Source organism: Aquila chrysaetos, chromosome 3, assembly GCF_900496995.4.
Source record: "Aquila chrysaetos chrysaetos chromosome 3, bAquChr1.4, whole genome shotgun sequence".
In the NCBI taxonomy this organism is placed as follows: Eukaryota; Metazoa; Chordata; class Aves; order Accipitriformes; family Accipitridae; genus Aquila; species Aquila chrysaetos.
In genome coordinates, this window is record NC_044006.1 from 52,935,658 (window position 1) to 53,512,373 (window position 576,716).

The following is a 576,716-nucleotide window of genomic DNA, read 5'->3' on the forward strand; positions in this document are numbered from 1 at the left end:
AAGGTGGAAAGTTACCTATGGTGCAAACTGTACTACCTAGACTACCATTGATACCTATTCACAGGACATGATTTCACTGTATCACTTCATACTTGAAATTCATGCTGTTCTTTTAATCAGGGTACAAACATGAAAAGGTGCGTGTGTTACTGTTTCTTTTAAAGGTGCATCATTTTTTTTTATTCTGTGTGCATGGTTACTATTCAGTGTTCCTTTACATTCTTTGCATTCAGCATTAAAATCACCTATGTGTGAAACACAGAATCACCTACAGAGGTACAGGAATATGTAACAGTGATTTCTTGAATTGTTACTCAAATATACTGGTTTACCTTTTAGTCATCAATGACATCAAGGGGCTACAACATGCAAACTGTGGTATATAAAAGTATTGCACCATTGCTGTACATGAAATCTTGCAGCCTCTCTCCTCTTCTTGCACAGCTGCCGATTACCATATACGCATTGGAAAAAAATATGTTTCTGCTGTACAGAATGGCTGGGAAATAATGCAGACACTTGGGAAACTCTAGAGCTCCCTTTGCAAGCTTTCAAAAAAAGCCCTTTGATCTAACTGCATGCCTGCTCTGTGTCCCAAATTTCACCCTATGGGGCTTTCTGCTTTAAGAACACCCTCAGCTGGGGCTACTTTACGTTGACTGCATTGAAGTTCATCGGAGCATGGCACCTTACCATATAACATATTCTTCAGCTTTTACAAGTTTGTAAAGATGGTTGACTGCAAAAATAACTATGTGTCAATACAACAAAATTAAATTAAGGCACACAGAAGGTTATCAATATTGTATTATATCAGAATTACAGTCCTTTGGAACTGAACGTTTTGCTGCTGGCAGTGCAAGAAAAGCAAAGTCGTGTATTTATTGTTGGGTGTTGAGGGTTTAGTATGAAATTCAATATAATAAAAATTTTCACAGTGTCAAGTTCTTTTTAGTTGTTCCCAAACTATTGGAAGGTTAAAAGGCAAAAAAAATTAGTTTTGTATTTAAAACTGCTTTCTTGAGGTTTACTTCACCTTTCTAGCTGTATGTTTCTTTTATCTAAAAATGTAAAATGAATACAAATGCAGTAAGTATTGTATATTAAATACAGAAAATTAGCAACGTTGTTTTCTAGTTTTTATGTTTGCAAGTGTTCTTCTCAACACCCTGAGTATTCTAGAAAATCAACAAACATACACACAACCAGACACAGAAACGTAACCACATGCACACCCTCTCCAGCACCTTACCATATACCTTTAATTTTATAAAAATCTAACCTCATTTGTCCCGATTTCTCACTTCTGAACTACTTTATTGCTCACCTAGGATGAATTCCATTTAAAAAAATAAAAATTTGAGCCATCACTTTTTGTTTCAAAGGCATAACATTGTTGCAATTGCTAAGAATGCTACATGGTTCAGCACTAGTTTGTCTTTACTGAAATCTTCTTTGGTTTAGGCAAATTGTGCCTTAATTCAGCTACAATGGCTCTCAGTCATTCATGAAGCACAGTATTTTTCCCAAATGTTACTTGATCCAACTTTTACGCTAACATGCGTGGTATTTGTGTATTCCTAAAGATTCTGCTGCTTTCATCTTCCATCTTTTAAAAAGCTGAGCACACCTTATTGATTAACTGTTTTTTCCTGATGGGCTATAAATATGACTAGTAACATTTCTGGGTATATAGAAATGCTAAAAGTGCATGTTTTCAGTCAAACACAAAATGACACAACATCAGTCTCTAAAACCAGACGCATATTTTCTGTTTTCACTCCTAAACAAGCAAAAAATCCTCATTAAAACTCAAATAAAGTTTCAGCTTATTGTAAAGATCATTAAGTGCTCTTTAGAGCAGGATAGAAGTAGTTTCTACTAACGAGGCCTCCAATGAGCCACCAGACACAGGAATCTAAAAACTATTAGCTCAAACAGATTTCAGCTTCTGGATGAAAGCTCTAGACAGAAATGACTGCAAAGCTAACCAGATCCCACAGCCACAAAGGATTTTGTAACTCAGAACCAAAACTTCGAGCTGCCGCTAGAAACTATAAGGAACCATGAAAGTCCTTTACAAAACATAGTTATATACACTGCAGGTGCAACGCAGCATTAAATAAAAACAACCCCTACCTTTACATTATGTGACATTCCAAATTAGTCTTTAAGCACATTATAAGATTATGAGCAGCAGTCCAGCCAGGGACAGACACAAAATCAACTGCAGTGAGGCCTGTGGCTGGGCAGAACAGTCAGCATCGTAGATACCCATACTAGCCATAGCTAATCCATTGTGAAAAGGTGGAAAAATCATGGAAAAATTTAACAGATTAAACAAGAGCTACCATGCACGTCTGGATACTATCTGGTGTTTTCTCTCTGATAGTGCTCAGGGCAAGATACCACAGAAGAAAATCCAACAGTCTGTGGGCAGTTATAGAACAAATTCTTCATACCGGACTTTTCTTCCTAGCCCTCATCTGTGAGAAGGTGACTTACCCCCTGCATGAAGTTCATAAAACCCAATTATGGAAGAGAAAATTATCTTTAAAAAAAAAAAAGAAATCCACTAAGCAAAATACTAAGGACCTTGAAGAAATAAGCACAAATGTTACTCTTCTCATTATTCACAAAAATGTTCTCACCTTCTCTGACTCAAAATTATCTAATGACACTAGATGTCACATGCTTATTAGCACCACAGAAACAAATGTTCATTTTAAAAGATTTAAATGCGTTGTCTTTGCCTATCATTTGCTTGCCATTTACTGATACATGGAAAGCAAGATTTACAGTATCTGTATCATTCCTCATTTTAAACCCATCAGTTGTGTAGCTTTTTTTTTTCCCTCTTCAATAAACAAGGTCATCTTTCAGTCTCCTGTCACACAGAAGTCATTTCTCGACGTATTTTCATCCATTTTTAGAAATCTGATTTAGCTGGCTGAATTATCTGGCTGGACTCCCAAGCATCCTTCACAGCCAGGGAAGAAAAGCTAATGGGAGTCTAATTAAAACACTCTGACATGCCTAGCGGAGGACTCCCTCCTCCCCACTGCCTGCACAGGGAGGGAGGGAGGGAGGGACCCCGCACCCCTGGCCTCCTGCAGTGGCAAATCTTCATATTTGCAGGCACCAGGTGCCAGCTCAAAGCCTCATGGCACAAAGCATTGGATGAATAAACTCTCCTAGTTCAAATTTAGTCAAAACATTTCTGTAGAGCAATTCTGTCCTGGCAGACTTGACGGAGCTTCGGTATTACCTATGCTGCTGCAGCTGAGCTGAAGCCCACGGAGACCTGCAGTCCCACCACTGTGTCAGCGCAGAGACGGACAGACAGCCGTGCTCCCACCCACCGGCCACCCTGTACCGCCCAGGGCTGCAGCAGCGCTGGGGACTGCCTGCTCGGGTGCAGTGCAGTGGTGTTAGTCACCTAAAACTGGGTTGCGTGTGTGTACTCCAAAATGGCCCAAACTTGAAAACGTGTTCAGGGTGAGGACATCACCATGCTGCACAAAAGGGGTATCACAATATATTTAATCATACTCCTGATCTTATTTTGTATATATTTTGATGCAGTTTGTTTCTTCTGTCTTCAATCTACTCCTCCAGCATCACAGGCAGCCCAGTGAGAACTTCAGCCCGATGTGTTTCCAAAGTAGCCATCCTTGTTTCAGAAAATACCAACAATTTGCTAAGGAATTAGTTACCCCTTCCCATATGCACTATCTTGCAATTTTCAACAGTAAATTTTATTTGCAATTCAGCAAATTTTACTTGCAATTCTGGTGTAGTAACCTTGTTAGTTTTCTTCAAGCTCCTCACAGCCTGCTCTTGGTTTTACTAAATAACTTGGTGTGGTGGGTTGACCCTGGCTGGACGCCAGGTGCTCACCAAAGCCACTCTATCACTCCCCCTCCTCAACCGGACAGGGGAGAGAAAATATAACAAAGGGCTCATGGGTCAAGATAAGGACAGGGAGAGATCACTCACCAATCACCATCATGGGCAAAACAGACTCAACTTGGGGGAAAAATTAATTTATCACCAATCAAACCACAGTAGGATAATGAGAAATAAAACCAAATCTTAAAAACACCTTCTCCCCAACCCTCCCTTCTTCCCACGCACAGCTTCACTCCTGAATTCTCTACTCCTCCCCCCCCAGCAGCACAGGGGGACAGGGAATGGGGTTTACGGTCAGTTCATCACACATTGTCTCTGCCGCTTCGTCCTCCTCAGGGGCAGGACTCCTCACACTCTTCCCCTGCTCCAGCGTGAGGTCCCTCCCACAGGAGACAGTCCTCCACGAACTTCTCCAACATGAGTCCTTCCCACGGGCTGCAGTTCTTCACAAACTGCTCCAGCATGGGTCCCTTCCACAGGGTGCAGTCCTTCAGGAACAGACTGCTCCAGCGTGGGTCCCCCATGGGGTCTCAAGTCCTGCCAGAAAACCTGCTCCAGCATGGGCTCCTCTCTCTATGGGTCCACAGGTCCTGCCAGGATCCTGCTCCAGCGTGGGCTTCCCACAGGGTCACAGCCTCCTTCGGGCATCCACCTGCTCCGGCGTGGGGTCCTCCATGGGCTGCAGGTGGATATCTGCTCCACCATGGACCTCCATGGACTGCAGGGGACAACCTGCCTCACCATGGTCTTCCCCACCACGGGCTGCAGGGGAATCTCTGCTCCGGCGCCTGGAGCACCTCCTCCCCCTCCTTCTTCACTAACCTGGGTGTCTGCAGGGCTGTTTCTCTTATGTGTTCTCACTCCTCTCTCCAGATGCTGTTGCGCAACAGTTCTTTCCCCTTCTTAAATCTGTTATCCCAGAGGTGCTACCACCGTCACTGACAGGCTCGGCCTTGGCCAGCAGCTGGTCCATCTTGGAGCCAGCTGGCACTGGCTCTGTCGGACACAAGGGAAGCTTCTAGCAGCTTCTCACAGAAGCCACCCCTGTAGCCTCCCGACTACCAAAACCTTGCCACGCAAACCCAGTAGACTTGGTATCACAAATTCCCGTGGGCTTACCAATTTTTCCTGCTATTCCCAAATACGCTGAACACAGCAATGCTATTTCAGAAACAAAACTCATTTGTGCTTTCATATGATTAACGTATTAACATGTGATAACTTTTCTTCATTTTAACAAAGCTATAACTAATACGCAGTAATTTTTAATAGTATACACTTTAAGAGAAGGACATTTGAAATGCTGAGTTAGTAGGTCCTGGTAACTCCCCGGCTTCTCTTAGCATTTCCATTAACCTAATGCAATATTAACCTTGTCAATACTACAATGTTCTTTATTTTGCAGTGCAGATAGCTAATGAGTGATGAATATGCACTTTACTTTTTCTTTTTCTCAAATAGAGCCCCAATTCATTGAACTCTATGCCAGGACAGGCCGCTATTTCATAAAACCTTAGTCTGCACATCTACTGAAGGAAAAAGGAAAAGGAAGCACTGCAGTTTCCCAGATAGATCAAGAGCAGGGGAAAAAAAAAACAAACCGCAAAGGCATTCTGCCCTCTCCTGGGATGTCTATTCCAGACGGGCGCCCCGGGCCCCGCGCCCCAGGATACAACTGCCCCTTTACGTTTTATTTCCCCCCTCAGAGTTACCCTCCGCTGCCCCAGCTCGCCCTCCCGAAGGTCGGCCCGGCGCCACCTTCCCGCCGGCAGGCCGGGGCGCTGCCGCTGAGGGCCGCCTGCCTGCCGGCCGCGCCGCCGGCCCCGCGCCGCCGCCGCCGTCACGACGACGCCCGCCCGGCTCCCCGCCAGCGCCCCCGCCCCAAGCGACGCCCTGCATTAGAGCTCCCCCGCTTCCACCGTCCCTTCCCGCCCTTCCTCTTCCGACCGCTCGGCCCACGGCCTCCGGCGGCTGCGAGGCCTCGCCCCGCCGCCGGAGCGGGAGCCCAGCCGAGCCGAGGCGGGGCGGGGCACTAACGGCCGCCACCCGCCGGCGGCCAGGGGCCGCTCCGGCCGCGGTGGCGCCGCGGCGCCGGCAGGCGGCGCTGCGCGGCCGCCGCCATCGCCGCTCCCCGCAGCTAGGCGGCTGCTCGGGGCCGAGCAGGGCCGGGGCGCCTGCGGCGCGGCTTCCCGGGCGCGGGGGAAGGGGCCCGCGGCCGGGCCGAGGCGACGGCGGGCGGCGGCGCGGGGTCTCGGCGGCGCCATGGGGAAGCGGGACAACCGGGTGGTGAGTAACGCGGGAGGTGCAGGCAGCAGCGGGGAGGGCCGGGCCGGCGCGGCGGCCGCGGCCGCCGCTGGGATCCGCCGCAGCCGGGGCGGCACCTTCGGGCGGGCCCCGGCGGGGAAGCTGCGGGGAGGTGGACGCTGCCTCAGCCCGGGCAGCCGCAGCGCTGCGGCGGCCTAGGCGGCCCCGTCCGGCCCGCTCCCCTGCTCCGGCCGCCGGGGGCGGGGCAGAAGGGGGCCGCCGCCCCACGGTGAGGGGAAGGGGGCCGCCGGGCCTCCGCCGCGGCGGGCGGGCGGCAGGCGGGCACTCGAGGGCTGGCAGGTTAGGCGGCGTCGGGACCGGGGGGCCGGTGGGGCCCCGTGCCGCCGGGCGACAAAGGCGGGCCGTGCCCTGCGGACCCGCCCGGTCGGCCGGGCTGGGCGGGGGCCCCGGGGGAGCGGGGCCTGGGCTGCCGCAGGTCCCGCGTGGGGCGTCCCTCCGCGTGGGCAGGCGCGCGCCCGCGGCTCCCTGTCGGAACCTCTGATTGCCTTGTCAGCGCCGGCAGCTGTCGTGACTGATGCCTGCTTCGTGATCTGCGACGTGAAGATGATTAAGATGCTGGCCGGGTCCTTGCAGAAATAAAACGTTCCCCGTGGGAGTTGCAGCATTTGCTGAAGTAGCTCCGATCCTTACTAAGCCGTATTTCCTTAAAGTTGGCGTTCGGCTCCACCTGAGCGATTTGAAAGCCTGCCTTACGCGGCGCTCTGCTAACCTCGGGAGCCAGCGGTCAGAAGGCCAAAAATCTGCTTCTGCACGCTTGACTGGAGAGCCTAATTTTATACTGTTACCACCTTCATCCCTCCTCGTGTTTTTCTTTAAACTTTTTCATTCTGGTTAGCTGTTCACCTTACGCTCGTGTTTCATTTAGGCATTGTAAATTTACAATTAATGAGTTTTATGACTAAAAACAGGTCATAAGACTTTTTTTTTCCCCCTCCTTTCTTTGTCCCTTTCTAGTATATGCTGTGAGTTTGTACTCGGATCCATTCAGGCAAAAGTCTTTGCTTACCTTGGAATAGTATGTAATAGACATGATGGATGTATACAAACGGATAGCTAAGTATCTTTGATTGCTTTTTGAGGTATCAAAATAATGGAGTCTCCTGGGAAAGAGTTGAAGTGTTGACTGCAAGACCCGGCCTATGCTTAAAATTTATTGCCCTCTTACAATGTTTTTGGGTGTATTTGTGTGTCTATTTATTTATTCTTAATTTTCTTTCAATAGGACAGTTGGAATGCAACTACCAATGCAAGCAAAACTTTATATTCCTATATAAGTTTCATTATGCCATTATGGCTGCTAATACAGACAAGTTATAATATAGGACCCTTTGCTTCTCTTCTGTGATGGTAGAGCTTTCTCCCGGTTACAGTTTTCCCGTGTCCATTCTTAAATACACCATCATTTTGACTATTTGGAGGTGGAAAATAAATTTGTTTTTTTCACATCTGAAGGATACTTGCAAGGCAGCAACAGTTTGTATCGCTTGCCCAGAGAACCCTAGCTGACTGAAGGTGCCAGTGCTTTTCATAGGGACGAAAGCTATACAACAAATACCTTTTAATAACTGCTTGAGCAAACTGCCAAAAGAAGAAAATGAATGTGCAGACAAGCACTTCCTTTATTGAGAGTGCGTTTCTGTGCTCTCTAGCTAGTGACATGCAGTTTGGCAAAGTAGTGTAAATACTTCTAAGAAATGTTTATTGGCAAAGTAATTCTTCATAAATAAACCTGTTTGAAATTCTAAGAACGTGTTTTAAGACATAAATTTCCTAACTGTGAAATACAGAGTGGTATTCGGTCTTGCTGCCAGAAAGTTAAAGAAAGCCACTGAACGGAGGAAGCTTCCTAATCTAGTTATCTGGGGTCAGTTTTGAGGAAGTAGAAAAACAGTATTTGACAGTTGTAGCCTCTTCTGCAGGTAGAGGGAGTTTTGTTGGGGAGCGGTGGGGTGTTTGTTTCAGGTTAGCTCAGGTAAGAAAGCACCTAATTTTTATTTAAGAGCAGAAAGAAACCTTGTTTTTAGGAGTAATAATTATGTAAGAAGCTAGAGGTTTCAGATATACATTCTTGAATGGTAACCAAAGAGTTGACTCACTTTGCTCACTGGAGTAAGCCGAGTCATGGATTACATTCTGTTGTCTTCTCTAGTGGATCTACTACATTGAAATTACCTTTGTTTGATGAAAGCAGTGTTCAAATACTGCTTTCCTGCATTGCTAAAGGAGCTCCTTTTCCACTCGAAGCTGAATTCAAATGCAAAACTTTTACTTGTTTGTAGATTTGTAATGTAATAAAATGCTAGAGTTAATAATGTGAATACGTATCTTTAAGTGCTATAACTACTTGAGTGCACGCATCCACCTGGCTACAAAAGAAGGTGCCAAACTGAGATTAAACTAGTTTAAATTGGCATAACTCAGCATTTACTTGCCCATGTTAGCTAGCCTTTTTGTGTGAATTAAAGCAAAAAAACAAAGCCCCAAGAAGTGGCAGCATATGTCACCCTTAGAGTTGCAGAGTCAAATTGAGTCAAAAAATGGTCCACTTGAGAGAGTCCTCAGATTGCTGCTGTGTGGTCCAGCTGATGGACTGTTAGCCAAACTCAGTGTGGGGAGTGCTTCCCTCCAGCCCAGTGCCGCATTCCAGTCAGAGCCTGGAGTCCCTCTTCCAGGACTAAACGTAGGCCCAAGAGCTGAAGGCTGCCAGCCTTCTCACAGTCCAGTCCAGAAACTCAGCGTTGCTGTGGGGAACGGGAAAGAAGGCAGAAGCTGCTGCTTTTGACAGCTTTCACAAATGGTCACTTACTGTGCATGGTGGTTTCTGAATGCTTACTTTATGGCCTGATAAAAAGCAGTGTTGGACATGTGAGAGCTATACACATGGTCAAATCTTTACTTTGAATCTACAAAATGTTGTACTCTGTACTGTACAGATTGGGCAACCAAAACTGGTCATTGTTTTGACTGGTTGATTTTTTTTCCTCATCTCCAAACTGAACAGTAAGAACAGTAGGTGTTTTGTTTTGCAGAAGTAAATTGTGAAGTGTTGGGATGACATAGTGATAAAAGCCCATGAGATAAGGGGGTGTAGGTACCTCCCTTTCACATGAGCAAAATATTATTGGCATTAAAAAAGAAATGAAGAATTGTTTGCTAGATTAGAGTTCTTCCATTAATTGCTGAGGTGGATTGTAGATTCTAAGTTTTCAGTTAATCTTGTATAACCTATTAAATTTTTAGAGTGAATATGAAGAGGATGCATGGGTTTGAAAGATGGAATACCTTGTAACATTGTTTTGGAATTTTTTTTAATTTTTTTTTTTTTCCTTAAAATAGCCCTAAGTCACAGAATTTTCATACATGCATAATTGTAGCAGAGCACCACCGCTTGCTTGTTTTGGTGTTGCAGCAAGAAACTTTACGCAGAATTTGTTGAATCTACTATCATCAATTTTGAGCAGAACTTTAAAGGCATAAGATCAGTTGTCCCAGAGAGTAAGAGCTGAAATTTAATTACATTTTCCATATCCCAAGGAAGAATATTTCAGCAATTGTCATGCTGTACTCAGTTTGCAAAATCATTGCTCAGAGAGGGGAATTATTGTAAGGAATATGGTCTCTCTGTGGATGAGTTCTTTCTGCCACAGTATAACTCAAGTTGCAAGCACTTACTGAGTCTTTCTGCCAGACTGAATCAACTTGTTTTAGTTAAATATTTTAAGTTTTTATAAACAAATATATTTTATTTTTCAGTGAGTGAGAAAAAGGTTCTGTGAAGAACAAAATGAACAGATTTTGGTATCATAGCGCAGCTGATGGGTTTTATATTTCTCTTTGTTGTTTCATATTCAAGGCTTATATGAATCCCATAGCTATGGCCAGAGCGCGAGGTCCTGCCCAAAATTCGGGACCAACAATACAAGACTACTTGAACAGGCCAAGACCAACATGGTAAGTGGCAATACTCGTTTGCCCTTCTGACCTTTTGAGTAAAAGATTTGTTCCCTCTTACTAAGATGACACCGGTACCTACCTCCTCCCCAGAATACCCAGTAATACATTTTGAAAGATTCCTTGTCTCTGGCCAAGGTGTTTGTTTCTAAATATGTATTCAGTCTCCTCTTTTAAAAACAACAGTATTTCATTTTGAAAGGCATATTTCTCCTTTGTCTTTAAATATTTTGGCAGTGGTTTCTCAGAAGAGCAAAACGTTGGTCATTTTACCTCTTTCACAAATCCTAATACCTAAAGCCTGCAGATGTATTTAATTTTTAAACAAAGTAATCTCTAGAAAAACATTTTGCTGGTATATTCTTAGAACACAGTTTACCCTACCTAACAAAATCATCACTTTGAGATATTATCAACAATTCACTTTATGTTCAGTCCATTTTGCCTCCTCTTATAAGACATTAGAGAGCAATTTACCTAATTGCAAAGTTAGCTTTAGATCTTTCAGAGGGATTTAGCTACTGTACTTAAGTTATTAGGGTTAGGTTACCATATGCATAACATCTAAGATGCTTTCATTCTTCTTTCTGTTGGAAGTTCAGCCAAAGCTAAACTTCAAAAAACCCTACAAAAAGTTAGACACTGAATAAGGTATTTTTAATCGTGAAAATTGTGATCTATCATCCTTTTTATGTAGGGAAGAAGTGAAAGAGCAACTAGAAAAGAAAAAGAAAGGATCCAGGGCTTTGGCTGAGTTTGAAGAAAAGATGAACGAGGTTGGTAATGTTAACAGTGTGTTAATACTTGATTCTTCTTATCTTACATGCTACTTTTCCTCCATTATCATTAGCAGCACCAAGTACCTGTAATATTTCACTTCACTCCAGCTTTTAATGAGTAAATGTTTTGTTTCATTTGTATCAGAAGGTAAAGTTACCACTTAACCAATGAAGAGCTACTCTCAGTTCAGAGAAATGCTATATAAAAAGTTTTGAAAATTGCTGCTGAATAAAGCTTGAACTTTTCATAAATGTAAATATAGTTATACAAATCCATATGTTTATATTAATAAATGAAACTCATGCATTTTCTGGTATGATAAATCAAAGTCTGTTGTGCTAATCTTCACTTGTTTAAGGTCACACAATCCAAATGTATTAGAAAGAGGTGTATTACTGGAAACAGACGTCTTTGGCAAGGAATGTACACATAATATTAATAAGGGAGAAGGCACAAAGGATGGCCTTCAGTATATAGATAGGACTATAAAACACTTCTTTCTCTCTCATCCTAAGCTGATTATGTTCCATGCTGGTTCCTTACTATAAATACAGCTGTTCTGATGCTTGTGTTTAGTACCTACTGGAGATCAGCAGGGTACAAGAAAGTTTCATTTGTAACTGCTGTTGTGTACTGTGTTGGGCTTGGGTGGCAAGATTTTGGTAGCGGGGGGGCGACAGGGGTGGCTTCTGTGAGAAGCTGCTGGAAGCTTCCCTTGTGTCTGATGGAGCCAATGCCAGCTGGCTCCAAGACGGACCAGCTGCTGGCCAAGGCCGAGCCCGCTGGCAACAGTGGTAGTGCCTCCTCTGGGATAACAGATTTAAGAAGGGAAAAAAAGTTGCGGCAGCACAGAAACTGCAGCCAGAGAGGGGAGTGAGAACATGTAAGAGAAACAACCCTGCAGACCCCAAGGTCAGTGAAGAAGGAGGGGGAGGAGATGCTCCAGGCGCCGGAGCAGAGATTCCCCTGCAGCCCGTGGTGAAGACCATGGTGAGGCAGGCTGTCCCCCTGTGGCTCACGGAGGTCCACGGTGGAGCAGATATCCACCGGCAGCCCATGGAGGACCCCACGCCAGAGCAGGTGGATGCCCGAAGGAGGCTGTGACCCTGTGGTAAGCCCACGCTGGAGCAGGCTCCTGGCAGGACCTGCGGATCTGTGGAGAGAGGAGCCCACGCTGGAGCAGGTTTTCTGGCAGGACTTGAGACCCCATGGGGGACCCACGCTGGAGCAGTCTGTGCCTGAAGGACTACACCCTGTGGAAGGTACCCATGCTGGAGCAGTTTGTGAAGAACTGCAGCCCGTGGGAAAGACTTATGTTGGAGAAGTTCGTGGAGGACTGTCTCCCGTGGGAGGGACCCCACACTGGAGCAGGGGAAGAGTGAGGAGTCCTGCCCCTGAGGAGGAAGGAGCAGCAGAGACAATGTGTGATGAACTGACCGCAACCCCCACTTCCCATCCCCCTGTGCCGTTGGCGGGGAGGAGGTAGAGAATTCAGGAGTGAAGCTGTGCGTGGGAAGAAGGGAGGGGTGGGGAGAAGGTGTTTTAAGATTTGAATTTGTTTCTCATTACCCTACTTTGGTTTGATTGGCAATAAATTAAGTTAATTTTCCCCAAGTGAAGTCTGTTTTGCCCATGACGGTAATTGGTTGAGTGATGTCTCCCTGTCCTTATCTCAACCCACAAGTCTTTTGTTATATTTTCTCTCCCCTGACTAGCTGAGGGGGGGAGTGACAGAGCAGCTGCGTGGTGCTTAGTTGCTGGCCGGGGTTAAACAACGACATACACACAGGAAGAAATTAGGATACAATGAATTTAACTGTTACAGTTCCTTCTTGGGTTCTGGTATCTTGAGATAAGCTTCAAGTAGTCTTCATCATTGTGTGTGAGTTTCTGGTTGAAGTAAGTTCCTCCTCTGTTACTGGAAGGGCATAGGGCCCATAGTATTCTTGCTATACCTTTTTGCCTAAGAAGTTATACCAGTATTTGGAGGGTCATGAGGTGTTATTCTAAGAGGATCAGTTGTTCTGCGCTCAGAGTTTTAGTTTGGTTTAGTATTTTATCATATTCCTTTCCTCCTTTTATCTTTGCTTTATTGTGAAATAAGTGAAACTGGCATGGATAGAAGATAATAGCCTTTCAGTATGGCAGAAGGGTAGGAAGAGATGCAGGGAATTGTGAAATGGCCGTGAGTTCTCCCTAAAGCTCCTAAGAACAAATCTCTGAACAGTTGAAAAGATTACAAGTGTCTGAATGAGGTGCTCTCTCTCCTATTTTACTGACAGATGTTGTACTTTTTTGTTTAAAACATAACACTAGCACAGTCTTAAAATAATTTAAAGAGAACACCTGCCTAATAAAGCACAGGCTTTTGTTAGAGACCCCTCAGGTAGTTCTGGGTAGCCAGTATATCAGAGTATACAACCCACTGCAATATTGCGTAGATGCTACGTTGGACCGTGGAAACACATTACACACAGCAGTATATCCTGGCTAATCTGTCATGTCTCTCAGCAGCACTGTTCAGCTAATTCACAGTATTGCTGACTTGAGGATCTATGTATCATATTGCATTGCACAGGTATAATCTTATGTAATTCCCGATACTTCTGTCCCTTCAGTACACTATGTGGATTATCGTTGCTTTGCCAATACAATACCAATACAGCTTCATTGTGAGGAAAGGGAGGATCAAAATAATAATAAGAATAATAATAAAAAAGAAGGGAGCACATGATGTGTCTGACACAGGAAGCAGAAATAGCACAGACTGAAGATAGCAGCCTTTCAGTCTGATGGGGGTGGTCTGGGTGTTCCAGAGCTCTTGAAGGGGGCATTTTAGGTAGACCTAGAGAACTTGCGAGGGATTGAAAAGGAGGAACGAGAGGAGACTTTTATCTGTGCAGTGTGCTTGGCCTAACAAAAATAAGAGCATTTCTATGAAGGTGTGTATAATAATTTAATCTAATCATTGTTGACACCAGCAAGCCCCGGAACAGACACTAGAGACACCCATACAGTGAAGAAGGGCCCAGGAGAATTTGTCTTGAAATTTTGTTTCAAGTGATTTTAAAACTAAGACAAAATAGCAATTTTTCTGGTAGGGTGCCCTGGCTTTCTAAAGTGCTCTAGGAAGAAACACCATGATACAAAAGCAAAAATTCCATAATTGATGACCTCCAAGATAAGTGACAATCTCTTAAATCCAAGTAACTTGGAACATTAAGGTGTGAACTAACATGATATTTTGATGAATATTAATCTTCTGAAAAATCAAATGCATTCTAGCCTTTGTTAACATTATATGTTGTTTATTTTCTGTGGGTTTTGTGAAAACTATAATGTCAGGTAGAGGACAGGATTTTGATAAAGGTCTCTTAAAAAAAACTCTTTGGAAATTACTCTCATGCCACTGTTTCTGTTTGGGTTTGTTTTCAGAATTGGAGGAAAGAACTGGAAAAACACAGGGAGAAATTAATGGGTGGAAATGAGAGTTCCTCCAAAAAGAAAGAGGCAAGTTATTTTCAATTTCATACAGTCTGTGTTTGGAACTGGATTTATCATCGATACTGCCATGTACAGAATGTCATAAATACATTTTAAAAGCCAGCATCAAAGTACATAAACCTAAATGCACAACAACAGAACATGATGCCAAACTAACACTTGTTTTATTCTATTTTTAAGAAAAAGAAAAAGGAAAAGAAGAAATCTAATAGGGTGAGCAAAATTTTCAGTTTTCTGAGCTTTTTTGCTTTGGGGTTGTTCCTATTTGTCATTTAAGTTCTCTTGGAAAGAGAGTATAGCTGTAATTTCAAATTTATCTGTTAAATGAACTGGTTTTTATCTGAGAGGGGTGGCGTACATTCGGTAGAAGGAGAATTTTACTTCTGCTTAAAGGGAGGAGAAGATCATCAAATAGATATTATTAAATGAAAAATGTTAGAAGTTACTTTTTACAGTTTTATTTAAGAAAATCTGTGTAAGACCAGCTTCTTGGAAGTAAAATTCCATTGATAATACTTCGCAAATGAAGAAATTTTAAAGGGAGTGTTTGGATGGACTTTTGACTATTTGCCAGACAAAATGCTGCATCTCACAAGCTTCACTTTTTGTTGTGTTTGGTCAAGTTGTCTTCATCTTCCTCTTCTTCATCAAGCTCTGATTCTTCCAGCAGTTCATCTGATTCAGAAGATGAGGTAAGAACTAACTTATTAGAATCTAACGTGTTTTGTTTGTGAGGCTTATTTAACACAGATTTTGGTAATATGTTTTAGAATATTGTTTGAGGCCTTGGTTTGCATAAAACTATTTAATTTTTATGCATTTGATACATATAATAAAGTTGTGAATTTTGGATATATATCTGTTCAAGAATTTCTTTATGAACACTATAAATTTTGGGTGGATGGCTTGTAAACTGGATCCATTTCTGTTTTAACATTGAACTGTATGCTTTTTCAATCGAATCCCCCATCTAATCATAAAAATGCAAACATATCATTTTTACTTTTTAGCAAAAATCTTTGTTACAGATAATCAGATTCTACAGCACACATCTAAATAATAAACAGAATCTAGAGAACCTGGATTTTTCACCAGTTTACATTTTTTCAATGCAGAAGAGTTATGAAGGTGTTCCGATAAAAGAATCAATTGTAGTGTACTTTATTCCTCAAGAGAACATAACATGCAGGAATTTGGTGTTCCCTGTTCTTTACATTTAATGTAAGTCTTTAATTCTAGTAAGAATAAATTCAGGGTTGTGTTTTTCTTTTTTCCTACAATATTTGTGGATAGGATAAAAAGCAAGGGAAGAAAAGAAGGAAAAAAAAGTATCGCTCCTCACGAAAGTCTTCAGCGAGCTCAACTTCTGAATCTGAGTCAGACAGCAAGGTAAATATGCAGAGGTGTTACCCTTGGCAAGTTTTCTTGATCTGTGTTACAAAGACATAAATGTTTCTGACTTTCGCGTATCAGTATTTTTTTCATCTTCCAAATATAAAGCTATGCATTCTTATTGTAGCTAAGCTGTGCTTGTAACTTCCAGATGCAATCGGGAATCTACCTCCACTGGCCGCAATGCCTGGCAGAAGTAATTTGATCTTTAGAAAATGAACACGCTTTATTCCAGCAATTTTTAGCTATTTTTCTGAATTCAGACATAGGCAGCTTTCGTGCTGCTCAAATGTTTAGTTCTAATACCACATTAACACTTAAAAAAATAAAATGTCCTGTGAAATTCTTGTGAATATGCTATTTAACTGAACACCATTTGTGAATATACAGGTATTGCAGGATATCAGTGGCCAGAATATTGCCTCTCTAAGTAACTGTGGACTGAGGAGTTTCCTGTTGGAGAACTAAGCCCTTCCCAAATGCCTATTAAATTGAGGGTGTCTTTTTCCTTTTCTGAAAGTAGAGCAATGTAGATATACAGGCTTACTGAATGAACAAAAAAGTGGAGAAGATATATGAAGCAATTTGTTCTGTTATGTTAGCATTTTTCTGTGTTACAGTGGATAGTGACTGTACTTCTTGCTGAAATATTAATAATACAGTGAGTTGTTAAGATTTTGTGTATAGACTTTATCACAGGCTTTCACTGGAATACCTAGTTCAGTGTGGTATAAATTGTGATTAATCACTGTTTGCATACACATATGAATTTGTGCAATGGGAGTCTGAAAACTTTTGCTCCATAAAGGGACACAGAGATACCATTTCTACTGAAATTGGAAGGCAGAAGACTCCATGGAAATATCTGCTTAACCCTTGCCTGATCAGCGGAGATGGGCATGGATAGAGAATAAAGACTCCAGACTGTTACGTGTTAGACATATGTTATATGTGGTTACAGTAGCGATAGCTGGTAGCCTTTCCAGAGGCTTTCTACATGTACTGCACTTAATCTTGTTACCTGATTCCAGACAGATCTTTTCACACTGCTTGTCCAGGGAATTAGCAGCTGCATCAAAACTATGGCTTTTTCATATTTTTCCTGTTAACTGCAAGGTAGGAGGTACAACTTTGAAGAACAACCTTCAATAGACAGAGAAAAAGACAATGGGTCAGACTGCTTTTGGGATTTCTGCCTTTTTCCTGAAATAATTTTGTCATGGTTTATGTTTTCCTTTCTATTTAGGACAGCACAAAAAAGAAAAGGTCAAAGGAAGATTATGAAAAAGAGAAGGTATTTTTACTCTTGAAATACTTATATCAGAATTGCATTTTACATACATAATGGCACTCTTTTCTTTTTCTTTTTTTTCTTTTTTTTTTTTAAATATTGATTGCCTCAATTTACACCTATGGGAACTTTCTGTCCACAACCACACAGTCAGAAGGTACTCAGTACCCCAAGTTTGAGGTAGACTTTTAGTTGAGTTCAGCTCCTGTTTTAGTAGTTGTTGTTAGTGGAAACTGCTGGATCTGTTCTTGTTATGAAGGTAAATGAAAAAAGTATCTAATCTGCTGTAGTAGATCAGCTGCATTCTAGTATTTTCGGTTTTATCTTGAGCAGTCACATTGAGCTAAAAATATGTGTGATGATATTTCAGTAGCATGCCTGGTAGGATACTGGCTTGTTGCTGTAAATTAAGGAACATCAAGCAGAGAATATATTTAACGAAATGTAGTCATAATTATAGATACTGTACTTATGACAGCTGTGATAAATTGCAGAGAAAAATGTATTAGCTTAAGAAAAATTACCTTAGACTGTCTTTTCTCTGAGCATGAAAACCCTCTTTCCTTCCTACCACCTCAGCATTTTGTACACACATCTGAGGACTTTCTTCCTTCCATTATGTTTAATGCAAATAATCTTGTTGACTTAAATTTCAGTTATTTCTACCCTATGTGTAAACTTAACAATGCTTTCGGAGTCCACCCTAGTCCTTCTCTCTAGTTGCCTTTCTTATCGCATCGGCCTCTACTACTCCAGTCAACAGTATTGACTTTGATACATAAATTCTCCATTGCATGGAGGCAAACATGTTGATTTTTTTTTCCCTTGCTCCTGCTTCCATTTCACAGAGTTTCCATTTCCCATCAACTCCTTTTAACTTTGAAGCTTCTCTTTGAAAACCAAGTGTCTACCATAGCCCCTTGTTGTAATGCTACTTTCACACATCTTCTGAAAGCAAAGGGCGTTTGGGAACTAGAGGTCTTCCCCTACCTGAAGCTTCCCCCGTCTCTCAAATGGGCTGCATCATGTGTACTTTTCATGAGTACTTTTGGGAAAGGATTAAGGTGCCTGTAATAGACAGAATAGCACAGCTGAGATATGTGATCCCACCTTGCAAAAAGATGATTAGCAACAATTTTTTCAGTTTCTGGCCTTAGAAATTGAATGGAAGAAAGTAGCTTCAGTCTTAGGAACACCTTGCCTGGTCCAGAGCAAAGCGGGGGGACGCAGGAGGAAGTAGCTCATCAGAGCAATCTCATGCAGCATCAAAATTTTTAAAATAATTTTTTAAAACAGACTGTCTTTTAAATATGCTGAGGTTATACATGAAGTGTTGAAGTGCAGCTGGCAGGGACAGCTGGTCCTGTTTGGACACAAATATAGAGGGAGCTGTTCTTTTAATTTCATCAACAAAGCAAGAGTCTGAAGCTGCAGCATTTGTATGCACATACTGAGACATCTTAATTTACTCAGTAGTATTTAAAAGTGGTGAAACATTTTATTTTCAAATGCTTACTCCTTCATGTGTTATTTAATGTAAGAGACTATACTGTAGTATTATTCCTCTCACTTTTAGAAGGCTGCTATGTCTTAGTAGCAAGAGAAAGGAATATACAGAAAAAGATTATTTCCACTAAAAGCATTTTAACAGTTGGTAGGGTAGTTTGTTGATGATGAGTGATTAGTTTAATGTCAGCAATATTTAAAAATATTTCACAACTTAGAAATAATATTTCAATCTGAGTTTTAAGCAGAAGTTTTATAAAATTTTAAAGGCCTGACTTTACTCACAAATATATTACTTTGTGTAGGAAGGTAAAAATCACCACAGGAAAAGGAAGAAAGCCGATCGTGGTGATGGACCTTTATCATCAGAATCCTTATCAGAATCGGATCAGACAGAGGAGGTCAGTGTGAAACCTCAATTTCAGATGTTATAATGCTTTTCACTTACTGATTCACATGAGTGAATGAACGAACTAGCTTAAACAAGTGTACTCTTCACTGGGTAAAAAACTGGCTGGATGGATGAGCCCAGAGGGTTGTGGTGAATGGAGTTAAATCCAGTTGGTGGCAGGTGTGCCCCAGGGCTCAGTATTGGGCCCAGTTCTGTTTAATATCTTCATCAATGATCTGGATGAGAGGATCGAGTGCACCCTCAGTGAGTTTGCAGATGACACCAAGTTGGGAGGGAGGGTCGATCTCCTTGAGGGTAGGGAGGCTCTACAGAGGGATCTGGTCAGGCTGGATCGATGGGCTGAAGCCAATTGTATGAGGTTCAACAATGCCAAGTGCCGGGTCCTGCACTTGGGTCACAGCAACCCCATGCAGCGCTACAGGCTGGGGGAAGAGTGGCTGGAAAGCTGCCCAGTGGAAAAGGACCTGGGGGTGTTGGTCGACAGCCGGCTGAATATGAGCCAGCAGTGTGCCCAGGTGGCCAAGAAGGCCAACGGCATCCTGGCCTGTATCAGAAATAGTGTGGCCAGCAGGAGCAGGGAGGTGAGTGTCCCCTGTACTCGGCACTGGTGAGGCCGCACCTCGAGTACTGTGTCCAGTTTTGGGCCCCTCACTACAAGAAAGACATTGAGGTGCTGGAGCGTGTCCAGAGAAGGGCAACCAAGTTGGTGAGGGGCCTGGAGCACAAGTCTTATGAGGAGCAGCTGAGGGAACTCGGGTGGTTTAGCCTGGAGAAAAGGAGGCTGAGGGGAGACCTTATCTCCCTCTACAACTACCTGAAAGGAGGTTGTAGCGAGGTGGGGGTCGGTCTCTTCTCCCAAGTAACAAGTGATAGGACAAGAGGAAATGGCCTCAAGTTGCACCAGGGGAGGTTTAGATTGGATATTAGGAAAAATTTCTTCACCGAAAGTGTTTTCAAGCATTCAGACGGGCTGCACAGGGAAGTGGTTGAGTCACCATCCCTGGAGGTATTCAAAAAGCGCGTAGACAAGGCACTTCAGGACATGGTTTAGTGGGCATGGATGATGGTTGGACTCAATGATCTTGAAGGTCTTTTCCAACCTAAATGATTCTATGATTCTATGATTTAATACATTGTTGAAACTGTTGTGCTCTGTACAGTTGAATTTAAGAGTGCAGCACATTCAAAGTTGGTCATATTTTTCTCTTTAATAAAAACTTTTAGTAAGAATTGTTTAGTACAGCTCCTATCACCTACAATCATTTTGAATTAATCTTTTTGAAAATTTTCAACTTTTTATGGATATTTTAAAGCTCAATGAAATGAGGCTAAGTGATTGGTGTTGTGTCCTTCACAAGATTTGTCTCTGGTGTTTGTGAATAGATTGGCAGATTTCAAGATGGCTAAAATTTTTTTGCTTCCTTTTCCAGTGAATTAAAAAATTTTGGACAGAATAATCTTAACTCTCACCCTTGTGTATATCTACTTTGAGGATCTGTATTCTTGTATATCTACTTTGAGGATTAGTATTCTTGTGGGATTACAACATTTGGGAAGGTTCCAGTGTGTTGCATTTTTTCATTAAGAATTTTTGCCACATTGTTAGCTTAGTAATATTACCATTATATCTCTGCTGCTTCTTGTTCTGCTGTGTATTAAAAGCAGAGTGTGTTTCCAAATAGGATGTTTATAGGATAATGCATATTCTAGAATATAACACAGACAACCAGTGTTTCTTCATGGGTTATTGTTCAGTATGTTCTGCCACTGTTGTGCCATCATTCATTTGTATGCAACAAAAGCTCAATCTTTTATTTAAAACAGCATTTCCAAAGCTGCTTTCCCATTACATTTGATTTAATTTTATTTTTTTTTAGGTGCAAGCGAAAAAGAAGAAAAACAATGAGGAAAAAGAGAAAACAGCAAGTATCCTTCTTACTCATACTGTAGTTTTAGGATATAAATACTCTGTACTTGGTTAACTTCCAATTTCACATTTGTCAGTAATACAAATGTTTTATAACAAAAGACTACTGTCACATGAATTTAAATTAACAATTTCTCTATTTACCTGCTGTAGTCACAATAAGGAAGAATTTGTCACTATTTTACCTATATAGATATATATGATTTGAGATTTATGCAAGTTTAACACTTACTGTAGCATGTATTTTACTCTGTATCAACCTACTAGAACTACTAATATCTGTGTAGGATCAAGTAGGGTAGAAGTTTGCCACACAGGTATCGGTGCTGTTCCTTTGTTAGTGTTGTGTTTAATTCTTCCTTGGTAAGCCCCCTATACCAGACAATGAAAGGGCCTTAGGACATAATAGCTGCAACATCTACACTCATATAATTCTTCCCCCAACCAAATAAAAAGCTGTCAGCAACCTGTTACTTTCCTCAATTTTGTTGACTTGTTTCTGTTGCTAAAAGTAAGAGGAAGGTTCAGCAGTGATTTATATAGACCCAGATTCATCACACGTACCTGAGGCTCCTTGTTAGGAGTATAGTGATTTTGAGAACTGAATGCCCACTTGAGATGTCTGTATATCTTTCTATCTCCCCTGTGAGCAGCAGTGTTCCTAATTAGGCATCTTAGTTATCTAGATGAGTTAGGGTGAAGGGAAGGTTTACATCAGTCACCTAAAAATACAAGCATAGGAGTATCAGTGATACTGAATACACATTTTCCATGGAACTTGTTTGTTTTTTCATAATCATAGAAGTGGTTTGCCATAAAATTTCTAGTGACTGATAGTGATTTTTTTCTTAGAAGAATTGTGCATGTAAGTAATATGTATAAAACAAAGCTTTTATACCAAGAGTGTTTTGTTTACATAATGTCACACCTATTCAAGAATTCCAGTTGAAATCCTGCTTGCAAAAAGACAAGATTGTATCTCTCAGCTTCTGTATTACAGTGATCAGGATAATAACTTCAGGACTGAATTCAGTAGGGTTAATTGAGTGTATTGATATTTACAACTGAGATCATAATTGTTTTATTTTAAATGAGGTGCAAGTGCTAGACATTCTAGCCAAGTGTAGTTGAACTATTTAATTTTGCACAGTAAATATAAGCACTTACTTCAAAATCTGTAAACATCCTAGTTATTCCCACATATATAAGATGTCACTGCTTGTCAAAGCACTTCCTTATTACTTTCTCAGAAATATATAAAGCACTGAAAATCATTTAAAAGATTAGGAAATGTAATAGTGACAGTGATGAGAGGTGTGAAATAGCCAGACCATGATGGAGGTAAATTGAAGACTGCTCATACTAGTGCAAATTACTGGGTAAAATACGAATTTTCTTTTTGTGATTTCTCACCAGGCTTTTGTAGAAATCTCTTTTTAAATGTCTTTACAAAGATACCCTTTCTGTGCTCTCATTTTGCTTTAGCAGAATTTAATAGATGCCAATTTTATTATACAATAACTTCCATTTAATTTTTGTTATTCTTCAGGATAAAACAAAAAAGAGAAAGAAGCACAAGAAACATGGTAAAAAGAAGAAAAAGAAGATTGCTGGTTCAAATTCGGATTTGGAATAATATTTAAAAAAAACAAGACTATCAACAGAAGTGCAATGACTAAAGGAAACTTAAACTGTGAAATGACAGCAAACTTTACCAAACTGCATGAGTTTTCCTGTGTTTTAGAAATATTCCTAATCTTTCAGTAGCCAGCCAGATGCAGCTGTGCTGGGAAAGACCATTGTTATTGCCTGCTGCTTAATACACGAGGTACAACTTTTATAAAATTCCAGTAAGCAGTGTCAGATGTTTGAAACAATATGAGATGGTAGTCCAGCTGAGGTGTAAAATATTGGAAAATGAGAGTTAAACTTTTTAGATAGTAAAAGTAGTCTTTTAAAGCATTAGTAATAGTCTTTATTTGTAAATCAGGACAAATAAAATCCCAAGTTCATCCTGCAGGTTAATATTATACATAAACTATTACAAGCTGGTGTCTGCTAATGGCATTTACAAAATGGGAAATTAATGATAACATTTAAAATGCTGCCTTTGTAGAAATGTTTATCATCTGCCCCATTGCCGTCTTCATGCTTACGAGAAGGGGAATGCTACCATTTTGGCTAACTGAATAGGGTGCCTTTGCCTTTGATTCTTGCAAATCTTTGCTATTTTTAATCCATGCAGCATCTCAGATTCTAGGGAAGCCAGAACTATTGTCAGCAGGCTTTTTCTGAATAAGCAGTTCTGGGCTTCTAAGCATGTGCTTCTGCATTAAGCAAGAGCAATGACATTTTGCAGTATAACTGACATTCAAAACCTGAAGATTTTACCTCTGCTTCTTTGAAATAGCGATAGATCTTTGCTAGTAAATATGCATATTTCATTTAATGTACTTTTGGTTTAGTTGAACACTTTTTGCAAACACTGGTAGCTTTCTTTGCATTATCTTTAGAATTGTTTTGCATGATTTGTACCATCTTTAAATTAACAAAATGCAAGTAATCGTTTGTTGTAACCAGTTCTATGAATTACGTTCCACATGCAGAGTTTCATGTATGTATTTAGTTATTCTTACAGTCAAGTTCATTGCTGTGTTTAAGTGCACACTTGCTGAAGATACTTAGCATGTAAAAAGCAGGGTTTTGATACCTTAACAGCTTCATATTGAAGCTGATTTTACTCTTAAGCAAGTTCAGTGGCAGACCTGTTACGTGATGTGTCTTGTTAGATAAAAAAAACTACTGCCAGAATCTCATTAAAGATGCTGTTTAAACAGTTTGTATTTATATTTTTGTACTTGAGGGCTACAGAATGTTGACCTAAATCATAAAGCTGTTTTACATTAAATTAGTTGCTTTAGAAATTGAAAAAAGCTTTTATAAATTAAATGTGCATGCAAGGAAACACAAGCAACCATTCAATTTTAGTTTTTACATGAAATTCTCATTGCATCTTCCATTGATGTAGCCATTGCTGGGCCTCCTGTTAGCCTTTAAAAACTGCCCATCCACCCCGAGTGGTCGACTATAGATTGTACTCTTGATCGACCCCCTTTTTCATTGCACAGGTGCTAACTTAGAGCTTTCCTCTATTGCATACAGATGTTTCAAATATTGTATTGCCAAGAATTTTAAGACCTTTAAGACCTTGATTATTAGTCTGCAAACCATAACTAAAAACTGGGGGAGAAAGATGATTTTGTATTGCCATTCTACAGAGAAATTGACTTTTCAAGTTAAGTTCTTGGGAAAATACAACCGTTGAGTTGCTGTAATGTCCCTCTAAACCATAGTAAGAATATTTTGATTAAATATTTTATACTGTTGGGCTTGATGTTACAGATTCTCGACACTGTTTTGTCAGTGAGGTTAAAATAAAGGCAAGATGCAGTGAACAGTAGGGGTTTGGTTTGGGGTTTGCATTTGGTTTTGTTGGGGTTGTTTTCTTTATAAATTGTGGTGTTGCAGTTTTGGTGAAAGAAGTTGTAATGAACCATAGCATAAATGGTCTGTCCTGTGTGATACCTTATTTGATTCTTACACAACTACCTGCAACAGAAAGAAATAAAAATGGAAATGAGCCCCAGTATTCCAAGTACATAAGCCGGTATGTCATTTTAATTGTCTGAATATAACTATTTGTTCTGGGCAGCTGTGGGCTTCAGATGCTGCTGTCATGCTTTGGAAGTGGTGTAGCTGCGTAAGGGGCTTATGGGTGCTGTCCGTTCACAGCAAAGCTGCTTTAATACTGACAGTGAAATATTTCCATTTTCAATCCCCTAACCAACACATCGCGACTCCTCTTGCATCCTCTTCTTCCTGAGGAAAGAGTAAAGTCTGGTCACAACCCTTCAGCGTTCTGGCTTTGTACGCGCCGAGCGCGTCAGAAGGGTTTCGGGTGGCACCGGGCAACCTACAGGCGTGTTCCAAGTTTCAGCAGTGGGACAAAGCAGAAAACGAGCCATGCGGGAGCAAAAGTATTTTAGATTTTTGCCTCCTGACAGCAGATGAACAAACACTATTGTATGTAGTGTTTAATTTTTAGCTCTTCTTTCCAGAAACGCTTTTGGCGGTTTGAAATTCAGTTATTTTCGTTGCTACGGCTGCTTTTTTTTTTAAATGCATGATAAAAATTGCTCTTTGTTTTGCCGGTGTCACCAAGCGGCACGGCCTGGCCGCCCCGCCCGCCCGCGTTGCCAGGGGAGCGGCGATGCCGCCGCCATGAGCAGGAAGAGGCAGCGGCAGCAGCTGGCGGACTCGCTGGGCCGATCCGCCAAGCACTGTGAGTCTCTCCCCCGGCCCGGCACACGGACCCCGCGCCCGGCCCGGCCGCCGGCGGGGGGCTGCGGGGAGCCGTGCGGCCGCCGCCTTCGCCTGAGGGGCGTTCGCTGCTGCCGGCCGCCGCCCGTTATCCGTGTGCTCGCTGTGTAGCCCCGTTCACCAGCCACCCCCCCGAGGCGGGCACTTCCCGCCGCCCCCTTAGCGCCAGCGGGTACGGGGCGGAGGGGTGTGGGGCGCGGGTTTAATGGGGAACGCCCGAGGGGTCCGGGCCCTGTAGCTTCCCTGTGCCTGCCCTGTATTTTTACCAGCCTAAGTTACATGTTCCCTTGTGTTTCGACTGGGCAGTTAATAAACGCGAAGTGGAATGTCTGATCAAGCTCTTCGACACGCTGGTGGCCGAGTCCAGCAGCCGCTTTGCTGCAGCTGGCTTTGACCGTAACATGTTCAGAGACACCCTGCACAGCGCGTTTGGCATGACGGATGACATGATCATGGACAGAGGTGAGACTGATAGGTCTAAAAAGATTTAAGGTTTTAGTTTTACGTTGTTGACCTGATGAGCATGCCTAGGCAAAATAGGGCCATCGCATCCTGGTAAGGACAGCAAAGGGAGGGTTACGCTAAGGAGCCGCTGAGTACGGGGTATGGGGTTTTTTTTCCTTTATGCGGAATCGTTTTCCCACTAGTTCATGACAGCTCATGCTCTTGTACGAGGGAGACCCGCCAGAGAGGCAGTTGTACTGCTGTCCTGTGGCTGTGTCCGTCCCAGTCACTGTAGTGTCGTGACAGAAGAGGGCAGCATGGTGTCACTTCTCTCTTTTCTCCGGTGGTTCCACCGGGAGCTGCAGTCCCTGCTGCTGGTGGACAGCTCTGTCTCTGGCTTGAAGGTCCCAGAAAGGCATTCTGTTTGAATGGGTAACTTCTGGAACAGAGGCGGTGTGAACAGCACCGAAGGGACTAGGCAGACAATACAGAGAGATGAGAGTAATGGGCCAAATAACCCCTTGAAAATACAGTGGTTTCATGGATTCATAACATGAGGGCCACATTTGCAGTTGCTGTGACAGTCACATGAATGATCTCTGATGTACAGGTGTCAAGGAGGATGTGGAGGAGGCATGAGTCTACCGTTCAGTCTCAGGCTGCTGCCAAGAGCCACCCCTTGGTTCAACTTTCTCCTGTTCTCTAGCAGGAGGGGTATTTCAATGCCATAAAATAAAAACTTGTTGCCATTTTATGCAACAGGTCAAGTGTGTCTTGGAAGATACCTTACACGGACACAATCTTAAAAATTATTTAATGCTTACATACAAGGGGGCTGATTTCACTTTGCAAAAGCAAACCTATTGTTTTCCAGTTCCAAAATGCGTGGCTCTGCATGTAGAGGTGTTCCTGTAGCCAACTTACTAATTAACATTCTAAAATATGAATTATTAAAGATGTTATTTAATGCTTTGAAGTGTATCTTGGATTTGAAGTACTGTATTACAGGCTGTGTGAATAGTGGAGCTGCAAGATTGAAAGTTTATTTCGGGGAAGGGAGAAGAAAAAAGATTTTGGTACCTGAAAGACAGGAGAAGGTTTTTTTCTTTGTATATTTGAAATATTTATGTACTGTTTCTAGGATTACTTTCTCCAAGATTTTCTGAGACAAATCCTAGTAATTAAAATCTTCTTCTGTATGCAAATATGCTTTAGTGTAAGGGATATTGGTTTATTTGGTTTACATCTGCATGGAAGCATACTTCCTGTAGTTGCTTAAATCAGGAAAGCAACAGATTGAACAAAACGTCTTATCCCAGCAGGATTCTGGAGTGGAAGATCAGTAAACTTAGGGCTGAAATCCCCTTCATTGTTACATCTTAGAAAGATTCAAGAAGGGTAATCATACCTTCGTGAAAGCAGAGAAACATCTTCAGAAAAAATATGGGTTTACATTTTCATTGAATTTAAGAAAATATTCCTTTGTTTGTTTTTCCCTCTTAAATAAATTTAAAATGTATCTAATACACTTCCCAGTGTTCCGCACTTTTGATAAAGACAACGATAGCTGCATCAATGTGGTGGAATGGGTGGAAGGCTTATCAGTATTTCTTCGGGGGACATTGGAAGAAAGGATTAAATGTAAGATTTATCTGTATGCTAGTATTTAGTAGTAATCATTTAATTCATGACTATTAAATTACATGTTGCTTTTGTTATAATTTAGTAGTTACTTTTATAAAGTATTTGGTAATTGTTTTCTTCTGTATAGTTCAATGCAATGAAACTGACCTCTGAAATGGCTTCTCTGAGACAGAGGTTTTTCTGTGTAAACTGCCGTTATCATAGCTGCCACCTTATTTTATTGCTTACAAGAACTAGCATTTGAACTGAAGCTTGTTCTGCAGTATACAGTTTTGACGGAATGTATGTTTTTGTATTCACACACAAAATTAGAAAGAAGCAGATGTAGCTGAAGGCTGATTTTGGCTAAATAACACAGTCTCAAGCCAACCAAGACCTGTGCCAACATTCATTTACTGGCACAATGCGGGGCACAGCAGCCGTTGCATCAATTCCAGCAGTTCTTCAGCTTGGAAGCATAGATTGAAAAACTGAGTCTGTTTGTAAGATGGTCATGACAACCTTCACAGTAACGATGGAGAAAGATAGGGGAGAAAAAATAGCAAAAACTCTAGAATTTTAAGAAGCAGAAGAAAAATAAAATAGGGCATGTGGAGAAAAAAAGTGTAATAGAAACAGGAGAATGACAGCATGTTGTTTCCATAGTTTCTAGGTTGCAGCATCAGCCATCCCTAATGCACTATATAAATCCATCTGGAAAGCGGCCTGGGGTGTCACAGCACTAGGATGTGTGCCCAGGATGTAATTCAGTATGTCAGTACAACTACAAGCAGTAAAATACGCAGCCCTGCTGTAAGCACTATAGAATATACTAGTGCGTAGCGATAGACAGTGTTGTCTGTCCTAAGTGTATGCCAGTACAGTTTTTCACTGTAGACACAGTCTTTGTCAAGAAAAAAACCCACCTCTTGTGTTCCAAAACTGAAGAGTTTTGTTCGTTTGTTTAAATAGGTTTTGTGAAGGATAGTAAAGTTTATTATGGTCATAGATTTCTGATTCCAGGAAGGTAGAAACAATTGTAAGAGGAATTAGGCAGATACTTATACTTGTAATGTACTCTGTTAGAGGGATATTCTCTTTGCATTAAGGGATACTTCAGTTATGTTTTCCACGCTAGTACAGCTCATTCTTCCTTCTCCTTTACTTTTTGAACCCAGCTTCCAAAATAACGAGGATGTGTTTTGTAGGTGCAAAGTCATTCTGATATAGACAGCTGGTCCCCACCACGGGAAATTGGGCTTCTAAACCAGAACCTTGTTTATATTCTAAATGGACAATTCTAGAGAAGTTAGGTTTCTGTGAACGGAAGATTATTTATTTGAGCAGAAATAGATTTTAACTATGAAGGGTAAATAGGCAATAATTGACTAGTATGTGTATCAAAATATGATACATATATTTCATGTATAAATATACATGATAAATGTGGCTCAATTGATATGCTGTACAACATACAATTCACATTTTCTGTCTATAGGTAACAGACAGCTTTAATGGTGTGTGATATAGTTTGTGTGACCTTTAAATTGATTTATCTTTCAAAAAGACTGTTTTGAGGTTTACGACCTGAATGGTGATGGATACATTTCGAGAGAGGAAATGTTCCAAATGCTGAAAAACAGCCTTCTCAAACAACCATCAGAAGAAGATCCTGATGAGGGAATTAAGGACTTGGTAGACATAGCACTGAAGAAAATGGCAAGTACTTACTCATTGTGATACTTCAGTGTCTTTCAAACATTCATTAACTGAACCTTAGAACATTCCTATGAGGCAACAAAGTACTGTGTCTGATTTACAGTGGGATTCTGAGCCATGGACTTAATTACATACATGAGATAAACAAGTCTCCTAATAAAGCCAGAAATATAATCCAGATCTAATGAGTCCCAGTCCAGTATCCTCACATGAAACTGTTAGTTTATTATGAGTTATAAACTTTATGTATAAACTAGCATGTGTATGTGTGCATACACACATGTGCATGCCCAGTCAAAACAAAAGCCCAGTCAGAAGTGGAAAATTCAAAAGCGTAAGCTGCATTTATTCCAGTGTTGGGCATCTGCAGTAGCTTTATTAAGTACATTTGTGTTTTATCACTTGATCATGAAATGTCTTTATCCAATTTATATATTCTATTAGAATAGTAACCTCAAGGTTATTAAGGTAAAACTTGTCTTACTGTGATTAATCTAGGGTATCCAGATCAGCCAGGGACTATGTTTCAACATTTTCGTCAAATCAAGAAATACAACCTCCCCTCCTCTGGTGGTGGTCAAAAAAAATCTCACTTAAAACCAGGTCTTGAATCTCAACTCCTTTTATTTAACTCCGACTTTTCTATTTTTCAAACCCACCTCTTTTGCACACCTTCAGCTGAAAAGCCCATCTTACCCTTAGTTCTTGACAATGCTGAATCTAGCCTCACACAGAAAGCAAGCTATGACTTAGTAATTTGTTCATCTTCAGAGCACCTACCTGCACAGCTTTCCTGCAGGTTGCATCCAAAATGAACACCTTCATGTTCTGGGCAGTTGATAAGTGGGCTATGCTAGTCCAAGCACAAGCACTATGCTCTAGACATAATGAATCTTCATATATATAAGAACATATTATAAAGTAATCATGTACATAATCCTGTTTCAGCTTTTCCACGAGAACTTAGTAAAGCTCTGGTACGTGTTTGAAGAATGTCCAGATCTCATTTGGCTGCTGAGCAGTTGTCTGAGTAGGATATTGCTGCCCATCTCAAATAACTAAACAACTGTTAGATATCCAAAAATGCATTTGTGGAGTCCAACACTCAAAGAAGAAAAAATTACTCTTTGAGCAATTGCCTGTAGGTACCATGGCATTGTGACCAAGCATACGTCCAGTCCCATATCGTTTTCATACTTAAAAGTATTCATAATGAACATGCTCGTGCCCTGCTCTCCGTTGTGCTGAGGAATGTAAAAGGCAGAGGCTACCCAGCTACTTCTGTTTCTCTTAAGCATCCAGTGGCAGGTTTTCTTGTTCAGGAACCTCTGCCTACATAGCTCCTTTCCTCTGCTTTTCTGGCCATTAGAACCTGTGTTCCCTGCATGTCCACCAGCTACAATGGTTCCATGGTTTGTTCTTCAAAAATTTTGCTTTGGCCCTGTGCCTTGAACACTAGTCACATCCACCCAGCAATCTTCACTTAAAGCCTTTATTTTATATGGTTTAAAGAAGTACTTCGTATGCTCACCGTAGCATTTGTTGGCGTTGTAAGCTGCCATGTCAGTAGAAGCAGGAGGTTTTCAAATTGCAGAAATACTAAAAACACAAGGATGCTTTTTCCACCCCCAGAGGAATATTCTGCTATGCTGAGATTCTGCAGTATGAGAGAAGTGGGCTAGCATCAGCATGTTCCACCATATGCTTCCGAGTGCTGTATGTGAAAAAGACAGGGCAGAAGTATGCCTACTATAGAAACCAGTAGGGTGAAGTATTTCCAGCCTCATGAATAGGATGTAGGTACTCTCATGATGTAAATACATATACAGAATATATTCTAACATTTTCTCCTACTTTGAAGTCTCCTGCTTTTAATTTATCGCAGTGCAATGGTGCTTGAGATTTGTCCATGCAATTCTCAGCTCAGCCTCTTCCCATGTTAGTTTTGCCTTTTCTGGAATTCTGTTAGCAAAGCTGTATGAGATAGATAGTTGAGCTTGCTCCACCTTTTATGCCTTAGGTAGAGGCAAATCATACAGATCTTGTCTGAGCAGGGACTGATGGCCCAAATAAAAGGATTTTTGCATACAATCAAACTAAAAATAGGATCCATGTCAATAAAACACCTGTTAAACAAAAATACAATTACTACAAGTCATCATCCTTTGCTGAAGAGTTCCCTTCCTTTTATAGGACTATGATCATGATGGCAAGCTTTCTTTTATGGACTTTGAAAAAGCAGTCAGAGATGAAAATCTTCTGTTAGAAGCCTTTGGACCGTGTTTGCCAGACATAAAGGTATATCAACCTTGCGTTTAAAAAAAAATGTGCAGTACTTGCTATAGTATTGGTGAGGAGATGAACATATTATGGTATTGACTGTCATTACCTGGGGCCTGCTGAAGTCAACTGATAAATGCTTCAGTTGTGAGATATGCATATGCCAAGTTCCTATCTACCTTTCACAGCACCGATGTTTCCTTATACAGTTAAATGCTGGTACCAGAAAACCAGACCACACCGTTACTCAATGTTTGTCTGTCCTGGGTCAGCAATATAATGAATCATCCTCAATGAGCACCCTCTCAGACTAAGAAAATGAGACCGTTTTGTTGAATTGTTTATCCGAAAGCTCTCCAGGAATACAACTTCTATTTTTCTTTCTTCAGTGCCACTGGCAACACTGCCATCACCTCACTTACAGCCCCTTTTGGGAGAGGCTGCTAGTTTTCTGAAAAAAATACCTTGAGAGTGTTCTTCATTTCAGAGTGTGGCACTGGTGTTTTTTAATTACATCTAACTGGGCTTTATTTATTAGCAATACATCTGATTCAATTCAGAATTTTTTTTTTTTTTTTTTGGAAGATGGCAATTTAGAACATGCTCATTTCCTCAGTGTTAAGTTCAACTGTGGAGAGCATTTCTGCTCTATAATAAAGAATAATTTTTTTTTTCCTCATCTAGTAATCACTATTCTATTTGAACTGCGTGTCATTTTTAAATACTGAAAGTTGTGCCTTCATAGAGATCGAAAAACAAAATTCTGAAATACATGCAGCGATTCCTAGAAACAGAAAAGTTGTGTAAGACTGCTGAGAACACAGCAAGTTTTCATTTGCTGGAAACCTACACTTCCTGCCAGCCCGCCTACCTGGTAGGCTGGAGGACAAGAAAGGGTCTTGTAGCCATGATTGCAGGCTGTATTACATCACATCAGCTGGAAAGCAGCTGTTTCCAAAATGCCAGACTTGCCCTGACAGGCTCTCAAAAGACTTTCAAGGGTTTGGGAAAACCCAGGTAAGTACTCTGCTTTTTCCACCAGTGGAAAGGTTTTAAAAAGTTTCTGAACAGAATTATGTTCACTCATCAGCATAGAAAAATTACTTGCTTTCTGTCAGTGTTGGTGATAAACCAGATACACAATTCAGGCTAATCATGGCAAGAGGTTGGAAACTCAGCTTGTTTCTTGCTTACAGTATTTGTGCGCTCTGTTCTGTACCCTGCCCAACTGTTGCCTTTTTACTAGGTCTCTAGTTTCACTGTTAAAAGAGAACTCTATTTACATGTACTTTCAAGTCCTAAAAGCCATAAATAAATTTCGGCTATGAGCTTAACATGAAGAAAACCTATAAATTACTAGATTGCCCAGTGGGGTTATGTTCGGGAACTTTAATTGTACCCCTTGACACAAATTAAACACTCATTTGTACTTCAGTGTATTTTTTTAAAATGTAATGAACTTATTGGATAGAATCCTACCACCGTATGCGGTTCTCCAAGGAGTCTGCAAAGATGCACCACAAGCCGATTCCTTGTATATGCTTGCACCAGCACCAATCCTGTGAGCGTCAGCGTGGGGCACCTTAGCCCAGTGTTGGGTTCATCCCCCCAGCTCCAGTTCTGCTGCCCAGAGGTGGCCCCTGAGCACTCGATCCAGGACTGTTACAAAACTGTGCTGCAGATATTTCTCCATCACCAAGGGAAATTTCACTCCTTTACATCAAGTCATCTAAGTCTCTGCCATTCCTGGTTCCAGACGGTCTAACTCATTTTGCAGCTGGGCCTTCTCACCCTCCATGCCAGATCATTCCTTGGTCACACATTACCACTGCTGAGCAGTTACAATTTGAATTTCCCCTTCACTTACAATTTCTGAGTGTTCTCACTGGTCTCTCAGTGATGACATCATTAACACTATGGAATTTACCTTTTCTAAGCTAAAAAGCAAGAGGTAGCCTAAGTGTAAGGACTGTCACTGCCTACACATTTCAGTTTAGCACCTTTTCCAATTAAATTTAACTCCTTATTAATTGAAAATGAACTTTTTTTTTTTTTTTTTTTTTTTTTTTTTTTTTTTTTTTTGAAACAGAGCAGTATGGCATTTGAACAGAAGACTTTCCAGGAAGCTCGTAAACTGTAACTCCAAGTGGAATACTGTTGTAAGAGGTTTTTTCCTTCACCGTTCTTCATGGTATAGTAAAAGTATAGGAGCAACTTGAAACTATTACTAAGCTTCAGTATTCCTTTACTGTAAAAGGTACTGAATAAATAGAATTTACTTCTGTTACTCTACCTAAATACAGTTCTTCAATGAGTTATTAAATATGTTGTAGTACGAGGTACACAGAACAAGATTGCAACAATATTATTATACTGGTTTGTTCATTCCAGGAAACAAATCGATACAATTTTTATCAGGGAATTGCTTGGAAATACAGTATAAAATAGTTTTATTTTTAACATAAAAAAATAAGTATTTTAAACTCTATCCTTTTAAAAAATTACTGTTGGAAGATGCTGCCAGCAGTATCTATATTCTTCTTCTCTGCTTTACAAGTGGTTTGGCTGAGCTACTCTCTGGCTTTTGCACAGATGTTCTTGAAACAGAATCTGCTACCTAAATTGAGGGGGGGGGGAAAAAAAAAATCTTAGTAAACTGTAACCACTCCTTTTTTATGCTAGTTTTAGAGTAAGGCCATGTCTCCAACATTTGAGTATTGGGAGGGATGTATTACTATAATCACACTTGTATTGAATTTTCCTGCAGAAGAAGGGAAAAAAAACATAACCCCAAATGCAGCATTAAACACAAGAGCAGTGAAACTTAGAAAATAAAAGTGTTAGCAGTATCATTTTTGTATTTTAACCACACAAACTGATTTCAGATACTCAGTGATAGAGTGTTACATATCTTAGCACCCCTCTCCCTACCAGAGGTGTTTTCAAAGTAAGGTTTAGTATGCTTTTTAAACTCAGGTATTCCAGGAAGAAGAGAGAAGGGAAAGGAAAAACATGTGCTTTGACACATATTTTACAAATATATTTAATATAAGAGGTGCTTATTTATCAGTTTGACTGGAGATAAGCTCTTCCAAATCAGTCTAATTAGTCATAGTCAAGGGAGCTTTTTCATATCTTAATTTAAATGGAAAGTTGTATTGGGAGTGTTTGACCTGCTGATTAATATCTTCCATAAAAGGTTATAAAGCTTAAGGCATGCTTCTCGGCATAGAATGTGTGGTTCTGTACATCTTTTAATGCCATAACAAGTGTTGGAGCAAAATTACATTGAACTCTGACTTTATTATTTTTTACTCCCTTTCAATCAGAAACCAGATACAAGTACAACACTGGAGTCAGCAGGACTACCTGCAAAGTTACAGTGCCGCCCCATGTGGAAAACAAGTGTAGTTTGCTAAAAATCATTTAGGACCATGCACTGACATTTATACTTTCTAAAGTGTAGTGTAAGAGGTATGGAGTAGAATGGCCTGCAATATTCTGTGTTAATAAAAATATTTAATAAAAAATAGTAAGAATGCTAGCTTTAAGTGGCAAATAAACTGATAATACTGAATAAATGATGAATTAAGTTATCTTAGGGTCTCTATTTTTATGGATAACAAGCACATATGTTTTAAAATGAAAATATCAGAACTTTCAGAATCCATACCTCTTTCAGTTTATTTCGAATTAATGTAGCTGAAGTATTCAATGAATCATCATCCATATCCACTTTAGGTAGTTCTGGTAGCTGTGGACCAATAATAACTTCAGTACTGTCCACACCTGTTCCAATGAGGGAAAACTTGTTACCTTCTTCCCTCTTCCTCTTACGTTCTTGCAGGTGAGTTGTACGAGGCATAAACCGATCAACTCCATTATCAATCCGAACTGTTCTTTGCATTAAGGAAGTTGGTGGAGTATGTCCTCCCGGACATACACTTAGAGTTAGGGATGCGTTTTGACCAAAGTACCCAGAAGTTTCAGCACAACTGTTCTCATACTGGGGAAATGTCAACAGGCTCTGATTATGATTCCCAGATGCATAGCCTGTGTTGTGGGATACCCCGTGAGAACTTGTAAAGCAGGATGGATCCCAGTTACTGGCTGCACATGATCCTGATGTACTCCATGGACAGTCATGCTCAGAGTTCTTTGAGACTGTCTTCTTAGGTCCCTCTACTTTCTTTAACAGAAAGAAATCTTTAAAACAACAAAAAAGTAGCTTCACTATTATGTCGTTATTAGTTCTAACACATAAGAAAAAACATTTAATACAATTACAGAAGTAATACCAGTGATATTTCATTCCCAGCCACTTTTCTGTGATTCTTTTTTCCTAAGTGGCACCTCTCAACTGAAGCTTTTCAGCCTAGTCCCTCTGCAGATTTGTGAGGAATGCCCGAGCAGAAGTATTTCAGCATTTTTGAGAACACAAGGAAAATATTTCTGATGTTGCAAATCAATAATTTTTACTTCCAGTTATGATTTCAAGGATAAGCTGTCTTGCAACGTTGAAAAAACAGGTGTTTTTTCATGTTAAAAATCAGTGGGTTTACTCCTTTAAAATACCTTCATACAATGAATAATGATATCAAAGTACATAAGCACAAGAAAGGAGAAGCCTGTGCTCAGCAATTTGCTTATTTCTCAGCTTGCCCAGCCTTCAGTTGTTGAAGGTTCTGGTATAGTCACCTTCCTGACAAAACTGTCCCTCTGGGCATGCCTGAATAAGCAGGAAAAAGGGTGAAAAGGTGATCCAAAATTTCCTGCCAGTGCTTGAAATTTCTGATAACATTTTGAAAAGAAGAAGAGAAGGAAGTACCTCATTGTTAAAGCTTATGCATTTTTTTATTTTAGTGCTTACCAAAACTGAAAAGTTGCTTTGAAAAAGATACAGCCCTCTAAATATTGAAAGATGTCTCCGTTCTGCTGCAAACATACTTAAAATGCATCTTTAAAACAGCCAGATAAAGCATTTTCTTTAATGGGCTCTTTAACCAAAAACCCACCCACCACCGAAGTGAGATATTAAGATTCTGTAGGAAATTTAATTACAAACCTCTTTGATTTGTTGCTTTTGCTATATACTTTCTTCTATCCTGCAACTTCTCCCGAGTTTCTTGGACCGTTTCAAATTCTGGAGCGTAGCACACATGCAGCAAACTACCAAAGAAACTTCGTTCATCCATTTTTTTCTTGGCCACCCTGAAGGGAATTAAATTGTATTGGCAAAACTGAGAATGTTACTTAACAGATTGTAAATAAAGAAGGTTTAAAAGATTAAGACTGCAAGAGGCAGATATTGCCCTAATACCTTGCACATTGCAGTTTTTGGAATTTTATCAGATAAACTTCAGTAAATTGCTCTGCTGGATATTCATCTAGAGCATGATATTCTTCAATGGCACCATATAACGCAAATTGTTCAACTAATTCCTTCATAACGCCTAACGCAGGAACTCCTTGTATTAGTAAATAACGAGATTCCAAGTTGATAGTATAAACCTGGGGGGGGGAAAAAAAAAAAGAGTATGCTAAAATGTTCATATTCTTGCTTTACTGCAAAAGTAAGGAATTTTGTCTGTTTGCTGTTGTTCCTCAAATCTTCTCAGGATGCTGAAAATCCATCTGTACTCTATTTTGACTTTGGACTCTTGCAGGAGCAGTAAGTACACAATTATCTGGGACATCTTCATCATCGAGCAGGAACTGAACTCAAGCTTCTTACTCAAAGTAGAACACAAATTAGAGTTGGCTCTTCTGCACCAGGTCAGAGTACTGCCATTTGCTGAGTAAAATCTCTTAAGTCTCTGGCCAATTTCCTCACAAGACTGACTAGTAACCAGTTAATATAAGGCACTGTCAAACTAAAGACAAAACCACCGAAAAACCTGTCTTGTTCACGGGCAGAGAGGTCACACAGGTGAAACACGGAGGAAAAAAAAGGTACCACAATTCCTTGGGGCAGATGATGTGTGTGCAAAGCTGTCTCCTCACTACAGTGATCAAAGAGTGTATGTTTTTAAGACAGAGAGATACAAGTAAGATGCTGAGAGAAACAAGGTCTTCCCCCAGCAGGTTATAAAACAAACAAACCACTCTTTTTGTGTAACGACTGTCACATAACACAGACTCTAAGGAAAGTTCTGTGACAGCTCACTACATGCAATAGGTAGCTAAAGCGTAAGATCAAAGGAAATTCATTCTGACTTTGTTAAAAAAAAAACCAAGACAACAAAACACCAAACACATTTAGATTGCATGGATTACACATATTTCTCAAAAAACAACAAATGCAGGACAAAGAGGGAACCCCTCAGGAAACCAGCTTTCAAGCTGCTATCGTAACAAACAGCCTCTGCAAACAGGTCACATAAATTGTTCCTGTGATAGCAGCTTACCCCTGCCTGCTCTCTTTCTCAAGTCAGCCCTAGTAGGTGCCATTACAGCATGCTGTACGTTAACTGCCCCCACAAAAAGCAAATCCAGCATTTCTGCTGCTGTAATGAGAGGTTCCTGCTGTGCAGCAGGCAAGGCCCTCCACGCGCGGCCTTCCCTTCAACCTCCCCAGGAGCTGCTGGACACCACAGCAGAAGTACAAGAGCGGCCCACTGCACGCGAGTCCTGCCGAGTTCAGCGGTGTCGCGCGTCCAACCGCATGGTTTTATATTTTGCGCAGAACTAGCCTACTTGTGCCACGTGCGTTTCTAAGCCATTAATTGACACAACGCAACGTGGGAGTTACTAGATTTACCAGACCCAGCTCGCGCTGTGCCTCCCGGCGCCGACTGCCTGCCTCAGCCCGCGCCCCGCCGCACCTCGGCGGCACGGAGAGGAGAAGAGGAACGGACAAACACCCAGAACTGGGACAAACGCTAACACGGACGGCAGTCCAGGCGGCGACACAGCTGCAGCCGGAGGAACGGAGGCAGCTCGCCAGCCGAGCTCCCTGCCCCCGAGGAGCCGCAGCCAACAAGCCCGCGGCCGCTCCAGTGCCGCCCGCCAGCGCGGAGGATGCGGCGCTCCGGGACCGGGGCCGGCCCGCTCGGGTCCCGCTCCAGGACGGCAGACCCGCGCCGCGGCCCCGCCAGCAGCGCCCGGCCGCCCTCCCGGCAGAGGCGGCCCGAAGGCGGCCCCGGCCCGCCGAAGGCCCAGGCCGGCCCCACCTTCACGGCGCGCGGCCTCCGCCCCTCCCGGTACTTGGCGCGCGACTCGCAGACCCCCAGCTGCGCGTGGTGCTTGCAGGCATCGCCCAGCCCGCTGCTGCTGCTGCTGCTGCTGCTGCTGCTGCTGGCCGCCATCTTCCCATCACCCACCGCGCCCCGCGTAGGCAGCCCTAGCTGCTCGCCGAGAGAACAGCCAATCAGACAACGGGCGGAACTCTCATTGGCTCCCACTGAGGCGGAAATGGACGGCGTCGATAAGCCAGACAGAAGGAGCCGAGGCCTTCGATAGGGAAGCCAATCGGAGGCAGGGAATGAGTATATGCCGCGCCCGCATTGGCCGGCAGTGGGTTATACCATCGTCTCGGGGGCGGCAGGGGGGATTTGGGGAAGGCCTGGCCCGCTCGCCCGCCTCTAAGTGGGCAGCTCCCTGCTAGGGCGGAGCGGGCGCGCAGCGGCGGCGGCGGGCTGCGGGGGCCCGGCCGGCCGTCGGCCGGCATGTGGGGCAGCGGCAATCCCGGCGGAGGCGGAGCTGGAGCTGCCGCGGTGACGGTCGTCCTGAGCGGGACCCGGGACTGCTTCCTGCACTTGCCTCCCGAGCTGGCCTCTCACCTCCGCCTGCAGCAGGTACCGGGTGGGCTCCGTTCGGGGCCTGGGCGGAGGGACGCCTCGGTCAGAGAGGATTATGGGAGAGCACCGTCTGCCCCCCCCCCCCCCCCCCGGCAGCCCGTTGCTGTGGTGACACGGCGACGTCGTGCGCCCCCGCTGCGCTCTGGCGGCCGGGCCCCGGAGGAGGGGCCCTGCTTTGTCATCCGTTCTTCGTCCTCGGGTGCCGGAGAGGTTGGGATTGATCTCCCAGCGCGGTCCGGCAGTGCTGGATTCTGCCTGTCTCTGAGCACCCTGTATTTTATACCTGTTTTCACCAGCATTCACCGAATAATGGGTAAATTAGCCTTCCGCGTAGGAGGTGAGGTGGTAAACCCAAGCAGAATCGTCATTCTTGGTGTACATAAGTCTTTCACTATATATTCCCGTCATACAGAAAGGGACTCCTGTCGTGCAAAGTCCTGTTAAGTACGTGGATCAGTAGCTGGAAGCACACCTTAGATTTTTAAACATTTCACACATGATAACAAGGGCAAAGCCCACGTGCGTCCCTTATGGGATGAACGCAAGAATTAATGATCTGCAAGCAGAACGACAGGATGAAAAACGGCAAGAATGAGCAGGTGAAGAGGAGATGGGAACGAAGCTCAGGAGCGGAGGTGGTGGCCACAGTCCTGGCAAAGCCCCTCTCGGCCAGGGTGGCCTCGCCCAGCGCATGTAACCTGCTGATTTCCCAAGACCATAAAGGACATTTCACAAAAGCAAAATCATCTAGGCTTGTAAAAACCTGCTCTTTTTTCCTTTGGGGTAGTAGAAGGAGGCTGGTGGGGTTGCAAGAAATCCGGTATAAATGTTCGCTTCTTTTCTGCAATGGTTTCTGGATGTTTTACAAATCTGCTGGCAAGAGAAAGGAAAAAGGAGTGCAATTGCTTTGAAGTCTTGTAGCGTCATTCTGTACATAGTTGGTTATGGTGGGCTCCTGCTTTTACTTAACGTGATCCACAAAATGAAACTATATGATCTCCGAAATCTTGATAGAAATAGCATATTAAATGCAATCTCTTCACTAAAAATGGTAAAAAGGGGATAAATAATTATGTTACTAGATTACACTGACTAAATCATTAAAAAACTCGAATCAAAAGCTAAATTTAATTGCAGAAGGTATTAGATAAGTGCGTGACAAAACAGTCTACAAAACTCAGTGTTGTGTGAAGATTAAGGCACTCAGGGAGAAGCTTTATCTGTGCGAATATGGGGAAGGGCTGCAAATTAAATGTTACAGTTGGTAAAAGGATCTTGGAACCGTTGTAGATATTCTCTGGAAATGTTTTCAGTTTACCAAAAAGTCAAATAATACTTGAACTCATCAGGATAGAGTTGAGAACAGAACAGAAAACATCACTATGTTAACAAGTAAGTCTGTGGTATACCCACACTGTCTTGGTCACCATTGTCTTGGTCACTTGATTTTCATAAAAATAGTAATTTTTGAAAAAAATACAGAAAATGACAGTTGAGTGATACAATGTAGGATATAGTCTCTTTATGTGGAAACTGAACATATTAAGATTCTTCAGTCTGGAATCAAAATAGCTAGGCAATTCTGAAACAGATTGATAAAATCATTTTGGTCTGAGTTTATGTGATTTGGGACTTATTTTAAATATTCCCCAGCTCATGAAAGCTTGGAGTCCATGCAAATGTTGCAATGCATGTGAAGTTTAAGCATATACTTATGGTTTTTCCTCATTTGGGAAATAGAAATGTGTAGTTATACATTTCTGTAAGATATTTGTTTGATAGACTGTATTACAGAAGAAGGGAAGAGGAATTATTTTCCTTACTTAAAAATAATCCATAAAAATTAAAAGCTGTTTAACAATTGAAACCAACACACACTTCCATGTTGAGAGTTGTGCAAATAAGTAACGTGGAGAAGAATTCCAAAGAAAGTCTTGGTTAATAAGAAGTTGGCTAGTCTGCCAGAATTTAAAAAAAATTCTGTCATTGCTAATAGAAACACCTGTTGCTAATATGTTGTAAATGCTGCAAGTTATTGTTAGGGAATATTAATTAAAATGGGGCATGTAAAATCCAGAAAATATTTTTAATTCCTTTGATCTTTCTAATCAAATACAGTTTAGGTTGACTAATAGTCATCTTATTTAGCTTGTTTGATGTTAATTTATTTTATTTCTTTGAAACTCATAGGGCCAAGCTGTGAAAGTATCCTGTGGTCATCAGCCTGTATTTTTGAGCTGGATGGAAATCAGGCATCGAGGTCACCAGGGTGAAAATATTGCAGAGATTAACAGACAGTTGGCAGAAAAACTTGGCATTACAGATGGAGAACAGGTTTGAAATGCAGTCTTTTTTTCTTATTTAAATAAAGAGTATATTGCAAGATACCTAAAAAGGTGATAATTTACAAGTTAGCTATGACGTTCTTGTTTCACGTATTCAGACAGTTACTTCATTTGTATCTGCTCATAAGAACAGTTAACCCTCATGAAATGTCTCAAACATGGAAAGATTTGCTCATTAAATCATTAACAATTCCCTAAATAATGTTAGGATAGGCTTGTGGGTAGGTCTTTGCAGAGTTGGAGCCGCTAACTGCAGTGCCATTAATTTTAGGAAAATACACTTCTAAGCAATTAAACAATTTGGGAATTATCTCATGAGAATATTTTGCCTGGAGTTCCTGGTTTTTTAAAGTAATTATTGACTTACTGCATATTTCTTCTTGTTTGAGTTATTTGGGGTTTAACTTTTCATCCCTTTTCTTCCTCCTTCACCATATGTCCCAGTGTGTCCTCTCTCTTTGAACGTGTATTTAAATTGGCCTCTTACTCTTGGACACTGTGTTAAACTTCTTGTAAACGATTCTTTCATTGGACAGAAGTTGAAGAGATGCCCAAGAGGCAGGCAGAGCTTTTCGACACGGGTCTATTAAAATCTCAGCATTCAAGGGGTTTTTTCATATTAATAGGTAGAGATTTAAATGAACAAGAATAGAAAAGTATTACTCTACACAATGTTATTATGTAGTATATTCATATAGGCCTATTCTCTCATATGGAACATTTTATTCAGCATAATAGAAGACATCAAAGAATGTGGCTCAAAGCAGTGTATTATCTTACCTTGTTTACTTTTTTAGTGTATTCTCTCTAGAAATGATGTATCTGTTTGCAGAACTTTACAATTTACTGGTTCAGTGGCAAGGTAACTACCCTTTTTAGTTCTAGCAATTAATAGCCTTCAACAGAAAAACAATTGACAGAGGAAAGCTAAGAGAATCTCACCCAACTGTTGCCTGGAAATAATAATCTGTACAATCACATGAATATATGAATAATTAGGTAGTTTTGCCATTGTTTTGGATTCAAGAATTGCACATTTGCTGTGTTTCGTAATAATATGCTCTTCTGTTTACCATGTTGGGGAAAAGATATTCCTCTCAACTTTTGCTTCAAACTGAAGACCTAGAGGAATTTAAAATCGATTGGTACTTTTATAAAAGCTGACCTGAAATAAATCTCTCTGAGAGGACAGGTAACTAGTTTTATCTCAAGAAAAATTTAATGAACTTTATTTAAAAATGTATGACATGATATTGTTTGAAAATTGTTACTTTCTGTCAAATGGAACCTTTGGTAAAAATTGACTTTTGAAATATATGTTTAATGCTTTCTGAAAAGCCTAAGCCACAATAGCTTATATCATTCCTCCTGATACACAGGACCTTAAAACTGTTCTGTGGAAGTGGGGCTGCTTCCCGTGAAACCATTCATGTAAAGGAGCTGGTTTTGCTTTTGTATTGTACTTTTTCCTCATTTTTTCAGCTGTTTCTGCGTTATCTAAATTTGTGCACAGCTCAATTTTTCAGCATTCTAAAGTCCAGAACATTTAAAAATAAGAATTTTAAAATGCAAAGATGACTGTGTGATCAATATGCATTAAAAATTGATTGTTACCAGCTGATAAAGCTCTTGATGCTTTTCACATTCACTTTTATTCATGATTTGTTGAAGTCCCCAAGCATGCCCAATGCAATCCATTTCCAATCCGTTGACCATCCATCTTCTGCTTATGAATTACCTAGTGTTATTAAGAAGATATATGTTCAAAGTAGTGACAACGTATCATGAAGGAGATGTCAGTTTTCTAGTTGAATTAAAGATGGAGCTTTTATGTGTTTAAAAATAAGTTAAGTATTTCAAAATGGTGTTACTTAAGTATTTTGAAATGGTGCTACTTTTGCCAGGTATTTCTTGAACCCTGCTCCCACGTCTCCTCCTGTCAGCAAGTAGAAGTGGAACCACTCTCAGCAGATGATTGGGAAATTCTGGTAATAAAACCCTTTCCACTGTTCACATCCTTTTCTTACAGATGACAGATTCTGACACAAGCAGTTTTTGCACAATACCCCATTCTTTCCAGCCCTTAAGGAAATTCTAAATGTGGTGGGGTTTAATTGTGTTTTATATTTCAAATGGTGTATTAGAAGGAGACAAACAAATGTTAAAAATTTATGCAGTATTTAATTTATGATATCACATTTCCCCAGGAACTGCATGCTTCCTCTCTTGAAAAACGTCTTCTTGACCAGATTCGAATAGTATTTCCAAAAGCCATCTTTCCTGTATGGGTTGAACAGCACACTCACGTTTACATCAAAATCGGTAAGCAATGGTGAAGGCTCTTGTGGCACCTTGAGTAAGCTGATTTGCAAGAGTGGATGCATTCATTGACCTGCTCTGTTCATACTCAGGTACACTTATGCCAGCAGCCTCCTATGGGAGATTAGAACCGTGCACGGAGCTTCTGATACGTCCCAAAACACGTGAACTTGAGGAAGATATCACCAGCACACCTTCCACAAAAAGTGACATCTTGCTTAAAAGTTTTGTGAAAAATAACATGGAGCAAGAAGAAACAGTAAAGGATCCTTTTGCCAAACAACCTTACTTAAAGCCAGGAGTCCTTGAACAGAGTAAGGCTGATGCAAACATGACGTTTGGCTCAAATGTTCTCCCAAATATGTGGAATTTCATAGGGAGCATTTTCTCTCATACATCTGAGCAGAAACAAAAGACTTTGTGTGATAAAGATGAAATGAGCACCTTCAAAGACAAGCTGATGAACTTAATTCACATGGATTCCATTTTTAGAGTATGTCAGTCCCAGCCTCCCAGCGTACAGAATGCATCTGCCACTTATGCATTTCTGAAATGCAATGCTATTCATGTTTTTCCATGGAATTTAGAATTTATTGATTTGGATCCAAATCCTGTAGTAACTTTCGGGAAAATTAATGAGCTGCTTTCCCCAAGACAGCGTCATCAAGAAGCAAAGCAAAATCTGCCATTTGAAAAGCAAAAGCATTTGACTAGTACGCAAGATAAAAATAATTCTAATTCTGATAGCAGTCAAGCATCCAGTGAGGGATCTGTTGTTCAAATCGTTTGGAATGGATTTGAAGACCTAAAGAGTGTCATAGAGTATGGCCACAGTGGGGAACCCCTACATGTTGGAAGAGTTTGGGTCAGTTTGAGCACACTATCTTTTGGGCTTTTTATTGGATATTTTCTATTGGATAATTGTGGAACTGGCTAGTTAACATGCAGTTTTGGGATATAGACTTTGTGTTAAGCTCTCAAGTATACTAGAATCAAATAATATTTACTAGATCTGTGCTTTGCTAAGCTGTCTTGTTCTGGACTACATTACTTACCATCATCCTCCAAGATGTACAGTGTACTCTGGGTTTCTGCACCCTTAGCATTTTTTCACCAAAGGGAGAAAATTCTTCAGTGTTTCTGGAGGGAATGCATGCTTTCTTCAAAATCTGTTGGTAGCCATTGTATTCATGAGAACGTGAAAGTATTAGATACTTTCATACATTCAGTACTGCATAATGAGATTCTTTTCATTAGTTAGCACTTTGAAATGTGCTTTGGACTCTAGGTGTCATCAAACTGTAAAGTAATGGGATCACGTATCCTAGCACTACATGATGTTTGTGAGTCCTTTTATATACTCTTTAAAATACATCTTAAAAAAAAATAACTAGCTTTTATATAATTTAAACTATTTAAGTTTTTATATACTATTTTGCAAGGTGGCACAAGTCCTGGTGTGCAGATGCTGACATTTCAGTTTGTTCTGATAGAACTACAGCCTGCTTATGTTCTTTCTTTCCTGGAAGCACATGTGGGATCAACAAAACTAGATAAAATGCACTCCAAATCACCACTTGACTATTTGGCATAATATACTTCTCACCATTCAGTTATTTTTTTGTTGAGAGTGAGAGGAAGAGCCTGCAATGGTCTTGACCACTAAATCGTTTGAGAGATTTAACAATTTTCCAAATGTCAGCAACCATAAAGTCTTTCAGACTTAATAAACATTTTTGAGATGTTTTCAGTTTGGATATATGTTTAAAATGACACAGAATAGTTGAAAAGTAGTTTCCTTTTTAAAAGGGCAAACCAACTGCTACAATTTAGGGAGACTGGATTTTCTCTCTCTGTGCTGCAGATGTGCTTAGTTCTGATCTGTATAATGGCCTGTTTACCTGGCCATGTAAAATTAATTTTAATGAGCAAATGAAAGTAGAGTTGCTGTTTTTCTCCTATACTAAAAGCATTTTTACAACGTTCTGAGAATTCCTCCTAATTCTTCTTTTTCAAAGTTTTGGTTTTTATTTAAAGAAATTAGTAGATGGTCAGCTGTAGTGAGCACTTTCACAAATAGGATAAAAGGCAATTAGAAGTGTGCATGGGAGAGCAAGATTTGGATACCACCATCAATTTTACGGTTTCCTTCTTAATTCTCTTGCAGATTACAGCCAATAAACAGATCAGTGATCAAATGTTGAGGTTCTATTAGTAATGAAGAAACTGATATTGTATTTTATATGCAATGTTATAACTGTTTACTTTCTGATATTTCTTTTTTCTTTGCTTTTATTTTAAATATTTCAGATTCCAGATGGTCTGAGAAAAAAACTGCGTATCGAAATACACTCGACAGTCCGAATTAAGTCAGTTGAATCTATTCCTAAAATTCCTGTATCTCTTATACTCCAACCCAAACAGAACTTAGTGAGTTGATATTCTTGGTTGCATATTTGTTTCTATATTGGAAAACTGATAATGTTGCTCTGGTCAAGTCAGGGAGCGGGGGGGGGGGGCGTTATGTTTATTTGTTTTCATTTGTTAGATGAGAGTTTGGAAGTTGTCCATCCTGCATGACATAATTCCAAAGGAATTTCTTTTTTGAATAATTCCTTGCTTTTTCTTTTTACTATGTAAGTTTAAATTAAGAAGATGCTATGACCTACCTAAACAAGGCTTATCTAGTAATACTATTTTGTATTTTGATCAATGATACTGTAAACATCAAGCCATTAAATTTTGTTTTGCACTTGGTAAATATTTCAAATAGTTTAGCATGCTATCTGTAGCAATTTTCTATTTAAAGGAACTGGTAGAGGTCACAGAGTGTGGAGGAAATAGAACTTCTGAATTTTGACTCCTAGCTTCCTGAAGCTATTAGAGGAATGCTGTATAGTACCTTTTAAATCATAAGGTCTTCTGTTATTCTCAAATTGTGAAAATTTCTGATGCCTTTCTTATTAGAAAGGATGTTAACATGAAGGAGAAATGGCATTGGTAGGGAAAAGATACATTTTCTGTTTAATTAGGTTTCAAACATAAACAGTTGCTGACCAAATGGCAACAATAATCAATAATAATTTTGCGTCAGACCCTCCTCTGCATTACATTAATACTAGTTCAAACCTGGCAAATTTAAGTGTATACATTTAAGCCTATAAAAACAAACACAAAAAAGAAGAATCATAGAGTTAAAGAGGAAATACCCATTTTAAGTCTTCTAGGAGAAGACATGCTTATACTCTTCAAACATTGCAGTGCCCATTAGACTTCCTAAGAAAGACAATTGCAGTAAAATTATTATAATTTTTTTATGTGCTGTTTAGTTTACTTCCTTTTAATGCTTCCTTTTTAATTTTTCTTTTCCTCATGCTAAAGATGTAATTTTCTAGAGTTATATCATTGAATCCCTCTCTTTTCCTCTAAGTGAGACACATCCAGTCTTCTGAGTGACAGTAATAACATACTTAGTACCAGTTCTCACAGTCTGTCAGATGTAGCTCTGGAGTGATGTATTTCTTCATAATATACTGTATGCTTGTTTCTGTGTGATTTTCTGGCCTGTTTATTTCCCATGTTACCTGCCCTTCAAAGCTTTAAATACAGCACTTCCCATCCTAGCAGGGCTTATGCAGGTTTATTCTTTATCCCCAATATTCTAATTTGGTTTCTTACCTACAGAGGAATGGTTGAATTGCATTATTTTTTCATATTGGAGTTAAAAGAAGTATTCTGGCAGTAATCTGCTAAAATCGTAACAAGTAGTTATGTGTGCTTTTGTATGTTTTAAATATGGATTTCTGCCTTTCCTTTCTAATTCAGTTGAATTTTTTGTAGTTCTTGGAAAAAAAAAATGGACAAATGCAGAAAGAAATATGACAGTAACTTTCATTTTCCTTTCTGAACACTGCTTCCATGATCTCGGTTGATTCCCCCCTTTTTTAGACAGGAATTACACTTCTCTGATTAGGAACTCAGCCAAGAGATAGGCGATCTAGACTCGATTTCTTTTCCTATTCCATTTAACTAGGTGATCTGGGGTAAGTCGTTTGGTCTCTTTGCCTGCCTGTTGAAGTTTGTTGTTGATGCCCCTGACCTGGATGAGCCCAGGGTTCTCTGTATAGGAAGCAGGGTATACAGGGAAGAGAGGGGTGTAGTGAGCACCCAAAATAAGTCACAGGTCAATATTGGTGCATACCCTGGGGGCTCTTTCAAACCCAGGAGCTGAGTAGTGCTCTTGGATCTGGCAATACAGATAAGTAAAACAAGAATAAAAGCTTTTCCTTGCTCTCACATCGGTGTTCCAAAGATAAAATCTTTAGAGGTGGTCGAAGATTCAGCTGTTGCCCTAGCAAGGGCTAGGCAGGTGCTTTCCATAGAGCAGTTGATAGAAATGGTGTTTGCTGGCAAAATGCTATTTTCTAAATAAATAAAACTTTTATATCTTCTTCATCTCTGCTACTGTAAGAGAAACAAATGCCTCGTGCATAGGAGGAAAACAGTCTTACAACTTGTTTTGTTTTATTTCCCTCTTTCCTATTTAGCATAAAGATACACATGAAGATGATGTTAAATCTGCTTTCAGTTCTTGGTTGCAGAATTCCACTACTGATGATCACCCATGGATAATGACAAGCAGAGACTGTATACATCTGTCTGTTAAAGAAGGTAAGGATAATACTGTCCTGCGCTGTAGCTGTCTTAACTGTCCATTATGGAATTTACTTAGGCAATATGCCATTTAATCTCTTTATACACAATTTAACATAATAGATATCTCTTTACAATGAAACTGTAAGCATGAATTATGCTTTAATTATTAACCTTTTTTATTCTTTCATTTTGGATTATATTATATTAATTCAAAATACAGTGATCTGTTTCATCTTGTGAGGAATAAAAACTGAATGTATTTGGAATTTTAATAGTTGTTCCTTGGGTTTTTACAGGAATGGAGGAGTTTGTCCTTAGTGTAGTGCATCCTGCACACATTGAAGAAAATAAGTCTGAGAATATTTTTATACTGAGTCCCAGTTTGCTGCAAAAGACTAACATACAAGTAAATATCACATAGTATCAGGTATCAAGTAATTTAAATTGTTATATTTGGTTAAAAATGTATTGCATTTTATATATAACATATTTTGGTTTCCCTTTTTAAATAAATAATGCCAGTCTGTTCATTAAATTATATCTGCATTCTTTATATGTTATTTTATAGCCTGAGGCATTGGTGAGATTCCAGGCTTGCCACACTTGTCACTGAATTTCATAGTCTATGTCAAACTCTCAGAAAAATCAATTAGAGCAGAGGAAAGTCAGTATTGTCCAAGTTTAACATACTATTCTTATACTTAGCTGTTCTTTCCCTTAATACCTAAACCACTGTAAAAACACTTCACAGTGTATCTTGCAGGAACAGTAGCTTGTTCTGACAAAGTTGAGACATATTCCCCACTCAAATCTACCAAGCTCACGCTGCCTTCTCTTTTATGTAGTTCCTGTGCCTTCTGTTTCTTCAGTCTTTTCTTTCTCAGCAGAATAATTATTTCTATTTAATATTAGGATTACTGTTCCCATTAATAATTCTAGTTGAACCAGTGCCCATGACTCCAGGGTTATGGTTATAGGAGGGGGATAACATTTTTTCATTTTTTAAACTGGTACAGTTAAATTTTAGCAGAGAATTAAGGTGTCCTCTTTTGGCTGTTTAGAATAGAATTTTTCTGCAAAATTTAGGATTCCTGTTAAAAAAAAAAAAAAAGTAAAACAAGAGCTTTATTTCTACTGGTAGTAGAGAAGTACAACAAGGCTTCTACAAATTGTGCTAATGACTGGTACTAAGATGAAGGGGTGAAGTGCATTTCTTAATAGCAGCGTCATCTTCTCCTACCAGCCTGTTCTTATCTGTGAACCTCTCTGTTTAGCCCTGTTTGCTTGCCCAGCTTTCCATACTAGCCCCCCCGTGAACTAGGCTGAAAAATTAATGCAGGTGAAAAAAGCCAGGTGTTTTGTCAGGTTACTTTTCACCCAGGTCAGACTCCTGATCTGATTCACTATCCTGCCTCACAAGTGCTCACGCCAGCACAACAGCGGAGGGCACAGGAGAAGGAACAAGTAATTACAGGTAGGGAAAGAGATGATGGGCTGCGTAGTCTGGTATAAACAGCCCTTGGCCTAACATATAATCATAGGTTGTTACATCACTGTAAACACCGGATTGTATTTTGGGAATAGTTGTATCTATGCCATTTTACCAGTGCATCTTTCTTTCAAGCACAATAAGCTTCAGCAAAGCACACACGCAACATTTTCTCTACACAATTCAAAAAATGGCTAGTCACCTCTATACCCTTCTTCTGTAGTTATATTTAATGTAAAATACTAACTCTTTCCTTTGTTGTAGGTTCTTTTACATCCTCTAACTAGAAAAACTGATGGTGACAGCCAGCCACCTATGTGTGATACAGACAGGAACCTTCCTTACCACAAACTAAATGATTTAGGGTGAGACATTTTCATAGTAGAAAACATGGGAGGGAATGGGAATGGGAATTAAAAAAAAAAAAAAAAGGAGTATTGGTGGAAATGCAGATTTTTTGAAAACTAGGCCAGATCAAAAAAACCCTCTGCATCTTTTGGCTTGTGTCAGGTTCAGACTGTATCCTAGTATATGTAGGTGGTTAATTTTGTCCTCTGAATAGTCTTACTGCAGTGAATAGAAAACTTCATGTGACTGAAGGTACTCATGTACTGAAAAGTTCACCATGTCTGACGGTAGGATGGGAGGTCTCAGAACTGCATAAGTTTCAGAAGAAATACTGATAGGCAGTGGCTCCTGGTGTGCTTCTAAGTAATATGAAACAGACCTGTATGTAGCAGTAAGGGACACTGGGGTTGTTTTAGCTGGAGTTTCCAAAGGAAGCAAAACTTATGGTATGTTGCAGTCTCTCTGTCAATCCTCACAGTAACTTAAACCTGTTTACTTGTTTAACTACATTTAATAGTGTGGGTCTCAAAGAAACTTAGTTCCTACAAGTTTTATCAGAATTGTCAGCTGAGGAGAGAAATGCAGAGTGGTGTGTCCACTGGTAAAATGTGCAATATAAGCTCAACAGCTACTTGGTTAACCTGCTGGGTTATTCTGGCTACTCTGCCACTGGCAGAGGTGTAGTCTGGAACTAGCCATAGGACATGCTGGCTCTTTCCCAGCAAATAAATTAGTAATATGTGAAGCTGTGGTCGTTAGTAGAAGGGAAGACAGTGGTATTGTGTAGCAAACTTGAAGTAGGGATGGGGCAGAGGGGACATGAGAGACTTGGAGCATTGTGATAATATGCTATCAGCATTGTGAAAGGCAACTGAGGATATTATTATTGAAGAGGGAATGGGAACTGATATGGGGGTAGTGTGGTAGGGATGTTAGAAACCAGGATTTGTTTCTTTACTCTATTTCTCATGGAACAACATTTTTGTTTAAAGTTGAAATACAAAACTGATAGCCTTGCTGTTTGTGGGCCTGAAAGGAGCACTATTGTGTCAAAAGTCACAAAGATTTAGGACCAGTGAAGGATAAGGATGTCTTTAAAGGCACTATATGTTGCTTTATTTCTGAAAAGGCCGAGAAGTTTTCTGACCCAGACATGCTCCATGTTTTACCAATTTGTTACCTTCCTTAGTAGGTTGTTACTCAGACACTCAAATAGATGAAGCCCCAAAAGATGGTTAGCTCTTATCTTCTGAAAGCTACCTCATGCTAGGATGGTGTACAATGACTAGATAACCCTTACATTGGGGGGGGTGTTCTGCAATGTCTGTCTGCATCCTTTGCGTCACCACTGCAGAATAAAGGTGCTGTCTCTTCAGACTGAATTGTCTTTAGCTTTTTCTTGAAAAGGTGAAGTATGTCACAATGTGTCGGCACTGAAACTTCACCATACTGCGAGCGATTACTACTTACATCGCGTGTACTGATGCTACCCTAGGCCATTTAATGTTTTATTTGCTCTGCAGAGGAGTGGACAAAGTAGGAACATCTTCCTTTGAACACATAAGCCACAGTCTTCTGGGGCGTCCTTTATCTCAAAAGCTTGCTGCTATTTCTGTGGGACTGCGAAGTGGAGGGGTGCTTCTCACAGGAGGAAAGGTACACACTTCACTACTCTACTTGCAAACCCTCCCAGATTGTTTTCCATAGTTACAAAGCTGTTTTCCTTAGTTTTCTTTGATACCATGTGAATTCCAAAGAATTAAAGAACAAGCTGAAAAAAGAGCAGTTAACTGATTAGAGTTAATTCAGTAAAACATTATATTATATATATGTGTATGCATTATATGCACACTTCATCAAAATATATTCATATTTCATGTATATATATATAATACATATATAATTTAAGTGTTAAAGATTGTTACCAATGCAATTTCAATTCGTTGCCTTAGGGAATTAATCTACTTTGTGTTTATAGTATAATAAATACTTCTTGTCTCTGAAATATTTGAATGAAGATAAGAATATAGTATTTTCTCCTGTGTTCTAACATAAAGTGAGAGTGAAGTTGATACTCTCATTTTCCTGTTGCCTCTTACAGTGATCCATTTAGTACCATATTCCACTAAAACTAACAGATGTCTTAACGCTGAACTCAGTGGAATCAGAACACTATCTGTAGTGGATGTATCCACTCTGAATTTGTTTCTACTTGTTTCACTCTAGGGCTTTGGTCTCTACCAAATGATATAAAGACAGAATACATATATACTTTTGGTGAGGAATAAAACTAGTGTGCATACAGCTTTCCCAGCTTGTTAACCTGTGTATACTGTGAAAAAAACTCCACAGAAACAGAAGGAACTAGTTCTGTCAATTTACATTAGCTCACATTTATTTTTGTAGGGAAGTGGAAAGTCAACATTAGCAAAGGCCATCTGCAAAGAAGCATTTGATAGACTGGATGCTCATGTAGAAGTAATTGATTGTAAAGCTTTAAGAGGTATGATAATTTTTTTTCTAATCTCAAATGTTTGCTGTATGATGAAGCAGCACAATTATGAAGTTCTTATATTTAGTCTGAATAATTTTTCTAGTATTATTACTGCTTTTGCAAGGATATTTGATGCCCCGCAATGAGCATCTTTAACAGTCTGATGAAAATACGTCTGCCGTAAGCTTATTTCACGCTTTTGTCAGTTTCTGTCCCACTTACCACCACCAAATTCAAACCATGCTTGCCGTGCTTATTTCTAATTGTTACAAAATAGGAAGAAGTTGCAAGTTGAACTGTGTGTTTTTTCAGCTGTGCTAGCTGGAACAAATGTTATATTAACAAATCCTAAGTGTTAAAGGATACCTGTATTACTGAGTGAAAGGATCACACAGGCACCAAAGAAGAATCGACCAACCAGCTGAAACCTGATTTATGATGGCATATTTACTAACCTAGTGTATGTTGGCAAGAGTCATCTAACACTCATGACTATAGATGATGAGATGAATCCTTAGGTTTTGTGAGTTCGAAATAAGTATTTTGCACCAAAGACGGAAGTGGACAAAAAAGGCTTTTTTTTCACTCTTTCATTTACTGGCTTTCCTAAATAGTCTTGTTGTTACAGGGGCACAGAATACTTGGCTGTTTTGTTACAGAGCCCTTGTATTGCATGGCTATACTCTTTTGGCTTAAGTCCCTACAAAGCTCCTTACTCCAGAGAAAAAGGGAAAGATTGATAAAGAGCTAGGTCCTTCAATTTCAGAAATTCTACCAACTGCAGGACTCTTTAGTAGCTAATTTAGAACGTTGCTGATACTGCTCTGTCTTTAACTGTCCAGAAATTAGACCTGTAGGCTTCTATAGTAGTTAGTGAAAGATTTTAGGATGGGTGGATCCTTCTAGTACTTTTTTGATAGAAGATGTGGACTCTTTTCTTACTGACTGTTGACTCTGGTTTGATCTTGGTAGCTGGATTTATGGGAGTAAAATTAAGCTACACGAATCAAAACATTGTTATATTACATGAGCAAGATGTAGTCAGTCTGATGATTTTTTTCCTTATATGTTTTGTCATTAAAATTGTATTTCTGTTTTAGGAAAAAGATTAGTAAACGTAAGGAAAATTGTGGAAGAAGCTTTTTTAGAGGCAGCATGGAGACAACCATCCATTCTTTTGATGGATGATCTTGATCACATTGTTGGAGTACCTTCTACACCAGAACATGAGAACAGTCCTGAAACCGTTCAAAGCAATAGACTTGCTTATGGTAATGCTGTGCTACCTGTGTCTGGATAAAAATACAATGCAACTTAGAATTTCTTGCACCTGAATTGTACTGTCCTACCTGGACAATTCTGTCTGTATCATTATTGCCTCTGGACCATGTGGTATTGCATGGCAGGGAATCACAAAATATGGTATGTAGACCATTTGTAGACCACTAGCTGAATCAAAATCATCCACTCTGGAGCTTGGCATAGTCATTGCCAATGACGTACACCACTGCTGCTGGTGGTAGTGCCTGTTGTCAGTACCACTGCCAGTGGTAGAGGCTTCTCAGTTCCTTTTCGTATTGTTCATGCACTCAAATATGTTGCAATTGCTTACAAATTACCGATGAATCTTTAACTGATAATTATTGATAAGATCAGTATTATAATTGATATACAATTAAGATTGATCCTGTTTTCCATAATTATTATTTATAATTACAGAGATACTTAAATTTGATACTTACTGATGTTTAGAACCAGCTTCTTTTAGCTGAGTACTAACTTCTTTATCACCCTACTCGGTATGCTTTGTAGAACTTCTGTTTTATTTTACAATGTAATAACCCACAGATTTTAAAAATAAGATTATCAATTGTAGTTTGATATCCTATATATGGTTTCTTTTTATTCCCTAGAATCTAGACAGTGATAAGTTGTAAAATTAAATTAAATTTAAATGATCAAGATTAATATCTTTATTTTTTTAGCTGTATTCAACTCTGTTCATGTAAAATTAAAGCCATAGCAAAGAATATCTTCCATTTCTTAGCTGAGTTTGAGGGAGTTAGAATAATTTTTTATTAAATTGCTTTTGAAGTTCAGAAAATCTTACTATCATTACTTTTTTAAAAATATGCACTTACGTTACTTGCAGAATTGTTTGTGTTTTTTATTACTTTATTTACAGGTATAATGCATACAACAGAGGTTTAGAGTTTTAAAGGTTATTCCTTGAAGATCTACCTTGCATCCATAATTTCTTTGACTTTCACATATTATTTTTTCCTAGATCACTTATTGTCTAGGCTTAGCATCTATTTTAATTCTTATAGCTTTCCCTTTTTTGTTTGCATGGAGGAAATTATATTTCTACAACAGTGATCATAGTGGACAAAAAAAAAATCTACATTTAATATCCTGTGGTAGATATCATCAGTGATGTTACAAATTTAGCTTTTAAAGAGCACTTCTGGTGGCATTTTATTAATGGAATGTACTGTCCTAGAAAAAATAATTATACATCTTTTATTTTTTTAAATTTAAAAAAAAGCCTGTAAACATGGGAATAAACCAAGTATATATTAAGATGTTACATTTTGTGTGCCCTATTGCTGCTCTCCAGTACAGTAGAAATGTCTGTTATGAAATGCAGAATATTTTGTTATTTTACAATTCATGGAGCAATGTCTTCTGTGTTTAGTTTTGAAAGATCTGATAAAAGAAATTATTTCCATGGGGAGTTTGATTGCATTAATTGCCACAAGTCAGTCTGAACATTCCCTACATCCTTCCCTGGTTTCAGCTCAAGGAACTCACATATTTCAGTGCTTCAAATGTATCCGATCTCCAGATCAGGTAAATTCAGGTAAAATGGTGAAAATGTTGTTTGCCTTCCCTGCAGCCTCAAATACAGTACTGGAACAGCTGCAAAAATATTGGGTTACACCCAAAGATGAGAAAAAATCTAGAAATCTTAGAAGTTCTTTCATGATACTTAAATACCTCAGAACTTTTATTCTTTTAAAATTTTATAATGACAGATATAAGTAATCCAGTGAAAACTCCCAGTTGGCCCCACTCTCATCTTCAGTGGCGAGAGAAGGGTGTATTCAGAGGACATTTCAGTTCAACGTAAAACAAGTCAGGTTGTGTAACATAGGTGAGATATGCATGTCTCCTTGTTACCTGTAAGGGGATTCTAGAGGAGCAGCTTTGAAAAAACATGTAAGTCACTACAGTTAGATAAATGAGATTAAACCTAAGTGTGTTTTTTCACTGCTCAGAGGAATAACTATGTCCCTAGAACATGTATTTTAAAAATGTTATTAAAACTGAATGGTAATTCTATGGGAAGGTTTTGAGCTGGTTTTCTATACTAATTATATCCCTCTACTTTTGAATATAGTCCATTTTGAAAAGTAAGAAGGATAGAGTGAAGAATAAACAGTATAACTTCATTGTAGGAGAAAGCAGACACTTTGTACCTGTGCATGCATTAATGACATGACACAGACATGACAACTCATTTGTATTTAACACGAGTTGTTCCTGCCTGCTTGTCTTCTGTCACAGGCTAGCAGTTGAAGGCCACTGAGGCGGGGATTCTGCATTAGATAGAGTATAGCTTTCTCCCACTTCCTGCAAGTCTGCTTTTATCATTTTTAATACTAATACATGAATAAGGATGAGACATCACTGGAAAAGTCAGAATCTCAAAAGATACCAAATTATGTGATCTATTTTTATCTAATGCAATATATTTCATCTCAAATATATTCTACTCATATCAGCAAAATGAAAGATGTTCCTTTTCCTGTGAAACAGAAAAAATGGGTGTATAACAGTAGAATCTGGGGGTGGAGGGTTGTTTCATTATTACTGTTGGATTTAAGATAGCTGTGGCGAGGTAAACATTTAAAGTTATAAAACTGTTGAATTTATTGAAATTCACCCAAAAAACTAACTTTTGTTTATGTTCATGCCTTCTCAGATTTTGTTATTTGAAGGTTTGGTGACATGTAAATATTTAAGGAAATTTTAGTAACTCTCATGTATTTACTTTCTGAATTTCTAAAATCCATATAAATAGTAAACTCAGTATACACTTGCTGCACGATTCTATTTTTCAGAAGCAAAGGTGTGAAATGCTGTATTCCATAATAAAAAAGAAACTGAATTCTGATATAAAGAAGTTCTCTGATCTTGACCTCCAGTGTATTGCAAAGGAAACAGAAGGTTTTGTTGCTAGAGATTTTACTATGCTGGTTGATCGTGCCATTCATGCCTGTGTTTCCAACCAGAATGCATTTCAAAATGGTGGTATGTTGACAACAAAATCTCTTATTTTATATTCTTACTTCTGTTATCCAGAACCTGTGGAGTAATACAGAACTAAAAAGCCAGGTTTTATGTTTTATGTTTAAAATGTATTTAATTGTTATATATTGTGAGGAATCTGTTACTGGTAGGCTGTGTGTTCTTTTTTTTTTCAGGACTTTTTTTTTCTTTTTTTTTTTTAAGCAGAATTGAATCTGTCAACTATGGATTTTCAGAAAGCTCTAAAAGATTTTACTCCATTAGCTCTGAGAAATGTCAACCTTCATAAACCTAAAGACATTGGCTGGGACAGGATTGGTGGCTTAAAAGATGTGAAGCAAATACTCATGGATACCATCATGTTACCTGCAAAGGTACCCTGTTCTTTTAAATTAGTTACTTGAATTTTGTACATAATTTTAGTAGGGGAAGAATTATTTTTAAGGTGTGACACGGTATTTGACAGAAAGATGACAGGTATGATTTTAAGCTACTTTTATACGTTCCCAGTCTTCAGCTACTGGAAAACTCTTTCTCCTTCTCCTTCTCTTTTCCAAATATAAAGGCAATAGCTTGTGCTTTTGTACAGATCAAGTGTTGCTCTAGAATATCGCAGTATTGCTAACATCATCTTTGCTACAGTCTCTGTTGCAGGGTTTGTGATTAGGCTCTGTAAAAATAACATTTCCAGCTGTTTCCTGCAGTGCTTCTGCTAGAAGAGTATTCTCTTTTGGATAAATGCCAGTCCATCAATTCCCCTTTATTTTACTTTGGCCTTTCTGCCTTGGTTAAAACTTCCAGCACTGAGATAAGCCATCTATTTCAGTCTTCAGGGAATGACTGAACAGTTTTCTGTATAATGGACAGAATCTTTTATGGTATACTTATGTAATTTGATCTTATCAATCGGTGATTAAAATAGGACTTTAGAAGTACCAATATGGACATTATAAAGCTCTAGTGCATCCCTATTCTGTCCTGTTCCCTCTTGGCAGAAGATACCACTTGTTTGTATTTTAAGTACCTATGAAGCCTAGGAAACCACTTCAGCCTCAAGTAAACTAACAACAATCCAGATAAGCGCTTGTGATAATAATGTGGATAAAAGAAATTAGACACATTCTGTTTAGACAAAAATCAACACTAGTCAGTGATATTACAGTACACTGCAGAATAATTATATATTTTAGAATATGTCTTGTTGAAATTCTTTTCCAGTATCCAGAATTATTTGCAAACCTGCCTGTACGACAGAGATCAGGAGTCTTGCTGTATGGAGCACCTGGAACAGGAAAAACACTGTTAGCAGGAGTAGTTGCTCGAGAGAGTGGAATGAATTTCATTAGCATCAAGGTAGCAAGATTTTGGAGATTAATTGATTCATTTTATTAAGTGAATGAAATAGCTTAACATAATACCTGTGAGTATGTGCTTGTGAGGGCAAAATACCACAGAAAGAAACTCACATTTAAAATTTGGTATGTCTCTGGATATCCCACCATCTGACTTCTGAAACTTCACAGTTTTATTACCGAGGGGGATTTTTTTGTATAATTATTCATTAGGCAGAATTATAAAATTTAATTAGATGTTCTTAGTTTCCCATTTTTTATAAAAAGATCCTGAATTTTCATTCCACTGGACAATGAAGTTGTGCAATGCATTTTAAACATATTTTTGAAACACAGTGTAAGCCATTGCCTTGTGATACTGTAACACATGTTCTGTTGTAGTAAAATGGAAATTATTACTTTAAAGTAAGTTGGAATGCTTAAAAGCTTCTTTTGGCTTATCTAGACCCCTCGGCTCTTCTGTTCAGAAATGCCACTCTCTTGGTTACAAGAAAATGCTCTAGTATATAAAATCTATGCTGATGTTGAATTACACATTAAAACTAAGAAATATATCATGAATGTTCTTTTCTGATTTTTTTTTTTTAGGGACCAGAGCTGCTCAGCAAATACATTGGAGCAAGTGAGCAAGCAGTTCGAGATATCTTTAACAGGTTGGCTTTGTAAAGATTTGTGATCTTATCAATGAATTTTATTGGTTGAAGCTCCAAGAAATAATTTTGTTGTCCTAGGAGAGACATGGCATCAGATCACAAAAGCATCCAAAATGATTAGATGTGCCGAACCAGATGTTCAGATCTTGGCAAGTTCAACTTGACTGTCATTCTTTAAAAAATGAGCATTTTGGCTCAGATCAGGAGAGCGCTTTTGAAGCTGAACTCCCAGTTCTCTCCATTTACAGTGCGTTGGTTCACATCACAGAACTGTCTTGGAAAACACATGCTGAATTCCTTTCAGATGTGTCCAGGAGACAGTCAAGTGTGCTCCAACTAGTAATGAATGCTCAGTACAGAGGATCATACTAGACTTGGTATTGAGGTCCTTGGTGCCGGTTGTTTTGTTTTTACAAATCTGCCCTTACTGACCCTCAATGCTAACTAATATAAACATATCCTACATAGCCTTTGCTTCTCCTGTAGTTTACAGCATAGGCAGTCTTTGTGTTAGACGTACATAAGCCAAGACCTCATCTGCTGTGACTGGATTTTAGAGTTTTCATGTATATTAACACAGTTGAGTAGTTCAGAAATTATAAAGTGAGTGCAAGGTATGTCATAAAAATGACCAGTGATTCCATTGTAATCCAATTCTTCAGAACCTCTTCATTTCTACAGAAAACAGATTTTCTGTTCTCTCATTAAAGATAACTGTTCTCTGAAGCAAAAAGCAGTTACCTTTAATATTTCTAAGCAGTTTTACCTGTGACCCAAACTTAAACAGAATTTAAATATTGCCTCTTTTTTTTCCTTTTAGAGCTCAGGCAGCTAAGCCTTGTATCGTTTTCTTCGATGAGTTTGATTCTATTGCTCCTCGCCGAGGTCACGACAACACAGGAGTTACCGACCGAGTGGTTAACCAACTGTTGACTCAGTTAGATGGTGTGGAAGGCTTACAAGGTAGTAATTCATCTGTGTGCTTCTTTTCATGCAAAAGTTTAGCGGATGTTAATGATATTTTTCTGCATTTTCCTAAGGGGTTTATGTGCTGGCTGCTACTAGTCGCCCAGACTTGATTGATCCTGCTTTGTTAAGGCCAGGTCGACTGGATAAGTGCCTGTACTGTCCACCTCCTGATCAGGTGAGGAAACAAAGCATTTTACATGAGAGGCAAGGGTAAAAAAAAACTAATGGGCTTTATTCTCATTTTCTTTATATTCAGTGGCATTTCAAACCTGGACAAAGTGGACTTGATTGCCCAGCTGCAGTTATACAACAGTATAAATTCACTGATTTTAGTGTCAATGTGTTTGCATGAAACTGGGGAAAGAGAAGGCTGTTTACCACAGTCTTCAGGATCAAAATTCCTGTGGATATAGCTGATTTAAAAAAAGAAAAATTAAAAACGGAAATTAGTCTGGAGAAAGAAATTGGATGCAGGGGTAGTGTTTATCATGTTCTGCATCTTTCTCTGAATTATGAGTCCAGTGGATCTGCTATTTGCTTGAAGTGATGAACCATAGCCATTCCCAACCCAACTCTTGAATTATCTGAAGTTTTCAGAGCAGTTTTATTCTGAATTCAGTTGATCCCACTCTTCTTTACCCACATTTAATTTGGAATATTCAAGCTCTTTTTAAGTCAGATGTGTCACTGGTTAGGAAAGGGACGCTTCCCATTGATTTTAGTGGGGTTTGGATCAGGCCTTTGAGGCTGTACAATGTGTGTCTTTGATTCCCTATTTTATGAGAAAAAATTAGTGCTGTTCACTTTCAGATTAGTTGGCACATACAACAAATACCACGTCATTTAATTCTGAAACACACATGAAGAAGATGGTCCTGTGCCTTAAGAACACAAATATACTCCTTTTCCCTGCACCCCCAATTTTTTTTTTTTTTTTTTTTTTTTTTTTTTTTTTTTTTTAATTTCTTGTTTAGAAGATGATTGTTCAGGTAAACAGAAGTTTTTCACTTCTGTCACACTTTTCTTTGCAAAAGGACATATGAGTAGCAGAGTTCACCTTCATATTTTTATATATTTCATATATAAAAATCCCAGATATTAACTGGATATTTAGAGAAATATATTTCTCTGTATACTGCATTTGGTGCAGTTTCTTTTAGGCTCTTCAAGAAAGTGTAACAAAATGTATGCCTATATTTTAAAGATTGATTACTGTACAGTATGTCCTATATGTTACTAGGGTAGTATCTTCTTTAAAAAAGATTCTTCCTCCCTCAGATAGGAAGTTGCTTGTGACAGGGCCAAAGCACTATCTAGCAATCAGGACAAGGAAAATACCAAGTTGCTTTACTGACTTCTTTTTTTTTTTTCTCTCCCTTTTTACAGAATTCACGCTATGAAATCTTAAATGCTCTCAGTCATTCCCTGTCCTTGGCAAACGATGTGGACTTTCAGGATTTGGCAGCAAAAACAGAACGGTTCACAGGGGCTGACCTAAAAGCTTTATTGTACAATGCCCAATTAGAGGCAATCCATACTAATTTAGGTTCAGGTTTAACACAGGTAAATAAAACTGATACAAAAGAAGTCTCTCCTCTTTTTATTTTGACCTTGATATGTTTGAAAGTACTAATTTTATCCATGGTTTTTTTAGCAAAATTATGTTTAATAAGATTTAGTTTTCCTATATTTATATACAGAGGATTAAAATCTTAATATGTTTGCAGAAAACTGCAAGAATAATGTAACAAATAGTTTAAATACTTCTTAAACACAAGTTTTTTCATTTTATGATAGGTGTTTAATGTTAAATAGATTTATGTAAGCCAAATCTGTTTATCATTGTTATGAGGAATGACTGACAGATCAATAGGGGGATCCCACTCAGAGTTTCTTAGGAGCAGCTAGCAAATTCAATTTTGAGGTGGCACATTTTGGATTATGGAGGAAGCAAGGAATTGGTGGGTTCTGTGGAGTTGTTCCAACAGATTCAGTGTGATCTGAGGTCAGGAGAGAAGTGGAAAGAGAATGGTGATATCTGAAGTGGCCTGGTCTGGCTCATCTTCCAGGCACCAGCTAATACTTGCACTTCCAAGGTACAGGATCCCACCCTTGGTTTATACCCATGTGACTGACAGATCCTTTCCTCTTTTAGCTTCTTTTCAGCCACCTTTCCTCACATTTTTCATGCCTGTCTTCTGGTGCTAGCTGGAAAGGGGTGGGCATGGCTTCCACCACTCGGAGGTCAAAGGGAAGAGTTGGGTCAGGGGTGCAAAAGCAAGGAGACCTCTTGGGTTCTTTTTGCCCCCGTTGTTACCAAGGGATGCAACTCAGTATTGGGAGGGATCTCCAGCATATCTTCCTTAACAATCCTTTCACTTGCAGCATCAGTAAGTAAGTAGTTGTAAGGATACCTGATGGTTATCTGTCATTAGAGGAGGCCATTGTCTAAGGTAGTTGTCTCCAGAGTGGTGTGCACCCACCCTACATGGTGCACAAGACAATCCATTGAGGTACAGGAAGAAAAGATTAGAACTCAAATAGTACATGGATATAAACTACAAATAAATAAATATGCATATATTTGGTGGAGTGTGCTCAGAAATTTTTTACTGGTAGGGGTGTACAACCAAAAAACGTTTGCAGGCACCAGTCTAAAGCAACAACTGTGATTTCCCCATCAGCACTGAAAATGTGTCGGCTATGACTAAAGATGAGTACAGCAATCAGGCACTGTAAAAGTAGACTCACCACAACCTCCTAGAGCACTTTACACAAGATACTAAATTGCTTGGAGGGCATGGTTGAGACAGAAGTGATACAGTGCTACAACAGAAAATGTACGTGACATTTCCCAACACTTGCTGTTAATGAGTGAGTGAGACAGTTCAAACCAAACAAATAAAACCTTAAAATTATCTCCTCAAATTATTTTTCTAGCATGAAGACAGAGGTTCTGCTTAAAGGCATTGGATTTTTCTTAGCAAAATATTTGGAAATGTACTCCCAGAGAAAGACAGATTACTAGAATCAAATGTAAATTGATACTTTCATTTACACTGCATATGAAATTTTTAAATGTATTTCAGATTGCAATTAGTTATGAGGTAACACTGCTAATGTTCTGTTCTTTGTCACAGGATTTTGGTTCTAGTTCTGATAGTGACTTCAGTCTCTCTTCCATGGTTTTTCTAAACCACAGCAGTGGCTCAGATGATTCAGCAACAGATGGAGAAGCAGGGCTAGAGCAATCTCTTATTTCTTTAGAGATGTCTGACTTGCTTCCTGAAGATCCAAGATCCAACATGTATCGTCTTTATTTTGGAAGCTCTTATGAATCAGAGCTGGGAAATGGAACTCCTTCAGAACTGGTAAATTACTCAATATTTTGAATTTTCAGTTGTGAAGCAGAAAAACTGAACTAGGCAAATGGTATGGTTTTATAAATACACTTATGTCTGCTTTGTCCTTCAAACTGTCTTCATCCTGTACCTTGTGGTCCACAGTGGCAAAGAAGATGGAAGGATGTTATCTGACAAAATACAATATGGAGTTCTCTGCAACTTTGCAGGACTTTAAAATCAAAATCCCAAAATACTGCTTAATACTTTACAATCAGGCAAACTGCATTCATACTAGATCTTACTGTCTGCTCTAGGCTTGTTGCCTTCCAAAGTTTATTACTAAAACAGTTTTTGACTTTTTGGTGGGTTTTTTTAATTTAACTTAGTTTTATTACTAAACAATGACCATCCAGCTTTCAAGAATTAAGTCATAATCTTAAGAATCAAGAAACATTTTTCAGTTGCCAGTAGAGTGTTCATTAATGGAATAATCTGACCAAGTAATTGTGTAAATAACCGAAGTAAACCTTAGCTTCCATTGTTGCTCTTAGTAAGCAGAATTCCTGTTGTGGTAGTATCACATTGCACAGAAAGCAGCATGTTCTCTGGCTAGCTTGCAGATAGGGATGGGCTGGTTGGCTACCCAGCACCTGCATAGTGATCAGCTGGCCAGATCCTCTCCCTTGGCTGCCAGGTAAGCAAAACAGAATATGCTGCCTCCAAGCTCCTTATGGTGAACAGATGACTTTAGAGTTTGCGTGTGATCCATGGGACATTCATTTTCAAGATCTGTTGTAGAACTGTTATCAAAGTAGTTATCAAAGTTGTTAGACTCTTGTTTTCAAAACTGGCTTGCATTGATTCTTAAAGCCAAAAATAACTTATTTTGACATTGGAGAAGTAATTACTGACTACTAAGGTGCTTTTGTATGTTTCATCTGGCATTATAGACGATAGTGTTCAAGTAATGCATCTCTAGAGACTTTGGTTTTCCTCTGACTGAAAGTTCTTCAGCAAGGCTATGAGGACTTTGATATCTTAAAGTTGTTGAACTTGCAAGTTGCATATGTTATCAAGTGCACAGAGAATTTGGAGGTGATGAATATTTAAATGATGAGTCATTCCAAAGCTAACTACATAAACTTGCCCAGATTTCCAAACCACTGATTTTCATATGTAAATAAAACAATGGACTTAGTAGACCTTTGTTCTTTTTGAGATAGGCCATTGCAAAAATATTTAGGTTTTTTCCAAACATAAACCACTTAATTTTCAAATCTGTACTTTTCCCCAAACACCTTGGCACATTAACCTAAATCTTTTGTTCAAAAAGTTATGTATGTGATATATTTTTAAGAGAAAGTACTCTTTTTGCCAGTGGGGGCAAGTTTGTACTGAATTATAGGCTAAATCTTAATGGTGGCGTTGCTCTTTTGGATCCATAATGAGTTAATGTATTTCTCCTTGTGGTCAATTTAGAGCTCTTTGTGTTTGTCTGGACCAAACTCCGTAACTCACGATTTTACCAGTGTGACTCAGAGAGACACAGCATCATCACAACCTTCAATGCTTAGAACAGCTTCTCAAGAAGACTCCCTGGAAAATAACCAGGAGCAGCAAATAGAGCACCTGAGGACAGAAATCAATGCTGTTAAAGCTAATTACAGAAGCAAGAATGGAGTATGGCAGTTTTTTTGATTATTTAGTCTTAACACTTTTCTATTGTTTCCTACACTTCTGGGTATTTGGATATATAATTTCTGCAATAATATTAAATATAATGTAACAAAAATAGCAAAGATAAACAATACCTAGTTTGAGGAAAAATAAGCCAGATGTTAACATTCATATAACTAAATAGTTAGTTCTGTGTTATTAATATGGAGGCAGGGGGGGAAGTTGTGACTGTATTTATAATATATTTGTCTGTACATATAATGAGGAGATTCCAGAGTTACTGATATTCATGGAACTATGTTTCTGTGGTAATTTTTTGTTGTCTGTTTATGGCTCTGTTTTCAAGGAGGACAGCACCCTTAATCAGTCAGTGCTTGCCAAGAACGCTTTCATTATTACCCAGTCCCATCTGATGACTGCACTTGAGGGTATAAGACCATCCATTAGCCAAGATGACTGGAAGAATTTTACTGAACTGTAAGTATTAAATTTTTTAGTAATTGTGAATTCAGTGAAGATTTGGTCTTTTCACATTCCTTATTCATCAGAAACACAATAGTTATTTAATGTGGGGAATAGCAGCGGAGTTGAATAGCTTCTGACAGCAATGTTTTTCAAAAATATTAAATTACATACTGGGAAAGGGAAAATTTTTTACACTGCATTGTCTTTTGTTGTTTTCATTAAAGTAGGACCTAGAAATTCTAATCACAGACCAGAAAACCCTTGTATTATGTTAAAAGCTATACTAGTACAAAGAGGCACCGATTCTTTAAGACTTAGAGCTAGGTCCTTCCTGCTCCCTCTGAGTAGCAGCCCCTCGTATTTTCAGATTGCTGGGTTTTGACTCTCTGTAGTGGTCTTTGTAGCTGCCATGTTTGGGAAATGGCAATAATCTGCAGAAGTATAAACATACTGAAAAGCAGAATGTGTCTCCTTAGACTTGGGAGATGACTGGAGTGAAAAAGCTGGAAACTGGCATCAGGATGTTCTGTGATCTCATCAGGGGGTTCTTCTGACATGAAGATTGTTAAGGAGTTGTCTTCCTCAGCTGATACATAGATAAGCAGGTCTTACAGCAGAGGAAAGAGAGGAGGAAGGGACAGGAAAGGAGGAGAATGAGAGATGCTTCCCAGGAGTCCATACCACCCTGTTCACTTCTGTTCCTTGTCCCACCTTTTCCCCACTGCCCCCCAAAAATTTAAAAAAAAAGGGAAGCAGAGCAGAGAGCTCTCTGAGTTAGGTTTGTGGATGAAAATTCCTACAGGTCCCCAGGTCTCAGGAGACATGCACTCTTCATTTCTGTAAAAACATACTTAAACATCTGTAGTTTTGTGTTACGTTAATGTGCATTTGAAGAGGCATATGCAAACAAAGGCATTTCATAAGAATTTGCTAATATCTTTTTCTGTTTCCAGGTATGATAATTTTCAGAATCCCAAGAAGAGAAGAGGACAAGTTGGCTCAACATTCAGACCAGGACAAAAAATCACTTTAGCATAGTGACTTGTTTTTGCTTGTAATTGCTAAACTGTAACTGGAAATGACAAATGTGATTAAATCAGATTATTTATATTCATATGGATTTATTAATGCGGCAGTTGAAGATAAGTTTCTTTTAAACTTACATACTGTAAAATTATGTCACATTTTATTTTGAAGAAAATCATCTTCCTTCAGATTGATATTAAATTTTTGAGAGAACATTGGTTACGTTCTGTCCAGTTGTTTATCACATAAAATTTTAAATTTTGCTTTTTTTAGCAATATAGTTGCCAAAGCCTAACAGTGATTTCCTGTCCCTGTTTATCTCCTCACAACAAATAGATTCTGTTTGAATAAACTGTAATATCTAATGGTGGAAATATTTTTAAAAAATTCTATAAAGCCATTCTCTAATGGCCTTTGGAGGGCTTAGGGAAGGGTGGTACTTCATATGTTTATTGGTAGGCAACTAGACCAATACTTCCAGAATAACTATAGCAAAAAAAAAATTAAGACAAACCAAGATAATTGTATCTTGTTTTCTGCCACTGTTTATTATTCAGAAGAATATCAAGTTGCATTTCACAACAACTGTATCTTCTTATCACCATCTTTTCTTCTTGGAGACTGTTCAAAAACGTCTCTGATGTTTGGAAGCTTTCTAATGTACATCCTGAAGCTATTCACAACTACTGTCTTACATGAAGATTATTAAAGAGTTGTCTTCCTTGGCTGATACATAGATAAGCAGGTCTTAACAGAAGGGGAAGGAAGGAAGGAAGGGGCAGGAAGGGAAGAAAACTAGAGATGTTTCCCACAAGTCTATACCACCCTTTCACAACATTTTACCAATACTGGGAGGTTCTGCTTGGTTGGTTTTTCACCGATCTTCCTTCCCTACTATTTACCTTCCTGAGCTAATTAGAAAACATTGTGCCTTTTTTTTTTTTTTTTTTTTTTTTTTGGTGGTGGTGGTCTTTCATAGCTGTTACATGCCTTTTCACACCTGTATTGCTTTGAGCCATTGAGCATTATTACCCTTTCTGTGATCAGATAGTATGTCCAGGCTTCCTCTGATCACTTCTTCAGGTACATTAGTAGTAGCAGCCTTCCTCAAGCTTCTCCTAAATGTTTGATTATATGGTCCCACTACCTGTTCCAATTTGTTATTTCATTCATTGAAATGTATCATGCTATGTCAGTAATTAGAAGAACACGTCATATTGACCATATATGATAATTCTGTTCACTGCTGTCTATTTGTAGTTCCTATTCCCAGTGCCAGCAAATAACCCAAAGAATGTATTATTTGTATGTTTGTTCTTGCAGCCTGGTACAGGTGAAGCCTGTATACACTACAAGCCTTGATACACTACAGGTCTTAGCTTGTAGCAGTTAAGATCCCTGATTTTCTCATTTATGCTGAGCTATTGCTTTTTACTTATGCTTAAGTCTTGCTTCAGTAGGTTTTGAAACTGAAAATCCTTATTGCATTACTGCAAAGCTCTACTATTGTCAATATCACTATGTCATTAACATCATGCTTATTTTTTACAAGTGGATATATGTTTATTTAGCATTAGAGCCATATCCTAGATTACCTCTAACCTTGAGTTCATCTTTCTTATATAATAGTGTCATTTCTTTCCTTGTTCACCTTGTTTTAAATGGCTGTAGAGGTGAATATGAATAGGGGTTGAACAGATAAGCAATTTGCTGCAAAGGAGCAAGTTATTCCCTGTCAGATGCTCCATGGTAACTCACATTTACACTGTGGTATATGTAAGGTTCTTTGAGTAATTTATCTTTTAACAGAAGAGGGCCAAAAACCATAGATATTAATGAAATGCAGCAGCTGGCAAGCTGTAACTAGTTACTCTGCTTTGTTTATGTGTCAAAACTCAAAAACTTCATGGGTTTGGGGTTGTTTTTATTTCCTTTTCCAGGTCCAGTAGTTCATTTTGGGCATTTCTAGCCTTCAGGATGTAGTTTTTTTGTTTATCAGTTTCTTGTCATCTTTTTTCCTACGATTATTCATCCAGTGACATTTTGAGCTCATTCAAAATATTTTTTTTCTCTTCCTTGAGCTTCAAATTCCAAACAGTTTTCATCTCTAATCTAAGGAAATGTTATATTATCTTCTATTCAAATACTTGCATTTGAAACTTCAGCCCAGTTAATTTCATTGATTAGTTCCTGTAGTTTCTCAGATAGCTCTGGGAGCTTTTCACTTATTCTTCTACCTACTGACTTTAATGATTTTTCAGTCAAAGGTTCTTTTCTACAACTAGTGCTTCTATGAGAAGGTGGTCTTCTAGCTCTTTCCTTGCCAAAATTGTTTAAAGTACATTGCAGTTTATTACATCTTTTATGTTTGGTAAAGAAATCAACTATTACAAAAGCATCCAGATTAGCCCAAATTAGTAGTAGTGTCTGTTCTTTAACTTATGTCTAGATAATGGATGTACCAGATTCATTAAAAATTGAAATGATTTAACCTTCCAAGTAATGATAATCTCATAATGCACTGATACTTAAATCTGAAAGGACCAGTCAGAGGCCAATCATGATTGTAACAAAGACAGTACAATAATCTATGGAATTATCTTCACACTTGGAATCATTTAATTAGAATACTATACTTCAGTGCCAAGTATTATATTGTAAAGTTAAAAAGGAAAGTATGCTTGCTGTATGTTGAGCTCCTATCAGTCCCCAACCAAAATTAGATACTATACTGTCACGGAAAACATTGTTAAAACCCAGGAAGCCTAGGTTCCAAATCTGCACTCTTCCTTTCTACGTGCAAGGAATTTCACCAGTGAACTAGCCCAGGTGTGTTAGTTCATACATCCCCCTACATACACAACTTGGACTGATGCTGTGGGTAACATCATTTGATCCAAGAAAGTAGGTCACTATTAATAACTAGTTGCTGTTAGGTGATCTTTGGTTATATTCTGAATTATATTAACATCTCATCTTAAAAGACAGTAGACTATCTAAATGAAGCCTAGCTAAGATCTGTTATACAGGCACCAAGTCCAACATACAGGGAGCATAAAGCCTATAGCTAAATGGAGGATAATCCCTTCTATTCAAGCGTTGTGCAAGAAACGTCAGCTGGCCTGTGGAGGCTCTTTCACAAGACCCGGTATTAAGGAGCACACAAAGAGTGAAAAGGAACCAATAACAAAGTTTGTTTCACGTTCTGTAGGGCAGCCGGGATTTAGCCGCAACGGCTCATGAAGATACCACAGGCAGCCAATGTCATGTTTGAGCCTTTTGACCTGTCTTTTCCAGTCTCCTCCATTAAGTCAAGAACCAAGTAAACTCTGTGTGAAGCAACAACCTAAAGACGGACAAATTCTGTGCCTCCCAACTAGCTCATCTGTCATTCCTACCTCCCGTAAGTGCTACTGATGTCAGTTTTTCAGGGTATATATTACAGCCCGTATAAAAGGTTGATAACCCGGGGTAGCTTTTTCCTTTCACTCCTGTTGTCACCAACATTGTCAGCTGTCACTGACCTTTTCTCAATTGCCAACCAGCCTTTCCCCGTAGTCGAGGGACTTCTGAAGAAACAAGTGTTAAATATAGATGTAAACACTTACCCTGTTTCTAACATGCAAGGGATTATTTCACTTTGTTAACAGGAATTCAGTTTCCACTACTATCCCATAATTTTTCTTAAAAAGTGTTCAGGCAGCTTTTACTCTAAAAATTATTTACATTGAAGCTGTCTTCTTGCAGCTGTGTAGCCAATAAATTTTTCAAATACTGCCTTGGGAAAAATGTACCTGTTTTGAAGTAATCCACAATTCTGGATTAAGTCTGTTGATGACTGGAAAAAGTTTCTGGGAAAAAAAAGAGATAGTGGGTCAATTCTGCTAAATGCTGATTTAATCAGTGCAATTAAATTTACTGAAAGGCTCATGTGTCTGAATGTTGAGGGAATTTGGTAATTCCTGATAATCAAAATCTGCCAGATTTGCTTTTCCAAGAATTGGGGACATTGAATACCACCCAATGTGTTAGGCCCTTTTACTGTTAATGCTATTCTGCCATAAATCATATTTATTGTTTGTCTGAGAAACAGAATTTCTGTTGTACAGTAAAAAGTTCACAAGGTATTTATTGTATAACTTCTACTTCTTAAGGAATCAAACTTTGTTCCATTTCCAAAGAGAAAAAATGGAAAAGGTTTCCTAGCCCATTTGAAATTAAAGATAAGCGACGTCTGCCGAGGCTTAGATTACATTAGCCTTATGTTTCATAATAGATGTCACCAGCTAGGACTCTGCTTGACAATATTTTAAGCACAACAGTTAGCAGCCTGGTTAAAACACACAAATTTCATTATTTACACTAGGTTTGAAAAGTAGTTTGGCTTTTAGTTCACCCAAACAAGTCTAAATTTTGTGTGGACCAATCTGTATTAAATGTCATACAGGGAGTTTCTCCCTCCTTCTCTTCTGGTGTTAAGGAAGCAAAGTAAATTTCTCCAGCCCAAAAGCAAACAAATGTTTTATAATTTCAAAACAAAAGCATTGTATGAATTTAATTTTTTCACAGGATATTTTCCTCAAATTAACTGGGGAGTGGGGGGGTGTATACATCTATATATAAATATGAAACGATATATAGTTGGCTTGTTTAATATTATGAATCTAATTTATCATTTTACTTGTTGCCTAATTTATTTTGTAACTCCTAGTTATTATGAAAATGGTAAAATACATACATGCTGTATTATTGCACGAGGATCTGACTGGTTTTTATTTAATACCTCCTAAGCGCATATAGGAGAGTGGGAGTGAAGCCTATTTTCCAGGGAGTTAAGATAGCAATCATAAAATTGTAAGCAATGCAGGAACTTGGAAGAGACCAGAAGCAGAACAGAATTTCTTGCATGAGTTAGGCTGATATTTGCAGCATTAGCCCTATGGAATGAAGTTGGGAGACCGGACTACAGTTTGTCAATGTCAATTGACCGGTCGGAATTCCCTTCAATCTCCCACAGGCATCATTTGGGAATAACCCATTTACAGCTGCCACTTGAGAACCTCGGCCAGGGGAGCGAAGGTGGTTTGGCAGAGGTCTTTCAAATCGGCACTCCTTCAATACATTTCATTACAGGGGTTTGTAGCGTCTCCGTTGCACTTAAAATGCCCTCTCTTAAAAGTGGGCCATCTGTTAGCATGACCTTGGCATCAGATGTTAAGTATGGGTTAAGTGAAATATTTGGCATCGGAAGCACAAGGGAGAAGGCAACTTGTTCACCACGATAATGTGTTTGATCTCAGTGCAAGCTGTTGTAATACATGAAAAGTTTAGCATTTATTAACTAATACCCAGCTTTGCCTCAGGTACGAATTTTGAGACATTAGTTCTATAATCTGGTTTAGGTTTTTAGCAAGTCATATACCAGATTATTTCTCTCTTTGAGTAGCATATGCACAATAGGATTGGAGTGGTACAAATCTTGCGTTAAGGCTCAATTGCTTTAGTTTTCCCATTTCTAAAATAGGGCAAATGGTAATAATCTGTCATAGGTACACTGAAATGAAAATCTGTTGACTAAGGTTTAGTGTGCTGTTCCAGTGATGCAGCAGAGAGATCTAGAATAAAAAATACTTTGAGATGCTCAGATAGTGGTTGGTAAAGAAATGCTAAATCAGTTTACTGGTGTTCAGGTCACAAGTGTAAGTTGGACTAACAGAAATGAAGCGTGAAAAATTCTCCCTCCGTATCCTCTAGCAGCCGGTGGGGCTTTCGTAAGACTCCCAAGTATGCAGCCTTCCTGTCATGTCGTACAGCAGCAGTGTCATATCAACTGCTGTTAGATAACCACAGTAGATTTTGCATCTCTTAGCAGTGCTGTCACACGCTTGTCTCCAAGCTCCTTTAAGAGCTTGAATTAGTTGAAATGATTTAGTGAAGACTGACATCCCAGGGAAAAAGTCAGTTTGGGACTCTGAGATGCAAAAAGATGACCGCTTTCTTCATTGTTTACACAAAAACAGCTCTTAAGATTCTGCAGTAATGATTATTGCCCAGTTTAGGCCCAGCTGTAACACAGTACATATCTTGTGGAGACCTGGTGGATAAGTGGACGCTGGCACTAGATTTTGGTACATCAGAAATTATTAAGGTCATACAGCTGTTGGGTGACTTCCCTTACTTCCAGAGATCAGCAGCTTTGTAGAATAACAAGCAAAATATTTGAAAGCACCTACAAAATCCTGTCCATGCCATGTTATGTAATGCCCACATAAGCACCGCTAGGATTAAAGCCATCCTCATGGGTTTGTGCCATTTTTCTGTTAGGAAGGTATTTGGATCCTTCAGATGAACTCGTTAAAGATGCAGTGCTAATCTCCATTTCCCTAATTATTGCCAAGTTTCAGGAAACGGTAATAAAATTATTTTTTAATAATACATATTACTTTAATACAATGCCTGTTATGTTGCCAAAGCACTGTTTAAATGATTGTATAACTAGAGCATCATGCACGACCTTGTTTAGACACGAAAAAGCTACAACGGGAGCTTTTTGGTGCATAACTCTTTCCGTGTTTGCTAAGAGTTAACTCTGAGCCCGTTTTCTAATGCCCATTTTTCCAGGAGTTAAAAACCGGCTAATTTTCTTAGTGTCTAAAAGACATTTTTTTGTTGTTTTTTTAAAAGACCAAAATGTCCTTAATTACAAAGCAGGGTTTAAAACACGGATCTAGAAAGAAACGCTTGAAGTCAGTGTGTTGAAACTTTCCTGTTCTACGGCTCCTGGGGCGAGAACGCTCTTGGCTTCCCACACCCCAGCACCAACCCCCCCTCCCCGCCCCCGGCCCCGGCTCTCCATGCTCCCGCGTCCGGGTGAGCAGATCTCCGCGTCCTTCCCGACGTGCGGATCCCGCTCACCGAGCCGCGTCTTGGTGAAGACCGTGGGGCCGGAGCAGAACTCTTGCTAAAAGAGGGAGCGGGGCCCTCTGCTGCGGGTGGCATTAGACGCACGGAGCTCCCTTCTCTCTGCCGGCAGCCGGCGCGGGAGGCCGGCGGCGCTGCCAGGGCGCCTTCGCAGCCCTGGAGAGCGTCCCAAGAGCCGGGCACAAGGGAGAGCGCGCCCGCCCGCCCCGCCGAGCGAGCGGCGGCAGGGAGCCGCCACAGCGCCGCGGGAAGCCCCCCCCGCCCGGCCCGGTGCCGCCGCTCCTTCCCCGGGCAGAGCCCGCCGCCCGGCACACGCGGGTCCCCGTCCCCGCCCCTCGCCGCGGGGCTGGGGGGCGGCCCCCGGCGGGGCGGTACGGCGGCGCGGTACGGCGGCGGCCCGCCGGACCCCTGCGGAGCCCGCGGCGGGCGGGGGATGAGCGGCGGCGGGAGCCTGCCTGCCGGGGCTGCCGCGGCGCCCCCGGCCCCGGCGCCGGCCCTCTCGGCCCGCGGCGCCCGCATCGCCGGCGGCGCCCCGGGGCTGCTGGACGCGGGCTTCGCCCTCTACGTCGCCGACGCTTTCGATCGGGAGCTCAATCCGCAGGTGCGGGGAGCGGCCGGGCCCGCGGCTCCGTGCCGGAAAGCTGCCGGCCGCCCGGGGGCCCTGGGCGGCGGGTTTGCCCCGGTGGGCTCGCAAAGCGGAGCTCGTGGCGGAGGCGGAACGAGAACCCGGCGGGTGCTGTCCTCCTCCTGCGCCACCGAACACCTGCCGTCTCTTCCAGGGCATCCTGAATTTGGGGACGAGCGAGAACAAGCTTTGCTTTGACTTGCTAGAGGAGAGAGTAAGTGTTGCTGCCTTCTGACTAACTGGGATTTAACCGCCAGTTCGTCCTTCGCACTTGGGAAGTTTCCGATTAACAGTTCAGCCTAGGCAGAGTAACACACCTCGGGTCGGTAGGGCACTGACCGCGCCGTGACTAGCGGCTTTCACAAGGACGCAGGCTTTCTGTGTTCATATGTACCGCTCCCGTTGCACACCTGGAAGTAATTTGCCACGCAATACTTACCTTGAAAACTTGCCTCTGGTTGAAAACCAGAATAGTTTTGGTTTTGCCTGAACTTCACTCACGTTTATTGAGCATGTACTCCAAACAAAACTGAGCCAAGAGTCTGTTCCCCTTTCGGCAGAAAATACTGCTTTGGAATGCTAGCTTTCAGGAAGAAGTGCATTTTCAGAGGGGAAAACCGTCGCCGGGTCAGATGCCTGCTTGTCTGGTGGCAAAGCCAAAACTCTGACTGAAAATGCTCCATACATGGAATTCAGGCTTTGAGCAACGTGAAAGCTACAACCTAGACGTTAGGCTGCTGTGCACCGCAGTACGAGCCAGTCTCTGAAACGCAACTGTGGGGAAATTGCACGTTCTTTAAAGGCGGTATTTTCCCCAGAGTTGTTAATTCTAGTTCATCTGCTGGAAAGCGTGGTGCTCCCCCTTATGTGTTAACAAAATAAAGATCAAGTTGCCAGGCCAGCTTCTGCAGCTTGCCAATTGCCTCTTGCTTCTCCTTCCTACTTCCATGAGGTAATGAATTTGCACTAGTGCAACTGCTAGTGTGTTTGCAATGCTTGTGTTGGAGGGTCAGGCATCAACTCCATGTACAGATTGGTTAGCTGATGTGTTGGCAGTTGGAGAGAATTTTTTTTTCTTAGGAATAAACCAAAATCGATGTCACAGTGAATATAGGACTGAGCCAGTTCCCAGGGCAGGCACCTGCTTTGAGAGCAAGAAAGCCACTGCTGGAAATACAGCTGGTTTTCTTCTGTAATAGATGGGGTTGCTGTCACTTCTCTTCTGTTGGTTGAGAAGCTAATCAAAGTTGACACGTGAATTAAAAGCTGATATCATAAATACTGCAAGCGTTGTTTGAGCTTTGATATATCTCAGAAGTAGCTGCATAATCTCTTAGGTACAGCTGCGATGCTTTTCCTCAATGTGTTATTCAGGAATTGTTTTAATATATGACAGAATAATCCAATAAATAATTCTTTCATTGTTTCCTTCATTTTGATGATGTTTTAAAGTTGTTTTCTAATATCTTAAAACTAAAAAAGAGAAGGGCAAAGTTTGTAACTGGTGAATTTTTATATTCTCCATTTCCGTAATGGTACTCAATAACGGTGGGGTTTTTTTAAATAATAAAGTTTTACTCTGCTACAGCAGAACAGAAACTCCCACGAACTCTGTGTTCTACAGTATCTCTCTTTCATGTCACCAGCTCACAAGACCTGACATGAATTATCTGGAGCCTCATCTTTTCCAGTATTCTGATACGCAAGGTACTAGAAGGTGCGAAGTTTATTTTCCTATTTGTCACATTGCTTGTTGTCAGTGCTAGTCGTGGCTCGTGTGAAGCTGGGTGTGGTTTCATTCTTTTGATAAGCCCAAAGGATAGGTGTGTTACTGTTACCTGCATGCTGGCAGGCTTTTGGGTGCCTGTGCAGGAGTTACTTTTTGGGATATTTGTTCTGGTTTTCTCCCCACCCTCAATGTGCCACAAAGACCCGGAATGCCAAAGGTCAAAGATCTGGGGGCTTGCTGGCAAGCAGGAGAGCATGTATTGACATTTCCTCCGGAGCTGTGGCGAATCGTTCCTGGAATGATTTCTTCTAGTCTTGGTGAGGGATAAACTGAAACTCTGGGGGCTGTGAAGAGTAGGGGTGAGATACTGGCTCCCTGAAGATCGATAGGAACTCCACCATCGCCTTCACTCGGGCTGAAAGCCTGTCTTGATCTAAAGAATTGTCACTGACTCAGGTTTCACTGTTTCTGGTACCCAAATTCTTGTCCTTTCTCCAAAAACAGATCCCACTCGGGCTCAAAGATGCTTTATTTTCTCATTTTTCCAGTGTACAGCAATAATAGTTGAGTCACAGTCACTGTTATTCAAGGTAACGGCTTCTCTGTGCTTCTGTCTCACAAAATATAGCACACTGGATATCTGAGGAAATTATATTATTTAATCAAAATCTTGAGGGCTTTCATAACAGAATGAATTAATGCATTTGTTCTGGTTTTGGTAAGCTTCATTCTTCTGTGTGTATTTTGTGCTTTTTTTTCCTGAGAAATACGTGATTGCATATTTGACTTCAATTCTGTATTTTAGCTTCAGAGAAGAAATTGCCAAATTTCTAACTGACTATGCCAGAGCTGCAAAAGCACTGAATCCGGAACATGTAAGACAAGTGCTCTATCTTTGCATTTTTTTTTTCTTAAACTGATAAAGATGGATAAATCTGAATACAAATGTCAGCAAGATACTACAGGAGGGATATGTGCAAGATTTGCAAAAGCCTTACTAGTGTTAATTTTCCATTTGAAAAAGTGGGCAAAGGTGTAACACTCAAGGACTAGTGTTATAGGTGTAGTAGTGTGGCTTTTTCACCGTTTTTTGGAATTTAAACTAGTGCTGATATTTATGAATTTATGAATTTAAACAAGTGCTGGTATTTCTGCTAAATATTTAATTGCTAAATCAAAGTTTGTACTACTTTCAGATAACTGTTATGAATGGCTGTTGCGCTGTTTTTGCTACTCTGTCAACTGTACTATGTGACCCTGGTGGTGAGTAAAAACCTGATTATTTTACTTAAGAACATTTGTTAGCCGTGAATATAATCATATTGTGACTTCTGACAGCCTGCTGTTACTCTAGCTGCCTGAATAAAGCAAAACCATGGTATTTCTTTGTCACTGGCAGAGCATCTTTGAAATAATGCCTCTATTTCTAGAACGGTGGAAAATATTTGAGGTATCAGCAGGTCCACTCGCTTTCTGGAATGCAATCTGTAGTTTTTTAAGAGTTACAGGAAGAGGAGAAGGGTATCAAGAGAATGCAGTGTGTTTTGAAAAGTTATGATGGAAGCTGGAGGGCATAGGCACACAGGGAGGGAGGTGGACTGGGTTGAAATCTGGGACCCAGAGAAAATTTGGGTAACTGAGTAAGGAAAACACGTAGAAGGAATCTGGGACAGGGGAACGGAGCTGCAGCAAAAGAGGGATTCCAGATCAAACAAGGGTGGTGGTGAGGAAGAAGCAGAGGTGGGAATGCAAAGCAGAAGGAGCAGAGTCCCTGGAAACAATCTGCTCACGGCAGAGGTAGACAGTAGGAGGAAAAAGAGAGCTCAGCAAGGGAAAATGTTTTCTTCTCTGGTTTGGGATGAGGAAAGCAGCATAGTCGTGCAGTACAGCTGAGAATGGGGAAATCCACGAAGAGACCTGCCAGGGAAGGAAGGTTAGCAGGATGACTTACGTGACCTCCAGTGCAGGAGGCTGTGCCGCCCCCCTAACACCCTGTTACTGGCACCAAGAGCCCTGGGGAGGTGGGTGGAGGGAAGTGGAGTAATGTGGTGCAATGACTTCAGCGAATCGGTGGCAAAAGTGCTCTGAAACCAGTGAGTTTTGTTTAGCTTTAAATGATTATGTTTACTGAAGGTGACTTGTATCTGTGGCTATTTTAATATGTTCAGATTTCATTGTATTTGCACAGTTTTAACAGGAACTCTCCCGCTTGAACACTGACAGGCTCCTTTTTACCCCTTAGCTAACATAGGAAACCCACTCTGTCCCCTCTGAAACCCTGTCACGCAGAGCTTTTGGAGCATCTCCAGGAGAACACTAACCTGGGGCTACTTCACAGCAGAAAAAAATGAGGAGGGAAGCAAGCTCCACAGTGCTGTAGGCTCCTTGGCTGCAAGATAGCACTCTGGCAACCAGAAAGAAGTAGTTGAGGTTTGCAGCACTTCCTGATGAAAAAGCAATGGTAACAGAGCATTAGCAAAATATTGAGAGCAAGATTGTCATTTGTCATTATTATTTAAATAAATAAACCAACTAATTGATCAGGTCCATTCCCTTTTACTGAAAATTTATGAGTTTCAAATCTGCTATTGCGAATGCTAAGGAAGAAAATTGGGAGAGAATTCAGGTTGACTGATCTATGCTAAATTTTCAGTTTTGTTTAAATATTGTTTTAGGCTATAGTGAAGGCCTAAATGTGAGATTAAATCAGATGTCAAATTCTTAGATTGTCAGTTTAGTCTATTAGCCTGTAATGAAATAATTGCTCATGAGAAGTGTTCCTTTCATTTTCTAATGTTTTTAGATGGATATCTTATTCCAGCTCCATACTATGGTGGTATAAATTCGAAAACATGGCTATATGGTGGAATACAGCCTGTTCATGTGCCCTTGTCCAGTGAGGTAAAGCTTTTGTTATTCACATGCTTCAACAGACATTTCACAGGGAACAATCAAAAAAACCTGAAAACACAAGTCCAAGTAAAGAGACAGGACCAGTCTAGCACTTTTAGAGACAGCCTGTCTTTTTCTCAGACTGCAGCATGATAGGAGGCTGGTGTCATCTGATGTGCAGGATTACGTTCATTCTGTGCAGACACTGTTCTGCACTGACATGCTGAATTAAAATTTGTCAGCTCTAAGTCTGTCACTCCTACTACGAGTAAATTTGGATTGCAGATTTTTCCCCTTAAGCACTGAAAGATGTATCTACCACAGAAGCTGTGGAACATTGGTTCCCCCTTTGAAAGCTCAGTTTTCTGTGAGGCAAGTCAAAGGGGGGTAGCATCTTTTATAAGACCAAATCATACCGTCAGAGGAAAAGAAAATGTGATCTTTCAGGAACACAAGTTCTTCTGTAAGTCACTGATAGCATAGTCTTGAGTAAGGGCAACATTTAAAAACAAAATAATTGAATTATATAGAAAAGACTGATCTTAGTTTCAGATTCTGAGGAGGTAACAGTATTGTCAGACTGCTGTTTTCCCTCCTTGAACTAGTGCCATGAGAAACTTCTTTTGTTTAACTTTTTTATTTTATAAAAGCCAGTAGCAATTGTATTTTGACTAGGTGGGAATGTTTTTTCACTGTCTTTTTTTTTTTAATGTACTTTATATCTTTTTATTCTTGCTGATTTTTTGTCTTCTGTAGGTGACTGATGAAGAGGGTCACCCTTTCCAGTTAACAGTTGAAAAATTAGAAGCTGCATTACAGAGCGCTAAAAAGCAGGTATCAATAACATTGATTTCTGATTTTCACGTTTTCCTAGTTATTTTGTAAGCAGCATATGTTCTCAGCACTGAAGCATTTGTATAGTTTCACCTCTGCAGATTTTCAGTCTTGTGACTGAGGTGGGTTCAACTCTGGCAACAAGAGTTTAATTGATTTTATAATCTGGGCACTGTAACAAAATGCAGAGAAACTCCCTGACTCTGTTTTATGAAGAACAGATCTTAACTTGTGTTTCAAGATCAAGTTTCTTCCCTGTAGATTTTAATGGAATTCAAAGTGTTGTAAACAAGCTATTGTTCTGACCCTCAGAAGAGAGAATATGCTACTGTAAGGACCCACTCAGTTAATTAAAGAAACATGTCTAATGTGATTTTGAAGAGGGTTCTTCTGAGTTCCAGCTAACAAGGAATTGCTAGCAAACAAAAAAACTACAAATGTAATTTTTCCAGAGTTTAGGAAACTTCATTAGTTCAAAATACTTCGCAAGTTCAGTGATTTTATTCTGATTAGGATTGCATAAATGAGGATATTATTGCTTGTCACGTACAGGGATATTTGCACATTCCTCTCTGTCTTTGGAACTGCTTGTTCTTCCCTGTGGAAATGTTTAGGTTTGTGAGTGTCTGCAAAATAGTGCTCACCAGTATTTCAGGCTAAAATGTTTCCTATTCTTACTGTCTTGATATTCATAAGCCACTCACTTAATGGAAGATTATAAATGCACTTACACTTAACTGTTTGTGCTCTTCCATGAAAAGATCCAGCGGAGGAGGCACAGGCTGAATAGTAAAACACTTTACCAAAGATGTGGTGACGATGGTAGTGACTTCAAAACATGAAGCGCGATAGACTTCTTGTGTCCTCTTCAAGGGTAGAAAACAAGGTTTAACAGTAGGTAAACCATATAGTTACAAGGGAGGTCACTTTTAGAAAGGTCAGTTACAAGTAAGGTCACATATAAAGAAGGAGGTATTTTAGATACACACAAATGTGTGCATAACTTTTTTTTTTTTTTTTATAGCTATGTTGAAGTTGTCCTAGTTCGCTAATTGCTTGATCAGCATGGTGCCTATGTTTAGACGCCATCTGTATGTCTGTGTCATCTGCCTGTGCCTTTGCCAGCCCCTGTGAGCCCAAGCACTCAGACACTTCTCACTGGATCCTAGCAGAGGGAGGCAGCTAGCATCCCTGCTGTGTTACTGTGGCTGTCAGGACATGAACTGGCTGGGCAAGGCGCTGGATCACAGACCAGATTAACTCTTTAGAGATCTGCATGTGTTTGTCAGCCTTCTAGAGCTGAAACTGTTCTCACGAATAATATTATAAACATCTGCTTTGGATACATGTAGTATCATAAATAGCTGGAGGAACTAGACTAGAACAGCAACTGAGAAACTGCTGTCCCACAGCAGCTGTTCCTATGAACAATAAAGCCTCATTCAGCATCTTCTGCTTAATACACGTCAGATGTCAAATACACTAAATATGCTATTGTGCAAGGAGTACTTGTGGAACAGCTGTTTGTGCTTAGTATTTGCATCTTACCGTGTTTTCAGGTAATTGCTTCCTGTAGCTGGAATGAAAGGCAATACACTGTAAGTTCATTTCTTGTGAAGTTCTTGCTCACGGTACCCATTAATGTTCAAACAAATTGCACTTGGCAGAGAAAGCAAATACCAGGGCTTCCTCATCACTGAACTTGGTTTCCTGGAGTTCCCTGGGAGCTGGTCTTTGCAAGTAATCTCCTTTGGAGGAGGCTCGGGTGGAGTGAGAATTTGCAGTGGGTGAGGTTTTCTAAAACTTAAAGACGTGGAAACAAAAAATAATAATTTTATTTCAAGTTTATCCCAAATACAAAGTAATAAGTCAACTCCTCATGTTGATGTGTTTCAAGTCTTGAAAGTTCCTGCTGTAGTCATTGCACTGTTTGATTGTGTACAATCAAAATACATTTGCTGCATATAGCTTATGTTAATGTACGTTAAGGATTTTTTTAGTAAACAGAAAATAGATGATTTTCTGAAAAATAACTGTAAAGTTAAAAAAGACTGGTTATGTTTGTACTTGTAATCTAATTTTTGATCATGCAGGACTCTTCTTATTACACAGTAGAATATTTAGCTTCTGTAGAGAGATAAATTCTGTAACAGAAATTCTGCACTGTTGATAAATATAATTAAAAAGTAATTATTTGCCCAAGACCTCTGCGCATCTCATAGAACACCGAGTAATTAAATTTTCAGTTTTCTGCAGATTCTATTACTTGTTTAAAGAAACAAGCAACACTGAAAAATTCATTACTCAGCAGGTTATTAGATGTCAAAGCCCAATTTCTGTTCAGCTTTCCCATGTTTATCAACAGTAACTTTGTTCAGTCCTGGGAAATTATGTTGGAAGTATGCCTGTAGAACGTTAATCCGTAATTAATCCCTACAACACCATTATCTTGCCTGTTGATATCAGTGGGTGTTTCAAATAAACTATTTAGTATGTTTTTTGGGGTGGTAGGGGATAAATTATGGAAGGTCAGTAGCTGGAACCTTAGTCTGTATAGTAATTACACTATGTAATTAAATAATTTTCAAAAGCTGCTTTTCACTGGAGGTTCACAAACTTCCTCGTGGCGTCTTCGCTAGTCATTGCTTTGACGTTGTTGGTGTCTCCAACTATCAGTTTTTCTTTTTCAGGGCATCCGAGTCAGAGCATTAATCCTGATCAACCCCCACAATCCGTTAGGGGACATTTACCCAGCACAGTTACTGAAAGAATGTCTAGAGTTTGCGCACAGGTTTGAGCCCTAGTGCTATTTGTTTGGTATTTATTTTTCTGTTAATGCAATATAGCAGTGATGAAAAATCACCTCTGGTGATCACCTGTTCTTTGCCTGTACATGTTCGGAGGAGGTGGTGGACAGGATCCTGATCATGTTTCTTGTGTAACTATCCTTGTTACTTGGCCTTTCTGGGAACACTAGAATAAATTGCTTAACCTGGGATCCAACAATGTCTTTCTGAATGAAGTACTGTTGGGATTTTTTTTCTTTTATGTGTGGTTAAAAAGCTTTTTGTTTGCCTAGCAATCTTTCTTTATTCACCTGCTTTGATGCATGGCTCAGAAAAATGACAACCGGTGATTATCAGTCCTTTGCAGTAGTAGTAAACATGGCCAGCACTGTCATTTGAAACATTATCAAAATAAGAAAATCTTAACATTTGATATTGAGGGAAAGAAATTGAATTGGCAAGGAGTAAATCAACGGTCTGAAGTTTTGTAGCATCTTTTATACCTATTTAGCTCAAGACGTGCAAGCAATTCACTTTCCATCAAAGGAAGATACTTCTGAAATGTCTCATCCCCATTCGCCTTCTTTTGTCCTTACCCAGCTCAGAGTTCATGTTCTAAGCTCTAACAGTCTCCTGAATCCTGTGGGTACTGATGGAGAAAAAACACTTCCTTTTGAAAAGCATCTATATTCTTTTAGGAAAAGATATATTCCTTTATTTCAGTGAGCTTCTGCCAAAGAATGACTGCAAAATCCTGTACACACTTTGAACGTTAACAATGCTTAGTTTCTGACAATCTTAAATAAAGTAGGTTGGTATTAATTGTTCATTAATTACCAAAGAATACTTCTGCTTTATTTAAATTTCAAATGGAATAACACATCATTCCTGCATTTTTGGCATGATTTTCTTTTCATGGAAAGAACAGTGGAGGTTGGTGGAATTCAGCACGCTACTTCCAGTTACCAAGTTTTCAGAAAGGCAAATGTATCTCTTCTCAGCATGCCCCATGGATTTCAGGATGCAACCAACTTAAGTTGGTACTGAAATAATGTTAGAGGATAAGGATTAGAAACAATAATTTTATTTTTAATGTAAAAACTGTTCTGAAACAAAACTTCCTTTTAAAACAAAATATGGAAGTCAGCAATCAGATTAAATGAGGTTTTCTTAGAAGAGGGTAACTGTACTACTTGGGTGTTGAAAACCATTCTGCAATTTTTTCAGTGTTTCTAAGTATGTGCATGGCTTGCTGGTATCAAGTATGATAACATGGCTTTCTGTTTACTGTGGTTTTCTCAGCAAGGGTGTATCAGAGAGTAATTGTAAGTGCATGACAAGTCTTTTTTTAAATCTAACATCTGCATTTGGCTTCAAGTCTCACTGAACAAATCTTGCAGGGTAAAGGGGTTTATAATAAATTGCTGTGTTCATTTTAAACTTTAAATAAGAGTTGGGTAGGACCATGCACATTCCAGAGAACCATTGGATTGAGCATGCAGTTGGGTTTTGTTTCACATATATGGAATGTTATTGCTGCTGAGAAATACAGAATGTGTATAAATAGAAGTTGGTGATGCACAAGTGCTCACAGTATGCCTTGTGACCTTAAAACCTTGGGACCTCTTTGTGTAAAATTTGTAGGGGGAATATAACAGCAAATAGGCATGCTTATGGATACTTTGCCATGGCAGTAGTTAAGATTATATATATATATATATATATTTATGCAAATAAATTTCTTTTAAATATGTTAATATGCCTGTATTTTTCTATACATAGATATGAATTGCATGTAATAATGGATGAAATATACATGCTGTCTGTTTATGATGATACCACCTTCACCAGTGTTCTTAGCTTAGATTGGTAAGTGTGATTTCTTAGCAGGGATTAGAAGATATTTAATCCTAAATAGAACCCATGCCATTTTTTTCAATCTTCTGTTTAGCTAGTATAACTGGTATAGTTTGAACTAACTCATATCCAAGTCTTTGCAACCATGAGACTAGTTAATACAAGAGAACTTCTTCATAGACAGCTTTAAATGGCAGATCTCTTGCTTCCAGCTAATGTCTATGACACAGTAATAACAATAAAAATTGACAGAGCCCTTAGTCATTTTGCCATTTTGCTTTTCTTTGTTGTTACCTGTCACACAGCCTGAGTGTAAGATTCTCACTGTAATGGTAATGAAGTTCCCTAAGTTTGTGCAAGTTACCTGCTATAATAAGTCTCCTTCCTGACTAGTATGCTGTTGGGCTCTTAGTTTCCTAACAGGTGATGAAAAGAATAAATGTTTCAAGAATATTTAAACCTATTGGTATCCAACTAACAAAATTCTTTCCCCAAAAGTATGTGATTTTCTTTGTATAACTGCATAAGTTTCATACTGATGGGAAATTTCCAAGTCCATCCAGGTACAACCAAGCCCAGTGAGCCCTCACCCAAACAAGATCATGAACCATATATGAAGCCTAAAAAAAAAATACTCTTGTTTGTTACTGTGAAAGTTCACCCAGCTCCATTAGGCTGAAGACAGAAATTTCCAGCTTTGGCCCTACTTACACAGTCGCCCAAAGGAGAAAAAAAACATCAGCTTCGGTACACTGAGGTGTATTTTGTTTAGTTGCACCGCACTATGTAGGTTCATGCCCTAAGTGTTCACTTCTCCCTTCCCTAGCCTGAAATGCAGCATAATTGAGCAAACAATTCTTGTCCATCAAGTACAAGAGCAGTTGTGCATCACTTGTGGAAATACTGCTTTCGTGTGCGAATACTGATATGTGTGTGATCACTGGCTATGCAGCAGGGATCTGGGAATTTTAACTGGACCATCACATCTTAGTGCACATCATTTCTGTTTGGTTTGTTGTTTTTTTTTTAAATCAGTGCCTCAGCACACACTTGGGAGATCAGTGTCATAGGGTAATGTTTTGTTAAAAGATCTCTGAGAAAATGTCATGTCACTTTAAAGGATTAAATACCAATTTTACTAAGAAATTACTACAATTTTTAAAGTGTAACCATTTTTGTAACCTGCATAACTTGTTCTGTAGCAACAGTTCTTGTCTTCCTCTTTTCTCATTCAGTTTACCAGATCCAGAACGGACACATTTTATGTGGGGTTTTAGCAAGGTAGGTCAAAATACTATGTTTGTGTTTTAATTTAAGATATTTCTCCACAAAAATTACTTGGGCTATCCTGACATAATTTGTGTTATAGGTGCCAAACTGAGTTTCTCTTTGTTTATTAATTTGCTTTCTTCTTTAGTAGTGTAAAATTTGTTAAAGTTCAGAGTTTAATTTGGCATCTACTTGACAGCAGCAGTTAATGCAGATGTGTTAAAGGCATTGAAACATGAAAGCACATTTCAGATATGTAGCATTTTGCCTTTTGTTTTCTTGGAAGGAACAGTAAACTGATGACTGCTTGGAAACAGTAGTAGGGTATAATGGGGAGAGCCCAAGGGTATAAGCCAAGCATGTTTTCAGTTGGCTGTAAAGCAACTCTGTTAAAGCCACTGACCTCCCTGCCTCAAGGTTGTTTAGAAGTTGCTGGCTGGTTTTTATCACGCTTGGGACTCCATTTGGCAATGTTGAGAATTTACTCCAGGTGGGTTTGTGTCCTACGCATCACAATGACTCTAGGCTCGGTGGCTTGACAAAGCACAAACATAAAGTAAAATTGCACCTCGCTCTCTTCTTTTTGTCTTCCAAGGATTTTGGTATGAGTGGTATCAGAGTTGGAGTATTGTACACCAGAAATCATGAAATTCGGAAAGCTGTGAATCAACTGGCTGTCTTCCATAGCTGTCCTGGACCTGTTCAGCATGTTCTCAGTCAATTCCTTAGGGACAGAGGTTAGCCACACTAGAAATATTTCCATTGAACTGTTTTATTTTTCCATTGCAGGTGGAAAAAATTATATTTTTCTTGTTTTGATAGATTGGTTGGATAATGTGTTTTTTCCCACCAACAAAAAGCGACTTAAAGAAGCACAGAATATTCTTGTGGATGGGCTTGCAGATGTTGGAATACCCGTGCTCAAAAGTTCAGGTGGACTCTATGTATGGGCAGACTTCAGAAAAGTATGTAAGAAGTTTGAAAAGGGGTGGGAATGTAAAACTTGGAAGTGTAAAGATTACTTGTGCATGTTGTTACACACTTACCAAAGTCCTGGAAAATCCTTTCAATGAATTTATATGCTTGTTCAACCTTTAATACAAAATTATTTTCTTCTTTTAGTTCTTAAAATCACAGACATTTGAAGCTGAACTTGAATTATGGCAGAAGCTCCTTGATAAAAAACTCCTGATTAGTCCTGGAAAAGCTTTTTATTGTTATGAACCTGGATGGTTTAGACTGGTTTTCTCCAATTCTGTAGATATAATTTACTTGTGTAAGTGGGTTTTACTTCTAATATGGCATATAGTAGCACGCAAGTTTGAAGAAACATTAACATTACAAATAATGAGTTCAAACCTAATTATTCTCTCTCAGCTTGTGAGAGGCATTTTTAGTGTTTGTATGAACTGAGAAATATTAGACTGGCCCAGAGCATTGCTTACAAAGCACTTACATTGGATTATGTTAAACCACTAAAGCTTTCAGAATTTAATTTTTAAATTTATTTTTACTCTATCAGAAGTAAGGAACCAAATTTTATGTGAAAGGATTTTTACTCTTTCAAATTGTGCTTTATAACATGTGGGAATTCCCCACGATCCTTCAGTTTTATGTGGCTCATGTTGGATATGAAGTATCCATCTCCTATGCTGTAAAATACTTAAACTTGAATTAATGCTTTATACTGTTGGCAAAGTGCATGTTTGTGAAGCATATAGAGCATATAGAGTTACAGAAAAATGTACATTGAAAGGGAACTCTTGGGTCATCTAATACAACTTCCTGCTCAAGGCAGGGCCAGTTTCTAAGTCAGAGAGCAGGTTGCTCAGGGCCTTATTCAGTCAAGTTTTGAGACTATCTAAAGATGGAGATTACGCAACCTCCCTGAAGAACCTGTTTCAGTGTTTAATCACTCTCGTGATGAATTTTTTTCCCATACATCCAGTCAGTATTTCCCTCTGTATTTCCTTTCTACAGGTATTCAGAGACTTGAGCAAATGTTGCACAGTTACGCTGCTGAACCAGTCACAAACAACACATCTTCTACTGCAGATGCTTTATGCAATCCAGAAAAAGATTCTTCAGGCAAACCTTCAAACACACAAGGAAAAGATGTCTCCCAGCTAAAAAATATACTTGTTTATTAAAATCATATATGCATTTAATGACTCGATATAGTTTAACGTGCTTGTGTTTACTAAAGGTGTGTGTGACTTCAGTATTTTTGGCTGTAACCATGCATAACACTCTCACTTCGCTGTGACCTGGCATTAATAATCTTGCAAGTGGACTTGCTAATGTTGAATTTTAAGGAAAGTAGACCTCCTGGATATTGTGAAATTAGCCTCTGTTAAGCACAGCACTTGGTTTTACTCCATTTCAAGTGTACTATGTCGGTAAAATCAGTGAGTCTTAATATATACTTGCACAGTTGTTGAATTATGAAATTTTGAAAACACTGGTAAAATGGTTATGCATATTACTATATATTATGTACTGTATATTTTAATCAGAATACTGAAAATACTGTAGCTGGCAAAATGTTTTTGTATATTCACGATCTCTCTCTAAGCGTACACTTCTCTGTATATGCATGCTAAGTGAGTACTGAGAAGCATTTAGATTTTTGGCTTCTGGGCTGCCTTTCAGATTATTTCTGTGTGCCTGTATTCATTGGATAGTGTTTTCATACATTAACTATAAAAAAAACCCTTGAAGGTCTGTAATGCATACTCATTTGGCAGAGTTGTATGGCGACTTTTTTGCTTTGGTTTTGATTTGTTGGGGTTTTAAAGTATTTGCAGAACTAATTCACTGTTTGCTCTGTTATTAAGGTTTGGTGAGAGAAAACCAGAACTGCAAAATTAACAGACTGCTGCTGTAGAGGCTCAGTAGGAGGATTGTCTCACTGTGGATCCCTAATAAACTTGGAATTTGTCCTCCTGATAGTAACATGGCCTTTGACCTGTTTTTCATGGCATTTAAACTTGGCAACCTTACACTGTTCAGGCTAATAACATAAAGATAAATAATGTGCTGCACAGCAATTTTTAAAGCTCATAGAATTATGGAATAGTTGAGGCTGGAAGGCACCTCTGGAGATCGTATAGTCCAATGCCCCTGTGTGGGGCAGGGTTAGCCAGAGCAGGCTGACCAGGACTGGGTCTGGTTGGGTTTTGAGTATCTCCAAGGATGGAGACTCCACAGGCTCAGCAGCTTGTTCCAGAGTTCAATCTCTCTTTTTTACTGAAAAGTTTTTTCTTATGTTTAAACAGAACTTCCTTTTCTCATTTTGTGCCCATTGCCTCTTGTCCTGTCACTGGAGACCCAGAAGAGCCTGGCTGCATCTTCCTTACGCCATCTTGTCCCGGATTTATACACGCTGATAAGATCCGCCCTGAGTCTTCTCTATTCCAGGCTGAACAGTCCCAGCTCCTGCCCTCATATTTCAGATGCTCGAGTCCCTTAATCATTGTTGAGGCCCTTCGCTGGACTTGTTCCAGTATGTCCATGTCTTTCTTGTACTGGAGAGCCCAGAACACTGGGCCCTGGCACTCCAGATGTGTCACACTATTGCTGTGTAGAGAGGCCTGTGGTGTTTAATGTACTCATCTGATCTTGACAGGGACTGAAGAGTGAAACAGCACCAACAGCAAAAAAACCTGATGAGTAAGCTTTTCAGGCCTGTAAAAACAAAGGTTGGTAATAAAACACAATAGAAGACCTTCAGAAAACTTGCTGACTGCACTTGGCAGATGAAATTAACTGTAGATGAAAGGAAAAGCAATGTGATAGGGTCTAACGATCATTACTCTTCAGTAATGATCCCCCATGAAACAGGGGGGATTGTTAAGAGGAATTTGAATGTTAGAAATTACTAGAGAAGAAATAGACGGCTTCAGAAAGTATTCTGTCATTATAAAAAAATCCACAGTTCCTGCATGTGTGCTGTTGAAGGTTACGTGCAGTTCAGGTCCCCTTGTATCAAAAAGGATACAGCAGAACTAGGATAGTCAGTTCAGTCTACTGAGGAGTCCTAAACACACACCTCTGAACTACAAGAGCGTTTCAGGAAGTAACATGGTGATCGCCCAGGTCTTAATTCCCTTCCCTGAGGCATTTTAAGTTGGGATTTGGCTGTTATTGGAGGTGGGCTCCTACACAGAATTTAGGTTTACCCCAATAGATCTGTTCTTACATTAATCTGAAACTCTGCTTCGGAGCATTGGGGAAAGAGATAATGTAGAGATTTGTAACAGAAAGGCGAGGGTTGCTGTGGATGGCAGTGTGTGTGCCAGCACCAGCGGAAACAGCAGAACAAGAGTGAAGGGCATGACCTGCATTGATAATGATGGACGCTGCTCCCAGTCAGACCAGGGAGTGGGGCAAGCCCAGATGGTGGGCGCGCTGGCAAGACCATAGCACCGACGGCTCCTCAGCGGTGGGCCCTGCGCTTTACGAGAGGAGGATGGCAACAAGCCAGCATGTCACACGTGCCATTCCTTTATGGCATTAATGTGAGTGTGTAAAACCAATTTGTTAAGAGATTTGTTAGATTTTCCCCAGATCTTGCACTGAGTTTTGTTACACTACTGTTCTACAAGAGACATTGTTACTTGTTTCTACCTGGAAGTACTGCAATGAGTTGCTCAAAAATATTGTTGCTCACTAAAAGCTGAGGTGAACTTGTCAGTTCCTTTTCTAACAGTCTCAACTCATTCAGGGTGAGCTGTAGGACATTACAAACAGGTTAAGCTTGACTTGGAAGCCTACAGAGGGAGTATATCACAATATGCATTCCTGTCATTATCCCACAGTATTTGTTTCTATGTATAGCCTTGCATGGATACGTTAAGTTTCAACATAACATTTCCACTTATCTCACCAAGGGAGCAGTTAAGCCGCACTCAGGCTCTGCAAGTTCTGCAGGTAAGAAGCAGTGGCTTTTGGTTTTGTTTCAGCCAACAATAAATGCAGCATCTACTTCCATTTCCTCCACAGCTTGTGATCAGCTTCTCATGAAGAGAAGGGGACAAATCTTTTATCTTGCCTAGCAGCAGTCTACTACTAAGCAGTTTAGAAACAAAGATCTAAGAAAGCAGGAATAGTGAAACAGGAGTTATTAGGATCAGCACCATGAAAAACTATTGATCCTCCTGACACAAAACTCCTCCTTTCTCACACACCATATGACCATCCCACTTTTGGTTGTATGCAAAAGATGAACATAGGTAAGTTTTTCAATAAGCTTTACTAGCTGATATTTGCTTATAACTTTTGATGGTGTTCTGTTGAATGTGTATTTAATTTTTAAACACTTATGCCATGACTACTTTGTGCAGTCAGACTTTACAGCTAGCTTACGCATTCAGCACTGAACCAATAGGTGCACAGAGATCACCAGAGAGCACCTTGTTTCTTGAGAAATATTGACAAAGCTTTCCCTTGGCCATTCATTATGCTGTCTTCAGTCAATTCTCATTTTGAAGTTAATAGTCACTAATTGTTTTGTGACATTTTGAAAGGTGAGAAATATGTGGAAAAAACAACCCAGTACATAACGACAATCAGTGAGACAGAAGATGAGTCAGCAAGATCCTAGCAGAAGCAGCACCCCACCAAAAGATGACAGAGGGAAGACCTCCTGACATTCTACCTTCGTATGCAAGATGCAAAAAACCCCCGTTCCTCTGTAAACAAGCAAAATGACATTTTCACTCTGCCATGTCCTGACTCCTTGAGGAGAGGTAATTGGAAAATTCCGCATTTGGATTCCCATAATTTGGGAAATAGATACTCTCGAGAAAGGCACGCTGCTTAACAGGACAGGGTATCTTTGCTTTAATTCTTAATGGGCTACTGAAATCTAGCCTTTGGAGAGAAGAGGTTCCCAAATTCTGCTTACATATTTCTGATTCATTGCCACAAGCAGCCTTACAGCATGATTTTATCCAAATGTGATCTTATCAGAAAGAAAGGGATCATCAATTGTGTAGGATACTATGTACATAACACTTGTACAGGACTCTCAGTCTGGCATAATCCATGGTTTTACCAGATAACTTTGATAAGGTGGCTAATTATTGGCTGAGTAATCCCTAGTTATCCCTAAAATCAATTACCTCTCCTTCTTTATAGATTAAAACAACCCGTTGCTATTTTCTCACGATCCTGGTTGTCAGTAGCCCTGTTAGATGCTTTTTTTGTGAGCAGACTATTCTCCTTTGGCTTTTGCAAGTGTAACTCATATACAGAGCATCAGACAGTAGGAAGTTTTCTTTTAGTTTTCTTTCTCCTCCCCACATCCTCTACTCACTGAAGTTATTGACTGGCACACCAAAGTGAAACTACCTTAACTTTGTACCTTTAGCAAGTAAGTAATCTGAAAGCTATAACGTAGCATTTTCTCATACAAAAAGTGCACCCAGATGTGTTACACCCTTTATTTGTAAATCAATGAGTTAATTATTGAGCCAATAATCCCTGCTTCATAATAGTAACTGGAGGGTGCCCATAGAAACAAAAGCATAGAGCAACTTTTTACTCCTCTGAAGTACTCCCTTGATGCAATCTCTGGGGTCTTGTGTTTTGCTATTCTGTTTGTAAATCTTTCATCGATCAACAGAATTGGGATATGTAGTGCTTGTACATACATTGAAAAGGATTATCCAAATCTGACCTTCTGAAGACAAAAATAAATGTTCCTACTGACGTGTCCTAGAGAAAGATTTGTGTTAAGAAAAAAAATTTGTGTGTTTGTTTAGAACCTGGATCAGTTAACAGAGCCAGTTTGCAGAAAGGCACATTACATTGACAAAGGCAGAGGGGTGATGATCTTCAGGAAAGAAGTGGACAGAAGGACCACGAACACAGATTGTGTAGGAGGGTAGCAGGAACTTCTGAAAGTAGCTTTGTCCCTAAAGAAGACCTAAACTCTTTCCTGAGAAAAGAGGAACACTCCTTTGTTCTCACTAAATGAAAGAGAAGATTTTGAAGGAGCCCGAATTGCTATATGTAAGGAAACAGATGCCTGGGTTTACTGTTCTGAGTCAGCTAAAGGGACAATGCCCAGCACAGTATAATCTTGATGTTTTCAGGTAAAAACAATCTTTCTATCCACAGCTAGATTCTAATTATACTTCTGTTTCATTAAACAGACATCAAAGTACTGCAGCATTTCATCAAGATGCATGAACCACCTCGAGACATTGTCCATGAAGAAGTTGTTATTGTCATTGAAGAGACTGAAGTTATCAAAAAGGAAGTTACCAGAGAAAAATAACCTCACTGAAGCTGTAAGCCAAATGCAAGAATAAAGGAGTCAGTCAGCAAGCAGATATTCCCCAAGAGCCAGCATTAGAATCACCAACTATAAGGGTTGAACCAAGAGATTCATGTAATCTTCCTGAAGGTAATTGTGACTGTGTGGGTGAAAGAGAGATAATTGCCAAATACAAAATGCTCTTGAAAATGATTGCAAGACTCTGTGGTGGGGAGCAAACAAGAATAACTATTAATTATTGTGAAAGTATTTCTGCTTGGGACATCATGTTCATCTTTCGTAATTTTGGAGAGATGTGCTCTGTTAGCTAAGAGATGTACTAACTCTATCTGTGTGTTACTAGATTAAAACTACAATTTATTTGTCTGATCTTTCTAATTCAATAAATGTAAAGAGCATTTGAAACTACAGTACTACATCTATTAATATTTTTGTTCTCAGTTCTGTAAGGCCATTAAGGATTTACTAATCATAATATACAATATATCACCAACCACAATAAATGTGATCTTTGCTTCTTGTATAATATTCAGTGTAAAGTTGAAAACTGCATTACCTGAAGTTGAAGGCTGCATTACCTCAAAGCAAGGCTAGTATTGGATACCTACGGCTAAGTTCAAACGGTAGGGGCCAGCTCCTGGTTTTTGTGTGCATCCAGGTTTTGCCAGGATGAATGAGGTGATCGTCATGTGGCATGCCACAGCAGCAAGAGGGCAACTCTAGCCTCATTTTAGAAGGAGCCTACGGAGCCACACATTTATTAGTTGTGTTTGAATAATAGTCATGTTTTGGCAGAGGACAGTAGCATTCCCCTCGCAACAAAGCCATTGCCCAAATGCAAACCATTCTCCAGCACATATTGTTTTGGTACAGGAAAGTTCAGGTGGTTCTAAGGGGTACTCCTCCCACAAATTTCCCACCCCTACCCAGATTATTCGAGCCCGATTCTGAGGATGTTTGTTATGAATTTTGATTGATTTGGTGTATAGATTTCTCTGTGTATTACTCAGTTCCATATGCACTACTCCCCAGCCCCAGTTGTAAAAATTGTGCATTTGTCCATGTCCCATTTCCCACCCCCTTTACTGGCAAATCCCCTTTGTACATCCTTCACAGAAAGTTGTCCATGTATCCCTAAAAGCCCATGGGGATTTTATGTTACATGGCAAGTTGTGACAGGGGCGGTCCTTTCCAACACAAACTATTCTATGATTCTGCCATTTGTCTTCATCCTTCAAGTGTGAGTTGGTCAAATTCTTGCCACCCATATCCCTCAGCCTCTCCTACCCCTGAAAAGTTTATTTGTTCCTTTTTCTGATGTGGTGGTTCACTAGTTAAGGTAAGCGATGATCCAGTATTAATTAAAAACATAGTCCCTGTTCACATATTCACACATATTCAGCAATGTGCTCTGGATCTCTAGCTGTCTGTGGAGGGGTTGATTTTGATATTAATGCTTAACCAGCCCCCCTACAGCGGGCCTCCCTAATGAAGGGATAATTGAGTCATTGCTGCCACTTCCCTAGACTTCAGCGGTTTGGCTGAGAAAGTCAGATGCTAGAACATTTAAAGCACCTTTCACTGATGGAAAATTCTTAAATTCCCACCCGCTTTGGGCATTTCCAACCATCCTTGCTTAACTGTGGCCTGTATTTAATATCCTGAGTTTTTTCCCCATGACAGTACGTTGAAAGTGATGTAAGGAGCTCGGCTGTCTCTTCCAGCTGCTCCGACCCAGGACCTCTCCGGCCTGGTGGCTGGAGCCCAGCCTGGGGACCCGGGGCCTCTGCCCAGGCTGGGGGACATGGCAGTCGCTATCCTGTTTCCAGGTTCAACCAGTAGCGAAACTGAGCATGGATCACAGAGACACACGGACACCCCTACAGACACACAAGCACAGAGGACGCTGACACGACTGGTCACACACCCTGCCACAGGCAAGGTGCTGCCTTCAACAGTACCCGCATGCAGGACTCACGTGAAGCATATACATGGGCAGCCAAGTCCCTTCCTCCTCCGGGGCTGGCAGACGGGAGGTGCCTAGCGCAGGCACACGCGACACTCTCCAGGTTCACAACCATACGCACACTCGCACATCCTCAAGCATGGCCTCTTCACCTGCCTGCCACCCCAACCAGATCCTGGGCCCCCTTACCAGCCCACGGGTCCCTGACTCACTGGCCGGCCCAGCTTGGTGCTCGCTAGCAAAACACACGGAGCTCACATGCTTATCCCTCATGCTCCCCACATTTACGGGATACCCTGGTTGTACCAGCATGGGCCCCCCACCTAACTGATACCCCATCCCAGACCAGAGGCCTCCCCGCTTGCCAGCTGCTCCAATTTTAGGTTTGCCAATAAAGGCACATGCACATCCCACACACCCCAGGTCTGGGGAAGATACAGACACACGTGCCCAGCCGCCACCAGGCACATGGGCCATGACCCGCGGTCCCGCTTCAGCCGCTGGTGCTGAGCCCCTCACTCGCCTCACTCACACCGCTCCCCCCCTCCCCAGTAGCTAGTTTTGGGAACATACACCATTCCCACCCCAGCAGCCAGGAGTTAAAGACCCCCAGTGTTCCACCAGCCGGCACCACAGGCCGGGGCGCCCACATCCCCAGCCCGACTCCAGTAGCCAGCATCAAATTCCACTTGGACACGCACAGGTCTCATAGTCCGTGCAGCACCCACACACAGGGTAGAGTGAGATTACACAGAAAGATAGTTAATAAAAGATTTAATAAGAAGTTATAAGGTGACAGGACAGGCTGCAGTGACCAGGCACAGGGCTCAGCTGGACAAGTGTACTGACCGGCCTGGTCAGGATTTCTGTCTACAAGCTTGCTCTTTTTTTCTTCATCAACCCAATTTTGTGAAGCCTTTGGTCAGACAATTTTATTTCAAAGAATACACAGTCTCACACTCCCCATATCCTTACAGGGGACTCTTCATGGACTCTGCTAGAAGAGATCATGGAAGACACAGGCAAAACGTGCAGCAGGAACTCACCTGAATATGTGACGGTATTCAGTCAGTGGTGCTGAAGGAACCTACCGATGTAATAATGCAACGTCTCACTGAAAGCCAGGTGGGTGGCAGCATGGCAAAGATGGTGCCAACTTATAAAGCTGCTGTCATGGCTTAACCCCAGCTGGCAGCTAAGCTCACTCACTCCCCCCTGGTGGGTTGGGGGAGAGAATCAGAAGAGTAAAAATGACAAAACTTGTGGGCTGAGATAAAAACAGTTTAAAAGGTAAAGCAAAAGCCATGTGCGCAAGCGAAGCAAAACAAGGAATTCATTCACTACTTCCCATTGGCAGGCAGGTGTTCAGCCATCTCCAGGAAAGTAGGATCCCATCACGCATAACAGTTACTTGGGAAGAAAAAGGCCATCACTCTGAACATCCCCCCTTCCTCCTTCTTCCCCCAGCTTTATAAGCTGAGCATGACGTCGTATGGTCTGGAATACCCCTTGGGTCAGTTGGGGTCAGCTGTCCCGGCTGTGTCCCCTCCCAACTTCTTGTGCCCCCCAGCCCACTGGCTGGTGGGGTGGGGTGAGGAGCAGAAAAGGCCTTGGCTCTGTGTAAGCACTGCTCAGCAACAGCTAAAACATCTCTGTGTTATCAACACTGTTTTCAGCACAAATCCAAAACATAGCCCCATACCAGCTACTATGGAGAAAATTAACTCTATCCCAGCCAAAACCAGCACAGCTACTCCCAGAGAAGACATCGGGTACTACAGATAATAAGCTCAGTGTCTGCATGGACAAATTAGTAGAAAGTACCAAAAGGAGAGGCACTTTAACAGGTAGTATACATTGGGGGAAGAGCTAGCACAGTCTTTGGAAGGAGGAATTCTGCCTCAAAGTTACTGGCATTTTTGAAGGCCTCATCAGACTTGTAAACAAGGGAAATGTGATTGCTGTATTTTGCTTTTTTCAAAAAAAAGAAGGAGCTTCACTCTTAGGCAAACAAAGCTTCCATGGGTTAAGGGGGAAAGTCCTAGCATGATGAAGTGTTTAAAAGATGGAAAAACCAGAGTTTGAGTGAATGATTAATTCTGAAATTGGTGGAAAGCCATTGATGAATCCTGCAAGAATCTTCTTCCATGGTCTGTGGTGTTTAACATATTCATAAATGATCTTGACACGGAGTGAAAACTGAAACAGCAACAACAACAACAACAAAAAACCCCCTAATGAGTAGTTTTTCAGGCCTGTAAAGACAAAGGTTGGTGACAAAACACTGTAGAAGACCTTCCCAAAATTTACAGACTGCACGTGACAGACGAAATGTAATGTAGAAAAATGGAAAGGGAAAGGCTTGCTCTGTCTTACACACCATACTACACCTCAACTTTAGTTATAAGCAAGAGATGAACAAAGGTGAGTTTTTCCATAAGCTTTATGTCCTGGTTTCAGCTGGGATAGAGTTAATTGTCTTCCTAGCAGCTGGTACAGTGCTATGTTTTGAGTTCAGTATGAGAAGAATGTTGATAACACACTGATGTTTTCAGTTGTTGCTAAGTAGTGTTTAGTCTCAAGTCAAGGATTTTTCAGCTTCTCATGTCCAGCCAGCGAGAAAGCTGGAGGGGCACAAGAAGCTGGCACAGGACACAACCAGGGCAGCTGATCCAAAGTGGCCAATGGGGTATTCCATACCATGGGACATCATGCCCAGTATATAAACTGGGGGGAGTGGGGGCAGGGGGATTGCTGCTCAGGGACTAACTGGGTGTCAATCGGCGGGTGGTGAGCAATTGCACTGTGCATCATTTGTACATTCCAATCCTTTTATTATTACTGTTGTCATTTTATTAGTGTTATCATTATCATTATTAGTTTCTTCTTTTCTGTTCTATTAAACCGTTCTTATGTCAACCCACGAGTTTTGCTTCTTTTTCCCGATTTTCTCCCCCATCCCACTGGGGGGAGGGGGCAGTGAGTGAGCAGCTGGGTGGTGCTTAGCTGCTGGCTGGGGTTAAACCATGACACTTTACTACCTGGTATTTGTTTATAACCTTTGCTGACATTCTGTTGAAGATGTATGTAATTTTTAAACACTTACATCAAGACTACTTTGTGCACTTAGACTTTGTGCACTTTGTGCACTTAGATTTTATAGCTAGCTTATGCATGAACCAATAAATGCACAGGGGTCACCAAGATCTCACAGATAAAGGCCTTGTTTCTTGAGAAATATTGACAAAGCTTTCCCTTGGCCATTCACTATGCTGTCTTCAGTTGATTCTTGTTTTGAAGTTAATCGTCACTAATTGTTTTGTGACATTTTGGAAGGTGACAAATATGTGGAAAAAAACAACACAGCGCAGAACAACGATCAGTCCAATGAAAGGGTATGAGTCAGTAAGATCCTGGCAGACGGAGCCCCTCACCAGAAGACCAGAAAGGAGGATCTCCTGGGATTCTACCTCCAGATGCAGGATGCAAAAAGAAGCTGTTCTTCTGTAAACCAGCAAAGCAGTATTTTCACTCTGCCATGTCCTGACTCCTTGAGGAGAGGTAACTGGAAAATTCCCTATGTGGATTCCCATCACTTTGGAAATTAGCTTCAATTTCCAAGTACTTGGCAGATTAGTCTAAGAGGTTAAAAAAAGGGAAAATAAGAGGGGCTTCTCTACATGCCAAATGCAATGGGAGTCTGCTTGCTTTGCATGCATTGAGCAATATTGACTGCTGCAATGACTACCTGACCTCAGGCACTGCAGATTAGCAGCTCCTGGGAAAGTTTCTGTGTTCTTTTGCAGGTTTGTGCAACATACGAACTGCTTGTATTTGCTAGTGGAGATGTTACACAAGCAGAGAATGACTGTCTACCTTAAGTAGGCAATTGCTGTTTTCCTTCTACTTGTTTTTTCACAACATAGGGGTAATAAGACTACGCACCAGATCTATTAAATGGACATTTTCAACGTGGAAGGAACAGAAGGTCACTCTTTGCATAAACCTTCTCATCTTCAGCACACAGGCTCCAGAAAGCAGCAGAGATGATCACAGGCACATACTTTTGAAATCTAGGCAGCATAAATCACCCTGTATACCATCACCAGTATAAAACACTTACTGTTCAGCACTGTCATTGTCTGTTACTGTTCATCAATCATCTTTGACACTTCAATTCATCACTTTGTGTTCTTGGCCCTCTGGGAATTGTAGAGACCTGGGTTTGAGGAGTGTGCAAAGAAAGCCGAGGGAAACAGCACTGAGCGCAAGCAGGGGTAGCGTTTTTATTCGTTGGCACTCTGGCAATCCTATTGTGCTCAATAGACATGCTGAAACATGTATTTTGCAGTCCCATACAATGTTGTAACTACTGCTTTGTCTTTTCTTGGGACCAGGGTATTGAAACAGCTGGAGAACTGCTGGCTTTCGCTTATGAAAGTACCCAGAAATGATGCACCAAACGGCTGGTTCAGATAAATGTTATGAACCAAGAACTTATTAACAGTACCAGCTGGGACCTCTACCAGAGTGGATCAGGTTGGTATTTTGCTACTTCTCTTCCTACATCTTTTGTTTTTCTTGGTTGGTAGGATTATGGCACAAGAAAGAAATTAATCTCATTTCTTAACACTTTCTATTCACATCTTCCATGCTCCTTCCTCTTAATTGAAGGCTGGAATTGCAATGTGAGGATAGTAAATAGATACGTACCTAGCCCTGTGTACTGAAAACCATAAATTTCTACTCACTGATTTTTAGGTTTTTCATTGTCCCTCAGCTGGTGCTTCAAGTTGAAATGGTCTATGCAGGTCTATTGCATCAACTGCAACCATTTCAGCTTATCGGCAAGTTCTGGGCTCCGCATGTTCAGTTAGCTCGCATTGCTACATTTAGTGAGGTGCTGAGTGTAAAAGAAAGAAAACCTAACAGCTAGGGGCTCTTGGGCAGGGAGAGGAAGGGAGGGAAAAGAGAAGTTGCTCTTTCTAAGGCAGGATCTATTAACTGGGTCCCAAGTCTGGCTTCTACTCTGTAGTGACTTCAGATCCTGCCCACCCAAGGCTGTCTGTACAGGCCCAAGTAGCTCTGCTCATCATGTTCAGATGCTGGAAGGAGATGCAGAGACACAGAAAAAGCATCAGAAGAAAAAAGCCTTTGTCAGAATGTAAAACCCATGGGTATGCCAAAAGGCTGCTTATCAAAAAGCTCCTAGGCATAAATTAAAACCAAGAAAATTAAATAAAATCAATTCTGGAAAAGCATGGCCTTGTGTTTTTCCTCTTGATCCAGCCTTCTAATACAAATCTGCAAATCTTGAATGACACTCAGGTAAGTTAGAGGTAAAAAATAATTTAATATACACCCAAAGTGCATTTTTGATGTTGTGGTGGGTTGATCCTGGCTAGATGCCAGGTGCCCACCAAAGCCACCCTATCCCTCCCCCTCCTCAGCTGGACAGGGGAGAGAAAATATAAGAAAAGGCTCGTGGGCCAAGATAAGGACAGGGAAAGATCACTCAACCAATTACTGTCACGGGCAAAACAGACTCGACTTAGGGAAAATTAACTTAATTTATTGCCAATCAAACCAGAGTAGGGTAATAAGAAAAAAACCCCAAATCTTAAAACACCTTCCCCCCACCACTCCCAAATTCCCTGGGCACAGCTTCACCCCCAAATTCTCTACCTACTTCCCCCAAACGGCACAGGGGGATGGAGAATGGAGGTTACGATCAGTTCATCACATGTCTGTGCCGCTCCTTCCTCCTCAGGGGCAGGACTCCTCACACTCTTCCCTGGCTACAGCGTGGGGTCCCTCCCACAGAAGACAGTCCTCCACGAACTTCTCCAACTTGAGTCCTTCCCACAGGCTGCAGTTCTTCACAAACTGCTCCAGCATGGGTCCCTTCCACAGCGTGCAGTCCTTCAGGAGCGCACTGCTCCAGCGTGGGCTTCCCACGGGGTCACAGCCTCCTTCGGGCATCCACCTGCTCTGGCGTGGGGTCCTCCATGGGCTGCAGGTGGATATCTGCTCCACTGTGGACCTCCATGGACTGACTGCAGGGGGACAGCCTGCCTCACCATGGTCTTCACCACGGGCTGCAGGGCAATCTCTGCTCTGGTGCCTGGAGCATCTCCTCCCCCTCCTTCTTCACTGACCTGGGGGTCTGCAGGGCTGTTTCTCTTATGTGTTCTCACTCCCCTCTCTGGCTGCAGTTTCTGTGCTGCCGCAACTTTTTTCCCCTTCTGAAATCTGTTAACCCAGAGGAGGCACTACCACCGTCGCTGATGGGCTTGGCCTTGGCCAGCGGCGGGTCCCAGCTGGCATTGGCTCTGTCGGACACAGGGGAAGCTTCCAGCAGCTTCTCACAGAAGCCACCCTGTAGCCTCCCAACTACCAAAACCTTGCCACACAAACCCAATACAGATGTGCCTACAAATATATGACAAATACCTGAGAAAAATCAGTGTGTTTATTTACATGACCTACAAGTATATATCTAAAATGAGTCATTTCTTCATTTCAACCAGTATGGCTTTGTGTAACTAAGACTCCATTTCAATAATATAAAAATATATTGAATAAATCATTGAATATTTACTGGACAGCCTTTACGTATACAAAATCTGAAAGTTTTGCTTTCAGCAATTAAAGCTGTTACTTGTTATTTGCTGTATTTAATTGTCACTAAAAATGTTTTGTTTGCTTTTTTTTTTTCCTTATTTTTTTTACTGGAATGAGTATTGCTATTATTTTTCTGTGTACAATTGCCCACCAAATCATTTCGAGTGCCTTACACCTTAAGAGAGGTAAGTACATTGCTTAAGTCCATGATTTTTCCTTTCCAAGCTCTTTTATTTCTCCTATATAGATATAGAAGTGAAAATTCTCCCTAGTCATAAAGTAGTTTTAAAAAACAATGTCTGCATTATTTCTGTCATGGAAACTCCTTCCTGTTCTGCAAGGCAAATGTTCTTGGATAATACCAACTTCCTACAACTACAAAAAGGGTATTTTCCTCCTGCAGGCAGAGAAAACTACAATGTATGAATCAGGGCACACTCTACGTTCTATGCATTACTTAATATATTACATACACTCTGCGTATTTTAGCTCTTAGCTACATGTTCCATCTTTAGAACTAGAATTGCTTAACGAAAACGTCTGTTGACTGGTCACAAAGCTCTGAAGCTTAACACAAGGCCATAAATTCAGTAGCAGTGTATCCACCCACAGTCCAATGATGCAAGAATGAAACCTACCTCAATTTTGACATAGGGGATACCGAAAAGAGAGACTAATGGGTGAGCTCAGCTCCTTCAGTTGCAGGCCATCAAAGCCTGTCCCCATGGGATCCTGTGATACTCTTTCTGCTGTTGAGTCCATTTTGCAGGTCTTCCTTTTGCCCTTCGTTTTCCTAATATGATAAATTTTCAGAGAGAGACATTGCTCTCGGAGGTCCCATTCTTTCAGCTATGTCCATAAGAAGCTGTCTGGAGAGTCATTCATTCTTCCCATGTTACTGGTTGATGTTCTGGCCATGAAAAAACAGGACAGTACCATTGTTCAAATACCTATAAATAAAATTATAATGCTTTAATAACAGACCTTGCCTGAGGATCCACTCTCTTTAGGGACCTTACCATCAGAATCCTTGCCCATTTGAATTATTTTTTAGCACTTCCCACTATAATCAAAAACTAAAATAAAAATACTTAGTGTTTACTAAGGGAGGTTGTTCCATAGCGCTCTCAAAAAAATATTTTGTCTTTTTTAGATGGTAATTGGACATGTAATACTTGGAATTATTTTAGATAAAGTCTTTTAAGCATTCTTCTTTCACTGGCTTACATTCTGCTTGAGCATTTTGAGCTAACAGGTTGCCTCTTATGTCTTAGGTTCCCACCATAAAATGACTAGAATGCAATTTGGAGGAGTAACTGCATTTGCAACTATGTCACTTTTTATTTGCTCACAAGACAAAAGTTATGTACTATTAACGGATTATGTAACAACAAATAATCTAAGCTGTCACGATTTTAATGACAGCTCTATATCTGTTTTATCAAGTCACTCAATTTCTACTAGTTATGTTTGCATCGCCCAAACTAGCAATACTCACAGTAAAAAAACAGAATTGAACTATCTGTGCTGGAAACCATTAAAACTACCAGGAATGATCCCGCTCTCCCACTAAGCTCTGTCCCAGCTTCATTCTTCTGTCCACAGGTTTGCAATACTAAGGGCAAGACAAATCAAAACATGTAAGTGAAATATATTGTATTTCAAAACAGGTTTTTCTCATGAACATATTACCATTTATCCGTTCCTTTCTTAGAGTGTCTCTTGGAAACACTGACAGAGTATCAATAGGAAGGCAGCTGCATCTGGAAGTCAGTTTAAGAAGTTAACAAAAACAGAATTAGAAATCAATTAAATATGTTTCATGGAATTATTCAGTTTATTAACAGACCAGGAAAAGGAGCAAAAGCTTAAGTCAGCTGCAGTAATTTCAGGACTTACCTTTATACATGTCACTGATGATAGTTTATTACTTACCATCCCTAACAACAATTTTGGGGGGTTCAAAATGTGTTGGCCAACTGCAGCTAAAGACAGTCTCGCTGTGCTTGGTGTCCTCAGGAAACCCTGACAAGCATAACCACATTAAACACCTCCAGCATTCTGCTGATTATTGGGGCAATTGTGTACCCTTATAAATTCATATGCAAGTGGTTTACTTGATGTGCACCTATTAGATGTACTGACATGAGTTAGCCCGTACTGTACAGTACCTGTAATCGCTCTATCTGTCAGGGCTAGTATCAGTAGCTTCATATCACACTGCAGCAAACAAAATAAAAATGTTTAAATGCAGAGCTCCTTTCCTGTATTGGGGAGTCCAGCAAAAAATTTTAGAAGACAAGTTTTATGTTTAATCAGCTGACAAGTAGATAAATCAGCAAAAAAGAAATCTAGAGGAAGTGAAAGGAGAGAAAGGAGAGGAAGGCCAGGAGCGAGGTCACCTTGGGATCAATTACTGCAACACATTGAACATGAGCACACATCTCACGTGTGTAGCAACTGAAGTTACTTAAGATTTAACTCCGTGTTAGCAGTACACTGTTACAAATTTCTGAGCATTTTGAACAACTGACAGTATCCCTCAAATTTAGCACCTGCTCCTTAAGGTTGACTATTCTTCCATGTATTTGAAGAGGGCAGAACTGAGACTGCAGACAAACAAATATAGCTGGTTCCTGCTGTCACGGGTCCCAGTGTATTAAAAGTTGTCAATACCTCAGACTTTCAAAATAGATTTCATCTTAAATCAAAGCTTTTCATGAAGTAAAAACATAAGCCTAGTACAACTTTTATAGACTTTCATACAATATACTAAAATTGATTTGGGGCTTCTGGGTGCTATGGTCACATATGTCAGAAAAAAAAAAAAAGCTGAAAAGATCTGTGAATGTAAATTTAAGGCATTTAAGGCCACTTACAGCTCTCATCCTTCATAGGCAGCAGGAACCACTAACCCCAGGGAATTCAGGCCATAAAAGCATATTTCATAGTGTTTGGAGATGACTGGCTTGTAAAAAGCTTAGTGCAGAAAACTTTAACATTTGTATTTTAGTACGTGGTGTTTTTCCCATTCTGCTATTTAAATATTTTCATTGGTATACTGTGACTGTCAATATATAAAATTAGTCTTTATTTCCCTTAGCAAATGTTGGTTTTTTTTCATTTGAATTACTTGAGGATTTTTTTTCTTACCATCACTAATTGCAAAGACTGAAAAAACAATTTAAAATCAATTTTAAGACACCAAACTAACACACACACACCAATAGTAACAATGTGAAACTCAAATCATACATCAGCGTTGGTTTGCTCAGGAAATAAAGATACATTTCTGCCATAAAGATGCCAGGATGGCAAAGCCAAACAACATTAATTTTTAAATCTGCATCCAGCTTTCCAAGAAATTTATCCCCTTATATAAGCAAAGTTTAGCAGGAAGCTACAGACATAGGCCCACATTTTAGATTCAGCTGAACAAAATTCCCTTAAAAGGTGACTGTTAAATAGAGTACTGCCTTGCGGAGGATAGGTTTTCGTCTGAAGAAGAGAAATCTAAGTAGGTCACTCCTCTCCAGTGTAACAGAAAACTGTTAACTGCGACCAAGTTTAGCGTTTATTTGAAGCTAGTCTTAAATTATTTAAGAAGTAAACAAAACCTGCAGTCACAGTTAACTAAATTAAGCAAGTATATAAAGTGCTGGATGATTAAGAGTATGTCTTTTAACTCCTTCTCTGGAAAATAAGTTAGAAAATAAGAACACTAAAGGCAACTTTCAGAAGTCAATTATTTGCTCACTAAAGTTGAAGATGACATGAAACTTGTGGTTTTGTCCCAAAATGAGCAATAATGTCTGAAGAACAGAGCACAGAAATGACGCATCAAATGGAAAGAAAACTTCCACTTTAAAGATCTGATATAATTTAAAATAAATAAATACCATAATCCATAAAGTAAAATGAAAATTTTATAATTTTTTAAAACTTCTTGTATGGGGTTCACAGACCTGAGAATACACCCAAAATAACTTGTCCAAAGTATTCCTTTAAAAAATTATAAATTATTGGTAACAGTTTCTTTAATGGAGATTGCAGGAGTAGGTCCCACATGAGTCCATATATAGCCCTTCTCTGGTCTTGTAGGAACAGTAGGGAAGGGAGATGATCGAGATTTGAAATATTCTGAAGGTGCATGACAAACAAATTCTAAATATTCCATTTTTCTTGGGAGATCTTCTTCTGGTCCTAGGGGAAAAAAAAAAAATCTTCAAAGACGAAATTTAAAGGCATAAAATTGGAGTATGCAGGACTTAAAAATATGCAACAACAGCCAACATCCCTTGGAGAATGTTCCTTTTCAATCAGTGACTTTCCTGCCAAAGTAGCCTCAAATACGAGGCAAGATACCTCTACCTTTATTTTTCCTGAGCTGATCTTTTTCTTTTTTTTTCCCCCTCATTTGAAGCATTCAGTTATTTGATTGAAGTACTTTTGTTAATATATTTTAAATAGATACTATTTGTGGCCTGCCTGTGAAGAGGATTTTTCTGAATTATTAATAATTTTATCATCAGTAGCAGAACACTCTCTATGCTAGTGCTTGCACGCTATGTATTTTAAGTACCCAAGATGAAGATCAGCTAATTCAGGTCATCTTAAAAGAAACAGCTTGGACTGGTGTATCAGGTTTATAGTGTAGTAACTTCAATTCTATCTATGGAGTAATAATTTGATCTTTAAAGTTGCAAGACTGTAATTGTGCCCGTGAGCGCAAATACTCAGATAATCACACTCACTGCAGTAGCGCTAATCATGTTATATACAGAAGATAAATAAATGATCTTGACAAGCTAAAAGGTTAATTAAAAAAATACAACTCTGCATTAGTCTAGGCACATATAAGTAGTTGTATAAAATAAAGACTTAGAGATTACCTATGATATAAGATGCTGGGTCAAAACAATCTTTGGGGCTGGCTTGCGTAGGAATGAGCCAGGTTAGCGCAGCACTCTTTTCACAGTATTGGTCCTGAATAAACCCACGGATCTGAGCGTAGTATGTTTTTCCATCCTGCTCATCAACCACTGAAACAACATCTCCAATTTGATAGTATACACCCTAGAAGAAGAAGAAATGATAATTAAATCAAACAATCTGATTTTAGAAGCTTTACTCTGTGATTCTGATTCATATCTTAAGTATCAGTACCTTAAATTATCTCAAATTACCCCCGTCTTGAAAGACAGCCTTAATTCAGCCACATGCAAAAGAACGGTGGCGTAAGATAGAGCGCTGTCTCACCCTAAGCAGTCATCAGCACCGCTTGTGCACAATCACCCAATGTCTAGGAGTCTGAGGCTATGCCTCCTGTCTGCAGAGTGGAGATGGTCTCATTCCGTCAGAAGCAGGAGAGTGCAACACCACCTTCTAGAAAAAGTAACTGTAGTAATTTCCCTGTGTGTGCAGGGAAAGCAGCTTTCTGTGTATGAAGAAGTTCACTCATCTGAATGCAAAGGAGTCCCAAAACACAGATCCACCTCCTGCCACCTTCCATTGTGCTCTGCAACGTGTGAGGCTGCGCACCAAAGGCAACTCACTTCATGTCGTAACAGCGTCGCACAGCACAATGCAGTGCCTGCACTACCTATCAAGACCAGAGTTTGCCAAGAATCATCCAGGAAGGTTTTGTTTTTAAAAAAGATAAAAAGAACACAAAAACCCCAAACAGCCCCCTTCTCAACAGCACAGCAAAGTATCAGAATAGAAACATTTTGCATAAAGAGATCACATTAAATAAAACTTCTTAGGAATAAAGAATTTCTTAGGAATTCCTGATAAAAACACTCAAGACAAGACATTAATTCTTTTCTGAACTAGTCAACAGCAGAGATTCATTTGGGATGCCAGACACGAAGCATCAGGTCTCTAGAGAGTATACAGAAGCTCCTCTGGCTGTGCAGTCTCCCACTGGCTATCCTGACCTTTTCTTTGGGGGAAAAGACATTTCAAATGTTTTGGTTGTACTACCGGGAAACAAAAGCAAATTTCAGAACTTCAAAACACTAACACCTTGGCATGCTGTTAAAAACTCTCTCAAGCATGAATGCGAGGAAGGCTAGCTTCTGCTTTCATTGCAATAGTCAACAGATCCTGTTCCCAGGGTGTTTGAGACTGCTTGCACTCAGCTCTGAAATGGGAGCCAGTTTAGACGTTAGGGCAGTGCAACCCACCCCCTCTACAGGCAACATTCTCTGTGCCTAAGGTAGGAAACATCACACAAATTTAAGTAATCAGCTATAGTCACTTTTGCTTGACCTCTGCACGGTGAAAGTTAAAAGTTTCAAAACCTTGACTGCAATAATTACTAAGGAAACCAGATGCATCTTTTTCTTGGAAGAAAAAAATGGGACAATGATAAATACGTAAACTACTGTGGTAAACTACATTGCAAGACTTAATGGCAAGAACATAAGGCAGAGCAAAATCCTACACAACTGCTAGGCAAGGAAAAACAGTTTCTGGGAATACGCCCCTAGTGCTTTCACTATCTGTGATAATTTTTGACACTGGAAACAGAAACAGCGAGCTCTTTTTTTTCAAACAGATTTGCACAAACCGTACCTTATAGAAGATTGATTCTGCTGTAATTATAGTGGATACAGACTCAGGAGCCTTGATGGGCTAAGAAAAGAACACAGAAATGGAAAATCAAGAGGGTTAAAACAAACCAACCATGTAATATAATTCCAGGTTGGTTTTTTTCCTTTTAGACAACATACTGATACGTTATCCTCTTAGAAAATTAGCGAACACAGGAAATGGGGCGCAAACATTTCAAACATCTGTACGTTAAAATTGGAAACAATAAGGTTAACATTTTCGCCCTCAGGATTTTAAGCGGAGAAGCGAGTACTAAATTCACACGGCTGGTTTCTATTTACACAAACCCCCTTCCCTCGAGAAGCGAGCCCGAAGGACTGGATGCCGTGCGGACGGACCGGTGGATCACGCCGGGGGCCGCGCCCGCGCTACGGAGGAAGAAACCGGCTCCGGCTCTGGCAGCTACTACGGCCACCTCCCGGCCGGGCTTCAGGCCGGTTTTGCGGCAGGAGCTGCACAGCTCCGCGCTGGGGTCCAGCGCGCCGGCAAGGTGAGCCCGGCGGGGGCCGGGCCCTGCGGGCCCGCCGCGGGGAGCCGCTTCTTCGGGGGACGAGACGGGGCTCCAGCTCCGCCCCGGCCCGCGGGGGCCCCGCGGCGGCCCCGCCGCTTCCCATCCCAGCCGCCAAGAGCCGCACGCCACCTTACGTTTTTTAACTTAAAGATGTGCCTCCTCCCCTTGCCCTTCGTGGAGACCTTCTTCTCGGCGGCGGGCGCCGACTTGTACTTGGTGTTCCTCAGCCGCGCAGAGCGCCGGTGGATCTCCTGCTTGCTCTAGGGGGGAAATGGTCGAGTAAATACACGGAAGGGCGCTGCCCCGGGCGCGGGGCTGCGGCCGGCCGGGTCCGGCCGGTCCCTGCGGGCTCACCTGCTTCCCGCCGCCGCCGCCTCCGCCGTTGCTGTGCTGGGCGGCGGCCGAGGTGGTGGCGAAGGCGGCGGGCCCGGGCGGCGCGGAGCGGGCCGTGCAGTTGTTACACAGGATCTCGCCCTGGCCGCCCTTCTTCCACATGGAGGAGGACGTGCTGCGGCACACGCTGCAGGTGGGCTTCAGCCCCAGCGGCATCCTGCGGCCGGCGGCGGGGCCCGCGGCCCCGGGCAGCGAGACCGGCGGGGAGCGCGACGCCGACACCGGCCGCGGCGCCGGCCCCTTCCCGCCGGCGGCGGATGTCGCTGCGGCGAGCCGAGGCGCGCCGGGAGGAGCGGGGCGGCCGGCCCTGCCCTCTGCTGGCTGCGGGGCCGCCCGCCGCCGAGGGGTGGCCGCGGCCCGGCCCGGCCCGGCCCGGCCTCAGCGCCCGCCGTGCCGAGCCCCGCGGGGCACCGCCTCCCGCCGCGCTTGGGCCCCGGCAGGGGCGGGCGGCTGCGGCCCGGCCCGGCCCTGCCCTTCCCTGCCGGCGGGGTCGGGGCCTCGGTGGCCGGGGAGGCTTTCGGGGCAGAGCGGAGCTCCGTGGGCCCGTGTCCCGCCGGCGTAAAGGCTGTTTCCCTCGGAAGTGGCAGTCAGCCAGCGTTGGCTCTCGGTCCCCGAGGAGAAAGGGTTCGTGTCCCAAGCAGGGCGCGTCTCTTGCCTCAGCAAAAACCGTGACAGAGAGGCAGAGCAGTGTCCCTGCAATCCGGCGAGAGCCGCAGGCGGTCCAGGGCGAGACCCGACGGGCGCAGCAAAGCACGGAAGCCGCCCGTGGTACCTGCGCCGTTCCCGCTTGCCGGCGGACGCCCTCGTCCCAAGATGTACAGCTGTCATCCCTCCTACTCACCGGAGAATCAGAGGGCAAGAGGCGGACTCAGGTAGTCGTCCTGATTCAGGAGAACAGTGACTGTGGATCTTACCTCGACACGCGCCAGCTTCGGTCTTCATTAAGCCAACTGCCCCTCAGTCACGTATCAAATAGTTTAAAGGGCTGGGGAATGGACGCGTGTCTTTGTGAAGCTTTGCCAGCTAAATGTGGGAACCACGGATCTAACTGTGGTTCCTCACCCTGACGCCACTTTCATGGCCCCAAGCCATCCTGTGTAGAAGTTTCTCTAGTCTGATGTTAAGAAAGAAATGCCCACTCACCCACGAGGATTTGCAGCCTCTTAGTTTCCCTACTCAGCCTTCATCCTTGATCCTCAGGTTTCATTTAAACCTTCTTTGGTGCAAATTAAGTTGACTGCTTTTTGTCTTGTTCTCAGTGGACGCAAAGAACAAATAATCTTTTTTAATAACATTTTTTTACATAGAGGAAAATGATCCTGCTAAAATAAATTTTTAAAAAATGTAAAATAGAGGCTGTTTCTTTCAACGGTATCATGGTAACAGTTGCATAATTAATAGACATAATTTGCAGGGATCTGCTTACAGATGCTCCCCTCATGCAGTGTGCAGTGGCTGGAGGGCTTGCTTGCATTGGTGCTGACTCATGGGCAGCTACACTTAATCTCTTGCACGCCTCTCTTTCACGCCAGCTTCGACTTTCTTGTCTCAGGTGCCAAATGTATTTTGTTTGGATTCAAATCCTATTTTACCTTCATCTCCTTTCAAGCTGTTCATAGTTCTTGGGCTGTTATTTTTTTTTTTCTCTGCTTCTTTAATCTATCCCTCTGTAGTTTTATGATTACCTTGCAGGTCAGTGATCTCACAGAGATCTTTACATTCTTTCCACCACTTTTTTTGCAGCTTCTGCCTGCCTGCCTTCCCAACCACCCATCCCAGAAGTCCTCCACTGCCGGGGCCCTCTCAGTGCCATCATGTTGGCATAGCATCACTAGTCTGTGTAGAAACGGGGTAGAAATAAGCAATGGTGTCCATTTCTGCCCAGATAAGTATCTAATACTTAGTGAAGGCTTTTGTTCTGTGAATTTTATAAGATACAGTGTTAATGGATTACTAGTACATTTGGAAGTAGTTGTTTTTTTTCAACTCCAGTTTTGCTGTAACCTTTCTATCATCTTCCCCACTCCCAGCTTCTTCCCCTTTGGTCTTTCCAAAACAATGCTGCAGAGTCTTTTCCTCTTCTGTCACAAATGTAGAATGTATGTGTATTACAGTGCACTTAGTATGATTATTCTGTTGGCCTTGTGAAAGGCCATTAGAGCTACCATGAGGGAGAGACAGGGATTGCTGTCTGTGGCGTTTGATCACTCCTCACCTAGCCTGAAAGGTAATGCAAAGAGCATTGGTTAGGATATTTTGTCAAAAATTGAAAACAGCATGTCTTTTGTTTTAGTTATGCCCAATAAAATTAGCATGGATTATCTTTGTTATGTAGGCAATAGCTGAAATGTTCTGATCTGAGAGCTGCTGAATACCCAGTAGTTATGGGTAGCAGGGGACGGGGGCTCAGGACTTCTTAAAAGTACCCCCCTCTAAGTTCCTCTCTAGAGGATTCCAAGTTTTACAATGTTGATCCTAAATTTTGAGCATCCTCTTCAGTTTCCTGATTCTCCTTAATAGGACTAGCCTCTCTTTGAAGCTGAAGTGGGTTGAAAGGCAACTGTTAAGTCTGTGGCCTGATTGGAATTGGAAATGCCTGATTTACCTGAGGGATTTTGCACAGTGTAAGCTTAGCTAAAGCTGGGGAGTAGATCTATTTTCTTCTAATTAATGCATATTTCCACTTTATTTTATTTTTGCCCCAATAAGAGAAAGGGGTGCTCTTGGCTGAGCTCTTTGGAGTCATCAGAACCCATCCCTGCTCTGAGACTTCAAATGTAAATAGACAGGACAGAGAAGTGGAGAAGACAAAATGTTGGCTCCGCCCGGGGAGCCCACTGGCTGTCATTGCAGAATCATTTCTTCTTGGGAGCTTTCGGGAAGGATGTCATTTATTGGAAGTGATGCACGTCCACGGACTCTCTGCATCTCCTGCTTAAGTAGTTGAATTGTTCTGCAGTGGATTTAACTGCATTGCTTCCTCTTAGCTTCCTACTGCTATCCTATAGTCTGCTGGCTCACATCTGAAGAATCCTGTATTCTGATTTTCTGTGTGTCACTGTTCCACAGTCAGCTGCAGAGGATGCACCTGGAGTGCCTCTCCAGAAATTTTTGCGCTGTAAATGCATGTAATTTGGTATGAATCTGACTGATTGGTGCACTTTGCATTTCCACATGGTCCTGTACTAAGGTTCTGTACTTAGTAGGTCCCTTGTGAGAAAAGCAGGGTTTATTCTCTTAATTCCCATAGCTAAAAATGATGCCATTCTTGAAACATATTACACAATTACTACTTGCATAAGTAGCATGCATCTATCTTTGCAACTTCTGGGTCTTAATTACTCATTTAAGTGTGTGGTAGAGCCAAGAACCCCAGATTTTGTGAGGTCTTTGTTTTTTGGCCCCGTGGGATGTGGCTAGGTAAAGCAATGGCAGTGATAACATATCATGACCACAAGTACTCTGTTCTCTTAAAGCATGTTAAAGCTGTCTCTCAAAGCACTTTATTTGTGTTCTAAAATGCTTCTGTGATACAAGAACAGCAAGAATACACCTTTTAACAAAAGTTAGTATTTCTGCACTTGTCATGTTTTGCCAGTTCAGGCTCTCGGGACTTATTTTTGTAACAGCTGAGAGTTTTTCACTATTGTATCTACTTGCAAATGGGGGTCCTGTAGTACAGGCTTTCCGCTTAAAAGGTTATCTTTACAGGTTACTGTTTCTGTGTCGTTTGAGACAGCTCTTGAGGAGCTTGGAGCAGTTTTGATGTTAGTCTTTGAACAGGATTTGAATTAGTGGTTCCAGCTAAACTGCATGCCACTAAAAATACTTTAGGCTTGGTTTTTAGCCTTTACAATACTGATGCAATCAATGATGTGGTCCTTGGGTACAACCTCACTGGTGACTCTCTTTTTGCACCTGTGACAAAAGTGGGTACTGCTGTTAACTGTGACTATGGAAGGTCATTTTCTTTATGTATGTTTTTGTTACAGAATGTTTTAATGTCTCCTTTATAAGCCAGTATGACAACTGCAAGTCAACACTGATTCCTGAAGGCACAACATGCACATTCCCACTGTGCATGTAAATTAACTTGTTAATCACATAGACTTTATTTAATTAGTAAAAATATGTAAAGGAAATCTGCCACTTGGGTAAGATTTCATATTAAGTGCAAACCAACCTCAGTTATTTACTATTGACAGTTTATTACAGCTTTACACTTAGATTTCAAAAACATGGCAGACGTTTGTCCTTTTCAGTCAGCTGCACTTAACAGGTTACTTGGGATTGTCATTTTATGTTTTTATTTCAGTGAACATTTCCTCTGGGGTAGACACCTCCCCCCTGCCCCTTCTGATGCAGCCTCAGTGGCATTTTTTAAAGCAGTGCTCAAGTCCTTCCATGGCTGTAGTTCTATACATTGCATGGGGAGTCCCCGCTTTTGAGGAACTGTGTAGTTAGAGCCTTTCCAGACTCCTGAAAGGTGGCAGGCTCACAGTATAATTTTGTGACTTTTTGTTTATTCTTACACTAGTCAAAGGACCTGCCATAGTAGGCAATAAACTGAACCAGAGTTTCATTCATCACCTCCAGTGGGACTTCACTGTAGTACCTGAAATGTTCCTGGTTTTGATCTTAGCACCTGTGTCCTTAGCAATCTTTGAGCCATCCTCCAATGGCAAGTGTAATTTTGAGTACGTGAGACAATTGTGAGTATATCTCATTTTCCATGACGCTTTGCAGCACATTGCTCTATTTGTTGGATTCTGCAACGAGTTCAAACTTGCCTAGGATATTTTTCCACGGTTTAGTCTGGGAGTTTTTCCTACAGTCCCTGTTTTATTCCTTGCCTGGCTCTGTTAGTGAACTTGAACCTTCCTCTACATTGTTATTACAATGGAATGTAGAACTACACTCATTCTTATCTGAGTTTATTGAAGTTTCTTCAAAGATGAAACTGGACTGCTGTGCTGTGTTGATATAGCAGAAGCCCTGTACTCAAGCAAAACTTGAAGGGCTGACAAGCATGACAACAGCAGTGTAATAGGAAATTGTAAGAGGACATTATTTTCTTTATGTAACAAATTGCTATTATGTTTCAGTATAAAGATTTCCAATGTGAGTCTATAGAGCAGAGTAAGATCATTTATGAAGAATATTTTGTCCTTTTTTTTTTTAACAGTAGCTACAAATAGGTTATGCCCTATTGAACAGTAGTCTTCAGTATTTTGATAATCTATTCAAAGTGCATCTCTGGTGTTACCTCACCCACTTATCTAATTTAAATCTCTAACACTATTTGGGAGAAGAGCTATATGGTAGCAGAAAGTGCAAAAATCCATCAAGACTGGCTGTGTATCAAGGGGAAGTTACTTGATCTAAATACCTTGCATATCTCCTTGTATAATGAATAGACATTATATACACCATAAAGGTCTACATCCTAATGTTTCTTTCAGTGCCACGTATATTGTGCTCACTTTGTACAAATCAAATAAATGTGGTTTTTACTTAGACCATCAAAGAGTCTATCAATTTCTTCTGCCTTCCAGGACAGAATTAATCTCAAATCATGGAGAATGGCTAAATTATAGCCAAGCAGAATTTGGACTGCTGTGCTCAATAACACTGTCTGTATATGCTCCAAAGAAACAGAACTGGAATTTTAAGTGTTGCCTGCTGCTGAATTACATGTAAAGACATCATGGTCAGAAGGAGGGCCTCGAACTCCAGATGCCTGAACAGAAAATAAAGACCACTAATTTCAAAATAAGTTGGTTTTGTTTTGTTTTAAATTGCAGAATGTGAAGTTTTCCACTATAACAAGTATAAATTCTAGTATTCTTTGCAATCACAGTAGTGAATCTTGGCTGGCTAATTAATATGACATTGCTGGTTTTTTGCATCCCTAAAGGTGATGAAGTTGGCCACATGGACTGCCATGCTAAAAAATGTAAACAGCAAGGCTGACTGTGCCATTTGCAGAGTAAAAATGTTAGAGCCCGAGTAAGACCTTTTTTCCAAATAGATTATTATAAATAAAATTGATTTGATAACTAAAGCAGAAGGTGCAGTGGCCAAAATATAGCTGATGAATAATTTGCACAGTTATGTTCACCGTTGCTCATAGAAAAACACCTGGGTTTATAAACTGATAAATACTCCTTAAAACTCTTTATGTAAAGGTAAATCATTCTTATGTGGTGAACAATTTCTGTGTAAAAACCCCCAAGATAAAATCCCCCATCTTTCTTCCAGTATTGTGTGGTGGATAAGACACTTATGCTTGGATGAAAATATCACTATAATCTGAATCCTGAAGATTATCTATTTGCAGTACTGAACATCTATCTGGATATATTAAATATTTTCTTGCTTATAGTCCATTTATCTGGATATTCATGCAAATGACCTAAAAGAAAAAATATATGCAAAACACCTTCTCAAGTTTGTATTTCACTGCAGAAAGGATTTCTGTAAAGATCAAGACCTGCATAATTTTAAAATAACACCATCCTGTTAACAATTAGCTTTAACATTTCGTTGGTGAGATGTAACCTTAAGTATCTATGAAGAGTTGAGGAAAAAAGGGCTTTGCAGTTAAGTTAGGAAACATTTTTTCTTTACTCCAGTATTGCATTTTTAGTAATTTTTTATGAACTACTTGGATTGTTTTATGGTGTTACATATTTGGAAAATTGTACAAATTCTATACTTGCCTATTTTTGAAGTGGAATGAAAGTGTATCATTGCAGAAAGTCAAGCCTTCATTCACTTCTTTGCCCTCATACAAAGACTGACAGCAAACACAGCTTTATGCTGTATTTACAGGGGATCCATCTCCTCCTTTTCATGCACATCTTGTGCTTTACTCTTCAGTTAAAAGGACGAGATGGTAAAAATGACACTCGGTTTTACATCGTCACTGGCTTCTCTACATCTCTCAGCTTTCTATATCTGGCTGATCTATAGAAGAGTAAAAAGGACAATAATCAGTATATTGTCTAATTCTTGAGTAGATTGTCTAGACAATTTTTAGTAAAGAAACTAGCTATCATTACACCCATGTTTGGCTTCCATTCTTACCAGCCTCCGTGAGTATTGCAGTGGGATGCCCTGTGTATGCTGGGAGAGGGGAAGAGAAGGAGGAGAAGGTAATAGTGAAATTGGCCTTGATAAACAGATCTCTAAAACTGGGCTGTGGGGGTGTCTGATATTGAAGCATGTTGTGATTTTAAACACCTCAGAAAGTATGTTTTAAATTTGTCTATCTATTAGTATGTTCTAGCTGCCATAAACCCCCAAATCTCTCTTGTGATACTCACAATCTTAGTAAAACTCAGTACTTGCTAACTGCAGCATATGCAGTGACACCACAGCAGCAGGTGATGGAAAGTGCCTTGCAGTGACTAATCCAACTTTGTACATTAGATTTTAGAAGCTCTCCAGCATCTTGTCATGCTTCTTGGAGGAAGCTAATTAAATTACTGTAACAATGAACAGAATAGTTTAGTGCCTGTTAACATAACAGAGGTGGTCTGGAATTTCCTGGTAACAACGGAGACTGGATATTAAGTGGAAATTAAGTAACACTAACAGGATCTTTCTCAAAAATTAGTCCCCCCACTCTCTTTAGCACCACTATTTGTAATGACAAGGCATTACTCTACAACAAACAAGTGCACAATACAGCTATAGCAATTAAGACAAAATTGTCTATTTTAAATTTTGTTTTCAAAGCTTAGTGAACATACGTACCTTATATTTACAAATAAAAACATTCAACTTACTATATGGTCCCCAGCTAATCTGGCACAGGACTGAACATATTCTAAAAATGTCCATCATCAGTCTTAAGAATCTGCTACAGTAAGTCTAAGATGTAATGAGACAGATGGAATTAGTTTAAGTAATAAATGTTTAATCAAAGAATTTTACATATTATTAACAGCATTCATTTGGCCAAACATCTACATGGTTGTAGTATCCTACTTGTATATAAAGTGGGAATGTATCAAGTATAGACTATGAAAGTGCAAATAACAATTCAAGGTTAGAGTAATTTTTTTACATTATAAAATTAACAGGTTTACAAAATAGTCTTGCCAAACTTTATTTTTGAATTGTAAAGTCAATGACTATGGTGTTAAAATAAGTACCAAGAAAATACAAATTTAATAGGCTAATTTCATGCTTCTAAGAGTAACACGGAAACAATGTACTGCACAACCTAACCAAATTACAAAAAACCAGAACCCACAAACTTCACTATCTTCACAGAGAGCACTCTAACATATCTTACTGTAACTTTGCAAGACATCTCAATGCAATACACAATCTTTTTGTGAGAATCTTTCTATTCAGAAATTACAGTTCAAGGAAGCTATGTGAGTTGAACAACTTTCAGACCAATTCATGATGGTAGTTCATGAAGAACTGTTTTAGTTGAAGGATTTTATACCATAGAACAATTTAAAATAGGTATTCTTCAAAGATGTCCAAAGGTTCATGATTATGGCAGGAGTAGGGCAGTTAGAGGACAAGTTGGAAAATGATTGGAGACTATTCTATTCCATTCTCTCTAAAGATGCCTGCAAAATGAACCAGGGTTTTATGGGGTAAGGGTTAAATATTCTTATTTCATTTTTTACTAATATGAACCTTGTGACTGCAAGGTTCAAAAGCTGCATTTGCATGAATTAGTTACCGAAACACTCACTTGAACTCACAGTAATCAATACATAAACTTTGCTATCATGACACTTGCCTATACACACTCAGTAGTAATAAACTTTTATATCATATCAACAAATCTCTGGTAACAATTAAGCAAAACTTAAAATGGAGTGTATGTAATTTGCTCGTGTTATGAGAAGTTTTGATTATATGTAATTAAAACAGCCATTTCAACAACTTACTCTAGTTGTAATTACATACTGTACCATTGTATCTCACTAACTGTAGATTGATGCTTTTAAGCAAATCTAAAACCAGTATATTTTTTTCACGGTACAACAACTAGGAAAAGGGGTTTTTGTGTTGTTTTTTTTTTTAATATTTTTTTTTTTTACACTAAACAGTAATCACACAGCAAATGAATATTGTGCAATTGAACAAATACCTAGCAGTGTTTTGTTTATGCAAAAACACTGACTGAACATTTATTTATTTACTGTAAAGGCAAGGCCATGGGTGGTTTTATGGAGGTCTTTGCAATTAATAGCATAGTTACTCCAGAACAGACACTGAATTTGAATTACTTGTTTAACTGTGGCAACTATTGAGTTGGGTTAGGCAAAGGCACCGTAACATGTTGAGCAGAATGTGTTATCCGAACTTCAATTGTGGGACTGGCTAACATATGAAAATTCTGTATTCCTATATTTTTATAAAATGTTATCATTAAAAGTAATTGCACTACTAGTGCATAGAATGCTTTGTAGAATTATGAAAACAAAGAACTATGATTGCACTTCCATTAAAGTGTCTCTTAAAATACAGCATAGCTGTTGCTAACTCACTGTATTTTAATATTTAAAATAACTGTTTAACAGCAGCATTAGGTTTTATTAACTTAAGATACAGGCTACATTTAATTAAATGCAGTCACCATGGCAACACATGCCAGTTAAATTTAGAGAAGCAATGCTACCCAGTGGTTTCTTTCACTGCTAAGAATTGTGGGGTTAGTCTGATAGAGTAACACTGCACTGTTTCGTTAGGCTACCGCCAGCTAACTATTCACAGTTTGGCACATTTGGACTGTAAATAGACATGAAAAAATCTTTGATTTTAATGGGAAAGAATATCCCCTAAAACTTGTTCCTGGAGCAGTACTAAAGAGAAGCATTAAATACCTCCGTTCACACTGCTAACGAAAAATGAGTAAGAAAAAGTTATGGAAAACTAAAACAAAATGCAAATGAATTGCTAAATGTTATTTTGGTGAAAGAATGAGTTCTAAAAAATGGAATAAACTATTTTTTAGGAAAACCAACCAAAATAATCAGTGTAAGCCTTTAATCCGTACTTTCAAGTTAAGGATCGTCAACCTAAGGCTAAACAGATGCTGCATTGTATTAGGAATGTGGAATACAACCTACTTATTCCTTTTTCTTGAGAGCAAAAAGGCAAGTACTACCTAATTAAATGCAAAGGATATTCCTTGAAAGGTTCACATTATTATAAAGAACTACAATTCAAGAGAACTCCTAAATATCCGTTGTTACGTCAGTGGTTACAACTGAGCTGTAATTATGTGGATCAAAGCCTCCATAATGCTGACTCCACATAATGTACCATCTGTCACTGCCATTCATTTACTCCAGATTTAGTTTTTATTCATACCAGATGCACATGTTCAATCCATTCACTTGAGGTTTGAGGAGTCTGACTTGAAGTATCTCCTGACGCATCCAGGGTGCTTGTTACCTCCCTGCTATGATCACCACTTTGTGATACTGTTTCACCTGGAAGAACGTTTTCTTCAGAAGTGCTTTCCTCTGTTTGGGTTCCTCTGCCTTCGTTTTTGAGTGCATCCTCAAATAGTGCATGCTCCTCCTGAGGTGCCAGCCCTGTGTCTGTAAGATTTGGTTGCCCTGCTGACCCATCTTCAGTACTGGGTTGCTGTGAATCCTCATCTGTTTCTGTACTTGTTGAGGGGATCAGAGCAATACTCTGTGGGTTCATGTCATGAAACCAGGCCATAATATTTCCAAGTAGATTTTCATTGGTATTGGGATCTTGACTGCTGGAATCAGCGTCACTAGATGTTGAGTATAATCCGCTTCTTGTATCGCTGCAGGGGTGTGAATGGAGACGATCAGCTGAAAAGGGATCATTGCCTGCACCTAGTCTCATCAGACTGTCACCAAGTTCTAACAGCTCAGAGCTGCTCAAAGCGCCTCTTGGATTATCTATACTTATGGGAGCAGAGTCCAATCTTGTAGGCAAAGAGGTACCTATTGCTCCTAAAGATGCCTCATTATTTAGAAAGTCTCTAGTTTCTTCATCTATGGCCAAGCCTGATTCTTGTAATGATAACTGAATAGCTAGCAGGATGTTTGGGTCATCTTCGTCCAAAGAACTCAGAGCCTGTGGAAATACATAAGGTTGCTTTCAGAATAAAACTTTCATCTTGTTACATATTTTGGATTAAAAGTAATTTGGTCTCAAATCTGAAATTAATTCATTATTTCTACATGTCATTTATCAGAATCAATTTTTACTGACAGAGTTGACAACAGAATTTAAAAGGTGACTATTGTTACATTAGTGATTGTATAGCAGTTCTTACCAGTGTGAACGTATAATTTGTTGTCCTAGATTTTCCCTTTCTCATTGAAGAATTAAGAAAATTTGCAGAGACAATGACACAGAAAAGCAGAGCAGAGAAAGGCAAGCAAAGCAAAGAGAATGGAAAAGAGATTAGGGGAGGTACCTGAAGAGAATCCTGGTTTTCAGAGCGACTGACAGGGGTATAGTCATGAAGCGAAGAGCTGTGCAGAATACCCATAGAAGCTGAACTCACCATGGAGGTGCCGTGTCTTCTACTACTGCCACCTTCCTGAGTGTCTGTTGGGCAATTGAAACAAAAACGATTGATCAACCAGTGAGGAAGCCTTCTCCACTGTTATTTACTGACAGAATCTCTTCCTTCCTTCTGGATTCCAGCTGTGTAATTTTACTCCTTTATTCACTCTGAACTAAATAATCCAAAACACTCCTTCCACACCAACTCTTACACAGTGACAAAACACTAGTCCCACTGTTTTAGGAGTGACTGCCTGGCTCATTTGTGCCTTTCTGCTCTCAATACCCTTCTCTTTGAAAGGATGGGGTATGTCATCACGAGCATGAGCACGCTGGCAGGAGGGGCAAAGTGCTTCTAAGGCATATACATGATTTATGGAAAGTCCTGAAAAATACTGCACATGGACACAATATAGGATGCTTTACAGGTGGATTACAACCAAAGTTTACCCATTTCTCTGTTCTTTCAAAGACAACAACTCAGCTGTAATGTTAACGTTACATTAATTTTTACCATAACATTGCAGCACAATTAAGAGTAGAGTCATTAATGTATACCTCAGCAATCACTGACATTGCTGTTTCCTTAAAACAACCAACAAAAAAATAGAAGGAAAACGCCGTTTCCAGAAAAACCGCTCTTTAATAAAAATAAATGTAACTCTTTTGACTTTGGAAAATGGAATTTTCCACTTCCAAAATTGAAATGAAATAAGGTGAGACAAACCAATTCTCTCTTGCGTGCTTTAACAGTATGCACTGGTCATCACCACAATATCCAAGTGTTCAGTCAAAGTCCAGTTCTCAAACAGGATGGTTTTGCATTTTACTCGTAATAGGGAAGGAGCAAAGCTCACCAAAATTCTTTTTATGTTTCTAAAATAAAAAATGCATTTGTTTATTTCTCCTCAGAAAAGGATTTCTCCTTTTGTTTTTAAAGCACAAGCTATGTATAGGACTTAGGTTCATGAGACACAGCAATGAGAGTTTGTGCAGCATGGCTTAGAGACCGAGCACACAACTGGCAGCTCTGAAGAAACAGCATCACAGCATGATTTGGATTCGAGCTATTTTTGTACCTTTGCTAAAGCTCCTGGCAGAATGGAGACAGCCCAGACAGCCAAGTTACAGTGACCTTAAGGGACTGCGCTACCAGTCGTAGCACTGCTTAGATGAGCAGCATGCTGGAAGTTGTCGCCCATGCCAAGTTGTTTCCTGGCTGTCTGCCAGTACAGGAGTTTCTGAGCAGGGTTTTGGAATACAGCTTTATGACTATCTTCCAGCAGGCCTGTAGCAGCGGATCCCTCTTCTACACTCTTTATGCACAACTGGCCCTTTTCATTTGCATAAAAGAGCTGGTATATACATAAGACTGTCATACGAAGTAAGTGCCCTTCAAAATTTCTTCAGAAAAGCAAACCTGCTCTAAATAGCTGAGGAGTTGCTAGTGGGAAGATCAATGCATTTCTCTTTAAAAAGAGGAACAGCCACAATGAAGTCAGGAACACTTCTAAGATCACATACAAAAATACAAAAATAAGCCTTTATGTTGTATCCTGGAAAATACAGCAATGTATTTGAAACTTCTTTAAAGTGTATCTGCAGAAGAACAAACACTGTGGTCACTACTAGCAATTTCTGAAGTAGGAAGACAAAAAAAGCCAGCCCCAGGCAGGAACATACCTAATGTACTCTCACTGGGGTCATCAGGATCTGGAGTATTACTCAGCAGACTGTGCATGTCTCCACGTCGACGCTGCCTGTGCCTCCTCCGATACTGAAATTCAGCATATTCCTGCATAAACCAAAGGTAACAAAATACAGGGCAGCATGCAGTAATATTTTTCTGATGTAACGAGCACCACATTTTCATAAAAAAATGTGTGATTTTATATGTTTATTATAAAATCACCTGTTTTCAGAAAAATAAATTGCAAGTTATATCATGCAGTGCTTAACATAAATAATAAAAAAAAATTTCAAAGGTAATCCTAAATCTATAAAATAATGAATTAGCAAAGAAAAATACTTGACGTATTACTGACATTTTAATACTTGCAATCTCCCTTTTTAAAGAATTCCAAGTACACTTTTTTATAAAAGCTTTGATGCCAAACTTTATATACACACACATCGACACACTTTTTAATAAATATATACCTAGTGATTTTAGAACATAAACACAATTAATGTGAATTAGACCAATAGATTTCTCAGAGTCCCTGTTGCCACCAATGGCCAGCAGAAAATAACCTTTGAAAGGCTACAGAAAGCTGGCTAACATACACCGGGACTTGTTTCACTTTTCCCAGCTTCCAGGACACTATGGCTCAGAAACTTCTTAAGCTACAGCTGATACTCTTCTACTGAACACTCTTTGACGGATTTTTACTCCATGAATTACACATCTCCTCTATTTTTACCTAACTTGAGCTGACAAGCCATACCATATGGACTTGAACTCCTGCAGCCTGTAATTTCTCATGTTGTGTGTATTTACCAGAAAGAGTTTATATAACATTTATGGAAAAGACTCTTTCAGCCACATCAAGCTAACATCCCAAGGGTTAATTATCTTAATATTTGGAAATAAATGCTTTGATTTCCACACCTTTCCTAATATTAAGAGACTAATTCTTTGCTTGAAGGCAAAAATTCCAGATATGCTTTCTGGTTAGTACAGTTGACACTGAACCTGACTCTCTGTAGGTAAGATCTCAGTTATGCATTTACACAAGGCAATAAGAATATACACACAGGTACTAGCTCTTCTCTTTGGAAAAGAATGTTGCTATTTTCTTCCCTAAGCCCCAGGTTGGGAAATCTGTAATCCAAAGGCTTCATTTAGCCAAATGACTTGGGAAAGATAACATTACCATCAGCTTTCTTTTCGTACATTAACTCTTCATCCTAGAATATTTCAACATCTGAAGTAGCTAAAATTTAAATCCAGAAGTGTCATTTCTCTTACACAATGACCTTATTAATTTTGATGGTATTATGATAGTATGTTGTCTTTCCATGAAGTGTTTCAGCCCAAGTTCTTATGCATAATAACATGCAAACCAAAAAAGAATAGTCACAAAATGATCAGTGTGGGCAGATTTTTAGCTATGTAAGGCCCATGAAAATTGTAAGAACATAAAAATAGCTGTATTGGATCAGACAAAAGGCCCATTTAGCCCAATATTCTGTCTTCAACAGTAGTTAGTAGCAGATGCTTGTTAGCCTATGGAACAGCATAAAAACTAGGGCAAACATGAAGTGATTCTTCTCTAAAATACTTTTCCAGCTCTTAGGAAGCTCAGGGATTTCCTAAATGGAAGGCGGTGCCCCAAACAACAGAAAATCTAATCCTGATATGAAACAATATAACTGCATTATTTTAAAAACATATAATTATATAACTATGAATTGGGTAAGGAATAATGAGAAGTGATCACTGAACACTTAAGATTTATTAGTGATGTCAGAACTTTTATCTGTTTGCAATAAAATCATAGATTTTACTGATAGCCATTTAACTTTTGGTTGCTTTTTAACCTTTAGAAAGATATCTTGATTACTACCGACCAAATTTTATTTCTGATTACTTGGAACAATTTTATACATGTGAACAAAAGGATTTTTAATTTTATTGGGTAGGAACATCATGGTTTCACACAACGGTCTACAACAAGCAGTGTTCCTTGCTAAAACCAGTAAGATTTTGTTTTCTGTAATAATCTGGTATACACAGACATTCTACTACTTCTCAGTAGAAGTATAGCTCTATGTCAAAAATTTTGTAGTTAAATTCACTAAAATAAACAAAGATGACTTAATAATTCTACAAAATTCCTTTAGCATAGGTGGTTGCAAGTATCCTTGATAGCTAAATAGCAAAGAAACCAACTTGCATCATACAGTGCCACACTTAGGCAAATCACAAAAACTCATAAGCAATCATCTAAGCACGACTGCAATGGCACCTACTGCTAAACAGCTTATCAACATATTTCTTATCAGCTTTTTCTCATAACCAGTTCCACTGATGATACAGCAACATCACAATGAGTTTGATATTATCAAATGTGGAATTATTCCAAAAGAAAGGACTAGAGGAACTAGACAGGAGAAGCAAGTTGATCTTTTGTAGAGGAGCAAGCTATTTTCTCACCAGCGTGATGCTCACCAACGACAATAGCAAAGGAAATATATAGAAAAAGTACATGGAGTTTTCCAGGATGCTTTAAAATGACTAGCTAGAAAGAAAAGAGCACCAAGGAAATATTGAAATGAAGTTTCCTTCCAAATAGAATGCTTTAATCTAATGTTCTCAAAGTATGAAATAAAAATTAAGATGATAAGGAAAAGCTTTATAGGAAGCTTCTCATATTTTAGTGCAGAGTCTTGAAAATTATTTACTCTTTCCCATATATAGGTAGTGGAATATTCACTTTAAAAATTATAATTTTCATTCTTGGTTAAGTAGCAGAAGTTCATCTCATTTGAGTATGCAATTTCCATCCTGCTCCAACACATAAAAAGAAACAACTCAAACAGTTAACAATACTTAGGTGTATGCCTGTATGTTTTTGTTGGATTGTTACAGAAGGATGGAAATTTCTTAGACTTTTTGTTAAATTCTGCTGAACTGATGTTGCATTCAAAAGTAATCTACACAATTTCATATATTTATTACTTGAAGGTTCCCCAGCACACAGACACCAGTTTATACACTGTTTTAAACTGGTTATGTACTTGGAAAATTATGAATACAACATAGCTTGCCTAATGCCACCTTAAATAACTATAGCCATGTTAGAGGCATTGTTTAGAGTCATTGCATGATTAGCTATGCATATATTTCCTTCTATTGTGAAATAAATAAAATGGTAAGCTTAAACCAACTTGAAATGCTTTGAATCAAAATAAGGAAGCTCTTCATGCAGATTGCGATCATACCTGTGTTTCTAGAATATGCAGAACTAAGTTAAAAAAAGAAAAAGGAATAGTTTACCTCCGGGGATGCAAATCCTAAATATTCCCAATCCCACGTTCCACCAGCAAAGCTATAAAATGAAGAGATACACCATAAAGTTTAGAAGTAGAACAAAGTATGAACCTCAAGAGCTTCAAAACCTATCAACTTCTAAAAACTAGGCAATTGTAACTCTTTAAACTTAACAAGTCTTCTGCTTTAATTCTTACCTCAAAATTCATTTAGAAAACCATACAATTAAACTGTTGACTATTCCAGAACTGCTCAATATTTTTAGCAAATACTTACAGATTTTTTGGAGTGTACCAGGTATTTAGTGACAATCTTGAAGGAAGAAAGTGAAATGGAAGCCATAACATCTAATCATTAATATACTACAAATGGGGAAGCAATTTAGGTTGCAACATACAGAGCAGTGATTCTCAAACACATTTTTCCTCAGTGAAAAGTTGTAATTCCACAAGGATCAAATGTCCAAGAAAATGTCACCATCTGGTGATTTACAACCACCACTGTTTATCAGCTCCACTTTACCTCACTGTCATAGAATGACAGTGGATTCACCCACTGTGGCAGCTATCAATGAACTTTTTTGACTTGCACAGAATTTTGTTTGGATTACCTGCGCCTGGGTGCTTCTGGTGAGTCTGCAGGAGCAACACCACGGGCCACAGAGGCCAGGAACTCTTGCCGCTTCTGCTGCACAAGACAAGCTGCACGGATGATTTTATGGCGAGGAGTCCGAAGGTAAGGCCTGTTCACTTTCTGTGCAAGGTCTTCAGTGACCATTTCTAGGTCTGTCTGCAATAGTTAATAAATACAGAATAATTTTACAGTGAAATGAAAATCAGGCAGAGCTCTGCACCATAAATACTGAGCAGAATGATGTAAGTTTTCCTGGAAATACAATTTAAAATACCAAAATACTCTAAAATGTCTGCCCTTCTAGCCTACCCATTTACTGACCTACATGCTGTCCTCCAGCCTGGAGCAGGGATTCCCTGCACTTACACATATTGAACATCTGCAGGGGCCCTAAAGGAAAGGAAAGGAGGCAGCAGCCCCTGTCGCTGATGCCACCACCACCCAGGTACTCCCCCAGTTTTGTCCCCACCTACTTGTTAGACACATTAATAGGGAAAGACAGGAAAGAGGAGCTAGAGAAGGAGATGAAGACTGAAGATAAAATACCATCTTCAGAAAAGCAGGTTAACAGTAAATAGTTTTCTTTTTTCCCCTTATACCTGTCCTTATCCCTTTCACTCTGCAGCAAAATGTTGTTTTTCATTCATTCTAAAATGGAACTAAAAGCTACTGTGTCACAGAGTAATAAAAAATGCATTAATTCTCCAACTTGGTTACAAATACAAAACAGGTGTATCAGTTTTACACTACAAAACCAGCAAAAAGACACTGCTAACTAATATTACAAAAAAAGAGTAACATCAGAAAAGCAAGATATAGGCATGTATTACCTGCATAAGTTCAAATATTTCCTTCTTTGTGCTTTTAGGCTCCAAAAAGAATCCATATGGATAAGAACACTTCAGAATGCGGCGAGTTTTTAGAAGCTCTTGTACTGCATCTTCAATGAATGTGGTATCAGGACAACCTCCCTCAGCTGTAAGATGAAACAAGCATTGTGAAAATATTTTCCTGCTGATGTCAGCGTTTCTTTTACTCTAAGGGTTTTCCTCCAAAATAATAAAATTTACGTGCATGTCAGTTAAATATTTCGCAAGTGAACAGCAGCAAGTTCTCAATGACTACACAGTGTTTTTACTAAAAGAAGTAAGCACAGAATATTAGCTTCTCCCTTACTAATGCTACTTTCTCCTTGAGTCTTTGGAATAGGTAAGATTTACTGTACATTTAGCTTTCATCCAGTGCATATGAATTCTAGTACTGGAGGGATCACATCACACAGCAGACTAATATGAGCTCTATAAAAAAAAAAAAAGGTTTAGCCATAACAGAGTTGATTTGATTTAAAATCAAATTCATAGATCACAGCAAATACTTACTTCCACTGAGAGCTCTACTCAACTGCTCCATCTTTTCTTTGGCTGTTTTCAGAAGGCGCTGTTCTAACTAGAAAAAGAAAATAAATAAAATACAATAAGGTAATTATTTTGGATGACTAAAATAGAAACAAAGATCAGTAAAAATGGCTTAACCCACACCTGGTAGCTAAGTTCATGGTTCTTAAATCTTGTGTAATAGTGCATAAACCTATCAAGCTCTTGAAATCTTCTATGCTTCCTTTCAGCCTGGAAAATAATTAGGAAACAAAAGAAACCAAAATAAATTTTATGATTGAATTTAGCAATGACCATTAGATATAATTACATAACCAACTGTTTCTATTCCCACTATTCATGAAGTATTTTACACAGTGCTGATGAGTGCCATGTAAGTCAAGAGACAAAGTAATTTTTGAAATTCACAAGTCTTCAAATACTGTAACCAGAGTTGATACACTGTGTGTGCACATATTAAGCAGACCTTCCAAATGCCAAAATTAAGGCATGTCTTCTGTAGTGCACAGCAGCTAATTACAATACCAGTGTGCCCATTTTGCAAAAGGAAACCATGGCACAGAGAAGTAAAATGACTTGAGTAAAGTCAACCAGTGGTTGTTACCAAAGCCAAAACCAGAATCAAATCTTATGTTCCTATCCACAAATAAGCAGTGTTTTCTTTCTGTCTCTTTGATGTATTTAAGGTTGTATTTTTCCATTTCGAACTCAAGTTAGGAAGATTTTTGATTAAACTTATCCTAAATAGAAAATTGCAGCCTTAGCGCTATTTTTCAAACACACACATTCATTTGTTACCTCTACTGTCATCTCCTTGGACTGTTCCTCTACATGTTGAATAACCTCATAGCGAGTGCATCTGTAATAGCCTCCAGTGGAAGAGCTGTGCTTCTTCCATTCTTCTAAGCATATCCAGCAAAAGTCATATTTGCACTTCAGAAAACAAAGGAACAAGGGGGAAAAAAAAAAAAAAAGAAGCTGATACATTGTAGATTTGCAGTTATGCATCATTATTCCTCCATGAAAAACTGAATTAACATCATTTTGAGTGTGCTTATGGTCAAAACAATTTCTGAGGAGACTCCTTCCTATTTTACCTACTACAGAAGATCTGGGTTATCAAACCATGTCAGTCGTAATTTTTCTCCCTTGGATCACATGATTGTGTTGGATCTACACATTAAGTTTTAAGTGGATGATAAATACAGCTGATCAGGCCTGGGTTTTTGTTTTAAAAAAAGAGAGTCCCATTTTTTAAGCAACACACAAACTGTTCAGGAGAAAGGGTGAATTTTTTCCTAATATCAATTAAAAAAACATGATTACTGGTATTTTTGTCATGTGATGTTCCTGATACAAAACATTAATAACAACTACTAAAGCAAGAGAGAAGAAACCAGAACATAAACTTTGAAGAGTGATTACTTCAAGGTGAGCCTTTTCTGCATCGACTAAGTGGAGAGCTTTCAAAATAGATAACACCTTAGAAGGAGATCTGACTTATCGAGGCTTTTCTGCATCAGAGAAGATCAAACTATTAAATATTCTCAACTCAACACTGAGTTCTCAGCTAGTTTATTTCAAAAGTAATTGGAAGCTATTTATGGATGGACGGGCAAAAGACTTTACGACTTGGTGAATCCTGTTTATTTTATCTGTTTTACAAATAAGCAAACCAAAATCCTGAAAAAACAAAGCAAAAATTTACATTAATTAATATGAAGCCATTAATATTATTATTGGAATTAGATAAATTAAGTCACTTTTTTCTCTCTTTGTTAAGTTTATCCTTTCCAGGAATACCTAGTCCATACCAGATGTTTTTATCAGTAGTTGTTTTACATGATCAAGGAGATGTATTACAGGAAGAAATGAAATCTAATTCTTGCATTGTACTTCTGCTAATTTTGTCTCACCAGTAATGCTGATTTTCTTCTAAAAAGCAATGCAGACTAGGGTATTTCTTCTTGTTACTGTGCTGCACCTTCTTTGTTCTTAAACGTTTTTTTGAAGCTGCTTGCTTATAGAAAATGGTGAGTGCTGAGTATGAAGTATGAGAATAATTGTGTATAAAAGTGTTGTGTGTATCACTGCATCATTTTCCTATTGTTCAAAACCACTCATATTCATTATAAGAAAAAAATCATTATAAAATATTCAAAAAATGGTATGAAACAAGCTGTTTCACAAGCAACAGAACTAATAAAGCTTGACTTCCTATTAATTTGTGTGTATATGCTCCTACTGTAATAATCTCGCCTCTCCCAAATTATTTCCCTCTGTGATCACCCCCCCATATATATCTTCTAATCTCTCACATCTCCAAAAGCCTCCTCAAAACCCCACAATTCACCCAGTGTTCCTAGACGGTCCTCCATACCTCAGTCTCATTGAACATTTGAAACCACATCATCTGTTTCTACACATCTCCCCAAACCCTGAGCTCTGTTTTATGTGTCTTTATGCTCACCTAGCCATGCAGCAGCACTGCCTAGGCACAACAAATCACATCTGCTGCCTGGCCACTGTCTGAGCCAAGCAGAAGAGGTAACAGCTGAGCAGGTAACTGCTGAGTAGGTATTTCAGCCTCTCTTTTGGTGGCAGTACAAATTAAGTCTCTGCACCATACAGCTACCAAGTTTCATGAAACTTGCAGTAATTTAATATCCATGAGCCCCCTCCTGTTCCTTCATATCTGGTTCAAAGCACCCAGAGGGTAAAAAAAATACTACAGGTAGGGGAGCGAGAGAGAGCAGGACTGCCTAACCCTTGTCTCCTTAGAAACTGGGCTCATAAAACAGTACGATGCCTGCTTAAATATAGAAATGTGATTTTATGAGTAAAGAGTATCCTCCTCTACAGCAAGGCACACGCTAGCTGCTAAGAGGCGGTCATAGCTCATCATGTAGTAGGCTTGAGCAGGCCTTACTGCAGCAAAGGCAGAAGCTCTGTCACAGACCCTTACTTCAATGGAGGAAGAGACAAGCAATGTGTCCACTGTACCTTGTGTCTGAGCCCTGCAACAAGCTTGAGGATACTCTTTCCTTTTCTTCCTCACTGGCTGAGGGGAGGCGGGTTCTATTTGCAGAGATTTCTCCACCACAAAAGGAATCTGACTGTTTTAAGGACACTTTAAGCTGTTTATAAGGTACAGCATCAAAGAAGAAAAGAAAACTGTGGCTGTCAGCCAGTACCTCAGAATGGTACTGAACTAAATTATCTACATTCAACAGTGTTTAATGGCCAAAATCTTCTCCAGCCTGAAGCCAGCAAAAGAGAGACTGAAATACCTACTCAGCAGTTACCTGCTCAGCTGTTACCATTTCTGCTTGGCCCAGACAGCGGCCAAGCAGCAGATGTGGTTTGTTAAGCCTAGGCGGTGCTGCTGCATGCTCCCCCTGAGGAGGAAGGAGCAGCAGAGACAGCTCGTGATGAACTGACCGCAACCCCCATTCCCTGTCCCCCTGTGCTGCTGGGGGGGAGGAGGGAGAGAAAACCGGGAGTGGAGTTGAGCCGGGAAGGAGGGAGGGGTGGGGGGAAGGTGTTCTAAGGTTTTAGTTTTTATTTTCTCATTACCCTACTCTGATTTGATTGGTAATAAATTAAACTAATTTCCCTGAGTCAAGCCTGTTTTGCCTGTGATGGTAATTGCTGAGTGATTTCTCCCTGTCCTTATCTCGACCCACGAGCCTTTCCTTATATTTTCTCTCCCCTATCCAACTGAGGAGGGGAGTGAGCAGCTTTCGAGCCTGCCTGGCATCCAGGGTCAATCCATCACACATACTTTTGTTCAACTGAGATGAGCTCAGTGGCAAAACCTGCAACAAACATAGCTTTTACAGTTTTTAGCACTATGGAATTTATGAGCTCCTTTAAAAATCATTTAAGAAAAAAAAAAACCCAACAAACCAGCAAACTTGGCATAAACCAAAGTGAAGGAGAATCTGTTCTCTGCTGCCACAGACAAAACCAAAGAAACGACACCAAAAAAATCCCCAACCTTCAATTCATATCACAGAGAGAATATGTGATGCTAATATAAAGAAAAGGGATCCGCATAGCGATGTAGAGAGACTAACACATTTCCAGAAAGATAAAGAGAATTACTTTCTAAATCTCTTAGCATTTTATTGGAGGCCAACTATGTCAAGTGTGTGTTACTTTCTTATTTTTAATGATGCTCCTCCAACAGCACGCTCCTCACAGAGACGTATAAGGTATTTCTGACATAAAGAAACAGTATTCTAAATATGCTGCTTTTAACTGATTTGAGAGACAAAGCATTCTCAAATGATACTGAACTCATGGCAAAAAATATTTTTTCTATTTTGGTAGCATAGTGCAAACTTGTGACTAATTTTTTGGCTGCTGTCACCAATAAGTTTCTTTTAGAATTACTCTTTGCTGCCTTTTCATTCTTACTGATTAATTCCTCTTCACAGTTTTCCATTTAAACTTCTCTGTTTTGTTGCTATGTTAGAGAAATAATGCAAAGAAAAATGTAGTAAGGCAAAATCTTCATTAGAGCTTACCATTACTTAAAATGTTTCATCTTCTGCCAACTAAAAATGTTCTTTCTCTTCCATATTATTAATGATGATTAAACTATCAATTACTTCCGTTTCCTTAAGCTTCATACTGTATTGCCAGTAATTCTTAGGTGTTTATGAAATTGCAATCATTACAATGCTCAACTGCCAGCCAAACAGATTTCACTAAATATTAAACATTTTCTAAATAACCTAAATGTAACCTGGCATTTGCAAATTATCTAATTCTTACAACAGGTTCCATTAGATCTCAGGCATGACATTCCAGAGATTTTGGACCTCTGTGCTCCTAAAACATGACATACACAACCTGAAATATGGTTTCACAAACAATTATATGAAGGGCCTTTCTTACCTTTGCACATTGCATGTGGTTGCAGCCCTCATTCTTCTGAATTGGGGATTTGCAGTTGGCGCATGGTTTCGAGTTCGTTAGTAGCCACAGGCAGTTGGCAGCATCCTCATATGCCTCACTCACTCCCACAACTTTTTGAAGGTGACAGGAGGAGATGGAGCATGCAAAACCAGAGAAGTTGAAATTATAGTTGTGTAATCTTTTGTGAAAATCAGATTAGTAAAGATTTATGTTTACATGTTTCTTGACAGACTATCATAAATCTTCACTATATATCTCTCACGTATATAAATATATACATTTTCTAATTTATACATATTTATATATTATTATTACATGTATTACTCCTATATATTTCCACACATGTATTTCTATATAAACTTATATATATTTGACACATATAATATATAAATGAAAGAATACATGTATGAGAAAAACCGGCATAGTTTGACAAAGCATGGTGTATTTTGCCTCTTTATAAAATTTTCTATGCTTTCCAGAATATTTATAACATATTATGGAAAGGCTCTGAACTGTGGTAACCAAGTTAAGTTGGTATTTATTGAAATTGCTGTTCATCTTTAATTTTTTTGTTAATGTTGACCAAGAAAATGTCTGTCCTGTGTAAACCCAATCTTTATTAGTTTTTTTCAGTAAATGTTATTTATCATTAAGCCATTCCCTACAATTCCCTTGCAATTCACCCTCAACCTTACTATTATTATCACCTGTTGGCTTGAATTAGTTTTAGAGCACACAACCAACCACATGGAACACAACTCAAACAGAAGTGCAGACTGGGTTAAAAGATTTAAAATTGTCCGGGACAAATAAAGTTATATTCAGGAATAAATCAATTAATTAATGAAACAAAGCTGTAAGAGTAAGGTAAAAGAGTTTTGTATGGCCTGACTGAACCACATGCAGATTTATGGGGAGGAATTGTTTATGAAAAACAGTCTACCATAGTGCTGCCTAATATGCAGTTGAAGTGTGAGGCAGCCCTTCATGCACGGGTTTCATTTTCTTCCCCTTTTACCCTATTTTTCAACTAATGTAGAGTTTCTACTTAATGCAAGTAAAAAATCCCTCTAAAACCAAAAGATAAAAACAACAGCAAAAAAATTAACCCCCCCCCCGGCATGTCCCTTACGTTCTTCTGGTTTCATTTCAGATATTTTCTGTAGCCAGTCCTTCCAGGTTTGGCAGTCACAAGGTTCATGTGCTTCACCAAGACATTCCCTGAAAATGAAGGTGTATATGCAATTACTTATCATTTAGAGATTTAGAATTAAAGTTAAAATAGGTTCAAGCTAAAAAACATGGAAACTTACGAAGACGCACTCAAACTTTAATTAAGTCAGGAAGATAAAAAGCCATCCAATTAACATTATTTTAAAATACTCTCAGACTACTTGCTCACAAGCACAGATGACCATTATTAAGATTAATAAAGAATTTAAATGAGACAGGAACGGAAAAGAGCTTTTAAAAATTATAATCTAAAATAAATCAGCTGGTTTGTAGTTCGTTTGAGTTATGCCCCGGTACTGTTTTAGTGCCACGAAATGTGCTAGTATAGTTTATGTGATAAAGGTAAACCAGAATAAAGAGATTATCCAAAACTTGTTAGTTTGCTATAGCTGAAATGCATTTTATGTAGAATTACTTGCACCTATTCAGTTGTAATAATTAATCTTTAACTAGATTCAGGCTTTTAATCTAGAACAAGATCCAAGCCCTTCAACACCAGCATGAAGTATTTATGGATGTTTACTCTTTCCACCAGAGTCTCTTAAATGGGGGCTTTAGCTTAGTTACATGGACACAGTGGAGAAATGAATCCCTTGAGCTTCTCTGGAAGTTACTACTAGCTTTAAGGATGGCAATCACTGCTACACAGTGGCAAATATATGGCTTCCAGATGGTGCTTCGGTGTAGATGTGTCAATATGGACTCTGGATTTGTAATGACTCCTTTTTTTTACTGGAATGGCAGCAAATAGCCTCAGACATCTGCCACATCAAACAATACAATTCAGAGGGAGTAGATTTCAGATGGGTTCAAGCTGCATCAGAGCATATGCAAGTTTTCTGCAGATCCAATGGTGAACTGCTCTCTGCAGTGCAGATTCAGAAGTTACATCAATACTCTTCTGATTGCTCTTGCCCACATCTTAAGCAGGAATGCAGGAATAAAGAAAAGGTTACAGCAACAGTTTTCAACGTTTTTCCCACTAGCTAGTCTGCTATCAAACAAGCTTAAATTCACTACACAAGGATGTCTGGTTTGGAGATACTTAAAATCCGTAGCTGGGAAAGATTGTACTGGAATAAATAACTAGTCTGTAATAAGGCAATCTCAGCCCTGGTTGAAAACTGACACCTTTCACTTCTGTGGGACAGTAGTACACTTAAATCATTGACTTCAAGAGACCCAAGACCTCTTACTCAGTATTTGTTGCCAGAAAGGACTGAAACTAGCAAAAATTAACTTTAATAAACTCAGTTTTAAGTTAAAAGCTGATTAGTCAATCTATTACTGGGAAGGGAAAGGTTGTGTCTTTGATGTTTTCAAATTTGTAAATATGTGGATTTTTAATGAAGTGCAATCATATAGGTATCATGTATCTATATCTAGATCTAAATCTATAGGATAGTCACAACAAAGTGTTAAAGAACAACTTCTCATGGAGGAAGTTCTTTCTTCAGCCCACCCCAAAACAAGGATTTTTATACTGGGATGTCATTTTACTAGAGTAAGAGCATTTTGCCTATCACTCATAAAAAATTTTATGAAACAAAGTTGTATTTTGAACAGACTCCCTGACAGCACTGAATGAAGGGAACTAATGCCAAACAGCTGTAATAATTAACAGCATTAGCCTCCCCAGACTGCCTTCCTCAATAATCAGTAGGATGATTTATCGGAAGGTGCAGTACATACTTAATAAAATTGTAGCAAGTTTCAACAAGTTAAAATTCATGGAAGGGCTAAAAGCATCATCCAAGAAGAATGCAGTTCTGGATTTTCTTTCCCCTCATAATAATATTTATATCACATAATGCATTTTGAATCAAAACAGAAAAACACTGTTGCAACATATAACTGGCTTCCCAAGTGCACCTGAAGAGATGCCTCTCCCACAGGAGAAGACTCTGAGTCTCCATCTAGGATGAAAGGAGTACTGATGATGCAAACCCAAATGTGCACTGCCTGCTACAACTGTTTTCCAGAAGTGTCTGCCTGCTACAATTCTTTGTGCTTCTGAAACAGCATGAAGGAGTTCTAATATATTGAATGTACCTGATAATACACAGGTATAGGATCTGTGCAGTTTTCATTTGTACTACATTTAAATATCTCAGAATGCTTTTTCTGAAAGGGAATAGAATTTTGTATGTCACAATAGATTACAAAGATTACACACAGATTCCATTTTGTTGAAGGTGCTGATAGTGTTGGGTAATGAAAAATGAGTAAATTCTAAGGAACTCTGTAGTTAAGAGAAACATTGCTACTTTCACATAAAAAAAAAAAAAAAGGAAATTGCTCAATAGACTCAGAGAATTTTCTTGCTTTTATGAGCAGGAAGGCTATAGATCCAAAAAAAGGAAGTGATTATCTAGGCGTTGGTTGGGGTTTTCTAATGCATAAATTCTGAAGAATCTCTTGGTAAATGCAGTTTCAGTTGCTATTACAATGCCTAAGATCTAGATTACCTGGGTAAAACTTGCAGAACTGACATAAGTATGGAACTGTGGGATTTGTTGATTGAACTTTAAAGATATGAAGCAAACTCCCTTTAAGCATACAGTAATGATGAAAACCCTCTGAACTGAGAATACACTTTCTTTTTCTGCAGAGGAACTCATTCATACACGGGGTTTTTTGTACTGTAAGACTAATATGACTGTCCTCAGCAAATGGTTCTGATTTATAGTACTGCAGGATGCTCTGGTTGCTAGCAGAATTTTCTTGCCATTGCTGAAACTCTCCATTCGCTTCTGTGGGGATGAAAAAAAATGCCTTGGAAAGCCCCTCTTGGACATTTTACTACTAAAATGAGATCTTTTTCAAGACCTTAACCGTATTTGCTTGTGCAGTATCTCAAAGCATTAACATAAAAAGAACATTCAGAAATATTTTCAGGAAGCATAAAAAAGATATTTCTTATAAAAATTAGGCACTCAGAGGACATTCTGGGGAGCTAGTACATTCAGCCCATGTAAAGGAAGCAGAAGGTGCCAATGTCTGAAGGATCATGTCAATATTACACTAAAGTGGTCTCAAGCTGTCTTTCAGGTTAACGGAAAAATTGATTCTCTGTAATCAGAAGCAAGGATGAGAGGATGGTAGCTTCTTGTGGAATAGTACTAAAGTTTGTTATATGTTCACTGGTAAGAACATTTTCTGGTTTGTTTCCACAGGATTTGTTTCTTTCCAAGTTCTCCATCCATTGTGAACAAACTTGTCCCAAGAAGTTCTGTTTTCTGGCTTTTGTGGTTGTTTCATTATGCCTACTTTCCTCTTCTTCCTTTCCATTCATATGGGGAAAGAACTAAAATCAGAAGCATCTTTCATTAAGAGTCTTATGATATTTGGAATCATGCACGTTATTCAGGATCTCATCTTCTTGCATCATGGTTTCAATTGAAAAATGAAAAGAAGTATTACTCAGCTTGTCTGAATATCTATACTTTGGTTGACTCTTTTTGGTTTTCCAACCTCAAGAAGGATGTCCCACTACAATAGTCATGAACCGTCAGTCTGATAATCTCAAGGAACTAGGATAGGGCTTTGCTCTGCACTTCAGAAAAATATCCCACTATTTTTTTGCTTTTGTTGATACCGTTGTTGTCCTTTCCTTGGAAGTGCTGAAGATAGATAATCTGAGGGATGTTTTTTAAATATCCTCTGGCTTTTTACTCCTTCTCGAGCTTGTACTCATCTTAAGACTCAATAAAAGGTAACATAAAGAAAAAGTGCTGTTCCTAAAGTGAAATAATGATTGGAGTGATCCTGCAAACAGAATAGCTATGTATGAAGCAAAAGGTCCTTCATAGTCCTGTTTAAACTGCAGCTTCTTTGATGTGATTCTATCAAAATTCAGAAAGAGCTAAAAATTGCTGATTTTCTGTACTACAATTCAGAATGTGCCATGTTTCGATTATATTACAACTATCTAGAGCACACACAAAAATCCCTCCACCAATATCCTGCTTCTCCTCTGTCCCCTCAGAACAGAAAATCACAACACTCCATACTGCTGTTTTGCATCTAACAGAGCCAATAATGAGTACTATAACCTTTGCTGTGCCCCAAAATACTAAAATATTTGTGCATATGAGGTTATTTAGTGCATGGATACAGGATAGTAGTGTCATATACCATCCCATACAAATTTTTGTTGCATGCTTGGTGCTAAGTGGGACTTTTTAATTAATCCCTGGAATAGCAGTGACTGTGAGTGTATGTAGATGTAGGTAAGTTTCTAGTACTAACCAGCAGAAAAGATGTCCTTTTCCACAATCTACAGCAGGGGCTTTTAGCATAGGGAAGCTAAGTGTATCTGATCCTGTTGAATTTGATCCTTGTCTTGTTAGCCTTACTGCTCTTTCACAGCCTGGTATAGGACACCATTTAATAGCAGGATTATTTTCAACAAAGGCCTGGGGGAAAAAAAGGAAAAAAGGAAAATATTTTACCACATAAGATCAGATTTCATCATTGATATAAAACAATCTGTATTCATAATCTTCCTTTGAAGGAACAAAGCCAAAAAGCATAAGGACAATCTTGTAGCTACTTTGACAGGCTTTTAAAAATAGTTATAAAAAGGAAATAATTTAATCTTCACCTTAAAAATGGTATATTTTTTTGAAATAACAACAGCACTCCAGACTTATGCTAAGATGCAAATAACTTGCATCCCAAACAAAATGTTCAATGTGTGCAAGTCAATTCCTTTGTGATATGGCTTACTGTAAACTACTATATACGCACTCGCAATGTGCTCATTAACAGAACTGACTCTTGTAGTTGAAAAGAATTAAAACCTACCTTATTGTTTAAAAGAAAAATCCCACAATATATCCCACCCACAATAAACTTGAAATTAGAACTAGACTAACTCAGGAATTTACCTCCAGTCTTTTTTGGTTAATGTAGCAGATTTTGTTTTGTAAAACTTACATCTAATAAATGAGGAGGAAAAGGAACTTTCACTACTTTGCTTCGAACCTATGCTGATCACCAGCCACTTGAAATATGAAGATGTAAAAGATTAATCAGATCTGGTCATTTAATTTGCATCCTATTGTGGAAGACTCTTAGTGTACATTAAAGAGACTTGTCACACAAAGTATTTTATTGTAAACGAAAAAATATTTCTCTACTTTCTTTTGCCCTGCCACCACTGATAAAGTAGCACATTATCTCAAAGACTAGTTCATTACTACACTAGTGTAAAAGAAAAAAGATGAATTAAAAGATTGCTTTTAAAAACAAGTTGCAATGATGGAAATAAACACATAAAGAAGTCAAATGGGAAAACCGAATCAAGGTTTTCCTACTTCTCTTCCTATATATACCAATCATATTAAGCGTTGGATGGAAAAAAATTTAAGTAATTCACTTGTACTAATAAATTTTTAAAATGGAAACAGATACTATTTCTGAATGTAAACAGTCTCTTGGTAATAAAAATAATCAAAAAACTCTTAAAAATTTCAGATTGTCAACACAAACAAGTCTGGCTGATTAAAAGCTTCGTATCACCCGTTACAAATATTAGTTTGATCAAATCATTTTATTAATACTGCATTAGATTACACATTATGGAAGTATTGCATTTGTGCTTAAGGAATAAATATAATGTTCTCTCTTTTTTCTCAGTGGTATATCAAACATTGATATTATGGCATATAAGACAGCCAATTATTCACTGTACGCATTAATTTATTAATTTCTACTCGGAAAGTTACAGATGTATTGCAGCATTTCACATAGAAGTTTTAAGTTATTTTTTATAAAATGAAATACAGTTCAAGAGTATAAGAACAGTTTGATAATTTACCTTAATGTCAAATTGAAGGTATCTTTTGTCCATCTCCTTGGAAACCACACTTTCTATGATGTCTACAGGCACAAGCTGGAAACAATCATATGCTGGGCAAAAAATGTTGTGAGCTTCACCCTCCTGAATTTTCAGATTCAAAAATCTGCCAGAATTTTGTCAGTCAGTATTTGTGAATAAAAAGTAAAAATCAAAAGGCTGCTGAATACTTTATACTAGGTTCACAGATATTCACATTAATCAATTTTAAAACAAAGAAAAGGAAGTATCCCTTTCTGCTCAAAAGGGCTACAGATTTTTATGAACAGTATAATTTAAAAAAAAAATTAAAGAACACTGTCATGGTTCAAAAGTGAACACCATCAGCTATGCTTAGCCCTATGTGTTTGTGGTCTCCGTCCTTGCCATTTATCAGAGACAGCTCTGCAATGTTTAATTAAACTGAGCATTACTTCTAACTTAAATCAGAAACAGAACATGTAAGTGTAATTAATCTAGGAAAGAATTAATTTGATACGCAATTAATTTTTACAACTGTGCTAGTCAAAATAGGTTGGCTCTTGGAAACAAATTTCTAAATGGAGACTTTACAGTCCATAAGCACCAGAATGCAAGACAGAACGAGCTCAGAAATCTGCTGAAAGCTGGACTTTTAACTAGCAGTGCACAAGGTTGCTTAGTTCAAAAGCTGTAACTTACTTATTAATCTGACACCAAGGATGATACTCATCTAACTTTGATCATCTAAAGGACAGGCAGATATTCTAACTTAGTCACCTGGGATCCTTTAATAGTTAAGGTAGAGAGACTTGCCAATTCACCCCATCTTAGATTCGTATCTTAGAATGGAATAACTCAGTCCTGGCTATGCTCCGAGTAACTCAGAAATGACTGGCTCAGAAAGATGAATCCCACCCTAGATGTGCCACCACAAACACTTGCTTGACATTGAACTGTAGGTCTGAGTGTGTGCACAAATCGCAGTACACGTAGTCCAGCACCCAATTTAGAAGCACCATGTCAAGCCAGTCATCTTTTGGTAACTTCTACATCGCTGCATAACAATTTGCAAGACAACAGAAGCATGACTATTCATTTTCTTGCCACTGAAAAGAACTGCATTCTAAAAGCTTATATAGAAGAGAAAGTGCTCTTCCTTAACAAAGGAGGAATGGGTTCATAAAAATGGGGCTGATCTGCAGAAGGACTAGCTGCGCTGATATGACACTGTAACAAGACACTATAGTGGTACAGTTCAAGTAGTACAATCTCCTGAATGGGGAAAAGATGAATATAAAAGCACTGCATGCAGATATAATTATTCCTGGGAAGTATGATTAATATTTATAGTAGCATAACTATCCATGTCTGAGTTCTTTACTAGCATGACTATTCTGACTTTAAAAAAAATTATGTAGTAACAAAAGCATTACACTAATAGAACTTTCAAGCTAAATCTACTCCTCAGTTATTAACCCTGAATGTAAGAAAGCGTTTTAATTGCTCTTCTGACTGGAAATGGATTTTCGATGCCTAAGTTTAGCTTGCTAAACTAAGAGAAGGAATTAAGCATGTGCTTAATTTAGAAAGTGTAAACCCCAACGCCACCAACACCATACGCACACTCAGCAAATCAAAAGTAGGCTCATCTATTTACACACAGGCTTGAAACATTTGCTTAAGAGTTTTGCTAAATCAGGACCAAACCAAACATTATGTAAGCCTAAAACAGTTGATGGCCATTTTGAGTGACAACTTAAATATTTGATAGGGCCAAACCAGCAACTCTCTGAAACCCAAACAGTACTTTAACATTAGCTGTTTACAGTCTCTGTCCTTCCCTCTTCAAAATGGCAAGTATGAAAGTTTCTCAAAAGATAGAAAAGTACATATACTCACGCCTCCCAGCACGCTCTGCAGAAGTCATGTCCACAAGGCATATCCACTGGGTCTTCAAACACAGAAATATTAGACATACAAATGTCACACTGTAGATGAAAAAAATACTTCTGATTAAGAAATACCCTAAAGCCTTTCATATTGTTAGCAGGACACATTACGGTGGAAAACCTCAGCAAAAATTTAAAGAACTGCTCAGTAGGGGAAAAAAATTAACTGTAGCCAGAAAAAAAGTTATTTAAGCTATAGAAATAGAAATGGGAAAGATCAAGTATCTCTGTTTATATACCACCCCATCCAAACAGCACATTTTGGGGTGCCTTCCGTCATGTCCTCCAGCTCAGTAAGTGTTTCACCCTGCAGAGCACCGGGACCTCAGAGTTAGAGTTCTAGGGACAAAAGGGACCTGAATTTTTTATCAGCTTCACAGGCAGCCAGAAATGGGAGTTTGGAGATGACAGAGGTTACAGGAAATGTTTAGTATCTCACACAATCAGGTCAAAATCAAGGCGGAGCAATTTGGTTGTGCAACAGCAGCAACTATTTTAAGCAATAATCTACATAAATACTATTTTTTAAAAATACTTCGAGGCTTTCGATCAAAATAAAGAGTAAGTTAAGCTACAAATATTCTAACAGAAGATACCACTGCTGAATTTTATACAACTAGCTACTATAGAAAAAATAACATTGAATATTGAGACCGTTCCTCTGAAAACATTTAAAGCATAGGGATGAAACTACTCATTGCTTGTGGTTAGGCATGAAAAATAAATATTCAAGTTCTTCAGGGAGTACAAACAGATTTTTCTTTCCATTGGAACAAAGACTGCATAAGAATTTACTTCACCTTTCAATACATTAGATACTATACATACAGAGGATATTTTCAAAAAGTTAGCCTACGGTAAGCCACTTTTTAAAAGCACTTGTGTTATAGCCAAAACAAAACCAAACCAAAAAAGTCAGCCTTTGAAGTGCAAAACTCGATGAAGGCATTTATTGTTGTTTCAGTCATTTCAGCTTATTGTCTTGCCAAAGTTAAATATTTTAGAAGTCGACAATGCATCAAAAATGTTCAGTATTAAATTTATATGAGTTTTCAATTTTGTTTAAAATGTAACTTTAAAATAAGAAATTTCATGAAGCCCTGAGTTCAAAATATCAAGTACAGAACATTTACTGGGCCAGTTTTAATTATAAGATAGGATGTAAATGCAAAATCTGAAAAGAAGCTTTATAGCTTGTGGGTTTATTTTACATATACCTTTTAGTTTTCATTTTCCTGCCAAAATGAGAGACTTCAGAAAATATGTATTATTTAATAAACAACATTTTGAAAATATTATTTTGATAGCTCTTTATAAGATTTTTAAACAAATGGGAATACTAAATGTGTAAATCTAGATTTGGATTTAGACACACTAGATCTAGAATGGCAATCATTATCCAAACCTGCATTCCTGGCTTATGGACCATCAATGAAAAACAAAACATACAATGTAAAACTGAAGACGTGTAATCTTTCATTACACATTTTAATTAGGAAATATTCCCAGACAATATTTAACTGCTAATGTAAATAAATGTATGATAACATTATTCCTTCTATATAGCATCTTTTCCAGCATTTTACAATTAGAGAAATAAAAGATTTCTATGCAGGAATGCAAAATCTTAATTTTAATATGAGATCTAGGGACGATGCATTTGGAAGACTGCATGTAATATTCCACAAAAATGCTTAGGTCATGGAGCAAAAGTTTTATAATGCTGCAGCTGCGGATTATTAAAAAGAGAACTCTGTCTTCCAAAAGAACCACACTGATTTTAATGAAAGGCGCTTTCATATTTCAGATTTGCAATAGCCTTGTAAACCGCTTGAAGCAGCCCACACATACTAAAAGTAATTATAAGCTTACAGTACACTGGTGGGCTGACATTTCAAAATGCAGACAAAGAGAATTTTGTTTTCTAAAGAAAAAATTTTCAAAAGGCAGGGTTCACAGCATTGGGTACATTCAAGGAAATGGATACAATGAAAGTGAACATCTTGGTAAGTATTAGATGAGGAGAAGCTCAAAAGAGCCAAATGCACTGATGTGACTGGAGCTGGCTAAAATGCTACTTTGTGAGTGACAGCCAAGGTGAAAACAGAGTGCTTTATATTAGCCAGATGCTCGACTGTCTTATTGTATAGAATGTGTAAGGTGTCAACTTCTCTGTTCACCACTTTTGGAAAAAGAAAACACTTTACACCTTTACAAATGTATTTTCAGAATGAGATGACAATGCAGCTCTCCTATCCACATAGGTGTGCTATGTTTAGAAATAAGCTCTTTTGCCCTGCTAGTTTCAGATCTATTTATAAACTTACCACAGCTGTCTCAATATCTCCTGGTGAGGGGCTGATTTCATCAGGGGAAGTTACAGAAGAGCGAGTAGTGCGTGGAGTTCGCGGAGAAGGGAGTGTATCCCATGCGTTGTATCCACTTGGAGGGGGAGTTGGCATCTGAACCCCTGAACGCTGGCAGCAGTTCTCCGGATTAGACATCCATGCTTCAAGTAACTTCTCCCTGTCCCAGTCTTCAATAAATATACAGATACAGGAAATTTTGCAGCTGACAATGTTTAAAATATGTTTTGTAACTGCACCCTCAAAAGAATATATAAACACTAAGCTAAAAAATTTAGAAATAAATAAAAATGATAAAGTATGAATGGAACTTTAGACATTAGATTTTACAGAACACATTCCAAGATAATACATAATGCAATGTATTTAAGTAAATAATTGCATCACAAGCATCTCCTTTCCCTGTAATATCAATCTTAAATAAAATTATTTTTATTATTTATTCACAGCAATTGTAGTAGCCAGCAGACTCAATCAGAAACCAGAACTGCAGTGACTTGCAAAGACAGATCAAAATATAACAGCCCTTTCACTAGAGAATTTTCAATATTTTCCTTTTCTATGAAAAAAGTAGTTGTTCAATATGCATTCACTTTCATCTATTGTGGTTTTTCAAGAAGATGAAGCCAAGTGCTACAAATGAAGAAAGAAGACTAAGATACAACTAGATTACAAAAAGATTTGTGACCTAATGAGTTACCAGTCTTTATATATGCATATAAGAGTGATGTATTTCTGGGGAAAAAAAAAAAGACCCCCCCCTCCACCTGACTGCAAAAAAATTTCATATATTCTTACCACGGTTTTATTCTATAATTGTTACTGAATGCTTTACTTTCACTCATAATTAACAGTGCCCGTTTATATACAAAAAAGAAATAGTGAAACAAATTTTATTATGTATGAAGAACTTAAACCTAAATCAAATTTTTTTTAATCATTGTTTGAAATGTCTTCTGTTTCTGATTCCTAAGAGTAATACTAAAGCTATCTTAAGAATAGTGATTTTTTCTATTAAAAATACTTAAAAGTTCTCATTTAAATATAAATCTACCCAATTCCTATATGGATTTGAATCTAAAACCATATCATAGGCTAGTTTAATTTCATTTGTTTAAAGACATGGACGCTGAACATATTTACACTTCAAAAATTATGAACTTTATTAGCATTTTTCAAATTACCCTGAGCTTATAATCTTTCAGAGGGGAACTGACTGATGCTAAGATACAGATAAAATTTGCTAAAAGTTTTCTTGAGCTCCTTTGTTTGTACTGTATCTTTAAAATTACCCAGGGTTAAGACATGCTACTAAATGGATACCACTGTGTTTTCTTTACTAAGTTATGATTTTAGTAAAATATGAGGTAGTTACATTTGCTAAATTGACTCTCTTCTATCCTGAAATCAAATGCTGTATAACGAACTAGAAGAGAAACAGGAACAATGTTGAAAAAACACTTGTAGAAAAACTGTAAAGTTATTTATTTTCATGACCGCCATAATAACAGTTTTTATCTTGGCTGTAACTCTACATACTTCTGTCTCTTGATTGAAAAAAGAAATACACTCTTAACTCTTACAGCCTGTGTTAGTAAATTGGTATAGTTGTATAATAAAAGAAAGCAAAGTTTGTTGGATTAAGTATTACCTGTCTGCAAACTATTAAAAGTAGTACATAAGAATGATCTTTCCAAGAATTTAAAACATGCTTTTCATACATTAAGTGTGAATTAAGTTAAGACTTCACATTATTCTTTTATGAATTTCAAGATTAAATGCAAAAACATTATAATCTGGCATTTGATGCTTCCTAATTGTCTAAGCCTTTGTAAATAGCTCAGTTATACCCTTTACTAGGCTGAACCACTTCTATGTCTTCATTTCAAATAAAATAAATTCTGTTTGAATAATTTCCAGTGTATGAGTACAGCTACAGGCAAAATAGTTGACTTTCTCATGATTTGCAAATTGTCGGTGCTTCTTTCTGTGCACTGGCCAATTGCGTTAAGTTATCACTACATCACTAAGGCAACATCAGTAGAACGACCTTTCCAACACAGACTGATTTCTTCTCAACTTTCAGTTCCTGCTTGCTAGGTGCTGGCAGACATTTCTCCACAGTTTACATCAACCTCACTGCTTTTGGACTTATTATGGACTGTACTGCAACAGTATTGCCATCATTTTCTTCAAAATATATGCACAGGCTACACAATCTGCCTACCCACTTAGTCAAATATTAGTAATATTTAGCCTTAATGAGAGCATTCTGAGAATCCAAAACAGCATTCAAATAGTGCACAAATTATAAATACATCATAAGAATTAAACAAATAATCAACATTAAAAAACATATACGCAAAGACTGTGCTTTAAATATCATCAGACTGGCACAAGGTCATGTTGACTTAATTCAATGTTAAAAGGAACACAAATACCAACTACTGAAAATAATGTAAAAGAGATGAGTTTCAGGTACCATACCCCCTCATGAAAGTCTGCCAAATGTTGTGGGTTTAAAATAATGTTCTCCTATTTCACTTTTCCCTCTCGCTTTTATTTTTGCAAGGAGTCCACAAAATTAATAGGGTATGAAAGCTTAATCCAGCAATACGTTGATGAGCATGCAAACCATTAACTGCCTGAGTAGTTCCTTTGGCATACAGTAACAATGCAGATGCTTCAGTAAGCATAAGTTTTGAATCACTGAATTAAAGCCTAAAGCTTCCACTGAGTTTCAGAGATACTTTTGTTTGGAGCAAACACACTGAATTCAGTATATCTCCATTCTGACAACCCCAGTTTAAATTACACGACAAGAGCACAGACTGATTTCAGTGAAATTAAACTAGTTACAGATATACACATGGAAAAGTATACCCTGTATTAAAAGAGTAACTATAAAAATCCTTCAAAGGACACACACTCATATGCTTTAAACCCCAAGGCAACTTCCAGCCATTTATTACAATGGTCAGACTGCTTTTATTGCAACAATAATAAATAAAATTTGATCCAGTTTTATATACAAATATAGAGTGGCAGAAAACCAACGGTCTGACAAAAATAGGTACAATCAATTTGACTTTTTTGACATATAAAACCATGGAAGTTCTACTTCTGTGTCTCTCACTAAAATAGGAAAGCTCTGTTTCTCCACACTGCTTAAGTTAAAATGTCTTCCACTGTAATTCCTAGTTTGAATCACTTTCCTATCAGTTTCCCTGTTTGCCTCAATGCTTTTTGACATACTGCAGCTGTACTTCTCTCTGAAGTATTGTGTGAACGGTTTCCTGGTCTTTGATTAACTGTTACTTCTCTTTTATTTGGAAATAAAAAGTAAACATACAACTGCAATTTTGACTTTGCTGAAAACAGTTTCTTTAGTCTTTAAGGGTTTGGATTACCATGTGCCCGAAGTAGAGCTTCTGCAGTAAAGAGCGGGGCTTGGAGCATGTCAGCAGATTCCACGATCAGCATATCCTTAAGCCTTCGCAGGTCCTGAAGTCTTAGCCCCTCATATGGCTTTGAGAAGAAGAAAGACAATTTATGTCTAACAGTATTTTCCATTAGTCTCTAATGCCATATTAAAATTAAAACATTCAAAGCACTGTTACTGATCATCATCTCAACTATGAGGTAATATGTGACAAAATTTAGTCATTGTGCAGACCAATGACCATGCAAAGCTTTATGGAAACGCTGTCATTCTGCAATATTTATAGTATGATCTTTCCACATTTCAAAATCCAAAAGACAGTATCTCTAGAGTTCTCCATTATAGTTGGAGGCCACGTTCAAATGATGAACTAGCTTAACATTGACTCTCTCTCAAAGAAAGCTAGATTTTCACAGAATCCAGCTGAATTTTGAAGTGATTAAACTTCAGATATTATGGCATGGGTATGAGAATGCATGACTAGATTTGAACTAAGGATTTTAGGGGAGCGAGAGAATGGACAGGTTAACATATGTTGCATATAGATTCTCTGACACTAACTTTATACATGAATTGAGACCCATTAACTTTGAATTGATCTGGAGGAGGACACATTGAGACATTAGATAGCAAGAAGGGATATGTCTGTGAACAAATCAGGTACAAGTCTTTTGAGGCAACATCCACCCTCACAGAAGCACAGCAGTCAGTCATGAATAGGAGAGATGAGACATCCAGTCAGAGGTTCAGAGAAACACAGAATGGTTGAGGTTGGAAGGGACCTGCGGATGTCATTTGGTCCAACGTTCCTCCTCAAGCAGGGTCACCTAAAGCCAGCTGCCCAGGACCATGTCCAGTCAGCTTTTGAATTATCTCCAAGGCTGGGGATTTATTATACATGAAGATGTCAAAACTCTTTTTGAGAAACAATGCCCAACTCTGATAGCCCTACACAGTCAGAGCAGACCATCCAGCTGCCTTCCTCATCTGGAGCTCCATCCCCTTATTATAGTGTTAAAAAAAGGTCAAATTAGAAAGACAAGAAGGCAGTAATTTTAGGATTCTGAATTAGCTCCAACCAAGATACTAGAGATGCATACACATGTTTTGCAGACTCCTTTTTAAAACTAAGAAAGGAAGAACATGACAGCAAATAAGGGTTGTTAACACTTTGTTAAGTGTTGCACAGGGAAAATGCCCAAAAGGTAGAAAGAGAAAAACAAGTGGGAGGATATGTACAGAGAATGGATACAGAAAGGGCATGTAAAAAAATTCTTCTTAGATGCACTGGTTTTACTTATGTAAAGGATAGCTAACAAAAGATTGAAAGCATTTGACATAAAACTGGTTATGTGGTCAGGACTAATTAGGAACCTGGCTACCAAATGGCAATTGTCTTCACCAATTTGGAGAAGAAAGGACACAGGGCAGCAGCAATAACAGATAACCACAGTTAAGACCATGTATCATTATTATTTACTATCTATATTTTGATTATATATAGAGTATAGTCCAGGATTCTCCAGTGCTAGATAATATGCACACACACGCATGCATACATACATAGACACAAAGCAAAAGACTGGTTCTGTCCTCGGAAGTTTACAATCTAAGTGAAAGCCTACTGTGCGCATAACCCTTTGAGAGTCTTTGAGGGTTTGCCTTCTAACAAGCAGAAGGCAGAAGAGATAGGAGAATGGATACCCTGGGCTGCTACATGATTTTGCTCTTTTGAGACATCTACTTTTAAACATAATGTACTTCCTATGTTCTAGGTATCATAATAAACTCTATAAAATGCATCTAAAACCATAACTGACTCCCACAAGGACCTCTTCTGTTAGCTAGTCAGTAAAATAAACAGGAACTTCTGGATATTAAAAACTCTGTGATTGGCAAGAGTAATGGCGCCATGGCTCTGCACTGGGTCTTTGTCCTTTTGGAGAAAGCAAGAAATGCAGAAGAGAAATGGACGGTAAGTGTCCTGACCTTTATCTTGATTGCCCAAGTTCAGGGAGTTTCTGTATGTCCTTCCATTGCTGATCATGCATGACTCAGTAAAGGACAATCTGAGCATTAAAGGCTTGCACTGAAATGAGTCTGGGCCACTTGATTCATAGCATGCTGGAATTTGACTGACCTACTTAATTTTTTACAAAAGAAATCATTTATAAAAACATGTCAGAGAGACAGGGATACAAACAGCTGGGTGCCTGAATGATTATAATTGCACGAATATACTGCAAAAAAATGGAAGCAGAGAGTAAATCATCTGAATCTGAACTGCATTTTGAATTGCAATTGTAAAACAAGTAGCTTTCTCAGCACAACAGTACTCAATTCTTGAAGACCACATATACATAAAAAGAAATGTCTTTTCTGTTAAACCTGCAACATATATGCATGTTTTAGGACCTAGTATTTTATCCTGAAATGCAGATATGCTCAAAATTATATTTAACTGATTGGTTCTAGGTCAAACACTGGCAAGTATCTCCCTTGAGTAACGCACTATTATATTATCTCAGCTGGAGCATTCCATACAACCCAGCAGGGATTTTTGGATCCTGCGGTTTTTAAGAATCCTAGTTTCATCTTTTTAAGTAATGAGGGAAGTATTTCTTAAGAATGTGTTTGAAACTTCAGACATTTGTTTCATAAAATAATATATGAGCCCACAGAAGAAGCTGAAAGAAAGGAAATTTTAGGCTGGCACTATTAGGTAGCTTAATCTGGAAATTCCAGAATGAAGGCTTTATACAATGAGAACCCTTAAAAATGTTAATGTGTACAATGTGTACAGGTCTTTCAGAGACCTGTGAAGACACAGTCTTTAGTTATAAGGATGTATATCCTTTATGTAATATCATGGAGGTTTGTTTTTAACTATGTCCAACATTGATGACTTATCTCTGCACTGCCATACACTGTAAAGGATTTTGATTACAGCTTATGATGCTCAGAGACCTCCTTTAATACTCATTTATGGAGGAGCTCTTTATTGATATTTGCTGTGAAAAAGGCGTTCAGTATTAGCATCACTTAACTATATAATGATTCTGGAATATACTATTTGGGTTACTATAATGCACTGGTGAGCGTCTCACTACAGATTTCAACACTTCTGTATTCTTAAGAGCCCTTCTTTTTAACTATTTTTTTCTCAATTTTTTATCAGTAATATTTAGATATCATAAATTATATAATTGTTTTTCTCCTGAAAGTACTTTTAATATGTTAGCTGATTATTTTAATAGTTCATTTCAAACTATTATTATTTTCTTCACTTTTAAAGTACCATTAAAAAGACAAGGGCAAAGTAACTCTGCTACAGTGATGACTATATAATTAAATGGTGTCAAATATACTCCATGTAAATATCCTCCTCTATGGGTGGATGGAGTTCTATAGTTAATGGAGTCATATATTTAAAAAATCATTTATACTCCATTTAACTCATTCAAGTATAAGTAAATGCACTATATGTATATAAATGTATATATATCTTAACTGCTTGTAGTCCCCTTCTCTCTGTTCACTTTATAAACCATTCTCTATCTGTAGAGATAAAGTACCTTTTAATCACTTTAGATAACTCTTTGTATTTATGGTATGTGCATTATATATATTTATATGACATCAATTCTGGAACTGAAGTAAACCATTGCAATTACTATACACTAAATAAATCTGTGATACACTCACTAGCAGTGTATTTCTACAGTATTCAGTAGCACATATGTAAAATTAACTAAGAAATTACATACTTTGCTATTGCACAATGTATTTCACTGAGTCTGACTGAGAGCCAAAACTGTTCTGGATGATCTGCTCTGAAGTACTGCTTGTTCCCAGGTGTTTCTTATGTAAGTTTAAAGCATTGCATGATGTAATTGAAATGACAGTGCATGTTATCTTCCAGGGATACATCACCAAGACAAATATGCTCCCATGCTAAATAAACAGCAAATTAAAAGACTGCAAATAAAACAACCAAAACCTATAAAAGCAGTTTAAAAAATAATCAGTCACAGTCATATTATTTAGTGTAACTTCAATTAGATGTAAAAGATAAATATAAACTTAGATTTTATATAAAAGAGATATTTTTTTGGAGATTGTTCATCAACAAAGTAAGAGAAAAGAATCAAGACAAAAAAAGTAATCCAAAATACTCTCCTGGCTTGTTTTCTAATACCCTTTCCACCACCCACACATCATAGATGGATCTTCTTTTGCTACAACTACCTAGTGTTAAGAGAGTCACACTTTATACTCCACTCTTAAAACATTTAGCATTTCCATTTTATATCAGGAAATACAGATTATGTGTGTGTTGGTACATTGTTTTCCTTCCAAACAGCATTTTGTGGAAACACACTTAACAATTATGTTTGTGTTTCAAAACTATTAGGGCCTGTTTGCTACCCATCTTTAACTGCAGTCTCTAATTTGATCACTAAAAACGTTTGAAGTGTACTAAAACCAAAGTAAAATAGAACTGTTGCTTTAAAAATATGCTTCAGGGAGCACTGTAATAAAATGAGATTTTAAAAGGTTGGCTAACTGTATGACGGAAATGGATTTTATTCAGAAACCTTTGTGGAAGGAGTAAACTGAACTGCTGGAAAATGGACAGCTCTTTGCTGTTGGGCTCTCAAACTTGAAATATGGGTCTACTCAGCAATCTGTATTTCTTGACGGCTTGAGAGCCTCTGTAATCAAAGGTATGTATGTGCAAGTTATTTTTTTCACTATTACAAATGTTTCAATTCTAAGCATGAGCACTGACATAATTCCCTGGCGATATTTCACTGTGAAGAACAACACAAACTGGTTCTCAACATCAGAAACAAAGCTTTGCTATTACTCTGAATACACATACTTAATTCAATCACACTGCACAGAGCACTACAAAAATCTTTTGCTCTGTATAAAAAGAGGATTATTTTCTGCCATAAAACATGGCAGGTCTGGAAGGAGAGGTATTGGGTACTATGACTCCAGAAACTACTATGCATATCATAAACACTGGAGTTAAGCCCGTTTGGCTGTTTTGCCTGGGAAGAAATCCTATTCATAATTTTCAAATGTTTTATCTTTTCCTCTAACCTTCATTCAAGAGATGAAATGACTTTGAAAATGCATTTCTTAGTGTTCCAAAGTTTTTTAATTCTTTATGAATTATTTTTTTGTGTGTTTTGGAAGTGTTAAAAGGCATCACTGAACAATTACAATCTAAATACCATGTTAAACAAGCATTTTGCATGCTTGCTTGCCTCAGTGTTTAATACTTTTTAAAAATGAAATTGAGAGAAAAAAAAGTAGAGGACCATGTCTGAGGGGCAATTTTGGTGAAGGATATGTGTTCTGGGGAAAGCTTTTGGATCACCTCTCACGCCCCATTAAGATAACTGCTGGAGGTATCACCATAGCCAGTGGTAAGTGCAGCTTTCACTGCCCATCCCAAACATTTGTCCAGAGACCTGGAGGATGAGGACATGAGGTCATTTGGATTGCAGTTCAGTGCTAGTCTTTCTAAGGCTTTTTTTTTTTCAACTGGTTTTGGCCACTCTGAGGGCTAAGACTGAAAAATGAACTTCCCCTGACTACATGCTCTTGGCATCTCTCTTGTTCTAGCACTTGTGCTGTTACAGTTACTCAAGAAGTTAGAGAACTTAACCCACTGAAAAGTCACAAAGAAAAGGGTGGGGGAATGAAGGCAGCACATGATGGCAGAATTGCTCTATGTGAAGCCCCAAGACCACCAACCGGTGTACCAAATACCAGGCTGACATTTTTCAGCTTGTGAATCTTTAGAACATGTGGGAAAGCTGTCCTGGTATGTCAGATGGCTCTAGGTCTGCAGGCCTGCCTGCATTTCGGTTCTCACGCTCCACAACTTTGCTAAAAACAAGTCAAATGAGGAACAGAACTGTATCTTTTAACAGTCTCAGTGAAGTGACCCCAAATTAACATAATTACCTTTTACTTGAGACCCTTGTAACTATCAAGTGTTTAAGCTGATTTTGCTCTGAGCATCTACCTTAAACAGTCACGAGACATTATTTTTCTCTTGCTGAAAAGCCTGTTCAGGTGGTTCTTGATTTGCCCCATCCATATTTCTAAGTTCACTATTTTCTTAGCTGTGCTGATGCATATGCCAGCAAACCCATGGTATAAATATAATGATAAAAATTATTCAGGTTAAATAAAACAATTACATATTACCACTCTTTAAAACTTTTTCTTCTTGTAAGCCAAATCATTGCTATGATCCAGTCCTCAACATAACCATCCAAATAGTTCTACCTGTACAACCAAAGGAGTGGTAAACTGCAATTGTGGCAGGAAACTGCAGCAGTCTTTTAAATTGGTTTTGTCAACAGAGAAAATGTAATTTCAAACTACATTCTTACAACAATTTGGGTGTCTCTATATGGGAATAATCAGAGAAACTGAGTTAATTACATTTGCTATTTCAATGTACAATTCAAGTATATTAAACCTTATCTCAAAACCTCTCATCTAGGAATAAACAATCTAATTAAGCTTGTTTATATTTGCATTTATTCAAGAAAATTAGAAAATTAATTGAACAGTACAAAGACTTTCTTACATTCAAATAAAGGTGACCATGTGTGGCATTTTTCAGGGAAACAGTTGACGTGATCTAAGCCTACTCATGTCTAAACTTGAATGAATTTTCTTTTAAGTGTCATTAGGTCATAAGTGGGCTAAGCTAGTAAAAGGCGAGGCCGTGCTACTTTTGAAGGGAGTAGCCATACAGAAATCTATTGTCCTTTAATTTACACAGAATTACTTTGTAATATTTACTGAATCATATAATTTATCTATGTATTCTTATTTAGAATTTTAGTTAATTAAAATCTGATAATGGATGGGGGAGGGTACTTCTGCTCAGAATCTTTTTGGTTATATTATCCTTATCAAATCACAGTCTTCTGTAAGGCATACCAGAATTCAAGCAAATTTGTGTCAGTGAATTGTCTCTCTCTTTCAAAAATTGACTTCAGAATAACACCACCTGTTATTACCTGGTTTTCAAACAAGTTCTGGTATGGAGTAGCTTAGGGCATCATGTTATAAAACAAGAAAGTAAATGCACTGTTTTGAAATCCTGCACTACTCAGCTGGTTTTTGGTGACATTCAACCCAGTCTCAGTCTAGGAAGATCCACCAGAACATTTTCCCTATTCTATCCCATAGATTTTTCTCCTTTTCAGAATTTCTCCTGCCCTCATTTTCAGACAGAAAGGCATCTTAAGAAATAAAAATATGTAAAACATGTTTTAGAGAAACTGTTTCCCAGCTTACTGGCCTCACTGTATTCTCTCCAGCCTCACAGCCTGCAACACTTTCAAGACAGTCCACGTAATGAAGTACATGAATAAAACTTCTTTAGTTTTGACAATGTGTTTGTTATGTTCTCTGAGCTTAACTTGAAAGCTATAAAGTGCTGTGTTAAAATCAAATGGTTTACAAATACACAGTACAAAGTATAGTACCTACAGAAACACTTTGCAGAATTTTTCCACAATGTAACTGCTACAAATATAAATGTGTAAAATGCCCCAAATTTAAAGTATCCTCTGACCTCTTTTTTGTCTAAAGCAGCATATTCAGCTTCAATGCTTTCAGCTTCAGGATCACGTGAAAATACCATTCGAGATTCCAGGTTAAGAGCCAGCTCTTTGTGATGTTGTTTCTCTGCACAGTCACATGGGGTATCTTTATTTTCATTTTCTGCAAACAAATCTCCACCATGTTTTACTAGAAGCTGAAAAGTAAAATGGCAAATTAAACAGTTACTAATTACCAACTCTAATAATACCCTGAAGAAAAGATCTGTTAGTTAAGAAGAGAACAAAAAAAATATGAACAAGGAAAACAGAAGGAAGAGACAAATATAATAGCAATGGTCTTCAGGAAACAAAGATTCTCTATTGCTATTAAATAAATTACTGCTTGATTTCAGACATAATTATACCTATACCCACCGTAATTCCGTGGAACGACAAAATCTCAGAAATATGTTACAAGGCAATGCTGTACAATATGTTGCTGTTAGGTTTTAAACACTAAAATTCTCCTCTACTGATATGGTCAGTGCTCCATAGAAAATAAGGGGCTTGAGGTCCTCAACCAACTGGCAAGATGGAGCTAGAAACACCTTTAAATATTCTTTATATATGGGTACATTCTTCCCAGCACTGGTACACTGCTGGTGACAGAAAATGGGAGATTCCTTGGGTAGGAGGGAAGATGGGGTACCAGTTCACAGGTAGCACATAATACTGCCGGTAGCTCTACCTTATTTTTGAGGACATGAGAAAAGTGAAATGAAATAATTTTAATTCTAGAAATTCTAATACGGTCTAGTACTGTGCCATTTCACCAACCTTGTCTCTTGCCAGTAACCACCCAGAAATGCAGTCTCTAGGTAATAAACACTAATTGTGCTGCTCTCATTACCTTGCCAACCTTGCCGCCTGCTACAAACTGATCTGATATCAGCAAGGACAACAAATGCCACAGATTTTAAAGGCCAACAGTGGACCATTTTGCTGATTTATTAGGACATCTTTATAACATGTGCTGAACTTCTAATGACAGGAAGTCAGGACGATCATTCACTACCAAAATGATTCATCTTATTTCTAAATAAAACTAAAATCCATAAACATTATCTTGCCTTCAGACCATGATGGCTGTAATAACACTAAACTGCATTTTTAGCCAGAGTATTTCAAAACTCACCTTCTAATTTTTATACTTCTAAAAAAAATAAAATTTCCCCAAAATGATCTGTTCTCCACATAAACCTTTTAGATCATGATCAGTCACTTCCTACTTTTCTCATCAACAGATTGTATCTCCTTCACCTGTCACTGTAAAATACAGAATGTATTTTACAAACCTGGAATAATTCTTGTAGATTCTTTGGAAACTTTTTGCACATTCTCTAAAATAAAAACAAACGCAAACCCCAAAACACCACAAACCAGTGTAATAACAAGATTTAGTTGAGAAGAAATTAGTGTCATTAAGTATGACACCATATTTTATCTTCATAGCAATGCATCAGGCAGAAATAAAGATAATACTGGGATAATTATCAAGACACCCAGCCTACAGTTACCTTGTTCCATCTAAACTTCTTAACATTGCCAAAACTTTGTTAACTTGAGTTTCACATTCTGTCTGTACATTTTAAACAGAAATTTAAGCAACTAAGACACCTTCTGAGGAAGAAAACAATAAACATACTTGAAAGAACACTCCATAGACCTATGCAGCTCAAAATCTAATCTGCAAGATGAGGAATACGCAAATCAACAAGTTTTTAATAATGAAGCCATATTTCTCTGGAACACTGTTAAAAAGGCTTGTGTCTCTTAGGTAATTAAAAGGAGATTAATAATTTAAACAATCACATTAATAATTTAAACAATCGCAAAAATGCCATTTAATATGCCAAATATGGTGTGATAGAGTGGAATATATCTGCATAAAATCAAACCTATTCGGCATGAAAGTTAAGTCTTTTTTCCTATTCAGTATTTTAAGGTAAGCACATTAACTTTGCCCAAACTACCTTTAGCAATGGATTCCACACAGCTGTTCTGCTCAGAGAAGAAATTTAACACATGTGAATGGAGTAGTATCAAGACTGCACATTTGACTATCAACTCTGAACAAATCAACTAGTAGGTGGTTAATGCACAAGGGACTATGTTTGGTTTTTCCTTTCCTTATGTGGGTGTGGTGAGGACAGGGGAAGATACAAGGCCGGGGTTTTCCTGAAAAGTTATGGAAAAAGGAGATGATTAAAGAGGAATGTTGCTCTGAAGTGAGAGTAACCACCATAAAACTGGGCAAAAGGCACTCCTGGGGTTCTAAGTAACCTTCAGTTTACTGGAGAGAGGGAAGACCACTTCAGGATTAAGCAATTAAGTTTTTTATCTCTTCTTGTTTTGCTAAGAATGTGAATCCTCAAATATTTCTAGGAACAAAGAGATCATTGTTAAATTCCTTCACCAAGCTCTGTTTCAGGCTTTTCATAATGTAGCGTTCCTGTTCATAAACCTGTTCCTGTTGAAGGAGTTAGAAGGACTACAGACTATACTGGAGGACTTAAGATATCTCAGATACTAATGGATCTCCTTGGGGAAGGCTAGATAGAACAACTGTGACTGAAAATGCCTGTAGCCAGAATTTATCAAGCAGCTGGATCAAACAAGTGGCACTAAAAAACAGAACAAGAGAAAAGTACACAGTCCTTTGCAATTAGTATTTTTGCTTATCAAATCTAAAAAGAATTAAAAGTTGACAATGAAGATAAAAGTGGTATTAATATAGACCTAGGAGACAGCCCGATATTTGTTTACAAATCAATCACATCAAAGGCTCTAAATCAATCATATAACTATACAAATAAAAAAAGATTAATTCTAGTTGACAGGAAGAGCCAGGCAATACCTGTATGTCATTCAGTTACTGTGTGCATAATTAGCTGGGTCTGAGTATAATTCAGCTAGCAAAGACTGCACAGTGACTTGCCTCCCTGGTGAAAATCAGTTAAGTGTGTAAATAATTTCTAGGGACATGTTGAAGACAAACTGCTAGCATGGAGCTTGTGGAGCTGTAACAATATGGGGCAGAGAAGAGAGAAGGTACAGGGGCAAGATTCAGGCTGTGATACTGGAGGTTAAATATTAGCATCTACTCTTAACTCCTCTCAGTACTGAGTAGGGGACCAGAGAGACAGAGGCTTAAGTTAGAGCACAGAAAATGGCATAAGGAAGCTGAGTTTCCATTCATTAGAAGCTCAGAAAACTAGGAAGGATGATCTTTATACTAACAGAATGAAAGCAGTGTTGGCTATTGGAAATAAAAAGACACTAGCTGAGATTTTAGAAGGGACTAATGAAAAACCAGAAGATAAAGAAGAGCATCCAGTTCAAGATGGTGCACAGCTAAGGCTGGGGAATTGAAATGACAAATTTTAAATGAGGATTTTCAGACAATATCTGGAAACTTGACAGAATACAATCAGTGTAACAAAGTAATACCACAGAACATATTATGTGAGAATCACTAAGAAGTTCACAGTATTGGAAGGGGGGCAGTATTTACCTTTTTTTAAAAAAAACAAACTCACAGATAAATAAAATAACTCTATCAACAAATAACAGAGAATCCCAGTGCAATACAATTCTGCACTTAAAAAAAGAATGGTGACCACTGACCAAAACTGTAACGATAAAAGTGACATGCTGACCAAGAACAGAAATGCTGCAGGGGCAGAAACCAGAAAAAAAAAAGGGAACTTCAGTCACTCCATCTCCCAAGCATAATGAGCAAATGCTATGCTAATACATGATGCTTAAATTAAAATTTCAGACTACATAAGTGGCTGAATAATAGACAAAATAGTTAGCTAACGCATGAGAGGAGAAGCAATACCTGACTTTGTCCAAAGCAGTCTACAAGACCTAATTCAAAACGTTACCATCAAAGAACCACTCAATAACAATTCCCAAAATGTACTTGGATTCCCCATTCTTGCAGAAGAAGAACAAAGGGAAATAATTCATTGCCTACTTCCAAAAAGTGGTACTAAATAAAAGCATGGAATAAAATTCCAGAAACATCAGAAGAATTTGTGAAGCGAGAACAACGGGACAGAATCGTATGGGAAAGAAGAAGCTGAAGTTGTCTCCAGATGAAGAATACATAAAGAACAAAGTCTGGAAAAGATAAATGTAAAATCACAATAAAGAAGGTTCTGAATGTTTTTTGAGCAGTATGCCACATGCATTAACAACTCGGAATAAGTAATTTTAAAACACCACACGGTAAATCTGTCAATGTGTTTGTAAAGTTGGTCGCTGGACAAAGTGAAAAAGCAATCTCAAATAACATAAAGCAGAAAAGTGGTATGAATTGTTGGAGTCCAGATTCTCTGTGGATGTACCACACATGCCTTATGAAGGACACAAAAGAAAGTCTGTTTCAAATTGAAGTCTTAGCACAAGAGGTTCTAGAACTACCAATAAACCAAATACTAATATAAATTACTTAAATTGGTACTTATTCAGGAGTCCTAATGGAACTCAAATATGAAATTTCTGAACTATTTATTACAATATGCAACTTATTGTTTAAATCTGTCACGGCACAAGATTAGAAGGTGGTAAAAGTAACACCAATACTAAAAATAGCTCCAGAGAAAATCAGGAAAGTACAGGGAGAGCATCATTTTTTGCTGCAGAGAGATCACCAGTGAGGTCCCACAGGTGCTGGGACCTGACTGTTTAAGCTATGCAGAAGTTATCTAGAAAAGCAGGTGAATAATCAGGTGATAAACTTTGCTGATGATACTAAGTTAATGAGTGTAGTCTGAATAAACATGAAGTTATACACAGAAGAAAAATAACCTAAATTATACATATAAATGCTGAACTCTGAATTAATTGTTACCATTCAAAACACAAATCTTGATATTACAATAGACAGACTTATGAAAATGTTAACTGTGTTTGAAAATGTTAGATGTTTGTTTTTGTGTTCTTCAAATTAAATTACCAGTACAATTAAATAATAGTCCTCGTTACTTGGTATAGTTTAAAAGTAAATTTGATGGGAGACCTTCAGAGTCATTATAATTCCCAATTACTCATTACTATCCACTACTTTCACAAACATTAAAGTAATTTTTAATCTGTAAAAAGGTAATTATATTTAAGTATGTCAGCACAGATGTATGGCATCCTCTAAAAAAGCTGGGCACTGTAAATTAAAGACATCAAACCTGTTCTTGAAACATGGACAGCATTTCCCAATCTCAGCTACAGAGCAGAATAAAAAGAGCTCTCATTTTCTCTCAGGCAATTATTTCACTTCTCTTTACACATATAGGTATGCCTATGCCTACCTTTAAAGCTTTTTCTCCAGTGTTATGGTCTTCTAATTATATCCAATTTTTATAAGCCCACACAAGTCTTTTTCGTGCTGAGTAGTTTATGTCATGAAGTTAATCTATACGCAATCCAGTTTTTTCATTGTTCTCTACAGACAGTGTACGTTTTGGGTTGTTTATCTTTGTAATTTTTCCAATTAATGAAAAATAGAATTAAAAAGTTAATTCAATATACTTTATCAGACTTTTTTTTTCCCCAAAACAGCTTTGTGAACAACTGTGCATGTCATTTACTAATAGCAGTATACAGACTTGTAATTATATATGAACTTTTACCTCGACACAGGTTTTCATCCCTGAGGCAGCAGCATAGTGCAAAGGTGTATTTTTTTTGTTATCAACAGCATCAATGGCTGCTCGTTCATATTGTCCTTCATCCAGCTTTGCTCCCTTCCACTTCAGGATCATTTGCAGACAATCTGCTCTTCTGCAGTCGTCTTCTGAGGGTCGTGTCAGGCGAGGATGAAGAGCTCCTTCCGAGATCATGATCTGAGGTCCCATACACAGCAAGTGCATAGATGTCTCATTGTGCACATTCCGTTTATTTGGGTTACCATCTCTAACAAAAAGGAAAGTTCTGTGGGGGTGGAGGGGAATAGAAGAAAAAAAATTAGCACACAATTCCATTCATTTCCTTGAAGTGGGGTCTATTATGACAGCTTTCTTCTTGCCAAGATTTTTATTAGCCATGTTAGTGATAAACACTCTTAATAGATAATTACTACTGGACAGTTCCCATTTCTCTTAGGAGTGAAAAGCCAAGATCTGGATGAATTACTGAAATATCATTAAGCACCATATATAATTACTTTGTCAGTGTGTGACATAAATTTTAGTTGGCAAAGTTTATTCTACAATTCTGTGTTGCATTGCAATAAATGTTATTAAGTCACAAGATTGATGAAATAGATACTTCCTTTCTTCTACTCTGTGTCCTGAATAGTAGTGCATTTGGTAGTTTGCAAATACATAATGCCAGAGCAATTTCCCCCAAATCAATTCTCCTTTCCTGTATCTTTAGTCGGATGTCAATGCAGTACTTACTACTTCTTGAAAATATATGAAATACTTTTCCTGCCAGCACTGCATGCATTGAGGAAAGACTCTGTTTGATTTCTCACTCTAGGATATATGGAAATGCCATGTAATGCAAACCCCCACCTATGCAGGTAACAGAGGCTGGCAAGAATTTAAGTGTTCTCCTGAATGCTTTAGAGGCAGTTCAAAGTGGACAATAAACTATACCGGCAAAAAGGGTCAGCTTAGGAATGAAAGGGAAACAACAGACTGATTCCTGGAATCACAACTCTGAATCCTGACAGCTTCTGAGACAATGCAGCTCTCTGCTGCTTCTTGCCAGGAAGGAATTATAGAAGTTACAATCCAATTCTGAAATGGAAGAACTGAGACATATCATACAAGTCCTGTGAATCCAAACTTGCTTTAGCCTTTTGAGGTATACTGAAATACTAATTTTTTTCTTAAGGGAGGTGGGAAGTGGCAGAGAAGAAAGACCATCCCTTTGTAGGACTGGGGTCAGAGACAGCAACGGTGAAAGAACTCCGTGCAAAGGTAGGAAGGACAGCTCCCGGAGAGGTAATACCAGGCTAAATCAGAAGCATGGCACATACGTTCAAGAAATCACTGCAGAAACACTTGCACTGTTCCCATAAGCCCCCTCACATAAAACCAGCAGAAGTCACTGTTCATCTCCTCGACAGGCTGTTCCCTGACTCTGAACAGTTTGCAAGTCTGAAAAACACAGGTATTCTGGAATCCTCATTAAGTCAATACAGGGGACCAGCTTCCACCCTCCCTGCCCTCACCCCTAAGACTCATTAAAAACAGTTTCAATCACTTCACTTTAAAACAGGCAGCTCAGCCACCTGAAGGCAGGCACTGCCTAAATACAAAATCAGACCATATTGCTCGTGGTGAACGGAAGAGAGCAGAAGAATTTGGTAACCAAATTGACAAAAGAAAACATTATTTACCTCAGGTATTGCCTTATGCTATGGTTACAAGACTAAATGCCACCTCCTCTTTCTGTTGTCCCTGAATATATCCCACCAGGCGCTACACAGTATTCTATCTCTCAGAGTTCTCCCATGCTTTGTTCAGGACAAAGAATAATCCTGAAACTATTTTATTAATAAAGGAAGAGGCTACACAGGGTGGATGTGGAATGTCCCTTTCAGAAATTATTGAAAACAGACTGGACAAGTACTTCAGTAGAAAAAATGAGGCACAGCTGATCTGGTCTTGCAATGGAAAGATGTCTTGATGATAATAACCGTCTGGTCAGCCGGATTTCTGTCCTTTCTTCCCTCTGAAAATTGCTGAACAGTTTGAGTTCAAAATGAAACTTACTACTAAAATAGTGTTGTTTTAAATAAGTGGTAACAAAGTATTCAGAGGAAAAGACAAAAACAAAAGTCTCCTCTATGTTGTCCTATTTTGGCAGCAAAATGTTCCTTAGAGAAATCTGTCTTTTATTCCATGATAGCTGACATGACAGATACATTTGTTAGGAAATAAGAATATGCCAAACTTGAGATTAAAGATGTTGCCAAAAAAGCGATAGCACATTTTGTTTGCTTGGTTTTTTTTCTTTTCAGAGGAAAGGGATTTAGCAACACAGGCAAAGTGCTTCACAGCCAATTACATGAAATGACAGGACAAACCACTATCAAACAGTATCCAAAATGAATTTCCTTTTGAATTAGCTTTACATAGTACGAAACTAGAGACAGAAAGAAAGGAGGGGAAGGAAGATGGGAAAGAACAGAGAGACAGAAGGAGGGAAAGGAGAGGGAGGGGGGGGAGGGAGGGAGGAAGGGAGGAAGGAAGGAAGGGCAGGAGAGGGGAGGGTGGGGGGGGAGGGGAGGGAAGGGAAAGGAGGAGAAAAAGATAACTCACTGGGGAACAGGGAGATGAATTCTATAGAGGCACTTAGATATGAGAATGCTAGATGCCTTAGGTATGAGGTTTTGCAGGTACCCACTGCAAAACCTGGATATAGAAAATACAAGGCTAAATCTAAGTAATCTTGGTCTCTGAGAGATGTAACTTTGGTTTGGAGACTCACTAAAACCTGAGTTTCTCTACTTCCGCAATAAAATCTGTTTCATGATACATCAGTATCTTTTCTTCTGTTAACTCCCTTTCACAATTTCGTTTGTTATATTTCTACTTCAAGTAAAGATCACCCCCAACTTAGCCTTCAATGCATTTGTAAACTGCAGTATGAACAGAAAAATGTAAAATTGCTCATTTTTCAGTTCTGAGTCCTTAACTCAAGAATAAATACAGGGTATTTAAATTTTATTTTATTATTCCCTCTTCCCCCTACCCATGACATTTACTATCCATATGCCTCCTAATATTCCATCCCAAAACTCTTGCATCTTCCTTAAGAAAGAAAAAAAAAATAAGAGATCACAGCACTGGGAAGAAAGAGGCAGCGGCTAAAGATTGTAAAAGACTTCATGTGTGGCTCCTTTTTCAGTAGTTTTTAAAACTAGGTAACACTGATGTTCAAGTCAGTAGGCCTAACTATTTTTACCTGATGTTTGTAACATGAAGTTTGTAAAGCTAGCAGACATCTGTTACCTTCAAATTCGCTGTGGAATGAGTAGAGAAGAAAGGGTGATAAAGAAGGGGCCAGATCCCTTCTGCAATCACTACAGGGGACTGCGGTATGGTAGCAAAAGTACCCAGTGTTTCAAATGCAGAAGCATTCAGTAGGAATCCCCGAGGACACACAACTGAGGAAGTATTGAGATTAAAGGCTTCAACTGGCACAAAGGCATAGCACCAAGCTCGCGGTATGAAGCTAAAAGAAACAATTCAGTATTGCCAAGAGGGCAGACTTTGTCTTTCACATGAAGTGCCTGAACTCTTACTTGAGAGTTTGCACTTAGACTGTATAACATGCTGGATGGCTGCACTAATTAGACCTGCATATTTTGAATGTCAGGAGAGTCCTTTGGGTATTAGTTAACCACATCTTTTCCTCCCACTCCGAGTTGCTTTATAGTCAACGTACTGATTCCTGCTACTTCTCTAATTAAAAGTAAAATGTTACTTTAAAATTCAGTGAAGAACTGTCTGCGGTTTCTGTATGACGCTGAACCAGGGCTTGAATTTTTTTAATTGTGAGAGGACCTTCATTGTCTCCTCCCAAACCAGATGAAGTTTCTCTAGTATCTTTAGCTATCTAATCATTACCTTCTAGGCTTGATAATATTATAATGTATATTTCTGTTTTCAATATTTAGCTCTTTATCATCAGTGGAATTCCATGCTGTGGTATTTTAAAGCATGTGATTCACTCCTGAATCAGGTTACAGTGCATCTGATTTCAGAACAGCACAATGTTTGTGTGGTGACCTGTGAAAGCCATAAATCAGACACTTTTTCTTAAAAACAGTATTTTACACACAAACAAAAATATTCATAACCCCTGCTAACATAATAGTAAGGTTAACTAAATAGTATCAATTAAAGAGACCATCCTGCTTATATTCATCTCCCTTCATTTTTTTAAAAACCTTACTATATTTTTCCCAACAACTCTGCTGAAATTCTCTTTAATAATCCCAAGCTATGGGGATTTCATCCCTATCTGACTGACTATATGCTGTAACCTATAAGTTTTCCATTACTAAGATTTATGTAAATTATAGAAGAACCTTTGTAGAAGGCACAAATGCTAAATGGATACAAATGCTCTCCCATAGCTCAAGGTAGATATTTCACCTTATCCTCAATAGTTCAGTGATGAGATGGTTCTGCTCTAGGCTGAAACTCTGTGCATAAAAGTAGAATTTGAAGGCTGTCAAACCAGTACCCCTTTTTAAACCCAAAATTCCTCTCTAAAGGGTTAAACAATAGTTTAAAAGGTAGCTTTAACAGTGAGTAACTATTAGTATAAATTTTTTTCCACCATAAAATTAAGGTCTTGGGGAAAAAAACAATAAAACTCTTGTTTTCAGAAGTTATGTATATCCTAATCTAAAATGAGAAGGGCTTATGTCCTGCCTGCTTGCAGATTCTCTGCTCCTAAACAAATAGAAAGGCACTTTTCTGTATTAACCAGATGATGAAAAACTCTAGAATGGATTTAAATCTTTTAAAGTGTCGTTGCTCTGTTTTAGTCTTGCTCCACAGCACAAAGAATATCCCTACTCAAATAAGTCTAACAGCATGGTAGATTTTCAACCCCTGCAGCAAGAAGTATCAGCAGATTATTTTTTTTCCAAGAGAGAAATCCAAAAAACCTCCCTAGAAGGCTACTCCCTTGCCCAAGCTGAACATTTGCCCTTCTGTCCAAGTTATCTGCTAAAAAATTGTCCAACCATCTCTAAATATGTTGAAAACTTCAGTAAGAACCATCTGCAAATTTTCGAGAACTATTTTGCGCCATTTGTAAAAAACACTGGTGGGCTTGGGGAAAAATTAGGTTTGATTACTTGTTCTCCTTGCTTGTCACTCAACTTCTATGTCTCATAAATGGGTATGACAAACACCAGAGCTGCCAAAGGCAACCAGGACCTCACTCTGGGCACATAAATGGGCTTCAAAGTGCCACATGATTGCCCCTTTTTCTCTCCTTAATCTCCTGAAAAGTCAAAGGATCAGCTCTTAAGTGTAAGGGGAAGTCAAGCCAATGCTGAAAAGCCCTGCTGAACCCATGACTTAAAGTTCAGAGAAGATGACTAGTATCCAAAAAAGGGTAAATTAATACATTTTACATCCACAAATTCATTATTCATCAGGGCTCCATTTTTACCAGTGGTATTTGGTGCGTAAGACTTTCACAGAGCAGAGCTACAGACCCCTGCAATTTGGCTCACAACTTCAGAGGTACAAGAAGCTAAATTTTGCCTGGAAATGTACTGATAGAGTGAAAATATGCATTGCCTATGGGAAATACCACTTAACCACAAGGCAGCCAAACTTTACTCCAGTTGCAGTTTCCAGATTTTGCTTCAAGCTGTAGCTCTTTGCAGAATCCAAACTTGATGTGACAAAAGCATCAAAAAGTGTTGAAAATAGTGACAAAAAAGAAAGGGCTGTAACATTCACACCTACTACTATCTGTATTTGCAGAAAAGCAGCAAGAGACTCAAGATCACAAGGCTGTGAACTTGAATAATAAACAATTGGCACATTCCCTCACACTGGAAAACTAACACCACAACCATTTCTTCAGGTTTTAATAAAACCTTTCATATTTGGGGCATGAAAACCACCACATTTACAGTCTCTTTCTCTCTCTCAACAAATGCTATATACTTTATAGCTATATATATGTATACAGATGTATGTGTATATATATGTATGCATATAAAATACATGAAAATGTACCTATGTATAGAAAAATGAAACCAAAACATAAATTAATGTAAAATGAAATTATAAAGGTAGTTCTGACAGCTGGAGACTAAAGCAAGTCTGAATCTGCTCAAAGACAGTGAAACTTACTGACTTTTTAATGCAAAGCACTTATGCGTACTACATAAACTGCACAGCAAATTGCACCATTGCTTTTAAGCAAGACAAGTAAGGTACTAGAAAAAGGTGAGCTGCAGCAACGAGGTAAACTAATCTGCACAGGGTTCCCTTTCACAACATCCCCTCTGGTCCTTGGGTTAGACAGCCCATATAAGTCCAGCTTGCTATTAAAAAAGTTACACTGCAAACTCAACTTCAGGCATAAACCTAAAGCTCATAGCTTTCTGAGCATTAACAGAAGTCTGGGTAAGCCATGAGTTACAACAACATAGAGAAGAGCCAAGCTCTGTTACCCAGTAATTTAAAACTCATATGCAATGAATTAATTAATACAATTATTGAATCATTCAGCTGCCAACACAGTAGGTCAATACTCATGCATTAAACCTTGAATAATCATGGTTATTTCATTAACTCAAAGTACTTTTCTCCCCAAATGTGTTATAACAAAACAACCACAGCAAGCACTTGAAGAAATCTTTTTAGTCGTTACTGACAGCTGTATAGAAGTATGAGCTGGTTTAAATAATTTTGTGAAGCATATTATTATTTACTTGATGTTGAAAGCCACGTCTAGTAAAGGTATTTATTGATATTTTTATTCATTATATAGTGCTAGAAAATTCTTTATTAGTACTTACAGTTTCTTCTCTGTTTCATTAAGATTCTTGGGCTTCTCTTAAAGCCCAGGAATCTCCTGCATGCAGTAAAAAACTGGGCAGGACACAGTGACTATTTCTGTTCTAAGATAAAGAATCTGCTGACAGATCATTAACCATTTATCAAAGAAAAAACAAAGACTATTACACTGACTTCTTGTAAGCCTTACATTCAGTTGGCCCCTTGCCTAAGAACTGTTACTAACACTACCAGAATCCCCATAAACACTACTAATATCCTGCTGTAGTAAGGAGCGAGGTTATACCAGTGATAATTTGGACTAACAGCAAAGGAAGCATCTGAGAGGCTGTCAATGATACCATCTCCACTGCTGATGGAAGTCTGTGAAGAGCTAATCCTTCCAAATTTGAAGTCTTCACAGACATTTCAAGATCCCTTATGACAAGTACTCCACTCTGGCCTCCAATTCTGTATTTTTCCTAAACAGAAATGCCTCCCATTTGTTCCCATTCATATGACTCCTACCAAGTACAGTACATCTGGCAAAATGGGTTAAATCGATTTCCTGAGTACTCAAACAATTTCTGCAAGATTTTCAGAGAAAACCACCAATTTGAGAACCAAGTCCAGACTATGGCACATATGAATCATTTCTTTTACTTAGAGCAATCTAAACTTCAAATGGAAATCTTTGACTCTACCAACATACGCTCTTCTGGGCCTATTTCACTTATGGACTTGATGTAATGTTCAGTACAAAAATACTGCCTAGAACACAAGCACTGTCTTTACTCTCTCCTAAACTGGCTCTAAGCCTTACAATCTTTTTCACTGTATTGCTGTCATTTCACCTATGGTTTCCCCAAACAGCTTGTTTCCAAAAGACTATTAAAGTGATTAAAGGTAAGTCAGCACCTGGGTCTGAGTTCCAGTTCTGGACTGACTCATGTTAATGTAGTAGCCCATCACGTAAAGACATCTAAAAAAGGTCTTATACAAATATGTACCTGTCATGGTTTAACCCCAGCCAGCAACTAAGCACCATGCAGCTGCTCACTCACTCCCCCCACCCCCAGTGGGATGGGGAAGAAAATAAGGGAAAGAAGTAAAACTCGTGGGTTGAGATAAGAACGGTTTAATAGAATATAAAAAGAAGAAACTAATAATGATAATGATAACACTAATAAAATGACAACAGTAATAATAAAAGGATGGGAATGTACCAATGATGCACAGTGCAATTGCTCACCACCCGCCGATTGACACCCAGTTAGTCCCCGAGCGGCAATCCCCCCACCCCCACTCCCTCCAGTTCCTATACTAGATGGGACATCCCATGGTATGGAATACCCCGTTGGCCACTTTGGGTCAGCTGCCCTGGCTGTGTCCTGTGCCAACTTCTTGTGCCCCTCCAGCTTTCTCACTAGCTGGGCATAAGAAGCTGAAAAATCCTTGACTTGAGACTAAACACTACATAGCAACAACTGAAAACATCAGTGTTATCAACATTCTTCTCATACTGAACTCAAAACATAGCACTGTACCAGCTGCTAGGAAGACAATTAACTCTATCCCAGCTGAAACCAGGAGTGTACCAATGAAGAACTTGCTATTCTCTTTACAAAAAAATGCAAATACGTTGAAAAGTTTCTTTGGTTTAGTGGTTATGTGTCAGCTAACATGATTAAGTATACCTTCTGCAGGTAGATCGTAATCTTTGGCTTGGTACAACACAAAAAAACAAGAGGGTCAATGTGTAGGAGTGGCAAAGAGATAGAATTGAATTGTGGAGCACAGATCCAAAGATAGTGTACGCTAAGAGTGAGGAACACAAAACTTGGTTAATCCTTACATTTGTTATACTGTGGGCCAAAAAAATCATGTTTTATATATGGTTCCTATGCCTGTTAGGAGGAACAGCAGCACCAAAACACAGAATTAAACCATTCCTGATGCAAAAACGTATCAACAACATCCTTAAGTTATGCTTAACCAGAAAACTATGGTATTTATTTACGAAGGCCTTGAGCTTGGCCTTCCCTTGGACAGTCAGGAATACTGTTTCCATGATCTCATGCTACTTCCGGCTTCTATTTCAATATTCTGAGTGAGATTTCAAAAGAAAAAGAGCTGAGTGCCAAATTAGAAGCTGCTTCCACTGGAGCTGGCTGCTTACCAGCAGTTTTTGTGACTAAATGTCTTCTGTAATGCAAAATCTGTGTGATTTTAATCTCTGTCTCTGGCCCTTTCTTCTATACATTTCTTTACAGCTAGAACCAATGCTCAAACTTAGGTGTCATCCTTCCAGCCTTCTCTCCAAATTCCTCCTCGGAACACAGTTTTTTCTGAAAAGACTATCCACAATGAATTCTCTTCTCAGATACCTGTAAGACTATTATTTTTAGATTGGTTTCAAACAAATGTCAGATGAATTAATAAGCATTAAACTACTAACGAATGCGTTCATCTTCACCACTTAAACACACAGCTTCGTATTTCTGCACAGGGACCATTATCTACGTATCAGCTTGTAAATCACCTAGAAGTGTATGACATCTAGTGTTGACATTATTTATATAGCAATAATGATGAAATTACACAGCAAATACTAACAGGCTTTGCATCACTTCTATTCTTTCTATTTCTTAAAAACTATGAATGTATTACAGAGATTGTCTCGCCTGCCTCTATCTCTCCCTCCAGAAAAATCCTTTCAATCTGTATGTTGCTTGATCTTTAATGACACTAATTTTTATTTTCCTTAAATGTCTCCATTAAGTAATTTTATTACACTTAAATTGAAAAAAATCACAAATTTAAAAAATCAAATCATCCACAGTCTGTATTTTAGCCAAAAGGAAAACTGGGTTTATATTCAATGTCTCTGAATTTTTTAGCTGGATATTGCATTTAGCTATAAAAGTTAATTAGTTATTTCTGATAAATTTACTTCTGTTTATCAGAAATTGCAATTCTCTCAGTCATTATTCTGGTAACTACTGAGCCAACAGATCTCTCTCGCAAGGAAGCCATGTGTGCCTCTAACCCCAGGGTGAAGTTAAGCCATTTGACACAATGATTCAGCAGTTACCAATCAACTCGACAGAGTCACAAACTCTACCTGGTAACAAAATTAGTTGAAATGAAGATTCAGACATCCTGGCTGGCAAGGACCAAAGCTGTACTCCTCTACAACCCAAATGTAATTTTATTTTGCCTGTGGTAAAATGTTCACAAGGGTTCTACTAAGGAGAACAGACAACACAGAATAAGAAATCTTTAATAGTGTACTGCATTAATATATCTCATCTCACCAGTCACTAACGAAGCAATCTTATTCTGCAGTATCTGATTTCCAAGGCAAGAAAAATAAGAACAATGTGGGGAATAGATGATCGTTTCAGTAAGAGCATTTAAACAGTGTGTAAACATGTGCAGGGAAAAGCACTGCAACCTAAGGTTCCCGCTTTCCTAAGGGTGCAGAAAAACCTACTAGTAAGAAGCAGCAATAACTCAACACACTCAACAGTGGCACCTGTAACTGAGAGCAAGGCTCTGTTGTGACCAACGAACTCCGTAGGCATCACATATATTCAACCTATTAAGCTTAAAATAATCAGAAATCAGCTAGGAAAAGGTCAGTTTTAAGAGCTGAAAACATAGCAGCTGACTGGCTCTTGAGCTTTGCTTGTAGGTCAGACTACTATTAAGATAAAACCTACCCACTGTTTTGTATTTTGTGAGGAAGTCATGAGAAGCACCAGGGAAGCCACCTTGGGAGGCCACACATCTAGTTAGTGAGAACAGCTTTTAAACAAGATTTTGAGCTTTAGGGAAAAAAACCCAAGGGAGCAAGTCAGATAAGGGTGTGAGTTCTTCAATCTGCCTTAGCTGTACTTTCGAAGACAGTGCCCAACTGAGTGACAGCCTTTGAGAAACCTAGTAAATGCTACTGCTGCTACTCCATGTCTGTAGCTGCTCCTCTAAGCGTCCCCGCTATTTTCTGTCTTTGGCAGTTTTCTCCAGTGAAGATTCAGTCACAGTAAGAACTTGCTCAATTTTAAAGGCTTCCTAATTTTATCATTTCTCCATCCTCTTCACTGCTTTTGAGACTGGGTATCATGAAAATGGCCTTATAAATGACTATTTTCTACAATCCAGTCACATGCTCTGCTACTGAAGTCATGGCCATTTCAATTCACTTGGTCCTCTTGCTTCTTTAGAAACACTCCCACAAAACCTGGTCAGATCATGTTCTTCATATATTATTCTCCTCCATCAGATGTAAAACTCCCTTCAGTACTTTATATTCCAAAGCATTTAGTAGGTGACCAAGCCTCATAACCATGTAAAATAACTAATCTGAAAAGGGTCTTACAGAACCAAAACCCAGGTATTTTTCAGCAGCTGAGAAGAACAAAACCAAAACATTCAGATAAACAGCAGTGCTTGGCTTGGATGGATCCAAGCACTGCACTGATCACTCACCACAGACCACAAAAGTTAAACATTTAATACTTTATCACAAGCAGTTATCTCTGACAAGTAGCATTCATGTCTGATATGGTAAAACCATGGAAGTATTAAATTTAAAGCTTTGCAGGTGCATACTATTCAATTCTACACGATCCAGCATATTCTAGGATGAGATTCATCTTCTCAGCTCAGGAGATCTACAGTGCAGAAAACTACAGCTGATCCAGTTCTCTCAGATTCCCTTTATCATCAATGGGAAGAAACAGGCACTTCTGGCACACAATTAATTTAAAATATTTTATGGTCAACTTCACAATAAAATGAATTGTGCTGTCGCCTTCACTAATTATTCTGACTAGATTTATTACCTAGGTCTACACTGACTATAAAGAGAGTCTAGCATGAATAATTCCAACACAGACATACTTACTTTTATGAATAAATTTATTCTTAAATAAAATTATAGTCTAAATATTCAATTTATCTGTGCAATTGTTGTTAATTAAAAAGAAGCTTGTTTTTTGTTGTTCAAAATTGAATAATCTAGACAATGACATTCTAATAAATTATTCAGATGAAATATTATAATGTATTGTAATATTTGAAGTTATTAAAACAGGACAGAATTCTTTTGTTGTGCGGGAGAAAGGGAAAATAGTTAGTTGGATATCTTTTATACTAAGATCAGGTGTCAAAACTTTTAAAAACTACTTTTAGGAAAGAAGCATACGCAACTATTATACCTTCATAATTTTTTTCCCAAATGAGCTGTAAAATTGCCTGGAGAACACCAAACAAATTTAATCATTCAAAGAGTTACCATGAAGAAAGAAAAAAAGACAAAAAAAAAAAAAAAAGACTCCTCCAGGATTTCTGAACAACCTGCTGAAAACATCCATACATTCAACACAGATTTCCTTACACTGGGACCCTACTGTTTTGGTTAATAACTCCATGTTTTTCCCGTTGCCCTTATTAGACAAAGAGCTGCTATTAATCTTCTTACTATTTTTCTTTTGCTCACATTTATATTGGAAGTACAGTTAGGAGAGTAATTTAAAAGGGAACACCAGTCTTACTGGCAAAGCATTGAATAGATTTTCAGAAATTTGATAAAGAAAGAATATATTTTGTAGCACCTTTATGAAGATTTCAGCATGAATGATTTATGTCAATTTGGATCTCAGAGTTTAAACATTTACAGAGCTTCTGTCTCAGTCAAAAGAGTAGAGAGTGAAGGAGCCTCTTTTTTATTTGCATCTCCAGAAAAAAATATAATCTGAAATGCAGAGTGGCTTCAACCTTATCAGAAAATAATCAAATACTGCAGCACTCTAAAGTCAGAAGATCTGTGAAGAAGTTAAAAGCGTTTTCTCTAATACTTCTCCTTGACATATATTTTTGCAGCACAAAAATCCCCTAATATCCTCTCAACTGGAGACAAGTCATGTTCTAAAAAACACTCTGCACACGACTCCCTCCAATACACCCCAAATTAATTTTCAACATGACTGCAAAAGGAATAAAAACCAACAAGGGAAGAGACAGTCCCGAATGTGTTGTGACCAATGCAGCGTTCCCTCTGACATCAACAAATTTCCTGTCAAATTCATCCTATATAACATATTGGTAATCTCAATACACTTTCTCTGATTGCATTACAATTGCTTAGACCAGTCCTTACTGAAACCTCTTAAAATGCCATAGAAACTAGATAAGGTAAGACAAGACAAGACAAGACAAGTCTGTAGCCTACATCGACCTGAAATTCCAAGAGCTGCGTATTTATTTAACATATCAGGAAATTTTGGCCTAGAAGAAACCACCACTACTTTGATCTTCTGTCATTCTACTGCAGTGAAAAATACTTCCCAAATCATAGCAATGAAACAAGAAACACCTCCCATAGCCAGATCCCGGGCACATTTACCAATGTTTCTCTCTGGCTAGCTTAGCTATGCCTTGAATGCCAGAGTTCCTTTACTACTATTACTGATTGGCAGGCATCAAAAATGTTTAAAAAAGCTGCATTTTTTTTTTTTTCAGTTTCAACATTCACCTCAATATCCAGAATCTTCTGTAACTGGAAACCTTTGTTTTTCCTGTTCTAGAAGAAAAATCAGCTTCAGAAACCTGTTTTGTCTCCCCACAGCTCCATGCTTCTATCACCTCCTCCTCCTCCCCCTCCCCCGCCTTCAGCGCAGGGCCAGCAGCAACTGCTACAAACAATCCACTTTGGGCTTGAATACTCACCAAGTGCTCAGACAAGTGCTCAGACGTAGCAGGATGAAGCACACAATGAGGAAAATCTGTCATTGATCCAAAAAGCTTCCCAGCAAAGCTACAACACTGAAAGTCACGCCACAACATATATTGCAAAATGACAGTTTATCTAAGATTTTTTTTTTTTTTCCTTTTAACCACAGGTAGCGTCCACATGATTTCCAGCCACTCCATCTCAGCCACCCTGTGGAAAAGCCTATTCTTCTGTTGTATTTTGGGACTGGTTCACCAACAGCCAGACCCTGGTGAGTAACTTTCCACACTGATAGCAATTCTTTCGAACTGAGCAGTCAGACGGTATCAAATGTACCTTAGGCAAAAAAAAGCCTGAGGGCATTGGAGGTGCTTGATCATCTGAAGACTGCATTTTCTAAAGAAAACATATTTCCTGTATGCTTTTTCTCTGTAATATTTTTACACCCATTTAGTGAATGAAATTTAAACTACCCTCTTGAATAGGAATCTTCCGTTAAGACCTTCATTCATAGGGAATCGTGGTAAATGTTTATAGTGGAGTAAGACCAATGTATATGTTGTACAAAGCTCTCCATCCATCTGTGCTACGTATCTTTCATTATTTTTTTGATGTTTCTGAGTGCTATGTAACTTTTTTCTCTTGCTTCCAGAAGACTTACCTATCACCCATTAGAGACTACCTATTTATTAGCTTGGAGTGAACACAGTCTGAATAGTGACATCAATACAGTTTTGTGACAGAGATAATTCTGAACTAGAGCTGTTAACCAACCAAGGCACACTTCTCTGAACATTAGTGCTGAATCTAAGCACCACCAGCAGATGTCTAAAGACTGTAGCAAAATATCACTGAGTAAATCACACTCAAATTGTTCCTGCAGTATTTACAATATAGTCCAATAAAGAAAACTTAAAATGTTTTAATTCTTTGCTTCCAAAATGAAAAGTAACCTTCTCATGTTTTCTGGAGAGATTTCAAGGCATGTATTTTCTCTTTGTACCTTTCTATTTTTAGTAAAAGGCCCCAGACTGTTAGGGGTTGGCAAAGACGGTAGTCCATGGGAGGCAAGGCTGCTATGGCTCCATGTCCCCAGGTCCAGCCAAAAGAGGGGCTGGGCTGCATTCCCAATAGACACACATGCAACACCTATATACATGGCGGGCCACACAGATACATGTGGACAGAAACACTCAGCACTCACGTGACCACAAACAACACTGGCGGCCTCATCCTGTTCCACTCTCTAGGCAAGCAGGATGAAGGGCTGCTAGTGGGAAAAATTTGCATATAAACAATGTTAATCCCTTCAGCAACTGGCCTTGGATGCTGTTTATCCCGCAACTGGCACTGGATGACCTGGACTTTCCAGTGACCTCGCACACACATGTACTGCAGATCCTCAGTAACTGGCCTTAGACATTACCAGTACCTGGCCCCTGGATCCTCTCATCTCCAGTTGCCTCAAACAGGCCTTCTGGCTGACCTGTGGACTTAGGGCTGATTCGAAACATGGCTCCCAGGCCACTTAACCTACTCACTGGCTAGTCCAGATTGATACTCACTGGCCACTACGCATTGATATATGTACTGACATATGCATGCACTCTGTCTCTCCAGCTGCTGGCACCCCAGGCTCAGGGACCCCTCTGTCATGAGGTCCCTACTTCAGTTGCTGGTACTTAGACCTCCATACACAAACATGCACACAGCAGAGTCCCATCATCCAGGAAAATAATTAGAAATAGAGTTTAATGAGAAGATAGGACAGACTGCAGTGATCAGGCATGGTCAGACAAACATCATGGTCTGACAAGCCACCCAATTCCACGTACTGGCCCCTTTTAGCCCCTGCTGTATTGTCCCAAGCGTGTTCCTCCCCAAACCGCCTTGATCCCTGTGGTGGGTTGACCTTCACTGCCTGCCAGGTCCCCACCCAGCCACTCTCTCACTCTCCCTCCTCATCAGGACAGGGGCAGAAAATACAACAAAAAAGCTTGTGGGTTGAGATAAGGACAAGGAGATGGCTCACCAATTACTGTCACAGGCAACACTGACTCAACTTGGGGAAATTAATTTAATTTATTGCCAATTAATAACAGAGTAGGCTAGCGAGAAATAAAAACAGAACTGAAAACACTTTTTGCCCATTCCCCCTTCTGCCCAGGCTCTACTGCACTCCTGGCTCTTCTATCTCCTCCCCGCCCGAGCAGCGGTGGATGGGCAATGGGGATTGTGGTCTGTTCATAATGCTTCATCTCGGCTGCTCCTGCCACTCTTCCCCTGCTCTAGCTTGGGGTCTCATCCGTGGGATACAGTCCTTCCAGAACTGCTGCAATGTGGGTCTTTCCCATGGGCTTCAGTTCTTCAAGAACTGCTCCAGCATGGGTCCCTTCCACAGGATACAGTCCTTCAGGAACAGACTGCTTCAGCATCCTCACGGGGCCACAGGTCCTGCCAGAAAACCTGCTCCAGCGTGGGCTCCTCTCTCTACAGGTCCACAGGTCCTGCCAGGAGCCTGCTCTGGCGTGCTCTCTCCACAGGGTCACAGCCTTCTTCAGGGCACATCCCCCTGCTCCGGTGTGGGATCCTCCCTGGGCTGCAGGTGGATATCTGCTCCACTGTGGACCTCCCTGGGCCACAGGGGGACAGCCTGCCTCACCATGGTCTTCCCCACCAGGGGCTGCAGGGGAATCTCTGCTCCGGCGCCTGGAGCACCTCCTCCCCCTCCTTCTTCACTCACCTTGGGGTCTGCAGAGTTGTTGCTCTCACATGTTCTCACTCCTCTCTCCGGCTGCTGTTACGCAGCAGTTCCTTCCCCTTCTTAAATCTGTTATCACGGAGGTGCCACCAGCATCGCTGATAGGCTCAGCTTTGGCCAGTGGTGGGGCTGTTTTGGAGCCGGTCGTGTCTGGCATGGGGCAGCTCCTGATCTCTTCTCACAGAAGCCACCCCTGCAGCCCCCTGCTACCAAAACCTTGCCACAAAAATCCAGTACCATCCCCTTCTGTAGACTCCTCCTGACAGGTGTCACAGCTGGGACATGGGGTGGACGGCTCTCCGGTGACAGCCCTGGAGCAGGGGGCTCCTCCCTCTGAATGAGCTTACTGGGATCCCCCCGCCGCTCTGCCTCTGGGCTCCCTTGTGCTCCTGGGGATGAGCCCTCCATCAAACAACCTCACCCAAACTCTAGCTATATAACCCTACTAACTGGACAAAGAACACGAGATAGCTGTTGTTTGTGCTAATTAGCTGTGACCAGCAATTTTTGGCTTTTAAACATTAAATGCTCTGTTAAAACAAACTGATCTGTCAGATAAACATTATTCAGGGCTGCAGACCAAACAAAAGTTATATATTAATGGAATGTCTAACTATTTTCCTTTTTTTATTTCAACATTTCTAATATATCAAAGCTTTCTATGATACTCATGAAAAATTATCATAGAAACAATCCTAGTATTTTAACACACTCTTGCTGAATCTTGTGAAAAGAAAAGAAATTAACAGCTAATTTTCAGATTTTTAAAGCTCGATTATATATTAAATCAAGTTTCTGGGCTGTAAATGCTGGATGGAAGGTGCAGCAGCCAGATGACTCAGACACCTGCTGTAAAACAACTGCAGTTCAAAATCGTTGAGAAAGTTTTGTTAGTTTAAGTTTCTGCCAGTAGACTTTACGCTGGATTACACAAAATTTGTCCAGGTCAGGAGTTTTGCTTCACGACCCTTGCACCTCTTCTCCAGTTTCTTGTTTCTTCACTTCTGAGATTGCTATACCAAGATGTCCCCAACTCCCTTTCATTGCAAACTCAGTGCCTGTGCTTTCACCGTGTCTTTGGACAGTCACCACCAGCCATACATCTGGTAACAGGGAGTTTGTCCCTTTGCCTCAGTATTTGGTAACAGCATGGCCAGATAGGTTATTTCTAAACATCCCAGAATATCTCTCTCAATGTATTGGGTTATGCAAAAGGTGTACTGACAGCTGCATCACAGTACAGTACTCTGTTTTGAGAAAATTTCACACAGTGAATTGTAGAACATGTCAGTTCATATCCACCTACAATAATACAAATACCAGCCTATAAAGAAAAATTGAATATGGTATAAGTAACATCTAGAGTTTGAACTATAAGTTAGTGTAGCTACAGATTCCCAATTATTTAAAATGTTTAATGAAGTGCTAAATATAAAATATTGTAGTATTATGGATATCTCATAATTGTAAATTTCTTTCAAAATACAAACAGGTTAAAATTAATTTTATTTTTAGCTACTGTACTTCATCAGTAAATCGAATCATTCATTTTAATATTCAGTTTATTTAATCTCTGCCATACCCAGGACTTTCTATATCAAAAGGAAGAGGCTTAACAGGAAATCAGTTGTGCCCTTTCTATCAACTTTGCAAACAAGCACACTGTAAGTCTGATATTTATTCACTCTTACTACTTTGTTTAGATAAAAAGGCTACATTTTTGATTAGCTTGTCTTAGACAGGAGTTCTGAACAAAGCCCTTAGAAAGACAGAAGAAAAGTAAATAGTAAAAACACCTCAGTAAATTACTCCTAGCAACAGCAACAATTCTAACAGTCCAGGTTTTCAGAAAACCTGGCAAATAATAGCACTATGTTTACTGGCAAAAAATGTATTGCAAACCTTGGACTCAAACTAGAAAAAGGAATTATTCTTTCGATCATTTGTTTGCAATATGTGCAAAATAAAACAGTTGTCCTGTGAGACTTAGATGCTGAAGGTCCCATACAGTTAGTAGTAAAATGTAATTTCTAAATTAACTTTTTTTTAACACAAAGCAATTATTTGAGATCTCATCATAAGGGTGCAATATGAATTAACTAATGGACTGCTCAGAAGTCAGTAATTATGACTTAATTTCTTTCCATATGTGCAAAAAATTTCATGTGTCCTTGTTGTTTCAATGAGCCTTATTTTCTTAAGAGATATTTTCTTGACAGAAATAACCTGAAAATCTCAGAGGAAAAAAAAAATCACACAGAAAATGTAAATAAAAACTGCATGCTATTTTAAATTAAGTTTAGTTAAATTTTTCCTGTAATTCAAGAATCAGGAATGGGGGAAAGTTTGGGGATGTTAAGAAACAAACAGATTCAGTGATGAAATGAAAACATCAATTAAAACCAGAAATACAGAATACACGATGGAGGAGAGAAAAATATTTAGCAAAAATCAAGATAAATGAGAAGTTATAAAGTATAAAAAACTGTTAGGTGAATCTAAAACACTGAGGAAAAATTTATGGTGGGAGGCTAGATAGCTAGTAAAGTTACAGCCTATGAGGGACAAAACAAACCTTATACCACACGCCCATCAGTAGATAGAAACACAGAGATGAAAAGAATATTAACAATAACACAGGTCAGTATATATTTCCATTCTGTTTCCCAATATAAGGAAGAGGATATTTATGAAATTCTCTCTAACTTACTCCCTACTGAAGAAGAGGTTTAGCAATGTCTACTCAGTACTAGCTTCATGAAATACTAGACCAGAACAGCTTGTACCTGTGATGTCTGGACATGGATGAGATGTTAATCTTTAATTGATCTTAGAGTGCTGACAAAAAATACAGGAGAATGGAAGTAGCTAATGTTAGGGATTGCCGTATATGTTGACTGCAGCAATTATAAACTTACTTATTATTAAGATATTAATGTTCACTGTTATTATCCGAAATGAAAAATAAAACCTGCCTGAATAACACGAGAATAAACATATATTGTGCCATCTGGAAGTAGATACAATCAGTATGGTATCCATTAGGTACGGCTTCACAAACAAATTAAGACAGGAAAACACATCAAGAACTGTGGAACAGTCACTATTTTCAAAGAACTGTGGTATAGGAGTCTTCAGGAAGCAAGCTAAAATTGTACAAGACTAATGTTACAAGGAACAAAGATACTAAAAATAAAATTAAAAACTGTTATACCAGTCTGTGATTATAGACTAATTTGCATGTTTTCTATTACTACGTGAACATGTTACAAATTCCATGTCTGTAACACACACATACATACGCACATAATATGTGTCCATGTATGTGCACACACATAAGGTATTTATAACCTAGCTGACACTCTGGCATTTCTTAGGTCAGTTTTTCACACCCAAGCAAAACTTCAAATCATACTTACCCCAGAATACGGTTCATTCCATGCCTAGCAGCATAATGGAGCGGAGTATTGTGCTGGTACGTTTCTCCATAAGAAGTATTTGGGTCAAGAGTTTCTTTTAGTTGAGGGTTGCTCTCATAGATTTGGCAGGCCAAGTTTTCATCTCCATTTATAAGAGCTTTGCGGAATTTGGTGGTTGTATTTCCCATGTTGCTATCCTAGCTATCAATGGCACTTTTTCCTTCCCCCTTCATCCACTTGTTGTACGGTTCTGTAACATGCTTTGCAGCCTAAAAAGACAAAAAATATTTCAGTTATTCTGTAAAACACTCTTTCCTAGATGAATTCACCGGAAGCTACAGCACTGTAAGCAGGCATGTGAAGGAGTACATAGGGCCTGTAAACTCTACTCATGAACTGCTGAAGTCCTTCTAGGTAAATACACACAAATTCCCAATTTTTCACAGGTTATTTCCCTGATAAATTGTGCTATCTCCCAGTGCAAATATCTTCACTACCTATACTCTTTGAACATACAGAAAAGAAAAAAAATGGCCAATATCCACCTGTATTAGAAGACAGGGATGAACACTGAATTTCCATTAATGAGAAGTGAATTAGAAATTAGAAGTGATTTCAAAACACAGCAGAACCAAAGCAAAATTCTTAAACGAGGTAAAATTCTTCAAAAACATGCAAGAAAGCAGACATCAGTTTAACTTTCACTTAAATCATGCAAAAATGTGCTTGAAGCACCTGTGCTTGTGTAGGTGGGTGTAAACAGCACTCTTCTGTGCCAGCAAGGCGAATGCACATGAACACAGGAACTACCATGGCCCCATCTTAACAGTTCTGCTAAGCGGACTCTTTTAAACACCTAACCCCATTTTTTAAATGACACTTAAGAGATCAACAATGAACAGGTCCATACAATACCAGGCATTATACTGGCACAAACCAACTGCACCTTAGAACTACTTCAAAGTACTTTCCAGCTGCTATGCTCCCCAGTCTCTCACCTTTATCTGATGGAGGGGACCAGCAGGTTGAGTTGCATAAAGACAGGGCAGACTGAGCATCTCCACTCATGAGATGGGACAAGAGAAGCTTATCAGATCGTGCAGTCGAGAAGAGCACATGTTGGTTTATGTCAGTGGGACAGACAGGGGACTCAGCACCAGTCTGCAGCTGGTAGCACTGTGAACCTTCTAGGAGGTATCTTTTGTGCATGAGTCATCCCATTCAGACTGATACATGCCAGAACTTTCACCCCACAAAGCACACACTGGGATCCAAACATGCCAGGCACAGCAAGTTAGGAATTGAGATTTCTAATGTTGGGCACATATAATCAGGCAGGGCAGGAGCTGCTTCGTGCCCAGTACCTTATATTCAACCTGATGGGACTATCTCAAAACTTCTATTTCTACATTGGCTTTCCAGCACAGTTACTGGTGCCCAGACAGCCTTATACACAGAAGAAATACAGGAATCCAAGGGGTCTAGAGCTGCACAAAATCCCAGGGAATCAGAATGTAGATGCAATTCATGTGAAAAGGATTTGGGGAAACCTGGGGAAGAGCTGCAATGAGATATTTTTGTTTCTCCAGAGTAGTCCTCTCATGAGCTGCTTTCAGCTACTGTTATGAACTTCTGTGTCACGTTGCATCCCAGTCTTACTATAGCTTTGCTCAGATCCCATTCTGCACAAGATCCTACCAGCGCGAGTGTTGCACTGTCTCCTCTCTGCAGTTCCTCTGAGAGATCATTTCATGAAGGGGAGGGAAAAGACTACTTTCATCCAAATCTCACCAGTGCCATTCGAGAAGGAGAGCGGTGGCCTACATTTTCATCCCCTTTTCCTACATAACTTTGGTGAGGCAACCCTTATTTTGGAGTTGTTGTGTCCTACCTTTTGATGTCATTGTGTGAGATAACAATGACACTGCCAAATCAGCTGACTCAACATGCTAAACATGTTGCCCATGTTCTCCTGTGACCAGAGTTACCTAACAAGCAACTGCGTTAAGCAGCTGAAAGTTTATAATACTAATACTAAAAAAGTTGGCACTCATTTAAAAGCAAATGCACACCCTTCATATGTTTAGTTATATACACAAACCAAAGCCCAGATTCTTCAGTCACACTAAGGATTCTGCAGCATTTTGTATCTTTCCATCATCTCTATGTTTTAAAATATAAACATGAGATACTATGCAGATATATTTATATTCTTCAAGAAAGCCACTACATGTTCACATTACCATGTCACAGCTCTCAGTGCTGTAATGTTTTCAGATGCAGAAACAGCTGCATTACTCTAAATATTGTATAGTTTCAGGTGTTAATGAAAGACTGTACAAACCCAAGAAAAACTCTACACTCTTCTCAATCAACCAGCAGTTCATATTACCTTCAACAAATAGGATCTCAAAAATAACTTGAAAGAATGATTTTTCAGTAAAGTTTGCTAACGAGATTAGTTTATGATATTACAATATCTGTCAATCCCTATTCACCACCAATAGCTCTCGAGACTATAAACTAAATTAGACAAGAACAAGTGCCTGGAAGATATCACGTTCCTAGAATCTTCATGAAAATCAATAATGAAGATCCCACTAGTGCCCATAACAGGAAGAAAAGCACAAAACCTTCTTCCATCATTTGAAATTAGAAGGCAACGGCACCAATTGCCATGCACTTATTTCTGGAAATTAGCACATGGATAGCTTCTGCCAGCTGCAGAACATGCTGCCTCTTGCCCCAAACTGGAATGATAAACAAGTCTGGGTAGGCATGAGGGAGGGTGTTGAGAGTATAAGGAGATAAGATGGTGCCCTCAGGCAGTCTGAGAGGAAGCTGGGGCAGGGTGGTATTGTTGAGATGTTGAAGAAGAGATCTGAATGGATTTAGGCAGGGGTCTGGAAATGTATGGGAGAACTGAGGGTCTGTGTAGGGTGGCTCTACAGAACTAAAAAGCTCAAGTTACTGCAGTGCAGAAAAGGCAAAAATTGTAAATTTCATTAATTCTGTTGCACACCAAACAAACTGTATTTATTTTTGATGGCATATGGACATATTAGGTGGTAGCACAGTCTTTAACAACTAATAATACAAAAGATGCAGGCACATTGCTTGAACTATTATGTACATTATCATAACATCTGGGAATTTTAGGAATACGCAGCATGTACTGCATAAGTCCCTGAGCAAAACAGTGACATCTGCTTCCATAAAAAAAGCTTACAGCCTATGTGCACAATAAAGGGTTACATGTGATACAGACATGATATAGAAAGGTGAACGAAATAAAAAGAGTAAAATACTTGTCTGCATAACAGGACCACTCTCCAAATGAAAAGATTCTCAGTCAAAGGAAAGGGAGAATTTGAAGAAGGATTATGAAACAGAGCAATGATGCAGCTCTGAACAGACACAAGTGAAAACTCCCTGCAAAACCAAGAATCAGCATAGAGGTATTGAAAATTTAGCAAATGGCTAATGTAATTACAATCATCACGTTATCAAAATAAAATGGAAGATGATAGAATGGGGATAGTCCATGAAAGCCCTTCAGGTGAAGGCAAAGAGCTTATATTTGATGTGATAGCAAGAAACCAGCCTCTGGAAGAATGCAAGGAGAGAAGTGACAGGGTCAAAAGTAACCCTGAAAACAATTCCCTACTTAAAATACATGATACAATAAATTGTACTAATGCCTTTCAACTTCATACAGTATCCACAAGGTCTTTCATCTTTAACACTAAGACAGGCATTAGTCTTTTATGGCTTTGGAAATTTGGTGGGCCACACTGTAGTTTTCTTTTCTGAATCAGCCATTAAACGTGCCAGCAGAAGTACAGAAAGACAGGGGAGAAGCTGCCTCTGTACCCTGGCTGCAACAGTTGGCTCCCAGCATGTTTGGAAGTCTAGAAGAAACCAAGATGTGACAGCTACTGCCTCTCTCAAGCTGGCATGGCTCATGAGTGCCCTGCTGTAAAATATTCAAGATCTGCCCATCTGCAGTCTTCAGTTTGTCTTTCAGCTAACAGACCAACTGCATCTGCCACCAAAGAAGCCTCTACTTCAACTGAAGGAGAAAAAGCACAAAATATAAATTCATGCAACAAACTTCTGGATCCGAAAATGGCTGAAAGAAGCCCAGTCTGCCTCTTCTTTTTTGTGGTGGTTTTTTCCATTAAGAGCTTCAAACCTGTTACGTGTTCTCAGAGGACAGTAAGCTAACAAGGCCAATGCTGGAACCAGGCAGTGATTCAGAGAAAGGAAACTTGGTTTGCTCTTTCAACCTCTCATTTCATGTTTTTGAAGGTGAAGGGCATGTATTTCCTCCTGAGAGGGAGGAAATGGGTGGCAGGGAAGGGGTCTGGAAGGTTCAGCCAGTCTATAACCTCAGGGACCTGGAGGGCTCCCATGGGCTGAATACAGGGGTTGCTAAAGCAGTTTCAGCAGCTCCCAGGCTCGCATGGGTAGTGTGCAGTGTCAATGTCACTGGTCTTGCTTTGCTGTTTGTGTAAACCCAGCATTTAAAATCCTTAGGCTATTTTTTAATGTGACGTATTACAAAAACATCACAGCAGAACAAAAATGACAACATGAAAATGACAATTTTCAAGTATTTTATCTTACTAAAATGAGACTTGAGTAGAATTTTACAGGACAAAGACAAGATATTTGTTTGGTAGGCAGACCTATTCACTAAATTTTCAGGTTCCGTGATAACAGAAGGGCGATATCATAGACTTTACCATAACCTCATAACATTTATCATGACCACAAATACCATAACCTTTACACCAAAGAATACAGGAAAAACTATATGCAATGTTTGCTAATTATATCCCATATTATTTCAGAATTCCAAACATCAACCATCTCATTCAAAATTAGAAACTGTATTTACTATGCTACTATTGCCAAATAAAAGTTCCAGCTTAAATGAAAAAAACCAAAATACTGGTTACAGAACTCATCATAAAGTCTAAGGAAAGATTCTTATAAACTCAGTCAGGGGGATCACACTTCTCTGCTTTGGCAATGAACAGTAAAACTTCTATGGGCTTGTTAGCAACACTGCTAACATCAACACTTTGATATCATAGCTCTATAAATATTTAACAAAGAGACAGACACTCTCATAGGAGCGTGAAGAGTGCGTACAAGATGAAAAAAGGGTGGATACAGAAAGACATGGGTAGAGCAAGGTAACAATGAGAGATTGAGAGCAGTTGCACCAGCTGCCCAATTACTATTGATTTTTCCACGGGCATCATCACAGAAGTGAGTTTGAAGAAGGACGATTGTAATGGCTTAATAGGATTTTAGAAGGGGTTCGTCCTTTGAAAAACTGCCACGGTGCTTGCTAGAAATTTATAATGAATGACAAAATATTGTACAAGTGGGATCAGGTAAGTATTTTTGAAACATCCTACTTCTAACACTCATTTAGGAACCACGTATTGAACACACAAGTCTTTAATGAGATGACGTACGTCTCTCAATGTACATTTGAATTGCTTTAATACTGAAGCCAAATTTCTCACTGAATGTAGCACTAGCATGTGATCATACAGCAGGCGTTCTGTATCTTGGGGGATAAAGAAAAGGAAGGAAGACATACTGTACTACACCATACTGCTTATGAAATCTATCAAAACCAGTAAAAAAATAATCAGGTTTAACAAGGAGAAGAAAATGCTATGTGTTTCTTGCACCAAAAAATCTATTATATATAATTAGCAAAGATCAGCAATGGATCTAATCATCATTTGCAACCATTATTTTACAATGTAATACTGTGTAATTCCACAGTTTAACCCTAAAAAGTTTGAATACCATTCACAGCTTAAAAAAAGTGTACTTCTTATTTGACAAAAGTAGTTTTTCATGTAAACTATAAGAACATCATGGTGAAATAGCTAAGTGAGCCAAGCTCAAAGAAGCAAGACTTTACACAGACCCTCATAATTAAATCTTAATATTATTAAAATAAAATACATTATTGACTAAAATTAGTGTACATTACATGGTTTCTACACCTTTGGAAAGACAAGTGATAATGAATTGCTTATGCAAAAAGGATAAAGAAAAAAGATATCAAAACTACTTGTTTTCCAAAAGCACCTGGCTTATGCTGACAGCATAAAATACTATATTGTATTCTAAAAGCATCTTCTGTTTCAAGCACGATTAGCTCAAAAGGTAACGATTTTATTTGCTTTGGATACTGCAGTTAAACAGCTCATTTTTAAAAGCTGAGTTTCTAAAATATTTACTGCAGAGTCTGTCCTGCATTATAAATCATAATTTATTGCAGAAGAGAACTATGAACAGCTTTGTGGTTTAGGAGAAAGCCTAGTAACCTGGTACACTTAGGAGGAGTGTCACATCGTCATGTTGGTAATTTTAATTCTCACTACTGGGACGGACTAACACAAATGAAGCAAGTCAAAAGTCATGTTCAAGAACTCTCAGGATACCAAGCCCTCTCCCTAACACAGCAGAAAAAGTCTTGGTTAGTGCTCCTCTTCCTCCCTTGCCTCATTCCCTCTCCGCAAAGTAAAGAGCACCACAGTGCCAAAAAATTGCTCACTTTATCAAGAGGAAAAAATTAAAAATTAAACATTCAAATGTGCACACCTACTTTATGTATGGCTGGCAGAGATGTATATAATTAAGATGTAGCAGAAAAAGTTAGGCTAAAGCTAACTTTTACATGTTTACAGTAAAGATTTCAGATTTGCCATATTTTAATTAATGGGCAAAAATTGTTCTTGATGGATACCTGCATCTGGAGGAACATTTCAGCAGACTTTTAAGTAACAAATGCACTAGCAAAACTTGAGAATCAACTTATGGAAAAGTGGTGGTGGAGGGGCTTGTTTGGTTTTGGTTCGTTTGGTTTTGCTGTATGGGTTTTTGTTTTGTTTTGTTTTGTTTGGTTTTTTTACACACTGCAATAGTCTAAGGTTTGTGCCAAAAGTTCTGAACTCATCAACAGGAAATGATGAAAGCATCTCTGCCACTTTAAAGCTCTGTGAGTGGAGCTTGACATTATCAAATTCAGTGTTATATTTTACATGTCAAAGTACAAACCAAAAAAATAATTGTTATGCCAACACCTCACCCTTTGTAGAACGATCACCAATATAACGTTCTGTGTTTTAAATACCAAGGTTGAAAAGTGGCAATAATGTTGCAAGTCGACTTGCATAAAACACAGTGTACGGTAGTGAGAGAATTAATTATTTCCTCATTTATATGTTTGTGGGATAGAGAGTCTAGCAACTTATGTTAGGATCTTTTTATGCTGGCCTATGTACCCACAAGTAGAAGGCTTAAAGTTATTGCTCAACTCAGTAATTTGAGACTTTGGCTTACTGACTCAGGCACAAAGACTTTCATGCAGGTGGAGTATTTTCTTTCAGACACATTTCTTTCACAACTCCAGTTTGTGGAGAAAAAGGGATTTTAAGCATGGCTTTGGTTTTCTTTGCATTGATACACTTACAGGGATGCAACACGGGCAGCTGCAGCAGAGACTAGAAGCAGTTATCACTTTACGGAGAAAATTGTGCATAGATCTAGCTAAAGTAATTGCTACATTAATTTTGATGGTGTTGTCTACAGTACTTGCATTTATCATCTAAATGAAATGTGGTAAATCCACTGTGGTGTCGGTACATACACACATGGCAGAAGAGACAAGATACTGTGCAGCCAAATCGAAGGTTTACTGTGACAGTTAGATGAAGATAGCATCCCTGCAGATAGTTGGGAAAAGAAATCCAGCGGCACAAGTTAAAAGGAGCACCTGTTTTGGTGCATCCTGGTTTTTTTATCCTTAGAGAGCAGCAATTCAGGAAGACAGAACAAAAGAGTTATCATTCTATAATTATGCACTGTAATATCCAATAGTCTCACCTGTAATTGCAGATCATTTCATATTCATTCCAGGGCACCATGTCTTTAGAAAATTATTTTAAAAACAACAACAAACCCCTCAAAGTTCTCTGAAGTCCAGATAACACTGGAGTTGTTCCCAATGCAACTGTCTGTCAAGGCCTTAATAATCTGATTTAATTTGCTGTAGCTTAGTTACTGCTACAAGAGAGATATACTTCTTAATGGTCTTTTTAGGCTCCAGTCATAAAATACAGCAGAACTCTTTTAGGACTAGCTATTCAATCCTCAGGTTAAGTAGACTAACCAAATCTAAAATAATATAAAATATCTGTACCTAGTGTAATACCAACACTACCATCCTAAGACTTCCTCTATCCAGATCAGAAGGTGAAGAAGCACAAGACGAAATGTTTGACATTTTATTAGATTAAGTCAAGCTAAAGACAGACATGCTTGATAGTTCTTGCATTTTAATCTCAGGCTCACTGTTTGTCTTAGTATAAAAAGCTCACTGTAGACTGTTCCACTGACTAAAGTAACTCAATACACTTTTGATACAGTGCATAAAACAGTTAATGAAATAAATGTCTATAAAAGTGACTTCTCTACCACAGGTCAATGCTGATAGCACCACTTTTTCATCAAGCAAAAGTGAACAAGTATCACCCAGCCCCTACATAAAGAAGTACCAGCAGCCCATGACTCACAGGACAGTTAGCATCAGTGATAAGCTAAAGAGTATGAACCAGGGACTGGTAACGTTCTTAACCAGTGCAGTGTCTCTCCTGTTGGCAGCATGAACCCCATTCAGGTAGTTTAATGCCTCTCTGGTTGGTTTCTCCTTAACCCTCACACATACTACATACCCAATGTGTTGGCTGGGATGGGAGTCTCTTTGCAAAAAAGACTCAAACACACTTTATTTAACCGTAAGATAAGCAACAACCCAGCTCAGTTCAGTTAAAGACAAGTGTGGGTCCCCTCCAAAATCACTTTCAACAGACAAAAAGAACACAGTGAAACCACCACCAAGAGTTACAAGGCAACGGTTTACAGAGTAATGGACAGATGGGATAAACAGACTGACGCTATATGGAGCAAAAAGTCAAGAAATTTGTGTGCTCCTGTCAGACTGACCTGCTTAGAAAAACTGAGGGTAAAGACAACCAGTACTGGAGAGCACTGCTAGGACATGAAGCAGAAATGAAGACGGATGCAAACAGCTATAGAAAACCCTATGGGGAGCTTGACTGACCAATCTAAATAGGGTGCAATGCACCTTGACCCTGGCCTTAACAGAGTCCTGGATGTATTTTTCAAGTATGTTTGCTCAGCTTAACACAATTTAAAAGCCATGTTAAGATTCAAGTAAACAAGTTTGAAACTGCACTGCAGCCTAAAGCCAACCCTCTGGAGAGCCCCTGGTACAATCTGGCCAGCCAAAAGCTTTAATGTTAACCATATTTTCAATGGCATTAAACTGATACAATTGAAAACAAAACTTTTTGGCTGCCAGGGCGTATCCACAGAAAGGAAAAATAAAGAGGATGACAACGCAGGGCTGCTCACGAGCATGCACCTCCATGGTAAAATCTGAAAATCCCTTATACATTTAGAAACCTTAGCATGTTCCTGAAGCAGAATTCTCTCAGTTTAAGGAAGCTTTATCACAGGAAAGGGTATCAGTTGGTAGGGTCATGCTGTCACTGGATCTTGTAAGTATGCAAGAGGCCTACATGATGTATCTTAAAAAGTAAGGATAGCTAGTAGACCAGGTCAGCCAACTGCAATCAGACTGTACATAGTAAGCATCGTTCCACCACTTTCTAAAACTATACAGTTGCATTTAGAAATAATGAGTATCTGAAGTCAGTGCATTCCAACACAAAAACTACTGGTTTTATAAACAGCAATGAATTTTTAATAAAGTAAAAATAAAAAGGTGAGCAAACAAATAAATCTAGATTTTTCAACATAGAATCTCCCAACATATCATGCTGTATTTCAAACCATCAGAGGAAAGCAACAATCACAGTAACCTACCACTGACTCCTGACTCGTAACTACACTATTGTGAGGACCAGTGCTCTATCTGTAGACTGCTGATAGTCCGCAAGTTGCACGTTCTGAATAAACTGAGCAACACTTACTGCAATTTCTCTATTATTACCCAAATAACTGAAAGCACTGAAAAGAATATTACACATCATTTCAAGGAATATGTAATGTATGCAGAGTTCCCTATTTTTACTTAAGCAAGCTATGCTTTGAAGAGTGACAGAGTACATCTCTACTTGGTGTGTTATAATTATTTCATAAATATTTACGGGATGAAACTTTGTAAAATATACACTACTTACATTAAAGAAGTATCCGTTTCTATGCTATTCAAGTGGGAGGTGAGGAAAGCATATTCAACTGTCTGAGAAAGATGATGAACAATGTTCACAAACGTACCGGACTAAAACCACACACACACATACTTTTATTGTTTCCTGGAAGCATTCTTATGTGCTGGTTTTGTTCTCCGTAAAGCTAAAAGACAATGTGACCCCACTGATCTTTCAGAGATCTTGATTTTTTTCAGATGAATGAGTAAATCAATATCCTTTTAACAAAGAGGTAATTTAACCGGTCAGCACTCCTTCAAAGCAATACATTCATTTAGGTCTAAACACAGAATCCAGGAGATCATTGTGTGTCTAAAATGAGACAGATTCCCACAGCAAAATACGTTTTCTCACAATATTTCACAAATGTTTTATGACATTTCTGAGAGACAACTTTAGGAACTATTTAACTCTTTCTAGTCCAAGAGGTATGCATCCTGCTTGTCCTTGGGTGCTAAGCTCCCAGAATCTCAAGAGTCATCATTGCTAAGAACGAGCCATTCAGGTAACTACAGTGACAAGGATCATCACTTGCACCTTACATCGGCCAGAAAATTAGCAGAACTGCAAATGCTGCACTTCTGATAAAATATTTAATATACCCACGGGCAAAATTCTGACTCTGGCAGGGAAATGGCAAAAGATATATTGGATCTAATCTAACATTAATTTACACAAACACATAACTTGAAGAAATATTTTTAACTTTTGCCAGAACACCTCTGCTGAAATATTGGGCTGTTTTTCCCACTGCGTACAAACTGTTTAATCATTTACATAAAGGCTGTGGATAACAAAATTTAATTATAGTATGTCACTTACAGTTTGTATTTACAAAGATTATTCTTGACTCTAGCGTAATTACAATGAAACACAACCTTGTTTTGCGTGATAATGATTTTTGGCTTCAAGACAAATATCAAGCCAAAGAAAAGAGAGAGAGAATAAAGCTTATCACAAAAATCCAACAGAACCTGAGATTGAATCATAGAATCACAGAATGGTTTGGGTTGGAAGGGACCTTTAACGATCATCATGTCCAACCCTCCCACCATGGGCAGGGACATCTTTCAGTAGGTCAGGTTGCTCAAAGCCCTGTCCAGCCTGATCTTGAACACTTCCAGTGGTGAGGCATCCACAACTTCCCTGGGCAACCTGTTCCAGTGTCTCACCAGGCTCATCATAAAATAATTCTTCCTTTTGTCCAATCCAAATCTACCCTCTTTCAGTTTAAAACCATTGCCCCTTGTCCTGTCACTAGAGGCCTTGGTAAAAAATCCCTGCCTTTCTTGTAAAGCCCCCTTTAAATATTGAAATGCTGCAACAAGGTCTCCCTGGAGCCTTCTCTACTCCAGGCTGAACAACCTCAACTCTCTCAGCCTTTCTTCACAGGAGAGGTGTTCCAGCCACTTGACCATTTTTGCAGCCCTCCTCTGGACCTGCTCTAACAGGTCCATGTGTTTCTTGCACCGGAGACCTCAGAGCTGGACACAGTGCTCCAGGTGGGGTCTCACAAGAGAGCAGAGCAGAGGGGGAGAACCACCTCCCTCAAGCAGCTGGCCACGCAGTTCTCCTATTAGTTCTTCTATCAATTCTCCTATTAACATAATCGACATACTGACTGATGTAGACACTAATACAATACGAATGACTGCCGTTCTTTGTAGAATACTATTACTGACCTTTCCTATGTAAGGCAAGGAAAGGAGTAAATACAAATGCAAGTTACCAGAGTCTCTTATTTTGCAAAATCTGACCCATTTGGCATCAAAACTGCATGAAGCGCAACAGAGTATGCAGGCTTAAAGTTACAAAGATTTTCAAGAACCGGTCTAAAAAAAGCATTCTGTTTTACCCAAGTAATAAAATCTTTTACTTTAATCAAGATCTTCAGCTATTTACCTGAAGCTTCCACCAGAAGTAACTGTACAGACACTGGGATCATAAAATAGCTAATGGTGCTTGATGGTTAGTGGAACTTTCTTCATGATCACATCCAGGGGTCATGCTGAAGCTAGACAGACAAGATAGTAACAGCAGTTATGCCATTTCTCCTATGCTCTCACTATTCCTGCTGGCAACCAGATAAGATAGTGGGAAAAAAGCAACAGGAGTAACAAGTCTGGCTGGATTGCCAGGAGCATGAAAAATGCAGAAAACAAGGGAAAACAGTTTGCAGTAGTCTGTGGGTGGAAAGTGAAAACAGAAAGGAGAAAGGACACTACAAAACCTTCATCATCCATGGGCCACTGTCATGCAAGCTAAATAAGGCAAAACTAGTAGGTGTTCATTAAGCTAAAGGACATATTAATAAAGGGCCTACACAAGTAGGTGAATTGTGGTTATCCTGAACAAACATTCCTTATTCTGGCATTTTTTATTTCTAGGAAATGACTGAGACTGTGTAAGTCTCTTACAATGATTTTTCTTTTGTTGAAACTTTCTCAAGTAGTATGTACCTATGCTACTTGTCAGTACAATGCTCCAGTCAGGACAATGAAGCTTCCTTCAGAAACAAAGAGAAGCATAAACAAACGATTAATATTACTACCCTTCCTGATATCCAAGCTTAAGAAAAATGTATGTTATGATGTGCTTGAAAATTAGTATTTATATCAAAAATCTGAGCAGTAAGTAAAGAAAGCAGATGTTCTATGATAGAAATAAAATTATTTTCAATTTCACTTTTTCTATGTTCTTTTCACAGCTAATATTGCTGAGAAGTTTGGGAGTATCAACCAGGGAGTTTTCTGCTCACTCCTGCCTGACATACACTTCAGCTCACATGCCCAAAGAATATTAGTGAACACAGACCTACTTTTTTTTTTTAAATCGTTCTTTTAAAAGTCCTGTTACATTTGTCTGTTATGGTCTTTCTTAAACAGCAAAACTGTGATATAAACCCCATTCCTTATATTCTAAACCACAACATTCAGGTCACCAGATTCTTACATCTTGTGTCTGCGGGAACATTTCACTATTGCATCCACTGTTTCAATTTCTTATTGCGCCTGAAAACAAAAAACTCTCTGTTCATGCAGAAATGTGTCATAACAATAAAAGAGCATCTGTGCTCCAACAAAGCCAATGGCATTTGTAGTGATTAAGGCTAACCAGTTTGCAGTAGGTTTTCCTCTTAAATTATTGCAATACTGTTGTAGAAAGCCAGGAATGGTTTTGTTTTATTGGTTTAGCACACAGGCTACATCATACCACACTTCACTAACGAGCCTACATAACCAAATTATTCCTCCTTCAGACAAAGTCTTTTAAAAATTTCTTTGTCCCTAATGCAGTAATTTAACAGCAACTTCCATGAGTTTGGATTAAACAACATCAAGACATCTCTTTGGACATCATCCTACAGCTGTGCTAAAAGCTAAGAGAAGGCAAACAAGAAGTCTCTTCAAAGGTATCTGGGGCAAGATACAATCTCAGCCGAATTTGATGATCTGAAACTATTATACCAAAGAAATGTCTAACCTAGGTAAATGGCTACCTGATACAGCAAAAGATAAAGATGTAGAGTGACACTTTCTGGATGAAAACTACTGCCCAAATTCAAGAACAAATCCATGATTTTTCACAGAAGAAAGAGAGCAAGCTTTTGGGTATGGAGAAATGAAGGATCCTTGAAGACAGTAAGGGCTCCTAGCCCTGTGCTTGCCAAGATCAAGATTTAAGTAATCAGAAAGGATCAGGATGGTGCTGAACTTCTGGCAGAGTCTCTGCTATATTCTCCAGGGGAATTCTGTGGATTTAACACCAGAATGAGTTTAAAAGACGTTGAAGACCTGCAGGAGTTGCATTTCTTGGTTTTATTTACCACCTTCTGCACGCTACAAAGAAACTGTTTTCCTGGATCGCAACCTCAGAAATTGATATAATCCATTATCTTTCCTGCTAGCAGTCAGTCCTATACATTACAGAGAGAGTTGTAAAAAGTTTAATTAGACAATGAACAATCTGCTAAGGGAAGAAATTTCTTTAGTCCAGCAACTAAGTGATTGACCTTGTCCTGAAATCAAAATTTTTCATCATTCATATTTACTCATGAGCATTCTTATTGCTTGCATCCACAGTGTCCAATACTCCAAAAATTATAATAGAATCTTGGAGCCAATGTGTTCTTGAGATAATGGGTTCAATTGATACTCAGTTTGGAAACCTGAAAAATTACCTGGCTTCTACAGCAGATTAAGAAAGTAAAAACTTTAATGAGCTTTTTGTAGCTACATTACTAAGCTGAAAAAAAAGAGGAATTCCAAAAATATTAGACAAGACTTTAAAAAATTAAAAGCAAAACCCCCAGGGTTTTTTTCAGCTTTGTAGATTTCAAAGGGTTAGAGTACAAATTAAAAATGACTGTAGGTCTGACAAAGACTGCTAAGAGTCCTTTGCTGTTTTGGAACTTACTTCAGACTGACTGGGAAAAAAAAATGTTGATCCTCAAAAATAAAGGCAAACTTTGCTTAGGAATAAATATCCAAAATTCTAAATGGGAGAGAAACTAAATGGGAGTTTATTCCTACCTTGAAAGAATTCTATCTCCAACAGCAATTCTATTTCAAGACTTTAGCTTAAAGCAAGCTGGTTTTCATTATATATACTCAAATGTTATTAATGACAACTAGGTTACTTCTTCAGTTCTAACAATCTCATTTACCACTTCTACTGTTTACATGTCAACATCTTATTGATTAACAGAATTTATTGTGTGCTTTCATAAAACAGCATTATATCTGGTTTGCAGCAAAATTTCCAATGGTTTTAGACTTCAATATGAAATTGACTTTAGTTCTTCTAAAAGTTTGCTGTTACCAATGTATGCATTTTTTTTCCCATTTTGTTTCCAAAGATTATAAACATAGTTACAATAATGGCCATACTGGATCAGATACTTCTCATTTAACAACTTGTCCAGAGAGTTGCCAGCAGACTATACCAATGAAAACTACAAAAACTGGGCAAGAGTGAACTGATGCTTTTCCACAATACTCTCCCAGTCTTTGGCAATTTACCACTTGATGAGTTCTTGAGCCAGACGCACTGTTTTTATGTTAATAACCTGTAATGCATTTTTCTTCCATTAATTTGTTCAAAACTCCCTGAATCTATGGAAAATCTTAACAGCCCCAGCATCTTGAAATTTCACAGCTTAACTATTAATTGTGAAGAAACATTTTTTTTAATTTGCCACTTGTTAAATTTCACTTTCACTGTCTACAAGAACTGAAAGGTAGACAGCAAAAAAATTTTTCTATTTACTCTCTCCATTCCACTTGTGATTTTAGAGATTTTTATCACATCACCTTTTACAGGTGATCACCCTTCTGTCATACCAATCTTTTGCTCTTTCACAGAGTGATTAACCCTAATTCTTAAGAAATCGATTCTGCGCAACTTTTAAGATCCTTTCTGCTTTTTCTGATTTTTTTCCAATGCCACTAACACCTTTTTGAGTTAGGAGATGAGAAGCTGTGTACAACATGCAGCATGCATGGATTTACATGGTGGTGGCATGATCTATACTCTTTCAACATTTGTTTTACTTTTTGGACTGGTACTAAGGACTATTTCTTCGGAGTTTTTATTATAACCTCAAGATCTTGCTCCTGAGTGGTAACAATTAAGAGAATAATATTCTATATAAAATTAGGACCCCCCCAACCATGTGAATCTTTCACCTTTAGCTATATTGAGTTTCATATGCTATTTACCATTGTGTCTCATAAAATTCTTTTTCAGTTGACACTGTGTTTGTAGTATTGTCTAGAGACTATCATCTCACCACTTAACATCTTTTCTGGATCATTCATCCTTACATTAAAAGCAGAGGTCCTAGCACTGATCTATCTGGGACTCTATCAGTAACCTTCAACCACTGCAAAAACTGCCTCTTTATTCCTACCCATTTCCTATCTTTTAACCAGAGACTTCTGCACGCAACGGACCCTTCCTCTTTCCCAAAGCTGTTTGGACTCTTTAAGGCTTCTAAGCAATGTGATCATGTGAAATGCCCTTTGAAAATCCAAGCAGATTATATCAAATGCATTTGCCCTGCTAACTTCTTCAAAGAATTTCAGTAAGTTTGTGAGACCAGACGTTCCCTTACAATGCTATGTTGACTGTTCCTCAGGACATCGCATTTATCCATGTGTCTTCTAATTTGGTCCATTATTACATCATTTCTACTAATATTCCAGGAACAAGCATCAGGCTTACGTATCTTCTGTTCCACAAGCATGTCCTAGAATCTTCTAAAAATTGCATCATGTTAACTCACTTCCAGTAATGCAGCACCAAGTTAGTTCTTAAGGGAGAGGTTAAACAGGTTTTTTGCACAGTTTTAATTACCAAAAATTGTACTAAAGAAAACCATATTTCCACTGAGAAAAATAACCCGAAACAAGAGTCTCCACAGCTTTTCCACAGGATTCAACACAGATCGACAGTTCTGAGATCAGACCTACAAAATTAAGACCCTGGCTCTCATCACTGAGTAGGTACATCTCACTTTGGCAAATGATACTTGATAAAGGGATGGCATCTATGCTAATCTCCTTTTACCTTGCTTGATTCAGTCAGAATGTAGGAAATCTGTAAAGCACATCTAGAATATTTTTTTACATTAGGATGGAGGAGTGTTACTCTGTCTTTTAAAAATGTTGCATTATTTTAGACTTCCCTCCCTCCCCATTTTCTCATGAAAGACCTCTCACTGAGAGATGGTGAATTATCAAGGAAGGATTGTAGCCAGATACTACAAAAAAGAGAGGAAAGCATAAGCAGCATGGTATCACATATGCAGACCTTGCTTCTCCTTACTCTTCACTACTTCACATCAACAACAAATAAAAGGAAACTTGCAAAAAAAATTGCCCCTCTCCTCACAGTTCCCCTGTTCCCATGCTCTCCTGTAGTCTCTAAACCTTGTCACTCTTATTACTGTTCTTCTCCACTTCATGTTTGCTGGGGAAGAACAAGGAGAGACCTCCTCACAGAAAACACTTGACTAGCCAAAGCATACCTGAAAAATTTTACTGGACTTCCCGATATGAAGGATAAAATTCCTCCATCCAGAAACAGATTTAAGCATTCAACACTAATTATACAGTCTAATATACCAGTCAGGAAATACTTTACTTTTTATGCTTTAAACCAGAACACTGCAGTCTAAAAAAGGGAATCATTATAAAAAGATTTAGATTGTAATTTGACAGTTATGCTGGATTGCCACAGAACCAGATCATCTGAGGTACCAGATTTAAGCCTATTCCATACCAGATTGCTAATGGTCATACAGTAATGTTCCCCTGCCTCAGCAAAAGCCTTTGGCTTGCTATCCAGTAGCCAAGATCATCTCATGCCTTGTCCCCGAATTCACCTTTGTGTACTGCCCAAGTTTTTGCAGGATCGGGTTTTTTGGATGGAAAGCTGCTGCCTTACCTCTTTTTACTGTCTCTTTTTACTGTTACTGTGCCAGCAAGCATGTGTTCTGAAAAGCAGCATTTACCAGATTTACATACCCTTTGTTTCTAAAACCACTTGCCCATGAGCCCATCTAGTATCAAAATAGACAATGTGGAGTTAGTGCAGCCTGGGCTGTGTTCATCACTGACTCTTCCTTCCATGTCTGCTCCATACAGTTCCCAGTGTCATAAGAAAATTATGACTGCAAACATAGCTAGCTCACCAGTGGATCCGGTACTTCTGGTTAGGTAAGGTGACCTTTAGGACCTCTGTCCCTTACTTGCGGCTACATTAGACAGAGATCCTGCAGAACAGAAAGATCCAGGTCATCCTCCTGACTCGGGGAGGTGTCAGTGACACTGCACAGGAGGTTCTTACCCAGTGCTATTTCTGAACACTGCTCACAAAGTCACAGAGAACATCTGCACATGGGCTTTCCCCACCGTGGTGGTGCTGCTATGACTAGGACACACGTTCCCTTCCTGCTACCTCCACAGCTAGGCATGCCTCCTCACATAAGGGAGACTTTTACTTTGATGTCTACCAAACCTGGCTGAAAAGCAGTGACAGCAGGCACCCAGCCAAAGACAGCGCGTGGCCACCTAAGACTACACAATCCAGCCTGCTTATGTAAAAAAGCAGGTCTATGGCCACCAGTCAAGTCACCATGTCTCTCCTTGAGCTTGACAAGCCCATTCACCCTCCTCTACCATGACCAGTAAAGCTGTTCTTAAGCAGCCTGACCTATCACTAGGAAAACTTTAATTATCAATCCAGCATCTCCTAGGTACTGGTAGAACTTGTATTTGGCTGCCTGAAAGTGAGACAGAAATCCACTGGGGTTAGGTCCAAGGATAGAGCTTGTTAGAAGAAGAATCCCACTGCCAGTTTCACTGCACACATCTGCAGGAACAAAAGCAAGCAGTGGTAGATGAGACATAAGCTGGGGGAACCACCTGTATTAGTTTCAGCAGCTTGCAGAGTTTTGATACTCAGGAATCCCTTGGTGACCGCTTTATGAAAAACCTACTCCTGTGCCAATGTAACACACAGGAACTTATTTAAGAATAGTTCTTCCTGCTTGTAAAGTGAAAGGCTCCACAAGAGACCCCCCCCAAAAAAAAAAAAACCAAACAAGTGCATTTCTTTTTCCCCTACACTTCTTGTTCCTGTCTTGGGTTGTTCTCCTCCCCCAGGTCCAGTTCCCTGTTATTGCTGCCCAAATCAGTGTGTGACCTCTACCAGATTACCCTGAAAGCTTCAGAAATTATTACAAAGTCATTTTTATAGTTATTATGAAGCATGCACTTAGCAAGCTGGAAATCTGTCTCCAATATCTTTTTATGACACTAATGTTGTTTGAGAAACTTAGACAGTAGTGTCTAAACCGGTTTTAATTGACATCAGGGCTGATCCTGCCCTTTCTGTTTCTGATCCACCCCTTCTGTTCGTCCATATTCGCGCACTTTCCCTTGTTTTGTACTGTCATGTGCCTTTGTGATTATAGAGAGAAGAATAGCTGTAACTCATATCAGCTCCTTCTCTTGGGTTTTCTTCCTGGATGTTGATGGTCTGAACGGCCAGAGCATGGCAGCAGTGATAGGGAGGCAGGACTATTTGCACCAGCGCATACTGTAAAGAGTGGAAATACTTTCAAAACTGTTTGTTCAAACTGAAGCACAGACAGAAGCAGAAACACCAGCAATGTGCAAACTGTGCAAAGCCCACAGTTGTTTGGGTGCTGGAGGCAAGGCAGGAGTACACCAGCACCACTGCATTAAAGTCAAAACAGTTTTCAGGAAATTTCTCTTGTAGCCCAGCATTATTTTATCAGCTATGACTCTAACAGTGGCTGTGCATTCAAAAGGGGATGGTGGATGGAGCACGGACTGGAGGATGTAGCTGGGTGGAGTGGAAGACTGCAGATACAGATCAGGCATCACAGCCCCATAGGCAGCACTGGCTGCTGTAAACTGCACCCAAGCTTACAAGTACCCATGCTGAGCCATGTACAAAGGAGTATCAAACGGTATCAGGATGCATACTCCCAACCAGTAACTGATACAGCAGCTTCACCCTAGCCCTTTCCAAAAATGTAAGCAGAACTGGTACCTGAGTCTGGGTCCAGTTTTAATCTCATTATGTAAAAAACAGATGCTACTCCAGTGCCTGATGCTAGGCAAGCAAGACTAGGTGGAAAGACAACTAACATCACTGTCCAACAGGCAGTGAAAGCACACAGGTGAGCTTGCATTTGCTAGAGGGCAAAGACATGCAAGCTCTGCTACCCTGGCAGTCAAAAAGCAGCAGTGGGGCAAGAAGGTACTGGCGAAAGGTGTTTGGTTTAGCTGCAGGAGGCCCAGCAGGACTCTGGTGAAAACAAAATCTACCAACTTGGCACAAAGCTTTTTGAACAAAGACAGTCTTGAAGCGGAGGGGTGGTGAGAAATATGCCTAATGTAGTCCCTATCCACTTGCACCTTGGGAAAGGGTGATGCTTAACAACAGTCTCCCCTTCCTTCCCTCCTATATTGCATATCCTGTTGCATCATATTTTGTAATAGACTTAAAACTTGCTGGGGGACAATCCATGGACCAGATTTTCAATTGCTGGTGGATATGCAGAAACAACAATACTTTATCAATAGCGTTGAAGTATTCATTAGAGGATTTAAGTCTTAAGGTCTTCTGAAAATTTCAACAGGCACACATAGCTTTAAAAATCTACCCTGGTGTCAGCCTGTGTACTTGTATAACATCCTGCATAGCAAGAAGCATGTTCTAATTGCATTAAACTACTCTCTAGAAGACCGGAAGGGGAAAAAGAACAACAGACAAGAAGTGAGAGAAATGGAACACTATTTGTATTACAGTAAAAGTAAGAAGCATCTCTGAAGCAAGCACCTAACAGCTTAAAGAACAGCCATGACTAACAACATACAGTAACAAAAAATATACCTCTATAAAGAGATGAAATAAATATAAAAGACTCCCTTTTCAAATGGTGTTTTGTATGAAAACATATCGTATTGCAGCAGAAGGGTGTGAGGCTGGAATGTTCCAGGAATCAGGGATGCTGGAACCACTTATAATATAATAATCCATAATCCACCTATGCAATAGCTTGCTCATTTTCAGGATGTAATCAAGTGTCTGTGTAACATTGAAATTTTATTTCCTTAATCAATTAGAATGGCAAACTGTATTAAAAAAAAGCCCAAACCTTTGCATTTTACAGCCCCATGTCCCATTGAGTCCATTTTGAAAACAGAATACTGCTCTCAGGTCTTCAATTCTATGTTGACAAATTTAAAAGTCACTTCCATTTTTAAGAATGCAACTTATTTAAATAGAAAGAGAAATGATTCTTTATCAGAAGCATCCTCAATTGTAGGGAATTGGGGACACAACATACAATTACTGCATCATTTCTTGGACATTTCTTGGTGTGCCCTTGGTTACAGCTGTTTGGATACAGCAGCTGGGTGGGCAGCTTGGAAAGGACAACAGGAATCATCAAACAGAGAGTAAGCAGACACAGGCAGTACCAGGGAAAAAAAAAATATACAATAGCTAAAGCAAGGCATGATTAGGGTGGACTGTCTGGCTTTAGGAATGTGAAAGGATTTATTTTCACAGTAAGCTGTGGGCAGACTGGTTCAGGAATATTTTTTTGTTCAAAGTTCATACTGAGGTTTTAAGTTTCAAAAAGAAACTTTTTTGAACAACTCCATTTAGCACTAACCCAGTTTGCTTTGATCTGCCTGTCAACATTACTTTGAAGAAGCTACAACATGCTGAAGACACCCAGAAAATACTGCCTGGTTTTGCTAGAAATTGTATTATTCATACAGAAGTTATTCCCAGGAAAAACATGATTTTGGGGTTTAGGATTTCTTCCCTCGCACCCATGAGTAGATGCTAAAATTGAGAACCTTTGTATATTTGCAAAATAATAAAGGACATAATTATTAGTAACTCCTCATGGCTACCCTGATACCACAACGTACAAAACTGAAGTTAATTCAGTATACTTTTAAGGCTTGTGACTAATTTAGGAGAAACTTGACTCATCTCTTCCTAGAAAACCTTACGAATAGCTAAAACAGAAGTGTGTGTGTGTGACAAAATCAATCTTTAAGAAGGTGATTGGTTAATTTTTTTTTAAACTCTGGTTCTCCATACTGCTTCCTCACTCACTGTATACATAACAGAAATACACGCAGAAAAAAATCAACAGGATTTCTGAATTGAGCTCAGTGAGACTGAATTTAAAAGGTATTTCTGTGAAATAAAAGACCAAGTCAATAGGCACTTTACATTGCCTTTAAAGTAAAACTATGTGACTGTTTTGTAACCTATTCAGGTTTGCTCATTTTACATTGTAGTAACATCCAGGGTAGCAGAGACTAAAACCTTCAAATTATCTCTTCTTAGTTAAACATTACAACTAAGTATTTTATACCAGAACATGTTGCCAGTCTAACTCCCACTCCAGACAAATGAATTTAGCTTTCTATTCCTTATTAAATAAATAAGTATAAACCTCAGGCTGCTTTTTTATGAGAAAGTCTGGATTTATGAATTTGAAAAAAAAAACCCACAAAACAACCCCCCCCCCCCAAAACCCAACCTCAACAAATAAATAAAAACAGAATAAGCCTGAATTACAATTACAGTTATACATTTATTTCATTGCCTGAAAGGATGCACAAGAAATCACGCTAATTTCACATAGCAGGAAAAAAAATTAAAGTCATATTACAGAAAAAAACCCCACAATGTTATTTAAAAATACAAAACTCTGGAAAAAAGATACCTAATTCAGGATTAGTCTATTCCATTACAGACACATGATAATTCGAAACACTGAACTTATCACTTCAAATTTTTGACTATACAGAAGTCAGGTTAAAAAAACAGGGTCTGAGCCATATAGTAGAATTTATGTAAGATAATCATATTGTTCTCTTCTATGAAGCTCCACAGCCCTCTGGGCCACACACTTCAGCTGGCCCAAAACCAGCTGTATGCAGAGGAGGGAGAAAATGGTTGGTTGTGCAACCACATCATCTGATACAGAGCAAGCACTTATTTACATTGGAAGGAACCTCTGGAGGACAACTGCTTCGATCCTCTACCCAAGGCAATCTTCAAAGCCTCAAAGGCTGCTCAAGGCCATTCTCAATTAAGTTCAGAGTATCTCCAAGGATGGAGAACCCACAGCCTCTCCAGGCAACCTGTCCCAGCATTTGACCACCCTCATGCTGTAAATCTTTTCCTAATGTCTAATTGCTGAACTTTTTCTGTTGCCTCTAGCGCTCTCACCCAGCTCCTCCAAGAGTCTGGTTCTGTCTTCTCTGTACCCTCCCATTAATTGAAAACAAGATCCTCCCCCTAGTCTTCTCTGAACACTGAGGACACCCAGCTCTTCCAGCTTCTCTTTTTACATTATGTGCTCCTGCCCCTTGATTATCTTGGCAGTCTTCCTCTAGACCTGCTCCAGTATGTTAGAATCTCTCCTATATTGGGGAGTGCAAAACTAGACACTGTTTCAGATGCAGTCACACAAATGCCAATCTGACAGAAATACTCACTTCTCTCAGCTACTGGCTTCATTCTTGCTAAGGAAAGGCACACTGCTGACTCACATTCAACTTGGTGTCCACAAGGAAAGTGATGTCATTTGTTGCAATGTCACTTTCTAGCCATTGGTTCCCAGCCTGTACTACTGCATAGGGTTATGCTGTTTTGATTTTCAGACTCTGTTGAATACCACGAGGTTCTTGTCAGCCCATTTCTCCAGCCTGTCAAGGTCCTTCAGAAGAGCAGCCCTGCCCGTGAGCACACACAACCTGGTGTCATCAACAAGCTTGCTGATGGTGCATTCCATCGCCTCATCCAGGTAGTTAATGAAGATTATAAATGCAAAACTGCACTATTTAATCTTACTGAATACTAATTAGCACGTCCTGAAAAGGATAAAGGACTTCCACGTGGTTTAATTTTAACTAATTAACAGGTTGGTAAATGGGACTTTACAAAGAACTTGTATTTCAATACACAAGCCACCATATAAAGACTCTTCAGTATTTTTTTTTTTAATGGGCAGTTTGTGCTTGATGACTCATTGAAATAGCTCCAATGAAAGATTTCTCTCCAACACATCATTCTAAATATGGAGAACTAAATACATAAAGTATCTGTGTCAGTGACTCTCAAGAAGTCAGGGAAAAGGGCCTAAATTAAGAGCCACTGTATAGTTGTACTGCAATACACTACACAGCTGTTAGCAATGTCTCAGTACTGCAGGCTGTGTACCTCCATATACAAGCTTTCAGAGAACTCAAGTAACTGGAGTTCTTTCATAAAAAACAAATGCTTTATCTCAAAATTGTACATAACTCACAGTGCTGCATAGGCCTAGATTATTTGGGTATTACAATTTTGTAGTAGAACTATTTCTACAGAATAAATGGGTCAGATCATTGCTGAAGAACCACATGTTCTGCTATCATAAAGTCTGCTATATAGCCATGTCTCAAGGTCTGAGCTTTAAAATATCAAAATCCTCACCTAATGGGTACAGAGAAAACTTCAACTATTTAGCAAATGTGAATGAAACTGCACCAGTCAGTAAGTTCCTTAAAATGTTAAAATGTATAACCTGCATTATTAGCACAGCTGGAACTTTGGTCTTCATAGTTTAGTGGCTACACTGTTCTGCAGTTTCTTCAAGACACTGATGAAATTCACCATTTTGATTGACTACCAAGAAATTTTCTGGGCTCTGCTCTCCCAGGACGTTTCAATAAATCTATCTGTAGTCTTTCAACATAGGAGAGAGTTAACTGCAGATTAATACATTTGCCTGTCCCCCAACTGCTTAAGAGATCTAGAACACAGCAGAGCCACCTGGATTTAAAAAAAATCCTAAAAAAGTAACAATTCTGCAAGTAATTTACACAGGCAAGGTTAAGAAAAAGAACATTTAAGAGGAAAACTCTATTGCAACAGCATTTACAGGTTGCTACTGCTGAAAATTAGTCCTGATGTGCATCCAGCCTTGTATATATTATTTTTATATCTTACACACATAGTAGCTAATAAAAATACAAAAAAACCCCCAGAACTGCATACCACAGCAATACAGTAACAATCAAACCCTTAGTACAGGGAAGAGTTCATTAGTAAATTACAACAGCCCTAAAATTCCTATTCTTAAGTCTATGATAAAATTTTAATAGAACCAGTATTTAATATAATTCCAGTGCAAAAACATAAACAAGTATACATCATGATCTTTTCTCATAATATTTCAGCTATTTCTCTAAAGGCTGGCTCATAATAGGAAATATTTCAATTATCATTACCAGTGCTTCATCTGTGCATCCTAAAAAATACACTCTTGCTTTTTAATACAGTAAGACTTTGAGTTTCTAAACAACTCTGATAGAAATATACTATTTTAACTTTGCCTTCAAAATTCCTATTAGAAATTCATTTGAAATAAAAGGCAGGGGGGATTGCTATCCCAGTTAACATTTGTGAAAGCTCCTTGAAGAGGAGATCTTAAGTGGACTGTAAACATAGCTTAAACTAATAAATATAACAAATACAATTTTCTCCACTAAGTTATTTCATTTGTAGTAATTTACAATCAGGACCAAAACAAGCTGCACACAAACAGGACATGATGTTCCTACAGTAACTTAAAGTACCTGCTATAAGAACAAGCAGGGCCTGTTTTTAAAGCAGAATTATATTTAGAAACTAGAAAAATCCAATTCTTTTCTATGCTAAATTCCAAGAAGAGTGATCATCAGCTGAAGTACTTGGGGCAGAGAATCAGTTTCCAGCTTATGTTCACATTTAACCACAACTGAATACAGAGTATATAAAACAGTTGAGAAATATGCCATTAGTATATACATAATTAGCATTATATATATTAATTTTAAGTGTATTTTCCCAGAAATAGCTTTGAAACCTTCAAAGCTGTATCTTTCCTCAAGTCATCTTTCATTAAAAAAACCACACAGAATTATGTTTTCCTCTCTATAACCTTTAATTCTATGTGAATTACAGTTAAATCTTAATTCACATTGGTATTCACATAAAAACTTACCCATTTGACTTAATTTTCCCTAAGTTTATCTTACTTCTTGCTAGTGCTTTGCTTCACAGCCTATGCAAGACTCTCTGTCTCTTCTTAAGTTTTCATCTGCCAAGAACTGTTTAGAATTTCTACTTGCACAGAAGTGCCAAATCATTGATGGTGGTCAAAAAAAAAGAACCAAACCCCAAGACCACAGCGTGTCTAAACAGGTGTCACCCATCCAATTAATTTCATGAGACAGAGGCATCAGGTAAGTATAACTCTGCGTACCAGCCATTATCACAGCAGATGATGCTGAAGACAATCCTGACTCCATAAAAATGTTCTGCAAGAGCAGATCAAAGCTACAAACCATTCATGTTGTCAACAGAAGAAACAAACCTTTGCTTCAAGAGGTACAAGACAACAGTGCAACACAAAACAATAATCAGAAAAATAAGGAGGAAAGGATAGAAAGAAGAAAAGCAAGAAAAATAAGAACAAATATTCAGAAGCTAGAATGCCATCTCAGTAAATACAGAGGAAACACCAATGCAACACAAAGAACAGCTACTACAAGATATTGCACAGACACTGTATAGAAGAGAAATAACACAAACCTCAAGAGTAGTAGCCATCATGGTTCAAGGATATAAACAAACCTCTTATCGGTAAGTTCTACTTTTGTTAACTTGCATAAATGGAAAAGGATTTAAAAGCATCAGATTTAAATACACTACATGATGAAGAAAAAATCTGCCTCCACAAAATCCATTCTAGTACCTCAAGTTATTCCAGAATTTGAAAACAAGCAACGGACCTTTTCTTTAATAAGCATTTATTATCTTCCTGCCTTTGATAATGACTCCTGAAGCCCCCCCCCCCGCCTTAAATATAAGAACTGACTCCACACTACAGAAAAATGGCCCCAAATTACAAACATTTCTTAAAAGTTGTATGTAGGAGGTATACAAGTGGTGATTTATTTTCTTGCTTGATAGAGAAAATAATCTACAACCAATTGGTCTCTTTGACAACAAAACAACTCTCTTTAGGTTCTTTTGGTTTTCAAAGCCTATTGTCCAGTTACTAGAAGTCAAGGTTCTTAAACCGACTTGTATACAGTCTTGCAGATGGTCCAGAAACTGATCATTCTTCATCTTTTCCTCTAAACTGTGCTTTATTTCAGAATGCTAAAGTAAGAAAGGGTTATGCCTATGCCTTACAGACTGTCAGCTGTAAATATAAATGGAATAGCTCAGATCATTCCAGCAAACTTAAGGATTCACTCTAAATACCACAGTGACTTGGAAATGCCTAGACTGTATTTTTGACCACAGCCTTTATTATAAAGCAAGGACTAAGTGGTTCACAGCAGTTTAAAAATACTCCTTTAAAATGAATATACACCATTTGGCTACCACATGGCAGTCCTTATTCCATGGAACTTGGTGACTGCGGTATTTCCAAAAGTCTTTTTGGTTTATTTACTCATATGCTTCTGAGGTGCTATTTTCACAATAAAAGCGTATGTCAAAATTGAATACTTATTTTTTGTTGTTGTTATTTTTGTTGAGAAAAGGAAAACCTAAACGCAGCAAAGAGATACAAAGAAGTAGCAGGCAATAACTAAGTTTCTACTTCCTGGAACGCTAGATAGCATGACAGACTACACCACAGAAGTTGGAATCAGAATCATAGTATCGTTTAGGTTGGAAAAGACCTTTAAGATCTTCAAGTCCAACCATTAACCTAGCACTGCCAAGTCCACCACTAAACCATATCCCTAAGCAGCACATCTGTCTTTTAAATACCTCCAGGGATGGTGACTCAACCACTTCCCTGTGCAGCCCGTCTGAATGCTTGACAACACTTTCGGTGAAGAAATTTTTCCTAATATCCAATCTAAACCTCCCCTGGTGCAACTTGAGGCCATTTCCTCTTGTCCTATCACTTGTTACTTGGGAGAAGAGACCGACCCCCACCTCGCTACAACCTCCTTTCAGGTAGTTGTAGAGGGAGATAAGGTCTCCCCTCAGCCTCCTTTTCTCCAGGCTAAACCACCCGAGTTCCCTCAGCTGCTCCTCATAAGACTTGTGCTCCAGGCCCCTCACCAACTTGGTTGCCCTTCTCTGGACACGCTCCAGCACCTCAATGTCTTTCCTGTAGTGAGGGGCCCAAAACTGGACACAGTACTCGAGGTGCGGCCTCACCAGTGCCGAGTACAGGGGAACAACCACCTCCCTGCTCCTGCTGGCCACACTATTTCTGATACAGGCCAGGATGTTATTGGCCACCTGGGCACACTGCTGGCTCATATTCAGCCAGCTGTCGACCAACACCCCCAGGTCCTTTTCCACTGGGCAGCTTTCCAGCCACTCTTCCCCCAGCCTGTAGCGCTGCATGGGGTTGTTGTGACCCAAGTGCAGGACCCGGCACTTGGCCTTATTGAACCTCATACAATTGGCCTTGGCCCATCGATCCAGCCTGACCAGATCCCTCTGTAGAGCTTTCCTACCATCAAGCAGATCAACACTCCTACCCAACTTGGCGTTGTCTGCAAACTTGCTGAGGGTACACTTGATCCCCTTGTCCCAGTCATTGATAAAAATATTAAACAGAACTGGCCCCAGTACTGAGCCCTGGGGAACACCACTTGTGACTGGCCACCAACTGGATTTAACTCCATTCACCACAACTCTTTTGGGCTTGGCCATCCAGCCAGTTTTTTACCCAGCCAAGAGTATGCCCGTCCAAGCCATGAGCAGCCAGTTTTTCCAGGAGAATGCTGTGGGAAACGGTGTCAAAGGCTTCACTAAAGTCCAGGTAGATAACATCCACAGCCTTTCCCTCATCCACTAAGCAGATAACCTTGTCATAGAAGGAGATCAGGTTGGTCAAGCAGGACCTGCCTTTCATGAACCCAGGCTGACTGGGCCTGATCACCTGGTTGTCCGGTACGTACCGCGTGATGGTACTCAAGAGGATCTGCTCCATAACCTTCCCTGGCACTGAGGTCAGACTGACAGGCCTGTAGTTCCCCAGATCCTCCTTCCAGCCCTTCTTGTAGATGGGTGTCACATTTGCTAACTTCCAGCCAACTGGGACCTCCCTGGTTAGCCAGGACTGCTGATAAATGATTGAAATTGGCTTGGTGAGCACTTCCACCAGCTCCCTCAGTACCGTTGGGTAGATCCCATCTGGCCTGACAGACCTGTGTGTGTCTAAGTGGTGTAGCAGGTTGCTAACCATTTCCCTTTGGATTATGGGGGCTTTATTCTGCTCCCCATCCCTGTCTTCCAGCTCAAGGGGCTGGGTACCCAGCAAACAAATGGTCTTACTATTAAAGACTGAGGCAAGGAAGTCATTAAGTACCTCAGCCTTTGTTGCTCTTTCCCCCTGCATCCAATAAGGATTATCCTTAGCCCTCCTTTTGTGGCTAATGTATTTATAGAAACATTTTTTATTGTCTTTTACGGCAGTAGCCAGATTAAGTTCTAGCTGGGCTTTTGCCCTTCTGATTTTCTCCTTGTACAACCTCATCCTTATAGTCCTCCTGAGTTGCCTGCCCCTTCTTCCAAAGGTCATAAACTCTCTTTTTTTTTTCCTGAGTTCCAGCCAAAGCTCTCTGTTCAGCCAGGCCGGTCTTCTTCCCCACCGGCTCGTCTTTCGGCACATGGGGACGGCCTGCTCCTGCGCCTTTAAGATTTCCTTCTTGAAGAATGTCCAGTCTTCCTGGACCCCTCTGCCCTTCAGGACTGCCTCCCAAGGGACTCGGTCAACCAGGCCCCTAAACAGGCCAAAGTCTGCCCTCCAGAAGTCCAAGGTAGCAGTTCTTCTGACCCCCCTCCCTACTTCTCCAAAAACTCTATCACTTCCTGATTGCTGTGCCCAAGACGGCCTCCATCACATCACCCACAAGTCCTTCTCTGTTCACGAACAACAGGTCCAGCTGGGCACCTTCCCTAGCTGGCTCACTCACCAGCTGTGTCAGGAAGTTATCTTCCACACACTCCAGGAACCTCCTAGACTGTTTCCTCTCTGCTGTATTGTATTTCCAGCAGACATCTGGTAAGTTGAAGTCCCCAGCAAGAACAAGGGCTAGTGATTGCAAGAGTTCTCCCAGCTGCTTACAGAATATTTCAGCTGCCTCTTCATCCTGGTTCGGTGGTCTGTAACAGACTCCCACCACAATTATCTGCCTTGTTGGCCTTCCTCCTGATTCTTACCCATAAACACTGAACCCTATCATCACCATCATTAAACGCAAGACAATCAAAACACTCCCTAACATACAGGCCTACCCCACCACCTCTCCTTCCTTGCCTATCCCTTCTGAAGAGTTTATAGCCATCCATTGCAGCACTGTGGTTGCACAAGTCATCCCACCATGTTTCGGTGATGGCAACTGCATCATCCTGCTGCACAACGGCTCCTAGCTCCTCCGGTTTGTTGCCCATGCTGCGTGCATTGGTGTAGATGCACTTCAGTTGGGCTATTGATCGCACCACCTTTTGGCGGGGGGGAAGAAGCCCTAACTCCTACATGATCATTCTCAGGCACTTCCATGGTTTCTAACACATCAATAATCCTTGCATCTTAGCTGCTGCATGGATCTCCATCCCCTACCTCCACTGAGACAGCAGATCGAAGGACCTCGCTAGCACACTGTCCCTCAAACATTGGTGTGCCGCTCCCAGGCTTATCTTTAGCGAGCCTGGTTTTATTCCTTTCCCCCTTCAGATCTAGTTTAAAGCTCCTTCAATAAGCCCTGCTAACTCCTGTGCAAAGATCCTTTGCCCCCTCAGAGAAAGGTGTACCCCATCTGTCACCACCAGGCCTGGCGTCATGTAGACCAACCCATGATCAAAAAAACCCCCAAATTCCGCTGGTGACACCAGGCTCGGAGCCAGGTATTGATCTGCTGTCTCTTCTTGTTTCTTCCCTCATCATTCCCTGCAACTGGAAGGACAGAGGAGAACACTACTTGTGCTCCTGATCCCCTAACCAGTCGTCCTAAGGTCCTGAAGCCTCTCTTGATTGCCCTGAGACTTCTTGTTACAACTTCATCACTGCCTACTTGAAAAATCAATAATGGATAATAACCTGAGGGCTGTACCAGGGTAGGAAGCTTTCTCTTCACATCTTTAACCTGGGCCCCAGGAAGGCAGCAGACTTCCCTAAGAAGTGGGTCCGGTCTGCATATTGGGCCTTCAGAATGGAGTCTCCTATGACAATGACTTGTCTTTTTTTCTTTATGGGAGCAGTTTTGACGCAGGGCATAGGCTGACTTAACCTCAGTGACACCTCCATGCTAGATGAACCACTGTCCTCGTTATTGTTTGGTTCCACTTGCACAGCCTCATACCTATTATGCAAGGGCACCCGGGAAGGTGGGGTAGTCACAGAGAAGACGCGCTTGCTGTGCCAGGCAGGAACTTGTCACTATTGCCCCCTATCCCTTAAGTCACTGTGTTCAGCCAGGTAGAGTGAGGGTAAGAAAACCTTTGTATCGTGCACCCTGTAAGTTCTTCAGGTGCGTCAAAATGGTAAGCACAAGCCACTGGGAAACTCCTTTAAATAGGGAAAATCCCCAAGAGATTTAATAAAGTCTGCTCCAATATAGAAGCCTGCCCATAAGAACTATTCTATACGTAGTTAATAATACACTGCCTCAGTTGTCATGATGTAATATTTAAACTACACTAACTTACTGTCAAAGAATAACATTACTATACTGCAGGCCATGTGCAAACATTGATTCGTAGGTGCAAGTTTACACACAAACATAAACTTACTTTTAGAGAATTCATTTTGGCCCCTCGTCTTCCTTATCAGTATAGAACTGAACAAGAAAAGTTACAAGAGGAACTCTACAGCCAACACTGTCACACAGCTGCACCATAAAGCCACCTGAGCCAGGAAGGATGCCAGGCATTCAGCAGAGAGGCCCTTCTATTTCCCTGCAGTAATCCATTTACAACCTGTTACTATATTTTTACTGCAATTATCCTTCAACAGTCAGAGTTCAAAATTTATGTGCTTTAAAATATAAGTCAAAGCAACACCACTAAATGAAAACATCTCTTAAGCAACTCCAACAAAACTCCTTAAAGAAAATTCAAGGATACTAGCAGTACTACAAATTAGCTTCAGGTCAAAATTAGTGTTTATCTAAAAACACGGTGATTCTCGTTTGGAAAACAGGAGAGTTAAGGATACACATAAAAGTGAATTTGAAACGTTAATCTATATAATATACGAGATTTTTGCAACTTCTGAAAATTACTTTCAATTACTAAAAACAAGAATACAGGAAGAGGATGGGAGAAGTAACAAGGACTCCCTCAGATCACCTCTGCACACCCATAAGAGAAAAGCCTGGCTGATTTTACACAGGCATTTATTTTATTTCTTTTTATTTTCATAGTACAATTTATGGTTTGTGAGACTAAAAACAAAGCAGCAGAAAGTAAGGACGGTACTTTTAACAAAGCATGGAGGTTAAAGGAAATTCAGAAAACATTTAAAAAAAAACAAGAAAGCAACTGACTAGTATCTATCTTTCTCCAAAGTGATTTTTGGACTAATACACTGAAGATATCCCACTATTGCTACACTTACTTGTATAGCACTCCACTTTGAGTATTTTTTGAGATGAGACAGATAAATAGATATACATATACATATAAAAACATAAATTATGGCAGTGTGGAATGGAAAACATACTATTTCACTGATACTAGAGAAGACAATCTAATATTCCTAAGGAAAAAAAAAAAAAAAAAAATCACAGAATGGTTTGGGTTGGAAGGAACCTTTAAAGACCATCACGTCCAAGCCTCCTACCACTGGCAGGGACATCTTTCAGTAGGTCAGGTTGCTTAAAGCCCTATCCAACCTGACCTTGAACACTTCTAGTCATGGTGCATCCACAACTTCTCTGGGCAACCTGTTCCAGTGTTTCACTCATTGTAAAAGATTTCTTCCTTATTTCCAATCCAAATCTACCCTCTTTCAGTTTAAAACCATTGTTCCTTGTCCTGTCACTACAGGCCTTGGTAAAAAGTCTCTCTACCTTTCTTATAAGCCTTGTTTAAATACTGAAAGACTGCAATAAGGTCTCCCTGGAGCCCTCTCTACTCCAGGCTGAACAACCCCAACTCTCTCAGCCTTTCTTCACAGGAGAGGTGCTCCAGCCCTCTGATCATCTTTGTGGCCCTCCTCTGGACTCACTCCAACAGGTCCATGTCCTTCTTAAGTTGGGGGCCCCAGAGCTGGACACAGTACTCCGGGTAGGGTCTCATCAAAGTGTAGTACAGGGGGAGAACTGCCTCTCTCAACCTGCTGGTCACGCTTCTTTCTATGCAGCCCAGGATATGGCTGGCTTTCTGGCCTGCAAGAGCATATTGCCGGCTCCTGCCCAATTTTTCATCCACCAGTATCCTCAAATCCTTCTCCGCAGGGCTGGTCTCAATCCATTCATTCCCCAGTCTGTACTGATATTGGGGACTGCCCCAGGCCAGGTGGAGGACCTTGCGCTTGGCCTTCCACAATTTCAAACAAAGACTATTTTTACTGATTCCACTTAAAATCTGGAAGACATTTAGCAGTTCTGAAGAAAACTAGCAGTTTTTAAACATTAGGTAGACTTCTCCAGCTTGAACTTTTAATGTAATGTAATCTTGCATGAAATATCCTCTGTCCCTAAAATTTACACATATGTGTGATTTCAATAACACTCCAAGGAAAAGTATGTGGCATGTATTTTGAGAGGAGGGAGGGAAAGCAGTAAAAGTCTTGTCTGATGATGATGGTGTTGAAAACACAACTTTCCCTGTCATTTTGAACATTTCAGAATTTCCATGGGGCTGCTCTTCAAGCAAAACAGATCTCTTTTTGCTACGTATCATTATCAATTATGTAAATACAGTAATGTGATTAGAAACATAACTGGTTCAGCACACCTATTTGTAACCTCCAGCTTCCTAATTTTCTTTCTTACTGGCATGAGCCACCTTAGCAAAGGCAACAAAACTTCAACAGTGACAACTGCAGAGAACAACTTCAAGTTTTCAGATTTCAAGGTGAAGTTAATTAACTAGTCAGGTAATGATAACTACATGACATCTAAACAGCAAAGTTAAAACAAACATACCCCAACCCCCTCTCCACCCCCAATAAAATAAAAAAAAAAACACACCCCAAACCACACATACACAACAAAAAAACGTAAAAAACAAACAACGTAAAAAACCCCCACCCCACTAAAAAAAAAAAAAAAAAAAACAAAATCGCCACAAACCCTGCTAGCCAAACTAGTTAACAATTAATAAACAAAGCTCTATTACTGAAACAAAAAGCAATGTAGTGCTAATCAATCACAGCAGAGGTGTCACAGACCAGTGGGTGAGAAACTGCTCAGGACAGATTAAATCAGCCATAGTGTTAACAGGTCTTATATATTGAACAAAGAGTAATGACATTTTCTAAGACCATTTTTTTATAGTTGTTCTACTGAACAAAAGCTAACAGCTGTAGAAGCCATTCCCTTTAAAATTTACATGTTTAGTTTCCTTTAATTTTCTGGAGTGTGTATGCCTGATAGGAACATATAACAAACAGACATGTGTAAACTTACATACAATATGTAACTATGTCTAGGAAACTATGTTTTTTCAATAAGCCTAATCACATACTTACATATGTACATACCTAGTACTATCTAGATGTGTATGACACAAGTAAAAATTAGAGGGACTGCATAAAACTTACCAATACTATTATTATTATTACAATAGTGCCACTGTTGGGGTTTTTTTCTTTTTTTTTTTTTAACTAGTTTTTATTCATAATATTCTGCTGATGCATGTGTATATATATATATATATATGAAGACAGGGCACCACCAAAATTGTTTAGCTTTTTAGTAGATTTCTAGTAATATTTTTATTCAGGAATAATATCTTTTGTTATTAAAATATTTTATTCTTTTGTTTAATGACTAAACAAAAATTTGTTAAAGAAGGAATTGCTTGAGTACAAGACCACAGAAAGTCTTGGAATTAAAGTTTCCAGAAGCCTCTCCTGTAATTTGGTCTCTTATTTGTAAGGACAGCTATTTACTCTTTCTATGTCCAGGGAGACAAAAAAAAAAGTTGCTATAAATTTTACCACTTCAGTTCTGTGTAGACACCTCAACTAAATAAGCCACATGTTCTTTGAAGTCGAAAAATGCTGTTGCTTTCTGTACACCTAAAGCCATTTTTTTTTGTTTTCCAGGGAAGAAGAGTATTTTTCCCCTGTACCCAAGAGAGATTAAAGAGAAATTAAGCCACCACACTTCATATTGAAAATCAGAGATGAAAGTAAGGAAAAAACACTCATACGTGTAAGGAAGAGACAGTCTCTTCTCATTGCTAACCTCTACAGCTCATAATTCTCTCAAAAGTAGTCTGTCTCTTTAGAGAATGTACTTAAACTACAGTACACCTACTGATGTTATGTCTACAACTAAAACTCCATTTCTGGAACCGGTAAGCACAGGAATGCGCTCAAAGACGAAAGCACAATCAATGGTTAGTAATGATGGAGGGGTCCATGCGAACAATTTAAGCTGTGGTATTAGTGCCTTACTCTGCAGAGCATTTTTTTTGTGACTCCACACTTAGCTCTGCATGCTATTTGAACTGTAAATAGAAGACAGACTGAGCAGTCACGAATTACCAAGGTTGTTGTTCATTTTTAAAAGTCGCCCAATTTCCAGTATGTGTTCAGACCTGCCTGGGAGAGTGATACTGCTACTTACATAAAACTGTTACAGACAGTACCAAGACTCAAATTTTTCCTCTGAGGAAAAAAAAAATTTAAAACACGAGATCGTGAGCGTTCGATTTCATTCAAGAAAGACTGTTTAGGACAGCATTACCCAGCCTGGAAGCAAGGTTACGCTGTCACAGCTCACCCAGCAGCACATGCTCCCACTCTGGCCACTCACACTTTTCCCCTCTTGCCTTCAAGGCAGGGTTTCCAGGCTACGAACAAGGCGGGCATGAGCTCAACAGCGGGAGCTGGCTGAAGCCAGGCCATCGGGCAGCTCCAAACTTTCCGACGGTCCCGGCCGAGGGTGCCCCGCCGCCTCGGGGCTGCTGCTACTGCTGCCGCCGCCGCCGCGCCCCCCACCCGGCCGGTTTCCGGGCGAGACCCCCTCCCTCCACCACCGCAGGGCGCGGCGCCCGGCGAGAGCCTGGGCCGGAGGCGGCCTTCCTCCCCTCCTAAAAACCCAGCCCGGCGGCCCGCCGCCTCCCGCCATTACGCTTCCCCACAGCCCCCTGCCCACCGGGGCCCGCGCTGCCGGGGGCCGTCCCCACACCGGCAGCGCCGCCACGCCCGGAGACGGCCAGCTTCGATAGATAACCTGCGGCTTGTTTACCTCGGCACGCCGGCGCTACCCTCTGCTCTCACCTCCTCCGCTCCCCTCGCCTGCCGACGGCGCCGAGGCGCCCCCGGAGCCGCCTCTCGGCCCGCCCCACCCGCGATGCGATGGGCTGCCGACGCCCAGATGTGCAAAGTCTCCCGGCTGCGCCCGCGGCCGGACTCGCCTCGCCCTCCCGCAGCCCCACAGACCCCGCCCGAGCCTCCCCCAGCGGCGCCGGGATGGCCGCCAGAGCCGCGGGGCACTCACCGGCTCCTCACAGGGGCTCTCCCCGGCCCTTCCCGGCGCCTCCGCGCCCGCCACCCAGCGCCTCCATTTGCTCAGCGGCCGCTCCTCTCCCTCTCTCTCCCCCGTTCCGCTCCGGATACGGCGCCCTCTGGAGTGCCCGCTCCGCCGGGCAGCCGGGGCCGTCACTCGGCGGCTGAAGCGGTGGGGAGTGCCCGCCCGGCGGCGAGGCTCCCTCCGCGCAGGCAGGGCGTTGCGGCTGCCGCCGTCTCGCTGCCCCTTTGTTCGGCGGCGGCTGCTGGCGTTGTGGCGGCGCTGACAGCTGCGGGCGGCGCTCCCCGGGCCCGGGCGGCCGCTCCACCTCAGCGCCTCCCTGCCTGCCAGCAGCGCCTCATGCTCCCGGCCCACGGCGCGGTCTCTCTCCCTCTTTCTCCGCCCGCGGTCAACAACCGGCGGCAGCAGCAGCAGCAGAAGTTCAGGCCGCCGACCCGGAAACTCATCGGCAGCCGAGGCCCGCGGGGGTCCGACGGGAAGCGGATCCGCCGAGCCGGGGGAGGGAGCGGGGCGGGGACGGGGCGGAGCGGGACGGGACGCGTCTCTGGCGCGGGGCCTGGGCTCCGGGCTCGGCGAGGGGATGCGACAGCCGGCACCACCGAGAAAGGCAAGGGAGGCAGGGAGCGAGCGAGCGGGGCCGGGGCGCTGCCCCTCACGCCGGTGACGCGGGAGCTGTTCCCGCTCTGCGGGACTGCGGCATGAGCACCCCTCCGGGGGCCCGGTGCCCGGCCGGCTCCTGGGCGCGACCGGGAAAGTTCGGGGGGCGTTTCCCGGCCGTGAGGCGCGGACCGGCGGGGTGGCTGCCGCTGCAGCGGGAAGTGCCGGCGGCGCGGGGCCGCTTCCCGCCCGTCGTGCTCCTCTCGGCGGCCAGCTCCCTGCACGGCGGCGGCGGCGGTCTCGCCGTGCCGGCGGGAGGCCGCGGCCGCCGCCGCGGCTCCCTGCGCGGGGCCTGCGCTCGGCGGGGCGGGCGGGGCGGCCTGCCTCGCGGGCGTGGCGTGGCCGTGTGTCGCTGCGGGGCGGCGGGAGCCGCCCGCCGCCTCGTCCCGGCGGGTCCCGGGCGGCAGCGGAGGGTGCCGCCGGGCGGCGCAGGAGGAAGCCCGGCTGAGGCACGTTCTGGAGAACTTGCATCCGTTGGGACGGGGGCGCGTTGTTGGCGCCTGGATTTGGTCAGGCCAAGTTCACCGGTGGTGCCTTGTGAAGCTGGTCATCGCTATTGTCCATCCTCACCCTTCTTCATCCTCTGTTTTTGTTTTCCGGCGTCAGTCGTCTCGCAGCTCTCGGGGTTGTTTGTTTCCCGGACATCCTCACTCCGCTCTGGATTTAGTGCAGAGCGCTGGCAGAGGGAGTTCAGCCACTGCTTATTCACCTGACCATCACCTGCCACCCAGGTGGCTCAGCCCTGCCTGTGCAGGTTCCCTCCACGCAAGCCTGTGACCCAAACCCAGTATATCCTGGTACATGTAAGGAAATGCAGGGAGCATGCCTTTTCCAGCTGCCTGTAAGGGATGGTGGTTTCTGGTTCGTTTGAAAACTCTTTAATATCCCAAAGTAGGAGCTCTCACAAGTCAGCACATTGCTTATTTAATGTTTCCAGACGCTACTGTAGTGCAAATCAGTAGATGTTTCTATTCAGATATTACTGTCCAAGTACCACCATTAAATCATCTAACTAATGTGTTTATTTTAACTGAAGGTGAAAATGTGCATGCGGTTATTTATGTTGGGTTTTTTTAATAATGTTTTCAGGTAGTCTGATCCCAGCGAAAATACTGGACTAAGGGCATGGGAATCTGAAGACCTCTGTTTCTCCTAGAACAGGTGAAGAAGCTAGGAACAGTGACATTAAAAATCTCTCTGGAGGGATTAATCTGCAAAAAGCATGTGCTTACTGATGATACGGAATGAAAAGAGGTTCATTTGCAGATGAAGAAAATTATCAGCTGGAAGGTGCTAATGCCCAGACATGACCTTCTTTTCAAATCTGATATGTGAAGTGCTTTAGCCTTAGGAGGTTTTCTTTAACATTTTCATAAAATTTTGTGATTATAGGAATTGTCACTGGGGGTTAAACAGAAGGGTAAGCAAAGTTTTGTCTTAAATCTGCTGACTTTTTGCAAAAACTGAAGACATATTCCTTTCATAAGCCCTGTGTCTGAATGAATTGTGCACCAGTTTGCAGCCCCACTGAAGTAAAACTAAGTAAATGAATCCATATTATTGTTTATTTTTATCAGCTTTGTTACTTGGGCTGTAGGCAAGACTGTGTTCTACTTCCGGGGGGGGGGGGGAGAAAATCAGGTATTTTCTTGAAATCCCTGTGGAACTTATGGAAATGCAGTACTTTGTCGTAGCACGTTTTATAAGTTACAGTGCTCATCACTTTAGAATGGTTTTCTTTTTGAATTTCATATGTTTTTCAGAGTCCTAAAATTTTTTGGCCTTTTGCCTGGCTTGCAAAATGGGGAAGATAGTTACAAAGTGGAAAAAAATACATGTTATTTTTATTTTAGAAGTGGGTTAGCAAGATTATTTGTATTAAATCTATGTGATGTAGGATTTTCCCCTTTCATTAAAAGGAAGTAGAATTGTATCAACCACTGGTATTTTTCCAGCTAAAGAACAATAAAGGAATAATACAAAGAATCAGTGGATATGATTACTGCATCCTGAAGTTTAGTATGCTGTTGGATATGCTGAACCTTTACTTCCCTTTATTCATTGTTTCCAGTGATAAATTAAGGAGAGATGGGAAACCCAGAAAACATTGGAGATGCATATGTTGCTGTGATTCGTCCAAAAAATACTGCTAGCCTGAATTCTCGGGAATATCGAGCTAAATCCTATGAAGTAAAACTATTTACATTTTTTATTTATTAATATTTTAAAAATAATTATTTATAGTAAATATATAATAATATAGCAGAACAGATAATATGATAATAACATTGCTTAAATAATGTCTATGTATGTCATATCTACTATGCATTGCCCCATCCTTATGGTATTTGAACACTTTATGGTTTTGTAATACCTGTAAGTTTCATGTCATTTCAGAGCCTTTTGCTCAGTACAAGGGTGCAGCCTTGTCTTATTCTCTTTAACCTTACTGTTACGGAGGTCATTCTGACTTCGCCATCCTGCTCCTCTCCATTCAATACTCCCTGAATTTTGTTACTGCTTTTACAGTGGTACAATGAATACAAAAAAAAAAAAAAAAAAAAAGGTGTTCTGTACTTGTTTCAGTTATGCTTAAACTCCTTTGGTTTCATTACTGTTTGAAAGATTTTGTTGCTTGAAGTTCCCATTGAAGGCCAAAAGAAAAAAAGAAAGAAAGTTTTGTTGGAAACTAAACTGCAGGGAGGCACTGAGATAACCCAGAGCATCTTGGATTATGTATTAGAAGCCACCAAACCAATTTCACCAGCCAATCAGGGTATTAAAGGTAAAAACGTTTTAAGCTGATTTTATTGTTGATAGCTCTATAAAAATATTTTAAAAATTAAATGGGCGTGGAAAGGTTGTGCGAAAGCATGAAATTAGTTTAAAAAAAGGTGTGTTTTGAGGTTCATCAAAAAAAACCAAGCCAACTATACAGCTAAAACCTTTAATTTAAGGATTTGTTTCCCTTTACCTTCCAACTCTATAAAATGCTTACTAAAAGATTTTTATTAAGTGTAACTTTGCCTGTCTGTAGTACTGCTTTACCTCAAATTGAGACTTATAGCTAAACTTCTGGTAAACCAGATTGAAGTGGCTTTTTTTATCTTTAATTTCAGCTAAAACTTGACATGAACTAGTGAATTGATCGCTTCTAAAGTCTGTTCTAAAGCTGGCATTGTTCAGTAGACAGTATCTACATGAAAATATTTCTTGCATAACTGTTATCACAGATATAATTTGATTAGTACATTTTCTTTTTCATTGTTGTTGCATAGCTGGTCTAGCAAACCACCTCACACTTGTGCTGACAAAATTTGTTTTAGCCAGCATATTACATTTCCAGATTGGTATAAACTGTACTGACTAAAGCACTTTTTTTGCTGTGTACCTCATCTCTGCTTTGTAAATGAGGTTATACTGGGAAGGTTGTCAGTGCGGACAAGACAATACAGTGCTAACAATTTAGAAAAGGAATAGCTGGTTGCATGGTAAAATGTTGTGGGTGGCAATAACTCGAGTTGGATAGACTTAACAAAGCTACTTGAGCAGCAAACATGAAATAACATAATAGCATTAATACACATTGAGGAATGCCTAGTAAAAACAAAAACTCTGTTTCTTACACAGTTCAGAGTGTTTTACATTGACTCAGACAGAGGGCCCAAGCATTAATATGCACAGCTTAGTGTGGCCACTGCTAAAATATGCAGCTGAGGTCAGAAAAGCAAACAAAATACTAAATTCTGTAAGGGTGGAAAGGAGGATAACATGGAAAATACTGTCCTACCACTACATGAATAAACCATTCACCCTAATATGGAATATAGCATGCAGCTGTGCTTTCCCATTTCAAGAAGAGTCTTGTTCAACTTAGGTGGTTTGGGGGGTGAATGCTATGAAAAGTCAGGGGTATAGAAAAGTTGCTATGAAAAAAGGGGTACAGTCATGTAATTTTTCATGTTAATGGGTATATACATGTTTGTGTTATTTATTTTTTCATATGTATTTAGACTTTCTTAGCTTGCTTTAGATTATAGCTCATAATAATCATAATTTTTTCTTCCTAGAAATTAGGAAGGTTGAGTCTGGTAAGCTTTCAGATAGCCAACATTTTTTTGTTTGTTTGTTTTGTTGGTTAATTAATTATTTTGGGTTTTTTAATACTGTGCTAGGAAAGCGCGTAGTGTTAATGAAGAAATTTCCCCTTGATGGAGAGAAGGCAGGGCAGGAGGCATCACTTTACATTGTTCCAACTGTTGTGAAAGGTAATGTGTATAATTTCTGAAGTTGCACCCATTTTAGCAGAAGCCGAGTTAAGGTTTTAGTAAGAATTTTTGTGAATATGCCATATGGCTTTCTCTGTATTTAAACATTAAAAGTTAGATTCAGGGGAAACCTCTCTCTGAATACTTTAAAACTCAAAAAATTATTTAAAATTAAGGAAAAACCCTTGTTTTTAATGTTTTGCCTTTGTTTCTATAACGATAGCACACTTCTGTTTTAAGCTGTTTGTTCACTTGATTATATTTCAAAACATATGCATTAACTTGTATAGAATTTACTGAATGCAAGTGTAAATAAGACATCCTATTCAGTTCAGTGTTGTTTACTCAGAGAAGAATGCTTATTGAAGTCTGTAAATGGTTTTGTTTGCATAAGGAACGGTGAATAAAGTCTTTAGAAGGCTAAGTAAATTGGTTGTCAGGAAAGTATTTAAAAAAAAAAAACCTGAAGTAAATGTCTGTGTGCTTTTGAGGAAGCTCCTTAATTTTTGCCTTACTGATAGGCCTTAAGGATAAAAACTATCAAATAAAAACCATTGCAGAGTTACCGATAGCAATAAATGCCTCTTCTAGTCCTGAGTCCTATCCTTTTTTTCTGGCAACAGTATACATTTAATATTAATTCCTCAGATGAAGTTGATCACATTGATGGAATAGTAACTGAACTTTAAGGTTTTTAAGGCTACCCTGTTAAGTTGCGAATTGTTACGTAAGGATTGTATGTAATTACTGTCAATTAGCATTTGGGAAAAAATGAGTTACTGTAGTCTAAAGTTAGATTATGCTCTCAATTAGTTGGGAATGTATAACTACAGAGGATGCAGAAAAGAAAATAAGATTATTCTTATCGATGTGTCTTCAGAGTATGTTTCCTTTTTAGATAATACAAAATATGCATACAGTCCTGGATGCCCTGTGTTCTACTGTTTACAAGACATCATGAGGGTCTGCAGTGAATCCAGCACCCATTTTGCTACACTTACTGCAAGAATGTTAATTGCCTTGGATAAGTAAGAAATGCTATCAGTAAAAATACATTAAAATAGAAGTTAAACAAGAAAATTTGTAGATGTAGCACATAGTTTTTATGGCATTCTTGTGATTAAGAAGGAAATTATTGTGGTATCATATTATTTTTTCATATTTATCAGAAATTGAAACCTTGACAACGTATTTCTAAACGTTTTTAAAAATCTTTTGCAAACTGAAGAATGGTGTGCTTTTGTAAATCAAGTGGCTTTTTGGAAGTTCTTGCTCACAGTGAAGATTTTGTAAAATCCTATAAAATACTAATGATTAATCTTCTGTAAGTGACATAACTGCCATCTGTAAGAGTATTTGCCGGAGTGTAGTAAAAATATCCTGTTAATTGTATACCATTATGATTTGCATTTAAATTAACCCCACTGTTTACAAAGGGAGTGCGTATTCCCCAGCCATACAAATTTATTTGCAATAGGGAATTAACTTTCAGAAAGGTGATTAGTTGTTTAACCTGATTTATAGTAGTTTGACTATGTGAGCATTTTTTGGTCTTTTTTATGCACCCTTAACAAAGAAATACCAGACCTACTTCTGTAGGAATTTACTTGCCTTATTAAAGTTAGGTGAAACTCTTGGCTAACATGGAAAATTATAAATTACAGGCTATTACCTAAAAAGTTACCATGTGTAGGGTTTTTACAGTTTATTAGTAGAATCATATTATTTCCATGTATACCATTGTGCCAGTTATATTTATTTGCTATTTAATGAGTGCCTTCAGACTCTTAGCTCTGCTTAAGATGTTTTACCAGCCTTACAGTTGTGAGAGAATCCTTGAAAGTATAGTAGAAAATAGTTTATTTTGATTATTTTTTATGTACATAATCTGAAACAACACTTTTCAAAGGTTCAAACTACCGTAACTAATTTATCTGCCAACTCCTTAGAGAAAATGCCTGAAAATACCTCAGAGAGGCAAGAGGGTGTTTATAGTATGATGATCACAATTTTACAGTCCTCCTTCCCAGCAGGACTATGAGTAAGTGAAGAGAACATGGCTTTTGCAGAACATGATAGCTTGGATCTGGGACTTAAAAATCCAGGCCTGAGCACATGCATTGAACTGCAGGCCACGTTCTGCCATCCTTACACATTGTCCTGGGACAGACAAGAGCCAAGCGGTCTGTCACTGCATCTATCTTTCCAAAGCATGTACTTATCTTTCTTCTATATTTCTGGGCTAAATCACTAAATGGAATTTATTGTATTCCAGCAAAGTACATGTTTATCTCAAGCTTGTGAGAGAGTATGTGCAGAAACCTGAAATACAAGCCTGGCTTTAGACCCTTAGTTAAAATGTGCCCCATTCAACATAACACTGAAATAATTTAGCAATTCAGTGGAAATACATTTATCCAAAAATCCTGAGCGCTGTGTTATATTGCATATATGGCAGGAAAAAATGCAGCATGTGTACAGTGCTGACTTTCCCATCTAGCTCAGAGGGCTCTAAAGCTCTTCTATACTGTCAGTAGGAGTGAACTTAGAGGAGAATAACCTTCAGTACAGCTTTGTGAAAAGGCAGGTGGTAGCCTATGTGAAGGAGACTTGGGAGTTTGGAAACTACCAAAGGACCTTATAATTTTTTGCCTTTTCCCACCTCTCCCTAATGAAACCCATGAGTTAGAAGGCTTAAATCAGCACAGATACTGAAACTTCAACTCACCCTTAAACAAACTGCTTTAAGTTTCAAAATTTGTATGTTGAGAGTAGTAATACTGATAAACTGAAAGTAAACGAAATGGCAACATGGTGGTGTGGTTAAGTGTTTTGGCTACAACCAATGTTACTCTTGCCTTAGCTTATACTTTCCTTTTCTCTGAGAGTTTGCATCCGCAGGAAATGTGTTTGAGCAAATACATTTGCTTACCTATATTTGGTTAAAAAATTGCATGGCTGGGAATTAATTTAGTGCTATAAAATTGGCTGTGCACATTATCATTAATATTTTTTTTTAATTAAAATGTGTAATGATCATACATGCCAACCCTTAATCAAACAAAATAATGGACAGGCATGACCAAAATAGTCCTTCTCTACCTCAAAATTACCTTCCCTTTTTCTCCTGCAGGTGGTTGGATGAACGGCACACCCAGTCTCACTCCATCCCAGCTTTATTCAGACCATCTCCTCTTGAGAGAATTAAAACAAATGTAATAAACCCTGCCTATGCTATAGAACCTGGTCAAACAGAGAGCTCGTTACACATGGGTTATACTGCCCTGGAAATAAAGAGTAAAATGCTGGCATTGGAGAAAGCGGATATGTGTATCTATAATCCTTTGTTTGGATCTGACCTTCAGTATACCAATAGGGTAAGAACTATATTTTCATTTTATATTTGTGAAACATACATACATTTTCATTTTACAATTCATTCATTTATTTGATATGAGTGTGTGCTTTATGTTTAATATAATCAGATTTCTTTATTGCATACTTACTGCTAAATGGTTTTTCAAATCATCACATTTGAACATCATTCTCTTTAATTACAAAATGTTGCTATCGTAACTTTGGTTTCAAGAGAATACCTGGCCTGGATGGGGGATTGTTCAGCCAAATCTCAGTAAGATATTTTTTCAGCTGTGTTTAAATTATGTCTTCACAGGTTGACAAAGTGGTAATAAATCCATACTTTGGCCTTGGAGCCCCAGACTATTCAAAGATTCAGATTCCTAAAAGAGAAAAGTGGCAACGTAGCATGAGCAGTGTCACAGAGGACAAGTATTACATTACATTCCTATTTCATTAATGGATAGTTTTGTTTTGTTATATTACAGTAGTACTTCGTAGACTTGCTCAGAATGAGATCCCTATTACTTAAGGGCTTTGCTGTATAAATACATATTTTAAAAAAATATTTGAAGTTTCTGAGTACTGAAACACAACAATTAAAGGACAGATCAAGAAAGGTTAAATTATAAACATTAGGGAAGCATTTCTTAGCATAATGAATACAGCTGTGGCTTGACTACTGCATGACTAAAATACTAGTTGTATGAATACTGGCATATTTTAGCTGCATGAGCTTAATTTTTGTTCTTCATGTAGATCTACAGTTAGTGCTAAGTTAGTCATTTAAAAAAAAGCTGATGTTCTCAACTACTGAAGTATTTCTGAACTGTGTTTTGCTTCTGTTTCCCCTTTTTAATTCATAGGGAACACCAGTGGGTAGATGATTTCCCTCTTCACCGCAGTGCTTGTGAAGGTGACTCTGATTTACTAAGCCACCTTCTGGATAAAAAGTTTTCTGTTAATCAGTTAGATAGTGACCACTGGGCACCTATCCATTATGCATGCTGGTGAGTCAAATTAGTATAGTTTTGCCAATCAAATGTATTCTTGCTATCATGATTCCTTAGCACTCATCATTCATGTAATTTATCATACAGACTCAAAAATGAGAAATCAAAAAAACTCTAGACTTTTTACACTTTTACTCTAATATATGTTATTGTTAACCTTCTGAAGAGGAAGATGGCTTCAGGTCTTGAGATAATTTCAATCTGAATGGTTTCAGAGGAGACCAGGTGTGGAGATCATATCATCAAACACTTACCTATTGCCTCTCATATCTGTCCTGAAGCATCTGTTCTAATTCCTACTGGGGACACTGGGTCTAGTTTAGTGTGGTAACTTTTACAGTCTTTGTTGGTTAAAGGCTGTGAGCAGTTTTACAGCACAGGAATTGCTGAGCTGAGCACATCTTAGTGATGGTCAAGCTTTGAGTAGAAAGCTGGACTAGGTGATCTACAGACGTCAACTTGTCTGACTAATTCTGTGATGGTTTAGTCTGTTGGTGCTTGAGAGCTTTCCTCAGGTGTTGTAAAAATGCTTTTGTTTTGTCTTTATGTAAGTTAGTCTTCTGTATTTATAGTAGTGTCTGATGATAGGAATAACCTGAAAATCAAACTTAGTTATAAAAAAACCCCACATATTTTATTTTTAGTGTTTGTCAGCAAGTTTGCATAAACAGTATATGCAAGATTTACCATTTATCAGCATGAGGCTTAGAAGTCCTCAGTATCCATCTGCATGACAATCAGAAGCTTTACTCTGATTCTCACACAGATTATTTTTTTTATTCAGGCAAGGCTGAGGTGAGCTCTGTTTTGCCATGACTGAATTGCTACAACTACCCAAACCTAGCTAGTTTGAAGCAAGGTTTGGTGTGTCTATAATGAATCCAATAAATGGTTACTAGACCAATGGTTACCAAAGAAGTGCAGAACTGATACTAATTTCTACAAACTTATTAGTGTTCCGCTGCCTTTGGTGTAATTTCAAAACTAAAAACACTTGAGCATGGAAATGCACTTTTCCATATTTAGGACTATCTGAAAAAAGATTTTATTTTACATTTGCTGGGTCTTTTCTGCTTTAAACTTGTCTGCAGGTACGGAAAAGTTGAAGCCACTCGAATGCTGTTGGAGAAAGGGAAGTGCAATCCAAATCTTTTGAACGGCCAGCTTAGCTCTCCTCTTCATTTTGCTGCTGGAGGTGGGCATGCTGAAATAGTACAAATTCTACTAAATCATCCAGAAATTGACAGAGTAAGTTCTGTTTGTGTATAGAAATAGCAGTTTTAGCAACAGTTTTGAGCTTGTGTATGTGAAATGTTTTGTGTCCAGATCACAATGTGTAAACACAATGATTCCACTGAGAGATTACAGAAAAATGGTTAAATCTTTTTCATTACCTCTACTTTTCCAATTGTATATCAATTAAATGTTTGAACCCTAGGATCAAGGATTTTAATTATCTCAAAAAATGTGTAAATGTTTACCTATCTCCAGTGAAAACAATGTATTATCACTGTTTCTGTTTATGTTTGTAGCACATTACTGATCAACAAGGAAGATCTCCACTGAATGTCTGTGAAGAAAACAAACAAAATGAGTGGGAAGAAACTGCAAAACTGCTGAAGGATGCCATAAATAAACCTGTATGAGTTCATTTTCTAACTAGTTTAAACTTTAATTTACACATAAACTTGTAGAAGAGCTAGGCTCACTTATAGTTGTTACTGAAAATGTGCAGGATACTGAAATTGTTAATGTAAATATTGACAAACTGACATTTTGTCTCTTTAAATGTTTCTGCCTATATTTATTGCTCAAGAAGTACATGTAAGACTTTAAACGTGATGTTTTAATTTATTTGTAGGAGCATCACATCAGCTACTGATTTTATATCTACTTTTGATCATACAACCATTAGCTTGCTTTATGTATTGTCATCTTATATGTTGATAAACAGGAGCATTCAGCTGACTAAATAAATGTTGGCTTCTGCAAAATAGGCTGTACATCAGTTAGTCAGTGTAGGCTTCCTTGGCAGTCAGTGGAGATCTAGCCAGGATAGTAAACAAAATTTACGATGTGATTCCTCTCATCCTGAAGTAGGTTTAAAATTAGCCAAATGATATAAAACTACTTGTTTCTTTTCTTTGACTTGGGATGCAACTTGTATCTCTGTAGGCAGGTGGCAGTAAACCTGTCAATTTTTCAAGATATTTTAAATTACCTTCATTTCACTCTATATGAATGAATCTTCCAAAATAATTAATGAAGAATTGACCCCCTTTATTTTAGGGATCATATTATGCAGTTGGTCAAATGGCAAATGTGTGTCTAATGACTCTAAAAGACTAATGCAAACATTTTAAGTAGATCTCACAGCGTTATAGGTCATATTAAGTTGTCACTTATTACTGTTGAATTAATACATTAAATAAAAAAAAAAAAAGTACTGCAATAGGAGTCACAGTGACTACTGCAGCAAAAATAGACTAATGTTTTCCATTCCAGTCTCATTTTCAGTCAGTTGTCATTTTCCAAGGCATTCGTCTTTTTTTCCAGAAGTTTTTAGGACCTCAGTTCTTGATGACTAAGTAGGTTTGAAGAAGGGAAATAACAAATTCCTGCAACTTTTTTACTCAAGCAGCTGAAACATTTAACCTGTTAGAGAGATGAAAATGAAAAGTTTCATTGATTTATGACTTGTGTATGTATATATATGCTTTAAGCACCCGATTTACGTTTCAGTACATCTTTCAGGAGGAATTCTCTGGGCCCACATGCAATTCAGTGAAAGCTATGGGAGTTCTGAAGGGGAAAATTATTTATTGTTAGTAATATTATAGAAGTGCTAAAAGATCTTAGTGAGATTGTATTCTTATTGTACTGGGATCTGTGTAAAGGGTGGTGCTTCCCTCTGAAAAATCAGTCTTTTTAGTATGGACTAATGAGGGGAATAATTCGTAATCTGCCAGTAATAGTGAGGTGGACATTTCGGGTTATGCATAGGCAGTTGAGCCCAAATCCCTCAGGGAACTTTTAAATGCCTGCTTGCCTTTTTGTTCAATGGAAGTGAAGTCCTCAAAATATCAGTAAGATCCTTCTTGTAGTTATTGTGGTAAAAAGCACAGTATCAGAACTTGCATAGGATGAAACAAGCAGTTTTGATAAATAGTGAATATGCAGGAATTGTGCAATGTTCTGTTTCTCAGCAGTATGGATGTTGCTGAATTATGGTAAAATTGTTTTCGTCTACAGAAGCACCAACAGAAAAGATTTTAATAAATTCTTTGTTTAATATGTTTAAATTTTTATGTAGTATGAGAAGGCACGGATTTATCGTATGGATGGGTCATATCGCTCTGTTGAGTTGAAACATGGAAACAATACTACTGTACAGCAGATAATGGAGGGAATGCGTTTGTCTCAAGAAACTCAGCAGTACTTCACTATCTGGATCTGTTCTGAGAACCTCAGTAAGTAGCAAGGAAGATCGTGATACTTGAGAGGTTATCATAGTTTTTTTTTTATTTCTGCTTGCCTCTAGAAAAAAAAAATATTTTCATAGGAAAATAGGAAACATGCTCTCTGACAGTTCTGTATTACCCTCTTTCTGTCAACTTTGAAAAGCCATCTTTTAGGAGTTAGTTTGTATCTAGACTGTCTGTTAATACGCTTTGCCCCTGCCAGAGACTCTGTAATCCCTGTAGGTCTCATTCTTTATATCTTTTGCATAGGTAGTGAGACCAAATTTTCTATTTCCTCTGCTTAAGCTTTCTTCCAGCAGATCAACTCCCAGCCTTTACAGCCTGATGTCTCTAAACTGTGCTTTCAGAGCTATAGAGAGCTGCTCTGTTGTAGCTATCATTTTGGGTATCCCCTATAGGTCTGACCCTGTATCACTGTGGCACCTATAATGTATTTCATCTAGGAAGATGAGGCTAGTCCAGATTGCCTTTCTGTTATAGGGCATCATTGCTGTCATAGTCCTTACTGTTAATTTACCCTGATTTTAGTGGTATTTTTCTTCCCAGAGTATCTGAAATTGGATGCATGTAGTTCTTTTTACTAATGTTTAATATAATTAAAAGTAGTAATTAAAACTCGTTAATGTTTTTTCATTAGGTCCTCTAATCATATGAATTTTCATGTGTTTTGCACTAAAATTATTTTTGATAAAAAGGTTTTCAAATATATTTGGGAGGTAATTCTGATACAAAATGTCATTATTACATTTGCTGTATTTTTTTGGTATTTCTGATCTAAGTAAAAAGTATATTGTAGTTGTAGTCTTGAGATATATAGCAAAATATAAATAGAACCACAAAAGAGTCAACAATTGTGATTGTTTTGTTAGTAAACATGGTTAACAGTACTGCTGCAACAAGATAGCTATGGGACACATTATAATAGATTTACAAAGGACAATTCAGGTCTGGTAGGATACTGTGTTGACAGTACCATTAACACAGAAGCCTGCATTTAAAATTTTATTTAGTAATGTCAATCTTCTGAAACTTTCTGAAAAGTTTATGGTTTATATATATAAAAAATGGCAAATACATTTATAGGATAAGCTATATCTGTATTTTTTTTGGTCAGAAATAAGACCATTGGACTTTGTATTCTTCCCATAATAATTGAGACAACAGTCTCTAATGTTGTATTACTGTTTTTTAAGGTCCATCTTGGTATTCCACTGAATTTTTAAATACCACTTGACTCTTGAGAAGCTGAAAATAACAAAGGTTCATCACTAGTGCATTTAGTGAATCAATGCTGAGAGTTTTGTCAATAAATCCATATTTTCAAAACCTTTTATATATAGCAGTTTAGAAAATACAGGGAAAAATGTTTGTTAATGAGTCCTTAGTTACAGATACTCGGTTTTGGTGCAGCACTTAATCGTATGTATATATATATGTGTGTGTGTGCATGCTGGGTTATTCTGTTTGTTTATTTATAAAAAAAACCTGTTATTTTTCAGGCCTCCAACTGAAGCCATACCACAAGCCTTTGCAGCATATTCGAGATTGGCCTGAAATATTTACTGAACTAACAAACTTGGATCCTCAAAGGGAAACTTCACAGCTTTTCCTGAGAAGAGATGTGAGACTTCCATTGGAAATAGAAAAAAAGGTCTGCATTTGGAAGTGATAGTGTGAAATCACGGTCAGAGTCAGAACACTTTGTGTTTAATGACTGTAGTAATTTCCAAACTTGTTTAAACTGGACCTCTCCTTTCCTTTTCTGTAATAGTCTGAGTCTTCAGGTTCTTCCCTCCCTCTCTCTTGCCTTCCCACCCTATCTCTCTCTCTCATTTCTCACCTTCCCAACTGTTTGGTTTATCATTAGTTTATGTGCCTCAGTCTCTGTCTGTCTGTCATACAGCTAAAAACAACCTGCCCAATTTTATTCTCTTCCTTGTGCTGTGATTTTTCAGATACTTAATTGGTCAATTTCATTGGGATTATTCAAACATATTATTCAAAATGGATTCATGGGAGAAAAAACCCACAGATGTCAGTGTTTCTGTGAACCTTTTGATTGGGCATGGTATGCTAGTCACCTTTAATTTGTAAGTGTGTTAGATCAGTGATGTCTTGAATTAAGTCAATGAAAATATGTCATTTTTTCTATTACAAAGCATTACTAAAATGTACTCTTCTGTCAGGATCACACCTTTGTCTTCTGTCTCTGAATCGGTGAGAAATTGTGTTTATAGTTTCTTAGCTCATTTACTTTTACAAAGAAATCATATTATTTAAATTTTTTTAACAGATTGAGGATCCATTGGCTATTCTTATCCTTTTTGATGAAGCCAGATATAATTTACTGAAAGGTTTCTATACATCACCTGATGCCAAGCTGATCACACTGGCAAGTCTGCTTCTACAAATAGTCTATGGAAATTATGAGAGCAAGAAACATAAACAGGGCTTTCTAAAGTAAGTGTGTGTGTTTTAAAACTGAAAATTATGGTTTTAGATTAAGTATTTTTAGATAGCACGTACTATGGAACTCTCAAATTTTAGGTATGATATATTTAGTATTTTTCTCCATCACTGAGCTCTAGTTCAGAGTAACCACATAACCCTCGTAGCATTAATAGAAGCTGGACATGGGGTCTGAAAAATACATTAATCTTAGTTATTGCAGTCCCAGGAAGAGGGATGGAGGTTCTGTATTCTCTAAGTCTATACTGAGATACAATAATACCAAAATGAGTGACAGTATTCATGTGAATGAGGGTTTTGACTGGACTGAGATTTTGGACAATGCTGAAGAAACCTCTTACTATGTCCAGTTAGACCAACTTCTGGGACTGCCTTTCCTCCCTCTTTGAAGAGGACAGACCATGCAGAGATATTATTTCTGTTCTCTCATTTGTATGTGAACTGCTATACTAAATTGGTCAGAAACATAGCACCAGTAGGGCTCTGCCAGATGGTGCTCTTCTCTCCCCTTCTTTCTGCTTGCCAGCACAACAGTAGCTGAGCTGTTCGGGGATATGGCTTTTTCTTCCCACATACATTTCTACAGCAGTATCTGAGCGCATCAGGATTCCAGTTACCTACTGTGTGCACCTTCACTCCACCCCCTACCATCTCCACCTCCATTCATGTAACAGCAGCTGTGCTATTCTGGAATGCTACTATACTTCTTGTCTCCTCTCATTCACAGCATCAATTGAACTGTCTTGGCTTGATTATTTTTTTTTGGTTGTATTCTCCACCGTCAGTAAAACAGAGTGCATTTTCTGCCACCGTTACTCTGATGTAAGTGTGGGCTGCCTCTGAAAGGGCTGGCTGTACCGACTGCACTTGTTCATTCCTTTCCCTTCCTTCTGTTATGTGTAGAGACTGTACCATTACAGAGTAAGCTAGGTGAATGAGCTCGCTGACTGGAGAACTTTTGGGTGGGCTGTTCAGTAGGTTCAGCTGTTGACCCATCTTGTCCTGCAGTTACACAGTTGGTAGATTGAGCATAAGGAGAACTGGGTTTAAGTGGGACTGCCCACCTGCAGGAGTGTGCAGTTAAACGCAGCTGGGTTTAATACAAAACTACCCCCTGCTGAATCCCAGGAGCTGCACGGTGGTGTTCCTTTCCACACTGAGGCAAATCAGCCATGTGGTTATGAGCTGATCCTGCTCAATGGAAGTGTTTGGCTCTATAGACAGGACTACTTGGAAAGATGGTTTCGGCCAGATAAAGAGCCTCGTGGGCATTTGGGCATGCTTTCTGCCCATATTTAAATGAATATGTTGGAAAATATCTCGACTTGCTCTTCAGACAGGTGAAGAGATTTATATCCTGAATTTTTTTGTAGTTGACATAAATGTTTATTAAAAGACTGGTCCTTTCAAAAATATATCCAGGCTGTTGTTTGTATGAGAGTATCCTTGACCTCGTAAGATCTGGATGCATCGTCCTGTGCAGGGTTTTTGCTTGGTAATCATATGTGCAGTTACTGACAAACAGTTTAAAAATTACTAAATAGGTTGCATCACTAAGTTTTTGAGACTATCTTAATTGTGCATAAAAGCAAACTAGGAAAGGCTTCCTTTTAGTGTTTTTTGTTTGCTGTGTTTTTGTTTTTTTTTTTTTAAAATGCACTTCATATAAATAGCTTCACTTTCATGTCATGTAATACATAATTTTAATGTGGAAATTAATTGGGCCAAGTCCTTGGTGGTGCTGAATACAGCAGTGAAGGGAAGAGTATCTGTAAGCTGTCATCTTTTCTGAGTATGTGATATTCTGCTGTAAATGGCTTTTGGTATATAATTTTGGCTTCCAAACTGCAATTCACCAAACTGGTCTGTAATCAAGTAAGAGCCAGGTGTTCTGCTAGCATTTCCTCTCCCTGCTGTGTCCATGATGCAAGGGTGTAATGCAAAGCTGGATCTCCATTAACTGAGAATTACACTGTATCTTAGGAAGCCTTAGCTTACCTTTCAGGAAAGCTTCTCACCTGATGAGGCAAGATAGCATAGGAGCTGACTGTCTAGCTCAGTATGTGACATGAAGATACAAATTGGCAGGCATTGTTCTTTCTCCTTACTTTGTTTAGTGAAAAAAACTTTTCTGCTTTGTTTTTCTCTTAGTGAAGAAAATCTTAAATCTATAGTACCAATCACTAAACTAAAAAGTAAAGCTCCTCATTGGACAAACAGGATACTTCATGAATACAAGGTGAGATAAATAATAAAATAGTAGAAAATACTGTCTTAAAACACTTTTTGACCGTTTGGTTGTCAGTTAATGAACAAAAGTACTAGTATATAAAGCTAGAAATGTGTATGTTCTGAATTTTTGGGATGGGTAGTTGGAATGCTGGTTTTCTTGTACAGTTCCAGTTGATCTGTTTGTTAGAAGTAAATACAATTATCATCTGTTCATTTATCTTCAGTGTTAACTGTGTATTGGGGATACTGCCAATTCAGGCATACATGTAAAAAAATCCACTCTGAGTTACATTTTCACATCTGCTTGTAAGCGATAGATCCACAAAGTCCTTTTTGCCAGTGTTACTTGAATGTTAGGGATCTGATAGTGCTGCTGATGCACACGTGTGCATACACACAAACTCCTTTGACTAGAGCAGTTAATTGAGCAAAATTTTTAAATGTGGACTTGGGCTGCTTCTGTAAAAGACATCTAACTGAGGGCTATGGATTCCAAACAGGGTCAGAGGCACCTGAAGATTAAATTTGTGAACTTCATAAAACATTATGGAAAACGTGAGGTGTGTCAGAGGAGAACTGTATTGGCTGACATGCATCACTAAAGGTAGCTGCAAGGAAACACTGCAGAGGCACCCAAGGACTGTTTTCAGGCCTTGCTTCTCTTTTGAAATGAGGTTACTCAATCATAAACTTTCTCTTGGTGCCTGCACCTTTTTTTGTCAGAAACCAGCAGATCGTTCCTGTTCTTTTTAATACAGATGACGGAGGGGATGATAGTGGTCTTTCTAAGACTATGGTATAGCAGAGGGCATAGCAGAGTAGTCTCTACTCTTTCTTGTATCAGATAATATGTAAGAATGAGCATAGCTTTCTTGACTTCTGCTCTTAGACCATTATTTTGGGGTGTGGGGTATGGGGGAAAGGGGAAAGGGGTTGCTATCTTTTGTTCCAAAGATATTAATATATTTTACATTTTAAAAATAACTGTGTAGAATTCTGATAAGCTGCAATGCAGGGTGTGGATCCAAAGAGGTTGGTCCCATCCACCGCACTCACAGTCATTGTCCGCTAACTGTTGAAGACTTGTGTTCTCTCTCATGCCTGTGCCTTATCTTGTGTGTGGCCCAGCCAAGTTTTTTGTTTGTTAGGGTACTTTGCATCAGTCTATTTTGAGGTGGGAGCACTCTAGCGATCCTTTTGTTGTGACTATTTCGCTCTGCTGAAGAGGAAGAAATGGAAGCCTGTCTCATTCTGAATGAAGGCTCCACTAAAGAAAAGAAATCTGCACCTCTGTTTTGCTTACAAAAGAAAAAAAATCCATGTTTTTTCAGGGGGAGGTACTTGCTCATCTTATCATGCCTCACTGGATTGGACCTTAAAGGAAGCAGAATGCTTAGTTTAAGGATTATGATGCGTTTAGTGTCAGATGGGTGCATAGCTGCTTATCCCTGATGGGTCCAACATACTTCTGAGAGAGGCAAAATTGTGGGGCCCTGCAGAGGTTAGGTGTCTGTGGTTCAGATTTCTGAGGCTCGTACAGGTATCTGCTTTCTGCCTCAGTCTCTTTTGGCATTTGAGCCTTTCTGTGGCTCTAGGGTTTAATTTAGATGTAGGAAGATGGTTGCTGGGAAAGCACTTTGGGAATGCTAGTTTAGTGGGAATTCCACTAAATACTGGATTTTCTTCAAATAAGCACAACTATTTGGGAAGACTTGTTGATTGCCATTGTTCCTTTATTTCTAGAATCTCAGCACCAGTGAAGGTGTAAGTAAAGAGATGCATCACCTTCAGCGCATGTTCTTGCAGAATTGCTGGGAAATTCCTACTTATGGAGCAGCATTTTTCACAGGACAGATATTCACCAAAGCAAGTTCAAGTAGCCATAAAGTCATCAAAGTGTATGTAGGAGTAAATGTAAAAGGGTTGCACCTCCTCAACATGGAAACAAAGGTCAGCTTAAATGAACTGCCAATGATAGCTGTTAAGCTTAATTCTGTTCTCTTAAATTCTTTGTGCTAGTAGTCATTTTACATCTGGCTGTTTAGTTAAACTTGACTGTGAAGATTTCCAAGATTTTAAGATCTTTATAAGGCACTACTAATAGAAAGCCTTGTATTTTTCCACTTTACTACTTTATAAGCTACAACTACATAGTGGAACATACTGTTCTGAGTCAGAATCCTGTCTAAGTGAACGAAGGAAAGTTCAGTTTGTAAGTATGGAGAATATTTTCTGAATGACAGTTTCCTACATTTCATTGTAGGCTTTACTCCTCAGCCTAAAGTATGGTTGCTTTATGTGGCAGTTGGGAGATGGAGATACGTGTTTTCAAATCCACAGTCTGGAAAACAAAATGAGCTTTATAGTACATACCAAACAGGTAAGCATTGTCATTTTTCATCCTTTATATTCAACTGTTTTTTCCTAAACTAGATACATGCCTTTTCTCTCTTGAAATTGATCACCCTTGTACAGTATAAAAGAAGCCTAAGCCAAGCCACCGCAAAAATTATCTTAAAACTTTCTTTTTAATATTTCAGAATGTTTGCTTGTTTTCCTAGCATGTGAACCCTTTAGGGTTCAAAATACATAAAATGCATCTGTAATCATTAGGGTAAACTTTTTTTTAATCAAAACTGTTTGTTGCATGCGCCCAATCCCTCGGACTCAAGGATAATTCCAAATACAGTGAGAATCACAGAGTTAGAGCTGGTAATTTTGCTATCAAAACTAGCAGAGTTTGAGACTGGATAAAACTGAGGATCTGTGAAGGCAGTTTTATAAAGCAACTTCACTGCAATTGCTACCAGCAACTTTTGATAGTGTTTGTGGATGTCTGATGGAAAATGCTTGTTTTACCCATAGTCTGCATCAGTGGTACTATGCCATGTTAACATATGTTGTGACAAAATTACAGCTTTGAGTATCTTGCATACTTTGACAGTAGTTGCTTTTGATTCTTATATATTAAGGTGGTTATAGGGGAAGTGACTGAATGTTTTGAAAACACTTTGATAGCTGAGGAAAACCTAGGTTTTATTTTCCTTGTTTCTAAAATGATGCAACTTCTTACTTATTTTTATCTACTTGCATTTCTCATATATTTGATTGTGTCATAGTTCCAAAATGCTGATAGAATTTAACTGTATACCTTTATATAGGCAGGTCTCGTTGTGAAACTTCTGATGAAATTAAATGGCCAGTTAATGCCAAGTGAAAGAAAATGAATGATGGAAATGAACAATAGTTATGAAACAGCATCTGACAGCTAAGCAAAAACCAACTTATTTCTCATCATAACAGAAGACTTCCATGTACATGAATTTTACACAATAGAAAAGTCAATTTGTACAGTTTTTTAACTTTGTACAGAAGCTGCATGGTTTATTTTTTTAAAAACTATACAACTTATCTATTATTTTTATAAATATTTTTGTGTTTTATGTATAAGCTATTGTAGGGCTTGTAGGGCTTGAGCTTAACCAATAAAGCTAATGAAATGTAAATGGTTTACTGAGTTGGACGAGTACGAATCAAGTAAGGCTTTTGTTCCCAGGGGACTATGGGACCACCAGTGCCATTAAGCAAGTCTCAGTTAACCTATTTACCTTTCATGCCATTCTGTGGAACATCAAGGAGGTTGTATATGTTATGGTATTTTGTAGACACACTTTATTTTTAAGATACTGTTGATAAGTATGCAGTTAGACCTTTGAGCAACTACTTTTGATAAACTCTTGGTTTTTATTTGGTTTCTGACAAACGTTACAGCTGGCTTTATTTTTACTCCTAACTTTCTCATACTTTGTATTCATATTTATTCTAAAATATTGCATGAGGATGTCAAAAGGGAAATATTTTAAATCATTCAGAAGCCATATTAAATGTTTAGCATGCTTGTTTTTTAAAAAAATGGATTTTTACTTTTGCTGTGCAATATTAAATGTGTATATGGAGGGAGGGGTAGATACAGATTTACAAATTAGTCTTACTCAGAGGACTTCAGAAAGTTTAATAAACCTTACTCTGGATTGCAACACATATGCAGTAATGAAAACTCATATAGGAGGTACTAAGTTATTTCTGTTAAACTAATTTTCCTACTGATTACTTCAGTTTCTTGAGGCTGCAAGCAGTGCAGGATCCAGGAACGAAGATTTATATTGCAAGAAAGTCAGATACAGCTTGTAAGCATTTGGCCTGCTCTTTGCAGAGTCAGGATTGGGTCTCAACAAGTTGGGTCCAAAGTATAAGGTGGGACCCTATGCAGTCTGAAACATGTCCTTGTATGTAAAAATAGTATCCATAACATAAATCCTTAAAATATCTGGTTGTATTTCAGGGTTTTAAGTGCACTTGACTCTTTCTTCTGTGTAAAACTGCATGCTAAAACAGTGTGCAATATTTTGTAAAAAAGTTTTTATTAAAAAAAAATAAAATTAGCACTTGCCTCTAAGTTTTCAAATAAAAGTTAAAATGAATGTTAGGAACTGTGCTGCTGTATGGTAACTTTACTCATACCTTACTATTAGTAAGTGCAGTTTAAGAAATTAAAGTAGTAAGCAGTTAAAAAAGTGAACAGGAGACTTATATTTTTTAATCTTCTTAGCAAGCTATACTTTTCTAGTTAAACTTCACTGGCATAAGTAACAGTAAATCTTCATGGGTTGTTGTATTTTATTTAAGGTAGATAATGCAAGTCAGGTCCTCCATAGTGCATCCTTGCTGTCACTTGGCGCCGGTATCAGAAATACACTTCTCTACATAGTACTTTGTTAGAAAACTAGAGGAAAAAATGTTAAAACGTCATTTGCATATTTAACAATACTATTAATATGCCTTATTGCTGTATAGTTCTTTCTGCTAAATTCTTATTTATTACTACCTAATAAACTGTTTGCAACAAGTCATGTTGTTTTTGTTATTGCAGCCAGCATGAAAGTGCCATCAAATGTCTTACAAAGCAGGTGTTAGTACCAAGGAGCAGTAACAGGCTCATCTTTGCAAGGTATGTAGGAAGCTCATCAGAGAGGATCACAGAGGAGGTCCCATGGTGACTACAAATTAAGGTAGTGCACCTTGGGAATTACTCAGGAATTTGTCAGGAAAACTGGAAACTGTTATTCATGGCAAACCAGAAGTTTGCAGATGTTGTGTGTCAGTGGAGTCATTAACTAGGGAGTGCCCGGTTATGCAGTCCTAGCAGGCTTCTGGCACCTGGGGACGTAGGAGTTGCCTTCCTTGTCACAGCAACACAGGGGAGAGTACCATCCTTCAGTCTAAAAGTGGGGAAATGAAAAATCACAACAGAGAGAAATCCAACACTGTAGAGAGACCACTAGTAACAACCATCCTATCTGTACCAAAAAAAAAAAAAAAAAAAAAAAAAAAAGGAAACGAACTGCAAGAACGGCAAGTCTGAAAATTATGCCTTTGTAAGCAAGAGATACTCAGCTCAACTCCTACAGCTTACCTAGCAGGCGCGTTTTTAAAAAAACGAGTAACAGTATAGCTGATGAAGCAAAGACTGGAGCGTAGAACACTCCAGCCAGGCGCAGTAAGGCAAAATAGTAACTGCAAGCTTAAAGCTGTGACAAACAGGCACAATTTTACCGAGCGGAATAATTAATCGTCGGGCCAGCGTGCTGGCCTGAGGATTGCTCACCCCCGTGAGTGCGGGCCTCGCTTCGGGCGAGGAGCGGCCCCACCTGGCGCTGGGTGCCTTCTGCCGTGCTGAAGCGAACCTGCGTGCTTTTTGGTTGGGACAGCCCGAACCGCCGCCTCACTTACTCCAACCACCCGCCCACGGGTCTCCGGCCCGGCTCAGGGCCCTCTTCCCGGCTTCGCGCCCCGGGGCGGGGCGAGCGGCGGCCCCGCTCTCTCAGCGCCCCGGTCCCGGCACCACCCCGCCCTCCTGCGCAGCCGCTCGGCGGCGCCGCGGGGAGGGGGCGCCGTCGGTTGCCGCGGCGGCGGGCGGACGCCCTGAGGGGAGCGGCGGCGGCGCTGGGGAGGCCGCGCCGTGTGGCCAGCGCCAGGGCTCGGTGTGGCGGCGGCTGAGGTGGGCGCCGAGATGGGGTACCGGCCCCCTTTGCCTCCGGCCGGGAGCTGTTTGAGCTCGGCGGCCGCTCCTGCCTGCGGGACGGGGAAGGCAACGGCTTGTCCGAGAGGAAGGCCTTGGTCCTGAGGGAAACCCTTCCTGCAGCCCAGATGTCCTGCCGCTGCTTTGGTGACAGGGAAAAGTTACTCTAGATGGGGAGGGGTTTCCCTACCGTTGTTAGCTCGCAGCTAGATGTGCTTCAGAAAATAGGCGGTTACTTAAAAAATGCAGGTACGGGCTCAACAGAAAGTGTACATGGTTTGCAAAGGTCCTGCTTGACCTTAAAGCTTTTTTATTAATATGGGGTAAGGATATTATAATAATCTTGCACAGCTTTACCCCATCGGCAGGAAGACTTGTATTAAAGGAACTAGGAAAAAACATAAATCTATTCGAGGGACTCGTGTCTGAAGACTTACAGAGGAAGATGGTATAACTGTGCCTGTAAGGGCAGAGGAAAAGACCAACTAATACCTTTGGTTTGTCAACTGGCAGTCAAGTGAAGTTGGGAAAATACTGTTTATGATACATCACTAGTAGCAGGAGAACAAAAGTTCAATGAAGTAAATTAAAGTTTAAAGCAGGAAGAACGCGCAAACAGAGCTCTAGAGAACTATGGAATGTCCACTAAGCTGAGCAGTGTATTGTCTACGAGACAGATCAGGCTATTCAGTGAAATGTCAGGCAATAAATCGCTCATTTCTGATGTATGTTGTGTGATCTGTATTCTATTGTCTGGAAAAACAAGGTATTAAAGTAGCAAGGACTGCAGTAAAATAATCCCTTTTTTGGGGTAAACAGAGAAGTGGGAGAGTTCACAAATGTGGAAGAAGTCTAGATTTTTTTGAAGATCTCTTACAGTTGCTAGCTCAGTCTGCTAATGTTAAAACATAGGTTTCACACTTACAGTTTGGTTTCTTAAAAAAATGGTAAGAATCAATTAGCATCCGAGAAAAAGGAACAATGTTTCTGGAGAAGGAAGAAGATGAAATCCCAAGTGGTTTAAATACAAAAGGACTAAACAAAAGCTTTTGTGAGATTCCAGTTAATGATGCCAGGAAAGACCCATTGCATTCATCAGAGAATCCTAAAGTAGCTGATGTAACTATGAAAAGTTTGAGTGGTATTTCACATGACGTTCCTAAAGCAGCTGGCAATGAGGAAAGCCATAAAATGACTGACTGAAAATAGATCAAGAAGTGATTTACCTGAAAAAAGGTATGAATGTGAATTCTCAGCTGAGATAAATGCTGCCACGATGCCTCAAGGTGTCTCTGAAACAGGTGTGAGAAAACACGTACTACTTACATTACCTGAAAAGGATACTGGAGAACTAAACCAAATCCTCTCAGAAGCTGCCAATGGAAATGCCAGACCAGACATATTACCATCAGCAATGAATCCTGAAAGCGAAGAAAATGGATCAACATACATGTTGCCTGAAGAAAAAGCTGAACATTTCACACTTGGACTAAATGATAAAGGACTAGGGGGCATGCCTCTGCTCACTTTTGAAAACCAAAATTTAAAATATTTGCTCTTACACAACAATGAAATAAAAACCATTGCATTCAAATATAGGTGATCTGACTAATCTGGAAATCATGTTATTTGAAAGAAATACACTGACACTGTTGCCACCAGAAATATACTTACTTCATAAACTGACAGTACTGAATGTCAGTCACAACCCGTTACCTATCTCGTCTCCCTAAAGAATTGTCAAAGCTTGTAAATATTAAGGAACTCAATCACTACGACACTGATGAATTTCCTTTTGCATTGGAAAGCCTTGAAACTTTAGAGCTTGCAGGCAACAAGCTAAAAACTTTATGAGATACCATAGTTGACATGAAAAATTTGAAGGTACTCAACATTGATTCCACTCAAATCTCAATATTCTCAAGGGTTCTCTGCTATCTTCCTCATCTAGTAAAACTCAGCATATGTGAGAACTTGATTCAGAGTTTACCAAAGGATATTAAAGAGCTTAAGAAACTACAAGATTTTTCAATTAGTAACAATAAGCTTATATTTTTGCCTGTGCAGCTTTCCCAGTTGACAAAACTAAAAGTACTCAGAGCTGATGATAACAAATTGGAGGTTCTTTCAGATACAGTGGAGTATTTATGAAACCTTAAGTTTTTGAATGTTGCAAAAAATTTATTCAAAAGCATTACAGATAATCTTTGCAACTGTACCATGTTGAAACATCTCATTATACATAGTAATCAGTTAACTCAGCTTCCTGCTAAGATTCACAGACTTAAACATTTAAAGGAGTTTTCCGTAAGTAGAAAACAACTGGACTCACTGGGTGAACAAATACCGCATTTAAAAGACCTTTTCAAAATAGGGTTTTCTGGAAACGCATTAAGATACATTCCTGTTGAATTAAAAAATTGTATACGGATAACCAAAGCTGACCTCAGCAATAATAAGCTCTCTCAGTTTCCAAATGCATTGTGTGCCTTATTTGATCTTAAACCCTTAAATCTTAGTGGCAACTCTATTTCAGAAATAATACCTGGAATTTCTGACATCAAAGATTTGGAGCAGCTAGAGTTAAAGAAAAATAAACTGTCCTCATTTTCTGCATGCTTGTGCAGCCTTTCAAAATGAGGTTACTTGGATATAAGTGAGAATGAAATCAATAATGGTATGCCAGCACTGGTGTCCAAGATGAAGGCTCTCCAGGTACTGCTGTTAACACCATTATCACTTTGACTCATTTCCTGAAGAACTGTGTTCTTTAAAATGTTTGAAAACACGTGACATTTCAGATAATCAGATAAAGAGCATTCCTTTACAGATTAGCAGTCTGGAAGTGATCAAAGACCTAAATGTATCAAACAACTAGTTTGCATCTTTTCCTTCTGATACATGTCATCTTTCTTCGCTGGAGACATTGACAGTGTGTCGAATGAATGGGTGGAAGGTAAGAGAACATTTCCTTGTGTTGCACAGATTGTTGTGCTGCAAAATTATTATCAATAGACTTCCTCCTAAAAGATGTAAAAGCTCCTGTGTTTGAATACATCTAGAGTGAACGAAGAGCAGAAAAATAGCCCCTAAAGAGGCAAAAACGTGTACGTATTTACCTGTTTTTAATACCATAATTGGACAAAAATCTATTAGGATACACTTTTAATTAGAAATACTAGATATGAACCTCACTTTATATAGTGTTACTGAGGTGTATCTTGAGGTGATATTTTGATAATTGGATTGATCTAAAATAGACCATCTATTTTTTTATTTTTCTAGTAGTATTAGGAATGTAGGTGTTTTCCATCCCAATGGATGTCAAGAGGCAAAATGACTAGCTGGAATTTGGTAGATAAGCCTGCCTCCAAGATTCCTCTCTGTGAAATGAACAAATCCTTCCAACTTGTGTCATACTTCTTAAAATTAGTTGGTCATTAGACTTTCACTAAGTCAAACAAGAAAAGCTATATTGGATCCCTGATTTCTCATAGCAGAGAAAAATGCTTCACATTTCTAAAATCCAAAGTTTAATTTCTTTTTCTTTTTTTTTAATACTAAGGAACAAAGCAAAACAATCTCCTCATGAGTTAGGCATTTAAAATTCTCCTTTCACCAGAATTTGCAAAATCAGTATTTCATATCTGATTTCAGAAAAGGCTCGGATTTCTTAATATGATTTCAGATGTGGTTATGATCCTTTCCAAGGGCTGGTTTTCTTCAGACCAGGAGCAAAAAGTATGCAATCTTATGTCCGTTTCTCAAAGAGCTTTATTTTCCACAGTAATTGGACAACAGTTGAAGTTCCAAGAAGGAAAATAAAAATCAGAAAAGACCAAAGTAAGAATAGAACCAAAAAGAAGAAAATGGTGTGTTTAAATTCCTTGTGGCTGAAGAAAACAGAAAATAAAATTAGAGTGTTCTGAGAGGGTAAAATTTTTCATTAATGATAACAATGACCAAAAGAACTTGTAGAGGTCCAGCTGTGGAGGTATTATTCTACTGCATATTTTTTATTGCCTTTCTGTTGTCATGTCTAAAAAGCTTCCCTGCAAATTTCTGTGCTCAGCATTCGTATTTTTATTGGAAGATACCAAATTAGCTTCCACTAGAATCGAAGGTCAGAAGCTTTTATTGTTGGAATAAAATTATGGGATCTTATTTTGCCTGCAGGAAAGTTATCTTTTAAACTTTTTGCAGAAGAGAAAGAGTTGTATCCAAATAAATGCATTGTTTTATTTCTTTATCAGTTAACTAAAATTCCAGAGGAGCAATCTAAACTGGTTTTCCTCGGGGAACTGGACATATCTCACAATGCATTGAACGGAATTCCAGACAGCGTAGGGGAACTGGACTATTTGGTCCATTTAATTGCAAATAATGATATCGGCCAGCTCCCCAAATTTATTACATCACTAAGAAAGCCACAACAGCTTGACCTGAGTGGTATCAGGCATCCGATCTGTTAGTAAAATGTAAGCATTGAACTATTCCCCAAAGAGTATAAATAGATCATGAGATTAAGGTGGTGATGGAGCACACAACCGAGGAAAAGACAGCTTTCTAGTTTTTCATGTATGCTGCTGTGATCTGCCATGGCTTCTAACCAAGCATCCTCTCTTAAATTTAGTATTTTTAATACAGATTTTTAATAAAATCTGTGAAATCTTTTTAAGTGGCACAATTTTTGCAAGTGAGATCATGAGGCACACAAAGGCCCGGCATGCACAAAGCATGGATCACTACAGCAGGTGCTGGGCAGGGTCCCGTCATTGACGAGACTGACCTTTTTCTGCTGCAAAGCACGCGTGTCTGTGCTCAGCTGTCTGCGTGACGCTGCTGGCATAGTACAGCCGGTTGTCCAGGGGAGTGACCCGGCGTGGATGACCACGGGCGGGTCATCTCGGGCAGGTTGTGCCAAATGGATTCTCTGGTACGGGTTATCCTGGGTGGGTCATTCTGGCGTGGGTTCTCCTGCCGGTGTGGGTCAGCTGGTGTGAATTATCCAGGGTGGACTGTCCGGTGTGGGTCAGGTACCCAGGTGGATTACCTGGTGTGGGTTGTCCCGGGTGGATTACCTGATCCCGGCGCGAGCTCACGCCCACGCATCTCGCCCCCCCCCCCCCCCCCCCCCCCCCCCCGAGTTCACGACGCGCACCGCCCGGGCAGGCGTGCCTCTCCCCGCAGCGTGCTGCTCGCTCCCTAGGGCTGTGGCGCCAGGGAGCTGCCGCAGCCCCGCGGGCCCGAGCGGTGCTGCAGAGAAAGGAGGCGGAGGGCAGAGGCCACCGAGCCGCCGCTCAGCGACGGGACCGCGCCGGAGGCTAAGCAACGACCGCGGCGCCTCGAGACCAGGAGCTCCGGGGCGGCCTCGGGCGTTGCCCCTGCGGCAGGCAGCCCCTCGGGGGCGGGGAGCAGCTGCGGGAGGAGGCAGGCGGGGCCGCGCTCCCCGGCTCAGAGGCCGCGCCGGGCGGCCGGGGCTCGGGGCTGCGGCCCGGGGCGACGCTGCCCTCGCCGGCCGGCAAAGCTCCGCGCAGCCACACGGCCACCGCCTGGACGCGCGAGGCCTCAGCCAGCGGCCAATCAGCGACCAGGGCCCGGCGCCCCGCCCCCCGCCCGCCCGCCCGCCCAATGGCGCCCCTCGCAGCCCGGCAGACGCCGTCACCCCGTAGAGTGCGGCCTCCGGTTGGCTCCGGCGCCGGGAATCGTCACATAGGCAGAGATCAGCCCAGCGCGGAGGGGCGTGGCGGCGGCGGGCCCCGCTCCGCGGCGCGCGAGGCGGGCGGCGGTTCGCAGCCCGGCGGATGGCGGTGGGCGCTGAGGGGACGCTGAGCCTGATGGAGGTCGGCGGATCCCTGCTGGAGCGGGTGGCCGTCGGCAACCCCCTCTCCCTGGTGCTGGCCGCCTCCGCCTTCGCGCTGAGCCTCGGCTACCTGTACCAGCTGGGTTACCGGCGCCACGTCGGGTCCGAGCGGAAGGTAGGCGCTGGGGGACGCCGCCGGGGAGAGGCGGTGGGCCGGGGCAGGGGGGCCGGAGGCCTGCGCCACTCTCCCGCTGAGGCGGGGGAGAGGGAGGGAGAGGGCGAGGGCCGGGGGGAGCCGGGCGGCCTCCCTTCAGGGTGCGGGCGGGGAGGCAGCGGTGCGCTCGCCTCTGGACGGCCCTTCCCGGGGAGCGCCAAGGAATGGGCGGTAAAATCCAAGTGTGCGGGAGCAGGCTCTGCCGAGCGAGGAGCCTTCCCGGCAGCCTGCCCAGGGACGGTTTCCAACGGGAACGTTGCACCGGCTCGTCCCTTCGCCCAGCTGGCTGGTACCACGTGAAGCAGAGGCGCCTAGGTTTTGTAGAGGCGCAGGCTGTGCCCTGTGCTGCTTCATCAGTGCAGCTTAAAAGAAGGCTCCCATGTATGTATGAAACTTGTTGCTAAAGTGAGGGTGATGCTTTTGGGGGACTGTTTAACAAATCGTCGACTGCTGCTTTCTTTCCCATTGCAGTAACTTTTTGCTTTGCTTTCAGAGGCAGGTTAGCAAGAATCTTAATCGCATTAATTTTGTTTTAACCAATGCTGCTTTTAAATGTGGCTCACTCTTACTCTAAAAAAAAAAATCAGTTGTCCAAAGTTGGCCTTTTCACAAAAGAGTTTAAACAAAACATGTATAAAGCCTCCTCTGTGTTTAGTTTTTATGTAAATGGACATGATGTTATTATTCTCTGAAGAAAATCCAATATGTACTTTTCTCTTTCTTCCTCAGAAATACCCACCTTATATTTCATCAAGCATCCCTTTCCTTGGACACGCAATTGCATTTGGAAAAAGTCCCATTGAATTTTTGGAAAATGCTTATGACAGGGTATGTTTTCTAACATGACTAGCTGAGCATATGCTAAAATATTTTTGTGTATCTATTAAGTTCTCTGTCTAGAACCTGTTTAAAAATAAGTTCATTCTCGTTTACCACCTCAAATGTGGAATGGAGTGTGCAGAGTAGGTGCTGGTTTCTTCTGATCTCTGTATGTACATCACTGTTAGAGACATAGTGTTTTCTGAGATGATACCTCTTGTGTTTCAGATTTAAAAAATATGTCTGTGTATTTGGGTAATGCTCACAGCTGAATCGCAAGTTAATTAAAAAGCCATTTTCATGATGTTATTTCTTGCTTTACTTGGGAACTTTTAATCTCACTCTTTACTAATCTGTGACCAGGCTGGAATGTAGCTGACCACCTCTATAGGCAATCATCTGATGAATTTTAAGGCCCTCTCCAATGTTAAAAGGGCTCGTGTATGAAACCTCAGTAGCTTTTATGCTCTAACAGCCCAAAAGAAATGAACTAAGGCAGTAGAGCCTTAATTCCAATGAAATAAGATTTATTGATCTGTTTCACGTTGTCTAAAACTTTCTAGAGTCATAAGCTTAAATCTTAGCTTGGATAGCTTAGAGAAAGCCAAATTTAGTATGTGAAGGTCTGCTGGAGATGACCTTTAATCTTTAAAATCTTACATGCTCTTGATTACCAATGCATAACTCCAAATGCAGAATTTTTTGAGACAATGTTTGTAGATTACTGGAGGCTATATGTGCTGTAATCTCCCTACTAGTTTTTGTAGCCTAATTGATCTTTTATTTACATTTTTTTAAACTAAATGGTTTTAAAATGTGCAAGATCATGTGTGTTGATTATAACGTTAGATATCACTAGTAAGTATACTGAGAACAGAATTTAAATGTGGTTTAAAATATTTCTATCTTTATTAAATTTCTAGACATTTCTTAGGAGAGTAAGTGATTTATGGAAGCCTGTACAGAAAGAGATAGGGATTTAATGATTTGCATTGTTCTTATTTAAAATAAACTGGTATTTTTTTTCTTTCTTAGTATGGACCTGTGTTCAGTTTCACTATGGTTGGCAAGACATTCACATACTTACTGGGTAGTGATGCTGCTGCTCTACTCTTCAATAGTAAAAATGAAGATTTGAATGCAGAGGATGTATACTCTCGGTTAACTACACCAGTTTTTGGCAAGGGAGTTGCTTATGATGTCCCTAATACGGTATGTATTTTAAATATAAGATGAGTAGAAAAGTAGTGTAATTTAAATTCCGAGTAGGCAGCCCTGAGCTCTTGGCTCAGCATGATGGTGTTCGTACGCAATTCTGGCATATTGCAGGTAAATTGTCTCAGTTAGATAATCAAGACTGAACATGTTTAGTTTGCTTTATGTACCACCTGGCCATTCATCAGTCTGGATGCTATTTTTTGTTTTTGAAACCATCTAATCCCACCATAGAGGAAAAACTAATAAGTGAGTCTCTTTTTCCTTCCCTTATAGCACGCCACTGACTGCAGCTTACTTTTCTCTTACAAGCAACTTTAGGTCTTCCTTCTGAGAGGGTTTTAAGAGAGATAATTTTTCATTTATGCCAGGCCAAATCTAGGTTAAACAGGAGTATTAATTTGACAATTTCCACTGCAGGGTTTGTCTTGGTTGGACAAAAGTGCGTCTGTATATGTTTGCAGAATACAGTCTGCATGGGTCTGGGAAGCACAGTGGCTGTGTCATGTGGCTTTGTTTCTGAGCTAAGCATTGGTTGCTTTCTTGTTTGTGTTGTCTGGCACGTAGGAGTCTTAAACTGCAGAAACCAACTTTTCTGCGGACAGACTTGCTCCACTGGGACTCTGTATTCAGTATATGTTGACATCAACAGCCTGTTGTACAACAGAGTAGTCTGGTGGCAGAAACAGCATTGTGATATATGATATACTTTATTTTTGGATTTTCAGCTTTGACTTAATTTTGTTTGTATAAATGCCAGTCATTTGACCGGTAATAGCTTCTGTGGCCATCAAGACTTTTCCTCCTTAGCATGCCTCTTCATTCTCCCCTGCCAAAAGTACTTGCAGTGATTGTTGCCCTCTTAATTATGTGGCTTAGGGGCAGTAATCACTAGTCTCTTTTCCTTCACACCAGCATTTTGCAGTGACATATGTTGCTCTTATGCCATTCTTTTGGAAATCTCATATACAACTGACTACCAACAACTTGCCGCCTTGTAAATAAGTAAAGGAGAACTTAGTTGTCTCCTGCTTTGTCAGAAAGTGTTAAATTGTGGATAGACAGCATCACAAAGTTTGGGGGGAGGGTTGTTTGGTTGTTTGGGTGGTGGGTTTTTTTGTGCTTGATGAATTTGCTTAGCTCCTCCCATCCCTTTGTGAATGAAACCAGCAGGACTGCAGCCTGGATAAGAAGTAGGAGATTATTCCTTGTGTCCTAGGAGACCTCTTCCAAAAGCAGGGTCATTCTAACAGACTTGTTTCTACCAGTTCTGACAGCCAAAGGTCTTCCTCAAGAAGTCAGGAATGGAGTCGGGCATCCCTTTTGCAGCTGCTAGAGTGGAGAGGGTACATGATTCTCGGCAATACATCTTTCATGTTCTTCTCTGGTATATACTAGTTTCAGAAAAGTGTCTGTGAATCGGACATAGGCTGCTAAGTTGGCCACATTTTCACTGTGTTGTGCTTATTCTTTGGATTCTGACTATTGTGGGATGTCTGCTTGAAACTGAAAGGTGCTAGTTTGTCTCTTAGTTCTGTGACAGTTCATCCACTTGTTACAGCTGTCTTGACTTCTGCTTTCACACTTTATAATTCATGGATGGATTTGAATGTCTGTCTTAATTCAAGAGCTAGTTCTTCGATGAGATCTAATCTCACTCACTCTTCCAGAGTTTTACAGAACTTTCTGTAAGCTCCTTGGAAATGGGCATTTGTTACAACTGTGTTCTTCAGGCATACAGGGGTGATTGATTAAGGCCTACCTCATTGGTCCACCATATACTGCTTTCTTTCGGAATTAAGGTCTTTTTCTAGAGTTACCCTAATTTTTTTCCCTAGACTGTGAGTTCTGCTTTAGTCAAGAGATTAATCTTTTCATACTACTCAGCCTTGGGTATCTGTGGATAAGTCTACTTCATTCATACCTTTGATACTGGAAGGACTTCTTCCTTTTTATCTCTGCACATTCAGGTTCCTCAGAAAATCACCTGGGCTACTGTTTTCCACAGCTAGGAGATATAGGGATTTTGTTATTGGCATGCACTGGTTATCTCTAATTGTGTGTTTCCCTGTATGAAGCTAGTGAGGTAGCATGTCCGGTTGTGGCCAGAATGCATTCTGCTAGAGGTGAGCTGGGTTTTTTGCATAGTGCTACCACCATGATTTCATTTCAGACATCTACTGGGAAGGCATTTAGAGAGCCTTTCAAACTTTCATTGGTGATCTACTGTTGATAGATCATCCAGAACTTTCTTTTGAGACCCCCTTCTCTGCTCAAGCTGCTAAGTCTCTATGTCTTACTCTGACAATGACTTTCAGTCATGTGTTTAGAAGAGCCACCCCTTACATTGACTACTTGTTAGAATGTAACCGATGACTCTTTAAAAGGAGGAAGTTACTTATTTACCAGTAATTCTGGTAATTGTTTGTTAATATGCATAGTTTATGTATCAACTCATATTCACTCTCTGTCTCCTCCCTCCAAGCCTCTTGCAGATAGTTTTCCATTGAGAGGAGCTGAAATGGCAGAGATGTGTTCACTCCTGTGTGCCATTCCTGCCTCCATCAAGCTGCAGATGGACTAGCATGTTGCAAGGGAAAATGTGCTTGTCTCTTTGCTCTGTGGCATGTATACCCTCTGATAGACTGCTGGAGTCCCCACTGCGTTCTGAAAACAGAAGTTTCTAGGAAGTAACCTTTCTTTTTATGACTTTTGTTTCGTGAATAACTTTATAGCACAGGCAGAGCCCTTGGTGGGAAGACAGTTTTTGGTGTATTGCTCATGGTATAGTACAGATCTATAGGGCTGTATTGGGTTCGTGTGGCAAGGTTTTGGTAGCGGAGGGGTTACAGGGGTGGCCTCTGTGAGAAGCTGCTGGAAGCTCCCCCTATGTCCAACAGAGCCAATGCCAGCTGGCTCTAAGATGGACCCGCCGCCGGCCAAGGCCGAGCCCATCAGCGACGGTGGTAGTGCCTCTGGGAGAACAGATTTAAGAAGGGAAAAAAAGTTGCAGCAGGCACAGAAACAGCAGCCGGAGAGAGGAGTGAGAACGCGTAAGAGAAACAACCCTGCAGACCCCAAGGTCAGTGAAGAAGGAGGGGGAGGAGGTGCTCCAGGCGCTAGAGCAGAGATTGCCCTGCAGCCCGTGGGGAAGACCATGGTGAGGCAGGCTGTCCCCCTGCAGCCCATGGAGGTCCACAGTGGAGCAGATACCCACCTGCAACCCGTGGAGGACCCCGTGCCAGAGCAGGTGGGTGCCCGAAGGAGGCTGTGACCCCGTGGGAAGCCCGCACTGGAGCAGGCTCCTGGTAGGACCTGCGGATCTGTGGAGGGAAGAGCCCACGCTGGAGCAGGTTTTCTGGCAGGACTTGTGACCCCGTGGGGGACCCATGCTGGAGCAGTGCGCTCCTGAAGGACTGCACACCGTGGAATGGACCTATGCTGGAGTGGTTTGTGAAGAACTGCAGCCCATGGGAAGGACCCACGTTGGAGAAGTTTGTGGAGGACCATCTCCTGTGGGAGAGACCTCATGCTGTAGCAGGGGAAGAGCGTGATCAGTCCTGCCCCTGAAGAGGATGAAGTGGCAGTGACAACATGTGATGAAATGACTGTAACCCCATTCCCTGTGCCCCTGCGCCGCTGTGGGGGATAGGTAGAGAATCCGGGAGTTAAGCTGTGCCCGGGAAGAAGGGAGGGGTGGAGGGAAGGTGTTTTGAGATTTGGTTTTATTTCTCATTACCCTACTCTGGTTGACTGACAATAAATTAAGTTAATTTTCCCCAAGTGGAGTCTGTTTTGCCCATGATGGTGATTGGTGAGTGATCTCTCCCTGTCCTTATCTTGACCCACAAGCCCTTTGTTATATTTTCTCTCCCCTGTCCAGCTGAGGTGGGGCAGGGGGAGTGATAGAACGGCTTTGGTGGGTACCTGGCATCCAGCCAGTGTTAACGCACCACAAGGGCAGATGCCCTAATTCATAATAAGGGCTGTTTTAGGGTGGTTTTGAGGATTCCCAAGAAGGCGAACACACACTGACTATAAGGGAAAAAGCAAGCATTTATTAACTACAGACATGCGTTATGCTAAGGGTATCTTGTAAAGCAAATTAACATACCGACCTGAGGACCATGAGGAAGGTGGACCATCCGTACATTCTTGTGCCGTCTTGCGCCACGAGCTCAGCCCAGCAATCAGTAGGTGCTAGCTTTACGTGGGCATCCCCACGGAGGCAACGGTGGCCTTGCTGTACACCAGCCCAATGCTCTTTGGGAAATCCCGGTATTTATACATTTGCAGAGGAACGGGTTTTGGCACACGTGGCCAGCGGGTGCCAAAACACGCCTTGGTTGCAACATAGGAAGCCTATGACGCATGCACTTGCTGGCCAGGCGTGCTGCATGAGCCATAGCCATCCTGTCTATTGGTTCATGGCCTTTGTACAGGCGGCATATTGTCATAATCCAGCAGTCACGTGCCGACCGTGCTCACAGCTGTACCGTGCAACAGCCCGCTGCATGTCCTCCCCCAGTATTGCTCAGCTTTCTTATCTCCGTGGTCAGCATTCCAAGCAATGGGCAAAAAACCATCCGTTTTCTGTGCTGACTGTGTTTTTCTCGGCTATCTACTTCTCCCCCAGTGTTCATCCACAGACCAAAATTCCATCTTTTAACCCCTCCGTATACAAGGCCTTAAAAATTCATTGAATAATTTTCTGAGTAGATGTCCTGTCAATCCATTGAATGGTTCTCATCTAATAATGGGCTTTTTACCAGTAGGTTTGTTAGCTATGAGTCTGTACAAAGAAAAAGAGGAAGAGGTGAGAAGGTTGTGAAGCTCACCATTTTCCTAGGAAGCAGTTTGCTTCCTGCTTCTGTCTCTGACTTCCTGGGCAGTGAGATCAGAGGGCCTTGTAAAAGAAAGGTGCATCTCTAGAGCAGGGGTAAGGTATTACTGCATGAGAGAAGGCAGACGCTCTGGGGAAGAGAAAGCAAGGAGGCCACATAACAAGGAACACAGACTGAATCCAGACTTTGCAAGGACAGGTCTGATTACGTTTGTGATTATGGATCTAAAGTGCATTCCATATTTCAGTCTTGAATGCTTCTTTTATCTTCAGGGATAAAGTTTAACAAAGGTATTAAAATTACTTTCTGGTTTTGGTACTGTAGCTCCCTTGAGCTAGTATTTTACTTGGATATTCAAAATGGAATATTATCTATTATTTAAATTTGAGTATCTCTACAATCCTAACCATAATTTCTTTTTACTTCTGTATGTTCTTGTAGTACAAATGATAGTAAGTTGTTAATTACATTAATATGGTTATTCTTGTACTGATTGCTTTTCCTGTCTTGGTTCCTCTAGGTGTTTTTGGAACAGAAGAAGATGCTCAAAACGGGGCTAAATATTGCCCAGTTTAAACAGCATGTATCTGTGATTGAGGAAGAAACAAAGGAGTATTTCAAAGCATGGGGAGAGAGTGGAGAAAAAAGTAAGCAAGCCCAGATGCATTTTTTCTTCAGATTTTCTGGGAAGGAATTAAGGCCAATGCAGTATGTTTTTGTAAATAATTTACTGCAGTATTAAAGAAATGAAAAATGACATAGGTATAACTGTACGAAACATCAGAAGAAACATGCAAAATACAGATTTTGTTTAATCAAGTTTAAGGGTATTGGAGAATAAAGCCGCTCAGAAAATCATTGACAAGGAGTAAAGGACTATCTTTTTGTTTCTCAGTCAGCTAATAGAGAGTGTACCTGTTGCCTGGCTGAATCATGCTCGTTTTGCATGAGATGAGTTGGCTCAGTGTAACCACCTCTTAATCCCTAGGAAAAGATACTGCTCTGGCTTCCCAGAGCCTGTCAGAGATCTTAGCTCAGAGAACTTCTGCACTGGAGAACTGCATCCTTGAAGCTGATAAGGTTAGGTTAGTGATCTAAGTGGAATTCTTTTATTTCCCACCTGTCTTTCCCAGCTAGCCTGCTAGACATAGCCCATCACTATTGTTGCAAGCCCACAGTGGCATAACAGTGTCAGAAATACTGTTTATTTAAACATATATATTTATGTTATAAAAATATATAATATTCATATAATATATAATACTTTCACATAAAATATACAATATAAATTGTATTAATGATTATATAATTTATATAATATATTTCTATAATTAAAATAAAATTATATGTTATATTAAATGTATAAGTATTATTATTTTAAAATAATTCATTGAGCAGCAAAACTAACTGGTTTCCCATGGGTTTGGATTTCAAGATTAAGTTTTTGTCTGAATTCTTTTGTATTTATTAAGGATTGAGCTTGTGCTGCATGCCTTACTTCGGAAGGATCACTAGCTCCTAGAAAAATTTATAGAAAAAAAATACCTTAGAAAAAAGTTGTTGAAATCAGCCATCTAATTAAAAAGTTGTTTGAAGAGAGACCTGATAAGACATGCAGAAATTTAAGATTAGATGCTTCATTCTCCTAGTAAAACGATCTAAAACTCTATTTTAAATTATTAATCTGTGTCCAGTTAGCTACTTATTTTTCTCTTCTACAAAATAAAAATAAAGAATAACCTGTAAAACATAACATCTTGCCTGAAATGCATCTTCAGTAATATTTTTCAAATCTTTCCTTAGACCTGTTTGAAGCCCTTTCAGAACTTATCATTTTGACAGCAAGTCATTGCTTACATGGGAAAGAAATAAGAAGCTTACTGAATGAGAAGGTGGCTCAGCTGTATGCCGATTTGGATGGGGGTTTTACTCATGCTGCCTGGCTTCTGCCAGGTTGGCTACCTCTGCCCAGCTTCAGGTACCGGAAATAACAGATGAAGCAACTAAAGCATTTTATCTAAACATCTTTGTTGTTTGGGTTTTGTTGTTTTTTTTCCCCCCATTTCTTGTTTGTTAGCTATTCTAGACATCCCAATAAATCCTCATAAGCATTTTATGTATAACTTAGTATAAAGTTGCTAATAGAAGTGTTTTGAATTGCAGACGTCGAGACCGAGCACACAAAGAAATAAAGAATATTTTCTACAAGGTTATCCAGAAACGTCGGAAGTCTGATGAAAAGGAGCATGACATGCTCCAAACTCTGCTTGATGCTTCATACAAGTAAGCCAAGGGTTTGAAGACTTGTCATTTATAGATGTTTTACTTCAGCTTTGAGCTCTTGAGTTAAAACTATCTACCAAAACATAAGAAATACTCTCTCATGTTCTGAATTTTGTTGCCAGCAATTGGTCCTAGCTTGTATTCTTAAAAACTATACTTGTAAATGGTTATTCAGATTTCTGAGATTTTCATCAGTGTTCCCAATGTTTCTTCCTTTCTCTTTGCTGGCTCTTCAGTAATGATTTTCTTTAAGGCTCCTAGAGAGTGTCTCTCCCTCTGTTCTCCCTTCTCCCTATCCCTACATCTTTCACTGCTCCATTTAGGGTAGGCAACAAAAGAGAAGAAGGAGAAGGAAGTACATTCGAAGAAATTGTAAATGCTACTGTAACTGGAAACCTGATCAAATGAAGCTCTTAACCTAACACCCTTCAACCTAGGGATGGCCGTCTGCTGACAGATGATGAAATTGCTGGAATGCTTATTGGGTTGCTGCTAGCGGGGCAGCACACATCCTCCACCACCAGTGCTTGGCTTGGCTTCTTCATAGCCAGAGACAAATCAATACAGGACCAGTGCTATGCTGAACAAAAAGCAGTTTGTGGGGATGACTTGCCACCATTAACTTATGACCAGGTTTGTATGTTACATATTCCCGCTGGTTATTTTTATACTTTTAGATGCTTATTAAAAAAAAAAACCCAACCACAAAACAACAAACAAATGTGAAATATAGTCATATGCTTCATGTTAGATTCATAATCTGGCATAGTCACTCTCTGATAACACTGTTTGCCAATATATCTCCTCCATCTCCTCCTCTCCAAGTAAATTATCAGCTTGCCACTTCGTTTATTTAATCAGTGTTGGTTAAGGAGATTATAGTTCCTACAACATCTATTTAAGAAATGGTAGTTCTGTAGAGGAGAATCCTCATGTTCCCACTAAGGAAAGGGATGCAGTGTGACCTTGTTCTCTAATTAGGCATCAGAAAACACTCATGAGACAGATTAGTAAGAAACTAGTTGAATTTGGCTGCACTGGTCAGAGATTTTTTCCTTAATTGAATTAAATGGAAAAAAAAGAAATTGTCAGCTGATGAAGTACATGTAAATATGAGCTGCCTACTGTTGTTTTTTTTAAAAGTTGTTTTTAAATGGTATAAAATACTATTTTGTTTGTCTTGAATAAATTTGGGTATATTTTGATATATCATTTTCCCTGTATTTTCAGCTCAAGGATCTCAGTTTGCTGGATCGCTGTCTAAAAGAAACTTTAAGGCTTAGACCTCCTATAATGACCATGATGAGAATGGCCAGAACTCCCCAGGTGAGTACACTTTTTGGAGCTAACTTCACTTCAGCAGAACAGGGCTGGAAAAGGCTGGGTAGGGGGTGTCCTGGTTGGCAGAAGGAAAACAAGAGTGAGCAGTGTTTGCTGGCAGGGATGAAAGCTGATGACAGCCTGGGTTACACCAGTGAGAGTGTAGCTGGTGTTGATTGAGGAAAGCAATTAATACCTTGAACTTGGTAGTTGTTACCTTCATGTAGAATTATTTGTGTCCACTTTTGGACCCCTCTGGCCCCCAGCAATCAAGATGTTGATGAAGTGAAGCAAGCAGAGGGACACCAAGATGGCAGGGGGTTGCAGCACTTGTCACATGAGGAGAGGCTGAGGGAACAGGGTTTGTTCAGCCTGGAAAAGGGAGGGCTCTGAGGGGACCTAGTAACAGCCCCGTGCAGTCTTATTCAGCAACACTGACCCTTTGTTTTAGCTATCAATCAGTCTCACTTGAGCTTAGTTTGGTGCTACCATTTAAAGATATTTTTTGTTTGCCAGGTATTTTTAAAAAAAAATCTAGCTAGCTAGCTAGCTGTCTTGGAAAAATTTGGCTTGCACTTAATACAATACAAGCTAGGTATATCTGAAAGAAAACTTGCTGTTTGTACAAATAGAAAGTCAAGTAAGTCAATATTTTTTTGCACAGATGTCCCTCCCATGACAAGTGCTTTCTATAAGTTTTAAATTCATTCACTTTTTAAAAAAGTCTTTCTGTAGAATTGCTAGTCTTGTTAAAGCAGCTGAAAGGTTCCTGCAACTACTTGAACATTGTGCCCTTTACAAGTAAAACAATAAAGTGTTAGGCCCTGTTAATTTTAAACAAGCGTAGCCAAAATCTCCTTTGAAATTCAAGCCTCACAATGTAGCACTTCAGGTAACATTTTAAAAAGACAAATGGAGACATTTTGTGATGTGTGGGGTCTTGTTTCTTCTGTTGTAGACTGTTGCTGGATATAACATTCCCCCCGGCCATCAGGTCTGTGTATCTCCCACTGTTAACCACAGACTCAGGGACTCCTGGAAAGATGCTCTAGACTTCAAGCCTGACCGGTATCTCCAAGATAACCCAGCAGCTGGAGAGAAATTTGCGTATGTTCCATTTGGCGCTGGTGAGTAAGAAAACACAGCACCTTACTAAAGTGGCTCACACTAGTCATCTTGTACAGCACCTCCCCACGCTGTAGTGTCTGAGGATGTATTTTTTAATTTCTATTGCTGCCTGAAAGTCTTCTTACTGTGAAAGTGCTGTTAAAAGAATGAAGTCAATAGTTTTGCGTTAGTAGTACCTGTGTATAATTCAGAGTAGCAATCAAAACAAATCTTGAGGTTAGCACGGGTGATATTTGACTCAAGTCTTTTCAAGGCAAGGTAAAAACCTGGTACTACAAAGTCAGTTTAAGGCAGAGCAAAAATCTGCATAGAGTTGTAACTGCCAAAACACTTTGCAAATACCACTGCAATAGGGTTAGGGTTGGTATCTTTTCTCAGTGTTGTAAACGCTTCTTTGGTGATCCATACATTAATGCTTTCTGGATGACAAAACAACACAATCTCATTCAATTGACTTGGTCTGTTTTATGCAGTGACAGCTTATAAAAAGATGATGTTGATGGAGTTCCATAATGGTGTATGTGCAGCATCAGAGCCCCACGTTGTTCAGAAAGGAAAGAAGCAATTACTGTCCACATAAAATTTTTAAAGTTAGCTTGTTGTCAAAGGTGACTTACTAAGTATTCTAACTGCTTTTTATGGTTTTCCTTGTAGGCCGTCATCGCTGCATTGGAGAAAACTTTGCTTATGTTCAGATTAAGACTATTTGGTCTACTTTGCTTCGTTTGTATGAATTTGATCTCATCAATGACTATTTTCCGACTATAAATTACACAACTATGATACACACACCTAATAACCCCATTATCAGATATAAGAGGAGGTCACTGTAAATTTTGGAGCTAAAACCTTACTTAAATTTAAGTTGTGTAAACTAACAGACTTTTGAATAAAATTGTGACAAAATGAGTGGCAAATGGAAACTCCTGCATCTACTGCTAGGAAAGCAACAATAATCTACCACATGCAAAGTCTTTGCATCTATTTTGTTTGTTTGCCCACACCATTTAATGCTGCTGTGTATAATTCCTTGTTCTACAAATTTCTCATTGCATTTTTAAAAGAAAAAGTGTTTTTTCTATTGGTGTAACACTGTTAAGGTGCATGCCAACTCTTTAAGGTGAAGAAACAAGTCATTTCTATAAACGGAACTCTTTGCTTTTGAAAAATAATTGAAGATTACTTTCCCCAGATAATATGGCATAAGACTGTGTACCGTACCTCTGTATCCAACTACAGTAAATTGGCCAGGGAACAGTCACAGAGGGGGAAGGTACTTGGTGGTGCTCTACTTCTGATACCTGTGATTCTGTTCCAAGCAAACTAGGTGTAGTCTCGGCTGATTCTTGGAAGTGCCCACATACATACTTATTTAAAAAAAGGTTACTGTACAGCTGAGTAGTAGGCAAACTACAAAATGTCCACAGAGAAGTCTTTCTGAGAATAAATGATTTAAATGTCTAACTTGAAGCAGTTGTAAAATGCTTTGGTTCAGAAAGGAATGACCGATTTTCTAAAAATTTCTGAAAGTAATGATCTCTAAGAGCTTGGTGTAAGTGTGAAAGTAACAATATGATGATACAAACATTAATTTTGTAAATAACATGTTTGCGTATAAAATGGTCACAAACTAAGTGAAATAGCTGAATGTTGTCTCGCTTTGTACTGACTCATGCAGGATTGTTCAATGATGTTTGGTTCAAGAGTGGTGATAAATGGTAATGAGCTCATAGGAACTTTGAATTAAATTTATAAACAAACCTCTTGTGGAAGTTTTCTGTGCTCAACTCTGTCAATTCTGAAAAGCTTTTGTAAGTAAATTTGTAAGAAAATTTAAGGATGAAGTCAATCATGCAAAGAGCTTCCCCCCTTCATCAGTGCTCACCATAGCAAGGGCTTTGCCCCAGCCTTCATGTTCTAAACTCAGGTGTAACCGTTACAAAACTTTGTGTTTGTATCAGTCACAGCAACTGAGGGAGTGCAGTATCTTCCCATCCAGCCCTGTCAGATGTGATCAGGGTCTTCAGAAACCAAGCTTGTACCTGTCCTCTCTTCTTGGCAGTAGCAGTATTATTTTGGAATCTGTAAAAAGTAAAGCTGTAGCCACCGTGAGTAGGAGGAGTGCAGTGTGAATAAGGGAGGAGTTCCTGAACACAGTTAAAAGCATGAAGTCATCTTTATTTCAGTACTTTGACAAAATACCCATAAAATTCAAAACTTCTACCATTACAAAAATAGGTCTCTACAAGTGATATTCTGTCTGCGCTGCCCGTAGCAAATATTACGAGAGTCATGTAACTTCAGTAGCCTTGCCAGAAAAAGTGCAAGTAAACTTTGCTGAATGTAGCTCAATTTCATTAATACACAAGTTTCATCTTCACACCCTTTTGATAAATACAGACTTCATAAGTTAATCATTTAAATTAGCATTCCACAAATATACACGTAATTTAGTGGTGGGGTGGGTTTCTTTGTTTTTGGGTTTGTTTGTTTTTTTCATGAACACAAAGTGTCTATATACATAAATCCCAGTCTGTGTGGGTGTGCCAGGATGGAACTGTAGACAGTTGTCTAGCTGTGTTCGTATTGGTCCCACAATATACACATTATACAAAAGCACAGAAAGAGCACAGATTTACAGAAGGCAATCCATTAACATCACTGCCAGTGATGGAGATGTTGAAAGGGTATTATTATCTTCTCATACCCGCGTGCAACTGAGTGTATGAAGTCGAACCTGTAAGAGGGAGAAAGATCTTCATCAAGATTACTTGGAATAAGTAGATGAGGATTCACCAATGACATGTTATTTAGATGAATAAGTGCAAAAGATTTTACATGGGAATTTTTTTAAGAAAGCTTCCTCAAATGATGCATTTTATGCTGAAGTAAGACTTTGACACAGTAACTGCAAAAATCAAGTTTGATAAATTACATCCCGTTGATTTGACAATTTTCTTGACGTATTCCTTTTACAGCACAAAAATTACCATCATCTATGGGACAAAAAGGCTGTAACTTCTGTAATCAAAGTGGGAGGAGAAGAAATTCCCCTCGTACTCCCACTCCTCAGTCTTTTGGGTACATTTTCCTCCATCTAGCTTAAATCTTAATAAGATGCCAACTGAATCCTTGCTGCATATTCATTAGAGATCACAGAAAGTTAAAGTGTTGCCAATAAACTCAAAATCTATAATTAAAGCACACATTTGAACGTCTCCCTTCAAAGAATTTAACAATTTTATTTTTAATAAGCTTTTTGCTACAGCTCAGAATAGCCTCTTGTCTAAGGCTGAAAATGCCTAAAATCAAAGACGTTTGTTACGTGTCTCAGAGAACCAGCACATGCTTTCTAACTTGGAACCGTGCCTTGTGCTACCCAGGAGCCACGGGGAGGACTGCCTGAGCCCTTACCTGACTGCACGCTGCCAAGCCGCCTTTGTAGTGCCTCCAGCCGATTGATGTAATCTGTTAAAGCTCTTTCAGGATCATAGTTCTGCAGCTGAGAACAGGCGAAAGAGACTGGGTTTAAATCAGCATGCATACCGTGGAACCTAGGGGCAGAAGAACACAGATGTTTTTAAAAAGTGAAATTTTAAATAAAACCGAAGTATCAGCAGACACAGCAAAATACTGTAAGTAGGAATACCTTACTGACTGCACGTCCCTTACTTTACCCGTGTGGTAGCCAGCACATCGTACCTATTTAACTTCCCTGCCATTTATGGCCCAAGCCATCATACTGCCTTCCCCAGAGAAACCACTTTTCCCAGCTGCCTTTCCTTTCTACTGATTTGTTTTCACCTGATTAGTTGCTGCATTTCTTTGGGACAAAGACTGACCAGCAAATTCCTACTGAGACTGTAGCAGAAGCCGTGGCATATTCAAGTTTGCTTTTCTATTAAGAAGCTTGCGTGAACAAGGACACAGGATTCTGTCTCTCTTCGTTACTTTCTGTAAGTTAAAGTCCAGTCTCTCTTTGTTACTTTCTATAAGTTAAAGTCCAAAGTGGCTAAAATAGATTAAACATTTTCTCCATGTAAACTGTTATGGTTGCCACAAACTAAGATTACAAATGTTGAGGTGGCTTATATAAAAATGAAGAACCAAAATGGCTAGAATCTGATACTCGGTAAAGATCTGACAACTTCGTATAAACTCATCAAAGCCTGATGGCGCTCATAATGCTGCCTTTGACAAAAAATACCTGGTTTCAGTGGCATCCGATTCCCTGATACCTCTGGTATCGCAGCTCAGTACAGCCAACCAGAAGGGTTTAATCAAGAGCAAGCAGCGGAGCTACCAAGCAGCTTCCACCCGCTCTCTGGCCACGAGGCCGCAGTAATTCCTCCCGGCCCACAGTAACCGGATGACTCTCCCCAGCCCCAGCGAGCGGCCCTGCTTTTCCCTTCCTTCGGCTGAGGGCACCTGAGGCAGCTCCTCCCTGCACCACACCCCGCTGCCAACCAGAAAGGTGGACAGGCAGCGGTGGTTTGCTTGGCCGCAAAGCCTAGGCTCTACAGACGGAGGTAAATTTTGCTCCACCCAGTCATCTACCACCAGTTCCAAGAACATGACGTGAAGCAGGCAGCAGAAGTCTGCAAGCTTTGGCCTTGATCAAGCGATGGGTAAACGCACACTGAAGGCAAAAAAAGCTAAAGATCTTACAGCATCAAAGATTACAAGCCTTAGCAGTAGGCACTGATGCATTCATTTAGTTAAACAGTGTTCTGACAGAGAATGATACTCTAAAATAAGACATACTTATGCTGAAAGTTTACAGGAGGTCTAGGAGACTCTATGTCTGACCTGGATCTATAGGAATGCCTTTGTTCTCCATAGAGATCCATGCCACCAGAGAATGAATCAGGCCGTAATTCATTACCTAGAAATATAAAAAGCAATGTCTTGAGAACTAAAAAAAAAAAAAGTAACACCTTTTGCACTTTCCTGGGAATCTCAAATGTGAGTTTTCTGTTTGCATATCACAAAAATGGTGTTCAACAAATGTAAACCACTTTCAGACTGCTTCAGAGAAAACCAGAGGTGAAATCCTGGCCTCACTGATGTTCATGAGAAAACTTTCACAGACTGAGTAGGACAGAGTTTTAGTGCAGACCTAGATAGCCAGGAATTAATAAAGAAGCTTCTGATTCTCCTTAGGCTCCCACCAAAAAGCAAACAGAAAACCGGATTTCCCAAACTTTAAGCTATAACAAAAGAATGATAGGCTTTTGTTCTGAGAAAAAGGCCAGGGAGGGCTGGTCAATAAATAGGCTCTGTCACCACTGTGGGGTCCTGTAGTTACCATGGTTCCTCTGTCCGTCCCTGTCCTCAGCATCCTCTCTCGGAGCTGGGGGTGCAGGTCTCTTAAGAGAAACCCAATGATGCAGCTAAAATTGTTTTTACAAACACACTCCATAGGGAAAGTTGCCATATTTTTTTAAATCCCATCCACAATGGAGCAAAACAAGATTGAAGAGCAAGCAAATAGATTAGTGTCTGTGCTGAGCATGGAAACTATCAGAAACCTGAGAAATACGTTAATCCAAGCAATTATAGCAAAAGGAAGGGGGAACAGCACCCCATTCATTCCACATGAGGAAAATACAAATAAAAACCCACTTCCATTAAGCAGTGGTGTGACTTGTGAATACCATTTTTTCAGTCATTACTGGACTACGATTTACCTGTGTTCTGGCTAAAGACATCCCTATTGATACTTAGTATACCAGAACCTGTAACTCTGTGCCATCGACGAACCAGGAACTTCATTCTGCATTTCAAATAAAAAAAACAAACAAACAAAAAAACTTCAGGATAAATGAAACAGTCTGCTAAAAATAATCTTGCTTGTTGTATTCTAGAAGGCATAAGAATTTCTTGAACACCAAGCAAAATTAATGGATGGGCATCTAAAAACTGAAGATCAAGTAGAAAACGTCTTTATACACATCCCTAAGAAAAACATCTTTTGTCCAAATCTGCTTTCAGCTTCACTTCTGCAATTCCAGTGATTCCAGAGGTGCTGCATAAGTCCAAATGGAGAGCAAATGGCTCAAGCACCTAAGCAACAGGACATCAGCATTTTAAAATCATGCTAAATACACTTTTTGCCCTATCACGTCCCCAAAATTGTGACTACAGAGTGCTACGAGTAAAAGCCTCACTTACAACAGGTACATGAATAGTTCCTTGAATTTATACTACACACAAGGCTCAGACCAAGAGCAAGCAGAAGTGCTTGGGGGTTCAAACCTTTGAGAAGAAGGTTTGCTAGCAACATGGCAGTACTATGCAGTAGTAACCTTCACTTGTTCTTCTTCACCTATTCCTATTCATCCTCAGTCTGAGACCTAAAGCCTTGTTAATTCAAAGGACTACCTAGACAGATAAAATTAGTTCATAAATCTGTATTATACTTATGCGTAAGAATTTAACCGTTAAAGGAAATTAAGTTGCAGAAAATACCACTGTAGGTAAGTGCGTACCCTAGAATTGCTAATAATTTTTTTCCTAATATTATGACTTTATCCAATATACTCCATCTTTGATTATCAAATATTACTTATTCCTGTTACAGATTTTTTCTATGCTCTGCTCACCTTGTCACCCTACACAGTATCTACTATATTCGTGACTACCAAAAATGTGTAATTTCAACAGGATAGAACATGACAAGTTCTAGATTCCACTAGAGAGCTAGAAAAGTATATATTAAACTGCACAGTCATATCTGTTAGAAATCGAACTTCATTCAAGCTTACCTTGAAATTGCGATGGACACTCTGACTGCAGAGCGAAATCTTGTAAAACCCTTTGAATGACGTGTGATGATTTCGAGGTCTGTGTAGGAAGGCTGTCCACCCATTCGTGCAATGAGGGCCAGCGTGGCTTCCTCACACTCCTGGAATCCGCCTAGTAACAGCAGCAAATATTTTTTCTGATATATGAGAGCTTTCCGAAAGCTCTCTGCTCGTAGGTATTTGCCATAAATTCTCTACAACAAGGAGAAAAAAAAAAAAGGCCCCATAAGCTCCAAGAATGATTACAGTTCTAAGACTTTTGACATCATTACCCCTACAGCATTTCTGTGATTATTCATTTCTCGCTATCATGGAGAAGACTGCACTACTGCTCACACTTGTTGAATGTAGCTTCATAATATGAGGATCACCAGAGCAGCAAAAAATAGAGCACAGACAGAAGGACAACATAGGTGCTTACATATCATCCTTGGGGAGAAAAACTAAGGGTCAGTTAGTTATCTGAGGATGAAAATTTTAAAACTGAATTAATACTTGTTTACTTAGAATAAGCAGAGTGAACACAATGAAAAATAGGCCCAAATCAAAATGAAAAAAGCCGCTGTAGTTAGTATGTGGGCAACAAATTCTTCCTACCCTTAAAACAGCATTTTCAGAATCTGATCCCAGTTCTCTGAGGAAAGCTTCGCTCCTGAGCTCCGCTCTCAGCTTGGAGAGCTCCGCATCGGCTTGTTTCAAAGATTTCTGCAGTGACAGCTTTTCTCTGTTCCAAATTTCCTTCTCAGAGGCAACCAGAGTATCGATATTAACTCCAAGATCTGATGAGCGTCTAGAAGACTGAAGACAAAAGAAATTGAATTTGAACCACATAGGCTGGAAAAGCTTGAGCTGTGACATTCTAGTCATTGGTTTGGTGGAGAGCTCATAAAATTAATGAGAGAAGACCTACCCACTGATTGGATTTGAGGCCACCTTTGCATCCTAACACCTCAGCAGCAGTGAGTTTAGGAGCCTGATAAACGTCCTAAAAAATATGGCTTCTCCAAAAAAATTCCCCTCATTGGATCATAATAGCTTCATGATCTTGAAGCTATCTGGATCTATTCGCTACTCATCACAGTGACAAGATACCAATCAAAAAGAGAAGCACGTGGAATTTAAAAAAATAGAGCAGTTAACAAAAAGAAGCTGGGTAAAATCACAAAGTTTACTGTAAACAGAGTGAGACGAGATCTACTGACCACAGGACAAGAATAACTCACACCCATTTCTTCACTCTGCAGAGGGAAGCCAAGAAAGCCAGACAGCTTGATCACTCCCACTTAGGTGACTAGGACAAAGAATGATGCTTTTATGCCTATATATACATCATTATATCAGCACCACTAAAGACATACATAGTCTCCAGAAGGTTGTCTGTGCTGGTATCTTCTCAGTTCTTCCTCCAGTTTCATAACAGCATTCCTCAAATTATTCTTTTCTTCACTCAGTCTGCTGACAAAGCCTGTCAGCTCAGCATTTTGCCTCAGCAGCCTCTCAGTCAGTGAGCTAGATGGAGTCCCGGGTGGTAGCACTAGCTTCAGCTAGAAGGAATAAAGAAAACCAAACCAACTTCTGTTAGATCCAACTTGAAAATAACTGGCTTACAGTGAAAAACTTTTGTAGATAATGACAATAACTTCGTAATAACATATATAAAGAAAACATAAGTGTACATGTAAACCATAGATCAATGTGACTTTCTTTTCTATGCTTACCTTGTACATCACAGCAGACTATTTCCATGCAAGCTCAACTGTACCAGACAACAATTTGCAAAGCTTTACTACTATGTTTAGATTTATCTAACTTAGAAGAAAAGAAAAGCCTCAAAGCTTTTTTCAAGTCATGTTGAAAACACTTGCTTAAAATGCAGGTAAGGACCTAGCCAAGCTCAGTTAAAATCAAATATTGCTGAATGCTTTGTATCTCATTTCATTTTTTGCACAGGTGCACACTACTTGACTGCCTTTCCTTTGGTAAATACAGGGCAGTTTAAGTAAATATGTTGCATCAACACAATATGATAAATACTGAATGTTGATTTTAATATTGGGAATTACTGAGGAAAGTTTCCTCAGTTACAGAAATACTACTGAACAGAAAATATCTTTTCTTAAAGAAAAAGCCATGTGATTCAAAAATTCATAATTAAACTGGAAAAGTTTTTATTTGAAAGCTGAAAATTCACTTTTAAGGTGACTAAAATTGAAAAAATAAAAGGAAAGGGGTTTTTACACTTCAACTCCAAATCAGCACACTCACTGGAGCAGATTTTCCTCTAGAAAGTACAGACCTCGATAAGACAGACTTAACAACTCCTTGCTGGTTTCCGCTCACAGCTCATCATCCAAACTCTCCCACCAAAGGTACAATATTGCACTCTCACCTCTTCCAGATAGGACAATCCAGGCAGTTTTTGCAGCTCTGAAATAACTTCTTCAATAGCATTTTGTATTGCAATGAAGGCTTGATCATCTGCTGTTTCAAACTGTAATCTGAAACAAAAGTGACAGTTTCAGCAGCAGGTATAGTCTGACACCACGAGCCAGCGTGACAGGACTTTCCATCGATCCACACGCACTGGGACTTCAGCAAGTCACTTCAGCATAGTTACTGGAGACATGGCAACATTTTCAACACTGCTCAGCGAGTCTAAATGAAATCGGCTCGATTTTATAAAGAATTTGCATAGAACAGTTTCCACTGATTTTGAGAAAAGGCTGTTCTACGTGAAGCACATTTAAAAATGTGGTTCTGCTTCCCACAAATTTGTTGGATCTGTGTGAGCAAGTCCACTTTGCCCAAATGTTTCAGAATGAATCTTTAATATTAAATCACCATCACAACAAAATAAAAACAGATTCAAACCTCCCATAGACCTGGTACCATACTACTTGGTTTTTTTTTTTTAAGGAGATAGTAACCTGAGAAAATAAGAATCAAGATCAGCTTCACCTGACCATAAAATATTAATTTTTGCTAGGGGAAACAAGAGGGATGATCCACAGCAATAATCCCTATATTCATCTCCTAATACAGTGAATTATTTCATTACTAAATTGTTTTAAAATGATCTACCTACACCATACCCAAATAAACCTTATCACTTTTCAGAGAAAAAAAAAGATAATTTTGCTGTAACTTATAAAGGACTATATTAAACACATAAGATTTAGAGCTGCGCTTGATACTCTGTGATCCTGTCTTACATCAGTACAAGTAATGGCACATACTACAAAACTAGAACAACCCCAAAATCAGTTAGGTCTGCAGTCTGTGAATTGATTAAATCCCAATATATTAGCTTCCTGCTAAAAAAAAAAACCAAGTAGCTGAAGAGTGGTCTAACCTGCTAGCAGCTTTCCGAGCCAACTGCTTCAGCTTTGGAGATGTGTTTTGCAGCTTTTGTCTGACATTTTCCAGAATTTCAGTAGCAGCAGAGAGATCTCCTCCTCCTGTCAGTGTGGGGTAGGTTGATTCATTTGTCTCAGCTCCTTCCATTTTTTGCTGGAGAACCCAATTTCTTGTTCTGTCATTGGGTGCATCCCAGGTAGTCTGTACATAAATATGTATTTTTTTATATATATATATATAAAATATATATATATATAGAATGCATGTGGTTCAGTGCTTTAAAATGGAAACATTTGATTCTGAAACACCCCCAGAAACTGAAGAACAAACAATTCTGACACAGAAAGGAGTTTAGTGTGACTACACTACTGTTGTAGTGTACTACTAAACTATTATTTGTGAATGGTCTAGTGTGATGCCTCTTGACTAAGATCTAGTAATCATACAGCTACAGTGTGAATCCATTCAACAAACTCAGCCTGCAGTAAGCCACCCAGCATTTCTGTTTCTTCTGCCAGCAGCTCCTTTACCAGTTGTGCATGGAATGTGGGCAACTGTGTCCACGTGTTTCGGTGACCAATCCATAGTCAGAGGAACAGGACTGGAAAAGCCCACCATGGTCACGGAGGTCAGTCCACAGTCACAGGCAACCATACCACTGATGCTGCCGCAAGCGAAGCAATGCAATGAACACGTGCTCCTCACCCTCGCTAACACCCCCTCAACACTGGCCATGGAAGAAATGCTAGTCCTCCCAAGGAAACCTGAGTCTACAGCTGCGCCTTTGAATATTTCGCCATGGTGTGGTACCAATGGAAAAAGGGAGGGTGTTGCAAATGTCACAGGAAGCAGCAGGAGATTCATTATTTGAAACTCCAGGCAGATCGACTCAGTTTTATAAAGAATTTGCATAGAACAGTTTCCACTAATTTTGAGAAAAGGGTGTTCTACATGAAGCACATTTAAAAATGTGGTTCTGCTTCCCACAAATTTGTTGAATCAGTGTGAGGAATTCCACTTTGCCTTGTGATCTGGAAAGCAGATCACACTGTCTGCTGCCGAGGAGGGGAAAAAGCCCCAACAGCCACTGCCAACCTGATCCAAGGGAAGACTCTTCGTTGCCCGCAGTGCTGGCAGTTACCTCTGCGCAGAAGAGCAAGGTGCACAAACTGAGCGTGGCAGGAAGGCCGATGCTATCACAGTTACCGCTACACTCAACATCCTGCCTCTAGCTGTGGGTAGTTTCCAACGCTTTGGAAGATCGAAACCAGTAGCCAAATTAGGTGAAGAGAAAAATTTCCTTCGTGGCTCCACAGACAGACAGCTTCCAGAAAGCATGGAATGATGGCAGAATGGGCAAAAACATGGTCAGCAAAGAGGCAAGTCTCCTGTCAAACCTCTCTGGGACTATCCACAAATCACTCACCCAGCAACACTTATCTCTTACAGGGAAGTTTCTGAAGACTTTTAAAAGTAATTTAAAAATAATTTTAAAACTTTCCAAACCTTTTATGAGAGAGAAAAAATTACAGGCAACAGTGGTTCCAACTTTCATTCATCTAAAAATTAGGCTAAATTCTTAAATTAATTTTTTTACCTTAATTTCTTCCTTCTATTTTGTTTGCTAACATATACGTATTCATGCATATGGTTGTTTGATTACTTACTCAATTATTGAAGTTATTGGGAGATCACTTTCAATGTTTCAAAGACCACTTGTAGTTTATGAACTAAAGATTAAGAGCGCTGACCTGGAGCATTCCTGAGTAGGAACAGCTCATTTCTGTGACTGGGTGCAGGGAATATTATTCTCCTATACTGAGACACAAAGTGTGTGTATACACCCTGCTCACGCTTCTCCTTACACACCTCTACAGCTTCATTCTCAGAGGATGCATGTGAATAGTTTTAGGTAGCAAAACTGGAGTGCTTTCCCTTTCCCTTTCTCTGGTGCCCATATTTTGTAATCTGCAGGCTGTTTTATAAACTGAGTAAAGGCACAGTGACACACCATGCTGATTGAACAAAAGAATTAAAAGCTAAATTGCACAATTCAGTATTACACATTTCTCTCAGTCCTACTGTACCTCATTTGGATTGTGGCTTGATGTCCTTTCGGCTTCCTTTCTTCCTTCATTCTCCTGCTCTTTTTTCTGTAGTTCTTGGATTATTTCCTGCAACTTCTTTGTTTCATTCCCTAATTTATGAACTTCTTGCTTCTTTTCCCCAAGTTGCCACTGAAGGTCTTCCACTTTGGACTCCAGTTCATGGAGTTTCTTCTGTGCTATTATGTTAGCATCTTGTTCTGCTTGTAATGCTTTCCTCTGGATCTGCCTTTCTTTTTCCATTTGCTGTCTCACTTGCACAGATTCCAGTTTATACTTCTCCATCTCACTTACTAACTCCACTATACGGTCATGTTTTTCATCCATTTGTTTCTGTAGCTCTTTAAGTAATTCCTCAGATGGATTAGGCGTTCCAGCTTGCCCCTTATCTTCAGCACTTTGAAGCTGAGCACATAGCTCTTTTTCCCTTTCTAGGGCACTGCTTATTTCAAGAGCTCGAACCTTCTCTGATTCAAGAAGCACCTGCAACTCAGAATTACGGCCTCGTTCACGTGACAGCTGGGCAGCACTGAGTGCTTCTTGGGATTCAATCTTCTGTTGCAGATCATTTGACAGCTGTTTCTCTTGCTCCAAAAGTTTAGTTAACTGTAAGTTCTTTTGTTTTTGATCTTCAAGGGAAAATTTTAAATCCTTCCATAAGAAAACAGAAGAAAAGAATTGATTAAAGCCATTTGTGTATACTTTCCATTATCTTTGGCAAATTGCAAATATGCTACCTCTACACATGCTGCTTTTAACAGGTTTTGCTATTCATGATTAATGTGACAATACTCTGCATTCTGCAGTTACATCTGATATTAAAATGTATTACAGATGTCTTTATTCTAAAATCAGATCATCTCATAAAAGAGTATCTGTAACATATACTTTTTAATGAGATACAAACAGCCGTAGTTCTGAAGCTGAAGATAACTAGCTGCTTTCACTTTCTAAAACTGTGAAAGTGATTTTGCAAGTTGAGATTTCAAGATGTAAATAAACCTATGCTGCTAAAGTGACCGCTTTTTTGTCTTAATACTTGTACTAGGATACCTGCTCTCTCTCACTATGTCAGATACTGCAGAGGTACCAAGGAAGCTACTAATGCATTTTTTCCTAAACTAAACTCCCTAGTTTGGTTTTCATGAGGTGAAACTTTCAACTTTTAAAGTGGAGACAAACAATGTATCTCCTTCAATAATATCCTTAAATACTATCTTTTATGAGTTAGGTTGTAGTGGGTGCTAGGTGTATCCATGTTAGCAGTGTCCTGTCCCCTTGAATATCTGAGGGCTATTATACAAAGCAGAATCTTTTAATCTTGGCCCTGAAAAGCATAGTTGTTAAATTCCTAATGATTTAAATGGTATTTGCATCAGGCCTTTTTCTTTCTTTGCCACTTCTGCTTCTATACATCTTTCTTCAGCTCTAAATGATATAATACGGCTGTTGAAGACAGAAAATGGAGCACACGTTGGACAAAAATGTAAGCTGAGATGAAATGTTAACCAAAAGAATATTTGTGTGCTCCTTGATGTTCCAGGCCATTTGGGATTATGGAATACCTCAAGCTCTTCTCTTCCTCTTTCCTCACTGCGTTCCATTTTAGCTTTTTCCTTTTCCAAAGCCCACTGTAGCTCTCTTGATTTTTTCTGTTCACTGGCCATTGTATCCTTGAGAATATCTAGCTCAGCTGCTTTTTCTTTAACTTCAGTCCTAAAAGAGAAATGGGCAACCTTTAGATTAGACAACGGCTCTAATCCTATCACGGTAACGTCAGTTACTTGATATTTATTCCATCTTGTGCACTGAAAACACTGCTCAGGTAGTAGAGTAACAGTGAAAAGCCTATTTAGAAAAACAAGCCTAACTCAAAAATAGAGAGAGAGTTGCATAGCTCAAAAAATGACAGAAAGTGTGTCCACCCTGCTAACTTTTTAGTTGCCATTTTTTATTAATTGGTGGCTCAGAGGCAGCTAGTGTTCAACTTAATCCAGTCACTGGCCAAAATCTGAAAGAATGCAGGGGAAATGCATCTTGCTGCCATGTGTCTCAAAGGAAAAAAACAACAGAAATCCATTGCGGAGGGTGGGGCGGGAAGAATCTATGCTCTGAATTTTGGTTTTTTTTTTTTTTGCAAATCAATTTTGCATGAGTTTGCAAAAGAATCTTGCTCCTGATGGTCTGTAAAAGCTGTAAGGTAAACTATAAAGTAATATCAATTTAAACACTTAGTTTGTTATCTCTGAGCTGAACATTAAGATACCATACATCGGCACATCCATTTGGTAAAGGCATAAATAATAATGGCTTTCCTGAGTGCCAAATATTTGGTCTGTTATCTCGGCTGTTGACCATGCCAAAGCAACACTTAGAAGTTACAGAATTTCATATGGAAGTACTTGCAAAGTCATCTTAACTCTGCAATTTTTTTCTCCATATTCAGTTTTAGAAGCAGAAAAACCTTTAATAAATATGGTATACTTATTAGCTTGTATACAGTAGTCTTGTGTCAAAATTTAAAAAGAAATTTGATATTAATAAATCATTAAATCAAACTATGAATCAGATCTTTTTAATCTATAGAATTACTTTTTTTGTCAAATGGAACAGAAGTCTATTTTTTGTCAGGTATGTTTTACAGAAAAAGTGAGAAGCGTTTACATTACATGAGAGAAACTTTCTTAATAAAACAGTATTATGATCTGAGACAACACAGAAAAGATCATCTTCATTGTCAACACAGAAAGTTTGGCACTGAAAGCCGCACCTGATGGCTTCTAGGTCCTTGAAGTGCTTGTGCTGTGCTTTAAGGGTTGCTTCAAGCTCTAGTTTGGCTTGTGCAAGTTCATTCTTCAGCTCAGCACCCATCATTCTCTCTGAATTCAGCTGTTCCTGAAGCTCAGCTGCTCTGTCCTTCACACTCCGGAGCTCCACTTGCATCTCCAGTATCTGCGACTGCTTCTGCTGCATATTATACTCCAGCATTTCTAATGAGAGTACCATTAATATGAAAATTACTCACTAAACAAACAACACTGTCTATTTGGGTAAAGCTTCCCGTAGCACAGAGAATGACTGCAAGGCTATCACTAAGAGTGATATTTTAAAATAATATATTCTTTCAATAGCGGAGTGAAAGCAAAACAATGCCTTTTATACTGGAATACCTTTCATACTTTCCAAGAAACCACATCAACCCTTAAACTTGTTTAAAAGGCTGTGTGTGCAAGCATATCAATACGTATCATTTGGATTATGACTAACATAACTGAAGTTAGGTATGTATGTATACTTGTGACCAAATTTTTGTGACAGCGAGCATTTACTTCAATTTTAAAGTATACATGTTCTCTGAACTTTTTGTTGTTCATTCCAATTGCTTCTTAGTTTACTCATTATGACTGACTATCCAACTTAGATAATTTCAAAGCTGTTGAACCTAAACACTGAAGGGCATACATGGAAAATAACCTTAAAATACAACCCCAATTTTTACAGCAATTGAAATAACTTTGTATCACTTTCAATTTGATACAAGTCATAAGAACACAGACTATATCTTAATTTTTGCAAAACTAGTCCAATAAGATTGAAAAAGATGAAAAGTATGCATGGTCAGAACACGAGTATCAAAATCAGAGAGCAAAGGAAGTCAGTATTCGTTCACCTACAACGTTATGAGCACTGCCATGAAAGCATTTGGAAATGGACATATATTACGACAGAAGTCACCTTGGCTTTTTGAATCAATCTCTTGTTCTCTCTTCGGATTATTTTTCTTACTGTTCATCTGAGCATGTAATACTTGAACCTCCATCAGCAAACTTCTTCTGTCTGCATTCTGAAGACAGTCCATCGCTGCTCTCTGGTTAGTAGCCTATTAGCATTAGAAACATTTAAAAGTAAACCTCCAGATTTTATTAGAATAGCTATGGTTGGATATTACATTTATTTATATATTCATAGTGCGTATATATTCAAAACATTTTCAATTAAGTCATAGTTGAGTCAATATTATAATATTGGGAAGAACTGCGTGTTACTTTTTCTATTTCTCTCCTAGGCATCAAAGTTATAGATCAAAAGAGCTGTCAGTTTTACGGCAAATTGTCATTTTCCTCACTAATCCTTCCATGTTCCAGAGGAGATAACTGACCTCTCTCTGTCCCATAGCAGCCTTTAACACCTTCTCTTCCTTCAACTTGCTCCACATATATAAGCTACCTTTTCTCTTAGACAGTGTAACATAATTCTACTTAACTTAATGAAATCAAGCTCAGGACAACTGTGTTTTAATTCAAATTGATCTCTGAAGGCTGTATTTTTTCTACAGCTTGTGCACCCAAAAAATCTCTTTCCTACACCACATCAGTTTTTCTTTTTAAAGACACCTCTTCTTCCTACAAGTCTTACCTTGTTTTCACCCTTAGACTGTCAAAACTACTATTAATACATGTATTTTTAAATGGATTTATACATTCAAAATTAAAATTTAATGTAGACAAACACACTTTGACTAAAGTATGTTTTATATTACCTGCTCTTGCAGTCTGTGCTCTAACTGATTCATCAATGTCACTGCATCTCTTGTGCCCAGTTCTGCAAGTTCAGTTTGAAACGCAGCAAGAAGAATATTTTGTTCTCCCACAAAAAGCTGTTGAATAGCGTGCAGAAGTTCTCCTCGCCAGTCTGAGACACCTTCAGGAGATTCAGTACTTGCATAAATCTACAGTGGTATAAAAACAATTTAAACAGCAGAATTCAAAGATTACATCAAGAATGGTCATTATAATTTTATGTAAAGTGTGTGTTTTCAGTGGAATATTGAGCTTTTCTTACTCAATAGTTATGTAACATTCATTCACACAAATAGGTGTTATTTATTTTACACATTATGATTTCTTCTGCATGCGCAAATGCTAAACTTTTATCTGTGTTTTAGATGGAAGCAATTTAGCTTTTTATAACTGAAAACTTAGCCCTGTGTAGTTATTATTTATGTTACTGTATCACATTATCCTTTTAATTTTATGACGTTACATGTATGTTCCTAGACTCTCACAGAGCTATGTGGTAGTGTGCAGATATTGTGTATGAAGAAGATTTAATTTTATAATGATATAAAGTTAATCCCCCCACTTCGCACGCTGAAGGAAATGCAGAAGTAATAGAAACTACCTACATACATCCAAAAGTGTAATTGGGGTAATTAGTCCTAATAAGTTTTAACAGATTACCGATTAATATTCTGTTATATTTTAACAATTTTCCCCCTCTTTTCTCTCACTACAGTATCTTTTTGATAGCATCCAGGTTCCACTACAGCAATAAACCACAACATTAAAAAAAAAATGTACTTTAACTGCTACTGGAAACATGCTTTCAAAATAGATTTATTTTTGAAAGGTGGATCTATACAGTCAAAAGCTATCAATGCACAGAAGAACAAATGCAAGCTGTAATTTAAGACATATTTTATTACCAGAAAGCGTGACATGCAGTTTTGCTGCATATTTTTGAAATCTTTTGCCTTATAGAGCATTTAAACCTGAATTGTGAATGTGCCTTATAAGGTTATCATAATTTTTTTAAATTTAGGTTAGAATCTTATGATATTATTTATACCTCAGCTTCTCTGTGAAGTTGCATTTTTGCAATTAGGTCTTTCAAAGATGAAATGGTGCTTAGAAAAGCTTTCCTTTCCTCAAGCCAAGATTCTGGCTCTTGCTTAAGAGGTGGCATCTCTCTTTCACCATATGGAAATTCAGTGAGAGACAGCACCTGTATGCCTTCATGATGGACTGCTCTCAGCAAACCCTACAATAAATATAAAAAGAAATCAGTAATGCCAGTCCTAATAATAATGATAATAACAATCTTATTTCATACATATTGGAATACTTGTACTTCTAAATTGATCAGCACAAGGAAACTATTTATGCTTCCTCATATCAAAGACAGAAGTGTCACCCAGTTCTTTGTATCTGCCAAACAGCAGAACTTATTAAATAGGTGTATTTGTCCTCAGTTTCAAATGAAAATTCCCAAAGTTCATCTGTCAAATCAATATTAAAATTTTAAAATGTTGCTGATGGAAACTAACACTTTAAAAACAAAGTCCTGGGAAGCTTCCAGATGAGCTTTGCAATTCACTTTTTGAAATTACTATTAAGCTTTGCTGCAAAAGACTTGCTTTTTTTTTTTTTTAATGTAATTAAAAGCATGATACCCTTACTGTTTTTAAGAAACACATTTGCTTACTTTCATAATTTAGATATTATTCTACACCTATAATAACAGAATCTATAAAATTGTGTAATATATGATCATGACATTACCATTAATACACAATAACTACAATGAATTATAATTAACAGGAGTTAGGTCTCTCAAACATAATTGAGAACAAGCCTACAGTTACAAAACTCATATTTAGCCTAATTTAACATGCAAAAATGCACATAATTTATCAGAAGTATTTTTAAATGTATTAAAATAGCTGAAACTTTAAAACTTATCTAAATGGCTCTATTTTCACTAATCAAGCAGCAGCAGCTAATCTAAGGTTTTGGTAGTATCACTGTTGTTCCATAATAAAAATGATCAGTTCTACTTTACCTTAATTTTTTTTGGAAGTAAATCTGTTGAAGTTCCACCTTCATCTACTCCTTCAGATATTGTGTCAGATCCCTGGGTCTGAGCAAGATACATTCCTTGACTCCAGTCTGAACTGGAGTCTAAAATAAAAGGAGAGAAAAACATGAAAGCTGGATTACTGTGAAACTTTGAAGAACAGGCATCAAAAAAGTATTTTTGTCTGTTGTTGTAACAGGTGGTTGCATGTCACCAGAGTTGATTCCAAGCCTGGAGACTACCTGTTTTATAGTTTTTCTTTTTCAGTTTCAAAGCAGTAACAGCAAAACAAAACTAAAAAAAACCCCAAACTTAAAAATCCTAGTTTAGTTCTAAAAGAGAAACAACTACTTGCACAAACACTTCTGCCAGACGGCCCCCCCCCTTAATATGCTTAGCCTTTGCCTGTGAAAAGGATCATCATCATAATTTTTATTACTCTTGGAGAAGTCAGTACCTGTCATCATCTCCCACTGCTAGGGAGCTGTAGCTTTAAATTCTATCAAGAGATTATAAAGCTCCACTGAATAGATCATGTAATATGTAAGAAGACTATAGGAACTCCGGTGAGAAGAAAAAAATTGGCATCTGATGCCTGGACTCAACCCACCTTCCCTCTAGTCACTTTCCTTTTGTAGCAAATTAATAGACATGGTATGCTCAGCACCTCTGCTAGCGTGACAGGCTTCTGTTTTGATCTGGGGAGCAGTTGTTTTTATTTCTTAGAACACAAACTCTTTAACAGTAAACTTAATATTAAAAAAGCAGATTTAATTTATAATGCTGTTTGAAATCTATGAAAACAAGTTTCTTACCACTAGAACCTCCATCTCTAGCTTGATACGGTGGAGAACGTGCTAATCCAGGAAATGAGATTCCCTATATTTAGAAAAGAGAACAATTAAATCTTTAATCACCCCACGCCCACTCACGACAAGGGAACTAATTCTAAGGAGCAGGAAACCATATGAGCTTCTTTGTTCAGTTTCCCCTGCAATCAAAGTAGTCAAAATGGAGACGAGAAAGATGGCATTCAATAAGGTGACCTACACTTGTCCCCACTTCACAGAGCAGGACAGGTCCAAGGCAGTAGCACAAGGAAGCATCTGATAGTTGAGCACACCCCCAAACTTAAATTGCTGAGGAAGGGGTTCATGATCTCTCCCCAGGCCATGGAAACATTAGAACACTTAAAAGCTTTATGCTGAAGATAGGGTGGTTCACACTTAACAGACTTTAAATGGGAATTTCTGTAGCAGAAGCGAAAGCACAAACCGAAGTAGCTCCAGGAATATGCAATAGGATCCATACCTCTTTAGTTTGCAGAGTTTCTATGACTTCCTTTAAAGTATTACATTCTTCAGTCAATACTTGCACTGCAACAAACTTCTCTCTCTTTAATGCTTCAGATTCAGAGATATGCCTTGTCTCCATGTCCATGATTTCAGCAGCATGGAGTTCTTGCATTTGGTCGATTTTTTCAGTAAATTCTCTTATGATCTCTGCAATCTCTTCTGAAGAGCATCCGTTTTGCAAATCAATTTGGATTTCTGCATTTTTAACAAGGACTGGTGAAGTCTGCATACAGCTGTTGATTTCCACAGTCTTGTCTGTTTGTGACGATGAGCTTTTTCTAATAAGAGCAGACTCACTGGTTGACAAATCACACAATATTTCTGCATCCTTTTTGCTTTCAGTTTTTACCATTTCCTTGTCCTTTCTCACATAACTTGCAAGCCTCTCTTCTGCTTGAACTAGGTTCTCTTTGACTTTGCGCAGGTCTTCCTGAAGATGTATAAGACTTGCTTCTTTTACCTGTAAACATGGAGAATCTGAATTGCAGTCCTCCCAAACACTTGAAAAAAATATCTAAAACCCAAACAGCCCTCTAAACCATTAGAGCTCAGTTTAGTCCTATTTTAAAGCAGTTATTACACATGGTAAGAAATACTATCTCCTAAGAAACACAGCTCTAGATCCACTGTTGCACTACAGTGGACTGTAAAACCATGTACTTTGGCAACAAGTGAGGATTTGGTCTACAGCATCAGCTCTGTTGCACTGACAGTAGGTGCCAAGTGACCGTTTTTCTTAGTGGCATTCTCAGTACTAGAGTAAAAAAAAAAAATCAAAAAACTATAGCATTCACATTTGCACAGTAAGTCCTGTATAATCATTTGCTTTAAATACAATATGGAACAATCTGGTTCTTACTGCCAGTTCTTGCTGAAGTTTTTCTGCCTTTTCTCTGTAACTGCTCAGGTCTTCCTTAGCAGCAGCTGCCTCTTCTTTAAGTTGCTCTAGTTCAAGTTCATTAATAAGCACGTTTTCTTTTTGACTTTCCATGAGTTGTGCTCCTACCTACACGGCAACACAAGATATGGAAAATGGTGAAGAATCTTACGAAGAGTCACGTATTAACAGCACTGATCACTTTCATGCCAACTTCCAAAGCCACAAATGAAAAGATCATAGGGGAAAACAAATGTATGTTATCTGGATTAACATAGCCTCAAAAAATTAAGACTGAAAGACCACTTTCCTAGATTAACTCCCACAAACTGGATAAGCGTGGGAGGAAAGACAAGCGTGGGAGGAGAGACTGTCTTCTTACAGTTTACTGAACTGCAAGCAGAAATTGGCTACACCACACAGAAAGCACAGGGAGGAAGGTCAACAGAGAGTAGGAAATTAAGTCTGATAATATTATTAAATTTATAAGACATTTATGACATTCATTCAACCTGCATTTGGATGAAAGGTCTTAGAATCTTTTCTGGTCCAGCACTGGGTTCCATGATGTCTCTGAACTTAAGGGCTTCAGCAGTCAAGCTCATGTTTGGGCTATCAAGCATAGTCAACTTTGACTGAAGGTTTTAAATTCAGAGGCAATGTAACCAGTGGTGGATGGAAATTCAGGACAAATGTATAGTGGTAAAAACTACTGATGGGAAATATCTTTGGAATCAAGAGAGCAAAGCAAGAAAAAGAAAACGAAACTCAAAGCATACATAAACAAACAACCTTGTCCCCCAAAAAACTGTACAGACAAATTCCTATCAATCTGTTATCATTCTGAACCCTTAGATAATTTTTATCATTTTAATTTTTATCTCTCTACCTCCATTCCATGTAAAAGTGTAATTCACTCCATTCTATGTCAATTCAAAGTAAGAATAAGAAAGTGTATGTCCAAAATTCAAAATCATCCTACATTCATGAAAAGGCAAAGCATTTTTAATGCAAAATGGAAACTGATAGTGGAGTTCACCTAAAATAACACCCTTCTCTTCTTTGTAACTCCAGGAATAATAGAGAAATGAAGGTCTACCCCACACACCAGAATATTCCTATCACTAGTCTCTTAAGAAGTGTTTAATTCATTATAGGTTACATAAAATAACAGATTTCGGTGAAAACAAGCCAAAAGAAAATGGCATCTAACCTGATATGTCTGCATTTCTTCTTGCTTAATGTATTTCTGAATCTCTCCTTTGTGTTTTTCTTGAACCTCTTCCAATAATTGCTGAAGTTCTAAGAGTCTCTCTTCTTTCACTTTAGCTTCCTTTTGTGCAACTTTTACATTTTCTTTTTCTAGCTCCAAGTTATGATTGACTGTTGCCAGTTGGTCTTCCATCTCACTAAGCCTCTGTGTTAAGAGTGATAATTTTGATTCCGTCTCATTCTCAGTTCTATCACTCAAACCCTCTGTTTGGGCATTTTTGCTTGCTTCCTCCACACATTTTGAAGCTTCCTGGATTTCCTGCATGAATTTCCTTTGCTCCTGAACTGCATTTAGCTGAACCTGACTCACAAGAGCAGCAGCAACTTTTTCCATTAGTGTCTTTTCCAGTTCTAATACCCTCTTTTTAAGTGTTTCTCTTTCAGCTTTGCCTTGCTCTTTCAGGTCTTTCATTTCATTGTAGGACTGGCACAGTTCTGAATCTTTTTCCTTAATGCATGCCTGAAGTTGCTGCAGTTGTACCTCCATCTTGCTAATGGTGACTCTTGTATTCTCATCTGAAGTCCTAAGCTGGGATTGATCTAGCAACTCTATCTTCTCACATATGCCTTCTTCCACTTTTTCAGTTTTCCCATTGCTCCTATCTTCTGTTTTTTCCCTATCACCTTTCATCAGTGCACACTTATATTTCTCTGTTATTTTTTCATGCTCTTTTTTTAACATACTTATTTCTTGCTTTAGCTGGTTCATTTTTAACTTAGTTTCCTCAAGCTCATTCTTCGTTCGAGATGCCTCTACACGTATGTTTTCTACTTGCTTCTCCAAAGCTTCCTTTTCTGCCAGAACTGTTTCAAATGTGTGTTTCAGACTGTCAGCATCTTCTTGAAAAGCAGCAATATCTGCAGGTACTTTTTGTTCAATATTTGCTAGTTCCTGCTGAAGCTTATCAATTACATCATTCAGCTGCTCTACTTCCTCATCATTTTTTTTCTTCACACGTTCTTGATCACTTTTCAGACATTCTACCTGGGCTTCAAGCTCCCGTATATGCTCATTTTGCTCTTCAATAACCTGGAAAAAAAAAATACAACAAAAGAACTTCATAATGGGTAACTAATAAATCCTCAGATAATTTTTCTCCTGGACTTCACAGCAACAGTTTAATCAAACATTGTAAAAGAAAGTATGTCCTCAGTGAATTTCTTAATGGGATGTCTATTGTAACACTTTATGAGAATCAGGACATCTTCACATAGGACTGACAAAGCAGCCTGTGACCTTACTGAACTGCAAAATAGGTGTGAAAGCATTAAATGAAGTGAAAGCATGTATAATATTCACAGAGATATGAAACATTGAAGTTTAAGTGTTCAGAACACTTTTTTCCCCAATAGTTTAGTCTAAAGCTCTGTCTTGTCCTTTTTATTGAAAATTAAAATGGAAACAAGTGGAGTGGTCATGTCGACTGTTCAATCTTCTTATGAAATCAAGGTTTAATATACTATTTTTACTCAAAGAATTCCAAGGAACCAAGATTTATGAAGCTTATAACTTACAGATAAATTTTCCTGCATTACATTACATAAAGAACTTCCTTTAAAAAACAAATCCTCAAGCTTACCATATACAGGTCAGATATGTTCAGTTAGATTAGAAAGACACTGTGCCCTTCACAGAAAAGAACCACTCATTCATATGGTCAAATAGATTTATGTAGGACAAAGCCAATTAAGATGGATATGTATTTTAAATACAAATAGACCTTTAATTAATTGTGTTGAAAAATACTGTTAACGCTTTTTAGTCTGAGACCACAGAAAACACCTACCAGTTGACTCTGACATTTCCCATCGCAAACCTAAATATGTGTTTGTCTGTTTATGTGTGTGTGCATACACATATACAGATGTGCACAAAAACAGGTAGGGCAAATAGTACCTGTAAACCCAGAGCAAAATTATTTTTTGTGCTATAGTTTAAATGAAAGTAAAGAGAGACAAGGTTATAGAAGTATTTATTTTAAAAATGTATATGACTATCCAAAGAAAATTCAAAGAGCAATTACTTCTAAAGACACTTAAAATTACAGGCTGTGTAAGGGGCTCGAAATTCCAAGAAATTCATAAAATCATGTAAATGAGCAAATATGAGCATGAAGACTTTATGATGCAGAAAAGAGAAGCCATCTTGTATCAGCTTCTAACAAGAAATAAATGAGTAGACACAAAAAAATGGAATGACTGGCATTGAAAAACACTAAATTTAATAAATAAAAAAGTCTTAGCAAAAGGAATAATGAGACAAGTTATCAGATTCCAATAGAATAAGTTTTATAAAATTCATTTAAAAACCCTGCTTGTTAAACTGCAGTGGGAGCAAATTCTCATTTGAGTGTAGAAGAATGACAAAAAATCCTTTACAAAGTCAAAATGAAGACAGACCAGATTATAAATAGTGAGTCTAAGAAACAAAGTGGATATATTTTCTTAAGGGAATGTCTGGAGATCTGAAATGGAACAGTGCTTCTACACTGGAAATGAAAAAGGCAAAAGGAAATCTGTCAAAAGTATTCAGAGAGAGATACTAGAAAATAAAATCAGTTATGGAACATAAAATGTGTAAGAAGTCTAAAAGTTTTCAAAAAGAAATATGAAAAAAAAAAGCAGAAGAGAAGAAAGATGGCTAAATTCATTACTCAAATAGCCATTATTTTTCCTTTATCTCTCAATACTTCATTAGGTTTAGTTAGTTAAATAGAATAGTAAGACGACTTTGTAGTAAGTAAAATATATACAAAAATAAATGGTAAATGTGACCATATAAATTAGAGAGGCTGATTTGTCAACCAAGAACTTATTTTTAAAAATCCACAGAGATCAGAGAAAGCTCAAAAACACTAAATAAAACATGAACATGTCATTGGTTTGGAGAAAAGAACAGTGATCCTGGCAACTGCTATCAAGTCAGCATAGCAGTTCCTGTTCTTTGTAACATAATAGAATAAAGGACCACAGAAGGCAAATACAGCAACTAAATGAAAAGCACTTGGGATGAAGATGTCTAAGGGACTAGGAAAGTGTTTAACCTAAGAACAATCTATTAATATTTAATACTGATCTCATAATCAAGCAGAGTAATTATTTAATGTCCTGCAAAAAATAACTGAGTAAGAGGATGAAACGAAAAAAATGAAACTTCATATAACAGGAAAAGAACCAATCATTAAAATGAATTATACCTGAATCCTGGGTATTTTTCTCAAGGCAAGAAATGTAACCATATTACTGTGGTCATTGTATAAAACAGAACCATTCTGGATTCCTAAAGTATGATATTGCTTAAATCCAATTTATAGCTTTGTCATTATTCACTGAAGTTCACTGTAACTAAATTTTGCACATAAAAACTCAGTGAAATTATCCAGCTCGGTCAGAGCTCTATTTTAGTGGATTCAGTATGTCCTAGTAGAATGTTACCCTACATGTTCCATCAGCTACTGAGGGGTAACAGAATGCCTGTTCTTACCTTAATGAAAAATACTTGCTTTGGGGTTAAAGCTTATGACTAATAAATTTTCACATTTAAAATGGTCAGAATGCAAAATTAATCCACTGAAAAAAATCCCATGTTCTTCCTATAAAAAATGTGAGACTACAGGCCTGTTTCTGCTGTCACTTACATCAATGCAACATAAGTAGTATTTCTGTTGAAATCAAACGCGTTATATCTGTATAAAATGGAAGTAAGCCAGAAGAAGATGAAGTTCATTATCATAAAAACACATAGCTGAAAAATAACAGAAAGCTACAGGTGTTAAATCTCAGTAAATAAAAGAAAGATGAATCTGCTGCTTTCTTTCTTGCTCTCCATTTTTAATAAAACACAGCATTTTCTTTGCACATCCACCATGCTTCAAACTGGATTAAAGATGTTGCCAACATTGGTATGATGACAAAGTATTTACACAAGCTCATGGAGCACAAAAGTTCAACTGCTAAAAAAACCTATAAAATCCAACACGATCCAGCAGGTGTCACTGAAATGTAACACTGAAAATAAGTCAGTGAAGGGAAGATGGTAGAATGAACGATGAGACTGAATTCAGCTACCTACATGCTACTAAATGTTCAGAAGTATTAGAAGAATAGAGAATGAAGAAGAATTTAAGACAAAAACTCAAGCAGAAATAAGGCAGAATAATAAAAAGAAAAGGAAGCAAAAAGTATCTTTCATAAAAAATGAGACAAAAGAGGAAAAACAGATTAGGGTTAAAGCGTTGCTTGAAACTGAAGGATGTGCATTTTTAAATTAAGGCAGCAATAGAAGATAATGTAATTGGTGCTGGGACAGAGGGTTTGTTTTCTTTAAACAGCTAGCAACACAAAGTAGGACTCTGAAAAAGATTTCAAAAGTATGTACTTTGTTGTCGGTTGTGACTTCAAGTTGCTGTTGCAGTTTTGCAATTTGTTCATGAAGATGATCCATTTCCTGCTCCTTCTCTTGCATAATGTGAGCGAGCCTCCCAGCCACTAAATGATGGTCCTTTATGGTGGCATCTTCAAATTTCTGGATAGCTAGTCCCAGTATTTCCATTTCATCCTACCAAAAAAAAACCCCAAAATCATGTTACAGTTGTACACAATGTTTTCTGCATATTCTTCTATGAGTATTTAAGGCATAAGAATTGAAATAAACAAATTGCATGGAATGAGAAGTAATTATATGAGCTTTTTAATATTTTGCAAGTTGAACTGTGGAATGCTTAAGAAAGAATTTGGCATGTTGGCTTTTTCCAAGCATTTATTTCTGGGGAGGAGGGACAATAAAGCTCTAGGCTTCTCTGTTACACAATTACCTTAAATAATTTGTTCTCTTGTTCAAGTTCTTGCATATGTGTAGTGGACTCCTTTCGCTGAATTTCTAGTTGCATGTGCAATTGCTGAACTTCTTCATTTTTATTTTCTAGCTCCTCTCGAAACTGCTCCAGTTGTTCCTCAAGGTTCGTGATCTATGTTTCCAAAACAAATGGTGGAAAAGGAGTAGACAGCCATACCAAAAATTAAATGTCATAATTTTCAAGTGCAATGTCTACAGTAAACTGGTTTGGCATACACAAACAAAAGAATGTGTACTCAGTGACATTCTGAGTCCTCAAACTGAATGGAATTTTAAAACCCATTACAAATCAACTGAAATCACTATGAAGTTTTTCTTAATTAGGCTGAATTTTGATTCCAGAAACACTCTTGTAAGTCATAAGCATTAACATAGACAATAACAACAATTATCATGGCTCACAAGAGAATTTCAAAGGGATTTGGACTGCTGTCTCTCTGACCTGTTAAAAAATTTCACCTGTTAAAAAATTCACTGAACTTAACAGAAAGCAAAAACTGACAAACCAAAACATCAGCAGAAACATGGAACATTTGACAGGTATTTTACCTCCTTTTCCTTTCTGTCCACAGCTTCTCGTTCAGCTTGCAGTTGTACTTCAAGAGGTAATTCTCCCTTTACTATGATGGTGCCAAACTGTTTTCTTTCCTCCACCTTTAAATATAAATAATATTAATAACAAAAAAATAAAAAAATATACTGTTTTGTTCTCAAGCAAACAAGAAAGTAGTAAATACATGATAATTTTAGACCAAACAATACCTTTTGCAAGTTGTCTGCACTGATGATCAAGGCTTGTTCCAGTTCTCTTATTCTGCATTCTAGTTTCTCAATTTCTTCATTTCGTTCTTGTATATCTCTCTGAAGTTGCTCCTTAGAGAGCAAAAGCTCACTGCATTTGTCTGTTTTTTCTTTTAGATGATTTGTTAACTGCTCAACCTGGTGACAATATGGCAAGATGATGAATACATTGTACTAGGCTGGAAAGGTTTGCTAGCAATAGCAACAGCACTCATTTTTGACAAAGTATCCCTCTTTTTTTCTTGTAACAAAACTCCTACTCCTTAGGTGAAACAGAATGTAAAGTTAGGATACTGTAGTGCTACATCCAACAAATACAAACACCATTTTTTAAGAAGTCATACGTTCTGTGCTATATCACGTACTCTAGAAATGACCTTGTCCTCCTGAAGCCTTCAGACTCTCTAGTCAGTTAAAAGCAAGTAGCACTGCATCCCTATGCAGCCCACTAAAAAGATACACCTTTACCATCTACAGATGGAATGTCTTGACCCTAAGGTCAGGATGGTATTTGCATCTTTGAGAAATATCATAGTTCTAAAAATCTGTGACAAAATTATTCAAAATAAGGAGTCGATTAGTGACATACAGACATATCCTAAAACTCACTGGGTCTTGGGTCTTTTAGCACTGAAGAGAATTGCTTCAGTCTCAAGAAACATGAAGTTTTGTTTTCTTGCTGGGTTTGTTAAATGGGACCAAACAGATGTGATGGATGATATAATTTCACTTCGTATTGGGGACAAAGCATCCAAATAAAGCATTCTGAATCTCAGTATTTCAGATGTTTGTGGCTCAGAAACAACATATTAAAAGAGGAACCGAAGTAGCAGAGATAAGAATGATCCCAGTTCTAGCAGTATTTCAGAAATGATTACGTGTCTTTTTTATCTGTAGTTTTGATTAACAAATCCATGGCATTAGTCCTGATGCACAGAGTTAAGACCCGAGTTAAACTAAGCAATCGAGCAAGAGACATGAAAAGTAATGCTTGTCCCACTCAAGAAACTGATTTCGGTATTTACAATTAGGAAGTTACGATGTAGCCAAAAGGTAGAAGACTCAAAGCATTTCAATAGATAGGAGAGAAGAGGACCAGAACATAAAGCTGACAGGATGGTATTATTGACGTTATCCATCCATGAGTAACATCAAAGTCTGAAGTGACCACAGAAAAGTCCTGAGAGAGAAATGGAAAAAGAAAAATCAAGTCTAGAGCAGACTCTTTATGACAACCCTCCGAGGAATAAGTTGACAGAGTAAGCTGAAACAACAGTAGAAAAGAAATGAAGTTATCAACAGAAAATGCTCACAGCATCCACGCAAAGCAGAAGAGCATTTCAAAAAACTGTGCAACTATTAAAAAATAAAGCAGCTATCTCAGAAAAGCATGAGAAATAATGATAAAATATATATTTAGGAAATATTCCAAGTAACATTGTGACATCAAAATATACTATATAGTAAGATTATGTGCCTCATTTGATAATTATTAAATGTAAATCTAATACACTATTGAAAATTCTGCCTATAATTTGTAATGTATCACATTCAATGCTACCCAGCTCTAAAATAGCTGCTACACCTGTGGTGCTTACAGACATTATCTTATTGTCTATATTTCTACTACTAAAAAATCCTAATTTAAAAGCTTCTAATACAAATCTCAAAATATTAATCACAGTTACAGCTGTCTTTCATTTTAAAGCATGCTTTAAATTTCCATTGTAGCATATCTGCCAACTTAAGAGTATACAGGTATGTGTATATGTGCATATAAATCAGGACCATTTTTACATATAAATTCTGTATAGAAAAATAGGGCAATTTTTATTATGCTATCAAATTTCAAATCTTTTTCTTGGGATTTTTTTTTTAATCTCTTTTTTTAATTTTGACTAGGAATTCAGACACTACCCATGCCCCAAATTATAAACAGACACATAATGAAATGAACTCAAAATGAACATCCTGGATTCAGGAAAACTAATTGTGCTAAAACGTCTCCCCCATCTGTGTAATGTGTCAACAGGAGAGGAGTGTGCACACAGTTTGCAATAGAAGGAAATAGATGCAGAATTGCTCCGTATGTGTTGGTTAACACATACCCAGCTAATTCCAGAAGATTCATTGTTCACAGAGGCTGATGACAGCTATATCACATAGTGCTGACTGAATACTTTAAGATTTCTTACAAATGTTTGTATTAAAAAAAACCCCATGAAATACACCTCTAAATCTGAAAATTATAAGTAAATATATATTTCAACAACTTACACCTCACATATATCAATTTATGTCCTATTACTGTCTATGGTCCTAAACTATATAATACAGAATACTAAACGTTGCTAATATTTAATAATTGAATTACAGCAACTGAACTACCTCAGTAAGAACTTTGATTTGAAAATGGCAGTGCAACCTAATAAGAGGCATTTTAATACTGAAAATCAGGCAAGAAAATCATGCAAAAATATCAGCCTTGTTCAAAAAGCAGGACACAAGAAAATCCCAAAACCCACAAAAAATAAAATGCGATTTAATTGACTAACACATCATCAAACAAAACATGCAAAAGCTTCATAATATGTAGCATTTGCACTGCTGCCACTTTTCTTGATTTTGCTGGGTCTAAGAGTTTTCTGTGACTCCCTTGAGCTGCTGTTCTACAGTCACTAAATTTGTTTCAGCAGAAACAGACTTTCACTGGGGAGGTTCAAGTGTACACAGAGAGCGCTACTACATCTCAGGTCCTAAACCTTGGTAACTCAATTCCTTCAGTTGTGTACCTGTGCTATAAACAGGATGTCACAAAAGAACATGTGAAATTGCTAAAGTAGTCCTAAATGTTTCCACAGGCTTTTGAAAACAGTGGATTTTCTAAATTAAGCTATATGAAAAAGCCTTTTTCAAAGTTATGAAGTCTCTATATGTCTGCTATGAAAAACAAACAAGGCACCAGCCTAAAAAATCCCCAAAACACAGTTTTACCACTTTCACCCAACACCTTACCCTTGATTTAAGGGGATTTACTCTCCTGGCTTGTAAATGGATGCAGGTTAGATACACTGTAAAATAGGTTCATTACAATATCTTAACAGCTGTCAACTTGTCATTTACATTCACTGAGTACAAGTAACAAGATATGTTACCTCTCTAGTTTGATGTTCATTGACAGGCTGACTCCTTTGTGGAATCTTAAGCTGTTGTTCCAGCTTCTGTATCTCTTGTTGGAATACGTCTCTCTCATGTTCTCGGTCAATTGCTTGCTCCTGAAAGTTAAGAAATTATGTGGATACACCATTTGATTTTAAAACTATCTAAATTAAGTATATTACTACTTCTTATTTCTGTTAATGTGAGGCTGGTAACAGTATGTCAGTATTTTTAAGGTAGCAGAACCTCTTGGAATTACCATTAATTCTTTAATCATTTGGGGCAACAAATTTCACTTTTTTTTATTGAAGAATTAGGACAGGACAGGTACATCCAGCATTATTTCACAAAAATGACAGTTTTGTTTCTTCTGTTCCAGACACACCACACAAATGGTAATAAGCCAATATTTTATGATTTTCTTTCCTAATGTTTGTCTTTGATATATGTAGCATAAATAGAAATTAAGACTAGAAATTAACTCTGTGTTATTATTGATGAGAAGCCAACAGAAAAAAAAGTTATACATTATTTGCATTTTGCATTTCAGCTTTACTTTTGACCAGTTTCACTTGTTATATCGCAGTCTGACATTTGAGAAATACATCTTTGTATAGGAAATAATGCCCAACTGGTAGCATCCAGTGAAATGCAACCTTTAAATGCCACTTTGTAAAACAGACAAACCTTATTGGATGCATTAAAATAAACTAGCTGAAGTATCTGATACAAAGAGGAATGCTTCTGCCTAGCAACAAAATATTTAGCAAAAATTCAGGAAAATAGAATAAAACCTCAAACTTTACAAGTTGCAGATTTTAAAAACTCACCTGCTGTTTCAAGGAAACAGCAGAATTCTAATGCTGCTATTACAAACAGCTACTCGTCTCAGTATTCCATTACTCTGCAGTTCATGCTATTGATAATTCCAAACCATGATGCATTTATGACTATGGGACTTGTAATAGGAATTTTTACTTCTGAACCTTGTCCTATTATGACACACTAGTTTCAGTGAGAAAAATAATCTTGTAATTGTAGAAAATAAAGGAAATCCATTTGTGCTAAGAAGTATCTGGAAAGATCTCTCCTTTAATACTGCTTAGTAATAGATAATGCAGAGAAGGTGCCAGAGGTTGTTATATTTACTATGTAAAAAATTATTCCACCCTACTGCTGTCAGTTAGAGAGTTAATTGAGAAGGCACAGAAATAATAGTTTTCTCCCAACAGCAGCATAGGACACTTAAGAGGAAAAAAAAAATGGGAAAAGAAGGAGGCAGGGAAAATTGTGTTTGCTGAAAACAGGGTAGAGTCTAAAACAAAATTGCAGAGTCAGGCCGAGGCAGGAAGAAGTTGGGTACAATGGAGGCAGCTGCCACTGTGAATGGGGGCAAACACACATATAATATAACTGGCTGGAAGGTGTGGCTTAATATTTGGAGTTAGATCCTTGGATGCTATGAAGGAAGACTATAAAAGAAACTTAGAGAAATTATGCTTTCAATTTCCAAGTATAGATAGACTACTTAATTCATTGAATCATAGAATAGTTTGGGTTGGAAGGGATCTTTAAAGGTCATCTATCCAACACCCCCTGCAATGAGCAGGGACATCTTCAACTAGATCAGGTTGCTCAGAGCCCCGTCCAACCTGACCTTGAATGTTTCCAGGGATGGGGCATCTACCACCTCTCTGGGCAACCTGTTCCTGTGCCTCAGCACCCTCATCGTAAAAAAATTTCTTCCTTATATCTAGCCTAAATCTACCCTCTTTTATTTTCAAACCATTATCCCTTGTCCTACTACAACAGGCCCTCCTAAAGTTTCTCGCCATCTTTCTTGTAGGCCCCCTTTAAGTACTGAAAGGCTGCTTATAAGGTCTCCCCGCAGCCTTCTCTTCTCCAGACTAAACAATCCCAACTCTCTCAGCCTGTCCTCATAGGAGAGGTGCTCCAGCCCTCTGATCATCTTTGTGGCCCTCCTCTGGACTCGCTCCAACAGGTCCATGTCCTTCGTATGTTGGGGGCCCCAGAGCTGGACGCAGTACTCCAGGTGGGGTCTCACGAGAGCAGAGCAGAGGGGCAGAATCACATCCCTCAACCTGCTGGCCAGGCTTCTTTTGATGCAGCCCAGGATACAGTTGGCTTTTTGGGCTGCAAGCGCACATTGCTGCGTCATGTCCAGCTTTTCATCCACCAGTACCCCTCAAGTCCTTCTTGGCAGGGCTGCTGGCAACCCCTTCATCCTCCAGTCTGTATTGATACCAGGGGATGCCCTGACCCAGGTGCAGAACCTTGCACAGACTTTAGACTAATACTAACAGACTTTACTGAAAAACATGGAAATTCCACAAACTTTTAAAAATTAAGGTCACAAAAATTTATGTCTCCTCATTAATTTTAGAAGTTTCCCATTATTTTAAACATTTAAGAAGCCTACTAAGTTATACTTAGAAATACAGAGCAGTCCTAAGCAAGCATCTGAAATGAATTTTCAACTTTTAAAACATCAATTAAATTCTTGGGCTGGAACCTATAACACTGTTACTATTGTGTGCTTCTTTATGTTTGCTCAAAATCTGAAAAAAATAGCATTTCCCACTGAACCAAGCCTCAGCGCAGGTGCCCACCCACCTTCACGAAACTAGCCTTTTACCGTACTTACATCTAGAAACTTTCTTGTTTTCTCAAGTTGCTTCTCCAAAGCCTGGTTTTGCTGCCTTAAGTCCATTAGTTCTGCATTTTTTTCTTGCTCTAGCTCTATGAAACGATTGACCTGTTCTTCCAAGTCTATCTCCAAGACTTTCACTTGCTTGTGAAGGTCATCATACTCTTTTTCAGCTTGACGCTGTACTTCAATTTTTTCTTTCATTAACTTTTCTGTTTCCTCCAGCAGTTCTGGTTATAATAAAAGCATCACACACTACTTTTAGATATGAATAGTCAGTAACGTTATGAAGCAAAACCACTCCCCAGGGTATCCATGCTGTACTCTGCAGAAGGATGTGAACTGGTTTGGGTTTTTACTATTTTTCTTTTTTAGAAAATGTATTTTCTTCTGAGAAATAATCAAACAACCATGAAAGCAAATTCATATTGAAATTACTATCCTTTAGTTAGTCTTCAGAGGACTGTTAGTGAAGTTGTATCAGATCACTTCCCTGTTTAAGTTTCATATAAATTAAAAGGTCTTTGTATAATTGAAAAGAAAAGAAAATGCATGGGTTCAAACTACAGCTAGAGTCAGCACAGGGGTTAACAAAGTAGTACAGAAAACCCAACCCTCTTCTCATCCCCAGCGTCAGTAAAATCAATCCACTCCCAGTCTTCATCATTTAATGGGATACATTTAAATAATTTGAAGGAAATATTTAAAAAGACTTAGCACGATCGTCAGGCTGACAGAGAGGGAAATTACTGACCTGTAAGTGGAGCTTTGTAATATCAGTGACTGCATGGATGCCCAATTTTGAGTCCTCATAAAACGGCTGGCAAGCATATATAGTAAAGCCCCAAACCACTCTATTAAGACTCTTAAGCCACAGCCCATTGAAGTACATATTAACTAACCATATGAATCCCTTGAGGTAAAATCCAAACTGTAAAGTGCAATTACATTTGGAGAATCTTTAAAACATGATTGATATTTAGACAGAAACAATACAATTTACTTTCACTATAGAAGAAAGATCCTTTAGGCACCATCATCTTACATCATATTTAACCAATTCTCATTTCTAGGTAACCATTACATATCAGTATAATACAGTGTTTAGTTATCATAATGAATGACTCAACTGTATTTGGGAAAAAAAAAAAAAAAAAGGCTACAAAAATATCCCTCCAATACCATCTAAGTATCTGTAATTCACAGGTGAATAAGATGATGGTTATTCATGAATTTGTTTATTATGTTTAGAAATTATAAGAAATGTTGTTAGCGAAACGTAAAACTGAGTATGAAATACAACATCAAAGCTGCAGGCCAGTAAGAATTACAAGTAATGTCAGTAAGCCAAAAGCCCAATAATCCTGATTAACAATGTCAGTATGTGTAAGTCTTCCACCCAATTACAGATTGGCCATGCAACATACAAACACACCTGCTTGGGAAGCTGCATCGACTGCAGCATCTACTAGGCCTAGGAGAATAGAGAGAGAGAAAACAAAAAAAAGAAGCAAAGTAATTCACATGCCAGCTATAGTTTTCTTGTGGTGCAACAATGTAAGAGAAAATGAAGCCAAAGATAGATGTGGCATTTGATGACAAAGTTGTTGAGATAACTTAGGGAATGTGGTAAGTTATTCTGGTATGCATGATATAAGTACCTACACTTATTTACAGAATTGTTTATCCTTACAGTTGTTATACATGAAAATAAACTTCAAAATATTTAGAACCTAAAACACATAACAAATAACTAAACTGGAGTCATAGACAAGGATCTTTTTTACCATAAAGTAGGAAGCAACAGGTTGTTCTTAAAATTCCATTGTTACACAAAGTGGATGCAGGAAATTGCAAATACACACCAAGATGTGTAATTTATTAAAACAGCAACATTATAAATTGCCATAAACTTTTAGAAATTAAATAAAATCGTGATTTCATCCTGCTATTTACAATGTAAGTACTGCAATCCTTGAAAGATCAGTACTTCTTAAAACATCACTGTTCTAATTTTCTTCCCTCCTCAAACATGAAGTATTAATTTATTAGTTTAAGGAAGAATTAAAAGACATATTTACTTCATGAAGGTAAATGCTTTTTTTGAGTAAGCAGATAGATTACATTGACATGGTATTTATCTGGAATTCTCACCATCAGTGCTGAAAGTTTTCATTATGGGTAGATAAAAGGCTTTCCTTATCATGCAACTTTTGTGCCATTCTTCCCCAAAAGAGGAATTTGTTAGAAAAGTGTATCTTCTGTGTCTAAACTAAGTATGGCCATCATGTGTAGTTCAATCATGTTCTGGTAGGTATGCTTGCTAGTCCCTCTAAAACTCCGGAAATTATTTAGACCAGTATTTTTATCCATAGCTGCTAACTTCAAGATATTCCACCTCCAGTGATAGTATAAAAACAGATTTTCAGAGGTATCAAGCTTTTGCTGGCTTAAAGAACGATTGTGATTGCCCAACACTCCTGAAAATTCAGTCATTTTTTGTTTAAATATCAAGAAAAGTTATCATGCTGACATTAGGCATCAGGTATGAAAATACCACATTTTGCCCTATCACATTTTTATTAATGATTACAAAGAGGGGGGGGGGAAACCTTCATCAAGATTACTTATTATTTTAATTGAAAGTATAAGAAAATCTCATAGAAAGACCGTGAGGAATACATACGCTGCTCTACTGGCCCCGCATCTGCTCTCATGGCATCCTTCTGTCTGGAGAGTAACTCCTTTTCTTCCTGGATCTGCTGCTGTTCAGCCTCTAACTCCTGCAATTTGTTACCTGTACACAGTAGTTCTTGCTCAAGATGGTCAATTACATCTATTTTTTCCTGCAGTTGTTTTTCCAGAAATGCTTTTTCATCTGCATAACCATCAATGAGGCCTGTAAAACATCAATTTTGGGGCAGATTTAATAGACAATAAAGAACAATTTGAATTTTTTGCATGGTGAAGTCACTACAGTATTCTTACATGAATGCACATGCATGTTAGATACTCAGCACCTGACAACTTCTACTCCTGTCCCTGCTATTCTTCCATGATGAACAAATTAGAGGATGAACAATAGCACAAGACCAAATATAGCTCTTAACTTTTTCTCAGCACAAGACCTCTGGAGCAAACAGGAACTCCAAAGCCAAGGGAAAAATAAGTGTGTAATAAACACAGGAGAAATAAGAAATTTCAAATAAATTCAGGTGCCAGGTGCCCTTTTAGGTGCCTCAAGACATTTGTCTCATCTCGAACCACAGTTTCTGTAAGATCATGGGTCTCCTGTAGGTCAGGTATAATATAGATGCCTCCAACATCACAAGGCACCAAAACTGGCCATAGGTGTCCATGTTTAGCACCTGAATCACTCCCCAAAGCCCTGTAACAGCTGACATCTAAGAAACAATTTAATTTCTTTACTATTAATGCATAATTTTAAAAGTAGCACAGAACAATTAATGATCTTTTTAACAGAGAATCTGGGACACTACCTTGAGAATATGTCTTGTATGCTTTTAAAAATTGCTCATAGTGCAGTAGTTTATCTAGGAATCTGAGGAGGAACTCTATTTTAGCTTTATGAATGATATTATGGCTGTAAGAAATGGCACCATCTTGGAATGATGCAGAAGTGAGCACAAAGCTGAAGATTTAGGAAAAAACAGTGAATTTCCTTGAGGGATGCATAAACTAAACTGAGATCCTGTAATGGTATGGGCTTCAGAAGATTCAAATCAGTCCTTTCAGAAACATCTGACCACAGAACAGAAAAGACATTTTTACTGAGTGACGGAAGGTACTACATAGGTATCCCAGACTTCTATGGCAAGATGTGTTCTGTCATGTCAGATACCGATGGTTCCAAAAGACAGAGAGGACGTCAGGCATACGATGTCTAAACTTTCTCAGTTGGACACGCACCTATATCACAGGTTTCTTCTTACTAAACCCACATAATTTAAGTAGTATTTTTTCAATATCAAACTGTTTTCAGTCTGAAGGTACTTTATCAGTATAAATCTATAGTCTTGAGCCAGTATTAAAATGGATTTTACCCTGGCTTAAGAATAGAGGAAAACTAAAGATGTTTCTATTTGTTATCAATGTAGACAAAGTAAAACCTCTGTGAGCACTTAGTTCCGTATCAGAGAAAATTAAGTAACAGTAGTGTTTGCATATACAGTCAGAGAAACACAGGTGTGGTCCTCATGCGTATCAATCATGCGCTGCTGACCAATCTTTTTTTCCAGATTCACAGAGAACACAGCTGCATAGGGGGACTGGCTTTTGAAACAAAAAATACTGAACTAGAAACATCATTAACAGCATTTCAAAAATCTGAGACAATACAAATTCTAGTATTTATTCCCACTGTATCAGATGCTGTTCACTTAACAGATTGGAAGTTGAGAGGGCATTCCCAGGTTAAATGGAGTGCATGCCCCCACCAAAAAGGTATGAAAAATGAAGTCGTCGTCTGCTAAGATCACGTGTTATAGTTTTTACTCCTGCCTTATTTTTTTTCTTTTTTTTTTTTTTTTTTTTTTTGAGAGGTAATGAAAGTTGTCAGAGTTCAGTGAACAAATTGGCATTAGCTTTTCTATCACATTAGATAAGTCATATCTGACACGACTAAAACACTAGAGGTTTGAAAATGTCACAAAAACTGCTGCGGCTGAGACAAGAAAGAAATGATCAAAAATGACACATTTTATCTCAAGAGAAGACAAAGTACCATCAGATGTATAATGAACTAAGACATTGCTCTGCATACCTATCTAAGGAATTTGGTAAGAGAATGTAGTTTGGCTTTGTCAGAGTATGCTCACAACTCAGTTCAATGAGCAGAAGAAATTAGATAAGAAAGGTTCTATGGCATTTTTGTTTTGTTACAACAACACTAAAAAAAAAAAAAGGTGCCTGTCATTTAGAGTGCATTAATTTCAGAAGTTCACAGAAAAAAAGGATGAAAAAAGATTTAATTAATTCTGGAGTTAGAAAGCATTAAAGCAGTAAGAAGGACAAATTAGCTGAATTTCTGCAAAAGACTGAACTGAATTAAATCTCTACATGTGACATAAATCTGCACCTAACCTAAAAGCTCAGCTGTGCAATATATCTGTCAAAGGGCTAAAACTAGCAACAAATTCTGTCTCTTATATTCCAGAACTGTTCATCAACCAAATCAATACAGCCAGCGTGTCAAGTCTTATAAACTGACATTGCTATTGCTCTGATTAAAATGAAATTCCAGTTAAAAATTTTTTAAGATTGTTTCCACTTTATATGCTTTCAAGTTTTTTTTCCCAAATAAAACATTATCAGATAAAATCTAGAGAGTGCAAAACATAGCTTCATAGCTCTCACTAAATTTTAGTGTTTAATATACTTTCTTTGCTAGCAAAAAATACATACTTGACTCATCTGTTATGTCTCCAAACCAGGCTCTGATGGCATATTTCAAGCATTTAATAAAACATTACAGGTAAATTTTGCCTTCATTTACATATGGGCAATCCCATTATCTACAAACTGGCATCTAGCAAGAATTTGCAGTTTCTTTGATGCTATTAGTTTGTTTGCACAAGCAAATTTTATAACAGAAGTGCATTGCTCAAGAGAAGAACCTAGTTAATTTTAGATTTTTTTGCTTGTCTAGTGGTAATGGGATAAAAATGATAATAAAAATATGAAAATAAAAATGGATAATAAGCAGGTCTTGTTCTGTGGTATGTCATCTTCAAATACAATTATGCATGCACTCTTTGCAATATTCCTGCACAAATGGAAATTAATTTATTGTAAATGAAAAAGCAAGCCTCTGGTTCTTAGTAGAGAACGTAAGCCAAAAAATACAGATCCAGAGGCAAAGCAACAAAATAAGTTCATAATAAAAACCTTTTTTTTCCATACATAAAATTAGTCTCTAGTATTAATTTTTTTAAATGCTACTTGTAGGATTAAACCTATGCAGACACCTCTGACATTACGACAGATTCCTACCTTTAAATAAAACTTAACACTAACCTCTCTGCTTTCTCCTAATGTATTAGTCTATTTTGCTGCATTATTGAAGATTTGTGAATAAAAATTGTATCAAGACAAAAATATTATCCTTCAAGGAAAGCAGCAACAGATGTAAAACCTGCCTACTTTCTGAAATTCATCAATACTAAACAGTTTTGTAACTGTGCAAGAATATAAATTCTGAGGTCATCTATATTTTGGTAGAAGATTTCATCTTTTTTGCATGTTAAGATGTGTTCCATACAAGATTTTTTTTGCTCTTAATTTAATATTAAAAAAAAGTAATAATGCCTCTTTCAGATTTGAATCTATTCCCTCTGAAATCATAGAATGGTTTGGGTTGGAAGGGACCTTAAAGACCGTCTAGTTCCAACCCCCTGCCACAAGCAAGGACACCTTCCACTAGACCAGGTTGCTCAAAGCCCCATCCAGCCTGGCCTTGAACACTTCCAGGGAGGGGGCACCCACAACCTCTCTGGGCAACCTGTTCCAGTGCCTCACCACCCTCGCAGAGAAGAACTTCTTCCTTACATCTGATCTAAATCTACCCTCTTTCAGTTTAAAGCTGTTACCCCTTGTCCTACCACTACATGCCCTTGTAAAAAATTCCTCTCCATCTTTCCTGTAGGCCCCCTTTAGGTACTGGAAGGCTGCCATAAGGTCTCCCCGCAGCCTTCTCTTCTCCAGGCTGAACAACCCCAACTCTCTCAGCCGGTGTCCATAGGAGAGGTGTTCCAGCCCTCTGACCATCTTTGCGGCCCTCCTCTGGACCTGCTCCAACAGGTCCATGTCCTTCTCATGTTGGGGGCCCCAGAGCTGAACTCAGTACTCTGGGTGGGGTCTCACCAGAGCGGAGTAGAGGGACAGAATCACCTCCCTTGACCTGCTGGTCACGATACTTTTGATGCAGCCCAGGATACAGTTGGCTTTCTGGGCTGCAAATGCACATTATTGGCTCATGTTGAGCTTCTCATCAACCACTCAATTTTCCTCCTTTCTGGTTTTGCTCAAGCTATTGAAAGCTGCAGCCAAGTAGTGGTGCTGATGACACACGTTTATGCTGTGTGAATTGACAGGCTACCAACTGTCCCTCGCACCACATTTTAGACACGTGGCTTGGAAACCTGCACTTTTCAGGTTATGTGTGTCCCAGCTATTAACAGCGTGTGAACTCATGTTGGATTATCTGTCTGTGTAAAAAGAAGAGGAAGGCTGGCAGGGTAGCATTCTCCGGGAATAACATTTGGCTATGAAACTTTATGCTCCCACTTTGAAACAGAGAAGCCTGCTGAGCTTCAGAACTAACTAAAATATCTTTTTGCTTACTACTACAGAGATCCTACCTATAGGGTAGGCGTTTTTTTCATCTTTTCCAGATGCTAATTACAAACAGATAATGGTAAAAATGCTGGGCAGAAACAAAAGATCGAGCTATCGAAACAATAAAGCTACTTCTAAAGAACAAACTAAGTGTCTTGTCAGATTTGAACATATTTTCCTGATGTCAGAAAAGATTATTAGATTTCCCCTGTTCTAACACCCTATAATTTTAAATTGCTTCGTTAATACAGTTGCAAATACACTTAAAAAGACTACTTCAAACAGTGCAAATTGAAACATTATCACCACCATAGGATCAAATTAAGAATGAAGGTGCTACATTTTTACCCATGTTTGTGTGGAACTAAGTCAAGGTCAAGAGGCAGCAGGCACACACTGAAGTACAGGAAACTGCATTTCAACATAAGAAAAAAAAAATTTTTTTTTTTTTTTTTCTTTTCCCTCTTTGTTGGTGGTCAAACACTGGAACAGGCTACCCAGAGAGATTGTGGACATTCAAAACTTGACTGGACACAGTCCTGGGCAACCTGCTCTACCCGACCCTGCTTTGAGCATGGGGTTTGAATAGATGATCTCCAGAGGTGCCTTCCAGCCTCAACTATTTATGACTCTATGATTCTAAGTTGTTCATATTTAAGCTTGTCTGCACAGACAGACATGTTACGATGAAATAAATTAATTTTGAGGATAACAACACATATCCAACCTATTATTTTTAGTAAGTCAGACAACAATAAGTGAGACAAATCTGGAAAACAGAATCAGAGTGGTTGATGTTGGAAGGGACCTCCGGAGGTCATCTTGTCCATAACTATCCAAAAGGCTGATAACATTCTAAAATTTGCAAAGAAATTGATCTAATCTGCAATTTCTTTACCCAATTAACAGGTAAGTAAATGTGAAGTTCAACAATTCATCAAAAAAGCTACTCACCTTCAGCTTTACTAAGCTCCAAAGCCAACTGCTCTCTGGCTTTGGTTTCTTCATTAAGACGTTCCTGTAGTTCTTCCTGATACTTGATAAATTCTGTGGCCTCTTGTTGCTTTTTGAAGGACTCTCGCATAAGTTCTGTCTGAGTAATTTTAGCATGTTCAAGCTACCACAGGAAAAAAATTACAGAAGTTAGATAAACCAAATATGTTCTGATAAATAACTACTCTACCATTCCTATTTAATTAACAGTTGCTTTACAGTGTGATGAGAAGTTTTACATAACTTCACTGGACATTCAACAAGATCTTTACTGAACACACATTCGCAGACGACAATAGGAAGATTGTCTCAGTACAAAAGTCTAAGCAAATAGGCTTTGTCAGCATAGTGAACTCAATAAAGCCACCTGGCTAAATCCGTGTCGTTGTTCCGGTAATTCCTGGTTTATGAGTTTACACTACATTCACCTTTATTTACATATAAGTTTTGTACTAAATATGAGTAAGCTGTCACCCACCGCATACTTAGAATGACTAAAAACATTGCATAAAACTGGCAGAAGTTTTGATATAAATTGACAGAAGTGGTGCTTCATCTCTTTTTCTCCTTAAGATGAAGATAAATGAGAACACCAGGAAAATGTGAATTTTGAATATACTGCACTTTTCAACCAACAAGGCAGTAAAGCAATGCTTCTTCCAACTGTGTCCACCTGACAGAATTACTAACAATTTTTTTATTCTTCTCTGCTTGTCTGATGAGTAATATTTAATGTGTACTACCACAGAGGTAGTGCAATCTCACTATGTCACTATCCTCAACTAGTGGAAAACCAGGACTGAAATGCATAAAATTGTACACTTACTGCCCAGTTTAGACATACCCAAAGTGATAATTTCAGAAAGAATTAAAATTAGAATTACAAAAGCAAAATAGTGAAAAAGGAACATTACCCTAGTGTTGGAAGTTCTGATTACACAGAACATTCATCTACGATAACAGCAAATGAGTCAACTACCAAGACCACCTCTACTTCTCAACTGTTAACATTTACAACTTACATGCACCTCTTCAAGGGACACAAATACAAATTGTCAGAGCTGAACGAGGCATGAGTTCTCTCTGCGGCTTGCATTCAAAATAAGACAACTTATTTTGAATAAGAACAATGTCAGAAAATGAAATAACATGTATTTCCTGCTTCTCTCCCTTTTTCTTTTTCTTTTCCTTTTTAATATTATGGATTTTGGCAGATATTTGTAACATAGTAACATCTGTGGCTTTGCTACAGTTTCTATAAAAATATACTCTCTCTCAATTTCTTCAAAAATAAAAGCTTTCCCACCATCTTCAGCTACATTCATGAGTACGATTAGCTTGCTTTAAAATCTCAGAAAAATAGGGTAGGAACATAGAACATTGCACACAATATTATCCACTTATAAATAAAATTACACTTTGAAAAGAATGTCTGAATAATCAATACATTCTCTTTTATGATCCACTGAATTTAAATACTTCATTTCTTTTCTACAGCATTCCTTTTTAGATGGACACCATTAACGTGAACTATTTATTCTGACAGGAGTTAAAGAAAGGTATAAATACTGCAGCTGAATATCTGCACTGGTTTGAGATATCTTAAAAATCACAGAGCATTCTTACTTTATTCTTACATTTTGAAGTGCTTAATGAAAGACCCATCTCAGATAAAAGGGAAATGTATGACAGGTTTACTGTACCTAGACAACCATAAAAATGGCTTACTCAAATGCATCAAATACTCCAACTAAAACTCAGAATAAAAATTATTCTCCAGCTCTTTCCAGTAATAACAACTAAAGGTATTATTAAAAATATCACAGGGCAAAACCAAAAAGAAGCACAAATATGAACATGATTTTTCAAGAACAAAAGTTTCTTCATAGGATCACTGGAAGCCATTAGCAAGCTTGTGATAGTTAATGTTACTAGTCAGCGCATACAGCTATAAAGGAACAATTTCAACTGACTGCAGCCCCCCCCCCCATAAATTATTCACAGTGAGAAAAAGGTAATGTAATAAATAACACTGAAGTGCTTTAAAAAGAGATCTCCAAGCTCTGTAATTCAATATATTTCTATGTCTGCTAAACTTCTTTTGTTAGAAATTAACAGAGAGAATTGTATAATTAAAGCTTTTTCAGTGCCCATTAAAAACCATCTAGGAAAAAAGCCTGTCAGCAGTACATAATTAAACTTTAATGATAGAGACAAGTTTATACCATTATTCACCGCATTCTCTTCTATTTAAGCTGGTTTAAAATACAATTTCTTTTAAAAACTTTTATACTTACTGAATAGGGTGGTGTAGGCAAGGAGATTTTAGAGACAACTTTTAAAATGTGCCCGTTTTTTTTGTGGCTGAAGCGAAAAATTGAAGTATTTACAACTACAGAATTATTCTCATCCAAGTGTTCAGTGAAAGGAAAAGGATATGGTAAAGGCACACGAGATTCAACCTCGTATGTATCTTCTTCTTGGCCTTCAGTCCACAAACCACTAAACAGATTAGATGCCCAGTAAGTGCGGCAAGAATCCATTCCAAAAAATATCACTGTTGTTATCTTCTCAACCGTCATATGGGTATTTTGCACTAGGTAGGCTGGTTTTAGAGATTTCTAACAGGAATTTGTAACAGAACATGTACATTTAAGAGTCTGAAGACACATATCAGCACTGTCAGTGACAAACCTACTCAGAATCAGCAGGAAGCCTCAGGTCACGTTCTCAAGCAGAGTAATTCAGGAGTGGGTGAAACCGAAGTAGAGAGGTGCAAGAAAACTTCATATGGTCACTCCTAAAAATCCTTCTTAGAGAAGTTTCACATGAAAAAGCAACAGAAATCTTCCCATAGCAGCTGGCAGGTAACTTCCGAGGCAAGGAAGTGTAATTTTTGTTTTAGCTGCATGGGTACGCTGCAGCAGACAAGCAAGCTAGCAGCACAGAAACCAAAAATGATTTTCCATCTCTACTACAGCAAATGAAAGAGAAATACAGATGTGTCATTATTTGCCTTCATTCTTGTTCTTGGAGTTAATTCAACAGGAAGAACTTTCTCAAACTCTGCTAGTTTAAAGGCTTCCTGTTAGTATCTCCCAACTGAAAGAGTTCAGGGGAGTGGCCTGATTTATTTACCAATACATAACACCAGCAGGTGGAATTTGAATTAACACACCCACTATATGCCTTGCCTGAAAAGATTCAAACTGCATTTCAGGTCTGAAAGTGTGTGTTCAGACAGGTCTCAGATAGTTACTTTGAAGATTTTGCCAGGTTTCTTTCTCTCACTCTTTTAAGTTTCCTTGAAGAGATGGGTACATGTCTGTAAGCACAACACAACTGATTAAGAGGAAAGGTTAAAATCTTTTCTGCCTGTAATTACTTTTAGATTATAAAATATTGCAGAGTAGAAAAAATAAAGTATTCAGTTTCTGAATATTTAAAAATAATTGTCAAGTCACCTACAAACCCTTGGTATGTACAGGAACTGTATACAATCCAGTAAGCACACAACAGACATTGCAAAGCAGACCAGCTTGAACGCTTCCAAAGTACCTCTACAGAACACCCAGAAAAGATGTCAATATTTATACTTAATACTGTGGGAAAATGTGTAAACAGATTAACATTTTATTAACTTAAAAAAAAACCCAAACCCAGATATGATCAGCAGGGATAAATCCACACTTGTATAATCCATATTAAGAAAAAAATGTGTGTGTATGTGTCTGAGCCAAAACATAACTCTCTTGCTGGTATTGGCAAGGTCTCAGCTACAAAGCTATGAAGGGAAAATAAACTTTCTTGATCAATTGACAACAAACAAAAATAAGCTGCTTAGAATACACTGAGTACTTTCAGTGGTATGAAAAGTAAATACTGCAAAAATATCAGTCACAAAAGTAAAATAATTTAGGGCTATGTATAAAACTACTGCATTTAAAGATCAGCAGCAAAATGTTCAGAAAAAAGAAGCACCAAGTGGAATAAATAATTGACGATACTTTTATAATCGCAGCATGAATTCTTAATTATTGTAAACCTTTGAAGTTTTTTTTCTTTGTCTGTATCATCTGCTCTTTAAATGCAAGATTTCCTACAAATGCATAACTATATTTTTTTTAGGAACTCCACATATTGGAGTATTTGTGTATCCTTTTTTGTTATTATGTAATGCTAGGCCTTAAGCTGAAAAAAAGACCTCAAAAAGCCAAACATCTCTTTTTAATTGAACTCATGCTCAAACACAAGAGAGCTGTTGCAGAATGAGTTTGTAAATAAATGCAATGCAGAAACTGATTTACAAGATCCACAGACTACTTGCTTTAGTAAGCCAGGGTGTGTGTGCTGAATCTGTATTTAAATTACTCTTAACTTTAATAAATCACAAATTAGTCTTTTGCCCTTTTCTTTTTTTAAAAAAGAGTATCAACTTCATGTTTGAAGTATTTTTCAGAAGGAACAAATACTTAAATGCTTAAAACCTTTACAGTATTAGACAGCTGAATTTTCATATTACTTTTATCACCACAGATTTTTTTTTCTCTTTCATTTCCAGTAGTTATAATTCACACATTTTACACCTAGAGACTAGAAAGCAATGACTTTTTAAGTAGTATCATTACTAGGTTAACTAACAGATGGGTCTGTAGCACAGAGCACACTATATTCTTTGAATTCTAGTCTCAGATAGATGAAAGAGCTGATTCTAAAGACTGAGTCTTCAAGAGAGGTTAAAAAGTTACAGTGAGATAAAGTATTTACTTTGATACCTTCAAATTGAGATGTACATAATCTAAAAGTAAAGCACATGGCATAAGCAGTATGATTTGAACTCACTGAGCAAGGTATATAGCTCCCATTTAAATTATCAGGGAAGTACTCCAGAGAGCAACTAACATCCCGCCACGCAAAATACCCTGACTGATAGCAAAGAGAAAGGAGTAGCCATACAATGCCTCTTTTTTGGACACTATTCATGCATCACATACCTCACATAAATACTGGAGAGCTGGAGTGCAGACTCCTTGTCTGAGAGCAAGGGGGATATGTGCTCAACTGGCCATGTTTAAATCATAGCTGGAAGAGACAGTAGGAGGTCTCCACCTTTTTGGCCCGTCAATTGACTAAAATGTCAAGAGAACTGGGCACAGTTCCCACCTTAATACTCCCTCTTCACAAGGTCCAGCCCAATGTGCCCTGACACCTCCTGTCTCATCTCTGGATTGTAGTAGAATGCAGATGACCCGTATGAGCAATGAAAGTGTGCCCTAGATTGAGAAACTTGCCCAAATTCAGGTTTCCTCTCTAGTCCAAAGCAGATTTCTAACATGAATCTAAATCCATCAGTAAAGTCATGCTGGAGCAGACTTTTCTGGGTGTAGGCACCTCAAGTATTGTTTCAGCTTTCAAAATGAGCCTACAAGTTCTAGGCTTATAAAAACACATTCCTGAGAAAAATAAAGAAAAAAAAATAATCAAAACACAAAGTTCAAAATGCTTCACTATTAGATCACCCTACCTGATTTGAAGTTTCATTGATAGCTTCCAGAAGCTTTTCAACAGCTGCTTGTAGTCGAGAACTAATATTCAGAACGAGTTCTTCATTTTCAGGATCTATTTCCACTCCACTTTCTGCAAGATGTTGGCTCAGTAGTCCTTCATCCGTTGCTCCTGACCACCTGTTAGTATCATCATCTCCCATACTACTACCATGATATGAGGAACAGGACTCTGGAAAAACAATAGTTATCTTTTCACACAGACTCATAGCACTTCAAAACACAGAGAACTGTGCATCTGAGTTATGATTAGAAAGACATGTCATAAAATGATTAAAATATTCGTATTGGTCACAAAGACAGAAAGGGAAATATTGCATACTAAAACTTACACAAACAAGATACACAATGTGTTAACTACAAAAAGCAGAAGGGAAAGAGAAAAGGAGATACTAACAGAGAATATTTTAGACGTCCTTTCAGTATGCTTTTGGGCTCTGAGGCTCATCTTCAAACCTTTGTTAGTATCAGTAACCCTCATTACTTTGAGTAACTTGCAAGATTGTCTTTAAAATACAATCAGGTAAAAAAACCCCAGACTGTCAGTCCCTGTTTCACCAATGCCCAGCTATGTTAGCGTGCATTAACGCAAAACTGTTCCAAGGTCGTGATTCAAAAGCACAGGCTCAAGGGAGTAAAGGGAAAGACACGCACGTAATTCGGACAACTTCTCAGGACAAACAGACTAGAATACAGAACATCAAAATTCAGCATTATTATTAGCGAACTGAAAATTGATTAAAATGGGTAATTGAAGAAATCAAGTACAGTGCAGGGGGGACTGTAACTGTCCCTACTAGGCACCTGCCTACTTCTCAATCTTCCTGAGGTCTGGTTCAGTTTAAGGGCATTATCTATTCTGTCTGAAAAGCAGAAGATACAAAGTTTGCCTATGGTATTAAACTCATAGCAATTCATCTAGAAAACAGTAAATCTGACATTATTTAGAATTCAGGGCTGTATTTAAGCAAGACAAGTGAAAGCAAACTCCTGAGATGTTTTAAAATCACACTTTCAGTATGAAATAACAATACAGTAGTACATCATGATGGTAGATAACTATTGTTGATACCGCGTTTTAAGAATGAAGGAGTGTTATGCCATTAGGCTGTTAGATTTGAAGTGTCAGAAATAAATGCTACTGTGGAAATTTTTTTAAAATGACAGTTTATTTTAATGAAGTACATTTCTGAAATATATTTTAAAAAAATAAATCATATGTTTTGGTGTGTTGAGGGTTTTTTTAAACAATTAGATGTTGGTTTTGCTTAAGGTTTTCTCCCCAAAATACCTTATTTTTGCACAACAGCAGTATGACTAAATGAGTTAAGAATAATCAGTGCCTGTTTAGCAATATAGTTGCAATACTGGGTTATCTTGAAGTTCCTGGTTACTCCAGGGATTTTGACTGCTGAACTGGAACTGTTTAGTTACAGAAATTGAAATGAAATTATAATAGGTCAATTTTACAAATTGCCTTTGAAAATGTAGTTAGTACTCTTGCTGGATACAATTTCCTTATACTTGCTTTTGCCTCTTAGCCAGGCATGCAGATAACATTGGAAATACAAGTCCCCTTGTTGATGTTGTTTGAACCTAGCAAGAAAGTCAGATTCTAGTTTTCAGGTTTGTTTTTATATTTTTTTTTAACAAGTTGCGACATGATTAACCACCTGGTTTACTTACTATACTTTTATACCTGCAAACATTCTGATAATTATATCTACGCATTTATTTCATTATGGATGCAGCTGTATATGTGACCCATATACAACAAACTAATCCACAGCTATTTTCATTTGGAAAGGTTTTGTTTTGTTTACTTTTATAATTGCTAAGATTTTTTAAATGCAGACGTATTTAGTAATTTTTTTCTTCTAGTTATATCATTACTGTTTCATATCTCCTTTTAGATATGTGGGATATAATGTTACAAACTCTTTTCACACTCCAAAGGGAAAAAACAGAAGCACACTATATGCATGGATGGAACAAATATCCAGATGGAATAGAATATACATTCACATGGCACCTTTCATCTACACAGGATTTCAAAGCACTTTTGAGTACTGCACTTTGGAACTTCAGTCACAAACTACTGTAGTGGAGTCACCCTAGCAGTGGCTGGCAGTCATTTTCTGCCAGCACACTAAATATTTGCAATGGGTTTGTATAGCACAAAAGGTTTCCCATAAGATCCTAATACTCCACCCCCCTGCAGTGTAAGGAAGGCTGCAAAATGAACAATTTCACATTTTTTTATTCAATAGTATTCTGATTTCTCACCACCCAAATTTGGGTTGGCTCTGGGTGTCTCAAAATATCAATAGTGATGCAGAAGCTTTAATACCCTCAGAGTAGAAAGGACCTTCATTTAAGATGGACATGCAGCAGCATAAGTATTTCCAAATGCTGCGCCAAGGTATTGGTTAAAGATCGAGTTGAAGGAAAACATATTCCCTACTGAGCCACCGACACACTTACTGCAGCACCTGATGCTCTTTGGAGGCCACCCATCTTAAGTACTGACCACGTAAGACCCTGCTTAGCTTCAGAGATCTCACAAAATAAAAGCCCACAGTACAGTAGCACAGCTATAAACAAGATAAAACAGTGACATATTAGTTATTGCACAACCTAATTCTTTCTTGATGGAGTACAAATTATCTATGTAATGTTCCTGTTTTCCTTCTCAGGCTTTAACCCATAATTCATGTCCTATAACCCTTATATTTTGGTAAATTATTTGCTTGAGAGGTACAGCTGAATTGTGCAATGATAAGCATATGTCAAGTACAGAAATAAACATTATACAAAACAACTGCAGAAATGTGCAGTCTGTTGCAAAATTATCTGAACTTCTGGCTCTCTGGAAACGTTTAGAGAAAAACTTAAAAATATTGATGCCTGCTCAGAGTGTAATCTTTTAAAAGCCAGGCTCAGAATATGACTCTTACATTAATAGTATCACTAATATTATTACTTCTTGCCAGTGACCAGAACAGTACAATTTGGCCTCCAAGAACCAATGATGAGATTTTAAACTCCTGTTTTGCTTATGTCAGTTCTTTTGTAATTTGCTTCCATTTCTTCTGGATACATACAAAATAAAACAATGTGAAAATATATTTTTGCTATATGAAAAATCTCAGGCACCCATATTATAATTTCTACAAAGTGGCACTTAAACAGTAGCCCATGTTAAATCTTCCTCTGCAAAGTGAGAATCTCTGCATCTTTTTCCCCCGAAAATGGTCTTAATACTGCATCTTTCCAGAAGATTTTCAGTGGTGGAAGCAAGAAACAGAAATGTTGTCAAGTCTTATTAACCCCCTGGCAGTTGAATGCCTAACTCCCATTTTACTAATCCTTATAATGCTGCTCAATCTCCCACCCCAACAGAACTAAAATCAAATTCCCTGTTCCCCCCCCCCCCCTTTTTTTTTTTTCAGTCAACACAAAGTAATAAATAGAATATAACTGGCCCAAGTAAAAATGTCTTCTCCTTGTGTAAATTCTCTCCTTGTAACAACAACAAAAAAACCCAGCAAAGTTTCATATTATTTGCTTGCCACGAAGCTTGTAGTTCAGCACTTCTGATGTCATGCTCACTAAATCTTAAGAAAAGTGCTTAATTATACAGTGATTACTCAGAAGTTTCAGATACAGAAGTTGTTTATGAGCTGCCAACTGACATTTAGGAAGCAATACATATTTTGCATCATGTAGAGCTAGCATCTCAGTTCACTCCTGGGATTCCACTGCGGAATTAAGGTTAGGGGTTACAAGTTGAAAACAAAAAAAATCAGTTTTATGGCAGTTCAGTGTCTAAAGCTATTTACTACCTTGTTCCTGGTACACTGTTCAGAAACAAGGAGCTCAGAAAGTATGTAAGAAGGTTTTATGTTCAAGGAATGCCATAACCACACAGGCTTTTCCAGAGCAACCTGCATTATGCAGTCCCTCTACCCAAGGTACAACCTGAGGGAGGAGAACAGCAAAGCCTGCTGTCTCTGTCACGATGATTCCTGGCCCAAATCTCCAGATGAAATTAACTCACCAGATTACTTTGCACAAATGCTGTTCACTTCCAATGATACATTTTATGACTGAAATTTGAACTTTACTTACTCTGCTAGAAATAAAAATCCCGTGTTAGCCAATAACCTAGGCAAGGTCCCAGATAAACCTCCGCATGCTCTAGAAATCAGGTTATGGCTATAAGTATATCACCTTAATGATTCAGCTTTTTAAAATGCTGAAACTCAGCAAAACCAGTAAGCTGAGTTTTGCTTGTCAATAAATATGGATTACATTCAGAAGGTCAGAGAGAATTTGCTTTATTAAACACATTATATTTTCTATTTTATTATTAGATTTTTATTGGTACAAATTTATTCCTACAAATTTCCTACAGAATTAAAAAGGAAGATCTATTTGGCTAGGTATTAGAAAATACAATAACATGAACAGGTTAAAATATAAAAGTAGTGTCTATCCATTTCTTAATTCCAGAAAACAATTGGGGAAAAAAAATTTAAAAGTTATGTCCTCTCAGGCCATTCAGTGGAAGTATAGGAAATGAACAACAGTCCTGTTGCTGAAAACAGTAACAGAATTTGTCATATAATTCCATTTGAAGAAGGATCAAATACTTCAGCTGAAGAAACAGTACAACTGCTACTATCTATGGCTGTCTGACCCCAGTGGCAGAACTATGTACACAGCAAGGATGCTGTTGTATCATTTTGAAAGGAAAAAAAGAGAACTGTGAATACAACCTCAGAGATACATTACAAAGTATACATTCACCCATTATAGCCACTGTAAGCCTGGGTCTTCTTTAATCCTCACTCTTTTCTTTGGTTTCTTCTCCTTTCATAATTATTTCTGAATGTAATGAAACATGCAAAAAAGAATAACAGAATAAGCAACTGGCATGTGAACAGCTCTATACCAATGGGGGGCATTACAATAACAGGCAAATTGCTTTGTTGCAGAAGAGTGAACCCTTACATGCTCCCTCAAAATACACTAATAGCAAACACAAGAGTTAAAACAGTCAACCTTCACTACTAGTGGAATGGAATACAGTTCTCTTCTATTTAAGAGAGTACACTGTCACCAGAAAACTTCACAAGAAATTAACAATACACTCCAATTACAGGGCCTGTTGTGCATTTAAACAGTAGTACTATGAGAGCTAGACTTAAGTCTATATTATACCCACCGAAAACACCAAATAAAGCTACTCTTTTAACTATATTTTTCTACATATATGTAATGCAAGTAATCCATATTAAGAATTGTTAATGGCAATAATTAGTGACAAATATAAGTATACATATTGCTGTGCAGCAGCAGGCAAAAAGCAAATGCATGTATTGTGCATTGTACATGCCCGTGCAGAGCAAGCACATGTGAGAGTAGTGAAGAGCAACAATCATGTACCAGCGCTTTGTACATAGTTATGTATTTACTGTCTGAGAAAAGGGAGCAATATTCTCAGCAAATGAGAATGAAGGAGAAAAGCAACAGTACATGTTCTGAGAATAGGCATGTGTGAAAGACTGAAAGAGTTAATGTCTCAAACATTGTGGTGGGGCAAGTTCTGCTTAAAGACAAACCCTGCACAGCAAGGAACCAAGGTGAAAAGCCCATCAGCTCAGACATCAGCAACAGGAGGGGGAGGGTGTGCTGGAGGCTGCGCAGCTCCCTGTTCTGATAAGCTGTTCTGATACAAAGATCAAACAGTGGCCGTGTCTGCAGGGAAGGAGAATTTACTCCACAAACGACCCCCAAGCCCAAAGGCTCACAAACTGCCCATTAACCTGACGAGTTCGGGTGCCCACCCAAAGGAGGGACAAGGATGATAAAAGGACACCAACTGAAGCCCCAGGTGTGCAAGCCCACCAGGACTGGACCCCTCGGCTGACTGGACCCCTCGGCTGACTGAACCAACGCTGGACCCAGGACCGGTGAAATCTTTCTCTCTTCCTTTCTCTCTCTCTGTCATCTTCTCTCTTTCCTTTTACTTTTCCACAATCCCTACACCTCATCTGTTTCAAGATATAAACCGTTGACCACGTCTGAGACTAAGAGTAGATCCAGCCGCCCCTACACCCTTCTGTGAGGAGGAGTCTAGAAAGCAAGTGGGTCTGCTCTGAACCTCGTGACTCAACGGGAGGGATCTCCTTATTCCCTGAATTGATGTATATGGTTACACAGTTTACAGAAGTAGTCTTATGCCAATTCCTGTTGTGAGAAACCCTGCCACCTACTACCATGCCTCCCCAGTTCCGTTTGCTTCTGTCATGAATAAAATCTTTAACTGATCCTTTGGTGTCGTTTCACCTTAATTTAGCCCGAGGGAATTTCGAATTAAACACGACTCCCTGGTCTGTCCAGTCTGGGTCATGACAGCATGATATAACTATGAACTAGGTTCAGCGAATGCACTAGGTAATACATGTAACTGTGACAGCCTGTGATCGCTACCTACATAACCAGAACACATTTTTATTCCTTTGGGCAATGTATGTTGTGAAAACCCCAATGCTTTTTACACACCTCAGACTATACAAAGAGAACACAAAGAATACAAAGAATATTTAGAAATTGCTGGTTTTAATATAGGAAACCTATTTAAGATGCAGTTTACATAAAATTTAAGACTACCTCAGGATACAAAAGGAGGTGGTGGTCGACTTTGAGCCTGGTGATTGCTCCTTTTACTGTTTGGCTAGGAGACTGTGTGGAAAATACTCGCCAGTGGTTGAAGATACTTTGAACTGCTTTAACATAAGCAAACTCTATTCATTTCCCACCCCAAAGTAAAGTGCAAGAATACTCCATTTTGAAAGAAGTGATTCCTTCAATTATAGTAGCAGATGTTCTTAATCTTTAAGGTCTCCTGGACAAGTATCAAAAATTAAGGCCAGAAGCTTAGTTATCCAATCTAAAATTTGGGGAAAAAGGCAAAGCCTCAAAAGTCTGAGTTTTCAAAATAAATTTTCCTCACAATTAAATACAGAGAAATGTGCAGAAAACAAAAGTTATGAGGTTTTTTAATAGAACAGCAGTAACAGACAGGCATAAAAGTGCTTTTATTTGAAAAATTCAAGAATCTTAAGACTGCAGCTGTACACATTTCACCACAGATAACCTTTTGAGTAATCAACTGAGAGATGTCACTGTGCTACAAGTCATACAACCTTTCTTAACTTGCCCCAAGGCTTAATGTGACCTGTATTTAAAGCCAAAGGGAATCAGTAATATTTAATAATCTACATTTTGAATGAAAGATGTAAAGTTCATCTTCATTTACCATTTGTATTATTACTCTGTAGTAGATTCTTTCTTAATAATGAAATGTAGTATTTGACTTGCAGTTCTTTTTCTCATTCACAGTAGTTAAAATTCCAGCCAAAATCAGATGTATAATGTGTTTTAGGCTGAACTGATCTGTTGCACATTGCCTCCCCATAAGACCCAGGATGAATGTACACATCCTTATGCTAAATGGCAATACGATAAAGTGCCTATTCTTGCCCAAAAGAGAAATGGACGGACACTATCCTAGTACAATCACAGGAAATTAAACAGAGCCTGGGAGAGTTCTTAAGACACTAGCAAGCAATTAAATACAACGTTAAAATGCTCCTTTAGGCTTGTGCCAACCAGCACTCCTCCAGACAGCTGATGGGCAAGGCTTGGCAGTTAGAAAGTTCCTGGAACTGCTTCCAAAAGGCTGTTTGCATGCAACCATCCTCTTTAGCAGGCTAAGGAAGTCCACAAGCATATACACAGGCTGCCCCATGACAGCTGGCCAGAGTGACCAGCAGCGTCCCTAAGTACATTTAGTGGACTGGTAGAGATATGGCCTTTGACACCAGCTCCCATTCCCCATACGTATGCAGGAAGGTGTAAAGTTGGTGCAAGATGCCACGGAGCTATGTTTCATTCTCTTTCTCTTCGCCTCCTTCAACAGGAACATATTTATTTTTGTATGTCTCAATCACTTTCCCATGCTGTTGCAGGCTTTACAACAGGACCATAGATAAGAGTCATAACTGGTTTGGGGCATGACCCAGGCAACTCCTGAAACGTTGTCTCTTAAGCAGAGATGTCATATGCATTCAAATGACAAATAGTTTTTAAAAAAAGCATTTATTTTTAATTACAATTTTCAAAACTAAGCTTATTTAAATATATAATTATGCAAATACTACTTGTTATGAAATAGAAAACCATACAAGCAGTACCTTTTTCATACCCCACATGGATACAGGGTTTTACTGACTCCTCTGTCTCTGCATCCCATCCAGCTGGTTTGGAAGGCTGGACTTTCCCAGACCGATCCAGTAATCCGAGAACATGGCGACCAATTGTCTCCTCCATGGCCACAGTTGTCTTCACAACTTCTAAAAGAATCTTCATGAGTTTCTCATTAGCCTTCTGAAAAACATGCCTGCAGGACAGAAACTAATCAGTCCTTTCATTTTCCCCTGCTTTCAAAGTGGTTTTTTTCCCCTTATACACCCTTGCAACCAGGAAAGATTTGCAGTTGGAACAGTAAAATTAAGATTTCTTTAAGACTAAAACCCACATCATATACACAAATATTAAAAGCATATTTGTGTTAGAAGTCAGTTCTTTTTACAAAATATGTAAGAAGTCAAACTATTTATCAATATTTGTACTTTTATCTTGGTATTTTATCTAGTTATTCTTTCAAAACAGAGGTCTACATTTGCCTGGTATTTTAAAATTACTCTTTTCTCAAAGTGACAATTAAAAAGATTGTTTGCCTACACAGATCAAAAAGTTACAGAACAGTCAAAAGGTATTAGCAAATAACTCATATAAACTTATTTCATATATGTACATACAATGGGTATACAAAAGCACATGTGTATAAATGATGTATATGATTCTATATGTAATATGAAAAAGATAGTAAAATATGTTAAGATTTGTCTCATCCTCTATGCCATTACACCGTTAGGCTTTATAAAAAATAAGACATTGTTTAATCTAAAGTGTGTAAATTAGAAATATGGCTATCTAGAATAAAAAATGCCATTATCATCAGTCAGGATAAAGCTTATAAATATAATTTAACAAGAACATGATTCTCAACGTTTTCTAAAAAAACCCGATGTTTTCTTAACAAATCTAAGCACCTTTCTTTAGAAAGAAGAGCTGAAGATGTTTCATCAGGCTTTCTTCCTCCATCTTCATCCTCAAAGATCTGCTCTCTCACATCGTTTTGGTTTTCATTTTCATTCTGCATAAGTTTTTGCAGAGGGAGAGAAGACAAAAAGGACAGAAATCCTGTCATGCCAGAATCAACATATTCTTCTTATATGCAGTATAACATGAAATCTAAAACCTAAATTAGTTGTGTTTTGTTAATAAAACTTCTGCACCAAATTACAAAACAAGAAATACTCTTCCTACGTGGAAAAGTTAAAATGTAAATCAAAACAGGAAATCCAAGGCAGGGCCTATTAGAAACAACTTCGTTACGCTGATTAAACAGCCCTTGTGCTTTCTGTTGGTGTTGCTATAGCAATATGAAAATGTGAGTTTACCTGAGCAAACAGCTATAGTAATAATCCCCACCTTCACGCTGTTAAACTAGCTTCTGCTTACACAAAGTAAAAAACTATGTCTAACAGTACCACCTCTTGATTCTTAAACCTGCTCTGTTCAAGCAATACCCAACATCTTTTAGGAAAATATATTACATAAAAAGAGTAGCAGCGAAAAGGAATTTTACTGGTTTTACATGCCACAGCTGCCAAGAAAGTCAAAGTCCATATTTACCTCTGTTTGTGTGCTGCTGTTTTGTAGCTCACAAAAGAGCCTCTCTTTTCTGGGTACAGAATGTTGTTTTAATGATTCCAGTTCTTCTAAAAGGATTCTCTCTCTCTCTGCAACCAGGCTGTCATTCTCCATTGAGACATGCTAAGAAAGAAGTGTTATAGAGGCACACACAGTTTTTAAGCTTCTGAGTATTAGTGAGTCCTGCCACTTCTAATTTTTTACATATTTTGCACAAAGAAATTTCAGTCCACCTCTTTAAATGGTTACAAAGACATTGAAAACCTTCTACAATGGAATACAGCTAATAAGTACTTTTGGTATCTTACACCTTTAAGATTTTATACAAGTTTTATGCTCTTTATGAAACACAGTGGTCACAATGTAAACTGGATGGGATTTCTGGATATTACATGCTATAGTACATGTTTTGCACAAGAATAAAGATGACAATAAGTTCTTTTTATAAAAAGCCTACACACACGCTCTTTTAGAAGAGCTAGGAGTGTTCATGGCTTAAACACAATGTACATGTTCCTATATGATTCTTATGGATAAACATCCTTGGCATTAAAAACTGAGGAAAAGCCAGCAGCATAAATTCTAATTAATGTTTATCTGTTTCAGGAATTTGCAACCCCTGATGAAAGATACAGTTGCAAATTGACAAAGAGATAAAAGGAGAAGGAATGTATATATTGAAAGATTATCAGGATAAATGATAGAAAGACATCTACAAAGCAGCTAGGAGAAACAGACACCTGACATTGCTGGAAAAGACACCTAGGATACAAGTGACTGACTCTCTAGATTCCCCAGCTTTTTTAATCCAAACTTAAACAGAACACAACCAGGTTTGGATAAGGTCTGAAGGAACCTAAAGCTCCACTCCACAGTGAAATCAAAGAATTTTAGAATTCACTGGTTACAATTTCCATGTGCATTTCTGTAATGTTTCATTGTTGAAATTAAATCAGAGCAAGACAAATTCTTCTGGATTCTGTTTACTTTATCTTTCAAGGGAAGGAATCCTTGAAGACAAGTCTATAAGTGACATGACTTTTGAAGATTTAATTATTAAGATAAATTAATGAGTTTCATTAGCATACCTACTATAGGCTTTGAATACATACAGAGTGACAGCAAGTTAAGTTTAAAAAGGCAAAGAAACAGTGGTGTTTCCCACCAAACCCCACTGATTCTGTTTCATTCTAACAGTCAGTAAGGACTTAATCTCCTATGATTACAAGGAAAAAAAAAAAAAAAAAAAAAAAGCAGGAAGTTGTTGCAGAAAGCCACTGATACTGTTCAAGTTCTGACCTCAAGTGGGGATGAGATAAAATGAAGAATTCTATGGTATTTCTAGCTATGGCTGGTGGCTTCATTGATGTAAATGGATGCTAGCCTGCAACCTGCACAGGGCCATGTATCTGGAAGGTGGCATGGTTTACAATGAATCTGCGCTCGCTCACTCACTCACTCTTCTGGCTGCTGTGCAGCACTGCAGGTTTTCTCCAGGTATACAGAAGTCTAAATTGATCCATCACTGACTGAGCTTTGATTAAAGAAATATACGCATATATGTGTTTGTACATATACACACACAAATAGATATATGTGTGTGTGTGCACATGGGTGTGTATGTACGCATATAGTAAATATGTGCGTGTCAATACATATCAGAGATACAAGTATAAATAAATATAAATCTGCCTGGTGATGTCCCTTTGTTAATCCATGTTAACTCATTGAGCCAAACTCCATGTTACCTCAGCTAATTGCACTTTAAGACTCTCAAGCTCTGCTAAGAGTTGCTCTTGATTTTCTTTTTGACGTTCCATTTGCTGCATGTGCCCTTGTCTCAATAATTCTGTTGCCTGCTGATGTTCCTGATATTGCCGTACTAGCTCCTGTCGCATGTCTTCCAAACGTTCCTCATATAACAACAGCTGACTTGATGTTTCTGTGTCTGATGCTGTCATCTCACTGTAGCGCTGAAATATTGGAACTATTTTAGCATTTTATGTTCAGTGACAGTTTCTTGTAAATATTTAATAAATTTTAGAAAATACTTTCACAAATCAAAGTAGCTTTAACGAAAGCATTGTGTTGTTGCCTGCTTCTTGGAAGGTCTAGACTTAGAATTATTCTCCATTTAAAATACAAGTTTTTTAAACTAACTGTGAACAGTGTTAATGCTTATGCGTTTTAGCTGGTGGGGATCTCAACAGAAAATACAGTGGCACATACACTTGTGTATGAGTGTGTGTACAACAACAAAAGTTTGAGAGAGCAGTATCATACAAAACAGGAATATTACAGTTTATTCACTATCAAGATAATACAAGATCAGAATGTTTAACTGTTACACAAATTTGAAAGTGTAATTTTTGCTTCAACTAATGCCAAATTTAATTTAAAAAAATTTTAAAACTTAGGATGAAATTGTGAGTCAAAATTTATGACTGCTTTTTACCATATTTATTCCACCTTACCCCCACCCCATCCTTGTGAAATGCCAAATATATATTTTACACATTACTTTTATAATTTTTATGTTCAGCTGATATCCTTTATCACAAGGGACTCAAACTCTTTAAGCATTATTTTTAATGTGTTCCTTGCATAAATACCAGAATATAACCCAGCTTACAAAAAGTCTTTATACAATTTATTGCCTGCAATACAGTTTTATCCATGAAATGGAATAATCTATTTTCATGTAACCAGTGCCATATTCCTTTCCTCACAGCATAGCATAATGCTATCACAGTCAGGCAGAACACAGAAAATAAGGGTACATAATTTAGGTCTAAAACTGTCACCCCTTTGAAAGGGAAATATTTAAATGGAACTTTCATCTTAACTTCCTTCTTTGCAGTTTTCTCATTGAAATGAACTGTAAATCCATTGGAAAGATTATTCAGATATGGGGGATATGGTGTTACACACTGCCTTCCCCCGCCCCGACTTACCGGTGTCTCTTCCACTGTAAGCCCTTTGACGTGGGAAAAAAATTCTTCAGAAATCACCGATTCATGTGTGGTCTGTCCTAATATGCAACCAGGCTTGCTATTAGAATGAAGCTGTTCTCCAAGTAAGTTGATCTCACCAGACTCTTCACTGAGTTCCTTGCAAAGTGATTTCAATTCTTCTTCATGCTTACTGCCTTTTTCTGTTGCTTTTCTAAGAGGGTTGTCAACCTCTTCTTCACTACATTGCTTTTTAATTTCAAAATGCATTCCCTGTTGATGTACAGTCTGTGTTTGTACTACTTCTTCCTTCAGCCTAGCAATCCTTGACAATTCAGTCTGTTTGGCAAATGCTACACTCATTGACACAATTACCTGCATAAGTAAGAAAAGTCTGTATTAGTTTATGCTTTACAGCATCTCCTATTTCTGAAGAAATCTCATTGCTGACCATCAATAATATAAATATAAGTACTAAGAGTTCTGAACTATGATTTTTTTTTCCCCCCAGAGGAAAACAGAAATGTAAAAGAACAGAGACATCTTCCAAATCTCATCAACAGTCACGTCTTAAATACAGACATGCTGTATTTAAGGTAGTTTAATAAACTATGATGCTATTTTCAGTTAAAATATATTATTTAGCACAGAATTATCTAGCTCTTTTCAAAAAAGATTCTATAAGATGACTTTAAAAAGTCCTGGCATACTGACGTAAGTGCAGCTGTGCTAAGCTTCCTCTATCTAACCAAGCATCCTTTGTAAAGGTTTCACTGACATGGAATTTTGGGCTGTATAAAGACAGCAGTGCCATGTGCTTGATACTCAGCACAGGAATTTTACTTGACCAGAAAGAAACTTCTACTGGCATTTGTAGCTGCAGTTGCAGTTACAACAGGCTAGTAACTTCTGTATTGCTGAGTATCCCCTTCTAACACAAACAAACCCCTTTTCCAATCACATGAGCAGTTCTTTTCTAGATTTAAAAACACAGCCATTTATAGCATAAGCTACAAAAAGTGTCAAAAAATAGTACAGTAAATAGAGAAGTGTTACACTTGAAAAGAAAACACCTAACTTACTTTCCAGAAAATGTGAGTTTGTCTTTTGAACTTAAACTGCTCTTAACAAGACACTAGCCAATCGCGTACTTCGCTTTCCCATTAAGAAGGGTTTTCTTAGCAGCAGATGAGAGAAATTGAACTTTTACTCCAGAAATGTGGATTACTTAAATTGTCATCACCCAGCGCTGGCTATAACATTCTTCTTAACTCTGACTGCAAATCCTTTAAAGAAGTATTTCTTTATTTTTTCAAATTTTTCATTTATGTTAATTTTATTTATGCCGTGATATAATGAAAGCAGAGATAATTTTTCATTGTGCAAAGAAGTGAAAACTTTTTTGAAAGTCAAAAAGTAACTAAATCCACAAACAATTTAATATACTCTACCTATAAAATCTTAATTTTACTTCTCATGTTTTAGAGAAAGTCACCAGATCCAAATAAAGAGTATGCATTTTACACAATATATTAAAATGCACAATAAAATATGATCAGAAAATAGTGTGAAACTTAAGTGCAAAATCTTTTGAACTGACCAGCTGTTAAGCCTAAAGTAGCAAGAAATCCACTCTCTAAGCCTCTGGATTTTCTAAATAAATTCTAGTGTCAGGCATGGGTGCACGTTGTCTACTTTCTTTGAAGTTTTAAAGCAAAACACCACCACCGCCCCCCACAGGAACAGAAATTATGAGTTAAGAATAGGACAGACAAATAAAAAACCCCAAAACGTTTCAGAACTTTTTAGGAATAGGACAGACAAATAAAAAACCCCAAAACGTTTCAGAACTTTTTAGGAATAGGACAGACAAATGAAAAACCCCAAAACGTTTCAGAACTTTTTTTGTTTTAAGACTTTCCCGTTCAGAATCCGAACGAAACAATTCCTTGTAAATAAATCAAACAAAAGTTGGCATACAGTATTGTAACTGTCTGAATTGTTAGAAATGGCAAGTGAAAATGACAGCATTTTTAAAACATATTTTAAAGTAACAAAATAAAAATAATACCTTTGCTATTTCTTCTTCTAATCTTTCTTGGTACTGTTTTTCTAGCAATTGAACAACATCCAGATCATTCTGCATTTCAGTTTCACTAGCAAGCTGTAAAAAACGATGAAATCTCAGATCATATATTTGGGCTTTTATTTCATTAATTTTAGAAGTTTTAGAATCTGACAGATTTTTCTCCTCAATTAGATTATCTTCATTTCATGCAAATCACATGATTTTGTACCACAACATAAACTAGGTAAAAGACTTTGCCTTGTTTCTGCTTCAAAATTAATTTTAAAGTTGAGTTTGCAACAACTCTTCTCCCAACACTTTTTAAATTGTCAAATGCAGAGAAAACAGGTGAGAAAGCACAGGATCGCAGTACAAAACAGCATCGCTATTTTTCAAAATGCAGAATTTTTAAGCCAGGTTTCCAGCAGTACTAGGGGAGGAATGTATGGGGTCTTTTCCATTTGCATTTGGTTTCTAAGATCTTTGGTATTACTTTTTCAAAATTTCTCCTAAACTGTGCAGTCTATACTTCAGAAGTACTAGGATTTCACTTAAATCACTCTTCTTTCATAACTAGTATTTAAAGAAAAGTCACAATATTTTAAAGACTCCTCAAGAAATCCCAGAATTTGAACACTAATTTTCTTCGACTTTAGTAAGAAGCAGCCCAACCCAAATGTCTTGTTTCAGGGAAAAATAAAAAAATAAAAAATATAATTTAACCCAGGACCAATAAAGCAAGTTTTATTGCTTATAATTTCCAGAAATGTTTTTCAGCAAAATTTAAATCTTCTTCCTCTAACATGGACTGTCTAATAGCATAGCATAATACTAAGATAATAATTACTTTAATACTACCAAATATTAGTCCATATTTCAATTTCATCTTAGAACCCAAAGCACATAAATTATATTGACCATATGTATATTAGCTGTCAACTGAGTTATATGATACCTCCAGTGCTTCATCTGTTTTTTGCTGATGAAGATTTTCAGTGCACTTCACTGTCCTGAAGATGTCTTTTAGCTTTATTTCTGAACCTGTGGATACACTAAAAAGGTAGGAAAAAAAAAAAAAAGGGGGGGGGGGGGGGGGCGGCGTGGAAATCAATATTTCGATAGACATTATTCTTCCTATATTCAAATATGCATTATATGAATATATATATTATATATATTCAAAGACAAATAACTGCAAATATTTTCTTCAGGACACACCTTTTCCCATGCCATTAATTTCATACACTTGACTTTGCGATTCATCTGCCTTCCAAATGCTAGCTCTTCCTCTCAGCGTAATACACCTTAACACCGGTTTTGCCAAGGACCTCACAAACAACTTACTTTTAAAGCTACCTGAGAATACTTTGTGCTCAATAACTACACAATAAGATGAAGACAAAAGCACCTGTTTGAATCATATGGATATGAGAGAAACCAGAATGGCTATGTGTATGAAGCCATAAAAACACCTAGAAAATGGTTATATTTATTTTTATTCTTTTAAATTGATGTTTAGCAACAAATGCACTGCTTGCTTGCTTTCTTGTGTTATATAGATGAGGCATAAACATAAGAATAATAAGTCTAATATGATTCATTTTATATTTAGATAACAACATGCTGAAATATATTCAGAGACTGTCTTTTCCAACAGAACTGCTCTATATACTCAGAGTGCTGTAAATCAGTAAAAACCAAAATAACACCACACACCACCAAAACCCTAGCTCCCCTTTAACTACATATTGAAAAAGACTTAACAGAAATACACTGCCAAAAGGCTAAGACACAGTATCAAACTAGCTAAAAAAAATAAATCTCTCCTCTACAATTTGTTATCTGCTACCACACAGAAATGAATACCTTGGTAAAAGACAGGGTACAAAATAGATAGTTAGAAAGTAAGTTTATTGTCTGTGAGACTTACAATCTTAACTACACTAAGGTTTTACAGAGATCATGAAGCTTTTCTTTTGCTTAAATCTGAGAGCTGGTTTAGATAATCCTGAAATAGACTCCAGAACAGTAACAGTAATTTTATAAAACTTGTGACATTTTTAACTACAAAAAGCAACCCATTATTCTTAGCATTCATGCTTGATTTGATGAACGAACAGTAGCAACTGATTTCCTTTTTTTTAACTCCCCCCCCCCTTTCTGATGTTGCAATAGGATATACAACCAGATGAAATTGTCCCCCCAAAATTCCCACACTTGGCCACAGCTATACTCCTACTTAGAGCTTAGTTTAAAAGATGCAGCAACAAACCAGGTATGGAGACAGATCATTCAACAGGTTACTGACTACCCCATTAAAAGACACTCATCTTCTCTTCAGGCTTGAGATGTAATGAGACAGACCTCCACACTACATTATTAGAAACCAATTTATATACTGATCTAGGAACTTTTCCTGTAAAACTCCAGTTTAATTTTAATGTTTAAAACCTGAACTTCAGGTATTAAAGCTAAAAAGAATGCAACTCTTCATGGGAAATTTTTTCTCTACTCTTAGCTTACAAATATCGATAATTGCTATAAATGCTTATTTAACACATGTAAAATGAGTTTTGAGTATTTTAGCTGAATAGTTATCATGAATGAATTCAGAACACTAAGCACCTATTTAAAAATAATTTAGAAATCATATATGAATATTTATAACTTGTCCTGGCCAACATACATACAGAAGTATACAGTTTCACAAACTGCATTTTGAAAATGCTCATAGCTTGTACTTTTTTTTAAAAGGATTAAAGAATACTTAAGAAGCCATACAGTCCCTTAAAACTGAGCTCAGGCTAATAAATATGTACTGATTCTATAACACAGATAATGGAAAACAATGATACAAAACTACGGCCTCAGTCCTACAGATGCATAAACATTTTCAGAACTTGGACCTCTTATTCACCTCAAAACAAGTATATACAAGTATTAGTTCAAATTCGGAAAAAAAATTCGTTATTTTACTTGCCACTTCCAAGACTAGAAACATATTTTAAGGAATGAAAGGAAAACTGTTTAAGAGTTAGAAAAACACAGATGGCTGAGAAAAGGCTGTGATCAAACAATAAGGGCAAAACAGCTGTTCGGGTTCTGATGGGTCGTAGCTGAAGGAAAATACTTTTATCTTCATTTCTCTCAACTTCTAAGGATTTATCTTACCACAGTCCTTTTGCTTTTTAAGAGAGTACTGTGGTAAGTATATCAAATATTTAACAATTTCTAGAAACATCTAGACAATTTTCCCCCCTCCTTAGTAGCATTTCCTATGCCACTGTGTCTACCCATTTCCCTTTTACAGTTGGGCACTCCTCTGATTAACAAACCCTCACAGTTCTCTCTCACAGAAGGGAGATTCAGATAAAAGAAAAATGTAGGGAAACTGAGTGGATTTGTAGTACAGTAAATGAAACATAAGGAAGGAATATGAGGGTCAACAATGGAAGAACAGGAAACCAGAGATGACATTGAATAGGGCACAAAAGCACCCTTGAACACATTCAAGGAGACAGTGAATCAAGGAACAGGAGGCTCCACAGCTGTCAGGATCCTCCCAAGACACTTGCACCTCTTTCAGGTTTCAATGGCCACAATGGTCAGGGCCAGGAGGAGGCTGATGAGTACATCCCACGGCCCATGACTTGGTGAAAGCCAGAATGTGTCAAGCGGACCTCAACTCTGCCACAAACTTTCTTGCTACGTATCATTCCAGAAAATCATCAATTTCATGCAACTATTTCTACACGAGGTGTCTTTAGATGTAATGTACATTGCCTGGAGTTTCAAGGGTTAAAAGTTGTCTGTTGAGTTGGAAGTTTTGAAATTACTGCCAAAAAGCTCATATATATGAAATGACATTTACACATCATTCCAATTCTCAAATCTTCCTCTATTAACTATAAAAACATAATAAATTCTAAATCCTGCCCTACTTAGTTTGCAATGTTATGTCATTTCTTCGTAACACTCAACTCTTGCAGGAACAAAACAACATAAGAGTAATGTGTTTATAAAGAATTTCTTAAATTTTGAAGTAAAGCACATAGCTTTACATGAATGATTATTTGAAACACTTATTTTTGTGTGCAGCACAAAGTTATAAGCATTAAAGAACGGATTCATACCTCGTGTGGTCAGAGGATATCCCAGCATTCTGAAGCTTATCCTGCAGATGGACAATCTCTGTAGTGTACCTCTCTTCACTTTCTTTCAGCTGCTGTTGGAAATAGGACCGCAGGTGTTCCAGTTCTTGAGCATGCTGTTCTTCAAGTTGTGTTTTAAGGTTCCCTATCTCCTTCAAACAGTATTCTTGAATCGTAGGATCTATATGTACGTTATTGGGGGGGGGGAAATAAATTACATTAAATTACATCATTAGTCCCTCCAAAGTTATTAGCAGTGATGGACTGCATAATTACTGTAGCTAAAAATTTCTTCTGGTATCATATCAATTACTTTTCCATAACAAATAATTATCACTTAATCTTCTGTTTTGCAAAACTGTATTTGATATGGGTAACAGAACTTTAACTGTGAAAAACTGAAAAAGACTGAACAAAAACTTTCACAGAATATAATTCTGAAATATTTTAGAGATTTAAGAAAATCAGAGTATCATACTGCAAAATCTGCAAAAATCTCTTACGTGCTTCAAGCTGTAGTAAGCTATAAATCAGTTAAAATTTAAAGTCATTGTCTTCTCTCTCTCTCTAAATATACATACATTAAAACCAGCATATGCATCTTTTTACCCATTAGACCCTGTGAAGGGGTCTGCAGACACTCCTTTCTTGTTTCCAGATGGCTAGGTTCCTCTTCTTTTGTCCTTTCTGAAGAAGATGGACATGGTTCTTTGACCTAAAAAATAATCAAGTAAATACAAATTACAATAATACAGTAATAAAAAATAGCAAAAATACTAACTGTAATTATAAACATAAGAAAGATTGGTGGCCAATGCATAAGAGAGTGTACAGTGTAACAATGTGTTTCATTTTACAGCCTGAATGACCAAGTATACATTTATAGCTAGTTGATCAGCCTGTGCAGAATGTCCACTGTAAATCTCAAACTCCTCTCTCTGGATATAAACTGTTAAGTCATAATTCCTCTGACTCTAGAGCACTATACTTCCTCTCCAAGGAGGAGAGAAAGACACTAACACCCCACTGAGGCCCAAGATGCAGTTTTCACATACAAATATTTTTTGTACATGTATATCCATCAATACACATGACCTTCAACCATCTCTAGATATAATTGGTTACTGTACCTCATTTAATACATGGAAGTACTTAACTCCAAGTTTACTGATAAAATTTGTCTTTAGGAATCCCAGGCCCCCGAGGTGAGTGTAAAAGTTTGGAGCAAGGAAGACAACCTTGATGGAGGAGGATCAGGCTAGGGAACAAACTGGACATGAACAATTTGTGGTGCCTGATGGGATACACCAAGGAGTGCTGAGGGAGCTGGTCCACGTTATTGCAAGGCCATTCTCAATTATCTTTCAAAGGTCATGGTGATTGAGGGAGGTTTCTGCGGACTAGATAAAAGCACTCCTACCTTCAAGAAGAGAAAGAAGGAAGATTTGAGGAACTACAGGCAATTCAACCTCACTTTGATCTCTGGGAAAATGACAGAGCAAACAATCCTGGAAACCCTTTCCAAACACATGAAGGTGAGAAGATACTCCATTTAGTATGGATTTATGAAGAGGAAATCATACCTGACCAATCTTTTGACACCACCTATTACATGCCCACAGACAAACAGATGGATAATGGGGTTGGTGAGGCCAACTGAAAACTGGCTGAACTGATGAGCTCAAAACGTTGTGATTGGTGGCAAGTCCAGCTGGAAGCCTATAACTAGTGGTGTAGCTAATGGGTCGATACCAGAGCCAACATGTTTAACCTTTTCATTAGTGTCCTGGATAATGGGACAAGAATGCACCCTCAGCAGGTTTGCAGACTGTACAAAACTGGGATGAGTGGTTGATACACCAGATGGTTGTGCTGCTGTTTCAAGAGACCTCAACAGGCCAGACAAATGGACTGAGAGGAGCCTCATGAAGTTCAACAAAGGCAAATGCCAAGTCCTGCAACCTAGAGAGGAATAGCCCTGTGCACCAGTACATGCAGAAGACTGACCAGCTGGAAAGCAGCTTTGCAGAAAAAGACTTGGGGGCCTTGGTGGGCACTAAGTTGAACAGGAACCTGCAGTGTGCCATTATGACAAAAGTCCAACAGCCTCTTGGGCAGCATTAGGAAGAGTGTTTGCAATCAAGTCGAGGGACGTGATCCTTCCCCTGTACTCAGCACTGGTGAGACACATCTAGACTGCTGGGTCCAGTGTTGCACTCCCAGTGTAAGAGAGAAACAGACATATTGGCATGAGTCCAGCAGAGGGTCACAAAGAAGAGCAGGGGCTTGGAGCACTTGTCTTACAAGGAGAGGCTGAGAGAGCTGGGAATATGTAGCCTGAAGAAGACAAGGTTGCCCACCAGGCTTGTGGAGTCTCCATCATTGGAGATATTAAAAATTCAGCTGGACAGAGTCCTGGGCAACCTCCTCTAGCTGATGCTGCTTTGTGCAAGGGGTTGGATTAGATGAACTCCAGAGGTGCCTTCTAACCTCAGCCATTCCACGATTCTGTGACATGGGTAGCAGCTTTCTCCATTTTATCAAATCATTGCCTTGCTCTGCCTCTCAACCAGGAACATAAACACAATTTCAAACACGTTCTTTGCTCATCCAGAGGGAAATCATGCAACAGATAAAATTCAAATACTCATATATGCTATAAAAAGTTTACCTGTTTACAATCCTTCATCAGCTGTGTTTGAAGTGCTTTCAGCCTACTGTATTCTTCCATTATCTTGTGTAGAAGCGCATCCAGTTCTTGCACAGCTAAATTACACAGATAACCAGCAGGGACTTAAAAAAGAAATCAAACATTTTAATACACTGAATTGTTCACGAATTCTCCACTGAAGAATTATCTGATAAACATTACATACTACTGAAACAAGTGAGGCCCCTTCCAAATTTTGGATGCATTTTTATACAGTATTGATATGTATGATTTTTTTTTGTGGAGCTACTAGCTTCTTCTACAAAAGGAGGAGGGGAAAAAAAACAAACCAAACCAAAACACTTTTTTCACCACTTTCCACTATAATGAAAACAGCACAAGAAAATAGTCATAATGAAAGTGGTTCAGAATAGTGAAGAACTCTCTAAAGCAGCTATTTAGGCACATTAATTAGCACCTGAACAAGTAACAGCACAATTGCCAGTCTGAAATACTTGAAATCAGTATTTTTATTTTTTTTTAAACAGCATGATAGTACAATGTCATTACCTTGAGCTTGACCTCTGTGTATTGGTAATTCTACACTCAGGTTTTCTTTCACAGCAGCAGGTCTACAGAAAATATGCTGTTCCCTACCACCAACTTCTACAGCAGCTGAAGAATGTTCATGCTGCTTGTCACACAAAACCTGCACAACAAATGAAACAAAGAAAAAAAGTTAAGAATTTTTTATTAACTTATCAATCACAATTCACAAAGAAAGCAAGAAAAATAGTGGCAGGAAAGTAGTATTTTGTGCATATTATCTTCTATTGAAATGATGGCATAGATGTTGAGTCATAAGAACCTAGACAATCTAAAACTCCTGATAAAAGAAACAGGTATGGAAAGACTTTTCAGCTAAAGCATAAATACACGTATTTTGGAATTGTTAATTAATTTGGAACTGCCAAGTATTAAAATCTTGCAGCGAAAGGCCTCCTTCATTAATGCTGAAAGCAAATTTACATTGTAAATGTCTCATTCTCATTAACTACAATTTTACTTGGAAGAAGGATTCCCTACTGCAGAAATTTGTATCTTTTTAGAGATTACAATTCATCTTGTTCTTAGGTATTGAGCAAATAAGATAAAAGGGGATGGCATAAGAAAACACAAGCAAGTCATAAATAGAATGCCTCACGTTTGTTAGTGCTACATGGCCATCAGAATAGTTGCCACAGTTACAACGAGTAGTCAAACAGATTTATCCATATGATTTTTGAAGATAAATGAAAAGGACTGCTCAGAATAAGTGGGATTCTTTATTTAAAGATTTTGGACTTAACAGACACCAAATTCAACTTACAAAAGTAAAACCATAATTTCTCCAAAAGCTCAACATGGCATCATACAGATCTTCCCAGCTGTGAAACAACTAATGCCGAAGACTCTCATTCAGCTGCTACTTTCCGTGAGCTATCATGGAGTCCTGCTTAATCTCTCCTATGTTGGCTCTGAAGTAAAAAAAGTGCTGCTATCCACTTTCCCAAAAAGGTGTTGAAAGTCCAGCAAAGAAGGAAAAGAAACCAAAACACCAAAACCAACCATTTGAAGTATTTAAGATTGAAAAACCATGGCTTATAATGAATGATAGAAGTAGCTTAATCTACCCAGAAATAAGTTCAAGAAGTAACTTTACTGATGGTCAAAAAGTACCTGTAAGGGCCATTGATTACTAGCACTCTACAAAAAAAAGATATGGCAAAATAGTATTATTGCTGGCTGATACTAGAATACAGACTAAAAATAAGCTTCAATTTTTGACTATAATATTTAGTTATTGAAACACTATAGACAGCAATTTTGTTAGATTCTTAGACACTTTTAAGTCTTTGAAAGATATGCTGCAGCTAAGACAGAAATTACTATCTTATTGCAGATATGAGAGTGTCAATATGTGCGTGACATCAGACTGCTGTTAAATCAAAAACATATAGCCAGTGACACACAGAAAGGGAAAAAATAATTCCAAACTAGTAGATATAAGACAAACATTAGATAGGAGATTGATTGATTAATAGTTCAATTATTACCGTAGAACTGCATGTTCAAGAGGAGTAAGTTATAAGAAATGACTTTGTGTGTTAGTGACTTCTAGAAAGATGAAACTTTGCAGAAACATACTGGAGGGCAAAGAACTTATGCCAGAAATATACACAGGGGCAAATCACGGGATGACAGAAAAAGTAGGGATAGAAAACCATCATGATAACATAAGACAAAAGAATTCTCTGGACGAGGACATAAAACAGTTTAGGAAAAAAAAACCCCACCAAACCCTTGCAAAGTTATTTTGGAAGATCAGGTTTAGCAGTCTCTATTTTGAGATCAATGCAAAGAGAAAAGCTGCAAAGAAAACCTGTTAAAAATTATGTAGAAAAATATGATGACTCACTGTATACATGATTTTTCTTTTTCAAAATTTCCATTTTAAAAAAGGCTTTTTGGTAAGTCTTACCTGAGCAAGCCTAGAACATTCCTCAGTTACAGCTTCATTCAGCTTTTCTATAAGTCTTTGTGTAGATATGACTTCATCATCTATGAATATAAATTATTCATATTATTTCTAAACACTAGATGCACAACAACTATTTAAAGGCCTGATTTCCTGCCTCAGTGAGGTTGCCTCTTCAGCTCTTGGAGAGGCATAGGTTTTTTGTTCCCCTCTTTCTTGTTCCATCACACAGACAGTTTCAATTATTACCATAGAACTGCATGTTCAAGAGGAGTAAGTGATAAGAAATGACCGTGTGTTAGTGACCTCTAGAAAGATCAAACTTTACAGAAACACACTGGAGGGCAAAGAACTTATGCCAAAAATATACACGAGGGCAAATCATGGGATGACAGAAAAAGTAGGGATAGAAAACCATCATGATAACATAAAAGCTCACTGAGGGAAAAAGTAGTAGCAAAGAAGCTTACCTAATGTGGGCAGGAAGTCAATGCAACAATTCAAAGAACGTTGAATGAAACAAGTCCAAACATATTTTGCTGATGCATTTGCTTATTATTTCAGTACAGAATACAACCTTATAGGTGAATCTATTATACAGTTCTTTACAATTAATTGGCCTAATATAATATAGCAAAACATGAGTTGTAACACTTCCTATTCCTTTTTTTTTTTTTTTTTGTTACACTATTTTTTTTTTTTTTTTTTTTTTTAAAGTACCATGAGTAATAGACTTCTTGTAATGGGTAAACAATTTGGTACAAAAACACTTCAAAATGTTCTATAAAACCAATTTATTGGACAGCTACATGCACAAACTCTTGTGCTTGTTTTCTTTTAAAGTCACTGTTTTTCATATGAAGAGCTTCACTCCCGTAATTTTGGTCAAGTTACCTGCTTTTTGAATTTTCAAGGTCTGGAGCTCCAGCTGATGCATTTTTTTAAGATCATTCATGTCTTGTAGATGACTACGTACAAGCTCCTCTTTAAGACTGCAAAGTGCACTCTCTTTTTCTGCTTTCAAGTACTCACGAACCTGGTCTACATGAGCTGAATAAACCAGGGATAGGCAAATGCGCTGTGCTTCCATCTGTAGCTGTAAATCAGTCTTTGAATAAAAAGACACATTTTACAAAGAGTGAGAAACAAGAAAACAAAAAGGTCCCGTCTTTGTGAATTTTTGAAATTAATAATATGTTGAATGGAATGCTGCAGATATGGTATGCATTAGGTAAATTTAAACATACGTAGTTGGGAAAATTGAACTGTAACAAAATAGTATGACGCTTCTTCAACTTAAAATAAAAATCAAACTAAAATCAACAAAACTCAATATGCTTCAATTCCTATTTTGCAGCAATAAAAACTCAACAAATTTTACCCCGATGAAGTGAAAGCAATATCACTACCAACAGAGTAGGTTAAGAAAGTTCACTCCAAATACAGGAAAAAAGACTTTATTATTAGCAGACCTTATAAATACTGATTTCCAAGGCTTGTAGTTCTAGTCTGCACTTTTGGGGATGTTATTGCTAAAGCAAAAACATGTTTAGGATATGCCAATAATGCGCTATTTAGAGTTCAAGTTTGAAAAGGTTTTTAGACACCTCTGGACCACAATGATTTTTTAGTTCTATGGCAGGAAATTGCAAGACCCTTACCACATCCTCATAAAAAAATAAAATACATTTTACAGCTGTAGCTCTTTTCTATAATCTCACAACTGTTTCCAATGTGGCTTTGCTTGTGATTTTATTTCTTAGGAAATGAACAAACTACAACACAACATAAAATTAGGCAGTAGTGGTATTAGTTTTTCTACAGAAAAACTTAGTTGCATACTTCTTGCAGCATGCTATTCAACTTCATCACTATATATAAATTTAAAGCCAGATTTATGATGCCAGCACCTAATTAAATACTGGTAATTCAATACTTGGCTATTTTTATTCGGAAATAACAATCCTTCCCATACCACCTGCAATTCATTTACAATACCAAAAAATACAAGCAAAATTTCTTCAGCAAAACATAGAGATTGGTTAATCACATGATATGCATAACTTCTGTATCTTCACACATTTCTCATGCTCACATCCAGACACATTTCTTAAGAAATGGTAACCACATATAAAGAATAATTTTGATAATGGAAGATTAGTTTTTTACAAGTTTGATGAAAGATTACTGAAGAAGAGTTTCATTATCTCTTCATATTGTTTGAATGAGTACTTAGAGAACTGAAAAGCTAATCAGATTAAAAAATTTTGTCCTCAATAAGATTTCACCTCAATTAAGTAAGTTAAATGCTATATCCAAGTGTGAAGTGCTCTAGACATCTTCTCCTTATCTTTTGTTGTTGCTGATTTAATTAAATGTAAGGGAAGAGCATTTCTTTCACTGAAAAATAGCATCCTCACACACATTGACTCTGGCTATCATTCTGGTCATTCATGTAACCACTTTCAACCATTGGCCACGCTGCCACACACACACAACCATTCACCTGTACTTCAAAGCATCTAATAGGAAAAATATGATGCAAATTTCCAAGTGCAAGCTCCTACAAATTTTCATAGGTAAATTATTTTCTACACTGCTTCATGTAACATACCCGTTCTGATTTTAAGGCATCCACTTGCTGCTGAAGAATATTATTTTCACTCTGTGTAATGGCTATTAACGATGTTTCATCTGTCAGCCTGTCTGTCATCCCATGCAAATGTTCTACAAGAGACTGCTGTTCCTGTTTCAACATTTGCTGAACCTCCTTTCTTTTTGTTACCTCATGACTGATATCTTTACCCGAAACTAGATTTCCTCTTACATTTACTCTTTCATCAACTTTATTCCTTGGACCAGGGGTTTTATTTCTATTTTCAGATGCTGGAGCAGCAGTCTTTGGAGCTTTAGAACATTTTGTCTTAGGGTCATCACTACTACTATTTCCTCTCTGAGTATGGCTAATTATGACTTCTAGTTCTTTACATTTTGCTAGAACTTGTTCTTTCTCATCTTTTAAGGATTTAACTTTTTCATTTAAATGACAAATTTCACTATGCTTTGACTTCAACTGTTCAGAGAGATTGGATAGTCTCAGGGATAATTCCAGTTTCTCACGCTGGGTAACTTCAAGCTTTTCCATAAGTTCTGTCGCACCTTTCTCAACAACTTCTCCAACCTCAAATGCGTCTGCCTTGAACACCTTGATTTCTTTACTCCCTTCAAAACCAGAAGTTTTAGTTTTAAATAAAACAGGTCTACTGCTTTGTAAGTGGTGAAGTTTTTCATTCAAAGCTTTGAGTTTGCTTTTATATTCAGCTTCCTGCTTATTTTTGTTCTCTTCTATCTCAGTTTTTGCCTTCAGAAGACTTGCACATTCTTTCTGCAGCTCTTTATAATTAGCTTCAAGTTTTTTCTCAGTAAATGAAAAGGCACTCTTCTGCCTTTCAGTATCCTCTTGGAGTTGACTGTTTTGATTTTTAAGTTGCTCATTTTCAGTAATCAGCTTTTCTATTCTTTTTTGCAAGTCCAAAATTTCTGACTTAGAGCTACTACTGTTGGTAAAAATGACATTTTCTTCAGAGCTTACCAACATACTTTTTAATTTCTCTTCCAGAGTTTTGTTTTCCTCCTTAAGAAGGTTATATTGTGTTTCAAGTTCTGAACACTTTTTTTGAAGGCTATCTTCCCTCTCCCTCATTTGTTCCTGCATCAACTCAGTTTTAAGCTGCAGCTCTTGCATTTCTTGTTCAAGGGTACCTTTTTCTTTTTCCTCTTGCCTAAGCACTTCAATCTCATTCTGCAGCTCATGGATTTGAAGTGTCATTTCTTCAGATTTAGAATTTACAATAGACTGCTGTAAATCTTTTAGGTTTGAAATCTCTAATATCAACTGATTTTGCTTTGTGATTAAGTTAGCCTTTTCATATTGCATGGCTTCTATCTTTTGACTCATTTCATTTTGTACCTCATCTAACTGCTGTTTATGGTGCATATTCAAGTTATCTTTAAGGCTTTCCATGTTCACTGTGTGCTCTTTTTGTAAGTCTTCTTTAAGTCTGGAAAGTTCCTCTTCATGACTAAACAGAAGCTTCGTTCTCAGTCTCTCTAATTCTGCTTCTTGAGATTCTGCCATCCTGTCCAAAACTGCATCCTTCTCCCTTTCTAGCATTTCAAGTTTTATTTTGTAATTTGTGACTTCTGCCTCATGTTTTAATTCCAATTCCTTCCTAAATTCAGAGGCAGAAGCCAGCTGAGTTTTTAAATCTTCAATCACAAACTGGTATTTTTCAGCTTCATTTAATCTACATTCCATATCCACTATCGTTTGTTTGGCTCTTTGAACCTGCTCTCTTGAAAAATTAAGTTCTTGGAAAAGATCTTCAATTTTAGTTTGTTGAAGAGACTTCTCTGCTGAAATGACTTCCATCTGTTGTGACAATTCTTGCTTTATTTTTTTCCTTTCATTGTCAGCATCTTGCAATTTCACATTCAATTCATTAATTTTAATATTCATTAAATGCATTTGATCTTTATTAACATTCTCATTCAAACATAGACTTGAAGTTTTCTCCAATTCTACTTTTTGTTGCAAAAGACGCTGTTCTATTTCCATTGCATGTTGCTTAATTAATTCTTGCTTCATTTGTACAATCTGCTGGCCGTGCATTTCATCTAATTCAGCCTGAAGTTGTGCCAGTCTCCTTTGTGTTTCTAATTCCATTCTTTGCACAATGTCAGCTTCAGACTGGCTGTCTTTATAACATCGTTTCTGCAATTCTTCCACAGTTCCCATTAACTGTTTTATTTCATCAGAACATTGTCTTTCTTTCTGTTTGTAGGTTGTAAGTTCAACTCTCATATTACTTATCTCCTGGTTCTTTAGTGAAATCTGTTCTTCCAATTCTTCAAGTAATTTACTGACATCTGATAATTTTTCCGTAAGCTGAAATGATTTTTTTTCTTCTTCTCCAAGTTTTGCTTCCAGTTCTTCAACTAATGCTTCTTTTTCTTGTTTACTCAAATCTTCTCCCTCATTCTTGTGTTTTTCCTTTAAAAAAAAAAAAAAGAGCAAAACCATGTTCTCATTTTTAGTTCATTATCTGAACATATAAGAACATTTATAGACTTAGCTATTTAAACACAATGCCTTTCTTTACAAGGCTAGTGATCATTTATAAAAAATAAATATAAATTATTTTTTTACCTCATTTGGAGGTTTTCTGTACCTTTGGAATAAGTGACAATCCCCACCCCCTGCCCCCCAAAAAAAAGCAAAAAAGCAAAAAAAAAAATCACTTCCATTTTTTCCAGTTGTGCTCTGATACTTCAAAAAAAATATTTGGTACAATCTACCGAAAGCTTTGTCTGTTGTCACTTTAAATGACATTTAATTTTTTTAGGTATTTTTAAGATGTTTTCCATGAAGGATAATTAAAAGAAGTACATGAAGAAAAGAGTTCATTCTTTCTTTAAGACAGAACAGACTGTTCAAGCAAGTTATTTTTCATTTTTTTTCCTAACAAAATAATGTCATCTAATGAAGGCATTCTAATATACAGTGTAATTTCATCACTTGTTGTAAATATTTCTGCAATTTTTTAAAACATGATACTTAATACTGACATAAAAATTTCAGTTTGAAATTATACACATATTATGTGTTAGTTAACAGAAGCAGTCTTAAAAACTTAAAATCTTTGTATGCATTATATGCAGCACACTCATAATCTGTGCTTTGGCGCTTATATTTCAAAGGAACTACAAAATCCTGGAAAGAAAAAAGAGATTAGAAAAGAGATCTTTCTTAGTAAGGAACATACCATTTCATACATTGTGATTTTGTCTTGAAGACATGTAATCTGCACTTCAAATTCTTCATTCTTTTTTTGATAATTCTTCAGCAGACTTTCTTGTTCTTCTAGCTGTTGCTGATGTGAAAGTATCTGTTGCTTTGCCTGCAATAAATCAGCAGCTGTGCAACTATGGCTGGTGTTCCTTAGGGCTTCACTTGCCTGCAACTTGAATGTTAAAAAAGATAAAACCTAAAATATATCAAGTTTTTCAGAAATAGCTTGCACTATGTACAGAAAGAGTTATCTTTACCTTCTTCTTCCACATCACAAGCCCAAAGACTATCACAAAATTTTATAAGTTCTTTTAGGAGGAACTGAAATATCCTTATTCTTTTGTGATAGCCAACCAATAAAATTATTTAATATCGTTTTATGGTGAGCTAGCACAAGACAACACTGTCTCAGAAACATTTCTAAGTAGTAAAATGATCTAGTTATAATTACTGTCCCCAAAATCTAATTTTTAATACTAAAAACTCAGGCTTCAGAATATAATCTCCTTGAAGCTCAAAAAAGCTGTATTAAGTGCTTAAACAGCAAAAAATACTACAATATTCAATTGCAACACCGTAAACTATAGTCATGCAGATTAACAGAGCATCCATGGCACCTCAATCACCAGTGCTTTTTAGAACAAATGCTTCTCTGAAGCTTATCTTTGTTATTTAAACTACTTTCTAATAACACCACAAGAGGCAGGTTTTACCCAAAAATACAGGAAGGACTGGAGCATGAAATGGCAGCCCACCAAAGCTGATGGCTGGCTGTTTTGATTTCAAAGAGAACAGGTTGGATTTCTGCCCAAAGCTCTGATAACTAATTACACAAGTGTTCTTCCCTAACATAACTGCCATCATCCAGTATTTATCAGAAGCTATTACCACATACTAGGAAAGAAAACAGACTAATCTTTATTATTTTATAGTGAATTAGTACAACAAACCAGGTACTATAATGACAACTGTAGGATGGGTAAAGTGACTGCTGATCTATACTGAGACCAATTCTTCAAAAATGCACAAAAATTTCTGTGTTTCTGCAGGAAGCAGCCATTTATGGACCCTCCAAAGTGACACCAATTTTCAAGCCCAAATAAATATTGGTAGCACTGTAACTTACATGCTGAAACTGAATTTGCAGTTTTTGACTTTGTTCAGTAAGCTCTAAGAACTCCCTCATAGTTTCATCCTTTTCCTTCCGTGCCTGCTGTAGGTTAGTAGTGAGTTGAGTGATAATGTCATCTCTTTTTTTGATAGCAGCTTCAAATTCTTGCAGCTACAAAAGATAAAATTTAAACTATTAGTGCACATCAAAGCCACAGACAAAAAAAATACTAGCTTATTCTTGTTAAGTAGGAATACATCATCCCTAACTTCTCCATTTAAAAGATGTCACACAGACCTACTGGAGCATTTATGTTTTCGCTAACTCTATTTGTAAATAGTTCAGACACAGTTTCCCCCCCCCACCTTCATTTAACAATATACGACCTCTCCATAAAATGTATTTATCAAAGAACAAAATCCGAACCTTTAAGAATGTTAATTAGTTAAATATATAACCTGCTTTTAAACTAAAAAGCATGGCCACATAAACAAACCATCAGAAAGGAAGCCAGAGTATCTACTTAGAGTGTTTCAGCAATTTTGTACAACTACTCATGTCTACACACTTTTCCCACAATAAATGCAAGTTATATCATCTCTCACTGAAAGTGCAATAAATTGCACTCATTGTACTAACAGCATATAATAGATAGCATGCAGTATCCTACATTGTGAACCCAGAGAAATTATTCATAACTACATTAGAAAATCAGCTTAAGCTGCAAAACTGATAGTGTATTTTATAGATGAATCTTTTGTAATTTGTAATGATGAAGAAATGATAAATGTACAGAAAAAAATCCTTTGCAAGTGTTCCATTTTTTTTGTAGGATTACACTCAGGCAGTCAGAAAGTCTACAATATGGGACTATTTTCACGTGCAATTATATAAATAGATGTGTTACTCACTTTAAAGTCACTTTGTCAATTTGAACTCATTTAAGGCTAGTGGAAGCTTCACCTCTACGTATTGCACATTTCTTAAACCATCAGTCACCTTCTGTAACTGTTTTGTTTACAGTGCTCCCAAAAAGAAGCTTCTCCAGGTTATATGCTGAGTCTTGAAGTTAAAATTATAATGCTTCCAGAAAAAGCTTACTGATTTAGAGGATAGGGACATTATTCAGTGGGACATAAAAAACAGAAGTCCCTTAAACAAGCCAAACTATGCAAAGTATTTGAGGAAATTCTTTTAAGGTTCTTTTCAGAACACTGCAGTGAACTCCTACTTTAAAAGCACAGACCTAGTGGAAATACTAGATGTTTGTTATAATAGAGAAAATTAGGAACAGATCAGACACTTAAGTGTGTCATATCTTTCCTTTTGCATCTGTTCAATAAAATCAAAGTAGTAAATTTATCTGTTATATGGTAGTTTTCAACTTTTTTAATTCAGTCCTTTTCTTTAACAAACAGGCAGAACTAAAGCACACAACATATCCGCCGCACTCCCCTTTTACAATTCTTTTGTTTCTTCTGAAAAATAAACCATATGTATTTCTCAACTGAGATATTACGCACCGTACCACTATCACACGAAAATATGCTGCAACTATTAAAATATTATTGTACCACAGCCTGTTTCGTTTTAATATATTTTTAATTTATTTTAAAAATAGTAATCATAGCCATTTTTAAAATGCAAACATTTTCACTTTCAGGTTTTTCAGGAAAAACTAACAGTAGTCACAATTGTGAGAAACTAAAATTATGCTTATGTTCTTTATTATGCTGTAATTATGACTATTATGTTTAGCACAACAGATACAAAACAGTAATTAGAAGCTAAGTTTGACTTAAAATGCAACACAGAGATTCATCAACGGACAAAAGAATGATAAACCATCTCCTCCAGGGCAACCACCTAAAGATCACTCTAGTATGGTGGAAAACATGACATCCATTTTCATAGATAAAATACAAATGAAAGCAGAAAAAATTATAACTGTGCAATAACAATGACGGTGAGAATGACTGAATATTGGAACAATTTTTGTATTCCACTTTGCAACAAATAGAAAAACACAATGATGTGACCTGAATCCAAATTAAAAGAGAGAGAGATAAGACATCAAGCACGACAAAGCACTGACTTCAGTGCATTGCACCACTTGCTTAAACTGGAAGAATATTCTTTATTTTAAAACCTAACTTTAAATTTCAATGGTATTTCTAAAATAAGAAATACTTCCCTGTAATCCCAAGTTATTAGATGTTTATTAAAACATTCTGACACAGTTGCCTTGTATTTCAGACTGGGAAGTCTGACATACAAATACCTTTTTAGTTCAAGGATCAACTCAGTTATATCATTCCTTAGGAAGTGAAACCTGAGGATTTTTGATCTTGGAGGAACAGGAAGGTATTAAAGTAATGCAGTCTTTGCACAACTAGAGAAGAATTAAGGCTTTTCTTGAAGAAAATTGTCTTTCCATTCCTGATTTGAAGAAAGTCACTGCAAAGACTGGAATTTTAGTCACAAAATACAGAGAAAAAGGACACACAATGGAAATGCCATTCAAAGAAATAGAGTGCATGGTATGTGATTTAAAGAAATTATGTGTAATTCTGTATCACACACTGACTGCATTCTGAACAGCTGCCATCAAGTGTGAACTCTTTCAGGTGACACTCTGCATTTTTGCATGTAACCAAGTAGCAAGTAGAAAGCAACATAAGGTAATTATACCTGTTGCAATCCTTCTGTACCATATGCTGCCCTCATTTCTTCTAGCTCTCTGTTTAGCTCTTCAATCTCTTGTTGTTTCCCAGCCAATTCATCCTCCATCACCTCTAGCTGCGTGTGAGAGTGCTGCATTCCATGCTCAGAACAAATCTCTCCAACTCCAAATTCTTCTTCCTAAATCAATCCAAGTTCCTTAACATGCCATTTTTTTATGCTTTATCACAGTAAGTAAACTCAAATATCAAATGGCACCTTAGAACATTAACATACAATACAGCATCGAAGATCTTATTGCCATGGTAACCTCCTTTGTTAGTATAATTCACACCTCAAAAGCACTGACATAAAGCATTTCTTCAAGTTCTGCTTTATAATCTTAGCCTTAATAGTAGTAAATTGTTTTGCATTTCAAGTTTAATGACACACTATATTAATATATAACACTATATAAAACCCTATATTAATATATAAATGCAGATGCAGAGCACAGCATGCAAAATAAAATATTAGTCAGCAACATAGTTTTTGTTCAAAACAAATTGTTTGAGGTTTTTAGTATTCACCATTAGTATTACGATTCAATTTGCAATACTGTACCCTGATTAAGTCTGCAGGTATAGCTGTTCTTGTCACAAAACTGCAACCATTTACCTGTATAAAGACAATTTCTAAATACATTATTATTTGAAATAAAGCTTGATTTCTATTTTCCATTCATTTGAATCTTATGTGGTGTTTCCTGCAGACCTACGGGAATTTTTATGCTACAAAAACTTATTTCATTTGAAACACAAAATAGCTTTATATATAGTAAATTGCATCACAGTAACCATAGGTAACAGGTAAATCACCCAAAACTGCAAAAAGAGATACTACTGTCTAAAAACAAAAACCATATTATGAATTTAAACATGTACAGAAAACAAAGGAATTCAGATTTAAAGGTCAATGCAAAGCTTTATACTTTAAATGATTAAAATGCAGTACTGCAGTGTTTCATATTATACGTTTAATATTTCTATATAATACTAAACATAGTTTTGCTTTCTAAAAGATATTTATACACCCCAAGATTTACTCTTTCTGAAAGTCACCAATCTCTCGATAGTCAATTAAAGGCAGTATCATAGACTCATCCTCAGTTTGAAGGAATTTCTTAAAATTGAAAAAGAGCAGAAATTTTACATTTAACATAAGACATTTTAAAAAAAATCCTCTTTCACTCACCTAACACCGCAATCCCTTTCAGCTTCTATGAGAATTTTGGTTCTACAGACTGTGCAAACCTGTAACAACGAATCTCCAAAAGGCAAGCACAAGCCAAAGTAGCAGTTACAGGTTTAAAAAAAAAAAAAAAATCCAAATGAAAAGAACATGCTGGGTACTTGTGAGTAACCATAAAACTGACAGGCAGGCTCTTAAAACAGCAGATCAATCTTTTAAAATAAGAAAGCAAGAACAGCTGTGTTTCCCCTCAGAGCTGTTTATTATATCAGAGCCTGAAACAAAAATAATGGTATTAGAGATGGAAGGGCGTCATAGCATTTCAGACCCAAATACTATGTCTACATCAAAAAAAAGGTATACTGCTCAGACATCTGCCATAGTCTATATCAGGGCTTATTTACAAAGGACTGTCATGCTTGAGAAAATCAATAAGAACACTGTTATAAATGGGATCAATAGTCATCGAGTTTGTATTAAGAGAATGAATAAACCTGCATTAGACAAGAATTTGCGGAGCTGACACAGTGCCCTTTCAATTCCTGACTTCCTCAGTAAAAAGGAAGATACCACACTGAGATTACCACCTTATTTTAGGAGAAATAAAGAAAATTGCAGCAAACAGCAGTCCAGGCAACTCATAGAGGCACTGCACATCATTTGTGTATTGCCAGATGTATGTCTGAATGTAGACCGAACAAGTGCCTACACAGTGCCTGGCACCAATTTCTTTATTCAGATTTTGGCACATGTCCCAGATTAATAACACTAGCAGTTTAATAGAAACTCTATTATGGAATACTTCTTTTAACTCCCATTTTATTTAGGCTTAATTGATAAAGATGTCGTGTATGATTCTTGTAATCTACCACAGTGGACATGCTTCTCTTCCTGTGAATCATTTCTGTGTGCAACAATCAAAGACTCTTAGATGCTTTATGGAAAGACATAAAAGCCTTATCTCATTAGACCTTCCAGACTCCTTAGCAGCTGAAATTTCTGCAAAAGACCTTTTACTTATAAAAGGGATTTTGCTACACACATTCAGAACAACTGTCTGGAGCTTCAGAAATCCTGCCTCATTTCACAGGAGCCTAGCTCTTAGACATCACAGAAGTGAACCACAACAACACGGTAGCCCGTGCTGTTTCTCATCTGATACCTCCTCCTTTCAAATGCCTTATGCCTTCTGGTAAAGTGCAAGTTGAAACATGACAAGATAACAAACTGCCCTGTAATCTATGGAAAAAGCAGCCAGGTGCTGCGCTGATGGGAGCCTCACGAGCATCTTGGCAACTTCCCGCATGACAGAAATTCTGCTGAGTCAGAGCAGACAGACAGTTGGGGCTGAGTTATTAGCTTCAAAATATCTTAGTTTAAGATTAATTTCTCACTCATCTGCAATATATGAAGGCTGTAGTCCACATACCAACTTCAGCGTTAACAGGTGTCTATGCAAGGCCTATTGGACTTCTGTGTTTTGTCTCATGGCCCCAGCAGTTTACCTGCATAGAGATCTTCTGCAAGCCCATAAATACTATTGATGTACATCCTTATAATTTCTTCTTTTAAAGCTTTGCAGTTCACCTTTAACACTGACATCTCCTTATGCCTTAATACCTTATGATGTGCTCAGTTACATACCCCAGCAAACAATTAAACATTTAAAGAAATAATCAAACCACAGAGCATTTTAAGATAATGGAAGCAGGGAGTAACAAGAGCTCTGAAGACAATTGCATAAATAAATAACCACAAAGTAAGAAAAAATTAAATTTTACAATACATTAGCTACCCAGGAGCAACTGTTTTGGTGAACAAAATATATGGAACAAGTGACAGTTATGGAAGTCCCTCAAAGGACGTTCTCTCTGATTTTTGTTCCTTGCTTGTATTTTCAAAATAATTCACAGAAATAGTATTTAATAATATAAAGGAAAATATAATTTGTAGTCTATTGGCTAAAAATAAACGTAAAATTTATATTGCATCAGTAAACACATATGCTTAAGACAAATGAAAGGAATCTTCTTCCAGAGAAACACAAGAAAAACCAACTTCCACGACTGAATTAAGGCAGTGATTCCACAACAATAGCCACCAGAGGTCAGGATTAAATTTATGAAATCACTGTATTCCTTTTAATGTTCCTTAGACCTTGGAAGACCTGAAATTGTACCTCCGAAACAGCAGTAATAATATATGATGTGTAACTGCTTATAACGTTAATGCCAGTATCACAGAGATTTCCCTTTATAATTAGCAAATTCATGCTCAGCATAAATCAATACATACTGTTCAATCACTGAAAAACGTAGAAAATACCTTAATGCATGAAAATAATATAACCTTTTACAGAAAGACAAGCAGACTTCTGACTAAAAAAGTGCTTTGATTTGGTAGTAGAAACATGCAGAATTATCTGGAATGGATTCACAATTTTACCTCATGTTTTCATTTTTTTTCTCCCCTTTTCTGTTACATTTTGGACATCTGATTCTTTCACAAAAATTAATACTTGGACCTCCCACACTGCTTGTCTTATGCAAAGTTCTTAGCCTTTCCTCAATTTTCTAGTTATGTCACAACTGACTACATGAAACTTAGCTAAAATTAGCAACTAGGGCAACTTGGGAAAATGAATTTCAGTTGTTTTGTTTTTTTTTTTTTTAATACTCCATAAACAAAAACCGTTTTCAGTTTGTGATGAAATTAATTACAATCATATAATATAACTAAGGTTAATAACTTCTGAAGGATAACAATTGATGGCTTTTTAAAATATCATGGCTTAATATACTTTTCTAATTATTAATAGCACCCAACGTAAGATTTCTTTACATAGTGGTTAAGGTTGAGGTATAGAATTTCATTAACATTTCCAAAAAACCGCCAACTTTGTAGACTTCATATTAACCATCTTTTCAGAAGTACACTTTGTAAATGGGTAAGAGAGTCAATAAGAGGAAAAAAACAAATCAGGTGGAACAGTCTTTCAGTTATACTATAAAATTGACACATATGGAAAATACGTGGGGGCAAATTTACCTTACACAGTTATAAAAAACCAAAAAATTCTAACTGTTGGAAAAAGCCTAACTTCCCTTAGCTCTAAGCGTAGACCATAACCTTAAATAGCTAATCACCATTATCATTTAATTTAAGACTATGCAGGTAGGTGTCATTCTTGCTCAAATTGAGTAATTTGTTACAAAAGGCAAGTTGGTCACACGAAGGATTTATCGGTCTCCAGTTTGGCTACTACCTTGGATAGTGTAGGTATTTAGAGAGGTGACAGAACAAACTGAAAAAAAGACTTATTTACAGCAAAATTCCTTCAAAACAAGAATTCTTATATAAACATTCACTGGTTCCTTCAACTTTGCTTAGACAACTGTATTGGCTTATAATCGTGTGTCTGGTAAGTCTCCTAAAGATGGAAATACTTATCACTGAATATCACCAATTCCTCAAGAGAAGGGGCAGAAGAATTAAAAACATCTGACTTATTTTACCAACTACAACAAAACAAATGATTTATGACCTATTTCACTTTGAAGCATGACAGCCTCGATTTCAACATCATTTCTGACAAAAAAACCACTAAGAAAAGTACAGATGTTCTTCTAATCAATGAGGGAAAAGATGGATCAACAGGCCTATGTTTCTACAAATGTGGGGTTTCTTAGCATTCCAAAAAGGATGTCATGTATCTGAAAAAAAGGTAAGCTCAAGATTTCATACAACTTCATCATTACGCTGTTAGAGACAGAATTTAACTTATTCTCATCTTCTTCAAGTGAAAAGGCTTCAGATCGCTTTATTTACAGGGTGGCCATGAATGCAAGTAGAACTTTTAATAATGAAAGTAACATTACAGCTGACATGAAACATATTGAAAATTCAGTTCCTAAAATGTATGCGTTCCTAAGCATGTTGTTTCCTCATTGCAGATACCAGCCAATTGTAATGAACTGGAATTAAAAAGAGCTTGTTAAGATAGCAACTCTCATCACTTGAGTTTGTTCTTCACCAGATCCAGTATCATGTTACTATACACAAGTTTTGTGTTGCCTACTTATGTCTTGGAAAATAACTCTCAGGGAGGTAAAAAGTCTTTTTGCAAGAATGAATACAAGAAGTGCCTAGAAATGCATCTGTCATTGCATTTTTGAGGAAATCTGCAATTTTGAGGAAATCTGCAGGTTTTTAAAAGGTACATTCAGAAGGCAGTCTGGCTGTAATTCTGTTGTCTTTAGTATCTGAAAAATTGCTCCCTAATGTACTTTGTAGGCATCTACAGAAATCTTTGAAGAATGAAGCAGAGTGAAGTTAAAGGTTTAGATGTGAAAATTCATTTTAAAATGAGAGCTTTGAATTCAACTGATACTAACAACAAAATACTAAAAATCAGAACATATCGACAATTATCATGAGGCGCTATGCCAGATCTTTTCTGTATTCTGTCTGCTTGTGCAAAGATGTGTTTTCTTGAGCTTCTGCAATCAGTTTCCAACACTGCTTCCTACAGTCTCAGAAGTGATCAAAATTTCTTAGTCGTATTTCATTATATATGTAATACCTCTAACTTGTAAAAATACATGAACATCAATGCCACTGTCAACTGTTTTCATGGGTTCATTCTTCACATACTGCATATTCCATTTAATAGTAATCACATACCATGGTGATGCACATTCTAAAAAAGTGCAGTAAGGTCACAGCAGTTGTTCCAAAGTGTATTTGCTACACTCTCAATGGCAAACTGTGTGCACATACTGCCCTATCATCTTACCATACGTAAAGCAAACTCAGATTCTTTTTATTCTTTGCTACTTTAATTCCTTGGACAAAATAAACCACATTTTATCTATGAAAAACACTACATCTTTAAACTGATTTTCTTCCCCAGGTAGCGTTTGCTTCAAGCCCTTGCACCTATCCCTCCACAAAAATATTTTTTCTTTCTTTCATTTACAGCACTCCAACAGCTGCACTGGAATCTTCGATTCCAAAAGCACCAGTCTCAGATACTTTTTTTTAAAATTTGCATCACAAAACCCATGCCACAGAAACGATCATAATTGACCAGACCAAGGGTCCATATGGTTCCGTATTCTGTATTTGAAAGTAGCCAATAATTAATATAAGGGAACATTTTCCCTGTATTCCCAAGTGCCTTCTCCCAACACACCAGAATAAAGTGAGGGTGTTTATAAACAAGGACAAGAGGAAGAAGTGGGAGAGAAAGGTGTCAAACTGGGGAATAGGGGGACAGGAAAAGAATTCAACTAAAAAGCCTGAGACCAACTCTATGGAGGAAACTGTAACTGGGATTTGATGAGAGAAGTTGGAAAGAAAAACTACTGCTTTCATCTAGGACAAGTTGAGCTGAACATTAGGAGGACCCCAACATAAGAAGAGGGAATAAAGGAGAAGAGGTTTTCAAGGGAGAGGGAGAAAAAATATTAAAAGAAGACAGAAGGAGAAACAATGCTTGGATGAAGTTGGAAAGGCTGGGAAAGAAACTGGACTTCAGAATGACTGAAGAAGGAAAAATAGAAACAGGCTGAAAAGCTTGTAAGACTGAGCTAAGAAACCAAGCAAGGGGAAAAAGGGGATGGGCGAGGGAAGGTGAAAAGATTGACAGAAGCTATTACAGAGAAGGGAAGAATTTACAAAAAACTAAGGGATAGAAAACAGACAGAGTTGGTCAGGAGAATAGGCTGGGAGAAGAAGCAAGTGAAGACAGAGCATTTAAGTTGGGAAACAAAACTCTTTCCAGTTGTCAGGGTATGTCTAGACTGCCCACTGTGGTAACGATTTTACTTTTGCACCATGCAATGCAACAGGTCAGGGACACATTGTCTGCTGTGTATATTCCCTTAGGCTTCACAATAAGCAGCTATAATACTAGTATTGAACAAATAGTTATTCTAAGGCATAGTCACCTTCTCTTACAAAAGGCTAAATCAAGAGAGGAACAAAGTATTCTAAACCAAATTTACTTCAGCAATGGAGACTCATTTGATTACTTCATCCCCTCTTACTTATTGCCAAGTTTAAGATTCTGGGGTGTGTTTTGCAGAAGTGTTTAGCACAGAGATTTGCAAAACAAAACCCAGATTGTCACTACAGAAAGTGATTGTTTGAGACATGAAAAATTAATTTTTTTAAACTAGAAACAATATTTACTGTAGATATTCCATGGGTATTTCTTGCAAGCATGTTCTTGACCCACACTTATGCATGAGGTAGTCTACTCCTTACAAACATTAACAAACTGTTTTATTTGGCAAGACCAAAATTCCATGTATGCTACTACCCTTCGACGTGACAGAGATGAGTAGTAGCTGCCAACGTGTGGTGGGTTGACCTTGGCCAGCAGCTAAGCCCCCCCTCCACAGTCAGTCACTCACTCCCCCACCAGCGGGATGGACGAGAGAATCGGCAGGGCAAAAGCAAAAAAAAATTCACGGGTTGAGATAAAGACAGCTTAATAAGTGAAAGAAAACAAAACAAACCCCCCAAACAACAAGCGATGCAAAGGCAATCACTCACCACCTCCCACCAGCAGACTGATGCCTAGCCAGTCGCTGAGCAACAGCTGCTTTGGAACTCATTAAAATGTAATCAACTTATTAAATAGTTTCCCACAGAAAATTAGTAGAAATTATGCACAGCCACAACTCCAATGGCAACAATAAGCATTAATACAACCGTAATGATGACATTGTTACAACAGTTCATATATCTACTACATTATTGATTATAGTAGCCATCCCATTATGTAGTTGACATAATGCCTGCTTTAATGGTACATTACTCATACCAGTAATGACATGCAACAGCTTTGTCTATAATATCACATTTGCTCTTTCTTTCCTTCTCTTTTTGAAAAACAATGCACAGCATTGCATTAAACATGTAAAATAAAGTTGAAAGAAAAGTTAGGAAAAGCATTACTTCAGTCTTACCTCAGAACTGTAATCTTCTACTGTGGTGGAAATTTCACTTTCTGGCTAAAATAAAATATTAAAATATTTACAATGATGGCACTCTAAAAATATTAAACAAGATATTTTCCATCTGTTTCTGAGAATGTAGATAATATTTGAAAATATTAAGGTATCCATGAATTTGATTAGAATACATATAGCGAAGGCCACTTTCACTTCCTTGAAATCTCAGCTTTAAAAAAGAAAAAGTTACTTTGCTCTTCAACTATGATCATGGAAACATTATAATTACATGACAAAGTCTTCTAATGAAAATATAACATACAGGTACAAAATAGTATCTTGGAAATGTAACTTAATTTTTTTTTTTTTTAAAGAAATAAGGAGTACCAAGAAAAGGGCTTTTCTCTGATAGATTAATTTTACCTAATTAGGAATTTTGCTGGCTTAAGAACTTCACCATATACAGAATGCAATTTTCATACATGCAGGACTTTTGACATTGACTAGAATTTTAAAGCAAACACTCATCATCTCCTTCAGCTTCCATGGAAACCAAGGAAAGGTAAAAGTGATCAGGAAGAACAAGGACAAAGACTCAAAACTTGTGATCTAATGAATTAGAGCAATTAAAGGAACAAAGCCTTAACAAACTGAGCATAAACATGCCATGGAAGGTGCTTGAATTAAATATAGAGTATCCTGATGAACTACATACAATGTATCAGGTTTGAGAATCAAGATGTTAGTAGGAGAATATGCAAAATATTTAAATTATCTACATAAGGTGCACTATTGGGGAATAAGCAAGTACCCTTTTGAACTTGAAAAGTGTAATTTTGAGTTAAAACTACTTTAGCAAAAATGAAATGTACATAATAGGGCTTCTTCAAAATTCACTTAACTTTAGTCGGCCTTACATTAAATCAGTCTCCATTTTACACTGAATTCTGTCAGGCTTATTTTCAAAGGAACTTAGTCAGGTTTGCATCAGTAGACATCAGTAAAATTTGGACCTGTCAACTGTGTTTTGTTTTGTATTTATTTAAAAAAAAAATCTGCCACTCAGACCTACCGGAGCTCTGCAGTTTTTATAACCCCAAAATCATCAATTCTACATATTTTGAATCCAATATGTAGCTCCACAATGTAATTAACCTAAAAAAGGGGTATTATTTTATGTACAGAGTACGCAAAGCTAACTTAAAATATAAATGTGGAAGCTAAAATTCATACAGTGCATATGATCTTAAAAATTAAAAAAGTCCACCTTAAAAATAAGCCACAAACTGAAACAGAAATCAAAATTATGTTGTAAAACTATAGGGTGACAAAAATGTTTCTGCCCTGGAATACACAATTAGTACTTAATGACATTTAATTTTTATATAAATATACATTTTTATTCATATTATATATACTTACATACATATTTGTGTATATACATGCATACACACACACAAATTTTACTTATATGTATATTTGTGTATATATATATGCATATACACACACACACTCTCATTTCACATATTGTTTGTAATCTATATCCTTGGTCTAGGACAAAGTCCTCCGGAAGGAATAAAATCAGGGAAAACCACATTCTTACTTATTTTCATAATACAGATAACAAATGTATGGCCATATCCTCCTACAATTTTTCATGGTTTGTTCCAATTCAGAAGGCTTCACAAAGAAAGATTAGAAGTATTTCTACAGAAGCTCAGAAGTATTCCTATAAATTTACATATTTAATTAGATCTAACGGCTCTTGAAGTTCTTTATATAGGGCATGAAATACAGACACTTCTCAACATGCAAAAAACAAGGAAAAGTAGTCTGACTTCCTATATAGTTTTTCCTTGTAATGCTTTTGAATTATATAAACAGCCCCTTTTATAAGAAAGATGATAAATGAATGTTTAGATCCTGGGATAAGCTCAAACCTAATAGATAATCATAGTAAAAGGCCAAGAACTTGTAGATTGATGCTTAGGCTAGAGTGAGAAAACATGAATTCCCTAAGGAAAGTGATTACTGAAAATAATTCTCTGATTTTTTATGGTAATTTGGCCAAATATGAGATTTTTTTTTTAAATGAGTGTATTGCTTCTCCTTTCTGAATACCAATCTAAAGTAAAAAAAAAGAAAATAATTTTTTAAAACTTATCAAAAACCATATAGTGCTCCATCAGTTTAAGTGTGCAGTATCTGTTAGCAGCATAAATAATCCTTCTAAAGTATCTCCTTCAATCCTGCATCTAGATAGTTTTTTGGCTGTTAAGACCAAGTATTTTTGGCAAGGGATTTACTGAAGATAAGCAAAGAAAGATGGCCAAATGAACACAAGTTAAATAAATCCACCTTCTGTGCTAAGGGGTTCATCCAAACCCTGCTAAAAATCAGTTAAAAACACTTAAATCCTATGAGGTCACACATTAGACTCCAACACTCTAAGACTTAATGCTATTCTTTTACTGTCAGAATCAATAACACTACAAGTAGTCAACATTTTATGGGCACTCATATTGTCCTCCAAGCAGCTATGTTCTGTTCCTAAGACCTGACCAACCTTATTTCAAAATCCAGTTCCTTCTATTATTAAGCCATCCATTCCATATGCTTCAATTCTTTTATGGTCAATAGAAGTAATTAGGTTTTACACAACTCATCTGTCTGAACCACAGGGGTCCAGCTTAAAAGGAAATACTTAAAAAAATTCATATATATACACACAATTAGCAACAACACAACATCTTTTGTCAGGATAATGCCAACAAAGCTATTCATCAGTTCGCTCAATATTTTATGGAATCTGAAATAGGTTTCTGTCACACGCTGACTTCGGGTTGTTAGTTTGCATGTATTCTACCACCTATGCCCCACAGCATTTTCTTGCTACAAACAGATGCTCTCTTCTGGCAAGATATTTTAATTTTTTATTTAATATTTTCTTCACTGACAACATAGTTGATAGTTGCCTATAAAGAGTCTTTGAGATGTCTGTTCAGTGTGTTTTAAGTATCTCAATCAACTCTGCAGGTAGTACCTTTAATGATAATGCTTAAGTATTCAGAAAATTAAAAACACTTTCATCTGTATACATTCTTCAGAGGAAATACTGCAAGCTGAACAAAAAAGGGAGTAATCAGCCTGTGAAACACAGGAGGTCCATTTCAGAATAACTTGTTTCTGTATGCAGTTAAGCATTGCTCAGAAGTCACGTTCTTCAGCACTGGACACCCAACATTATCACAGGATTCACAAAAGAACTCATATACGAAATTGGCCACAAGAACTGAAAAGTTATTTTTATGTTTCTTTAGAAAACTTTCATAGGTGACAATAAAACGTTTTGCAAGAATGGACATCCAATACTAAACTACTCAAATTGCAATGGATGACAGTATTAAAGGGTAAGAACCAAGACTGAGCATTCATGGAACAGAATTCCACCTGAAGTAAATTACTGACTTTTTAATGACCTTAGTGTAAACTGTTACAAAAATGTAACTACAAAATTCTGGACTCATTCTTGAGCATGTATTACCCAGCGGTAGAAGCAAAACCAAGTTATTTTATCGTGGCCAGTTTCACATGGGTCACTAGTGATCCAAAGATGATCAAACCTGAGTAAGACTAATTAAGAGGACCGTAACTAGTAAGGGAGGCAAAGAGAATGTAAACTGAAAAACCCAGTCATGAAACCCTCTCTTTAGGTCATCCTGAACTTTATGGGCCTTTAATATTTGTAGAACATTCTGAAGTGCTATTCTTATATATTGCCTCACCATGCCTTTCCTAGTTCCTAATCCAAAACCCATTCAATTCAAAGAAATGTATTCTCTGGTAACTTATGACCCAAACCAATTGACTACAATCAGATTTAAATAGTGGAGATAAACCACTGCCAAATCTGAACATAATGTGCAGCAAAGTACCCCACTCTTCAGTGTATAAATCTCCTGTATCAGAAAACATCATCAACAGAGAGGTAACCTAAGGATTTAATAAGGTTTTTATTCTTTGGTAATAACGACCTTATAAATGTTTAATCTAAATACTCTGTAAATCTGCAAAGACCAGGTAATACAGGTAATTTCTGTGTCAGTAAATCTATTATATATCAGTATTTACAGAGAGAAAGGAAGGCATCATACCACAGGTTGTCTTACATATCAAGGAAAATTGGCAAGATATCTTGGCAATCTTTTGGCCAGACAGTGAACGGAAAGATGACTGGCTTCAGTCAGAACGACATGCTGCTGAGAATCTATTCTCTTCTCTCGAGGCACTGACTTTATTACTGAACAGACCATTTCCAAACATTTGTTTATCTTCATTCTCCAATTTCAAAACATTTTTCAAGGGATGCTAGATTATCTGAAGTGACTGGGCTAATTTTTACTACATTTTATTTAGCCACCCTTTTTTTCAAATCCTCCATCGTACTGTACATCCCAGAATATCTCTTCTCTAGTCAAAGCCTTTGGTTGCTCTTTGCTTTCATGCTTCTATCATAGGAATGCCTCACCCACATTCACCACCTACGCCTTTTCTCACTGAGGCATCCTCTCTGTTTCTCCACACTGCTTATGTTTCCATATTTCTGTCACTTTTCTTCCTTAGTTCTCAAGAATCCTACCCAGTGTCTCCTCCTTACTCTGTTTCTGTTCTTTTCCTGTCAAATCTCAGGCACTAGCACCTGGCATAAGTTATAGAAATGAAACAATGAACACACTTTATCACCTACCTGAGTAAACAGTTAAGCTATTCTAAAACTATTACCAAATGGATTTGTCCTGTGAAAAACAAAAGACGAGTTACTAATCCAACCTTAGTCAATTAGCAGGTATTCTTCATCACAGAACTTTTAACTTTTCTTTTCTAAGAAGCTTTGTATAATAGCTTTTACTACCCAGGTGACTCAAGGACAATTTTACTGTGCCGCAGGTTAATTTCTTTTGCTTTTGTGGCATTAACACATTCTTGCAAAGCAGCAAGCTCCGATGCATTGCTTCAAGACTTCTTAGAGAAGGTGCTCTCAGCAATTATTTACCCTGGAAGTGGCTTTTGCTTTCTTCCATATTTAATTGCAGGAAGTCACAAAAAGAAGCAATCCTAAACCCAAGACTTTCATTGATCCGATTTATTTCCTCAGCTGTGTCTTCTAGATTATTTTTACTTCTATATGGAAAAGGACACTATGGATGTCAAGACCAAAAGATATCAGGGTGCAACAGAATAAAGACAAAAACCAAAGGCAACTAGAAACTCAACATATTATTCTCTTTGTAAGACGAAGACAAAAAGCATTTAGCATGAAACAAGTTAAGACCCAGAGACTTTAACCAAGAAATACCAACTGGCATTTCTCTAATAAATCTTGTAAATACACTGTTCCTCTGATAGAGGATGGAAAACCTTATAGGAATTACAAATAAGTTCAGACAGAAGGTAAAATGGAATAGATAAGGACGGTACAAAACAATGATAGTTATTCCAGAGTTCTTTGAATTAGTTTCTGTAACTCGAGGGATTACACGGGATGGAGGAACCCACCCTTAGGAAGACAGGGAGAAAAAAAAGGGAAAGGGATGACTGCAAAAAATAACTTTGAATTCTCTAAACAGATTTTTGCCTTCTCTGAAAAGGAACTCCTCTAACTTCAGATGGGGAATAAGCTCCCAGAGGCGTACCTCTATTTCACTTTCTGTTATTCATATTGAGAAAAAGAACTCTCTGTTATTTGCATTTGGACATGCTAATTCCACTGGGGACTAAAAAATCATACTAGAAAAACTGCAGGGAGATAAACTTCTACCCACAAAATTACCACAAAAGAGCTCAGTCAGGATTTTTAGATAGATGGGCAGTAAAGTCAGATGTTCTGAGTCTATTTTGTGGTACAGAAAGAACAATTCTAGATATGAATTCCAGTAAAGGATGAAATAAGTAAGTGGAATCAAAATTTAGCTAGAAAATAATCCTGCATGATGCCTCCAGTAACCTTGCCTTACTCTTTTGACACAGCAGCCTATAAAGATTTAATGTTGGGTGAAAAAGCAAACAGCTCAAAGAAGCTGTCTGTAATTCTCCATTGCACAGATTAGCTTGAAACTGCCTATTACATTGGCTGCCATTTCAACTAAGCAAGCTCTAATCCAATTACTGTAATACAGGCTCTCTGACCAAATCATTGCACTTTTAAGACTAAAATCAGTAAGTTATGAGATTCATTGAAACTATTTCAGAATTTTTCCTCTTCTATTAATATTGCACAGATAGAGACTTTAGCAATCATCTTCCAACTCCAAAATACCAATTACTTATTTAACCTGAATAAGCACGCCACAGACAACATTAACAAAGAAAAATGCTCTCCCAATTGGGAGCAGCTTTTTTTTGGTGGAAGTGAATACAGTTTTGGAAGTCAGTAAGACATGAGTAATTCAGGATAGTCAAATTACAAATAAACACTAATCACCATACTTATTTTTTTAAAAGCTACTTTTAAAAAAAACAAACCAAAAACCCCCAACATACCAAAACCCCCTATGCATCTCTATATTTATTTATTTATTTAAACATAAGTTAAGCTGCTTTGGGAATAAGGCAGACCTCATAAAAATCATACTCAATCTTAAGAATATATTTATGTATGCAATCTTTAGCAACTGCAGTGTAGGTATTTTTTCCATTTTTAAAATCATCTGTGTCTTGTATTGTTAGCATTCAGAAGCCAACATAGGCTACTAGGACCAATCTGATCTAATTACACCTGCTTTGAGCACAGGATTGCACTAGATAACCTTGGAGGTCCCTTCCAACCTAAATTATTCTGATTCTGTACTTTACCCTGTTTCTCCAATTGTAGTAGAGATATTTACCCTGACTGAGAGCAAGTACATCAGCAGAGTCCATCTGTAACATGCAATCATGATGTACTTCAATATGTATTTGGTTAAGAAAGTGTCTTCATACAGTTACATATTTATGTAGACTATAATAGTTAAAACAACAGTTTAAGTGATTCCCTTTAAACAGTGCTCTGCCCTAACAGTCCTCTCTCCTTAGTTGTAGATAACCTGCTGCATTTCATAAAGTACACCTTTCTCTTCTCCTAGAAGGCAAAAAAGTCTCACCTTCACCTATGAAAACAGTCATTCAAATACTCTTTAAAAAATTTACTACCTCCTCCAGGAAAAGCTACAAGTTGAACAGACAGTTTTACTGAGTTACTACAAACAGTTCTGAAGCCCTCACACGAGCTTGCTAAGTATAGATACATGCCTTTACTATGATAATGGAGCCAAAATAGCTACAAATGGTCTATCCTAGCACAGGACTGACAAGTCAAAATGCATTGTGCTCATCTGTACTACATCTCAGAAAAGATTGCATTCACATGCACAGAGCTGGGATTCTGCATTGACCTGCTTGTTCAGAATGCCACTCGTCCTTTTAGAGGCACTGCTTTCACAAATGGAATAAGCTATTCTGTAAATAACATCAGCATCTCTTGTCCCTCATATTTGGAACAACATACTACGTTATGTGAATTCATGTCCACTCAGAACTGAACTAGACTGCCAGTGTATATCACACAGGGCCTCTTACAACTTTCTCAGAGCATGTACTTTCAGCCACTAGCAATCAGGATTATATTTCATTAAGTAGTAAAAGTAGAGTATCTGTTTATCAGTCTCGTAAGGCATCCAGTTCTAAGTAGTGTTTTCTAAATTCATTCCTCCTCCTCATTAACCAGAAAGACTTAAATTACATTATGGATACAAGAAAGATGTTTAGTTTTGCATTTTGCTGTAGCCGTAGCTGCAGTGATCAAAAATCCACTGCAATTTGTAAACTTTTAATAAAACAAAATGCATAAAATGAAGAAATAAAACGAAACCAATTTTTGCCCATTTAGGGAGTACAGCAGTACCAACAAACTTTCCATAATCTACAGTACACTGATTACGACAGAAAACATGATGCCAGCAGGCAGGTAGAAAGTGCCTTCTCTGGACATATTAAGGACAGGCAGAGGAGGCAAGGAAATAATATCCAAAATCGCATATAATTCTTTTATTTCCACTCTCAAAATTAATGGACTATTTTTCCCTCCCCAAAAGTAACTGTTTACAGCTGAGACAAACTTACCTCAATGGTGTAAGTCTGGCTGTGTTTGATAATTTCTCCACTATGCAAAGTCCTGATAATAGCAAAGTCAGCAGTAGCAGCTGCTCCCCTTCGGCTGCTGCATGTGGATGTTTCATCACCTTGAGATCGATCAGTATCAATCCCATCTTGTATTGATTCTTCATCTTTGATGTTTGCTGTTTTCTTCCTCTTTTTCTGCTTCTTTGATCCATTTTGACCATTGGTTTGCGCTTTCCGCTGCCTAAATTGGGCAAGCTGTATAGAAGACAAAATCTTGTTAAAGATGAAAGTTTTCCCCTTTATTACTAATGACATCCACTACAAAGGCTTACCAACTGTTCTACATAAAGCTTCAAACTAATCACTGCTGAAAACAAGTTGGAAGTTAATGCTGCATATCTGAGACATATTCAGATTATTTTTCTGTTTACATAGTTTGCCTTAAAAAAATTCTTAAATGTGAAACAACAATCTATTAATTAATTCCTTTTCAGTTTCATACTAGCAAGTTACTGTTCCACAGACTGATACCTAGAAATCAAAACATTCAAAGGTAAAGGTACAAATGTCACTATAAAAGACAAATGCAATGAAATAAACTCTGATCTCATTTTTCAATTTTATAGTAACAAATACCTCAAAAATAATTTACAGAAATTACTTTTAATTTTTATACCAGAGACAGATAAAAGCAAATCTCTCTTCCAGCAAGTATCACAAAGTTTTTTAAAAAGTTTGTTAGAACTCAAAAAGCAGATCAAGTTACTGAAAACATCATAAAGAAATAGCAAAATACATAATGAGGGAATAGTCTAAAAACAAACAATAAGCAAATTAAAAGATACACTACCTTGTAGCAAAACATGCTGATGAGCAAAAAGTCACAGGTGAGCCAGGCACACAGTTGAAAAACCAATTAGTATGTAAGCTATTCAAATACTGTAAGACACTGCCTTTTGAAGAGCTTATCACTTTTAATCACTTTATAGTGGTTTACACAAGAAAATCCATTTAAAATATTTTTTTCTTAACAAGAACAGAATTTCTGTTCAAATAAGAAAAAGCAAGCACAACAGGTTTTACCAATTAAAATTAAAAATTAAACAGATCCTACCAATGAAATCTGGAAACAAAGATCATTCTTTTCAAATTGAAGAGTCCAACATTAATTAAGTGCTACAATATATTTTATAAATGTAGCTCCAACATAAAGCATACAAATCAAGATCCTAAAGCTTTAAATACTTTTTACATCAACTAATACCCAAGTATCATGTATTTTTTATAAATCTGCTGTAATTTTAAGAAAAAGCTATAGAAAAGATAGCATGTTTGCTCCTGATATTCACCAATCGAGAAAGCCAGGCTTCCATCCAACCTCTTCAGCAACATGCAAATCAAGCAGGACACACGGATCCTCTTTCCCAGTCACCGGTTACAGCGCGAGCTGTCACTTGAAGTGTTCTCTAGTTCTCATCTGGCCCCAAGATAGCTGAGAAGCCCCAATCTAAATAAACGCATCACTGACAGATCACTGCTGACTTCTGGCTAGTTTATGCTTACGTCCCTTTATTTGTATTTCTTCATGGGTTTCTTCAGCCTCCTCTCCATTCTTAGATGACTGACAGGGTGGCATATGGCTCCTGCTCTGTTTACAGGTGGAGGACCTGAAGATTTGCTGAGCAAAATATGCTCACCTACGTATTTAATACTTAATTCCTCCCTACTACATCCCTAGTTAGTTCAACTTCATGATTATTTTTTTTTCTATTTTGTAAATAGGCAACTTTCATTGTTTCACCAAAACTCTATTAAAGCTTATAAACACCACAAATTCTGAACAGGAAAAGAAAGGATAGTCTCCTCCTGACTTTGAAGTTTAAGGAAGAAAAAAAAAAAAAGGCATAGATTTAGCTTCTTAAAAATGGGAAGGGTGAAGGTTCCATTTGTCTCCTTAAGACATTACTACATTCTGCTAAAACTGTAAATTTACCTCAACAAAATAGTTTTCAATTTAACCAAAAGACAAGCAGAATTTGTCCAAATGCCACAATGACATAAAGCAGACAACCTGATTTCAAGTGCAACTACTGAGATTTCACTTTTTTTACTTTTTAAATAATGGAAGACATGTAGTGCCACTGGTCAAGAACTCTCTTCCCCAACTTGATTGAAACCTTCTGTAATGGAAAGTTAAGTTGGCTTTTTAAAAGCAGCTTTACAGTCTTTATTTGTCTACAAAATTAGATGTGTAGCTCAAGGACAAGTGAATTACTCTGTGTCTCTCCTCAAGTATTTTGCATATTTTAGCTGAGGCATCTGGGTATGCCAGATTTCTCTCCTTTCAAAATTAAGTTGTCGACTTTCACTTGTTCAGAATTAACAGATTAAACTCTACCATTGCAGTTATAAACAGACCTTATTTTTTTCTGTTTAAACGTTGCTGAAGATGGGCACATATGAAAGCTAAATGCATATGCAAACTAAACTGCTGTATTTTTATATTACACAAGTTCTCAACTGACAATTTCTGTACGAGTATTTAATATTTCAGAAATAAATTACACTACACTATTAGTGCAGATGCACGCACAAATGACAGCACTTTTTACTCCACACATTCATGTATACACAAAACTGTCCAGCTATTAATGCAACATAGCTTCAAATTCACATTTTTAATCAAATTTTAAAAACTAGAAATGAGAGAAGCAGCATAACGAAAAGCTACTGGTGAACAAATACTCTGTGATGCTTACATCAAGACAGGGGAGTCTCAGACACCTAATTCCTTCAGAAAATGGGACTCAGGAACTAGAGTTGAGGATCTATCTACATTTCAATGACAAGCAGGAAAAATTCAACAGCAGTCATGGAAACTAAGGAAAATAAATTTGGTAGAATTAAAACTTTCATTAAAACAGAAAAACACTTTCAGATTTTGTATTTCCCAAAAAATTGTTTTTCCAGTGTGAACAAAATGTAAAACAAATACAAGCTGATACAACTATACATTCCTTTACCCTGTTGTATTGGCTTTGTGTGGCAAGGTTTTGGTAGCTGGGAGGCTACAGGGGTGGCTTCTGTGAGAAGCTGCTGCAAGCTTCCCCTATATCTGATAGAGCCAATGCCAGCTGGCTCCAAGATGGACCTGCCGGTGGCCAAGACCGAGCCCATCAGCAACAGTGGTAGCACCTCTGGGATAACAGATTTAAGAAGGGGAAAGAACTGCTGCGAAACAGCAGCCAGAGGAGAGGAGAATATGTAAGAGAAACAGCCCTGCAGACACCCAGGTCAGTGAAGGAGGGGGAGGAGGTGCTCCAGGCGCTGGAGCAGAGATTCCCCTGCAGCCCGTGGGGAAGACCATGGTGAGGCAGGCTGTCCCCCTGCAGCCCAGGGAGGTCCACGGTGGAGCAGATATCCACCTGCAGCCCGGGGAGGACCCCACACTGGAGCAGGTGGGTGCCCGAAGGAGGCTGTGACACCGTGGGAAGCCCACGCTGGAGCAAGTTCCTGGCAGGACCTGTGGACCCGTGGAAAGAGGAGCCCACGCTGGGGCAGGGGAAGAGTGAGGAGTCCTCCCCCTGAGAAGGAAGGAGCAGCAGAAACAATGACTGCAACCCCCATTCCCTGTCCCCCTGTACTGCTGAGGGGGGAGGAGGTAGAGAAAATCGGGAGTGGAGTTGAGCCGAGGAAGAAGGGAGGGGTGGGGGGAAGGTGTTTTTAAGAATTGGTTCTATTTCTCATTATCCTACTCTGGTTTGATTGGTAATAAATTAAATTTTTTTTTTTCCCCAAGCTGAGTCTGTTTGGCCTGTGATGGTAAGTGGTGAATGATCTCTTCCTGTCCTTATCTCAACCCACGAGCCTTTCCTTATATTTTCTGTCCCCTGTCCAGCTGAGGAAGGGGAGTGATAGAACGGCTTCAGTGGGCACCTGGCATCCAGCCAGGGTCAATCCACCACACCTGTCTTCCAGGCATATCAGCATGATAACACCAAAACTAAGTCTGTGGAGAATTTAACGCTGCTTCTGTCAGTTCTGAATCTGCAGTTTTGAAACAATTCAACATCAAGTGTCTGTCAAGTTACAAAAGTTGCGAGCAAGAGGAAAAGATGTAAACACAGATGTTACTCATGGAGGAGGAAGGATCCAAAAACAGAAGCTGAAGGATGCTCAGAACAGGCTCTCTGCATTGATCCAACTCCAAGGAGCAATACAGAATGAGCACTTTACCCTGGGAAGGCATCAGGAACAGTCAGCTGTGATGCAACTTTACCATAGGTTTTAGCACATCTGAAAACCAATCTAGAGCAAGTCTTCTTTCACTATCCGCCAGCACGTTGCCTCCAGCTTTTCCCATCATGCTGATAAGCCCTTGGATCCTCCAAGCAGTATTGAATCCTGTTAAAAATTCCATCAGTGTTTTCCGGTAGTGAGTGACAGCTGATTTTGCGCCTTATCCTTGACTCTCAGCTTTTCCATCTAAAATAACTAACAACTTGCAATTTTCAGCTCATGGGTTTTTCAAGTCCTGCTTGTAGGCAAAAAAAAGCAATCCTCTTGGAAACAGATGTGTCCACTTTATAGCAATATAAAAAATTGTATTATGGAGTCCATGTTTATTGTCTGAATTATTTCTATTGAATATCCATTGTATAATTAAATTCTTAATTGTAATAAATAAATAGAAGTTTTAAGCTAAACTCTGAGAATGAAACTATGTTTCTTTCCTTTTAATGCATAACAACCTACAATAAAATTGTGCAGGAAGAATTACATGTTTATTTTCAGAAGTGCCATTTACAACAGCTGCTCAGCTTTCCATTAGATTGAAAAATGGGAAGTGATTGGATGTTAGCACTAAATTCTGTGGATGCACAAGACATGATGCCTCTTAGAAAAACACGTATTCAAAATCACAAGACTACAACAGAGCAGCGTGCAGATAAGTAATGGGTATACTTTTCAAAATAATTTCCCACAATAAAAAAAACAATTGCACCAAAGAACTTAGATATTTAGAGCATATATTTATTTATCTGGTTCTAATTATAATTTCTTTCTACTTATGAATCCCCCCCCCAAAATACTAGCACCAATCCCGCATCACAGACTGCAGCAAAATTACAGACACATGGTACAACATTACCTTAGCTTTTAAATGCTGATATCCTCCAACTGGCAGAAAGTCAGAAAAGTGGAGAATCAACCACTATTAGGAATTAAATACTCTTGAGACAGAAAGGAACTAACTTGCAGAGTGGTGGGGATTACTTGTGTAACAGTGTCAATTATGACAGTTAATGCACTGCTCTAATTACAACAGCAGCATTATTTATTTATTTATTCAGCTATCTTCAGCACATTCTGACACTTGGCAATTGTGCCAGCAATCTAGATTGCTGGGATACGCTGTCCACTGATTAATTTCAAATATGGTCCGACTGAACTATTTCTAGAGTAGAAGTGCATGTTAAAATAAAATTTGGCTCCAACAGAATGCAAAACTTAATCTCCTCTTAAGCATTTAAAAAAATATATAAAATATCCAAACAAAAGCTGCAACGGTTAATCACTGCCCATATATCAGCACAAGAAAATACTGCAAAAATCCATGAAAATTTAAAAAGCAACAGTTATAAAGCATAAATAGCTATATTTTTACTTTACATGCATAAAAGACTTTTTAAAACAGAAAAAACTGGATGCTGCCTTATGATTGCTTATTATTCCTTAACATTCTGAGACAATGTATTAGATCTGGATAGTCTCATTTTCAGAGTTAACAGGAATTAAAATTGCTCAGTGCCTCTGAAGAAGGCTGTTATGAAATAAGATAAACAATATTTGCTGTACTTACTGTTTAAAAAACAGCTTCTAATTGCTAAGACAAGAAGTTTATAGGTAGCATATCCTGTACAAGTATAGTCGTACACTTATACTTCATGTATTAGTTTCAAATTTTAACTTACTAACATCGAATGCTTACATCTCAAATTCAGTGCTGCATAGGCACCTCTTACAGAAAGAGCAGGGACTGTTCATCTCTCACAGCTCCTCTTAAGTACAAAACCTCTATTTCTTTTCTTAACTTGTATTTAAAGAAGAAGCATAGAAGGATGAGTTGTGAACTTACAGACTGACAACAAAAAGGAACCTCAGAGAAGCTGCTACAGGCAGTAATTATTCTTTTTCATTTCTACACTGTACAATAAATCATGAATTAAGATCTACATTATGGTCTTGACTTCTCAACTATTATCATTTCAAAAGATGTTCCAGATACTGCTTAAACTTCACCTGAACGTGTCCTGCTCACAGAAGGGGACTTGCTCTTTGTCAGAATTTCTCAAACAGTCTGGTATCCAGTGAGAAATGTTCTGTCCTGGACAGGTCATCTTTAGATCACTCAGTCAATGTAAGAAGACAAGGACTTCTGTCTGAATCTTCTTGTCTGTAGCTTAGAGCAGTGGTTAATGGCTCAAAGTCAAATTGGCAGTCCTATAATATTCAGTATGTTGATACATAATCTGGATGATGAAATCGCACGCACCTTAACCAAGTTCATGGATGACATCAAACTGGAGGAAAGCCAGATACACCAGAAGGAAGAACCACCACACAGAAAGACCTCAACATGCTGGAAGACTAAGCCAACAAGACCTGCATGAGATTTAACAAAGATATACATCAAGTCCTGCACCTGGGATGGAATTACCCATACAACAGTAACAGCTGGGGACTGACTGGCCGGGTAGCTCTGCTAAAAGAGACCTGAGAGTCCTGGTGGATAGCAAGCTAACCATTAGAGAGCAGCATGCCCCGGCAGCAATTAAGAGAAACCATGAGAAACCTCTCTGAAATGACTCTCAATGCCTACCATAGTAAATGACTAAGATATGAAGCCAACGGTCTGTACACCAGTTTTGTGATTTACTACTTATTGCATGACTGAAAAGACCCTATGCAATCCTGTTTTGTAAAACAGAATTTGGTAGCAATAATACCATTTGTTATTTGAGAATCTGGTCTCACAATACAGTAGAAAAAGGTCCAGTGAACCTAACAAACACTCCTAGCTTCAGTGCTTTAATGTAAATGTTGTATTTAACAGCAGGAAGCATATCTTAAACTTTCAATCTAGCAGACGGAAATTCTCCACAGGAGCAGTGTCTGCAACTAAGCACATGGAGGGTAGGCAGATGTGAAATAATATTGTCAGGTGCTGCTTGGGACTTGTCACCAACACAAAAGCCACAAATTTGGCTGAGAAAGGGGTATTTATTTTGCTTATAGAACGAATGCTAAAGAGTCTGCTCTAAGCTGTGTCTGAATGTATAACACGCATTGTAGCAAACTGTATTGTATAAGTTTTAACTACAATATAACCCAGAATCAGACAGACTGTGGCTGCAAGTGCAAGATAACACTCAGGTGCATCATGAAACTCATGGAAGATCATAAACAGTCCTATGATAAAAATGGCTTAGGCTTTTCCAAATATAATGCTCCTAATCCTCATCACTGAATGATAATAAGGTATAATTTCTGAATGATTACTGAGAATGAAAGTGAAACCAAAATATTTAGACTAAGACTGATAACTTGTCTTAAAAGGTGAAGGATTAATTTAAGATTCACCTGCCCTAGTAATGATAGGTCACTACTCCCCTTGAGAACAGGTAAGCAATTATTGCTACAGAGGCTTTCAGTGAAACACAAAGGACAAAAAGCAAGGCCCTGGGGTGGGATTTGTTTTGATCATCTATAAAGCACAGATACGTCCCATGAAGTCTTGACTTGGGTGTCTTGCAAGCCAATAGGGACAAAGCAAAAAGGCCAACCTGAATTTGAAATTTTGACAACATTCAGAAGCTGGAGATCTGCTGTGATCTTAAGTCTCAGGTTATCTATTCCACCTTCCCCCGGATAACTGAAAAAATACCTGCTGTAATCTGTTTCACCTGTGACCTGGGTTTATGATTCCAATATACAGTAACATTTTTATGTTCCATTGCAGCAGATAAGAGGCCCTCTAAAGGAATAAGGAAGAGAGTCTGGGAGACAGCAATACTAAGATTTAAGCAGTAAAGCCTCGCCTAGGCTGTTCAAAACTCATTTGTTGTTATGTCACCAAGTTTTGTAAAGCTTGACCATCCGCCCCCTAAAGAGGTATTGAACAGGCTAACTGGTAACTGCATAAGAGAAGAAAGTGGCACTTTGTCACTTTTTGTCATATTCTCAAAAGGTCTAAGCACTGAGGGTTGCATTGCCAAAGCACTAACTCCTGAAGTATAGGCAAATTTACAGTGCCACCTGCATCTTCTAAGTTCCTGATGCCTAAGAAAAGGATAACAGAGAGTGACATGAATGGAAAATTATCAAATACAGAGGATAGATAGACAACTTTCAAGTGAAGTCTACTGATTCTATTCTATTATTCTATTCTGCTAATCAACAAATAGGAGAGTATCACAACTCTTTCCAAATCCTGAGATAAAAACCTACAGAAAGAAGATAACTGAGCAAGTAACCTGCAAATATATTCAACATATTATGTCACATAGCTGAAAATCCAAACTGTAAGTAAAGAATTAATGTTCTTTGCAAGTTTCAATCTGCTTATCTATTGAGGCAAATGGAGCTTTAGTTTATTTCTTCCATTCAACAGATGCTGAATTTACTAAATGGGAAACATTAGGCTGAATGAACAAGAAAATAATCACCCAGGAATGAGGTATTTCCAATCTACTTTTGGTTTTATGTTGCACTTACAGTCAGATTTTCCCAAATAACGTGAGCAAGACCTTAGAATGTCTCTCCTTACGGAGATTTTAAGTGGCTCATGAGTATTAGAGGATGTCAATAAGGCTATGAAAATTTCCAAAGATGAAATGCTATAGTCTCTACCTAAATACAAGCTTGAGAGTCTTTCAGCTTCAGAGACAGCCATTCCTATGCAGTACTCTGAAGAAAACCAATGGGATCACCACAATTTACAGTTACAGGTGAAGTACCATAGAGGACAACTGAGGACAGTGAGAATAACAGCATGCAGGGCAATTGTCTTCATCTTTTTAGCAGTCTGTATCAAGTTAGAGACTACTGTTGTCAGTGCTAATAACCAAGGGCACTGAACTTGAATGAACTCCTCCAGATGGCACTGTGAGCTGGAAAGCCTCAGAATTAGCGTGGTTCTGATCTGGTCTGCTCTTCCATGTCCCAAGAATTTAAATAGGAACAGACCTAGGAACAGCTAAGTTCATTACAGCTGGGTTATTTTCTGGACAAGGAATGTAAGTTAAGTGTATGAAAATACTCTCAAGTCAGGTTACAATGACAGACACAAGTACACCAAGCACATTTCAATGCTGGATTGCTTCAGGAAAAGCAATGCCTCAAACTAACTACTAAAAAAATTGCTCAACTGGTCTCTTAACTAACCTACTTATACATGCATGATTTACATATTGCTCCTATCTACTTTTTAGCTTTATCCTTCTCATACTGAATGTTGTATAACTGCCTCTGCTGATACAGAGGGTCAAAAAAGCACCTGACCTGCATTGGCACCATTATTTCCCTAAAGTGAAGGGGAAATAAGTAGATTGGGCCAAGCTGTCAGTGACAAAAACAAGAGGGCAAATAGAAAGCTTGCTTCATGCTGCTCTGTAAAAAAAGCACAGATCACCCATGCTTGAAGCCTGAAACATGAGGATGTCTTTGTCACATCAATGCAAAGGCAGCTAACGTAAAACAGAGCTTCTTTTACTCTGCGTTAAGTGAGGAAGATCACCAGTCGGGTGCTGTCTCAAAAGGCATGGTCTATCCTTTGCTTCTGCCCAGAGTTTTAAAAGCTCTGTAATAAGGTAAGGCAAAAGAGTTATGCAATGACAGAAATGCACTCCTGTTATACTAGGCTTATGTGTAACACCAACTTTAATTAAAAACTGGATCCCGAAGCTTTCTTCAGCTAGGCTGAAAAAACCCCCATAGCACAGAGACAAAGTCAGTCTTCAATGTCCTACAACCTCTTGAAACAATTTTTGGAGGGGAGGTGGGGAAGGAGGAGGAATTATCACAATGTTAACAAATGGATTAACAAATGTGTTTAAGAAAATCTTGCAGCCCCCTGGAAGGAAAAATATTTCCCCCTCTCCCTCCCTTAGCCGTTCTAAAATCATCCAGCTTGCCAAAGCCAGGAAATTCCAGGCCAGAGCTAAAATTTGGTCAAACAAATTTTAACAAAGGAGATGCAAATGTTTCCATTACATTTTATCCTTATAAAAGCATGAGGGGAAAAAAAAAAAAGTTTTACTACTAAATTTGCTAAACTGCTAGTTTTTAACAAGCCATATGATTTTCTTCACCAACTTTCTGAACTAGAAAACTTCACCGCTTTGCGATGCTGTTCTTCACATCTCACAAAAGTGTTTTGAAAATTTGCACCCAGCAGATGGGTTTGTATATTAATTCATTCTTGAAAATGAATCCTAATATGAAGATTTAGATACTTTGAAAGCATTAGTTGTTTTCCATACAGTTACAGTACTGTTCATTGGACTGTATGAACTTGTTATCTCCCAGCCCTTTAGAAACAAACATATCAGTCATTATCCTCAGGCACTAACCAACCTTCAGTGTTGTCATAATCTTCAAGAGAGTCCTAAAATTCAGTTACTAGGCTATAACATTGCAAAGATTTTCTACATGCCACCATGTTTATGTCTACACACAAATCCACTAGACTTCAGCAATTTAATAATATGTACTAACCGCTAGTAAGTTACTCCCCAGCTGGACCCAGTTCTCTGGGGTGTTTTGGTATCCACATAAGGCAATGGGTAACTTCAGCTCTGACATCCATGTAAGGACAGTAAGCTCTCTAAAGTGCAGGACCCCAAACAAGATGTAAATGTAGATGAGGTTCTATTAACTAAACCAGTTCCTGTTTTAAAAGTGTACATGAGAGCCTACAATATGATTTTAGTACCACTTTCCTACTGAATGAAAACACAGGATGTGGTATGTTTTGCTGACACAACCAAAAGACAGACTCTAGGAAGTGAACAGACAATTTATCTTTGGTGACTTAAATCAAGTTATAAAATTATTATATCTTAGTAACATTAATTTAAATCAAGTTATAAAATTATTATATCTTAGTAACACTTAGCAGCTGAACAGTGAGTGGTAGACGCTATGACAGACAACAGAATAAATAACATTTTTGAGCTCCAAAAGGTGATACAACCTTACCTATCGTGATTTTAGATGTGTAACAAGATGATACCTCTCATCTTAATGAAAAGTTGTCAAAATTCTAAGTTGTCAGATAGTGTTAGAACTTAAGAATAACTAATAAAACTAAGTCACTGGTGGCATGTAGTACACGAAATTAGGTAGGCTACACATGACACCAACTGAATGGAAACTAGATTGCTGTGTATCCCCTACTGGCCCAGGAGATGCAAAGCAATGAAGACAAAGCTTGTGTTCATTAATTCAATCACATGAAGATAAAAGCAAAACAAACAAACAAAAAAAGGCCTGGGACTTGCAAAAGTTACCACACCTTAAAGCCACTGGGACAGATTAAAGTAATGCCTACAAAATACACTTGGCAGAAAAACCATTAGACTGAAAGCCACAATTAGTGCAGTATTTCATAAAGATGAATTCTCCAGCAAGCTTCAGCAAAGACATTTTTTGTAAGGTTGTACAATTACAAATTTGGCTAGGATTTTACGTACTTTTTTCCCCGCTCAACTCTTGATGAAATCAGCCTTGTGAAATGAGCTGTCTTCTGGAAGTAAAAGGCAGATACAGTCCTACTGAACAGAAGGCAAATGAGAGATAGTCCCCATGCTACTTAATCATTAAAATTATGTACTAGCTTCCAATTTTATACCCACTTTTTCTTTCAATATTGTGTTTAAATTTATAATGCTAGGCTTTGCATTTACTGCAGTTGATTTCTATAAACCCAGTGCAGTCAAGTGAATTACACCAAGGATCAATTTTACTCATTATCACCTACAAAACCATAGTTCATGAATGGTTCACAATGAATTATTTAAACAAAGCATACAGGTGAATACCATACACCATAAGAAAGAGAAATAAAGAAAGAAGTAATGGACATTCACAGATAACAAGCTTCAGCAGGGCTTCAGAAGAAAGCTTGTTTTATGGCATAGTAGCAATTTAGTGGTCAAATATAGGCATTAAATCATTAATCTATTCATAACTTGAATTTTTTGGAAAGCAGCAGAGTCATCAGGCATGTGTCAGTAAGTATGTTGCCTTCTGTATCACTAAAAAAAAATTTACTAACAATCTGAGCATTGTTTAGGTAGTTACTTCACTTTATTTCTTCTTAAAGCAACTGGTTTAACACCTGTTCCTTAACAAGCATATAGTTATATCAGCTATTTAACTATATATAGTTAAATCAGCAGCTGGAGACTCATTTAATTAATCCCTTGGAGTTCTTTCAGGATAACAATTTATTTTCAGAAAACAATTGCAATACAGTAACAGAGTTAAGTGTTAAGCATGTTTATCCCACTATATCTGGGTCTTAAAAAAATATTCAACTCAAAAGAAATGTCTTCCAGAACAGGAATAGTCTAAAAAGCAATGAAACCACGTCATTAAATGCTACATGCACGCAAAAAGTTAATAAATCTCTGTCTTATTCAGTAATTTTCTTTACATGCTGCCCTTCTTCCCCGAAAAATAACCTTAGGAAAACATGCCTAAGACCACAAGATAGCAAAAAAGTGAGTCTATTTTTTCCCTGAGCCCAAAGTAAGGCTAAACTCCAATCTAAATTTCTGTAATAATAGATGAAAAGAGCAAAGTTTCCTTCTGGTAAAAGAAAAATTTATTTTCATGTCTAGTATTTAGTATTTTTTCTCCTCAATTACCACTCAGTTACCATTTTTCTCCTTACTAACCACACATAATTGAATTTATGCCTGAGAGCACTAGTTTCATTTAACAAAGCAGGAGCTATGTTTTTATTTTACGGGACCCCTAAAGTCACAATGAGTTGCATAGTTAACTTCAGACAGAAACAGTACACTATCTTTACATAAATTAGCTAAATATACTACTACAAAAAAGTTCCTATAAAGTATATTCAGATTCTTATTGCCATTCAATTCTCCGAGCCCCTATATAAGCTTCTAGCAGACTACCAAGAATAGATAGCAATAAAAGCTATGAATGTACATCCTAGAAAACTGAGTTTAGTTCTTATTTTTGCTAAAATTCTGAGGGAAAAAAAAAAAAGTTATACAGTACACTGAACTTCCTGGAATGGGCAGAACAAGCCTGATCCTTGAAAGAGCAGTTCACAGGGTTTCTCTAAAACCCTTTTAATCTCTGGGTTAGAGCAGTCCCAAATACTTTATAAAGTACCACTGAAACGACCAATTCTGACTTTGTGGTAGAACATTCTTCATTATCAGAAAGAGAAAGGCCTGATAGTGTCAAATCTGATTAATTTTTTCAGGAAAAAACTTAAAAAGTTGCTACTACCACAAAATAACGTTGATTGCTTAATGAGAAGTTGCTTGAGAACAAATCTTCCAATTATTCAAAAGCTGGGCACAGAAACCTTTCATATTATTAACAAAATGTTAAAATAGTTGGTTCCAAAAATCCTATACTGTAACTTAGCAATTAAAATCAAAACCCATATAGAGTAGTTAACACATGATATTTAGACAATGCAATTTAAAATACTATATAAATGTTTTCTCTAATTCAGAAACATACAAAAATCATAATCTATGGCCATCTGTGCTTGCCAGTTAGAAGCCAACTATAAAAATACAAAAGTATGCAAAAGCAACAGTTGCCAGTATCTCCACACAGTGCTTGTCAATCAAACTACTGGCAACCTGCAAGTTTATATTTGTAACACAGACACTTTCTTCCGCTTATTGTCTTATGTGTTTAAAAGTTAAGGTTGACATTTTACATTTTTATAAAGATTGATATTTTAACATTAACTTTAAATTATAAAAACAGAAAATATAAAGCTTCAAGAAGGAAAGTAATGATTCTCATGTTTCTAATAATAGGATTCTAAATACAAATTACTTGCACAAGATTTGATTTTGAGTATTACCAGACTGACTTATATTCTGATTTAGATGAATTTATGTATGAAATAATTATAAGCAGAACACTATTATGTTTATGTTTTCAACTGGGGAAAAAATCACCAGAATAAATCTACTTTCAACAGTTTTATGGCATTCCATGCACTAATTTGAGTGGGTTCCTAATAAAACACTTGAAATCGGTCTTCCCCACACAGATACAGCTACATGGACATTATAGCCCAAATCAAAAAGGTGTTCTTCCCCACCCTCAGTAGATGAAGACAATACCCAAAAATACAGACTTATTTTTGAGAGCATGAAAAGATTTGACCACATCAGTCCATTATCACCTGGGATAACAGCTATCATGCTACCAGATAATATAATTCTGTACCTCAAGTTATTCTTACCTTGTTTCAAGTAAAATCTAAGAATATTACCTACATAAGCTGACCACAAGAAAAGCACCGTCAGACTTAATTTAAAGAACTCATGAAAACCAAAAATATTCCAAAATTGGGATTGCAGGTAGAAATAAATTTTGCCCTGATGTAGAGTATGCACGCATTAAAGCCCAGTCTTTACATTTTTTCCCCATAGGATTGGCCTTAATCAGTGCTCAGACTGTACTGAGATACTGCCATTTGTAGAATTACCTTCTCATTCACTGTAAATTGGAAGGTGTGTAGAAAACAAGACAGTTCTGCAAGAATATAAATGATGATCTTATGTTGAAGAAAGGAGAACACTGCATACAAAACCTCTGTGCTTTTGCTACTTCTATCAATCTCCCTGCCAGTCATCAAAGAGATCAAACCAAGGTTTCTATGATGTTCCTCAGCTGTCTGTTCTTCAGTTTAGTTGCATATCCTGGAAGAGGAGGAGGACCCCCAAACAACAGTGCTGACCACTACTGTGAAATGTAGGATCCCTTCCTGGCTTCAAGTTCCCTTCCTGGCTTCAAGTTAGATCACACATCATCACTTTTTTTTTTTAAATACCAGAGGATACTGTAGACTACTGTTCCATCCAGTAATGAAATGGAAACTTGAAATTTCTCCTTTCTGCCATTGGGAAAGCATGTGAACTTTCCTCTACCATCTTCTTTCATGCTGCTGTGGTTTCCCAAGTTTTCTGTCAGCTTCTTTCTCCAGACTGTCAAGGTCTCTCTGAAAAGAAGCCCTATGCTTCAATTCATTAACTTGGTATCATCCATGACCTTGCTGAAGGCACACTCCCTCCTATTCTCCAGGTTGTTAATAAAAACATCAAACAGTAGCAGTCACACTTGCAACCTCTGAGGAACACTACAGGCCACGAGCCTGACTTTGTATCAGCACTGAGCATAGCAGTCCAGGTAATTTTCTACCCACCTTGCAGTCCACCTATGCAAACCACCTATCTCCAGTTTGGTTACAAATAGCCTCTAACAGATCCCATCAAACACCTTCCTAAAGTCAAGGTAAACAGCATCCACCGTTCTCTCCCCATCTACTGAGCCACTCGGGTCATCACAGAAGACAATTATTTGCCCTTGATAAATTCCAATCATGTTCTTGCCCTTCATGTGCCTGAACATGGCTTCCAGGAGGATCTGCTCCATAATCTTCCCAGAAACAACAGTCAGGCTGACATTCCTATAGATCCCCAGATCCTCCTTCTTACCCTTCTTGAAGATGGGTCTGATGTTTGGTTTTTTCGCTGCTCATTTGGAATCTCCTAATCACAATGACCTTTCAAAGACAAGCAAGGGAATAGCCTTGTAATGATAGCAGCCAGCTCCTGCAGGATGCTTGGATACATCACATTCAGTCCAATAAATTTGTGTACGTCCAATATGCCTAAGTGGTCCCCAGCTTGACCTTCTGTACTGTGGATAACGCTTCAGTCCCTCCAATTCTGCCATTACACTCAGGGACCTGGGAAGCCCAAGGACTGCCCTTACCATTAAAGGGGCAAAGAAAGCCTTGAGTATTGCTTCCATGTCCTTTTGTACCAGATCATTTGTCAAGATAATTTTGAATTCTAAGCCTCTTCACCATGCTTGCCACCCACTTCAGTTTAGTACTGTCTACATATATTCATGCATTCTTTCCACTGCTAATAATGAAAATACTGAATGACGTGGGCCCCTGAAAGACTAAAAGACCACCTACTTTGAGAGTAAGCCATTAAAACAAAAATAATGCTAAGAACCATTTTTTTATTCAGTTGTAACCACCAAATGATGATTGTACCTAGACCAAGTCTTTAGTTTGCTTATAAGACTATGTCAAACAGTATCAAAAAATCTTAACACCACACTGACTTTCAGCAAGAAGTTCTGTCTGTATCAGCCCTAGTTACCTAAAGGCACTCTCATATTAACAGTTGTGCAGATCCCCAAGGACCTTAATGTTGACGATTCCTTTAGACAAGTCTGTTTCCTTTAAAAAGCAATCTTTGCCAGTCTTTTGGGACTTCCTAATGAGTATAAGCAGAGTCTTACTGATGACTATGGCCTTAGTTACGGTGTATTATCAAGCATCAACATAGCTTCCAGGGGGCCAGGGTTGGGGTAATCAGCTGTTTCTCAAAAATCATGAATACTGATTAGAATCCTACAAGAAAAATCATGACACGTCTAAAGAAAACTGCAGTCAAGCAATTGCTGCTTCCTGTGGGATTCTAATCAATACTCCATTCTAGCTCAAATAGTTTGTTCTTCCACAACACACTGCAAATAGTCAACTGCAAATTCTAATTAATTAACTTAAAAGACTACCATTTCTAGAGTACAGGGCTTTAAAGATGCAGTGACATTGAGACACCTAATGAAATGCATGGAGAGAATCTGTATCTGAAGAGGCTTTGTCCAGACTTCTCTATGTAGCTAGTGCAAGAGAACTTAAATCACAAAAGCATTTGCCATTTCTGTTTGGTGTTGATGCTGCAAGAAAAGGGGCTACAGCCCACTGCATGTTGTTTCTGATCAGCAAGACTCCTACACTTCACAACAATGCATATTTTACTTTCCTCCTGCGCTGTAACATTTAGTTTATACACTATTTATTAGAAGTTCGCTGAAAAGGGCTGAAGAGAGTATTTCACGGATGTTAGAAAAAGCATCAACTATCAATTTACTTTGAGTGTCTACATACTGCTTATATTATCCTGATTCATATAAATTTAACTTTTTTCTCCTAAGAGAAAAAAGAAAGAATTTATATTAGCAAAAAACTTTATTCTGCTGTAAACCACTTTAGTTGTATTTATGTAGAATACATCTAGGCTTTTTCTCCTCCACTTCACACTGTGTCCTCTTTAATAAAAATGTTTCAGAGATATTTAAAGATCAAAAATTGAGGAAAAAAATTTAAAAGGTAGACAGAATATATAAATGAATGGAATAAAGCACAGTAAGATCTGAATAGTTTTGGTCATATTTAATTTCTCATTAACTAAGAAGTCTGAAAGAAAAAGGTACCTTTAGAATGAATAGACTATGTCTAAGTAAGACTTTATTAATAACGAACATGAGATTATCATTTTTTTCAAGTTGACAAGAGCCATGGACTTGATACAGAATTTGAGAGGTTACATCTTTGGCAACAAGACAATCAGCTTTTCAGATACAGATCAACAGTTTAAATTCTGTTCAAGCTTAGCAGGGACTAATAGCTACTCCTTGTTAATAAATATGAGTGATGTGATGACTTCCACCCAGTTGCCAAAGGCAATCTTTTCACAAACGTTAATGCTGAGATTTTCAAAGTAGTCTGGAGAATTGAGATACATTTTTAGGAGATTATTCGTAGGCATTCTGGCCACCTCTGTACACAGGGTTGGTGCAGAAACTGAACAAAACTTTAAATTTTTATTTTAAAAAATGTTTGTGGTTTTGATTATTTTTTTAAAATAAATTGTAAAATACTTTAAAACAAGTCAAAGTCAGTTGCACTTCATCATTTTCCCACCTTGTTTATATTATTTTTACATGAATTCATACCATGTGGCTTGTCTGGCACTGAATGGACAGAGTGAGAATAAAGCCCCCAAACTCAGTAGGTTTGTGAGAGACAGCTCTGTGAGGAGCAGAACAGACATAAGGAAAGAACCAACTGCATGAATTTCATGCTCAGCGTGCAAGACTTGACAGGCTTGTATTATTTTGACAGGCTTCTATTATTTTTTACACACTGCTGAATCATGAGAGAAAAGCGAGCTCACAAAGACACTGATACTGCTCACAAACTTTCAGACTTGTCTGTGGACTTTGTTTTTTTTTTTTTTTTTTTTAAAAAAGCAAAATTGAATTCCTGGAATATATTCCAAATAATGAAGAAAATCTAGGAAACACATCCACCTTTGAGGAGTCTTGTATCAGGATTTCCATTATCTCTTTAAACACAGCAAACTATGCTAGCTAGCACAACATACTACTAAACATACCAAGACAGGGTTTTCTTATCATTGTTATGGAGTGTATCTGTAATAGTAAGATATTTCTCCGATATACTTTAAATTGAAAATATATATTCTCAATATATGGTACTAATATTAAATCAGCTACCTTACTTAGACAATATAAATGGATTTAGGAACATTTAAATATTTTTCCCTTGTTTTGTGGTTGGGCACAGCAGATTTCTTCACAGCGAAGTAAGAGTTTAAGGACAAATAAAAACTTCAGAAAACTAAACCAGGATTAAGAGATAATCGCATCTGTTAAATCACAGCCTACCAGTGAAGTCGGATTTGAGGAAGCTCTTGTGCAACTTACTTTGCTTATTCTCTGTAATACCTATTTTATCAATATTTGCACAGAAACATACTCAGTCCCAGAATCCCATCTACTCCACCTCTTCAACTCCACCAATCTTCTCAGCGCAGGATCATAGTTTTAGAGATACACTGTAATTTTGCCATGGCAGTACAGTTTTCATCAAATCTATGCTCTCCCCTGGAAATATCATCAAAATGGTATACATCCTCTTTCAAATTATTATCTCCAATTGTGGACTCTTAAAATTTCTTCATGTTTTGAGATTCAGAAGCATGGTCCAAGAGACTACCTCTTCTTTGTTTTGTGATGATGCTACAACTTAGGGTTGTTACAACCGTGATCTGATCACTCCCCTGCCTTCCTAAACTCAGGGTGTGGTTTCCAGGGTCTCACATTCTTTTGCCCAGCTGACAGCTACGTAATTTGTTCTATCTGGAAGCTTGTTCAGGTTGCTTTTCAGAAGGGGAGGGAAGCAGGAACACTGACTCCATACTACCAAGAAACTAAGAATTGTAAGAAATCTTAACATATTTATTCATTCTTCTGTCTTTTCTCCACTGGTTGTAGGAAAGGTTGTTTATAAAATAAAATGTTGGCTTCTCAAGAAATCATGCGAAAATGCAGATTAAGGTTTCTTTCAAGAAACAGGAACACCAGAACCATCAACACAATATGGCATGCCAGCACTTTGCAGTCAACATACAAGTGTCTCATCATAAATTTCAAGATCTATTTACTTTATGTTTCAGCATAGCATTCAAAAGACTGCAGTTATCAGATGAGTTTCATTGAACTGTAGTACATTTATCAATGTGGCTCTGTGAATTCAAAGTGTCATGTTAGCTGGTACCAGTAACGAAATTACTTTGAAACAAATATATAGCAATACATTTGAATCTCTAGCTCTAGGGCAGGTATTTAAGACAGAGCTTTCAGCCCCTAAATTAGGATTCCCAACAATTGTGGTGTTAGTATATAATCTCGTATTGCAATATAAGGTAGGACAACACAGTTGGACCTACTTCAGCAGCCTTTTTTCTTTGTCCTCATTTTCATCAGATTTTTCACTATTCCAAACACTAAGATGCTACAGTAACCATATATTATTCTTCAGTTAATGTCTCCATACATCAATATTTAAAAGCACCTACTTGTTTGGTTATTTCCTGTGGGGAAAAAATACAAGATTTTCTGGTAACACCTACATACGCTAAAGGGTCCAATCTATTTTCCTTGGAGTGTCAGATACACTTTACTGCAAGTACTTTAGAAAGAATTTGTGGTGCTGATCCTGCTTATTTTCCAAATCAGTATAAACAAACTTGTCTGGATACTATTATAACTGAGGGAAACAAATGTCCCAGTCACCTCTGTTTTGCTATTGCAACACCCATACTAAGAAAATAAGTAGCTGGAAAGCAGACCATAGAAACGAGGGAGAGACGAGTGCTAAAATGAAGAAAGTCTTGAATGTAGGCAAAGACCAACTTTGTGCATTCTCTTCTGCAATTCCTTCTCTTTACACATGGAGAAGCAAGCAAACATTTTAAATTGTGTATTTACAATGCAATTTCTTGCTTTCATAGTGCTACTAACAATACTGTGTTGTCTTATTTCTCTATTTTTATGAAATTCACTGGGCATCTTGGATTAAAGACCAATTTTCTCTAAACTGGCTAGAGAATAAAGGTTATTTTGAAGTGATATTTGTCTGCATCCTCAGAAGAAAGCAAATATTAGTTTAAGGTCATTCTACCTTGCATCTCTACTGTAAGGGAGACAGCTACTTCATAGCTTTGAACAAAAGGGTATATTTACAATCACACTTAAAACAAATAATCAAGCCCTGTATTGAAAGCAAGAATAGATCTCTGGAATGAGGGAAATGGAGATCAAAACCAGGAAATAGAAGAAAAATGGGGAACACACTTAGAAATAGGAAGAGTTCCAGTAGTGCCAATGGAAAAGAGAGTTGAAATCCCAGATTTCAAGTACTATTTTTTTACAAGGACCCAGTAAAGTCAAGAAAAAACTTGAACACAATGGGTAAAAAACTAGACTTTCTTTTTATTTTTTTTAAAGGAAAAAAGAACACTGAGAAAACTGTAAAGAGCAGGTAGTTCTATTATCCTCAAGAGAGCAATTAAGTTCTACTAAAAAACTCAACATTTAAGCTAGCCATCCCAATTTTTCTGCTATTAGAAATAGAATGTGTCTTGAAAAGAGTTTCACAGACTACCTTTCTGTTTGATCTCTCATCTGAGCTCATGTAACAGCCCAGTAGCAATAAACTGTAGATAAAATATATTTACATCTCAAATGTATGTAAATCTTTCTTCTATGATAAAATGCAGATATATCCACTGTTTTGAACAAAAATAAAAGCATGCACGGTGAGGTGAACACCTCGCTTTTTGTTTTTCTCTCATCTCTACTCAATTTCTGCCCTATCTGCTTCTACTCAAACAGTTTTAAAATGACACGTTTTCTCTCCAGGGTAATGTTCAGTCCTTGTATCTGTGATTTTCTCTGCAAGACAAAAACCAGTTCTTAAGCTTACTCATGTTCATAATCAAAATACACACAGGCAATTCCCTATACCTCCTACTATTTGCATTTAGAATTGACAGAGATGCAAAGGAGAGGGAGTGGATTGAAGCATGTAAAAGAAGAAGAGGAGACAAAAACCCCACAAGTTCAGAAGGACCTGGGAGAAGAAATAGCTTAGTAATACAAGAGAGGAATGCCTAGGAATTAGGTACAGGTTTGTGAGGATCTTCATGTGCAAGAAAAAGGGCTCCCTGAAGTAAATTGTCTTAAGGCCCATTTCTTCATTATAGTATTTTTTTCATAGTTCCACTGCACTGTCCTGCTTCATTATAAACAAAGAGATTAGGCAGTTTCCATTCACATCTGTTGAGCCAAAGCTCACCCGCGCCTTTCCAGGAGCCTCTTGAGAGTTAGCCTAGTCTCCCCTCCAGTTGCTTCCTCTCTTGTACATTAATACACACACAGCATCTTCAGATATAGAGAAAGCCCAGCATCATTCTCATTCTGTGAGCTTTTACCCATAAAGCTGCTCTCCTCCATACTTTATGAAGAGTGACAGCAATGACTAGGGCTTTATGATGAAATTAGCACTTTGTGATATGGCTTCTTATTTTAAGAGAAAAGCAGAGTAAAAAAATGCAGACTGAAAAGGAAATTCTTGCTTCCAGGATTCTGTTTAATTATTTTTGTTCAAGTTATTTGAGGCAGACAGAGGATAAACAAAACGAACAGTCTACACATGAAAGCAAAAGAAGACGTGTTAGTAGGCCAGCTCTTTAATGAAATGTAAGGTTTAAATGTATTTCATTTGTCTTCCATGATGAAAAACTCTTAATAACCACAGAAATACTGGGTTTTTTCCTCTTCAGGTAAATTACAGAGAATTTAAAAGGACTGTGTTCTACAAACACAATCTCTATGTTGAATTCTTCTGGGGGTTTTAAATTAGAGGTTTAATCACTGTGGCACATAATTATTCCATGCTTTGCTTGAGTCATTTTTTAAAAAAAACAAAAACCTGATCAACAGCTTTCCTTGAGAAATACAAAACTTCTCAGTCCAAAGAGGCCAGAGATAAGGAAGTAACACCTTCTTCTCTCCTCAAGAGTAAGATGTAAGAATGCAAACAGCCAACATTCTCAGACTCTTAGACAATGCTTTTTAATAATACACCTCATTTTCATTTTCAGCCATCTGAAATATTCACATCCATGACCAGAAGACAAAATATGCAATTATTTCTTTTTACTATTCAATTTGTGAAGGTAACTTGTCAAATTACTTCTACAACCTGTAGTACTTGTCCACTGAGTGCCATTAGAGCTTCCCAAACCAACTTCACTGTTCTATCTGCTCAGCGATTCTCTGGTACAGATCAAAAGCAGTCACACTGCTTATTCTGTGCTCAAGTGTTTAACTAAACCATTTCCCTAATTTCTTAAGGTTCTTCAACTATTACGTAATTTCTTCTAACACCTCAACAAGAATGTATTACAAATATACATAGAACCTTTGAAAATCAGGACATTAAATTATGTATTTCTAACATTAGACCTGAAATCCTAGACCAACCTGAGAAAATTTACAAAGTAAATTAGCGTCTTTCCCTCACCCACCCCTCCTACACCAAAAAAAAGCATGCAACTAGGGAGCATGCCCTTTCCTCAACACAAATTTAAACAGGAGCAACGCACATATTTCAATACTCTGCAAATAAAATTTCAGTACTGTAAAATGGACCATTCTAAAAAACTTGCTATGGGTAGTTTCGTATCTCTTAATTTTACCAGTTATAATAGCTGTGCATTTTATATGTGTGTGTGTATAAATTAAATCAAAATATTTTTTAAAATTTAAAAAGCTTTACCAAAATATTGTCAGCTATTTTCTTACAAGGGAATCTGAGTCCCCAACATTTTTATTCTGAAGCTAGCACACTACTCTGCATAGTTTTGAAAGCTGACCAAAATAGTCCAACATCCTGATAAGAAAAGCCAGCTACTAAGCTCTTAAATAAATACATAAAATTAACATAGCCATCTACCATAAATAGTATCCACTGTAATGTTAGACGAGATTTCCAAGCAAACTGATGCACAGAGACATGCACACATAGTACGTGTGTATATAAATATCACACCAAGATCTTCAATGACCATCCTCTGTAGTCTTCTGTAAGACCAGGTATATCTACACTATCTCAGGCGATCAGCAATATTCTAGAAACTCTTCAGCAAGGCACATAACATATCTCGTTGTTTTCTAAATTCACGGTGTTCTGGGGCACTGATCAACTTAACATACATCTATATTTCTGTTGCTGGCACACACCTCCTTTCCACCTTCCATCACAGTCAACCCTCAACTAGCTTTTTTGACACTTTTCTTGCTCCACCATAATCAGATTGGGATATAAGACAAAGAAATTGCTTGTTTGGGGAGAAGGTAGTTCTATAAAGGCACAGAGAGACATTTTAATGGGTAAGGGAGACAGACATTTTTAGAGGCTTGGTTAATATCCAGCACATTTACCTTGCGGCAAAGGAAAATGAATGACTATAGGCCTGGAAAAAGGAGCATGTAATTTACTGGCTTAACTTTGTGCCTCCCTTGCCCTCGTGGCTTTGCAACAGACAGAACAGCAACATATGGCACAACTGCTTCATAATAAAGACTTGGTATAGTCTCCAAAAGTCAGCAGGTACACATAAACGTTGGTAAGCTTCTATCAAGAGCTTTTTATTCCATTTTTCAAATGATATATTGGCAAAGGCTGTGTGTTCACACTGAGACCCATTCTGCCAGGTTTGAGTACACCTAGCACCTTTCAATCAAGGTAAGATTCACAACACAGCTTCTCATTTCCAGTAATAATAAAGGATGACTCAAAAGAAACTTCCGTTGCAGAAAATCCATTTGTAATACACTTCTCTGTAAAAGATCGATGTGGGGAGACAGTGTCTTAAGAAGACATCAAGAATAAAGAAAAACAAAGTTCCATTGCAGATAAATTCACACAGAACTAAACTCCACAGCTTGCCTCCTTGATATTATGATCAGAAACCAACCAAATGCTTTACAGAAAGTTCATATTGCTTAAAATGCACATACTGAGATTTGGCAGTAGTTAGCTATCTACTTTTCGAGAAAAAAAAAACAACAAATGCAACAAAACAAACAAGAATCTAAGTCCCAATGTTGAATAACTCCACTGTTAGCAGTGCACCAGCCACCCCTATGGCACCTATTAGACTCTTTTACCAGCCTCCCAATTGCCAACATTCATCCCGCAGTTTATGTAATTATATATTTTAAATATAAATAAGACATTTCAGGCAGATGCATCAAGGTATCTGCAGTATAGCAAACCTGCGCTTTTAGTACAGTAACAACACATACTTTAATACACTTTTCCAGCTATTTTATTTAAACAACATTCAGTGGTTAGGCTCAAAAGTTTTTTGGATGCTTGTTCCTGTGGTTTGCAGAAAATATTCATTGGAGCCAAGCAATTTTAGGAGACATACTGATTATGCTACCATGAATGTGTTTGTATCCTCAAAGAAAAAAAAGAAAAGCAGCTGCAGGAGCAACTCCTGCTTCCATTCTCTGCTAACACAATTTCTTCTTTTCTGTCTTTATCAGTGACACCTGTCACTGGAAGACTGAGACCTAGTCTCTGCAGTAAAACACATGTAAAAAAAGGGGTAAGCGGTACACAGAACACCAGTGAAAAAATCTGACAAACTAACACTGCTTTTACAGTCCCTTCCCATGTAAATCACATATAGCTTTAAAGAATTATAATGACTTAAAACCACACGGGATGTTTAAAAGCATAGCACATGAAAGTCTTCAGGCAAATACTTACTTACAAGAACATCATTAGGTTTTAGTCAGAAAAGACTAGAAGAAGGGTGAGAGTTATGACAGTGCTCCTAAAATGCAAAATAAATTAGTGAAGTGTGTACATGTCTTTTCTCAAAGTAAGCAGGAAGCCACTGAATTCCTGCTAGAGTCCTGGCTTTTGGTTCATTTTTCAGTAACTGTCATTAATTTTCTGTGTTAATCCCAGGCCAACATGGCCAGAAAAATATAAATGCTCTTGATAAATTCTTCATTGTGGTTTATAATACTGGCAAATTTACTTCAACCATTTTCTTTGTGAACTACTTTCTAATTTTCTGCAAAAGAATTAACCAACCTGGGTGTGACAGAACGTACTGCCACCAGTACCCGATCTGTCCCAGTGCCTTTTAATAGTACTGCATAACATTGTGTAAAAACTATTCTTGCTCTAAGCATTTAAGAACAGGTTTTCCTATACAAACGTACAGCTCCATCCAGGAGAGTTTCCCAATGTATGTTTTGAACGCTCTTTCAAAAGAAACAGAAACACGCTAAGTTACAAATTTTTTGTCTAGTACAGCAAAATACTTATTCAATACTTTGCAACTGAACTACATTCTACTCTCCATAGACCACATAAACAAGACAATGGTGATGTTTCATAGTTTCATCTTTAGTGTGTCTTCTCGTTGCCTGTACTATTACCCCCTGCCAAGTTACATGTGTATGTTTAGCATGAATGACTGACTTACAAACTTCTAAAATCTTATCATTTAGCAATGATTGCTGGAAGGAACCAGACTATACCTAATGTCAAAACACTAATTTTATCTTATTTTCCTACAAATGCCATTAATTATCTTATCTCATTGACCACACCAAAGCTTTCTTTGAAGTAAAAAAGAGGTCCTCCTGGAGCGTGGTAACCCTGGTCTGTTGCCCAGAAGGCGAAGTGCTTTGCAGCCGGTGTGTACTGAGCCATGCTTAAAGAGTAAAATGGTAAGCTCCCTGATTAACACATCGGTAAGCCCGCAGGGCACCGTCTGAGCCGCCTGACAGCCCACGAGGCGGTGACGGCTGAAGGCGGGTGTGCAGGCACCGAGGGCTGCCAGCGGCGAGCGCACACGGCGAGGTCCTGCAGGTGACTCCCGTACAACCCGGCGTTTTCAGGCGACGGGTAAACGCACCTCACCGCATCACTGGAGGCACCTTTAATCCTCTGCCTCCTAAGGCTCTCTCACGGTATTAGTACCACACTGAGGAACAGCTGTCGGTTTTAGAGACTGCCTTAAAGGTTTACAGAGAGTTCTGCCAGGCTTAAGAGGCAAACCGGAATTCGTGCCTCGGGTGCGAGGCGGGAAGGAGGTTAGCTCTCCTCCTCCTCGGCTCTTCCTCCACCCGGCGCCGCCAGCGGAGCGGGCCCCGCAGCGGGGGGCCGCCCGGGCCGTCACCGCCCGGCCCTGCGGCAGGCACCTGTGGCGCTCGCCGCGCGGGGCCCGCTGCCGCCGGCCACTCGCACCCACAGCCCGGCCGGGGAACGCCGCTCGGCCCCGCGGCGCCCCGAGGCCAGCGGGGGGAGCCCGGGGCGCGCAGGGAGGACAGCACAAAGCGCCTGCTCCGCCCGCGGCTTTGTTCGCGGCGGGGCCCCGAGCCGAGCCCCCCTGCCGCAGCCCCACGCTCCGCCGCCGCCCGGCCCGGCCCCGCTGACTACCCTCCCTCGGCCTCAGCGCGCCCCCCCCCAGCCTCGCCTCCCCGCCACGCCGCCGCCTCCTCCTCCTCCTCCTACCTTGGCTTTCCCAGCCTCCAGCTTCTTCAGCCGCTCCTCGTCCTCCATGGCCTCTGTGCAGGAGAGCAGAGCGTTACCGGCGGCGGGAGGCGGGGCCCTCCCCGCCCCCTCCCCTCAGCCGGGGCGCACACGCTCGCTGTCCTGTTCGTCCCGTCCCGTCCCGTCCCGTCTCACAGCGACGACAGCTGCCGCGGCGGGGCCACCGGCGCCGCCATCTTCATCTCCACGTAAACACGCGGCCGGGGAAAGTGACGTTGGGGCCGCCCGCTCCTCCTCCTGCCGCGAGCCCCTCCTCCCCACCGAGCCCCGGCCGCTCCGAGCGCCTCTGCCCGCCAGCGCCCCCCGCCCGCCCGGCGGCGAGTCCCGCCGGGGCCGCCCCCGGAGGAGCGGGTTTGCACCCCTCCAGGCCGAGCGGGGAGCACGCACCCGCGGCGGGAGCCGAGTGACAGCCGGCCGCGGGCACGGCCGCAGCCGCCGCGGGGAGGGAGGACGGAGGCACCGGCGGGCACACCCTCCTCCACACCCCTTCTCGCTCCTGCAGACGGAAAGGCGGGGGGCTCGCTCTTCCCACAAAAGAACTGCGTCGGCAAGACGCCTGTAATTTGCCGTTGCTTTGATGCAAAGGTGTGAACAGACAATACCCGAGTCCTGCAGGAGCCCTGCCTTCTGCCCTCTCGCAAATCCAACCTCTCTGGCTACAGTGCTAATTTTGACAGATTTGATTCTCTTAAGTGTTTTCTTGCTCCTACGTGCGGCTCACTAAATTGCAAGCTTCCTATAGCACAGATCTAAAGCTTGGAAATGCTTTTTGAGCCTGTGTCGCAGACTATGTAAGGATGACAACAAAGGATGTGTAGCCCCCCCCCTGTTTAAATTACTTAATATGCACTCATCGTGCCAGAGGAGTTGAAATAGGTATGTTAAAATCACAACTGGGAATACGGCACGTGGCAATTAAATGCTAACACAATTTTTATACCTCAGCATTCGATACAAAACAATATTCTGGGATTATTTAATGTTGTCTACTAAATGTGTGCCTTGTACTGGGAAAGGCGGCAGACCGTCTTACAGCAGCCTTCCGGTACCTAAAGGGGGCCTACAGGAAAGCCAGAGAGGGACATTTTACAAGGGCATGTAGTGGTAGGACAAGGGGTAATGGCTTTAAACTGGAAGAGGGGAGATTTAGATTAGATTTAAGGAAGAAATTCTCCACTGTGAGTGTGCTGAGGCACTGGAACAGGTTGCCCAGAGAGGTTGTGGGTGCCCCCTCCCTGGAAGTGTTCAAGGCCAGGCTGGATGGGGCTTTGAGCAACCTGGTCTAGTGGAAGGTGTCTCTGCCCATGGCAGGGGGGTTGGAACTAGATGATCTTTAAGGTCTCTTCCAACCCAAACCATTCTATGGTTCTATGATTAGATGTTCATGATGTGCTTTTTCTTTCAGTTACCCCGGAAGTCAGTTCCATTTGTGGTGGTGCAATGGATGGCACAGGCTTATACATCCCCGGCAAGCCTTTTTTCATTAGTGTGTAACAGCTGCATGTGAACAGATTCCTTGTTCTGCATTTGGAATCATTCTGCTTTATTAAATGCAAATTCTAAAATGTTTCTGAATTAACTTAGATCTCGGCCTTGCTGATCTTTTTAACACAATTCATTTAGTATACATTCTTTCCTCGCTTGAATTTTCCAGCAATGACCAGATATGCTCAAAACAGAAAAAATGCCAAAAGAAAACATCATTTGCACAGTATTACTGATCAGGACCAAGATGAAAAATATTAGGACTCCTAGCAGCAGAATTCCACAGACATATTACTGCCAAGGTAAACTAAACCTACAATCTGAAATGTTTAAGGATTTTCCACTTCTCCTAAAACACATTACATTTCATGGAAAAGTCTGAAATCATTTGTTGATCAGTACACGTAACGTGCATTCCTGTGTTTACAAGGCAATGTCCTCAACCTTTGGTCAAAAAGGAAATGAATACCATTTAGGTCAAAAGAAGAAAACACCATCCATGGTAGGGAATGACAAACATCTGCATTATACTTTGTTCCATATTTGAAGCAAGCATATGTTTCAGTTAAAGTTCTCAGACTTTGCTATTTCACGAGAGGAAAAGCATGTTATAGAGAAAAACAGCAATTGAAAGTGAAATTACAAATTACTTAAAGAGGAAATATTTTTATAGAAATACAAATTTAGTTGAGTTCATTCCTTAAAAATATGTTCTCAAGTCAGTAAAAGAAAGTACTTTATGCAAAGCCTATACAAATGGAAGTTTTTCCCAGCAATTACAAAGGCCCAGAGGCCCCTGAGGGAAAAATAAATCACCTTTTCTGTATCAATGACATTCCTCTTGGCTGATGGAGGCCACTGTCACAGAACTAGCTGTTAGATGTCAGTAAAATTTCACACACGCATGATACTATCATAGTAATTTCTTAATCAGTAAATATCCTATTTAGAAGATAATTACGAACTTCCCAAATCCCATAATTAAATGGGTTCTTGAGTTAATCCTAAGAATTGATGGGCCTAATTTTCCTCTCGCTTACAGATTAATTTCCATGTCATTCTAATGGATTTTAGTTAAACACCTAATTCATGATGGTGAAACTCATAAAGATCAGACTGACAGACTATAATAGAGTATTGTGGAAATTACTACTGGATAAAATATCCCAGGGAATAATATTTCCATATTCTCTCAACATTAGAAGGAGAACAGGACTTTCTCTCCTAGGAAAAAAAATCCATACAGTACAATTTCCTACTTCAGCTATTTAAATTCCTATTTTATCATTTATGCAGGGTGAGCTGACTGGAATTCACAACTTGGTTAGCCAATTAAACTTCCAGTTACAGAAAAGCATTAATCTTGCTTGCTTAATTCTCAGAATTGATCAATAATGTTCACTTGCCTAAGAATGTAAGATGGTGCCTAAAAGTCAGGCTAATAACCTCTTTAAAAATTGATGAACTTTCTAACACTCATTGAATTCACGTAAGTTAAACATGTGTAAACTGCTTTCAACAGTAGCATATGTGAAGTGAACCAGATTAACAGGGTAAAAAATACAGATCAGACATTCTCCAAAATAGGAATGACTGGTGTTTTGGCCCAGGCTTATTTTTATATATAAATATATTGATTATTGGAAATGTTCATAAAGAACTGCACTGAACCAGCTTTGATTATCAGACCTAATTTTTGGTTGTGTTTGTCTGTAAATAAGGACAAAGGCCTCTTCACCTACTGCATTTTCTCTAACAATGAAACTCCACCTGCTTCCTACCCCTTCTGTTTCCTTTATTCACTGTTCAGTGAAGGTATGCCTGGTGACTCTCACCATGGTGCTTTAGTAGTCTGCGAAGCCAAAAGATGAAGCCTAAAGACCACATGTGATAAAGTCACAAAGTTCTAGTTAGGAAATTCAAATTCTGCCATAGTCCACTGAAGTCAGAATCAGAGGGAATCTTGGTAAAATGCCAGTGTAAATAAGATGCAAAAATTACGAAGTATCACAGGCCTAAACTGATGATATAACCTCTTCCAACAGCTAAGGAGCTCAGATACTGTGTGTTCTCAGGTGTCATAACTGTCAGCAATACCACTTAATAATGAGACTATCTAACTCTATTTTATTTCCTTCAACAAAAAATACATATTAGAATGGAAGTCTCCTACATGAACCACGTAAGATTCCCTGAACCAGCTTGTAAAAACAAAATATTATCTGACATCAGTCAGATGTTTTCCTAGCACCAATACAATGACCAGGCCACTTTATGTGTCTTAAGAGACCTACAAGTTTAATTGTAAATGTCTGTATTTGGTCAACTTAATACAGTAAAGGAGTAGTCCTCCTGCTAATGGATATGCAACCTCTGATGCATGTGCCCAACAGTTCTGCTGTGACACTAGATCTGCTGTAGAAAACCTACCTGGCAGGATAACACCTCCAATTATAGTGAACATTAAGTGGATCAATTGTGAAAATGAGAGACACGTCCATCTGAGGGGTGACGATGCCGAAGGTTTTATTTGACTGGGACATGCACCAGCTTTCACTGAACCTAGTGGGAGTTCTACAGCTGATTGTACTGGTAGTAAGGCAGGGCCTCACTGCTTACCTGTCATAGCGCTTGTAAACCAAAATGATTTGCCTCCACTTCAGTGTCAGCTTGCACAAAGAATACGAGGTTGACATAATGACTAGCTTACCTCTGCCTTTGCCACAGTCTGCCGTGCCAGCTCTGTCCCCTATCATCTGCTCTGCAACTGCACTGAGCATCATTTTGCACTGCAGTTTCCCAGAGTGCTGCTTTGTTGGCATGGTTGCAGCAGGCAGGTGATTTAGGTAAAAAGTGTAAAGTTCATAATTTCAGAGACCCATTGTAGGTACTGCTGAGGGAGGATTACGAAATTATATTAATTGCTGTTAGCAAGTGCAAGTCAACTCAAATTTCAGGTAGAGCTTGGCCTATTGTATTTAGATAGTCTGACTACATGTTATAAAAACATTTTTTTAAGACCTCAGTCACTTTCACCTCAGGGATTTTTGAGGTATATTATTTATGTTAGGACTACCTTGAACTGTATTTTAGAAACAGACAAATGTTGTCTCCTTCAAAGCAGGGCACAACAAATGCCATTACAGAATAAATAGTGAGGCTTGGTGGTTAACAAGTAGGTGAGCTAGAGATGTAAGGAAAACATCTTATGATTTAAAGAGTTTGGTATGTTTTCTTTTTTCCTTTTGAGAATCACTGGAGAAGCATGGTTGTATGAAAAATTATTAGATGGGGTGACTGATGAATATATAGAGAATCAAGATCCCATGTAACAGCTAAAATTTCTATTCTCTTGTATGTATTTTTTAACGAAAAAAGGTACCGAAGCCTATGAAACAGCATGGGCACTGAGGATGAAAATAAAATGTTCCCACATACGGAGAAACAGTTACCCCAAAAATGCAATTTTTAACCCATATCTGCAGCTGTGAAGTTAGAGAAATTTATATTTACAATTGCAACCAGTGTCCCACCAAAGGTCTGGTTTTTGTCACCACTCAGCATGCATTTTTTTTCCCTAAATTAAAGTAAGTTTTATTGAGTTTTGTTATAACAGATGACAGAACAAATCAGACACTAAAACCTTCCACACACATATGTGATCCAGGTATTCACTTAATACATGCGTAGAAGTGGGCTTGCTAACATGCTTCAGTCACACACAGTCAAGTCCAACACACAAAAGTGTTTTTCTTGTTTCCAAACACAAATATTTTTCTTCTGCTGAAAAGAGAATGAAATAACTGATACAAAAGTTGTAAAGCACAGAGGTTCTTGTGATACTACAGTAACATGCCTCCTGGAGATGTGTGTCTTTCTTTTCTGAATCCCGGAGTTTTAGAGCTTATAGTTTGACAAATTGTAAGCTCCACATATCTTTTTTTAGGCATATTTGAGTCTATTCCTTACAATTTAATTAATTAAGACAAATACTATGATATTTTGTTGCTGGTTTGATGTAAATACTGTAGCTAGGACAAGACAAGACTCTTCAGCTGAGAAGTTTTATGAGATGAATAATTTATTCTGGAGGCATAATATATCAAGGAAGGTAATTTAAGTAAGCTTGCAAGTAATACAACTAATGAATTGACCCAGAAACATCAAATTGGCATTTGATATTTGAGGTATGCACAGAAGATTAGTTTCTACCACAATCAGTGAGTTGTATCAGGTATATGCAGAGCTATTATAGTACACATTTCTTTATAACCAAAGTCACAATTGTCCAAGTTTATATAAAGGTTCAGAATATGATTCTCTTATGCCTATTGCATATGAAGGTATAAAAGCTAGTTATTTTCCTACTGCTCTGTTTTTTTATATGGTCAAGTGTTATTCATGAAACTCCATTTAGAACACGGAAGAATTTACAAATTTAACAGAATGTCCATGTGTTTCAGCACATTACTAATTTACCAGTGAGAATATCAGTTTCTTTTCAAATTTATCCAGACTGTTAATCTGAAAGATCTGCATCCCCAGTGTTTTTTTAGAAATTCCAGAATTTCCAGTGGTTTCTGAGAAGTGCTCCAGGCACCAGAACTGGCAGCACTATTACAAAATCTGAATAAGCTATAGCTTCCTAAAACACTAACTATTTTAATATCTTTGGGTGTTAAAATGGAAAATACTTGCATTATTCATATTTTAGCAAGTCTCAAAATGTATTATAAATGGATTTACTTTCATAATGAGAATTACTCCTAAATCATTGTAGCATGCTAGGGGCCACACCTTTTTTTAGCATTATTTATGGGGAAAAAAAGAGGTGGCATGCCCAGTAATCCTGTAAGAACTGGTAAGTACAATGAATTTCCTAGGCTTAACTTCGATACTTACAGGGAAGTCTTCTGCCATCCCAAATAAAGAGTGCCCCAGACACAACAGAGCTGTGAGAAGTGTGTAGGACTTCCAAAGACAGTGTACCTCGCTAACACCCTGGCAAAAGGATTTGTTACTGGACTGCTATGAAAACATGCTGGGAGCACTGCAAATGCAGTCAGACCTAATGCACTGGGCCAGTGCGTCAAGAGGAGGGAATGCTGTATGGCCACCTTCCCACTGAGCCACTCATTCTTCCTGCTTTACCCACAAAAACGCTGTGCATTGGAGCCTGGTTGGGCAGCACAGCTGTGACTGTGGAGGCTTTACAGCAGTTCTAATTGTTTACTTATTGAAAGAGATTTTTTTTTTTCTTGTTTGCACTTTTGTGAAGGCAGGACTGGCTGCTGCCTGGCCAAAGCACCAAGCACTGGCGCTGGCCGGCCTGTGTTCCTGCCTCACACTCCCTCGGTGTGACTGCAGCTTTTGTTGTCACCAAACTTGGACATGGTTTTTAAACAAATTGTTTTCTACCTGCTGCTCTAAACCTAGCAGTTTAAAAACTAAGTTAAGAACACGGGGTTTGTAGCACACCGCTTACTTCTTCTGTAAATCGAGATCTTGCTGTAAAAGGCTTCCCAGGGGCCCGTATCGCTATCCGGGGGACACTGCTGGGTAATAGCTGGGACCAAAATTCAGGGATATTTTATCTTACGGGACCAAAATTCAGGGATATTTTATCTTATGCTGTCATCTCCTGGCAAATGCCTCAATTACAAATAAAATGGTGAGTAAAACGGCTTTGCAGGGTGGCAGCACTGGGAACAAAGCCGGCCTCGCGTAAGGGCGGTTCCCGCCCGTCGCCCTTACAGCTGTCGCCCTGGGCGGCGGCCCGTGGGTGGGTGGGCGGGTTTCCCCCACCGGTTTGCCGCTCTGGCGGTGTCGGGCAGCCGCATTTTATTTTAAATTTAGAGGCCGTAAAGAGCAAGGTGAAAACCCAGCCCCGTGGTTTCTGGTCAGTGCACGCGGCTCGCATTGGTGAGGTGAAAATAGGTTCTCGGTGGATTTTGACACAGGCTGACATAAATGTGTGGGCTATTTCTGCAGGACAGTTCAACCTAGCAACTTGATTACAAATGGGGCCCATCTTCTGTACTGGCACAAGGAAAAAGGAGAAATTAGAGAATCCTTAATTGTTACTTTTGTAACAAGGACGACAGTGAGCCCCAGTGACTTCCCGCTGCCTGCCTGCCCCTGCAGCACGTAGGGGAGGTGTTACGAAAATTCCTTTCCCTAACTATTGTGTCAATCAGTCTTTATAGTGTGAAAGTCTATTAACTTTGTTAATACATACATCAGTTCACATTATGTACTGTAACGTAATGAGGTACTGGATGCTTTAGTATTCTTTATACTTCAGTAAAACAAAGTAAAGGACATCTCATGTACATAAATAAATATTATCCTTGTAATTCTATACTTTGTGTCCTAGCTTGTCTCCTCAGTTGACATGGGCCAGTTGCGAACTTTTGCGACAGAGGTGAGGAGGACCCCTCTGTGGCTGAGGTGCTGGAAATGGCCGATCCATGATTGTCCAGGGTCTATCTGTATCATTTTTCCCCGTGTTTGGCATGTAGCTCAGTGTAAACAAAGTAAAACACTTACCGGACCATTGACACGGGTAAAGTCAAAGGCTGGGAAGCTTGCTTTAGGGTAGGAGAAAGGCAGCTAGTCATTTGGGAAACTGCTTCTTTCACAGGCCCCAGTGAAATGACCCTGGGTGCTTTTCCATTCATTTTACTCAGTGTTTGGAGGCATAATTTGCAACAATCCTGTAGGAGTGTGGCCAATGTTTAGCTGGGTTGTCATGAGCAGGGGTTGTACCTCTGACACTAAGACAGAAAAAAAATTTACTCTTGTAGAGAACTAAGCAATATAGCTTAACTAGTAAACTTGCGTGCAGGACCTTAGGGGTGAAGGGAGAGAACAAAACAGTGCCAGAACCTGATTTATATTTGCTAAAGGAGTAGCCTCAATCATATTGGTCCAGAATATTGCATGACCTTGCGTTTGTTGTATATTTCAGGAAATGGCAACATCTAAGGCCTGAAGTGGTTCCCCACAGGCTCTTCAGTTGCTGTGGAGCTGGAGGTGATGTGTGGTACTTCACGTTCACACAATGCCACAAGTTTAGCTCTGTAAACACTGATGTCATATTGCTGGGGAACTTCACTGAAACATGCTGAGAACTTACGAACATGAGTAGACCTCACTGCACTCATTTCTGATTAAAAAATTGTGGTGACTTTCATCAGCAATCTATGTAATATGATCTGGGTGTAGTGAATTAATTTTTTTATCTTCAGTAGTGGATAGACAACAATTGATATATGTATGGATCTGCTACTAGAAGAAAATTAACAGGTTGTCTCCATGCACTTGAGGGGTTATCACTGGGCTGTAAAGGCTTTTTAGTCTGAATTCACTGACTTGGCTTAACAGTGTGAAGATTCAGTGTCATGAGCATTATTTATAGCTGTTTGAATTGAACCCAGTGTGATACCATTTGGGAAAAAAAGACTTGTAGAAGAATTGAATGAAGTCTTGGTGTGGTTTTCTTTTTTTTACAGATGGCCTCAGGTATTGCTTTGATGGGAGCATAGCTTCTGGCCTCTTCCCATCTCATGCTACAAGAGTTACTTGCAGAACAGTGAACAGAGACTGGAGAGTGAATCAGCTTACCCTAAAGTAAACACCTACTGGATAGTCACCTGGATTGGACCCTAATTTTGATCTTCATTAACTATAATCATATATAGATAGCTACATTTAGATTACTGTACTGGGGTGTGTTGATCTTCAGCTAAATTGTTTCCTAAATTGTTGATGTGACACTTGGAGAAAGAAGTGGCCTCTCAGTGTTCCTATTGGTGTTACTTACTGCAGTGCCTATTTGCTGTTCAGAATCTGTATGTTTGGTGTTAATTATTTCAAAATAAGGGATCAGATTTTAAATAGTGGTGTGGGTTTTTTTTTTAAGTAAGAATAAGTTGCTATTTAAAACACAGGAACATTGCCAGCAGTTAATCCTGAGAGGTCTGAATCCCATTCTGAAACCTATTTTGTTGCTTTTGAGATTTTTATCTTTTGAAGCTTATTTTGTGAGCATATTCAGCAACTAGGTTTTGTAGAGTTCTTAAAAAAGCCTGAAAAATCCCAGTTTCACTAAATAGGACAAAGGTTTCATTCACTTCAGCAAGCTGCTTGCGTCACTAGCTGAGAAAGTGTGCAGAGATTTAGGACTTCCAACCTGATTTTTGGCACTAGGAGAGCGACGTCATTTCCTGAGTTGTGTGACTGTGCTGGAAGACTAAAAAACATGGGATTTTTAAACAACCAACTTTATTTAAAAGCCCAAGAAACGACACATTGTGCTGAAACTCAAATGGTAAATTCTACATTAAAGATTACTTCAAAACAGTGAAGAGGAACTCTGAAAAGGTGTGCTTTTTACAGCTCAGGAAAATTTTAACTTAATGCCATAATAAGATATTGTAAATTAGTTAATCTTTACCAAAAAAGCCCCACCCAAACACATATCTTTGTAACCATGAAACAAAGGTATTGTGAACCAGAATCAGGTGTTGTGATATCCCACTTTTACTGACAAAAACTCCTTTAGAATGAGATTGCTGTGGAAAAACAGCTAGATGCTGTCCTTCCAGAACTCCTTCTTGAACTCTTATTTAGAAAGTATATATAAGGCATAGCTGGGGAGTGTTCAGGGAAAAACATTTATGGGAAATTCTGGGCGGCATTTTAGTTGCCATAATTTATACTGGTTCTCAGGACTGTGTGCATGAAGCTTAGTACTCTGAGACTCTAAGGTCATGCAGAATTGGGAAAGTTTAGCAGAAGATTCAATTCATGTTGGCTATTCCTTCTCCAGGGGCTGGTGATTTTGTTTTACATTTCTTATAAATGGTGCTCTGAAGCTTTAATGTAACTTAATTTGGCTCCATGACAAGATCAAGCATCCATATATTGTACTTTTGAGTTTGAAGTACAATTAAATTCTTAACAGTCTGAGTTACTACTAACTTGTAGGATTATTTTGAACCATTTGTTTTAAATAATTGCTTGCCTTTTCTTATTTTGGTTAGAGTTTTTTTCTCTTTTTAATCTGTAGCTAATGTGAAAAAAAAAAGCCTCAGTACATTCTTTCTTATTCATTCAACTTGGTTGCGTTGTATGTATTTTCTTTTTCCTCACCTCCAGATTAAGAACCATGCAAGAAAAGCAATAGGAGGGTATATACAGCTTCTGATCCCCATGGCAGTCAGATGATTGATACACACGAAGAACACATTGCTTCTCCAGCACGAATGATTTCTAGCTATTAGGTTTTCAGGAGGGGCTGTATTCAGACTGGTGCCTTCTCTGGCTTCAGAAAGAAGAGAATGAGTAGTGGTGGTGCAGAACCACATGGAAGAGCCACCTGGCATGTGTTGGAGTGGATGTCAAAATAGTAAGACAACAGCCATTGAGTGTTCTTAGGAGATTGATCACAAGCAGGGCCTGAAGCAATTCCTGAAGATCAAAGGAGCTAGCAATCTACTCATTACCATCATCATCTAACATTAGCCATGGGTCATCCTATGAGTTTCTTGAAAAACATTGGGGAAAATATTATGGGTGATATGAAAATTGAAAAGATTCTGGAAAGTTACCTAGAGTCCTTTCTTTATTCTCATAGTGTTAAAGGATTTTCAAATGTGGGTTTCTCTAGGTTTGCTTTATTAACAACTCAGAGTTGGGCCACCACTGCAGTGAATGGCAACCTTCCAAAAATTTCTCAGTCTTATATACCTTTTTACCACCTATTATCCCAGTCCAAAGTCTTTGTAATTTTCCAGTTGATCTCGGTTCCCATGTCGTTATCATTCATCATCTTATCTCATCAATTCTCGTGTCCCGGTTCTTCTGAAGTTAGTGGTCGTAGGCAGAAGGTCTCCGGTCACCACAATCACTTATCTTCTTACACATCAAAGATCACCTTTGAATTTCTGAAAATCACTCAGGCTATTCTATTAATTTATCTTGCTCTAAAGTTAATCACTTACTCTTATGTCTTAGATCTAAGATGTATGATCCTTCTTCTGTTGATTCAGCTTGACTGGGTTTTAAGCCAGCCATGGTGAGGGCTACACATGGGACAAATAAGCAGCTTATGCATATTGTTTTATAAGCACCTGCATTCTATTAATCACATCTAAAGCAATCTCTAATCATTAGTTATATGTCTGATATGCATAGTCTTAGTAACAATGAGGCTTAAGGCCTAGTTCCCTTTACACATAGTAATAATGATGTGGAGAAAAAAGAATACTGTTTTTTGCTTTCTTGGGTTGATATATAAAAATCTTTGTGACATGTTGAACAGAGCACCACAAATATTTTCAAGCAGAGCAGAACTAGTAGGTGACATACCTGCTTCATGAGGTCACCTGTGCGCAGTGAAAACCAAATGTTTTTTTAAAGACAACCATTTCTAGAAATGTCTTAGTCCTCCTATGGAGCAGAAAGTAAGTAAGAGCTAGCATTGAGTTTCTCTAGACATCTTTCAAAGAGAACAACTGACAACTGCTATCCCTGGTTGTGTGACTGGTATTTTAAACTTATCTAATGAGCACATTGAAAGAAATTTTACAGGTATCAAGGAGAAACTGCCTTCTATTGATTGTACTGAAAGACATGTGGATAGACTTATTCTTGACTATCCACAAGTTCTTTTTCTTTCATCCAGAAACTTCAATGATAAAATGGTTTGTCTCATACAGCCAGAAATCTACGTTAAACATATAACAATAAATTCTTATATTTTGTGTACAAGTACAGCTGGATCAATGAACTGGAAAAGCTTGATTATAACTGAAATTTATAGAAATGGCAATCTTGCTCTAATTAAAAGGAGATTTGAAGCTAAACTGAAACCATAACATGTTGATTAATCAGATATAGCTATTATTCATGAGTAGACAGCCTATTGTGCAACAATTCCTCGACCAGATTTTGTAATTAAAAAACATTTTAAAGGGGGGGCTTTTCTATATGGCTTTGAAAAAGTTTTAAATTTTTTTTTCCCTAAATAAACAGCTGTAAGCAAATGTTCTGATGTTAGTACTGGAATTCCCTGCAGTGACCATGAGAAAGTTCTGATGCTTGACCTGTCAAATGTGAAGGTAGTGGACCTCTGGAGATGTATTGATGTGCTTCTGCTGAGGATTTGAATAGAATCAGTGATGGCACAGACTGTAATGAGTGACTGAAAGAGGTGTAAGAAAGGCGGGTCTGTTGCCCCAGTGTCTTGGAGGCAGTTTCATTAAAGGCTACAGAAGTCTTTGTGGGAGAACAGACTAGTTTGTTAAATACTTTAAGAAGGTCCCTGTCACAAAAAAAAAAAAGTAACATGATGCCCCTGAAGTATAAAAAAGGAGTGATTTTGTTTTTTCAGATGCATTTTTTTACTACTGCTATATTGCAAGATCTTCAAATACATACATATATGCACTTGTCTTCTGATCACACAACTGATCTTTTTGCTCAGTCCTGGTAAAAGTAAGTTTCTATTGCTTTGTTTCCTCCTCCTTTTTAGGCTACAGTGTGTAGTCTAAGAACACCTATCTTTGGTCAGAAATCTAGGCAAATGTAATCCAGTAACTTGTTGTATGCAGGTTTTTCAATTTACTTCTGTTATTGAATATTCAATCTTTTTAGATGTAATTCTAATTTCTAGTTAACAAGAAAAGCATTGTTCTTTGTTAGCTTTCTTCCACAGTTGTGTTTTTCTTACTATTTCCTCTTGTTAGGAATGCTTGGGCAGGAGAGGGTGCCAGGAAGGCTCAATCCTGACTCCTGTAAAGGAGAAATGTTGAGGCAGGTTGTATTTGTCTTTTAGCAAGAACTTCAGTTTAATTTTTGTCTTAACTTTGGTTCAAAAGCTGTTATGATTAGAAGGTTGGCCCTTCTTTACAGCAGGAAATCAGAGTGCAAAAATAGGGTTTTTTATTGTCTAGCTGTTACTATTTAAAAGGGACAGGTGATATAAGAGAAAATGGATGCACATCCCTCAGGAATGAACAGAATTACCTGCTTTTAAGATCTAAGGTAATCTGTATTTGCAGTTGGTACATAATTAAGTTAAGAAGGTCCTCCAGTAGTTTAAAGAGACCAGTTTTATTTCTCTTAGTGTTGTTTTCCAGTAACTAAAAAAGTGGAGATCCTAGAGACCTATGGTGATGGCATGAAGACTTTTTGTCCATTTCAAAATTTATTTTTATGCAATGCCATTTTTTTTTTCCTTATGGTCAACACATTAAAGTTACAAAGAAAAGTTAGCATAAGGTGCACTTTTAAGACAGTGTGAAATAGTAAGAGCAATAGCTCTAATAATGACTGTAGATCAATGCTTGGAAACAAATACTCCAAAATGTCAAGCTGCATATGTATTCCTTGGCTCTGAGAGAAACTGCAGTAAATGCTGCTTTTATAGAGAGTTTCTCTGACTGCCAACGGAAGAACGGTAACACATTTATAGGGAGTAAAAATTGGAATGAAACATGCCAGAGTAGAATAGCAATTACTTCCTTTTTACCAATGGAAGAGAATTAATATAATAAATCATTAGGACAATAATTGGAGATATGTTTGAAAGATGGCTTAGTTATTAGAAGTTATAATTTAATTAAATTATAAATTACAAATAATGAAATGTTTGTATATAATTCACCCCAACCCAAAATTTTCATTAACGAATATGTATTTTCTTCCTTTTTAAGTAATAAAGAAGATAAACCAAAAATTCCTCACGTCTTTTTTATTAGCGCATATGTGAAAGCAGAAATTTTATGAAGGCAAAGTAAAGCAATTGTAGCTCTTAAATGGAAAAAATGACCGACCACTGGTTACTACAAATGGTAAAGCTCATTGTTTTTTAAGGTTAGCAGTAGATTAAAGTGTGGAATCCTTTGGGAAATAATTACTGTGATATTATATTCCAACTAATTACTGTACATACAAAATTTGAAGTTCACAGTATATTTCAAAGTAGTCATGAACTTTCTTAGTAAGAAAAGATCACCCATTAGATGCTTTTGATTATAAAGTCAAAATACATATCTCTGTAGATGCTTATATAACCTGCCTCATTTTGTCATCTGAATGCTGTTCAGGCCATCCTGGTAATATGACTGTGTTTTGAGACTGTCTGTGAATGAAGTTGAGATGTTGATAAAATGGAGAGTTCATTGTAGGACCACTGAGAGGTTCTGGGAGCTGGAGCACCTGACAAATGAGGAGATGCTAGGGGAACTGCGTTTGTTTAGCCTGGATAAGGAAAGGCAGAATGGTGGGGAACCTAACTAATAGCAGTCTTCTACTCCCTAAACAGGGGTCACAGGAAGATGGAGCCAGACTCTTCCTCTGAGGTGAAAGGACAGAAGCCAACAAGAGAATTTCTGATTAGGTATGAAGAATGAGAATGGCTAAGCACTGCAACAAACTGCTGGTATTATCACCCTTGTAGGTTTTCAGTATCTGAGGAGGCAGGGCCTTATGCAACCCTATCTAACTTTGAAATTAGCATGCTACAAGCAAGAGATTGAATAAAATGACCTCTAAAGATCTTTTCCAAACAAAATTTTTCTTTGATTGTAATGTCTTTTTGTAATTTTTTGTAATTTTGTAAGATACAGAAAAATGTGAGTCTTGTCAGTGTGACCATTGATGTTAGCTTAATAGGGAATGTAAAAAACTTTGTAATTGTATGTGAAATGAACGTAAGAAACATTGGTTGTTTTGTCATTGCGCAGCTTTTTTTTAAAATACTTTCTGGATAAGGTATGTTTCTTAAATTAAAGTATCTTCAGAAAAGCAGAATTATGTTTTCAGTGTTTCCATTCTTGATTCTTATCTTTCCCTGCAAAATTGATAGGATTCTTAATAGTAAAGCTTTTTAGTTCTTCTTTCTAGTAAAGTTTTCTCAGTTTCTATCAGAGGTAGTAAATGGTAGATGCTAACTCCCAGATGGTTTCTCTTCTACTGTATTTTATTATCATAGAACTTTCTTAATGAAAAAACCCCACCTCCCCTGAAGAATAAAAATTATTCTGAAAAGCAAACATCTTTCCTTACTCTCCTCTCTACCCTATGTGACTATAGACAGCACAGATATAAACTCTTCAATATTACTAGGATGACAGCTATTTTAAGGACTGGAACAAAGAATGGCAGTATGTTGCTGGGACACCCGAGGGAAAAATGCTGTGATATGAGAGAAGGAGGTGACAGAGTAGGAATTGTATGGTTTTTAAAGAAGCCACAACATAAATCATGAGAAGGATCTATTTAGACCTAGAATGTTAAGCCCACTTTGTCTCAGAATCATGGAGAAGGATTAAAAACAATAAAAATCCTCTTCTTTTATTGCAGAATACTTTGCCTATATTACAGCCAGGAAGGCCAAAACCAGCCAGCCAGAGCTGGTAAATGGCAGTGTTCCTTTTCTACTGAGAATAAATTTCAACAGAGAAATAATTTTCTATCATGGTTTCTGAAGCAAAGGGATTTGAAGAAAACATCTGTACTTCAAGATAATTCAGAGCAAAAGCCTACACATGATGAGCAAGTGCTATGTTTCATCTATGCATTATACACTTTTAAAAATAATTCCTTTCTTATAGAAAACAGCTTGAGAAGATTTGGGTATAGCACTGACTTTTTCTGGAGTTGTAAAGGAAGTTCATCAGCCAGACTTTTGTCAGCTCCATGTAATATTTGACAGATGTGTTTCTTACTGTGAAAGATAAGTAACCAAATACTCTCTTGGGAGAACTGTGGCATAATTGGCTTGCAAGACAGAAATTCTTACTAGATTATAAGAGTTGCCAAACTACTTGGTATGTTCTAGACCTTTACTAGCAGACATGTTGGAAGTTTGAGGGTCCTTCTATATAAAAATCCATATAGAAGTTGTCAATAAAAATAGAGTTCTTCCCAGCCTGTTGAGCCAAAAGCTAAAAAATACAGGAGATAGTTTTTCACAGCTGTTTGACTGAGGAGGTTCCGTGAACTTTCTTATGTATCTTCATACTCTTTGTGCATATATGCCATTTCTAAACAAAGAAAGCAGCATTGTTAGTTATTGGAAAAAGATGGTGTTGCAGAAAAGGTATCTCCAGGTCTTCGAGAGCAGATGAGGTAAAGCAAATTACCCATGTCACATGGAATATAAGTTCCCAGTGGATGGGTTTTTCAAGAATTATGTACAGGAGTCACCATCCCTGGAGGTGTTCAAAAAATGCATAGATGTGGCACTTCAGGACATGGTTTAGTGGGCACAGTGGTGTTGGTTTGACGGTTGGACTCGATGATCTTAAAGGTCTTTTCCAACCTGAACAATTCTGTGATTCTATATGAATATGTTGAAATATGAACTACATAGTTTCTGGAAAAAGACCTAACGTACAAGGTACCCATTTGGTCTAGATCAGCCATTGTGTCTTTCACTGAAAAAACTTTTGGAGCTGGAATTGAGAGTAAGATAAGAGTTGGCACAGAGCTCCCAAAGTGGTAGGTGCATTAGAATTTGTAGTCTGTATGAACTTCTAGAAGTTCCCTTAGAAAGAAATTTCTCTCAACAGAAATAAGAATCCTGCTTTTTCCTCTGTGGCAGAATATAGACATTATAAACATGTTGATAAATTTAGAGGTGAGGGTGACCTCAATATCCTACCAGAGTTTTATGCATTTTGTGGGAGGCTGCTGAAGACAGAAATACTTGTTATAGTTTGGTTGCTTCTGTTAACCAGATGTCCTAGCTTTCAGTGTACTTCAGACATTGACGTGGGCTCATCTTGGGACTTATTCCTATTTGTAGATGTTTCAGTATTTACTAAGCTTCTTACATTCCTTATGCTCTGGGAGCCCCATAACAGAGGTAATTAAAAAGACAATCTATCTTATGACAATGTCAATGACTTGACTTTGTTACAGTGCATAGTGGGAGGTCATGTCTGAGCTGATCATGAATAGATACTATACAATTGTTTTAAGGCTGCAGAGACTCTCAGTACAGAGCATGTTCTTCATAGTAAGTGGTTTTCTTAATAGATGATGCCAGTAAATTATGCTAGAAGCACTGTCCACAGGTGAATATAATTAGTAAAACTATCAAAGATCAGACAAGCCTGTTAATTGATAGTCTGCTGTTTATGAACATAGAGACAAAGTACTGAACAGGCCCTATTCTAGCTAGTGCTGTACTGACATTTTCGGACTGAATGAAACATGGAAGTTTGATGAGGGATAGAAGGAAACATCCCATCAAACGAGGAAGTTTGATGAGCAGAGTGATTCAATCCCTGTGTCCATTCAGGCCTTCAGTGTTGTATTCATCTATAGGAAGTGTACAGACATGAGCTATAGGAGTACAAATCTCCTCTGCTACCAGAAGATCCTGGATATAGATTTAGCTGTTCAGAAAGATCCAATTTACTGTAGAGAGAGGCATGAGTGGTGCTTAAATGATTCCCTCGGAAGACACATGATAATTTCATTTCATTTTTTCTTCCCTCTCCCCACATTAGAAAGAGTAATAATAAGATAAATAAAAAACTATGTTGTAGTTTGTCAGGAAACAACACATCTCCATCTCACAAATAATAGATTTGCTGAGCACATAGCCAGTGCTGTAAGAAGTTGACAGTAGAATCCTTGTAAAAGCAATGTCCTGGATTTCCAGTCAAATAAATGCACAATCAGCTTCTCCTTGACACAGTCTGAAATCAGAAAAAAGAAAATTTAAGGCGGCACCCAGATACAGTATGACAACTGAAAACTTACTACCTGCAAATAAGTCTTAGAAAGGAGTTGTAGGGAACACCGTTCGGAAGATCTCGCGATGTCACGGAAAGGTAGAAGGCTAGTCGTCGCCTCCCTATGACATATCAGTAATCCCACCTACCGTTGTTAGTATAAAAGGAATTAACTGCGCAATAAAGGACGGAGTTGGCACTCACACCATGTGTGTTATCTGTCTCTTCCCTGGTCCAGGCCGACCAGTGATCTAATCGCGGCACCTTGATATGTAGCACTGCTACATAGTGGTGACCCCGACGTGATCGGCCGCACAGGCGACGATGAGGCTTGCGCAAGCGATTAAGGTATTAAAGGTGTTAGCTTATGAGGTGGGTGCCCGCGGTTCGATTAGGAGGGGCCCCACGGGCGAATGCATCCAATGGATGCTGCGCCGGGGGGACATTGAGTTTCCTAGATAAGTTTTGAGCCCCCCAAATTGGGGAGAGATTCGGGAGTCCTTGCTCCGATCCGAGCGCGGAGCTGCTGAACGATTGCAGAGTTGGGGGAAGGTGGAGCAGGTGGTCGCGGCGGGACGGGAGGCTGAGGCGTGCTGGTTGGCGGCGCGAGCTGCTGCGTCTGCGGGTGCAGCGTCGCCTCGGGAGCAGCGGGGACAGCGCCCTCGGGGACAGCGGGTCGGACTCAGACGGAGCAGGCGGCCGTGGCGCGGGGCTCGCAGAGTGGTCCGTCCTTAATTGCGGACATGGGCACGGAGGGTGCGGCGGAGACGGAGGTTTTTCCTGCAGAGGCGGCACCAGCAGGACCTGATGCGCCCCCCCCCCCCGCCACTATCCATGAGAGGAGTTGCGGCGGGTGGTTCGGCAGCTCATGGGGAGGGACGGTTTGCAACGCCTCAGGCACAGGCACAGGGCATACGCGGGCGTGACTTTACGGCACTTGCAACAACTGCCTTGGCCGCACTTGGGCGTCTCGCGGCCATGGATAGAGCGGACCCCCCTTGCGTGAAAGTTCCGCAGGGGATTGCCGAGAGGTTTACTGCCTTTTTAGATCGGCTTCAGCTTGCCGTGTAGGCGGCAAACCTCCCGGAGGCGGCTAAAGTGGCGATTGTGCTTGAATGTGCTAGGGCTCAAGCTAACCCACAGAGCGCAGCGCTTGTCTCTCATTTGCCAGCGGGTTCGTCCCTAGGTAACATGATACGCCAGGTACTGGAGAGAGACCAACAACGGGAAGCGCGTCCGGTAGTGGCGGCCTTGCAAGAACTTTTGCAGGCGGGTACAGCCTGATACTGCTTTTGAGGAGGCAGTCTGTAAGCAGGCCGCTAATGAGCAGGATTCTGATTCTGATAATAATTCTTTTGTATCAGGCAGGGTGGACTCTGAAAAAGAGCCGGATTTATATCCCTCATTACCTCCACCGCTGCCTCCCGCGGCCGTCCCGCCGCTGCCTCCCGCGGCCTCTGCGCGGCCGGGACCGCTGCCGTGCCGCCGCCGGCCCCCGCCCCCCCACCCCAATCGCCTGGTACTCCCTCTCCAGGGTCTGCAGAACTTACAACGGAACCTGGCTTTGCTGCACTGCCTGTATCTCCTTTTCCTGCTAATCCCTCTAACTCTGTGCCTCTGTCTAATCCATGACGATTCACTTAATACTTTGGGAAAAAATACACATAGTTTGATGCAATGCTGTCGAGGAAAAGCTCTACAGCAAGGAGATACCATGTTTACTTTTCCTGTTGTATGCACACCTGCCTCAAGAAATGCAAGAACCTCAAGAGTTAGAGTTCTTAGGATCAGTCATCATGAATCCCTGTGTGATGTTTAATTACACCCATAACACCACTCAAAAGGGTCAGAATGTAAATGCTATTTTGCCTGTATATAGAAATGCTACAGCTTGGTTTAACTATATCTATTCCAGAATATCACACTCTTTTTTCTATTCCAGCTGCTTTACCTACGCGGATGTTTTTAATCTGTGGGAATAGAGCATGGGAGAGGAATTCCATCGAAACTTAACAGGAGGCCATGTAGCCTCGGACGACTTACGTTACTAACACCCAATATTAATATGATTCACAGTAAAAGGCTCACAATAACTGACACAGGTTTAACTGGATGGCTAACAAGTTTGGGAATTACAGGATGATTAAAAGATTTGCTTATGCATGGCTTAGTTATTTTAATTGTAATATTAGCAGTTGTAATGATTGTACCACGTATCATAAAATAGTTGAACGTATGATTGCAAAAGCATTTCATGTAACTTGGCTTGCATAAAAATAATTAAAAAAAAAAAAGAGAGAGAGAGAGGAAGAGACAGAAAGAAAAAAAAATTTTAATGAAAACAAACAGCTGGAGAGGGGGAAGAGAGATGCGGTTGCAGAACACACAGACATGGCAGCTGAAGAGTGAGAACATCTAAGACAAATAACCCTGCAGACACCAAGGTCAGTGCAGAAGGAGGGGGAGGAGATGCTCCAGGCACCGGAGCAGAGATTCCCCTGCAGCCCGTGGTGAAGACCATGGTGAGACGGGTCGTTCCCCTGCGGTCTGTGGAGGTCCACGCTGGAGCAGTGTGCTCCTGAAGGACTGCACGCTGTGGAGGGGACCCATGCTGAAGATCTTCATGAAGGACTGTCTCCCGTGGGAGAGATCCCACGCTGGAACAGGGGAAGAGTGTGATGAGTGCTGCCACTGAGGAGGATGAAGTGACAGAGATAATGTGTGATGAACTAACCGCAAAACCTCATTTCCCGTTCCCCTGTCCAGCTGTGGAGGAGAGAGTGATAGGATAGCTATGGTAGGTAACTGGTGTTCAGCCAGGATCAACCCATCACATAGACAAAATGCATTATAAAATAGAATGAAATTACATTGCAATTGGGAATTTCAAAAACAAGGACTCTGTGTAACTCCTTTACAAGGGAATGAAAGTGTATATATGAAATTAGCAGAATAAGGTGTTTTTCAAAGAATTGTCTAATACTGTTGAATGCTTAAATCCAAAAATATGATTTGAAGGTTTAAATTTGTGTATCTGAATTTATATTGCTATTGGAGAATTATTAATCATTTGTGTGTTTGCAGCAATCAGAATCACCTGAGGAGCAGTACGAGGATTGCGTCAGTTCGAAGCTAGAGTCCTCGCTGCCTTCCTCGTGAATCTGATGTTCCTAAACAAAAAAGGGGGCGATGTGGGAGCAGCTCGGAACACCTGGCATTTGTTTTCAAGAGTGACTGTTAGAAATTGTTGTGCTGCATGTTTGCCAAGCCTTGAAGAACTAGTTTTACAAGGTCAGGTTGGAGGATGGCCTTGTGCAGGCCTGGGAAGATGTGGCTGAAGACAGTCACGAGTATGTCTATGGAATGTTTTTATCTTTAACTGTTCTGAGGACTGGCAAACATCCCAGCTGGGTCAGATATGCCCTCCTGTGCTAGTAGTATTGGCTGTGAGTCGTTAGTACTTTCTGGATCTTTGTTGAAACATATATAAGTTGGATTCTTTTGTGAAATAAAGGGAATCTTGCATGGAAAAAAAAAAAAAAGGGAAATTGTGGGAGATTTCATAGAAAATGGGGGAACATTTCTTTGAGCCTGATTATTTAGAGTTAGCATAAGTAGCCCGCAGTCAACATGAGTGGACCGGAGTACGCTCCCTTTAAGCCACTACAGTATTTGCATGTTACCGTAGACACCTATAGTAAATATATTCTCGCTACAGCGCACAGGAAGCAGAATAGCTTGGCGGTTGTACAACACTGGCGTGCTTGCATAGCCCAGCTGGGGATTCCACGACAGATCAAGATGGATAATGGTACAGCTTATACTGCGGAAAAGGTGAAACGATTTTGTGCAATCTGGGGTATAGCCCTTGTACATGGCATTCCTTATAACAGCACCGGCCAGACCATTGTAGAACGAGCACATCGAACCTTAAAGACCCTGCTAGATTGTCTTAGGGAGGGGGACCAGGCGGAGCCCTCCTGCTTACGGGATAATTCACCTGTTCTCCGTGCACAGCGTCTCCTGTTAACTGCGTTAACTTCATTAAATCAGACAATTCGGGGGGACCTGGACCAGACGACGGTGCAACGACATTTTACGACTACGGAAGAGAAAGACCCCTACCCGTTGGTCCGTGTGCGTGATCCCCAGACATGCCAATGGGACGGACCGTTTGAGCTGCGTTGCCTCAGGCGGGGGTACGCCTGTGTACAGACACCTGAAGGGCTACTGAAATGGGTCCCTAGTCGCATGGTTCGTCCTGTCCTAACCTCATAGTGTTTTGAGTGTTTTTTCTTTACAGATTGCTGTTATCCTTTCCTGGCTTGTGATGTCTTGGGTATCTGCTACGAATTTCTGACGCTGGAGCAATTAATAAACAAGATAACAGAACTGCAGAAGCAAGAAGGCGCTGCAAGACCTTTATAGCAATTAAGAAAACTGTCATTTCGGCTTAGAACATTTAGCTGCGGGATGGGGACTTAGGAGTTGGTTTGTATCTTTGTTAAAAATCGGGGTTTCTTTTATTCTTGTGTATTTTATTAGGTATAATGTTGCTTTTACTGTGTTTAATTAATTGTGTTCATATATCTTGTAGGTCACCTTAGCCAACATAACAGGTCAAGATTCTCTGTGCACTGCAACCACATCACAAAGCCCGTGAACCAATAGACAGGATGGCTATGACTCGTGCCAGCGACCGCATGTGCCATAGGCTCCCTATGTTTCAACTGAGGCGAATTTTAGCACCCGCTGGCCACGTGTGCTGAAATCTGTTCCTCTGCAAATGTACAAATACCGGGATTTTCCGAAGAGCATCGGGCTGGTGTACGGCAAGGCCATCGTTGCCTCTGTGGGGACGCCCACGTAAAGCTGGCACCTACCGATTGCTGGCCTGAGTTCGCGGATGGTGGTGACTAGATCTGCTAATGCTCTTCTAATAGAAAAAGGGAGGGGGAATTGTTGTGGGAACATATTTAGCTAACGGTCACAAGAGCATTCCAGACGCCTTTAGAAGGCCTTGAACAGAATAAACAAGAAGACAAAAATAAGAAAGATACCAATTAGAAAAACACAGGTGCATATTCCACGATAAAGAGAACTTGGCACAAACAACCTCAATTTGGCAGTTTATCTTGACCAATTAGACTGAGATAAGTCTCGTATGTTTAGTTAGTATGACCAATTATATTTTATGTTTATGCGCGTGTGCAGTGTTGATGCAGCCAATCATTGAGTGCAACTGGACGCGTGGACAGTGCATGAATAGTGTGTGTAACCAATGGGAGCTAGTTGGACATGAGGAGGGGGAGATGTAGGGAACACCGTTCGGAAGATCTCGCGATGTCACGGAAAGGTAGAAGGCTAGTCGTCGCCTCCCTATGACATATCAGTAATCCCACCTACCGTTGTTAGTATAAAAGGAATTAACTGCGCAATAAAGGATGGAGTTGGCACTCACACCATGTGTGTTATCTGTCTCTTCCCTGGTCCAGGCCGACCAGTGATCTAATCGCGGCACCTTGATATGTAGCACTGCTACAGGAGTAAGAACCTGGTTTAAGATAAGCTAGAACTTCCTTATCTAAGAATGGTCCTTGAAAAAGCAGTTGCAACAGCAGGAGAGATCCAGATCTCACTTCTCTTAAGGAGCCTGCCGGCAAATTGCTGTCCAAAGGAATAGGTTAAAAAGGTTCTAGGCTGAGGTACTGACAGCCAGGGCAAAAGAAGCAAAAGGCTCTATTCAGTGGCTCCTGCCACAGATGACTAAATGTCTGAGGGCAAAAGGAATTCCAAATGTTTCATGTTAATAGAGCTGAAACATTGGCATGCAAATCCTATGTTTATGGTATTTTTTAAAAGACTTTTAATTATTAATGCTAGTTTTCTGAGATGAAGGGGGACAGAGAAAATGCTGCTAAAAGCCTCACAATGGTTCTTTTGTGTGCAAAGCCAAAAAGAAATTTTAAAACTTTCTTTGGCAGTCAAAATAAAAATTGCTTTAGGCTTTTGATGCCCTAGACATTTATTTTTGTATATGCCATATGCTCCCTCAAAATTATTTGTTTTAAAAATGTTTCACTTGGAAGAAACCCGGAACAGGAGGAGAATTGCCACCAGCTGGAATTCTATTATAGCTGTACAAGAATGTGCAAACTATTATTTTACCTTCTTGGAGCTCACTGCTGACAAATTTAATCAAGTTGTGTAGGTCTGCATGACTTCCCAGGGAGGGATGGCACCTTTAGCTGAGAGGATTGGGTGTGCGCTTTGTTAAATAGACTCATGCTGATTCTAATTTTTAATATAGCTTCCTAAAACAGGACAGGTATTTCACAAAAATGGGACCACTGTCCCAAAGAATTTACAACCTGAGTTGGCTAGATATGACTCAGTATATTACAGAAAAAAGCAGGAAGGAGAGAATGGGATAAGGAACTAATACAGTTATTAATGATAAAAGATGTGGTTCCTGCTAAGCTCCATTTTTCTGTTAAGCTTCTGAAATCCACATTTAAAAGAGAAAATACAGGGTGCACTATTAATTCATTTAGCACAGGGCTTGTAGAAGAAGGAATTTTCAGGACTGGCTTAAAGCAGAAATCACCAGTATTGAGCAAGTAGGGTCTTGTGAGATTTTCACACACAAGGGGAAATGAGACAGTCACAGACCCCTGCTCACTAGCAAAAGTACAAATTCACTCCTGATACAGGTTGGAGCAACTCAGCTGACTTTCATGGCACAGCATGCATAAGTAAGCCGATGTGGTTCAGTATCACAACTACCATTATTAACAAAGAAACTAATTGCAGATTTTTAAAAAAATTATAATGAATAATAACATTATCAGCTCTTTAATCTCCTTATAGGTGAAACTTTCCCGAAACTATGAGAACAGCAGTGGGTGTTTTATTCACTCTCTAAGCTCTGTGTGGAACTTGTTGCAGGTTGCTGGTTTATAGTCTTAATCTTTTTCCCTGATTTCCTGTTTCTCTGCTCTCCCTCACTTGTGGAGACCACCAGACTACACCCACTATCACATTTAAGGGAATTTCTTGAGATGTGGTTTCTACAGTTTGTTTCTGCTTTTTCTCACTGTCAGCAAGCTCTTTTTCTGCCATGGAGTTTCTGAATGGATTGCCTGAACTCAGCTTCCTTCCTGATGGGTTGTTTTCTTGAAAATACAATGGCATGATAGCTCCTGGTTAACTTCTGGGTCTATCTTAAATTTAGGCCTCTCTTTAATTTACAAGAAAAAGTTTAAAAATTTTTTTCAGTGGTTTCCAATCACAGCAGCCCATTAAGTTACCTCTGTTCTTTCACAAAGGGAAACTTTTAAGTACAAAAAAATACTTTAGTACTATTGATTGTTATTTAATAAATTGTGATTTGAAACTATGTGTTTACAGTTTCTTAACTGAAATCCTCCTGTAGAAACCAGGTCTTTGGAATTTTTGCTGCTAATTTGAATGACACTGATGTGACAAGTTGGTGACACACTAGTTGCTTTACTTTGAGTTGTTTTAGGCTGAGGACTAAACAGTGAGAGACAGACTTCAGAATTGTAGTAATTTAAAAGGTTATTGAAGCAGATTCCTCAGACTTCCCTTGTGGATCCTAAGGAAGCTTTCCACTGTCATGACGCAAGATATCTTGAAAAGATGAAGGAATGAAAAGGCACCTTTTTCCCTTTACTATATTTTAATTTCTGTATCTTGTGATGTGCACAGCTTAGTGAAGCTCTGGGTTCTGGTTCCAATATGTAACTGTGCAATGAAACTTGGATTTCCATAAAGTTTGAGAGTGTAGGTTTTTCTATAATACAACCAGCCTGCATCCTGTCTTTGACAGTTACTAGTACCACGTATGATTGCTTTAGACAGTTATGAAAGAACTTGGTTAAAGTTTGTTGCAAACATTGTAATTTGCTCAATAGATGGTCAAATTGTTATTGATTGTCTTATGCCTTTTATGACTGGCTGAGATAATTTCTGAAATATTAATTCTCTCTAGTGTTACTGGGACATCTTGTGTTCCCCTCACAATTTTGAAATAAACAAGAGACCATCTCTGCTTGAGAAACGTCAACACACTTGTATGAGTCTCTTTTTCCCCCCTAGTAATTTGTTTCATTGTGGATGATTTATTCTTTATACCATCTATAAATGACCAACAATGTGCTACAAAAGCACAGCAAACTATTTATAATCTTTTACTAGGCAGAAGTAAATATATAACCAGTTTGTACAAACACAGTTGTTTTGTGCTCCAGCTTACTGCCAGCATGCCCATTCCTCCTGAGCCCCTTGTATGTGTTAAGACCTATTCCTGCAGGTGTCCTAACCATGCTCATTCTCAAGTCTTCTGTGTGCTCTCTGTTCCTTTCTCCGCTGGTCTGTATTAATTCACTCCCTTTGCATGGCAATAAGAACAAATGGGTGAATGGAAAGGAAAGGGGCAGCTCTGTGTTTTTTCTTAGCAAGAAGCATTTTCTGGAAATAAGTGTCTTACTAAAATGGGCAGAGGAACCTTCCTCCGTGGCAAGGACTATGTGGTCTCAAGGAGACTGAGATAGACAGAGGACATGGGAAGTGCTGCTGTGTAAGCAGATGGGAACTGAGATGAACAGGTTGTTGATCTGTATTTGGTTTGTTTTTCCATAGGGGAAGATAGCATATGATTGTACCGATAAAAGTTTGAAACATTGTGCATGCATACTAAAGGGCTGAATTAAGTTCCCTAAAGAATTTTATTTTCTACATTTCTTAACTTCTCACTGTTTGACTATGCACATTTAAGAATGCTTTTCTGACATAGCTTTTCCTGTAAAGTGCAGAAGTGCCACAACTGTGTTACTGAAATACAACAGAATGTACTCTCAGTGGGTTATTAATCAATACTGAAAGATCACACATCAACATGCCTTCAACTTTATTTTGGTAAAAAATAAAATTCTAGATTTTAGTTAAATCAGATTTGCACTCCTTTTCATAGGGATATTTCTTAGTCTTTGTCTAGCTGGCCTTTCTACTGTTTGCAGCTAGATGGGGTGAGTGCAACACTAAAATTCAGTCTGGACACCAGCACTAAATTACAAAATACAGTGAGTAGCTAATTTAAAAGTCCAACAGTATATTTAATATATGGCTACACAGAAATGTTGTTTAGGTTAAAACATGCTATACTGTAATTTCTGGCAATTCAGTAAACAAGATGCAATTTACATTTTATGACTATTAAATGATTTTATAACTTCACTGCAGTCTTCATATTCATCATGGCTTATACCTAAACTATCAGACTGTGTTTCCTTGGCATTGTCTGTACCTGTGTAATTGACTTGGAGGGTTATATATGGAATTTGAAGGGGATGGGAAGAAGGGAGCATTGTTATTTCATAAAACAAATGAACCAGTTGTGGGAAAAGAGAACATTTTTTTCTTTTTCCTTAAATATTTATCCTTCAAGACCATTTCATGAAAGTAACCACTAGATAATCATCTGTCTTGCTGTTTTTCTGCCCAATTGTTAAGAAGTTTTTAACTGCATTTTTCTTAAACCATGGAGAGCTAAGCCTTCATTTATCTCCTCTGTCACTTAGTTCATAAAAACATGGCAATGAAAGCATGGCAAGGCTTTGAGAATAAAATGTTTTCTAATCACAAAACATTGGCAGCTAAGGGAAAGAAAAAGTTGGATGCTTAAAAAAATGTTAAATAGATCCAGCTGAAATTTTTAACTTTGCAAAATTGAACAGATGCATAGACTTTATATCTGGAAGATAGAGTCATAGATTTTATATCACTTATGCCCTGATAATCATATACAATCTACAATACTTTGTGTAGAATTTTATCCAGTAATTCCTTTGTCAATCCCAGCAACTTTGTTGCTGAACTAGCTACATATGGGGAGCTGAGGAATGGAAAGAGCACTTGACTAGCTGAAGGTCCTATGGGAATCTGTGGTAGAGCTGGCAGCTGAATCCGTATCTCCTGAATCACAGGCCAATTTTGTACAAAACAATCCATTTTCTCTAGTTAGCACAATAAAGCACTGTCTTTTGTCAGTGAACATTTTAGCTGCGTGAAGAATGTTGTCAAACCATGGGAAACATCTATACTACCTCACTAGGGTCCAGTTTAGAAAAGTTGTGGAGTTGCAGAGCGCCACAGAACTGGTTCATTGTGTTGTCTATACTGATCTGGGCTGGGCTTTGGAAGACCGCTATGGTACTGCCTCTGTGGAAGATGCCTGTAGCAGTTTTACTCCATGTTCTTGCTCCTGCTATATAACCAAGCATTAAACCATTAACACTTTTTCTGCTTTCTTACATAGTACCTTACGTTTTCAAAGTGTGCTGTGAATGTTCATATGCCATATCAGCACTCCAGTTACATCAATGTAACAGCTGAAAGAGTATTATAGCATATTGTTTTACTTTTGGGGAGAATGAGGCGTGAAAACATTATCTGATTGTAAGAACTGTGGCCTAGCAACTTATACATGGATCCGGGTGGCAAGAGACCTGTATTTCAGTCAGAGCTCTGTCTGTCTCATTATGTGATATTAATGAGCAATCGCTTGCCCTGTGGTTTTTTATTCCTAGGAGCAAAAGACTTATGTGTGATGGTGCACAGTGCTTTGTCCTGTGATCAGTCCAATACACCACACTTCTAAATACCTTGCAAAGGAGGTTATATTCAAACAAAAGCTACGCTGCTTTCTCAGGAAAGGTAAAAGGGTTGCTATACTGAATGCTACACATACTGTTTTGCCAAGGACACTATGTGTACCAAGAAAATGAACCATTTATAGACCTCTGAATTTCTGAATGACTGTGTCCTGGCTTTGGTGGAGTTTAGAGCAATACTTAAATGCCAGTCTGGGTTTGCTGCAGTGTAGAATATCCTGACCATATATTTCTCTTTTTGTTCTGATGAAACTGCAGAACAGATAATGATAATGATAAAGGGCACAATAGTCTAGGAGAAAATTTATGATAGAAGGGCTAGGAGTGTTGATTTGACCCTAGCTCATACTTTCTTCACAATAATGTGGTTCTCTATTGACTACATTGACCTGCTCTCCAGTTTTGTGCTTCGTAAAAAAGCCAAAGGCCCATGCTTCCAAGGGAATTGGGCCCGTTGTACATATTGTGTTCAAATACAAGGTATATTCTGGTTTGGTGTTTTCAGACATTTGGGTGGGACATCTGGATTCATTAACAAAGCATGGCTCTTTCTCCTCTACATGCTGATGAAGCAGGAAACTAATTTAACTGAAAATTAGTAAAGGCAGCTTTCCTGTTACAAAAATGGGCTGATATTGCCTTAGTCTGTCATATACACAGTGCTGGAAAAAGTGCCAGGCAGAGCTCAATGACTGGCCTCTGCACACCCTCTGTGTTACACAAGCCATGGTATCTTGGTCATAAACAAAGTATAATAAACACTACTTTTATCCCTTTTTGGCATTAAAGGTGTTTTCTCACCTCTCTTGGATCTGAACAGGGAAAAATTAATCAAGCCTCCAATCAACAAGAAGTAGCAAAGATTTAACAACTGCTATTTGAAAAAAGCCTAAATCTGGCACCTACTGTATCTTATGTGCCTCTCAGTAGGCTGGGCAAGTGGCTTCCTACATTTCAGGAGGAGTTCTTGCAGAAAGGGAGGATTGCTCATGCCAGTAGCTCTCTCTTATGAAAAATGGAAAGCAATGATTATCTTCAAAAGTCCATGAAGGTTCAGTTAAGGTAAAATGTGAGACATATGATCAAAGGACTAAAAAGTACACAAATCCCAAGTGAAGGTCTGATTCCATGACAAATACTCTGTTTAGCCTTTACCAAGAGACATAAGGGCACCAGAGAAACCATCCTGGATGATTGAGGATACTCATCCCATAGTTCACTTTAGGAGGATTAAGAGCACATCTGCTTCCTTTTGTCAAGGAACATATTTCCCAGGCTGTTGATGGATTAGGTTAGCATCAGTGAGATGCAGACTGCATGACATGTATCTTTTCATCATCTTTAAGCTTTTTTTTTTCTTTAAGAGTAGGAAGAACCCTGAAATGAAAAAAGTTGAACAAAGTATTTTTCCCCAAAATGTTATTTTTTTCCAGGAAAATTCAAGAAAGGCTTATTATGATTTGGCTTCAAACAATTTTTGCAGTCTATTTTACAGTATTGACAGTGAACTGGAAAGTTGATCATTGCTGAATTTCAGTGATTTTTAGCTCCTAATTTGTAGTCCAAGGACCTATATGCTTACCTGGTAGAGATTCCCATTAGAGCTTTTAGTTCAAATGAAACTCTGAAGTATCTCTATGTCTGGATGAGGAATAAGGGGTTTCAGACAGAACTAGGAACCAAAAAATCTTGAGCTTTTGGTGGTTTTAATTCTGTATATTTTTCATTAAGTCCCATGTGCTTCCATGTAGGAAAAAAATGAGGCTATTTTCTATCATTCTTCTTCCAACCATTTGTTTTAGGACAGCCACAGGGCTGCTCTAAACTTAACTGCTTCCTAATTATCCTTAAAAGTCAATTTCACTTGTGTTGATGAAGATAATGGATGAAACAGAGGGAGATAAAAGAGTAACTAAAGTTCACTGTGCTTTGACCCCCTACCCTGTCTCCCAGCCCCCCATCTTCCCAGGTGTGGCAAAATGGAGGCAGGATCTGACTCTTAACCTTTTTGCAGCCTGGAGCAACACAAATCCTTAATCTCTTTGTCTTTTTTTCTATTTGTAGGAAATAACCTCAAAGTTGCAAGTCTATCTCTGTGAATGAAAATGAAAAGTATGACTGTAACTAGGGACTACTATGATTAGCTAATTTGGTTTAGCAATAAAGCAGTATTTTGTTTAGTAATTTAATCAACAATAGGATATTCACTAATCAGGTAGATATTGCAAAAACTTTTCAGAAAGCAACAATCTTGTTTTATGCATCATTGTAAGAATTCCTGAAAAAGTTGCTGTTTTTGTAACGTATTGGGATTGCCTTCTCGGAACTTTTTGGTTTTCATCTGCCTCTCATTTTTTGGCCTGGGTGCCACTGCTAGCCTAGAAAAAAAAGAATATGCGTTAACCATTTAGCAGTGTTCAGTGTTTAGTTTTCTTTTCTTTTTAGGAGGAAAATACATTTCATAGAGACTATCCACTGAATTTATAGTGCATTGCCATGGTGATCACCATGGAAAACTCAACAGTTATGAACTATCATGTTCCACAAAATGTTAAGAAAATGCAAAATTTCTTACTGTGGAGACACCTTACCTGTCAATCTGTGGGTCTGGTCAGCAAATATTTCATTGTAATGAGAACCATTGATGTAATTTCCTTTGAATATTTTTATCATCGAGGTTAAGAGCTCAGATTTGCTTTTACAGGACTGCTCTTCTTTTAGAGGGAACGTGGGGCTTGGGACCACGTGGGGAAGAGGCAGTGGTGTGAGGCTGCAGCTGGGGAGCTGCTGCCTACCTGCAGGACTCAGAGGGTGGAATCTCCCTCGACAGCAACCGCTCTGGGCTCCAGAGCGTGCTCCATCCTCCCTCCCCATCCAGGACCCCATCTGCCAAACACAATTTGTCGGTAGTCTAAACACATGTATCTGATGTTGGATCCCAGAGCTGGAGGGAAGCTGAGGAGCTGTTGTGTGGTCACCTGAGACTGAAGCACCACACTGAGGAGAGCGAGATGGAGCCAGGTGAAAGTCTTGTGTGTGAAGTATGAGGCTTGACAAGTCTGGCATTATGGACTCTGATACTGCTTTTGACTGAGTTAGCTTTTGATGTGAGTTACACCATGATAAATCTATGTAACTCTACTGAAGTTTGCTTAACAAAATTAAGTATCAGAGTTTATTTTAGTAGAGTTACTCTGCATTTTACTGGATGCAATTAAGATCAAAATCCTGTCTGAGTTATATTGTTGTCTTTAATTTTGAACACTTGAAATGTAAACAATGAATTCAGCAAACTTATGGAATGATGAAAGGACAAATTATCTTCTTACTTATATCTATGGAAAATGAGTGTTTAGGCTTTGACACTGGTTCCATCAAGGCAGAGTGTGGCCCTGGATGTGTATTTTAAACAAGACTCAAACTGTGGTTGGGTGAGGCTCACCTCAAATGAAAGCTTAATAAAACCTTTTCCTCTCTTGTTGTAACTACTTTTCTCCTCCTATTGCTGTCCACTTTTTTCCATATTAATGATTAATTGCTTATGTTCCTGCTTTCTTAATAAAATGCTGAGTCTTCCACCTACTGTTTCCTTCTGCTTTATTCCTTTATAGTTGTTCCAGCTAAGCACCATCTATATGCAAAGCATCTAAGTGTTCATATGAAACATGTGGTTCTTATTTTGCTCTGCTCCAGACATGACGTGTATGTGCATAGGAAGGAAGATGAAGTAGTTAACAGTGCTAACAGAAAGCTAGATGTTTTAGAAGAAAACTGCTTGCTTAAATGAACTAAAAAAAATATAATCTTTCCAATTAAAATATTCTTAAATGAAAAAAAAAAAAGGAGATTCTGGATTAGTAGTCCAAAAGGAAATATCTTTAGCATTGCAAATTGTTGCTTTACAGTCTGAAACTGCAGCAAGGTTTCCAAAGTCTGGTTTAAATAAGCAGGATTCTTAAGGAATGCAAAATTTAAAGCTTAAAAAATGGGATTCCTTTCTTTTTTTTTTTTCTTTTTCCTTTTTTCCTTTTTTCCTGTTTTCTTTTTTCTCCTTTTCATTTTTTCTTTTTTCCTTTTTTTTCTCCTTTTCCTTTTCCTTTTCCTTTTCCTTTTCCTATTCTTTTCCTTTTTTCTTCTTTTTCTACTTTTATTTTTCCTTTTTTCCTCTCAGTTTCTCTTACTTTGTCCGCGTTCATAGGCAACTTTCCAGGTATTTTTTTAAAAACGCCCTTCAAGACATGGAAGGTTTTGTCTCATTTTGCATATATTAATGAGGTAGTAGTACTTTAAATCCTATTTAACAAGGAAGTAACCCATGGAGACTCTACTCCATTTTATAAACTGACTGGGAAATCTTTTTCTGCAATCAATATAGAAAATCAATTATGAGGAATACTGGAGCATCAGGGGACTCTTCTTAGTTTGACTTTACTATGGTTTACAGTGAGGATTTAGGTGCTTGAGGGCTCGATAGTCAAGATCTTACATGGATGTTGTGCACCTAGAAACTGGCTTTTCTGCACATAATTGTGTTTCTGAGCTCCCATGAAAGTCTTTAGACACACAGGTTAAAATTCACCCTACCTGTCATAAGGAACATCATTTGAAGGGAAAGAAGAGCTACGTGTATGTATGAGAGTTCAATGCTTGCACAGAGGTGGAGTAAACTGTTTTTTGGGGAGAATGAAGTGGAGACTGGAGGTTGGGATGTACTACCATAATTCAGAGGTAGGATACAGTTGTCTCAGTCCCTTGGTTGGAGTGGTGCCCCCAGCATCTTTATTTGCAGATCTCTCAGGCGGTAGGACTGTGTGTGAACAGTCTCAGGCCTCTCTGGGTGTGTTTCTATAGCAGGAAGCCTTTGTGTCACAACGCATGTGGTTTAGGACAGGGGTCTGGATTCCACCTATTGTTACAGCAATTGCCATTCTTTTCCAAACAGACTTAAATAGCTTATGGTTTCCATGGTGCACAGAATTGTGTCTTGTTAATGAGAGGCAAGGGGTGCAAATTCAATCTACAGTGCATATCAATTGCAACATCAGGGTTACTTTGCATCTCTCTCAATATGTTGCAGGGAATGGAGAGCAGAAATTAGACAATGCTTGAAATAATAGATTTGCTGATTTCATTCTCTATCTAGTGAACAAATAGCCGCTGACTGGTTTGGTATGTCTGTGCCCCTCTCTTTCTGACAAAGTGTGTCTGTTCCATTTTTTGCCTTACTAAATCCTTTGGGACAGGAACTTTATTCTGTGTTTGTACAGTTGTCTAGCACAGGGATCCTGACCCTTAGCTGAGGCTGTGACGAGTACTATGCAAATGCAAATAACATTAAGAGTATAAAAATGTCTGTACCACATAAAATCAGACCCGGCTAGCACAGACTCCTCCTTTTGATGTCGGACAATTGTGACTATTTAGGGTAAATATGTAGGATACTGGGCAGGAGTAGCAAGATGTTTGTTCTGATTTACCTTCCTGGATTCTGGCACTCAACAGTAAAGGGACTTGTATAGCCAGAGGGTGCATCTAGATCATTGTATGCAACAGACACTAAGGGACCTACTCCCTGCGTCCAATTCTTTCTCTACAACAAACTAAAGTAAAACTAGGTAAATACCACAGATGATATAAATATTAGTATGGGGGAAAGTTAATACTATAGAGAGTGGAATAATGTGGACTAGCTGCTAATGCTGTTAGAGATTTTAGGGAGTGGTACAGCACAGCTCAGAAACCATTAGCTAACTCCTTCCAAACACATTTTTATTCCATGAGCAGGTTGGGGAGCCGCACCTAAATTCTACTGTTAAAAAAAAATATAATGGTTTTATTCTTTTAAGTTTCAGTGGCTTTGAGCACAGCAGCAATCTATAGGTATTATTTCAAAGAAAATCATATTCAAAAGAACTATATAATCTTTCTTTTGCTTTAGCAAGCCCAGCATACATGTCACATCTCATTTTTCCTGTGCATAAGAAATGGAGTTTTAGTCCAGACAGACGATAGAATTAACATCCTTGTGTCACATTCCTCATCGGTCACTCATTTTATATTCTCAGAAGAGTACACAAGCCTGTGTAATTATAAGTCTAATGATTGTACATGCATTGATGCAGTTTCTTATTAATAATGCTAGTGGGGTTTCACATAGATGTGGAAAGTCATCTTCTGACTAGCTGCTGGACCAAGACATTATATACCTTAGAAAATAGTATGGCTTGTAACAGTCTCATTCTTTTCTTTCACAACTTTTCTATCATATTCTACCATATCATATCTATTATAACAAAAATTTATCATTTTCCTCAAAGGGAGCTGCACAGGTGCTACATCTGATATTTTAAAGCCAAATAGTTTCTGCCTAATCTATTCCAAAGGTATCTTAACAGATCTTCAGCTAAATAAATAACCTTACACTATATTAGGTCTTGTATATCTAAAGGAATAGCTGGATGTTCTTCAAACATGAAGAGTATAAAAGATAGGAAATGTCGGTGGGGATAGAAACAAAGGCAAAATATTTCAGGCCAAAGGTAATAGCTGAGGAAGGTGCTGAAAACAGGGGCTTGGAAAGAAAACTCTATCTTTACCGTAGAGTGACTGAAGCAAAGCTATAATACTCTTCAGCACTCTCCACCCAAGAATTGGCAGCCTAAAATAAAGTTCAATTTCCACCTGTATCCTTAGGTGATAAGAAATTAATTCCAGGAATTACATTTACTCCCAAAGTCCTTCCTCAAGGCTTGTTGAGCAAAATTCCCTTTGACTTGAAGTGGCCATTTGCCTGAAAAAGGATGGCAGGGTACAGCTCAATAAGAAGGTCTTGTGTATGGGGTAAGAATAAAAGGGAGATGTGAGTGAAGATTATTTTTCAAATCATATGGAAGATTAGCACCTTCCATGTTGAGAAGAATCAAAAAAATCCACATGGTCAAGAACACTCACACATTCTGTTTTACAAGCAGAAATTCAGTCTCAACATTGTGTGCAGAAAGTTATGTTTTCAAATTTTAAATTGTGGTACTTGTACATCAACTGGCTAGAAATAAATGTTTATTTTCTGTCTGAAAAAATGCACGTTTTCCAGCTTAATTGCCTAACAGCTCTTTATTTATGTTGGATGTAAATTCATAAATGTCTTTTCAGGAATAAACTTGCCTGCAGATGGCTGCTATATGTTCCTGGAAATCTTTAAAAAACCCCTGTCTATTTAAACGAGCTTCAGTGGAAATCTTGTAAATAAACAAAGATTTCAGCTAATTCTTGCAAATACTTTGGAAAGAAAGCCATGTCAGGCCAATAAAATGGAGCTGTGCTATCCTAGATTATGTTCTCACTGAAACTTTTTCGCTGCAAATACTGGATGTGGTGTTTGATTTTGCTTATGAATGGGCAATGGCATATACACTTTTTCATGCACCCTCTACTTCACTATTTCTGGTAACATAAATAGTTCCTGGGTTGGTATTTTTTCAAAGCACTCCTTGAAGAAAATCTTTGAACTTCGGTTGGTTTCACTTGTAAGTGTTACTTTACATCATGTATTAAGCAATTCTCTCCATTACTTCAAAGTTTTCAAATACAGCTGTCCCCACTTTCATAGCTGTAAAATCAGATGTCTAATATACTACGCTGAAGCAAAAAGGGACCTCATTAATTGGTTTTAATTTTCTCAGGGCTAAAGGAGGAACGTAAATCTCTGCAGCCAAATTAAAATTCACCCATAGTGCACACTCCCACAGTTCACAGACACATCTTGATTTTCAGAGCAGATGGATCAGGTCACTTCAGATCCAAAAGCACAAGCATGTTCTATTTGAATTACAAATTACTTCTTAGGTGGTTGATCATGTGTCCTTTATAGAACCTTTCCTACATCCTTCTCAACCCTTTAAATTCACACCTCATTTCTTAGATAATTTCTTCTAAGAAGCCTCTGCCCATCATCATAGCATGTGGACCCTTGGAAAGGAGATGGCTGCATTTGCTGTTTGCAGTTTCTCATGGGTAGAACATACCTTGGGGGTTGAGAAGTACTATTTTAGACAGCACAGTCAATCGTTAAACACAGATGAGAGAGAAGGTTTATTGCAATTCATAATCTTCTCTTAGGCAACTGCAGGAGAGCTGTCTGCTCTGCTGGAACAGCAAAGAATTCACAGTATACAATGTCTGTTAGGCCCATGTAAGGGAGAGAGAGTAGTGACTTAAGGCCAACTTTACTACCCATTGCTCAAGCCCCAGCTTTGAGGCATTTAATCCACCGATAGATGTGGTTAGCTGAGCAGAATATAGTCCACTCGGTGACACCACCCCATCCATATGCAGTTCATTGTTAATATATAGCTAAAACAGGAAACTTCTACAATCAGATAAAGAAAACTCTGCAGTATGTGATTATGGCTTGGTCAGATGTGAGCGTCTGTATGAAAAATAATACCTCAGGTTGAATAACAAAGAACAGCTTGTATTTGAACTTGGCTGTGGTGAATTAAAATGAATTCCCCAAGTCCCTTTGCTCATGGTAGCTTTCAATTTTGTAGCATTTTTCAACCCTTTTGCTCCTTCGGGGTCACGAGTGATTAATTTTATTGACTTAATCTCAACCTGATATTTTTACTGCAAATCCTTCCAATGTTCAGAGTATAATTATAATTTAATGATTTAAATTCATAGATTCTCTTCCCCAGAAATAAAAGACTATATTTCACTTTTACATTTTTAAAGCTATTTTTCTGTTTCTCTTGCAAAATGAGCAAATAACACATAGGGAAATTGGGAAAGTTTGTTTGTTAGTGACATATTAATCACTACAGGTCTCCATCATTGATTTTTTTTTGCCCTCAATTTATAATTTTATAATGAAGTCTGCAAGCAATTTAGTCTTATCCTTGAGGAGGGTGGGTAGCAAAAGAATCAATAAAAGAGCTGAAGTTTAATACAGGAAGCAAAACTGTGTTTCATGAGCTGCAGTATAGATCTGTATTGTGTATTCTACGCACCAAACCGGTATTGATATTAATGAAATTTCACTGTGTGTAATGAGTGGAGAATATTCACTGGAGATTTCCAGTACAGCTGAAGGATCCCCAGCATTGACATTGCCCTGAATGTAGAGCTCTGAAAGATAAAAATATCTGAACTACCAGACACATGTAACATTAAATCTGGCTAGTTACAGTGAAACAATTACAACACTGTTCAGATACCATAAGAAAGAAGTATTGCAAATTTAGTGAAGGACCGACCTAGTATAATCTCCATTCACATATGCCTAAGTCACTTGCATGTGCTCTTTGGTCAGCTACCTTTTGTGTTAACAAATAATAACTTTTAAACCCAGAACTCCTGTGCTCTGGTTGTGCCTGCTTTTTTTTTTTTTTTTTTTTTCTTCCAATATAAGCTGATTGATGTTAATGCCATTTCTATCACTTCTGCTCTCAACTGCTAACATGAAAAAGGGCACATGCAAGAGATATTGCTTCACATAACTAGACACTCAGTTGAGGCACATTTTGAAAATCTGGCCTACAGAGGTGTTATATTCCATAGACAGAATAAAAATTGCTTGACGTAATGACAACTAAGGCTAATCAAAATGACTAAATATTCTTTTAGTGACTGAATTTTTTTCCCCTTCTCTTTGTCTTTGCTTTCACTGTACCTCAGATATCCATAATTAAATATGAAGCTGAGAAAATATGGCAAGAAGCTAAAATAGTTTTTCCCCCCTTCTTTTTACCAGGCTAATTACTTTTAGTACATCTTGCTACCTCCTAAGCAAGTTACTTCAAAGGAGTCTAGGAGGATGAGTATCCAAACTGCTTTTAAATTTTCACTTATGTTCCAGTAACTACCCTTCTGATTGAGTAGTATTGCTACATGAATTTGCTTTGTTCAAAATTGCACTGGAATTTTGTTTCCTTTTGTAGAATACTGCTTCTGCTCCTGAATTTACATTTTGGGGTACATGTGGCTGGGGACATGTTCTGTAGCAGAATGGTCAGTAGAAACTTTGTTAAGAGGCAGCCTAATCTGCCCTTTCTCTGAAGACAGAAAATTGTCCCATTCTTCATTGCAGCATGGTTGGATACTTGACAAATACTCGGCTCATTTTCCTTTCTAGAGGAATCTTTCCTCTGTCTTTCTTCAGGAGCCTAGGAAATGAAAAAGATTTTGCTAGTATAATTTGTGTAATGGAGTCACAGTTAATATTGACAGATGTCTTCTTGTGATAGTATTCCTCAGGCAGATGCCCTGAATGAAAGAAGTAGCACGGGCAGAGGGGTTTTTGATTGTAGAACTACTCCTGCATTGGGACTTTCTGCTGATACAAAAGTGGGGTATAGTCCCACTCCTAAGTGAATACTGTTTCTAATGTGTGAACATATTTCAAATAAAAAATAATGTATTTTTTGTAAACCTCAAAGCATGCACAAGATTTCTTTGTGGAACTTACTTTAAATTCTTTCTGATGGCCAATGCCAGCTCTTCCTAGTCAGCTATGCACAGTCCCTTTGTAAATAGATTTGATGTAACTATTTATACTTAATTCACTATCCTGTCCCCAAATCACTCTAGCAACATTTTTCATCCGTTCTTTTCAAGAGAGTGGTATTCACAATGAAAAAGAAAGCAGGGGGCAACATCTGTGATTCCTGGCTTGCATGGACGGTATACGAAACAGAACATGGACACTGGCTTCTAATGACTGCAAGCAAACTTTGCAAGTTTCATGCATAAGTTAACTTTCCACAAAGTGAGAGTTAGATCAAAATTCTCAACCCACAGAAAATTCTCTGATCCAAAGGGAAGTCCTTCAGTTGGGTAAAATGAATCAAAAGACTTGAGGTTTTGCAGGTCCTATTAAAAGGATTGCCATAGTCCTGTGTTCCACATGGCCATGGTGCATGTTTTGAGGATTAATAGAGAAACAATTATCTTATAAATATCTACCTGTCTATTTGTCTTTAGAAAGAGCTTGTCAGGTTTCAGCAAGCATTGCTGGATGAACTTGTAAGGTCTTGTCCTGAATTCACTGCATTTTTAGCGGGCAGAATTGCAGCTTCCATGAACTGGGGATGCTGAGAGCCCTGGTTAGCAGGGCTATTGGCTTTAAATCTGCATGAGCTGTAACCTGTAGATCATTCATTTGTGGTGGAGGTGATTCATAATAACTGAGGAGGGGGTAAACTTCTCAAGTTAGTTTGTCCTATGGGTCAAGGGGAGAGTAAGAAAACTGACACTGAAAGAAGAAGAAATGGAAATAAAAAAGAATAGTTTCAAGCTCCTGATTAACAGGTGAGCCCTTCTTTCACTTTTGGTTTTTGGAAGGAGGATCAGTCCTGGAATAACAGGCTTGTGCAAATTTTTAGTAGGAAAATTGCAGTAGTTTCTTATAAGTACAAAATGTGTTTGTCCTTCTGAAAATCAAACCCCATATCAAGATTATGATTTTAAATTTAGTAAAACCTAGTATTTGTTTGCAGTGAACACAATTTTCACAGTTTAAATACTCATTATATATGTTTGTGGAATGTTCAACTCAGTGCTTTTCACTTGCTTTATATCACTACAGAGCTGGATAATAGTAATTCTTGGAAATGCTCAGAGGTACTGCATATTCAAAGAAACAAAGTCAGCTACCCATAAAGATACGGAGAAATGCTTATCTATTTTAAGGGCATTTTTAGAACCACTGCCTCCCACAGACACGTATAGGGGTTCTGGTCAGCAAACATTTAACAGATTCTATCTGTGACAGGTACACTTTCAAACCATATTTCAGTCCTTGTATGCCCCCTTAAACACCTTGAATCTGGATAATTTTTTTTTTCCTGAAATTGTGCCCTTATACAAATACTTGGGCTTGATAAGGGTTCTAATTTCTCAGTTTCCACATATAATTGCTGTCTTATGCTTGCAAAATTGAACAGCCAAATACTTGAGAACTAGAGCTGGATGATGAATTAAAAGTGTTTCAACCTTTAACCCTACATTTCTTTAAGTCCTGCCTACTTGCATAAAACTGACAAAACCACATTTTTACGGTTTGTTTTCTGTGCAGCAGATCTAAACCAGCTTTTAGAGGAAAAGTAGATTGTATTCTGCTTCAATCAGTACCAAAGTAATGGGAGAACAATTAAACTGAAGAAAGTGTAAGAAAGCAGAAATGCCTAGCTTCTTTTGCAAACCTGAGCTGAGCAAAGGCGGCTGACAACTTTGGAAAAATAATATTCTCCTTTCCTATAGTTACATGGCCCTGTATGAATTGGTTAGGAGGTCATTCAACATAGGAATTGCCACTCATTACATTCTGCTCTCAGCTTCCCAGCTTCAACTGAGAGATTAATCACATACACAGATGAATCCAGCCATCTCTGACAAAAGTGCAGGGTTTTTAATCTAAGTTTCACATCAGTTCTTTGATAGAAGACCATTTCTGGATGCCTTTTTTTACATGCCACCTTGGCCCTTTATTGTGCTAGCTAGATTGACATTTGAGCTGTGTAAGTAAAGATAGAGTAGCAAGGATGTCCCGATGCATATTAGATAGGGAGATAACTTTTAGCAGGTGTATATACAACTTACAATAACCCACAACTCAGGCTGTCATCTGTGATCTGTTCCTTTTCACATTTGTGAGACGCTGTCTTTTCTATTTCTTGTACTGTCAGCAATTCTGCTCATCTTTGATAAAAATAGCTAACTAAATTTGGAAAAAATCTTAATGCAGGAGAAATACTGCATATACTGAACTAAAGCCACCTTCAAAGAAGGTTGAGATACCTCTTTGAAATTAATGTTGCAGGCAATGTTTTGTAACTATATATTACAAAGAGGTTAAACTGCACTAGGGAGAAAGTGGCAACAGAAGGAAAACTGTAACAGGAAGAAATAATTATTCCTATGAAAATAAAGATGACTAGATGTGTATAAATTACTTTTCGTGCCAGAGCTAAACAGGCCCCTTAGGAAGTTAATAAAGGCCTCTTGAACGTCAAAGGCTTCTTGCTGCTTTCATATGCAGCTTCTTCTATAATACCTGTTTTGTTCAAATTAAAACTCATGCTCCTGTTGCCAATATAGAAATCTTTTCAAGCACATTGAAGGCATAGCTCTTGGGACCAGAAGTGGGGTAAAACATTCTGAAGAAATATATTTTCCAAAGTGAAGTTGTCATTTCTTTAACCTCATCCCACAAACACAAACCATAACAAGAATTTTGATAAACATGTTTATCTTCAGAAGAATGTAAGATCTGAATGAAATGTTTCTTGCTTTATTGCTCAGAATGAATGGACTTGTAGTGTAATTGCAAATGATAGAGAGTATTTGTGCTGAAATACATTAGCTTATTTAATGGTTATGATAAGACTACAATATAAAGCATGTCTATGCTGGAAGATCTGTTTGAATAACGATGAAATTTGTGAAATTAATCATAGCCAGACTGAACAAATGAGTCCAACAATAAATTATGCATCAGTACAGTAGAGTAATGTAAATGGAGACCAACCATTTAAATAGTTGAGTGCCAACTGATGCTTTTGTTACAGGAGTTAGGAATAGATCTCAGATTTCATTAAATTTTTTCCATAGTACTATTAATTTTAAAATCTATATCAGACTGTATAAAAGTAATTGAAAGGTATCTTTTACTGTTTCAAGAGCCTTTATGAAAATGAAGGATGGGATAGTTTCCCTAGGAGAGAGTCATGGTCCCATAAACAGAGAAATGAAAGTCTGAAGAATGTGCCTGAAAACTTTTCAGCACTGCAGGATTATGTCTGGAGGTAGAAAACAAGGTATCAAACTGATGACAAACCTGGTGGTGACATGAGCATTGGAAGTCCTGTGGGATCATACCTTTTGTCCAGACTGAGGTGTTTTCTGGTACCAAATTTATGGTAAAAGACATTGTATATTATAAGTATTTTTGGATTCAGATGTTTTACTATAAATGAGAAATAAGGAAAAAACAACAGTAGAACTGAAAATTATTCTAAACTATGGAGATTGTGATTTAGGGAGAATAAGAAGTATGGCGTTGAAGATGATTCTCATAAGTGGATTGCCAGTAAAAGTGAGGATTTATCTGGAAGTGGTAGGAAGGGTGAAGAACTGAAGAGATGATCCCACATTCCAGAAGCGTGCATAATTCGACCATGGTGCAATTTGACAGTACAAATATGCAGTGGTGAAATACTTTGGGTAAAGATAAAAGGAATAGAAACCAAAAAGAGAAATAAACGACCATCTGTTACACATCAGAAGATGTGGAAAAGAGTGGGGAAAAAGAATTCTTGGAGCTGTTCTTTATGCTGTGGGTCACTGCACTCCTGAGGAATGTTTATAACTCATATATTTGCTGGTTAGCAAATCCAACAAGCCTGCATCACTGAAGAGGTCTGTAAAGTACGCAAAAAAGCAAATTTTGGAAGCAGTGCTTAATTGTGCCTGCAAAGTAAAGGCCTACTGTGAGGCATTGATGAAAAATCATTCCCTTTAGCAAAACCCCACATGTTTTAGATATAGTCACTATTCTGAATTACACCCATTGGATTCCTACTCATTTTTGATGACATGGCACTCAATTTAGCAGGGAAGTGTGGTATGAAGAGATAAACATTTATCAAGTCTTTGTTCTTGCCAAGGCAAGACTTAACTGAACAGTTCTTTGAAAGGCCCAAATCACCTGAGCCTGTGAGACTTTACAAATTGATAAAGTTCAATGCAAGTGTGGGCTTTGTTGTATCACTGTGGACGTTTGACTGCCCTGAAATGGTACATACAAGTCAGGGCACTGCACAGCTGGAAAGGTGAACTGTAAATAGAATGAAAGAGTGCTGATTTTCCAAGTATACCCTTGAAAGTGCTATTTTGCTTGAGTTCCAGAAAACGCTGAAACAGAGGTTTGAATTCTGTTTTTGCAAAATAGAGATTACTATTGGTTGCTTTATATTAATTTCAGTTACCAGAAATCTGAATGCAAGAGGTAAAGTTTTCTCTGTCTACTGCATGACTTCTTGTGTTGATTTATATGATGACAAGCTGGCATCAGGTGAGAAGTGTTCACTGACAGAAAGAGAAACACACTGTTATTTCTAAGAGAAGTTAAGGTCAGAGCACAAATATATTCTTTTTTTGTTTGTTTGTTTTTACAAAACCCCAAGTCAGTCTGGTCAAGTTCTTCAGCCACACCAGGGTCTCCATTTCCTGCCCAGAGAAAACTTAGCCCCACAAGGTATATGCTTCATTCCTGACTTAGATTAGAATCTTCTCTCTGTGGGCTTGGTCAAAAATACAGAAAACTGCATGCTCTGGTAAGGGCAGTAGTAACACATTCGAGATACACTTAGAATTTAGTTCTTATGAATTTTTAAGTCTTGGCTTAACAAAAATTAATAATCAAGTTAGTTACAAAAGAATCCCAGAGAAGAATCTTGTTCAGTCCTTCTTCAGTGCTAACCATATGTGAGTCCTGGTTCAAGAATCTTCTGTGATGCAGGCAATGATTTACAGTAAGAAACAGCTTTGTAAAGAAACATGCTTGACTCTGTGACCAGTTGTTATGGTCATAAAATTCATAATCGAGATGAAACTAACCTCGAACAGTAACGAAAAAATGATGGTATATAAGAAAAATATGAAAGGACATTTTTTTCCTCTTATAGTTCAAGAAACCTGTGAGCAGTGCAACTGTTTCCAGGGTTTTCTGAAATACAAAATTATATAAGTAAAACAAGGGTATTTTTCTAAGCTAAATTAATACAATGTTGAAACTATCATTTTCCCAGTTAATTAATATTTTCTCTCAAAATCAAAGCACAATTTTAAAAGACAGTGGGTTCAAGGAGGAATTAATTCTTAAACGTACTTGGGGGTGTGTTCAAGGTTTTTATGTGGGAAGAAAGCTCTCAGTAACAGAGTTAGGCTGTAACAACAGCTACAATACTTTTCAAGGAAAACAAGAGGACAGGAACTTTGCATATCCAATAATGCACACAACACTCATAAACTTTGTGATAAGGAGCACAGTAAAAGGGGGTTTGTTCCTATTATGATTTGTTTAAAATTTTCCCATAAATTACACTAAGCAGAAATATTGGCTTGGATCACAAACCCCTCTCAGCTACTGCCTTATCACAGATTCCTCAAAGCACTAACCTATGTGACCTCTGTCTGAGTCTCAGATGACTCCAATTATTCTGCTGTGAGCTCTGATTCTTTACACAGCCTGCCCTTAACTTTAAAAAATTGAAGAGGGAGGAGGTCTGAGGGGGAATGAAAGCTGTATCACATGGCCTGACCACACTTTGTACCCTATGGGACAGGCCATCGAAATCTTGGAGAGGTAGAGGGGAGGGAATTTATCTCCCAATCTGTAGATATCAAGAGGAACTGAGTTCCACCACACTGGGGTCAGCTGTGCAAAAGCACCGTATTTTGACAGAGTCAGCTTGAAAAGTGACGGGGGAGCAGAGATAAATGAGAAACAGAAACTAGGTCACGAAAGGGAACAAAAATGTGGACCAGGTTATGCAAGAACAGAGGGGTCAAGGCTTCAAGAACCTTAAAAGTTATTGGTAAAATCCTGAACTCAAATCTCAGTTTCAGAGGGAACCAATATCGTGGCGTGAACAAGGGGGCAGCATGGTAACAGCAGGGGCAGCAGCAGCGTGATGAAGGTGAGACAGGATGCTTTGATAAAAAATATGTCCCTGATGCAGACCCTCAAATCAATGCTACTTCTATGTAGACATCTGAGGCCAAGTTTAGGTCCCACTGAACCTTCTAGCAAAATTTCCATCCAGTTCAACAGGGTCAGCTTTTGGCTCTTAAATTTAAAGTTAGATGCCAGATAGCTGTGAATACACAACAATACACACTTCAGTGTGTATCACTTCAAGATCTAGCTTTAGTATTCTTTTATAAGGCTTTGTGTGTTTTCCACCCCTCAAAATGCCACAAGTACAAAAATGTCCTCTGCTCTGCATCACATGTTAATTTGTGGCCAAAGATACCACAGGGCAATGGACATACCTGAACTAAGGTTTTAGCTGGAGTTGGGAGGAGAATCAGTTTGCCTATTCTGTGAGAATTTCCACTATTTCAAAGAGTCTTCCTGTCTAAAAGCAGAATAGAAAATCAAAATGCATTTTTTTAAACAGAAATAATAATTCAGTGGGTAATCAGAGTGCACTAGCTGAAAGGTTTTCTGTTTTTTTCTTTTTAATACTTTAAGTATAAATGAACTCCAATTTTGAAATTAAAAAATATGTTGAAAAAAATGCCAAAAAATGTTTTGACAGTTTCAAAACATTTTTCTAAGGTTTTCTTTAAAAAGGAAAATTAAGGAAACTTACTATTCTATAGATAGATAGATCAGCATTTCCCTTTGAAAGGTTTTATGCTAAAAATATTTTCACTTGCTCTTGACTTTTAGCCAAAACTCAGACCTTAAAATAAATGACAGAATTTGGGATTGACTTTGACCCACAATGGAAAACACCTTCCTCCACTGTCAAGCTGTTATCCTCTTACAGAAGAGCTACTCATTTGTGTGTGAGTGGTAGGTAAGTTGAACGGCCACGTGGCACATGTTGACAACTACATTTTCCTACAACAGTATATGTTAGTCTTGCTTTTGATAGAAGGTATGATGTCCTAGTTTCAGCTGGAATAGAGTTAACTGTCTTCCTAGTAGCTGGTACGGTGCTATGTTTTGAGTTCAGTATGAGAAGAATGTTGATAACACCGATGTTTTCAGTTGCTGCTAGTAGTGTTTAGACTAATGTCAAGGATTTTTCAGCTTCTCATGCCCAGCCAGCGAGAAAGCTGGAGGGGCACAAGAAGTTGGCACAGGACACAGCCAGGGCACCTGACCCAAACTGGCCAACAGGGTATTCCATACCATGTGACGTCCCGTCCAGTATAGGAACTGGGAAGTGGGGGCGGGGAATTGCCGCTCGGGGACTAGCTGGGTGCCGGTCGGTGGGTGGTGAGCAATTACACTGCGCATCATTTGTACATTCCAATCCTTTCATTATTGCTGTTGTCATTTTATTAGTGTTATCATTATCATTATTCGTTTATTCTTTTCAGTTCTATTAAACTGTTCTTATCTCAACCCGTGGGTTTTGCTTCTTTTCCCGATTTTCTCCCCCATCCCACTGGGTGGGGGGGGAGTGAGTGAGCGGCTGCGTGGTGCTTAGTTGCTGGCTGGGGTTAAACCACGACATATGATTAGTCATTTCTATGGCTAAGCTACATAGAAGCTATAGCTGTCAGACATAATGCCAGTCGGGCCTCTTTCTGTATGGCAAGTGGGCTCTGACTACCTTAGACTCGCTCCCCAAAACGTTTAGATTAGGAAGTGCATCATTCTAGCTCACACAGGTTTCTTTCCTGTGAAAACCTCGAGAAGGAGGCAAACGCCTTTGACTCTGAGTGGTGGGAAGCACTCTTGTCTAAGCAAATATGTGTAGACATCGCGTATTTGAATCTGCTTTTTGTCATTCCTTTTTGCTTTATTTATCAGCCCCTCCTTCAAATAAAGGATTCTGATTTCACTAATGTTTAACTTAAATATGGCAACTTCAAAGTTAGATTCAGCAGTATCTAATCTATATTTTTCCCCCACTTAAAATCATAAACTGATCTTGTTTTAGACAGGGAGTGTTTATACTGATTGGTCATATTTTGTAAATAAAACAAATGGGGCCAGATTGTGGTTCAGAGTTCACAGATGCTTTGCGGAAGGTGAAGAAGATAAAAAGAGGAGTTTTGCCTGACTAGCGAAGACACTCCTTGTCAGTAATGTCCCTAAAGGAGGAAGAGGGGAAGGGTAATGAGGAGAGTGCACTGGGTGAATGCTCCACAGATCCTCCCTGGATATTCCACTGCAGTCTAGCCTGTCTTCATGCTCTCTGTGGCGGCTGTATGTAAATAGCTGTGATGAGATGGAAATAAAAGCTGTGAAGTCAAGATTACCATCATCACAATCATCATTAGACTTTAAGAAATAAATAATTATTTTTGAGTAATATCTTATACATCCCTTTTTTTCCTATGTTATTTTAAGACAGTAATACAGATGGGACAGCACCGTAGCTGATTTGGTTAATGGGGTGACCAACCTTGCACTTTTTGCTAAATAGTTTAAAAAATGTTTTTTCAAACACATGAGACAGTGTGCAGGGAACAATAGATGATCCAGCTATAAAAGCAGAAGAAAGAAATTAATTGTTTAAAGTCATATTCACTGTGGGAGGCTAGGTGCATTCTTGCTCCAGAGTATTTTTGAATGGGGCATCTCAGAAGATCTGTTATAAACTGAAGTGTTGGTAAAAAAGAGGGCTTTGAAGAAAATGGCTAACAATAGTTAGAAATAGTTTGTTGGTTTTTTTTAAACTAGAAATAGTAACAGATCAGTCAGAGCATGTGGTGATCACTTAAAGTTAGCTATGAAATAAGTAAGTGAGCTGTTAATTGTGGCATACAGTCTTCTAAAATTTCCCCTTTGCTTATAAAAAGAAAATGATACAATTTGGGAAAAAAAGGCTTAATGGGGGAGTTGCAGATATATAAATCTTAGTAAATCTGACATCTGCATTTAGCAAATTGGTAGTAGTTCTAATAAAGAATAGAACAAATGAACATATATAAATATGATTGTTATAATAAAGAACAGAACCAATGAGCATACTTACCTGTGATTTGCTGAGTAGGACACAAGCATTGTGTCTACATAGGGAATTATTCTTAAAAATGTGGATTTCTTTGAAGGAATCAATCAGCAATGCATGGGAAGATCCTGTTGATGCGTTCTACTGGGTTTTCCAGAATAATTTTGGGGAGGTTTTCATCAAATGCTTTTAAGGAAATTAAGCACCGTGGCACAAAATGAAGGGTCTTAGCATGTCTAAATAGCACATTTGGAGGTAGAAAACAAACCAAAAGGGGAACTGGTTGACTTTCCTGATTGATGCACCAGTGGAAACCCACAGAGATTTTTGCTGAGCTCTGTGCTTTCAAAGACATACAGGTCTGGTTAAGGGAGTCAACAAAGTGAGGTGACACAGCCTTTTAAACAGAACTAGCAATTCAGGGTAGTTTTGGAGGGATCTTAAGGTGCTGACTGGATGATAAAATGGCAGGTATAATTCAGTGTTGGAAGATGTAAACTGATGCACCTGGGGTTGACTCTGGAATTGACAGCTGGAATTATTAAGAGAGGGATAGAAAACAAAATAGAAACCATCAATATAGCACTTCATAAGTCTGTGAGGTGGACATATCTTGAGGACTGTATGCGGTGCTGTCCCCTACATCTGAAAAAGGATAAAGCCGAACTAGAAAAGGGTGACAGGGTGCTCAAAGTTATGAAATAGCTTCCAGATGAGGACTGACTACATAAACTTGGTATCCTGAGTAGGAAAAGAGATGCCCAAGGGAGGAGGGAATACAAACCTATAAATCATGAGTAGCACAAAGGAGGTAGCACAAATAGGGGCATAGAGTAGCAGGTTTGACAAACAAAAGCAGGGCTTTTTTTCAGAAAGGATAGTTAAATTGTTGGTGGCATTAGCACAGGATTCTGAGGATGCCAGTTTACATGGCTTCAAAAGGGATTAGATAAATCCACAGAAGAAGTATCCATTACAGGCTGTAAAACACAAAGATGCCATTTCTGGCTCAGAAAATCTTGGAGCTCATAGAGTGCTAGAAGCTTTGGGAACACGACTGCATGTTTAACTTCATTTGCATGCTTCCCAGCTCTCTTGGCCACTGCTAGAGGCAGGATGCTGAATCAAATGGTCCTTTGGTCTCACTTATGATCATCCTTATGTGTCTATGCCTGCTTTTCCTCTGCCATATCTTGGAAACTCATGTTTGCTTCTGCTGAGGTGTGGAGCAGTTGCTAGCATTGGGGACAGAGGGAGGCTGTCCATTCCCAGCAGCAGCCTTTGCCCTGTTTTCCCCACTCTACTGGCAGCCATAAGGGCTGACTTCTCATCAGGCTCCCTCTGATAGGTGTAGCCCAGCTCTGAATCCTGAATTTGGGGTGGTAAATTTCCATTTTGCCTGTATTATGTTCATCCAGAGAAGCTCTGTTTGGGGCCTTTCAGAGCTAGTAGACCTGACAGTAGAGTTTTTGTTACAGGGTTAGGAATAGATCTCAGATTCATTAAATTTTTTCCATAGTACTATTAATTTTAAATCTATAAAGACGAGTATAAAGTAATTGAAAGGTATCTTTTACTGTTTTTTCAAGAGCCTTTATGAAAATGAAGGAGGGATTAGTTTCCCTAGGAGAGAGTCATGGTCATAAACAGAGAAATGAAAGTCTGAAGAATGTGCCTGAAAACTTCAGCCATGCAGGATTATGTCTGGAGGTAGAAAAAAAAAAGGTATCAAACTGATGACAAAACTGGTGGTGACATGAGCATTGGAAGTCCTGTGGGATCATACCTTTTGTCCAGACTGAGGTGTTTTCTGGTACCAAATTTATGGTAAAAGACATTGTATATATATAAGTATTTTGGATCAGATGTTTACTATAAATGAGAAATAAGGAAAAAAAACAACAGTAGAAATGAAAAATTATTCTAAATTATGGAGATTGTGATTTAGGGAGAATAAGAAAGTATGGCGTTTTAAGATGATTCTCATAAGTGGATTGCCAGTAAAGTGAGGATTTATCTGGAAGTGGTAGGAAGGGTGAAGAACTGAAGAGATGATCCCACATTCCAGAAGCGTGCATAATTCCACCATGGTGCAATTTGACAGTACAAATATGCAGTGGTGAAATACTTTGGGTAAAGATAAAAGGAATAGAAACCAAAAAGAGAAATAATAACGACCATCTGTTACACATCAGAAGATGTGGAAAAGAGTGGGGAAAAAGAATTCTTGGAGCTGTTCTTTATGCTGTGGGTCACTGCACTCCTGAGGAATGTTTATAACTCATATATTTGCTGGTTAGCAAAACCACAAGCCTGCATCACTGAAGAGTCGTAAAGTACGCAAAAAAGCAAATTTGGAAGCAGTGCTTAATTGTGCCTGCAAAGTAAAGGCCTACTGTGAGGCATTGATGAAAAATCATTCCCTTTAGCAAAACCCCACATGTTTTGATATAGTCACTATTCTGAATTACACCCATTTGGATTCCTACTCATTTTTGATGACATGGCACTCAATTTAGCAGGGAAGTGTGGTATGAAGAGATAAACATTTATCAAGTCTTTGTTCTTGCCAAGGCAAGATTAACTGAACAGTTCTTTGAAAGGACCAAATCACCTGAGCCTGTGAGACTTTACAAATTGATAAAGTTCAATGCAAGTGTGGGCTTGTTGTATCATGTGGACGTTGACTGCCCTGAAATGGTACATACAAGTCAGGGCACGCACAGCTGGAAAGGTGAACTGTAAATAGATGAAAGAGTGCTGATTTCCAAGTATACCTTGAAAGTGCTATTTTGCTTGAGTTCCAGAAAACGCTGAAACAGAGGTTTGAATTCTGTTTTTGCAAAATAGAGATTACTATTGGTTGCTTTATATTAATTTCAGTTACCAGAAATCTGAATGCAAGAGGTAAAGTTTTCTCTGTCTACTGCATGACTTCTTGTGTTGAGTTATATGATGACAAGCTGGCATCAGGTGAGAAGTGTTCACTGACAGAAAGAGAAACACCTGTTATTTCTAAGAGAAGTTAAGGTCAGAGCACAAATATATTCTTTTTTTGTTTGTTTGTTTTTACAAAACCCCAAAGTCAGTCTGGTCAAGTTCTTCAGCCACACCAGGGTCTCCATTTCCTGCCCAGAGAAACTTAGCCCACAAGGTATAGCTTCATTCCTGACTTAGATAGAATTTTCCTCTGTGGGCTTGGTCAAAAAAAATACAGAAAACTGCATGCTCTGGTAAGGGCAGTAGTAACACATTCGAGATACACTTAGAATTTAGTTCTTATGAATTTTTTTTAAGTCTTGGCTAACAAAAATAAAATCAAGTTAGTTACAAAAGAATCCCAGAGAAGAATCTGTTCAGTCCTTCTCAGTGCTAACCATATGGGTCCGGTTCAAGAACTTCTGTGATGCAGGCAATGATTTACAGTAAGAAAACAGCTTTGTAAAGAAACATGGACTCTGTGACCGTTGTTATGGTCATAAAATTCATAATCGAGATGAAACTAACTCGAACAGTAACGAAAAAATGATGGTATATAAGAAAAATATGAAAGGACATTTTTTCCTCTTATAGTTCAAGAAACCTGTGAGCAGTGCAACTGTTTCCAGGGTTTTCTGAATACAAAATTATATAAGTAAAACAAGGGTATTTTTCTAAGCTAAATTAATACAATGTTGAAACTATCATTTTCCAGTTAATTATATTTCTCTCAAAATCAAAGCACAATTTTAAAAGACAGTGGGTTCAAGGAGGAATTAATTCTTAAACGTACTGGGGTGTGTTTCAAGGTTTTTATGTGGGAAGAAAGCTCTCAGTAACAGAGTTAGGCTGTAACAACAGCTACAAATACTTTTCAAGAAAACAAGAGGACAGGAACTTTGCATATCCATAATGCAACCACAACACTCATAAACTTTGTGATAAGGAGCACAGTAAAAGGGGGTTTGTTCCTATTATGATTTTTAAAATTTTCCCATAAATTACATAAGCAGAAATATTGGCTTGGATCACAAACCCCTCTCAGCTACTGCCTTATCACAGATTCCTCAAAAGCACTAACCTATGTGACCTCTGTCTGAGTCTCAGATGACTCCAATTATTCTGCTGTGAGCTCTGATTCTTTTCACCAGCCTGCCCTTAACTTTAAAAAATGAAGAGGGAGGAGGGTCTGAGGGGGAATGAAAGCTGTATCACATGGCCTGACCACACTTTGTACCCTATGGACAGGCCATCGAAATCTTGGAGAGGTTGAGGGAGGGAATTTATCTCCCAAATCTGTAGATATCAAGAGGAACTGAGTTCCACCACACTGGGGTCAGCTGTGCAAAAGCACCGTATTTTGACAGAGTCAGCTTGAAAAGTGAGGGGGAGCAGAGATAATGAGAAACAGAAACTAGGTCACGAAAGGGAACAAAAAGTGGACCAGGTTATGCAAGAACAGAGGGTCAAGGCTTCAAGAACCTTAAAAGTTATTGGTAAAATCCGAACTCAAATCTCAGTTTCAGAGGGAACCAATATCGTGGCGTGAACAAGGGGGCAGCATGGTAACAGCAGGGGCAGCAGCAGTGTGATGAAGGTGTGAGACAGGATGCTTTGATAAAAAAATATCCCTGATGCAGACCCTCAAATCAATGCTACTTCTAAGTAGACATCTGAGGCCAAGTTAGGTCCCACTGAACCTTCTAGCAAAATTTCCATCCAGTTCAACAGGGTCAGCTTTGGCTCTTAAATTAAAGTTAGATGCCAGATAGCTTGAATACACAACAATACACACTTCAGTGTGTATCACTTCAAGATCTAGTCAGTATTCTTTTATAAGGCTTGTGTGTTTTCCACCCTCAAAATGCCAACAAGTACAAAAATGTCCTCTGCTCTGCATCACATGTTAATTGTTGGCCAAAGATACCACAGGGCAATGGACATACCTGAACTAAGATTTTAGCTGGAGTTGGGAGGAGAATCAGTTTGCCTATTCTGTGAGAATTTCCACTATTTAAAGAGTCTTCCTGTCTAAAAGCAGAATAGAAAATCAAAATGCATTTTTTTAAACAGAATAATAATTCAGTGGGTAATCAGAGTGCACAGCTGAAAGGTTTTCTGTTTTTTTCTTTTTAATACTTTAAGTATAAATGAACTCCAATTGAATTAAAAATATGTTGAAAAAAAAAATGCCAAAAATGTTTTGACAGTTTCAAAACATTTTCTAAGGTTTTCTTTAAAAAGGAAAATTAAGGAAACTTCTATTCTATAGATAGATAGATCAGCATTTCCCTTTGAAAGTTTTATGCTAAAATATTTTCACTTGCTCTTGACTTTTAGCCAAAACTCAGACCTTAAAATAAATGACAGAATTTGGGATTGATTGACCCACAATGGAAAACACCTTCCTCCATGTCAAGAGCTGTTATCCTCTTACAGAAGAGCTACTCATTTGTGTGTGAGTGGTAGGTAAGTTGAACGGCACGTGGCACATGTTGACACTACATTTTCCTACAACAGTATATGTTAGTCTTGCTTTTGATAGAAGGTATGATGTCCTAGTTTCAGCTGGAATAGAGTTAACTGTCTTCCTAGTAGCTGGTACGGTGCTATGTTTGAGTTCAGTATGAGAAGAATGTTGATAACACCGATGTTTTCAGTTGCTGCTAGTAGTGTTTAGACTAATGTCAAGGATTTTTCAGCTCTCATGCCCATCCAGCGAGAAAGCTGGAGGGGCACAAGAAGTTGGCACAGGACACAGCCAGGGCACCTGACCCAAAAATGGCCAACAGGGTATTCCATACCATGGGACGTCCCGTCCAGTATAGGAAATGGGAAGTGGGGGCGGGGAATTGCCGCTCGGGGACTAGCTGGGGTGCCGGTCGGTGGGGTGGGTGAGCAATTACACTGCGGCATCATTTGTACATTCCAATCCTTTCATTATTGCTGTTGTCATTTTATTAGTGTATCATTATCATTATTGTTTCTTCTTTTCAGTTCTATTAAACTGTTCTTATCTCAACCGTGGATTTGCTTCTTTTCCCGATTTTCTCCCCATCCCACTGGGTGGGGGGGGAGTGAGTGAGCGGGCTGCGTGGTGCTTAGTGCTGGCTGGGGTAAACCACGACATATGATTAGTCATTTCTATGGCTAGCTACATAGAAGCTAAGCTGTCAGACATAATGCCAGTCGGGCCTCTTTTGTATGGCAAGGGGCTCTGACACCTTAGACTTGCTCCCCAAAACGTTTAGATTAGGAAGTGCATCATTCTAGCTCACACAGGTTTCTTTCCTGTGAAAACCTCGAGAGAGGAGGCAAACGCCTCTTGACTCTGAGTGGTGGGAAGCACTCTTGTCTAAGCAAATATGTGTAGACATCGCGTATTTGAATCGCTTTTTGTCATTCCTTTTTGCTTTATTTATCAGCCCCTCCTTCAAATAAAGGATTCTGATTTCACTAATGTTTAACTTAAATATGGCAACTTCAAAGTTAGATTCAGCAGTATCTAATCTATATTTTTCCCCCACTTAAAATCATAAACTGATCTTTTTTAGACAGGGATTGCAGCTTCCATGAACTGGGGATGCTGAGAGCCCTGGTTAGCAGGGCTATTGGCTTTAAATCTGCATGAGCTGTAACCTGTAGATCATTCATTTGTGGTGGAGGTGATTCATAATAACTGAGGAGGGGGTAAACTTCTCAAGTTAGTTTGTCCTATGGGTCAAGGGGAGAGTAAGAAAACTGACACTGAAAGAAGAAGAAATGGAAATAAAAAAGAATAGTTTCAAGCTCCTGATTAACAGGTGAGCCCTTCTTTCACTTTTGGTTTTTGGAAGGAGGATCAGTCCTGGAATAACAGGCTTGTGCAAATTTTTAGTAGGAAAATTGCAGTAGTTTCTTATAAGTACAAAATGTGTTTGTCCTTCTGAAAATCAAACCCCATATCAAGATTATGATTTTAAATTTAGTAAAACCTAGTATTTGTTTGCAGTGAACACAATTTTCACAGTTTAAATACTCATTATATATGTTTGTGGAATGTTCAACTCAGTGCTTTTCACTTGCTTTATATCACTACAGAGCTGGATAATAGTAATTCTTGGAAATGCTCAGAGGTACTGCATATTCAAAGAAACAAAGTCAGCTACCCATAAAGATACGGAGAAATGCTTATCTATTTTAAGGGCATTTTTAGAACCACTGCCTCCCACAGACACGTATAGGGGTTCTGGTCAGCAAACATTTAACAGATTCTATCTGTGACAGGTACACTTTCAAACCATATTTCAGTCCTTGTATGCCCCCTTAAACACCTTGAATCTGGATAATTTTTTTTTTCCTGAAATTGTGCCCTTATACAAATACTTGGGCTTGATAAGGGTTCTAATTTCTCAGTTTCCACATATAATTGCTGTCTTATGCTTGCAAAATTGAACAGCCAAATACTTGAGAACTAGAGCTGGATGATGAATTAAAAGTGTTTCAACCTTTAACCCTACATTTCTTTAAGTCCTGCCTACTTGCATAAAACTGACAAAACCACATTTTTACGGTTTGTTTTCTGTGCAGCAGATCTAAACCAGCTTTTTAGAGGAAAAGTAGATTGTATTCTGCTTCAATCAGTACCAAAGTAATGGGAGAACAATTAAACTGAAGAAAGTGTAAGAAAGCGGAAATGCCTAGCTTCTTTTTGCAAACCTGAGCTGAGCAAAGGCGGCTGACAACTTTGGAAAAATAATATTCTCCTTTCCTATAGTTACATGGCCCTGTATGAATTGGTTAGGAGGTCATTCAACATAGGAATTGCCACTCATTACATTCTGCTCTCAGCTTCCCAGCTTCAACTGAGAGATTAATCACATACACAGATGAATCCAGCCATCTCTGACAAAAGTGCAGGGTTTTTTAATCTAAGTTTCACATCAGTTCTTTGATAGAAGACCATTTCTGGATGCCTTTTTTTACATGCCACCTTGGCCCTTTATTGTGCTAGCTAGATTGACATTTGAGCTGTGTAAGTAAAGATAGAGTAGCAAGGATGTCCCGATGCATATTAGATAGGGAGATAACTTTTAGCAGGTGTATATACAACTTACAATAACCCACAACTCAGGCTGTCATCTGTGATCTGTTCCTTTTCACATTTGTGAGACGCTGTCTTTTCTATTTCTTGTACTGTCAGCAATTCTGCTCATCTTTGATAAAAATAGCTAACTAAATTTGGAAAAAATCTTAATGCAGGAGAAATACTGCATATACTGAACTAAAGCCACCTTCAAAGAAGGTTGAGATACCTCTTTGAAATTAATGTTGCAGGCAATGTTTTGTAACTATATATTACAAAGAGGTTAAACTGCACTAGGGAGAAAGTGGCAACAGAAGGAAAACTGTAACAGGAAGAAATAATTATTCCTATGAAAATAAAGATGACTAGATGTGTATAAATTACTTTTCGTGCCAGAGCTAAACAGGCCCCTTAGGAAGTTAATAAAGGCCTCTTGAACGTCAAAGGCTTCTTGCTGCTTTCATATGCAGCTTCTTCTATAATACCTGTTTTGTTCAAATTAAAACTCATGCTCCTGTTGCCAATATAGACATCTTTTCAGCACATTGAAGGCAAGCTCTTGGGACTAGAAGTGGGGTAAAACATTCTGACAGAAATAATTTTCCAAAGTGAAGTTGTCATTTCTTTACACCTCATCCCACAAACACAAACCATAACAAGAATTTTGATAAACATGTTATCTTCAGAAGAATGTAAGATCTGAATGAAATGTTCTTGCTTTATTGCTCAGAATGAATGGACTTGGAGTGTAATTGCAAATGATAGAGAGTATTTGTGCTGAAATACATTAGCTTATTTAATGGTTATGATAAGACTACAATATAAAGCATGTCTATGCTGGAAGATCTGTTTGAATAATGATGAAATTTGTGAAATTAATCATAGCCAGACTGAACAAATGAGTCCAACAATAAATTATGCATCAGTACAGTAGAGTAATGTAAATGGAGACCCAACCATTTAAATAGTTGAGTGCCCAACTGATGCTTTTGTTACAGGAGTTAGGAATAGATCTCAGATTTCATTAAATTTTTTCCATAGTACTATTAATTTTAAATCTATATCAGACTGTATAAAAGTAATTGAAAGGTATCTTTTACTGTTTCAAGAGCCTTTATGAAAATGAAGGATGGGATAGTTTCCCTAGGAGAGAGTCATGGTCCCATAAACAGAGAAATGAAAGTCTGAAGAATGTGCCTGAAAACTTTTCAGCACTGCAGGATTATGTCTGGAGGTAGAAAAACAAGGTATCAAACTGATGACAAACCTGGTGGTGACATGAGCATTGGAAGTCCTGTGGGATCATACCTTTTGTCCAGACTGAGGTGTTTTCTGGTACCAAATTTATGGTAAAAGACATTGTATATTATAAGTATTTTTGGATTCAGATGTTTTACTATAAATGAGAAATAAGGAAAAAACAACAGTAGAACTGAAAATTATTCTAAACTATGGAGATTGTGATTTAGGGAGAATAAGAAAGCATGGCGTTTGTAAGATGATTCTCATAAGTGGATTGCCAGTAAAAGTGAGGATTTATCTGGAAGTGGTAGGAAGGGTGAAGAACTGAAGAGATGATCCCACATTCCAGAAGCGTGCATAATTCGACCATGGTGCAATTTGACAGTACAAATATGCAGTGGTGAAATACTTTGGGTAAAGATAAAAGGAATAGAAACCAAAAAGAGAAATAATAACGACCATCTGTTACACATCAGAAGATGTGGAAAAGAGTGGGGAAAAAGAATTCTTGGAGCTGTTCTTTATGCTGTGGGTCACTGCACTCCTGAGGAATGTTTATAACTCATATATTTGCTGGTTAGCAAATCCAACAAGCCTGCATCACTGAAGAGGTCTGTAAAGTACGCAAAAAAGCAAATTTTGGAAGCAGTGCTTAATTGTGCCTGCAAAGTAAAGGCCTACTGTGAGGCATTGATGAAAAATCATTCCCTTTAGCAAAACCCCACATGTTTTAGATATAGTCACTATTCTGAATTACACCCATTTGGATTCCTACTCATTTTTGATGACATGGCACTCAATTTAGCAGGGAAGTGTGGTATGAAGAGATAAACATTTATCAAGTCTTTGTTCTTGCCAAGGCAAGACTTAACTGAACAGTTCTTTGAAAGGCCCAAATCACCTGAGCCTGTGAGACTTTACAAATTGATAAAGTTCAATGCAAGTGTGGGCTTTGTTGTATCACTGTGGACGTTTGACTGCCCTGAAATGGTACATACAAGTCAGGGCACTGCACAGCTGGAAAGGTGAACTGTAAATAGAATGAAAGAGTGCTGATTTCCAAGTATACCCTTGAAAGTGCTATTTTGCTTGAGTTCCAGAAAACGCTGAAACAGAGGTTTGAATTCTGTTTTTGCAAAATAGAGATTACTATTGGTTGCTTTATATTAATTTCAGTTACCAGAAATCTGAATGCAAGAGGTAAAGTTTTCTCTGTCTACTGCATGACTTCTTGTGTTGATTTATATGATGACAAGCTGGCATCAGGTGAGAAGTGTTCACTGACAGAAAGAGAAACACACTGTTATTTCTAAGAGAAGTTAAGGTCAGAGCACAAATATATTCTTTTTTTGTTTGTTTGTTTTTACAAAACCCCAAGTCAGTCTGGTCAAGTTCTTCAGCCACACCAGGGTCTCCATTTCCTGCCCAGAGAAAACTTAGCCCCACAAGGTATATGCTTCATTCCTGACTTAGATTAGAATCTTCTCTCTGTGGGCTTGGTCAAAAATACAGAAAACTGCATGCTCTGGTAAGGGCAGTAGTAACACATTCGAGATACACTTAGAATTTAGTTCTTATGAATTTTTAAGTCTTGGCTTAACAAAAATTAATAATCAAGTTAGTTACAAAAGAATCCCAGAGAAGAATCTTGTTCAGTCCTTCTTCAGTGCTAACCATATGTGAGTCCTGGTTCAAGAATCTTCTGTGATGCAGGCAATGATTTACAGTAAGAAACAGCTTTGTAAAGAAACATGCTTGACTCTGTGACCAGTTGTTATGGTCATAAAATTCATAATCGAGATGAAACTAACCTCGAACAGTAACGAAAAAATGATGGTATATAAGAAAAATATGAAAGGACATTTTTTCCTCTTATAGTTCAAGAAACCTGTGAGCAGTGCAACTGTTTCCAGGGTTTTCTGAAATACAAAATTATATAAGTAAAACAAGGGTATTTTTCTAAGCTAAATTAATACAATGTTGAAACTATCATTTTCCCAGTTAATTAATATTTCTCTCAAAATCAAAGCACAATTTTAAAAGACAGTGGGTTCAAGGAGGAATTAATTCTTAAACGTACTTGGGGTGTGTTCAAGGTTTTTATGTGGGAAGAAAGCTCTCAGTAACAGAGTTAGGCTGTAACAACAGCTACAAATACTTTTCAAGAAAACAAGAGGACAGGAACTTTGCATATCCAATAATGCACACAACACTCATAAACTTTGTGATAAGGAGCACAGTAAAAGGGGGTTTGTTCCTATTATGATTTGTTTAAAATTTTCCCATAAATTACACTAAGCAGAAATATTGGCTTGGATCACAAACCCCTCTCAGCTACTGCCTTATCACAGATTCCTCAAAAGCACTAACCTATGTGACCTCTGTCTGAGTCTCAGATGACTCCAATTATTCTGCTGTGAGCTCTGATTCTTTTACACAGCCTGCCCTTAACTTTAAAAAATTGAAGAGGGAGGAGGTCTGAGGGGGAATGAAAGCTGTATCACATGGCCTGACCACACTTTGTACCCTATGGGACAGGCCATCGAAATCTTGGAGAGGTAGAGGGAGGGAATTTATCTCCCAAATCTGTAGATATCAAGAGGAACTGAGTTCCACCACACTGGGGTCAGCTGTGCAAAAGCACCGTATTTTGACAGAGTCAGCTTGAAAAGTGACGGGGGAGCAGAGATAAATGAGAAACAGAAACTAGGTCACGAAAGGGAACAAAAATGTGGACCAGGTTATGCAAGAACAGAGGGGTCAAGGCTTCAAGAACCTTAAAAGTTATTGGTAAAATCCTGAACTCAAATCTCAGTTTCAGAGGGAACCAATATCGTGGCGTGAACAAGGGGGCAGCATGGTAACAGCAGGGGCAGCAGCAGCGTGATGAAGGTGAGACAGGATGCTTTGATAAAAAATATGTCCCTGATGCAGACCCTCAAATCAATGCTACTTCTATGTAGACATCTGAGGCCAAGTTTAGGTCCCACTGAACCTTCTAGCAAAATTTCCATCCAGTTCAACAGGGTCAGCTTTTGGCTCTTAAATTTAAAGTTAGATGCCAGATAGCTGTGAATACACAACAATACACACTTCAGTGTGTATCACTTCAAGATCTAGCTTCAGTATTCTTTTATAAGGCTTTGTGTGTTTTCCACCCCTCAAAATGCCACAAGTACAAAAATGTCCTCTGCTCTGCATCACATGTTAATTTGTGGCCAAAGATACCACAGGGCAATGGACATACCTGAACTAAGATTTTAGCTGGAGTTGGGAGGAGAATCAGTTTGCCTATTCTGTGAGAATTTCCACTATTTCAAAGAGTCTTCCTGTCTAAAAGCAGAATAGAAAATCAAAATGCATTTTTTTAAACAGAAATAATAATTCAGTGGGTAATCAGAGTGCACTAGCTGAAAGGTTTTCTGTTTTTTTCTTTTTAATACTTTAAGTATAAATGAACTCCAATTTTGAAATTAAAAAATATGTTGAAAAAAATGCCAAAAAATGTTTTGACAGTTTCAAAACATTTTTCTAAGGTTTTCTTTAAAAAGGAAAATTAAGGAAACTTACTATTCTATAGATAGATAGATCAGCATTTCCCTTTGAAAGGTTTTATGCTAAAATATTTTCACTTGCTCTTGACTTTTAGCCAAAACTCAGACCTTAAAATAAATGACAGAATTTGGGATTGACTTTGACCCACAATGGAAAACACCTTCCTCCACTGTCAAGCTGTTATCCTCTTACAGAAGAGCTACTCATTTGTGTGTGAGTGGTAGGTAAGTTGAACGGCCACGTGGCACATGTTGACAACTACATTTTCCTACAACAGTATATGTTAGTCTTGCTTTTGATAGAAGGTATGATGTCCTAGTTTCAGCTGGAATAGAGTTAACTGTCTTCCTAGTAGCTGGTACGGTGCTATGTTTTGAGTTCAGTATGAGAAGAATGTTGATAACACCGATGTTTTCAGTTGCTGCTAGTAGTGTTTAGACTAATGTCAAGGATTTTTCAGCTTCTCATGCCCAGCCAGCGAGAAAGCTGGAGGGGCACAAGAAGTTGGCACAGGACACAGCCAGGGCACCTGACCCAAACTGGCCAACAGGGTATTCCATACCATGGGACGTCCCGTCCAGTATAGGAACTGGGAAGTGGGGGGCGGGGAATTGCCGCTCGGGGACTAGCTGGGTGCCGGTCGGTGGGTGGTGAGCAATTACACTGCGCATCATTTGTACATTCCAATCCTTTCATTATTGCTGTTGTCATTTTATTAGTGTTATCATTATCATTATTCGTTTCTTCTTTTCAGTTCTATTAAACTGTTCTTATCTCAACCCGTGGATTTGCTTCTTTTCCCGATTTTCTCCCCCATCCCACTGGGTGGGGGGGGAGTGAGTGAGCGGCTGCGTGGTGCTTAGTTGCTGGCTGGGGTTAAACCACGACATATGATTAGTCATTTCTATGGCTAAGCTACATAGAAGCTATAGCTGTCAGACATAATGCCAGTCGGGCCTCTTTCTGTATGGCAAGTGGGCTCTGACTACCTTAGACTTGCTCCCCAAAACGTTTAGATTAGGAAGTGCATCATTCTAGCTCACACAGGTTTCTTTCCTGTGAAAACCTCGAGAAGGAGGCAAACGCCTTTGACTCTGAGTGGTGGGAAGCACTCTTGTCTAAGCAAATATGTGTAGACATCGCGTATTTGAATCTGCTTTTTGTCATTCCTTTTTGCTTTATTTATCAGCCCCTCCTTCAAATAAAGGATTCTGATTTCACTAATGTTTAACTTAAATATGGCAACTTCAAAGTTAGATTCAGCAGTATCTAATCTATATTTTTCCCCCACTTAAAATCATAAACTGATCTTGTTTTAGACAGGGAGTGTTTATACTGATTGGTCATATTTTGTAAATAAAACAAATGGGGCCAGATTGTGGTTCAGAGTTCACAGATGCTTTGCGGAAGGTGAAGAAGATAAAAAGAGGAGTTTTGCCTGACTAGCGAAGACACTCCTTGTCAGTAATGTCCCTAAAGGAGGAAGAGGGGAAGGGTAATGAGGAGAGTGCACTGGGTGAATGCTCCACAGATCCTCCCTGGATATTCCACTGCAGTCTAGCCTGTCTTCATGCTCTCTGTGGCGGCTGTATGTAAATAGCTGTGATGAGATGGAAATAAAAGCTGTGAAGTCAAGATTACCATCATCACAATCATCATTAGACTTTAAGAAATAAATAATTATTTTTGAGTAATATCTTATACATCCCTTTTTTTCCTATGTTATTTTAAGACAGTAATACAGATGGGACAGCACCGTAGCTGATTTGGTTAATGGGGTGACCAACCTTGCACTTTTTGCTAAATAGTTTAAAAAATGTTTTTTCAAACACATGAGACAGTGTGCAGGGAACAATAGATGATCCAGCTATAAAAGCAGAAGAAAGAAATTAATTGTTTAAAGTCATATTCACTGTGGGAGGCTAGGTGCATTCTTGCTCCAGAGTATTTTTGAATGGGGCATCTCAGAAGATCTGTTATAAACTGAAGTGTTGGTAAAAAAGAGGGCTTTGAAGAAAATGGGTAACAATAGTTAGAAATAGTTTGTTGGTTTTTTTTTAAACTAGAAATAGTAACAGATCAGTCAGAGCATGTGGTGATCACTTAAAGTTAGCTATGAAATAAGTAAGTGAGCTGTTAATTGTGGCATACAGTCTTCTAAAATTTCCCCTTTGCTTATAAAAAGAAAATGATACAATTTGGGAAAAAAAGGCTTAATGGGGGAGTTGCAGATATATAAATCTTAGTAAATCTGACATCTGCATTTAGCAAATTGGTAGTAGTTCTAATAAAGAATAGAACAAATGAACATATATAAATATGATTGTTATAATAAAGAACAGAACCAATGAGCATACTTACCTGTGATTTGCTGAGTAGGACACAAGCATTGTGTCTACATAGGGAATTATTCTTAAAAATGTGGATTTCTTTGAAGGAATCAATCAGCAATGCATGGGAAGATCCTGTTGATGCGTTCTACTGGGTTTTCCAGAATAATTTTGGGGAGGTTTTCATCAAATGCTTTTAAGGAAATTAAGCACCGTGGCACAAAATGAAGGGTCTTAGCATGTCTAAATAGCACATTTGGAGGTAGAAAACAAACCAAAAGGGGAACTGGTTGACTTTCCTGATTGATGCACCAGTGGAAACCTACAGAGATTTTTGCTGAGCTCTGTGCTTTCAAAGACATACAGGTCTGGTTAAGGGAGTCAACAAAGTGAGGTGACACAGCCTTTTAAACAGAACTAGCAATTCAGGGTAGTTTTTGAGGGATCTTAAGGTGCTGACTGGATGATAAAATGGCAGGTATAATTCAGTGTTGGAAGATGTAAACTGATGCACCTGGGGTTGACTCTGGAATTGACAGCTGGAATTATTAAGAGAGGGATAGAAAACAAATAGAAACCATCAATATAGCACTTCATAAGTCTGTGAGGTGGACATATCTTGAGGACTGTATGCGGTGCTGTCCCCTACATCTGAAAAAGGATAAAGCCGAACTAGAAAAGGGTGACAGGGTGCTCAAAGTTATGAAATAGCTTCCAGATGAGGACTGACTACATAAACTTGGTATCCTGAGTAGGAAAAGAGATGCCCAAGGGAGGAGGGAATACAAACCTATAAATCATGAGTAGCACAAAGGAGGTAGCACAAATAGGGGCATAGAGTAGCAGGTTTGACAAACAAAAGCAGGGCTTTTTTTCAGAAAGGATAGTTAAATTGTTGGTGGCATTAGCACAGGATTCTGAGGATGCCAGTTTACATGGCTTCAAAAGGGATTAGATAAATCCACAGAAGAAGTATCCATTACAGGCTGTAAAACACAAAGATGCCATTTCTGGCTCAGAAAATCTTGGAGCTCATAGAGTGCTAGAAGCTTTGGGAACACGACTGCATGTTTAACTTCATTTGCATGCTTCCCAGCCTCTCTTGGCCACTGCTAGAGGCAGGATGCTGAATCAAATGGTCCTTTGGTCTCACTTATGATCATCCTTATGTGTCTATGCCTGCTTTTCCTCTGCCATATCTTGGAAACTCATGTTTGCTTCTGCTGAGGTGTCTGGAGCAGTTGCTAGCATTGGGGACAGAGGGAGGCTGTCCATTCCCAGCAGCAGCCTTTGCCCTGTTTTCCCCACTCTACTGGCAGCCATAAGGGCTGACTTCTCATCAGGCTCCCTCTGATAGGTGTAGCCCAGCTCTGAATCCTGAAATTTGGGGTGGTAAATTTCCATTTTGCCTGTATTATGTTCATCCAGAGAAGCTCTGTTTGGGGCCTTTCAGAGCTAGTAGACCTGACCAGTAGAGTCGTTCTCACCTGCTGAGAGATTTTAGCACTCAGCATGAAACCCATCGGAAAGGCATTCGGGAGTTTCCAGCCAAACATATAAGTCACTCCAGGTTCTACTGGAACTTGGCCTGGTTTTACTCAACCAAGCAAAGTCAAGCCAAGCCAAGCCAAGCAAATAAGCAGTCATTTTCAAAATATGTCCTAAGTCTTCACGTGCAGAATTGAACTCCAAACAGATAGGAAGTAGCTCCTGGTTTTTACTGAAATTGTGTGAAATGTTTTGAGTTAATAGTACAAACCAGAATTTTTTAGGGGTCTAAAACTGTTTACGAATATGAATCATCTGCAGATAAATTTAGCTTAATAAAACTAAAAGAGATATTATATAAAAAAGAAGCATTTAATTCCTGAATTTTCTGAAGAAAAAAAATTCATTTTAGAAATGCTAGAATGTTTACTTTTGACATTTGCAAAATAAACTTCTTTTTAGTGTTTAATAATGGCCCTCTGTAAAAAGAAAAGTTTTTAAAATGAACGCAAAAATCATTATAGATTAACTTGATCATAAAAAAAAAATTTCTCCTATTTTTCCAAAACCATAAAATGTCTCTTTTGATTCAAACTCAACTGATTACATTTTGTTTTCCTTTTTCTTTATTGACTGAACCAAAAAAATCTACTTGTTTGTCTAGCTCTGTTTTGGGTTATATTATGAAAGTTCTACGAAGTGGTTTACACTAAATTGAATGCATTCATAACGGACTGTAGCTGCTTTTTCCAGCAAGAGTAAATACTGTTTTTTATCTTTGTTTGCAAATAATGGTTACTGCCCCATGAATATCAATGAGGAAGGATAGAAAGGAGAAGTTCAAAAATTTAAATTTGCACAGTTACTGAAGCTTCTTGTTTTAAGTGCTTAATGCCAATTAATGCAGATGCCACATTTTCCCTTTCTTCTTCATGGTCATTTTGACTTCCTCAGCTTAAGGAAAACATTCACAAGAAATCTGTTTCCCTTTTTTTTCCTCCTCTCTTCTTTTTTCTTCTTTTTTTGACTGGCTACGTCTTCCCTAATTCTTCTCTTTCTTTGAGTCCTTTAGTGCTGATAAATTCTTTTAAACTAAAATTCATTTAATGACTTTTTTCATGGAAAATTTGCTTTGTTGATTCCTTTTAAAAAAAGGCAGTTTATTTTAGCAGAATAACTGACTTTTTGTGTAATCATTCACTTCAGTGGGTGCTTGCCAAAAGGACCTCACAAACAAAACGCTGTCTCTAATCTCACTTGGCCATGCAGAGGAGTGAGCTCCCCACATGCTTATTTGCAAGTTGATTTGAGGGAGAGCTGTGAGGGAAGGCAGCTTCCTCATGAGAGCGTGAATCCCCATGAGCCAGAGCTGTCATCCCTTTTCTCCTTGCTAGATACCTGGGAGGTACATGAGGTGGTGTAAGCCTGAGGAACACGTCAGTCCCCTTAGACATTATTAACAAGGACTTTCTCTCCTCCATGCAGTGCATGGTATGTCTGGCTGAGCCGAGTCCCCTTTTCCACCTTCTTTTGGAGCAGGAGATGTCAGTCTCTGCTGGATACTGCGCTGGTTTACTGCTGGTATGTTGCTGCTGCTAATTAGAGATGGTTTTCACTCACAGAAAACCCCACTGGCTAGTACATAAAATAGGCCAAACCCCATCCTTTCACCCCAAGACCAAATGGCATTGCACCCACTCTCCTCCCACTCAAAACCGGGTGGCTTCACTCCTGTTGTCCCATCTCCAGCCCCTAACCCTTGGGTCATGCCCAGGCCAGGAGGGTATTTTGCACCCTCTGTGGGCAGTGCAGTGCTTCATCCCATAGCGCGTGTTTATTGGCACGCATGGATGTGGTTGTCGTGATTCAAGCTACAGAGAGGGCTGGTCCCTTGGCCTCTGCTATGCCATGCATGGGAATGTAGCAACATGTATTTTCCTTGTAGCAAAAGCTGGAGGTATTTGCCTAGATCGCCAATACCTAAACCCTTTACTATTACTAATTGCCATCTTATTGTGCCAAAAGAGTGACGGCTACCTCCCAAAGGAAAGCAGACACAATCTATATCTGTCCTAAGCAATTTATAATTAAAAGGCCCCAATCCTGTGCTGCTTTCTGTGATGTGTGTAGTCTATATTTGCATTAGGTCTTCACCCAGATTTAGCTTTAGAGTTTATCAGCCTTTGTCAGGGTGCTGAGGGTCCCTTTAAAGGCAGCACAGCTTCTAGAGAGAGATTTGGAGAGCTTGGATTCATGTAAAGCTTCTGAACCACCATTATAGTTTACACCAGAAAGTTTACTCTTAGTTTTAGACTCATTCATAACTGCTCCCAAATATATATTTCCATATTTAATCATCATCTACTTCAACACTTCTTGCTCTTTATAGCCTTTGCATTTTTAATTGCTTCAGTGTTGGTCATTGTGATTTCCCTTTCAGCCCTTACCAAAGTTCAGAATTTTCACTTCTCTTTTTTTCCTCTTTTCAATGGTAAGGATTCTCTTCCACCAAAGGCACAAACCCATTTTAGTTTATGATGCTTCCCTGATATCCATTTTTAAAAGTATGGCCTATTGCTGGTGTGGAAAAATCTTGCAGGTTTTATTCCCTTGAGTTGTTTTTACCCAATTATCTGATTGGTATCAGTGGCACTGACTGAACAAGGAAGAGCCATTCACATGAAATGTCTGTGCGATCAAGACTTTAGTTACCATGACTAAGAGACATTAAAGTCTGCAATATGAAAGACATTTTCCTTTCACAATGCATTTCCAAACCCAAAGTGGCAGATAGTAATTTTCTGTTGCTGGGCTATATTAATTTCTGGTGTAATCTCATAAAATGTTGTAGAATTACACCAAGAAGGAATTTAGAGCCCCAACTTGAAATTTCAGGTCTGCTTCACAGAGCTATAAATTGCAGTGGTCTGGCATAAGCATCTATGGAAACACTAATTGCTTAAACTTAAATGTATATTGTGTTCAAGGAGGTCACACAGCTCTACTTACTTTTTTTCTGATTATTTACCTTAAACATCCAAGCAGAAAAAGCAGAACATGCCATATATGTGGAAATACTTAAATGACCACAGCAATGAATGATTTAGTGCAGATTACCTGAAAGATATTCTTGCATTTTGCATTTTAAACACTGACATGTTGTCTGAAAATTCTGGGACGTGTCCATGAACAACGGCAGAGCAGCCCATGTCAGAAGGACAGGAAAGTAATGGCAATCTGGAATAACAAACTCTAATTTTCAGTTTGTGAAGGATGATTTCTCTGCATTATGAGTTATTATGTTATTATGTATAGTATAGTTAAGCTTAGAGGATTCAATGAATTTGGCACCTCATTAAACAAGGCATAGTAGAAGCACATAATGAGAGACAATCTTTTCTGAAAACTTAGAATCTGCAAGACAAGAGTGGAAGAGAAGGACAGAAAAATGTGAAAAGTCTGTGAAGATCATGGTGTAGATCAGTGGCTGAGTCAAGAATATAAACTAAGTTTCCAAACTCTTAATTGATCTTCTTATTTGGACCCCACTGCCATAGTCATGAGGTTAAATCTAACCATTGGGTACCAAAAGCTTAATCTTTCTGTAATCATAACAATCAATAACATGTGGTGGCCATAATTGCAAATAAATTAGTTTAACTTTGGAACTTGCTGTATAAAATTGATGGATTTTGCCACTTTTAATCCAACCATAAGCATTGCTTGTGCATTACGCATTGTGTTGCTGCCAGCTACATGGAGAGCACAGGGAAACTTACACATGGAAAGCTGAAGGAACTTCCACAACTGTTCCACTATGGGGCTGGCATTGTCATTTTTCTCTGCGTTCAGTGGCATACTGGGGGATTCAGCCACATCATAAAGTAATTGAAAACATTCCCAAGATGTCTGAAAAAAAGTGGTCATGCTCTCATCTCGCTAAAATATCATTCCCCTGCAAGGAGTAGTGCAGTAAAAGCAGTGTCACATTACTTTAACAGAAGCATTTAACATTTTTACTGACAGAATCTAAAGCATGTGGTTATGGAGTGTGAAATCCTCATTAAAATTCCTTGAGGAAAATCAGTTGAATAAATATCCAGTAATTGTCACAGTGTCCTCATTGCTGTACTTTTACAATACAACAATTCTCTCCATTGATCAGCTTTATTCTCATATCATATAAAGAGCTCAGATTCTTGTTCAGGAATTTACTACCCATCAGGGGCAATTCTGATATTTGTAAGACTAAAGCTGTAGAAATATGTTGCAATAACTGTGGGCTGGGTTACAGGGGTGCATTCATAGAGCTTCCCTGTGCTACTCCTCTGGAGCAGTGGCAGTTGCTTTTCCCTGCACACCTCTCCCACTTTCCCCTTCACGTGGTGCCTACAGAGAATATGGACAAGGCAAGTGGGATTCCAAAATGAGCTGGTGAATCAGAAGTGGGAAACACCACCAATCCCACTCGTCATGCTCAAGTCCTCTTTGGGCTTCTCCCTTTACTTGTCTCCATAGAGAGGATTTCTGGAGACCAAGGTGTGCTACAGGACCATGCAGCCCGGGAGTGACAGGATGGGACACTGAACTGATACGCAAGGGATGTGCCCTCCTTATAAATGATCCTGGAATAGCGGAAGGTTTTAGGGAAAACTTCAGTATCTTGAAATTAGTCCTAGAGTTTCTTCAAAAGTGGAAGGGAATGGCCAAACTCTGCCCCTGCATTGAAGAGTATTGGAGAAATCTGGTAGGGGGATGTGTCTGTGTCTGTATGTGTGCCCAGGGTCTCTTCCAACTATTAACTTTAATAAGCAGTAGTACTATCTTTACCTTGATCCTGTCACTATTTTAAACCGCTTGGCAGTTCAAACGACCAAAGGAGTGAGGTACTGAATGTATTTTAAAAGAGCTGCTGGCTTCCCTAGGGGTAAATGATTCTTATTTTGGTTAAACTGGAAAATATTTAAATCTCTCTTATCTCCAAGCTGTTATGAAAATGTCTCTGCATGTTGCAGAGTTAAGAGTTTGTAGCTATATGACTCCAATAACACACAAGGCTCTCAAAAGAATATTCACAAAGGCCTAATTTTAAAACATTTTTGCTTCCAAAGTCATTAAATCTTTGAACAAGGAAACATTATTAAAAAATCAGATAGTCTATGAAAAGTGAGTGTGTTAAAATTGGAGGCCAAACCCCATTGCTAACATATGAAATAGAGAGATTCTTTTCTTAAGATGCAAACCTCCACTGAATTTTAACTGTTGAGTAGCAAGACTCTGCCTTTAGTCCAGGCTGAACTGCTCCAGAAAGTTCAGTGGTGGATGTACTGTGATCTGCCAAAGAAACTGGTCCAAGCAATCGACTGTATGGTTATTGTGAAATCATACACAAAATGATCTAGTTAAGCACATGTGAGAATAGATAAAAACATTCAATACAAAGCTGGTATATTTTTCTTTACATTTTAACCAGAAGGTGGCATTGTATCATGTCTTTTGCAGGCAAACCATCTCATTTTTTCTTTATAAGACGACTGGGGCTTTACAAACAACACTAACTCAGGTTTTTATTTTTTGCTGTTTTGGGGGGGATTTATTTGTTTTTATAGATGCGATGAATCATCATTCATACATGTTTCATCCTTACTGAAAAAGTGTTCTTTGCTGGCAGTCTGATACTCATATTATTGTTTTACTATACAGATAAATTTCTGGTCAAAACAATTTGAAGAACTTTGTCTAGAATACTACCTGTATATGCTCTGTTGTGAAATGTTATTTCAGTTCACAGGCATGTTTGAAATAACTTATAATGATGCCAAAAGAAATTATATTGCATTAATTCACAACCGGGACAATTACATACCACTAAATGTACAAATCTCTTATTTATGCTGACTCAATAAAGTTGTTCTCTTAGAACAGAAACAGGGCCTGCTTAAAAGCCAGAAGCCAAAGCAGGGAGTTGAAATGGTCTGAACGAGTGGGAGAAATTTATGTTTTACAAACTGCTTTATCAGAGTCCTCTGAGGTTTGAGCAGGTATCTGAAATCAGGAAGGAAAGTCAGCTGTGTTAAAAATTGTGTTTGTGTATGATTTTTGAAAGGCATGGGATTGGCAGATACTGTCAGTCAGATGTTGTACTCCTATAGTCCATGGACTCGTGCAGATTATGGGAAAAGATTTCTAAAGGGGGTGACAGTCTCAAAGACTGGATCAGTCTCTTCAGCCACCCATCGTGTGGACTCTGCAGTGGCTTCTCCTCTGGGTCTGTGCCAATTCTAGTTGTGTCTTGTGCAGTATGGGCACCTGTCCATTGGAAACCACACAGATACCAGCAACCAGCCGTAAGACGGTGACAGCTGCTTATCATCTGAACTAATCCAGCATCCTAAATACTGAAGATTTATTTCACTTGTCCTTAATCAGGCTCTTAAGCAATTTTGCACAGGAGCTACAAATAGTGAGCCAACGAACACATTCTGCTGAGCTACAAGCCTACCCCATCCAGGAAGAAAGCATCCATCTCAAAGCACTGATTTTCAATAACAACTTTTCTGGTACTTTGCAAGAATATTTTCACATCAAAGTGGAAATAGAGCTGTATCTGAAAGTGAAATATATTTAACTTTTCCATGGTAATCCCACAAGCAACATCTCTGCTTTTCACGTTGGGAAAGGCATGTGTTTCTGTGGTATAATTCCTTATGTATATATGGAGACAGGATCAGTTCACAATGGCATTCATGCAAACCTTCTAAATCCAGCCAAAAGCAAGGAAGTGTAAGTGTCAAAATCAGAAATGCTATTGTACTAACCTTGCAAAGAGCCTATGGTCAATATGGCTACTTAAGGTTTTAGACTTTCAGAAACAGCAGCTTGACTCACCACGAGGGGCTTATATAAATGCTTTTAGAAACAGGCATAATAATCATCTCCTTAACCACTGGTTAGCAAATCATGTTGACTGTTTGACATAGAAATGTCCCAGCAGCAGCAAGTAACAAAGATCGTATCATACAATTGACAGGTTTGATGTGTTCCTGTGCTGTATGTGGTTGCAAACCACATGCATCCTCTACAATGTGTAATCCAATCCAAGATATTACATGAATACAGTTAAGAGACCTACTGATACTATATAGCATCAGCTTGAAAGTGCTGGCATGGTCTGTATTTCCTATTTTGAGGACCAAATACTGGCACTGCTATATCCTAGAATCTGTGGACTGTGTGCCTTCATTGTATCTCAGCACTGAACCAAACCTTCTATCTGTATTCTGGAGGGTACTGCAAGCATGCAGCTAAGACCTTTCCATTTCTAATTATATATGATGGAAAAGGTCATGAGACAGATGAGAAACCATATTCAATCAATACTGGACCGATTTTTTCCCCCTACTGATTTTGGAAAGTGTTTCCATGGTTAGTAACACTCTGGGATACACAGAGAGAGCACAGTTAACTGATGTGCCTGTAAACACATTTATTTGGCTTTTTGCTTCACTGAGCATAGAAGTCATCTGGACAATCTTAATTTTTTTCTAAGGGACCATCACAAAAAGACCCCGTAACACAAAGGAAAAACAATCTGCAAATGCTCCCTTGAAATGTGGCCTTTCCTGCCTAGTTACAGAATGAAATCGATACACAGCTGCAGATTTGTTGACCTGCACATGAGATTGAAACTATAATATGAAAAAAATGAAATTCTTCCCTGATGATAGATTTTTCTCTATTTAGATACCACTAGTGGGAACAATATAATGACTAGAAGGATCTGCAGACCCCTGTATAACGTTAGAGAATGTCATGTTGAGAAAGGGCATATGTTCTCTACATCACTGCTCCTTAATCTTCTCAGATTTTCACAAAGAAATCATATTAATCAAATCTGCTTTCAGCTATATGAAAAGTGCAGTTTGAATGGTTCACAGCTTAGGAAGAAATTGAATGTAGAAGAAAACCTTGGATAGAAATAAGCCCAGAACTTAAAATAACTTGCTGTTGTCAGTATCTCACTTTATGATTCTGAATAGCTGTGACAATTATGCATCAGAAAGCTCTGAAACTGCCCCATACTGTGGCTACGGAGTGGTCCATGAAGGCGACACAGGAGCAGAGGAATTGCCAGATGAAATCAGGCTGGTGAGCCATCTGCTACTGGCTTGAAAAGAAGAAAAGCAAACTCAACAAAAAATCCTACCCAGAAATACATCAGCAAGGGGCAAAATTCTGCCTGGCACTGAACAGATACGCTGGTCCCCCAGAGCATTTGAAAATCTGCTTGGGAGTTTGAGGAAGACTGGGCTGTATGTGTATGTGTGTGTGTATGTGTATGTGTATGTGTTGCTCCCTTCCCCTTGCCCTGTTGGGGAAAAAGTGAGGGAGCAGAGAGCAGGGACATCACCTCGGTTCCATGCAGCAGAGGGTTGGGTATGGAGGGGAAAGCAGTTGGCAATCTGTAATGACTGGGAGAAGCCAGTGTACTCCTTCATATACAGGGGCTGTCATCATGCTTTCTTAAAGCAGGGTAGCCTTCCAGTGCTCCCTCTGACGCGGAGCTGCCTCCTTGTTTTGGGTTGTTTTGGAGACAGTCTTAAATCTGCGGAAAGATATTGTTTTATTAAATATACCAAATAAAAGCCACAACACTTGTATGTGGTTTCCTCACTCGTATTAGCGTTTAGTGTTTACTTGGCATGACTATTGTGTTTGCCACCATTCAGACTACAGAGGAAAGCCTGTTCCCTGTGCCCGAAAGCTGATGTTCTGATGACCCAGTCTTGCTCGCGTTGAAATCATGAGGATCCGTACTGTTGACTTTGGATATGAATAATAGGGGGGGACATGAAGGGGCACTCCTTTCCTCTCTGTTAAATTTGAATATCAGGCATGTAGGCAGATGATCACCATATCACAAAGTAAACTTTGACATATGAATGACAGAATGTTGGTTCTGGCGATAGGATCAAAAGGGCATTTCTGTGTCACTTAAAACAAAGGTAACAGCATTTCTTTTGAAGGTAAAGTGTATTTAAATCTAGGAGAAACACAAATAAAAAAGAGGCACCAATCTAATGAGAATTATATTTTAAATTGATGCCAGAAAAACAGGATATTCCTGAGGTCTTTCTGAATACGTCTACTTCTGTCTGGACTCTGGAGAAAAATCTGCTAATAGCAAAGGCATGACATTAGATTACAACCACAAAACTGCAGTCTTAAGACTGTAATGAAAATGGGTTAAGTCTACACCATTTCTTATTCGTATTATAATCCCTGCCATAAGAATAGCCTTTCCTGGAATTATTGAAAAGGAAATTCTCCCTTGCTTGTAAATGTCATTTCATTTTTCCTCTCACTATATTTGTAAAGATAGCTGAAACTGTTTAGCTTACTATTTTTCAGAATGCTGTCCAAATCTGAGGGTGGTTACTATAAAAGGAATCTAGCATGAGCTAACGATTATTATACTGTGGTATTTGAAATCAGGAGTGTTTAATTATGTACAGACACATGGTAAAGTCAAACTTCTAAGGAGAAATGAGATTTGTAGTCTATGGGGCTTGCACATGCTCAGGATGGACCTGTAAGGCCTCTGTCTGCTCCAGTTGCTGTTGACATGGACTACTATGCATATGCCATGGCATTCCTAGCTCATGACGGAAAGACAACCTTCAGATTTGCAGGTCTTTTTCTAGGTGGGATATGATGGATCTCAATAAAGTGGGGAAAAACATCTGTGCTCAAAAAGCTAATTCTACAAGAACATGGTCTCTTTTTTTTCTGTCAGTAAGTCCCAATTCTCATGCTGGTGAGAGCGGAGATACTTACTGTAGTTAAGGCAAAAGGTGTCCAACACACAGTCTGTAGTTGTGTGTTAAGTCGCATGACTGGGGAGCAGGAGAGGCTGTGGGCCTCAGAAGTGTAGTGATGGGGACCAGCGTGCCAGTGCTATTCATTGGATCCATAGCGATTCCCTGCTCATATGGAGGTGCCTTCACAATGACATCAGTCAGGAGTGAGCCATGGCTAGGTGAAATGCTCCATGCATGGCAGGGAGAAGACTCCTATTATGTGTGGCCAGCTTAGCTGATAGGGGTATGTGCTGTTAATATGACTCTTTTTAGACAGTCGGCCTTTGCGGTGTGTGCTGCATACGTGTGCCTGCAGAAGCATTGAGTTAGGTCCTGTGGCCTGCCTTTGCAGGGAGTCTGGGCACCACTCACTTACAGCACTGTTTGCTTTGAAACAATCACTCAGACATAAATGACTCGCTATGAGGTGTTGGAAGTCATGCTGGTTGGTGTAGCATTCAGTGGTCTAACAGCCTCAAGCTCAGTGCAGGAAAAAAAGACACGTTTTTCACTGGAGTTGTAAAAAAGTAAAGAGACGAGCATGCTGCTTAGATTGCCTTTTTGATGCTATTGGAAATCAGCCTACCTAGAAATTGCAGTAGACAATCCGAGGTGAGCTATGATGTTTTAAAAGCACTGACTGAAGGAGATGATGAAGCTTGCTTGCACAGAGTCAGGCTTGCTGACATGTTAAAATTGATGGCTGAAAGTGTGGAAAAAACCACCCTATTTGGGAGAAGAAATATGGTTTTAGAATTATTTCCATTATTTTTATATTATTCTTTCTATTTTTGCTAGATCATCAGTCATTGACTTTGAATGGCCAGCTAATATGCGAAGGTCTCTCGTGTCCTGCAGCAGACCAGCAGTAGAGGTAACTTAGCAGGAAATGATGATTAACTTGGAGCTTGCGATTCACTTTTACTTGACTCTTCGCTTTGCTTTTCACCCAGACAAAGTGGTTGGGAGTTGAAGCTGACTCTTTTTAGACTTGTACTGAGCACAACATGTGCTCTGCTGGCAGCAGTGGAGGGAGACTGAACTTGGCCAGGTGTTGTGTCTTTCCAAGCACTTTTTTTCTGAGGGTGGTGGTGGAGAGTGAAGGGTTTGGGATGTTCTTATTCCAGGTATACCATAGTGTAGTGTAGTGTGCATATAGAGATTCACCAGTGAAATTGACAGTTCGCCCAGGAAAAGTATAATGATAAGAGATTGTTATCTCTCTGCATGCTCCCATTCTGGACTCACTTTAGCTACTTCTATAGCAGGGTTGACTTGTTAAAGAGATAAAACTAGGTGTTCATTTCCTTCCTTGACACAGCACTTGCCTCTTCATAGCTCAGCACGAGCTTCCAGTCACGTGGCCATTTTATCTGTCACGTAGGGACAGAAGAGGGAGTTGGCTGGTGTGAGTACGCTTCAGAAGATTTTGAGCTCACTTAGGTGGAGAAGTGAGCCAGAACTAAATCCAGAGGAGGAGAAGGTAACATGGCCAGAAGTCCTGTGTCATTAGGCACAGGAAAGGTACCAAACCTGGCCCTTCTTATGGTGGGAGTGCTTTGGAAGTCTCCATCTGAGCTGTGATTTTTGGAAAGTCTGCTCTTTCTGGTAAGATGGACAAAAATGTTGATATTCATGAAGCATAGAGGCTGCTCCCCCTGACATTTTCAGACAGAAGGGTATAAAATTTAAACCAGTGTATATTCTTTTGCAATTCAGAATGAAAATATGAAATCATTATGGATAGCCTATTACAGTCTATTTATCAAGGGAATCAGATACAGATCCATTCATGACTGCTAACTTTCTGTCTCAGGAAGGCCTTTCTCCCAAGCAATTATTCGCAGGAAGTACATAGTAGGTAGAGGTCACTTTGTACCTGTTGTCTTTCTTCTGCTTTTTCTCTGAGGAACTGGTATTAATCACTGTCAGATGCAGGATACTGTGCTGACAGAGTCTTTGCTCTGACTAAGTGGCGTTCTGAAGTTATACTATTATGTATCACAGTTTCCATACCAACTGCTTGACGTTGCAGACTCTTGGGAAATGTTTGCTGCAGACATGGTTTTCTAGCAACTGAAACTTGAGAATCACTTACATAAACTTTATAGATCTCTCATTTTATAAACCTCTGCCTGTCTCCTCATCCTAGTCTTCTTTCCTGCCTACTTTTTTATTCCCTCCATTGCATCCTCTAAAATGCTAGGTGTCTTGCTCCTTCTCCAGATACATTCCTGAATGTTGATGTTTTCTTGCCTCTCCTTTTCCTTCTCAATAAAGAATTCACTTGTATCGCTTGATCCAGCAGGCCACCTACCTTGGTGAATACTACATTAGGTTGTTGTCCCTGGTATTCTTGGACTTCAGCAGAACTAGGATTAGTTCTGGTCCTTTTGTGTAACCACTAAACCACAGTACAGTTAGAACATGTTTTTTTTCTGTATTCAGTAGCTTATAAAAAGGTCAGCACATTAATCTAAATGCTAAAACATACTATATTTTGAATGGCTGGTTACACTTCCTCTTTATCACAGGTGGCCAGGTTTGTAAAAGGAGAGGAAAAAGAATTGTAAGCCTTCTAAAATTATTGAACTTTGAAAAGAAGAGCTAGTATGTAGTATAGTATGTAACAGCTGTCTGTCTGTCACAGAATAGTTGAGCATCTAGAAACATTACAGCATTTATATAATTAATGAAAGTTGAAAATAGAAATCATGCAGTCTAGATGAGGCGTTTGTAACAACAGTCAAAGTATCAAGATGGGACTAGGGCTGACTGGAAAATACCAACAGTTGGGTAAAAGGGGAAAACCAAAAATTTTTACCTTGAACACAAAAATTGTCTGAAAATCAAAACAAATATGCAGTTAGGGACTTGATACAATTTCTAGTTGGGTTTCTTGTTGGTCTGTCATTCTCTATTGCTCAGTTTATTTATTCCATGACATGCCATTTATTGCTGATCCATCAAGTAGGACATGTAGTCCGTCATGAAAACCAGGCTTATGAGGGCTATTGGGGGACAATGATGAAAATCTTAAAGTTTTTGTTGAGAATTAGATATTGAAAAGTAATTAGTTGGAAAACCATAGGAAAAGAAATTTATATGACTTTATATAAGCCCTAATTGAGACCAGTCTTCTACAATCCTAATAGACATTGTGATGTTTGTTTTCTTCAGATGTCCCATAGCATGATAAAGTAAATTACTGGAAAAGTATACATAAGGGGCAAGAAAAATGTTTTGGTTATGATGCCATCTGTCCAATGCTAGCTGACTGCTGAGGCAGTGAAAATGGAAATTATTGTAATACAGTTTCTGTAATCTTCTTAAATCTCAAATTAATTTAGCATGAGGATTGGCACTTTTAGGCTGAGTTGATGGCTGTGATTATGGCTCCTTCTTGCCTTCTCTAGTTTCATTTATTGTTAGTTGCTATTATATGTTCATTAAAAAGTAATTTAATAAATCATGGGATTTCCTGCCTGTAAAACAATTATCAGAATTAAGAGTGACAGCAATGGTTGGGGAATATGCTGAAATTTGGTAACCATTTGTGAAGGCAAAGCAGGACACAAAAACCTTACTATTTAACTAAGAACTATTTAGTATAATAGTGCCTTCCTCTACTCTCCTTAAGTAAGTGAAGCAGGATTTGAGGCATCATCTGGGTTCTGACTCTGTGTCTGCCATGGGTGAGTGTGCAAAAGTCACTTTTGTCAATACTTTTGGGAACCGGTGCTGATTAATCTGTTGGTTATTCAGATAGAAGGATGACTGGGCAATATCATGACACTGGGGACAGGAATTGACAATTCTCTTACGCAGGTGAGTACTGAGGACTGTACTGAAATGATTTTAAGGAATCACTGACTGATTAATTTAAAAATTTCAGAGGCCTCTGGGTATCCAAATAAGACTCTGAACTTCATTATGGCATGGACATATGTGAAGCCATTCAGGACCAGGTGCTTTTTAGTGGCCTTTCTGTACTGTTTGAATACCTCTATTCAACTTGCTTGAAAGGTCTCCAATCACACAGTGAGTGAGGAATGGTGGAGGAAGCAATGAAAGTTTGGTGAGGGGGAATGGGGGAGCCTGAGAGAAAAAGAGAGAGATTGTTCAGACAGGCAGAGAGCATATAAGCAATAACTGGGACTGTGTTTATACTGTCATGTTAGCTTAGGATTCAAGGTCACACTCAATGGTTTTCGCATTGCTTACACATTAACGTTCACCCTGGCCTTACTGGCTGTCAGGCAGAGCTTGGATCTGACCATGAACACAGCTGCATACACATTCTGAAAAAACTAATGATTTTGAGGTCTAGGGAAGAGTCAAAGTTTATGTGGAGAGAGCTGAAAGAGGCAGGCTGATGAGGGATGAAGTGAGATAAATGATGGAGTGCTGGACAAGGAAGGGTTAAGCTCGAAGGGATTCAAGAGAAAGCAGGATGGTAGCCAGGCCGGCCTGCGGGACAGAGGAGGCAGTTGTCTTCTGCAAACAGAAACTGTGTCAAGAGGTTTTCCCGTAACTTCACTGAGATGCAGATTACCAGGAGCCACCCTCCTCATATGGTAAGCTGGTGTGGAGACAGCTACTGACAGCAGTCATCTTCTCTGACAGCTCCTCTGGTCAGCACATAGCCTGGGCCAGTACCTGCCCAAGGAGACTTGTGTTTCCCATCAGCAGTGGAGAGAAATTCTCAGCATAAAGATGCAACAACAGCAACAATTTTCTTTCCTGGAGATCAAAATAAATAATTCCAGTTCATACAATATCTCTTTAAAACAGACAAATATTTCTTAGTAATCGCTGTAGTACAAGGAATTAACATAACTCTGAGCACTCTCTGAGGACAGTGCAGCCTTCAGAGCCAGAGAACACACCTACACTGAGTATGATGTGTGCTTCTATGACTCAAAGATAATATTTACAGCTGTGGTGGTTCGGTTCCTCAGAGCACACCATGAGCCTTCCTTTCACACTATATTATCCTAGACCTCATTGTTCTGTAAGGGAGACACTGAGTCTGGCTCCGTTTGGAGGATGCCGGGAAGTCAGAAAACGTGCATGCAGTACCGACTCCTACAGGATCACTCACGTTCATCTCAGAGGTGGCAGGTTCATTGCAGCTAATAATTCCTCCTGCAAAACCTGGCTCCTCACCATCTTCATAAACCCTGAAGCAAATATAATAGCACCCTCAGGCCCTCAAGAATGCTCATACAGCAGGAATTTGGCATCTTCCAAATGTGATTCATAGCTTTATTCATTACATTGTGCCCCTTAAAAAATCAAGAGGAGAGTCCAGGTACACTGCATACATAAGTTCATTCCCATTTGATGAGGAAATATGTTTGCCTGACCTGGAGGACTTGATATTTCTGATAAACTTGGAATTGAAGGAGCTGGTGAAGAAGCAGTTGAGAGTGCACATGGGGAAGAAGAATTAAGAATAGTCAAAGTTTATATGGAGAGAGGTGGACCAACTGGAGGATAGACTGAGATAAGTGATGGAATAATAATTAGAAATTAGAAGATTTAGAAGGATTAAGTAAGTGAGTGAGGAACAGCAATCAGATGGCAGAAGGAGGGACAAGATCCCTGTTAGAACTGGGTGGCCGCAGTTATGGTATCTAAGCTTTGTGTGTTAGCTGACTTCTCAAATTTACAGTGGCTGAACAAACATCCAGGTCAGAGTATCCAGGCATTTGCCTATCAGGTGCAGAGGGCAAATTCTCAAAAACAGTATAGACTGTTCTCAAGTTGCAATATTTTCCAAATCTAGTACCTATTTTGTTTATTATTATTTTATCAAATGTATTACAGACATTTCTACAAGGCTGAATCATGACTCAGGATGTACTAGATACAGTAAAAATAGATGGTTTTTAACTTCAGGAGAGTCAAAATATATGACAGGAGACTGCAGAAAGAAACAAACGTAAGAGACAGTGAGATACATGATTAACAAGGTAGACACATACAACTTTTAGGTTGTAGGTTTAGTCACTTAGAGATATAGGACATGTCATCTCACAGACCATTGTAGTCTTTCACCGTTCTGTGTCTTTTTCAATGGAAGGTATTAATTGGTTAGAAGATGCATCTTCTTCAAAGAAAAGTCTCAATAAAAAAAGGTATCTTTCGTTCCTGAAAACTGAAAAGGTTTCAACACAAAGACAAGTCATTAGTTAGCATTCAGTGGTTCCTACCTTATTCAAATACTGCTTTTCTGCCTTACCCACCTGAAGGGGGCTGCACAATACACAGGAGGATTTGTTTAAAAAGGCTTCAGATGAGACAAGAGGAAAAAGAAATAATAGGTATAATGGTAAAAGTCCTTAGCAGAACATAGTGCTGGACAAAGGCGTGTGGTGAAAAAAAAAGAAATAGAGCCATAAAAGGAAAGGTTGTCTTGGAAGGGAGACCTTAAAGGTGATACTAAAGAAGATAGGAAGCTTTGGAGGTCATTTGGGGTAAAGAGAAATGACATGATCCTTATAGCAGAGAGAATTTTATATCCAGCAAATACAATTCACAGTCTTTTTAAGGACCTGCATAATAATTTGCTGGTGAGAGAGAAACATTTCTTCTCACTATGTGGTCATTCAAACCATGCTAACATACTGGCACCCTATGCATGTTATGGGATTGCTTCTTGGTGAATACTGAATAATTACTCTTACCACTGGAGAGATTAATAGCATGAAAATTAAGCTTCTCTAAATGCAATCTTGATTATTAGGGCTCTGAGTGTGTTGCTGGGAATGCATCGCTCAAGTGTTCAAAAACAGTGCACAGTATGTACTGTGTTATCAGTATTTTAAAAGTTAAGAGTTTGATGGGAATTTCAGCATTAAACATAATCCCATATGAAACACCCTCCAGGAGCTAATCTATTGCCATTTCCTGTTTATATAACTAGATCAACCATAATGAATTAATGAATTAATAATAATACATGGCAACTCTTGATGCACTTAGTAAAGCATGTACCAGTGGCACATCCTTGAAATGCCTACTGCCTTATACAACATATTTCTTTTGCCCACTGCCTAGGCTTTTTGAAAATACTGTCTTATTTTGGTAATTAGCTCAGGCACAGAGCTGTGTGGAGGAGGATATACCTCTCCCATGCCCACATTAGGTCTTGGGACAGTACTGTTGCTTCTGCACCCAGCACAGACTGTACTTTTCATCCTGGTAGATCTGGGGTGCCTTTGTACAGAATCAAGCATCTGGAAACACCAAGCAGAGACACAGCCATTTGGTACTTTCCCACTCAGTGTCAGACCTTCTGAACCTCATACTGGCCATTGCTGACCTGCTTCCATACCTCCTCACACCCTGAGAAGGAACTGTGGCTTCCTACGCAGTGCTGAGTGAGGACACAGTGCCAGCACAGATCTGGTGGTGTGCCCCAGCCCCTCTTGGAGCAGAGACCACGTCACATATTCAGCAGGACTCTCAGAGTTCCAGTCCTTGGGAGATTTCCATGTTTTACCTTCTCAGCACATGCTTTTCCTACTGGTGGCGTGATGCTTTCTGACAACTATTTCTCCATCCAAACCTACAGATACCTTAAGGACCCACTCACAGCAAGACATGATGCAGGGGCATTTTTGGCATGGGTTTTATGAGCTCTCAACTTGCTCAGGACAAGCTTATGAGCTCTGTGCCAGCACTGGCCAAGTTACACTTATGCTGGATCTGTGGTTAACTAGCACTTATGTTTCCTAGATTTTTCCATTACCTATGGTATCCTGGACCTCCTTCAGTGCAGATAATGGAGTGTTAATAAAGGTCCTTTTGCTGTAATTTGTATTAAAAATGAGACAAACTTTAAGGAGGATGCATATTTTTCCTTCTTGAATTCGTAAAACACAGAAAAGGTAAGACCCACATTTAAAAAATAATTATGAAGAACAGAAAAAGCATAACCATGGAAAAATCAACTCTGAAGTCATTTGGGAGGAAAAGAGAACAGGGCAGAAATATCCTGCTGTAACTGTTCCATGCCACCATACAACTGGAAGAAAGGGTTACTTTAGTTACCATTTATTGTTAATACTCAGTTGCCCAATGTTTAACTAGTTCTTTCAACAAAGTTTTGCAATGACAGTTCATTTTTTTTACTTTAAAGAGCAAACCTCTAAAGAAGTACATGAAGAACAAGGAACTGAACTTACAGGACAAAGTGTGTCACTGGGTGCAGTGCCACTATCACTGTTTTGTGAACTTACTCTGATAGTGAATTTGTCCCAGATAAACACCAGCAAACGCCCATGATTCTCTCACAAGTGGCCTCGTCAAATTTTTTTGATGTAAAAACCAGTTATTAAAATATTTTAAATCCTAATTAATAATGAAAAGGCTGCACTAAAATGGCTTTATTTTCATGTGACAATTACAAAACAGCTGCTTAGCCAGTTAATTGCAAGTGAAAAAAGAAAGGGAAATTTTCAGCCTTGAAAGTTTTGAACAACACTGAGTACAACTTGGTTTTGTTTTTGAGAGATGGGGGGCTGTGATGAGACACAAAGTGCAGGACATAAAGGGACATTGCAAGAACAGTTGACATACCTATGTGAGGGACCTTCTTTTCAGAAAAGTTATTTGTATTTGTCCAGAATGATAGTCATCTGTCAGTTAAATAACAAGAAGTAGAGCTTTACTTCTGGTTTCATTCCAGGAAAAAAGTAAGGATTTTTAAGCTCAGAAACATGCCAGGTTTTCTTTAAAGTAGCCACTGGTACAAAATGAGAAGTTGTAACCAGAAATCCCTACTTGGTCACACAAACTTATTTTCAGTTTAACTAGAAATTTTTGAAACAGCAAGTGTTTATGCACAAATTGGGATGGGTACACACTGAGAAGTCTTTGGAAAGACAGGACGAAGATATTGCTGAGCAAGTATGAAAGCAAGGTACTCACAAAGCTTGTACTTAGGAACATACACATTTTCTTTTACTTTTGAAAAATATATTGGTTTAGTAAGAAATTCACCAACTGATTGTCTTCTGAGACTTCATGGGATTGTTGCAAAATGCAACTCGCTTTCTTTAATTTTTTTAAAAAAATCTGATTAAAGCTAACACTGGGTGAAAGATTTCAGTCATCCCTGAACCTCTTCTTCTTCTTCTTCACCATCTCTTTCTTCTCTTGATATTCCTATCTGCCATTGCAGTTCTTTGGAGCTGAAAGTAAATTAGGGCATCTTTCAGAGCTGTTTCCAAAACCAGCAGAGGCAAAACCTCTAGATCTACGTAGTTCTTCAAATGGCTTTTCAAGTGGCTCACAGTGATGCTGAGCTTTCTGCCTGCAGCTCATTCAAGCTGTAAAACATTTCTACACAATGGGGATTTTTTTCTCTGCCAGCACAACATAGGTCTTTAAGTGTTTCCCGGATTATAGCAATTGTTAGAGTGCTGTGGGAATCAGCAGCCCATCTGTCCTGAAGGAAGGGTAAAATGTGGTCATCGTAATTATAAACACAGTCTTGAACAATTACATGAAATGATACAGGAATGGAAAATGGCAATAAAGTGGTAAAGGGCCACAAACACAGAATGTTCAACTGGTGATGCCATGCATGCTTCCCCTTTCTTTTCTTTTCATCTTATGCAACTTGGTTGAAATTTCCAGGTAAGGTTAAGTTCTGACTCCGGTCTACACTCTCTTCTCAATGTGGGTTATGCACACAGTTCTGCCATGGGCTGTCTATAGCCTACAGCATACTGAATAAGCATGAGAGAGCAATTTTACTTTTTTGATGACTGGTGTTACAATCCTCCAGTTCCTGATCTGGGGCTGCCACACTGGAAATCTCTGCTCCTTAGATCGTCCTTAACCGCCGCATAAACAGAAAGCAGGTAGTGGACAAGGCAGAGATTGGAAGGCTGTAATACTGGTCACACAAAATAAGGAAAAAAATCAGATATAAAACATATAATTTTCCTTGAAAGCAGTGTCTGGCAGTAAGATCATAAAAGGCTGGGGTTTTTTACCCTAACAAAAATTAGCAGTACTTCGTTCTGTTTGTTCTGTTCCTTATCTGTCATGATTCTTGCTTCTTCCTGACTGTTTTTTTGAAATCTTGTGATAGGTTGAATGTCACCCCAGTTCTTATGACTGCATTTATTACCATCAGCCTCAATATTTTTAGATAACATGTTATTACAACTGAGTTATTTCTGCATTTGGTGGCTTTTTCTGTTTCAATAATTTTGTTTTCCTCCTTACAGCAGCTGTTTTCCAGTTCTCTCAACATCCCTACATTTGATGGCACTCCATTTAGGTAACTGCATAATCATTCCACATCTCACTGTGATGGCAAGTCTTTAGAAATTCTGAGTTAGGACTGCCTGTGGGATTAACACGCGAAATTGCTGCTAGGCTCTTTGTGAGAGCCTGGGAACAGGAAAACATCTACCATCCATCTCCTGAATGTTGTCCAGCACCTTGTCCTTTTGGGGGTGTAAGACAATGTGTTAAATCCTGAGTAACATTCTACATTAATTTGCACCAATGCAGCTCTACCAAAGGTAATTAATTTCCATCACTATCGCTGATAATAACCCAGTTAGATATGATGGTCTAGGTTCTTATTTGAGGTAAGGGCTACTACATGGCAGAATCGGGTGAAGTGGCCAGGACATAATTAAGAATAATTCCCCAGCCGCCAAAGAACTGTCTGGAGCCGGTGCTGGGATACAGTGTAACAGTCCCTTACCGTATTTTCCATGCTGTTTCTCGTGCTCCAAAAATCAGACGGTGATTTTTTGTCTTCAGAGAAATGGAAAAAAATTAAAGTTTGCTCAATACTGTATTCATTTTGTGTGTATATATGTAATGTAAATTATCTCTAGTAATTGCTGACAAATCTGAAATGCCTACATCAGTATATTGACCATCAATAAAAAAGAAGTGACAGTAAATGTATGGTTGGCTGCTCCACATATTTCTGAACAAAATTGCTATAGTTAAGACTGGAAAATGCAGGACAAAAGAGCAAGCACTTTTGGTGGGAAAACATCTCTAGAATTTTACTTATTCTTTAAATTGTCTTTTGATTAAATTTGTAGATCACTACGTTCCTAGTGTAGGTTAGTCATTATTTAATTAGAAGATAGAGACAAAGAAGAATCCCGTTTATAACTCTTAATCTACTTAAGTTATTATCTAACCAGCAGTCCTGAGAGAATATTCAACATATTGAACTGATTCGTGCATGCTTCATTAGCTCTTTATATCTTAACTGTACATAATCATTCCCAGCTCTGTCATGGTTATCATGGTGGAATTTCCACTGAAGTCAATGAACTCTCAGTGTAAATTGACTGCAAAACAGTGACTGGGACAAATTCTCTCTTTATCTGAAACCTTTGAAATGCTACTGGCTTGAGTGCAATTGCTGGAGACATGACTGAATTTGGTTTAATTTTCTGGTATTTATTCAAGTTAGTGCCTTGAAGACCTGGAGTTCTCTCATTTAATTTTAATATTTTGAGCTGAACTTGACAAATACTGATAAAAATAATGCCTTTAGGGTTTGGTTGAAAAGCCTTTTTGTGACAACCTGAAAGATTTTTATTAGCATCTGCAAGCCCTTGACTGAGTTTTTAGTGGTCATAGAGGAAAGGTAATTGAAAACATCAGTCACCTAATAGGTGCTTGAAAAATGGTATTTTTTTCATGAATTTTTAAAAATACAGCTAAAAATTTATTGCATTCAGATTTGTGCAAAATACAGCCATTTAAAATATATATGAAATGAAGTAATATAATTTTGTTTCATTCTAGGATCAGGCTACATTTTCTGACCTTTTCTCTCTAGAATAAAGGGAAAATAAGACGAGAAGGGGAAGAAAGAGAGACCTAGAGCAGTCAAGACTTCTATTCACCCTGAAAAGGGGAAATATTTAAAATTAAATTATTCCATCAGACTCTTACTTCCCTTCTTCCTTTCTCTTTCTTCTCTCCCTCTTTTCATCCCTTCTTCTTTCCTATTTAAAGGAATAGGTTTAAGGAAAATAAAGGCATAAAGGGAAATATTTAGCAGCTTTAATGCTATAGGCACAGCGTTTTCAATCAGAGCACTTTCCAGGACAATGTGGCATCCTATACAGTCAATAGAGAAGAACAATTACAATGTCTAGAACAATCACCTGCCATGAGATTTGTTTAATCTAATTTTAGCTACAGAAAGTTTAGATTTCTAGTCAAGGTAATCATTTAGGCTCCCTTTATAAGCAATGTAGGGATTTAAGTGCTTTCAGAGGAAAATTCTTCCAATTTATGTTGATATCTGTCCTACAAAGAATTGAACTGCCCTCGAGATGTTTTTTCTCTCTGTGTACAGAGGGAGTCTAGCTGACCAGGTTAGACCAAATACTTGTCTTTTGAAGATGGTTAATGACAGCCAAGTGAATGGCAGCTAAGCTGAATATGGCCACATGCACTTCCATTTGAGATATCAGAAGACCCATTAATTTCCATCTAAAGCAGGTTCAGCAGGTATGTAAGAGGAACTGCGGATCTTATTGTGGTATGTAGAGTTTTTCAGATGATTCTGGTGAGAAACCAATCCTCTTTTTCTAACGAATACTGTAAAAATATTAAAGACCAATTTTATTAAAGAGGAAGTGTATTTTGCAGCTTTTTTGTGTACATCCTCTTTATACTGTTCCTTAGTTTTCATGCATAGAAGAATCTATGCTTTTTGACTTCCACCGATCTTCGCTGTGGAGTTAATTTGAACTCAGCTTTGATTTTACATCTTATCTACATACAAAGTTTGCTCAGCTGACTTTGGTGATGCTGTAATTTCAGGATTATTGACCCAGCCAGAGACAGTGATAAGAGGATGCCACATTCATTCAGTTCATTGTCTCCCAAGCAGGATGCTGGCTGAGTCACTTGCATACTAATAATTCTGCCATCCTTTTCCACAAATCTCCCTCTTTATGCTCAGAAGACCTGACAAGTCCCATCACAATTCATCATCTGGGGAGAACTGTAGAGGCTTTCTAGAGTGTAAAGTCACCCACCGTGGCCCCAGAATTCCCAGCCATACACAAGCATGAACACAGTACCAGGGAGGACCAACTGCTTAAAAAAGGCTTTGCATGATGTGGGTAGTCAGAGCAAAATGAAGACTTTCCTTCAGCATCAACACATCTTTTTACAGGTTCCTATTGCCATAAGAGGTCCCCAGCTTGTTCTAATTATGTTACTTATTTCTAGTTGCACAGAATGATTGTAGTTAGAGGCCGACAGTTCTCCTGCATCCTTTTTCAGGAGCAATGTTAAAATGTTATTCCTGCTTTCTGAAAGTAATGAACTGTACTGCAACCTTAGCAAAATTTGCAGGGTAAATAGGCTCTAAATCATTAATACTACTTCCTAAAACTCCACTGAGGTTTCTCACCCACAGATTGACTTAGCCCAAACCCAGCTGGACCTGTGGTATGTGATGAGATCACAGCATTCATTTCTGGGACTGTAGGTGCAAGTTAAGAGCCTATCAGCATTGCTGTTGTGAATATCTTTCTGAGGATTTATAATTTAGTTTTTTAATATGCATCAATCTGAAACTTGGCATAGGTGCAACATTTGGTTTTAAAGGGGAGAAAGGACTTTAGGTAATCAGTTATTTTTCGAGTTTTGGGAATTTTTGCTGACATTCATGCTATAGTAATAGAAAAGACAGTCCTTAAATCTGAAATATTGCAAGCTCTTTCTGTGGAAGATGTGGTGTGCTGGCAATTAAGAAAAACTAAAGAACAGAGTCCCTAAATAAAATGTGAAGACACACACCTGGTTTTCATATTTTCATCGTTGTTTGCATGTTATATCACATGAGGTATTTACAACAGCACTTGCTGTACCATATCCAAGCTATATATTCCCATGACACATTTTTGTTGTGCTTGAGGTTGAAGTACTAGTGGTTCTTCTATGCTCTGCTCTACCAAATGACGCGAGGAAGCCTATAATGCTACAATTCTGAGGTTCCCTTCCCTTTACTGCTCTGAATCAAAACTCACAAGAGAAAATCATGCCTCTAGATGAGTTCTCTTTTAGCATGTGCTAGTATTTGAGATTACAAGTAAGCCATGTAGATTTAAAGTATTTAATTTAATTGAAATCATGCAACTAAGCTATTATTGTTGTAATGTACCCACAGGCATAGGATTCGAAACGTGAACTGTATACCCAGGCACACCGAAGAAGAGGAACACAGGATAACACCTGGAGTTGCTGATTCAAGACTGGGCACTGCTGGCATAGCTCACAGCAGAAAGGATCCTTAAACTTACTGTTAAATCCATGGTGTCTGCTGGATGTCAGAGGAGCTGTTTTCCCTTTAAATTTGGTCCAGCCATCAGCCAGTTGTCCTCAGCTGAGGGCAGCTTCTTTTCACCTACTGGGACAGTCTCCTTTATTGATTTAAGGTCACACAGAAATGTGATGTGCCGGACCTAAAATTTCAGACTTAACTCTTTGTCTGCACTGCCAAGCAGGGTTCAAGTTATAAAAGCTAGTATGCATGCTCTAATTAGCTGACACTATTAGCTCAGGTCAGCTCTGGTTCTAGTCTTGGAGGAACAGACACAGCTTTTGTCAACATTAATGCTAACTGCTTCCCTGACCCAGACCTCTCTCTGTCACCCTTTCCCTCCCCTCCTCCTCCTCCTGGGACCTGAGGGTAGCAGGCATCTCACCTGCTCAGGGCAGCCAGGGTACTGGTGCTGTTCTGGTTCATCAGCCCCAGTGAAGTTAAATACTTGTATACCTTTGGAAATTAGATGGGATTAACTGAATGGTGTGAAGTGAGTGTGCAATAGCTGCTTCAGTATAAGTCCATGTGTGCACAAGCCCTGTGGGTTGCTCTAATTTCTTCCAGCTGTCTACGACATCCAAAGGGACATCCCTAGGCAGCTGGAGTAACAAGCTCTCTTGCCACGTCCTCTCTGTGCCACTGCTCTGGAGCAGAATCGCAGGGCTCCCCACTGATAGACTTCGGCCAAGCTGAAATTTTCTGACTCATTCCTCCTGTTTGTTTTCTTTCTCCTAGCCAATTTCTTATCTATAAGCATACTTTGCCTTTTACTGCATGATCTCTTCGTTTCCTCTACAGCCTCTTGGGAGGGACTTTGTCAAAGGCTGTTCAAAAATTAAAATAGTTACATCATCCTGCTCTCTTATCTGCTCTTATTTTGACATACTCAAACTATTCTACTGGCTGGGATAATGAAATAGGATTGGCAGTACCACTGAGTCCCTATAGAGCAATACCTTTAATAGTGCTTATTTAATGCCAGGTTTTGTATTTACTTAATTAGTGATAGAAGAATCGTTTATATCTTTCCCAGCTTTGTGTCCTGGTGGCAATCTTGGTTCGACATTTTCCTTGAATGGGGCAAAAATGAGTTGAACGGGGTGACTGTTAGATTGAAAAAAGGATCGCTTTTTAAAGGTAAACATCAATAGCATTTCTATTTTTCCCCAGCAAAATTTAATGACACCTTTACAGCCAATTATACATTTTTCCACTCCATTCCATTTTCTGTTTTCTGTCTTTCTTTTTTCTTCTTCTGTCTTTTTTGTGTTAAAGCACTGGGGCCCATAAATGGGGAAAAGATAATGGTTTACAATCAATGCTCATGGACCAGACAGCTAATCTGAACTTAACTAAAAAGTCAATATTTAGCTGTACCTTATCAGTGGAGAAATGTCAAGCACAGAGGTAGACATGAACAAATTTCCAACTGATTTCTCTTTCTTATGCCTCAGCGTTCAAAGATTCATGGAAGAGTTTCAACATCAGATAAGACAAAACTGCCTTTGAAAAAAACACATAACAAATGACAAACTTGCGGCTGCAGAGACTAGAGTTTATGAAATGAAAACACACGTCAAAAATTCATTCTAATCTCTCCTCGCACATTCCATTGGTCACCTTCCAGTCTGTGTGATGCTAGCAGTTGATAGTTAAACACTGCAGGCAGTCTTTAAGAGATAGCAGCAGGAAATGTTTTCTTGCTGAGTGAAGTCGTTATTTGTTGCCACCCAAAATAAAATTGACATAAATCATTTTGAATTCTAAAACTGCTAAGGATTTTAATATACGTGTGTGGTACTGACTGGAAATTGTGCTGTTGTGCGAGAGCAACTCTCACAGCAAACAATTTTTCTAATTAAAAATTTGTTTGTTAACTTATTTATCAGCTCACAATGAACATCACTTTTAGGAAGTCTGCAATTCATTTAGCTGTCTTGATTTTTGTAAAGGAACAACTAATGGAGTTACACTACTACAGAATTTAACCCTTGGCTAGAAATCAGAAGTGCTTAGTTTATTCCCATTGCCACTCACTTAATTTTAAGACATGATGAGCCCACATCTCTCAAGCACAGTCAGGGGCTTCCCAAACTAAAGGGTAAACATTGTTTTTAAGAATCGTCATAGCACACGGAATCCACTAGCTTTGTGTTTGTGTAATTTCAACATCTGTCTATACCGCTCCCTTGGGAGGGAGGGGATGGATGAAAGGTGGGCTGTGGTGTGCAAAGCTACAGTTCTGGTGCTTTATGCTCTTTTTCAGTAAAATCCCCTTAGGAAAAATCATGTCAGACTGCAAAATATTACATAAAAATGTTGGTAAGAATAAACCCAACAGGCAGTAAATATGACTGCATGACTAGCACTTACTAAAGCTTAAACATAACAGATGAAAGATTGCCAGGGACTCCTCAAGACTGAAACAATAATAGGAAAAATCAGAAATTAGTAGCTATATTTGGATCCTTAGAACTGGTCTTCATTCATACACCAAACATACGTATTTTGTTTAGGATTGCACCACTGTTCTGAACATTTTTGAAAGAGTAATGATATCACCACTTTCCATTGTCCCCAGGTATTTATAACTTGTTTTAAATATTGGAGGAATCCCTGCCAAAATTAAAACCTTAACTTCTGCATTGCAAATACGTTTATTTTCTTTCTAGCTTCTCTCTTCTTTTATTCAATGAACAATAAATATTCAGGATGAGACTAATATGGGGAAAAAAGACAGCAAAGAATCTGGGTAAAGTTTTCAGCAATGTTTTGGGAAATACTTCACTAATGAGTCCATTTCTTTTGTGAAAATGTTTGAGATTAGCTCTGTGTGTGTGTGTATGTGTGTGCACTTTATCAAAGAAACATCTTGGAAATGCAGACACTTTATATATTGTTACTGCTTTACTGTATCTTCAAAGATATTTAACCTTTGGCACTGATACACAGCAGAGCCAGAAAATAAATTCACTTGTTGGACATATATGGATTAGATCATAATTAAATAATATTATTGTAAATCAACATTGACATTTCCTCAGAATGGAATGTAAGATAAATATGTTCCAACTTACTAAGAACGTTGCATTATTTTCTCAGCCTGGTCACTCACATAACAAAGCTTTATGTGCACTGAATTAACCCACTTTGCTGCTTGGGATCACTGCTTTATTATGTTCAGTTCATAAGGACCCTGCAGAAAAATAGATACACAGTTTGCACTTCAGTGTAGCTGTACTGTTATTCCATTTTTGTTTGCATGTGCTTTCAAGATAAACAAAAAGCCTTTAAGGTTCTGGGGTGTATCTTCTCTTCTACTTAGGAAAAAATTACCTGTAAATGATGCCAATGTTTATTATCACACCTCTGTTCCATTGGACATTTTGGAAAGTTTGGAGTCCTATGGCTAGGGTGTGGATAGCAAGGTGTCACTGTCATGGATGAGTGCAGGATGTTTGGAAAGGGTAGGCAGGGAAGAGGAGGGAAATTTTTGCTCCGTATAAAGGAGCTCTTTTCCTGCACAGAGCTCCAGTGTGAGAGCAGAAAAGTGTCTGCGCACATTCTTTGGGTCAAGATCAGAGGGGAGGATAACACTGCTGATGGTGTGGAGAGGTCTGTTATGGGCTGCCTCACCTTGCCTAGTATTCCCACGCTATTCACTTTGTCAACAACCTACACCGTCCTGTACACTTGGTAGTCAAATGACTGTGAGAAGGTAAACTAAATTCAGGAACTACCAGTTTTTCCCAGCTGCCTGTAGAAATGGTGAAATGCTTACATCTAGTGAGTGAAATGTGTGGCTGAGCTTTTTATGCTGACCCTGGATGTTTCCTAGTGACTTATTGCAGAGAAGGCTGCCATTGCATTCATCATGGTATGACAAGCTATATCAAAGGGAGAAAAAGGTTGCTCAATCAAAAAAGTGAAGAGCCTCCAGCTCTCCATCTGGACTGGCTTGCTCTACATTAGGGGAAACACAGCCAGAGTGGAAAAGATTATCAGATATGTTTGCTTGCTATATCTGTAGAGATTTCTTTTCTACACAGATGTCAATGAAGGGAGTTCAGAATTACAAATTATATATGGGACAACTTGTTATCACTTTTTCCTAAGCTAAAAGGTTGGTCATTTGGTGTGAAACAAAGATATAGGAAATTTGCTTTTGATAACTAGTTGCAATCCTGGTATAGAAACCTGTTTAACGGGCAGATTTAACATATCGTTTCATTCCTTTACTAGCTCTTTCTATCATGTCTTTAAATCTGATCAAGATTCTTTTGCAGTTGAAGTACAAATAAAGGAATTAAAAATATTATTTTTGGACTGCTACCTTTTGAGAAATGCACAAACTAAGGCCAAATAAATTCATATTTTGAAAGAGACTATAATTCAAATGTAGAATTTCACCCATTTAGACCTTCAGTAAGTATCTTTGTCCACCTGGGTTTATTTTATAGAAGGGCTTTCTTTTTTGATTTTCAGACACCAAGAAATGGAGAATCCTTCATTTTTCTTGGCAGCTTTTTCCAAGGAGTAATCAGCCATAGCTCTTAAGATCTGTTGCCTCTTCCTAGTTCTGTTTCAACCATTGGTCTTGCTTCATTTTTCTTTGGTAGGCTAAGGAGCACGTTATTAATATCTGCTAAGTACTTAAGGAATAGTGTCAGGTAACTCCTGCACCTTTCTTTTGACGAGCCAAAGAGATGGACTTCTTTTAAACATTCTCAATAAGGTATTCGTTTAAAGTCTCAAGTTATTTTTGTGGCTTCTCTTTGTAACATCTCCAACTTTCAACATCTCCAAGTTTCAACACACTTTTTCTAATGTAGATACCAGAAATGAACTTGATATTCCAGAACCGATCTTGCCAGAGCTGCCCATAAAGGCAGAACAATTTCCTCACTCCCAGCTCTTCTTTTTTCTTTATCCAGGGCTCAAAAAGCCCTTTGGATGCGGCATTGTACAGAGGTCCCGTGTTTAGCCTGTAATCAATCATAACTTACAAATATTTAGTCGCTGCCTCCCAAAGGTCTCATCCCCTCCAAGTACAATCTCTGTTCTTTGTTCCCAGCTCTGTTACTCCATCACAGCTCAGAAAAAGTCTTTGAGACACAAAATACTTGGAAGCTGAAGAAGTGGTCTGGGGCAGTGCCACCACTGCGTGCTCATGTCAGGGCACTGTGCTGCCCAGGGGCTCCCATGGATGGGGAGCTCAGCGAGGCCCACGGCTGGGCAGGGCAGGGCTGTGGGGAGCTGGAGACCAGCCCTGCTGTGGCATCACTAGGGCAGGGACCGATGGCTATGGAGGGCTAAAATGGGGTCCTGGGCTGAGTGGTGGTGGTGGCCCTGGAAGCTGGGCAGGGAAAATCAGGTTTGTCAGTGCCCTGAGGACACGGACAGTTCGTCCGGCTCTTACATGTCTCTCCAGGTGTCACAGCTGGCTGTGTCTGGAGGTAGGACATGGTGGAGGGTGGGCTTCAGGTCTGGCCAGGCACAACCACTCTTATCTTGTTTACCTGAACTGGGCTGAAACTGATGCTTCTTCTGGACACCTCCAATGAGCGCACTGGCAGCCTTAGTGCTTGTGCTTGCAACTTTTCTCTCCTCTCTCGCCATACTGAAACAGACAATGTTAGCTTTAACACCAGTCACTGAGATGACCTACTCCAACCTGCTGCACTGAGTCAAGATATTTATGGTTTATGCCTGAATAACTTGTGGGGTTTTTTTAATTTTCCCTTAAGGAACCTCCAGAAAGCAGATACCATCACCTTCCTGGTTTTTCTCTTGCAGTGATTGCCTGTTTTTGTCATTTAGGAAGTTTTCCCTCACCTCTGACTTTTATCTTTTTTACAGCACAATAAACGAATTTGTTCTGGTCCTGCCCGTTCTGCACTTGGAGACCAGTTGTCCTCCTGGAAGACTGCTCTCGTGCCTCTTGTAGTCCTCTATTTCTTAGACTAATAAGCCAACATTCTTTTAATCATCCCACAAAAGTCATACTTTTTAAATCTCTTATTTTTATTCTTCTCCTGGCTATGTCTTATTTGTCTAAATTTTTCTTAAAGTACAGTGCCCCAACAGGTTCCTATACTGTAGTTGTGATTTTACCATCTTCAGCTAAAATAATTACCACTTAGACCTTGCATATGACACTTTTATTAATACTTAAACAGCATTTAGGTATCAATTGCCTTAAATATGAGAGTTTTTTTGAGGTAATATATGAATATAATAACTATATAGGTATACACTGGAGTCAAGTGCATTTTATACCATTTGCTCACTTGCAAAGCTCAGTGAAGGACACTTTCTGTTGCATTAATTGGGAAGAACAGTGCAGCAAATTAAGGAATGGGAACTGAGATCTTTCTTACACATTTTTGTCTTTCATTATTTTTGTCTTAGTGTAGCTTTTTCTGTACAATTGCATGTGTAGACTCCATTGTCTGCTTTGCATCATTCAGCTGTCTGACTTGGTATGCTCTAGGTCAGGTCACAAATATATCATTTCTGAGCAAGGAAATTCTTTATTTTGGATCAAGTAAAATAACCTTGACTTATCACTAAAAAGAATAATTGTCTGGAATGTCTGCTTTTAAGTCTACTATTATGTGTTGCAAATAAATTATTGTGTGAGTAGTACAATAAGCAGGGATACTTCTGAGTGACAAAACAAGCAATGCAAGCTCTAAGTAGTGTGAAATTTTGTGTCAACTCATCATGCTTATCATTAGTCACATAGGCAATAACAAACAATCAGTCACTGACATAGGATAACTGAAAATGGTATTCTAAAACATTTCTTGAAAATAGGTCATATTTCATGATGCTAGCTCCCAGCTTTTCTTTGTGCATGTTTTGGATTATTTGTTCAATAAGAGCCAGCTATAAAATATAGTAAAATGCATGATACATTTGACTTTGACAGATGATGTCTTTTCCTCTGTTCAAACATCATCTATCAGGACTAACATGGGGTTTCAGCATTACCACACTGCCCTCGGTGAACTAAAGCATATATAAAGCACACATACTTTGGGGAAAATGCGTGTTTTTTCCTGAAAACTACTATTAATGTTCCAACTAAAAAAAAAGATATTTTTCTCTCATATGGATATTTACACCCAGTAAATGAACTTTCTTATCCTCTTTGGGATTTTTCTGAGAAAACATTTTTCTCCAGTGAGAAGACATTTTGACCATAATATTAATTCTTTTATGTAATGCCAAATATGAGATGAAGTCTAAAGAAGAAATGAAAGTATTTGTCTTGTTGCAAAACCCCTCTGGGTTCTTCTGTTAAGCAGTGAAGCTAAGCAAATGAAGTGAACATTAATTTTTGACCATTTCATGTATTTAAACAGGACTTTGTTTCTTAAGTGATGTATATAAGCCAAGGATTACATAAAAGAGAATGGAAAAAAGTGTTTAAGGAATGCAACTCAAGGTTCATAACTGAAAATGGTTAACAAAATGCTGCTAGTCTGGGATGAAACAAAGTTATCTGAAGCAGAGTTAGAAACTATTTCAATAGTAAGTTAGGCCTTCTGTTAAGGTGCTTGCAATCGGATTTGTTGAACAGTTGAAGTTAGCAAACATGTTCCTGTCTGAGACAATCTAAATAACCCATCTGTGGAGGAAAATGAAAGGGTAATTTTTCCAAACAAATCTATTATGATGAATTGTTTGCTGACAGACATTACTCTAAAAAAAAAAGAAAAAAAACCCATACGCAACTGTTGAATTTGATAAGCCCTCTGTATGAGAAACCCTGCCCCCAAACATACCAGATTATAAATCCTCCATGAACCCACCCCCCAAATTTAGGAGAATTTCCTAATTTTGTGTGTGAATTTTGTAATCTTGGGGTGTCTCCAGCTATTTATAAATGTTATGTTTTTCTATTGCATGAATACAGCTGTATTGTTATACATGTATAGGTTTCAAAGACAGATCCAGTGTCTTTTGCTAGACCAATTGATACAGCTATTCAGATTTGAAAAAGAAGAAATCTTCAAATGACTCAGATTATAATTACACATAATAAAAGGAAGGTAAAAGAAAAAATGATGTAAGTAAAATCTTCACAAGAGGTTTAAGAAATGGATTTATTTATGTCTGTTCTGTAGGTTACCTGAGTCTAAAAGCAGTGGCTGTTTCTGCTGCATGGAGATTAATTTCCTTTCATTTGAAGGTTCAGTCCACAGTAAACATGCTATAATAACTCATACATGTCACATACCCCCCCAACGCTGGGTACCCTGGCAAACACTACAGCCTTGATCTTCCAGGAACTCTGAGAAAGTTATGATAATGATTCAGCTTCCATAATGAAGAAGAATGGAGGGAGACTGGTTTTGCAGACAGATATCATCTAATGCAAGGAGATGATGCAACTGTGTGTTCTCGCTTGTCTCTTTCCAGTGTGCTGGAATTTCCAGTGTCCCTGGCAATGGGTAGCAGAGAGTCATCCCTTTTCTGGGACAAGGGTTTGTTTCCCTTTGCTGTCAGAGACGAAGCAGGAAAATGCAATGTGAGGAACCATTTTGGGCTAGAATGGCGAGGGGAATGATTGCACCAGGGTCAAGGTGACATGGTTACTTCTGACTCTGGACAGCAAATGGATATAAACGGTGGGAATGACTGTCATGGATCACATTGAATAATCAACGTGGTACAAGAGAGAGAGAGGTGAAGAGAAGGTATTTAAGGTACAGGTGTTCAAGGAGAGTGGTTATATTCTTAAAAGCTCAGTCCTAGAGATAGAAGGAGCAGTAATGTCAAAGGAAAAAAAAAAAACAACACCAAAATTGGAATGGAATGTTATGACATTTTGCAGCATTGTACAGGGTATAGGGGCTTGCTCTAGGATATGCATATTCCTGCACAAAACCAAAACAAATTAAAAAAACCCCAAACACGTGCTATGTATGTGTTAGACTGACTTTGAAAAGTAGCATGGGGGAATAAGGGAAAAAGAATAAATTATTAAAAATATTCTACAATGAAAAGTGGGTAAATGCACATTTCCAGAATAGGCTTTAACTGCTCCAAGCAGAATATGTCAAAGTAGCAGAAGACATATCTATCCCTAAACAGAGAAGAAAGTAAGAGGAAAAAAACCTAACCCTTCAGTGATTAAATTGCAGTGCTGGTTATTCAGATGGCTTCAGAAGATGGAACAGCAGTCCATAGAAAGGGGCCTAAGTGGTGAGAGACAATATTATGTTCTAGAAAACAAGAAAGATGTAAACAAGTCTGACAGGAGAAAACAAGTAACAAGAAATTATTTTTTTATCAAAGGCAGGAAGTCTGTGAACTTTTATCAAAGTAGCCAAATCATTCTTGCTGCCTTCCTTATCAGCAAAAAAAATGTGGGAACTCCATCTTCTTAGCCATTTAAGACATGTTGATTCTGTGAAGCAGGATGAGGGGAAAAGGAATTGCTGTAGCTGGAATAGCACTGAAATAAAAAAATTCATTAAAATTAAATTAAAAATTTACTTGGGACTGGAAAATCATGAAATAATCTCAGTTGAAAGGGACTTCTGGTCCAACCTTTCGGTTCAGAGGGCAATTCTGAAATTAGAGCAGGTTACTCAGCACAATGTCCGGCTGGTGCTGGATCTCTTGGATCTCCAAGAAGGGAGATCCCACAGCATCTCCAGACAACTTACTGTTCACAGTAATTTTTTTTCCCCTCATTGTGCCCCCTGCTCTGGACACCTGGTGCAGCATTATTGCCAGCATATGGTGACACCCGTTATGGACCAGGGAAGCATAACAACACATGAGATATTCTGGATGTCAAAACCCGTGATCCACCGGTGGTCAGGGATGCCTCTTGTAACTGTTCACTCAACTTTCGCTCACATTTTGGCTGGCACACGGCTCATGCTAAGGCCTGATGTATGCTGGGAGCATCAGCATTCGGTCAAAGTGAGAGCAACAAGTAGTCAGCAGACAATGGAGAACAAAAGATAAAGATCATTAAGGAGCCATTACCACCTGCAGCTTGCTGTCTCCTGCAGCCCAAATTCTTGCATATTGATTGTCTGGCAGCCTCTTCAGAATCCACTAACTTATTACAATGGTAAAGACCAAACTCACATAGCATAACTACATCAGCTTATCCAAAAAGTTTTTGAAATGGATCCAACAGCAGCTTGACTGATGGAGGAGGAAGGGGGAGCACCCTCACCATCGACTAGAGGACGAAGACATCGCCTGCATCATTCTTCTTCCTCTGAGGGCTCAGTGGTTGACTTGTGTGCTTTTTAAAGTCAGAGTCTAGATTGTGATTATTGTATCATGTGCTGATTATTAAGAATTTGACCCAATCTACAGAGGGTCCAAGTGACTGAAAAGTCTAGGTAACTGAAATTTTAGGTAATAGGAAAGCTGTGATAATTGCTAGAAATTCTGTGTAATGATAAGCTATGCTGATTGCTAAAATCTTTATATAATAATAAAGCTCTAACTATAATATAACTGTGGCCAGTTCCCATTCTACCAAGGATCCTTAAAAGAACCTGCTTGTCCCTGTAGTGTTGGGTAGCGTCAGGTGACACCTCATAGTTAATGAGAATTTCCTTTGCTGCAAATTTTGTCCATTGCACCTTATCCTTTCACTGGGAAAAGCATGACCCTGTCTCGTCTATATACTCTATGCCCTCTATACCCTCCTGCTACATAACTGAGAACAGCAATAAAATCTCCTTTAGCCAGCTCTTTTTAATGAAGAACAAAACCTTGCGCTCTCAGGCTCTCTTCTTGTACCTTGAACTTTAGGCCTCCAGCCATCTGGGTGGCCATCCACTAGACTCAGTCCAGTTTGTCAATGTCTTTCTTGTACTGGGGAGCCCAAAACTGGACGCAGTATTCCAGATGTGGTCTCATCAGTGCTGAACACTGGGCAATAATCACTTCCCTTGACCTGCTAGCTCAAATTCTTCTAATACCGCCCAGTATATGGTTTAGCGTTCTTTGCTGCAAGGGTGCTTGGTGGATTTTGTTCAACCTGATGTCTACCAGGACGTCCAGGTCCTTCTCTGCAAAGGTGCTTTCCAGCCCCCAGTCTATACTGGCACATGGGATTGTCCTTCCCCAGGTACATGCAGGAGTTTGCATTTGTGTTGGTTTCACCAACTATAAAATGGTCGGTGAAATCATCAAATTTATTCAGGAGGCTCATATAATTACCAAAGAAATTGGAAGACATAGTTATAAAACACTGAGAAGATGTAAAAATACAAATTTTCAGCATAAGAGTGGCAAGGTCAATTGTGTTTTCTGTGTGCAATTATGTGCTACTGCTCCTTGAGTAGGATAAAAGAAAACTGGTGAATGTATTTTATGTGGACTTTCACAGTCTTTTGATAAGACCACTCATAAGTTGCTAGGAAAATAAAATTAATCATAAAATGAGAAGCATAGTTCTGTTATATCTTAGGAACTGGCTAAAATGAGAAAGATAAGAAACATGGTCCATTTTCAACAATATGAACAGTTTATGACCTGTGCATTTTGCTTGTAATGAGGTTGTCTTGGTTAAAACCATTTTTCAATCATTTGGAAAAGAGAATGGAAACTTGAGACCATTTTCATATGGCACAACATAGCTTAATTTGGCAAGATTAGGAAAGATTTATGAGAAATTCGCAACATAACTAAATTGGCAGTACTATGGCAGCCAGTTCCATATGGCCAACAGCAAGATCGCACAGACTGAATATTTTTTATTTCTTGTGATATGGCTGTGCTCTAAATTCATTGTAGCCTCATCTCTCAAAAGAAATCTTGGAGTCTGCACTAAGAGATCATTAAAAGTTTCTGTATTCTGAAAAAGGCCTTCCTGTGGCAAGTTGTATTAATTTCTGATTAGAAAAGAAATCAAAAGAGACATAGGTAGACAGAAGATGAAAGGATTTTATATGTAGAGAAAAAGAGTTATTAGAAGCACAGGAGGTCCCACATAAACAAATAACAGCAGTCCTGTAGAAATAGCTAATGAAAAAAATGAAAATTATTTAGTAAGAAACAATTAGACTAACTGAAGCAAATAGAGTAATTATATATAAAGATACTTTAAAACAAATGACAGAATTTATATTGAGTGCTAAAAGTACAAGAGCAGAGATACCGAATAAAGTAGAAATATAGGAAACATAAAAACTTTAAAGCAAATATTTTGCACTAACAAGCAAATGACCTATGGAAATATGTGCTGTTGGGTGTAGCTGATGCTAAGAAAATAACAAAATACTAGAAAGGAAAACATTTACAGGAATAAAAAGAAAATCACAGCTGTAGAGGACTGAAACTATGACTCTTACGAACGTCACATTTAACTGCATTCATCAGCCATTGAACTCAGTTGAGCCTGGGAGGTCGTATGTCTTGTGTCCAAAGATTTTGACCAGCTGTTTTCTATGGACTTTAAATGAGAGATAAGCTGCTTTGCAAATCTCCCATTTTTGAATCTTTATTTAAAGCTTTTGGTATTGGCAGCATCTGGGTTAGGCAGGTCCTACGTCTGTTCCAGTAGCATTTATGTTCTTCTTATGCAATTGCCAAGAGAAGGGGTTGAAAACCTGATGTTAGAGACTGACTAAGTGACTGCTGTGCCCTTGAGGTAGCATCTGAATGGAAGTTTGTTAATTTAAGGCTAGGAATATCTCAGCAAGAAGGAATAAAACCTGCTGATGATGAGTTTATACAAACACCAGATACAAATGTCTCCAGCCTCTGCAAAACATGAATTTATGAAATAATAATCTGGGATTCTCTGATTCACCTTGTCCTAGTGTAAATGACAAAACAAGAACTGGGTGATAGTCCTGCAATGGGAGGACAGACAAGATAACCAAATAGACCTTTTTCATTTTAATTTTGATGATAATGGAAGTGGGTTCACAGAGAAAGCTGAAATATCATCTGTAGCTCGCCTTCTGTGTCTTGGCATTGCTGCAGACTTTTTCTGCTGAGAGACATCTGCAGTACAGAGGCACCAGAGGCTGAGCTAAGCCCATGCTGTCAGCTTTCACTGTAGATTCAGTTTGGACTCCCACATTTTTTCAATGCATTTTTATGGCTCCATCCCCTACAGATTTCTTTCAAATAACCAATTAAAAAAGGAAACATCAAATAAAAATAAGAAACCTTTCACACGTAAAAGCATTTGGAAGTTAATTGACTTTCAGAGCAGGTTAAAAAGCAGTTTATCAGAGCCAATCCATCATCTACACAATTTGCATGTTTTAAAAGGCACCTACTATCTTTCACAAGTCTCATTATGATCTCATGTGCAACCCTGAATTTAACAACAACAGCAGTTTGGTCAGTTAACAGGAACTGCAATGTTTGAAAAATGTGGTATTTCCTATCCAGTAAGAGTTGTTGTGAATGAGGATTATGAGATAGTACAGAAAAGCGGAGGGTTCACTTGATATATAGGAATTCTGGTTGGTCTGATTGGTGGTACACCTATAACCACAAACTTTTTTCAAGAAATGTATATTTTTTGAAGCACAGACACATATACAAATAGATATTAGAAAAAAATTAACCTACAAAATGTTTCAAGACCTTGAAATTCTGTTTAAAAATCATCACACTACTGGGACATGATTTAATAAAACACAGTTGTCAGGATTCCAGGTGAACAATTTGTCGTGAAGATTAATTTCAGATGTTCCATTTCTTACAGATTACCACTATCTCAATTTCTGTTCGTTCATGGTACTTCACTGTGGCCAGATGGGTTCAGAAATGATTCCCAGCAAAAAAAATATTCATTTTGTGTCATTCGGTCTATATTGTAACATGATTTGTCTGCACACCTTTGTGCAAAAAGGCCCAGGATAATTGTTCATCAACATCCATCCACCTTGCAGCAAGAAGAGAAATTCTGATCCATGTGGATTTCATATCAATCCTAGATACATTCCAGAAAACCAGACAAAAAGGACTAGATATGAAGCTTAGTGTTGGGTCCTTGTTGTTTATTAACTGTTCTATTATTCCTAGGTAAAAGATGCCCTGATTAATATTTTCATGCTTATTCATCTTTTAATCTGGTGGAGCGTCACTGAAAAGTTGCTCCAGTATTGCAGCATCAGTGCTGTAATGTAACACTACCCTGAAGCTGGGGCAAGATAGGGTAATAATCTTCTTAAGATAGAGATATGGAGTGACTTGCCCAGAATGGAATGGAAGAGAGGTGATGGCATGTTTTGGATGTAAGGTCTCCTGCTGGATTCCCCCCAGACACAGCTTTTCATGAAGGAAAGGGCCAGATACCTGCAGAATAGGGAACCTTTCATCTTTATCTCTTGCTTCTGAGCCCATCGAGACCTCCCCATGTGAAATTTGTACATCTGGGAGGCTGGAGGTTTTTAGAGGGAAACATGTCTGGCAAACTGTCAGGAGGAAGTTATTTACTAGGAATTGGTGTTGGCATCAGTCCCCTGGCATGGGGAAGTGTTGTGGGAAACTAGGTTCTAGCTGAATTGTGCTTCTGGAAGAAAAGAGGTATCTGAAAAGAAGCATGTATCACAGAAGAAGCAAGAAATAAGTATATGTATTTTCCAGCTTTCTCACACAGGTTGCTGGGGTCCGCAGCACCGGGAGATCCCCTTGCTGCATCTGCAAAAAAAAGGTAGCAAATCCCTTGCTCCCCAAGGGGAGAGTGCTGTAGGAATGAACAGATCCAAGCTGTAGGGTCTAAGGGACATTTTTACCATGTTTGTAGAGCAGTAGGTAAGTTGTCCCCCAGCTAAGGTGGGCAGGAGGGAAGCAAGCCAAGGGATCTTTGTTCCTTTCCTGGTTTAATAAATAACGAAGCTCTGGGATGAGGGCAGGGTGTCTCAGATACAACGTGCTAAACACTAAATGGCTGAGACAAACTGCATTGGGGTTTTTTTTGACTAGCAGTGAAAAATTAAGGCTCCTGGGCTAAGTTCTTTCCTGCTAAGCTACAGCTAAGGTGAATTTTCACAGAACTGTTTAGGTATTTTGAGGACCTCAGTGACAGCCCCACCACTGGGTACCACAGCAGAGCCACTACACTTGCTGCTGAAGACACTGTCTTATGGTTAACATTGGAGGCTCTGCATGAAAATCAGCTTCCATTCTCCACTTGGTCACAAGCAATTTAACAAGATTCATATGTGCAGTTGCAGGGCTACAGCTCTCTTCAGCCATGCAAGAAGAGCTCTCATTCCTGGCACAACATAACAGATCAGAAACCCCAGGTCTGCTTTCTGTTTTCTGATGATGGTTTTGATTCGCAGCTGAATTGTAATTACACAGGAAATCCAAACGTAAAGGTATGTAACAGGGAGAGGTGCTTTTTCTTGTTCAAAAGCATCTCGCGATTCTGTGGGTGGTCGCGTAATTCAGCAAACGCCCACAAATGGCAGAAGGTTGTATCAGCCGGCTCCGCGCAGCCCAGCGCCGGCGTGCAGGGCTGTGGCACACTTCGCCTAAACGCTCCAGGGCACTCCGTCTTTGCTAGAAGGTAAAACTGGCACTGGAAACAACATTTCAAAAAGGATCACGTTTGGAAGAAAAATATTAAAGAGAACAAATAGCATGTAAATCAGGATTATACTGCTCTTACCAGGTGGGGGTTTTAATCCTCACTTCCTCAATGAAGTACAAAAGTAGAGAGTCATGAAAGCCTCTGGTAGAAGATGATGGTTTAGGGTTTTTGTAATTGTATGTAAGTGTCTGGGAAGGAATAGTCAGAAGTTCTCCATAAGCCACTTTAAAAATGTGAGTAAGTCTGCTTGTCAAGATCCTCCGAGTCCCTGTTACCCATTTTCTGGGCCACACAGTTTATTCCTATCTCTTTAAATTGAAAATTCGCATTGAAAATGAAATGTTCTTTACCTAAAACTTTGATTATCCAACAGCTTATATGTTGTCTCCTGAGACATTTAGATAATCAAAATGCAGCAATGCATGGAGAAAATGAACTGTGGCTGCAAATAACTATCTAAAAACTGTACCTTCTTTCTCAGTAATAGAATCCTGTCATGCATCTGAGTCCAATCTGCTTGCTTTGCTGACAAAAACACGGGTTTGGTCTGGAAAGCAAAGCAAAGGCTCCAAAGTTGTAGCACACTAGCTGAATTCTGGCTCCAGTGTTGCCAGTTGGACGGTCAATTAAGTTGTGATTACAGGACGTTTATTATCTAACAGAAAGCTGCCTGAGTTAGGGTTTTGATTTCCCCTAGTCCCTGTCACCAGCACATCTCTGCTTTCACTGCTTGTGATCAGGAATGGATTGAGCCTTAAACCAGTGCCCAGATTTACCAAAATTACCGGGTGCTCCAAAACGCTCCTTTGCTGCCCCTCCCCGCCCAGTCCGCCCAGTGGATCCCTCCTTCCTCCCTCTCCCCGCGGGATGCCATCTCGTCTTCGCCTGCTCCTGAGCGCTTGAAGTCTCAGCCAAGGGAGGCAGCTGAGCCCCCCGGGAGGCCGGCTGGCACCCCTCCCGCTGCCTCTGCCACCCCCCGCGCTCAGCCCTGGCTCCCGCCTGCGCCCCGGCTGCTGCTGACCACAGATCCAGGGCCCCGGGAGGGCCGCTTAATCCCCTCCTGCTGATGCTGGGGATGCAGGAGGCAGAACCACAGCTTGCTTTTCTGATGCAAGGGGGGTTTGCAGCAGGAGAATCTCTGACAATAACATTTGGGCTCGTAAACCAAACCGATTCCATTGAGAAGGTGCGGAAGGGATAGATCGTATCCCCAGGTAATGTCAGGACTACAAAATAATTTATATCTGCACTTCACAGAAAGTGAGGCAAAACTGAGCAATCATTAAAAATCAAGTCTGTGTTATTATTTTGCTGTGGCTTCATAATAGCAGCAGTATAAACTACAGGTGAGAACACACTGGAAGTCTTTATTTTCAAACACTTACGATCATTAAAAAATAAAGTGCTCAAGGCCATGAAAATTGTCAGACCAAAAAGATTTTTGTTCTTCCATTTGAAAGTCTAACAACATTGTAGCTGGCCATTTATAACACTCCCACGTGCTGGGAGCCTACTGCTCCCGGGTCAAAATTATTTCAGCCCTGCTAGCTTTTATGCATAGCCTTTTCTCCTTGCTCTTTCTATACGTAGGGCAGAGAGACTGTCTGAAGATGGGGACGGGAGATTGCACAGGCACTGCCTGAAGTCGTCTGTGTGTTCCCGCTGCCGTCAGGTCCCCTGCTGTCCACGACTCGGGGGACCATGGCGGGTGGAACCGTAGAGCCCCAAAACGATGCCCCTACAGCCCAGTTCCCTTGCTGATTTTAAATAAACTGGACTATTTCTTGAGGCTAAGGAGTATCATAGTCACACAGCAGCTATAGAAATCTATTGCATTCTTTCTCGGTGTCAGCTCACCAACAGTAACCCACGTGTGTGTGCCTGTATGCAGGATGTATTTGTCTGTTTGTACGCACACACATGCGCGCGTGTGCTCATGCACCCTCCCACAACATCGGTGACCATTTCTCTTTTGATCTCAGGGAATGCTCATTCCAGCTGGTTTATGGTTTTATCGATATCAATGCCTAAAACTCCAATAAGCTTGAAAAATCAGAACTTCTATGTTGTCTATCATCATTAGTAATGACTCAGAAAAATTGTTGCCTGTCATCTTTAAGTACAACTGGAGTATGAATTATGGAAACCTCCAGGGAGTAAATAGCAAGTAGTTTGTGAACAAAAGGAGGCAAAACTATGATAGACAAATGTCAAGATTTTAAATCAAGTTGATTATTTAATGATCTGTTAGAAGCTGCTTGATTGATCTTCTTTAGCTTTACAAATACATTCTTTCTTGCATTAGGTCTTTTAAATATTAGACAACCGTTCCATCTGAAATAGCTTAGGGATTGTAGATCCAGTTTTGAAAAAGAGATATGGGCTAGGAAATCTCCTGAGTCTTCTCTGTTGCTCTTTACATGATCCTGTGTCTTTTGGGGCAGATCAGAATACTACACTGACGTTAATCAGAGTGTAAATTACGGTTTTAGTGTCACCTTAACTAAGGAGTGGCAGAACATTTTCTTCAGTAAGGGAAGGAACAATTCTGCATCCGTAATTCTGCCATGTAACCCTACGTTTCGCAGCTCTGTTTTCTCTCGTACATTGATCTGCACATTTTTGGTAATTTTACTGTGTATACAATGTCAGTTCAGCCAGGTAGCTCTAATGCCAACCTCCTACTGTATTTCACAGAGTGAGCTGAAAGGAGATGTTACTCTTGGCATCAGGCTGTGGCACTCATTTTGGGATAAAGAAGCTCAAAGACCAGTCAGGGAGCCAAAATAGAGGCTGAAACAAACAAATGTAGCAGACCACAGTTGGTTTGCTGGCATATTACTTATTTTGTTAATCAATGCTGATAGCAAAATCCTTTCCAAGGAGTCATTCAAGTTTGATATTAGTTCTTTTTGAAGCTGTGGTTCATTAAAGCCTATTTTGTTATTAGCATTAAAGTTCCCCGCATATAAAGGCTCAGGCTCCAGGCTCCAGGTCAGGCACAAGCAGTTTAATAAGATTCAGATGGTATACAAGCTATCAGAGAGGTATAAAATTCTTCAGACTTGCAATAACAGCTCCTGTTCCTGGCAGACCATAATATCAGCAAACTCCAGTTCCGCTTTCTGTTTACTGTAGATGGTTCTGATTCACAGCAAAATTGAAATTACACAGGAAATCAAAATATTCAAACTTAAAGGTATGCGACAGAGAGGCTCTCTTACCCTTCCAAGACTATTTAATAATTCTGCGGAATGAGGGCATTTTGCAGTGTTTAGTACGCTAAAAATCTCACAGGGAGAAAAATATGTGGTAGGAAAAAAGGCAACATAAAAAGATACTGATCCTCACTCAAAATATTGCAGTGTGCATAGTCTAAAGACACATGACTGTAGAGACTTAAATTTCCTATTGTTTAAAACATTGCTCCTGGTGTTTAACATGAAAAAGCATGATGCAGGAAGAGAAGAGCAGTATTGGATAGAAACATCTGCAAATGTATCTAGCTCATCAATACCTCCTTATTTAAGCTCTGATTGGAATTTTTGCATAGAAATGAGGTTAAATCCCTAAGCAGTTGCTAATCCCCCACTTAGAGTTGTAAATTTCCACGCTGAACAGTATTCATTTGGATGAAGAGAGTCAGCCTTTGCACATGTGCTTGCATGTATGTATGTATATATGTATATGATACACCTGTGCCTGTTTTAATTGCAGAATTTTAAAAAGAAAATGGATTCATAGAAATATTCATATCCTTCTCTATTTTGTTGTTTACAGGCAATCTCATACATTTGGCTAGAAGATCTGCCATGCTGACAATGAATTTACAGCCTGGAAATGAGCCAACTTCACCATCTACTTATCTCCTATTTAGTTTGCTAGTGTTATTGGCAAATTGCACCAACATACCACCATCCCTTTCATTCTGAGGGAAATGGAAAAACTTAAAAGATATTCAATATTTTTTGTGTGAAATGTAGATACCAGTGAGGGTGATAAAACCTTCAGCAACAAGGAGAAAATAATGAAAGCTGCAGAAATTATGTGTTCTTTCATGCTCTTTCAACTGTATTTTTGGACCAGTGTGATTACAAGGGAATTATATTCTGATGTGTGTGTGTGTGTGTATATATATATATATATATGTGTATATATGTGTGTGTATATATATATATATATGCATGTGTTGGGACATCCAGATGGGCCACCCTTTTACAAAGCACACTGTCGCTGAATGTGGTAAAAGACCCATGTTCTCATTTTGGAGCTGTTCTCAAACTCACTAATTAATTCTACAACTCATATTCGTAATTACCATTATCATCTTTTTTTTAATAATGAGTTTAAATTCCACAGAAACCTGGCTTCTTTTCCTCCCTCTGTCTCCACGCAGAAAAGCTGTTGAATAAGCACAATCTATTTCTTATCTTTCAGGAACTCAGGCTGGCTCACAGTGTAAGCAGCTAAGCTGAAAGATTTAATTCATCTTGTTCATTAAAATTCAAATAATTATAAAGTCAGAGATGTTAACTTTTCTGTTATTACAATACAGCTGGCAAATAGAGACTGTTGCACCAACTGGGAGACTTAAAACCTCATCTTTGGTGGCCAGGTAATTTGATTTAACAGTTTAGCAGGAATTTAAATCAATACTTCTGAGAAATCTGCTTTATGAAATTATTATTATGAGTAATTGATTTAAATGTGCTTTTCACAATCTCATGATATTTCACATGACATACATGTAGGGATTATTTCAAGTGCCTGTGGGTGTGTTTCTTGCTGTCTTTAAGTACTAGATAAAGTTGTGTAGAGAGGAATAACCCACAACCCCTTTAAGTCCTGATTCTGCAATTTTAATGGGCAATTGCTCGTAATTATACAAGGTGGGTGGGACTGCTCGAAACAATTGTGCTCAGGAGACAGGGTAGAGCTGGGTTTATAACCTTTGCTGAGGCATTTTTGATTCTTTCCTCTAACTTTTTGCTCTCTGAAATCCCCCCTTGAAACATTTTTCTACACTAGCTGCATTTGCCTTCTCAACATAAAACTTAGGATGCTTCCAAGAAAAACCATCAAAAAAGTCAAGTGTATAGTTAGCTACAAGCTTTGGCATTGCCACACTTAAAGATGAAATATTTCCACCAAGGCATTTACTCTGTGGTGTATTTTTCACCTGCTGGTGCTACTGGTTAGAAATGTTCTGAATGGATACGGATTTACCAGTTGTAAAATGAATGTCTGTCCTTTGGGAAATTTCCCCTGAACTTCAGCAGCACTCATGTTCATTTACTGTTTAATTACACTTTTTCCTCGGTTATATGCCAGAAAATGGACTCAGGTCCTACAAGACTTGAAGAATGGTGGGAATGAATGAGGCAAAGGGAAGGTATTCATAGCACAGTGAGCCTGGCCCCATTTATCAGCCAGATTTCAACTTTCAACCTACTTTGAAAGAAAGAAACAAAAAATTTGACTGACCACCACATCACCGTTATGCCATACAGATGTGTCCCATTGCAGCCCAAAAGATTTGGGCAAAGGAATGGAGGTTATCTGGCAATCTGATGCTTTTTTGTGTGATCAGAGATACTAGTAATGCTTCTAGGGCAAAGGGGTATTCTCTGAATCCTGCTTTGAGAGATGTGAAAAACTGCTGTGTTATTTGACAGCCAAAGGGACCTGTTCTCAATGCAAGGGGTTACTCCTAGCAATGTGTGCAAGGACAGTAAGAGAAGAAATTGTGGGCAATAAAATAGGAAATTCCTAGCGCCATCTTCGCACCCCTTCTAAACGAATAGCTCTCTCCAGCCTTTTATATTAAGTGATTAGAAAGAGTTAAATGAGCATGATTGCCATGGAAATTTCTTAGGCATTAATGTTTTCTACTTCTTCTGTATTGAATGCCCTTGTGATAGAAGAGAAAGAACAAACATCAAAAGTACCTTTTAACTTCACAATTCTTTCTAAATTTCTTTAAACTTATAGGCTATACTGCTGGCTTTCAAACTTCAAAGCAAGCAGGAAGATCAGGGTCACACAGAAAATTATTTCTTACAGTTTAATAAAATATGCATGTGAATTGTATGACCTGCCAGAGAAATTATTTATGTGTTAATGTAATGTTGTAACTTTAATTACACACTTTAATTTCTTCCTCAGCAGCTTCTTTACCAGTAAGAACAGTACCGGTTCTAAATTGGGTTTGAAACATCTGTTGTGTCACCAAAGCTTAAATTATTTCCAGACTGAATTGCTTTTTCTCTTCTACAAGATAACAATCGTTTGGGTTTTTCTTAGTATTTGGGAAAAAGGAAGCAACTGAGATCTTTTACCTTTAACTCAGAGGATTCACGATGGATCATTTTCAGCCTCACTCTTCCACAGTGTTGTAGTCTGTACATACTGTATTTATTGATAGTTGCAGAAATGCCTATTGCATGTTTTTTGTGAATGAATCACACAGCTTTTATTTATGGCAACTATTGGAAAGCACTTAATCCCATAGGATTGGTCCCTTTGGGATTTCCTACCTCTTTTTCTATGGTATACATATGACTAAAATCATGTACGTGCTACCACAAGGATGAATACTGAGCCTTATCTTCTGACTTACTATTCATATAAAGTTCTTAATAGATACAGAAAAGTTCCATGTCACTTATTTCAACAATGTCCTGTAGCAGCTCCATAGTTCAATTCTAAATTGCCTGGAGGCAGTGAGAATAAAAGAAAATAGTTTCTCTTCTCAACTACCACACAAGCTTTCTGTATGGTCTTTGCAAATCACCTACTTGTGTTTTAGTCTTCTCAAATGTTAATCTGAGGCCTAACTTCATTAAAGTGGTTTGAAATCATTCAAGGGAAAGTGGTATAGATGTGCAAAATATTTTTATAAAAAGCATTTGTTTTTATCTGTGTTTATTGTTTTACCTTTTAACATTTCCTTGGTTACTTTTTTGTTCTTGTACTATGGCCCAAGGTAAATTAAGAAGAAGAGTAAATAAGAGAGCCCATTTGGCACTGCTGGTATCATTCATTATGTTATATATGTCTGTCTCACTTTTCTTAAGTAAATACTCCTTGTCTTTTTAATCTTCTAAAGTGTCTACCTGCCTAATATTTCAAAGATTTTTTTAGTGACAATGATGTTGGAGTTATAATTTTGCATAAAATTATTGATTTTTTTTGTCTTAGTGTCAAATGGTTCACTGCTGTACTTCTTATACTGTCACAGAATAACGTAAAACCATAGATCACTAATGGCTAATATGTTTTTTCCTAGCTAACATGCCACCTTTCTTGTATTTTATCCTGGCATCAATGCTATCTCATGATCTTCCTATTGCTCCACATTCAGCCAGTCTTCATGCAGTCTTGATGGCACTCGATGACATCATGATGCCATATGAGGCTTTTTTGTCACGAATGTGCAGAACTTGGAGTCCAAACTGATTTCACAAGCCTCCTAATAAACATATGACACTTGCACATAACTAGTTTTTGGGTTGCGCTGGATTTCACTCAGTATCCTCTACGTTCAAAATTATTTACTATCTATTGCTAGACTTTTGAGTCATACAGATTTTTGCAGTTGTTAGGCTTGAGCCATGGATGGGGACCTGATGACCATCAGCAAGTATAAGTCACCACCTACGTACGAAAGGTGGCTTTGTTCGTTAAACATCCTTTTTAGAAAATGAATTGAGCAAACAAAGTGTGTTTATCCAAATAGTGCAAAATACTGATGCCAGAAATACAAAGTGCATTAGGATTGTTACAAAAGTCATGAAGGAGTTGTAAGTAGAGATGAACACACATTCCATGGAAAATACCATTTAACTTGAGCTTTTCCCTGAAGCGCAAATGAGCCAAATATGAAACTTTTTTGAGGTTAGGAATAGTGTTTAATTTTACATTTTCTCACATGTTGGCACTTCTTGGAATCTGTGGGAGCAAAAGTGGAATTACCAAAATACCACAGGTATTTTTTGTGTACTGTTGGTCTAAAGGATGTCAGGAAATACTGGAAACCATAGAAAGACATTTTTTCTTGACATTTCATACCATTAGCATTCTGGGATGCTTTAGATAAATTTCCAGAAGCTTTGGGTGGATGTCCAGGTTTTGCAGTTCTCCTTCAAAACGTACTGAATTGCCAAGCATCTTTGCAATTCACTTGCAGCAGCTAAAATGTTTCCATTCATTATCAATGATACTATGACATCTTTGTTCCTTCACTTAATCATGTCCTGTTCATAGATACAGATTCAGATTCTTTATATTACAGTCTATTGAGTAAGTGATAGAATGTTTTCTTCTGTCTAAAAGATTTTTGATCATTTGGGTTTAGGATTAGCACAGTGGAGTCCTGAGCTCTAAACCTAAACAGCCTAATGCGGAACCCAGAAAGACAGGAGACAAATGTCAGGGATTGAGAGAAGACAAGGAGATCCTGTCTATCTGTTTGTTTATTTTAACTTAACAATTTTTCTAATTAAAAAAATTGCTTATCCTGGAAAGCTCTCTCCAGGAGTCTGCAACACACAATCAGACAGCTCCCCTCCTCTCCCTCCTCTGTGTTTGCTGGCTCCACCATGGTCCCCTCCCCACCCTCCTATTGCTACCCCAGAACTGCATGTTGACCCTGTATCTCCACAGCTCTTCTGCCAAGTGGTTGTCTGCCTCTGCCTTGTGCCAGTCTGACTGCTCTCAAAGGTTCATTTGTTAGCTCGGCTCACGCTGACGTCATGTCTGCGGCACAGATTTCCCAAAAAAGAATGAATTCTGCTCTTCTCACAGGTCAGTGTGCTCCGTTTGCCCTCCTGTCCTCGTATGGCTTTGCTACTTTGCTAGAAGTAGTTAAACTGGAAGAGGACTGCTAAGCGTGGCCTGGTGCTGGGATGGACATGCTGGAAGACATGAGGAGCAGCAACCCATGAGAGGTATGCTGCATCCACGGAGCCCATGAGCATCACCCAAATCCAGGCTTCAGTTTCACCCCTTTTCAAGTTCCTCCACAGATCATGTTCCCTGTTCATGTCCCAGATAATCCCCTTCAGCAAGCACTTGTCTGGGTATATTGCAGATGACTGGTACACCAGTGCAGCCTCAAGCTTTCTGCTAGTTAACTCACAGTTCCTCTCATCAACACCTCTGCTATTCAGGCTGTCTCAAGACTTCAAGTTTTTATGTTGTTTGTTTGTTTGTTCATTTAAGATAGCACTGATGCCCACACATGCCATAAGGTTGCTCTACATTTTCAAGTGTGCTATGGTTATACCTCCACAATCCAGCCTACGGCATATTGAACCCATCCACATGGCCACATATATGTTAACAACAAATTTGTACCTATATGGCCTGAGTAGCGGTATATTTTCTGCATATCTACTCTGTTTTCCACTGGAAATCAAAACCAAATCAGTACTGCTGTTCTGCTCCATCAGCTTTCCTGATCAAATCAGTCCATTCATTGAGAGGACTGTCTGGCTGTATTTACATACAAAGTGTTTCTAACCTATTCCTTATTATACATATGTAATTATTTTTACATTGCATTCCCAGAGGTGAGTGACAGCATACAGATACCAGAGATGCTATTCTGCCTCCAGCAAATGCTCTGAGAAGTGTATGGTATTAGTAAGGACCCTGTTTCCTTGGTTACATTTAGCAAATTTGCATGCCAGCATGGTGCTATTCATCATCAGAGACATCATAGACCCGTGCATGGAGAGAGGGTTTTGGAAGAGAATAACCTTTGCATTCTTAGCTTCTGCTTTGAATATATGGATAAGGAAAAAATAGTTGTCAACATAAGCATAAGTGGGAGATAGGCAGACTGAGAAACTGAGTCCCGGAAGCCTTTGGGAATGAAATCAAGTCCTTTATAAGACTGGGCAAAGTATCTGTGGTTGCAGGAGCAGTTCATTTGTTTGGATCTAGCGCTGCTTATGAATGACCATGAGGCAATTAGGTGACCTTGCTCAGGACTTGTGTCCTGGCCTCTCTCTCTGGTTATGCACTGTGATGGGAGGGGGCAGGACTCTGCTGTTGCATGCTCACCCAGTATTCCCTTGAACATGAGGTGTAAGGGAGACTTTTTTCCAAGGTGTGTAAAAGCAATGGATCAAGAGCAAGTTAACCTGGCCACAGAGACCAAACTAGTAAAGGCAGACCAGTAGAGACTATCCTGGGAACTAAAGCTCACCCTCTCAGATAGCCAATGGTAAAAATATCACCTGCCTTCTTGAAGGCATGTGTGCCTCGGCTGGAAGGTATCAGCCTTGTCCTAGCGGGCACAGCTTCCCCCATATCCCCCAGACATGGTGGATAGATGGTATTTCATTCCTACAGTAATCACTGGAAATGGGATTCTCCCCTGAATGAGCTATCTGTGTCACTGTGAACAAATTCAGCTACAGGTCCAGTCCTAGCTGACAGTTTCAGTGAACAATCCAAAGCCAAGGTAAACCATGAATTTAATTTATCTTTTCAGAACTTTTTTGTTAAAAAAATGTTTATCATGTCCATTTGGTGACTGACAGCCAATGAGCCCGCCACTCACTGAATGAAGCTCTGTTTGTTACTTTTCAAACCGGACAAGGACAAAGAGGGTACGGCAGTGCTTCGGAAATGGATGAGGATTCAGGGGTTCTGCATTGCTCTGCCTGTGATCAGCTGTACACATGTGGATAACTACCTTGTGTTCAGTTTCTCCTTTCCATAACTGTCTCTGATTTGTAAAGTGCTTTGAAATCTACAGAGAAAAAATGCTGAGTGGTAAGCAATATGTACATAGCTGCATTTCCAAACCAGGAAAAATATAAGTGCAGTTTCCAGTAACACATTAGAATTGGATTGAACAGTAAGCCATTGATCCACACACGTAGGCAATTGAAGACAACATAAGCTGCAAGTTTATTAAATTGATGTACCAGCTATTTTCCAAGTTGCTCCAGGACTTGAGTTCACTTGAGTTCCTACCAGTGTGGTGACACAGACAGGACTACGTGCAGGGCCCCTCTCCATCTCCAGATCTCATGGTGGTGCGTTGAACTCCCCAGCATTTGCTATTGTATCTCCTCAGACAGCAACTGCAAGTGTGTTGAGCTAAATGTCTCCGTGAAGTGCTTCCCTCTGTGAAGGTGTGTTACACTTTGAAATCTATTGCCCTAACTGTGCCTTTGTGGCATTAAGAGGAAGATGGGATGAGCTGAGGGTCTATATAGGCCCAGCTGGAAAAATTCCTTCCTGATCCCCCAAAGCAACATCCTCGAGTCAGAGCTATTTGTGAAGGAGGAAAGAGGTAACTCCCAGACACTCCAATGCAAATGCTTAAATTACCAAAGGAAAGGTAAAAGCCAGCCAACTCCCCTCTGCTTCAAACTGGCTAATGGAAGTATGAATTTTTGCCTATCTTCTTTGCAAAGGACTTTCCTGCCCCTTGGTCTCCACCTAACTCACCCTGATTAAATCTTGGCACTTAATGAAACGGGGAGAGGGGTTTTGAGATAAGCTCTTACAGAACAGTAAATGGTTTAAGTCTGGGAAGTGTGAATACATTTTTCTGTTTTACAAAGAAGATTCTTATCAGTGTAGAAATTAATTACCTTTCTTAAAGTTTTGCTATTTTTCTCATATTGCAAATTAAGATGTGGGGACATTTATTGTCAATGCATAAAGTGCCAGTGTTGTCTGGCCAGGGTTTCCTTTTTTTGAGGTGCCCTTCAAAGTGTCACTAAGGACATCAAAAACTAGGCTGATGTTTCCAATTTAAATTGCAAAGAAACTAATTTTAAGGTATAGAAACATTTTCAATCCTGGCATTTGGCTGATCTATGGAGTTGCATTGGCAGGTGGCTTAAATGAGCACAGCTTCAAGCAGCGCTAGCTGCGGGCATCAGGACATCCAGCTGTGAAAACAGATCTGCATGGCACAGTAATGATAACTGGTACTCAGGGAACTCTTTATCTTGAAGTATCCCAAAGTGATTTATGGCTGGTGAGGACCACAGCCAGGTGTACTGGAACCAAGATACTGATACCCTTTCTGTCTCTGCTGGGGGCTTATCCGTCAGACCCAGATTATTCCCTTTGGCTCTGCCTCTCATTGGGTGCTAGATGTCTTGCTTCCCAAGCAGTGCTTTCTTCCCTATTACATGTCTTTTATTTCCTAGATTAGTCAGACCAGGAGCCAAGATCCTAAATCCCAGCTCTGTACAAATTTGCAGGGTCAGAGCCAGTGTCAGAGCTAAGCCTTAACTGCTTGCAATAATCACCAGCCTGAAATCATAAGGGAGGCCTTCAGACTCTGGTGAGACAGACTTCAAAATCAATTTTTAAAAATGGGGTATTTATATTTGCTGCTTTTATTTCGTTCCTAGTTTCAAGATCTTCTTTGTGAGCTTGGGAGCTTTTTTCATTATAAATGAAAGTGGAAATTGTCATGTAATCTCTAGATGCCAGAAGAGAATGTCGTGTCCGCTACGGGGAGATTCTTGATAAAATCATGAGAGTGGGCAGCTGGATACATGGGCCTATGAAATTATTGTAATAATAACAGAGTTTAAAGGCTTCTGCCAGAGACCCCCTGTGTTAGGCCCTGTAATCCCTAAAGAATTTACAGGCATATATATTCTGCTTTAGAGTATCTCTGTTCTTTCCATGTTTGATAAACAAAAATTATTTCTGCACAGATGTAAATTTCATGCCAAGGAAACAAAATAAGCTTGGCCTTGTTTCTCGGGGGTGAGTAATAATAGTAGTTCTTGCTCTTTTAAAAGATCACACCAGAGTTGAATAGCACTCAGCTGCCTTACCCAGGGGTGGGGGCCAGAGCTGCAGGCTGTGAATTCAAGCCCTGTGCTTCCTGGGCCAAAGCAAGAAAAGGAAAAGGAAAACTTGAGGGATTCCAGCGAATGTCCTGAAATGAAACATTTTTTTGTTGTTGGGTTTGTTGTTGTCGTGGTTTAACCCCAGCCAGCAGCAAAGCACCATGCAGTTGCTCATTCATTCCCTCCTACCTGGTGGGATGGGGGAGAGAATCGAAAAAAAGCAAAACTCGTGGGTTGAGATAAAGACAGTTTAATAGGACAGAAAGGAAGAAAATATTAATAATGATAATAATAATGATGATGATAATAACAATAACAATAACAATAATAAAAGAATTGGAATATACAAAACAAGTGATACACAATGCAATTGCTCACCACTCGCTGACCAATGCCCAGTTAGTTCCCGAGCAGCGATCTGCCCCCACCTGGCCAACTCCCCCCAGTTTATATACTGGGCATGATGTCACATTGTATGGAATATCCCTTTGGCTAGTTTGGGTCAGCTGCCCTGGCTGTGTCCCCTCCCAACTTCTTGTGCCCCTCCAGCCTCCTTGCTGGCTGGGCATGAGAAGCTAAAAAATCCTTGACTTTGTCTAAACTTTACTTCGCAACAACTAAAAACACAAGTATGTTATCAGCATTATTCTCATACTGAACCCAAACCAGAACACTATACCAGCTACTAGAAAGAAAATTAACTCTATCCCAGTCAAAACCAGGACAGTTGTTCAAAATTCTACATCAACACATACATCAATGTTGTCAGCATCTGGACTAAAGAGCTATTTAAAGCCCTTGGCTTAGCCTAAATATACAGAATTAAATACAGAAAGCATAGTTCCACATCTTTTAACTATTTTGTTTCTGGTCAAACATGAATCTTTAGTTCCTGACAGCTAGCCCTGGTGTGAAGCCATCTGCTCAGCTGAGTACAGGCTTCTTGAAGCTGCACAAGTGCTCATACGTTATACATTATACTAGTGCTCTGCACTCTCTTGCCTCCGTATGCAACCTCCTTGGTGTCAAGTGTTAATGATGGAATTTGTCCCCTCAGAATTGTGTGGGAGAGAAAGAAAGGAGAGAAAAGAAAGGTATGTATAAAGATGGCAAAGGAGGGTAAACATGTGTGTGGGGTGGTAACACCATAACTCATGTACTTCTGAGAATCTGAACTATATTTGGTATGAACTATATTTGGTAACGAATGTTCTTGACAGCCAATGGGATGTATTGACACTAAAAAGAGAAAAATGATTTGTTTAAAATTACATGTTTGAATGAGGAGCTCTGGAGGCAGAAATCAAAATATTGGGGAGTCTGAAGCCATGCACAAGGCCAGAACACACAAGTCAATTCAAGGAAATTCAATTTAATCTATAAAGCAACCTGTGTCTAATACTTTTGCCAACACAGGCAATCTTAAGAGCTAAACTGGGTTAAAGATAATGATTGTGGAATTTGGTTTTTCACCCTGATCGTTTCAACTTCAAGGCAGTAGGAGCTTAAGAGTGAAAATCTTATGGAAAATATTAGTGGTATTTCTTTCTCACTTGCCTACAACTGCTTGGGTGCATGGTAGTGCAGCTTTGGGCTGCTACGGAGCGACAGAGTGCACACTGGACATGCCTTTAGAGTTTCAGTCTCCCTTTAATAAATACATTCTCATCTACCACTTCATATCCTTTTTAAAATCACAACGGACATCGTAGATACACTGTGGTGAATTTAGTTTCATAAATAAAGTATGCTCAGTTTAGCTTTCCTCTTTCTCTCATAGAGGCAGCAGAGAGCTATTTTTCTTTTTATCCTTGCAAGTCATCCAACTCTGGAATATACAGAGAGTAAAACAAATTTAATGACTGAAAGTCCTCTATGCGTGTATATCTGTATTTCCTAAGTTATGCTGACTTCTCTGAGTCACAGACAATTGGAAACTGAGAGCGTGTAATGGGGAAGTAATGCTCTGTGCTGTCTTTACATTTTATATTAAGCATCTGCTTTTGGCTACAATCACAGAGGATAATGAGCTACTGGACCTTTGATATGACCTTGTATGGCCATTCCTGGGTTATAGTAAGACACATACAAAATGCCTAAAGAAAAGACCCTATACCAAAATAAGGAATCGTAATGTATATAGCTCATCCAGTACACACATAAAACAGACTTGTAACTGGGGAGCCTGTGCCAGCAGTGGTAAGTAGAAGGTGTGTTTGTGAATGCATATCTGTTTTCAAGGAAGTGGTAAGTAACTAATTAAAGCAAAATTTATTTCAGAGCCTGGTAGAACCCAGTTCTTCATGGAGGCCTGAATCTTAAATTCATCAAATTAATAAAAAATTACTACTTTGAGATATCAAGAAGCCGGGTACTATGATGAATCTCCAATGGCTTCATTTTTGCTTCAGTTTACTGAGGACGGACTATGGCCCAGCACACTGAAATGTGACGTATTGGTGGAATCCTGGCAAAAAAATAGGTGCTCTGGGATAAGGGCAGGGCTCTCTGCCCTTACCAACCATCTTGATGTAAACTTTGGATTAAGTAGGAAAAGATGGAGAAAAGTGCCTTTTTGTGTGCAAGGAAGAAAAAAAAACTAGACTCTGTTAATTGCATGGAATCCAGCTGGAGTGATATATATTAACTACAAGTTTCTTTTTCTGGGTAGGAGTCTGAGCACTTAAACCAGGAACACACATTTTTCTTGTTAAATTCTCAAAATTCAACACCTCTATTTTACTCCCAGAAACATAAGTATTTATGTTTCCCATTAAAAAGTAAGCTGTTTGGGCTCCCATGCATTTGAGACAATGCTTTTTCTTTGGTTTCCATTAACTAAGTTGATGTAACAGACTCCTGTTCTCTGCCCCTGTTTTTTGCCAGCTTTCCGGCAGGCAGTGTCTCAGCTTCCAAAAGCAAAAGCAAATCCTGTTTCTAATCAGTTCTCTGAGATAACCCATTTGTTTGCTTGGTTTGTGATTAGGCTGAGGTGCTCACCTAAGAGCCTGACTCATTTTGTTGGATGAGATTTTGCAAGGTGCTTATGTTTCTCCAAGCTTTCAATAAAATCTATGGGAAACAGGAGGCGGTCAAGTTGGGGTGTGATGTTGATGAGAACAAATGTTCTGAATTAATGTGGCAGGTGTCAAATTCAAGACTATTCAGAGTGAATGTGAAGTTAATGCAATTAAAACAAAAAATATTTAGGATTTTTTTTTCTTTTTCTGATAAATTCACTGCATTTTCTTTAGGATATTTTCTTCAGGATATTTTCTTCATGTATGATCAACAGAATTTGAGGGAGAGCTGAGAAGTAGTTATATTATCATGCCAAATAATCTGAAGATTTCCAAATTCAATGGCAGGAAAGTTTTGTAATAGAAACTAGTAACAATGAAAGATGTATCTAACAATATTGCAGAACATCCAAATGGTTGGTTCTAAAAACAGAAAGGAAAATATTGTGGTTTTGCTTCAAGATAAATATTTCTGCTTTATGCATGCTATAAAAATGTATCCCCTTCTGGACAAATTAACCAGTTCTAAAAAACTGGCTTTTTTTGCACTCCCTAAATCTTTCTTTTTTTAATGACCTCTGTGCCACAATTTTTGCCTCCAAGCAGTAATTAACCACTCTGCAAGTCACCACAAGTAACCCAGAAATGAATTACACTTAAAAAAAAAAAAAAATCTGTAGCATTAATATAGTTTAAACCAAAGTAATCAAACTTGTACTGCGACCCTCTTGTGTTTTTCAAGTACAAATGTTATGAAATTTTCAATAGCTTTCAGTGTCCTGCATTACAATTGTGGTTGAAAGAACTGCAAAGCCTGAACCACCAAAGGAAGTATGAAATGAGCAGAACTGTCCTTGAACGCACCTTAAAATAGTTTAAATTTATTATCCAGACAAAGCGATACTTGCTTTATGTAACTTTTTTCCAGCGTCTTGCATAAAATGACGGGAAATATGCAAATAAGATTAAGCATCTTGCATTGCATTTGATCATATCTTGCAACATCTTAGGGGTGGAGAAAATATGAGGAATGCCGTCATCCAATTTTCCCTCAGGTTTTTAGTTAACCAGCAGAATGTCTACATACAGAGCTTGATTCTTTCACTTAGGCTGGTACCAGTTGGGAGTAAATCTATTCAAGTCAACAAAACCTCCCTCAGGCATACAATGCTTAGAGAATTGAAGGCTACACATCCTATCAATTTACAGCTACAAATCTTTCAGTAAGTAAGTTTATAGTAAATCTCTTTGCTTCTGAGATATGACCTGCTTAGTCTAAGGAATGCATAGCAGTACCTTTACTATGTTTGCTTTACATCAGTTTATATAGCAGCAGTTTTTATTTGGAGCTTTCCTCTGACTTCACCTTTGCCAAATGACTTGGGTTTGCATGGCCAACATTGCCAAATTAGAATCAAGTGCACAACTTTACCATTTTTCATCAGTTTTCTGAACAATTTACACCAAAGTGTGACATATCTCATTATTTAGAGCTCTGCTAAGTTTGCTGGGGTTAGATTAATTTGATATGAATGCTGATATGCAACTGTTCCCTTTTTACATCAAGGAAAAAAATATTTTTTAAATAGGAATTTTGAAGCAGTGTGATTAAAATATTTTATATACTTCTAAGTACATATTTTGGAGTCTGAGAATAAAGGCCATCTTTGAGTTTGTTATGCCCAAATCCATTAAACCTGTAGAAAATAGATGAGCAAGAATAAACCTTTTAATTTATTGGAAGTTAATTATGTAATCCATACCGGGAAGAGAACACAAAAACTGAGATATACCAATGACAAATTGACGTTGAAGATCAGAGCAGTGAATTAAAAATTATTTTTCTGGGCATCACAACTTAACATTACAATCAACTTTTTAGACTATATTATGTTCATCTAGGCTGGAAATACTTTTGGGTGAAATCTTCAGGAAAATCCCACCCGCTATCTACTGTCATATTTAGAGTAACTATATGCACCACAGCAAAATTAGCTAGATTTACATCAAAATAACTAAAATCAGACCTTTGACTCCTTAGTCAATCTAATTTGAAACAGGGCACTGAGAAGCATTTGACTATGACATTCAGACAGAGTGATCCAGTATCAGCATTGCATTCTGCACGCATGTGTATGTACTACCTTGTATGGTACCTAGGCGTCGCCAATGTAGGCATACATTTATTTCTTCTGTATTAGACCATTTTCTCTCTATACATATCACAAACCTTGAAGTAGAAAAAAAAAAAAAGATTACGAGTTTTTACAAAAAATTTTGTGGCCAGGAGAAGGGCCATATTACATTCAGTCAGTGCAAAATGACTAAAGACCTGATGTGATACTCCAGGTTTCTGTAAGACAGTCTGGAAGCTTTAGGATTTTCCAAGATTATTGCACCAAAATACCTATCTACCATCCTACTTTTGTCATACCGTTCATATTTTTGGTTGTTTTTTGATGCCAAAAAAATACAGGTCTTGGGCATTATGTCTGAGGGTGTAAAGGAACAAGGGTAGTATATTGGATGTTCTGTGTTGCAGAAACTGTGCAACGTTTGTAAAGACCCAGGCAGGAGACAAAGAAGGCTAAAGTGTAAAGTGGAATGCTCTCTTTTTTCTTCTTCGTCCCCCTTCACACAGCTTTCTCTGCTCTCTCCTTTACTCAACACCCCCCCCCCCCCTTTTTTTCTTTTTGTTTATTTCTTCCTGGATTTCCTTTTCCACTGGTTGTCCTCTCTTTTCTGGTATTTCTGTCTCACTGTTGCAAGCCAGACATTGGACTTGTGGAGAATTGTTGCCATCAGCAGCCATGGGGTCTGCCTCAGTGCACCGGCCTCGTCTCTCTAGCAGGGCTGGCAGTGGGGGCAAATCCAATACCAGGAGTGGCAGGAGAAGCAACAAACAAAATACATCCATTTCATGAGCTGAGCTAGTGATTCCTCTGAGAAACAGTCAGAACCCACGGATGGGGACACAGAGATCTCAAGCTGCCAGTGAACACTTCTGTACCCATTTCACTTGATGTGAAGGCTGGAGCAGGAGCAGGAGCAGAAGCAAGATCAGGAGCTCACCTGATGAATCTGTCAGAGTAGTGAAGCAGTCTGCATTTCACTCAGAGTGACTCTACTTAGTTTGAGCCTTCTCAGGGTGGATTTTGGGGGTAATTTCTGCTTTTTTGTTTGGGTTAGCATGACAACCCCAGTGTTTGATACCTGCATAAAGCATCTCTGAAAAAAACAGTTTATTTCCAACAAAGCGTTACTTCTATGCACAGCAAAGGGTTAACACAATAGCATGTTTCTCTCCCCCTGCTTGCTCCCATTTCTGGTTATGAGAAGCAGCTTTCTCTTTTTTGCTGGGTGCCTCTGTGCATGTGCTGAAAATCTATGTTCCCAGTTCCTGCATATGTCTCTCAGTTTTCCCTTTGCTCTTGGGCCCTGCCTGGGAAAGGTAAATCTTACTTGCTAGATTTCCGTCAGGCAGATGTGCTCCCTAGTTATTGGCTGCTTGTGTTGTTCCCTCCAAAGTTTCCTTTATAACCTTATCTTTGGCATTGTCTCATTTCCTGCTTGTTTTCCACCAGGACTTGCCTTTGATTTAGCAGGTGAACTTAGGGGCAGATCGTATTTAAAATACACATATATGGGTGCCTTATTCCCCACTGAAGCCTCAGGAGGGCTGTTCATGTGCCTCCCTGTACTGCTCAGAGGGGTTTTTGAAACTAATTGCAGCTCCTCCTTGGCTAGCTTGGCTGCCCTCCTGCCTGCAGCTGTCTTCCAGCTCTGAAAGTCAAGGACAACCTGGAGAAAAACAAACAAAAGGAATGTTTTGTTGGCTTGTAGTTTAAAATAATTGCTTTGCTTAGACCTTGTAACAACCTCCATCATTAACTTTTGGGAGGGAGTTATTTCCTTAAACCGAAGCATGTTCTCACACGCTCTCTGGGAAATTTGTGACTTAACCCAGTGAGGTGGCATGACCTTCTGCTGGGATAAATAATTTTTGAACAGAATTCCAGTGGCACTTAGTGAGCTGTGCTGGGAAGGTTGCATAGATAGTGTACTCATGATGATAACAGCATCCAAAACCTTACCATTACATTTTTGTGTTCATAAAATATTTCAGCAACAATTTGTGGCACTTTGCACTCAATTTTTCACATACGCAGAATCAAATATTGCTAGCAACAAACCAGTGAAGCAAAGGGCAGTGAAGCTGCCATTCCCCAACTGGTATACGTATTCCTCGATTTTGTATTCCGTGTACCCCAAGAAATGGGTTGATTTGGCTTATATGTTAATGGCACTGTGAGGTGGGGCTGAAGTGTGGTCTCCCGGAGACAAAGATCTACCACATAGCCACCAGAAACCACTCAAAAATACATTTCACAGCCACTTGTCTATTCTACAGCATAATTATGACCTGCTTACCTCAGAGCAGGACTGATGAGATAGCAGCCAAAAAAATTTCAGAAAGGAGCTTTTCCCTTTCTGCTGGGGAGAAGAGAAAGCAAGAGCAATACACCAAGAGCAAGAGCATGCAAATGTACAAGAACAGTAGGTGAGAAAATGTTATCCTGCCTGAGGTCATCTAGTCACCTTTGTGTGCTAGCTTTACTTTAGTTTGACAACAAAAAGTTTAATCTTTCCTGCTTTTTCCTACCAAGAAAGTTGCTTGCCTAAAAACAAACAAACAAACAAACAAACTAACTAACTAACTAACTAACTGGATGAGATACAAGTGAACCAAGGTAAGAGTGCAGCAACGAGTTTTGGTAGCATATGACCACTTTGTTGCTGCTGTTCTTCTCAGTAGCTACCTGTAACTAGGTTTTACTTTATTACTTAGAGTACTGAAATGGTGACTTTTTGGAGAAGTTTGGTTAAGAATGACTTGTTGGCTTCACGTTTTTTACTGGAAGCTCTCTCTTACCGGGCTGCTGGGCAAATCAGGAATAACTTGGTCTGTACCTTAAATCTGATAGATGTGAATATCTATACCAGTGATTTAACCATTGGAAAAACCCAGTAGATCTTAATGTCTGATGCATGCAATTAAACTAGTCAACAGAGCTCAGCTACCAGTTTGTTGACACATCCAGCAGATTGCTTGTGAACAATCTGCAAACTACTTGCATGAATTGCTTGGTGAACAGTTTTGGACAGTGAAGACACCTAATAAGACTTCACAGAAGAGTCAAAAAAACCCCCCAAACCCTCAAAGCACTGAATGCCCAATTTGCTAGGAAATATTTGCTTTTTTTGTCTTTAAATTTTGCACTTTAAAAAAATTCTGCAGTTGCAGTTTGGTAAGAGCTGTGATAGTGATGCTTCTTGGGTGACTGCTCAAGCACACATTTTGCTCTGTTCAGGGTTTTAATCTTGCTAGATTTCAATGGATTAGCCATTAAGGATCCTGCCTGCTTATTAGCAATAAAAGAATGGATTAAGTAAAAGTGTAATGCTGGCAATATTTCATTTTTATAGCAGTGAAATGAAATGCAGGAAAGAAGTGGTGCAGGGGCTTGAGTCATGATTGTGAGTCCCATAGACTCAGCTGTGGGTCTCAGAATAGGTCTTGAATGACACTATAAAACTCTGTAAAAGACATACTATTTCTTAGAGTTTTCCATATCTACAACCGTGATAGCTGCTTTAATCTCTGATTAAGAAACAGGGTCTACAGAGCATCCTACTCTACCAGTTGCAAAGTAGGCATATCATACGATGACAGAAAAGCATCAGCAGCATTTGGGTCAACTTCACACTATGACTTATTAAGCCTTTTATAAAATAAAGCTCAAAGACCTTATTAATATCAACAAGGTGTGTTATAGTCACTCTTAATGGCAGGGATTAACCTTGTCATGGTTTGCTGCTTTCGTTACAGTGCTAACAGCGAGCTAGGCTTATCATTCTCTTCACTATACTGTATCTTTACTGAGTGCAACGAATAGCTGATTTGGTCTTATTCACAGCAGTGAAATGATATTTCAGGATTTCAACTTTCAGGATATTATGAATTTCTTCTGCAAAGCATGGATCTAAGCCTTGTGATACTGTGGCTAATCAATTCTATTAATTTCTTGTTGAAGCAGTGAAATAAATTTTCTGACCTCTTATGTATTTCTCCAGTTGTGAACCAGCCAGGAGAATTGTGGGGACATGACAGACCTTCTGGTTAAAAAAAGAAAACAAAACTGGAATATTGAGCTGATATTGAGCTTTAAATTTAGGGGTAAATTCTAATCTCAGTTGAGGAAGGTGCTGGAGATTTATTCTAGTATCCCTGAAATCCCTATTAGTGGTATTCAGTATCCCTATTAGTGCCTTGTGCTATATTAAAACTGGGAGGGTTTGGACAAGACTGAAGAAGAGTGTTTTGGAAAAAGGCTACTACTCTGGAGATAACAAAGTAACTCCAGTGGATATCTACAGCTCTTAATCATTGAAGGAACACTCATGTTTATCCCAGACATTAATCAGCCTGTCAGTATGGAGTTGGCCATTAAAACACAATATAACAATTTAAAGCGTAGACAGTAAACTTAAACTGCAGCTTCCCAGAAAAGCAAGCATGTTCACTTAAATCTAAAATATTAAAATATTTATGTATACTGTATCATTTTAGGCTTTTCACCTGTGAATCTTTCTTCATGCCAGGGGAACCTCTTAAGTCTGACTGATTCCTGCTTCCATTATACTAAATGGCAAATCTCCATGGGACAGGTGAAAATACTCAAGACCTCAGAGACTCAAATAATACGTTGTTTTTTAAAGTAGACTGAATAAGTAGAGAGAAAAACCTGCCACAGCAGTGGATCTTAATGACTGTAATGCACATTATGTTGGAAACTAGGACAATTAATGGTTTAACATAATGACAGAACATGCGGAACGGTCTCAAGGATGGCTTAATAGATTCACTTCAAAGTCAGGAAGAATCCACATCTGGGAAGAGGTAATGCCTTTGTCTGCAGCTTCCCTGAAGTGAGTGTTTAAACAATTTTTTTCTTTCCTAACAGCTGGGGAAAAAACTCAAGGGACTCGCTGTGTTTGAACCAAATCTCAAGGTGATCTGTTTCAATGCAGCTAGTAAAGGCTGCTGTAAATACAAGGAGGAGATCAATGTGTCTTTTTATAAAGGGGACAGGAGAGGTAAAAAGGTATTCCCACTGCAGGAGTGCCTTACTGGAGTCTGCCAGGACACCCCGAGGTGCGTGGGGCCTCCAAATGTACACACAAAGCGACCCTCCATCTTGAGGGCATTTTGATTAATTTGACATCATTTTTTTCCTCATGTTTTATATCAATCTATTTCTGCCAGTCATTTATGAATTATTTGGGAACAGTATTTCAAAAGGGAAGTCTGAGTATCAAAGGCGGAGAGTTATGACCCAATATGTCACATACAATCCTATCGTCATGTACATACATGAGGTGTTCGTAGGTACGGATGACCAGTTGGGCATTTACTGAGTTAATACTCTGAATAATGCATAGGTCCACACACACGTCAGAACAGAGGTGGGTGTGCAACTGGACCTTCACAGCAGCTCCAGCTAGGTGTCTTCTGCTAGTTACAGTCTGAAAGCACTCCCGTGACTGGATGAATGAATGGCGGAGGTGAAAGAACTGCACCCCAGTCAATGGAGTCTGTAATGGTTATACCGGTTTGTCAGGAGACTCAGGGCCACTGGTTCCCATTTCTGAGCATGTCCTAATAAACATTTAGAGCTTCCAGTAAATTGATCTGATCCAAAGCTACCCACTACCTGTCAGTGCTTTGCTTTGGTAATCCTGATAACTATTTATCTTTACAGGCGATGGTTCTATGGGATTTTTTGTTTGTTTTGCTTTGCTTTTTTTTTTTTTTTTGCCTACTCCATTCCAATTTCAACCACTTCAGTGGTGTAAGGGGATGAGACTTGGATCTGATTTCTCCAGCTGAGATGGAAAAACATCCAGGGAATATAGGGTGTCTCTTGCAGTTCTTGTGCTTTCGGCTCCAGCTATACCTTGCTAATACCCAAACTGTTTTCATCTATGCTGGGACTAGTGCCAACAGTTAGAGTTGGCCCAAATACAAGGAAACTGCAAATGAACTGCCCCCTCAGCTCTCTTGTGCACAAGCTAAAGGTATCAGCGGACCTGGTCCTATTTTCTCATTTGTGGACATCCTTTTATGCAGATTCATCCTGTTTGGACACCAGAGACTGGAAGAAAGCCTAATGTGCCTTTGAAATATAACACACTGCACTTAAAGAGGGATCTGGAGGAATGACTTATATCCCTTGCAGAAACAAAGATCTTTAAAATCAAGGTTGATACGAAGACAGTGCAAACTGGCATGATTTCCTTTGTTTATGTTTCAGCTCAGCTGTAATTTCAGGGCCATGGTGTTGAGGCAGAGCAGGGCACCAGGGCAGGTAGCTGACAGTAAGCCATAACCATGGCAAGCCCTGTGTCTCCTCTGGAGAAAGGACTGGGCTTACAGGATCATTTACTTCAGAAAGCAATTCAAGTCCCAGGTCTAAATACTCCCCAAAGATTCAGATTTTGAGTTTGAACCCCTTTCCTCTCTGAAGACAAATTAGGAACTGAACTAAAAGTGAGTAATCAGAGATGTCCCCAGTGGAACCGAGTTATTTTAATGTAGTCCAGAAGACTGAAAAAATGAAAGAGAATGAGCTGTGTGATGAGTATGTCAAGAGAAATTTTAGGAGAACTTTCCATTGTGTTGGGATGTAACCGACCCAAGTAAAGGAGGCTAATAGAACAGCAGAGCCACTAGGAAACCTTGAGGGTTTGCAAAATCTTTCTGCACTGTTTTTGCCTTGGCTTTCCCCAGAGATTGCTCCTGTGGGTTACTTTTCTGCAGTATTTCCCTTGAATAGATTTCTACGCATTTTCCTCTAAAGAATCTAGGGAAAGATCTACGGAAGGTACCAGGAAAGCTGTAGCCTCAGTGGCATTGTGGCAAGTGATGACCTTTGTGTCACCAGTAGGGAAAGCAGACACACTTCTGCACCACTTTCTCCTCAGTGCTGCTACCAAGCAGCCCTGAGACCAGAGCCCAGGGTCTGCCTGAAGAAAACCAGAGCACCAAAGTGCATTAGCAGCCGGGACGAACAAGGGTAAAAGGAAGACTTTTTGCTTTCCTTCATGAATAGCGTATACGTTCAGAAAGTATCCTTCACTGCATGTCAGCACCAGGGCTAGCCTCCCTGTGGGGCCGGAGGGAAAGGGACAGACAAGACCGTCTCAGTGAGTAGATGAGTTGGGTTAGCCGGTAGCAGTGTGAGTGCAATCTTGTGTAGAGGGCCCGAAAGCTGGCTCCTCAGCGTGTGCTCACTGGGAGACCCAGGAGGCAGCCGACCTGAGTCATCCCCACTTCCACCTGAAGCACCCGCTATCAGGCAGATCTGCATCTTTCAGTTTTTTGAAGCCAAAAGCTTGGCATCACAGCAAAATTAAGAGACCTGATGCCCTAGTTCATGTTTAGCTTAGTCTACAGATGAGTCTGTCTCCAATTTCAGTTACTTCATTGGCACGCTGAGCTTGCTCAGCGCTGCTGACGGTGATACTGCGCAGCCAGGTGTTGCTTCTGCGACCAGTCTCACACTGTGGTAATATTGTCTGACATCATGCACATTCCCATTTTGTCTGTGTTCCTGCCTCTTTTTAATGAGGTTACTTCATAAAGTGAAGCTATTTCAACATAATAATTACTAAGTTTTCCTGTTTAGGAGGAAACATTTGCCTTATTTAAAGTTCTGAGGAAATATATCCTATGCCACATTTTTACCAGAGAAGCAGTAAATCCTGCTTGGTTTCTTTTTCTTCTGAGTAATTACCATTATGAATTTTCTTCTATGCATATATAGTAAGTCTTATGTACAATCCCACTTCTTCTAGTTGTGGAAAATTACTCTAAATTAAATAAGCGCGTGTCCCCCAACTTTATAATGATTACATCCTCAGCACTCCTCTATGCAGCTGAGGAACACCTCAGTACTGCTTCATAGAAAGAGAAACTGAGGCATAGAGAGGGCAGGTGGTTTGCAAAGTCAGAGCCAGGCATGAATCTCAGATCTACTGGGTCCCAGTTAAGTGCTTTGGCTGCAAAAGAGTCCTTTTATGGACATTACAGCTGTGATTTGCAAAGAGGCTTACAGAACCTGCTTATGCCAACCCATAAGATTTAAGCACCTAACTCCTTTAGTACCTTTGAAAATCCACTTGAAAATATTTTCTCATCCTTTTTTGTAGAAAATACTGTCTTCTCCATTCCCCATCTAGGATTATACCTGTTCATAAAGGTGGATCTAAAGTACAAAAAAATCTGTGTTTTTTTCTGATTTGGGAAAAAAGCATGTAAGACCCAACACTTGACTATTTAGCAGGCTGTGTTCTACTGCTTTTTGCTGCCATCACGTTGTTTAATAACTTTTGTTAAGTCCTGTATCCTGTCTTGGAATGAATACATTCTTGCATAAATAACAGTGTTGGCTCCCCAAACGTTGTGTTCAAAAATCTGTTGTATGAATGTTTAAAGAAAGGAGTTGGGATTGCTGATAAATATTTCTATTATTTACCCAGCCAGTGTTCCAGCAGAGAGATGCTGAAAATAACTGCTGTGCTATGTAGCTAAAGAAAAGCTGAGGGAGCAAATCATCCGGCAAGTCTAGATTTTGCAAAAATCAGATTAGCATCAACTGTTTGGTATTTTCATTTTTTGATTGAGAGCAAATTATTTTCTGGGTTGCAGTAGATGGAAGACAAGTTACTGGGGAAGCACAGAGGACAGCCTGTAAAATGCATGCATTTTAGGGCAAACTGCCAGGCCCCAAATCCTTCTCCCCCTCTATACACAACCTGAGCTAGTTTAGTAGAACTTCAGCAAATGTCACAGCCTTTCCTGTTTGCTTTGCACTGCTAATATATTTGTGCATTGCAAAACCTTGCATCTTCTTGAAAATATCCTTCGGGGAGGGGAGCAGGAAAACCATATTCCTCTGTTTGGCAGAATCTCTTTGACGTCTCCTCTCCTCTCCTGTCATGCTTCTGTCTGTGTGAGGATAAATGCACTGCAACTGGAAAAGTGAGATAAATAGCATAAGGAGAAATCATTATAAACCTCAGTGCTTGAGAGGTGCATTCTCGGAAACGTGCCAGTCATAAAACCTGACCAGGCCTGAAAAATAAAAATCCCTCAAATAATAATATTGGATCCCCATGGACCATTTTCTTATGCCTCTTCCACAAGCATGGAGCATTAAAAGATTGAAAACTCCTTTTCACTTCATTCCATGCAGCCTGAAAAACCATACGACATACTCCACATGCCTTTATAATAATAAACTGCGGAATAAAAGAATTTTCCTTTTTGGGACTGTGCACAAAATGAACCTTGTCCCTGCAAAATTAAATACAAATAAAAGGAATAGGGGACAACCATGCTATAAGCTTAAGTATTCTTCCCACCCCTCTTCTGAAGGATAAGCTGGAAGAATGCTGAAAATGGATGCTTTCTCCTGTCTTCTGTGGGGTGGCGAAGGTGTATATATAGATTTATGTGTGATTGAAATGTGTGTCATATAATTTATACGGGAAGTAAACCTCTTAGAGGCAGGCCCAAAGACTTCCTTTCTTTTCTGAGAAAATTTCAAGTGCACAATGAATGTGAAAACAATGTAAGAAACCTTTGGCCACCCAAGATGTCATGGGTATTGTTCTGCTGTGCTTCTGGCCTCGCTGGAGCTGACATGCAGTATAATGAGTAACAGGACTCCTCCCCGCGGTGCTCTTGTAGGCAAGTTACACGACTTGTTTGTGAATCATTCTTCCTCCGTCTTATTAACAGCAACTGGTATAATGATTTTCTGACCGTGGTTATCTCCTTGAGGAAACCTTGGTGATGCAGTGTTATCCTCATTACACTTTGCAGGTTGACTTCATCAAACTTAACCTTCTGCTTTGATGGGTGATTCTCATGCATGAGAGGGATGGGCTTTTTTTTCCCCAGATTATTCACCGAGTTATTACGGAAACCACATTTTATAAATGGGGATCGCCTTAGTAGAAAAAGCCAATTAGCACAGCGACGGTTCTGCAGCACTCCCTTGCCAGCTGTGTTTAAAATAACACCAAAATGATACACCAGAGGGATCTATTGTGAACAGCCTGCACTGGCGCTCGGCCCCTGACTTACACTCTGTTGCCCGACTGAGATTCCTGGCGTGCAGGACATGAGGTACGCAAGGCAGAAAGCAAGGCTTGCTCCGACCTGCACCCTCCTGAATGGCTCACAGGAAAGAAGAGGCTGGTGATGCCTCTCCTCCGCACCGCCTGCCTCCTGCCTCCCCCGGCAATGTGCCCCGGGACGTGGGGAGCTCTCTGCCAGCTCCCCCTCTCTGCCACCTCCCCAGTCTTTCACCTGGTGGTAATTTTCACCTCGCTGCTTCAGCATTTTTTAACCACTGGTGAAGTAAAAGCTTTACAATTGATATAATAGATTGACATATATCTTCTATGAGAGGAAATAAAAAACAGTGAAGCTTTTTTATTACAATGTTTTTATCTGTCTATCTTATAGGTAGGGTTTAATTACTCTCTAATTATGTTTTCCCAAGTTTGCCCCAATTTCTTCCTTCAAATGAACACTATTCAGATCACATATTTATGGATTTGCTACTCATGACACGACCAGTCTGGCATTTTTATTATCCTTCAACTTTATCTCTCCTCCTGAATCAGGGTTGCTGTCGTTAACAGTATTTTTACTGCCACAGTTAACTTCAGTTCAGGATTACGACTGCATTTTTCTCCACTTGATACAAACACCTAAGAAAACGAAGTCTCTGTACTGGGGAGATTATCCAGTAAAGTGACCTTTCAGGGTCCTCATACATTCTTTTCAAAATGGTTTCAGATGAGCATTAATTTATTATTTTCTGCCCACATTTGAATCTCTGAAGCTGTGTTATTTTTATGTCTTCATCCTCCTGCTTCACTGCTGACTGTGAATTTATTGATATGACTCATCTTGTGCCATCGCCCAAAGAAGTACCTAGCTGTAAAATGACTAGCAATCATTATTCAGCTTTCAGAGAGTTCACCTGCACTAAGCAATGCTCCTACCCCGGCCAGTTTGATTTCAAATTTTAGGTAAGGCTCTGCGAGATATAGTACATCACAGTCAAATACTCAATACCTCTGCTATGTTTTGCCTATATTATTTTCTCTCTTTCCTTAAAACCATAAAGTCATATTGCAGTGGGCATCATTTTACATATGCAAGCACAGAAGCATCTGCCTTCATTGCATGTTTTTGATCTTCTCTCTTAGCTCTTGCCAGCTTCACAGGCCACAGTAGGTGGCTAACAATTTATTTCCATTGTGCTGGAAGCTCCATTTTCTTTCCCCTCTCAGTTACCCATCTCTGCTGATCATACACTATTGGACTTCCTCAAGTTTCCTTTGAGGCACCCAGAGATTTTTTCAAATCAATGATTCACAAGTAAAGTAAGTTTGCTTTTTAACTTGCCAGACAGAGTGCACTGTTGTTTGTTTAAGGACTGCCAGAAGTTCCTCTAAAACTGTTAGTTAAGATGGTCGTATATCGATTTGTTCATTGATTCCTGCTCTGTCATCAAATCTCTTTTGGAGATAAATTATTATTCTGTCTCACTCAACAAGGAATATAAAATTACCTTTTGGCACAGATGCAATCAGTTGGCATTTGATATGTTTCCCCTTAAATGATGCGATAAAGATTATGAAAGTAGCTCATGTTTATCCCTGATTATGAATCAAACCTGAACATGAAATACTTCAAAAGGTCACTCCAAGAGACTTTTTTCCTACCACTCTAAAAAAACCTACTTATCCACCTACCTACGGTGTTCATCCTGGCTATGCAAATACCATAGACTGAAGTTAAAAGAATGCCTGTTTCTAAATTAACTATGAAAAACCTTATACAGCTCTGGAATATAGAGACTGCCACCAAACTCTTATTTTTCCTTTGTCCTAGGGAACTTTTGTGTCCAAGTTCAGTTTTTTAAGATTTATTTTTAAATTGAAAGATTTAGCTAGTTAAAAAAGATTCCCTGCATGAAACTAATTTTAAAAATCACTGAGGCAAAAATCTATGTCAAACCAGCTTAAGTGAAAAAATTCTTCCAAGGTAGAGTTAGGAGTCAATGTTAATTACCTAATGCCATGCAACACAATGTCCTGCAGCGTAGACACAGTCCTTTCGGAAGTTTGCATGGCCATTTTGGGGACCTCAGACCTAAAAGGCCAGAGTAAAATTGTCATCAAAACAGGGAAGAGATGCATATAGTAGTAGAAGGGTTGAGAGGACTAATGCTAAGACTACAAAAGAAAGCAGAGGAAGCTGTGGAGTTAAAGGTCAAGCCAGGGGAAGAAAACAGAGAAAACAGGCTTTTTGCTTGAGCTGGTAAGAGATTCTGATTTTGAAGGAACTTCTTAGGGCATAATGACTTGCATAATGGTTAAATGGTGCATCAGTGCATAATGACTAAATGATGATGGAGAGCTGACTCAGTGCAGCTAATAGCTGACCATGGGGGTACATGTAGGATCCAGTTTCTCTCCAATAACTAGCTTAAGTGAGATGAGACCCACCTTTGCTGTCTCTGAGCCATGTTCCCCACCTTCTTTGGTTCTGTAGGGGCTTTATTTTCTTGGGTACAGCAGTGAACAAACATGCAGCTCAGGCCCTAGAGCAGTACAGTCCTACCTCCTATGGGGCTGAAATCAAAGTAATACACGCTGATAGACCACAGCTTTCTCCAAAAGGAGGCTGCCTGGGTATGTCTTCACCTGTAAAGCAACTTACAAACCAGACAATCTGCCCATGAATAATGGAAAGTTAAGAATACACAGCTATGGCATGCCTGAAGCATACAATGCCTTAGGACAGGATTCAGCTTGCTGACTATGACATCAGCGTTTAATGTCTGTAGATGGGATTTGATATGTACACTGTGTATCTAAACTCTCATGAGAGCTCATGCAGATCAAGTCAAGACAGTCAGTGCAGCCTAAAGAATGATTCAGTTCCTCCTAAAATAGACAGCACCTTAAATATGAGGAATTCACTTAGGCAGAGGTGTTCAGTGTCATAACGGGTGTCCCAAAATAAAGATGGCTGGGCCTCAGCCTCTCATGCAGCAGCATGATGTGGTGTGTAATGTCTGCCTACCCCCACACAGGTGTCCTGGATAGCCCTGGGCATCCCAGCTGGTACCATGTACCTATGCTTTGGTACAGATTCCTGCCACAATGGCTCATCAGCTGAGCCGCTCTTGAGATGTCATTGACTGTCCTGACCAAATCTCTACCAAGTGCAGTGAGAGCTTGGACTCTAGCTGACATGTAGACAGCTACCTGCAAACATTTGATTTTTTTTTGTCTTAAGGTGTGACCTAAGTCCCACCCTTGGTATTTGCATGGTGCTCTGTAAAGCATAGCAGCATTCTCTCCTTCGGCATCCATCCCATCTCACCCTGGGGCAGGGAGAATGATTGGGTTGGCAGCCCCACGACAGTGAACATGACTTTCCCTGATTTTTATTTCTGTTGCAAAGAACAAACCTTTAGGAACTCTCTGGAGGTAACTTTGTCTCTTTCATGCAAGCAAAGCCCATGTTCCTAATCCCACACATCTATGATTACCCCTGTAAACTGATTCATTTTGTCTTGGAAGGTGGCACTCATTTTGACCAGGGGAATGTAAGGTACCATCAATGAATCATTAGCTGTAGGTCTCATAATACAAATCTCAATGACTTTTTACTTATAATTAGACACATTCTGTGGCTTGAAGATGAACACTCAGATCTGATAGTGTGCTGAGGCGATTTATCAATATTTATGCACCTGTAAGGTTGCATCAAGAACATGACTTCGCTAAAACTAACCTTCCTTGTGGGAACAATGTGAAACAGTGGTTGGTGTAAATAAGAAAGACACTAGTAGGCTGCGGATTTAAGCTCATCTTAAGAAAGGATGAACTTACTCTATCTGACACATCCAGCTGTGCAAACAGCAGTATGGAGTGAGCTGTGTTAACTTTACTAATACATGGGGATTAGAACGGATCCTGTGCTACATATAAATTATTCCTCTGCTTATAAAGTACTTGAATACTACAGAGGAAAGAAAGGAAATACAGAGGGAACACAAGTTATTTCTCCTGCTCTCACGAAATAGGATTGAAAACTGTTCATTTCAGAACTTAATTCTTATGTGTGCCAATGGCTTTTGCCTTTCTGGGGCAGAATTTACACAATATGAATATTTCCACAATGTATTAGCTGTTAGGAAAGAAAATTATGACCATGCCAGAACTATTTCTTCACTCCTGTAGCACAGAGTGAAGCACATTCTGATGTAGCACATTCTGATGATGATGGCCTTCTTAAGTGATGGATGACTCCAGCTGGATCCTCAGTAAAAGCAAAGGGAACTGAAGCTGTTATTTCTTCTTTTAAAACTGAGACTATGACAAAAATTGCAGACATACATTGGAGGAGAGGATGTCCCATGCTCACCAATGCTTTAGGCAGAACTGGTATCCTATTTTCCTGGAGTTTTGTCCACCCAGTGACTGTAATTCAGGCCTGTGTATTTGTTTTACTTGCCAGCTGCTATAGTGAGTTTACTGTGTTACAGAGGCGGGGAAAAAAAAAACAAAAAGAAAAAAAAAAAGAAAATCTATATCAGTAGCCATATACAATGCCAGATGTTATCAATGTTACAAAAATACCAGTGTCTCTTAAGGAAACTTTCTAGCTGAGGTTTCAAATGATGGACATGGAGCATGCTGCTTCCACTAGAATTTCCCCTTTCCTACAGAGCTAAACCAGTGTCGACATCTCGTTAATTCACCCAACTGTGACTATGCTGTATCAACATGTATAGCTAACCTTTGTGTTCAAACAGTTCACTTTGTGAAAACATTTTTTTGTGCTCAGTGCCAGGCTCTTCCTTGCTGCTTTTCTTCCATTACATCTTTTTCCCCCCTTCAGCCAGAGATGTGTGAGACCATTTCCCTTTGGAGCATATGCCAGTGTTGAGCTGTTGAAACAGCAGGGGAGGTTATAAATCTGGACAGGGAGCTGCTCTTCAACCTTAGTAGCTGAATGCTTTGTGGCCATCGAAGGCAATGCTTCCTCTAACCTCTGTGACCTTGCCTGGTCTCAGACACAAACCTTTCAGTTGGAGTGGAAACCTGCATTGTGCTAACACACGTCCAAACCTACTGTTACTGAGTCACTTTTTTAGACAAATGTCAAATAGTAATATTAATATGTGACTTTTCAAGTGTGTCCTCATGACCTTTTTGGACTACTTCACCTCTACAAAGATAGAAATAAAAGGAGTAAACCAAAAGCATATGTGAATACAATATCAAAGTTACAAGAGCTTATTCCAAAATTTCTAACACTAAAGCAGCTTGGGCCCTAATTTAAAAATACCCTATCGCATTCCTTACCATTACCAAATATACAATTCCACTGTCCCCCAAAAACATGGCTACTGAAAGTAAAAAAGGTGAGTCACCTTTTCAATGCCTAGAATTGTTACAGATGTAACTTCTGCTTTTTCACAGCAAGAGTTGGCAGAAAATGGCTGTCCTGGTTGCAGCTGGGATAGAGTTAATTGTCTTCCTAGTAGCTGGTACAGCGTTATGTTTTGAGTTCAGTATGAGAAGAATGTTGATAACACTGATGTTTTCAGTTGTTGCTAAGTAGTGTTTATACCAAGTCAAGGATTTTTCAGCTTCTCATGCCCAGCCAGCTAGAAAGCTGGAGGGGCACAAGAAGTTGGCACAGGACACAGCCAGGGCAGCTGACCCAAAGTGGCCAACGGGGTATTCCATACCACGGGATGTCACATCTAGTGTATAAACTGAGGGGGGCGGGGATCGCTGCTCGGGGACCAGCTGTGTGTCGGTTGGCAGGTGGTGAGCAATTGCACTGCGCATCATTTGTACATTCCAATCCTTTCATTTTTGCTGTTGTCATTTTATTAGTGTTATCACTATCATTATTAGTTTCTTCTTTTCTGTTCTATTAAACCGTTCTTATCTCAACCCATGAGTTTTACTTCTTTTCCCAATTTTCTCCCCCATCCCACTGGGTGGGGGGGGTTGGTTGAGCAGCTGCGTGGTGCTTCGTTGCTGGCTGGGGTTAGACCACAACAATGGCTAATTTCTATTTTTAGTACATGATGCAACTTTCGGTTAATTTTGCAAGCACCTGAAATACTGGACGCCAAAGTTCTGACAGTTCAAAAGTTTTGATTAGTTCCTTCTGTACCCTTGATAGTAAATGTTTGATAATGGACAACAGTTCTCATTAACATGTTCAGATTTCCCTGGAATAGGTGAAAACTAAGTGATGTCCCTCTTTTCTGTTGCTATTACAACAGATACAGAATATAAAGTCAAATACCTGATATAGGAGGGGCAAATTATTTTTGTCAAAGTCTTTTTTTTCCTTCGGAAAAAAGATTTAAATTTAAATGTCTCCTCTCTCTCAGTGAAGTTTTCATTTTTCATCAAAAGAACATCATTGACTTCAGTTTCTCATTTGCAACACCCCTGAATCTTGGTACAAAGTAGCTGTCTCATGCTCAAAACTTCACAATCCCTTGTTTGAGATTTTTTTGTGTTTTGATGAGAAGGGTGACACCATCCACCATGTCAGGGTCAGAGTGATGATGGTGGGATACTTTCAAAGATGCATTCTTGGACTTTCCAGGAAAGAACAGAGAATTCATTGAATTCGGGTTTATTTCTGCTGTAGTCTGAAAAGGGAGAACTATAATACTCCATATAGCATATATAGACATACTCCATATAGAGTATTTCTATTCTATATTTTGTAGCTATTTCATGAAAAGAGATTAACTTCACTGTGCTGAGGTCTCAGCAGCATCAGTCAGGGTACATGGTAGCGCCTCTGCTTCTGGTCTTCCAACTATTGCAATCCTGTCTGCCAGTGGCTCTGCCTTAGGAGGTGGTACAGAACATCCAATTTCTCATGGCTTGGCAACTACAGAAATCTTTTGGGACAAAGAAATATGGACTCAGTGAGGCTGAGAGCAGTTTAGCTGACATTTGCTGCGTAAGTGCTCTAACCAGTTAGTAGGTGAAAGGCAAAACCTAACAAAGTAGAGTTTTTTCCTCTTCAGGCCTAATGAAGAAGTGTACTGAAACTCTGTTTCAATAGGTGTGAATGGAGCAGACAGAGGTATTAAAACTTTTGTATTTCCTATATGAAGTAAAATTCTAAATTAATGGGACTGGATCAATGTCTGGAGGGTCCTTGATTCTCATACAGTCGATGGAAAGAGGGAAGTGCCTAACCTAATCTAACATGGTCTTCACCTGCACATCCTCAGAGAAATTTATCATTCCTGTCACCTCTATGGGGAGTGCAAGTAATTAAACTATGCAGAATGACTCAACAGATACCTAAATTTCATTAAGTTAGAGATCTGAATGAGTAAACTGGAAAACTCCAGTTGTGGATCTCTAAGCCTTATAAGTGTTTAAAAGCATTTCTCTTCTCTGCAGACCACCGGCACTTAAGAGATCAAATCCAAACTGAGTCAGTGAAGAGCTGTAGGTACGGGCATGATGATGAAGATGAGAAGCTCAGGAATTACATGGCTGTGTCTTGCAGCACAGTTGTTTCATACTTGGTTTTTGGTTCATCAAATGTCTTCTAGTTTATATACATCTCCTGTGCCATGGGATTGGCTATTGTAGCTACTGTTAACAAACCAGATCTGAGCATAATTTTGATTCAAATGAGCTGAAAGTATTCTTATTCCCTGTCTTCTTTTTGTCTGCTCAGAATTACTTTTTTCCAACTGAGATTGTTTTACCATCAGTGTTACTACTGTTTTTGTTATAATACTTTGATAACTTTGCAATTAAGTTCTTAATCTTCTGATTTTTTCCTTTTTTCCCCTCAGTTCTCAAAGTAGAGTGCTTTTATTTTGCTTTGTTATGTTTTGGGTTTTGTTTTTTTTTTTTCCCAAAAAGACTTTATTGGAGATTTTCAGTAAGTATCACTGTGGGGTCGCTTGTATTATAGGATCTGATGTGTCTCATCTGATGGCTAAGGATGTCAGTTGTAATATTTTGGTACTAGGATGATCCCTGTGGTGTCTCAAAACTTGTGCTGATTGTCTGGGTTGATTTATATCATCCAAAATATCTCCAAGTACATCAAACTTGCTTAATATTATTACAAGATTATTTCATGAAATGTACTGAATTCTCATGGACAAATACCACACCAGACATATCTCTGTGTTGGAAAGATAATTGCTGTTTTTGCAGGAAAATGGCAAAGGTCAGTATAAATAACTATCAGATTGTACTATATAATAATTTCCAATCAACATATGGCCTGTGTCTTCCTATGTATGTATGTCATTGGATATGCAGTTATCTAATGGGTATCTTGATGTTTGAGATAAATGACTGATGATGATGTTATGTACAACAGAAATCATGCCAAATTTTTGCTTGTTGTTCTTGGATGAAAGTGCCATAAAAGTTTTTACAAGGCAGTGTTGCATGGTGTTCATTTCCCTGAGTATGATGAGCTCATCATGCAGTGGGACGGACGATACCCTTGCTTCCAGTTGCAGACTGAAAGAATCTTTTTTGGCATTTGCTGCTTCTTCAGTAGCATGCTGTATGCCTATGCAGAAAACTGAATCAGCTTGCATATAAAACGTTACCAGATACCGAATTTCACATTAAAAGGGATTTCACATGAAGCATGGTCAAAGGATAAGTATTCCATTTATTTCTCAGGATTGCAGCAGTCCCATGTCATCCGTGAGTTACTGAGAATTATTAATGAATCTAGCCCTGATATTTCTGGCAGCTACAATACTGTTCCTTTTCAGTTCTCTGTCTCCAAATGCTCGACAGCAAACCTTGTTACCTGGCAGATTGTTTGAATTTCACAGCCATTCTCAGATCAACGTTGTTCTTAGACTCCTAGGTTTTCAAAGTAGCCAAATCTACAGACTTGAGAGTCCAAGCTGCCTAACCAGACACACTTAAACTTTTGGATTATCCCTGTACACGTGACTATAGGTCTTCAGCCCAATGACAAGTGTCTGGAAGTCTTCTTGGCAGGGAATAAGAAAATTAAATATTTAAATGTTTCTCAAATGTAGGTGTTCAGAAGAAAAGTGTCTGTTAAACCTTGGCCAGGAATGATGCTGCCTTACACAGAGCAGGGAGTGATGGCTCTTTTGCGTTTATGGCTCTCAGGAATAATAATTTAGCTCTGGATGTGTTCAGTCTGAAAGAAGTTAATGTGCAAATAGAATACTTGTATGACATTCAAAATCTGCTGGAAACCTTGTTAGAAATAAAAAATTGGAGCCCCCTTCTAAGCACAGTAGGGCTGTAACATTGCTGGCTGCTAAATCATGGAAAAGAAGAAGAAATGAGAAACTCTTTGGAGGATAAACCTGTTTAAGAAGGATTAAAATATATAAACTGATTCATTCAATTGGGCATATCTACCAGCTCTGCATGTGCTCATTCTATGTCTGTTAACTATTTCTAGCTGTAAGAGATGCAAGTGCTGTGCATAGGCAGTGATAATGGTAGCTCCGCATTTTGTATGACATATTCTCTGCTCCCAGGGACTACATATATAATGAACCTGTGACTCTATAGGCAGTACCTTATGCTGTACCTGGATGGTCCTGAGAATAATCTGGGTCTTAGCGTAATCCCCGAAACCTCACTCCAGTCTGCTCTCATTGCCCTTTTATTTAGCCTACAAGTCGACGCTTGTAAATCCTGCTTTATCAGTGATAGGTGATGCCAGCTTCTAATGGGGGCCCTTGGCTGATGCTGTGAAATAGTGTTGTTTGATGGTGGTTAAGGAGCTGTCCCCATGAGTTCTGTCCATCCATACTGCAGGTTGATGTGCACTTGGTGAATATTCAGCTGGTTTGTCCCGAATCAAAACCCAGAGACATTCCTGAAGATTAACAGCTGAGACTGTGAATTTGCCCTTGCTACTCTGCAGCTACCCTTTAAATGCATGAAATGTGCCTGAAATCCTTTTCATATCATACACTAAAAATCAGCTATGAAGGTTGAAGGTAGAAGGGCACCTGAAACTCTGGAGTACATATCCAAAATCATGGACCAAGCAAACATCACTGTCAAGAGCTACATGACTATGGTCTAGGACTTTAGGTCTTGCCCAGCAAGGTTGGATACCATTTCATGGATGTAGGCTTGATCTACAACACCAGAGGAGTCTGCAGTTTATCAATGGCTGTAGATCATTGATAGAATGGCTGTTATAGGAATTCCAGATTAAATTTAGTGTCTGAGGAAACACTGATAACTCCCAGCTGACCTTGTGTCCCAGAGTGTCATGGAGACCAGGCTGACATCATAATTCCATGAGCAAAAAGAAAGGCCACTTGATCTTTTTTTTTTTTTTTTTTTCCCCCAGAAACTGGGAAAATGCAAATAAATCAGGATATACAAGGAGATTTCTTGTCCCTCATGAAAGCAGATTTAAGAAGCTGCTGGATGACTTCTGCCTGGGTTTTATATATCACATACTTGGGGAAAGGAACTGGATCAAGGCAGGATTTTAGGTATTGTACTCTTGAAGCCCTCCTCATTCTTGAGGGAGAGGAGCACAGTAACCAGAGGGAAGGAGGATAGGGAAGGTGGTCTTCACGTGCCTCCTTTCATATGCACACTGGCCAGCAGTGAGGTCTGACTATCGAGATATCCATGGAGGACACATTACATCCATGTCCTGCTCATGGCACTCATCACTGCCTACAGATCCCACTGCCCCTGCTCAGCCCCCTTCTACCCACCTCATTGCAATGGTCTGGAGACAATTCATGCAGTCAGGCCAAGAGGAGTCCCTTCAGCCTGATCCTGCACTCTAATTTTATGCTGGTGCTCCACCACCAGCTCAGAGTGGCAGCTTCCTTGCACCATGTGTCTTCTATGACTGTGAAAAAAGTGAATGCAAAGTTTATTTAAACTCTGCTGTTCTCCACTGGTAATGTTTGACACCCATTTTTCTAGATGGCTATATAAGGTACGAGGCAAAGAGGAACAAAGCTTTTTAATCTAACTGGAGTCCTCCTGATTTGTATCAAGGAAGTTGAGAGCAGAATCAAATCCTAGATCATTATTTTTTGAACCAATACAGAGACAGAAACCCTAGGCTGTGAGGCCCTGATTCAGGAAAGCGTTAAGCACCTGCTTAACTTTGAGCACTGACTTCAATGTATTTAAAGTTAATCAAGTGCTTAAGCTTTTTCCTCTATAGGGATTCTTTTCTGCATAAGGGCCTAAGAGAAAATAGATAACTATAAAGAGCAACTGTAATGAGCCTGCATATGGGCCAAAGAGAAGGGGATTATTAATGCTTTCAGGTTCAGTGAGGACTAGGGTTTAAATATCAACCTCCTACAGCGAGACATGAAAGACTCTCATAAATGTGTTAAATCGCATCAGGTCCATTTAATATCATTATGTTTAATAAAAGTATCTTTGCACTATAATAATCAGTGAGGACAGTAGGTGGACCAGTTAGGCTGTTCTGGAAGCAGAATATATTCCTTCTGCTAGGGTTATCCTCCTTTCTGCTGCATTCTGTAGTGTAGGTCTCTAATAAACAATAAGCTTCTAAGTGCTTTAATCTCTGGGAAAATCTTGAAATTGCCTTGAGGGTGGTAAAAACACAGCTCCATGACACAACTAAGCTGGGAAATTAAGAACAAGGTTCTCTGAACCAGCATGGTAGAAATGAGTGTGGGAAAAGTTCTCGTGCAACCTCTGTTTTGTTGGCAATGCTTCCAATAATTGGTAAGAAAGACCACAAAACTGCAAATCAGAACAAAATTTATAAAGCTGAGACTAGGGCTTTTATCAGAAAGGCCTTTCAACAGTCTTTATTGTTGCTCCCTCTCCCTTTCTAAACCTCTTGCTGTGGACAGAGAAAAAACACATCTCTTTTTGGTTGTTTATGACCCCAGAGGGTAAGTTCAAGTTGTTGATTTAATTAAGAGCATTTAATTTTAAACTTAGTTTATGATATGTAAGTGCTGCAAAGATCATTTGTCAAAACAAGAACATTGGGGAACCTTGACCCCAAACCTCAACAGCGCTTATTATAATCACTTTATGATGCCTAAACATCTTAGCAGTGAGTCGTTAATACAGTGTGGCTAGATTTTGTGTGAAGTTTGCAGGTAGTCAATGGCAGCTTTTGTGTTTGAAAGTTTATATGGGTAATTTTATTTTAAAGAGGTCAAAGACAAAACCACTCTGTGCAGGAAATATAAAGGCAGAATTTGAAATAGCCATTTTGGATTTTACAAAATCAAAATCTAGTTGATGAACAATTGCAAAACCAATTTGTATTTTCTTGTGTTGCAGAAAGTTTAACATAAACAGAAGCTGGCTATTCAGTGTCAAGACCTCCCGAACTTGATGCTTCAAATGAAATTGCATTTTTTGGAAGAAAGAAAATGAGTTTTATGTAACTTTGCTAAATAGAACTAGAAAGCACAAGTCTTTTTGAGACATTTGCAATTTATATTGTCTTTATAACAGTTTTTTTTGTTACCATCTTTTATATTAGGCAATAAAGGCCTGTGAATAAAATGTAATCAATTACATTAATATATAATATGACACATTGTCAAGCAAAAAATACACCTTTCTTTACCTCTGCTGGAGCCATGGCCTTCAATTCCAGAAATTTTCGTGGCCTGATCACTGTACCCGATCTACAATTAACCCATGGAACCCATTACTGCGGGCTACCAGGGCATTGATGTGTTCAGGAAAGCAAGGAGTCAAATTAATGGAAGGAAAAAATCCATCACCAGGAACATGCGGATATGAACTTTGGCAGAGAAATTCCCTGAACTGCACATTGCCAGAAGCTGGAAGAACACACTTAGAGAAGGATACCTGTAAGCTTGGCCCGTTTTTTCTACTCCTTCCGTAGTATCTGCATCTTTGACTACAGTCTAAGAGAGGTGAAGAGAGGTGGTAGATATGCCCAGACAGGTGGTAGATGCCCCATCCCTGGCAACATTCAAGGTTAGGTTGGACAGGGCTCTGAGCAACCTGATCGACTTGAAGATGTCCCAGTTCAGTGCAGGGGGGTTGGACTAGATGGTCTTTAAAGGTCCCTTCCACCTGTCCTGGTTTTGACTGAGATACAGTTAATTTTCTTTCTAGTAGCTAGTATAGTGTTATGTTTTGGATTTAGTATGAGAAGAATGTTGATAACACACTGATGTTTTCAGTTGTTGCTAAGTAGTGTTTATACCAAGTCAAGGATTTTTCAGCTTCTCATGCCCAGCCAGCAAGAAGGCTGGAGGGGCACAAGAAGTTAGTTGGGAGGGGACACAGCCCAGGCAGCTGACCCAAACTGGCCAAAGGGGTATTCCATACCATGTGACATCATATCCAGTATATAAACTGGGGGGAGTTGGCTGGTGGGGGCAGATTGGTGCTCAGGAACTAACTGGGCATTGGTCAGCGAGTGGTGAGCAATTGCATTGTGCATCACTTGTTTTGTATATTCCAATTCTTTTATTATTATTATTGTCATATTATTATTATTATCACCATCATCATCATCATCATTTTCTTCCTTTCTGTGCTGTTAAACTGTCTTTATCTCAACCCAGGAGTTTTACTTTTTTTCAATCTCTCCCCCATCCCACTAGGTACAGGGAGTGAGTGAGTGGCTGCGTGGTGCTTAGTTGCTGGCTGGGGTTAAACCATGACACAACCCAAACTATTCTATGATTCTATATAGGCCATGGATCTGCCAATAAGGCATAGGATGCATTCAGAGTTCTTTGCCACTGCATTCACCTTTGTTCATATTTCACTTGCAAGTGATGGAATTTAAGTACTTCTCATTTAACTAGCAGGCATTGTAAAGCTTGTTGCAGAGAAAAGATGTGTAGAATATCCTGCCATCCCATCACTGCTCTTCTAGGGTTTAGGTGGTATGTACCTGAGCACTTTCAAACCTTTAGTCTTCTATCCCAAAAAGGTGCAGCAGTGAACCCTGGCCTGGAACAAAAGACAACAGCAAGCTATTCATCTTCAGGATGCAAGTCACCCCTTCTTCATGCAGGGCTCTCAGAGCTGTGGTCTGACCTGGCCATCACTTGTCAGGGAAGCACTTAATCCTTGGTCATCCATCCCTGTCTGTCAGAGCAGCCACAAGCTCTGGAGCTACTGTTATAACCTGGACAGTGATCACATCTGCCCAGGCAAGAAACTCCAATGACTCCAAAAACCCAAATTTACCAGACTTAGTTCTTACCTAAAGGTTCACCTGTCACATATAGGTTAGTTTGGACTCCACAGCTTGTTCCACCTGGGGACAGAGTACGAGGAGAAGAGGCTGTATGACAAAGAAGGTCTGTTTTCTCCCTTTTACTGCATACAAAGTGTTGGTTCACTCCAAGCATAAATCCACCCTATAGAGGAACACCTTGTGCATTTTGCAAAGACTCTGCGAAAGGCAATGAATTTTGTTCTGGAGTGGGAAACATGTCATCCATCAGGCCAAATTCAGTCAAAGCTTTTCCCTTACTATTCCTAGGTTCATGCTGACTTGAATAGTTAATAACAGTTTTTGCAAACAGTGGTAGGGAACAATTGCAAATCCAGTGAGAAGCCTTTGTTCCTTCCTAGGGTAGTGTCTAGGCAGGTGATATAAAAGATGATTAAATTTCATAGGATTTCCATAAAAGTTTTATCAAAGACGAAACAAAGATACAAAGCAGTTGTCTAATGCTGCCTCACTGTTCATTTAATAGTGATGGTTTGTAACAAAGGTAGAAAAGCATAATTCTATTAAGTGAATTAAAAAATTAGACTTAGTGGAAAACTAGTGGCTGCTGAACACTTGAATCCTTCATATAGGTCTGAGAGCACACCTTTACTGATGAATGATATTGGAGAAGAAAAAAGAATGAAGAGCAAACCACAATGCAGACTGCTCTTTTATGCACAGCACAAAGTGCTTGCATGTTTTGCACGCTCATCTCCTTAAATCCTGATAGAATCCTGTTCAACACAAATACGATAAGCACATAAATTAAGTAGTGAGATAGTACCTTGTGACAGATGGGCTGAGTAGGGGCTTCCAGATTCTGTGAAAGGGAAATGCACAAAGGGAATAGGAGAAGAGGTGAGTTCAGATAAGAACAGAACCTTTTCAGAAAGATTGTCTAGGTCAGGAACTGCATTTTTGTCACTTATTTTGTTATTCTTTTATGAAGGTATTCTTTTTTTTTTTTTTTTTTTTTTAACTAACAAAGTGTCTTAGACTGCTTTATGAGCACAGTGTTAAACATGGTAGGGTGCCAATCTACAGTCAGGACCAAGAGGCCTTCCTAACAACTAGGTCAGCCTCAAGGGTTATATCAAGTAACACTCCCTGGCTAAGTTGCCCTTCAGGACTTTTCAGTAAAATATTTTCTATTTTTCCCCATTTTTCTATTTTGTGAATATGACAGCAGTTGGGAACAGATCCCCCCTCCCTGTACCAGCACCACTCTTCCAGTCTGTACTGCATGTGTTCTGGGGAGAGTGGCTTCAGAAACAGAGGAAAACTCAGAGGACAATAGCTGTCTGCTAGGAAACAATACAACGCATCTTATTTTCATTTTTTATTTTTTAGAGTCTGTGCTCCAAATATTCTCTCTTCCTTGCAGTATGAAAAAGCATACAATCTAAACAGCACTGCCTGAATGTGAATTTTTTGTAATACTTTTTCAAAACAAACTAATCCCCATTCATACTTAATGACTCCTTTCCCAACACAGTTATCCAATGAAAATAAATTGGGGAGTTGCTCATCCTAAAGGAATCCAAATAATTTAAAAAGTAATAAATTAGGCATATTCCCCCAGGATCAGGGCATATTATCAGTCAATAAGCAGGATTAATTTAGATTCCAATATGTTATGCTCTCCATAATCTTTGCTTCTGGTGCACGTTAGAGAGTATTTTGCCCCACAAGATTAGTCCAGAATAAGTAGGCTTTATCGGTGTTCATCTAGCCTCTGAGAATGATTTAATTTTCTCAGTACTTTAATAATGAAGTGATTTTTTATCTGTTTATGTATCTAAAAGGTGATCCTCCCATTTTGAGTAGATGATTTTGTTCCCAGTTTTAAGAAAAATTGAATATAGAATAGGATGAATCACTTCAAGATATTTCACCATGCTGGTGTTTCACAGCATGCATATCTGGATAGAGAACAAATATTTCCTTCATTTGATTGTCAAAAGGACTTCAGATCAGGTTTTCCTAAGACTCTGTCGTGGTTTAACCCCAGCCAGCAACGAAGCACCACGCAGCTGCTCAACCACTCCCCCCCCACCCAGTGGGATGGGGGAGAAAATTGGGAAAAGAAGTAAAACTCGTGGGTTGAGATAAGAATGGTTTAATAGAACAGAAAAGAAGAAACTAATAATGATAGTGATAATAAAATGACAGCAGCAAAAATGAAAGGATTGGAATGTACAAATGATGCGCAGTGCAATTGCTCACTACCCGCCAATCGATGCCCAGCTAGTCCCCGAGCAGTGATCCCCCCTCCCACTCTCCCCAGTTTATATACTAGATGTGGTGTCACATGGTATGGAATACCCCTTTGGCCAGTTTGGGTCAGCTGCCTGGGCTGTGTCCCCTCCCAACTAACTTCTTGTGCCCCTCCAGCCTTCTTGCTGGCTGGGCATGAGAAGCTGAAAAATCCTTGACTTGGTATAAACACTACTTAGCAACAACTGAAAACATCAGTGTGTTATCAACATTCTTCTCATACTGAACTCAAAACATGGCACTATACCAGCTACTAGGAAGACAATTAACTCTATCCCAGTTGTTTTACATTTCTGTTTTACAGTTTCAGAAGGACAAAGAAACCTGTCCATGATCTCATGGGAAGCCAAAGTCAGAAAAAGTGCTAGAGCCCAGGCAGAGAGAAAAAATATCTGTAGCCTTTTTCTCAGTATACATGGTGTTTCCACTGCTTGTAACAGGCACAGCTTTGCGTTAGGCTACCAGTACAGTAGGCACAGCTTTGCATTCGGCTACCAGTACAGGTATCATTTCTTAGGGTTTGTCTGGACTTGTCTTGGCCCACCTGGAGATTTGCTTCAGCTTGTAACAGCAATTGCCTATTGGCCCAGGCAGGGAGGTGTCGTTACCTGCTCGGTTTTAGCTTTTGCTTAGCTTGGAACAACTCTGAGGTGTAACACCTGTTATTAGATAAAGTTTTCTCACTAATTGATAGTGAAAACAAGAAATAGACCCTAGAGCCTAGACTAAAATGCAGCAGAGAGGGGAGAAGGCACAGGATGAGGGCAGATGCCTTGGAAGCACAGGCAAAGGCAGATACAGGAGACTCGAGGGCTATAAACTGGGGTCAGCTGCTGGTCAGCAAATAAATGCAACCTTGGGCACTGTGTAAACCAGTCTCAGGGGTAGTGATGAGAACCAAGAAGCATCCAACATATGTAAAACGCACCATATATAGAGTACATGGAGATAAAACATGGACCTGCAGACCGATGACAAAAGAGCAAAGTGCACAGCACGTCAGCAAACATAAAAATGCCCCCTAGCAAATCTCAGCAGAGGAGGAAGAAACCTTCAACACCAACGTCATACTCCTCCTAGCAAAGGGCTTGGGTTACTTAAGACTCATGGTAATCCTACCTGTGCCGTGCACAAATGGACACTGTCAGCCTTAGGATACCAAGGGTCAGTGGGAGGGTGAGTATAAGACCAGAGAAGGTTGTAAGTACTATAAAGTTTGTGTATATATCATTTTAACTGCAATATGCAATTTGAACTGTGTAGTATCACTGTAACCACACTAACAATTACTCCTTGATAAGCCTGTTAAGACTGTAATTAGATCAACAATAAATTACTGGCTTTGTGTATATGGTGTGTTCCTTTTGGCCATAACAACCTGTTTTTCTAACCTCAGAGTGTTGGGATAGTGCTATATGGTTTGCAATTTCTGTATGTATTTAGAAATTAATATTGGTAATAACCAAAAATCCCAGCAAACACCAGCACACATTCTGTCTTACTGGTGGGTATCCATGAGTTTCCCATCCTGAAGTAAAACCTCTCCTCCTTTTCTGAATCCACAAGCTACACTTGTGCTTCAATAACAGGACCTTAATGCCACAAATATCTTTGTGTGGACAAGGGTCCGCACACAGGACAAAATACAATGGTGGCCTTTCCTAGGCACAGCAAGATTATAATATTGGCCATATTAGAAGATAAAATTTAGTCTCAGACTCAGCAATGTGGTTACATGTACACTAGTGTGGGACTTCACATGCAGGGCAATTTTTAACTCACACTTCTTTGTAAACAGATTCAGACGGTGTAGGAAATTCTGGCCTTGCTGTGCTGATCTGCAACTGTCTTCTCTTGCTCTTTATAAATCTCTTCCCCTGTCTGCTTGCAAAATGTTATCTTAACTAGGATTAATAAAGATACACTGGGGAGCTTCTTATCTCTCATAGGAATTATGTTTATAATAATAATAATAAAAAATCTTTAATCTTGGAAGAGCAAAGGAGGGGGAGGGAAGCTGGAAAGAAGAAATGTGTGTGTAGGAGAATAGGCAGGTAAAAGGTGAGACAAGGGCATTGCAGGTCACAGATGGGCCCACACCAAAACCTGAGATCCAAATACCCCTGAACTTTGAGAACATCAGAAGCCAGATCAAAAAGTTTTGATCTGGACCCCTACCTTTCTCTCTGAATTAGGGATGGATAAGCTGGTTCTGATAAAAGAAGATCCATCCTGAGACTTTTTGAAATTCAAAAGAGCTCAGTTTACCTTTTAAATTAAGTTCTGAGCAGCTTTCCTACTTCTTGTGTTCAGCCAGAAGAAGATGTGGAAATATCAAAACACAGCATGAAAGACATGCCTGCCCAGCCTGAATGAGGGCGTACTGAAAATCTCCTCAGGGTGATTGATCCTCTGAGATTTCCAGAGCAAAGAAGCCTCGATGTGCTTCAGAAAAATAGTTGAAGTTTTAGGCAATTGACTGAATGAAACCACAACATCAAACAAATTGAGGTTCACCATGCCTTGCTGCTTAACTGGAATATAATTAAGTTTATTTTAGATATATGGGATTCTCCTGTTTGTAAGCAAAGACCTGCAGAGTTCACTGGCTCCCATGCAAAAGACGTCGATGATTACATCTGTACTAGGAAATAAAGTGCATCCTGGCTCTCCTCTGGCCAACTGAAAGAGCATGGCTCATGCTCATTGGACTGAACTCTCCTGTCCTCCAAACCCCAGTGGCTGCAATCAAACTGCCTATGGGGAACGGTCCTTGGCCTATGTTCACCCATGAGCCATGCTGAGGACTTGCTGGGGAATGAGCTAGCAGGCACAACCAAAACTGTGCCAGATGTTGTGTTCATATTTAATGGTATGGACAATCATGGGATAGCAGTGGGCCAGTGCCCTGCCGCTTTTTATTTCAATAATAAAGACTGAGAGAGCTTGATGCTGGTTATCTGCTGCTGTGACTGAAGTCTTCCTTCCTGGTAAAGTGTAAGGAGATCACCATAGTGGCCAGTTTGGGGTATCATCAGTCTTTCCTGCAACTTCTCTTGCTAAGTTTCGATATGATGTTCTTTGTGAATAAACTTGTCTCTAGTCAGAGATTGGATGTCCTTGTTCAACCCACTTGATTTTGGTCCTGTTCATCATTAAATATTCAGTAACAGATTCACTTTTTGTTGAGGTGTATATATCTACTGTCAAAGCTCTATTGCTGTTCTGAGAAGCTAAGGTGGATTTCCCATACAGCTAGTTCATCTGGCAGTGGTGCATCTCCAAAGCGATATGGACAAGGTAGAGCATGTAAAGACAATTCGTATCATTGCCTTATTAATTCAATGTTGTCCTTTAAAACCTGGGAAGCCAGCCACCACTGGCGAGCTATTATACCCAGCTCTTGAGTCCAGTGTATATCATGGACACAGCTTGAGTCTGTGTTGGAAAGAGACCTGGATGGACAGAACTACGTCTTGTCTCTCACTGCATGCCAATTTTCTCACTGGAAAGAAGCCTAAACCTATAGACCAAAGGTACCTTGCGGACATCTCCGATCTAGATGACTGAGGAAATAGGGCTCTAAAATATGCTATGAAGTCTAACTACAGTGTTGCATTTATTTATGTCTGCAATAGAAGTATTTCAGGTTATAGGCTTGATACAGCATCATGACCATGGGTAGGTTATCACTAGAAAGTTTGCTTTTGGTAAAGGTTTGGGATTGCTTTTGTTAAAGGTTTGGAATTGTTTTAGCATCATTAATTTTGAAGCTCAGTGAAAGATCAGTTTTTCTACATATGCATTCTTCAAGGAGAACAATACAAAGGCATATTATAATACTGAAAAGTGGATAAGCCCTCAGTATTCTTTCCTGTTTTGACATCTCTTCAAAACAGCCTTATTAGAAATATAATTTGGTTTGTCTGGATTTTAAATTGAGATATTAGATAATGTTCAAAGACCTTTGTTAGGTGAAGTTACATACTTAAAATGAAATCTTTGCCTATGTTATTAGTATTATATCAAGCAATTATCTAGTAGATTTTAAATAACTTGTTCCATCTTCAGAAGACTATAAAAGAGGTTGGAAAATCAAACCCACATTTGTGTCAGCTTTCTGTCCACTACTTTATGAAGATCATGCTATTCTAGTGTCTAATTAATGCCCAAATCGTTACCCAGTAACACTCACATGCACACTACTCTCAGTTTGCTGAAGAAATAACTGACTTCATTTGTGTTCTGGCTGGCTGGGGTGTTTGAATGGAAATGGAGGCAAAGGGAGAGTGGTTGCTGGGTGGTCAAGTGGAGAACAAATTGCAGAAGAGATAGATTAAAGAGATGAGTTTTGTTCATAGTTCTGGATGCAATGAGACCTGCAGCAATTAGTTTCTGCTTCAAGGGGGCTGTGCCTGACTGTGGTGTAAGATCTGTGTCCTGCAATCATGCTTCTCATGCTTTCCCCCACACATCAATCACTTACTTAATTTCTTCAGGAAGGTGTTGTAATCCCAGAAGACCCCATATGGGAGACCCCACCAAGGTCCACAAATGGGATCTGGATACCATCTACTTTAACTGAACCCCATGGTAAGTGAGGAACCAAAATGGACTGCCAAGGCACAATAAATATGATGTCTATCTGATGACTGTCTGTGATGTTCTGTGAGAGCTGAATTTTCAGAGCAAGGGATGAAGCTTTGTTATTGGGTATAATGAGCTGAAAGGGTTAAGCTTGAAGGTAATTAATGCAAGGACATCCTTTGATGGAGCTGAGGATGTTTGGATAGAGCATGGCTTCCCAGCTAGGGAATGATTTCCTTTCATACAATATGAATTGTGCTTATGTGCATGTATTTTTTTATGTGGATAGATGTTTGTGTGAGCATCTGTGTCTGTGTTGAGGAGCTGGAGCACCAGAAAAAAAATCCAAGCATGCAAATGAAAAAAACCTGTTCTTTTGTGAAGAAAATGGGTCTGTTCTCTTTTGGTTGCATTGCTTACATAGTTGTTAGTTTAATCTTTATAATAAAGCTTTTTGGGTTTTTTTTGTTTGGTTTTTTTTTGTGGTTTTTTTTTTAAATGTGTGGCAAACTAAGTAACTGGAACATAGGTAGAAATAATATATTTGGGTTACAGGAAAAAAACTGGCATGACTTTAAAGGCACACATTTCATAACACCACATGTGCAAAGCATTATTATAATCACACTGTGCACATCTGTAACAGACAGAGTGAACAATGAGTATTAAAAACACATTCCTAAAGCTGGCCCAGAAGCTTGGCAGCAGTGTTTTATATGGGAGACCTGTACTAGAGTCCAAATGCTGGGTCTTCTGCATCCAGAGCTGGCAGGCTTTGGTGGCGGCTAAAGTGATAGGCTTGGGCGCAGGTGAGAGCGGTGGGGAGGAACATGGCAAGGCTGCTCTGTTTACTGCTGCTTCATTCCCCAGCTTCCTACCCCACAGAAGGTATTTCGCTGAGGAAATCTGGCTGGAGCCCTCAGTGGCTGCTGTTCAGAACTGCTTGTAGTGCCAGGATGAGGAGGAAAAAGGATTAACGTGGAAGCAAAACAGTGACGAGCAAATGGTCTGAAGGCTGTGCTGGGAACACGTGGCCTGTCTTCCCAGCAAGGATACAGAGACGCTCAGATTTCCTGAGATATGCACTCCTGGACAAGATGGGCGAGATAAGTACCCACACTGAAGTTGTGTGGTTCCTGCTAATTGGTGATACACGCCACTTAATTAGTGGGCTATGCAGCATATCAAAGGCATTTTATGGGGAAGAACAGTGGGATATCATTCAATCAAAACATTCCTTGAAGACAGTGGAGAATGCAGTAGCCACCTCTCAAGGAATGGTTCATCTTTCCAGCAAAAAGCCAACTCCAGAAGGGTTTGAACATTCTGATATTGCTTCATGAAGCAAAAAGCAGGATATCATGTTTTTCATTTTATAGCAGCAGGAGACATGCCATGAAAAGCCCTAGAACTCAGATGCCTTCCACAAGCATAGGAGAGTAAACTTCCTGCCAGACCCTAAAAATGGGACAGATGTCAAGATGTCCCAGCTCTGAATCCACTGGCTTTGCTATGAGATTGCAGCTGTGAAAGCAACATCCAAGATTTTATTATGTCCTGTAGAAGGAGAAACATGGAATGCTTTGTCTACAGGCCCAAATGTTAATCATTTAACAGGGAAATGCTCTTCTTTTCCCTTTTCTCTTCTCTCTTTATGTTGAGTTCATTGGTACATCCAAATTATTTAAGTTATTAGGACCATTTTCTCCACTTCCTTTTCCCTCTTTTTGCACCTTAGAACTTTTCTCTTTGGATGCCTACAAAAATTAACAATTGTGATGTTGTTGCTGTGTTATGTCTACCACACTCAGCATCACTATTTCACTGTTGCCTTTTACTTCTGCATTAATCTGTATCATAGATTGAGAGCATAAGGTTTTTAGAGGAAAGACCGTCTTACATTCTGTGCTCATATAATGTCAATCTGACCCATGATTAATGTTCAAAAGTGCTGTGGTAATACTTCTATTATTACCACTATTAATCCATCCATGGTTAGATCTTTAACAAGTACTATTTAAGACAATGACAAATATTGAAAGACTGTTTTGAACTTTGACAAAAATAACATCTTCATTGTCATGAGACAGATTTAAAAATCATACAATTAAAAATAATAAATAATGAAACTTTTCCTGAGGCAATGCGAAATAGATGCTTTCTTTTTTGCCAGAAAGTGGGGATTTGCCAGCAATTCTGTAACATTTAGAGCAGGAGCTTAAATGAAAAATAAACATTAAGAGATTAGCAATAAAGTCATAAGAAATGAAAACATTGGATATTCGTAAGCTAACAGTCACGAAAATCAGAGATGCAATGAATTTCAATAGTAAACATGTCGGTCATCTAAAAAAATAATCATAATCCCATTTTCTTTTCTTTCCTTCTTTGACACACTTCTCTAGTTAAATGAACTTAACTAAACTGTGGATTGCTTAGCCCAAACATGTAATACCTTCAAAGACAATTAACAGCATTCAGAAAAGCCCTTTGATGTGAAATGAGAGAAAATTAATGTATTAAAAAATATGTATTTGGATTTTGATTAAGCAACCCAATAAAGAGCTATTCTGAGTTGGAGAGGTAGAATTTGTATTCCTTAAACGGGACAGTCATGGTTTGTCTAAACCCGAGCAATGGGTCACTGTGTGTTATGGTTAAATTCAAGGAGGTTATACGGAAAAAGTACTTAAATACCATGCCAGCCATCTTCCTTATTAATATGTCATATATGGCCTCTATCAAAAACTCACAGTGACCGAGATATTATTAAATCTAATGAGAAGTATTGAAAATTAATAGTTCTGATGTTACATGATTCAAAAAATACTGTAGCTGTCTTGAATTGTTGCAAAGAGCAAGAAAGCTAGTGGGGCTGGAGGAATGTGCTAATTAAGGAATGCTCTTGGAATGTAAACTCAGGTAGGTTTCCAACAGGCTGTGGGAAGAAGAAATCTGATCCTAGCCAGCAGGGAAGAGGGAGTCATACTTCATGTAAATCTTAAACCTACATTCCCAAGAGCCAGAGATAAAGATAAAGCGAAAGTAAGGCAGGAGAAGTGTGAAGGGATCCATCTTGGACAGAGAATGCAACCTGAAATATCTCACTGATGTTGGCAGCCCTGGACTGGTGGCGGGGTTTTGGATGTCTGCCTTTCTTTCCTTCCCTCCAGTCTTCTATTAATGTTATAAATCGGCTTTGTAAAATGGCATTAAAGAGACAAAGAGCTACTAACTGCTGCCTTGGTTATTGAGGCTGACTACAGCCTCAGAGAGTATAATCTGAAATAAGGCACCCTCAAGGAAAGGCTACCCAGGATCTATTGCCGCCTATCATAGCTAAGTAATATCTCAGAGAAGTCAAGAATGGCAATTTGCAGCAGAGACTAATCCCAGAGGTATTTTAAGCTGTTGGAAGAGTGTTGCTTTTCAAGGATACACCAAGCTCAAGAACAGTCCAACCCAGTGAGCAGGAAATGAAGCAAAGATGTCAGGAGGCCTGCATGGATGAACAAGGAGCTCCTGACAAAATTCAAACAGAAAAAGAAAGTGTACAAGCAATGGAGCCAGTGTTGAACCTCCAAAGGAGGAGTATAGAGACACTGTCTGAGTGTGTTGGTATGGGATTAGGAAAGCGAAAGCCCACCTGGAGTTGAGTCTGGCAAGGAACATGAAGGACAATGAGAAAGGCTTCTACAGATATAGCAGCAGCAAAAGGAAAGCAAAGGAAAATGTTGGCCCATAGCTGAACTGGGCATGGGACCTGGTGGACATGGAAGGTACCTCTCTCACCTCACCTCTTTACTGGAAAGGCTGGCCTTCAGGAATCCCAGATCCATGAGCCTAGTGGGAGAGTCTGCACCAAGGAAGACTTACCCTTGGTGGAGAAGGATCAGCTTAGGAAATGTTTAAACAAATAGGACATGAACAACCCCATGGGGCCTGATGGGATACAGCCACAAGTGCCAAGGGAGCTGGCTAATGTCATTGTGGGACCATTCTTGATAATCTTTGAGAGTTCATGGAGACTGGGGGAGACATCTGAGAACTGGAAGAAAGAAAATGTTACTGCTGTGTCCAAGAAGGGCAAGAAGGAAGAAACAGAACTACAGGCCAGTCAGCCTCAGTCCCTTGGAAGTTGAAGAAGCAAATAATTCTGGAAACCATTTCCAAACTCAGTTAAGACAAGAAGGTGCTTGAGAGTAGACAGCATGGATTTATGAACAGAAAATCATGCTTGGCCAGCCTGATAACCTTCTATGATGAGATGACTTGCTTGGTGGATGGGAAGGATAACAGTGGATGTTTATCTTGACTTATGCAATTTAAGCTTTCAACACTGTCTCCCATAGCATCCTAATAGACTAACCGATGAAGTACAGGGTACGTAAATGGACAGTGAGGTGGATTGAAAACTGTCTGAACTGCTAGGCTCAAAGGGTTCTGAACACCAGCATGAAGACCAGTAGGAGGCCAGTCACTAGCATTGTACCCAAGGGGTTGATACTGGGGCCAATACCTCTTCATTAATGGCCTGGATTATGTGACAGAGGGCACCCTCAGGAGATTTATAAATCATAGAAAACTGGGAGGAGTGGCTGATACATCAAATGGTTATGCTGTCATCCAGAGGGACCTCAACAGGCTGGAGAAATGGTCTGACTTGTGAAGTTCAACAAGAGGAATTGCAAAGTGCTACACCTGGGGAGGAATAACCCCCTGTACCAGTATACACTGGGAGCCAACTGGCTGGAAAGCAGCTTTGCAGAAAAGGACCTAGGGGTCCCAGTAGATGACAAATTGAATATTAAACAACAACCAGCAGGTCAAGGGCGGTGATCCCTCCCCTCTACTCAGCGCTGGTGAGACACACCTGGAGTGCTGGGTCCAGGTCTGGGCTCCCCAGTACAAGAGAGACATGGACATGCTGGAGCAAGTCCAGTGGAAGGCCACAAAGATGATTAAGGGACCACAGCATCTGTCATACGAGGAGAGGCCGAGAAAGGTGGGACTGTTCAGCTTGGAGAACAGAAGGCACAGGGGAATCTTATCAGTGTGTATAAGTACCTGATAGATGGAATAAAGAAGATGGTGCCAGACACTTCTCATCGGTGCCCAGTGACAGGACAAAAGGCAAGGGGCACAAACTGAAACACAGAAAATTCCATTTAAGCATAAGTAAAAACTTTTTTACTGTGAGGGTGATCAAACACTGGCACAGATTGCCCAGAGAGTTTGTGGAGTCTCCATCCTTGAACACCTCCAAAGCCCAACTGGACACAATCCTGTGCAACTTGCTCTAGCTGACCCTGCTCCGAGCAGAGGGATTCAACCAGATGATCTCCAGAGATCCCTTCCAGACTCAATGGTTTTGTGATTCTGTCATTGTGTTTACTTCACTTATTTTCTTTTTAGATTCTGTGATTAATAGTTTAACTGTTTTGCTAATGTACTACTAATTGATTTGACTTTAAACTTGTCTGGTGCCCAGTGAAAATTCAGGTTAATCTAACAGGCAACATATCCACATAAATCCAGGCGTCCATGACTCTAGCCAAGTTTGGATATTGGAATTCTGGTACTATCAGATTCCAAGCGAAATGGAACAGGCTGTGCCGAGCTGACATTTGCAAAGCCTCTCCAACAGACAATGGTGAAGCAAACTTCAGTTACAGCCAACCCTTATGTCCCCATAACATGCAAAATGTTTGTCTTCTGTGCATCTTATGGAGAAGTAGGTGGAGTGGACAACATACAAGGTAGAAAAAGTCCCCTTCTATTTGTCACCACTTTTTCTCATGGATCTGAAGCATCACAGTCCTATTGTTCTGAAAGTCTAGGCGTTGTACATGGGAGGAACATGGAGCTATAAAGCTTCTACCAGAAGCTGGTGCTGCTGCTGCAAGAAGACAGCATCTGGGAGGTAGTACAGTTTGACATGGGGATACGGAAATTTCTCGTAGTACAGGTTTGCAGGAGCCAGTAAAAAATCAGAGAAGCTCTGGACAGAGACTTAAAGAGCAATGGCTAATCATCTTCTTAATCTAGTTATCCCTCATATCCTGTGCACAGTTTTGCAAGGATGACTTCCAGTACAGTATTGTTGTAAACCTGAGGCTGTAAAAGCCCTGGGAAACATATCATCTTGCACTAATAGATAGCTATATTGATGCAGTCATAATGCATTAAAATAATTAATGCATTTAAATGAAGTGTCACAATTCCAAAGATGCTGTATAAAATCTCTTCAGCTGTATCAAATAGTCTTCTTTTAAGGAAAGAAAGCAAACACATTTATGTAGCCTTGGGGAACAGTTTGCCTAATGTTGATGTCACAAGGTTCATACAGCAGGTATTTAGGATTCACCTACCAGTAAATGACAGCTTGCTGACAAGTCTGTCTTCATTTGCATACATAAAGTCAGGAAAAAAATTAAGTGGTACAATTTTTAAGCCATGTTCAGTTTGAAAACAGTCTTAGATGTTGTAACAGCGTAGTTATATGAAAAAAGAGCTTGACAATAGAATTCAAAAAAATGTTGCTATCCTTTTTAACATAGCTGATTTCTTTAGAAGGTCAGATAATGAAATCTAGCTCTCTTCAATTGCTGGATAACCTTGAAACCACATTTATGTTATGAAGGATGCATGCTAACATTAGCTAATCTCTCTGATTATAATTCTACACAAGTTATTTTAGTCTTAAGGTCTGAGCCTTTTCTTTTTCCAAAAGACAGATTTAGAGTTGTTAAATTCTATAGGGAATAGGTGAATAACTCAATATATGAATTATTTACTGGTCTACATTAAAATGTTCCAGTATATGAAATCATGTGAAAATATGTATCATATATATCTTCACCTCTTCACTTTGAGATACAGGGCTAGATTAAGATCTCATTATGGTTTTATTTCGGCTATGAAACTCCATTCATTTCAAGGGAGCTACTCCAGGCTTACCTCCAGAATGAAAACACACGCAAGTTCTAACCATAATGAAGATAAGGATTTATTGATGATATTTATGATTTTAATGGTTTGGCTGCTTGGAACTGTTTTTTTGTGAGAACTTCTCTTAGAGGAATAACAAGAACTAGTTGTAGGATTTCTATCAGTAAATTCATGTCTTACCATCAATAAATGTAATTTGTCTGAAAGATGTGCAGAAAACCCTTGTCATTACACTGGCATATAGAACATGTTCCAACTGCAGTGAATAGAACAGAAAAAAACCCAGAATTGCTCGGAAAGAAGTCACTTATGGCTCAATTCATGGACTTCACTATAGCATCAAGATTCTTGCCCTGGAACATCCGAAAGCAAAGTAAGTGGATTTACCAAAATTACGATATTCCTGGGAATGGAGTAAAGTTAAAATCAGAATGTTTAGACATGTGACAATAACCCTACTTTTATGCAAAAACCAAAGTAAGGACTAGTTTGGGCTACCAAAAATTCTAGATGACAAATAGAATTCCTCACTTTATTCTAATCCTGTGTGACAAGAACTGGTGAAATGAATAACAGGCTGGTACAGCACAGGGCTCAGTTTGACATGGTTATTAAACACACAAGCCTGATGCATGTGCCATAAAATAGCACTAGGAATTGAAGAGATGTGCAAAATAACTAGAAAAGAACTTTAATTTCACAAATAATGTGGCTTCTTGAGATATAAAATTTCCACCTGTAAACTCACAGGTTTTCTCATTTTGCAGGGAATAATAATTCATTCTGTCTCTGTTGTTTTCTGAATAAGGCCACAGCTTTCCTCTCAACAAAATTACTTTTTATAAAATGAAAATTTTGCATCTTTTATGGCTTCACATTACATTATTCACCTGTTAGTGAACCCTATTATATCAGAGAAGCGATGGAGGGCACAGACAAGTATTGAAAAAACCCTTATCCTAGGAATCATTCTTCTCCTTCTTTAATATTTATATTCCAGTAGTGCTCAAAGACTTTGTTGTTGTATGTGAGATACAAACACGGTGATACAAATGGACTCTTTTCAATGTGCTTACAATCAAAGAATCAAAAAAATGAAATAAGCAGGGAGACATCAAAAAAAGAATATTAAAAAAAGGATAATAGCCTGCAGAGCTTCTGAGAAGGCTGCTCTCCACCCTCAATTCTGACTTCGTATTTTAAGGGGTCTCTGCAGCAGATGGAGAAGATGTCTTCAGCATCCTAAGCAAGGTTAAGACTATAGGAATTCAGAGAATTAAGACTGATCTGGAAAGAATTGAGGCCACAAAGCACATAATCTAGATTCCTCATCATGATTATTATTCCAAGTTAACTGTCAATTTAATAAGCAATAAATCTAGTTGATCAACATATGGAATGCTTCCCACATGGAAAAAGATTTTTTCAGATTAGACAACAAGCTGATAGGATAATGCCACACCATAAGCCAGAAAAAAAAAAATCTGAGTGATTACCAAATAATTTACAGCTAGTTTTGTATATCTGTCTGAGAGAAAAATGACTGGGGAGAGGGGGAGGAAGCAAACCAAATATCTGCTGACATATAAATGTGAGAACTAAAAAGCAAAAGAAATTAGGTTAACCTTCAAATGACTGTGCAAGGTAAAATCAAATCTGTACAGCTGCATTCATTTTGGTAAGTAGTGAAACTGGGAGAGGAAGTTTTTAAAGTAAACTACCAGATTTTGCAAAGGGAGGACTAGATGGAGTGCAAAAGAGGCTTTTTTCAGTGATGGTCTCAGTCTGGGGTCTGCAGAGAACTTTGAAATTGTTTGCAAAAGGTGACTGTGGAAACCAAGCTCATAAATATTCTATAGCAATCCACATGTGCTAATTTTCACTGGGGTTTCCACTTCTCCGAGTGAATTAGTAAGGGGTCCACAAATCAAAAAAGTTGAAAACCACTGGGCTGTGGCTAACCTCTATCCTCGGATATGCACCCAATTCTCATCACAGGCCCTGGGAATGGCTCTCGTGGCTGAAGAATTGGCCCTATTCATCCAACAGTCATTAAGAAAGAAAAGTCGTCCCTGACTGAATACTGAGCAGGCGTAGGTATATGTCAGATAATGGACAGCCCCAGTGTACACAGAGGCTGTAATTCACCCGTGGGGTCCCGGCGAGTGCATGTGCTTTAACTGCACAGCAGTTTGAATTCAGCCTTGTGTTTGCACCACAGCCATCTGGTGCTATTTAAAATATATACTTTTCAACTTTGACCTTTTAATCTTTCTGGTTTGAAAACATACACCAGTTCAAAGGTTACCTCTCTTAACCTTGAGCAATTCCCTTTCAGAAACAGCACTGAAGGGTTATTATTATCATCACTTTTACTGGTGTTAATGAAGGGGTACTTCTCTATTGTGGTTTGTACACACATTTTGAAATAAACCAAAACACAATTGTTATACATTTAAAACCACATTTTCCATAAGTGCTGTGATTTTTAGGTGCCTCCATTCTGGGAAATTCAAAATGATCAGCTTTCTCAGGGGCCTAATTATCAGATGGGCTGAGCACTTATAACCTCTCCACTGCCCCCAAAATACCAGAATAGGAGGCGCCTGGGAGTGGAAATAATGATTTAAAACTTTGGCCATACATGGCCATGCAGACGCACACAAATCACTCTGTGAGATTATGTTCTGTTCTATCTGTGATAACAAAAAAAAAATAAAGTCACCCCAAACATGCTTTCCACCCCCAGGACTGTGATGTGCAACATTTCAGTCCTTTTCCTTCCCACAGCCGGCAATGAGGGTTTCCTCACCTTTCCTGTAAGGAAAAGTGCCATAAGGAACCTAAGCACCTTTATCTGGCAAGTATCGAGACAGCCTGTAGGTAAGCGTGGTGCAGTGATATCCATTTTTTTCAGTGCCCAAGAAGTAGTCTTGATAGTTTCATCTCTTCTTTTTAGTCGATTACTTGTATTGAATGTCACCCAGATAGTTTAATGCTGCATGAAGCTCTGCATCAGGCAGACTGAGGCATTCACACTAGGGACCCCTCTCCCTGGAGCCATTCTGTATGGAATTTGAACTTTTATTTTAAAAGAATGCAAATTTGTAATATTACTTGAAGGGAAACTATTTCCTGAACAGTCTAAGAAAAGAGCAAACTCGATGGAGAGGTAACTGACTCTGTAGGTACTATTTGAAAGAGCTCAGACCTAGCCCTCCTATGTTATCCTCAGACTTAGGTTTGTATTTCCACAACTGCAATACCTGTTACTGATTATTTTAACAGGGCTCCAGATCCCCTGGGACTGAGAGTGAAGTTTGAGAAGCATACCTCTCATTTGTCCCCAGTTTTGAGCCTAGGGTTTGAGTTTTTCTATCAAGTTATATTAATTCTTGTTTCTACCCAACTTGATTCACAAACACATAGTCATTTCAACATCAACTTAAAAATTATATTGAATAACCTGGGGCGGGGTCTGTAGTTTTACCATTGCACAGCAGATTTTAAGTATCACACAGAGAATATGAGAGGAACCGATTCTCTCCCTTACATTTAAAAAAAAATATTGGAACTCCTAAAAAGGATTTACACATATTGCTTCAGGCTGCTAGCCACTTGCCTACAGGTGGGTGGTGTTTGTTTAATAGCTGAAATACTTTTTGACTTGACTTTCTGTTTTTCTTGTTTCCCAGGTGATTGGTTCTGGTGTTTTTAGAACTGTCTACTGCATCCTGAACATTTTCCATGCATCAGTGACTGGGAACATTTTAAGCTGGCGTCAAAGATAGAGTCTGTGGGGAAGTCTGCACACAAATAATACTTCTTCATTGTTCTTGCTCAGCAGTGATCATGCCTTTTGCGAGCTGCTTCACCCACTGCAGCAGCAGAGTAAACTAAAAATAATCAATCAGATAATTTTTTTCCTAAGCAATCCATGTTCTCCTTTTCAGAGCCAATGTACCACTGGATGACAGAAAGTGCTCAGCTCCATTAGCACCAGCCATCCAGTAGAACCCGACTTGGCAGGCGTGTGATAACAGCCATGTAAGGAAGCATAAGAGAGGCCACACAGGAAGATTATATAAATGAGAACCACAGTTGTAGACGAATAGTGAAATACAATGAAATGGGCTAGAGGATACTGGATGTCCTTTGGCATAAGGAAACAATCTAATTTCTGTAAGCCTTTATTCAGGAAAAATGCCTTGACATCAGCATATATAGACCACAATCTGCAAGAGTGGCATAAAAAATAACTCCAAATCTTGAAGTAGTCTCCTAAGCAGAGACACTTATGAAACAAGGGTCACCTCTGAAAGTGCAGTGACTGATAGCTCCCATTGGAGTCAAACCTTAAGCAACTTGTTTTACCATATATAGCTGTGAAGTAGGAGGGGAAGGTGAACAGTAGGGTGTTGTACACGGTGTTTGAGCTTACAGATTTGGTCAGGGTCATTAAATTTTGAAGGGTGTCTTCACAGGCCAGAAGGGAAATGAGCAGAGTGTGATAATCTGTCTCTGAAAAGGGACTGGAAGCTGCATTTGCCAGGACTTTATGAGTGACCTAGACCTATATCCATCCCATCAAACTGGAGCTGGAGGCATCACAACAACTGTGGGAACTACCCCGGCTACTCATGCATGCTTTGCTGTGCGGTATCTGCCAGCAGCTGCAGGCATGGCCCCAGGCTACAGAGCTGTGCAAGGCAAGGAACAAAACGATAATTTTTGTCAGTAACTTTCTCCTTCTGCATTTGGTCTGGGTAAGAAATGGTAGGAAAGGAAAGGGGAGAGCAATAGGGAAAGACACTGAGAGTACAGGTTCTCCTGACCTTGCCTATATAGAAGCTAGAAGGAAGACAGTCATCTAGAAGTGGTGCAAAAGAGGGAATTCAGTCATGAAGAAAAGGTAAGGAAATAGGCTAAAAGTCCAGAGGGAACATGAAGTTTAGGGAAAAACCATCTAAGAAGTAGTTCCCTTGGGAAACAGTTAATTGCTGCATTCAGAAGACTTTGGCTATCTCTAGGAGCTCTCATAGCTGCTACCTCTTGCACCACAAATGGGTAAATTCCACTTACTGGCCGTGTAGGAAATCTGAGGTGTCAAAAACAAGAAATTCACATAGCAACCAGGTTTTGAACAGGAAAAGTGTAAGTCCTCACAAAAAGCTCATTGTGGATGTTTTTATGGAGAAGGAAAGAGAGTGCAACATGCAGCCTTCAAGCAAAAGCTGGGGAATTTCAGCAATGTTACACCTGGATCCTGGAGGGAGACCTAAGCTGAAGCCAACAGAAGTGGAGAAAATGCTCTCTATCCCAGTAAGTGTACATAGAATTCTAACTTACGGTTCATAATTTTTGAGAATAGCTTCTTCTCTGATGAAAGGAAGGTTCTGTGTTGAGTGTCCTGTATGTCCTCTGTACATTTTTTTTCTGAGAGTCTCTACTGCCTGTATTTGTACACTTTGGAAACAAGATACTTCTACTTGTCCTCACATTTGAATTCTGAGCTGGAAATCCTGTTTACCAAGTTACCACTTGCCTGGGTAAAGAGTTTCTTTGCTAGCTCTTTACTCCTGGGACACACAGAGCTCTGAGGAAAAAGAATAATTTGCAACACATAATTTATTTGGCAAAGTTAGCCTTTTGCTCTTTTTTCCATGAGCGCAGCAGCAGCATGGTTTCTTGAATGTACTCATTATTCAAATATATTCTCTGAATAAACAGCCGAACGCTCTGTACTGTCAGATTTTGCCATGACATGTTGACTGGTGATGCATCTCTCCGAAGGCTTGGCTGATCACTCTGAGGTTGAGAGCACTTATGCGGAGAAAATATCCCGCTGTGGTTTGTAATTTGCCTCCGAGCCCCTCTCCCCCTGTTCTGAAAGGCTGATCTGTGTGATTATAAAGGGCTAAACTTAGATGCAGGTGGTGGGAGGGGGCATCAAAGAAAAGCCTACTATTCTGCAGTTCTGTAGTGTCTGATAGGACAAGCAGTCTCATATCAAGGGTGTTCTTCTCTATTTCATTATTCAGAAGGAATTTCTGGAGAGAGCTGGAGAGTGAGGAAAAGCAACTGAGTTTTGTCTACCCCAGAGCCTGACTGACTTGCTCTGTTGGTGGTGGTGTTTTCTACCTAGACAAGACTTCCTTGTCTGTCTGCATCTCAAGTCAAGCTGCCGTGGCACCAGTACAGGGTGGGGAGAATCTGCTGAGGTTCTCTTTGAGCAGTGCAGGCAGAGCTGGGAGGGCCGGGGTGTGTGGGAGGAGTTGGCAGGGAGCGAGGGAATGAGGTATCCCCATCCGCACGAGGCACAGGAAGCGCTTGGTGGGGGAGAAGAACCAAGTCGAGGCCGGTTCTTTGTTATAGAAAAGGGTGGAAAAATGCACGTATTTCCTTACCTAGCACCTACACCATGCAAGCATGGGAGAACGTGCGTGAGTCTGCTGTGGTGGAAACTTACAGGCAGCCTCAGTGTCAATCACTTCTCTGCTCAGTCACTTTGACTTAAACCTTGGACAAAGCAAAAATGTCAAATACATGTGGACATTCCACAGTTGGAAGATGTCACCTGTCTGAGCATACAAAGCAAAATCAACAGTAAGGTAGATGCTTGAACACAAGCCAATTTAAGCTGGCAGTTCTTTAACTTCACTATTCTGAAGGCAAATACACATTCTGCATCACAAACTGAATTTGGAAAAAATTGCAGATAGCTTATTTGTGCACAGAAACTATGGTATTTTTTCCTTTTATGAACTTTATAATAATGCATCGCTTTCCTTGCTAGCTAATGCAGTTATAATCAAAGGCAGGTCTTAACTCTGGTGAAAGTGAAAGACGCTACCAGAACTCAAATTGAACTTGGCACATCAATTGTTACCACCTCAAATCATCGTATGATGGTTATCAGTGTTCACACTGGGTCTGGATCTGAAAAGCACCAAGTAGTCGCAACTTAGTGGGGCTTCCCACAGGGTAGTTGCAATTTTTCTTGTCTCTCACAACTGGGTCCCATCACAACAGGAAGCCTTGGAAGGAAGGGAAGGGTGGGTTATACCAGTGCCTGTTTCCATTCTTCAAGTGAAACTCCTGCGTAATATAAACAGCTCTTTATATCAACCGCAAGGATTGCAGAGGGTGCAGATTTAAAAAAAAATAAAACCTCCTCCCGAGACATCTTGATTGCAGATGTTATTAAATGATTCTCTGGTGCTGGAAATACTCATCCTGGCTACATGTTGATCATAGAATACATTCCGTTCTCATGGTTTTCTGACTCAAAGAATGGAAGAAATGCCTCAGAATGTAACAAGGGAGAAAAATACTTCTGTATGTGGTGATAGTTCTCCCTATCTTTTTGTCTGGGAGTCAGGTTCCTGCCTGAGGGGGCCTCTATGAGGGACGTTGAAAGTAATTATCCTGTCAGCTTAAATATGATTTTCTTCTACGTGTCTGTTTCTCGTGATGTCAGTTGATTAACCTGTCAGTCATCTTCACATGGCATGTGGCCACATGATGTCATGTGCTGAGGTACATGGTTTATCATGCTAGTCTAACATAAGATTAAAAAAGTCTCCAATTTAAGCCTTATTTCTTCACCTATGTTTTATATTTTTCTTTTGCTTCAACCTTACATGTTCCTTCTTTTCTTGACTCATTCCCATCTTACCCAACTTCTTTTTTCTCTTCCCTGATTCATTTTTTCCTTTAATTTTCTATCTTGGTTCATCTCACTTTTTCTCTCGCACACTGCAGTTCTGATCCACCCTTCTCAAACCCCTCCAACCCATCTCCTCATTGTTACCACATCAGGGCAGACCACAGAGACCATTTTGCCTTTGCCTCCCTTACTACATGGTGTTCCTCTCAGTCCTCCTGTGCTGGATGTGACCCACTCTGACAAAGGAAAAAAACAAACTGAAAACCACACATCTTCACCTTAACTGCCCTGGTTATCTCTGAAAAACTGGGGGCAATCTAGACAGTGCTGTAGTTTACACGTAAACCTTCCCCGTACTGGTGAGTTTTACTCTTTTCTCAGTGGTATCAGCATTTCAACTTGAAGGACTTCCCTCAAGTATCCCCAAATGGTAGTAAAGTCCACTTTATTTGTTACCTCATTTTTCTCCCTGATTCATTATTAGATACTCAAACAGGCATCATGACTATTTTATCTGGGGAAGAACATCTTAGCTAGAGCCCAGCTGGATGGAAGGCAGATTTAAGATGAAGGCTTAGCATGAGAAAGGTTGAAAATCACTAGGACAGGCATCATATTCCTCTAACTGAAGCCAAAATATGTATCATTCGTATTTTGTTAGCTTGGGATGCAGGGAGTGTAAAAATAACAAATTATTTCACCCACATCTGCTTTGAGGCCCATGCCAAGCACAGGGTGGCCATGTGAGAGACTCGGACATACGGTGTTCCTATGTCAGAAATTAAAAAATCAGGTGCAGCACACATTTACATTAGCAAGCTAGGGATGGGATTGTGGGAATGCATTTCTCACACAGACTAAATCTGTTCTTCAAATTTCACATGGTCTATGTGCTTCCCCATCCAGGTAGAGGACAGTTCTGTATGAATTCTGCTCTCAGTAACCAGGAGTGGAGACATAAAAAGAACTATTCAATGTCTCTGGTTACAGAGATAAGTGAAAGAGTCATTGGCAATAACTCTGTAGTAATAGCAGCAGTAAGTACTGGGCATGATTTGAATCTCTTGATAGTGATACCGGGATGCCAGAATATTTATCAGGCCATTAGGAGAGTCTGTGCCTAGCTGATAAGATGACTACAACTGATGAAGTCCACCTGAATACTCTGATGATGCTGGGACAGATTTGCAGCCAACAACGGAGGATAGCAGGGAGTGCTGCCCTTAAGAGCAGCATGTACCATTTGTCAGCAAAATTATACAATCTCCTGCCTGGGGCAAGCTTGTGGAATCTTTAATAAACAGAGTTAAGAAACATCCTGATGTATACGTTCCTCATGGCTGGGGAGCCAGGAACAGCTTGCCCTGCCGAGAAACTGTTTCACTGAGTTGGTGGCAGAGAGGAGGGAGCTGGGAGAGGTCGGGAGAAAATCAATTCCAAGAGTGATTAATCCAGGGCCTCATTTTAAACTATCCCTATATCAAACTGCCAAACTTGTGATGGTTCTGTCTTTGGAAGATGAAATTGCCCAATTTATATCACTTAATGTCTTTTAGTGTCATCAAATCAAAAGAACATTCCGTCATTTTGACTGGAACTGGACTGGGAACAGATTTTTTGCTATAATCATCTGTAAGCAACATGAATGAGGAATTATTTCTCTCTGCTTTTCTGATGTTTGATCACATGTGCTGTGTCATGGATAAGATCAGGTGCTAACACTTGAATTTAAGTTGAGAAGTGTTTTTCTTTGAGTGGCTTTTGTCAGTCAAGGTTTCAATAACTGTAGAAAGATTTTTTTACCTATTTTGCCTCAATTGCTTATCATCTGCCCAGGTAAAGCACTGAAGTTAATGCTGGCATTTGTTTTTCCTTCTTGCTTTGCTGTGGAACCTCCTCTCTGCTGATGATCAGAGCCCTCTGGAACATGGAAACTGGTATGGCCATCAGGTTGTGCAAGTTCAAAATACATTTGCTGCATTTCTGTGTCTCTCTGTGGTATAGACAGAGAGCTCAATATAAACAGACAAGTTTTTCCTTAAAGAAATTTTAAAGATTATAACCATAAAGGATTTGCAAATGAAAAGGCTTTGTGCTGTTTACTTCCAGTAAACAGAAAACAGTAGAAAGAGAGGAGGAATGGAGAACCAACTTGTTTTGCTGTTCACAATGAATTAAGTGGATAAATCTTTAACAATGAATAAACACTATTGACAGAGAAAAGTAAATACGTCTTAAATTTTTTCTGGCTTTTAAAACAAAGAATATCAATAGCAAAATTGTGTTTTCAAATGTGTTTTGAATTTGACAGTGTGTCTTTGACATTTATAAAGTACAGTGATGAGTATGTAATTAAAGTTCTTTGCTTATTTTTCAATATTGCATTCTCAGTCCTCCAAATTTCCTTTGAGCTAGAGAGTGACTAAACAAAGGAGGAAGGCTTGCCAGTGAGTGGCCCGTTCCCATGCACGCCATGCTGTGCACCAGCAATGTGCTCGCCTTTGAACCCAATGCTGAGCCAGCCCATGTGCATGCACTGAGGAGCATCCCTTCCCAATGTACTTGGGGTTTTGTTTCAATTACCACAAAAGGGCTGAGTGAAGAATAGAATTTTTTTCTAAATTTGTTTGCCTTTCTTTCTGTCTAAATATGAAGTATCAGACATTTCATTGCAAAGAGAGACATTTTCTTGGGAGCTCACATATCTGGTGTGACTGCAGATAAAATACTGAACAGCATGTATAACCCTGGAACATTAGCATTGAATCCACAGGTAATGAATTTTGCTGTAGGCTGTTTTTCAATTGTTGTTTTCACTCCTCGCTCTCAGAGTGTGCTTTTCAGTAGTAAGCATCCTGTTCAGGATTACAGCACCGACGCTCCAGCCTGAGAGATTTGGAGCGGGCTTAGCTGTGTCGGTAACACAAGCCCTCGAGCCAACAAACTCTCTGTCACAAGCACACAAAAAGGCACAGCACCAAAGCTGTCTAGAGTCTTTCACTGTTTCCATATGAAAATCCTTATTTGGTCGGGACCATAGGTTGACATACATGTTTACCTCAAATTACTCATAAAATGCAAATTACTATCATTAAGCTGAACATTGCATTAAAAAACCATTGGTCAAAGTACATAGACAGGCTGGAGGTCAAGGACAGGAATTTAGGTGTCCCCCTTACTGTCTGCTTGGCTCCAGACTGATGTTCACTCTTGTATCCTCTGACTGCCCACTGGTTGTCCTTTTGCTGGAGATGGGACATGTTGGTTTGAACCCTTTCCGATGAAAGAGCGAAGTGGACCTGAGTCTCCTCCGTCTCCAAGAGGTAGTGGTGGCAGTAGACCTGTGGGCAGGAGCTGCTGCTTGGGCGCTGTTTCAAATGAGGGCCGCTGTCCCCATGTTGTCTGGACTCTGATTTTGCAGATGTACACTAGCTGTGCCCTGGGCACAGCTGTGGGCTTGATGCCTCCCAGTTCCTGATGGCAGACTTGGATGTCGTACAGGTGTCAGATTGCATGGTAGTAGCAGGTGAAGGTGGTTCATGGCATGTCTACATACAGCTTGAACAACTGGAATTTTGCTGGTATGTAAGCCTTTACATTAGATATCCCAGTCTTTTTATGTATTAATTCTTCCTAGGTCAGTTGCTAAATTCATATGGAAAATCATCAGCGGGTGATGGGATTGAACACGAGTCTCCAGAGCCCAGTCCAGGAGCCCCTGGATACTCTTTTCTGAAGGCACCAGAGGTTGGATACCTGAAATGGATGCATTCAAAATTATTTAGATCTTCAGACGTTAAAAGATAAAGTAACTATTTCAAACAGAAGGCTAATCCGTGACTGGATACTGAATGACTGCTGCAGGAAAAGGCAGACAAGATTGCTAAGGGCAGTTGCTTTAGGAAAAATAGCAGAAGGTTCCCCTGAGGGACTTGTAGGAACTCCTGGAGAGGCTGGGGTTATGGCAAGAGAGCAGCCAAGTGTGGCACAGCCTGATCAACAGCGGATAGAAGCTGCTTGTGGACGGAAGTACAAGATCTCTGTGTCATGTGAATGTCAAGTTGGTCCTATCTCAGGAGGAAAGTGGCGCACGGGTCCTGTATCCGTTCTCTGTTGTACACAGTTGGTTTACCCTCAGCAAATATTGTTCTAACAGAGCCAGCTGTCAGATTTGCATCTGTTGAACAGATACAAAACACTGATCTCAGTGGGAGGCAGGTACCTACTCTGCATAAGCACTTTTGCAAATCCCAAAAGGCATTTCTCCATCTTCAGGCACTTCAATATCTTTGAAAATCTTGCCCTTTGTGCCTAGCTTTACCTCTCTATAAAACAGAGAGAAATCTGCCTCCCTAGGAAGTGAAGCAGAGTTAAATTTATTCATATTTTCTTTAAGCTTTGGAACCATAGAGAAGATGTATGGCACAAAGGTGTACTTATTTTTTGGCATATTATACAACGAAACACCTGTGTGTTCAGTTATTGTCCATGCTATCATTGGCCTCATTTTGAAAGATGTATCCATGACTCAGAGGAAGACAAGGTGCCACATTAATGAATGATAGCTATTAAAAGATCACAGTATATAAGGTACACTGTTTTGTGATGGCCCAGCAGTTCTTTTATGAAGGACACAAGCAATAGGATCCACTTCAGCTATCCTCCTGTGCTTGAATGTCTTGCAGAAAAGAGGTAGAAAACTACTACAGGTGCTCATTAGTGTCATTGTGCAAGTTGTTTGGTGAGATAAAGACAGCAAAGATGGCTATATGTCCAGATCTTCAATTTTGGTGTCTAAAAGAGATCTCCGTTTTCCAAAAAGAGCCCCATGCTCCATGTGCTGAGGTCCTTCTGCAGTGAAAAATACAGCAGCTTCACTTGGGCTTCCTGGCTGCAGACATCTTCTGGCCCTCACATCAGTATTTGCTCCTCTACATCTTGCCTTGACTGTGAATTTCCCGATGTTTCAGAATCTGTCCCCACACTCTTTTGATAACCTAAACAAAAGCAGAGGTTGCATTTGTGCCCTGAAAAGTCCTTTTGCCCTAGTTTCTCCATGAACTGCTTGGGGTGGAAGTTACCATCTGACTTGCTTGCCCTACCCTCAGATACATGAATTCACTCAGGCTGCCCAGTTACTGCTGATCTCATCTTGGGGTTTTTAGCCACTTTTCTTTTGCTGGGGCAGCAGCTATCCTGCTAGTGGAGCTATCCTGGCCTCCCTAGGACACTCCACCCTCAGCATGACTGTGGCTTCGATCCCTGGCTCATCCCAGCTTCCCAGGTAATGGCCTGTCCTCTCTATCTAGGAAGAGTCCCCCTTTCCCAGGGGAAATTTGGAGGATAGTGTCTCCTGCTTTCTGCTTCCTTTTGTTTGCTAGTCTGCACAGACAATACCATGCTGTATGAGTGTGATGGGTTTTCTTAATTGTCATCTACTTTGGCCATTTAGGGTTTGAGGTTATTTTGGTTTATTTAGCTGGGGAGGTTCTTGACCTTTCCCGGTGGTAAATGCTGTAGAAAGCCATACCAGTATTTTACCCTTTTCTTAAGCAGCCGGGCAACATGTCTTAGCTTTCAATAGTTGAGAGTTTCAATAGCTGAGAGGCAAATGGAAGACAATTAAATGACATGATTTGAATCCAGGGTTCTTTGTTTTAGTGCCTGGCCAGCCCAGGCATTCTGGTGCTCTGCTTGTAACTTTTCCATTTACTGCTATGAAGACAGAAATATGATCAAAGAAAATAAAAAAGGAGGATCTGCAGAAAAGTTGTTTAAGCATTACTGAAACATTCTACGTTAGCAGCGCCAAAGGCTGCGAACTCTCTTAGTGTGTTAAAGCCTTTTAATAATTTGAGATCACATTATAATCCCCTTGTCCAGAATCCTTATAATTTAGACATGGTTTAATGCTTGGAATAAAGTTAGAATCTCAGTCTCTCTTCTTTTTTTTTATTCTTATGCCACAGTCAAGGATAATAATTTTAAATGCTGAAATGTGTTAGAAGCATTAATTGCACTAGTTGAAGTATTTTATTTTGAGTTAAAGTCACTCAAAACTTTAATATGACAGATAAGATATAGAGCAATAATTCTAGCTGTGACTCAGAACAGGAGAAAAAATCCTGACTTTGATCTGAGTAATAACGCTTCTCTCCCTGACCGACAAGGTTGCTTTCGTGCTGTACTGAGCCTTAACATCAGGAGAACCCAAAAAGCTGCTGGCTCCCAGTGCAGGGGAGGTAGCTGGCAGCCAGCAGGTGCTGGAGCTTGCCCCAGGCTCAGCCCTGCATCCCGGCCATGCGGGTCAGAGAGGAAAGGATGTCCCACGTCACCACCAGCACTGGAGCAGATAGGAGCTGCCTGCCCCGGTGCTCTTAATCTGCTTCAAGGCAGTCATGGAAATTAGCTTAGACCACTTCTGGCATTAAACAAAATGCATTATGTCTCAGTATACATAGATGTGTAAAGCTGGAGCATTTTATGCATTTGGTAGAGTGGTTAAACAAGCAAAGCAACAAATGTGAGACAGCAGAAACCTCTGGGGAGAGAAGGGGCAGCTGGAACAAATGTGTAAGGGACAAGCATGGGGGGACAGTGGGTCAGGTCTCCCTCCCAAGGAAGAGAGTATGTTTCCACAGCTCCGCTTCAGCTCCCAGTCCCGGCGGGGAACAGTAGGGTTTGGCTTAGTGCATGCTCCCACAGCGATTCAGGGTATAAAATGTGCATGCTAGCAGGAAAACATCAAATGAGCCTGGGGTTGGGAGTCTAATCACATAGCTATGTTGCTGAACCCTTGTGCTAGTTCACCTCAGGCCTGTTAATCACCTTTGGGGATACAGTGAAGCTATTCAGGGATGGATTTCTAAAAGCAGGAAGGGCAAGCTGCCACATTAGTTCCACTTGAAGACACCTAGGGAGTGATTTGGGTGCCTGAACACATATGTCCAGCACAATTTAGATGCCCGATGGTCTCCCGCCTCATTGCAGAAGGCCATGGCTTTCCAACATACCTGTCAGCCCACCAGAAATCATCTGAAATGGTACTAGTCACCTATGTTTAGGCCCCTTAATATCTCCCCTAAAGCCATGTTGCGCTTGCAGCTATTCCAGCTCGTACCAGAAAGAGGGAAAATCTGTTCAGTTCTTCAAGCTTATTTCAGTAGGTCACTTCCACCTATTTTACAAAACCACAGTGAGCTGGTGGTCTTGCAGTTTGGACAGATTTTCCTAATTTTTTAATGTTTTGATTGGGAAGAATTCAGACTTCAAAATTTTGTGCCTAAAGTTAATCTAGGATTATTGGGTTTCAGAGTTAACTTCCATTTGAAAGAACCTAACTTCTTCACCTCACAGGCCACCATCCCCACTGTGCCAAATATTTTGAAGGAATGTTGGTCTTGGCAGGGTGTTTGGAAAGTTACAGGAATCCAGTTAAACAGCATCACAGAGGAAATTTTTTAGAGTTGTCTGACTTTCACAAAAGATGTCCTAACAGAAGCTCTCTTTTCACTCTGAACTCTTCTGGTGATATGGAGGGATGGATAGACTTGATCAACTTGGTTTCAAAATCTGAAAATATTATGGCTCTGATCAAAAACCTACCAGTGTAAGTACTATAACTCTTCTGAAAAGCAACATTGCTGTGCTACATCCCCCATTACACTAGTAGTATCCACTCCTGAAGCTTTTCCTTGTTGCTTGTATCTGCTGCACATCCGACAACCTGAACACCTTCCCAGGCTTTCCCAGCATGAGCGACCCAAGCTCTATCTGGCTGTGGCTCCATCAATCCAATCTCTCTGCTGGACCCCCGCATCTCAGACTTCTCTGGCTCTGAGTCCAAGAAAACTCCCCTTTTTGACCACTCTGCTGCTTTTCTGCCCGAGCCTGTTAATGCCCAGCTTGGACAAACATTTCTGCCACTTGCCTAGTTTCAGCCTTCCCCAGTGCAAACCTTCCTGTTCAGGGTATTTTATAGCCCCCACCACAAGGAGAGCACCTGCCTATCCAGGAAAATTCTACCAAACTAATTCTGTTGCTTCTTCACTCTTACCATCTCCTCTCTGTATTCATTACATCAGGTGTCACATACAGCACCCATTCAGCTGTCTCAGATTAGAAAAAACAGGAACAGGGTGCCCTTATTTGATTTAAATACTAACCGACTTGCACATTACATAGGTTTTGGACAAGACGATTTCAGTGTGACAATGAACTGTAAGACACAGCCATGGGTCACCTTCTCCATCCCTTGGGTAAAAGCTGCTTAGGGTGACTGGCAAGCCTGCAGCACTCATATATATAAATCATGCAAGGAATTCATTGCTAGATGGTATCATCAGAGGCAAAAGCTCATAAAATGAGCTAGGACCTAATCTGTGAGGATCTCAGATTATGAGTGTGCAACTTGATTTTCCTCAGAAGGCTTTGATTTTCCAAAAAATAGTGGACATCTAATTTCTGAAAGTCAGAATCATTAGCCACTTAGGGAAATCAAGACCTAGAAGCTGGAGCTACATTAATGTATATTCATTATGTGTATACATCCAGAATATATATTATTTTTGAAGGAAGGCATATAAACCCTCAAGTTCCAGTCCATTAAGTTAGAAATTACCAGAGGTCATGAATAAATTTCATCAATTGAGAGGTTTAAATTTCAGTGACTGCTTAAGGAAAAAAATGTATTTTTGCCTTGCTTTAATTGCCACAGGCTACGGTTTCAGAGGAAAGAATGACGGGCTAAGCAGTCAGCAAAAAAATGATACCATTAGCACATGATATATTGTGCTATTTTCTGTGCTGTGGATTCCCTTCCATATTGCTCCATATTACCCAGATCTCACAACAAACTCCAATCTGTCTGTCTGCAGCCTGGCTCTTATTCTTGCTAAGATCAATGCCTCCTGGTTGGTTGTAGATATTTAATTGTCCTCAGACATGTAATGTACAGACTGGAGCCTTACTGTACATATAACACTGAGGATAAAGGGTCTGTGACCAAACCTTTCTCTGAGCAAAAGTCACTTAACACATTTTTGCATTACAAAATATCCCACAGTGAGATCTCACTGGAACCAGATGTTCATAGCAGAAAGCATATGGTAAGAGGATGTAGATCCATTTTTCTTAAATCCTCTTGAAAAGTCATTGTATCATAGCCCAAATTCTGCTGAAATTCATGTTTATAATCCCAAAAGCCTTCTCCCAGTAAAAAAAAGGCACATGTCTCTGTTTTCATTGCTTGTGAATCACTTCCACATCCATTGATTTCCAATGGTTTGCAAAGAAAGCAGCTGAGAAGAGAATTTGACCCACAGCGTACAAGGTGTGCATGAAGCTTGAATGAATGGAACATGTGTGATGAATTACTGAATGAGTGTTTGTCCTGAGGAAACAGAGACAATGGCCAAATAAAAGTCAGCCTTTGTGTGTTCTGTAAGTATTTAATCTCAACCTGAAGAGATAGAAATTTCCAAACAATATGTGTGCTGTTTATCATATCGTGTCATCTCATATTATACAATGCCCGTTGGTACACAATGGCTGCCTAATCTTTTTATGTAGTTGGGCTTAATCAGGTGAGTTTGTTCTTATTGCATGGATTATGGTGTCTGACAACAGACCTCTTTTTAAACTGAAAGTCTCTGCCAATACGAACAAGAGCAGGGCCTTAAAAAACACTGTAATCCAATGCCCCCTGGCTAATGAAGGCTGAACCACTACTTCAGTCATTCATTTAACCCCCTCAAGCCCACTGCACTTGCCAAAGGGGTTAATCGCTATGTCCTGCTGGTACAAACTACACCCAGCAAAAGCCTGGTTGCATGGTCAGGTGTATGTCCTTTATGCCAGCAAGGCAGAGATCCAGCGCCGAGAGGAGCATTTGGAAGCTTGTGGCAGGCAGGCATCCAGGGACAGTAGCAGTGACCAGGACATGGACCGGTGTGTGCTTCCTCTCCTGCTTGCTCTTTCGCCCAGCGGATGAGTACAAGAAGTGTGAGGCTGAGGGGTTGCTTCCTTGGTGGCCCATGGTCAAATCTCCAGTGGTCACTGCAGGTCTGGCACTGCTGCTAGCGCGGTTCTGAGGCATGGCAGAGGGAGTGCAGGAGTTCACAAGTGTCTCAGGAAGTATATGAAGAGTCACGCTTCAGATCTTTCTATATGAGATGGTCAATTGGCCATCCTTAGGCACAATCCAAGCTACTCTCTGTAGAAATGTTACTACTGCTTGACTGTGTTTGACCTTGCCTATAAAAGGAAAACTGACGATCATAGTCAGTAATGTCCCCTATTCTTTGTTCACTTTGCTCTTCACTTGGGATCTTTCAGGCAATTGCTTTTTTTGAAGTCATTGGTGGTTGGCAATACTTTCAACAGCATTTGCAATATGTAGGAAATGGTAAACTGGACAGGACTTTCATGGTTTGGCATTTAATAAAGTCCAAATATATGAACCATGTTACAAAACAAATATGATATGGCAGTCTGTGCTCAGGAAAATACAATATTTATTTGGTTTGTAGGCTTTAAATAAATAAATTGTATTTTTAGTTCTTATCTGTCTCTTTTATTTAGAGAGACATATGTTGTCTTACTGAATTTCCATGTTCATAAAGAGCTAGTACATGCCACACGTAGAAACAATAACAGGAAACTTTGAAATACATGAAGAGCTGGTCCAGTATGACAGAATAAAATCTGTTAAAATCATGATGGCAATTAGGAATGCTCTTTACAATTTTTGAACTGAGAAATATGTGTCTGATAGGTATTACATGAATTTATGTTTGATTTTTAACAAATTAGTAAAGCATCATTTTCAAATACTGTTTTGTTTGCAGACCAGAACCATTTTGTATTCCATGTTTTCATAAAGACATAAACCCTTGAAAGAGATTATATAATATTGATATACAAAGCTTTATGCAATTGGACTTTCTCTGTGATGATATGAAAGCACTTCTCATCCACTGATGACTGAATTCTCACCGTACCCTTTTCTAGAGATGGTTTTTTGCCATTTTGGAGATGAGTGACTGAAAAATACAGGTTGTACCTACACTGGGAATGCTTTACTGGTATAGGAGTTCCTGTACATTGTGGGAATGACGTACACTTAGTCTGTTGGACAAGCAGGATTGCTTTGTACTGGTATAATAAGATCATTTCACCCTTCAAATGAAACAAGCTGTACTAGTAAAAGCACAATTTTCCTAGTGCGTTTGCAAACCTAAATTCTCCTGGACAGGCCTTCTTTATCTAAACAAAAATCCTGTCAGAGCAGATTTTTAGGATTTTCTACCTTTGTCTAGACTTTATGGGTGGATGCCTAGCAGCCCTCAGGGGCCACTGAGCGAGGCAGCAGCTCTGGCCACGCTGCTGCAGAGTCAGACATTCAGGAGATACCAGCGTGAGCAGCAGGTCCCGGCTTAGACTGGGCTAGATGTGCTGCGTGACGCTGGTGCTGCTGCTGTGGATCCGTGCACAAGTGCCAGCACTGCTGGGCTGTCTAAGCTATCAGTGCAAATCAGCAGCAAATCCAGTAGCAGAAGTTTATCCTGTTAAAAGCCCAGCCATGCAAAGAAAAGCAGTTCCCATTGAGTTCCCCCAGTAATAATAACGTAGCCTCTTTTCACTAGGGCAGCTCTGTTGCTATGCAGCATTTCTGGGATAGCAGCATGTTTCTGTGTACCATGTGGTACATACGTTGGGTTTGAAGCTTTCAGGGCAGGGAAGACTCATGGGGGGGTGTGTGTGTGTGTATATATATCTATCTATCTATATCTATATATATCAAATGTAGGCCATGTTCACATAGTTGCTGATACTTCCCATAATGTCAGATAGATATCATTCATGAACAAGTCAGTGATTTCCATACAGCCTGCTTAGTAGTGTCTGACTTGAAAGGTACCTGGTAACTCTAGAAATTCCAAGCAAATACAGAAAAATCCTCAGAATTTCTAGACAGAAAGAAAGGAGATTTCAGAAAATCCAGACATACAGTAGCATTAGTCTTCAGCAACATGAAAATACAATTTCTAGGCTACATCTTATTTTCTCGTTGCATTAGTACTAGTTGAAATGCATCTACCAGTTTTTAACCTTAGTTTCTGTAGCAAATATTTTAGTAATCAGACATATTAATTAGAGTCAGAAAATTCTTTAATCCCACAAGTTTGTAATTCCATGAGGTTGAAGGGAGTCAAACAGAAAGTGCAGCCTTAAATGGAAAACAATTACTTTTAATATGGAAAACTGTGGCAGGTTGACCCTGGCTGGATGCTAGGTGCCCACCAAAGCTGTTCCATCACACACACACCCCGCCCCCTCAGCTGGACAGGGGAGAGAAAATATAACAAAGGGCTTGTGGGTTGAGATAAGGACAGGAGAGAGATCACTCGTCAATTAGCGCCATGGGCAAAACAGACTCAGCTTGGGGAAAATTGACTTAATTTATTGTCAATCAACCAGAGTAGGGTAATGAGAAATAAAACCAAATCTCAAAACACCTTCCCTCCACCCCTCCCTTCTTCCCAGGCACAACTTCACTCCCAAATTCTCTACCTACCCCCCACAGTGGCGCAGAGGGATGGGGAATGGGGGTTATGGTCAGTTCATCACACGTTGTCTCTGCCGCTTTGTCCTCTTCAGGGTCAGGACTCCTCACACTCTTCCCCTGCTCTAGCGTGGGGTCCCTCCCAAGGCAGACAGTCCTCCACGAACTTCTCCAACATGACTCCTTCACACAGGCTACAGTTCTTCACAAACTGCTCCAGCATGGGTCCCTTCCACGGGGTGCAGTCCTTCAGGCACAGACTGCTCCAGCGTGGGTCCCCCATGGAGTCTCAAGTCCTGCCAGAAAACCTGCTCCAGCATGGGCTCCTCTCTCCACAGATCCGCAGGTCCTGCCAGGAGCCTGCTCCAGCGCAGGCTTCCCACGGGGTCACAGCCTCCTTCGGGAAACCTACCTGCTCCGGCGTGGGGTCCTCCACGGGCTGCAGGTGGATATCTGCTCCACCGTGGACCTCCATGGACTGCAGGGGGACAGCCTGCCTCACCATGGTCTTCCCCATGGGCTGCAGGGGAATCTCTGCTCCGGCACCTGGAGCACCTCCTCCCCCTCCTTCTTCACTGACCTTGGGGTCTGCAGGGTTGTTTCTCTTACATGTTCTCACTCCTCTCTCCAGGTGCCATTTTTTTGTGCCCTGCAACTTTTTTTCCTTCTTAAATATGTTATCCCAGAGACGCTACCACTGTCACTGATGGGCTTGGCCTTGGCCTTGGCCAGCAGTGGGTCCATCTTCAAGCCGGCTGGCATTGACTCCATCGGACATAGGGGAAGCTTCCAGCAGCTTCTCACAGAAGCCACCCCTGTAACCCCCCGCTACCAAAACCTTGCCACACAAACCCAATGCATTGACTTCCAGTGAACTTTTAAGTGAGCCTCTTCTTTACCTAGTGCTAGTGAATGACTAGAGATAAATCACATAAAAACTAGTGTAACATCTACAGACTTCAAGATGGGGAGCCAAATGTTATGCAAGCTGTTTAACCGAGCTCATACAGGATTAAATCACTGTAACCATGGAAAAAACCACTATGAGGAATGGGTTTATCATGTTGTTTTCACATTTGCCAGTTTGATTTAGAAGTATGTAAAATCAATGAGACATTTCAGGTCAAGCTGCATGTGAACCCTTATCTGTTATGTTTTATGTCTTTTCTCCCACTTACAAACGCACACAGGGTCAGGAACGCCTGTCCTCCTGAAATGTGATCTTGGGTGCTTTACACAGCAGGTCAAGGGAATGCTCCTGCCAAAAGGATTTCACCAGCCACATGAGCACATACCTTTGGTTGGGAATCACTAGTCCCGTAACCCCTTGTCTGAGGACTGTGTTGCTCAAGACAAAAATCCTGTCTTGCCAAAAAGAGGGAAGGAATGAGCTCCTAGAACAAGCACCAGCACATTCCTCTGAACCTTTAAATAAAATTTCCAAAATATAAGTTTGAAATAGATTATTCTCAAGGTGGATTTACAATTACCAATAAACTCCTCACTGACTTGGAATAACTTTTGTAAGAGGGAAGAAGTATTTTTTGTGGTTATGGCCCAGAAGCTGTATTGCTGAGGTGTTTTCTGGGGCAGCTGTAGCCTTATTGCAGGGATGGGTAAAGGTGTCAGGAAAATGCTTTAAAAAGTGGATGCATAAAGTTACTTTAACTAAAGTTAAAGATATATTGGGGAGCAAGTTTCAAAACAGGACCTTTAATCTCTTTGTACTGCATTTTGCTCAGCTACACACAGGTCTGTTGGGAAGCTTAATTAATGCCTTTTTGGTCCTTTGCCCTGGTTTCAGCTGGGCTAGAGTAAATTTTCTTCTCTTAGTAGCTGGTACAGTGCTGTGTTTTGGTTTTAGTGTGAGAATAATGTTGATAACACACTGATGTTGCAGTTGTTGCTAAGTAGCACTTATCCCAAGTCAAGGATTTTTCAGTTTCCCATGCTGTGCCAGCAAGCAGGTGTACAAGAAGCTGGGAGGGAGCATGGCCAGGACAGCTGACCCGAACTAGCCAAAGGGATACTCCATACCATAGAACTTCATGCTCAGTATATAGACTGAGGGGAGTTGGCTGGGACGGACCCATCGCTGCTTGGGCATCAGTCAGTGGGTGGTGAGCAATTGCATTGTGCATCACTTGTTTTTCTTGGGGTTTATTTCTCTCTTTTTTTGTTATATTCCTTTTCATTACAATTATTGTTATATTTTATTAATATTGTTGTTATTATTGTATTTTATTTTAGTTATTAAACTGTTCTTATCTCAACCCACGAGTCTTGCTTTTTTTTTCCCAATTCTCCTCCCCATCCCACTGGGAATGGGGAGGAGTGAGCGAGCGGCTGCATGGTGCTTAGTCGCTGGCTGGGGTTAAACCACGCCATCCTTCAAGGATGATACTACAGAAATGCAGGATTTTATCACCTCTAATTCTCTTTGTCCCTGAAGAATAATCAGCACACAAGTTCAAGTGATAATGGCTGAACTCATCTTTTGCCAGATGTGTGCTATGCCTTTAGGATCATCTCTGCACAAAATACAGCGTACAGCATGCAAACCTCCATAGGGGATATTCTCGAAGGAGATATTCTCCACATCCCCATGTAACAAGGGGGAAGAATAATAGACATCTTCCTCCCTTCTCGTCTCTATCAGGAGCTACCCAGAGAGCAGGTGTGCTGCAACCTCTGAGGGAGGAGAGCATATTTTGTTTCCTCCATACCCTTTGTCTCCCCGGTATCTGCACCCAGAAACCATACCCTTGCTCCTCTCATCTCTGAGGTCAGTAAGAAAATCAGCTCCTTGTGAGTCAAATGTACCATTTGTATTTTGGTGGTACCCATGGCGTGCAACCCTACACACAAGTGGGGAAGTGGGCCTGAAAAGCTTGGGGAACTCATTCTCTAAGGTTTTACTTTCTCTGAAACAAAAACATGGGAGTTTCTGTTGCTTAATTTGTTTTGGTAACAAGATAACTAACACACAATAATTACCTTATTGCATGTAACTTCTCTGCTTGTGGTCGTCTTCTCCAAATTACCTCTCAGTAAAACAACAGTCCTTCCCTGGGGCCTTTCCCAGATGGAAAGCTCTGGAGTAAGAACCAGAGAAAAAAGCTGGATGCTGAGTGACAGGGCACACTTATCCCCTTAGCAAGGCTGCGTTACAGAGACACAAGACAGTCCTTCCAGCAAATAGCACTGTCTGCAGTGGCTGTATGAGCCTTTCCTAAACAGTTTCTGATGGCAAAGGAGAGATTCAGCCTCAGTATATTAGTGTCTTGTCTCCACCATGGTTTTATAGTAGACAACTAACATTAGCTTCACCTTCCAGAGGTAAAACACCCTCCATTTTTGTCAGTGAAGACATGGTATAAACAAGATCAGGGGCCCTATCCCATGTTTGCCTCTTTTCTCTGCCAGACTTTGCTCCTCTGGGAGATCCTGAAAAGCAACACTTTCCATGATATGGGAACCTGACAAAGTAAGGTACTGAAAGAGAGGGATGCAGCTGAGAGAAATGCTACAAGTAAATAAATACCTCCAGGATAATTTATTTCTCTTTCTTTTGGCTTAAAGGAGTTACTGTTTTGCAATCCAGCCCAGAGAGATTGAACACCCCTTGGTATCCTGCAAAAAGCCTTCTAATGTCACTGGATATGTATTACTCTGCTATTTAGCTGGTGATACCCCCTCTTTATCTTCATATTTTTTAATTAGTTTACATTCTGGAGATGTTAAAATAAACACAGCTTTGTGATTTTTGGACCAGGAAAGCGAAGGCCAAGCGCCATTGTGGAAAATGGTATGTGATTACAAACTCTGTTTTTGCCACATGATCCCTAGCTACATAGGAGTCACAAAAGATGAGGGGAAAAAAGGTATTTTAGGCATAACCCAACATTCCTTCTGTACCCACCACACTCATTGACCTCAGGAGGAGACTTGGGCATTCAGGGAAGTCAGAGTTCAACTCTCAGGATCAGATGAGGGTCTTTGATACATACATACATACATGTTTAAAGACACTAAAGAGGCAAACAGGTGTCCAGGTACCTCAGATAACTTGGGCCCCGTGTACCTCTCAAAATTCCATCAGCTGCTTTAAATACACCCAAAATAATGCCAACATGCAACCACATGCCAGTGTTTTATTTTTATGTATATACACTTGAGTTAGTTACCTGGTGTTCTTTTATAATTAATAGAGGAAAATAGGCACTTTTAGACATAATTAATTTCAGTTGAAAGTAGTTGTCCAGTAAGGAGCAGACATTATAAAAGTGTGTATTTCTCACCACCGGTTGCGCTGGGAACTCAGGGCCATGAGCTCAGGTACAGCTGTCTACACTGCAGACAAGTTGAGCTGGATGAGATGAATCCTCCACTTGAAGACTTGCTTATCATGTCTTGCTGTGGTTTCCTGTGCATACCTGTCACTTGAAGTTTAATTTTGTGGAGTGGGGGATATATGGCATGTAGACATTCTGGTAGAAGACGATGATTTGGCAGAGGCTCTGGACACCACTCTGGTATTACCACTAATGATGGTTGATTGCACAGTTCACAAGAGGAAGACCACACCGCTGTCTTTATTCTGCACCAAGAGAGGCCTCCCTACCCTGCCTGTACAGAAACAAATGTGCCCAGCCATTGTAATCAAAGCATAAATGGAAAGACTGGCTCTTTATTTTGCTCCATCTGTCCCCAGTTTTGAAGAGTGGTGATCTAGACTTCCATATGTTTTCTCACATTCCTTTGACTGACCATTAGCTTCTCCTTTGTGAGCTGGATACTAACTATGACTAGCACCTGATTTGACTTGAACCTGAGAGAGCAAGCACCTTATGTCCAGCTGTGTTTGGAGTTTATTAGAGAGTGGGTTTAGACTGGGAACTTTTCTGAACAGGGAGGTCCAGCCACGTTCTTTCTCAGAAACCTATACTTTAAGATTGTTTATTCTCCCTTAGCTGACTGAATATTTCTGCACTTCAAAGCACCTCTTTATTCACCTGAGCATTTCATATGTCAATGTGCTATCATTAGCACACTTAATTGAATAATTCATTATGATGATATGCCAGTCCATATATACCATACAGACAAATTTGTTAGTGCTTCATTGGCTCACAGTAGTTTTAAAAGCCCTCTAATACATCGGGTTATTTGAAGAACAAATATTCCCCATGTGTGTGAAAGAGAAAAAGGAGAGTATGCAGAAACTCCTACAGGCATACAAGTCAAAACACATGGTTACACATTTTGTCCCCACAGGATAATGGTGAGACATCCACAGTATGTGGCCTACTTTTCTCACAGATGCAAGATTAAAGTCCTGAGAACTGAAAAATGCACTAAATGTTTGCTCCATATTCCCTTATCACGCTCACATGAAGATCCTGATGTGATAGGTACAGACCGTCCCTCCTCCAGCAGCCTACAGCACCACGACCTAGTGTGGGAGTGCTCTGATCTGTTTTTTAAATGAAGTCTAAATAAGACATTTTTGGAAATAATCCAATGGCTATTAGAACTAGGGAAGGAGGAAAAAAAAACATCCCCAAAACTTTCTGTGGGACTTTTGGGACTAGGTCTCAAAATAGTAGTATTTTTTGCAGTAGGAGAAGTTCAGATGGATGTCCTGGTCAAATTCTAGTTTGAATAATTGCATTTTGTTGATTTGCAGTAACCCCCTATTTCTCTGGTATAATGCATCCTATACCAGTATGGGTCTGGAAGATGGCTGGATACATTTTTTCCTGTCCATGCATATTTTAAATCAAATCTGATTACATGTTGCCTGCACCACTGACTTCCAGTGAACTTTTAAGTGAGACTGTCTTTGTCTGCACAAATGTTTGGTGAATATAATTTCTCCACACAATTTCATTAGTCTAAGGCAGCCTATTTTTATGACTCCTGTTATCATGATAGCTGGATGCTGAATGTTGATTTGCCTAGATTTTGATCTCATGTGAGGCTTTGCACACTCTTGCCTTGTATTTGAAAACATAATAAAGTGAAAAATCCCTCAGACCAGTGGTTTCCCAGACACTGTTGCTAGGTGATCCTCCAAAGCTGAATGAATTCTTAAACTCCTTGGGCTCCAGGCACCCAACTAATAACCAGTAACCACATGTTCAAGTGAAAAGGGAGCATCACTGCTTTTCTGGTTGCTTCCTAGTGTTGCATCCTTACACAGACTGAGATGGGCACCAGCTGTCCTGGTTTAAGCTTTTTGTCCCTTGGAAACTGGGCAAGGCATTTACAAATACTATCAAGATTAGATGAATTAGCTGGGTAGAAAATCAACATACTTAAAGCACGTCAACATGTACCTCCTCACTGCTGCTTCTGGCAGCTATGTATGTGACAATGGTTACGTTAAAAACCAAATACATGCATTTATATGAGTAAATGTTCACTCAAAGATACTCATGAATGCTAGAAAAGCTGAAAACCTGTGTTGGTAGAAATGGAACAAAATAATTTATTTTTTAAAACAGCAGTTGTATATAAGGACAGACTCTCCTAAAACTCAGTCAATTTAATCAGAATTTGGATCAGAATTGGTTAATTATGTCCTATAATACATAATATTATCCTAGGATGCCTTCCAGATAAAACTTAAAGTTACCCCTTTTTTGGATTCACTAAATCTGTCTGTCCTTCACAAGGCTTGAGTCAGCAGACTGACCCTGCAGCAAGTGGTCAGATAACATGTGTTAGCCCTTGTGAACAGAACAGTGACTATACATCCAAGAATACTTCGTATGAATGTGATACAGTGGAGCAAAAAGCAGATACAGCCAGTAAATCTACTTTTTTGTGGCTTTGTCTTGACTTCCTCTCTTCTAGGAGGCTACCAAGATATTGTAGACCCATTGCTTCATTTACACTGCCAAAATTCCTCTGGAAAGAAAGAAAGTTCTAGCTTTCCATAATGTCATCAAGCTTCCTTATCTCTTGACAAGCTGAAAATCCTCCTCCTTTCTCCCTTGATACTCCCTACCTTATTTGGAATATTCTCTCACATACAAAATACAGCTCCCTATCTTCCTCTAAGCCAACATCCACACTTCTGCTGTAATGACTATGTCAACTTGCCTGCTGAGCATGGACTGGTCGAGGCATGGCAGTGATGGCAGGTGGTGAGGACAGCCTTCTGAAGGCCCCTCCTTTTCTCCTGCCCCATGGGAGAGGCACGCCAAGACCTCCTGGCTTCGCAAGAAAAACTCCAAACTTCATTTCTGATGTCAGACCAGCAAATTCCCAACAGTGTCACAGAGAGATAGTTACCACGCAGTAATCTGTGATTGTGTAATTAAAGGCTATCATAATGTATACGCACCAAAGAGACTAGATTAAGCTTGCACTGGCAGCTTTAGTATTCACACTGAGTTATTGACATTTCAGTCTTAATAACAGTCCTTTAACTTTGATTCCATGTATGATTTCATAAGCTTAGTAAAAACTAAATTTGGAAAAAATAAGACCAAATCACCCCATTATCTAACATCTTCACTACCCCTATATGAATTATTAGGAGTGCTACTAAAGGTGACAAAGGATTCAAAAGAGACTTGTCAAAATATTTGATGGAGGTGTTTCTTTTTTGCTGCTTTCACATAAAACCTATGCATGTGTCTGTCCAAAGCTCACCCTCTAGATAGGTTGGGAAACTGTTGGGAAACCACTTTAATTAGTCCATTGCCCATCCTGCTTCTGGGAGCCCATTAAATGAGCTAATGCCATGTTGTGACCCTAAATGGGGAGGCATTCTTCTGTAGGCCCAGTGTCCAGTCCTCCTGGTAACGTCTGGCAGAATGAGACTATCCTAAATAAAAGCTTGACAGAATTGTTTTTCGCATGGGTAAGAATAATTGTCCCTCACACTCGTTCTTAAAAATCGGTCAGGAAGAGTGACAAAGATTTTTGGAAACTCTTGAGCCTGAGGCTAATACGTGGCAAGGCAAATTTTGGCCCAACCAGCTCAAGTCTGGCATTTGAAAACGATTCCCTATAACAGTAGGTGTCCGGTGAATGTATTGAATGAAACGGTTCATCATTATCAGGCACCAGTCAAAGGCAATGTCAACAAAAATAAATATTGATAATTTCCCTGGTGACCAGGGAATGAGCATCACTGGTGTGAAAGCTTTTTGCTGGTGAGGCAGACCTTCTCAGACAGTCCCTCTGGAGACAGATGGACGATGCAGGCATCATTGCCACCACCTCCTCACACTTTACAACCACTATGAGGGTCTCAGGCCAACAAAACAAATCAATAAACATGTCTGAGCTGTCAAGTGAGACCCTTGGTGCTCCTGCATGTTTTAACAAGAAAAACTAGTGTGGTAGGCAAGACTGGTCCCTTTCAACAGAAAAAAAGATTACACCCTTAGGGCTTCTCTCTAAATGCCTTCAGAGGGAGAGAAGAAGGGGTGCTGAGTGGGATTTAGGTACGTTTCATGTAGCACACAGGTTTTGGTCCTCAGCATTAGGGCCCTTAGGACTCTCAGTAACAGATTTGGAAAACAGAAGCTGCAGTCAACAATTAGTCCTCAGTGGGTCGTTTATCTGCACTGTGCATTACCCATGGCCTGAAAGAAGAGACACTGAGGTAGTCCTGCAGACTCAGCAGTGCTGCTCAGGGGCACAGCTAAGCTTATTTTGGGGCTAGGTTGAGTCACAATCCTATTCAGTAGACCTCGCCCAAAAGAAAATGGTGCTGTGTTGAGCTAGCCCTGCATTTTCATTAATAGGACCCTCAGAAATTTGGAAGCAGTGGTGCTGAGACACCTCTGCAGGACTCTGGGAGGGCTTGTTTCCTCAGTGCCGTGAACTGACACGGAGCCATTGGAAGTCTGTTGCTGTTATTGATGACAAGTCTTCTTTTCCCAAAGGTACAGGGTCAGGAGCACACCTTAGCAATACTTGGGTTAGTTTGAGTCCAGCTGGGCTTGTGAGCTCCAAGTCAGCACCAGAGCAAGCACTCAGTTGCTTTGCTCTCTTCCTAACAAACCTGGGATGCCCTGTTATGTCACAGTTTCTGCAAAGTCTGTTTGCAAGTTCTGCAGCAGGTCCTGGACAAAGCACAGCAGCTTATGAAGCCCAGGAAGGACCGTGAGTAATCCGAAGCCTTCCTAAGCAGTGTGGCATTCATTTTGTAAGTAACTTGAGAAATATCTTTTGTTCAGCCAGGCACCCAGGGCAAGACCCAACTCCCCTAATTTTAGTTATCTGCAATTTAGGTGTCTAGTGTAAGCAAATTATCTAGTCTCTCTGGATGGAGCCTATATGGAGATACACATCTTTAGAGTGTTATTCATCCCACCTGCTGTAAATACCTATATTGAAATTGGATGATATGTACTGTGAAAGAGTCTGTCTTTCTCCACTGCTTATCAAGGAATTCTGATGAAAATTTACATTAGTCACCTACCCGGTAGATAGCTGAAGTTAATGAATCCCATTCAAGTGTTTTAGGGCAAAATACTCTTATTTCTTATACTGAAGTCTCCTGGGTGGTTATATGCTTACTATCAGATTTCTTCATTTTGCTTATCCAGCACTAAATAATTATTTTTCTCCTGTTCTTTGGGTATAAGTCTACTCGGTGTTTCAGTGCCTGGAGAAGACAGGTGGGGTGTTGTATATAACCGGTTTCAGTTTGGAGGGACATGGTCAGATGATCTTGCTTTGATGCTGCAGACAGAATGTTCTACATAGCCAGCATTAGTACATCTGGGCACAGCCCAAAGGAAGAAAATGGAAACATATGCACTTATTTAAACATTTTCTTTAAAATAAGTTATTAACTTGAGGATGGCACTGAAAGTGAATGGTGTGACATCCTTATCTCTGCAAAGGAGTGCTCTGCAATAGTAGGAAAAGGTTCTTTTTTTTTCTTAAACGGCACTTAACAGAGATGCAATTCAGGAAACGAAATTTGAAATATCTCAGCTATGGAAATTATATTAAGAACACCAAGAGATATTTTGTAAGCATTGACTTAGGGCGTTTGCCCTCAATGGAAGAAGACCAAAGCATTCATGATGTTTTCTTGGACAATATTGCTTGAATTAAGGAAATTTTAAAGTGTACATGGATATATTTTCCTAATCAAGGAGCAAAAATAGTGCCAATACCATCTTACTGCATATTATAGGCCATGCTATGAGCTGCAAAATGTCTATAAACATTAAAAAAACCCCAAACAACCAACCAACTCTATGGAAAAACAACAGAATAAGGGATTACCATAATTTTAAAACAGTTTGTGACAAAGGAAAATTCTATTAAAAACTTATTCACTACGAAAAAGTACATGTGTCTTTTTTTAAGCTGTTTTCTATTGTTATTCCACTTTCTTTTATCCAATTTCCAACTTCTAGATCTCAATTTTTGGAAGTTTGGTATTCATTTCTGACCAAATAATGACAGCTGGCCTGATTTATTGTCAGACTTCTGCTGTTAGATCACGACTTTTTAGAGACATTATTTTCTTCCTAAATATAGAGGCTGAAAGCCAAGCATTATTCAGATGTAGATTCCAGATAAGCCTAAAGGCCGGGACACAGGCATTGGGGATTTCAGTCCAATGTATCAAAACAGGGACCTTTTGAGAAGGGATCTGAATTTGGATTTTGGACAGTGGATGCAGGCAATTGGTTTAGGCTTAAGCCTCTTCTTCAGGATGACTATAAGTAAAATTGCAGTTAATTAATGTATTTAGAATGCTAGTTGATGCTTACAAGTGATGATGAACAGAATTAATATTCAGAAAGAAAACAGAGACCAGTACCAGATTCTTCTAATTATTATAATTGCAGTAGGACTGAAAATGTAAGCTCTGATGACTGGTGGGAAGGTTCGCTGACAGCCCTGACTTTAAAATAATTCTCTTGAAATCAGTTACCTATCACAGATGCTATTCAAGTAATTAAGTGTTACGGGATAAGTTCTCAGGTAACATAATATAACCCTATCTTAAATTAATGAAGACAGAGCAGTGTAGGCCATCTGAAGTCTTAATCTCATACTTATTTTCTTTCTTAAATCAATATGCTTTTGAATAATAATAAAAAAGCTAATTTCCTTTATATATTAGATAGCAGGGAAGTGAATTGCTGTCCCAGTAACTCCATAGTGAAGCACAAATACCAGTAAAACTTCAGGGCCTCCTGGCTATCCTGCCTGTCAACCTGCTATCACTCTGGGAGGGCACAAACCTCCTCTGTGGCCCTGTGTTGTACATACCAGCCCATGCAGCTTTTAGCTAACCTTAGGTGTCCAAATTGACATCAGGTACCTAAGTTTAAGCACTAGGTTATTTTTTAAATAAGCAATACTTTTAAGATCATACTGGGAAGATAATGATAGGCAGCAAAGTCCCATTATCTGATCCACACCTGTATCAAAATCTTTGGCCTTGTTGTGCATCTTTATATGATGCTTTATTTTTATGCTTATTTGTGTCTGATATTTAATCCTAGTAGGTTTAGAACAAGGAGCTACCTTCTATTCTTGGTGCTGGCTTTAGGCACAGGAGCTGGAAACTTAAAAATTTAATCAGCAGCAGTAAAGAAAAGACAAAGACATGATGGAGATGATACAGAATTTTTCTGTATGAGTCTACAACTAAAACTATATATATATATATATATATATATGAAATATACAATCACCAAGAATCAAATTATTGCTTTGCTGTCTAATTAAGAAAATATCCTCTCTTCTCATGGTGCAGAGGGAGGGCAACTAAAGTGAAGCTTAGTGGGAGCCTAAGGCCAGAAGGGTTGTAACAAAAATCTCACCCGAGCCCCCTGCGCAACACAGAAATCCTGCCATCAAGGCTGATTCCGTTTGAATCTGTTTTAGAAAGACATCCCGCCTTATTTGAAAGCCTTCAAATGAAGGAGAATCCACAGCAAGCTGTTTCAATAGTTAATTGCACGCACTGTTAAAAAACTAGTGCTTTATTTCCAGTCTTATTCCTTCCTTTTTTCTTTAAAGGAAGAGATTAGAAAAGAGAACGATTCATCTGTGGATCTCATCAGGCTTGTTCTACATTGTTCACTTGTATTCC

General features: G+C 39.0%; 11 protein-coding genes across 41 annotated transcripts; 7 read left to right on the plus strand and 4 right to left on the minus strand.

Moving 5' to 3' along the window:
* Window positions 1-6,061: 6,061 nt before the first annotated feature.
* Window positions 6,062-24,658, plus strand: FAM133B (family with sequence similarity 133 member B). Of its 5 annotated transcripts, none has more exons than XM_041122711.1 (12): window positions 6,062-6,198; window positions 10,091-10,188; window positions 10,886-10,964; window positions 14,404-14,478; window positions 14,653-14,685; window positions 15,096-15,164; window positions 15,766-15,861; window positions 17,111-17,159; window positions 18,812-18,817; window positions 18,971-19,062; window positions 20,951-20,999; window positions 22,550-24,658. In XM_041122711.1, the coding sequence occupies exons 1-12, from the start codon at window positions 6,175-6,177 to the stop codon at window positions 22,552-22,554; spliced, it is 675 nt and encodes a 224-aa protein (XP_040978645.1). In that variant the 5' UTR covers window positions 6,062-6,174; the 3' UTR covers window positions 22,555-24,658. The 5 variants fall into 5 exon arrangements, with proteins under 5 accessions (XP_040978645.1, XP_029866181.1, XP_040978643.1 ...); XM_030010321.2 differs by having other exon boundaries at window positions 20,951-20,995; XM_041122709.1 differs by lacking the exon at window positions 18,812-18,817 and having other exon boundaries at window positions 17,111-17,158; window positions 18,967-19,062; window positions 20,951-20,995.
* Window positions 24,659-25,223: 565 nt separating this feature from the next.
* EFCAB1 (EF-hand calcium binding domain 1) lies at window positions 25,224-34,941 on the plus strand. 2 transcript variants are annotated; one of them, XM_030010320.2, is made up of 7 exons: window positions 25,224-25,342; window positions 25,687-25,842; window positions 27,361-27,465; window positions 29,015-29,166; window positions 31,360-31,464; window positions 33,536-33,605; window positions 34,776-34,941. In XM_030010320.2, exons 1-6 carry the CDS (start codon window positions 25,282-25,284, stop codon window positions 33,584-33,586), a joined length of 630 nt encoding a protein of 209 aa, XP_029866180.1. In that variant the 5' UTR covers window positions 25,224-25,281; the 3' UTR covers window positions 33,587-33,605; window positions 34,776-34,941. The 2 variants fall into 2 exon arrangements, with proteins under 2 accessions (XP_029866180.1, XP_029866179.1); XM_030010319.2 differs by lacking the exon at window positions 34,776-34,941 and having other exon boundaries at window positions 33,536-33,744.
* RBM48 (RNA binding motif protein 48) lies at window positions 29,492-38,781 on the minus strand. 3 transcript variants are annotated; one of them, XM_041122708.1, is made up of 5 exons: window positions 37,054-38,328; window positions 36,767-36,957; window positions 36,512-36,657; window positions 35,120-35,652; window positions 29,492-34,063 (listed from the first exon to the last, which is right to left on the minus strand). In XM_041122708.1, exons 1-5 carry the CDS (start codon window positions 37,078-37,080, stop codon window positions 33,977-33,979), a joined length of 984 nt encoding a protein of 327 aa, XP_040978642.1. In that variant the 5' UTR covers window positions 37,081-38,328; the 3' UTR covers window positions 29,492-33,976. The 3 variants fall into 3 exon arrangements, with proteins under 3 accessions (XP_040978642.1, XP_040978641.1, XP_029866178.2); XM_041122707.1 differs by having other exon boundaries at window positions 32,029-34,063; window positions 36,767-38,328; XM_030010318.2 differs by lacking the exons at window positions 29,492-34,063; window positions 37,054-38,328 and adding an exon at window positions 38,619-38,781 and having other exon boundaries at window positions 34,476-35,652.
* A 194-nt stretch (window positions 38,782-38,975) lies between these two features.
* Window positions 38,976-71,450, plus strand: PEX1 (peroxisomal biogenesis factor 1). Of its 3 annotated transcripts, none has more exons than XM_030010312.2 (24): window positions 38,976-39,242; window positions 41,436-41,579; window positions 43,495-43,578; window positions 43,798-43,912; window positions 44,002-44,774; window positions 46,220-46,339; window positions 48,457-48,580; window positions 48,862-48,971; window positions 50,319-50,419; window positions 51,926-52,058; window positions 52,809-52,905; window positions 53,997-54,167; window positions 55,595-55,749; window positions 57,024-57,213; window positions 57,418-57,584; window positions 58,429-58,563; window positions 59,151-59,215; window positions 60,036-60,178; window positions 60,256-60,359; window positions 61,571-61,747; window positions 63,325-63,555; window positions 65,008-65,208; window positions 65,552-65,682; window positions 66,624-71,450. In XM_030010312.2, exons 1-24 carry the CDS (start codon window positions 39,114-39,116, stop codon window positions 66,706-66,708), a joined length of 3,885 nt encoding a protein of 1,294 aa, XP_029866172.1. In that variant the 5' UTR covers window positions 38,976-39,113; the 3' UTR covers window positions 66,709-71,450. The 3 variants fall into 3 exon arrangements, with proteins under 3 accessions (XP_029866172.1, XP_040978639.1, XP_029866173.1); XM_041122705.1 differs by having other exon boundaries at window positions 55,697-55,749; XM_030010313.2 differs by lacking the exons at window positions 38,976-39,242; window positions 41,436-41,579 and adding an exon at window positions 42,589-42,782.
* A 2,585-nt stretch (window positions 71,451-74,035) lies between these two features.
* LOC115339813 (1-aminocyclopropane-1-carboxylate synthase-like protein 1) lies at window positions 74,036-88,564 on the plus strand. 3 transcript variants are annotated; one of them, XM_030010314.1, is made up of 14 exons: window positions 74,036-74,299; window positions 74,331-74,456; window positions 75,889-75,959; window positions 76,777-76,846; window positions 77,168-77,234; window positions 78,775-78,872; window positions 79,620-79,697; window positions 82,388-82,488; window positions 84,266-84,352; window positions 85,576-85,621; window positions 86,205-86,346; window positions 86,432-86,574; window positions 86,732-86,885; window positions 87,590-88,564. In XM_030010314.1, exons 1-14 carry the CDS (start codon window positions 74,051-74,053, stop codon window positions 87,757-87,759), a joined length of 1,602 nt encoding a protein of 533 aa, XP_029866174.1. In that variant the 5' UTR covers window positions 74,036-74,050; the 3' UTR covers window positions 87,760-88,564. The 3 variants fall into 3 exon arrangements, with proteins under 3 accessions (XP_029866174.1, XP_029866176.1, XP_029866177.1); XM_030010316.1 differs by having other exon boundaries at window positions 74,036-74,218; window positions 74,397-74,456; XM_030010317.2 differs by lacking the exons at window positions 74,036-74,299; window positions 74,331-74,456 and adding exons at window positions 74,471-75,194; window positions 81,257-81,295.
* Window positions 88,565-103,302: 14,738 nt separating this feature from the next.
* Window positions 103,303-109,271, minus strand: GATAD1 (GATA zinc finger domain containing 1). Of its 2 annotated transcripts, XR_005932033.1 has the most exons (7): window positions 108,968-109,271; window positions 108,748-108,873; window positions 108,064-108,123; window positions 106,377-106,560; window positions 105,450-105,687; window positions 103,656-103,704; window positions 103,303-103,509 (listed from the first exon to the last, which is right to left on the minus strand). XR_005932033.1 is itself a non-coding variant. In XM_041122250.1 (6 exons), the coding sequence occupies exons 1-5, from the start codon at window positions 109,160-109,162 to the stop codon at window positions 105,497-105,499; spliced, it is 756 nt and encodes a 251-aa protein (XP_040978184.1). In that variant the 5' UTR covers window positions 109,163-109,271; the 3' UTR covers window positions 103,303-103,704; window positions 105,450-105,496. The 2 variants fall into 2 exon arrangements, 1 of the variants encoding a protein (XP_040978184.1); XM_041122250.1 differs by having other exon boundaries at window positions 103,303-103,704.
* A 7,638-nt stretch (window positions 109,272-116,909) lies between these two features.
* ANKIB1 (ankyrin repeat and IBR domain containing 1) lies at window positions 116,910-217,445 on the minus strand. 3 transcript variants are annotated; one of them, XM_030008501.2, is made up of 20 exons: window positions 216,914-217,445; window positions 180,364-180,632; window positions 160,587-160,887; window positions 154,923-155,105; window positions 147,273-147,390; window positions 143,824-144,032; window positions 141,447-141,535; window positions 139,548-139,692; window positions 137,975-138,141; window positions 133,623-133,711; window positions 132,470-132,600; window positions 128,363-128,497; window positions 127,709-127,795; window positions 127,550-127,616; window positions 127,001-127,146; window positions 126,148-126,326; window positions 125,544-125,595; window positions 122,225-122,318; window positions 120,450-120,583; window positions 116,910-120,103 (listed from the first exon to the last, which is right to left on the minus strand). In XM_030008501.2, the coding sequence occupies exons 2-20, from the start codon at window positions 180,549-180,551 to the stop codon at window positions 119,351-119,353; spliced, it is 3,267 nt and encodes a 1,088-aa protein (XP_029864361.1). In that variant the 5' UTR covers window positions 180,552-180,632; window positions 216,914-217,445; the 3' UTR covers window positions 116,910-119,350. The 3 variants fall into 3 exon arrangements, with proteins under 3 accessions (XP_029864361.1, XP_029864362.1, XP_029864360.1); XM_030008502.2 differs by having other exon boundaries at window positions 120,540-120,583; window positions 122,225-122,336; XM_030008500.2 differs by having other exon boundaries at window positions 122,225-122,336.
* A 40-nt stretch (window positions 217,446-217,485) lies between these two features.
* Window positions 217,486-239,327, plus strand: KRIT1 (KRIT1 ankyrin repeat containing). Of its 7 annotated transcripts, none has more exons than XM_030008503.2 (18): window positions 217,486-217,550; window positions 218,690-218,761; window positions 219,672-219,790; window positions 220,226-220,385; window positions 221,776-221,868; window positions 222,767-222,896; window positions 225,002-225,245; window positions 225,542-225,657; window positions 226,092-226,235; window positions 227,330-227,486; window positions 227,771-227,878; window positions 229,552-229,708; window positions 231,220-231,371; window positions 232,014-232,180; window positions 234,341-234,428; window positions 236,165-236,371; window positions 236,685-236,801; window positions 237,583-239,327. In XM_030008503.2, the coding sequence occupies exons 3-18, from the start codon at window positions 219,689-219,691 to the stop codon at window positions 237,646-237,648; spliced, it is 2,208 nt and encodes a 735-aa protein (XP_029864363.1). In that variant the 5' UTR covers window positions 217,486-217,550; window positions 218,690-218,761; window positions 219,672-219,688; the 3' UTR covers window positions 237,649-239,327. The 7 variants fall into 7 exon arrangements, with proteins under 7 accessions (XP_029864363.1, XP_029864364.1, XP_029864368.1 ...); XM_030008504.2 differs by having other exon boundaries at window positions 217,511-217,550; window positions 218,687-218,761; XM_030008508.2 differs by lacking the exon at window positions 217,486-217,550 and adding an exon at window positions 218,298-218,403.
* Window positions 239,328-241,511: 2,184 nt separating this feature from the next.
* LRRD1 (leucine rich repeats and death domain containing 1) lies at window positions 241,512-244,972 on the plus strand. The gene is given in 6 exon segments (XM_041122249.1): window positions 241,512-241,694; window positions 241,696-242,082; window positions 242,084-242,209; window positions 242,211-243,227; window positions 243,229-243,456; window positions 244,754-244,972. Coding segments are annotated over 6 exon segments (2,046 nt in total). The 5' UTR covers window positions 241,512-241,625.
* Window positions 244,973-246,234: 1,262 nt separating this feature from the next.
* LOC115339099 (lanosterol 14-alpha demethylase) lies at window positions 246,235-259,886 on the plus strand. The gene is made up of 10 exons (XM_030008511.2): window positions 246,235-246,478; window positions 247,247-247,345; window positions 248,372-248,548; window positions 253,916-254,042; window positions 255,199-255,373; window positions 255,559-255,678; window positions 256,116-256,311; window positions 256,909-257,004; window positions 257,957-258,125; window positions 258,781-259,886. Exons 1-10 carry the CDS (start codon window positions 246,305-246,307, stop codon window positions 258,957-258,959), a joined length of 1,512 nt encoding a protein of 503 aa, XP_029864371.1. The 5' UTR covers window positions 246,235-246,304; the 3' UTR covers window positions 258,960-259,886.
* A 397-nt stretch (window positions 259,887-260,283) lies between these two features.
* On the minus strand, window positions 260,284-383,443 carry AKAP9 (A-kinase anchoring protein 9). 11 transcript variants are annotated; one of them, XM_030008492.2, is made up of 51 exons: window positions 383,184-383,442; window positions 356,111-356,365; window positions 347,969-348,013; window positions 340,365-340,418; window positions 339,771-339,941; window positions 337,095-337,250; window positions 335,943-336,140; window positions 332,732-335,170; window positions 331,012-331,225; window positions 330,121-330,200; window positions 328,170-328,308; window positions 327,621-327,715; window positions 325,559-325,664; window positions 324,932-325,130; window positions 321,754-321,850; window positions 320,802-320,894; window positions 318,734-319,105; window positions 317,528-317,752; window positions 315,762-315,902; window positions 315,116-315,222; window positions 314,195-314,400; window positions 305,891-306,102; window positions 300,328-300,490; window positions 294,704-294,916; window positions 293,453-293,491; window positions 292,015-292,247; window positions 289,346-289,465; window positions 286,152-286,328; window positions 285,939-286,043; window positions 285,349-285,501; window positions 284,913-285,092; window positions 280,476-281,564; window positions 279,245-279,391; window positions 278,342-278,845; window positions 277,846-277,909; window positions 277,016-277,134; window positions 276,023-276,214; window positions 274,935-275,123; window positions 274,130-274,274; window positions 273,165-273,384; window positions 271,960-272,110; window positions 270,377-271,045; window positions 268,285-268,490; window positions 267,322-267,430; window positions 266,291-266,476; window positions 265,530-265,730; window positions 264,894-265,126; window positions 263,817-263,902; window positions 262,936-263,011; window positions 261,541-261,680; window positions 260,284-260,863 (listed from the first exon to the last, which is right to left on the minus strand). In XM_030008492.2, exons 1-51 carry the CDS (start codon window positions 383,229-383,231, stop codon window positions 260,820-260,822), a joined length of 11,805 nt encoding a protein of 3,934 aa, XP_029864352.1. In that variant the 5' UTR covers window positions 383,232-383,442; the 3' UTR covers window positions 260,284-260,819. The 11 variants fall into 11 exon arrangements, with proteins under 11 accessions (XP_029864352.1, XP_029864351.1, XP_029864350.1 ...); XM_030008491.2 differs by having other exon boundaries at window positions 315,116-315,219; window positions 327,621-327,742; XM_030008490.2 differs by having other exon boundaries at window positions 327,621-327,742.
* Between the last annotated feature and the right edge of the window lie 193,273 nt (window positions 383,444-576,716).

Coding starts and splice junctions, on each gene's coding strand:
- GATAD1 (XM_041122250.1), bottom strand. CDS start 109,162: ATGCCGCTGGGGCTGAAGCCCACCTGCAGCGTGTGCCGCAGCACGTCC. Junction 108,874..108,967: donor GCGGCGGCGGCGGGAAGCAG/GTGAGCCCGCAG, acceptor TTTCCCCCCTAG/AGCAAGCAGGAGATCCACCG. Junction 108,124..108,747: donor ACATCTTTAAGTTAAAAAAC/GTAAGGTGGCGT, acceptor TTCTTTTCTTAG/CCCATCAAGGCTCCTGAGTC.
- EFCAB1 (XM_030010320.2), top strand. CDS start 25,282: ATGAGCAGGAAGAGGCAGCGGCAGCAGCTGGCGGACTCGCTGGGCCGA. Junction 27,466..29,014: donor ATTGGAAGAAAGGATTAAAT/GTAAGATTTATC, acceptor TCTTTCAAAAAG/ACTGTTTTGAGGTTTACGAC. Junction 31,465..33,535: donor CGTGTTTGCCAGACATAAAG/GTATATCAACCT, acceptor TTTTTGAAACAG/AGCAGTATGGCATTTGAACA.
- FAM133B (XM_030010321.2), top strand. CDS start 6,175: ATGGGGAAGCGGGACAACCGGGTG. Junction 10,965..14,403: donor TTGAAGAAAAGATGAACGAG/GTTGGTAATGTT, acceptor GTTTGTTTTCAG/AATTGGAGGAAAGAACTGGA. Junction 14,686..15,095: donor AAAAGAAGAAATCTAATAGG/GTGAGCAAAATT, acceptor TGTTTGGTCAAG/TTGTCTTCATCTTCCTCTTC.
- KRIT1 (XM_030008503.2), top strand. CDS start 219,689: ATGGGAAACCCAGAAAACATTGGAGATGCATATGTTGCTGTGATTCGT. Junction 219,791..220,225: donor ATCGAGCTAAATCCTATGAA/GTAAAACTATTT, acceptor ACTGTTTGAAAG/ATTTTGTTGCTTGAAGTTCC. Junction 236,802..237,582: donor TTATAGTACATACCAAACAG/GTAAGCATTGTC, acceptor ACCTTTATATAG/GCAGGTCTCGTTGTGAAACT.
- RBM48 (XM_030010318.2), bottom strand. CDS start 38,753: ATGGCGGCCAGCAGCAGCAGCAGCAGCAGCAGCAGCAGCAGCGGGCTG. Junction 36,958..38,618: donor GGAGGCCGCGCGCCGTGAAG/GTGGGGCCGGCC, acceptor TCCCCCCCCCAG/GTTTATACTATCAACTTGGA. Junction 36,658..36,766: donor CAAAAACTGCAATGTGCAAG/GTATTAGGGCAA, acceptor AATTCCCTTCAG/GGTGGCCAAGAAAAAAATGG.
- AKAP9 (XM_030008490.2), bottom strand. CDS start 383,231: ATGGAGGACGAGGAGCGGCTGAAGAAGCTGGAGGCTGGGAAAGCCAAG. Junction 276,215..277,015: donor TACTTCCAAAAAAAATTAAG/GTAAAGTAGAAC, acceptor TATTTATTGTAG/GGTTTGCTGAGAGCAGTCCA. Junction 273,385..274,129: donor GATTGATTCAAAAAGCCAAG/GTGACTTCTGTC, acceptor TACTCTCATTAG/AAATGCTGGAGTATAATATG.
- LOC115339813 (XM_030010314.1), top strand. CDS start 74,051: ATGAGCGGCGGCGGGAGCCTGCCTGCCGGGGCTGCCGCGGCGCCCCCG. Junction 75,960..76,776: donor GATACGCAAGGTACTAGAAG/GTGCGAAGTTTA, acceptor TCTGTATTTTAG/CTTCAGAGAAGAAATTGCCA. Junction 78,873..79,619: donor ATGTGCCCTTGTCCAGTGAG/GTAAAGCTTTTG, acceptor TGTCTTCTGTAG/GTGACTGATGAAGAGGGTCA.
- LOC115339099 (XM_030008511.2), top strand. CDS start 246,305: ATGGCGGTGGGCGCTGAGGGGACGCTGAGCCTGATGGAGGTCGGCGGA. Junction 247,346..248,371: donor TGGAAAATGCTTATGACAGG/GTATGTTTTCTA, acceptor TTTCTTTCTTAG/TATGGACCTGTGTTCAGTTT. Junction 256,312..256,908: donor CACCATTAACTTATGACCAG/GTTTGTATGTTA, acceptor CTGTATTTTCAG/CTCAAGGATCTCAGTTTGCT.
- PEX1 (XM_030010312.2), top strand. CDS start 39,114: ATGTGGGGCAGCGGCAATCCCGGCGGAGGCGGAGCTGGAGCTGCCGCG. Junction 41,580..43,494: donor GCATTACAGATGGAGAACAG/GTTTGAAATGCA, acceptor TACTTTTGCCAG/GTATTTCTTGAACCCTGCTC. Junction 48,581..48,861: donor ACATCTGTCTGTTAAAGAAG/GTAAGGATAATA, acceptor GGGTTTTTACAG/GAATGGAGGAGTTTGTCCTT.
- ANKIB1 (XM_030008500.2), bottom strand. CDS start 180,551: ATGGGAAATACAACCACCAAATTCCGCAAAGCTCTTATAAATGGAGAT. Junction 144,033..147,272: donor AGCTCTACTTCGGGCACATG/GTAATCCAAACC, acceptor TATTTATTGAAG/ACTGGGACAGGGAGAAGTTA. Junction 127,147..127,549: donor GAGTAGAGCTCTCAGTGGAA/GTAAGTATTTGC, acceptor TTCATCTTACAG/CTGAGGGAGGTTGTCCTGAT.